Below are 576,716 nucleotides of genomic sequence, written 5' to 3'. Positions count from 1 at the left end.
TTAAAATGATAGTTGATGTGAGAAGCTACCAGATGATGTGTTCCCTCCCCTCTCAGTGACTATCCAACAGCTGAATTCTTTACAGACACAACTTCCTGTCTATCCCAGCAACAGATTTTTTCATGGATACCTATGTCCCAGGTATTCTTCCATGGATTTATATATTCTGCTACTTCTCTCTCCCCAAATAAATTGAGGTTAAAAGTTTATTAAAAGACACATTGTATGCAGCTACTATTATAGACTATATTAAAATGTATTTATGAAGTTTGATCCATGCACCAGGGCATCAAAAATTGATGGTGCTAGTCTATTGAAAACTCAAGATCATAAAAATATTTTAGATTAACACTAAATTGGTAATAATATGTTGAAATGATAGTTAATATGAGAAGTCTTCCTGTGTGCTCTGTCCACTGCCACATAGTTAACTCTTACTTTAATGAGATTATTGAAACCCTATTTAATCAACACATATTTAATAAGTACCTCTTCTGTGCCAAGAGCTATATTTAGCATTAGGAATCTAAATTACAAGTACAAAAAACAGACAGTCCTTTACCCCAAGTAAATTATAATCTATAGGGAAAGACAATACACCAATGGAAGCTAAAAATTGGGGTTATGGAGGTGAGGAAAAGGTGAAGTCCAAAGAAATACTAAGAAATCCAAAAATGCTGAAGTTGGTGGTAAATTGATTGAGCCCCTTTTTTAAACAGAGGCCCTGGAACCATGGTTCAGAGTCAGATGGTTCTATCAGAGGGTAATGAGGAGAAGTTATTCAATACCAGAAGATTCAGTCTTGCAGAATAGGATTTCCAAAAGATGAGTTTCCATTATAATGATCCAGATACTGTACTAAGTGCTTTTAGAATATTCACCTCATTTCATCTTCACAACATTATTGGAAAGTAGAGGTAGATTATTATTATTATTATCCCTATTATCTCTGAGTCAAACAAAGGCAAAGTGACTTCCCCAAGGTCACATGACTACTAAATTTCTGAGATTAGATTTGAACTCCTGGCTCCAGATCAGGTTCTGTATCCATTTCACCATATAAGCTTAAGCTCTCGTCACTGCCATCTTCTGAAATTCAACACTTTTTGGTTTCATTCCTTCCCTTCTACCTCAAAGGTAAAGGCAAACGATCTTGTGATATCGTTACTCCCTATCCAATGAAAAGGTTCCTTCCTTAATTGATAGGAAACTCATCTCTTTGTTCTTTTTTTTACCTGCAAAATCTCAGTTTCTCCATCACTTACCTAGGTACTCTTCCTCTTCTGCCTATTTTTTTCATTCCCACCATGATTATTCTAGTTTACAAGCAGCCTAACTGAATTCCTTCAATCCAATTTTGACCCCATTCCACCTAGCTAACCAATAACTATTATATAAATAACAGGAACACAGACTTGGATCCTGAAGGTATTATAGAAGATATCTATAAATTACAGATGAAGAAAATGAAATCTGGTATTATGAAGTGACATATTTGCCCAAGGTTACATAGATGGAAGACCTGAGATTTGAACTTAAGTCCTTCAGGTACAAATTTAACTTGCACTCAACCATTCTAAGAGCTTTCTTCTGAAAGTTTTACTCTGATACTATTGCCTTTGTGATTAAGAATCTTCAGTACTCCCCAGTAACTACTGAATGAAGTTTGATACTACTTTTCTCTTGATATGCAAATCATATCAGTATGGAGTAGTAGAAATGTTCCTTTATGCTATAAAACAAGAAATCTACTTCTTCTTTCATCCAGGTACTAGTTAATTTTGTGACCTCAGACAAGTAAATCACTTAAATTATCAGGGCTTTCATTTTTTCATCTGCTGTATTAAGTCCTTTCCAGCTGTGAAATTTTATTTTTGACCTTCTAACCACAGGGCTGACTAAGTGGTGCAGTGGATAGACTGGCTGGATGTGAAGTCAGAAAGACAATTTCTAGAGTTCAGATCTGGCTTCAGATACTTACTAGTTATGTGACCTTGAGCAAGTCACTTAACCTTTTTTGTCTCAGTTTCCTCATCTGCAAAAAGAGCTGGAGAGGGAAATGTCAAACTCTTTTAGTATCTTTGCTAAGAAGACCCCAAATGGGATCACATAGAGTTGAACAGGATTGAAATGACTAAACAACCAACAACAAAGCCATATGATCGTCTTTTTTGAATGGGACCTTAGAAACTTCCCATCCCTACCTCTCATTTTTCAGATAAGGGAAAAGTAGTTTATGGAAATTTATGGAAACAAAGTCTCAGAAATAAGAAGTGGTCTTTTCAATCTCACATTATTAGCTCCTTTATTCCCATCCATCTCAACTCAAGCTCTTCCCAATTCAACCCAACTGGCTTCCCCCTCTAAAACTAGTCATCCCTTCCACAATGCTTTTCTATAGGTAACCAACTTGCTTTCAACTTTAACTTTTTTCATTTCCCACTTCTCCCATCCTCTTGCACATGCTGAGACTCATTTCCTTACTGATGTCACAACTTCTCTCACTGCTTTCCAGTACCAGTTATAATTTCACTCATAATCCTGAGTCACTTGTTGTGATAGGAGAGTTGGAATACACCATGCTCTCTGAGGCCACTTCCAAGCTTTCCTTAGCTCTCCCTCACTTCTATCCTCCTTTTCAGGAACATGAATCCTGAAATTCTTTTACTTTATTAGAGCCTGTTGTCATTCTACCTCTCGTTCTGCCCTGAAACCCCCAAATCTATTTTTTATGTTTACTACTACTTCCAATCCCTTAACCTTTCAGTTCTTTCCTAGGCTAACATCCCTTCACTGATTATACTCATGCCTTCCCCATCTTGACCTCTTGTTCAGCTAGCACAACCCTATCCTGATCTCTTCTCTCTAGACTCTTACCCCCTTATTTTAATGCTGACTTTGTCTTTTTAAATCTCATTTTTGAATTAGTCTCATCATCTGCTGCCTTCACTCTTACTCTCATGCTGTTAAAGGAGAAAATCAAGAGAACTTTCTGACAGTTCAAATATATACTATATAATTTCAATTACTGTGACAAAGCAATCCTATTACCCTAATCAATTTACTATCTCACTTCAGTAGAGTATCTCTTCCAAATATCTTTATCCCTCCTAAAATCTCTTAAGACCCCCTTCCTCCTACCCCCTCCATCAGTTGAGAGCCTTTTTCAATTGGAAAAAAAAATTGTTTATGAAGCGATAGCCCCTTTCCTTGCCCAGACAAACACCTCCCCAAACAACAGTGAGTTCATTTTATCCCATCTTCCACTGCAGATTGCCCAGTCCACTACATCTGCTGTCTTACTAATTTTCTCTTTTTCTGTCCACTGACTGCATTCTACTGCCTCCCAAAATAACCATGACCCTCCATCCTCAAAAACCCTATTAAAATCTGTTCTTTCCCTCCATCTCCTCTCTTTTTTGTTTTAGCTAAACTCTTAGAGAAGGTCACTGATATTTAGTGCCTCTTCTTTTTTCTTCTTCTGTCTGCTTTCTGCAGGTTGACTTACAATAATCATCAGTCACCTGAAATGGCTCTAGTTCCCTCCCTCCTCCCATCCCTCCCTCCCTCCTCCCTTTATCTCTCTTTCTCTCTCCCTCCCACTCTGTCTTTTATATGTCTCTTCTCTCTGTATTTCTTTTTCTATTTCTCCACCTGTGTCTGTCTGTCTGTCTGTCTGTCTCTCTCTCTCCTTTGATCACTTAATCACTCAATCCTCTGACTTCTTAGAAGCTTGGACACTATGAATTACCCTCTTTTCTCTGATACTTGATTCAATCTAGTTTTTCTTGGAACTACTTTCTCTTGCATCTCCTCTTTTACCTCTTTTCCCCTTGTATGGCATACTTGTTGGAAGATTAGCTATTTGCTACTTTTTTCACAAGGTTATGGGGTTAAGTGATTTGCCCAAGATCACACTACTTAGGCAATTATTAAAAGTCTGAGGCTGAATTTGTACTCAGTCCCCCCTGACGCCAGGGCTGGTCCTCTAGCCACTGTGTCACCTAGATGCCCCTGCTTGCTATTCTTAATGATAATTTTGTTATATCTTCATCTATATCATGCCTACTATCTGTGGGTACATCCTAAGACTCTTCTTTTCTCCCTCTACTATTTTACTTGGTGATCTCATTAGCTCCCTTGAATTCTGACCATCCCTCCCACTCCTATATAGTAAACTCTAGTGATGTTCTATCATTTCCAGGATCAAATACAATTTGACATTCAAAGCCTATCTAACCTGTCTCCCTCATTTCTTTACAGTTTTCTTATACCTTGCTCCTCACCAGGTAAGATATTTCCCAGTGACTCTGACCTTCTTACTGTGCCTTGCAAAAGACTTCCCATCTACTGATTTAGGTATATTCTCTGGCTGTCCCCTATTAGTGGAATTCTCCCCTTCCTCATTTTGTCTCTCTGGTTTCCCAGGCTTCCTTCAAATCACAGTAAAAAAATTCTGTAAAAATCCTTGCCCACTTATCCTAATGCCTTTTTGCTATTGATTGTCTGCAATTTATGTTGCATGCAGGAAGCTCAAAAGTCTTAGTGTAGTTTTAAGCTCCAATAGTTTAAAACTGCACAGACTTTTGGAATATTCTGTATATCTTTGTACATAGTTTCTTGCATGGTGTCTTCCTGACTAGATAGTGAATTCTTTGAAAATGGAGACTGGGGGCAGCTAAATGGTGCAGTGGATAGAGCACAGGCCCCAGAGTCAGGGGGACCTGAGTTCAAATTGTCTCAGACACTTGATGTTTATTAGCTATGTGACCTTGGGCAAGTCACTTAACGCCATTATCAAACAAAAGCATTTGCATTGTGTGGTGCATAAGAAATGCTTGCTAACTGATGAACTCAGTTTGAAACCATGCTTTTTGGTGCTACACATCATGGACCTTTATAAACCTTATGTTCCATAGACTGAAAGTGCTAATATAAAGTACTAATATAAATAGTGCAATGAGGAGACATGAGCATCTAGATTGAGAACAGAGAATGCTATGACCAGAAAGTGGTTTGGGGGAAGACAGAAAGTGGTATTATTATGAGAGAGAAGAAAAGAAATGCAAGTATCTGCACAAAGAGGGCAGCTAGGTGGCACAGTGGATGGAGCACTGGCCCTGGAGTCAGGAAGACCTGAGTTCAAATCCAGCCTCAGATGCTTAATAATTACCTAGCTTTATGACCTGGGGCAAGTCCCTTAACCCCATTGCCTTGCAAAAAACAAAAAACAAAAACAAAAGAATCTGCACAAAGAGTAGTAATGTATTCCTATTTTATTAAAATCTTAATTTTGGGAGCAACATCAGAAGCCATCTATCCAACACATATCTGACCAAAGCCTCCCATAATATCTTCAGCAAGTGGAGATTATTCAGTTTCTGACTTTCAGTGAGGGAGATCTGTTACTTCAAAAAACAACTGCCTCTTGAATATACTTTTACAAGCAAACAGAAGATCCTTTTCCACATTTCAGGCATCAGTCTCAGCCCGCAACTTTCTCTTCCCTAGTTTCTCAGCACTCATTATCTTCTCCATCTTCTGTCTGTACTTTATTATCCACATCCTTCATAAAATATAATGTCCAGTGTTTAATACAGTGTTCCAAATACATCCTGTTATCTCTCTCAGTCTCAGGATTTGGCCTCTTTCATTGTAATCTAGAATAGAACTAGCTTTAATGGGGCTCCTTTATCACAATATGGTATCACAATGACTTTGTAATCTATTAAAATTTCAAGATTTGCATAGGAATTATTATTTAATTATGATTCACACACTCTATTCTTGTGACATTGATTTTTTTAATCCAAGTATAAAACTTTACATTTAGGATTTTATTTTATTTCAGTCTAGTCATCATTCTAATCTGTCTGCATATTTTGAGATTCTCATGGAGAGCAAGTATTTGTTTCCCCTCCCAGGTCCTTTCATTTGCAAAATGATCAAGTGTGGCCTCCTAAGACTTCATCCAAATCTTTGACTAAACCTTTGGAGCCCCTCAATGATAATACCTGAGGGCAACTTGTGTTTGCATGGGCCTTGGCCTGACCTTTCAAATTGACAGTCAATGGCAGAAGAGTAAGCTGACATATCACAACAAAAGGCCAAAAGCAGGCTATAAATAAATAAAGGTCCTTTTAAAGCCCCCAGCTACTCACTAACAGAGCTCATTGAAAAGTATAGGGAACAGACCTAACTGGAATGAGAATGAGCCATGAAAGTTATCTATAAGAATGACAATCACCTGAGGTTCTTGCATCCCACAAGGATGGGATTCCAGAGGAATTTTGCAAAATCCTGAACCACATACTTAGCTGTTTTTCCCTCTAGGACTTAACAACAGCTTAGTCTGCACAATATAACAGTCAGTGGCTCTTGCCAGAGAGAAGGTGAAAAAACTAGACCATCCTCTCTCCTAATTATCATCGAAGAAAAAATTTCTTAAAAAAATAAAATAATGAGAAAGAAAAAAAATCAGAAAATTTCAAAGAAAAACAATCTGAAAAAACAGGATGCTAGGTGAAAAATACAACATAAAGAAAAGTAAAATCACTGATTGAAATGAGGTTCTCTATAGAGAATGGAGTTGGACCCTGTCATTAAGAAGCTTTTTCTTGTCCTATAAGGTATATATCTTCTGGTACCACTTCTCTTCCCTCGGGTTGACATTCTGTGTAGTCAGAGGCAAATCAAATTTGGTGACTTCCAGGTGAGAGATATCAATATACATACATGCATAAACACACACACATACACACATATATATGTATATATATATATGTATGTTTGCCATTATATTACTATATATAATATTAATAACCATATCGCATTTATGTATGTGTATCTGCATGTATTAAGTTAGGAAACTATATAACTGTTTTTTCCTGGGATGGGTACCTGAGTTAGGGCAGTATCTCAGTACCTGTCTCACTTGATATCATTATACATTCCTAATGATTCATATGGGGATATAGAACATCACAAGTACAAACTTAGAGATGATGATCAATGGAGTTCTGCACAATTAACTAAAGGGCTTCGAGGCACAGGTGACTTGCATCACTGCTATCAACTTTAAAAAAAATAAAGGATTCATCACATATACACAAGGGATATAGAAAAGTGCTGATATTTATGTTTTGTTTTGCAAAGGATGGTAGGCAAGTAACTCAGCAGAAGTCAATAAAGTGTCTATCAAAGTAATTACTATTATTATTATTATTAAGTACTCAATGTTTGAAACAGGAATTGTGCTAGGTACTAGGGGAAAAAATATTAACAATGATCCCTGTCCTCAAGGAATTCAAATTCTATTGGGAACTCTTCTTGGATGACTTTCTTTGGCATACAGGTGACTTATCTTAGGATCCCATTGCAAACAAGCATCTGGCAGATCCTTCCAACCTGGGAGATTTTGAGTACAGGTTATATCCTTTGGCTGTGGTCTAGCTTGGCCAATTCAAAGGGGTTCAACACCAAATCTATGATGAATTTCAATGAGTCAAGAAGACATTTGACTGAATTTGATCTGCATTGGTGGAAGATGACCCCCATATTAATGACTTTGTGACTTCTTGAAGAATTTAACTACTAGCTAATGTAGTCAAGATATAGGGGGAATTAGTGTTGGAAGGGAAGAGAAAACATTTTTAAAAAATAGACATGTCAACCCAAAATGATAGACGGATGGGAATCAAGCGATTGTGATATTTTATTTAACATATTAGGAAAATGACTTCTTTTTCTTTAGGTTGCCTCCCTAGAGTAGAGAGCAGCACTTTTTTTTTGACAAAAAAGCAACAGTCCCAAAGTTCAACTATTTCAAAAATATTTGAAAGTGACATTAAAATCATTTATAATTAAGTTTCTTATTGTTATTTGAGGAAGTCTTCCTTTTTAATTGGCTTACTGAAAGGAGAATACCTTTGCCACCCTATTCTACTGCAGAAACACTTAACAGAATAGTCACCATTTGTTCTCAAGATAAAGAACCTTTAATGAGAAAAAATCAAAAACTAATTATTTATTAGTATATCTAATCTTTTTTATGGCAACATTCAATTTTATGGCAATTGTAATGTTCAGTTACATTACTGAAAAAGAGTTGCAAGAACAAAGGTCTTCTGGGAGTTTTAATTTGTTTTGATTTATTTTGCTTTGCTTTTTTCTGTTTCTATTTTTTAACAGAATAACTATAAATAGAACTACAAAAATTTTGCTAGTTAGCTATAAAAATTACATTTGAAGGAAGCCTAGTGAAGAGAGCTCTAAGTTTGGAGTCAGACCACCTGAATGCAGGTCCTGATTTCTTTATTTACAAGCTGCATGACCTTAGGCAAATGATTTAACTTCTCAGTTATTTCTTGATCTAGAGAATAAAAATAAGAATATGACATTAAGAGTTATTAGAAAGAACCAAATGAAATCATGTATTTAAACTACTATAAATATATGAGCTACCATCATCTTCATCTTGACAAAATCATCATTACTAAAAGCATTAAAAACACTGAACAATTTAGTTGAATGACAAGACTTAACACTTCCCATTGAAAGGAAGAATATGGGCTTCTAGCCATTGGACCCTAGACATAGGCCTCATTTTGCAATTCAAAATCAAAACTTATTTTATGTCTCCATAATGAAAATTAGCTAGCCATAAAAATGACCCATCTGGGATAATCACACCTACAGCCAAAAGGCTTGTCTGTGTCTTTTGAATATTCAGGACCCATGCCTGGCTGCTATGTGTATTTGCAAATGTATGAAATGTCTTCTCTGTCTTTAGCTGTGTGGGGCCTCTGGCCATCTCTTCTAAAGGGAATATGCAGATTCAGTCAACTGGAAGTCATTTATTCTGTCAGCATGTGGTAGCTTGGTGTCTAGGGAACTACTTACTACTAAGGCACCAGTTTGTTTGAGATAAAATGATTAAGCATATTTTCCCCAGCCACAAAAGAAGAAGAAGAAGAAGAAGAAGAAGAAGAAGAAGAAGAAGAAGAAGAAGAAGAAGAAAAAGGGGGAAAAAAGAACAAAAAGTGGGGGATAGGTGAAAGAGATGGGACTAGTTTAGCAGAAAGAATCCTTCCTGTGATTCTTACTTCTCTGTGATTGTGCTAATCACAATTCATTGTATCTCTAGGAGTTCTGCAGTATTTAAACAGGATTTATGTACTGGAAATTGTAGATTTGAACTTGAAGGAAATATAGTCTAATATCTTTATTATATAGATTAAAAACGAATAAACAAACCAATGAAAAAAATCCTAAGCACCAAAGAAAAGAAATGGTTTGAGCCAATATCTTTGATTCTTAGATTTAGAGTTTGAAGTGACCTTAGAGATTGTCTAGACAAAATTCCAGTGGAAAAGAGTCAGGCCTGAAATCAGGAAGACCTGAGTTGACCTCAGACACTTACTAGGCAAGTCATCATTTAACTGTTTGCTTCAGTTTCCTTATCTTTAAAATGAGTTGGAGAAGAAGTGGTCAACCATTACAATATGGGAGCCAAGAAAACTTAAACGGTGAAAGAGTAGACATGCCTGAAAAAGACGAAGCATCCATGGAAGCAGATCAGACAGATGAGAAAGCTAAGATGCCCTATACAAAGTTAATACCTAACAGAACCAGGATTTGAATGCTGGGCCTCAGATTCCAAATACAAAACTCTTTACACAATACCAGAACTATGAAAACATAAAATTTTATATCTGGCTGGGACCTTAGCAGCTACATAGGACAAACCAATCAAGAAAGGAAGCCTCTTTGTTTGAATACTTCCAAGGCAGCCCATTACACTTTTGGACAGCTCTAATTGTTAGGTAATTTTTTTATAGCAATCCTAAATTAGCTGCCTGAAAGAGCTAGCTGTTGCAGTGACCCAAGGCCTATAGGCAGAAAGCCTAAGTACAAATTTGACCCTGTGTAAATCCATTAATCTTTATTTGTCTCAGTTTTCTTGTCCTTTAAATAAAGATAATCATATTACCTACCTCCCAAGGTTGTTGTGAGCATCAAAGGACATGATAGTTGTAAAGTGCTCAGCATACCTGACCTAGTGGTGTTTATAACAATAATGAGGATTGTTGCCATTATTATAATCCAGATTACAGACCTTCAGATGCTTAAGTAAAGGTATTATGTACCTCCTCACTCTGCCTCCAAAACTTCTTCAGGTAAATGTATTCAGTCCTGACAATTAATCCCCATATATCATGTACTCAAGATCTTTCACTGTCATGACTATTCCTTTTTGTTCAACCTCTCAATGACCTTCTTCAGCAGTGAAGTCCAGAACTGACCACTCCAGATGAGTCCTGACAAGATTACAGAGGTGAGCATATGACACCACTAATGCCTATTGAGCTCCCAATCCACTAAAACCTTCAGATCATTTTCAGAATAACTGGCATCTATTCATGCCTTCCCAATCATTTATTTTGGAAGCTAATTTTTGTTCCTTATTTGCAAGACTTATGCTGATACTTGGTCTATTTCATCTCATTAGATTAAGAATTATATTAAAACTTGTCAAGATTTTTGATTTCTGACTGATATAACACAGACTAGCTATATCTTCTTGGAAATCTTTCATGCATTCATGTATCTTATGGATTATTATGCACAGATATCTCTTGCCTTCTGGCAAATAAGTAAATAACAATAGCAATAATAATGATGATGTCTAACATTTGTGTAGGTCTTTAAAGTTTACAAATTGCTTTACGTGTATTTTCTCACTCAAATAAACCATTTGGTGAAGTAGACACTGTTATTATTCCCATTTTGCAAATGATGTAATCAAAACTGAAAAAGATTAAGTGTCTTGCTGAGGATGAAATAAATAATGTCTGAGGCAGGATTTGAATTCAGATTTTCCTGACTTCATGTCTGACACTCTATCCATCATGACTCTTGGCTGCCTCTTGTCTGCAAACCACTTGTATGACTTAGCATCCAAGCACTTTCAGAGATGCCACAATCTGGCTGCTCCTGACCACAATGTGACCCAGCACTGAAAGGACTTGAAATTTTGGTTTGACACAGCAAAATCTGAATGGCTCTTGGTCCTCTTCAGTCCCTTGGAAAGTGATGGGGTGATGAGAGTTGTGTCAGTTAAAAGAAAGAAAACATAGCTTCTGGCTCCGATTTTTGTTTAGACTCTCATATTTATTGGGTTGTCTCCAAGCCTGGAATTCTCTCTCCCTCCTCATTTTTGTCTTCTGGCTTCCCTGGCTTCTTTCAAATTCGAACTAAAATCTTACCTTTTTCCAGGAGACTTTTCTCAATTCTCCTTAATGCCTTCGTTCACTCTATTAATTTCATCTCCAATTTATCTTTTCTATACCTTGTTTGCACTATGCCATTCTCATATCATCTCCCCTATTAGACGGAGAGCTCCTTGGGAACAGGGAGTTTTTTAACTTTCTTATATTCTTATTGCTTAGCCCAGTGTCTGGGACTGGGATTGGCACTTAATAAATGTTTATTAACTGACTAATAGTTTGACTAACATTTTGTCCCTAGAGTTCCTGTGTCTGAGAGGGGGTCAAAGGAGGGTTGGCTATTTTTGCTATCCCTCTCCCTACTACTTTTCACTTTTTGCTTCCTTTTCTGAATAGACTGAACATCTACACTAAAATAGTTGAGTCCAGGCTTCCAGACAACCTCCGGAACTGAAGAATTCTGAAAATTCTATATCCAATGAGCAGAGCTGGCTGGAGACAATGGTTTCTGTAATGGATAAGAAAACCACAGAGAAAATTGGTCCAAGTCTAGTCCATTTTTCAGGCAGACACATAACAAGAATTGTTTGGATTGTGCAGTGCTGAAGTCTCTGAAATATAAAATGTCTAATCAACAAGCCCACAAACTTTTTTTTTATCCTGACAAGTTTCTTAAGTATCAAAGTTTTTAATGATTAAAACAATATTTCTAAGTAATTTCGCAAATCCTACTTTGAATTGTGACAGCATATCTTATGGGTCTTTTGTGATTTAGAATTTCTTTTGTGTATAGGACTAAAAGATTTGTTTTATAGTTGTCATATTGTACATCAGATACCTTTCCCTCTTTATGGGAAACACATTATCATCATCATCTCAATAACTTTCATATATAACTCCTTGAGATTTATAAAGCACTTTACAAATATTTTATTCAAACAATGACTCTAGCAAGTAAGTGCTATTATTATCTTCATTTTGCAGATGAGGAAACCAAGGCAGAGAGAGGTTAAATGATTTGTCCAGTATCACACAGTTAGAAAGTGTCTAATTTGAAGTAAAGTCTTCCTGATATTAAATATAACTTTCTATCCACTGTAGCACCTCATAGTCAACAAGGTTGAAGATTAACTAACTCTTGTTTGTTGGCATTGAGGCAGTTAGAAGATAAAAAGGGAGCAAAATTTCTTTTCATCAGAGCTCACCTTCATCTGAAACTCACTCCATTCTAACTATATGCATGGAGTAAATATAGTCCCTTGTCCTAGAAGACCCAATGATTGTTCCCAAATTTTTCACATGGCTACAACTTGAAAAAGATTAGAGGTTTACATGGATTCAGGAATCAAAGTAAGATATGAAGAGGCAACCAAGAAAATTACATTATAGAGAGTGTCCAAAAAGGGAAATCAGAGTTCCTCTTTATTTTGCCTTTGGCTGACCACACATAAAGCCTTATATTACATTTCAGATACCACTGTTAAGGAAAAAAAATGAAAACTAGATCATGTCCAGAAAATGGTCACCAGGATGATGGCAAAAGAAAGGCATGAAATTTAAGAATGGATGGAAGGAGTTGGAAATATTTAGTCTACGGAAGACAGTGGCAGGATATTAACTGTCTTCAAGTACCTGAGAGGTGTTCTTTTAAAAGAAGGATCAGGAAAATCTAGGATCAATGGGTATATATTGCAGAGAGATATAGAGAAAGGCCATAGATATGAAAGATAAGTTCCCTCAACAATAGCATTATGCTAATATGGAATGGATTACTTCAGAAAGATTCCCGTTTTTGAAATAATTCATTTGGAATATTGAAGGAAGATTTTTTTTAGCGAAGTATAAATTAGAATAGACTGACTCAGCTTTTTGCCAACTCGGGCTCTGTGACAGTGAATTCAGTTTATAACTTATCTGTCAGTGTCCTTTTTTCCCCTTTCTTCCTTTTTTCTTTTTTCTTTTTAATTCTCTGAAAAATTGCTTCCTCTCCTACTTGGGTGGACATATGATCATCAGTGAGAAACTTGTCTCCCCAAAAGCACATTTTATCTCATGTGGTCCTTCATTCTGTGGAAATCTTATCCCTATATTCCCATAATATTTTTAGAATATATACCTAATTATGCTAGAGGACTTCTTTCAATTATTTTAGTATTTGAAGTGGGGAGAGGAGTTCCAATTTGTACTTAAGTCTGAATTTTGATCAGTCCACTTCCTTTTCTAACAATCTATTATTTCTTTTGTACCACTTCTCATCTGTAAGTACTCATTAGTTAGAAGTTCATTTTCAAATATTCTAGGATATAGTGATAGAAGTTCAGAATTTAAAATGATTTTAATTCACTCTAAAATCAAATCAAATTCTTCACTAAACCACCTAATTGAGATCATTATTTTCCCCTTCTCTAAGCCTTCCTTGTTTTCTGCCTTTCCTATTAAATTTATTAAATGCCTATTATGTTCAAATGTAGAGGGCATCACCATCCTTCCAGTCATCTAGATCCCACAGTCTTCACTCTTTCTCATCTCAGATATAATTTACTGATGTTCTCTTCTTTTCTAACATGTCTTGTATTCACCCCCATTCTCTCCTCTGACTCTTGCACCATTCTTGCACAGGACCTTGTCACTTGACACCTGAACAATTGATAGAACCTGTTAATGGTTCTGCCTGCCACAAGTCTGTCTCCACTCTAACCCATCCTTCACTTGGTTATCAAGTTTCTCTTTTTAAAGTGCAGATCTCCCTATCACTCCCTATTCAGTAAACTCTAGTGGTTTCCTATCAATTCCAGAATTGTATATAAGAATCTTCTGTTTTGTATGCAAAAACCCTCCTTACCCCAAACTTTTTCTACTTTGCCAGTTTTTGCAATTTCTCTACTTGCTCTGCAATATAACACTGGACTCCTAGCTGTTTTTTTAAAACAAGACACTCCATCTTCCTAATTCTGGGAATTTTCATTGGCTTTCCCTCATGTCTGGAACTCTATCCTTCCTCATCCTGGCTCTTCTGGCTTCCTTCAAATTCCTGTTAAGTTTCCATCTTCTGCAAAAAACCTTTTCCTGTCCTACTTAACGTTAGTGTGTTTTCTTAGTAATTATTTCCAATGTGTTCTGTACACGTCTTGTTTATCTATAGTAGGTCACATGCTCCTCCATTAGACTGTGAGTTCCTTGAGAATAGGGAGTGAGTTTCTTTTGCCTATCTTTGCTTCCTCAAAATTTAATGCATATGCTACTGTCATATAGTAGATGCTTACTAAATACTTGTTCATTGACTGAATCTACTCAAAGATAAGAATGGATATCTGCTTTTTGAAGCAGCTTTTCCCACTTATGAATAGCTCTAATTATTATGAAGGTTTTCCTAAACTAAAGCTAAATTCTATTTCCTCAAAATATTATCCACTATTATAACTACCCACTATTTGTTCTGGGGCCAAAACAAATAAACAAACAACAAAAGTATGATCCCTCTTCCACATGAGAGTACTTTAAATATTTGAAGGTATCAGTCATATTTTGCCCATGTCTTCTCTCCAGGCTAAACATCTTAAAATACTTTAATCAATCCTCTTATGGTATGGTATGGAGTCTTTTTACATTCGTATTCAATCTTCTCTGGACCTGCTCCATTTGGGGAAGAAGAGACATCTGGCTTATGTGAAGAAGAAGAATTATAAATAAGAATGGAGGGTTACAAAAGGAATTCTTGGCTAGAATTTGGGGACTAAGAAGAAAAAAAATTTTACAAGGTCCAACCTGCCTTTCTAAACTTGGTCCATTAATTACCTCCATGCACTGTACACTCTAGCCAGACTGGCCTTCTGTTATTCATCATATACAACATTCCATCTCCTATCTCTGTAGCTTTGTATAGACCTCACCTGATGCATTATCTTCTCATCTCCACCTTGTAGGAGTTTTAACTTCTTAACTTCAGAGAACAGGATGCCTAACTTAATTCCTCCAAGTGCTAATGCTTTCCCTTAACATGACTTAGTCATATTAAATGACTATTATGTTCTAATCACTGTACCAAAGTTCTGGGAATGTAAAGAAGAGTTAAGACAGTTCCTTACCTAGAGGAGTTAGTGGTGGAGACAACTTAAAAGTAAACATGTATAAACAAAGGATTTCTATAATACATAAGACAAAATCACTCCAGGAAAGGCATAATTTTCTTAGGATTAGAAGAAATCTGAAGGAAGTCCAGAAATTTAGGAGGCAGAAATGATAAGACAGAGCATTCCATATATGGGGGAACGGTCAGAGAAAATACCTGAAGTCAGGAGATAGAGTCTTTGTCCATGGAAAAGTCAGTGTCAATGGATGGAAGGTATATGATGGGTCTAAAGTATAAGATGGGAAAAGTGTGTGTGTGTGTGTGTGTGGGGGGGTGTTGGAAGGTGTAGAACTCCAAAAAAAGTTTGTATTTAATCTTGGAGATGATAGGGAATCATGGGAGTTTATTGAGTTGAGAGATGCCATAGTCAGACCTGCATTTGAGGACATTTTTTGGCATTTGAATACAGGAAAAACTGGAGTGGTGAGAGATTTGAGGTAGTCATCAATTTATCTAAACAATAAGTCTAGAAAGGTCAGGGGGTTGGAGGGCAGATTATGAAAGAAGCGCTACATTCGATTGCTCTCTGTCAGGGGGAAGGGAGAGGATGGGAAGGAGGGAGGTAAAAAAACGTGAAACTCAAAACCTTATGAAAAAAAGATTGTTGAAAACTATTTTTTGCATGTATTTGGAAAAAATAATTAAAAACAAAAACCTCTGTGGGGGGAAAAAGAGATGCTACAGAGATGGAATGGACAGGACTTGACAATAAGATGAAGATGTATGACTGACACTTAAGCTGTTAGCCTGGGTGACTGGGAGGATGGTGGTACACTTTTTTTTTGCAATGTTTGTGAGGAATTTTTGCTTGAAACTTCTTCTACTGAGAAAAACTTCACTTTCCCCCAATGCCAACCCATCCCACATTTGGATTGCTTGAATTATTGTAAAGTCCTTCCTTTTTTTTTTAGGGTTTTTTTTTTTTTGCAAGGCAAACAGGGTTAAATGGCTTACCCAGAGCCACACAGCTGGGTAATTATTAAGTGTCTGAGGCCGAATTTAAACTCAGGTACTCCTGACTCCAGGGCCGGTGCTTTATCCACTACACCACCTAGCCGCCCCAGTGGTACACTTTCTAGAAGTGTGGAAATTTCTTTCTACTTTGTATTTCATTTTCTGTGTACATGTGTTTTTGCCTTCTATAGAAGATAATTCCTTTGAGGGTCTGTTTCTTTTCCCAGTACTTAGTATAATGCCTATTACATAATAGGTACCTAATAAATCTGTATTGAAAGAATGACAGAAAGAATTAAATACTGGAAAATCAAAATTGTAGTACTTTGGGGAATTATAGTACTTTGGGGAATTACCCAACAATTTTTCATGGACAATTAATAAACCTTTGGTTGATAAAACATCTTTATATCTTAATCAAATTTATCTTATATTATATATTATATCTACTCATCCATATTCATATTGTACCCTCACCTATCAATAAAATTTAAATAGGTGCCTAGCATTATCTATCATAGAATAAATGTTTATTAAAGCTTTTTTGATTGAATTAATTAATTTATATTTCTTGATGGAGTATATAGGGATCACATATCAAGATACTGAAGGCATAGACGTCCCTATTTCAGTGAAAAGATTCCTTAACCATTTTGACACAAAACTTCTTCTCTAGTCAAGTTGCTGATCAAATTCTATTTTTGCTTGTTTGATCAATGTCTTTTGCTTTTAAATCTGACTATATCCATGGCCATCCCTTATCAAAAATCCTCCCCAGACAAAGATTCATGAAGGAAAAAGAAAAAACTCTCTGTAAAACCAACATATATATAAAATGTACCTGACAGCTCTGCAATATTTCATACCATAGGATCCCACCTAGTTTTGTAATGAAGGGTCAGAGATTCATTTTCTGAATTCTTTTCTGGATTCAAACATTATGATTTTGATTGTAGTCTTCTATTTTATTTTTCTCTACTAGTCATACATATTATTATGTCTCTATACTGTTTTATGAGTTTTGCTTACTTCATTCTTTATCACTTCATATATGTCTTCCCATGTTTCTTTGAATTCTTCATATTTGTCTGTACTTTTGGTGTAATAATACCCCATTATAATCATGTGCTGCATTTTATTTAGCCTTTCCTCAAGTGACATCTACTTTGTTTCCACTCTTGTTAAGTGCTGCAATATTTTATTATATATGAAAACTTTCTATCTTTATCTCCTTGGAATACACACACACACACACACACACACACACACACACACACACACAAAAATATAGAGATATGTAGAAGGGACAGGCAAACAAAAATGATCCTCATTATCCATGGATTCTGTATTTGCAAGGGTTTTGGGGGGGCTTTTTTGTTTGATTCCTAAGTTTTATTTGTAATCTGCAAATCAAAACTCATAGGTCTTACGAAATCATTCAAGGCCATGCACAGAGAGGCAAAATATTTGAGTGCCTCAATGCACACATTCATGGCTGATGAAGAACAAGGAGGTACTGTATATTCTTTGTTCAGCTTTCAGAATAAAAACAAGTATCCTTTTCACAATCTATTTAGTGCCTTTTTTGTATTTTTGTGCTTTTTCTTAATGGTTTTGCTTTTTAAATTGACCCCCAAGTGTGGTGCTGAAGTGCTGTCCAATGTTCCTAAGAACAAGTAGTCTGTAATATGCCTTGTGGAGAAAATATGTGTGTGTGTGAGATAAGGTTTGCTCAGGCATGAGTTATAGTGTTGATGGTTATGAGTTTATTGTTAACGAATTACCAATGGGATACATCCAGAAAACGAAAGAGGACATTTACATATAATTATGTGTGAGAAATACATGTTTGTGTATATGTACACATACACATAGATATGATAAGATTCTTTAAAGAGGAAGCCCATAAAAAAAAAGGTTATATATTGACTGATTGACAAAAATGTTATGATCAGAGACTTGCAAGAACCTAACCCTATATTTCCCCTAAATTGTTCAATACTCATTAATTCAATGTACATGGTAATTTTATAGAGCATAGCTGCCATGGATAACAAGAATCACATGTATAAATATATATGTATGCATGTATACACATATAGCTCAATAGCAGTGGAATCTTTGGGTCAAAGAGTATGGACTTTCTAATCCTTTTTTTTTTTAAGTTTTTGCAAGGCAAATGGGGTTAAATGACTTACCCAAGGCCACACAACTAGGTAATTATTAAGTGTCTGAGGTCATATTTGAACTCAGGTCCTCCTGACTCCAGGGCTGGTGCTCTATCCACTGCACTACCTAGCCGCCCCTCTAATCCCTTTCTTAATGTAATTTTTTTTTAAGATTTTTTGCAAGGCAATGGGTTTCCTTGCCCAAGGCCACACAGCTAGGTAATTACTAAGTGTCTGAGTTCGAATTTGAACTCAGGTCCTCCTGACTCCAGGGCTGGTGCTCTATCCACTGCGCCACCTAGCCGCCCCCTTAATGTAATTTCAAATTGTGTGCCAAAAGAGTTGAACCAACCCATAACTTTAAACACAGAATACTAGTAGTTCTGTTTTTACATACTCCTCCTAAACTTTTTTTCATTGTCTTCAATTTATTGAGAGAAATTTGAAACTTTAGAGTTGTTTTAATTTATATTTTCATATTATTTGTGTGTTCAGATAATCTTTCAAATCATTATTAATAACATAATTTTTCCTTTGAGGACCATTTGATTCACTTTCTTAGTTATTTGCAATTTCATTATTAGAGAAAGAAATGTTTGAAGATAGTGTTTTTTTCAGTCTTTAGTTTCTACTTTTTGTCCTCATTGCATTGACTTTTTTTTTGTTCAAAAGCATTTCAGTTTCATGCAACTGAACAAGAAATTTCTCTTTTAGGATCTCCTTGACCTTTTATTTGGTTAAAAACTCTTTTCTAGATTTATTTCTGAAAGTTACCAAAACTTTTCTGAATTTGTGGTTTAATTATATAATCATTTATATTTAAGTCAAATATCTATTTGGAACTTGCAGTATATGTTCAATTAAACCTATGCTTTATTTTTGTTTGCTTATTTATGTATGTAGTTATCCATCAAATTATCTATTACATTCTTTATTTTATTTTATTCATTCCTTTGAATGTTCATTTGTTTACTTATTTTGTTAAGTTGTTGTCAAATTGAGGTTCTTTCCTGAGTGGTTCTATTTTCATGCTTATCATAAAGTGAGTTTTTGAGTTTGATTATTTTCTTTTTGTTTTTTCTTGTCATTTATTCTACTTATCCTACAAGAAAATAATTAACCAAATAATTGACCAAGTTCTTTTACAAAGTATAAATTCCAGACTAAAATGACAAATGATTCTTTATAAATAAAACCTTAGGAAAAAAATTCCCTTTCCTCTGAAGCATTACATTAGCACTACTTCAGGCAAAAGCAGATTTTTTTTCAGTTGGAGTCAATCTGTACATAGCCAACACATACCCATGCATGCACACACCTTCATCCACTCACATGGGTACACATATATACATCTTACATACATGTATACATATGACCAGCTCATGCAGCCTATGAACACAAGCTTGGAGGCAATGAAAGTTGCTTATTAAAGTTACTTGTCACATTATACTATGTCTAGCTTCAGAAAAAAGAAAAGAACTGCATTTGTGATTATATTATCATAGGAACTCCCTGGTAAGGAAAATCACTTCCTTTTCTATAAACTCCAGATCATTTTCCAAGTTGGCATCTTTAGCTTAATCATGCTTTTCATTAAACTGGTTATTTGGGGTGCTCATTTTTCTGTAGGTGGTACAGGATAAATTTTAAATGATCACCATAGTTCCTTCTACCTTGTCAGTCTCAACTTTCCTAAAAAAGGTCCAACTCCATTGTAATATGCTGCTGAATCACTCCCTTTGCCCTTCTTGAAGACAAATATTATTGTATTCTTCTACTTTAGTCATTCTATGGAACTGAGCTTAAGTACTTTCTTTATTAGCAATTAGTTTAATTCACATAGCTGAAGCAAACTGAAAAATTCCTGGTGGCAATTTAACGAGAGTAGAACTTCGAGGTGAGAAGAAATTAGAGATGTATTTAGTTCAACTAATACAAAAATTAAAAAAAAAACCAAGTACAAAAACAAAAGACACCCATAGAATTGTGATCTATTCTGACACATATCCAGTCAAAGATTCCTTTGATGACATAAACATCAAATAGCCATTCAAACTTTTTGAAGACCTCTGATGAGGGGAAATCCTGCCTACCTGATCAGTCCATTCCATTTTTGGATATCATTCAGACTTTTCCTGACTTTAAATAAATCTGTCTCGTTGTGACTTCAATCTTTTATTTTCCATTTAGAGCCAAAAAGAATAAAAAACAAAATGATGCAAATATTAGTAGGTAAAGATACTTGACTCTAAACTTTCAGAAATGAGCTTAGAAGAGAAAGTGAATACATTTAAAAACTATTGCAGAAATCTGAGCAAATTTATAAATAATGGGTATGATGCTAGTGGAGAGGGAAGAACCAGAATGAGAAGAATAATTAATATTATAATTGTTTTAGATTAATAGTAGTTTAAAATAATTATATCTGCACTTAGATTAAAAATGCTTACATTATGTGTTGATAGATAAGCAGGTACTAAAGTATTAGAGAAGTACTAAGACTAGAACAGAGGAAACTCATTGCCTTATGCCATTTTTGTTTGTTTTTGTTTTTTTTTCCTAGAGCACTGGAAGCCTGATTCTTTTGTAGACCCCAAAGAACAGCCAGGATTTTTGTGGTGTGAAGTTCAAACTCCTGGCTAATGGCCATGTGGTCTCAAAATAGGTTTGAATGGGAAGTGAGGATTGTCCATATTTTTTGGTATGTATAGGGGATAGGATATCGGGATTGGATTCCCCAAATCCATTAAATAGTAATTTGTTATCTTGGGAATTTGGTATAGACTTAAGTAGACATGAAGATGATATATGTGGAAAGGCAGGAAGTGAGTAGAGAAAGAGAGAGACACAGAGAGGAAGAGGGACAGAGAAACAAAACTAGGGAGAGACAGAGATAAAGAAGTCAAAAGAGGGGGGGAAGGAAGAAAAGGGAGGAGAAGAACAAGAGTTAGAAAAAGGACAAGTACAAGAACAAAAAGAACAAGAAAAGGAGAAGGAGGAGGAAGAAAAGGAAGAAGAGGGAGAGGAGGAAGAGGAACTATCTTTTACAGAAGAAAATAGAAAAATTATACAACTGGATAATTTTATTTAAATATGCTCTGATATTCTATGGAAACAAATAAGAGTCTTTTTATATCCCAATGGATCTCTGAGCTCTTAGATATGAGTATTCCCTGCAATGGAAATCACCTTTCATTTATGCTTGTCAATTTTGTGTAACTCTTTTCTTAGTTTTTTTCTAAATTTAACACAAAGGAATACTTCATGTGCTAAGCAAACCCTCCTTGAATTTTCTTTACAGTCTTGACCAACTCTTTTTTTATCCCTATCATATATCTCTCTGACACTGCCTGCACAAATTATCTTATATAATTCTTCATGTTTTAATATGTTGTAGCCTGTTCAAAACATGAATTTGCTCCAGATCTGCAAGTAAATCTGTGCCTGAAATTTCCATTGTGGAAACTCCATAAATGTAGATTGGAAACTTTTCTGCACCATGTAAAGTTAGTTGTCAGGGCTACCAGATTTTAATCATTTGCTCATGGTCATGTATCCAGGGACAGAACTTAAATGCAGGTCTTCAAGAATTCAAAGCTAGCCCTCTTTGACTTACAATAGGTTACATTAATACATTAATAAAATTGCATACACCAACAAGATTTATGTGTGAAAATTTTATTCCAAAATGTGTTTACATACTACAATATAATATATCCAGTGCATATACATCTAAATGTAAGGCAAAACTTTGTTGAAGTTTACTCATTTAATCTAAGTTTACACTTCATTTTAAATTAACATGAAATTCTGGAGCAAAAGTCAACACGTTAAATCCATTTTCTAAAGTTCTTAAAATTATGTTTATATACTACCATCACTGATTTTCTCATTGTTTTAAGCCAATATGATTCATATTATTCTAACCAATCTTTTTTCTAGCCTCTCTAAAAAAAGGAAGCATTGTACATATTTTCAAGAACAAAAATACAACTATTTACAATATAAAATTATGAAGTAGTTCATGATATATAAATTAACAACATTCATTATATAGAAAAAAAATAAATTTACTGTGAAATAAATAATCCAACAGCTTTACATATTCTGTGGAGTATAAAAGTAGTTGCTATATATAAAATATATACTCTTTGTGTGAGTGCATGTATGTGTATAGGTTTGACTATAAATAGAGTGTATCATGTTAAAAATTTTTCATTTGAATAAATGTCAAGAATACATTTTTCAGTTATGTACATTAAAATAGCGATGACAGCCAGGATCTCCTCTTAACTCTGGTGAGCCAGGAATCTTTTTTCCACTCCAAGGGTAGACACACCAACAGAGGACAGGGTTTCCTTCTAGAGAAGTCTCACACTAGAACAAAATTCACAAAACAATAGATTGAACAATGGTAGTGAGGTAAGTCAGTAGAAATGCTAAGACTTTCTGCTAAGTCTTTCATGAAAGCATAAGTGGCTAGAAGACAACTTTATCACTATTAATGTAAATAATAGAAAGAATTTTCTTTATTAAAACCAAATTGGGGTTCATAAAATATGATCCCTATAATTATGACTTAAATATGCTTTTTGAACTGCTCAAGAACACTACTCATCATTGACAACATTGGACAAACATTGCAATCTCCAAATTCTTGGACTGTAGACAAGCATTTACGCTAGGTCCATAAGCTTACTGAGTTTAAGTAATACATTCTATTTATTCCTTTGCTTCAGTTTTATGAAATATATTCTGAATTCCAGGTCTAGACACCAGAAATACATCTATTTCCTTGGAAGCAGTTTCTTTTCTTGGCTTGGGTATGGGGACCAAGATAGGGGCCCAGGAAGGGCAGGGTCAATACTCCTGAAATACTTGCTAAATCTCTACATTCTCATTATGTCACCTTTATATAGTTCTATATATGGTGACTATGTGATAGCACTGTAAAGAATCTTAATGACATGTTTTCAAATAGCACTCCTCTGATAAAACTCAAATTGTAGATATTCTACATTCTGACATATAGTCTAATGATTTTACATATCTTGGGTTCCACATATACTGAATTATTTGCCATTCTCCAAACATAATCTGCCATATTTTCTAGAGTTTGCACAGCCTTTATATACTGTATACCCTTGTCCCAAATACCCTTGTCTACTCATCTCTGTTTATCCAACACTTATTCATCTTTCAGGTCCATCTCAAATGCTTCCTTTTCCTCTAATTGTCCCTGATTCAAAATTCCACAGAAGATTGACCTTTTTTTTCCCCACAAAATTATCCCTATTTGTTTGCCTCCTGCTTTATCTATGTTCAGGTCTGATGTCTCCTATTTCCTTTGAGGTCCATAAAGGAGGGATTATGACTTATTTCTCTGAAGTACATAACACAGGACCTTGCACATAGCAAGCACTTAAAAGACATTAAATTTTTATATAAATGTGTTTATTGTCACAGAAGATGTTGTCAGCAGGTAGAGACCAGGAGACCCAGAAGGAAGTGATAGTTTTTGAGAAGGGAACTTTTAGATGGCTGCAGGATCAGTCATGCTATAGGGATTGCTGAAAAGTCAAACCATGTTTCAATGTGTCTTACGTCAAGAAACTACTACCAATGCTTCAGTAAAGTGACTGTATAAATTCTCCTGGGGCAGATATATTCTACTCTGCAGATGAGGAAACTGAACGAGAGAGACTATGCAATGTTTTGTTGTCTAGCAATTTGTCCTGGGCAATGCACAGGAATAAAACCCAGATTCCATAAATCCAATTAAGCCATTGCAGACTTTAAGTAATTTATTACTTGTGGACGAAGTGGCGTCTGGATTTTTTCCCCCCAATAAAATCCCCCAGAATGTTTATGTTTGCATAGGTAACAAAATAAATACTGAATTTATATTTCCATATATGTTAAGATTTCACTTTCCTCTCTGGTCAGATATTTATTTCCTATAGTATATTTAGTATTTATTTCTAATAACATTTTATTCAGCTATAAATGTTATTTTTATTTATTATATTATTAAACTATGCTCCAAGTTGTAGAATCAAGAGATGGGTTTTGAAAAAATTGGATTCAAATTAGTTATGAGACACTGGGTAAGCTATTTAACTTTTATGTGCCATGACAAGTCCCTTTGAATTTTCAATATTATAGACATAGGAAAAGATTTCTATGTCTGGAAGGCACCAGAGAGGCCATCTAAGTCATCATCTTCACTGTACAGATAAGGAAACTAAGGTCCACAGAAATTAGATGAAATGACCATGATCACCAAGATAGACTGCAATCTGCCTTAATGAAAACTCTTCTCATCACACAGTCACAACCCATCTCCTCATTAGACTACACTTCAGGATGACTGGTTGATCTACCATATCCATTTTACATTCAGAGATGTACTATTTGAAAGCTCGCATCTTTGATTCCTTGAAGTGTATTTTAGATTTAAGAACTATTTAAAAACAAAGATAATAATGGGAATTGAGGGAAGCTTATCAACCCTTTTAAGGATGGATACTTTGAGTTGAACATCACATACCTGCTTGCTGTGATAAAATCCATTCTTGTTGCAGTTAGGAAGATAAAATGTATAAATTTCTTCTCCTGTCTTCTGCTGAGCTTTGGCTAATCTGTCCAGTACCTTGTATAGTTCTCTTTGACAAGGCTCCTGAAAGAATAATGTCAAAGGAGGGCTAAGTAATAAGATCAAAATAACTTTGAGGTCATTGTTGGTAGTACAGGAATCTACCCAGAATGGAATCACAATCAGATGGCAAGATTCCCTGCCAAAAACATGAAAATCTCCATCATTAGCCTCTAATGGACTTCCTGTCTATTTTGACTTGTGAGAAGCTTTATTTTATACTGAGATTACAACCTGTGTGAGCTCTAATTTTTCCTATTAGACATGGTTTCCTGATCTATAAAGGAAAACTCTTCTCTCATCATAATAGTCTTTAATAGACTCTCAAAAAGGGTAACAGTAGAATTAAGCCATGACTTAGAGAGGCTAACCATGGTCTGACAGATCATCTTGTTATGCAGAAAATGAAACTGAGGCTTCCCTAAATATTCCATCAAGAGAAGACAAAGGCAGACTTGGATACTAGCTTAATTATTTGAGCCCAAACAAAGCAAGGTCATGAAATTATCCAGGCATTGTGCACATACACAATGCATACACTTAACGTGTCACTATCCAGAAAATGCACAAACTGAACTTTTCACTGGAAGAGTTTTCAATTCCAATCCCTATTCTTTGGCGCCCTCATGTGGTAGCACTTTAAAAGTATGTTCTTTTACTTTAAATTCCTATTTACTAATTCTTCACGTATTTCCCTAAATTTGCAGACATATATCTATATCAACAAGCATGATTTCCATTTTAAAAGAGTAGTTCCCATAATACCTTGCACTAGAACTCTTGCTTACAAAGGTTAAGAAGTATGCATGCATGCAAAGATACACATATAGACATATATATATACCCATAAACCCATATATACATATAACTTTTATCATCTATCTACCTATCTACCTCTCTACTTATCTATCTAATCTATCTATCTCCTTTCTTTCTTCCTTCCTTCCTTCCTTTTTTTCTACTTATCTATCTCTTTATTTATCTATCTGCCTATCTGATCTTGACCATAGGCAAATTGTTTAAATTTCTCTTGGATTCTGGCAGTTTTCTAAGATTTTTAAGTTCTAGATTTTAGGTTATTAGTTACTTTTAGGAATATAAAACCTACAGACTTTAAGGATTCAAATTTACATCAATAATAGAAATGTCCACAAGAGGAATTCCCTCTATCAATAAAGAAAAGATTTGATACAAACAAAAATCATGTTTTATTCCTGAAACTAAAGCTATTTCCAAATATAACCATGTATAAAGTTGTCAGCTTAGAGAGACTATAATAACATTGTTCTTGACTTTTTTCTTTTACTTTTTGACCATCATATTGTAAAACAAAAATTGAAGAAAATCAAATATCTTCACTATTTTAATTAGGAAAAGCACTTAATGCCTAGTTTAGTTTAAATACTTGACTGAAAACATGAAATCTAATTTATAAATCACTCTCTGTCTCCCATTGTTTACTTATCTATAGGGAAGTGGAACTAAACTGACCCCAAGTTTCCTTCCAGCTGCTTGAATTCACCCAGGCCCTCAAATATATTCAATTGTGGGAAAAGAAACTGGATTTTTAAGAAAGAGAGTTTTAAGTCTGTGAGAAGGGGAAAAAAAAGGTTTAAGAAGTTTGAGTCTAGGACAGTGTTCCAAGAAATTGCTACCGAGGATTCATTACCTTCCATTTTTTTATGTCAGAGATTTTCTTGGATTTTATATTTTCATAAGTGCTGATAGCATTCCAAAGGATAGGTCTTTCTTCACCTGGGGGGAAGATCAAGTGATAATTATCCAAAAGTTGCTCCTGTGTCATTTCTGCACTTTCCGGTGCTGTACTTTCAGGATCCAAAGGGTCCTTAGCATCTGCAAAATGAAAAGCAATGTTTTATTGAATCTTTGATTCATCTTCTCATATCCTTTTTGAAAGGGCATCAAGTCCATGTATGATGTAGGTTTTAAGTCCTTTTTAACCATCTCTCCTAATTTGGACTTGGTTTTCCCCAAAAGTAGACCACAGAAAGAGTCTAACTGTATGATACGTTCTCACATCACTTTTTTAAAATTATGTTTTTAATTTATGGAATAAAATGAGTATTCAATCTTAATGTGAATGTATATACACATATATTTGTGCATGTGTGTACATGTATGGATATGAGTGCATGTGTATCTATCTATAGATGTATGTGTATATGCCAGATTTATAGAGAGGGATAACTGAAACTTTTCTTTTTTTTTTAGTTTTTTTTTTGCAAGGCAAATGGGTTAAGTGGCTTGCCCAGGGCCACATGGCTAGGTGATTATTGTGTCTGAGGCTGGATTTGAACCCAGGTACTCCTGACTCCAGGGCCTGTGCTTTATCCACTACGCCACCTAGCCGCCCCTGAAACTTTTCAATATCAGTGCCTATAAGGGAAATTGCCTTCAGTTTCTAATATAATTAAGATGTTGCAAACAAAAACAATAGCTCTTTGTGAAAACACTGAAGAAATCTTTATCTTCCTCCCTCTCTTCCAACTCATATGCTAGTTCTTTGGAACCAAACCAGGGTTGGGCTGTCCATTTTTGTGAACAATAATGCTGAGCAGACTAGTGGTATAATGGAGGAGTCCTTTTGGAAAGGGATTCCCTATCCGATTCTTCCCCTCTCCTAACCAGCTTAAGAAGAAGTGAACTAGTCTATACTGTGGAGAGAAGTGAGGGCACACTAGAGTAATGGAACAATCTACCTCCCACAGAAGTACTTTCTGTATGATTATGGATAATCAACACTGGCTTTGCCAGGCTCAATTTCTTTATCTATATAATGAGGAGAGTTGACTTTGATCTCCAGGGACTTTTCCTTTCCTTTCCTTCATCGCAAAAGTTATCTTCTATGTTTTAATCATCCGAGATGACCTAGGCAACTTAAATTAGCCAATTGAATTTATAACAATATGATGGACACGGATGCTTTGCCCAACTCTAACACCTCATTTGAAATATCTTAGATAATTGCTTCATTTCTCTCTTTGATTTAGTGTGAAGCCTGCCAATACTGTGAGAGAGCTAGCAAAATCTTAGGAAGATTGCCTAATATAAGCCCATCCTAGATGAAGAAATGAAAGTCCAGTGTGGTTATGCAATTGCTACTCCCAGAGGAGCTGGAACTAGAACCCAAGTCCACTTCCTCTCTGCTGGATGTTTTCCCCACATTCCATTGCTTCATGTTTTGTTCAAAATCAGTGATCTTGATGAATTTTTGGGAGTCAAAGACCAGAAAAGAACCAAAAAGGACAGGCAGAAACTAAATCATTAGATGCCTTAGAGACAGAATTTGATGGTTTAGTCCACATATCTAGAGAGATGGCCTGCCATGGTACCAGAGAATAAAAAGACACTCTCTCTAGGTATCATTTAAGATGTTTGTCTCATCTTGGGGAGAATAGAGTAACTGTTGATTTAATTTTCTGAGATGAACACCCTGTTAATTTCCTCTCTGTCCCTTCCCCTCCAAAGAAAAGCAGTGGAGGGAACACTGGCCCTGGATTCAAATTCTGTCTGTGATTCTTAGTATTCAGTTGACATTGGGCAGGTCATTTAACCTTCCCTGGCCTCAGTTTCCTCATTTGGAAACTTAAAGGAATGACTTCTGGGAGATCCTGTCTAGCTCTCCAATAACTCTTGATCCTCTGTATTTCACCACCCTAGGTAGGCCCTAGAATAAAACCTAAGGAGAGATTTGTTCCACCGGGAGAAGAGTAGAGTCACTTCTTAGAGACAAGCTGGCTCAGATTCCTATTGGGTTTAATTATGGGATTTCTCCAAGAATTACACAGGATGTGAATCAAGCCCAGATGGGGAGATATGAAGTGAAGGGGCAAGGAGGAGGCATTTCCTGCACTCGCCACTACAAATAAATTACTGCTTAAATAAGTAAAGAATCCGATTGTCAAGTTCTGAGGAAAAGGTGCAGCCTAAACACCCCAGACCTCTTTTATATGGCACATGAATGGAAGTGCGATATAAGCCTAAACTCTCACATTATGTACTATAAACATCTGCTGAGCACACAGTGTAACCATTCCACACATATACAAAGCAAATTCCAGATGTGTTTGATGTGGCTTTTGCAGGATACATTCACATCCTGGGTATTTACAAAAGTGAGGGCATCCTCTAGCTCCTTGCCAAGCGCCCTGTTCACTTTCCCTATTTTGCAGCCCATGTACTGTTTCCACTGTTCTTGACCTTCCCAATTGTCTAATCTGTTTTAGGTTATTGTCCATAGAGTTGGCAAGGTGGGGATGCAGGCATTATGGAGAAGCAGAGGTGTGGGAATTCAGAGTAAGTAGAGATGTGGCAGAGGAAATCAAGGTGTGGGTCCAGGATGGGCGAGGCCCGTGTGGAAATGCTCGGAGTGCAGGGATGGGAGGATTATGGAGCTGATGTGGGCGGAGATGGGGGACAAGGCTGGGCGGGGGTGCGAGGGTTATGGAGAAGCAGCTACATGGGGATTCAGAGTAAGTCAAGCTGTGGGACAAGGGTGGGTTCGGCCCATGTGGGAATGCCCGGAGTCCAGGGATAGTGGAGAAGCAGCTAGCTAGGAGGGGATTTAAGGGGAGACGGGGGGCAAGGAGCCATTGGGTCCACGAGGGAATGCTGGGAAGGTGAGGATTCAAGGGGTTTGCAGGTGCAGGACGGGGGAGTTAGGAAGCGGGGGGCAGGAAAGTCGAGATTTGGGGGGCCAGATCCGTGCAAGGGATGCGGGACGCGGGGCGGGGGTCTGGATGCCGAGGGCTGCAAGCGGAGTTCGTTACCTGAAGCCTCGGAGCTGGGGGCCGGTTCCAGGTCGGGCGTCGGGACGCAGGCCCCCCGGCCCTGGGTGAGCGCATGCAGGGGCCGGGGCTCCCCCGGGCGGGCCCGGCAGCTCAGGCCCCGGGCGCAGCGCGCCGTGTAGACGCCGCACGCCTCGCCCAGCTGCAGGGCGCACGTCTGGCAGCAGCCGCAGCCGGGCTGGCGAGCCGGCTCGGGGCAGCGGGGCGGCGCGGCCGGGCAGAGGGCCAGCCGGTCGGGGGTGCAGGGGGCGCAGTGCAGGGGCCTCGGGCTGCCCAGGGCCGCGGACAGCACGTGGCCCTGGAAGGCCAGCAGGAGCCAGGCGAGCAGCGGGCGGCGGCGGGAGCAGCTCCTCGAGGGCAGGGCGTCAGTCATTCCCGGCAGAGGTGCGAGGGGAGCTGAGAGAAGACGGCGGGGGACCCCACGAGTGTCTGCCGGGGACCCCGGCCGCCGGCCCTATAAAGCGCCCGCGCCATCGATCTGGCCCCTGCGGTCAATCATTAGCCGGGCCGGAGGATGGGCCGGGGCCCTGCCATTGGCGGGGGCCGGGGGGCCTCCCCGCCTCTGTTTTCTCCCTTTTTCCATCTATCGTCATTCCAGAGACCTTTGTTTTTCCTACCTCCCCCGCCGGGACTCTGCACAAAGGAAAAGGCAGTTTTCAAAACAGGGGTAAAGTCTGGCTTTGATGATGATGACAGTCGGGGAGGCAGGGTGGTCCAGTGGGGAGATCACCACGCTCCCACGTCCCCAGAAAGGCGGCTTGAAGCGCGGCTAGTGAGCAGATCCCTTCGCCTTTCTGGGGCTCAGTTTCCTGGATCCTAAGGGAGGGCACTGGGGTAGGAGGGTGGGAAATGAGTAGCAGTTGAATGTAGCAGCTAGAAAACGAGCCAGAAATCAGCTAGGTGGTGCTGGCAACGGAATGTTGGCCCAGAAGCCCGGAGATCGGAGCTCGACTTTTACTCAGAGATGCACTAGTGGCCCTGGACAAGTCACTGACGTCCCCAAACCAAGTTCCTCACCTGCAAAAGAAGAATTGCACCCACTCACACTAAGGTGAAGTTGTCAAGATCAAGAGAATTAACATATATAAAGAGGTTTTTAAATCCTTAAAGAGTGATGTATTATCCCAGCATAGGGCAGCTCAAGTGGCTCAGGGGATGGAGCGCTGGGCAGGAGTTCAAGTGCAGCCTCAGACACTTGCCGTTTAATAGATGTGCGACCTTCACCCTGATTGCATTGCATCTAGGGCCATCTCCATCTGACTGCTTCATATCTGGGGGACCCAGAGGAGGAGAAAGCACTGTAGTTACTATTCCGTCACGGCCAGCTCTTAGTGACTCGACTGGGAGTTTTCTTGACAAAGATACTGAGATGGACTATCAGTAGCTAGACAGTGCACTGGTGCACAGGAATTCAAGCCCAGTCTCAGATCCTTGCCATGTACTAGACGTGTGACCTTGAGTAAGTCACTTCACCCTGATTGCTTTGTCTCATTCTTACTGATTCATATCTGGTCACTGGGTCCAGATGGTTCTGAAGGAGAAACGGACTGTCGTTGTTCAGTCATGTCTAACTCTGAGTGACCTTATTTGGGGTTTTCTTGACAAAGATAATGGAGTGATTTGCCATTTCCTTCTCCAGTTCATTTTACACATGTGGAAACTGAGGTAATTAAGTGACTTGCCCAGGGTGATTTAGCTAGGAAGTATCTCAGATTTGAATTTAGGAAGGTGAGTCTTTTTGACTCTACTGTACTATCTGGTTGCCCCTTAAGATCCTAGCCCAGGGGCAGTTAGGTGGCGCAGTGGATAGAGCACTGGTCCTGGAGTCAGAAGTACCTGAGTTCAAATCTGATGTCAGATACTTAATAATTACCTAGCTGTGTGGCCTTGGGATAGTCACTTAACCCCATTTGCCTTGTGAAAACCTAAAAAAAAGATCCTAGTCCAGTTACAATACGCTGGGCAATTCTAAGAATTTTACATTTTAAGGAAGATGCTAATCTGCATTGGTGGAGGGAATTACCTCACCTGGGAGAACCCTGTGACAATAAAAGCACAACTCCGGGCTCTGTTCTCTAAAATGAAGACAAGTTGACATCTAAGACTGCCTTTCAACTCTCAAGTTTTAATCCTGGTCTTATATACTCTATGAGAAATGTCACTTAGCTTACTATGGCTGATAAGATGACTTCTAGTCCTCAGTATATGACCCTAAATCCCTGATCATGTGGCTAATGTGAGAGGAAAATGGGCAACTAAAGAAAAGTGGGGCCCAGGTCAGTAACAAAGGTTGGATCGTACCAGGAGTGAAGAAAAATAAATGTCTGTCAACTTTGTTTGCTCCTATCCAATATTCCTAGTAGAAGACATGGTTTGAAGGTAAAACTACTTCTTAGTCATTCAAGCCCCATGATATAATATTAAGCTCAATACAAAGCTGCATCAGGAAGACTGGAATTCTAGTTCCACCCTTGTTATACTCTGTCTGAGTGACCCCTTAGCTCGTCTCATCAGTCTTCACTTCTCTAACAACTCTCTACAAGTCTTTTGAAGTGTAGAGCTGCACTGGTGGCTTCTTCATGGAGCTATTCCAATAGAATATTCCAATGGAAGGATGTTGTTAAGGAGTCATATACCAGAGGTTATTTCTTAGGGCAGCTAGATGGCACAGTGGATAGAACTCCAACCCTAGAGTCTTTCTGAGTTCAAATCTGGCCCCAAACACCTTAACAGTGAAAATCATTTGCCTCAGTTTCCTCATGTGTAAAAGGAGCCAAAGATGGAAATGACAAATCACTGCAGTTTCTTTGCCAAGAAAATTCCAAATGGGGCCACAAAGAGTTGGACACAACTAAAATGTAACAGAACTTCTAGTTTCTATAAAATATTGATAGACAATTATAAGTATAAATAAAAAGAGAATGCTTAATTTCCTATTATTCCATCCTGCTGTTCTCCTAGTCATTAAGCCCAATTATCTTCTTTTCAGAGTCAAGAGAGAGCTGACATCACTATGTATGCTTAGCATCAATGTCCAGATGGATTTGGAGTCAGCAGACTCAGGTTGGAAGCCTGGCCCTGCTGGTTTCTAGATGAAATCACTTCACCTTTGGGGGTTTTAGTTTATTCATCTATAAAATAGAGGAACTGGACAAAGAAATCCCTAAATTCTCTTCCTGTTATAAATCCCATGGTCCTGGAAATTGGACATTAGCTCAGTTCATACTGAGACCTATTGTTTCCACAAAATGACCCCATTGATTCTCACAATTAACCAAAGAAAGAAGAAGGCATTTTGAAGATGTGAAAACTGAACCTTAGAGGAAACCCATAACTTGGCTCTATTTAGTCCGCTACCTAGTTAAAAAATCAGAACTAGGATTTGAACTTAAGACTGCTAATGTTACAGGAAGCACTGGATGTTTTGATTGACTATCTGAATGGTGAGCAAAAGAGCTAGAGCCAAGTGCAGTTTTCCACCTGAAGATGAACCTAACCCTAGACGTGCCGCTGGAGTGGATATCAACCTCCTTCCGTCTCTGCCACTATCATATTGGATGGAGCTATTCTAGGCTCTCTAACCAAAAGAAGGCAAATGGAAAAGACTCTATTCCATTGTGCTATGCGCAGACATGACAGGAGAAATGAGCCCGTCCTTCAGTGAAAAGGAACTACTGAATAGCTTTCAGAACCTGTAGTCTGACCTCTGCTCTACAACTACTTCAGCTTAAGGTCTCTTTGATTATTACTGTATACAGAAAGAACCCTTCGGAACCAAACCTCTTCATTTTACATGTGAAGAAACTGATATCTAGAAAGGGGCAGAGAGGGACTCACTCAAGGTCATAGTGGCAGAGCTAGGTCTGAAACCTTACTCTCTGGTCTTCATCGAGCTTTCTACTTTACTGCCATCCCACCTCCTCTCTAATCTCAGTAAATCTCATTTAAGGAAAGAGTTTTTCTTTGTTTTCTACTCTCCCCTATGTTCACATTGTTTATTCCTTCCTTCCTTCCCTCTTTCCTTCTTTCTATCATTCCCTCTTTCCTTCCCTCCTTCCCTTCCTTCCCTCCCCCCTTCCCTCCCTCCTTCCTTCCTTCTTTTCTTCCTCCCCTTCTTCCTTCCTTCCTTCCTTCCTTCCTTCCTTCCTTCCTTCCTTCCTTCCTTCCTTCCTTCCTCCCTCCCTCCCTCCCTCCCTTCCTTCCTTCCTTCCTTCCTTCCTTCCTTCCTTCCTTCCTTCCTTCCTTCCTTTTCTTCTTTCTTTCCTTTCTTCCTTCATTCCTTTCCTTTTTCCTTCCTACTTCTTTGCATCCTTCCTTTCTTCCTTCCCTTTTAGCAGATTTTAATATTGTACAAATCTGCATACTACCTGAAAAAATAGAAAATTTCTCTTAGTGAGATAACTTCAGTTTTTCAAGTAAGGGGTTACTTAGATTTTTAACCTCTTTTCCCCCCACTTTAACCACAAGCCCTTTTTCTACTCAGTCACTCACTGAAAAAAAAAAAAAGATAAAGCTAGAGGTAGAATTTGTAGGGGAATATACAAGGCTCAGGAGACTTGCAATAATCTCTTTATCATTTCATAACCCACCTTTTTCCATCCCAAGCTACCTTTAAATAAGAAAGAAAATCCGCATTCATTCTTAAAGATTGGACAATTTAGAATTGAGATGAGACTTAGACATAATTTAATCTAATTTCCTTATTTTACAGTTTTAAAATTGAGATCCAAATTTTAAAAAAAAATGACTTTCCCATGGTCACACACTTAGTAAATAGTACCACAGAGACACAGATATCTTGAGAAAGAAATAAGGGGATAGGCATGGAACTTGTGATTTCATTGGTTTAGGAAACTATCATTACAGGATAAAATTAGGGGTTGTATGGGGGACTGGAGGCAACTTTCTGAATGAGGCAAAGGTTCCATCAGCCATCACTTCTTCCAGGTAAGCATGAGGAATACTCCCCCTCCTTCCCTGTGCCTCCTGGCTTCCCTGATTTCATTGCAAACTGCTCAAATTCCACCTATTGAAGGAGACCTTTCCTACTCTCTGCCACTAGCATCTCTCCTTTAATCATACCTTCCACTTTCACTCTCAATATCAACATATATCTTTTTCTTCTTTTTTTTCTTTAGTCCCTTCCGTTAGAGTATGTGTTCTTGGAAGGCAAGGGCTTGTTTTTCCTTTCCCAACCCTTAGCCAAGAATCTAACAATAGCAGGTACTAAGTAAATGTCTATTGACAGATTGACAGGGAAAGTCAAAATATCCTTGTTCTTTTCCAACAAATAAGTTCAAATAAACATATTAGCCAATATAAATTCAATTTATCTGAAGTATTTATATTGTAATGGGCGGCTATGTGGTGCAGTGCATAGAGCACCGGCCCTGGAGTGAGGAGTACTTAAGTTCAAATCCAGCCTTAGACACCTAATAATTACCTAGCTGTGCTGCCTTGAGCAAGCCACTTAACCCCATTTGCCTTGCAAAAACCTAAAAAAAAGAAGTATTCATATTTTAATAAACAAAAAATACAGATTTTAATTAAATGGCAATAAGATCACATTTGCTATATCCCACTTAAGATCACTCTTTTTCCTTTAAATCATAGTCATTTCCTCCTCAATCCTTAAAAAAGCCTCCCTCCCTCATTATTAAAAGGAAAAATAAGCAAGGAAGACATCTATTGCATTACATCTTAGCTTCAGTGGTACCTCACCTCTCTGAGAGGGTGAAGATAAATTGTATCTTCTCTTCTCTGACATTGTCATTGATTTTTCCATTGCTTAGAGGTCAACTTCCATTTAATAATCTCATTATTTGCACTGTTGTATTCATTATGACTGCTGTTTTCTTGGTTCTGCTAATTTCACTCTCAAATAGTTTAGTCTCATTTTCACATTTTTCTGAATTCTTCATCAATCTCTTTTTCATCTATGAAATATAAAGCCCTATTACAATGGATATTTTTATACAGCCAGAATTAATGTTTGTCTACTCTATTTACTTTGCAAAAAAAAAAGAAATTAAATTTTAAAAAATCTTTTCATATTTCTTTGTGCAATAGGGCTTAGTGAGAGATATAGTGTGTAGCTTCCTGTTTTTAATTCATGGCATAATACTCCATTATGTTAATGACTCAACCATTACCTAAAAATTGGATAGACTTTATCAAGTTTTTCTACACTCAAAAGTAAGTCAAGTATTTGCATTTAATTTAATTTCCCCTTTAGAGAGAATTCAAGCAGTAGCTCAAAAATTATGATGAGTTTTGTAACTATATATATTACTATACTTTCCAAAGAATATATCAATTTATAATCACCAATTTCATTTTATTCTAAATATCAATATCATAGGCACAAAGGGGACACCATCATTTCATTTAGCATTTCTCTTGTTACAGACTTTTTTCAGAAATTACTAATTTTTTTCCTCTTTAAAAAGTGTCTTTAGAAAAGATTAAACTACTTGGAAATCAGAATTACTTTAATCATTTTGAGATTTGAGATTCATATTATTATCCAATATATTTACTTCAAAAATGTTTTATTATTTTGTTTCATTTTTGTTTGTGTGTGCATATGTGTGCATATGTTTGTATACTAAAAATAGTTTAAAATGATAAAAATAAAATGTGATCACACATACACGCATGCAGACAGATTATTCTTTGGGTATAGCTAGCTATTCAATAGCTTTAAAATCCATTTACTGGTAATATTCTCTAGCCCACAACTCTCCATCTTGTCCTTAAGGAAAATACAAGGGACTTTGTCAAATGCTTTGCTGAAATATAGAAAGAACATAACTACATAACTACAACATTCTCCTGATCTATTTGTTTAATGGCCATAAACAATGAAAGGAAATACAATATTGTTTATTTGTCAGAACTCACTCTAGATGAAGCCATGCTGATTTTTTTAGTTACCACCACTTTCATTTCTAGATGTTCCCAAAACATCCCTTTAATAACACATTCTAAAATTTTGGCAGGGAAGCAAAGTCAGGCTTTGTTAGTTTATATATTCCATCACTTCCCTTTCTCTTTGAAAATTAGGACAGCATTTGCCCTTCTCCAGTCTTGCAGCAGCTCTTCTCCTATTCTTCAGTATCTTCAGGGATCCCTAACTAAATTCTGCAATAACATTCTACAGTTCTTTCCATTCCCTGGGATACAATCTATTTGGATCAGATGCCTTGAACTCATTGAGGACAGCTAGTTACTCACCTGCTGTTTCCCTGCTCTATATTCTCTTTTGTTATGTTTTATAATAATGGACTTACCAAACTCCAATTTCCAATATTCTAATTCTATTCAACTATTTCTCTTTCCTTTTTTAAAAGAGCCAGGAGCAGTATTTCCATTAATCTGCTACTCCAATATTTCACAATGATGTGGAAGTATCTTAAATATCTTGAAGGCTATGCAACAGAGAGTTTGATTAAGCAGAATGACCTTTTAAAAACAGAAAGAAAGGAAGATGATTGCTAGTTACATCTGATAATGTCCATTTATTGGTTCCCCATTATCTAAGAAATATAGATCATGTTCCTTTACTTAGCATTCAGGGTTCTCTACAGTTTGATAGTAGCTGATCTTAACCTTATCTCACACTACTTTCCTTCAGAAACACCAGAGTCCAGTCAAATTGGTCTATTCTCTGTCCCTCAGATTTTCCTTAGATGTTCTAGTCTTATTCCTTTTCTCATGCCATTCCCTATGTTTAGAATTTCTTTCCTCTTCATTTCTCTGTTAGCTCACTACTCTACCTTTAAGCCCCGTATTAAATGGGAACTACTTAATGAGGGTTTCCTTTAAACTCCAAATTGGTAACCACTTTCCTCCTGAAGATTCTTACTGTACATTGTTCTATTTCTCTTTAATGCATTTACTATGTAATGCATTACTACATATGGCCATTGTCTATGTTTAATTTTATTCAACTGTGAAATCCATGAGGGCTGGGATTATATTTTATCTAAATCTTATAACTCCCTCCATCACATAAAACACTATTCTGCAAACAGTAGGTACTTAACAAACGTTTACAAATATTTGAGTTAAATGTTATTTTAATGTATAATTATTCTCAGGTTTACTTGTAGGTGATGGACTAGGACTCAGAAAAGAGATTGAGAGTGGCACAGCTCATGTTGCTAGACATGAGAATTTATGTTATTGTAAAAGGCAAAAATGTAGAGAAGAAGAAAGTTGCTTGCAGGAAATCCAAAGTTAAAAGGAGGGGAATAATAAACAACAAAGGAGGCAGACTATTATGAGAAGCTGGGGGGAAAATGAAAAGAATGCAGTGACAAGGTGACAAAGCAAAACTATGAAAGGACAATAGATAATGTACAATATCAATTATTGTAGAAAGATCAAGGAAGATGAAAACTAGAAGAAAGAATTGGTCTTAATCATGAACAGGTCATTAATAGTTATATTGAATAAATGGTGGTTATGCAAATAGATTTTTAATGTTATATTCTATTTTCTTTTGTTCTTTATTATTACTTTGTTTTATCTTGTATTTTGATTCAATGGATGATACTACCAATTCAGTCATCAGTGATGCTTAAACACTTGATTTTTATCATTATCACCTTCAATGCACTTGTTAAATACTTAATAGTCATTGTGAGCTGTCAAAGGTAACCCTAGTTACTGCCTTATGCAATATTTTTGTCCTACTCTGTTCTCTTTGGAGAGAACCCCATTATCTACATTTCTCTGTGACCAATATCACTTAGGGCTGAGTGGTCCTAAACAAATCACTTTACCTCTCAATTTCCTAGGCAGTTAAGATCATAAATTATAGGTGAATTGTTTTGTGGAAGGAGTTTTGATATGGGGAGTACTCCTCACCAATTAAATCACAGAACTTGTAAAAAAAAAACTAGAGAAATATACTTACTGAAAATAATCCTAACTATAGATTATATAGAATATGATATGGAAGCCTATATATAAGATTCCTGGATCAATATGGTTTACCCATCACTTACTTATATAGGAAATCTATAGACTATAATACTAGTAATGGTAATTTTGTTCCTAATTCAATTAGAAAAGATCATAAGACTATGGAATCTAATGTTGACAATAGAGAATATTTCATCCAATACTCTGTTTTTATAGATGAGGAAACCAAGGCTGAGGTTACATAACTTCCATAATGACCACACAAGCACTCAATGGCAGAACAAACATTAGAACCAATGTCTTTTGATTTCAGTCATTGAGTTCTTTCTAGGAAATATGAATACCTTTTCCAGTGTGATGAATCAGTCAATGAACCATCTTTTACTCAGCTCACTAAATGTGAGAGATACAAAGAAAGGCTGTTCTTTGCTTTAGGGAGATCACAGTTTGTTGAGGGAGATAATGCACAAATAACTAAAGACAAACAGGACAAATAGGAAAAACTGGAGATCATCAACTGAGGGAAGGCAGAAAAAATTAAGAGGGATTAGGAAAGGATCTCTGAAGAAGATGCGATCTTAGCTGAGTTATGAAACAAGCAGATAGAAGGAGGAGGCAGATAAAAGGAAGGGAAGGCATTCCAGGAATAGAGTAAAGAATTCGATTGCATCCTATCTTAAAAGAAACTAGACAAATGCTCCCAGGTGATGTCCTGAAGCATTTAAAAGAAATTTTTTGGAGCCTTTTGTTTTTTAACTTCAGTCATTTTTGGATATGGCCCCGACATTCATAGCTTTATGTTTTTCCTTCTAACAATGAAAATCAGCAAAGTGTCCCCAGACAGAATATCCAGTATGCTATATTCACTGTTTCTGTTTCCAAAAAAAAGATGGTGAATTTCCTGACTTATGAAGATGTATTCCTTTTAAGAATATTAGATTTTATTTGTCCCTCTTCAGTGTGGAAGACAATCAAAATAGCTGGGTCACTCTGCATGATCAGAGCCAGGTTTTTGCCTCTCTCTCAAGATCATCATCATCCATGTTTGCCAGAAGGTTCTTTTCTTTCCTGAGCTTCAGTGCTTAGAAAACAAAGCCTCAGCTTTGGGACTAATCTACAAAAACCAGAATGGTTTGATAAGCAATACCTCTGGTCTTATCTCTTTAGTTGATTATCCTCAGTTTCTAATTTGGTCATTTCCAAATTAAAACAATATATTTATTAGGTCTGATGATCAGTGGATCACAAACATAAAAGGGGGATGCAATCACACACATTATATAGTTTAGTCCTTTCATTTTATATCTGAGAAAACTGAGGGTTACTGAAATAACTGGCTTGCCTTCACAGGTATTGAACATTAGAGGGATAATTTGAACCCAGATCTCATGATTGTAGAGTCAGTAAGCTTTCTCCTTTACCTCTCTGCCTCCATGTGACTGTGAGATCACACTTTGCAATTCCACAGGACATGATGCAAGATATTTTTGCTTTGAGAACAGTCGTGAATTGGGAAAAGATGTCCTGATTCTTTTTATTTGTTTGATTTAATGGTTTTAAACATCCAGACAATGAAAACATTTAAAAAACTATTCAATGTGTGCATTAATCTCTTCGGATCTACAGGATGTAAGGGATGGTGGCCGAAAAGATTACAGTCTAGCAGGCTTTGTGTTATTTTGGCAAATTTATAGTCACGTGTGTACTGTTTTATTTTGTTTTATTTTGCGTGTGTGTGTGTTTGTGTGTGTGTGTGTGTGTGTTTGTGTTTAAAGCTTCATTAAGAAACAGGATCCAAGGTTACTATTGATTTTTTTCTGACTGTGCCCATGTGGACAAAGAAAAATAAACTCAAGGCAATGATCCAAAAAATTCAGGTCAAAAATTCCTTATTCCAATCATTTGACCAGATAAAAATCAGGGACTAGTTAACCTTCCACTTCACTTGGCCCCTAGAGATTCATTTCCATCATTTTTTTTATGGAGTTCTACACAATTTCCCGCTCAGGGAATAACCATTTTTTTCTTTTGTGCTACTTGTGTGTATTGCTAGAGCAAAGGTATCCATTGGATTATCTTCTTAGTCAATAATATGGAACTCATCCCCAGTGTATATTTGAGTTCAGTGTTTAATGTAATACTACAGCGGCCCCCTAACCTTCACTAAAGTATAAAGGACACATTCACCACTAAGAGAACACAAATAGCTGCCAAGGATACAAAACAGATAACATTAAAGACCATCTGTGGAATGGCCCTTCACAAGTGGAATCTCCTGTGTTTGTTCTCTAGTCAGTGTTTTTATCTGAAAGGTCTATCACATGGAATATAATCATCATATATTTTGGCTTAGGAATGTAAAAATATCCTTACAAGCTCTCTCAGGAGATTGACCTAAATACACATGTGCTTACACATAAAAATAGTATATTTATACACATATAAACACAGTATGATACATGCAAGCATACTTATGTTTATATACATGTACACATACACATTGGTGTAAAAGTATTCATACATGTGAAACTATGTGTGCATTTGCATATAATTATTAATTTAACACATGACATGTTATAACTAAGTCAGAAATAGAACTTTGTTCTAGATGTTTAGACTATTTTTATGTATTAATCAATAATGTTAAAATTGCTTTTGTGTGTAATTTAGAAAAAATTACAGAAAAATAAGAAGTTGTAAAAGAGAGTATGTTTCATGAGTTTAGGACATAAAATGAAATTCTGTAGAATTTCAGTTGTCTAAAAAACAACCACATCTATGGGAATTAATGAGACTTCACAGAGTTCTCTGATGTGCTGGAATTTATATAAATGTGTTAAAAATGAAAGTTAAAGCATGAAACCAAAGGTTTTGGTTATTGTTTTGGTCATGTCCAACTAAAATCCATTTGGGGCTTCTTGGCAAAGACACTGAACTACTTTTCCGTTTCCTTCTTCAACTCATATTACAGATGAGGAAACTGAGTCAAGCATTGTTGAGTGACTAGTCAGTAGTCACAATACTAGTAAGTGTCTGAAGTTAAATTTTGAACTCAGGAAAGAAAGTCTTTCTCACTTCAGGTCTAGCACTCTAGCCACTGCCATTTAGCTGCCCTATAAAAAAGCCAGTGTTCAAACACGAGACTTCTCATTATGCATCCAATTATTTTTCTTCCAGATCATAAATGCAATGCTCAGTAGGAATCAAGATGAATTTACTGAAAAGAAATCATATCAAAGTTAAGTCTTTAATTTTTAATTTAGATAACTAAGAGGGAATGGCACAAATAAAATCTCTTTTGATTTACATTTCACATTGTCTATTTCAGGAATAGCTTAATATGTACACTATTCTAAAACTCTATAATCAGTCCTCTAAACACAGTAAAGCACAACAGATAACATTCTAGCTCTGTAGTTAGAGGATTTTGGCTTTGAATCCCACCTTTGCTACTTACTACCAATATAACTTTGGGTAATTGCCTTCACCTCTCTGGCCCTATTTCCTAATCTATAAAGTGAGAATGTTGGCAAAGTTAAAAGCTCTCATGTTGTTTCTGTCTCTAACTCATCCTGTGATCTTGATATACATGTAGGAATCAAAGCTCTCAAAGATATGCTTTGGTGTATCACTATTTTTCTTTTCTTTTCTATAAGATTCTTTCAAAGGACTCTCATAGATTTTTGTTTTTCTATCTGATTTCTTTTGCTGTGTAATCTTTGCCAAAGTGGATCTGTTTAAAGTTATTTTGGAACTAGGGCATTGTTTTCCAGGAAACCAGCTTTTAGCCTTTTTACTTATGTATGTACTCTCTCTAGTTCTGTTTTCTCCATACATCAGACTTGTGCTGCTGGCACAGAGTGTTTTGTCTATGAAACAGAGTAGTATGTGTCATCCTAGTCTGCAGAGCCTGCAACTTTGTAGACCCGTAACCCACTGTTCTGTATTTTGTCTTCATTCAGAATCATGCTTACTCATTATCAGCAGGAAAATTGTGCAATACATGTCCTGAAAAACAATACTAAAGTCAAGGACAAAGTTTAATTTTCAAAGGAAAAATCCTATCATCCAGGGGACCCTCTGAAGGGAAGTTGTTTTGAAGCTAAAAAAAAATGCCCTGCTTATGTTCAAGAGACAACATAGGGGAATGATGCAAACATTTGCAAAATGCTAGTTTTATTTTCCATCATCTCCTGATGGTGTGATTCAGAAAGACCTTTACCTCACTTGGGCAATTTGGTTTCCAAATGCAAACTTGTTTAAAGGTTAGGCAGAGAAATAACTGGGGTTCATTTCTACCTTCTGATCATATATATTGTACAATAAGAAAGGTATAGCCTAAATCCATTTGAACCATACTTAGAAAAAAGTCTAACTGTAGATATTATTCTTCTGAGTAAGTTCTGATGAAAGGATAGACATATGCATTGACAGCTGGTGATCAGGTTTGATCACCTGGCAACATTCTTTACCTCTCTAAACCACAGTTTCCTCATCTATAAAATAAGGATTTTATATTCAAGTGAGCAGGAGCTAAGTCCATCTCATTTACTCTGGAATCTTCCTTGTGCCCAACATAGAGAATTACTTATAAATTGTTTATTGCTGTGGAGTGAGCCAGACAGTGCCATTTACTAAGAACATGTTAATGAAAACTTTTCTTGCTGCTTCTACAGTATATAGCAGTGCAAAGAGTAGAAATGAAAGCAATGAGCATTAATTAATTATAGAATTTCAGGTGCAAGTTAAGGAAGATAAGAAATTATGGTGATGGCAGATGGAATTAGAAAGGCAGGAACTGGATATGGGATAAAACAAAAGGGGGAAAAGTCAACAGAAATATAAAGCTGATTGGGTAGAAAATGTTAAAGGGAGGTAAGAGTCAAAGAGAACGCAGACTTTTTTAGCTGGTCGATTATTATAAGAATGATGGCATTTTTAAAAGATAGAGAGATGTTGGGGAAAGTGGCAAGATCTGAGAAAATGGGAGTGGGTAGGACATGAGTTGAGTCCTGGACATGTTGCCCTTAAGATGTCAATAGAAAATTCAGATGAAGTTATCTAGAATAATTGGAAGATTATTGGAATAAACCAGGACATTAGCATTTCAGAAGAGTGGTATTATAATTAAAATGCAGATCTGTGAAATATTGATAATGAGAAAGTCAAGGTAGTGTTTATGGATTATTGTTTAATAGAAGTGGGGTAATGAACAAGAGGATGAAATCATAGAATTTCAAAAGTCGGAAGAGATCTCAAATCATATCTGGTCCAATCTGTTTCTAAAGAAAATCTTCCCTACAGAACATCTGACAAGTGGGTATCCAGACTTTAATTAAAATTTGTCCACAGTGGGGAACTCACCATCTACCAAGATAATCCATTGCCTATTTAGTTAGTTCTAATTATTAAACTTTTTCCCTGACATGTAAACTTAATTTGCCAAATTGAAACATCTACCCATTGTTTCTAGTTTGACTCTCTGAGCCAAACAGAACAAATCCAACCATACCTCTTCTATGTAATATCCTTTCAAATAAAGACAGCTAAAGTGTTCTATCTGAATCTTTATCTTCTGTAAACTGACTGGGAATAATACTATCCCATACTCTTTCAACCAGTCTTTATATCACATGGATTTGAGGACTTCCATCATGTTGTTCCAATGCCTTCCTAATCCATGATTCCCCAAACTAAATGCAAGACTCCAGATGTGATATGACCAAGGCAGAGAAAAAAGGTACTATCACCTTGTCCCTGAAGGAGGTGTTAAAAACATAGAACTACATTTCCCTTTAATATATTCTATTTGATTCAACTTATACTAATCTTTCAAGTCACTCAGTTTTACAGATTTTTCCCTAAACAAACTATGCCTAATCATGACTTTTTCATTTTATATTTGTGAAATTGAATTTCTGAACCCAAGTATAAGACTTTCCATTTATCGCAATTACATTTCATTCTATTAGATTCAACCCAAATACTCTAACCTATCAAGATATTTTAAATCCTGGATCTGTTTTATAATGTGTTAAGGAGTCCACCTTCCTTTGAGTCATCTACAAATGAGAAGATAATCCCAGTAAATGATCTAATCTGGGGAAGAGCTTTTGTTTTAGGATAAGGGGGATCTGATCATGCTTGTAGACAGAAGGAAAATAACCAGCAATGAGAAAAAGACTGAACACAGTTGAAAAAGGATAATTACCAGAGAAAAGTGCCACAGGAAGGGTTAGAAACAAGGGTACAAGTGGAAGTTGTATTCTTGGTAAGGAAGACAACTACTTCATTCCCTAAACTAATGGAAAGGTGAGCAAAGATAAAGCCATAGAACATTTTTGAATCATGGAGGATGGAAAATGAAAGTGATGACAGTGGACCTCCACCTTCTTACTTTGTGAACTGCATCTTAATATTACTTTTTTTCTCAAGTGCTCTATGTTCCAGTTCCCCCCCCCATGTTCTCAGAGATTTCTTACCGTCATCTTTTTTATTCATGTCATTCTATGTCTTCCTAGAGACATTATCTGCAGTCTCTTCTAGAAGAGAATAAATGCGTGATTCCTCAGTCATAAGTAATTGATGGAATAATTCATTCCTGAAACTAAGGCTTGACATGGGTAATGATGAGACTGCTATTTGATACACCTCTTTAATTCATACTCCTCCATGATTCCCATCATTTTCCTTCTTTCATACTGGTGCCAGATTAGCCCATGCTTTTAGATATTGATCTAGCTATGTCTCTCAATCTGCTCAAGTATCAGCAGTGGCTCCCTACTGCCTACTGAATAAAGTTAAAGAGTGATTTTGTCTGACGTTCAATACCTTACAGCATTTGGCACCACCTTGGTTTTAAACCTTATTTTCAGTTACTCTTTTGAAAGTCTATACGTCAGTCAATGTGAAATACCCTCTATCTTCTGTGAATGTACCCTGGGCTTTCTAGTTCCTGTGTCTTTGCATATACTAAGTATAGAATATATTTCCCTCCCCTCACTGACCACTGAACTCCTATCTATCCATCAACAACTTTGCTCAAACACCACCTCCTAGATGTATTCAGCTAAAACATTGTTTTTCAAGTATCATCTTAGGCACTAGGTATATGAAAACAATTATGAAATAGTCCCTGCTCTTCAAGAATTTCACAAATTACCGTTTTCTGGGTTCTGCTTGGGTCCAGAGTCCAAACACTTAGAGTACTGACTGAAGTTGCAAAGAAGAAAATATTAATGAAAGAAGGGGAAAAAATAACAATTGGAGGTATCCAAAAGTGAATTGGGTTACTTTAAGAGGTAATGAATTCTCCTTCACTAAAGGTCTTTAAACAAAGTCTTGGTAATCTGTTGGGTAGGGTACGAAGGGGAATTCTTCAGATACAAGTTAAGATGGATGACCTCTGAGATCTCTTCTAAATTCTGAGATTCAATGATTCAATGAAATCCCATCGCCTGCTCCGAGATGTCCACCTAGTTCTGTGGAATCAGAAATGAACATTCTTTTCTCACATTACATATGGTACTTTTATCTTGCTAACATTGTATAGTTTTATTTATTTTCTATTTATTGGATTTCTCTCATGAAGTTTAAATTCCATGGACAAAGATCCATGTATTAAGTATATTTATATCCCTATTTCTTACTGTGCCTGACTTGATTCTTTGTTTTTGTTTTTAATTATTTTTATTAATTTTGTCAAATATTTTCCTATTACATGTAAAGCAAATTTAATGAATATTTAATTTTTCATTTTTCATTCCAAATTCTCTCCTTCCCTTCTATCATTCACTGCTCTTAAGAAGGTGAACACAATTTCAGGTGTTCATGTGAAGTCATGCCAAACACATATCTATATTAGACATGCTACAGAGAAAATACATACAAAATAGAACAATAAAAATGAAGTTTATTTTTTTAAATGTAAACTTCAATCTACATTCAGAGTTTGTCAGTTCTCTCTCTAGAAGTGGACAGCATTTTTCATCTTGGGTCCTACAAAATTGTCTTGGATCATTGTCTTATTTAAAGTAGCTAAATCTTTCACATTGCTATCACTGTTCATTGTTTTCCTCGTTCAGTTCACTTTCCTTTGTATCTGTTCATATATGTCTTCCTAGGTTTTTCTGAAACCATACTGCTTGTAATTTTTTATTCATCACAATCATATACTACAACTTTTCCAGCTATTTTCCAATTGATAGAAATTACCTCAATTTCTAAATCTTTGCCCCACAAATAGAGGTGATATAAATATTTTTTGTATAAATAGGTCCTTTTCCCTTTTCCTTGATCTCTTTGGCATATAGATCTAATGGCATTGGTGGGCCATTAGTTATACATAGTTTTTGGTATTTCCAAATTGTTCTTTAAATTGGTTGAAATTAGGTTAATTTCCAATTCCACCAATAGAGTTTGAAGGTCTCGAATTTGGGGACCTCTAGTATTTGTCATTCTTGTGTATGTGTCATGTTAGATAATTTGATATGTATGAAATGGTACTTAAGAGTTAGTTTAATTTCCATTTCTAATCAAAATTTATTTAGAGCATTTTTCATTTGACAATTAATAGCTTTGATTTCTTCTTCTGAAAACTGCCTGTTCATGCCTTTTTGTACACTTAATTGAATGAGGAATGACCCTTACTATTATTTATTTGAGAATTCATATCAAAGAGATGGTGCATTTTTTCAGATTTTCCTATTTTCCTTTTAATTTTGACTGCTTTGCAGAAGTTTTTAATTGCAATAAAAATTGTCTATTTGATTTCTTTGAATCTCCTCTGTTTCTTTTTTGGTTATTAACTCTTCCCTCATCCTTAGATTGAAAGGTTAATTTCCCCATGTTTTTTAATTTATGATATCACCTTTATGTATAAATTATCTGTTCACTTTAATCTGAACTTGGTATAAGGTGCAAAATGTTGGTCTATGCCTAGGTTTTACCAAACTTCTTTTCAGTTTTCCCAGAAAGTTTTAAGTGATGAATACTTACTTTAAAAGCTTGGATGTTTGGGTTTATCAAATAATAGGTAATTATTATCAATTACTACTGTAAATTGCTTACCTAACCTATTCCACTGAATATTTCTTAACCAATACCAGACTCTTTTGATGATTACTGTTTTGTAAACTTCCTTTGAATTTTTACCTTGATTCTCTTGATATTTTTAACTTGTACTTCCAGATGAATTTTGTTATTATTTTTCTACCTCAATAAAACAATTCTTTGGTAATTTGATTGGTGTGGCACTGAATAAATAAGTTAACTGATACTGTATTTTAATTACTATTATATTAGCTTGATCTGCCCAAGTGCAATTGAAATTTCTGCAGATGTTTAATTCTGTCTTCATTTGTGTGAAAAGTGTTTGATAATTTTTCCTTAAATAATCCCTAGATTTATTTTGACAGGTTTTATTTTAATTGTGTGTAGTTATTTAAAAATTGAATATCTCTTTCTGTTGAGTTTTGTTGGAAGTATCTAGAAATACTCATGAGTTATGTAGGTTTATTTAATATCCTGCAACTCTGCTGAAGCTGTTAATTATTTCAACCAGGTTTGTAACTGATTCTCTAGGATTCTCAACATATGTCATTCTATTAACTGCAAAGAGTAATAGTTTTTTCCAGCATTGCTTACTTTTACTATTTCAATTTCTTTTTCTTGTCTTATTGCTGTAGGTAGTATTTCAGAACAATTATTAAATAATATTGGATGGTAATGGACATCCTTTCTTCACTCCTGATCTTAATGAGATTTCAAGTTTATCCTCAGTGTTTGATTTTGATAATGTTTGATTTTGGTTTTAGATAGAAAATGACAGAGCATTTTAAGAAAGGTTCCATTGACTCCTATGCTTCCTATATTTTTAGTAGGAATGGGTGTTGTATTTTGCTGGACTTTTTTTTTTTAGGTTTTTGCTAGGCAAACGGGGTTAAGTGGCTTGCCCAAGGCCACACAGCTAGGTAATTATTAAGTGTTTGAGACCAGATTTGAACCCTGGTACTACTGACTCCAGGGCCGGCGCTTTATCCACTGGGCCACCTAGCCGCCCCTCCACTGCGTCACCTAGGCGCCCCTGAAGACTTTTTCTGTATCTATTGATATAATCATATGATTTTTATTGTTTTTGCTATTGATATGGTCAATTATACTGACAGTTTTCCTGATATTGAACCTGGTATCAACTCTACCTGGTCATAGTGTATGATCTGTACGATATATTTTCATAATCTCCTCGCTAGTATTTTGCTTAATTTTTTTTGCATTGATATTAAGGGAATTGACCTATGGTTTTCTTTCAAGAACTGATATCAAAACCATTTTATGTGTTATAAAAGGAATTTCATAGAATTCCTTCTTTACTGATGTTTTCAAATAGTTTATATAGTATTGGGATTAAATGTTTCTTAAATTTTGGTAGAATTTACGTTTGAACCATTTGATTCTGGGGATTTTTTTCTCAGTGAACTCACTGATCACTTCTTCAATTTCTTTTTCTAAAACAGATTTAAGTATTCTTATCTTTTCTGTTAATTTGGATACTTTGTATTTTTTGGTAAAAAAAAATATCAGTTTCATTTAGATTACCAATTTAATGGAAATTTAATTGGGAAAAGTAAGTCCTAATTATAACTTTAATTTCATCTTCATTGGTAGTGTTATTCCCTTTTCTTTGTGATACTAGTATTTTAGTTTTCATCATTCTTATTTTAAATAAAATTAAAAAATGATTTATGCATTTTATTGTTTTATTCATAAAACAAATTCCTATATTTATTACTTCATTTTAAATTTAAATTTTTTAATTATTCCTTTGATTATCAGTAATTTCATTTTTCCATTGGAATAATTCACATTTTCTTCTATTTTTTCATTCATTTGATTTTGTTTTATTGGGTGGAGACATTAACTTCTTTGTATCCAATTGTAATTTTTTTTATTTTTTATTCTCATTTTGTACAAATGTTTTTTTTACATTAATAAAATATTCTTGTTTACAAGTAAACAAAATACCCCTTCCCCCTCCAATGAATATAGATAGACTTGCTTGGGCGAAAAAAGTAAAGGGGAGAGAAAAAAAAATAGTAATAATTGTAGGTATGGCCAGGTGGCACAATGGACGAAGCACCATCCCTGGAGCCACGAGCACCCAAGCCCATATCCAGCCTTGTAAACCCAACAATCACCCAGCCATGTGACATGCAAGCCACCCGATCCCCACTGCCCTGTAAAAAACAAAAAGAAGAAAAAAAAAGACTCAAAATAAAATAAAATAGTAATAATAGTAGGGGTGGCTGGGTGGCGGACAGAGCATTGGCCCTTGAGCCAGGAGCACCTGGGTCCAAATCCGGCCCCAGACACCCAAAGATCACCCTGCTATGTGGCCCCAGGCAGGCCACCCAGCCCCACTTGCCCTGCACCCTCCCTCAAATAATAATAACAAAAAATGTGCTTCAGTCTTTGTTCCAACACCAATAACTCTGTCACGGGTGGATCACATTCTTTATAATAAGTCCATCACAAAAGTTACTTCCATATTTTTCCAACGTTGCCATTGCTGATCGCAGCTCCCTCCTTTCTTATTTCTCCACTACCATGTACTATATTTTCTCTCTCCTTTCACTCTGACTCTGCTGTAGGGTCACTGAGTGGTGCATCAGACAGATCCCTGGTCCTGGGGTCAAGAAGACCTGAGCCACCATACCACCCCTTAGGCCCAGAATCCACCTGGCCCCATGGTCCTGGGCAGGCCATCCAATCCCAGCCCCTTGGAAGAAGTAAAAAAGAAAATGTGTTATAACTGACCACTCTCCCCACATGGTCCATCCTCTCCTCCTTTATTCACATCCCCACTCCTTCCCCCTGCTCCCCCCTCCTTCTTACTCCAGATGCCTATATCCCATTGAGTATATTTGCTGTTTCCTCTCCTAGCCACCTCTGATGAGAGCAAAGGTTCCTTCATTCCCCCTTGCCTCCCCCCTTCCATATCATTGCAATAGCTCACTGTAATAAAAAAAAATCTTATTATGTGAAATATCTTGGACTATTCCCCCTCTCCTTTTTCTTTCTCCCATTCCATTTCCCTTTTTTTCCTATTGACTCCATTTTTACACCATATTTTATCTTCGAATTCAGCTTTCTCCTGTGCTTCAACTATAAAAGCTCCTTCTACCTGCTCTATTAACTGAGAAGGTTCGTATGAGTATTATCAGTGTCATTTCTCTATGCAGGAATACATGCAGTTCATCCTCATTAAGTCCCTCATATTTTCCCCCTCTCCTCCAATCTTCGTATTTCACCTGAGTCCTGTATCTGAAGATCAAACCTTCTGTTCAGCTCTGGACATTCCAAAAGGAACCTTTGAAATTCCCCTGGTTCATTGAAAGTCCATCTTTTTCCCTGGAAGAGGACACTCAGCCTTGCTGGGTAGTTCATTCTTGGCTGCATTCTAAGCTCTTTTGCCTTCCGGTATATTGTATTCCAAGTCCTATGAGCTTCCAATGTAGTTGCTGCTAAGTCCTGTGTCATCCTGACTGCAGCTCCATGATATTTGAACTGTGTCCTTCTGGCTGCTTGTAATATTTTCTCTTTGACTTGGGAGTACTGGAACTTGGCTATAATACTCCTAGGGGTGGGTTTTTTTAGGATTTCTTTCTCAGGGGGATCGATGGGTTCTCTCCATTTCTATTTTGCCCTCTGCTTCTAGAATATCAGGGCAATTTTCCTGTAGTAATTCTTTGAAAATGATGTCAAGGCTCTTTTCCTGATCATGACTTTCAGATATTCCAATAATTTTTAAATTATCTTTCCTAAGTCTGTTTTCCATATCAGTTGCTTTTTCAATGAGATATTTCACGTTTTCTTCTAATTTTTCATTTTATTGGTTTTGAAGTATTGATTCCTGATGTCTGGTAAATTCATCAATCTTCCTGAATTCTATTCTTTGTCTGAAGGATTTGTTCTCAGAGAAAAAAATTTTCTTATCTCTTTTTCCATCTGGCCAATTTTGCTTTTTAAAGCATTATTCTCCTCAATAATTTTTTGAACGGTTTTATCCATTTGACCTAAGCTGGTTTTTAGCGCTATTTTCTTCAGCATTTTTTTGGATTTCCTTGACTAAGCTGCTTACTTCAATTTTCATGTTTTTCCTGCATCTCTCTCCTTTCTTTTTCCCAGTTTTTTTTCCAACTCCCTCATTTGATTTTCAAAGTATTTTTTGACCTCTGTCATAGCCTGAGCCCAATTTCTGTTTTTCTTGGAGTCTTTAGATGCAGGAGCTTATGCTTCCTCATCTTTAGACTGACTATTTTGATCCTTCTTGGGCTCATTTGCAAAATATTTCTCAATAGTCTTCCTCTTATTTCTCTGCTTGCTCATTTTCCCAGCCTGGGCCTGGTTTTGGGGTGCTTCCTGAGCTTTTGGGACACTCCCACAAGGGTCTCAGTGTGTGAGGCTCTGTCCTCCCTCCTGGTCTGTGAATGACCATAAGCGCACCCCCTCTGCCACGGGCCAAGGTGGGAGGGCCCTGTTGTTCTATGGGGGGGCTAGACTGGGCTCAGGATCTGAATGTGGTCAGAGCCCCACAGTCCTGTTCCAGGGGCAGAGGACAGAGTTCTGCAGTCTCTCTTCATTCCCCTCCCTCAGCTCAATGGGCTCATGCCCTGGGGGCTCCTGCTTACCACCTGCTTCTGTTTCTGGGTCTGGGCTGCTGAAAGACCAAGCTGCTCACTGTGTGCCCTGAGGGCTGGGTTCCATGTGCTTGCTCTGGCAGAGGTCCCCTGCTGTTAACCCACTTTGTGCCCGGTGCTCCCCGGGGTGCAGCTCAGGAGACGCCCCCGCTGCTGTGAGCTGAGACTCCCAGTGCCCTGGGGCTGCCTCCAGGAGGCTGAAGTTCTTTGGCTCTGGCGGGCCACCCCTCTGGCAGGCTGCCCCTCCGACCCTGGGGAGCAGAGCCTTTCTGCTCTTTTCCAGGTTACCTTGAGTAGGAGAACTGCCTCACTGGGTCCCTTTGTGGGTTCTGCCTCTCGAAAGTTTAGTTAGAGTCCTTAGTTTCACGTTTTATCAGAGAGCTCCTAAGACTGGATCCCTTCATGTCACCATCTCCCAATTGTAATTTTTAAAGAATTATTTTTCTTGAGTATTTTTATTTCCTTTTCCATTTGTCCCATACTACTCTTTTAGAATTCTTCCCTTCAGAGCATTTTTGTGTCTCCTTTTTCCTTTGATCTATTCTGGGTTTTGAGTTGTCATTTTCTTCAGTATTTTTAAATGTATCCTTTGACAAGTTGTTGATTATCTTTTCTTGTTTTTCTTGCATCACTCTCATTTCTTTTCCTATTTTTTCCTCTACTTTTTGTATTTGACTTTTAAAAAATCCTTTGTGAGCTCTTTCAGAGGCATTCTTTTGGGATCTGAGTTCTATTCACATTTTTCTTTGAAACTTTGAAATTTTGAATCTAATAGTTTTGACTTTGTTGTCTTCTAAACAAAACACTTCTTTGTGTTTTAATTTTCTGTCACTATAATAACTTTCAATGGTCAGGGTTTTTTTTGCCGTTTGCTCATTTTTTTCACCTTTTTTCTTGATTTCTAGCTCTTTGTTAAAGTGGAATTCTGCTGGGGGTGGGGCGAGGAGGAGGAGGAGGGGAAACATTGTCCCAAATTTTAAGGTTTTTTTGACCTAAAGGCCCTTGCTGTTGCCATTGATTCAATTACTTGCAAGGTCTGCTCCTGATTTGCTAGAGTTGGGTTTTCATAGTCACAGACTGCACTGGACTGCTCTCAGGTGCAATAAACATTTATTTTATTGATCTTCTACATTTTCTTGGTTTGTCCTTTTGTGATTTCTGCTGTTCCAGAATTAATCTTGAGGTTCTATTTAAAATTCTTGGAGGTAAATTTGGGAGAGCTAAGATGAGTCCTTGCCTTTTTTCCTCCATTTTTCCCCATATATACTTATATTTTAACACAAAGTATTTTTAATTTTTACTTACTTTTCCTTTTTTCACATTATTTTATGTGGCTCACTATTAACAATCTAGCATATCTCACGGTTCAGTAGTTACAATGTATGATAGTATTAATAAGTATTTGTTCAATACTATCTTAAAATTTTTGCAAAACTTATACATGCTCATTTTTTCTCAGTTATTAGTTTACTTAGCAAATCTTTAAGATAGGTAATGAGCCCCCTTCAATCTATTTTACTGAAAAACAGTAAAAAAATTTAATAAATTGAAAAACATTGGCTTTTGGCATCAAACATGATAGGTTTCCAATAAAAAAATGGTTTCCTCATTTTCCTTGAGTTTCCCTTTGCAAAAAAAAAGGAAAAAGACTCTTATCTGAAAGATTATTGTACCTGTATACATATCTCAAAAGACCATTTGGAAGCACTTACACTGCTTGGAAAAATCTATAAATCTGTGCAATAACAACTTAACTTTTTCCTGTTAAATATGCAAATATAGCTAAAACCATTGAAATTCATTAAATTAGTTTAAGTTAAAGAACCTAGCAAAGTGCTATAAAGGTGAATAGCAAGAACAAAGCTCCTCTGCTGTCAAGTGGTTTGTGAAGACAAAGACATTGTTGGTGCTTTCACCTACAAAGCAAGTTTACTATGGGTTCTCTCCAGAAAACCAGACCAAAACATACCACATATTTAACCATGTTTGCTGTTTTTAGTTCCAGGTCTCCCAACTCAGCAATGGATGGAGAAGTTGGAAGATGCAGGTTCAAATTCTTTTTCTGTCATTACATTTCTTGCTATGTGGGCAGATCTATTAACTGTTTTGGACCTCAGTTTTGACGTTATATGGTTTTGTGAAAAATTTCTCATCTTAGGTCTAGTGAAAAAACACAATATTAGCAGGTGAATGGCATCATTTCTGTGACTACTTCTCCAAAACTATATAAGTTCAAAGTGTACACTCATCTGTTCTACATTCTACAGATAGCTCTGTGCATGTGTGTGCATGTGTGTGTGCATGTGTGTGTGCGTGTGTGTGTGTGGTTGTGTGTGTAGAGAGTGGTGAGGGGTGTATGTGTATATATGTGAGGTAGCAAATAAAAAAGTTCTTCCTAAGTGAGAGAGCTAACCTCAGCTTTGATCTGAACATGAGATAGCACATTTATATTTATTACCAATGTGTTGTTACGTGAAGACAGCAATAGAGTGCCAAGCTCAAAAACTAGAACCTGCAATTCCAGAATCTAATGCCCTCAGCTTCAATTGCCCAGAATTGGTTCATGTGGGGCTTTGGACTCTGAAACTGGTTATAACCCCATCTTTACAGGACTCACCTTTGTCCTTCTTTGCCATTGACCTACATGGGCTGGGAACCAATCTTTCCAAATGGCAAGACTTTAAGAGAACTGAAAGTTCAAGTCTGTGATCAGTAAATAAAAACATTTTGAATAGAATTAAAATTTTAAAAAAGCATTGGCAGGACTATAGTAAATGCTATAGAATAAAAATTACTAAGTATATCTCGATATGCTTAAAGGAATTCGACTATTATATCTTTGAGGTGAATATGCCTAATGACATTAATAAACATAAGAATTAGAATAACTATTTCCAAGTGGATAACTAATTACTTTATATGGAAAGTATTGTCCCTCTAAGGACATAGAGCTACTACAAATGACAAAGTTCAGAGCTAGACAACCAGTACATAACTAGAATAGTGACATGATAGAAATGGATTAGGAATGGCTGAGAAGGGGATAAATTTATGACCAAACAAGAATTAGAGCACATTATAAACTGCAAAATAAATAATCTTATACATATATATATATATGTATATGGTTTTTTGCAGAGCAAATGGGGTTAAGTGGCTTGCCCAAAGCCACATAGCTAGATAATTATTAAGTGTCTAAGACCGGATTTGAACCCAGGTACTCCTGACTCCAAGGCTGGTGCTTTATCCACTACTCTACCTAGCCACCCCAAATTTTAGGTATATTAAATTAAAAAAGTTTTTGTACTAATAAAATCAATGCTGCCAAAATTAGAAGGAAAGCAGAAAGCTGGGAAACAATCTTCACAACTAGCCCTGATAAAGGTCTCATTTCTAAAATATATAGAGAATTGCATCAGATTTATAAGGTTACAAGTCATTCACCAATTAATAAATAGTCAAAGGATATGAAAAGTTTTCAAATGAAGAAATTAAAGCTATATGTAATCATATGAAAAAATATTCCAAATTATTAGTGATTAGAGAAATGAAAATTAAAGCAACAATGAGGTATCTATCACCTCATACCTATCAGATTGGCCAAGATGAGAAAAAAGGGAAAATAATCAATGTGGGAGAGGTTGTGGGAGGATTAGGACATTGATGCAATGCTAGTGGAGTTGTGAACAGATCCAACCTTTCTGGAGGGCAATGTGGAACTATGCCCAAAGAGCAATAAAATTGACTCAGCAATACCAATTCTAGGTCTATATCCAGAAGAAATTGTAAAAAGGGGGGGGGGACCCTCCATTTTCCAAAATATTCAGAGCAGTTCTTTTTGTAGTGGTAAAGAATTGGAAATTGAGGGGATGCCCAACAACTGGGGACTGGCTAAGCAAGTTATAGTACATGAATACTATGTCACACTATTGTTCTATAAGAAACCATAAAGGGTCAGACTCTCGAGAAGCATGAAATGACTTACAAAATCTAATGCTGAATGAAGGGATTAGAACTAAAAGAACAATATACACATTAACAACAGCATTGTGAAATGAACAACCTTGATAGAAGCAGCTCCTCTCAGCAGTTCAGAGACCTAGAACTACAGTAGACCAACTATGGATAATGTTATCCCCATCCAGAGGAAGAAAAACAAAACACACACACACACACACACACACACAGATACACATATAGACACACACACACACACACACACACACACACACACACCCCAAAACTTTCAGAATCTGATGAACACATTATAAAAATTATCTCTTATACATTTCTTTCCCTTAATCCTAATTCCTCATACTGAAAATAATTAATCTGTAAACATTTATCAAAAATATGCATGTACAATGCTAACCTGACTGTTCACCACTGAGGGGAGGGGGTGGGAAGGGACGGTGGAAGGAAATTTTGTAACTTAAAAATATACATGAACATATGGATGAAATAGATAAATAAATATATTTTTAAAAAAGAATAAATAGAAAATGGTGAGTATAGAGAAACCAGTTATGGAGCAGAAAACTATTCTACTCTTCCTACAATAAGGAAGAACTTTTCCCTTCCTTCCAGTAATAAAAGAACATGGTTGGGGTTGGGGGGAAGGGGAATGAATGGCTTAGGAGTAGGGAGGGGGTAAATGGGAGAGATGAATGAGGGTTTTTAAAATAATGTTGAGTTTCAATTTGATATGGTATCTATACCACTCACCAATACCCTCAAAAATTCAATGAAAAAAAATATTTATAATAGCTTTTACAGTCAAAAATTGGAAACCCAGAGTATGCTTTTAAAAAAAATCCTAAAGGGGTAGCTAGGTGGCACAGTGGATAGAGCACCAGTCCTGGAGTCAGGAGTCCCTGAGTTCAAATCAGTCCTCAGACACTTAATAATTACCTAGCTATGCGGTCTTGGGCAAGCAACTTAACCCCATTGCCTTGCAAAAAAAAAAAAATTAAAAAAAAAGAAAATATATTTAGACAGAATACATCAAGCTTCTGTAATATTTAACTCATAAAAAAAATTTAACTCAAAAAAAATCTTTAAACAAATTGTGGATTATGAGTGTAATAGAATGTTATCATGCCATAAGAAGTACAAACTACAAAGTTCTTTATAAACTGATCAAAAAAAGGAGTGAGCAGAAACCAATATATAAAATGATAACAACTTTATAGAGAAAAACAGCTTTGAATGAATTTAGATCCTTAATCATCATAATAATAAACCACACATCTAAAACAATAAAGGTGAAAAATATCACTCACCTTCTGCTAAAGAAGCAATAACTTAAAAGGTAGAAAGAATCATATATTTCTTCAGACATGGCCAGTTTGAGAATTTATCTAGATGAACTGTACATGCATGATAGAGGAATTCTTTCTTTTTTTTATTTGCTCAATGAAAATGGAATAATAGAAGTAAGAATAATAAAATATTAAATAAATAAATAGAAAATAAATAAAAATTAGTATAGGGCATATTAAAATGGGCATATAGATGGCAAGTGGATAGAAAATCAACTCTAGAGTCAGAAAGACTCTTCTTCCTATGTTCAAATCTGGCTTCAAACACTTACTAGCTGTATGACTCTGGGCAAATCATTAAACCTGTTTGCCTCAGTTACTCCTAAGTAAAATGAACTAGAGAAGAAAATGGTAAAATCACTTTACTCTCTTTTGCCAAGAAAAACCAAAGTGGGGTCAAGAAGAATCTAACATGAAATGAAACAACTGAACAACGATAACAAAAATACAATAATACATTAGTAAAAAATGTAAAAGATCACACATAAGGATTATAGGGAACTAGTGTAGATTCTTTAGTATATTTTCTTCTCTATAATAATTTTCATTTGTTTCTATGATAATATATGAAGTTAATATCAATAAAAATGTCTATCTGATTCTTGTCTCTAACAAGTGATTTTTTTTCTCCTCTTGCTTCTGCATTATGTTGTTTGATACAACAAATTTATTGAGACTAGAGATGTCCTGATATATTCTTGATACTTTTAGTTATTTGTTCCTTTCTTTATTCCTAAAATTCTTTTGTATCTACTCCATATACATCTTATAATTATTTATGAACATATTGGTTGCCTAATAAAATAGAAAGCCTTTGAAATTAGCAACTGTTTCTTCTGTTTTTTCTTCCTATGTTCTCTAGCATCTAGCACAGGTCTAGACTATACAGCAAGCATGGAAAAAATTCCTATTAATTAGTCAATCTGTTAATCTCCAAGGTGTAATCTTTAGATATTTGTGTTGTACATTCCCTGTACATGTTTTTATGCACAGGGTAGAGCTACTACACGAGATCAAAGCAGACCACTATCTAAAGTCATATAGGAGGTGATGACTACTAGTTTTTGAAAGTCAGAAAAAAACAGGAAAAGTACTGTCTATTTGCTTTCTATATCTGAGAAACTATACTGCTAATGCTTAATGGATTCAAGAAAATAATAAGACAGAAGAATAACTTAAAAAACTCATTCCTTTCCATTTAATGTCCTTTTTTGCTAGAGAGTCTTACACATGTTTCCATTTCCCATTTTATAGCCTAAGAGTCTGAGGTTTATGGAAGTTAAGGATTTTTAAGTTATTACCCATGGTTTTTTTATAAGATAATATCAGTGTCTAGAAGAGAACTCCGATCTCCAAAATGGACTATATTCAAGTAAGTTCACCCCTCCACTATAATTTATGGAAAAGTGTTGACTTCTAAAGGGGAACATATCCAAAGTGATTGACTTACTCACTGGCTTAATTTCAATCAAGAGTCCTTGACCAAAGGTAAATCATCTTGCTATGTTCTAAATACCTCTACACCCATTAACAGTATATAATTTTAAAATATTCTTAATTTTTTGAAAATATATTTAGGGAGAGGCTACATGGTGCAATGAATAGAGCACTGGACCTGGAGTCAGGGGTACCTGAGTTCAAATCTAGCCTCAGACACTTAATAATTACCTAGCTGTGTGGCCTTGGGCAAGCCACTTAACCCCATTGCCTTGCAAAAAAAAAACCCTAAAAAAACCCCCCCTAAAAATAAGAAAATATATTTAGACAGAATACATCAAGCTTCTGTAACATTTAACTCATAGAAAAAAAGAAGAAAAAGAAAGGATGTTAAAACATTTAACTCATAGCTGTCCTTGAGTGAACTATTTCATTTATAGTGTAATTACAGCATTTTTATCATGTTCTTTTCCCTCAACCTCTGCTTTTTGTATGTTTTATTACATTTCTGTCTTGAGAGTAGATGGAGGCTGTAAAGAAGAAGAGATTCCATTAAAGTAATTTTGGATGTTGGTCCTCTGATTTTGTAAGCGTTGGACTGGAATCCAGAGGGTCTTCTATCCCAACTATAATTGCTATTACTATACCACAATCTGGCAAAAAGTATATTCACTTATCCTCTATGAGTTTCAACTGTCTATCTATGGTGGTTACAACCACAACATCACAGGTCTGTCTATAGAACTTGTATGAAAATCAAATGAAATAATGCACGCAAAGTACTTTGTAAGTCTTTTTAAAATATTGTGGTATGTGAGAAATTTTTCATTATTCCCCATCATTTCATGAGTCATTATGATTGTATGACATTACAGGGACATAAGATCAAGAATGGTAGCTGAAAAGGATCTCTGAATTAATTAAGTTTACTTTTTCATTTTCTAGTTGAGGAAACTGAGACCCAGAGAGCTTGTGCTTTGTCTATATGTACACAGGCAATAAATACCATAGGTAGGAATTGAACCTAGATTCTCTTACTCTTGGGATAGTGCTTTTGATGGTGATGATGACTACAATAATGATGGTGGTGATGATGACAATAATAAGATGAAGAATTTAGTTTTATAATCTTATCTACATAGGAAATTTCCAATGTGAAAAATACTTCTGTCAATGCCAAATGGCAACTGTTAGGGACTTAAAGTCATAAAGATGCCATGGTTGCTAAGAGATTAAATGACTTTTCCAGTGTCACATGAGAAGTACATGAAAGAAGGAAGACGTTCATCCAGGTTTATTGCGCTTCAAGATGACCTTCTGACCACTGTCCTAATGACATCAGCAACAAACTTAACAATAACAACACATTTATATAGGTCTTTAAGGTTTCCCAAGCATTTTCTATGCTTATTTTTATTGCAATTCTAAGAAATAGAGTGAAATTTTTATTACCCCCATTTTACAAATGAGGAAAATAAGACTCTGGGGATTTAGGCAACTTTCTTGTAATCATCCAATTAATAAATATTTAGGGTGGGATTGGAATTGAGTCTGTCACTTTGGTAATTCTGCCAGGTTAGGTTGCTTTAAAAGAAACAATGTCAGAGAGGGGAAGTAATTAGGCCAAGATCCCAGAGCTGGGACTCTAACAGAGATAGAGACCTTAACAACATAATTATTTTAGCCAATCTGATGAGCAACATGGACTTTTATAGAATCCATTTGTCTGAATTAGACATCAGGAGTCATGAGAGAAGATTGAAATGAATGGCTTCATCTTTTTTGCTACTTTGTTCTCTGCAAATTGATTTGGTCAACTTGTTCAGTCATTTCCCAATTGATGGGAATCTCTGTAATTTCCAGTTCTTTACCACCACAAAGAGAGCTGCTATGAACATTTTAGAACATATTAATTCTTTTCCTTTTTTTCTAATCATCTTTGGATGATTAGAACCTAGAGGTGGCCCTGCTGGATCAAAGAGTACAGGTAATTTAATAACTCTTTGGGCATAATTCTAGATTGCTCTCCACAATGGATGAATTAGTTCACAGTTCCATCAACAGTGAATTAGTGTCCCAGTTTTTCCACATCCCTCCAGCATTTGTCACTTTCCTCTTCAAATATTTTAGACAATCTGAGAGGTGTTAAATTATCTCTCAAGGTGATTTTAATTTCTCTAATAATGCTTTAGAGTATTTTTATATGATTATAAATTTTTTTCCTTCATAAAATTACCTGTTTATATCCTTTGATCATTGATCAATTGGGGAATGACTCATTCTTATAGACTTGACAAAGTTCTTTATATATTTGCGATATTGTGACCTTTATCTGAGAAAGGGCCTAAAAAAGCTTCCCAATTTTCTGCTTGCTTTCTAATCTTGACTATGTTCACATCAAATATAAAACCTTTTTAACTTAATGTAATTAAAATTATCTATTTTAAACCTCACATTGCTCTCTATCTCTTACTTATTCATAAATTACTCATCTATCCCTAAGTCTGATATTCCATGTTTTTCAATTTTTATAATATCTTTCTTTATATCTAGGTCATATATCCATTGGTAAATGGTGTAAAATATTCTTCTATGCCAAATTTCTGCCTTATGCTTTCTAGTTTTTATCAAATAGTGAATAAAGACAGTTGAAGAGAGAGAAAATGATGACTTGGACAAAGAAGTCATGATATAGAGTTGAGTGTTTCCAAGACTTCTCTGAATCATTTCAACAAAGAAATAATCCCTTCTATTTGTTGCTTGTCATAAGAAAGCAAATATAGAAATGTGATTGTATTACTGGGTTTTATCCATATTTTAAGGATTCACTTTTTACAGTGATCCATAACTACAATGCCCTTGTTACACATCATCTAATTCATTCTAGAACACAGTCCAAACAAGTAGAACATCACTGACCCATCTCATATATGATGTAATTTATGCTCAGAGACCCCCAAGGACAGAGGATGCAAAATAATTATATTTCAAGAATTTCTCTCTCCATTATGAGATACTAATGAGAATGGTATTACCTGCAGAGGATAATATATCCTTAATCATCATATTCATATCATTTCCAGTATGATACTTCTCATATTCTTAAGGTGAATTTTCTGTCTAAGTATCTTTCCACATGTATTATATCCATAAGGTTAATCTTCCTTGTGAATTGTGCCAGTAAGGATCAATCAAGAAAAGACCTTTCCACATTGATTGCGTTCACAATCACACAACTATTACTTAGCAGAGCTGAGATTACATAGCAGAACTGAGATCTAACCCAAGTCTGCTAAAGTCAAGACCAAGATATCTGCAGTTGTAATGCATACACTGTACCTATTTTCTAAAAATTGGCTAGTCATTTTGTAAGGGCTATGTGTCTAATTTGTCTACCTGCCATTCCATGTCATTTTGGACAATTCCAAAATACTAAAATGAATATCTTGATAAAAATAAATGCTTGTGTGAGTATGTATGTGTTTGTGAAATTTAAACAGAAAAAAGAAAAGAGAAAAAAGAAAGAATTTCAAATTTTCTTTTTATGCTAAAATTGAAATGCTTTCTAATTAGATAGTAGAATTTTTGCATGAAAGGGGCAGCTAAGTGATAGAGTGGATAGCACTGACCCTGGAGTCAGGAGGATCTGAGTTCAAATCTCACCTCAGACACTTAAAAATTGCCTAGCTGTGTGACCTTGGGCAAGTCACTTAACCCCATTGCCTTAATTTAAAAAATAAATTAAATCTAAAAAAATTTTTTTCACTTAAAACTAAAATCAGTACAGATAGATAATATTGTAGGGAATACAGAGAATATAGGTAATATTATAGTCATTATTTTGTATGTGTGTTTTTAAAAAAAAATTTTCTCCCCTGTTTTTATATAAACTTCCAGATGGCAGAACTATTTTCTTATTTTTGTCTTTGTATTGCTAGTGCTTACAGGATTCCTGCACATAGTAAATGCTTAACAGATGTGTATGATTGACAAATCACATTGTCTTCATCTGAGATATTTCATGAGACAGTAGGTCATTTGCCATTTGCCATTGTGTTATAACCTTTACTCTATAACAATAAGTTAAAAAACCTTCTGATGAATGATCCATTCCATACTCAAAGGCAAGAATCATAGTAAAATAGTAAAAATTATGTTCCAGTGAAATCAAGTTTGTGATGACATCCTTCAAGGAACACAGTGACCAAGAGACAATCACAAAAAGAATATGCCCTTCTAGCATATTTTAAGGGGTTTCTTTGGTAAGTTAGTTGCATGGCTAAAGCCTTCTGACCCAGAAAGAAGATTTATGATGAACTTCATTGATAGCTTTGGAAAACAGAGATATACACTATCAATCACTAGTTAAATCTTTACACATCTGTAAAGTAGTACATCTCATCTGTGGTCACCCACGCTTTCGCCTTGATGTCTTTCCCCAATATTTCCTTTGGATACTGGCTCTCTGTCCCAGGTTTGTTGCACAACAGAAATGCTAAAGGGCATTGGTGACACTGTAACACAGTCAAAGCAATGTTTATAACTGGAAACTGAAGGAAAAACCTTTGTCATATGTTACAGATATGCTAAATTCCTTTGATGTTACAGGTTCTTTCAGAAATAATATTTCTGTTTCTATTATAGAAATAACAATTTCCAATTTTAACATTTCACAAACTTTTTTTTCCTTCCTTGTGGAGTGAAGAAATGTGGGCTAAACATTGATGACAATTATTTTACATAATAGTACAGTTAAGTAGATTTGAAATTGATTAAATGAGATTTTAAAGAGTCATTATTGATAGATTGATGCCAAGTTTGGAAGGAGAGCTTCAATGGAAGGTCCCTAGAGATCTGACCTTGACCCTGTGCTGTTTAATATTTTTATCAGTGACCTGGGTGAAGATACAGATAGTATGCTCATCAAACTGGCAAATGGCACAAATATGGGAAGAACTAATATCATAGATGACAGAATCTTCACATATTTTTACCTCCCTGGAATAATGGGGAAAATGTAACAATTTGAAACTCACTAGGGATAAACATAAAAGTCCCATATATGCATATAAGAAGTCATCTTTGCAAGCAAAATATAAAGTGAGCTGCATTTAGGCATGAGTTTGTGAAGATTTTAGTAGGTTGCAAGGTCAATATATGTCACCATGCAAAACAGGAAAGCTGATGTGGTCTTTGGTTGGGTGAAGAGTCTAGAATATGGAAGGTGTTAGACTCTTTACACTCTATCTTGGTCAGGTCACATGGAATATAAGATTCAGATCTTTTGGAAGATTCATTCATAGATTGGAAATCATGCAGAAAATAGCAACTAGCTTGGTATTAAGATTATGTCCTAGAAAGATGTACTGAAGAAAAAACAGATAATGTAGAAAAGATAAGACATAGGGGAGGGATGCACAACAGCCTTCTTTAATATACAAAGAGCTGTCAAGTAAAAGATGATTACACTTTTTCTATTTGGCCCCAAGGTAGAGTTACAAGCAGAGGGTAGACATAGATGAGAGACAGCTGAATTTAAGGGAAAACATGTTAGTAATTCAAGATAGTCAGAGGAGGCATTAGGGAGTGTTTCCCCTCTTTGGAGGCAAAATTTCACTTGTCAGGAATATTGTAGATGGGCTTTTATTAAAGAATAAGTTGAACTACATAGTTTTTTCAGTCTTTTGTACCTTTGAAATAATGTGATTATTTTTCAGGCCAAAATAAGAATTTATTATTTTAACATTTGGCAACATATCAGTCATCAAAAATAAAACTCTAACACTGAAGAATGGAAAGCAGATTCCTCTATAGCATAATTACATAGGCTGCATCCAAAGTTCCCTAAGGTGCCACAGTTGGGAAGGATGGTAGTGATTCATTCATCCAATAAATTAGGAAGTGCAGAATTCAGAATGCTCATTTCTGGCCTGGCATGAGCTCATTAATGGACTAGCCCTTCTCCATCTCAATGAGCACCTTCACACCATCCACCACCATTTGTACAAGTTCCATCTCTGAGAAGGCCCATTGGTCAACATGGGAGATGTCAAAGATACTACCCATAGCTGCTGTGACCACACCACCCTATGTCCCTCTTTTGTTGCCTCAGTTTCTTCAGCACCTCACCAAATTTCTCATGCTTTCCAAGGTGGGGAAGTTTGATGTGACCACCTACATGAACTCTTAGTCCTTAGTTTTAAAAAAGGGTTTCAATTTGGTTAACCCTTGTGCAGAAGTGTGCGAACACCACCTTCATGTCACACACCCCCCTCCCCACCGCATGGAGATGACCTTTAGGTGATCTTCCTCATTGTTATAAAAAAGAAAGATCTGGTTGTTATCACGCCAAATTCCCCACCATGGGGCCAGTCTCAGGCCATGCCAGAGGTCAAGAGGAGTGGGGAGACAGGCTTATCAAAGAAGAAGTGGTCATCAATCAGCTACTGCCATTCCTGTTCTATCATATTCTTCAAAGCATAATATTTCTGATTCAGCTGACTAGAGCCTCCACAGAGAGATTCTCTATGACATAGGGCTTTCTCCACCTACTTTGTTGGGGAAGGCAGAATCTCAGATGCTCCAGCCATTTTGAACAGGAGAACCCAGCACATAAATGGGATCTAGGTCACCATCACCCTGCAGATTGTCTTGGTTAAGATCAGTCTTATGCTCACCTATTGACTTGGAGCCTCCATGTCAGTCTGCAATGATAGGAACAAGCAGTTCCTTAAACATATCATAGTTCTTTGTATCTCCAATCACACAGCCCACAGTCATGATGGATGCTTTGATCACACCAATCTGGATGGCATCATCCATGGTGACTGGATGTAGCTTTATTCAGGAGTTTTTCATAGCATTCTGGTATCAGCACCTTAGCCATGTTGTTGCTGTTTAAGGAGATATACGGATATTCCTCTTCAGCAAGATAGCGGGACTTCAGTATGTTGTGGCTATTGGAGAATGGCATGGCGGCAGGAGGTGAGGGTGCTTTGGGGATTGAAGAAAGTGAGAGGTTCAGAAGATGTTGCTGCTGGCCACTTTAGCTCCAGTCAGTCACCAATCCTGAAGTAAAATGATTAGAGTCAAAGATGGTAGATTTGCAGTCAAGACAATCATGTTTCTGCTATTTACTATCTATGTGACCTTTAGCAAACCCCTTCTTTCTGGGTCTTTGTTATTTCAACTGTAAAACAAGGGACTTTGACTCTCATTTCTAAGAACCCTTTCCAATTTAAAATCCAATGATCCTAGAATTGGGATTATTCTCCTGAATCTTTTTCCCCTTTGGAAGCTGCATGAATTGGGAAGAATTAACTACCAGGTCCTCAGTAGGTTTGTTTAGAATGAAACAGACTCATCTTCCTGAATTCAAATCTGGCTTCAGATCTTTTCTGTCTGTGTAATCTTGGCAATTCGCTTAACCCAAATGAGCAGGAAAAGGAAATGATAAACCATTCCAGTATCTTTGCCAAGAAAACTCCAAATGAATTAAAAAAGAGTTAGATATGAATGAAAAAATTGAACAACACCACAAGGGTTATGCCCATTGAAAATTGTATATATAGAATCCCTTTTACAAAGCCACAAAAGAGAGTGTCACTTTTTAGAAAGATGGACTATGGGAAATCTCTTGGTAATTTCTGCCCAAATTTCCAACCCTGCTGTTGAATTCCCATCTCTAATGGAGACAGTAGATTTGGTATAGCTTCAGATCAGGCTACTGAGAATCAATGATAATTTTTCAGTGGTCCTCATCTCAACCCCTTTAGGCTCAAGACTTGTTCTCAGATGATTTTTCAGTGATGCATCTCAATTATTCTTACCCAGCTAAGTAAAAAGTTGAGAATATTGTTCACACAACTATCCAAGAAGAATACTTGGCAAATAGCAAGGGTGAATGGAAGTTCACTAGGGAACAATATCTCAATCTATAATCAGTTTTTCTTCCATTAAAAAAATGATATACAGCAGTAGCTTATCCCTCATTTGTGCCTCTTACTCTTTCCTCATGTTCTCTGGTAAATGCAAAACACATAGCATGTTGCATCATTTCTGGTTACTCTAGATAAAAAGTAATCCTTTCTGGTTAGTGACTTATCCTGGAAATACCTGAATGTCTGAATTTGAAACAATTTCAAGATTGTCTTTATAGGGCTAAGAAGACTTCTGAGCTTCTAGAATTCTTTGAACTCAGTTTAGCAGGACCTGCTTAGGAAGAGGCTGTTGATTGTGGGATGGTCATAATGTTGTGCAGAATTGCTTAATTGTTCCCTAAATGTAGGCCAGTATTTTTCAGGAATTGACCAGGGATAGTTCGCTGGGAGAGAAGTGAAGGGCAGAGAAATTCATGTGAGAAATGTGTGTGTGTGTGTGTGTGTGTGTGTTTGTGTGTGTATGCATTTAAAATACTTTCATAAAGAAAAGACAGTTTGTATTTTTAAGGAACTGACATTCTCTTGGAAAAAGCCAAGATGTATATAAATATGAATTCTAAAAAGAAAAATGAGGCATGCTTAAAAAATGACTTTTATGGGATGGTGACTGATGTAAAACTATACTTTCAGAATTACAAGTTTGCATACTTTCTTATGGGTCCCAAGTTTCCTATAGTATGCTTTCATTGGAGGTATTGATTGGAGTCTTTGAATTCTTTATTTTAATTAATATTTTATTTTCTCCAGATACATGTGATAAAAGATTTTCAAAATTTAGCCACATGCATATGCATATTTATAAGTTACATAATTTTCTTTCACCCTCCATTCCCACCCTCTTGCTTCTCAGTGGTGAATAGTTTGATGAACCATATATACATATATATATATATATATATATATATATATATATATATATATATACACATTTGTGTTTAACATGCTTACAGATTAGTCATTTTCTATATGATGAATTGGGACTAAAGGAAAAGAAAGAAAACCATGAGATAGGAAGGAAAAAAACATAATTTTTTTTAAAAAAATGAACATAGTGTTCATTCAGATTCCATAGTTTGTTTTTGTTTTGTTCTGTTTTTCCTTCATCAGACTATGGATAGTATTGTCCATAACAAGTCTCCCGGGGTTGTCCTAGCTCTCTTAACTGCTGAGGGGAGTTGCTTCTATCAAAGTTGATCAACTCACAGTGTTGTTAATGTGTATAATGTTCTCTTGGTTCTGCTCCCTTCACTCATAATCAGTTCCTATAATCCCTATAAATCAACTCCACACTTCTCTAGAGTCCAACCATTCATAATTTCTTATAGAAAGATAATACTCTATAACATTCGAATGCCATAATTTGTTCAACCACTCCCCAATTGATGGGCATCCCCTCAATTTCCAATTCTTTGCCACTTCAAAAAGACTTGCTATGAATATTTTGAAGCATGTGGGATTTTCCCCATTTTTTGTTTTGTAAGGCAGTGGGGTTAAATGACTTACTCAAGATCACACAGCTAGGTAATTATTAAGTGTCTAAGGCTGGATTTGAACTCGGGTACTCCTAATTCTAGGCCTGGTGCTCTATCCACTGTGTGCCATCTAGCTAACTTTTCCCATTTTTATAATTTGTTCTGGATATGGACCTAGTATTGGTCAAAGGGTACGATCAGTTTTATTGCTCTTTGGGCACAGTTCCCTATTGCTCTCTAGAATGGCTGGATCAGTTCACAATTCCACCAATTCTCTCTCAGTGTCTCCAACATTGATCATTTTCCCATTTTGTCATCATGGCTAATCTGATAGGTGTGAGGTGGTATTTCATAGTTATTTTAATTTGCATGTGTCTAATCAGTAATGATCTGGAGAATTTTTTTCATATGATTAGAGATAGTTTTAATTTCTTCATTTAATACTGCCTGTTCATAACCTTTGACCATTTATCAATTGAGGAATGGCTTCTAATCTTATAAATTTGATTCAATTCTCTCCATATTTTTGAAATGAGACATTTATCAGAACCCCTAACTATGAAAATTGTTTCCCAGTTTTCTGTTTTCCTTCTAATCTTGATAGCATTGGTTTTTTTTAGTGAAAAATCTTTAATATAGTCAAAATCATCCATTTTGCAATTTATAATGGACTTTATATCTTATTGGGTCATAAATTACTTCCCTTTCCCTAGATCTGATAGATAGAGGATTTTTTTGATGTATTAATTGGTCTATGGCAATGTGTCTAAATCCTGTACCCATTTTGAACTTGTTTTTCTATAGTGTGTAAGATAGGTCTATGCCTAGTTTTGCCATATTATTTTTCAGTTTTCCCAACAATTTTTGTCTAATAATGACTTCTAATCAGAGAAGCTAATGCCTTTGGGTTTGTCAAACAATAGCTTACTATAGTCATTTATTACTGGTTTTTTGCACCTATCCTAATCCATTGATCCATTACTCTATTTTTAACCAGAACCAGGCAGTTTTTATAACTGTTGTTTTATAGTATAGTTTTAGATTTGATAGAGCTAAGTCACCTTCCTCTTTATTTTTTTAATCACTTCCCTTGATATTCTTGACCTTTTGTTGCTCCTGATGAATTTTGTTACTATTTTTTCTAGCTCAGTAGAATAGTTATTTGGTAGTTTGAATAGAATGATGCTAAATAACTAATATAATTTGTAAAGAATTGTGATTTTTATTATATTATCTCAACCTAAACATGAGCAATAAACATTTTTCCAATTATTTAGATCTGATTTATTTGGTATGAAAAGTATTTTATAATTTTGCTCATACAGTTTTTCAGTTTGTCTTTGGAGGTAGATTCTTTAATCTGCAGATTTCTCTATCTATGTCTTTCCCTTGGATTTTGTTGTTCATATATAGAAATGTTGATGATTGATGTCAGTTTATTTTATATCCTGCTACTTTGCTGAATTTGCCAGTCATGTCATAGGTTTTTAGATGATTTTCTTGCATTATCTAAGTGTAGTATCATGTCAACTGAAAAGAGTGAAACTTTTGCTTCTTCAGTGCCACTTCTTATTCCTTAAATTTCTTTTCCTTCTATTATTGCTAAAGCTAATATTTCTAATACTGTATTGAATAGTAACGGTGATAATGAGCAACCTTGTTTCATCCCTGATCTTATTGTAAATGCTCCTAGTTTACTCCCATTACATGTAATATTTGTTGATGGTTTTAGATAGATACTGCTTATTATTTTAAGAAAAACTCCATTTATTCCTATACTCTCTAGTGTTTATAATAGAAATGGATGTCGTATTTTTCCAACTTTTACAGCATTTATTATTTCTGTTGGTTTTGTTATTGATATGTTCAATTGTATTGAGTGTTTACCTAATATTGAAACTTGATTGCCTACCTTGTATAAACCTTACATGTTCATGGTGTATTATCCTAGTAATAACTTGCTGTAATCTCTTTGCTAAAATTTTATTTAAGATTTTTGCATCAGTGTTCATTTGAGAGATTGGTCTATAATTTTCTTTGTTTTGGTTCTTCTTGGTTTAGGTATCAGCAGCATATTGGTGTCATAAAGGATTCAGCAGAATTCCTCCTTTTTAAAAATAGTTTATGTAGAATTGGAATTAACTATTCCTTAAATGTTTGATAGAATTCACTTGTAAATCCCTGAACTGGAGACTTTTTCTTAGGGAATTTATTGATGGTTTCTTCAATTTCTTTTTTCTGAAATGAATTTATTTAAATATTTTATTTCCTCTTCTGTTAATCTAGACAGTTTGATAAATATTCATCCATTTCACTCAGGTTACCAAATTTATTAGCATACAGCAAAATAGCTCTGAACTATATCTTTAATTTCCTCCTCATTGGTGGTGAGTTCACCCTTTTCATTTTTGATACTGGTAATTTGGTTTTCTTTTTTTTTTAATCAGATTAACCAAAGTTTTATTTATTTTATTGTTTTTTATAAAACCAACACAACTTTATTTATTAGATCAATGGTTTTCTTGCTTTCAATTTTATTAATCTCTGATTTTCAGAATTTCTAATTTAGATTTAATTTGGGATCTTTACTCAATTTCTAGGTTTTTTAGTTGCATATCCAATTCAGAGATCCTATATTTCTGTATTTCATTCCTATAAGCATTTAGAGATATAAAATTATCCCTAAAAACTGCTTTCATTGAATCCCATAAATTATAGTATGATGTCTCATTGCTATCATTTTCTTGGGCGAAATGATTATTTCTATCATTTGTTGTTTCTATCATGTTGTTGTTGTTCTATTAGTTTTTTAAAATTAAGTCATTACTTTGCAATTAATTTTTAGTTTATCTTTCCATGACTCTTTATTACATTGCTCTATGCCTGTGAAACTTGGTCTACTGGAACTATGTCAGGAAAATGAATCACTTCTATTTAAATTGTCTTGGGAAGATACTGAAGATCACCTGACAGAAGATACCAGAAACTGAGGTCCTTTTTCCAGCTAAACTGACTAGCATTCCAACATTACTACAGAGAGTGCAACTGCGAAAGGTGTACACTTGCCAAAAAATCTATTTTATGGAGAACTCAAACAGGGCAAGAGCTCACAAGGGGGTCAGAAGAAGTGGTACTGGGACACCCTGCAGGTATCATTGAAGAACTTTGGAATTGACTATATAGCTTAGGAGACACTGGCACAGGACCTCCCAGTATGGCATGCCCTCATCATTGAGGATGCTGCACTCTATGAGGAAGGCAGCATTGAAGCAGCTCAAAGGAAACATGACATACATAAGTTGAGAGTATCCACCCAAGTTGTTCACATGGACTATTAGAGAAAAAGCTGAATGAATTACAAGGAGACATAGACATGAAAACTAAAATAATGGGGAACCTAAACTTCCACCCTGTGGAAGAGGACTCCGAGCTCATATTGATCTGATCAGCCACAGTTGAACACAGTGTAATTTGTCTTCAAACACAGTGATATCAACTGCATTTTTACTTCTCTTTTGCCCCCAAAGAAACAGACCTTCTCTGAAGATCCTCCATAATATCTACAGTTGAAAATTTGTTTTGATCTTTCTTTTTTCTTTGGTTGGATCTGTAGTTTTAATATCTGTGTAGGGGCTTCATTTAGTATGGTATAGGAAAAAAGTAGAACATGCAAGTTTCACATCATCATCTTGGCTCTGAAGTCTCCTAGTCTATGAGTTCTTAATCCAGGTCTATAAACTTGTTTTTGTTTTTCTTTTTATAATATTTTTATAATTGTGTTTTGATATTATTGATTTTTTTGTAAATGTGTATTTTGTTTTTCTGAGAAAATGTATATTTTCTTTTCTGAGGAGTCCATAAGAACTATTCCATGTAATTGTTATTACACCATGATTGGAAAGTATGCATTTATTATTTCTGCTTTTCTGCATTTGATTGTAAGGTTTTTATACCCTAGTAAATTGTCAATTTTGGTATAGGTGCAGAGAAAAAGGTATTAATTTTTCTTTCCTCATTCAGTTTTCTCCAGAGGTCCATCATATCTAAGTTTTCTAAGAATTTATTCACCTTCTTAACTTACCTTTTGTGTATTTTGTGGTTAGATTTATCTACTTCTGAGAGAGGGAAGTTTAGGTTCCCCATTATTTTAGTTTTCATGTCTATGTCTCCTTGTAATTCATTCAGCTTTTTCTCTAAGAATTCAGATACTATACCAGTTTATATATGTTTAATAATGTTATAACTTCATTACTTATGGTGACTTTTAAGAAGATGTAGTTTCCTTTCTTATCCCTTTTAACAAAAATCTATTTTTGCTTTCAAATGCAACAGTTACAAATCTTTCCTTGTAGGATTGTATACAATTTTATGTTCTTGACTAACATTTGATTTTTTCCCCCATTTATGCATCTCTAAAGTCTTGTTTCCAAAGATCAAATTCTCTGTTCAGTTCTGGTCATTTTATCAAGAAATTTTGGAAGTCCTCTATTTCATCGAACAGCCATCTTTTCCCCTTGACAGAATATGCTAAATTTTGCAGGGTAGTAAAGGTCCTTTGCCCTCCAAAATATCACATTCCATACCATCCAATCCTTTAATGTTGAAGCTGATAAGTCTTTTAATTCTGATTGTGCTTCCTTTGTATTTAAATTATTTATTTTTGGCTGCTTGTAGTATCTTTTTTATTTGAAAATTCTGGAATTTGGTCATGATAGTCCTTGGAGTTTTTATACAGGGATATCTTTCTGGAGGTGTTCTGTATATTCTTTAAATGGCTATTTTGTCTTCTTGACCTAATATATTTGGACAGTTTTCCCTTGATAATTTCCTGAAAAATATTTTTCCATGCTCTTGTTTTTTATCTAGGCTTTATGGTAGACAATTATCTCTCCTAGATCCATATTCCAGGTTATTTGTTATTCCTAAAAGGTACTTTACATTTTCTTCAATTTTTTCAGCCTTTTGACTTTGTTTGATGGAATCATTGATGTCTATCCAATTCTAATTTTAAGGTTTTATTTTCTACAGTTAGCTTTTATGTTTCCTTTTCCAGTTGGTTAATTTTACTTTTTGCTGAGTTGAATTCCCTTTGCAGTTGGTCGATTAGAGTTTTAGATTAGTTACATTCCTTTCCTAGTTGGCTGAATTTACTTTTTGAAGACATATTCTTTTCCAAGTTGGTTATTTTAACTTTAAAAGGAGTTGATTTTTTTTGGTCAGTTTTTCATTTCTTTTTTTCATTTTTCTTCTTCCTCTCTTCTTTGGCTTTTAAATTGTTTTGTAAGTTCTTCTATGAGATTTTGGGTTTGAACCCAATTCATAAACTCCTTGGAGACTTCCCATGTATGTAATTTGTCATTTTTTTCTTCTTCTGAGGTAGCATTTTTATCATCTCTATCTAAATACTAGCTTTCTATGGTTAGTGCACTATTAGGTTTTTTTTTTTTAATTCAGTTTGCTTCTTTTGAGTTCTATTCCTGGAGTATAGGAAGTATAGACCCAAGTTTTTTGTGATGGAGCTGGGTCTGATCCCTGGGTTATCACTGGCCAAGATGTTGTTTGTCTATGCAATGCAATCATTGCCTATGCAGAGGTTTGTTTCTTCCCTTGTATCCATGCTCTGCCTTTGCAGTGGTTTGTTCTCAATCCAGTCCTGTCTTTTGTCCCAGTGTTCCAAAGGTTCAGACTTTGTCTAAAGTTAAGATTCTCCCTGTTGGCTTGCTATCTAGCTGCTGGGACCTAGACTGCACTGTGGCTAAAAGCTTCCTGCTGGCTTTCCCACTCTCTCATCAGCTGCATTTTTACTTCCCTTTTGCCCCCAAAGAAACAGACCTTCTCTGAAGATCCTCCATAATATCTACAGTTGAAAATTTGTTTTGATCTTCCTTTTTTTTGGTTGGATCTGTAGTCTTAATATCTGTGTAGGGGCTTCATTTAGTATGGTATAGGAAAAAAGTAAAGCATGCAAGTTTCACATCATCATCTTGCCTCTGAAGTCTCCTAGTCTATGAGTTCTTAATACAGGTCTATAAGCTTGTTTTTGTTTTTGTTTTTCTTATTATAAAATTTTTATAATTGTGTTTCGATATTGTTGATTTCTTTTGTAAATGTATATTTTGTTTTTTCTGAGAAAATGTATATTTTCTTTTCTGAGGAGTCCATAGTATTCACTAGACTGACAAAGGCTTCCATGATGCACACATACACACACAAAATAATTAAGAAACTCTGATCTAATCCCTGATCAGATCTGTATTCCATTAATAAGGAAAGAGTCAGAAAGGTGATGTGATTTACTTCAGGTCAGTCAGAGATTTTCAGAAAGAGCTGTGTTTAGGAGTCAAATCTCCTTTCTACTGCTTCAGTACTGTCATCCACCTCCCCACCATGCCTTCCTTCATTCACATAGTGGCAGAACTATATTAAGGAATCAAGCCAGAGAAAGCAGCCAAAGATATTTATAAAGAAGTCAAAGCCATAGGAGAGATACCAAAGAAAAATTACTGAAGCTAAAGAAGGGGAAAATTTTGAGATAGAAGCAATGGTCCAATGCTGCCAAAATGTCAAGAAAGATGAGGACTAAGAAAATGACATTGACTTGATTGATTTGCAAGTACTTTTTATTTATCTTGAATTGATTAAGAAGTAATTAGTGACCTTGGATTAAGTGATTTCAATAGTGTGGGATGGAAGGTAGAGAAACCAGCAAAAGAGTAACTCTGCTAAAGTGAAGAAAGAGATGTTCTTAAGGAACTGACTTTCTCATGGAAAAAAAGACAATATATAAAAGGAAGTTGGACATGATTGGGGAGGAGAAGGTCCCACATTAAGCCATGGTGGAGAGATAAATCTGTTCAATGAGGAATGGAGCCTTGAGAAGAATCAAAAACTGGAAACATATTTCCCAATCAAGGGATTTCAGAGCTGTAGACTTTAGGCTGGTTTTTGTCCAAGTATTTACATGGAATTCAAGGAGATATACATATATATACAGTAGCTTCAATGTCCTACCATAGGCAATCCTTCTCCTTCCCTAAGCTTTGAGGAATTATTGTCACAAGTGGCTTCCCTGAAGTTCTCACCCCATCTCTGATGCCCTTTGTGGGGTATCTTTATCCTCCTTAGAGATGTGGTGCCTATCTCTCCTCTCCCCCTGCTTCCCCATTTTCTCTTTCCATTTCACTCCCTACTTTAGTCCAATTGATTCCTCTCCTGAGCTAGCCCTGACTCCTAAATTGCTGTAACCTGCACCCTTTGCTCCTCATTTTGAGGTCTCTGTTCAAACAAAACAAACTTAATCTATCTTCAAATACTAAATAGTCCTTCAAATATTTGAAGATGGCTATCCTGTCTCTGCTTAAAGGCTTTCATCTCTAAATTTCCTCAATTCTTTCAACTGTATCCTTGTATAACATAACTTCATGTTCCTTTACCATCCTGCTCAATTTCCAGGTAACTTGTAAATAATCTTCATAAAATAGTCTGCCCAGAACTGTATCCAATAATGAATAATGAAAAAAGCCCAATATTATATCTTTGCTATGTGCAAAGTACTGAAGAGGATACACATGAAAAAGGAAGACAGTTTTGGCTTTCAAGGAACTTACGAACTAATTGGTGAGACAACACACAACTATAAATTGAGGATGGTTAAGATCCAGTGGTCCCTAAGATGTAGCAGCAAAGCAAAGCAAAGGAAAATATATACAACATTTCCATTAATAAAATATTGATTTTGTTCTTGATATAACATTTGATGGTGCAAAGGATTTTGGTGTTGAGAACTTTTATTTTCCCTTCTAGATTTTTTTGAACCTGTTGCTGCTGAGGAGATAGGGGCTGCAGCACCTAAAGAGACAGTTTTCAGGTCACATCTTCATAAGAGTGACTATTCTGGATAATGGGTGCTAGGGCAGTCTAAAAGCAGTACATGGATGTTGGGGAGGGGTTGCTATTTCTGGGGCTCCTGAGTTTACCTGCCCTACAATGGCAGTTGGTTGACAGTTGGTTTGGTGGTAGTGAATATGGCTAGACCCTTAATCAGGATTTATTACCTTGGATGATATCCTGATGGCTAGGCTGGAAGTACAGCTGGTGATCCGAGAGGAAGGTATATTGTTGCAGTTCCCTGGACTCTTAGGCTTGTCTACCCATCCATGTCAGTTGGTTGGCTGCCTTGGTGGTGATGAGAATGCAGGTCTCTTTTTCATGAAAGTCGGGCTAGTGTTTCCTATGATGGTCATGAAATGGCAAGAGGAAGCAGAGTTGATAGTCCGGGAACTGCCACTCAACCTGAAGCACCTGATGTTGTCTGCCCAGGACAATGAACAGTGGGACTATAATCATCTTCTAGACAGCCATCTAACTCTGCTGCCACTAATGTAGATTGAGATAGTTTGCTTCTTTGAATTCCATGTCAGATTGTTGACTCAAGTCTAATCATGTTGACTCATGTGTTCACTAAATTCTCTAGACTCTTTTTTTTAAAAATAGGAACTTCTGTAAATTAGAATAAGATTTAGAACAGGTAGAGACCAGAAATATTCAAGTCTGCTTCAAACTGATACTGAATTCTTGTTAACTTAGTTAAAAACTGACTGTAATCCATGGAATCGAAAACAATCGAAATGTGGGCTCCTGAGTAAGTATACACTGGCTCAGTCTACTTTACTGGTAAAGAACAACAATCCATAGATTCACATTCTTTGCTTATCTTAAGATAACAGATTTGGAGCTGAAAGGAACTTGGATTTCATCAAGTCCAGCTCCTTTATTTACCAGAAGAAATACAGGCTTGACAAGATTAAGTGACTCTTCCAAGATCACACAGGCAGTAAGGGACAGAGGCAGAATTTGAACTCAAAGCTAGCTTTCTTGCCACCAGATAGCTTGGGGGCACAGTGGATAGAGTGCTGGGCTTAGAATCAGAAAGACTCATCTCTCTGATCTCAAATCTGATCTCAGATAATTACTCCCTTTGTGAACCTGAGTTTAAATTCATCCTTACACACTTATGTGTAACCCTGGGCAAGTCACTTAAACTTGTTTGTCTTAGTTTCCTCATCTGTAAAATGTATTGTAGAAGGAAAAGGAAAATCACCACAGGATCTTTTGCAACAAAATCTGAAATGGGTAACAAGTCAGACATGACTGAAAAGTGACTGAATGACAACAATATTCATAAGGGTACCCATCATCCTATCTCCGATATAATCATGTACCACCCCTCTCCATAGTAATATAGTTTTTGGCACTTATTGATTACAAGTCATAATTGAAACAAAGAGATAATGACTAACTGTCCTGATGATAATACATTCTTTATTAAGAAATTAGTGTTTAGGGCACCATGGGGGGAAGGGGGCCGTTCTCAGGACTCCATGTGGATGCCAGGCTAGAGTCCTTGAGTCAATCAGGGCATAGTGCAGGGCTGGGGGTGGGGGTGTATGCCATGGCAGAGTCACAGCAGCTGCAGGTGCAGGAAGTGGTGGACACTATAATGAAAGGGCTGGAATGGGAGAATATATGCAATATGCATGGTACCTTGTTTTGATGCAGCGCCACCTGCTGTGAGTTTACCCAGGCCTCCATGCAACAGATTAATCAGTGCATTGAGCGCTGCCACACTTCCTTGGCCCAGGTCCAGGCCCTTGTGACCAGGGAACTGGAGAAATTCCAGGATCATCTGGCTCAAGGCATCATGCACTGCAATGACAAAGCCAAAGACTTGATGGATGCTGGGAGCAAAGAGCAGCAGGTGAAGAGGCAGCTAGAGTCCTGTGACCAAATGTGCTGATGACCACATGTACCTCATCTCCACCATAACCAAGAAGATGAAGGATTCTCTAGCATATATTGCAAAATAGTCATTTTCAATGGTCATCTGGGGTAGGAGAATGGGTCTACATGTAAAAATGTAGGGAAATTTTAACCTTTCCATGAAAAGTTATGAATGAAGAAATTGAATTTTGGAATTTTGCATCTGCCTGTGAATTCTGTTTGGGTCCATTTTATATTATATATATGTTTTAGCCCATAGGTGAAGAAATGGAAGAAGAAACTGGCACTTAGATTTGAATTGGAGGTAGTGTAAGTGCCCAAGCCCATCCCTTCAGTGAAGATGACCCCTATTCTGTTGGTTGGAACCCTTAATAGCTTTCAAATGGTTCAAAGGTGTTCCATTCTTAGAAGTTGGAATAACACTTTGGGTTTTTAGGTAATAGCAATTCTTCCCAACCTACTTCCCATCTGGTATGAATTCCTGAGGTACCATCCACTGTTGTTTAGTGCCAACTTCATAACCACCTGATTGAGCCATTTCCCATAAACCATAAGCAAAAGCCATGAGTTCACAAGTGATTGGGAAAGAAAAACTCAGTTGTGTTTTTCTCCCCAATATAAGAACCCAACATTCAGAGGGAAGTGAGAGGAGAGGGTTGTGCTTGTGTAGAACACTGTAGATGTGGACAATGCTCAGACCAGCTTTCAACTGAGACACCAAGCAAGAGGATAAGAGGGAAATTTCCCACCTGGCATGTGAACTTCTGGTTCCCCCCCTCTGTTGTCTCTAGGACTGCTGCTAAGGTTGCCTTTTTTGCCCTTCTGGAAGATACTGCAAGGGCAACACTTTAAAGTTTTTTGAGACTAACAGGAAACAATTTTGAGTTAAGGCTAAAGAAAGCCTCTGTTTGCAGAGCAATTTTAAGCTTATTTGCTTAATGGAAGGACAGATAACTAGTTTAGGGGAAAGTTTGTTTTTCCCAAAACAGAAAAAGTGTGATACCTGACCCTGAACCTAATGATTTGCCCTCTTCAACAGAAATAATTTATTCTGAGAACTCTTTTAGGACAGGAAAGGACCTGAGCAGGTTATAAGGGAGAGCTTTTTGATACCCCAGAGTACAGGAGGCAGCTGGAACCAATTATTCAGTTATCACTGTTGGTTAAAACTTTGAGCAACATATTAGTACCAAGCATTGTTGACAAAGATTCTGTTCTCTTTATACCAACTTTTTACTGAACGCAATTACCATAGTCATCCTGTTCAGTGTTTCAAGGCTATGTCCTATTTTTCTAGTGGTTTGATTAAAAAATAAATAGTTTGATTTTTTTAACTTCAAAAAAAGAAATTTAAATTGATTTAAATTTAATTTAAATCAATTTAAATCACATCATTTCCCTCTCTACCTTCCCCCTAAATCTAAAACAATTTACTGAATTTAAGCAACAGTTTTAATCTTTTGAGATAAATATCCTTTCCCCAACCAATAGAAAAATATAATGAACTTTTGCTCTGACATCTCTGTAAGATCTGGACAAGTCACTTAACCTTTCTCAACCTCAGTCTTCTCATTTGCAAACTGTGATTAATAAAATCAGCTACCCAAAATAAAATAAAATAGTAATAATAGTAGGGGTGGCTGGGTGGTGGACAGAGCACTGGCCCTTGACCCGGGTCCAAATCCGGCCTCAGACACCCAGCCTCAGACACCCAATGATCACCCTGCTATGTGGTCCCAGGCAGGCCACCCAGCCCCATTTGCCCTGCACGCCCCCAAAATAATAACAACAACAACAACAATAATAATAATAATAATAATAAATGTTATTGAGTCTTTGTTCCAGCACCAACAACTCTGTCATGGGTGGATCACATTCTTTATGATAAGTCCATCACAAAAGTCACTTCCATATTTTTCCACCTTTGCCTTTGTTGATTGCAACTCCCTCCTTTCATATTTCTCCACTACCATGTACTATTTTATTTTATTTTGGGTCTTTTTTTTTCTTTTTTTTGGTTTTTGCAGGGTAGTGGGGTTCAGGTGGCTTGCATGTCACACAGCTGGGTGATTGTTGGGTCTATGGGGCCGGATGTGGGCTTGAGTGCTCCTGGCTCCAGGGCTGGTGCTCCGTCCATTGCGCCACCTGGCCATACCTACAATTATTATTATTATTTTTTCATTTTAATTTTTTTCTCTCCCCTTTACTTTATCGCTCAAGTGAGCCCATATTTATGCGGGGGTATTTCATTTACTCTTAAACAAGAATATTTTATTAATGTATAAAAAATTTTATACAAAATGAGAATAAATATTAAATAAAAAGGTACTTTACTTTAAGGTAATTAAATTAATATTAACTAAGTTAAAAAAAAGTCAGCTACCTCACCAACTTATAGTGAGGATCCGAGCTCTTTGCAAACCTTAAAGTTCTATGGTACCAGATGCCTATTGTTTGTTAATTGAATGAACATGGAACCAGTCAACCTGGATTAACCCACTTTTGAAATTTATGCTGACTTTGAAGTTCTGAGATCCATACCTTATGTTGTCAGTTAAATATTTTACCCTCTGCTTAGGAAGAAAACATTTTCAAAGCTTCAGTGAGGCACAGTGGAGAGAGCTTCAGGCACCCTGGTAAACAAAGGTCTCCTTAAATACTAAGTCAAGGAGATAAAGGTGAGACATTGCCAGATATTAATGAATCATATCAATTCCTATTTAATATTTGCTATCTTTAATTCCTTACTTCTCTAAATGCCTGTCTTTTTTTTTTTTAAAGAGAAAAGCAGAATAATCCTGCAATGTGTATCTGAACTGATAAGATTTAGACCTGAATGGGCCTTTGAAGTCAACAAATCCTATCCTATCATTTTATAAATGAAGAAACTGAGACTGGGGAATGGACATGGCTTCTTTTTTATCAGTGAGAATACTGAACTTTGAACACAGATGGATTCCAATAAATCTTATTGAACGTGGTATAGAGCAGGTATGGGAAAATGTCTACTTGATATTGGAGAAGATTTCTCAAAAGATCCTCACCTGTGGCCTATACTGCTCTTTGCTTTCCATTTGGTTATTGCAAACAGGTGAGGGATCTGTTTATATGCTCCTGTTCTCTAGGAAAGGGTTGATGAGAGACTGAGAAGTTACCCTACTAGTGAAAGCTGTGCTAGCTATTCTGAGAGAAAAGGATGGATTTGAAGGAAGCGGTAAGAATTGCTATATTTTGGTTTTTAAGGAGCAGAGAAGATACTGGTGGTAGGAGGTAGGGAGGAAGAAGTACGATTAAAAGAAGCCTGCTGAGGTTGGAGGATTAACGGTTAAGGAAATTGTCTTATTTCATATGCTGAAAACTTTTGGACCTATGAGTGAATTTCAGATTTAATATAACAATATATAATCTTCCAATATTACACATTTACCTTAATTTAAACCATTTAAATATGGAATGAGCTGAAATGTAATATATGAAGTGCTAGGTTAATACTCTGAGTGCCCTCTGCAGAGGTTTTAGGAAAAATTGCTAGGCTGAGATTTGACTTAACAAAATAAAGATACACACCTCCCCTGGAAAATAACCTGTAGTACTGGGACTTCATGCATGGCTCTTCTAGCTCCTATAGGCATAGCCATAGAAAAAACAGCTGATTTCTTGCCTAAACTACACTTCAATAATTAATCTATCCTAAAATATTCTGCCAACCTCCTCCTTCACCTGCTTTCAATGTACAACACTGTTGAGTTTTGACCCTCAGCTGAACAGTCAACTCTTTTTACATAGTCTGAACCCATATCCTGTGTTGTGGCAGGTCATTACTGATAGACATCAACCCTGTACACAGTGAAGGTATAAATGAAGAGATGTGCCCTGTTTATTTATTGATTGGCTTGCTGTGTAAAAGAAATCTCATTCTTTTAGAATCTCTTAAAACAGAATTGGGTCTGACAATAAGGAGGAGATTTGGGTTTAATATAAAAAAGTTGTTAGAATATAGATTGAACCCTAGGAGTATGGTTAGACTGAGTGGTATGGTACATGGAGACACTGGCCTTAATATCAGCAAGATCTTGGTTTAAATCCTGCCTCTGGATTATACTAGCTGTGTAGCCAGGTAAAACTGCAATGCCCCTAGGTAAATTATTATTTTTTTTAGGTTTTTGCAAGGCTAATGGGGTTAAGTGGCTTGCCCAGGCCACACAGCTACATAATTATTAAGTGTCTGAAATCAGATTTGAACTCAGGTCCTCCTGACTCCAGGGCTGGTGCTCTATCTACTGTGCCACCTAGCCACCCCTTCCTCTAGGTAAATTAAAGATGAATTGCATCACTGGAGGGAGTGTCTGATGGATGAAATCACAGGTCCTTCCTACATCATACATTCACTAATCAAGGTTGCAAGTGATATCTGTACAGTATGTATCTTTTCCCTTATTGGATATCTAGGCAGGGACCTTCTCTTGAGATTTGATTTAACAAGATAAATGATATATATATCTCCCTTGGGGAAAAAAAAAACCTATGGCACTGGGATTTCATGCATGACTAGTGTAGCTCCTCTAGGCACAGCCTTCCTGCATACTACTTTCAGGTCTAGTACAAATATATTTGCAAAAGGCATGAACCAATTAGCAAGCCTTTATAAAACAATATTACATTTCTGTTTGCACAGCCCTAACCCTGAGATTTCTTTGACCCCCAGAGGTCAGCAGCAGTTCAATAGTTTAATCTTATAGAGTTGCTCAGAACACTTCAAAGTTATGTGAGTTACCCAAGGGAATTCTGCTATTTTGTTTTACGCTACATTGATATAAATGTATGTGTGAATACATATAAATGTATGTGTGAATACATATAAATGTATGTGTGAATACATATAAATGTATTTATACCCACATAAGAAAAAGGGACTGCTTTCCGGTTGCTGGCAGCCGTGGGGCCGGGTAAGCGGGAGCCGGGATGGGGACCTACAAATCCATCCAGGAGCTCTGGAAGAAGAAGCGATAGGACCGCGTGCGCTTCTTTCTGCGTGTGCACTGCTGGCAGTACCGCCAGCTCTGGGCCCTCCGCCTCACCCCCGGCCTGGCAGGCCCGCCAAGGCACGCAGGCTGGCCTACCAAGCCAAGCAAGGTTACGTCATCTACTGCATCCGTGTCCGACACGCCCGGTGCCCAAGGGTGCGACCTACGGCAAACCCGGGCATCACGGCGTCAATCAGCTCAAGTTCGCCCGGTGCCTGCAGTCGGTGGCAGAAGAGCTGTGGGGCCCGAAGAGTCTTGAACTCCTACTGGGTGGGTGAAGATTCAGTCTACAAATTCATTGAAGCTATTCTTATTGATCCATTCCATAAAGCTATCGGACGAAACCCCGACACTCGCTGGACCACCAAGCCAGTGCACAAACACTGGAAGATGCACGGGCTGACTTCAGCTGGCTGAAAGAGCCGCGGTCTTAGAAGAGGGTCACAAATTCCACCATATCCTTGGAAGATCTCGGAGAAGACACAATACCCTCCAACTGCATGGATACCGCTAATTGGTGCACACTGATTTGTAAACTTAATGTTTAATAAATGCAATTTATTACAGAAAAAAGAAAAAAAGAAAAAAAAAGAAATAGGGACTGGATCTGGGAATTCATATAGGCAATTCTCAGTGAGGAAACTAGCTTTTTCTCAGTAGCTTGTAATGGTAGAGAATTTCCTGGGATGCTGAGAAGATAAGTGAATTATCCAGCATTATGTAGTCAGTATAAGTCAAAAGCAAAACTTGAACCCAGAAGTCACTAGTTCCTGTATAAATGTTTGTGCATGTTTAGACTGAAAGACAATTAACTACACAATTAAATTTCATAATTAAATTGAGGCTGAGGGCAGAAGAGTAGTTTTTAAAGCATAAAATAGAAAGAATCTTACCTGTGTATCTCCTATGCCTGCATGAGATTTGAGATTCGAGCTCTACCCTTTACATCATTTCATTGCTTGAATACCTTTTCCTGTGATCTTCCTTTTCTGTCTCAAAACAACTCCACTTCCTTTGTTCTCTCTTCCCACCCCTCATCATCACAGTTTGACTTCCATTTTCATCATTCAACCAAAACTTCTCTCTCTAAAGTAACCAAAGATCTCTTTATTGACACTTCCAATGATCTTTTCTCAATCTTCATCTTTCTTATCAAATGCTGTAGACAAGTATTTTCAGTTCCCTTTTCTGGAATACTCTTTCCTTTCTGAGATTGCATGAGACCATATTCTTGTCTCTCTTATCTCTATGATTTCTTCTCAATTTCCATTTGTTTTTATCCTTGCTATGACCACTAACCAAGTGTGTCCTCCAGGTCTCTGTCCTGGGTCCTCTTATTTTCTTGCTCTATGCTACCTTATCTGATGATCCCATTGATTCTCATAAATTTAATTTTCACCTCCATGCAATTGATTCCCAGACCCAATTATAGACACTCTCCTGAGTTCCCAAATTGCCAAATGCATTTCAAACATCTCAACTTGCTTGTGCTGTGACTGTTTTATACTAACAATATCCAAAATCAAACTCATTCTCTTTCACCCAAATTCTTCCCACCATCAAGTCAGTCTCAATGAGATTCACAAATTCCATGCCATACTTGACTCCTCACTCTCATTCAAACTATTCAATCCAGGTAAAATCTTGTCATTTCTAGTTTTACAAGATAAGTCCCTTTCTTTCTACTCATACAGTGACTGCCCTAAAATAAGACTTCATTACTTCTCTCCTGGACTATTGAAATAACTTCCTAATTGATCTCAATATCTCAAGCCTCTCCCCAATCCAACCTATTAGCATTATCACCCCTTTCTTTTTTTTTAAGGTTTTTGTAAGGCAAATGGGATTAAATGGCTTGCTCAAGGCCACACGGCTAGGTAATTATTAAATGTCTGAGACCAGATTTGAACCCAGGTATTCCTGACTCCAGGGCCAGTACTTTATGCACTGTACCACCTAGCTGCTCCCTATCACCCCCTTCAATAAAACTTATTGCCTATTAGTTTCAGGATCATTTTTCCCCCACTCTTAAAACTCATCATTACTGGATACCTGCCTACCTTCCAGGTCTTTTTAAATTTTAATGTCATGTACATATACTGATCTAATGAATAGAATCCAGGCATGGAATCAGGAAGATGAGTTCTCCTGAGTTCAAATCTGGACTCAGACACTTGTGAGGTGTGTACCCTGGGCACATTACTTAACCCTCTTTGCCTAAGTTTTCCCATCTATTAAAAGAGCTAGAGAAGGAAAAATGATAAAATGGTGTCTTTGCTATGAAAATCCCAAATAGAATCACAAAGAGTCAGACATGACAAAAACTGAACTACATAAATTTTGCTGTCTCTTACCACATATACATATATACATACACACACATATAACTGACTGGAACATCTTAAACTTTCAGAATTCAAATGAAATACACAGAGATCACCACGGTAATTTCTTAATTATGTGAATCTGGACAACCAAGGCATCCCTCTTGTATCTCCAATCTATTTCCAGAAAATCTAAATCTAATTTTGTACTTGATTATGCTAAGATTTTGTACAAATATCCAACAACATTTTCACTATCGCATTAGGTTACAAGTACAACTTTTCAAAATTTGGTATTCTATAAAGTTCAGAGGCTTGTTATTTGTACATGTTAAAATTTTGTTTGTGGTTTAGAATCTGCTCAATATTTTTATTGAGAAAGCAGGAATTTATCTGAAAGTCAATAAAATTCTTTATTCATAGGAAATATGTCAGAAGACTGTTTGATTTCCCCAACCAGTCTTCCTCTCCCCTCACTCTCTTGAATAGGGAGGAAGGGAAGTCCAACATTCAAAGCCTTAATATTTTCTTTACTTCCTCAGTGGATTTCCCCAATCTACAATAATGTGGATGAGACAAAGAGTCTCAGGATTTATTTGCTATATCTAAGCAGCTACTTTAAGCAATAGATTACATGCAGAATGGTAATAATTCATTTTTGTCTTTGTCAAAATAATCTTAAAGATCCCTTTCAAGTCAAACAGTTCTGATTCAAACTGCAACCCAGTACAGACTGTTTTCTCTCTGGATTCCAAAGAATCAGAACTCTTATCCACTAGATTATTAAATAAGAGCTTTGAGAGGTCCGGTAATAACTGCATTCTATACTGGTAGAGCATTTGGTGCTTTCAAAAAATTGACATCGTAGAAATATGATCATCATAGCCCCATCATAAAAGGTAAAATCATTTATATATAATAATCCTATTCTAATTACATAACCAATTATTTCTTAGAAAATTAATATTTAAATGTTCAAATTTTCAGTGTTACCTGTTTATCTTTTTCTCCCTTTTCTTTTACTATAATATTGAAACATTTAGGGATCATCTAGTCTAGCTTCCTCTTTTTTTTTCCAAGGCAATGGGGTTAAGTGGCTTGCCCAAGGCCACACAGCTAGGTAATTATTAAGTGTCTGAGGTCACATTTGAACTCAGGTCCTCCTGACTCCAAGGCCAGTGCTCTATCCACTGTGCCACCTAGCCACCCCTACCTTCCTCTTTCACTACAAAAGAAACTAAAGACCAGAAGGTTATGCCTCAAATCACGTAGATAGTATGTTAAAGAACCAGGATATAAACTCTCACCCTCTATATCTCACCACAAAAATCCTGGTTTTTCTGACCCATTTTCTTTTTATCTCTTCTTTACATCTTTATCATTTATGTTCTAGAATATGGCTATATAGAGATATTTAATTCTTAAAATACTTTAACCATGTTTACATGATCCAATACAATCTTAAAAAATACTTTGAGTGCTGATCCCTTGAGTTTTATTAAAGGCGGTTATATTGAATCAAAAAATTTGCCTTACTTCCACTCATTGGCTCTTATTGACCTCCAGAGCAATACAAAGTAAGCCTACTTTCTCATACTTATGACAATCCTATTGAATATTCTCCCTTTCTCTCTGCCTCCCACTCCATGTTCTCTTCTTCATTCGAAGTTCCCTCAAATACTCTAGCAGAAATTCGAAAGACATTGCTATTTTTAATTTATTTTTATTAAAGATGCTATTTGAGTTTTACAATTTTTTCCCCCAATCTTACTTCCCTCCCCCATCCCCCCATGGAAAGCAATCTGTCAGTCTTTACTTTGTTTCCATGTTGTACCTTGATCCAAATTGAGTGTGATGAGAGAGGTTTTAAGTTCCTCTTACCACCCTGATCACCCTTTTGTGAATGTGTTCTGCTTTGTCAATATTTATATTAAAATATGTTCCAGAACATAGTATTCCAGATGGTGTCTGACCTGGGATGAGTACAGTGAAACTTTTGTCAACTTTGTTCTAGACACTCCAATTTAATACTGCCTAAGATGATTTTTAGCATTTTTTGTTTTGTATATCACACTGACTCATACTCATCTTGCAGTCAATTATATCTCTCTTTTTTTTTTATTTTTCACAAGAATTTAAGCTAGGCATTTTCCAGCCTACACTTTAACTATTAGCCTAAATGTGGGACTTTATATTTATGGTTAAACTTCATTTCATTCCTCTTTTAAAATCTAATATATTTGGAAAGCACTTAAAAGAATTTCTGGAAAATAGATGCCTAATAAAGGCTTATTCTATTTCCTCTCCTGTCCCCCTAAATTATTCTAATGCCTCAACCTAGATTGGGGGTAATGCTCAGTTCCCAAAAACTTTATTATAGAGGATAAATTTTAGTAGCTTTAAGTGAACTGGAAATGTTTTGAGTATCAATCTAACAGAATCAGAAGAGATCTAAGCAATGTCTCCTCATCTGAGACACTGATTGTGAAAAACAAGACAGGGCATTTGGTTGGCATATCCACTTGTTTCCCATGTTACTGAAGACAGTAAACTAAAACTTCTTCAATTATTTGTAATAGAAACATAGACTATGTGTGCTCCTATTTACCATTCTTGGAAAGTTATACAGAAAATATGCATATATTCTCTTCTTGATTGAAGCTAGCATGTAGAGCTCTATTTCTGGCCATGTCGGCCCAAGAGATTTGTGTTCCGCTGATGAGTCTTCTAATTAGTTGCTGAGATGATGTGAGTTGATATAGAAGAGGCGTATGTTCTTTCTTTGCCTCTTGATTTTAATATAAGGATATTTCTTTTAGCTGTCCACCAAGAGTCAAATTGGGGAAGGGTATCTGCCCTATCCTCCCATTTAGTTATATAAGGTGGCTATACAAAAATGGCCACTTCTGTCTTATGTTTTTCCTAAGACCATGAAAGAATAAATACGTCAGAAAAACACTAAGATGAAGTGTCTAAAGCATCCATGTTATCCCATGGCTGGAGGAAAGACAAGACAACTTGTGATCCTGCACTTGACTCCTAGGAGGCAGAACAAGATAACCCCAAAAGAAAGGGAGCAATGGAGGAACAGATTGTTTTAATAGCCTCTGAATTTTGGTTTTTCAGACAATTAGGAAATGCCTTGTCATCACACAAGCCTCTCAGTCAGGTATGGTCAGGAGCAGGTTTCTGAAGTTCCAAGAGATAACTTCAAAGGAAATATGTAATATCTGCACATGTTCTGGAAGACCCACCAGAAGAGCAATATGTTGTCTATGTTCCATATGTCTTTTATATAGAAAATGATGGAGTTGGGTTTAATGGTCTCTGAGAACTTTTTTTTTTAGGTTTTTTTTTGCAAGGCAAACGGGGTTAAGTGGCTCGCCCAAGGTCACACAGCTAGGTAATTATTAAGTGTCTGAGACCAGATTTGAATCCAGGTACTCCTGACACCAAGGCTGGTGCTTTATCCACTACGCCACCTAGCCTCCCCTCTGAGAACTTTTGATTCCAAATCTATGACTTCATGCTCAGCTCATAAACCATCTATCCATACCCCAATAGGTCATGGGAAATTCAGCAGGGAGAGACCAAAAAACTTCTTTTCTGAGTAAGTTATGTTGCTTGGTGACTTGACCTCATCAAGGATAACTAAGTTACCTTACTATTTATTTTTGATATGAGCTTCCTAAGTAACTATTTTTTGTTCTAGACCAAAGATTATTCTCCTTGGCAAAGAACATATAAACAAAACAAAATCCCCTCTTCTACTATTAATTTTCAACATTTCAACCATCCCTACAAGTCTTATACCTTTTATGATCCTATTCTAGTTTTCCAGTATTGTTTAAACACACATTCCTCTTTCATTGTTCTTGGATTCTTCTTATCTCCTTCTCAGTTTTCCTTTCAGGGATACTTAAACCATGGATCAGGTGTCAGATCTCCTGTGTGAGAAGTGAGGAAGCAATTCTTTCCACCATATCACCATCTTCCAGTCTGTATTATTACACTCTATTCTTTTTTTTTTATCTAAACAAATCTATTTCCTTATACTGATTACCACATGTTAAAATTCCCAGGTCCTTCATAATACTAGTTGCCCTCTCTGGAAGCTCTTTAGTTTATGCATGTCCTTCCTAAAAGATAGCATTTGTCCTAGATCATCATCTTCTAGATCGGCTCTTACCAGGAAAGAGGATAAAGAATCTCTTCTTACTACTTTAATTCTCTTAATACAACTTGAGATATCACTGTTTGCCATGACTTTATCATATTTTTAGTTGACTATGGGATTATAGTCCTAAAAAGACTGAGATCTCCTGACAATACGTCTGGTACTGATGACATTTTGTTTTTGTTTGTTTGTTTTTAAAGTGTAGTGTAGGGGCAGCTAGGTGGTGCAGTGGATAGAACAGCAGCCCTGCAGTCAAGAGTAGCTGAGTTCAAATTTGGATTCAGTCACTTAATTACCTGGCTGTGTGGCCTTGGGCAAGCCACTTGACCCCAATGCCTTGCAAAAATTAAAAAAAACAAAAACAAAAAAAGTGTAGTGTAAATTTCTTTTGTTGCCATTAAAGTCATCCAAGTGAATTTCCTAGAAGTCAGGGCTTTAATAGGTCTTGGAGGTGTCTAAATTTCATAATTTTGCATAAAAGCATCATTGAAATTTGTCAATTCCTTTTCATAATCTTCTCTACAACAACTTTACTGGACATTTCTGATATTGAGAGAATGGGAATGGTAAACATTTTAAAAAGGCCTTAATTTTGTCTTGTTACCTTAAACTAGGACAGAAGTAGAAGAGTCCCACACACTCACTGAGAATTCAAATTTGCTTGATATTATTACTTAGTGTGATTCTTTGTTTTCCTCTTAAAGTCCAATTACCCAGGATACTCTCAGTCTCTCAACCATTGAATGATAATTCTTATACATTATTTGTATTATTTAGGAAGTTTTCAAATGGTTTGGATTTAGAACATTATTAGAATTATGAAATAGTTTCGTTCCTTTGTTATCAAATGTGAGTAACTAGTCAGAAATCAGAAGTGAAGAATCTTGGATTAAAAGACTTTTTATTCATTATTTTTAATAAAGGAAAATAATGGAGTGTAATATGCCTTTAAATCCCTAGGTCCATTTGTCAGTTACTCCATCTTTTCCTCTTAAATCTCCTAACATACTCATAGTTACTCTCATTCCTTTTGCAGGTAGGCATCTAATGAATGTCTACCACTGTATTATGCTTTCCAAACAAAATACATTTTAATGAGGCAGATCAATAAATTTGAAATCAGAGGACTTGATTTGAATTCTAAGTGACTCTGAAACTTACTACTCATATTATCAAATCCCTTCATCTCAGTCCTCAGTTATCTTCATTTTTAAAATTGGGTATTGGCAAGAAAAGAGTTAAGCAAAAATTTTAGCCCATCTGGTCTTGCCTGGTTTTGTATGCTCCCAGCTAAGAATGATCTTTACAGTTTTTAAATGCAATAAAATTTTATTTAAAATTGTAAGAACCATTCTTTGCTTTTCCTGGCCTACCAAATGACCCCTGGAATCTATCCCTAAGAATTCTTCAAGTTCTAAATCCTATGACTTATTTAAAATATTGGTTCCTTATGAAAACTTTGAAGACACAGTGATGATGGTGATAAAACTTTGAATTTTAACAGGTGACTGGATGAACAGAAAGATCTAAAGATCCTGTTTTCCTCCTGAGAATTAATGATTTCTCTTGTAATTATTTTTACTGAGGGTAAATGGGGTAAGCTTAATGTCCAGCAAATAAGAAACTGTTTTCATATAAATATTTTTGTTGTTTTTTATTGTTCAGTCATGTTTGAATCTGTGTGGATTTCTTGGCAAACAAAACTGGATTGATTTGACATTTCCTTCTCCACCTCATTTTACAGAATTTAGGGCAACTAGAATTGAATTTCCTAGGATTACACAGCCAGTAAGAATCTGAGCCCAGATTTGTACTCAGGAAGATAAGTCTTAACTGACTTCAGGTCTAGCACTCTATCTTTTGTACCACAAAGCTGCCCGAAATATAAAGTTAGCCATGTATATAAGGAATAGCTCCTTTGGGGACAAGGATTAATTTACTATATTAAATTGTTTCCTTCCTCATTGACTGTCCCAACTCCTACTTGTCTGAGTCAGAGATTCATAGAATGAATAGGAATCAGTTTTGTAGAAATCAGATTAATAGGAATCAGATCAATATGAAGTATTAGATACTTATCTGATCAACATGAAGTATTAGATACTTTCAATTCAAATCATTTTTACTTTTTAATTGATCCAAATACTATTTAGGGTTTGATACAAGTATTTTATACAAAACAATCCTTGATGTTTTGCATTGCAGATGTTTGATTCAGAGGTATCCAAGGAAGAGAATTCATCCTTAAAGTTCATTTCTTCAGCCAAAAAATTAATAAAACATAGCACACCTGTGGATAGCACACTGTCGAAAAGCATGATTTCCTTTGAAAGCTTGTCCTACCTAAAAGAAGCTGGAAGTGAAAGGGGAACTCCTATGGAGTCTCCCTTGCTCAAAACACCATTTCTAGAATTTTCAGCTCATCCAGAAACAAGAAGTCTTAGGCCTATTGGTCAAAGGAAAAGACTTTCTACAGTATCTGCTTCTGAGGAATCCAATGAAGAGGTACAAAATAGCTTGAACCTCTCTTCAGTCAAGCAGGGACATGAAGTTCCTGAGCCATTAACCAAAAAACAGAGTAAAATGTCCTTCAGAAAATGGCACTGTTATGGATTACCTGGAATAAAGGACCCTGCTAAGAGAAAAGGCCATTTGAAGAAGACACATATGGTATGTATAACTATTCTTAATTATAGCCATATCATTTATGGATTAAAAAAACTTTAATATTGAGATTACATTTCATTGAATGTTAAAATTCACTGATTTAATTGGGCTTTTGTGACTTAGTTTCTGTCAAGTCTTAATTGTCTTAATTTTGTTTCTTATATAGGTAATCCCTGTTTTAAGGCTATATGAATTTAATACCCCTTATGATAGTAATGGCGGAGAGACTCTTTGTCCCTTTCCTGTAAGTCTTGGTGATGCCATCTTTAGTAGCTGACATTAATGTCACTCTCATTTCCTTTCCACTCCATCCTCACCCTTACCCTCACCAAGGCTCCTGCCATGGCAATCCAGGGCTAGTCAATAGTACTGCCACAAGGAGTGTTTTCTATTCTTTGCTCTCTCACATTTTTTATTTCTATTATATGAGAAGAATGATGGTAAAGGAATGTCCTATCATCATGAATTGGGAATTGTCTACATGGAAATAGCAGAAAAGGATGAAATTCTATTAATTCCTAAGATCTAACTCTTAAATCAATTGAAAGGGATTTCTATTAAGACCAAGAAATTTGGATGTTATATGGATCTCTTTTAAATGTCCTTTAAATGTTTTAAACTATCGATTTTCAAAAGTGTTGTCAGAAGATAGTCACCCTGGTTGTCAATAGCAACATCTTAGCTCAGATAGAACTTTATTTTGATTCTTCAGGATTATGTCTAAAGGTTAAAATTGAAAATTCAGAGCCATTTCAAGAGACTAGGCATTCTAGGAACATTGGATGCTTTCCATGGCTAGGTATCTACATTAGTTTCCATGATAGGTATCTACATTAGTTGAATTTGAGACTGGGAAAGAAAGCAGATTGACAAAGTTTGCTTTTCTTTCAGTCAATTTCCTGATGACCTGGGTAATGAAGAGAGTCACTACCTCATACTGGTCTCTAAGGAATCCATTTGTTTCTAATGATGGTGCTCCTGTGGAGTCAAAGAATCTAGGAGACCCTGTTTTTGAACTGTCTGAGGGCAATCACTCCTCTTATAAGATGTTTTATATCTCTAAGAATGAAAAGGAGCTAAGGGTTGATACATTTGGGATCATTATCTTTCCTAAAGAAGTCCTATATTTTGTGGTACTATTTTTAAAGAAATGATTTTCTATTAAATAGGTAAATGATTTGAGACAATGGGAACTCCGTCAACTCCAAAACATAGAAGAAGCCACCCATTATGAATTAGTTATTGAAGTCACATGATGATCTTCCAAGAAAGTCTGTTCTCTTTTTGAAAGTTCTATAATTTCTTTTCATGTAAAAAGTTAAAAAAAATTATGTTGCGCTTAAATAAACTCCTTGTTTTGTGATATGAGAGTTTTCATTGTTGATTTAATTGAATAAATTGGAGGAATAAATTCTTGAAATTCAGAAATCCTCAGATATTAGTTTACAAATAAAATACTAATTCAGGTTTAATTAACAAATACAATTAAAAAAGATAATTGCATATGAAACTGCAAATATATTATGTATAACTTGAAACTCTTTTTAAATAATATGATTAAGTTATCAGGTATATATTTCTTTTTTTCCCTTCCCTCTTCCCCGACCCTAGAGAGGACTACCATCAGATACAAATAGAGGTGCATGTATATAAAATGTTTATGTCCATTTATTGATTCTTTCTTTGGATAGCATCTTTCTTCACGTGTCCTTTATTTTATTTTACTTTTTGATGAAAGATTTTATTTATTTTGAGTTTTACAAATTTACAAATTCTTGCTTCCCTCTCCCCACCACCTACAGAAGGCAGTCTGTTAGTTTTTGCATTGTTTCTATGTTATACATTGATATAAGTTGAATGTGATGAGAGAAAAATCATATCCTTAAGGAAGAAAAATAAAATATAAGAGATAATAAAATTACATAATAAGATAATGGGTTGTTTGTTCCTAAATTGAAGGTAATAGTCTTTGTTCAAACTCCACAATTCTTTCTCTAGATACAGATGGTATTCTCCATCACAGCCCAAAATTGTCCCTGATTGTTGCACTGATGGAATGAGCAAGTTCATCAAGGATGATGATCACCCTCCTGTTGCTGTTAGGGCATATAATTTTTTTTCTGGTTCTGCTCATCTCAGCATCAGTTCATGCAAATCCTTCCATACTTCCTTGAATTTCCATCCCTCCTGGTTTCTTTTTTTTGGTTAATATGACTTTATATATTACTAAAATATTCTTGTTTAAGAGTAAACATAATACCTCCCTCACAAAAATATAGAACCTCATGAGAAATAAAGTAAAAGAAAAAGGAAAAAAATGTTTCAGTCTGTGTTCTGATACCATCAGCTCTGTCTTGGGTGGATCACACTCTTTATCACAAGTCCATCATAGAAGTTACTTCCATGTTTTTCCACAGTTGCTGCTGCTGATTGTAATTCCCTCCATCCATTCCTCCCCATTACCATATATGTTGTGGCTTGCTTCCTTGGGGGCCCACAGTGGCGACCTCCTCCAGCAGAGGATCTGAGAATAAGGAGTCAAGCCACTATTGCCTTATGCCTCCAGCTCAATTTTATTATTGCCTAGCTATTACATATATACTGTTAGGTCTTCCGGGGTAGAACAAGGAATAATGAGGTAATGGAGGATGAAAGCGGGGTGTATGTGCAGTATCTTGCAAGATGGGGGGGTATGTTAGGGAGGAGATAAGGCACAGCTGTGTCTAGTGCCCTTGGTCAGTGGGGCAGAATGTCCAGCTCCCAAGGACTCCAGCTCACCTTATCTCTCATGGCGGCATGCCAGCTCCTGAGACTGTCCAGGAGGTGGCTTACTTGGAGATGATTTGTGTCATGACTGTTAGAATAGCCTGTATACTCACACATTACATGTTTCTCTTTCCTTTCACTCTGTCCCTCTTCTAAAATGTGCTGTAGGGTAGCTGAGTGGTGCAGCATACAGAGCACTAGCCCATATACCACTCCAGAGACCCAGCAACCACCCAGCCCCATGGTCCTGGACAGGCCACCCAATCCCAGCACCATTGAAAAAGTAAAAAAGAAAATCTGTTTTATATCTGACTATTCTCTCCTATGATCTATCCTCTCCTCTATCACCCACATCCCCCCCTCTCCTTTTTACTCTAGATGTCTATACCCTATTGAGTGTGTATGCTGTTTCCTCTCTGAACCATTTCTGATGAGAGTGAAGGTTCCCCTCATTCCCCCTCACCTTCACCTCTTCCAAATCATTGCAAAAGCTCATTGCAAAAAAAATTTTTTTATGAAATATCTTATCCTATTCTGACTCTCCTTTCTCTTACTCCCAGTACATTTCCCTTTTAGATATTGACTCCATTTTTATAATATATTATCTCTTCAAATTGATCTTCCTCCTGTGCTTCGTAAAAGCTCCTTCTACCTGCTCTATTAAATGAGAAGGTTCATATGAGTATTATCAGTATCCTTTTTCTACTCAGGAATACATACAGTTCATCATCTAAGTTCCTCATAATTTACCCTTTTCCACTCTCTATGCTTCACCCAAGTCCTGTACTTTAAGGTAAAACTTTCTGTTCAGCTCTGATTGTTTCAAAAGGAACATTTGAAATTCCCCTGTTTCATTGAAAGTCCATCTTTTCCCCCAGGAAGATGGTCAGTCTTGCTGGGTAGTTGATTCTCAGTTGCATTCCAAGCTCTTTTGCCTTCCGGAATGTTATATTCCCAGCCCTATGAACCCTTAATGTAGTTGCTGCTAATTCCTCTGTGATCCTGACTGCAGCTCCATGATATTTGAATTGTGTCCTTCTGGCTGATTGTAATATTTTCTCTTTGACTTGGGGGTTCTGGATCTCAGCTGTAATCTTTCTGGGGTTTTTTTGGGATCTCTTTCCAGGGGAAATTAAGTGGATTCTCTCAATTTCTATTTTGCCTTCTGCTTCTAGGCTATCTGGGCAATTTTCCTGTAGGAATTCTTTAAAAATGAGGTCAAGGCTTTTTTCCTGATCATGACTTTCAGGTATCACAATAATTTTTAAATTATCTTTCCTGAATCTGTTTTCCAGATCAGTTGTTTTGTCAATGTTGTGTTTCACATATTCTTCTAATTTTTCATTCTTTTGGTTTTGAAGTATTATGTCTTGATTTCTCGTAAAGTCATCAGCGCATCTTTTAGTTTCATTCTACATCTGAAAGATTAGTTTTCCTCAGAGAGCTTTCTTATCTCCTTTTCCATCTGGCCAATTCTGCTTTTTAAATCATTCTTCTCAATTACTTTTTGAACTGTTGTATCCATTTGACCTAAGCTTATTTTTAACATGTTATTTTCTTCAGCATTTTTTTTTGGATCTCCTTGACTAAGCTGTTATTTTTCATGTTTTTCCTGTGTCTCATTTCTTTTCCCAATTTTTCTTCTGTATCCCTCACTGATTTTTAAAATCTTTTTTGAGCTCTGTCATAGCCTGAGCCCAACTTCCATTTTTTTGGAGTCTTTAGATCCCTTATCTTCAGATTGAGTATTTTGATCCTCCTTGGGATCATATGGTCAGGTTCTTTTTTTTCTGCTCATTTCCCCAGCTGGTGTCTGGTTTTGGGGTGCTTTGTGAGCTTTTGAGTTTTATTGGGACACCCCCACAAGGACCTCAGTGTGTGTGAGGCTCCTCCTGCTCTCCTGGTCTGTTAATGACTGCAAGCACACCCCTCTGCCACAGCGCTGAGGTGGGAGGGCCCTGCTGTTCTATTGGGGGGGGTGGCTACACTGTGATCAGGATCTGGATTGGTCAGGGCCCCAGAATCCTGTTCCAGGGACAGAGGACAGACCTCAGAAGTCTCCCTCCTCTCCCATACCTTCAGTGGACTGAGCACTCAGGGTGCTGCCTAGAGGGTCCTGCTTGCTGCCTCCATGGGGCCTGTTTCCTTTTCCTGGATCTTGGCTGCCAGCAGCGATAAGCCCACAATGAGTGCACTGAGTGTCGTGACTGTGCTCAGGGCCTGGGCTTCCTGCTGGTTCTGGCAGAGATCTCCCTGCTGGTCTTCCAAGTTGTGCTTGGTTCTACCTAGGGTACAGGTTAGGAAACTGCTTCTGCTGCTGGTTCCAGGCTCCCTGGGGCTCCATATATTATTTATTTTAAAAATAAAGTTGTATAGTTTAAAATTTAGAATGATGGAGGAAGAACACAAGAGGGAAAACATATAAAATACTTGACAGGTACATACAGAATAAGAGCATAAGGGGAGAAGATAAGGTAACTGGGATAGGATAAAAAGAAAGGGTGAGCAAAACTAAGATGGAAGGAAATTCATAAATAGTTACAACTGAATGTGAATGGGATGTTCTTGCATCTCTCTTTGTGGTGGAAATCATAGGAATGCCTACCAATGGTGGAAGGGCTAAACAAATTGTGATATGTGATTGTCAGGGTATTGTGATGAAAAGTACTACTGTGATTTAAGAAATGATGAGCTCAATGGTCTTGGAAAAGCATTTGTACAAAATGCGCACAAAATAATGAAGAGTGAAATGAACAAAACCAAAAGAACGTCCTATACAGTAACTGCAATATTATTTTGACAAATAAACTCCTAAACACAAAGAAGAAAAGAATGCAATAGATTTAGATTCCACATTGTGTTAAATCTTCACAGTTTAAATGTTTTATAAGAGGAGATCATTTTCCCTTACAGAAGAGCAATGACTTAATAAATTCCAGTGGTTTCCTATTGCCTCTAGAATAATACCCCTATTCTCTGAGATACTAAATCTCTCTAAACTCTTGTATGCATTTATGAGTAATTCTAGGACTACTGAGCAAAACGAGAGCTCCAAAACACCCAAATGTTGAAGGGAGTGAAATATTTTCCCCTGTGACAACTCTAAAACTGGTAGTTTTGAGTAATGGTCTCAAGGTACAGTTGCATGAACTGGTACATGAGGGTGAGGAACCAACCAGCCAGGGTTGCATCTCTTTCTCACTGTGATATGTGTTCTTCTGATCTTCAAATGTTTGGAGATCTAAGTCTATCACTCACCTATTGTTCATTTTTACCTCATAACAGAAATTGGCCCAACTCCTTTTGCACTCATAAGTGACTTAGATAATTTTTCATACACCTCTTCTTTGTATTTCAATCCAATAAGCATTTAAGTACATCTATGCTAGATACTGCTAAATATTGATAATATTTTTTAAAAAAGCAAAAGGGAGTCCCATCACTGAAGGAGCTTACAATCTAATGGAGGATGCAACATTCAATCAAATATATACAAAGTAAGTAATAAACAGGATAAAAAGACTGGGATTGGGGGAGGATTTCTTGTATATGGTCGAATTTTAACTGAAACTTAAATAAAACTAGAGTGGACAGTAGAAGGAGTGGAGGAAGGAGCACATTCAAGTCAAGAGGAACAACCAGAGAGGATGTTCAGTGATGAGAAGTTGAATGTCTTGTTTCTGGAACAGTCAGGTGACCAGTATCACTGGATTGAAGAATGTTAGACAGTAGAGTGTAAGATGACTGGAAAGGAAGGGTTTTGAATACCTATCAGAGCATGTAGAAAGCCACTGGAGTTGATTAAATTCAAGAGGGTAAAGTGTGTGACATCAGATGTTTTAAGAAAATTGCTTAAGTGGTTGAATGGAGGATAGATTAGAATGGGAAGAGATTTGAGGAAGACTAACCCATCAGCTTTAGCCCATAGGTGAAGTAGTGGGACTCTGCCCTAGAGTAGTGATGAAGTTAGAGAGATAGGGCTTTATAAGAAATGCTGCAAAAATGAGATTGACAGACCTTGGCAGCAACTTTGGTATGGGTAAGCTTGCAAAAGTTCCACCCTCTGCAAAAAGCTTTTCCCAGATCTCCATAAACTTAATGTCTTTCCTTTGAGATAATCCCTAATATAAAGTTTATATTGCTGTATATAGTTATTTGCATATTCTCTTTGCCATTCAAATAATAAGCTTCTTGATAGCAAGGACTATTTTTTTTAAACTTTCTTTGCATCTCAAGGATTTAGCCTAGACATTTTATAAATGTTTATTGACAACTTCTTTGACAAAGTGCTACAATCTATTTGCACAGGTCAATCGGGAAAAATTATTAAGAACAATAATTATTACATCCTCTTCTAATTCAATAAAAAAACTATTTTGTATCCACCGTATGCCAGCTACTAGGATATATAATGATGATACAAAGAGAAAAATCAAATAGTATCTAACCTCTGGTACCACAGATTCCACTAGTAACACTATTAATTATTATTGTTTTATAAAGACAGAGAAGCATAGTCGGAAAGTAGTTTTTCTTAGAATGTAGAAAACTTGAATTCAAGTCTGTGCTTTGAAGCGTAATTGCTATATGATTTGAGTAAATTATTTTATTTCTCAGTGATTTAGACACCACTCTCAAACTGTTTCACACTGTTTACAATTACAAGCTTGCATTTGTGGAAAAATTCCACATTAGAGTTCCCTACATGGATGAAATCATAGATCTTGATTAGACATATACATACACCTATATGTAATATCATAAGCCTTTGATTTCAGAAGTCTAGGGAACTCAATATAGAAACCACCTCTTCCACCTACTGCCAAATGATGAGGTTCTACCCTAGATTAGTGGCGATGTTAGAGGAGAGATAGGGGCTTATGAGAAATGTTACAAAGTGAGACTGACAGACCTTGGTCGAAACTTAGATAAGGGGAAATTTGCAAAAGTCCCATCCTTCTACGTGAAGCTTTTCCCAGACCTCAAAATGAAGATTTGCACTTATGGTGCCTCAGGAGCTAAAAAAAATAATTTATTAGGAAGTAACTTAATCACTTTAGAGACATGATTATAACATTTTGAAGTAGAATTATTTATACTGATCACATCCTATAGGATCATAGGTACTTGAACTCAAAGAAACTTCAGAAGTCATCTAGTTCAATCTTTTCATTTTGCAGATGAAAGAATGGTGACCTAGATAAGTTAAGGAATTACAAGCTTCTAACTTAGATCTTTTCACTGAATCTGGGGCTTTCTTGTACCAAATTTAGAGGAAATGTTCTTTACTGTGTTTCTCTGTGAGGTACTAAGAAAAGTTAGTTTCTCAATCATCCTACTTTATGGGAATTTGATCAGTTAGATAAGGCAGTTTCAAGGTTTATGGAATTATGTTGAGGGAATTGGTCCAGAGCTAAAATTGATTTTAAAAAAGATACATTAGCTCATTAAGTTTGTCTTCATGTTTGTGAGGAATACATAAGAAACATTTAAAGTTCTCATGATTAAGAACATGGCCATGTAGGCATATTTCCTTATTGGAATTTGTTTTGTAAAATAAAACCTTATCTCATTTATAGTCTGGTTTTCAGAGACTTGAATACTTAAGTTAATAGGTTCACATTAGACAATGATCAGATGATCTTACCAAGACCTTTTCCAAAAAGCAAATCTAAAAACATAGCCTTAATGGCTCTATTTAAAATCTCATCAGTAGTCATTTCAATGAATAACTACAGTTCTGTTTTCACATTGGTCCTCTGAGATTATCCACTCTACATGTCCTTGAACCATACCTTCCAATGTGTTTATCTGAGATTATGAGGCAATAGAAAATAAATGTGTATTAAAGTAAATATTTTATTAATGGAAGATTTTTTTTGCTAAATACATGACTTAATACTGTTTAAAAGGTATGGAAAAGAAGCTTGTGGAATATCACATGTAGAACTATGGCATTCACGTTTCACTTTAGTATAGAGGACCTCAGTTATCAGCCATTATCCTGACATATGTACCACTATTTGCTCAGCATTTTCCAAGGGTGATTCAAACATCAATCTGTCTTCCTGACTTTAGAGTAATTTATTCATTAATAATTTAATTAACACGTTGGTCTAAGCTCCTGCAGAAAACAGTCTTTCTTCAATTGCATATTGGGGATTAAATTTATCCTCTGGTTAAATTGACTAGAGCTCCACTGATTCTGCATTTTTAAATTTTTTTGTCAGTTTTCTCTTATTGGTATTTGAACAATCCTATTGTGTTGTTTCTAGTGACATTTGCTCTCTCCATCCTGTCTCTCATATCATTAAGAAAAGAATACCTTCAATAACATATATTTTAGGATAAAAGCTAGAAAGGTTATTATAAATACTACTGAATGACCTTGTCCTTCGTATTTTGGCAAACCAACCCAGTCTCCTTTAGACATTCCTCAACCAAGTTTTGATCTAGTCTATCTTCTTGTTTAAAAGTTATTTTTATATATTTCATTAAATATTCCCCAATTGCACATAAAAATTATAAACAATTGTTTTAAATATTTTAATTACAAAATATTTCCCTCCTTGAAAAGGCAGTTTGACATAAATCATACATTTGGGGTCAGGAAAAACATATTTCCATATCAATCATCTTGCCAAAAACAAAAACAAAATAAAAAAAATAAAAATAAAGAAAATTTTAAAAATAAACATACTTCAATTTGTATTCAGAGTTCATCTGTTCACTGGAAGTGGATAGCATTTTTCATCATTGTTTTTTAGAATGGTCTTGGATCATTGTCTTTTTCAAAGTAGCTAAGCCTTTCACAGATGAACATCCTTACAATATTGCTATTACTGAATACAATGTTATTCTGGTTCTGTACACTTTGTAAGAGTTTACATAATTCTTGTCAGGTTTTTCCTGAACTGTCTTTTTTATAACAAAATAGTGTGCCATCACAATTAAATTTTAGCTTGTTCAGTCATTCCCCAATTGATGGTCACCCCTCAATTTACAATTATTAGCCCCCACAAAAAAGAACTACTCTAAATATTTTCATTCAAATAGGATCTCCTCTTTTTTCTTTTATTTCTTTGGGTTATAGATACAATAGGGGAATTTCTGGGTCAAAGGGTATTGTCACCTAGCTCTTTGGGCGTAATTACTAACTTTCTCCAGAATGATTGGACTAGTTCACAATTCTATCAATAATGCATTGGGATCTCATCCAGCATTTGTCATTTTAATTTTATGTTGTATTAGTCAATCTGATAGTGTTAAATGCTATGTCAGAGTTGTGCGGTTCTGTGTATATAATTTCTTTAACAGATAGTAATTTAGAACATTTTTATGTGACTATTGATAGCTGTGATTTCATCTTCTGAAAACTGCCTATTCACATCTTTGATTATTTATCAACTGAGGAATGATATTTATGTAAATTTGGCTCAATTTGAGAAATTAAGCCTTTATCAGAGAAACTTGCTACAAGAATAATTTCCCCATTTTCCTCTTTTTCTTCTAATTTGGGCTGATTTGGTTTTGTTTGTGCAAAAGCTTTTTAATTTCATGTTATCAAAATTGTCTATTTTACTTCCTGTAATCCCTTCTGTCTTTTGTTTAGATAAAAACTACATATTTTTCTATAGATATAAAAGTATTTTTCATGTTCCTTTATCCATTTGGATCTTATCTTGGTATAGGGTATGAAATACTGGTCTATACCTAGTTTCTGTCAAATCATTTTCTAACTTTCTCAGAAATTTTTGTCATATGTCAAATTGTTACATAAAAGCTTGGATCTTTGAGTCGCTAGAATACGATGGCAATTTACTAGGTGTAATTTGTATCTAATCTCTTCCACTGTTCCACCACTCTCTCTCTCTCTCTTTGCCAATATCATATTGTTTTGTTTTGCTTTTTTAACTTTTTTTTTAAAATGTGAGGCAATGGGGTGTCCAGATTTTTCTCCGGGCAGCCAAGCCTTAACTTTCCCAGGTCTTTGGTACACATCCGAACACAACCAGCATGTTCTACATAGAGAGTCACAGGCCAGAGGAGAAGCAAAGAGACAGCTTTATTATTCCATCCCTAGTGATTACATCTCCGATTCTCTTCTTCTTCCTCCCTCCTGCTCCCTGCAATGTCTTGGCTATCAGCAAAAGCCACCTGAAATAGCAATAGTTTCCAATCATAAAACAGCAAACAGCTCATGATTCAAGCATGCACCAATTAGAAGAATGCTCGTCACTGCCCTGTTGCATGCCAGAAGAAGGCAAACAATGTTAGACCACAAAGAGGAAGACTGGAGCTCACTTCCTGAACCAAGAGCACACACCGGAGATGCCTACGTGCAGAACATGATGTACTTCCCTGTCCTTGTGTTTCAAAACACAAGGACAAAGGTTGTTCACATATCCTTCAGCAAATTCCCCAGGCTCTCATTGCCATTCAAGAGGAACTACATATTCAGCCTCTACTCTCCCAACAATGGGGTTATGTGACTTGCCCAAGATCACAGAGCTAGGCAATTATTACATTTCTGAGGCCATATTTAAACCCCTGGCTCCAGGGCCCACCTAGTTGCCCCTCAATGTCATATTGTTATGATGCTTACTGCTTTGTAATATACATTGAAATCTGGAACTGCAAAGCCACCTTCCTTCACATTTTTTCATTGATTCCCTTATTATTCTTCAACTTTTATTATTCCAGATGAATTTTGTTATTTTTTCCATGTCTATAAGAAAAATTTTTTGGTACATTGATTGTTATGGCACTGAATAAATAAATTAACTTAGATAGAATTATCATTTTGTGATTTTTGACTTGGCCTATGAACAATTAATATTTCTCTAATTGTTTAGATCTGTCATTATTTGTGTGAAAAGTTATCATCCTATAATTCCTGGGTTTGTCTTGTCAGGTAAACTCTTAAGTGCTTTATATAGTTTGAAGTTATTTATTTATTCATTCATTCATTCACTCACTCATTTATTTGTTTATTTATTTATTTGGTTTTTGCAAGGCAAATGGGGTTAAGTGGCTTGCCCAAGGCCACACAGCTAGGTAATTATTAAGCATCTGAGACCAGATTTGAACCCACGTACTCCTGACTCCAAGGCCCATGCTTTATCCACTATGCCACCTAGCTGCCCCAGTTTGAAGTTATTTAAAATGGAATTTCACTTTCCATTCCTTCCTGCTGGATTTTGCTAGTAGCATGCAGAAATGCTCATGGGTTTAGATTAAATCCTGCAACTTTACTGAAGTTATTAATTGTTGAAACAAGATTTTTTTTGGCTATTTTCTAGGGTTCTTTAAGTATACTATCATGTCATCTGTTAAGAGTGATAGTTTTGCCTATTTTTATCTTTTCAATTTATTTTCCTCATTCTATTGCTATAGCTAATACTTCTAGGAAAATTTGGTTTAATAACAGCTATCCTTACTTTATCCTGATCTTATTTGGAAAACTTTAAATTTATTCCATTACACAGCATGCTTGCTCTTGATTTTAAATAAATAACACATTATTTTGAGAAAAGTTTCATGATTCCTATGCTTTTAGTGTTTTTAGTAGAATGGTGTTGTATTTCATCAAAAGTTTTTTCTGCATATATTGATATAATCATATATTTTATTTTGTTTTTGCTTTTGCTATGTTCAATTATGTTAATAGTTTTTTTTAATATTGAACAACTCTGAATTCCTGGTGTCAATCCCACCAGGTCATAATGCAAGAGATATTGATGTAATTTCCTTCCTAATATTTTATTTATTTACTTTTGCATTGATATTTATTAAGGAAATTGGTCTATAGTTTTCTTTCTATGTTTTTGCTCTTCCTGGTTTAGGTATCAAAATATTTTCATATCATAAAAGAAATTCTATAAGACTTCTTTTTAACTAATTTATTCAAAGAGTTAATGGGACTAATTGTTCTTTAAATGTTTTCAATAGAATTCACTTATGGATCTGTCTGCTCCTGGGGATTTTTTTGTTATGTCGTTCATTGGTGGCTCATTCAATTTCTTTTTCTGAGATAATATTACTTAACTATTCTATTTCCTCTTCTGTTAATCTGGGCACTTTTGTATTTTTGTGTTTTTATAAATATACATATCACTAATATATACTTGACCAAAATAATTTCTAATAGTTATATAATTTCATCTTCATTGGTGGTACATTCATATTTTTCTTTTTGGAAGTATCATTTTGGCTTTCTTTCCTTTTTAAAAAAAAATCAAATTAACCAATAGTTAAAAACCAGCTCTTAGTTTTAATTATTAGTTAATTTGTTAACTTTCAATTTTGCTAATCTTCCTATGATCCTTAGGATTTCCATTTAGTTATTTAATTGAATATTTTTAAATTGTTCTTTTTCTAATTTTTTTTAGTTGCTTGCCCAAATCATTGATCTGCTCTTTCTCTCTTTTTTTTTCTGTTGATGTACACACGTAGAAATATAAAATTTCCCCTAAATGCTGCTTTGATTGCATCCCACAGATTTTGGAATGTTGTCTCATTGTCATTCTTTTTAATGAAATTACTGATTGTTTCTGTAATTTGTTCTTTGATCTACTTATTATTTAGGATTAGATTATTTAGTTTCAAAAATGCCTTTTAATCAGGTCTTTACCCATAATTAAATGTAATTTTCATTGCATTATGCTCTGTAAAAATTGCATTTAATATTTCTGCTTTTCTGCATTTGACTATAAGGTTTTTATGCCCTAAAACATGATCAATTTTTGCATTTATTGCCATGTAAATTTATGAAACAGATATATTCCTTTCTATTCTCATTAAGTTTTCTCCAAATATTTATTGTGATTAAGTTTTCTAAAATTCTTCTCATCTTCTTGACTTCTTACTTCTTTTGTGCTAAGATTAATACAGCTATGAGAGGGGAAAGTAGAGATCCCCCACTAGTAAGATTTTGATGTTCATTTTCTTCTGGAATTCTTTTAACTTTTCATTCAGGAATTTGGATGCTATGCCATTTGGATCATCTCTGTTCAGTTTTGATATTATGAAATTGTCTATGGTTCTTTTTTAGCAATTGTATTTGCCCTGTTTATTTTTTTAATTAGATCTGTTTTTGCTTTTGCTTTGTCTGAAATCATGATAATTACTCCTGTCTTGTTTGCTTTGCCTGAAGCATGACAGTTTCTTGTTCCTTCCCTTATTTTAACTATATGTATATGTGTGTATTTCTGATTCTGGTGTACTTTTCATAAGTGATAAATTGTTGGATGCTGGTTTCCAATCGATTCTGCTAACCATTCCATTTCATGGGTGAGTCCATCTCATTCAAATTCACAGTTAGAATTAGTAATTATTCATTTCCCTCCATTATATTTTATTCTCTTTCTATCCTGATCTTCCTTAATTTTTTTTTTGTTTCAGACAACTGCATTTTTAAATCTATGCTCACTTTTATCACAGTCCCACCGATATCTTATCCCTTCCCCTCCCATTACCTAGTTCAGTTAGACAGATTTATAACACAATTAAATATATACACATGCATCTATATACAAATGTATGTGTGTGTGTATATATATATATATGTATGTGTGTGTGTGTGTGTGTGTGTGTGTGTGTATGCATGCATCTTTTGAACCATTTTAGATATTAGTGAGCTTCAAACTTCCCCTCCCCAGCTCATCCATTTGACACTCTACTGTAAAAAATTGTTCCTTGCATGCCTCTTTTTTGTGTAAGATAATTATCCATTCTTTCTCTACCTTCCCCCTTCCCTTAATGCATCCCTCTTTTTCACCTATCCATTTTTAGTTTCCAATTAATTTTTAGTTTCTCTTTCCATGACCCTTTATTGCACATGATCTGAAAAGAATGCCTTTCTGCATTTGATTGTGAGGCTTTTATGTCCTAATAAATGGACATATTTTTGTAGGTGTTATGTACCTTTTGGAAAAGGTATATTCCTTTCTATCCCCATTCAGTTTTTTTCCAGAGGTCTATCATATCTAACTTTTCTAAAATTCTGTTCTTCTCTTTAACTTCCTTCTTGTTTATTTTTGTGGTTAGATTTACGTAATTCTGAATGAAGGAAGTTGTGGTCCTCCACTAATATAGCTTTGCTGTCTGTGTCTTCCTGTAACTCATTTAATGTCTCCTCTAAAAATTTGTATGCTATACTACTTAGTGCATATATGTTTGGTATTTTTTTTCCTTTCCCCTGTTTGTTTTTTGGTATATCTCTTGAGACTTATGTTTGAAGATTGAATTTTCTGTTGAACCCTGGTCTTTTCATCAAGAAAATTTGAAAGTCACCTATTTGTCCATCTTCTCCCCTGAAACAGTATGCTCATTTTTGCTGGATGACTGATTCTTGGTTGTAATCCAAGCTCCTCTTCCCTCTAGAATATTATATTCCAGGCCCTTAGATCTTTTAATATTGATATTGCCAAGGCCTGCATTATTTTGATTGTAGCAGCTTGAAATTTGAATTGTTTCTTTCTAACTGTAATATTTTCTGATGATTCTGGGATTTGACTAAATATTCCTTGGGGTTTTTCATTTTGGAATCTCTTTCTGGAGGTGATCACTGGATTCATTCATTGACTATCTTACTTGGTTCTAGGATATCAGGGGCAGTTTTCCTTGATGATTTCTTGAAAGATGTAGTGCAGGTTCTTTTTTTTATTGGCTTTCTGGTAGTTCAATTATTCTTAAATTATCTCTTCTGGATCTATTTCCAGGTTAGTTGTTATTTCCATGAGGTATTTTACATTTCCTTCAATTTAAAATTTTTTTTAAACTTTTGCTTGATTGATTCATGATGTCTCATAGAGTTATTAGTTTCCATTTGCCCAATTCTATTTTTTATGGCATTATTTTCTTCAATTAAGTTTTGCATCTCCTTTTCCATTTGCTCATTCTATTTTTGAAGGAATAGTTTACTTTTTTCCATTGCCCATTTGTATTTTTAAGGGAATTATTTCTTCAGTCAATTTTTTCTTTTTCTTTTTGCAAGAGGTTGAATTTTTTTCCATTTATTTTTCGAATTGTTCCACTTGATTTTTAAATTCCTTTTTGAGTTCTTCCAAGAATCATTTTTCAGCTAGAGGTCAATTCCAACGTAGTATAGTTTCTGTTGTGATCTTCCTTATCAGCATGGTTGTTTTCTATTATCAGGACTTTTATCTGACTTTTCTTATTGATTTTGAGTTCTTTTCCTGGGCTACAGGAGAGCTGTCACAAGCTTCTTCTTTTGTAAGAGGAGCCCACTCACAGATCACATTGGGGATACTAGCAACTTGCTCACTGAACTGGAACTGTTCAACCCAATTATGCAGACTGCACAGGTGGTCTGGACCTTCTGTGTTGTTGCCCTCCCACATCACCCAATGTATTCAATTGAATCCCATACTCTCTTTCCATGTATAATCCTTTTAATTGTCCTAATGAGGATAAATATTTTAGAAGATATATTTTTATATGAATAGTAAAAATTTAACCTTACTGATTCCCTTATAATTTCTCTTTCATGGTTACCTTTTTAATGTTTCTTGAATCTTATCTTTTCAACTCTCATTTTTTTCAGGATTGCTTTAAAGTCCTCTATTTTATTAAATATACATTTTTCCCTTGAAGGATTATAATTAGTTTTATTGCGTATGCTATTCTTGGTTATAAGCCTAACTCTTTTGACTTCTGAAATATCATATTTTAAGTTTTCATCATCTTTAATGTAGTAGCTACTAGATCTTGTGTGATTTTGACTGTGACTCCATGGCACTTGAATAGTTTCTTTCTTGCTGTTTAAAGTATTTCCTATTTGACATGAGACCTCTGGAATTTGATTATAATATTCTTGGGAGATTTAAGTTTGGGGTTTCTTTTAAATGATGATAGGTGATTCTTTCCATTTCTATTTTACTTTCTAGAGCTAGATAAGTGGGGAATTTTTTCCATGATGATTCATGGAAATATAATGTCTAGACTCTTTCTTTGATTATGGCTTTTAGGTAATTGAATAATTCTTAAATTATCTCTCTTTATCCATTTTCCCATTCAATTGTTTTTCCAATGAGATATTTTACATTTTCTTCTCTTTTCATTCTTTGAACTTTGATTTTTTTAAATTTCTTTTTAAATTTCTCCTGGAGCTTCCACTTGCCCCAGGCTATTTTTGGTTTTTGGGGGGGCAAGGCAGTGGGGTTAAATCACTTGCCCAAGGTCACGCAGCTAGGTAATTATTGTCTGAGGCCAAATTTGAACTCAGATCCTTCTGACTCCAGGACTGGTACTCTATCTACTGTACCACTTAGCTGTCCCCCAAGTCTATTTTTTGAGGAATTGCTTCCTTCAGTGGGCTTCTGTAACTCTTTTTCCATTTGCCCAATTCTGCTTTTAAGGAATTATTTTCATCATTTTTTTTCCATTTGAACAATTCTGTTTTTAAGGTATTTTCTTCAGTACTTCTTTTGCCCCTTTTTAATAAGGTATTGATTTGTCATTTTATAATTTTCTTCTTTTGCTTTCATGTGCTTACAAATTTTCCTTTATCACTTTAGTATTTTCAGCTCTTCTAGGAATTCTTTTTGGACTTGTGTTCAATTTACATTTTTCTTTGAGACTGATTGTATTTCCTACACTCTGCTTCTCTTCTTGCTTTTTATTGTGTGGGGTACTTATTTGTTTTGTTTTACTCATTTTTTTCATCCTCTTTCTTAATTTGGAACTTTATACTAATGTTGGCTTCTGTTCCAAGCATGGGAAGGGGAACTCCCTCTCAAATTTCAAGTTTTTTTGCATTGCTATTTTCAGAGTTAATTTGGGAGGTTGAAAATTTTTGGTATTTCCAAGGTGGTGTTATCTAGGAAAAAGTGGGTTCCATGCTCTCTTGGTCTGAACTCTGGTTTTTTACCCAGGAAAGACCCTAATTCCCTAGAATTGCAATCAATGCTTATTCTTAGGGCCCCTTTTTCCTTAGGACCAGACATAATTCTATACTTCAAAGTCCCTAAATCCTTTGGACTGGAGATAATACCTTTGACCTATGACTATGAAATGGGTTTAGGCAATAAACTTGCCAAACAGTTGCCCCTTGTAGGTTCTATTCCCTCATGAGCAATAATATCCCTCTGTGCCCTTGAATTATATCTGAGAAGGCATTATTAAGTAATGGAACTTTCAAATAGCATCTGGTCCTGTGTACAGTGATAGCACAAGGGTACCTTGCAATCTTTTTCTCACTTGTTACCAGGTTTCTTTTCTGTCTTTGGTTTAAGAACTCTCAAAGGTTGCAACTACCTAGACCCACCATTATTGTTTCATCCCTGTGGTCTCTGGGTCAGCTTTCTCCCCCTGTGTCACATATCTCTCTTTCTGACCTTCTTTATTATCTTGGACTGGAAGAATGTCTCACTCTGACCATTTGTTGACCCTGTCACTCTAGAATTAAATTTGAACTGTTATTTCAAGTTGATTGGTTTATGGAACAACTCAGTTTTCTTTACTCCAGCATTTTATTCTGCCCCCACCCCACCCCAGCGAGTGTTCAGTACCTTTGACTTTTCTCAAAACTTTCAACTGTGTAGAGTTGGAATAAAGAGATTCAAATGGAAAGTAGTAGATCTGAGTTTTGGTCCAGATTATTGCACAAATTATACAACTGCTTTCAACTTTAATTTCCTTAGCTTCAAAATATAGATGGTTGGACTACATAAACTGAAATTCACCTAGGATGAAAACTGAGGAAAATTTGTGTGGTTCAGTGGAAAGAACACTACTTCTAGAGTTGGAGAACCTGTGTTCAATTAAAATCTCTGTTTCTGTAATATGTAATTTGAAGGATTTGTACTACATGGCTTCTGAGGACATGCAGTAATGATATTTTATGATCTAAATTATTCAGTGTTAAATAATAACTAATATTAGTTTTAAACTTGACCTTTATGTTTTATAAGCACTTTAATATATATTTTCTTATTTTATTTCATTTTCCTAAATCTATTTTATTCTGAAAAAAAGTTGTTGATATTTTTCATTTTCATTTGACTTAAATTTTCCTTAGAAAGCCATTACCTATAACAAAGAATATACTTAAATTAAAAAGAGGAAAAAGAAAATTAGTTAGCAATACCTGTCAATACATTGATGAAACCTAAAAACTAAATGTTTCATACTTATGGAACTCCAAACTCTGAAAACAAGTTGGGGGAAGCATCTTTTCATCTCTTCTTTGGGGCTTAGCTTGCTTTGTTTGTAATTTTGCCATAATCATTTTCAATTGTTTTTTTTTCCATATACAGCACCATTTTTCCTTACTCTGCGTTAGTTAATCTAAATATTTCAGTGCTTCTCTATATACATATTCTTATTGTATTACTTTCAACATATTTCAATTTGTTTGGGTATAGGGTATAGGCATTCATTCAGTGGCCATATACTTTGTTCCCAGATCTTTACTACCATAAAAAAAATGGCTAAAAATTTGTTGGCATATATGTGAATATTTTCTTATCAATGATCTAAGAATGTGCTAGTTTTCTTGGATGGAATATCATTCTATAAATTCATAGTTCTTTAACATCCATATTTTTTTCTGGGAAAAAAACGCTTTCAAGTGATAACCTATACAATCTTTTATTGAAGTTGGGTTTGGGGATCCAAATAAACTTTATATTTATCAAATATAGGAAATACATGCTTCCTTCAGAGAGGCAAAGTATTGGGAATAGAGGAGCTTCTGATCCTGCTTCACTCTGCCTTGCTAAAATAATATATATAGCATCATTTTTAGTTCTGAGCCCAACATTTCAGGAAAGAAATTAATGCACTGGAGTGAATGCTGCAAGGGCCACCATGATAATGAAAGATCTCTGGTTTATATCATTTGAGAGTGAGTAAAAAGATCTGGGAATAATCTTTTTGGAAAAGATTTAGGGACAGTGTCTGATATGTCCTTAATTAATTTCTTCTTTAATAATGGTAAATATTATTTCATTATTTCAGATACCTTGAGAATTTGATCTCTCATTGCCCTCAAAATCATTTTCCTTCTAGTATGAGAGTCTTCCATGTAAACATGGTCTAATCTATGTGCTTTTCCTATAATTATTTTCTTTAGTACCTTTTCTACAACCTTAAGGAACATATCAGGGACTATTAAATTATTAGCTCAAATATGTTGATCATTGATGGCTTTTACCATTGTTTTATGATTGTTGCCCCACTTCTTTCATGCTTAAATGCTCTTGGGATGATGTGTCTTGTTTGGGATTTGTACTGGTTAAGCTTCCTTTTAAAAACTGTGCTAATAACTTCAATCCCACCATAATCTTTTAAATCCATTACCCTGACATCCATTATTGGCTATTATCTCACATTCCATGTTATGTGTAAATTATGATTTCACCCAGTTTATTAGGAAAAAAATTTTTAATAGAAAATCAGGCACAGATGCTCTTGAAACACCTCTCTCCCTGCTGATACTAGAACATTAATGACTATTCTTGTAAATAGTTGAAGGTGACTGATTACACTGAAAGGAATACAGGACTTAGAAGCATAAGATTCTAGTTCAAACACAGGTTCTGCTACTTAATACACAGATGACCTTGGATTATTTATTTAACCCCACAAGACCTCTGATTATTTGTTTTTACTATAAAATGTAAGAATACATTGATGGCTATTCACTTTCTTCTTATTTCAGATCATCCTATGAAAATAACATTGATGAATTTAGAGACTCTTTCCTAAATAGATACAAATAACATCATCAATAGCTTTGGGTATCCATTGGCCATTTGGCTTCAGTGTCTAGAGATCTCTGCTTAAGCCAAAAGTTTTTAGAACTGCATGTTCTGTGCTGCTTTCAGCAAAACCACTCCATCATTGAACTGATCGGGGACATTTTAGGTGGTGACAGTTATTTGGCAGAAATCAAGTCATGCTCCTAGAGTTGGCAAAGGTCATGCAAACATCATGGCCTCCTAGGCCCTTCCTTGCTCAGTCTCCATGGTTACTATGTTTGTTGAACAGCAGTAATGGTAACTCCTGCTCCCTGCAATAACCCTGCCAACCTAATTAGAGAGAAATCGCACAACAAGGGGAGTTAATGCAACTCAGTATGTGGCAGAGAAAGAAATGCTGATGGTTATCTGCCTTGAGCAAGGAGCAACTAAATGTCTTTCTGCTCAGCAGCTGTGCAAAATGTACATTGGAAGCCAATAGAATGCATTCATGGTATTTGTATAGAACCCTCTGTATGTGGTTTTTTAATTCTGACAGGTATGAGATTTGAACAGAGTTCTTGGTACTTGGAGTTTATGCATGTAGACATTGATGTAATTACTCAAACTTGCTCATTCCTGGGACTTTAAAAGCCACATAATGATCTACACAGCTCCAAAAGAGTCAATCTAATTCACTTCCATCCAGGTAATGAGCATTTATTTTCTCTCCATACCAAAGTGACCATTTCTGGTGACAAGGAATTCAGTTAAAACTTCATTTGAATGACTGTATTCCCTTTCGTACTTTGTTCCCACCCTAACTTGATTATTTACTTGTTCTTAGAGCATTCAAGTCTGGAAAAAATCTATTAATCTACTCAAAAAACACCAGGCACCCCTTTTCTCATAGCATATTTCATTCATTTCCTTTGTGCCAGGTAGACTGAAGGCTTTAGCTAAGCCTTATTACAATTCAGGAAGTTACTACTTGCAGATTGATCATTTTTATTATAGCACAAAGAACCAAAAAGATCTCTGGGCTTTTTCATTCATCTAAATATACTTGTAGAATAGTGTGGCTTTTAAGAAATGTAGCTTACCCAACCCTAATAATTTCCCATAGAAGTTCTGTGAGGTTGCCCAGAAGACAATAGAAAGCCATATAGTAGATAAAACTGAAGCATATTCCCAATCATGTCATACATAAAGAGTGGCATAAAAAATGCAGCAGAGACAGGTCAGACTGGAAACAAAAAGTGTTGTTATTTAAGATCAAAGATGGGGAAAAAACCTGAGGATTGCAAAGGTACTTAAGAAATTTGCTGAGAAAGTATAGTTAGGAGAGAACTATAAAAATATCCTTCCTTTAACAAACATTCTTTCCCCACTTCCACCTCATACATACCCATTCAATCCTTGGGGAGAGTGGGTTAAAAATTAGTGGTTGATCCAAAGCATTCCTCTTATCTATCAGGTTTACATCTGGTTGTGGCAAGGCGAATGGACAAGTTTATTCCCTTTGCTTGTAGGACATATTTTCTGGATTGCTAGGCAATTTACTGAAGTGCTGTACAGAAATCTTCAGTGCTATCTCCTCATCAGTTCAGCTTCTGTAAATTCTTCTGGGTTTCTAATTGTTAAACATCTGCTGACTTTTCCAACTATCTGAGGCTCACAAGGTTGTAATCTAATCTATTCCATCACCAATACATAAGGTTAGGAAGGCAAGAGCAGTCACAACAGTGTTTATTATGACTGTTAATACCTCTCTTCCCACACAGGTACATACATTATTTCTTTTTCCTCACTCAAAAGATATCATGGAGAAGTGCACTGGAAATTCCAGTCCAGCCACTTCTTTTGCCAATTGTTTATTACTTTGATGATATTTTCAATGAGGCTTCTTTAGTGCATCATCATTTACATCATACACAACCTATTTGTGTTCAGCATATAACATTTAAATTGTCCAAATTTTGATTGCTTTTGAACATTCTGCTTCCAAAGATTCATAAACACAAAGTATCCCTTGGAGATTGCTGGCAGTAGAGAGAGAGAGAGAGAGATGGGTTTTTGTTTAAGGAGGGAGTTGACATTACTGAAAGTGCTTAACAATTTCTCAAATATGATTCAGGTCATGCTCTCACCTCTTTAAAGATAGGCTCATCTTGCTGTCCATCTCTCTGGAATTTTCAACCTAAATGGGGGGCTGATGGGCAAAATTAATAGGTTTCCCATTCAGCTTCAGGTCATGATCAGAGCAAAATATTTACATATACACATATACATGCACAGACATATATGTATATATTTTCCATATGAATTGTCTTTCTCCCTTCATTACTTTCTTCTTTCTTTCCTTTTATCTTCCTCCTCTTCCTCCCTTTTTCTCTTTTCCTTCCATCTTTTCTCCCTCCTCCTTCCTTCCTTCTCTCTCTCTTTCTTCCTCCCTCCCTTCCTTCCTTCTTTCTTTGCCTTCCCCTCCTTCCTTCCTTTTTATTTCCTACTTTTACATGGTGATGTGTGAATAGGTCACATCGAGCCTGAGATATTATCTAATAATGTGGCCCTGGGCAAGACTCTTATCTCTGACTACCTCAGTTTCCTTACCTATAAAATAGTTTATTTACAATTGATTAGAAAAGGATCTCCTAGAATTATGAGGATCAAATGAAATAATGTTTATAAAGTCCTTGGCACACCACCTAATAATATATAAATGCTAGTTAATTTCCTTCAAGAATTTTTGCATTATGATTTGATTAGACCTTTCTCTTTCCACCCTCTCTTCCTGTATCAAACTACCATTTGTTATCTTTCATTTTAGAAAGGGGGGGGCTTATTCTTAAAATAATTTGTATTTTCTATTTTCAGTCTACCACTTAGTAGATTCTGTGGAATTAAATGAAACCTCAAATAGTACTTACTCTAGCTGTGAGCAAATTCACTACCCTGTAATTTCCATAGAGACTTATAAAGATAATTATGGTAGAAAGTGCTTCTGAGTTGTTAAATCAAGTTGAAGCAACAAATATCTATAAAATATCTCATTTGTCTAAAAACTGAATTAGGTAAGAATTTATTTTTTAAAATTTATTTGATTTTTAATTTATGAAATAAATTATTTCCATAACAATGTAATTTTTAAAAAATATGATTACATATGAAATTGCAAATCTCTTATATGCAACTTACTATTCCTTTTAAATATATAATAAATATATTATCTTCCCCCATTCTAACAATAGCTTTTAGATACAAATATGTAATAATGTGTATGTACATATATGTGTAAAATAATTCTATTCTGTACATACTTTCATTTATCCCTTCTTTACTTAGATGGAGTAGCAACTTTTTCATATGTCCTTTGTAGTTAATTTGGTTATTCATAATAGTCAAAATGATGTAGTCAGTCAGAATTGTTCTTAAAACAGTATTGCTGTTACTATCTACAGTATTCTCTTGGTTCTGCTCATTTTACTCTTCATTATTTCATACAAGTCTATCCATGCTTTTCTAAGACTGTCAAACTCATTATTTCTTATAGTACTGTACTACTCCATCACAACACAAATCAAACTTGCTCAATCATTCCTCAATTAACAGGTACCCCCACAATTTCCAGTTTTCTTCCATTACAAAGAGAGCTGCTATAAATATTTTAGAACAGAAAAGGTTTTTTCCATGTTTTTCCTGGACCAAACTGCTTATCTCATTCCCTACAATATGGTGGTGCTCTATTTCAGTCATGTGTAATACATTGTTTGTTTCCCAGTTGATGGGCACCCCCTTCAGTTATTAGTTCTTTGCTACCTTGGAGAAATTGTTGCAGTAGATATTTTGGAAGGTGTAGAGAGTTTTTTTCCCTTTTTCCTAGATCACCTTGGGGAGCACACCTGATGGTGATTTTGCTAGATAAGAATTTCAATGAAGAAATAATTCAATTTACAGATTCATAGATTTTGAGATGGAAGGAACCTTAGGAGCAGGCCAGCTATGTAGGAGGTGAACCAGAAGAGAAAAAAAATCACAAAATCTTAGAGGAGAATATCAAAGAGTAGAAGGTGATAATGTCAATAGCAGCAGAAAGGTCAAAAATGATAGTTTCAGAAAAAAATTAGATTTGATGATTGAGAAATTTGTAATTTTGGAAATAGCAATTTTAGTTGAATGATGAAGTCAGATGCCAGACTGCAGAGAATTAGGAAGATAATGACAGGGAAGGAAGTGGAGCTATTCATTATAGACAGCTATTTTAAGGAATTTAGCCAGAGAAGGGAGAAGAGATGTAGGACACTCGCTAGCAGTAATGAATGGAGAGTATTCTGGAGGTCAGTAGGCAATAGCCAGCAGAATCTTGATTTAGTGATAAATATAGATTTCATGAATGTCAAAGGAAGAGAGATTACTGAACAATGATGGTAGAGCAGGAGCCTGGAAGTGACATTGGGGAGCAAGAACTATTCCAACACCCTCACTGCTACCAGTGACTTGAAGATATAAATGAAAATGCAATCGGTGCTGAAAAAAAAGAGTGTCTAGGGAAGCAATGTCATCAGAAAGGAGCCAGATCTCAGTGAGAACAAGAGGAAGGAAGAAGAGATAAAGGGAAAGTTTTAAAAATGGAAGTTGCCTCGTTACTTACACACATCAGGGAACACAATGGAAAGGCTGGGTACCTTATGAGTGGGACATTGATAGGGTTGTGGGAAGACAGTGATGTGAATAAGGGGATTGGGAGAATGTAAGAAGGGGATTAAATAATAATGGGGTTCAGAATCACTCAGATAAGGAATAATAGAATGGAGTATGTTAATCATTAAGAAATGAGTTCAAGTAGGTGATCATTGTCCATAGAGTTCAGGTGATACAAGGTATCAGGCAACTGTCAATGGTCAGAAAGGGGTGGGCAGTGCCTGGGCACATGCAAACTGATTATTATGGAGATTAGGTGGCTGGAAAGAATGTCTAGGTTTGATCCAGTGACTGTCCTGGGAAGCTAGGAAGTGTTAAGAGGGATGAAGAGAGTACACACCATATGACAAAGTAGTTAGAGGAGTTTAGAAAAAGGTGGCCAAAGAGTAGGAAGTAAAGAATCAGCTGTTTGTCCTATTGGGAATGATAAAGCATAGCCTGAGAAATAAAACAAAGAACTTTTTCTTCTTCTGCTTTCCAGCACTGGTTTGTATGTCTACATATAATATATTTGCTTTATCATCTTTTATTACTTAAAATGATTTGCTCTAGTTGAAAGTCATGAAATTATATTAAGTTCATCTAATGGGACCAAATTAATGAAACCTTTTAAAATTTGTAAAAAATCACAAGGAGAAACAATCAAGGATATACATAAAAATAAATAAGAAGATAATTCTAGTTAGTTTCCTTAGAAAACCACAAAACATTCAAATAATTTCCTAAAATTGAAAACACTAAGAGAAAGGATCATTGTATCAGAAAATTATGAAAAATCTAAAAAAAAGTTCTTTCCTTCCATATTACTCCTAGTGAATTTTAAGAAATGCATGAATTCATTCAGGAGAGAAGAAGTAAATTAAATCAGGGAGACAGGAGATGAGGGGAAAACAAAAAGAGAATAAAACCTAGAAAATAAATAGAGGCAATTGAAGAACTAAGATGGTAGAGAAGGGGGTAGATAAAATTAGAAATTAGAAGGAGGTGGTAGATAAAATCAAGGGTGAGATTCAGTGGTCTATATTACTGATTTTTATGAATTCATAATAACCAATTCTAAGGCAGCTAGGTGAAACAGTGAATAGAGTTAGGAAGAAACCCTCTTTGTGAGTTCAAATCCAGTCTCAGACACTTACTGTGTGATCCTGGACAAGTCATCTAAGCCTGTTTGCTTTAATTTCCTCATTTGTAAAATAAGGTGGAGAGGAAAATGGCAAGCTACTACAGTGTCTTTGCCAAGAAAACCCCAAATGGGGTCATAAAGAATAGGATATGACTAAAATGACTGAATAATAACCAACTCTATTATTCTTTCATTTCTTTATATTATTATTTGGTCACCATTTTATAAATCCCTCAAGTTAACTGACTATAATATATATGAATATGCATATATACACACACTCATATATATATATATATATATTAGAGCTATGTAATAGAGCTTGCAGGCTTTCTTGTTGATTAAAATTTGCAATTGTCTATTGATATAGGATTCCAGTATACTGGATTACATTTGCTACTCCAAATGGACCCATTGACTGCTTTTCTTTGCCCTCGTATCTCATTCTCACTTATGTACAGATGTGCCTTTCTTCCTTTTACAGAGATACAAACCTCTGTCCAAATCTTTACAAACTCCAAACACCAATCATATAAGATGATTTTTTTAAAAATAAAAATGTAGGAGGAGAAAAGAGTGCTAACAATGAAAGAACAGGGAACAGTGGGGATAACAGTTCATTTGAATAAGAAGAAACCAGATGCTCATGCTGCTGTCTATGAAGGCAAAAATCAGCATCTCTTACTAGTCCATCTTTCTCCAAAGGAAAGGAAACAGTTAAGTACTAGCTTAACCCAGAGAGGAGCTTTGAGATAATTCCTCTTTAAAGGCCAGTGAGGGGAGATATCCTATTTCCTCTGGCCACTTTGCAATCTCACCATGAAAGACCATCAGTTCTTGGATTTTGGTTGGGAAGGTTGCTCCTTGGTTTGCAATTAACATGGTCTGCCACTAGAGTTCACTGAATCACAAAGAAAGGGCCTGAGGTGAGTCTGTGTCTTTGTCTCTGTCTTTATCTTTGCTTCTCTTTATGTGTTTTTTCATGTCTACCTGGGTATCTCTGGGTCTCGGTCTCTCTCTCTCTCTCTCTCTCTCTCTCTCTCTCTCTCTCTCTCTGTCTTCTCTTTGTCTCCTTATGTCCATCTCTTTATATATCTCTGTCTCTGTCTATCAGTTTTTGCTCTTGTCCTCTTAACATGAGAAAACATTTATTCATAGGAGGTTTTTGCTTTTAAATATAAATGAATATCACACTGAAGTGGCTGGATTATCTGGATAGAAACAATGAACAAGAAATTGGAAAGTTTTCCAAATTATACTTGAACCATCCATGTCTAGGGGGAGCTTATAATATAAACATTTTATCTGGATCAAAGGGACAGGGTAGACTAGTAAAACTGAAACTTTGGAGTCAGGAGAACTGAATTTTATCCTGTCTTTAGAAATTAATAGCTGTGAAAAAGTCATTGAACACTTTAGAAACTTATTGTCTTTATATGTTAAATGGGAATAATTTTACTGTAAAATAAAGATATTGTACTCTATATTATACAATATTTTGAGAAAAATACTTTATAGACTTTAATATAAATATTAATTATTGTCATTACATGATGGGTAATATTTTGAGAAAACAAGAGTCATATTATGAAGGGCTTGAATATCATGATCAGAACTTTGTAATTTTAAATTTTTTTATTTTTCAATTTAATGTAATTTTTCCATTCATTATCAGTTAGGAGTCATTGAGTATTCTGGGGAAGAAGAATGACCTTATTGAGTCAATATATTAATAATATTACTCTGACAAAAGGGTAAGAGATGGGTTGAACTAGACAAAAAATGATTAATTAAAAGCCCATTGCAATAATATTATTGAGACAGTCAAACAACCATCAATAGCACATCTTTACTATGCATCATATCCCATGCTAAAATGGTGTTATGTAGTAGGGCAAAACCAAACAAACAAAAAGTCCCTTCCATCTAGAAGCTCCTATTTTAATGAATGAGACATGTATATATATATACATATATATATATATATGTATATATATATACACACATAGTTATATGTGAATAGATACAAGGTAATCTGATCACGAAATGCATTCACAGCTGTAGAAATGAGCAGAATCTTTTTTTTTAGGATTTTGCAAGGCAAATGGGGTTAAGTGGCTTGCCCAAGGCCACACAGCTAGGTAATTATTATGTGTCTAAGTTCAGATTTGAACTCAGGTACTCCTGACTCCAGGGCTGGTGTTCTATCCACCGCCCCTGAGCTGAATCTTGAAGGAACCTTCAGGAACCAAGAGAACTTGGACAGATCAACTTTGCACAGTTTATATTGAGTAAAGAGAAACAATCTGAAATGAGATTTGATCCCTATTGTTGAGAGCCTTGAATGATAGCATGAGACATGAACTGTATTTTATGTGCAAATGGCAGGGGTCTTTGACATTGGTTGATTAGGGAAATGAACTATCTACTTACTCTTACATAGTAGTTTTTTATTTAAAAGTATTGTTTAATCCTGATAAACAAATATTAGTTCATATTAAAATTATCACCTCCTTTTTCAATTTTATTGAATTGCCTAAAATCACAAAGCACTTGTCAAGGGTAGACTTGTGACTTAAACCTACTCCTTTTGAGTTGCCATTGTCTTTTCCACTAAGCTCTGTCATTATCTACTGAGAATGGCAAAAAACAGGGGCAATGAGAAAATTCTTTTTTTAAAAAAAAAATATTTACTAGTGGGTCCTGAAAATTGGAAGAAGAGTAAGAAATAGAATATAGTACTTTGAGAGATAATGGGCTCCTAAGACTGGAGACATTTAAGCAGATCTGGATAATCAATTGTTGAGAATATTAGAGAAGGGAATCTTAGGTAAAGATTAGTTTAGACAAGGAGTTATTAAGCTGATATCTGTAACTTTTTTATTCCAGAAAATATTTTTATAACTATTATTTTAGTATAATTAGTTTCATTTGAATTCCTTTGTATTTTAATTTGTACATTTAAAAATCATTTTTCTGAGAAGATGATAGTCTTTACTGACCTATGACAAGGTTAAAAAATCTTGACTTGGATGGTTTCTGAGGTCTCTGCTAGCTCAGAGATTCTGAAGAATCTATGAGAATATTTATTTCCCCAAAGAAAATAACTACATATTTTACTCAAGCAGATTTTTTTCTTTATTTTCATTAAATTAGAGTCCAGAAATTATAATAGTGCAAACACTCAGTATAAAAGTTGCAATAAGAAATGTACATTCACATTTAACATTTCAGTCCATTCACTTTTTAACATAAAAATAGGACAAATATGCTCTTCTCAATTTAACAATCCTGAAAAAGACTGGAAGATACTCAGTGTTCTATTTACATAAAAATAGACCCGTATTATTTATGCAAATCTATCATTAGAAGTTACCCAGTGATAACAAATTATTGTATTACTGAATAGATCTCTATTATTTTGTTGTACATAAGCAACAGCAGTGGGTTATAGTAATTGGAAAAAAATGGTATTTTGCCCACTATTCTCTTCTTTAAAGCTATGAATATCAATTCATATTGTAGCTGAATATTTAAAGAGTCCATAAAACTTCCATACCTCTTCTATAGAGGTGGGGAAAAAATGAGAATGAATTGGTTTCCAATGAGAATAAAATTAGTTTCAACATGATGATGTGTGGATGTCACATAAATTGCTTTAATTGGCATGAATTCGTGATTAATATTAAATAATGAAAGAACAATTAGGCAAAATGTAAAATACTGATAAATTAACCCCCCAAAATCTAATAAAATTAAGATTCATTTAAGCTCATGAAATTTTGTAATGATAATATCTTTACCCTAAATTGTACAGGAGAATAGCATCATTGCCCTGATTTAAAAACTAATCTTCATATTATAAAAGAAAAGTAATAGCTTAGTTATTTTGCACATGCTACATATTCTTAAAGTGAAACAAACCAAATTCCAAATTATCTATTTTTTCACTATAATTCAATGCCAAAGTGTGAAATTGTTCCAAAACCTTCAGCATCTGTTAGCATCAAAGCATGCACAAGAATCTAGATTTTAACATTGCTAAAGGCAGAGTCATTTGACTCTCTAGGATAGCCAAGTGCTTTGTGCTCTTATTTACATTCAGGGTATGCAGATATACCCCAAAAAATGAATAGCCCCCACATAAGAATGTCCAGTACAGACCATGCCAGATGTGCATTCTACCAGAGAAGTGTTCCCTGAGCCACTATGCTACCTTTTTACCTATCATTATGAGGTCAGGTATCTCAGGGGCTAAAGTAGAAGGGAACTTCAAGTTGGACATAGGGCTGAAAGAGTTTTTGTAATGCTGTTATTGTTGTTTCCTTTTTAATCAGTACAGTAGAATGATTTTTCACTTAGGTATGGGGCTTTATAGGATGATTAGAGTTACAGATTGGTTTTTGTAGTCAGTTTGTCCCATAATTTGGAAGATTAATAACCAGATGTGTTTAGTAAATAGACTTGTGGGTTAGCCTTAATACATCCTAACTTATATTTACATGATCGTTTCTGTATAAATAGATATTCCAAATTCTAAATAACTGACTTAGAATATCATCAACAGGGAACTTGGGGACTACTGATTGAGGTTAAATTATCTCACAGAGAAATTCAGTATTTACAAAACAGATTCACTGGATGATGAACTGTCTTGTGAATTTACAATATAGGTTATTGATTTGTATCATTTTATATCCATCCCCTTGCTCCTTTTTTACCCACTGAAAACATCCTGGCAAAGCTGCTATTCATGCATTTCAGTCTTAAATAAAAAAAAAGAAATAAATAATAATCTAAAGTAAAAAAGAAATAAAAAATAGAAATAACACAAAGGAGAGGAAATCAAAATGTATAATTATTAAAACTTTAAAATTTGCTTTAAAATAAAGCCCTGATGCTTTAACTCATGAATTATTTGTTAAGGTGTTGAATAGATACTTAAAATGCCTCTGTAAATTGAAATGAGTGTAGGATTTCCCTCTCAGTTCTGTCGTAGATAAGTATATCTCCTCATGTCACTGGAAAAAGTATGTCTTTGGCCATTGATAGAATTTAAATAGAGTAGGTCAATATTTCACATGCCTAGTAGAGAAGGAAAGTATCATTTCTGACTTTATTTTGTTTCTTAGAAGATGCACAAATGAAAATACCTGCTTTAATCATATCAAATTAAATCATATAAGATAAGAATTTAAGAAATATGTATGTGTGTATGTGTGTATATACATATACACACACATATACTACATTCAGAAGATTTGTCATCCTTTTGTGAAAAATTCTGGTTTTTAGAAGGGGGGAAATTTGTATATAATAAGGATCTAAAGGAAATACTATGTTGTATTTTGAAACAAATGAACACTGATGTTCTCTGGTCTATCCAACCAAAACATGAATAATTGGTTTGGTGAAGTAGAATTGTTCAAGGGAGATGAAATTTGGTCTATAACACAACCCAGGCAAAGGGTGCCAACAGTGTAGCTTTGGAAACCTAAATACTCTAAGGTGGATCTTTAGAGGTATAAAATATTTTGTGGATTTATGTGTGTAGATTCCTAGTAACAGTAATTTTGTGCTTAATGCTCTTCCAAAGGAACAGTGATTTTCTGGACAGTGAATTTGTATTGCTCCCATTATTAACTTCTCTCAGTTATCAAGAAATTCATTGTTCTAGGAGCAGGTCTCTAAAAATTGTATATTTCAAATAGGTAGAAAAGTTCTGTTTTAGTTTTGCCACGTAGGTGTGAAAAGTAAACCCATTCAAAAATTTAAGTGAGCAGTTATTGGGTAATTTAAGAACAATGCTTGCTATTGGATAAATTTTCTGATTTTTTTGGTGAACTTATTTTTGAGACCAATAGAATATATTATATCTCTGCCTTCTTTCAAAGGAATTTAATATTTATTCGAGACTAGTAGCAGGGAATGACAATTCAAATGCCATTACTGATGCTTACTTCTTGTGTGACCTTAAGCAAGTAGTTCTCTGGTCCTCAGTTTCTTCATTTGTAAAATGGGGAGGGGCAGAATTTGATCTAAATAATCTGAGGTCCCCAGATCTATAATCTATAATTTAGGCAGTCGTGCTCATAAAATCAAGTTGTAGATTGTTACATTATCCTTAGGACATTGGGCTATCTATGTATACAAATTGCTACAAGACTCAAGAATTACCCTTTCATTTTGTCTTACACACACATACATGCATGTCTGTTCTCTGGAATATATAACACACATTTGAATTGTGATTATTTTAGTGGAGATAATTCCTAACTCATGGTGTGTAAACTCTTTGTGCTCATTTTTTATTAGCAGTTCTCCATAGGACACAATTTTAGACAGTTGTCTAGGGGTTCAGAGTCATATAGCTAATAGATTTCAAATCACTACTTGAACTCAAGCTACTAAATCCAAGGAGGGCCCTCTTGACAATCCACTATGCTGCTTCAAGCAAAGTTGGGAATTATTTTAATGCTATAAGATACACAGAACAAAATCAAGTCTTCCCTAATCAACATTGGTGGGGTGGGGGTGGGGAATAGAATAAGAGAAACCAATGCCAATTAGCAATAAAATAAAAAAAAACATTAAAACAGTTGTTGGGGTTTTTTACTTATATCCTTTAGAAAAATTTTTTTACATCATCTGGGTTAAAAGACTGAGGAGGAGGCCAAATCAAAAAGTTAAGCAACTGGTTGTGCTTCTATGCCCCTCAGCAATTGATCAACTAACATTTTTATTAAATGACCTTATTTTTTCAAATCAAATAGGAACATATCAAGGCAGTTTGATGATCACTTCAACAAGTTGATTGGTTCCATGGATATAACCTTTTTCAAAAATAATTCTTCTCTCAAATCAATTTTAATCATAGTATAAATAATTTCTCTTATTTTGGGGACTTAAAGCAACACACACACACACACACACACACACACACACACACAAGGAATGTTTCATTTGGAAGAATGTCTTTAGCATATCAACTAGTTGAAAGGCACTGAGTGGGGTCAATTAGATTTTTACAAATTATACAAATGAAGGTGATCATTTTAATGTGATAAAATATAAATTAGAATCATTGTCAAAAAATATAGAGTATGAGAAAAACTTTATCACTTTGGTCTAACAGTAGAGCTTCTTCAATGAGGAGACATTTTGAGTAGGAGGCCTTGAAGGCAGGGTTTTTGTTTCTGTTTTGTTTTGTTTTGTCAAAGTCTCCCCCCACCAGGGATAGCCTGGTATATAGAAGGTCCGTGCTTACTTAATTGAATTGCATGTTAAAACTATGGTGAAAAAATACTTTTTAACATGGGAATATTTTATATTATTAGTCAATTTGTTAAAATAATCAAACTATGTTTATGAAATCAAAAAGTGAAAAGTCATTTGTATGTCTTCAAATATGCAAATATTGATGTCATATACATAGATAAAATATGATAAGCATAAATGGGGTTTTTTTCTTTGATTTGTTTTTCTGAAGACAGTCTGTATGAGCACTTCAGAATAGGATAAGCTACATTTAAAAATCACTTAAGAGGGAAAATGTTTAAATGAAAAGCTCCTAGAATTTTTGGAACTCAATAGTTAAAAAAAATTATATTGAAAACCTAATTTGCTTTGGGACATGTGCTTTATTAGTATCAATGATGTCACCTAGTTTGCTACAAAATATTCTTACTTTCATTTGAATTCCCTACCTTTAGTTGCCTAGCATTGTCTTTTCAATATTGAATTTACTAGAGTACTTTTGTCCCTACACCCTCCACGTGTGATCACACACATACAGCTTCTTTTCAGGAGCAGAGCTTTGAAAATGACCTTAGCACTATTGCTTCTATTTTGGTGGTTAAAGTCCAATTCAGCTATGATGTGGAAATGAAAGGTATTAAATTAATGAACTACAGATAACCCATTTATTTTCCCCTACAAGCTTTTACATGATTCAAACTGGGTAATCAGTATTAATACTGAACATGGTCTAAAAGTTAAGATTGATTGCACTGTCTCAGGCCAGTTTGGGAGTCAGGTGTAGATATGCCCATTTTCTTTTCTTCTATGAATTTTCCATCTATGTCTATACATTAAATCAAAATGAGGAGGGAAGTAATTTTATGATTCATGTAATCAATTACAATTAATATGGGTAATTATGACTCTAAGCCTTGTGTGTCAAACTCAGATTGGGAAACTGAATTTACCTAGGTAATTCCTTCAACATGCCCATGGAGACAAAGAACATTGTGCCCAATTCTTGATTCTCTTGCTTTCCTAATCCTATCTCAAATTTCAAATAACTATCACTGTCTATCATCTTAAACCCTCAGAGCAATGCCCTCCATGATATAGCCATAAGATTTATCATAAATTCAGAGTACAGAAGCCCAGAAATCAGCATTAGTTCAACATCAGGAAAGTCCAGTTTAAATGCTGGGTCATGTAGAACTATGCATAGCCAAGAAGATGTGTACATTTGTTGAATTAAAAAAAAAAACAATGCTGTTAGCACCTTCACTGTGAATCTTCCCTAAGAAGAACAATGTATATACAATCAGTATACAATATATAAACATAACATGGAACACTTGAAGCTTTGAAAGGCATAGGTTGTTCCATTTCAAATACATAAAAGTTCAACATTCATTAATTAGCCAAAAGTCTGAATATCAGGGCCTGATATGTTATGTAAGGAGATATTAGAGATATACAAAATGTGACAGTGCTTCTCTAAAACAGAAGAGGACATTTCCCTCATAATTTTAAAATTATTTATATAGTTTGCTTGATTCTTTTTTTTTTCCAGCTGCTTTAAGGTGAACACATCTGGGACAAAATCTACTTCCTACATTCTTCAATAAGACAGATCATACTTGGGAATAGTTTTTAATATCCAGTGGTATAAGGGGATCCTAATGAGGCACAGTGTACTACAATGGAAATATCTTCTGATAAGTGCATGCTCCTTTGTTGTTAACACTGGGATTTTTATTTTGGATTCAACATTTTTTAAGTTTTTTTTTTTTTTTTTTTTGCAAGGCCAATGGGGTTAAGTGGTTTGCCCAAGGCCACACAGCTAGGTAATTATTAGGTGTCTGAGGCCGGATTTGAACTCAGGTACTCCTGACTCCAGGGCCAGTGCTCTATCCACTGCACCACCTAGCTGCCCCCAGATTAAGCACTTTAAAAGAAATTGAATGCCATACTACTATGAACTAAGAATCAATTAGGCATGGAAATTATGTTCAAAGAGAAATAAAATAAGAATTGTGATTTGATGGTTTTTTCCTTTTACTTGAAATTTACTAAAATATTTAGTGTTGCTTTTTCATTATTTCTCATACTTTTCTTATTAACTCCTTTCTTTTTTTCTTCTTCTTTAGGCAGTACCATTCTGTCTTTTACAGATTTACTTCTTTTAGGTAGCTAGAGATCTGTCCCTCATTTGTGCTTTGGTTTCTACTCATCCCTACCATCATCACTGCTCCTCTTTTAAACTCATATCCTGAACTGTTCAAATGCACTGTTGGAAACATAAAATTGAAGTAAGAGAGCAGAGTAAATAACAGTGAGAAATGGGAAAGAATAAACGAGATGATGTAAGGCCTTGTATCAATATGATAATGGTTGTGATCACAAGCAGCTATAGGGACCTGATTTCTAGACTTTATGATAGCTCTGAGGTTCCTCTAAAACTGTTGGGAAATTTTGGAAGATTCATTTCAATACATTCTGCAGAACTTCCAACATCTGTTTTCAATCTACATGAATTCTTAAACTTAGTTTCTATTGGTTTATTCTTAGATTTTTCTGGTATTTTCTTTAGATCACTCAAATTATAGCCCAATTCCAAAGGAAGTTTTAAGATAGTGTCTTTAAAACTCTCTAGGGGCATAGGTAGAAATGATATTCTCTCTCCAAAAATCTCTTGATATCATGCATTGAGTTATAGGACCAAACAGCATCACATTTGACTATCTAGAGCCACAAAAAATAAATACATAAGTAATTAAAACCATAGTGGGTTGCCCAAGGATTTTAAAAAGGGAAGGTACTTTTTCTCAAACAATATCATGCCCTGAATTGACTGTCTTATCATAACATCATTTTAGTATATATTGTATTAATCAATCTTGAAGTACATATTTTATTTTTAAAAATGGACTCTGAATTTTAACAATTCACTAGATCTTATAAATTCAAAAAGTTATCCCTCAAAATAGTCCTCTTGAGATATGATAATCTTAATGTAACAGTGCCACTGTTGCTTAAGTATTTTTTTGAACACTGATTTCAAAGTCTACATTACATCCTTTGGAAAAACCCAAACATACCATAGAAAGCAGCACATTTTCATCATTTGAGGGTAAAGTTTTGGCTCCTGAATCAGTCAAAAAGCACTTAAAGAAGGTGCTGGTTAATTAGGAGGCTAATCAAACTGGAAAAATACCATTTTTTTTAGACAAAGGGTTTGTGTTTTTAAAAGGGAGGTACAACTAATGATCTTTATTTCCCTATGCAATTTTTAACCACAGATTGTGAATTTCATCCTGTCAGAATTCCAAAAAATGTAGATCTGGAAGGAGCCTTAGAGATTCTCTAGACTAGTTCTTCTTATTTACTGATGAGAAAATTTAAGCCAAGAGAAGCAAAGGCATATTAGCTCAAGATCACAGGGGTCGGGTCAACCACAGAGTTAGGGTTTCAACTCAGATGCTGTGGATAACAACTCAACACTTCTTTCCACTATACCAAACTGTGATTCCTACTTTGAAGGACAAATGTGACGGCTGTTTGTTTGTTTTGTTTTGTCTTTTTAAAAGCTCAATCTTTACAATTAGCTTAGTGAAGAATTTTTAAGTACAGTTCTAAAACCTATTATATATTTCATTTATTTCCATAATACAATTATTTTTATTTCCTAAAGTGAAAATTTTGACTTGTCAATAAGAATGACAACAATTAATAATATGCTTAATTTAAGGAAGGCCCAATTCAAAATAGATCCACCTTACCTTTATACCTCGATTAAATTAAGAGTTTAGAAAGATATATTAAATCTTTCAAGGCATCTGGGGAAATATCTTTTAGATTGTAGATTACTATTAAATATAACCAAAGATAAACAGGGTATTTTGTTTAAACACTCTTTAACACATTGTTTCATGACAGATAAATTAAAACTTGGATAATTTTTTTGTTGAATTTTTCAGAATTTTTAGCAGAGCATAGATTGAATCACAGAGGCACTCCAGAGTATCTGTTTCATTAGGCATACTTTAAATCATAGAAAAATGAATTGCAGGGCCACACAATCAATATTTTACCTGACAAATTCAAAACTATTTTGATCTAGAAAGAGGTCTCTATTAACTTAGTTATACACCAGAGAATATTTTATTCTTTTAAATTCCAATCTCTATTCTATATTATACTTGGTCATAAATCCTACCCTATTAAAGCATACAGTGAAATTATGCTTTTTTTTTCATAAAATCAGAGACTCTTGTAGAATAAGAGACTGCAGCTTTGGAAGAAAAGAAATAATGCCAAGATGTTTTCATGTGGTTCTCTATTGGAAGCAAGTTGGAAGTTAATTTGAGAGAATTGGAAGCTTACAAATACAAGCTTATTAATGGAAATTTAAATATGAAATATGAAAACTCTGCACCAAATTCTTGCTTCTATGATCCATGCCAATTGGTTTAATATGAACTGTGGCTTGGGAGGTCATAATTTGTCTCTGCATAGAAAGTGATAAGTGTATGTTTGTATGTCTCTATGCATGTGTGTACACATGTGCAATGAATCAAATGTCTCTGCTATATTTCTGCTTCAGATACAATAATTATACCACCCTCTTGAAATAGTAATACATGGGTAACATCTCTGCTTCTTTCTTTTATACCTGTCCAATATCACATGAAGGAGGAATGCTCGCAATACTTATATGATTAATATTTCCATTCATTTTATGTTACAGTGTATAGACTTAGATTTATTGCTTCTAATGATTGAAGGTGTGAAGTTTGAATAGATGGCTTTTATACTATGAATGATATAGATGTAAGATGAAATTTTTGGTAGTAGGGGAACTATTTTTTTCTGGGCTAGCATTTTCTTTCAAAATTTGCTCAGTTGAATGCACATGCACAGACTGGGGACACTCTGTCAAAAGTGATATGTTCAAGCACTTAAAAAACATCCTGGATTTTGTTTTGTTTTGCCATTTATATCAGCATGAGTGGCATGCAAGTGGTTGCAAAGAGGAGCACAAAGAACGGCCCTTTCCAAAGAGCTAGTCATCATCATGCAGGTGTAAAACCTCTGTTATTAAAAAAAACCATAAACATCCGTCAAAAGTGTGCTGTGTGATGTCATTATTAGAGGGATGTGTGTGTGTGTGCATGTAGTGTGTGTTTACAAGTGGACATGCAATTACTTATAACCAATGAACTATTTACAATTTTTTTCATAATAAACTCTTTAAAGTGAATAATACATTAAAGGCCAGCATTTGTACTTAACACTGTACAAGATTAAAAATAAATAAGGCAATATCATACAAGTTTATCACAAATTAAAAAATGTTGCTTATCACTGCAATACAAAACTCCAAAGGACATTATGGCTAAATAGTGCTCCTGTTCCAACAGGGCCCATACAGAGCTTGGAATTGCTGATGATAAAGGAAATAGTTGTTTGTTAAAGTGAACATACTTGTGTGAATCACTCACTGATACACATTCCCCTTTTCTAGGAATGGAAATTCTATTGTTTATGTTCAACAGCCTTGAGCTTGTGGTCTGTGGCACCTACTAGTATGATATCTAGAGGCTTTTGTGTCTGCAAACTTTCTAGGCTGAATGGCCTATTGAGTCAGATTCCACAACAACTTAAGCTCTTTTCCGGGATGCCATTAGACATCATTGCCCCCATTAACTGTTAAGGCTAAATTCATTCTTCAGGGCCACTAGGCTACAGTTTTAGTGACCTAGAACAGTCATTTACTGGAAGAGCTCTTTTTGCTTCCAAAAAATGTCCAAGATATACTGAAGCATCTATACAAACATTAGCATAAATGGAGTCAGCATATTCTCAATGACATTTCTTACATGACTTCTTTATTTCTTCACCTGTGGCCACACATACACATACACGCACACATACACACACATACACATTCAAATCCAACCACACACTTGAATTGACCAATGGTGGGGGGAGCAGGAAAGTGGGAGAATAGATCTGTGATTTCATTGGTAAATGGGACACCCAGGAAGGAGATTCTTTTGTAAAGCAGACAGGCACCTGTTCCTAGAGAGCTACCTGGGACACTGGAAAAATAAAGTAACTTGCCCAGAGTCATATACCCAGTAGGTGCCAGAGGCAGGATTTGATCCCATGTCTTACTGATTTTAAAGCTATCTCTCTAATCATTATGCAACACTGCCTCTGTGACCAAAAAAATTCAATCAAACTACCGATTTATACTTTAAATGAGTGATTCCTTTTTTATTTTTTTCCTTCCTATAATGTTACGTCTCTCCTTCCTCTCTTTTCTTCTTTCAAGAATTGAATTAGTTGTTTTTAAAGATACAACTATAGTCTCTGTATTGGCAAAATATTAAAAACACACACAAACATCCAGTATGATCATAGAACAAGCTCTGAGATTTTAGGAAGAGCTACAATGTAAAACCAAAAATAAAAATTGTAAGGGGGTGTGGATGTATTCAGCCATATAATAGCTATGATTCCAATGCTCATGAGAGACATTTGGAGGGAAAATACATACAGTGTATATATTTGAAATATTCTGTTCATTTTTGATTAGTATATAAAACTCTTGGAACTATTTATTCAAGAACTTCATTGAATATGACTTTGTAATTTCAATTCCATAAAACTTGGTGGGAAAAAGTGCTGAGAGATTAATGGTTTGTAAATCTATAAGGAAGGAGAGATTGAGACAGGAAGGAGAGAACAAAAAAATAGGAGTCTGAAGAGCTCTTCTCATCTTCTGGTATAAAGATATTCATCACTATTATCATTTCAAAAGAAATCATGCAAATAGTAGTGAAACATTGTGCTTTCAGTAGACAATCCTACAAAAACATTGTGTCATAATTGGCACCTATTTGGAGAGGATGGGAGGACTTTCAAATTGGAATGTTGTCTAGGTTTCAGTAATACAGATTAAATTTGGGAATTATTCCTGTCCTTCTTTGAATGATCTAAATGTCATGACTATAAGGAAAAGAATACTCCCTGTTACAGGGGTTGTAGCAAGAAGAACCAGTCTATCAAGTCAGAGTTTGAATTACAAAGAGCTATCAAAAATCTGATACTGTGAGTGTGGTGGGGGAGAAGAAGAAGGGAAGGCTGATTCAATTAGGTACTACAAAGAACTGAAAGAAATTTTAAGTCTTAGGGTTACTTTTCTGGTGTCAGGTGACTGAGGTGAAAATGGCAACATTTGCTGACTCTTGTGAATGGTCCAAGTTCTAAGCCCTAATTACAAAAGGGCTGTACTACCCAGTTCTAACTGCCTAAAGAAGTTGCTGCCTGGTTCACCTGTACCCTCCACAATATGGGGTTGGAGGAATTTTAAGAGATATGGGAGTGACTCTGAACAACCCATAAAGAAAGTAGGGTATGAATTTTCCAATACAGCACATAAGGGAGGGAATTCCTTATTTTTTATATCCTTTACAGAGCTATTATCACTAAAATATGCTATGGGAATATATCCTCCTTGTTATAAAGTTATTTCAATAAATGGTGTATTTCCCAAATGTTGAAATGAATTAATGAATTTGTGAACCATGCCAAATTGTTCATTGTAAATATATCCTCTTCATAAATACAGTTTACATGAGTTATAGGTGGAAAGAATATTTTTTAAAAAATACAACAGGATATGGGTAGAGAGTTAACTTATTGAGATAAAATTAATAAAATGGGAAAGGTTCTATCTATTCAAGATTCTATTGTTTAAAAAGGGATTCCCCCCAAAATAAAAAGGGAGCCACCACATAAAATGAAATATCAAATATTAACTCTACTCTTCATCTGAATTTCCTTGAGTAAAAGATTCCAACAACTCTTAGACAAAATGAGGTTGGTTCCAAATGCACCTCTTGCTGAGATGGATTTCAATTTTGGCTCCTTCTGATCAGTGTTGTCCTATTACAATTCATATACTGATGCTGAAGTATCTACTACATGTTCTGATGTTGAAATATCTTCCCATTGAAGTATCTTGGGATAATTTCCAAAATTTTATTGGAAATACCATGTTTTGATCCGAATATGCCCATCTTTTACTTATTCCCTTGGTCTTTAGATCAAGCTTCTTGGCTTTGAAACTGGTCATTTTTGTTTGTGTTAATAGGACCCAAATAATATGATTTCATTGATACTTCTTTTCTCTATCCACTCATGTAATCTTCCACATGAACAAATTCTGCTAATACATATATTTGAACCTATTTATGAACCTGCCCTTAACTGTATCCATTCACTCTTAGAGACTGGTCCAGATGAACTCTTCTGCCTACACATTTGTGGAGCAAAATGATTCTGCTTGGTTAAATGATACTTCTTCCTTCAAGAAATCATCACATTATTCTCTCTCTGATCTCTCCTGAGCATCTAGAGATGGAATCCTGCAGAGTATAAGAGTAAGGACCCAAATATTTCCACAGAGAGCATACACCACATACTCAACTTTGTGCTGTTCAGTCAGGATTCTATTGATAATTTTTCCCCTAAATTGTATAACATTATTGTGTTCTACTGAAGACCCTTATTTTTAATGCACTCTGAGGAACTAAACTTTCTTTGCTCAACTCTATGATCAATTCATTTATTCCACAACCTTCACTGAGCACCTATGATAGGCAAGGCACTGAAGGAAATAAAAAGATGAATATGATAGTTCATTCCCTCAAGAAATGTATAATTTTATCAGCACTGATTCCACATTATAGTTTTATCTCCCCAGCTTTCAAAGGCAGAACAATCTAATGGAATTATCAAAATAAAACTTTCTTAACAAGAAATGAACCCAAATTGATTTGTTTTATCCATGAGCATTCCTTATCTACTAGTTGGTTACTAAACAACAGAACTAGCTATCTAGGACAAGGATCCCAGCTAAAGTTTGTTTTCAAGAATAGAGGCACACCAGAAGCTATACACCATATAGTCTAAATTATCATGGCCCATCAGTAGGAAAACTATGCTAAGAAATGCTCTCTTATCTCTTTCTTCCTGTCCCTTTCATTCCTGATCATATTTCTTTATAGAATTTAACTTCCCAGTGATATATTGATTATCTGGTGGCTCCAGGATGATTAGGGTGACATTTTGATAATGGGGGGGTGGTAAGTCACCTTGTATATGATACCACATGCTTCCTGACACCTGCCAATTTTCTAAGTGTCACCGAGGATGCCCAGCTTTACATGCAAACATGTCAAGTTCTGCCTGAGGGAACTTTGGGTAGAAATTTTAGCTCCACTTGAAGTTACAATTCCACCTGCAAGTTTTGCATTCTTGTGACATTCTAACTCCTAGTTGTACAGTTTTATTACTATGGCTCTAAGCAGATTACTGTAGTGAACACAAGAACTTTCTTTGGGACTTGGCATTACTTCCTGCCCCTCCAAATGGATTAGTATTTTTACCAAATGAAAGAATCACAGAAGAATTTGGTGGAGAATCGGGATTCAGATCTTAACTCTGCCACTTATAGGCTGTGTGACCTCAGGAGAGTCATCATCTCCCCCTGCTTCATTCTTTTGTAAAATGAGGGAACTGAACCAGATCATCTCTAATTGCACACTGCCTTGAACACTCCAAGTGATCCAATTTGATTTCTGCAACCCTCCATCACCCCAGTTCTGGCAGTGGCTGAAGTGTTCACCATTCTTGACCCTCTTTTCATCCTTCATAGTACCAATCTAGTGTCTCCTGGATTGTGATAGTATTGTCAGATCACACTTGAAATTTACACAGCTTCTCTCTGTATTTCCTTTCCATCAGTGACCCTTAATTTGCTGTTTTTGGAGAGTTATAATTATTATTTGTTCATGGATTTTAAATTATAAGGTAATTCAGAAATATCTTATTTTTACATCATTTTACAGATGAAGAAACAGAGGGTCAGGGAGATTTCTACTTGCCCAAGGTCTGATCAACACAAGTCTGATAACCCATTCCCTAAGTCAGTGGTTCCCAATCTTTTTGATTTAAGAATTTTGGTCTAATAATTATTGAGGACCACTGCCCCCAGGCTTTTGTTTTTGTGTGTTATATTTGCCAATATTTGCCATATTAGAAATGAAGACATTTTAGTAATATTGTAAAAATAGTTATGGCCTTATAGAACCCCCTACAAAAGTATGAGGGACCATTAGATATCTTCAGACTATACTTTAGAGATCCAATATCAAAGATGAAGGGACAGTTCAGGAGGAAAAATTAAATATTCTATCAGACAATTCTGGAGTATCTGAGGGGTTTTTAAGGAGTGACTGCAAGGTGTTGAATCTCCTTTAGCATCACACAGAACTTTCATAAACTAAATCCTTCCCTTATCTTGATGTACTACTTAAGGTCTCCACCACCCTTTGCATAAATTCTATCTGGAATCTTCATTGGTTGTTAGCATAGGGTAATGTCATATACTTGACCTAGACTTGACCCAGTCCAAGTAGACTTCCAAAAATCAGACAGATATTTCAGCACTAATGGGAATCTCATTTTGAATGATTCCTTTTGATTCCATGCTGTCTTCATAGTTTTTACCTTCATATAATTTTATCAATATTAGTATATTACATATCTGTTTTTATGATTTTCTTGTTGCCTTTCAGGTTTGCATTCCTGAATCCCCCCCCACCAAATCATTCTAAGATCATTTCTTTATTCTCAACTATGGCCACTCAATCATAACAACCTGGCCATTCAACCACAACAGGATCATCCTTTATCCTATATGTTTCTAACATAGGGTCAACAGAAGTGTCAGAATTATCTTTAAGAAGCAAATGAATATAATAGAGTTTCTCCTGCTGACAAACTGGAAGGCTGTAATCCAAAAGACGAATCTTTGACAACTCACAAAATATGAATACTGTTCTTGTAAAAGTCAAGGCTTTTCACTTTACCTGTCCTAAAAACACCAAGCTCCAAAGAAGGGTATCCATAGTCTTTGATGGAAAATAAATTTCTATGAGTATCACAAGAATTTTAGATCCAGTAAGTGATAGGATTCAATTTTAATCTCTGCCCTCTTTCTGGCTAAACCTAATAGACCAGGGCTAGGGGTGGCTAGGTGGCACAGTGGACGGAGCACCGGCCCTGGAGTCAGGAGTACCTGAGTTCAAATCCGGCCTCAGACACTTAATAATTACCTAGTTGTGTGGCCTTGGGCAAGCCACTTAACCCCATTTGGCTTGCAAAAATACAAAAAAAGATAAAAAAATAAAAAAAAATAGACCAGAGCTATCACCACCCTATTTGCTAGTGATCATCCTTCCTACAGACTCTCTGACCTACATAACTTTAGACCTTACTTAATTTTAGAGTCTTTCTAGTCCTTTCATATTTTCTAGATGTTCCCTAATTTTTATTACCACCCTGGGTTTAGAACCTGACAGGACTCAGTCTGCTTTACTTAATTTAATTCTATTATTCAGTTGTACCCTTTCTAACTAATTCATGTCCTAAATGACTTCTGACCTTTAATGAATGCTATAACTTTACAAAGATACATACATCAAATTCACAGAAATAAACTGTCATCACTATCTACTTTAACATAGAGTTCTGTACCTTTGGGATAGAGAAATTTTTTTGGTCTAAAAATTATTTTCTTATGCTAAAATTGTCTGTTCAGAAAGATTAGAAATTCTAGGTGAACAAGATTTCTGATAATATAAACTTCCTGTTTGTTTCTCTCCAAAATAAAGCAAAGTACTATATTGTTCAACTCATAGGAACTTAAAAATCAAATGTGAAAAAAGATGAGAAATAAGATTTGCCTTGAACAATAACACTGGACATTTAAAAATGAGATTGGAGGATTTTATAAGTTTACTTATATATTTATAAGTTTACTTATATAAGTCATCAAAGTAAAAAAATCATTGGCAAGGCATAAATACTACTACTGACATTTACAGAAAGTGAGGAATTGGTAAGAAGCCCCTCATTCTCTCTGCCCTTGGAAGAAATCCAATTACTACAATATTCATGCAGAAGGAAAGTAGACTCCTAAATATTGTTGGCCTATTGCTGTACCTGAAGCATGGAATCTCTGGTTTGATCTGCACCCTGTGATTGATCATGGGGCAACATCTGGGCAAAGATGCTTAGAGATAATTCAAGTATTTGTCAGTATTCCATCGGGGCTCTCAGTCCAGACTTTTTTTTAAGCTAATTTTGACTTATAGTACTAAATGTGATGCTAATTGGATGTTTTCCAGAGTTGGAAGAAGCAAGTTAGAGTGAGCAGATGCAGCTGTTTTGTAACTGACTTAGTTCAGTCTTGGATAAAGCTGCTGACTTTTTTAGGCTTGTTTATTAATTCAAACTCTGAGCAAAACTTTCATTGTTCTTGCTATAACCCCAGAATATGTTCCTAAGAGCCTGTATCCCTCATCAAAATTTTAGACCCAATTCAGTCCAAACAATAATGGATATGAAGATATGACATAGCTCCCTTATGTCATTGCAAATAAGATTTAAATAAATGCATGTATCTATATAACTTTGTATGCCTATATATAGGAGTGTGAGTGTATATGTGTTTATATATAATCAGGATATACACACACATACATTAGCATTTACACACACATCTTTTAAGTATACCATTTACCTTTTTAAAATTCCAAGAAAATTTTCTTATTTTCAGAAAATCTGCATTATTCTTGTCCTAACACAACTCTTAGCCCTTATCGCTTCCATTCCAAGTTTTTCTTCTAAGGAGCTTCCTGGCTTTCTTTGGTTGTGTTAGATTGGATCCATGGTTGATGCCACAACCTATGACCTTAAGCCCCGTTGGCAAGTATTCATGCTCTCTGAGTTCACTTGCAATGGCACTCGTCTAGGCTTCTTTTACAGCTGGCACAGAAGGAAGGTAATGGAGCGTTGGATTGGTGTGGGTGCCTGCTGTCTGCAGGGCTCCAATCCCAGCTTTGACTGTAAAGCTAGCCACAGATGAGACAGAAGGGCAGCTGGTACCCAGTTTTGTCTGAATGTTTGATTTCCCATATGGATACATTTTCCGCTCTAAGTTTAAGGACTTGGTTTGAGAATTACTTCCATTTGCTTTTCCTTCCAGAAAATAGGTCAACATTTCACCTTTTCCCTTGACACTGACTTTCCCTCGACATATAAATTCATAACTACACCGCTTTAATAACCGATGGACTTCTTCTGTGACCTGTTGGCAAAAATATATAAATAAATAAAAATTAAGTGTCATTCAACAAGCATTTACTTACTATGTGTTATGCATTTTACTAGACCCAGGGGATGCAAAGCCAAAAATGTATTCACTTAAAAAGCTTGGATTCTATTTGGGGGAATGGACAGCATATTCACAGACAAGTGAATATAAAATGCATACAAATTTAAAACAAAACACTTTGAGAAAGTGGTTTCTTCATATTTTATTATCAATTTGTTTTATACTACCTTCATTTACAAATATATATTGTTTTTTTCTTCCTCTCCCTAAAGAGTAATATATTGTAAAAACATAAAAAGAGAGAGAGAGGGATAGACAGAGATTTTAGCAAGACTAATCATCACTAACCAACACTAAACAGTATATTAACCAAAGAATCTGGCAATATTTGTACTCATACTATTTATCTCTACAAAGAAGGGAAAAGTCTACATTTTCTCATCTCTTCCTTGGAACTAAGGTTGGTCTTTATAATGTCCCAGTTTTCGGCTTCCTATTGTTGGTATTTCCATTTATATTATAGTAATTATGTCCCTGATTCTGTTTATTGTACTTGGATCAGTCATTCCATACTTCTATGAATTCTTCACAGAATTTGTTCTTTCTTAAGGTGCAGTAAAACGTGATTATATTCATATACCACCTTTCATTTAGTCATTCCTTAGTAGGTAGGTATCTGTTTTACTTCCAGTTCTTTGTTTAAAAAAAAAAGTTTGGGAAAGACTATTTGGTTCATATAAGATCCTCCTTTTTGTCTGCTCTGCAGGGATATATGCCTAGAAATGGAATCTCTGGGTCAAAGGTCATAGACATTTTTAGTCAGATTCTCAGGATAATTCCAAATTGCTTTCCAGAATGGTTGGATCCACCAGTAATATATTAGTATACCCTCAAGGAATCAGTTTTTACAAGTTTTTGTAGGTGTCTGTTCTTCAAATTAAAATTACTCAGACTATTCCATTTAAAGCAATTCAACTGACTTTTGTGGAAGATTCTGCACTTATTTGGCTTTTGGGATGCAAAGATGGAAAACAAAAAAGCTGTCCTTGTCCTCAAACATTCATGTCTAATGGGGATTTTATATATATTCTAATTAATATAAAACAAAAAGGGAGCCAGATGAAATTGTGTATGAAAATTTAATTAACAAAAGATCCTTTTCATCAGAGACCAGGGTTCTAGCTCATCATCTATTTTACAGATGAGAAAAAGTAATAGGGGAGTAAGTAATAGGGGAGGCAATATCACATCTCATTATTACACATGATGCTTACTGATCTTTAAGGCTAATCCTACAAAGTTTTGTGAAAACTAAGTTCCAACAGACTAGATTTAGAAAACAAATAGTAGTTCGTGTTTCTTATGATTTGATAAATGTCCAGTTGAATGACCTGTCTTCATAGCAATGACTGAGAATATTTCGAAGATAATTTTAATTGTAAAATGCTAGAATCAAGTATATTTATACCTGGAAGGCTGGATGGGACCCAGTTTATATCTAGGTTTTAGGGGGGTTTGTTGCTATTGCTTTTTAGAAATTGACATCGTGTACCAACTTTTTCTACCAACAAAACTTTTATGCAAATGAAATTAGAACAACATGAATATCAAGTTCATCATTGAACTTAGGGATTCTTAACTTTTTTTGGTATCATGGATTACTTTGGCAATCTGTGAAAACTATGGACCTCTTCATTGAATAACATTTTTAATTAAAAAATGCATAGAATTACAAAAGAAACCAATTATATTGTGTTTTTATCAGAATATATATTTTTAAAGTATATGAACCACAGGTTAAGTTTCCTGTTTAAAAGGGATGAGAAATCACTTAAGAGGAGTGGTGATAGGGAGTATTTAAGTATAAGAAGGATCAGTCATCCTTTGCTTAAGTGATGTGTATGAAGAGGTTTTAATTCATGAGATCCTGACTTCTTTAAAAAAAAACAAATAAAGGAGCTCATTCCTTCTCTACCAGCTACATCTCTGAGTTACTGCCTTACTAATTAAAGATAGTAAAGTGTCCATCACAGTACAAAGATTAGCAACTACCTTAATTTACTATATACTCTAGGGATACATCTGGCTCAACTGAAGTTTGCTAAAATGGAAACAAAGGATTGTAAGACTTTTAATAGCATGGTAAGAATACAGCAGGTGCCTGGCTACATATGGAAATAACTCCTCATCACCAGTATGGATGCAAGGTGAAAACATATTTCAATCAGAGCCACTCTCTAAGATCATTATGCAAGTTGTAAAGGGTCTGCCATCAGCTGGCTGAAAGAATATCAGAACTTACAAACATCAGAAATTCTTTAAGAACTGGAGAAAGATTAGGCTCCATCTGCCTTAACAATGCAAAGTCATGAATGGGATGTTCCATGGGGAAGCAGTCTCATTTTCATAATTATTATTGTTGGGAGGAGTTGAGCATCATTTTATTAGAGTCCAATTAGCATCTGATATTTAGGAGGGGAGTTTTGTGAAGCATGGAAGGAGGGGAGGACACCGAAATAATCTCAAAAATTGCACTTTTATCAACACAGCTCTTAAGCTTTTGATGTCAAGATATAGCTGAGATTAATGAGCAACTCATTTCACCATATTTAAATTAAAACTAATAGGAAGTAACAAGATTTGTCAAAAATGTATTACAAATAATTCCAGTCAAGGCTTAAATAGAAGAGTACCATCAGTACAAAAGTGAATTTAGATCCTATTCACTGATTGTACCAAACAAGTTATATTGGAAGGAGAAAGGGAATAAATAGCCATGTTTTTGTCAGCTTAAATTTTGAAGGTAAACTAGAGGAATTATGACTCAAGTATTTCCCTCAAATGAGGAAGAACATTTTAAACAGAAATAAATCATCAGCAAGGTCCCTTGTCACAGGATGATTTTAAAAACCAACTGGATCTCTCATGAGGTTCAAGGAAGACTATCAAGGTAGCTCTGCTCAATAGAAATTATTGCAGGAAGCAGCTAGTTCATTCTGAAGGAACATCAGACATAAAAATTTATAAAGGAAGATTCAATACTTCAAAGGATCTGTGATTTTAATACCAAACTCTCTTTATCAAGACAGATCCCAGATTTCCATGCCTTACTAAAAGAACTTTGTGACTTGTTTCTGTTGGCAAAAATGTTACCCCGTAGTTAACCTCCTGGTGATGAGTCTTTCTCTATTTAGTGAAGTTGGCACTGAAATAGCAGATGCCATATATCACTGGACCTATCAAAATTTGAAATCCTTTGATAATAGACATTTAAAAACCATAAAACCTCCATGGCATAATGAGAAAACAGAAAATGAAGACTAGACTATTAACTAGAGAGCAATGGTATAATAAAAGCCAGAGGGAGTGACCATAGGGTCTTAGAAGATGTCTCATAGCATATCAAAAAAAAATGAAAGAACAGTGATTTTTCTAAGTTCAGAAATTCATATATTTCTAGACCAGTTAAACCAGTAAACTGAGAGAAAAGATGATGGCAGAAAGTCTCAGAGGTCTTGAAACCTTTAAGTTACTTATAAGTTTCAATTCTTTCAAAAACAAGAAAACCATGGGCATGATATGAGTTTCTCACTACAGAAAAAGCTAAGGCCTGCATTTGAATTGGCATGCTTAGTATCATTGTCCTAAGGAAGCAGAATATAGTCCATGACTCTGATCCCAGGAATGGTGGTTCATTTTGAAGTTGAGGAATTTACAATGCATTTGTGATGATATCTAGACCAATAGAAGTTTCCAGTATTTGTAGCCTGGAGCTAACTCTTAAAAGAAAAGAAAACAGAAACTTCCCAAACTACTTCACAGATTGCCTAGCTCAGAAAAACTCAACCCCATTCAAAGAAAGACTAGAATAGAAACTGAATCATGGCAGTCAATCTTGTTTCCTATGGAGAGGGCATGCCATATTGGTCTTGAATCAACAAATAATTCAAATGTGTAATAGCTAAAATTTTGATTCTAGAAATATTTGAAATGTAGCAAAGATTAAGAATTCATTGAATCTTAAATAGGTTCTAGGAAAACTTCTTTAATTGAAGGATTTCCAAGGTGAAGAGTGGACCAGCAACTAGATATTTGCACAATCCTCCCTATGCCATTTCTTTGAGTAAAATGAAGGGGGGGAGGATAAGGTGTGGCAATTAAATACATATGACATGGTAATAACTACCTCATATCACTATATTTAGCAACATTCATATTTCTTAATAGTTCTGTTTTGAATTTCAGATTATTGTGAAATATTTTGAAGCCCGATAAGAACATGTAAAAATAGCATGATTAAAAAGAAAGTTGAGGCTTATCTCAATAACAGGAGAGAAATAAAATAATTAGAAAAACTTCTTAAGTGTGCAAATATCTGTTAATTTTAAATGTCTTGTTTTTACTTCAGCAGAGTATTAATTCATGATGCATTTTTTCATTGCACTGTTCATTCTTAAAAGACTGACTTAAGAAGATGTGAAAATATCGGGATTCTTTCAAAATTTTGCCAAAGGAACCAAAGGGATCAAGATCTGCTTAGTTAATTGATTATGGAGCACCATCTAACAGTGACCCATGGTAACTGCAGCTTTACTGTTCCTCAACTCAACTACACACTTACATATAAGTCAACTAGGTTGATGACTTTAAAGAGTCAATGGGTTAACCTTGCAAAAAAAGAGGGAGACGAAGAAAGGAAACCAGGATGCAGGTTGGGGAAGGCCTGCAGAATGAACATGAGAATAGTTTGTAACAGTGATTTGACATTTGGAGTTTGGGGACCTGAGTTGAAATTCCACCTCTCTGATTTGCTACACTTGTGATTTTAGGGCAACTCATTTTAACTTTTCCAGATTTTATCTATTAAGAGCATTAACTAGACTATGCCAAAGTCCCTTCTAGGTCTGAACTCTTTGATTCTAGAAAAAAAGATGGAGTAAATGTGGCATGTAGGATTGGGGAATGGAGTTTACTAGTAAGAAAGAAAAAGAGAAAAAGGTTCAAGATCATGTAATAGAGATAACAAGACAGGGCTCACAAGTTAGGGAAAGGAACTGGGGAGAAGGATTTCTAAATGGTAAAGCAAGGGAAACCAGATGAATTAAAAAAGGGAGGGAATAAATGACATAAGTTTCAATTAGAAGTCAACAGAGACAGACTTTCAGTGCTAAACAAGAGATAACTTTACACAGCAAGCAGAAAGGGGAGGGATGAGGAGAGGAACACAGTAAATTGCCTGGAAGATTAAAGAAAGGTTCATCAATTAGAAAAACTATAACTAGAAACATGTAAGTGGATCTAGGACTCCTTGACTAAGGTAGAAATGGAAGGAGTTCTGCTTATGCTTAGAAGGAACTGTTTGGTCTTTTGGGAAACCTCCCAATCTGTACTGCACCCTTGAGATCTAATAGTTTAAATCTGGGACAAAGACAGTGATAGACATATATTGTTTGTGTATACAACATACAACATATAACATCCCTCCCATCCTTACACACCATTTTCTCACAGTTAAATTCAAAATTTAGCTTTTGAATTAGGTTCATAAGAAGAGGATAAAAATAGAATTATAATGTTTAGCTGTTTATAATGTTTAGACTTATTAGGGAACATGGAAGTATAACTATTTGTTTATTGCAAGCAGGTAAAAGCATATTTTCCATTGAGAACAAATAGGAACTTATTCTAAGACCTAAGGTTCAATGGAATAAAAGATATGTATTCCTCACTTCCATAATAGCAAGATCTCAGTCACTCCTAACCACTAGTTGATCTCAGAATAAGCAACCATGAAGTCAAATGGAAGTGGGAAGACATCAGTCACAATCAAGATTCTTTTTCCTGTGTCAGAGAGATTTGACCATCAAAATGAGTCAGACAAGGAGTCCTACTAAAAGTGCCAACCAATGGATATGCCAAAATCTGGTCATGATCTAAAGTAAAAAGAAAATCAACTCATATTATAGTTAAGGAAACTGAGGCAGTGATTAAGTGATTTGCCTAGTGTCTAGCTAATGAGTATCTGAGGTTGGATTTGAACTTGGGTCTTCTTGACTCCAGCCTCAAGATTGCCTCAAATATGTTCCCACTTCAAGTGAGAACCAATCAACCACATTATAACCATCAGAATCAACTATGAAAGGCTTAGTAATTCTGATTAATACGACAATCCACCACATCTAAAGGACTAATGCTATAAAATGCCATCCAACTCCAGATAGAAAACTGATAAATCCAGAGTGCAGCTTGAAGCTTATTTTTTACTTTTAAAATTTTTCCCTTGCTTTTATTTCAAAACATGGTTAATGTGGGAAGACATTTTGCATCACTTCAAATGTATGATGGACATTCAATTCTTGCCTTAATGTGGGAAAGGACTAGAGAAGAGAGAGAAATTGGAAACCAAAATAAAAATTAAATTAAAACACAGAAACTATCAAGAATAGGATATCATTTCAACACCGAAAGTAGGCATCAGAATTTAGTATGCTTATTTATTGGTTTAGTAAGAATCATAAAATCAGTGGCTATCTGGCAGAAGAGGAGAAAAAAGAAAACAAAATCAGTGTGAACATTTAAGTAACATTTATCATGTGCCAAACACTGTACAAAAATTTCTCATCTGAACTTTCAGCAATACTGGGAGGTAGATGCTGTTATCCCTATTTTACGTTTTAGGAAAGTGAGTCAGGGAAAGGTTGAGTGAATTGCATAAGGTTATATAGCTTAAAAGTATCTGAGGCCATATTTGAATTCAGATCTTCCTGACGGCTGGCTCAGGTCTAGTGGTCTAGCCACTGAAACGCCCTGATAATTTATTAATCTTCATAGGCATAAGACAGCTCCCTAGGATTCATATTCTAGCCACAGACACTTATGATTGGAATTGTCAAAAAAAATTCCCTAAAAGTGTTATCCCAGGTTGATAAAACTATAGACTCTTTGTGTATTTCCTCATTCATAACTAGTCACTATTTAAATAGCCAATTACTTAGTGCTTAGATAAACAAAATCAAAGAAGACATCTAAAATTAAGTTAAAATATGGTCATTTCCATCAGAGAAAGGAAAACATGGTGCTTTGAGGTGGAGCAAAATATTCAGTAATGGTCTCTTTCATTATAAATAAACTATGGGTATATCTCATAGGGAGAAACTTCACTCTGTTTCTTAAAAGAACAATTTTAAAATCGAGGCAATTTGAGGGAAAGCCTCAATAGATTTATTATGGAGATGGGAGAAAGAATGAAGACAACACTTTCTTCTGTGGATGCAAATAAACTAGCATTGGGATAAAGGTTGGAAGTAGTAAAATCAGGTTGAATGATTTTATAATAAAAGTAAAAGAGAGAAGAAATTCTATGAGGAGAATTTTCATTCCTATATTTCCACTATAAAATCTTGTGTAAGATGAACAAATATACTTTTTTTTGCAATGACAATTTTCCTATGTTTGTAGGAAATTTAGACCATAATACTAGTGATTAAAAATTCAAAATAAATTCCTTAAACTCAAAAACACTATATAGCATATTTTAAACTCTTTAGAATAAACAAACCTGAATTTTTCCCTGTACTCCAGTACTATCCATCCGACTGGCAACATTTACAGTGTTTCCCCAGATATCATATTGAGGTCTCCTGGCACCAATAACACCTGCCACTACTGGACCTACATTAATACCTGAAAAAATTAAAACAAAAACATTTGTTTCACTTTGACCATCTTTCATTTAAATATAGAACAAAACCAATTTTGTTTAAATTATTTATTAATTCAAAATACTGTTGTTATTCTTATGTTTAATGAGCATTTGTTGTCTTTATGATTTTCATAGACCAACTTCCTATAACGAGAGTTTTATGGAGTAATTTTAAAAAGTCCTATATTTGGAGTTGGAAGATGTGAGTTGGAAGCCTTTTTAAGGATTTGTAAATTGTAAATTAACAAATAGTAAATTGTAAATCCAATTTAAGAGAAATTGAACCAGGCTGGAGAGTTGGACTTTTGATCTCAAAGATACCTAAGAGTACCAAATTCCATTACATTAAGAATAATTAGATATATCTAAAAGGAGAAGTGGAATAATAGTTAATTCCTTGTTACTGTAGATATTTGAAATAGTTGTCAGAAATTTTGTTGGGGAAGATATAATACTATGCTGAAATTTGCACTAAATTATCTCTGAGAGCTTTCCCAATTCAGGATTCTATTTCTTGTTATCCCTCTCCCATATTTCAGGAAAGCCCAAACGTATGCCTTTGTGACTATAATATGAATCCAGAATTACAAAGTACTCTCACTTCTGTGACTGCTACCATGTTTAGGAAAGAGAGACATGGCTAAACATTATTTATTTTAGGACCATAGCTTACCAACGCGGAGGACAAAGTCGTTGTAAGATTGATAGTTGATTTCATCAAGGACATCGAACATCTCTATTGCAAAATCAGCTAGTGTGCTTAGATGGGAATAAATTGACTTCTTGGCCTAGGTACAAAATATTCATATTCTTACAATTGAATTGGATATCAAAAAGTTATTCAACCAATGTAGAAATATTATTGGTCAGTTGGCAGCTTATCTGTGAATTGCCAATGGGGTTCAAAATTTGTATCCTACACAGATCTCCCAACAAATAAAAAGGTAAGCATAGGGTTCTCTGCATCAGTTGGTAGCTCATGTGGTTCTCTGAACTAAAAGAGGATGCCCTCTGGACTCATATCTACACCTTACATTTGGTCTTTATTTTTACCCACCTAGGTAAGGATTGGAAAAAAAAATCTTGAGTTGTACTACTTTTCTTACAGATTTATTATGAAGAAAGCTGAAAGTTCCGTGTAAACTTTAGTTGTTGTTGCTATTGGAATATTATGGTATCTTGGAAAAAGCTCTGAATTTAGAGTCAGGAAAACTGTGAGTCCACACATTATTTCCTTTGCACTCTAGGCAAGTCAGTCATGTAATCATCCTGAAATTTAAGTTTATTTGGCTATAAAATAATAATAATTAATAATAATACTCCTTAGTTCCAGCCTCATCTTACTATTATGTTACTATCTCAAATGAGATACTAAATGTTTTGTATATCCCAGGTTGCAATATAATATCAGTTGTCATTATTCTTTTACTAACTCTTTATATAGTTTTTCTCTTTTTCCTTATTTCTTTTGCTTCCAGTTTGGGATTAATGTGTCAGTTAAAGCAAATGCAAAAATGAGTTGTCAATGGAATTCCAAATTTTCAGAGATCCAAAGCCCATAGTACTGTTACTAAGTCCTTTGTAGATAGTAAAAACAAACAAAAACCTTATTTTCCCTTCCCAATGATAAGACTGAATTATCAAAAGTCACCTAGAATCATGGAATGACCTTTACTGTTCTTTAGCTGATGACCTGAATCTATGGCCTTGGCTTCCATAATAGATGTGTTTTTGTTATTCATTTAATCAAGCCAGCAAGGTAAGTTGTTTGGATTTGATGCATGCATGTGTGTGTGCATGTGTATGTGTATGTATATGTGCATGTGTGTGTGTATCTGTGTGTTTGGGGGTTAAATGCTTGAGTGGTTTTTTTAAAGCAGAAAATTTAGTTTCAATAATATCACTTTTTAAAAATGTAACTATAATTCATTAAAATAAGAAACATTATTATCCAGGAAAGTCAAATCCTTAAAATGAAATTATTCTTTTACTGTAAATATTTCTTTTGTTGATTTCTACTAATACTTGAATCTAATCCTCTATGTTCTTTGAACTTTGCTACAATCAGTAGGACTACTAGGGGTGAGACTATGATGTGTAAGATAAATTTTCTTTACTGTGTCCCAAAAATCTGGAGAATTTCATATATTCTTTTGTTCCACTGAATTTGACCCTTTCTCCACTCCCACAGTCAACCCTCCCTTAGGAAATAATATGGCAGAATCAAAATACTCATATGGTTGTACACTAAAATGACCAGAACCTATATGAATGAGTTGGGTTTGAAACTTCTAATCAATTTGAATCACCCCAACTCTGATACTTTGGATCCATGTAAACTTTCATAAATCACAACCTTTGCTCTTATATACATAATATAAAAGGATGACCTCAATGTTCTCTAAGGTTTTTTTCCTATTTCTAAATTCTAACATCTCTTCACCTTTGCCATTGTAATATTAAAGACGGTAGCATTGATTTGTGATAGAGTGCTCTGGACAGCCACCAGCATAGTCAGGAGACATTGAAGGCAGAAACATGCCTTGAGCCCAGATTTTACCAGGAAGTCTTCCAGCACTGCAGTTTCAGACTTATCCCTGAAAGCAGATGTTCTCCTCTTTAGATTTTCTTCTCTCTGTTGCCTCTCTGTATGGAGAGCTGGGAAGGGTGTTGTGGATAAGCTAGAGCTTTAAGTGGGGTGTCAGGGATAAAGAAAAATATAGTACAAAACTTGTTTTGACCTCAATCAACAATAGTTCAGGTCAAAGACCAGATGTGCCTGAATCATCATGATCACAATCTGATTCTATATTTCAAACAAAGAGAATTAAAAATCTAGACAATTAGAGAAAGCAAACCCCCCTATCTATTTTGCCTGTATTAGGTATATAGTTTTTAAAAGACATTTTGCATTTAAGTTAAAATTCAGACTTACTTTCATTCTCCATTTATATGAATAGATATTGCCTAAATTTGTATCAAAGATGTGAAAAACTGAGCATCAAGAGAGCGAGACTGGGGTTAGACAGGAGCTGGGTTTGAATACTCTTCTTCCCTCCTTCCCACAGGATGGGATTTTTATTTCTCTGAACTTGAGTTTCATTATCAGTAAAATAGAAAAAACAGTATCTTTATATGACATTCACAAGTATGTTTTAAAGATAAAATGGGATAATGTATGAAAAATACTTTACAAATTGTTAGATTCTATATAAGCATCAATTATTATGATTTTCTTAGTTTCTACCTTTTGGACATGTAATGATTAAAATGGAACTAAATCTGTTTGTCTGAATCCCATTCAAGTGCTCTTTCCACCATTTCTATTCCTACTATAGGGAAAATCAGAGCATATTATCCAAAACAATCACTATGTTTGATAAATGTCACATAAATGGACCTTTTTATTCCTCCTATTAAAAATTTGCTGTTACCAGAAGGTAGAGGTGTGTCTGGAATCAGAAGGACCTGAGTTCAAACTCAGCCTTAGATACTTATTAGCTGTATGATCTTGTACAAGTCACTTAATTCTGACGGCCTCACATTCAGGTCCATCTCTAGTTGTCCTGATTCATATCTAGTCATTGGATCCAGATGGCTCCAGAGGGGAAAATGAGTCTGGTGACTTAGCACAGCCCCCCTCACTCAAATCATGGCATCACCTCCCTGATGTCATGGTCATCTTCTAGAATGAAGGTCAAACATTACTTTACTCTTCATCATGAGGATCCTTGTGAAAAGTCTGCTGCTAAGTATTTTTTCCCCTTCTACATTCCACTGGAGGCAGGAGGTAGGGTATGGAGCTTGAGGATATTGTGTTTTCCACTGATTACTAATATTAATTTTTAACTTTGGTTGCAGTTAAAATGGAGAAATTGAGCTATTTGGACAAATGCTGAATATATAAAAGAAATCAGATGGGTGGCCAAAGAACAGAATTTAGGCTGTTGCAATCTACTTGTATTATGTAAATATACACGGAGTCCTCAGCAAATCCTGATAAAACTTTCAAACAAGTGTTTTCAATTCTGGACTAACTCACCTGCACTTACTTGCCATTGCCAAATCAAAAGCACACAAGTCAAACACACTCTAGCAACATCACTCTAGAAACATTACAATGCTATGATCGGAGATGATGTTTTTTTTCAGGATCATGGTTCAAAGGGCATTCAGCTTATTTGCCTGGAAAGATACTGATGCAAAACTCAAGGAATTTGAGGAACCAAATAATAGTTCAAATCTAAGAAAGGAAAAATAATGGCTGGCATTCATACAGTTCCTGGCATTTAAAAAGTAGTCTAAGATTTGCAAAGCACTTTACATATATGATCTCATTTATGGATCCCTGATAGATACTGTTATTACTCCCATTTTACTTTTAGGCAAATTGAGGCTGAAAGGCTAAGTGACTAGCCCAAGGTCACATTAAGGATTTGAACTCAGGTCTTTCTGACCTCAAGTCTAAAGCTTTATCCACTGCATATTTAACTGTCTTCTAAGTCATAGGAAGGAAGGAAGGAGAGAGGGAGGGAGGAAAAAAGAGAAAGAAGACAGCCAAAATGGAATGCTTTGTGTCTCATCTCTGTTTTTTTTTAATTATTTCCCTATTATAACATAAAAAAGAGGATAGGGGAACCTCTTAATCAAGTTGTATTACCTCCCCCCACAAATATATAGTGCTGGACTGTTTCCTGTTGGTATTTAATATTTGTTGAACTGTAGTGATTATAATTATAACTATTCTGCAAATGTAACAGATGTTATAAATGTAACAAAATGCTTATCATTTGGGAGTACAAGCATATCCAGCTGAAGATCTGGACCCTCAGGACCTGCATCCATTTCTTTTTAGTAAGTAGCATACTTTCTGGCACTCACCTTGGTCCCTGTGGTCGGCACCAATCCCACTGCTGCCATATATGTACTTCCAATTGTCTTGATCTTTTCTAGGTCCTTATAAAATTCTTTGTCCATGAGCTTTGTTTAAAACATAAAACTGTTAAATATTACATAATATTTTAGAAAAGATACCATAGTTATCAGTTCTCATGTGCAACAGTTATAGAAGATTAAACATATTATGAAAATCAAGTTTTAGTAGATAGGTCTATCATTCTATGAACCTAGGGCTTCTGAAGGATTTAGGGGAATTAAAATAGGTTTGGGATGAGAAATGAATAAGATAGCTGATAGCATCATAGAGGTCTTGCAGAGGTTTATTGTAGTTGATATTACACATTATTACTGCTGATGTTAGGAGAGGAGATAGAGAAGGGAAGGTCATACATGCCTTTTCCCTGTGTTTCTATGACGGTAATAAAAAAAAGTCTCGAACTAAAATTGTGTGAACTCATAAAAAGTAAAGGAAAAGTCAGGGATTTCCTGATTCTGGTTTTGAAAAACATATTCTGGGAGAAAAAAAGACTGTCAAGTTTGAAAAGGAATCTGAAATTAGAATCTGATGGCAGTTGTGGGAGTGAACAGGAAGAGAATACTAATTCTTAAGATTTGACAAGGGAAAACAGTAAACTCTACAAGAAAGAAGAAAACATAAATATTTCTCTTTGCTCCTCCATATTAAAAATATCCTATCCTTATGAAAATTTTCCTATATGCTTCTCAAAAGTGTTTGGTACATTAAGGCTAAATAAATTAAAATAAAATACAACTTAATAGACAGCTTAGAGAGAAAACTAGTTAGAGATTAAGTGAATGGTTAGGTAAGAATCCAAGAAAAATGTTTCCTGAAATGACAGATTAAGAACTGGAAGGGATCATCATTTTGTATAATCTTGTTATTTTAAAGATAAGAAAACTGCCTGAAGTTATGCAGGTCATGGCATAGCTGAGTTTCAAACTCAGTTCTTCTGATTATAAATTCTGTAATATGTCATGGCACCACAATGGGAATGACTGAATAACTTTAACCTAATCAAATGCAGGTTGGTTAGTTTTGCCAAAATTGAATTCACTGTAAGTAATCACCATTTGTGATACTAAATGCTTGAGGAAAGGTAGCATGCTTGTTGTTCAGACAGTGTGGTATAATGGAAAGAGGGCTGGCTTTTGGTCAGATGTCAAAGGCTTATTATAAACTCACCCTCCTGCTTCCTATGTCTTTTATCTTGGACAAATCACTTCCCATCTCTAGGCTCAATTTTCTCATCTTTAAAATGAAATCTTTGGACAAAATGAGCACTTCTCTATTGGTTCTCGATTCTGAATTAGAATGAATTAGAAAAACTAAGCCATTTCAAAGAGTTCTTTATTTGCAGAGGAAGACTTCTTTTTGAGACTAATATTCTAGGAGACTGGGCAACTACTTAACCCTTCATGTCCTCTCTGTGCTTTGGAATTTTCTTTCCAATTTCATCAATCATGATCTGGGTTTATGGTTACATTAAATGCAAGATTCAATAAGAAAAGAAGTACACAGTCAATTGAAAAAAGATTCAGTGCATTACTATAGAGACCCAGATCCCCTAACAAAACTTATTCCATGAAATCAATAATAACTAAATGATTGAAAATGGAGACATTACCTCATCAAAATCAGCAATAATTTCATTTAAGAGGCGCAAACACTCCACTCCCATGTTATTGCCATCCAATTCGATGTAGAAATCATTGAAATTTGGGATGGAAGCAAACATCACACCCACTTGTGAATAGGACTGGTAATAAAGGTCCTGTAATTTTAAAATCACAATGTGACTTGAACAAACAAATGACATATTAAATAATAAGTAGTTTGTTATCATTAGGCTTGGCTACAAAGGTGTAGCTTCTAATGGGTCAGTATATGATTGTATACATATTTATTATATGTATTTAATGCATCTCTACATGCACATATATGTATGGCAGTACTGTTGGATTCGATACTAACATTTTAAAATGCACAAACAATTCAAATGCGAATTCACAACTTAATATGCACATTTTCCTTCCAATTTGTCAATCTAGTAGTCTTTTAAAACATAGTATTGATTCATAAACACAACTTCTAAAGTGACATGTTTCTTTGGCTTATTATACTTCTATTTTTTATCCTTTTTTTCAAAGCATGGAGCCTGTCTATTCAAACTTAAAGTTCCAGGTTGCCCTTCCATGACCAGCATCAGTCATGGGAAAGTTACAAAAGTTGTGATTTAGAACAACATCTAAAGGATAGACAGTAGTGAATGTGTCTTTTTTGAATGAATCCTTAGATCCCTCAGGGGTTCAGCTCAGGTGTCATCTTCTACAGGAAGCCTTTCTGGACTTTTCCATGTGTAATTATTCTCACTTTCATGTTACCATCTCTATATTTATCTAAATAGATGTTTTACACTCCTATGAAGTTTATAAACCCTTGTTTGTTTCTATTTTGGGGGTTTTGGGGGGGTGAGTTTTTGCCTTTTTTGTTTGTTTATTTGGGGTTCTTTTTTGCCCTTGGATCCCTAGCACACCTTACATATAGCAGATGCTTAATAAAACAAATGGTTATATGTGCAAGTGACACACTAAGGCTAGATTTGAACTGAGGTCCTGCCCAGGGTCATTGTTCTAGCCACTGCTGCACCTAGCTGCTTCTGATTTCTAAAACACAAATTCTCTCTTTTAAAAGATTTATGTATCTGTCTTAATCAGGACAACTTTCCTTTCTCAAAACCATCCTTGAGGAAATGATCAGTTTTGTTGTGAGGATAAAATGTGAAATGAGACTAGTAAAATGTATGATTCCCTAAAAACATAAGAGATCACCATCAATATTACCTTTTGGATTTTAATCACCACTGTTATCATTACCAGTGTCATGGTCATCACTGAGATCAATGCAAAGTATGAGGAAGCTGACAGACATCTATAAAATCTAATCCTACCTTAAGGTCAGGGCAGGTTATATGGGGGAAAAAAGAAGTTACCCATCCCCAAAGGAACATCACTTTAAGGAATGGAAAATACAACTCTTCCCAAACTTGGGAGGGGGAAATTACAATATATGAATAACCATAGTCTAATTCATGATAGTTAGGTGGCACAAAGGAGAGAAAGTCAGATCAGAAAATAATTAACTCTGTGATTCTGGGAAAGATACTGTCTCTGACTCAAATTTTTCGTCTATAAAATATGCATTATAGTAGAACTTGTAAGGATCAATTGAGATAATGCACTAAGCACAATTGTAAACTGATAAAAATGGCTGCAATTTTCATTATTAATTTTCCACTATGATTTGTGATACTATTAGTTCAGGGTTCATGGTAGTTCAGGGTTCATGGTAGTTCAGGGTAGATTTTTTTTTCAAATTTTAATCCCACCTTTTTAAAAATTAAGATCTTTGATGTCTTTTTATTTTGCATTATGATCATTTCTGAAAATAGTTTTCACAGCTCAGCGGTCTCCAAATTGAATCCTTCTTTATAAAGGAAAAGAAAATCTAAATCAAGATAGCCAATACAGCGACCATATCTGAGAATGTGCAAAACCCTTTGACCTAAAACTACAGCCTCTTTACCAGAAAGATACCCATTTCATTCTCTGTTCCCTGGATGATTAGTGGTTTCTTGTTTTTTCAAAGTTTGGCTACTTTTAAGAGGCTTTTCAATTACACTGTTGTAGTCTTAAGTTTGATTTTAGCATTCCAAGTAGTATGGCCTTGAATGGTGCTACTTATGTTGCCTGGCATCATCTGTGTCATAATTTTTTGATAGATTATCTTACCAAGTTCTCACTTCTTACCATGTTCCTGGGATTGGACATAAGAAAATGTTGTGCAACATGGGCTGGTAAAAGGTTGAAGAGAATGCGTTTATTGTCCAGTTTCACTCTTTCCATGTCATCTCGCTCCTCTTCTGCCTGGGTTAGGGATAATATTGTGACATTTCTCATTTTTGTGCATTCAATGAATTTTTATATGAATATTGTATCCCCACTCAGCAACTACTGGCAGAATAATTGTGCCAATTAAAGCAAATTCTTGAGCAAAGTTTCTACTTCTTTATACAACAATGGAAAGAGTACTTGACCAAGAATTTTAACTCTTACCATTAAATTTTGCCAAATTGGGCAAATCACTTACTCTATACCTGAGTTATTTCATCTGTAAAATGGGATAAGCAATACTTGCCAACTTCTTGCCTAGGGATATTGTAAGAAAACTTTTAGATGCTATATATAAAGATGAATTGATAACCATCTATTATTATTCTATAGATACTATATGTTTTGGTTAATATGAAAATATGAATTTCAAAAACAGAAGTTATTTGGTAAAGGAAGCTTCTCTCTTTAGAATTTTTATATTTAATTTTTTATTTTTCCAATTATATGCTATGAAAACCTTTCAACATTCATTCACCTGTATATTCATGCTACCCATTTTTCCTGCACCCTCCCTTTCTTCCCCTGACCCCCCTCAGCGCCAAACAGTTACACATTCATGTTCAACATGCCCACGTATTAAGTATTTTCTGTATGAAAAAATTTGGACAAAGGGAAAAGAAAGAAAACCATGGGACAGAAAGGAAAATTGTAAGAGAAGTTTTTTAAAAAGGGAACTTAGCATCCATTCAGATTCTGTGTTTTTGTTGCTGTCATTGATATTTTCCTCTGGATATGGATGATTGTCCATAACAGGTCTTCTAGGGTTGTCCTAGATCTCTGAACTGCTGAGAGGAGTTGCATTCATCCTAGTTTATAAATTCAAATTATTTTTTGGCAAGGCAATAGGATATTTTTTTGTTTTAGTTTTCACAAGGCAAATGGGGCCAGGTGGCCTGCCCAAGGCCACACAGCCAGGCAATTATCAAGTGTCTGAGGCCGGATGTGAACTCAGTACTCCTGACTCCAGGGCTGGCACTCCATCTTACTGCACCACCTAGCCGCCTGCAAGGCAATAAGATTAAATGACTTGCCCAAGGTCACAGAGCTAGGTAATTAAGTGTCTGAGGCTGGATTTGAACTTAGTTCCTCCTGACTCCAGAGACAGTGCTCTATCCACTGTGTCACCTAGCTACCAAAATTAAGTTCTCTGTTACATTGAAATGTCCTTCTTTTATATAGAACATGCTGAATTTTGCAGGATAGTTAATTCTTTGTTGTAATTAAAGCTCCTTTGTCCTCCAAAATATCATATTTCAGGTCCTCCACTCCTTTAATGTTGAAGTTGATAAGTCCTGTGTAATTTTGATTGTGCTTTCTTTGCAATTAAATTGCTTTTTTTTTTTTGGTTGCTTGCAGAAAGTTCTTCTTTATTTGAAAATTCTGGAATTTGTTTATGAAGTTTTTATTCTGGGGTTCTCTTTTTAGAGGTGTTCTGTATATTATTTCCAAGGACTATTTTGTCTTCTTGATCTAAGTTATTAGAACAGTTTTCCATGATAATTTCCTAAAAGATATTTTCTAGGATCTTTTTTTTTTGATCTAGGCTTTCAGTTAGACCAATAATTCATAAATTATCTCTTCAGGATCTATTTTCCAAGTTGTTTGCTTTTTCTAAAAGGTATTTTATATTTTCTTCCAGTCTTTTGATTTTGTTTGATGGAATCTTGGTGTCCTATAGATTCATTAATTTCTACTTGTCCAATTCTAATTTTTAATATTTTATTCTGTTAGCTTTTGTGATGTCTTTTCCAGCTATTTAATTTTACTTTTAAAGGAGCTGTTTTCCTTTTCCAATTCCTTAATTTACTTTTTGATTTACTTTTTTCCTTTCTAGCTTGTTGATTTAACTTTTAGATGACTTGCATTCCTTTTTCAGTTGGTCAATTTTATTTTTTGATGAGTCACATTCTTTTTCCAGTCGGCTATTTTTACTTTGAAAAAGGAAGTAATTTCTCTGATCAATTTTTCATAATTTTATAAGCATAGCTCTCATTTCTTTTTTCCATTTTTCTTTCTCCTCATTTCTTTTATTTTTTTAAAAAAGTTTAATGCTCTTATATGAGGTTTTGGAATACAATCCAATTCATAAGCTCCTTTGACTTCCCCATATGGGTAATTTGTCACTACTTTCTTCCTTTGAGAAGATATTTTTATCATCTCTATCTGAATAGTAGCTTTTTATGGTTAGCACTTTTTTTGCATTTTTTGTTCATTTTGATAGTTGAACTCTGTTCTTGGAGAATAGTGAGTATAGTCTCAAGCTTTTTATGCTGGGGTTGGGGGTTTGGTCCCTGGCTCATCTCTTACCAAGGTGTTCCCTGTGCAGCCCAGGTGTTCCCTATATCCAGGTTCTGCCTATGTAGCTTGTTCCCAAACCAGTCTTGTTTGCTGCCCTAGTGTTCCCAGGGCTCAGATTTGGTCTGGGGTTGGGATCCTCCCTTCTGACTTGTTATCTAGCTGAGGCTAGACTTGGGCTACCATCTAGCTACCGAGACCTAGGCTGCACTATGGTCAAAAGCCTCCCAGTGCCTTTCCTGTTCTCCTGCCTAGCTGGGTTCTATTTCCCCTTTTCCCCCAAAAAGACAAACCCTCACTGAAGTTCCATGATGTTTACAGTTGATAACTTGTTTTGTTCTTTTCTTTTTTTGGTGTTGTTTTAATGTAACACCTGCTATTTTGGCTCCACTCCAGAAGTTCAAAAATCAGATAGCATCTCTTTAAATAGGTAAACCCTCTTATTTTTAAAATATCAACTTATAAATCATTAACTAGAGAGATTAGAGGACAGATAAAGGTAATAGATATGGCACTATTTATCAGTGATCTCTGAAAAATAAAGATGAAGCACCTTTGAATGTATAATGTCACCAATATAACTGAGTTTCTGAATGTTTATTTTATATAAGCCTTTTTTTAGGATTTTGCAAGGCAAATAGGGTTAAGTGTCTTGCACAAGGCCACACAGCTAGGTAATTATTAAGTGTCTGAGCCCGAATTTGAACCCAGGTACTCCTGACTCCAAGGTCAGTGCTTTATCCACTGCACCACCTAGCCACCCCTATATAAACCTTTTTTAAAGACACATTTATTAAGCAAAGCAGAATTTACAAGTAAAACTTATTACTTTATCAAGTAGTGCAATGGAAAACCAATTGGATTCAAAGTCACTGGGTCCACATTCAAATATCAGCTCTGTCACTTCCTGTACAAACTACCTGGACCTCACTTTACTTCTCTATAAGATAGTAAACCTTATAATGACATGGAACTCTCACAAGGCTATTTACAAAATGGCTCTGTAATTACTCTGCATAATAATAATATTAGTAATGGTTATTTTAAAAATATATCATACTGACATAGAAATTCCAAAGCTAATAGACACATTTTCTGTTAGAACAAACTATCCTGGGAAACGTAAAAAATATGCAAACAGAAATTCCTAGAAAGCCTGCAGCAAACTGAGTAGCTCTTTTGTGAATAATCTATGGGAGTTCATGAATAACAATCATACATCACAAGTCAAAAATAGGTTGTGACTGGCACTAATGGAGAACACAATCAAATCAATGGGATCAGATACCCACTTATGTATTATAACCTATACCATGCATGAATTCTTCTTGAAACTTCCTCTACATGCAATTTATACTGTACACAGCAATTTTTGTAATCTTATTAAAGCTCCAATATTAGATCTGATATTAAGAATCTGCATTCAATATACAACAATGCTATATATATATATATTAAATATTGTATGTGAAAGAAGATTAATTTACCAGTGAAGTATGAACCCCAAATTATAGGATATATTCTAAGATAGCTTTCATTAAAATCTTCTGCCAATGCCTCATCTGAGCGTAGAAATGATCCTGGTTTCTTAAAATGGATGATAATGAAATGCAATTTTCTTTTGGCAAATCAGTGACATCTGATTCATCTTTCTCAACTAAGGATCAGTTCGGCTAACAATGGAGCAGTCAACTATCAGCTTAGCTCTAGGGTGATGCATTTTTTTTTTACCCATCACAACTCTTGAAGATTATCTACCAATCGACAGACAGATCAGGATCTATATTAGCTGGGGGTAGTAACCTGGAAAATGTCCAGAAGAGGACAACAAGCATTGAGAATGGGTTTTAATTCATTTCATATTAGGACTGAATGAACTGGAGATTATTAGTCAAGTGAAGAGAAAGCTTATTTGAGGACATTATAGATGTCTTCAAGCATTTGAGGAGGATGACAGGTGGAGAAAGGATTTAAGTTCTGTTTGGCCACAGTTTCAAAGACAAATTAAGGCTTTATATAAGGGAAAAACTCCTTGATAATGAATAACATCCAAAAGTATTGTAGTTGCTTTGACAGAAAATAAGTTACCCTTCTCCAGATGACTTAAAGAAAAGGATGGATAATTTCTTATCGGGGGATTGCAGAAGAGAATTCTTGTTTTCTTATGGATTAGCCAAGCTGGCCAGTGACAACCCTTTCAACTATGAAATTTTTGAGACTATGATTTTGAGTACCTATGCCAATAAAACTGTAGATCATTGAAACACTGAGGGGATTAGATAAAGTATGGCTGATTATGTTCCCATTTGGATATTTTTTTCTTTCAGTCACAGGGAATGAATTATGACTTACAGACTTTAACTAGTCTTTCTCTAGCATTGCCATATCTAAACTTTCCTGCAATATCTTGCTCTTGTAGAAATGATAGCTATCCCCAAAAATTCAGAATGTAAACTCAAATGAAATCTTTTTTCCTAATCTGGCATCCTTTGACCTTAAGGGTTTGAGATATATGTTGTGTCTCTGAATTTTATGTCCAGGGAAACCTTAAGTTTCACTGTAGTATTTTTTTAAATTAAAAGTTCAGGTCTCACTTGTTCATGAGAATTAGTATACTTTCAAAATATCTTAGAAAATGTCATCAAACCAACAGAGTTTCTCAACTATTCAACTGTATACAATAAAGGCCAGTGCCTATGCCAAAAATAGAATACTTTATACTTTCAAAGAAAACTATCATTGTAAATGAACTTAAATTACCAACATCTTCACCTCTACTAAAAAAAATTGGCTTCAAAAATATATGGCATGGAACATTTGGCAGGAAAATCGCCTCTTCACTATTTAAAAGCAATGTAATCAAGCAACTTATTTTATTGTAGTATTGTTTCTTGGCAAAATTTTAAAAAAGCAAAATACATTGAGGGGGAATTTTGCTCTCTTTAGAGAGGGTAACTATTTGTCTTATTGTCACTCTTGTGGAGGAGGAAGGAATCTGCTACAATTTTGAAATGTGTCCTATTACAATGGAAATGGCTGTTTGCCTTTCAATATGCACTCAGTGATATGAACAGGCTCCAATTCTGTGTCTTCCCACATTTTCTCCACTGGACTGTATGTGCCCAGAAGAAGGTTACCTTGGTGACATACAATGCCTATATTTCTAAATATAACACTCTATTTCTAGTTTCAAAGGCTAAAGCTTGTTCTAGCTGTCATAATTTCCAAAGCTTCAGTGTCACCTGATATTTTTCTGCTGAAATTACATGTCAGAATAGTCCATACCCTCAAAAAAAGTATATAACTGGCTGGAAGGGGTCTAATTATATAAGAAAGAAACAGAAACAGTGACTCTTTCCCTTCCCTCCTCTCTCCCAATCACAGAATTATGGGGGCCTCAGTTCCTTTTCTGTAAAATGAGGGTGTTGGGCCTCATGACCCTAAAGTTCCCTTGTTGCTTTAAATCCACAAAGACATTATTCCAAGATTTAATTACTAAAGAAAAGAATACATAGTTCTTATTTATGATATTTCTGATAGATGATTGACACATTCCAGAAGCAGTTTATAAAATTTTGGTTCCATATAGTAGGAAAAAATATTTTTTTTCTTTTTCATTCCTAGGAAAGAGACAATATTTCAAAAATCAAATATGCTTTTTTCACATAGAAGATAATATTTTTAAAGTATGTAAATTGGTAAATGGCATATCCTTTGATTCAGATTTCACTTTAAGGCATACATAGTCCATGGTGATCAATGACAAAATGAAAGGTTCCATATGCAAAGGAAATAGGGTTTGTGGATTTAGAACATTGTGGATCTAGAGGGGAAAATGGGGAAGATATATAAGGAAATAAAGGCTATGTAAAAACAAAATATACCAATAAAATATCTTTTTAAAACATAAAGTTACCAGTTATTCAGGAAGACAGTAATAATATAGAAAAGCCAACTGTGGTATAGTGGAAGTTATTAAGTTGGAGTTAAGAAGATCAGACTTTCTTCAAACCCCAGTTCTGTCATTTCTCTATGCATCAGCTTCCTCATCTGTTAAATGTGAACATTATTTTACATAATAAAGTTGATATCTCTGATCAAAAGCAAGATTTTTGCCAAGTGCCTTATAACTACAAAACCCTAAAACAAATACCAATAATCATCACTGGCATCATCATTATTATTATAGGCAGTTAAAGCTATTTAAAGAGAAATTGGGTTGTGTTTATCATTTGCCCTTCCCAATTCCTAGGCTAATGCTCTTTCCAAGACATCATCATGCAAGAATTGACTTTTTAAAAAAAATGTCATTGCAGGGCAGCTGGGTGGTGAGGTGGATAGAGCACTGGCCCTGGAGTCAGGAGGACCTGAGTTCAAATGTGACCTCAGACACTTAATAATTGCCTAGCTGTGTGACCTTGGGTAAGTCACTTAACCCCATTGCCTTAAACAAAAAATAATTTTAAAAATGTCATTACTATTAAAATTTAACAATGCCTAGTCATTGAGAGGATACCTCTGTTTCTGTCTTCCTTTTTGGTCAGGAACATGCCTTTCTTTTTTAAAAAATTAATGAAGTTAATCAAAATTTCTAATAATATAGTAGAATAATAAAAGGGTGATTACATATGACTGGAAATCTATTTATATTTCTTTAAAATATATAAATTTAACATGTAATTTTTTTCTTTCCTCTCTACCTGCCCTAGAGATAGCTACCATTAGGCACAAATATTAATAATATGGAAAATCATCCTATACATATTTCTGTTTTTGGATGCAAGGGCATACATTTCTTAGATAACCTGAGATTGTGATAAGTATGTCTTCTTAAAGCAATGTCAAATGATAAAATTCAGAATAAACTTTAATTCTAAATAATATTCAAATTATTCTTAAATATTTGAAATTATGTCACTTGGGAAAAGGTATTGGATTTGTATTGCTTAATTCTTGAAGGCAAATCTAGAAGCAATAGGTACAAGTTCCAAAGAAGTAAATTCAATTTTGATGTCAAGAAAAGATTTTTAATAATTGAAACTCTCTTCATGAAGACTCTATAATGATTCCACAAGGCTAGAGAACAATCTCTATCCATTGATATTAAACATCAACTTAAATACAGCAGCTCTGACAGAAAAATAAAATGAAACTCTTGGAAATCAAGGTGAGTGGTAGTGTGGAATATTCTTACCATAGACAGGAGTAAGCACTAATGTTGGTATTTTGAGTTTTACAGATTCTATGATTCTAAATGTCTCTATGACATAGAGTCTCTATGACTCTAAACTGCAAAGAAAATTACCCATCAGAATATCCAAATAACTCACTAAGAGTGAAAGAGATAGCTAGAAAAAATAGGAAGAAACTAGTCAAAATATGAAGAAGAGAGAAGGAACCTTAAAAAATGGGCAACAAATTTATTCATTCATTCATTCATCAATCACTTGTTCACTCAGTAAACCATTTATTAAGCACCCACTACATACATAGTACTGGGGGATCATTAAGATCCAGTGACCTTATGGCCTTATAGTAGAGACATGATACAAACATAAAACATTCACAATAATCATTGCCCTCTTGAATCCCTATTCCTATTGGAACAGATAGAAGCCTGGACTTGAAGAAGAAATGGGTTTGAATTTTACTTCTGTTATTTGCTAGTTATTCACCATAGGCAAGTCACTGAAACTCTTTTTTTTTGGCAGGGCAAATGGGGTTAAGTGGCTTGCCCAAGGCCACACAGCTAGATAATTATTAAGTGTCTGAGGCCGGATTTGAACTCAGGTACTTCTGACTCCAGGGGCGGTGCTCTATTCACTGTGTGAAACTCTCTTGAGTCTCCATTTTCCATGTCTAAAATGGGTAGAATCATATAGAATATTCCTTACAGAGTTGTCCTGAAAATTCATTTGATATTGAGTGCTTTACAGATTTTAAAGTATGAATGAATGCTGTTATCATCATCTTTCATAGACCAACAGATTTTTATCTAATTAGTTTTATAAGATTTAGAGGATGGAAGATAGGATATCATCTAGCTCAATACCCTCATTTTACAAAAGAGTACTATGAGGTTCACTAAGGTAAAATATCTTGCTAAAGATCATGAAGATAGTTAAGTTACAGGGGTTAGGATATAAATCTGTGTTTCCAGGATTCTAAATCCAATGGAGTCCACTTGTCACCATGGCACATTATGGAACTATTAGGCTTTAGAACATAATGAAATCTGAGTTATAATGTTTGTTTTATTGATTAATCAATTAGCTAATCAACTTGATGCTGGTCTATTCCACTCAGCAAGTTTGCCTATGAGTAGTTCTATGAAACTTCCAAGGTATAAGCAAAAAGAAACCTAGGACATAATACTATTGTACCTTCATCAGTAAATTTTTAACCACAAGAGGGCAGAGAAACCACAAATAAGATCTGGAGCTATGTGATTATAATCTACTATGTAAGAATAAGAATTGAAATAAGCCATTTTGTTGACTTTTGACTCAGAAAATATATTGGCAATTGAATGTACTTTCCAAAGGGGAATTCTAAGAAAACTGTGCAAGATACTTTTATCCCTTTTTTCTCCTCCCTCTTCAAGAAAAGGCAAGATTTAGAAGAGATTTGTCAGAGAAATGAATTCACTAGCAAAATCTTTAAGTTAAATTGAAGAGGCTTAAAGAACTACCATGACTAACTCAGTTTAGGAGTACTTAACAGATAAAATTTCCAAGTTTCAAGTCATAATAAAGATTTTAAAATTTATTTTATATTCTCCCTCTCATATAATAGGTTATTGATACGGCATGCTCTCCAACTGAGCAAAATGAAACATATCAATGTCTGATCTCTTGTTGAAACCACTGAAAATAAGAAAACAGTCACCTAGCACTCATTGAGTCTTCCTGGCTTTTTATTGACATCATGAGTATAGTAATAAAGCATGCTCTTTAACTGAGCTGATGTTCATTTAAATTCTTCTGTCTCTTTGACACTTTATGTCCAATACTTCTCTATTGTATTTCCCTATTTTGCACTTTGCTGCAACCTTAATCTATGCCTAATTCTCTATTGTCTTTCAATTGTCATTAACTTCAATTTCATATTATATTTCAGATTAAGACTTTATTTTTTTAATCTCAGAACTGGATATTTTACAAAGATATCAATTTGTTTCATGACAAAATAAGAAGAAATTCTGATTCTGAACATTAAACAGAAACTGGATTTAAGAGATAGAAAAGGTTTGGGAACCAAAGAGACCTTAACTATTTGCCTAGAATAGATTCTTTTTATTTTTCTTACTCTTAGCTTTAGGACTTTTTTGTAACAGTATTTATAGACTGTGAGATTGCAGAATGGTAGAGTTGGTGGGGGCCTTAGAGGTCATTTAGTATCAGCTCCTCCTTTTGCTAATGAGGAAACTGAAGCTTTAAGACATGACTATCCTAAAGTCACAACAATGTCAAACCCTGATCTAACTTCAAATGCAATCCAATTTTCATAATACCACACTGCCTCTTTAAAAAAGTGATATCTTTGATACCACTTTCTTTTTGAAATAAAAATATGGAGATATGACCTGAAAGAGGATATTCCTTTTATAAAGCCTCGTGAAAAGTAAATTTTATTTTATTTTCTTGAAGTCAGGACTGTGTCAGGCTTGTTGACTTATTATAAAGGAAATATCATCCCTCATATTGCTATCTAAGAATATCTACCTAAGGGGTGGCTAGATGGCACAGTGGATAGAGCACCGACCCTGGAGTCAGGAGTACCCGAGTTCAAATCTGGCCTCAGACACTTAATAATTACCTAGCTGTGTGGCCTTGGGCAAGCCACTTAACCCCATTTGCCTTGCAAAAAAAAAACTATTAAAAAATAACTAAGAATATCCATCTAACACCACAGAAAAAGGATTAATAAGGATTTACCCTACATATAAATTTTTAAGGTCAAACACTGTTCCATGACACACAACTTATCATCCAGTCATACACACTGTGTTTCTACTAGGGAATATCAATGAAATTCTTAACTAATAGTGTGCAGTAGCCAGCTCTAACCAGCTCCTCAGAACTGTTATATTTTTAGGGTCAACATTTATATGTTAGAAATAAGTAATCTACAAATCATGTATTGGTTTATTTTTCTTAATTATATAGGTTTTTCGAAGTATTAATAATGCAGACTAAACTTAAAAGTTAGTAAGCATCTGTTGGTGGGATTTTGAACTGATCCAACCATTCAGGGAAACGATATGGAACTATGACTAAAGTATTGATCCATCAGAGCCACTGCTAAATCTTTATCCCCATGAGATAAAAAGGCAGAGGGGAGGGGCAGGAAAGACTTATTTATACAAAAGTATTTATAATGGCTCTCTTGGGGCTAAAATTTGGAATTTGAGAAGATGCCCAATTAGGAAATGGCCACCTAAGCTAATGTTGTGATATGATTATGATGGATTATTATTGATTTATAAGAAATGAAAAGCAAAATAGCTTCAGAAAAACCTGAAAAGATTTAATATAAACTGATGCAAAGTTAAGTAAAGGAGAACTAGGAGAATATGGTACACAGTATCATGAACAATTGTGAATACCTTGGCTATTATCAGCAATACAATTATCCTATAACTAAAGGAATGAAACATGATATTTGCCTCCAGAGAATAAATTGATAGTCTTTACACAGACTGAAGCAAGTTATTTTTCTCTTTCCTTCTTTCTTTTTTTCTAGTCTTCTTGTACAAAATGATTAATTTGAAAATATTTACATGATTGTGTAATGTATAAATTATATCAGGAAGAGGGAAGGCAAGGAGGGAGGAAAGGACAGAATTTAGAACTCAAAACTTTAAAAAAGGCAACAATATTATTTTAGCCTATAATTGGGGGGGATAAAATAACTTGAAGAATTGTGTGCATGCATTTTTTCCTGGAGAGTTTAGTTGTTAAACATTTACCATGACACTCCTGCTCTTTATCCTCCCATTCAAGAAGAAAGCTTACAGCAACAAAATATTGGTAATGGAATGGACCTTAGAGATCATCTAGGACCCTCTTCATTTTATATATAATAGAATGAAGGTTCTTACACTGTGAGGGATTCTGAAAATTAATATCTAGTCAGAACTAGAATTCATATCTTTTGACATGTTATGATGCTTTCCTCCAAGGTACCATGTCAACACTCTCCTACATGATTTGAATTTAAGCACTTTTTTCCTTTTGCAACTCCACCCCTCCCTTCCCAAAATATCTACGTTATTAGTTTGAAATCTTATTGGTGATGATCAGTTCTTTTTGAAGGCTTTTTATTTTTAAGGAGTCTCCTTTTAAAAGTCAAATCTCTTTAGGAATGTAAAATTCTGCTAAGTCCAACTAATGAATATGGGATAAATGTTATACCTGAAAGGCAAAAAGATCCAGAGACAAACTGCTTATTTCACAATTTTATCTAGGGATTTGGTTCTCATCATAAAGTTATAAATAGTATTCTAAACATCAGGACATCCTAGATAATGAAATGAAGGTTTTATGCTTATTAAATCTTCAGTGGCATGAATTTGGGAGGGGCATTCTAAGATAGCAGAAAGCAGAATCAAGCTCCATAGATCTGTCACTAGGTTAGGTCAGGAATTCTGAATTTTTTGCATGTCAGGGACATCCTTTGCCAGTCTGGTGAAGCCTATGGACTTCTTCTAAGAAATATGATTTTAAATATACAGGATTATAAAGGAAAACTTTGAAATATTTATATCAAAATATTAAAGAGATAAGTCTGCAAACCTCTAGTACAGAACTCCTGGACAAGACCCATGGCCAAAACTGAAGATGAAATTTTACAAAAATAAATATAAAGTTTTACTTGTGAGCCCCACACTCAATCAATGAATACAGGCTATAGAGCTAGAAAAGAATTAATATGAAAAAGATATAGAGATTTAAATAGCCTAAACCTCAGTCAAAAATATGATATGAGATTCAAAAGAATTAATGCAATGTTAAGCTTCTTTTAAAAAAATATAGAATCCAAAGCAGAAGTGATAGCTCTGCTGCATTTTATCCTAATCAGAATGGAGATGAATCAAAATGATAAGATAATAATCAAGGTTATTATTATAATAATGGCAAGTGTGTATATAGTGCTTTAAGATTTGCAAAATGTTTTGCATTTGTTAAATCATTTGGAATCTGTCACAGGGAAGCAAAAACGAGGTAAAATTATAAAGCTTACTAAGTTGAAACATCAAATATAATCAGTAGAAGTGATCTGTACAATGTTTTGCCCTGTTGAAGTGACTTCAGGGACTGATCTACAAGGACCTTAATTTGGATGACTGCTTAGCCAAAAGTGAGAAACTAATGAAACATGCATTAAAGTTTCCTGTTCCTGATTCTGAACTTCTCTCGCATTGACACCTAGGGCTCCCATGCTTTCCTTCCAGATATTCAATTAAAAAGAGAATCAACATGCATTTATAATGCCTCTACTATTAGCAGGACCTGGACATTATTTCTCCTTCTAATGAAATAGATTTTTCAGTGTTGTATACTTTGGGATTTTTTTGAGGGGAGGGGAGAGAATGAGGTTAGAACAGTAACTTTAACATATTTAATTAGAGTTAATAAAGGGAGAGAAAGCAAGGATTCTGGGAGGGTTCTGTGTCAGTCTGCCTTCAGTCCTTGGTAGATTGATGAGAGTGAATCCCTAACCCTAACTCCATATGGAACCTAATGCATTGGTATAGCAGAGAAGGGAAAGAATCATGCCAACAAAAAGTGTAACAGGTCTCTAGCCTTACTCTTCTTCCTTCTCCCAGTTCTTAATCCTCCTCTGTGAGCTTTGGCATACAAACATCATCATTTTAGGGGTATAGATGTCATGAACCAAAATATGGAAATAAATAGAAAATTTTCATAGTAAAGCCTGATGGAACAGTGGTGCTCTCCAACTTTGTGGTCAGGATGACCTTGATGTCTTGGAACAGGAGCAATGGACTGTGCTGATGGGAAAGCTCAGGCCTCCTCCCTGGCCCCCTCACATCACTCCCAAATGCAGAAATGTCTTGGAATAATCTGAAGAGGTGAGCTCAAAGGAACTCTTATCATCTCTCTGGAGATCTATTTTCAGGGGTAAGATTAAATCTGCAGATGCTATAAATCAGGAATTGATTTATTATTTTCTTGATTGTCTAGACTTAAGAAAGTAAAGGATGAAATGTTAATCATACAAATTAAACTTAAAAGTATATCAAGAATATGCTTAGAGTGCTGGTCTTGGAATCAGAAAGATCTGAGCTTAAATTTAGTTTCAGACATTTACTATTTGTGAGACTCTGGGCAAGTCATCTAGTTGCTGTTTGCCTCTCTTTTCTCATCTGTAAAATGGCAACAATAATAATAGTAAATGATGATAATAATAAAAATACCCAGCTCCTAGGGTTATTTAGATCAAGTGAAATAAGACTTGTAAAGCACTTAATATAGTATCTGGCACATCTTTAATAGCTACTGTTAGCTATGATTATGATTATGATTTGTTTTTAGAATAGCTGCTAAATGTTTACCAGCAAGTCTTTGCATATTGGTCACAGCTTGATATTAGGATGTGGCACTTCTTTGAACCTGGGGAACTAAGGACAGAGCTAAGAGGCAAACCTGAAGCTTTATTGTCCATCTGATCACAATAGCTGGAGGTAGAGGGAGGTGACCTACATCCAAACGCCATTTTTTAAACTCACTAAATGATACAGATGTAAAATCCTATATGACTATTATTTGTTCTATGCTGTAGTCCCTGAAGATCATCTTTGAGGATGACGTGTCAATGCAAAAAGGATCCCAAACCAATGAAGTGTGATTGGCTGGTAGTCAAGACCCTTCCAGTCCTACAGGGTCTCTCCTTTTACCTAATTCCAACTTGTGCTTATGGGGAAAGGGATATCATAACACACCAATGCAATAACTTCCCCAAGTTCAGTCAAGTTGATGATAAGGGAAGGGACTAAGGGTCACTGAACTTCCTGCTATCAGGGGACCAGTTGTTTTGACTTCTATTTAAATGTTTTTTCTACTTCCCTGATCTATTTCATGAGGTTCCCCATTAATAGGGCTTCAAGTCCAGGTTTTTACAATGACATCTCTTCCCTAAATGAGTATCATAGAGCTTCAGTTTGTTGACTTTCAAGGCCCAGCATAGATTCATCTATTCAAACTGACCTTGTTTTTAGGGCAGCATTTTTCAATTAGTTGGCTACAGCTTATTTATTTACTCTCCAAATATACTGATAATTGCTATATTATGTTCCTGACATATGGTTTCAGTTTTATTTTCTTCAAGGAAAAAGCAAGTTTTTTTTTCAGGAATTTTTTAATGTTTCTAATTACTTGAAAGTTGTTTTTTTTCCCCTTGACATTTGATTAATTACAAAGGTAGGGAAAAATTCAAAATGAATTCCTTGGTATTCTCCCCAAAAAGAAAATTTAGGATCTCCGTATCCTGGAAAGTGTTTTTTTTTTTTAAAAAAAAACACTTATATCTTCCTGACCAAGAAATCAAAGGACCTAAGTAAATATTTTCAATATTTATTTTGTCTCTAGGTTCATTGTACTCGAGTTTAAACAGTCCCCTAGGAGTTCTGTTATTTGATGCAATGATGTCACAACAGTGACTGGATTAACCAAGATAACAGAACTAAGGGTTAATGAACCCTTGTGTAAATAAGATCAAAATATAGTGAAGCTCTGAATCAATTTGGGTTTCTTTCTTTTTTTGAGTTGTTCATTCCATCCTACTAAGTCCAGAGCTTTTGTAACAAACATTTATAGGAAATGTGAGTGGATAAAGATGTGAGAATAAAGTTAGCATTTGAAAAGTCTATGGGAGCAGCTAGATGGCACAGTAGATGGAGAACTGATATTGTACTCAGGAGAACATGTGTTAAATACTAACTGTATGACCTTAGGCAAGTCACTTAACCCTGACTGCCTCAAAAAAAATGAACAAATTTACTGTTTATGGAGAAATGAACAATGAGGAAATGAAACTCTAAAGACCTGGGTGCAGATCTTGTCTTTTCCTAGTTATGTGTAGGGTCATTACCTTTCTGCATTTTAGTGTTCTCATCTGTAAAATTGAGAGAGAAATGTGGCCCAAAGGATAGGAAGTTGGTCTTGGAGACTAAATCCAAGTTCCATTTCTAACACACATACTGGCTGTGTGAGCTTGGGGTAAATCACTTAACTATTCTAAGATGCCAGGAAGGTGCCTGTCTTCAATGGGAGAGGGACGTTCCACAATTAGGTCTCATTATACAAAAGCAATTAGAGTTCCAGTGCTATGGAGACACCAGGCCAGCTATTACTGACTGTTAATTAATCTTGTGCAATTATCTGTAAATCCTTGATTTTCTGAATTGAGAGATGATAGAATGAAGCCCTTGGCTTACTCAAGACTTTTAAAAATACAGAAAAGTAGGGATGATTTTGTTAAGAGGGTGTCATTACCTATGATACCTATATTTGGATGGCCAGAAAAGGAAATATGCCAAAAAAAGAAGTGTGATTGTTTTTTTGACATTCTGATTGAACACTTGACATTTGACTGGACAATCAAATAATCTTTTACTTCGCAAATCCATCAGCTAATAAAATCAGACTTTTCTTTCTGTACTCGTCCAAGTTAGCATGGCTTTATATACACATATAATGAAACACAATCAATTCCTGAGCTTACAAATTTGATAGAAATTATCCATGTAGTATTATTGCATTATGTGTTTTGATGGTGATGCCCAAATTAAGTATGAACAGAGGAATAATACATGACTCAGTAAAACCAGATTTACAGTCTCTTTTTCTTGTCCTTGTTACAAAATGCCTCATGTCCTTTCCATCAATTCAGTTCCTTTATAATTTAAAACAGGATAAAAATCGGTAAATTAGTGGCTAGTTTGAATATTGTGAGTTAAGTATCTAAAAGTTCTTTGTGTGGGTGTTTCACCTAATACTATAGTTGACTTTAAAAAAATGGAAAGAGGGAAGGATTAGACTAATGATTCTATTGGAAGAAGGAACTCCAAGACAAGTAATCCTCTCCACCAATGGAGAATAGCACCCACTTGACAATGTTCAGCCTTAGACTGTCTTGAACCCCCAGTCTTTCTAACTCAAAGTCCACCCCTCTAATATCCTATATTATACTGCCTCACAGTAACTAAGTAACTATTTCTTTTTACTATAAAAGTTTTCTAAAATAAATTACCTCAACATCTTCAAAATTACATGACTCTACATTCTGCCTTCCCCTTCTACTTCTTTCAACAAAACATTTGCAAATGTTTATTTGAAGAAAATTAAAAGGACTAAATTTAATTGGCAAATTTGAAGGGAAAATTTGTGTTTGGTTTCAATTACCTGAGAGAAAAGAAAGAGGCCTAGATTTAGAAGGCAAGTCAAAAGACATTGGGTTGAATTGTAATTTTGATTACTGCCTATGTGACACCAGGCCAACCTTTTACCTTTCAAGATGGGCCTTGATTTCTTTTTTTTATTTTAAATTTTTTAAAATTTATTTAAGTCAATAGGGTTAAGTGACTTGCCCAAGGTCACACAACTAGGCAATTATTAAGACGCTAAAGTCAAATTTGAACTCAGGTCCTCCTGACTTCAGGGCCAGTACTCTATTCACTATGCCACCTAGCTGCCCCTAGAATGACTGCCAAATTTTCTTTCAGCTCTTTATACTAGAGGACTTTGAGTGTTCTGGAAGTTCAATCTCAAATTTTTAAATTAGTTTTAAGTTTAAGATGGTGCTAGGAGCAAAATCACAATTGATTTTTTCTTAGGAATAATTCGTGCCAAGATTAAAAGTGAAGAAATTTCATAGATATCACTATTTTGAAGAGTCCTCCATTAATTTCTTAGCCTTCTGAGATTTTCATGAGTTCTAGTAGTCTGAAAAGTTAAATTAATTTGTTAAATTGTCTTAGCTTAGCTACTTAATGAGAACTAAATGAATGTCTGAGGCAGGATTTGAACTTGGGAAGACAGGTCTTCTTGCCTCTAAGCCTAGAGCTCTATCCACTGTATCATCTAGCTGCCCAAGGTACATTTAATATTGGAGTAAATAGACTCCTATGTCCCTGCCAACTCTGATATCTTTTCAGGTCCCTTCCAACTATAAGATCTTGTCTATCTCCTTTGAGGATACTACTTGGGTGTCATCATTAAGCCCTTGTTCTCTTTTACCTTTAATATCCAATTAGTTGCTAGAACTGGACTATTCTATATCTTTAACATCCCTCTGACATAAATATCCTCCCATCTCCATTCATAAATTTACTGCCCTAATTTAGGACCTTATCATTTTTCATCTGGATTATTTTATGAGCTTCACATACAATCTGTCTCAAGTCTCTTTCCATCCCCAACTCATTGTTTCCATAATCACTAAGATAATTCTTCCCAAAGCATCACCACCATACCCTCCAAAAGACCCCCCCCAAATTCAAATAAAAACTAAATCTCTATTGACTCAAGGACCAAAAATAAACTCCTTTATTAAATACTTAAAGGTCCTCAAAATCAGTCTTCTTACCCATTAACTCTCCATGTTCTCTTTCTAGACATGCAACCTATTCTTGGTGCCTTGTAAGTTATATTCCAAGTCTTCTGTCCCAATGTCTGCAAAGTAGTTCCTCTTCTCAGTCTCTTGGAATCTCTAGTTTCCTTTAAAATTCAGCTCAAATAACACCCATCATGTAAAGTCTTTCCTGCCACTCCCTCCCCGCAAATGGCATCCCTTCCATGACCACCTCCTATTCATTTTATATAATGTATATACTTTGATACATACATAGATATGTACCTTTCTATCCCTCCACCCCATGAAAATGTAATCTCTTCAAGGTAAGGACTTTTTTTTTACCCAGTATTAGTTTAGTATTTGTTATGTAGTAAGCACTTAATAAAAATGTTTATTGACTAACTGAATCCTGTGATAGGTAAAGACTTTCATCTTTAAAATGGTTAGGTAACCATGGTATGAGTTGCTCATGACTACTTGCCTGAATTTTTAGAGTAGCTTTCTTATATCTTCCTACCTCCCTTGACCTCTCCATCCAATAAACCCTTCCTAGCATTGTCAGAATAATCATGTCACTTCCCTGAACATTGTAGTCATGTAAGTTTATGGGTTATCTCTCTACTAGACAGTAAGTTCAATGAGCATAGGGCCTAGGTTTTATCTCCATCAATTCTGAAGTATATTTTCTCACAGTAAATATTTTATATATGATTGAAAAAGGAACATTTTTGATGAGATTATATTCCTGTATATATATATATATTTATATATATATTATATATATATATATATATATATATATATATATATAATGTCAAATATGCTAGAATAGGAGTTTGGACTCTTTTTTCTATATTGCTTCCTTTGAAGCCCAAGAGATACTAAAATTAAACCATATTTGTATATTACTTAGGTTTTTTTTTCCCTATCTTACAAAGAGATTTTTTCAACAACAAACACACAAACATTGATTTTGATCTGTTCCAGTTTCCAATCCTATTTGGATGACCTCTACAAAATAAGCTAGGCAGGTTTCCATGATGCCATACTACTAGAGAGAGATTCCAGGGCCCACAGGTTACTGCGTCATTCCACTTTACCCTAGAAGAGTCTCCAAATTGAAGGTTATTCCATTGCATGACCCTGGGAAAATATGTCAACTGTACTCTGGGCAACCCAGCCCTGCTTCTGTGGCAGGTCATTACATTGGCCAGGATACTCTAGGAAATGTACTATCATGAAATTTTTCAATCAGGATACTAATACAATTCCCCCCCCCAAAAAAAAATCAGTTTAGAGAACTTACCATTCCGTTTAACTTGAAATTTTAAAAAAATAATCCATTGCTTATCCATATACCCCTACTACTCTGTATGTCATTTTGCTTGCAATAGTACCCTGTATGGTAAAGAGGATAATGTGTTGACATTGGACTCAACACATCCTGGGTTTGAATCTAGCTATTTGATCTTGAATAAGTCACTTAATTTTTCTTTTTTTTTTCTTTTTTCAGTTTTGCAAGGCAATGTGTGCCCAAGGCCACACAGCTAAGTAATTATTAAGTGTCTGGGGCCGGATTTGAACTCAGGTACTCCTGACTCCAGGGCCGGTGCTCTATCCACTGCTCCACCTAGCTGCCCGTGTCACTTAATTTTTCTAAGCAATAATTTCCCTCATTCACAAAATGGGAATCATAATGCCTCTAGTACATGGAGTATTTAACCTGTGTTCCACAGATTGCTGCTCCATGGATAGATTTCAGAGACTGTGAGAAAGGAAGAAAAATCACATATTTATTTTTATTGACTTTTGTTGAAAATGAACACTTATTTCAACCATGATTTTTTTAAAATCTAATAATGGGACTATAAATTTCACTGGATTATTAAAGAGGATCAGAACACAAAAAAGTTTAGCGTTCTTGTAAGTTTTAAGTGAGAGGTTATATACAAAGCAATATTAGTAATAAGCTTATCTGTTCCATGTTCCTAGCAACCAAAATCATAAAGAAAACATCTGATGAACTACAAGAAAAAAACGGAGTAAAACAGTATGACAGGATGTTTCAATCTCTCTCCATTTTGGGTAAGATTCTCAGAAAGATAAATAAAGGGAAATAAGGAACTGAACAATTAAGAGACTTATGCCATATCTGAATGAGACAGCAAAAGGATATATATATATATATATATATATATATGTATTATATACATATGTATGTATGTCTTTAGCAACACACAGAACATTTACAAATATTGACAATGTGCAAGTGCATAGAAAAGTTGCCAATAAATGTAAAAAGGCATAATATGTCAATGTATAATTTATAGATATAATGTAATAAAAAGTATAACTGGCTCAGGAACCATAAGCAAAAGATCCAGATCAATAGAATCCTAAATGATAAATAAGACAAAGAAAATTCATTGAAACAATACCTCTAAAAAATGATAATGATGAAAGAACCTAGAATTTCTAAGAAGCAACAAAGACAGTCCTCACTGGAAAATTCATATTCTTATGAACATAAATTAAGCAATAGAAAAATAGAAAAATAGAAATAAGAGAGGACTAGAATAGAAAAAGAGAGGACTAAACAACTGAATATAGATTTAAAGCTTTTTATGCATAAAAGAGTAGATATCAAAAATTAGAGGGGAGATAAATAATACTGGAAATAGAATTAGAAATGATGAATAAAACTAAAAAAATAGTTACTTGAAAATCCTAATAAAATTGATAAACCCTTATGTAATCTGATTTTTAAAAAGAGGAGAAAATCAAATCAAAAAAATATCAAACAAGCAGAATAAATAAAAAAATGAATAATTAGAACACATTATGCATAGTTATATGCTAACTAAACTGAGAACACAAAAGAAATAGTAGAATACTTTCAGAAATACAAAATACTCAAATTAACAAAAGATTAAATGGAGATCATAAACAACTCAGTCTCAGAAAAGGGAATAAATCTAGTTGTAAAGGAATTACCAAGGGGGAGTGGGGGGAACTCTTGATCCTGATGAATTCACAGGTTAATTTTAGCAAACTTTTAAAGAACAGTTAGTACCTAAACTTCACAAAAAAAAGAACAAAAACATCCTGCCAGAATCCTTTCATGACGCAAATATAGTCCTAATACCTAAATCAGGGAAAGATAAAACAAAGAGAAAAGTAGAGACATATCATTAATGAACTCTAAAAATTGACTCCAAAATTTTAAACAAAATCCTGTCATAAAGACTACAGTTATTTATCCAAGAAATTATCCATAAAAATCAAGTGGGATTTATTCCAGGGAGCCAGAATGATTTATAATTAGGAAAAAATAAAAATAATTATCATATAAAAACTCCATACATTCAAAACTATATGTTCATCTCAACAGATGCAGAAAAAGCCTTTGACAAAATATAATACACCTTTGTGCTAAAAACCTTACAAAGCATGCATAGAGATCTTTTTTTAATACCCTGAAAAGAATCATCTAAATCCAAAAGCAAGCAACATATGCAATTATTATTTGACATAGTTGCTAGCAATAACAATAAGACAATAAGAAATTAAAGGCATAAAAATAGGCAAAGAGAAGCTAAAACTATTCCTATTTGCTGCTGAGATGATGATTTACTTAGAAAATCCTAAGGGATTAGCAGACATTGAGATAATTAGTCATTTCAGCAAAGTGGCAAGCTACAAAATAAATCCTCAAAAGTTTCTATAGAATAATAACACCATCAAAATTTAGATCTCATTTCAAATTACAGAAAATGTACAGAGAATGTGAGAATTGACCTATCAAAGTACACAATAAAAACTTATAGTCAACTAGAAAAAGGCTCCTTGAAGAAATAAAATAGCTTAAATAGCTGGAGTAATTCTCAGTGCTCAAGGCTAAGTCATTCAATTTAATAAAAAGACATTACTACCAAAATTAATTTATAATTTTAAGGCTATAACAATCAAATCACCAAGGAGGTTACTTTATAGAGGGCATCTAGATAGTACAGTGGAATTATTTCCAGGCCTGGATCAGGAAGACCTGAGTTGAAATTCAACAACAGACATTTATTAGCCATGTGACCCACGGCAAACCACTTAAGCCTATTTGACTCAGTTTCCCTCATCTATAAAATGAGCTAAAGAAGTAAATGGCAAACCACTCTGGAAACTTTGACAAGAAAACTCCAAATGGGATCATAAAATAATCATACATAATTGAAAAATAACTGAAGAACAAGAAAAATATTTTATAGAACTTGACACAGTAGTAATAAAATTGATTGGGAAGCACAAAAAATCAAAAACATTAAGGGGAAATGATGAAAAGAAGTAAGAACAAAGAGGAGATAGAACTCCCAAAGCTCAAATTATATTATAATACAGCAGTCATCAAAACCATCTGGTATTTGTTGAAAAATAAAGAGACAAATCAATGAAATAGTCTAGGTAAGAGAGAGAAAAAGAAACAATACAACTCAATAATGCAGTATTTTATAAAGAAGAAAATATAAATTAATAGGGTTGGGACTAGGGAAGTTTCTTAACTGGCAAAAACTTCTGGGATAAAAATGGAAAGCAGTCTGGCAGAAATTATGTTTAGATGAACACCTTTACTTCATACTCCATAATACATTTCAAATGGATTCAATTTTAATATCAAAAATAATACTATAAAAACCCCTGGTAGAGAAATAGATGTTATAGTTCTTACAATTCTGAGCATTGAGAATCCCTTAAAGAATTCCTGGAGAGCAAAGATAGATAACAAAAGAAAAGATATAGTACAATAATCTTGTGACTAATAACACTAACTTTAAAAAAATACACTAAAACATTGATGCCTCAAGTAAATGCAATATAAAGTTGCATATAATTTCAACATTCATTGTGAAATATTCTTCTACTAAAACCTCCTCTATTATATGGAAATGACTCTAGGGTCTTTCAGTTATGGGCAAGCTCTTGCAGAAACTTCTGTCATAAAAGGACTAGCTCACACTAATGACCAAGGCAGGTCACAAAAGTGTTCTATTTTATTTGGGGTTTTGGGTGGGATGGGAGAGGGGAAGCAGATTTCAGGTTACAAATCTATCTAGTCTTTGTCAATCAAGGAAGCTTCTATGGCCAAAAGCATTCATTCTTGTGATGGCTCTATCTGATCTTAGTTAATGTAAGTTTTTATTAAGAGATAGTCCATCAACAGAATCATGTTAACACTAATAATATCTAGTATTTATAGTATACTTTATAGTCAATAAATGTTAGTATACACCTCACAACTATGTGAACTAGATGATGTTAAAAGCCCTGTTTTACTAATCAGGAAACATTGACTGAACAAAGCTAAGTGACTTTATCAGGGTCATACAACTGTTAAATATCTAGGAAAGGATTTGAACTCAGGTCAGTCTGAGAGTCTCATTTCAGGTCCACTATTCTATCCACTGTGCCACAAAGGTACCTACTAAGGCAGCTAGTTGGCATAGTGGATTTATTTCCAAGTCTGGAGTCAGGCACTCATCTTCCTGAATTCAAATCTGACCTCAGATGCTTATTGCTATATGACCTTGGGCAAGTCACTTAACCCTGTTTGTCTCAGTTTTCTCATCAATAAAATTAGCATGAAGAGGAAATGACAAATCAATATATTTGTCAAGTATCTTTGCCAAAACAAAAACTTCACATGGGGTCAGAAAGACTGAACAACTGAACAACCACAACTGAAGACTAACCAGGGTTTGCCCATAACATGAAATCATGGGACTCATCAAAATCACTGAATGTTAATAATAAAAACCACAAGAACTTGCTAATGTATTCACATCATGCACTTTTCCATTGTTTTAATAAGAATTCACCACTAAGGGTCACCAAATATCAAAGTTATACACACACTATAACTAGGGATTTCAAAGGATATTGATAGCAGAAAATAAAAATCCCTAGACTTTTGGTTAAAATTTGAGAAGGCAATTATATAAGCATCTATATATTCTTTTTTTTTTGGTTTATTTTTTAGGTTTTTTGCAAGGCAAACGGGGTTAAGTGGCTTGCCCAAGGCCACACAGCTAGGTAATTATTAAGTGTCTGAGACCGGATTTGAACCCAGGTACTCCTGACTCCAGGGCCGGTGCTTTATCCACACCTATACATTCTTTAACCTATCATCAAAATTCAAGAAATCATTAACCAGACAAGTATTTGGACTGGGAATTTAGCAATAGGTTAGGACATTCTGCTAGCCTACACATGTCCCTATTTTAATGTTGTCCATCGTGCAAATGATAATCATGAGCAAAGTTTATAGACTACTGTTTTTGCTCAGATTATTAGAAAATTATTATATTTCTTGCCAGGCAGTTATGTATGTATAAACATATGTATATAGAATATAAAATAATCACTCTATTGTACTCTACCTCAAGATAATAATTCATCTTCTCATTCACTCAAGTTCACACTTCAGTGACATTCTTGAATCCTCATTCTTAATACCATACATCTGGTCCATTGCCAAATCATGCCTCAACATTTCTCATATAAATATCTCCTTCTCTGCATGAAAACAGCCACTTGAGTTCAAGCACTCATCACTTGTTCCTCTTAGTCTCTCTATCCTCCAATCCATTCTCTATGCAACCACCAAAATGATTTTTCTGAAATTTAAATTTGACCATAGCAGCTTCCCTAAGTAAGTTTCTAGGTGTTCCTCATTACCACCAGGATCAATTATAAAGCCTTCATGTGGATTTTTAAAGTCCTTCACAACACAACTCCTTCCTACCTTTAAAGTTTTCTTATACCTTCTCCCCTCTACATCTTCCACAAGTGCTCTTGTTTCCTTGCAGTTTCTTACATCTTTCATTACAACAGTCATTTGAATGTCCTTTTATTGGTTATTTATCATATTTAGAATCCTCTATTCTCTTACTTCTGCTTCTTACTTTCCTAACATTCTTCTGGACTCATCTCAAAGTCCACCTTTTGCCAGAAGTCCTTCTGGATCCCTGTGGCTGCTATTTCATATCTTCTGTGTGAATCTGGAATAAAGCTAGTTATCTGCATATCACCTCCTCCATTAGAATGTCAGCTTCTCAAGTGCTGAAATTAATACTTTCTTTTCAATCTATTTTCTCTTTTTCTTTGGTGATGGTTTTTGTTATTTAAAGGCAATTATTCCCCTTCTTAGCTAATATTTTTAGCAAATGGTTTTGGCATACACAGTCACTTATAGTGAAAGGAGAAGGGATTTCTTGCCTGTACAGCCCAGAGGTAGTCCAGACGTAATTTCAAGTCCACTTGTCTGGCATGAAGGGCCAGAGCACAGGAAAACAGCAAAATAGCCAATATGGGCTCATATCCACGGAGGAAAAAGGTGCCACCCCTTAGGAGAAAATAGAAGGTCAAATTAGTGATCAGTTCCTGAAGTCAACAATTTTTAGATTAATATAAAAGAAACTACCTTGAGTAATCTCATAAATGCAACTACTCTGAAGATTATAGGTAGAATTAATTCTTAATTCAAGGATTTCAATGATTTTTTATGTCATTCAGTGTTCCACTGGTTTAACAGTTTTATCCACAATGGATTTTGGTTCATTTTTGTGCTTAAAAGGACATGCCCTGACTATTTTTAATAGGTAAAATATTTCTTAAATACCTATTATGTGCCAATCACTATGGCAAGTATTAAGAGTACTGATTTGTTCTTTGAAAAATTTAAAATAAATTAGTGACTATGGAAGAGTCCACCAAACTGATTGATTTAACCTTGGATATTTCCTTTGTTGTTTTAAAAATATTGATATAATTTTGAAAATGATATTTATGGTAAAGCAGAAACATAAAAGACATTTAAATATATTAATTTTTAATAAAGAAACCTCAAGCCTTCAGAATATATTGTTTTCCTTATCAGTATGTCCCAGTTCACTTCAAAGCATTCAATGTAATAAAAAAAATTTTAGATATTTTCCTGAAATATACTTGTATAAATATAGCACTATCAATAAAATCATAGCTTTTTTCTAGTTTTTTTCATTAAACAAAAGATATCTATTTCCCACCCTCTTACTTACTTCCTCTTCCTCTGTTAGAAAGGAAGGAGAACAAGAAAAGCAAAATGGTGAAGCAAAGAAAATTCATGCATTGGTCATGTCCAGAGCATAAATTTATCATTTTTCACCCTAAGTCCATCACTTCTCTGTCAGAGATGGAAAACCTGATTCATCATTGGTCCTTTGGAATCCTTGCTACTACATTTATCAGAATTTTAAGTTTTTTAATTTAGAAACCATGATCACTTCAATGAGTAACCTCAATTCTAGAAAAATTATGATGAAACATAGACTTAGCTTCCAGATGAAAAAGTGAGGCATTTGGTGCATATGGAACCCACTGGTGTTTTTTGTTGTTGGTTTTTGTTTTTTTGCCTGACTCTACTTATCTGTAATTGATTCTATTATTCTTATTTTTTCAGTCTGTGTGTTGATGGGTGGGGGAGAGAAGAGGGAAAAAAATTCAGAGCTGAAATTTTTTAAAAGTTGAATCCCAAAAATCACTGTCTTAAGAGTTGGATCTATACTGGAATAATTGTCAAATGGCAAATACCCTCCAAAGAGACCCTTTAGATCCCTTCCCCTAGTGATAGTCCAGTAAGTTCACTTACCCCACTGCCTTTCTGTATCCACTGAGTTCCAAAACAAGTATATATAAGACTGTAACCAAAAAGAGAAGGATCATTTTTGGCAATGAAGAGACACGGAGAAATATTGCCAGTGTCAAAGTCCCCACAATGCAGGAGAGGAATGCGTGATGAGCTGTGTCACAGGGCAAGACATTTCTGGTCTTATTCATTCCTCCAGAAGAAATAATCACTATGGAGCTGCTGGAATTAGTGTTCCACGACCAAGACATGCAGCCCACCTGGAAGAGTAGGAAGAAAGGAGGGTAGAAAACAAAATGCTGTGAAGTAATAATACATTTTGAACACATAAACACATACATACATACATACATACATACACATACACACATACTATCAAACAACTCCAGTATCTTATCTCTTGAAATATTTTTAGTTTAAAATAGGTATCTAGCCCATTTTAGTAGTTGATCATTTACAAAGCTCATATTTCATGTGGTTAGAATGAGTTTTACATATATCATCTCACTTGATCTTTTAAACATACTAAAAATATTGTAATATTGTATGCCATTCATATTTTTAGATGATAGAAAAATAACAACCCGTATTTGTCTAATATTTCAAGATTTACAAATTATTTTTCTTTCAACAAAGTTTTCAACCACATAAGGCAAATATTATTTTATGGATTGGGAAAAATGAGACTCAGATTGATTTTTTCAATGTTCTATCATTAAAAATTTTTTCTTAAAAAGTTTTCTTCCTCTTCTTCTTTCTTCCTCTTCTTCCCATCCCAACAAATATTCCAACATACATATAGGAATATACATTTTACTATGTTACCAGTCTCCCACCTCTCTTTGATAAGGATACCCTTTCCAGTCAGTGAAATCTATCCTACTTCTGGGACATAATTATAGCATGACAGACTATCAGCAAAATTCTTTCCTTATCTGGATGAAAGTCATGGTGGTAATTTGCTCTCATTCCCCAGAGGCCAGATAGGACAGAATCTACTGCTTCTTTCTTACCATCTTTATTGTACAACCCAGAGAGATCATTTTTGAAATATTTCACTACAAAGATTCATTGTGTTTTGTTTCTTTATAAAGGATTATTAAGAAAAATAAAAAAGGACCAGATTGGTTAGATTTTGTTATACTGTATCATGAGATGTAGGAATTTATAAAATTGAACAACCTTGCCTATTCTGCATGTTTGCATATAATAAGCACTACATATTATAATATATTTAACACATAGTATATATATTTATGTAGCATTTATGTGTGTATGTATTATATATGTGTATAAATACATGAATATATCTGCATATATTAGTCTTCAAATGAAAGAACTAAGTCTAAATTGTTTGAACTAATTTTTGCCACATTATTTCACAGAAATGTTAAGATATCACTCTATCCATAAAACAAGTAGTCAAAAACAGTTATTTAGGCACATGCTGAATGCTTGCAGAATTGAACTTAATTGACTCAGATATTACATCTCCTTAACACAGTGTGTTCCTTTTTCATATTACTTTTCATCTACTCTGTATATGTCTTGTATTTACCAATCTTTTACCATCTATGCTTCATTCCCTTTTAGAATGTAAGTTCTTGAGAACAGAAGTGCTGTTACCCTTCTTTGTACAGACAGTGCTTTAGCATAGTACCTGAAAAATTCAATGCATTTAATAACAAATACTAATAAAAACACAACAAATAGCACCATAGCTATAATCTTGGGAATGATTAAATTTCTCAGTTCTTCTATTAAATAATTTTGCCTCAACTTTACCCTTTATTTCTTAGATTTTTCTAAAAAATACTGTTTAAAAAACCTTGTTCAGATTAACTCGTTCACAATAATTTGTATGGTGCCTTTCATTGAGAATAGTTTAATAAATGTTGACTATTGTCTGGAACTGAAGTTGATTAAATCATCTTTAAAAGGACATTTATCATTTGAATAGATCTCAGAAACTAAAAGAGTTCTTGAAAATGAATATGTAGCAGACAAAAATCCCATTTCTATTATTAGAGTTGTCTCTCTTGTTCTTTGGATGAGTGTATATAAGTGCTTATGTTTTATATGTATGTATGTATGCACATATATATATTATATATACATATTTGTGCATTATAATGTTATATATTACTGTTCTCTATGACTCATCTTAACCAGGAATTCTGGAACCTGGGGACAAATTCAGCTTGAGAAGGATGTGGTACCCAGAGGATTTCCCCCCCAAGTCAAGTATATACCTAGAGAGGATTGCCAATCTCCTTTTATATTCTAGCCCCAATCACTTCAACATGGACAAACCCTAGGAAGTTATTGGTTTAGGGTGTAGTGTTTGAGGATGGTATACCTCAGAAGATGAGCAAAAACCCGAGAGACAAAACCCTGACAATATGGTGACAGCAAAGGCCCCTGAGGCCTGGGATGGACAAGACTTCCAGGAGGAACAAACGAATTTCCCAACTCAGAGTTAAAACCCTTTGGTGAATCCAAGTTGCTTCACCCTCATTACTGCTCCATCTATAACCCTGTTGTACCACAGGTCAACAAGGATAGAAATTGTGTCACTGAGGCTATGCATTTGCAAAAAAAGGGGGTTGAAAATTTTTAACAGTAAATATTTAACTAGTTTCCTTGCCTTCATTAAGTAAAAAAAAAAATGTTTTCATAGTGTGGCAATGTAATATAGCTGAAATAATACTCGAGTATGATTCACTAAGGACCTGAGTTTGAATCCTGATTTAGATACTTCCTATGTGACCCCTAGGCAAGTCATTTAATCACTCTGAAACTCTATTTCTTTATATGTAAAATAAGAATAATAAACTTGTACTACTCATTTACCTTACAGAATCATTTTAAAGAAAATACTTTGGGGAGCTTGAGGTACTGTATTGTTATTCCTGGCAGATATTTTTCACTTAATTCACTTTTTTAAAGACTTCTTACAGATAGAACTTTTGTGTCTATCCCATTGATTCTCTTTGAGAATGAAAAGTCTATATCAATTTTTAAAAATATGACTGATATGTTCCCGACTTTTATATTTCTTTGCTTTCAAGTTAATCCAATTTTAGAACAAGAAAAAAGGGATATGCATAAAGAATGAACTGCAATAATGCTAGTGATAGGGGACAAAGTATGACATACAGGTTTTCTGTATTATAATAAGTCCTATGGACTTGAAATGAACATTCACATGCACTTAGGGACAGAGTCTAACTGAAATTTATGCCATTAAAAACACTTTGAAGTAGGGATTAATATTTTATTAAAGCTTTAGTATAAAATGTAATTTCCAGACAACTGCCAGTGAAAGAATCTCAGGTTTTAATTTTTTTGTTCTATTATTTACTTATATAGAGGAACTCAAGATATTTGATGGGATTTAAGCAAACTGAAGGTTGTTGGGAAGCAGATGACAAAAAAAAGAAAATGAGCAAAACATTTTAAAGTTGCAAGATCTGCAGCATAGAAATATGTCTTGCATACAGACTTGGAGAAAACAAAAGAATTTGAAATAAACCCTATGACTCTTACTTAACCTTGTAACTTTTAGTGATTCTCATTGCTCTCAAACTCTACAAAGAATCCGGAGTCTGAAGTTGCCTCCACATTAGTCTAGATAGGTTCAAGTATTTGTAGTATGTAGTAATAGGAATGGTATAGTATGTAGTAGGTATGTAGCATGTAGGAGTGCACCTGTGATACTGCCAAAAAACAGTCATGACCTTTAAAAATCAACAAAAACCACCACATATGTACAACAAGTATTTGTGTAGCATCTACCAGTTGCTAGGCATTGTGTCTATCGGTTTACAAACATTATTTTATTTGATCCTCTCAAAAAAGTCAGGGAGTAAGGTGTATTATTATCTCTAAGTTATAGGTGAGGAAACTGAGACAAAAAGAGGTAAAGTGACTTAACCAGTGCAATACAGCTATTAAGTGTCTGAGGTCTTTCTGTACAATTTACAGCAATGGAGAGGAGTATTGTTATTTTGACAGGACTGTGAAGATGCTACAATGGCAAAATACTAATTGCATACAGACCCTTAAAGAAAGAGCTAAAAGCAACCACCAAGATTTCTTTGTTTCCTCATTTTTCAGTTGAGGAAACGTAGACTTAAAGATATTGAATGGGTTGCCCATGGTCATAAAACAAGTTAGTGGTAGAGTCAAGATTGGTAACTAGTTTTCTGACTGTACAATGCTCTTTTTACTATACAACAGTTGCTTCTAATTATCCAAAATCAAACATACATATTCTTTGGAATTATTTAGAAAGAAGTAAAATTATGCCTAAAATCCAATGAACTTACAAACCACATCATCTAATGGTAGAAATACTTGATTCCTTCTATTTCAGGTAGGTGGTACAGTGGATAGAACATTAATCTTGGAGTCAATGAAGACCTCAATTCCAAATCAGATTAAGACACTAGTTGTTTGATCCTGGGCAATTCACTAACCTCTGCTTGCTTCAATTTTCTCAAATTTGAAATAGGAATTAGATATTTAGCTCCCAGCTCAAATGAGATAATATGCATAAAGTGTTTGATTCAGTCTCTGGAACACAGGAACCACAATAATAAATGTTTATTCTTTTACTCTTTTCTCTTTCTCTAAAAGCATATATAGCTTAATTGGTTTCAAAGGTTAGGGTTAGAGCTCTATTTGTGTTTTAAAACACACACACATTCTTCGATATGGAAAGAAGAAAGAAAATTCCTGCCAACAATTCTATTTATGCCCAGAATTTAAATGTGAATATTCTTCCCACATTTCTACTGGGAGTAGTGATGATGATGATGATGGTAACAATAGTAGCTAACCTCAGTTATATAGGGTTGTACAAACTTTAAAGAGATTTACAGAGCTATTATTATCCCTGTTTTACAAATGAAGACACGGAAGCTGAGGTTGTGATTCACCAAGAGTCACATATCTAGTACATATTTGAGGCAAGATCTGAACTCAGGTTTTCTAACTCCCAGTCCATATATGAAATCCTAACTAGCTGACTTGTTTTCACTGATATGTGATCTCATGTCATGTGATAGGATTAGTGACATATTCAGACACTGAAAGTATCTTCTAGACTAACACATATTAACATAAGTTAAGGGTATTTTAAACTTGAATAATTTTTCTTGTAATTGTTGAAAATTGGTCATCTACATATGATTTTTTAGAATTTATTTTATTTTTTAATCTACATATGATTTTGATGGCAACTCTTCATGAAGAGGTATATTCCATTGACTGGGATTGTTACTTTTCTTAGTTTTGCTGAATTTAGAGTTTGTAGTGCATATTGGAGAAAGATTTGTTGTTGATGCTCAGACACTATTTGGGATTTTCTTGGTAAAGGTATTAAAGTTGCTTGCCATTTCCTTCTCATTGGTAATCAGGATGACTTGCCCAGGGTGACACAACTAGTAAGAATCTGAGGCTAGATTTGAATTCATGATTTCAAGTGTAATGCATTGAAATATGCATATACCTAAAAAATATTCTAGAAATGGATGTAGGCCTACATAGGTATATCCAAATGAAAAGTAGAATATCAGGAGACAAAAGATAAAAATTACCTGTTTTTGTTTGTTAAAGAGTCAAAATGTTTAAAAAATATCATTCCCTATTTATTAAAACTCAATGTTCAACTTTAAAATAGGTCTCTTGTGGTACAACTAGAGAATACATGACTTGAAGAGTTAGTGACAATGTGTAATTCTATTTATAACAATATTGCCAAAATCCTGCCTTTGCATTACAAAGTTGAGTACTCACCACACATCCTTGAGCCACAGAGTAAAGTAAAATTACGATGAAAACACATAAAACAGTACGAATTTGAATTGTCAGGCACCCTGGAAAACACTAAACAAACAAAAATATTATTTCTTTTAACAAACATTATTTTAATCACATTTTAAAATATTCTATAAATGAACACATAGAAAGAGGGTAACATTTCATATCTTTCTACCAAGTCTCTACCCCATTATATAATTTTCAACTTTCTGAGTTATAGACTTCTGCTCCCTGTTTCCAAGGACATGCTGTTAAGAACAACCTTGGAAAGAACATCCATGGAGATGGAGGAGAAGCAGTCAAATCCTAAGTTATTTTCTACCTCTATGACCTTGGGAAATATATTTCATTGCTATCTTTGTCTTTACATTTGGGTTTAACATTCCTCCCTGTACCACCATTCCCTCTTTCTTGTGACAAGCAAACAATCAAGCAAATATATTTGTTATTTTAAAAAAACTTGCTTGATAATGTCTGCAATATTCTGTATTAGTGTCCCCTGCATTTCTTCTGGGAGTAATAATTTCTCCAGGATCTTTATCATTTGTCTTTTAAACTCACAACTCAATTTCCTTTCAGTGATCTTTTAATTTACCCTGCTACTATTATTGTACATATTGTTTTCTTGGTTTTGTTTATTTTCCTTTGCATCAAATCATATGCATATTCTAATGATTCCTTCTCATTTCTTATGGAAAAATAACAGTCCATTATATTGTAACTACAGGCTCAAAGTCTATTTACATAGATCTCTTTTCAATGGTGAAGAATGATTGTTCAATGATATATAACTGTATGAGGAATATAGAATAGGTACAAGCTTGGAAGAAGAGAGATGTTGGGTTTCTTACTTCTTAGAGAGAAAAGAAACATGGCATTAGCTTCTCTTCAGGTAATTCTTAGAGTCTTTTGCTTCCATCATGGAGAGGAGCTCACACTTCAATCATGTCCCTGCCACCAGATGGAAGCAAATAAATTTACTCATTGTAGAGTTATGGTTATAGAGTCTGGAAGCCAAGAACAAGGTTAGGAGGGGAATGAAGACCATCTAGGTCTACTCCATAAAATGGAGGTCCCAGGAAGAATTCTACAATTGTATACAATTCTTTGTTCCCATAAAATGCCCTGCTATAATTATTGTTCCATTGTTGTTATGCAATCATTCAGTCATGTCTGACTCTTCATGACCAACCCCATAAACCAAAGCTCACCAGGCAAATAATGTCCTTGGGGTTTTCTTGGCAAATATACTAGAATAGTTTGCCATTACCCTCTCCAGTGAATCACCTTTTGTCATATTAGTCCTTTCTTTCTGTCTTTTATTCCTTCTTTTACAAATGAGAAAAAGTAGCTAAAGTAGAGCAGTATGACTTGGTCATGTCATAGAGATGGATAGCATCAGAGACAAAATTCAACCTAATTTCCTCCATCTCGAAATGCATTTTTTCCATTACAAGACAGGATTTTTTGATGAAAAAAATCAAAAGTTTCATTTATGCCTTGTCTAGGGCAAGGGAATAAAGATCTCAATTAGCAACAAAAGTTTTAGAATTCTCAACCAGACTTTTGGTTAAAGCATATTTTGATAATTGTATTTCAGTATAATTGGTTTCCCTTATAATTTTATTTTATATTATGCATTATAAAACATTATTTTTAGAAGTGGCCAGCTTCACCAGATTGCCAAATATGATACACGCATACATACATAGGCACACACACATACATGCAGACACATAAATATACAGAATTTAAGAACAATTGCTTTACATGAAAAATCCAAGGATGAATACTAGGGAGACAGGAATTAAAGCAAGATAAATTATCAAATGCTGAGATTTTTAAATATATGTTTAATATAGTTTATATATATATATATATATATATATTAACTAAAACTCAAACTTTCTGATTTTTATGTATGCCTTTCAACCTACAAAAACTAGAGTTTAAATTTGATAGAAGAAAAATTGTCATCTTTTTGGAATTAAAAGATTGTATTCAAACAATAATTAAAAAGCTTACTTAGATTATTATTTTTGCTCATATATTTTAAAACTTGGGGGCAGCACAGTGGATCCTACCTCAGACACTTAATAATTACCTAGCTGTGTAAACTTGGGCAAGTCATTTAATCCCATGGCCTTGCAAAAACTAAAACAAACAAAAAAAAAACCTCAATTGCTTTTTAAATTATTTCTTCTTAATGATATTTAATGGTTCTTTTGGGAGACTCATGGGGAGGGACATCTTGAGAAACACAGGGAATATAAAATCAAAGTGGGGCAGCTAGGTGGCACAGTGGATAAAGCACCGGCCCTGGAGTCAGGAGTGCCTGGGTTCAAATCCGGTCTCAGACACTTAATAATTACCTAGCTATGTGGCCTTGGGCAAGCCACTTAACCCCATTTGCCTTGCAAAAAAAAAAAAAAAACCTAAAAAACCCCTAAAATCAAAGAAAAAATTTTAAAACATTAAAATTACTTTAATGCTTTCAAATGTCCTTTTGTTTAGATCAAACTCTAGTTCCTTATATTTCAAATTAAATATTAGTACTTTATTTTTAAAGCAAATACTAATCATTTCTCAAGAATTTCTAAAGCTTTTTCTTTTTGTAAAATTTTATAAAGTCATTATATCTTCCTCTTAGATTTATTCTGTATAGCTAAAGTCATCAGATACGTTCTGTATCTTTATGAAACCTATTTTGAAGTATGTTGAGTCTGGGTCCAATGGCCTGGTTGTTAGGCTACAGATCTTGTTGGTAAAAAGGTGTATCTTTAAAAAAAAAAACTTATTTGAAAGCTCAGTCTATATAGTTGAGCACAACAGAAAGAGAATCTTAGAAGTAAGAATGATTCCTCTATAACAGCAATAATTAAAAACCTATAATATAGTACATGGCCCAAAGTACTAAATTTAGTGACAGGTCTTGAAAATTCTAGTTTGGCCAAAATATGTAGACACATGTAGACATGTACAAGAACAGCTTGGCAGCAGTGTGCAGTTCAAAAAGCAGTAGAGAAGCATAAATTGTAAACATTATAAGAGCTATGCTTTAGGAAGATTAATATGACATCTGTATGTAGTATATAGACTGCTAGGAGAAACTAGAGTTAGGAACATTGGTTAGAATGCTATTAACAGGAATCAGCTAGGTGGCACAGTGTGTAAGAAAGCTGGCTCTGGAGTCAGAAGGACTTGAGTTCAAATTATCTCACCATGAAAAAAAATAAAAAGACTATTATCACAGTTTAAGAGAGATATGATGGAGATCTGAAATAAGGAGGAATAAAATGCTGACTATAAGCATAAAAAATACTGAGGTGGAACAATCTATTGAACTTGGTAATCAAATAGAACTGAAGCAAAGACTATGGAAGAGTTAAAAACAATTGCTGATGTTCAGAGTTTAGATGACTCAAGTAAAGTTGGTAAGCCTAACCGGAATAGATTATTCAGGAGAAATGCCTGGTTTGTGGGAAAAGCTGAATTCACTCTTGGATGTGCTGAGTTTGATATATAATGCTATCTTCAGAGGAAGAAGACAAATAGATATAAATGTTGGCCTGGAGCTTGGGAGAAATGAAGGCAGGCTTTTTAACACAATCCAGTTAGAACTTTTACAAAGTTCTTTTTCACTCTGAGGGAAAATGGGTATATATGGAAGTAGATCATTTAAGTCTAAGTGTTTTCATTGAAGAATATAATCTTCATATTCTGTTTTGTCATTTTAAACCTCTTAATTACCTCATAAAATTCCTTTTGAGAAATTCTAACACTGTTTCAGAAATAAGGAGATAGTTGTAGAATAGGGGAGGAAAATGTTGGAGACCTTAGAAACTAGCATGATTGGGGGGCCATGATTCAGATAAAAATGAGCTGGAAAAGGAAACTGCAAACTATTCCAGTGTCTTTACAAAGAAAATTCCAAATGGAATTACAAAGAGTTCAACTGAAACAACGAAACAACAGAGAAGTATCTAGGTGGTGCAGTGGATGATGTTGGGATGGGTGATGAGTCAAGAAGACTCATCTTTGTGAATTCAAATCTGATCTTAGACAATTGTTAGTTATGTGCCCTGGGAAAGTCACTTAACCTATTTGCCTATTTTCTTCATCTATAAAATAATATAGCATATTACTCCAATATTTTTGCTAAGAAATTCCAAAACATAGTCAAAAAGGGTCAGACATGATTGAAAAAAATGACTGAACTGAAGAGAAACACAAAGTCAGGAGTAATTGTTGATGTCTTCTCCCTCACAATGTCTTTCAATACAAAATTGGATAAATATGGTATAGACAAAATCCCTGTCAAGAGATATGGCAGAATATTTTGCATTTCTTCTTTTGTGAAGGCCAGAATCTAGTAAATGATTGATAAATGAGTCATGATTCATTGATAGGTATATTCCCCTATAATATACTGGGCACAAAGTAATTGAGATTTTTTTCTTCTTAAACACTACATTTTCAACAAATATGTGCTATTTATAGCAATCCTTTTCTAAGAAACAACATGAAAATAGAGCTATCCAGCTGTGGACCTGAGTCCAAATTCTGCAACATGTATTTACTAGCTGTGTGACCCAGGGTGATTCCCTATATGTGAAATGGGATAATAATAATAATAATGATGATGATGATGATGATGATATTGAAATGAAATAATATATGAAAAGTACTTTATAAATGCTACTTTATCATTATTGTTATTATTATTAATATTAATACAATCAGTAGGATTTTTTAAAAAAGGAAATACCCTTAGAGACAGTCTGGTTCAACTTTTTCTTTTTATGGCTAAAATAACTGAGGCCCGGGAAGATAAGTGAATTTTTTTTTTTTTTTAGTTTTTGCAAGGCAATAGGGTTAAGTGGTTTGCCCAAGACCACACAACTAGGTAATTAGTAAAGTGTCTGAGGCCAGATTTGAACTCAAGTACTCCGGTGCTCTATCCACTGTGCCACCTAGCCGCCCTGATAAGTGACTTCTTGCCCAGATTCACAGTTTACAGCAGAATGGAAATCTGAACCCAGAGGCTTTGATTATATAGATCACTATTTCTACAATCCCGTGAAATCTAATACAAAGTTGTTATTTTTAATGATTGACTGTCTATTTGGATCTCTTTGAATAATGTATACAATACTAAGACATTATTATAAAAGAAACAAGAATGTGCTGCTGTGGAGAAAAGGGGCATCTTTCTCTGGTATATACAAAAGGCAAATCCCCCAGGAACATGATCTCCAATTACCTAAACATCGACACAGTAGGTTGCTGGGAACAGCTTCTAAGCATGTTCTCCACAAAGACAAAAATGACACCACCACTATTCTTTAAAGTTTCTGAAATAATGGCATGTCAGCATCCCAGAGCTGGAAATTGAGAGGAAATGGAGAATGTCAACAGTGTGACAAACATGATAAAATAAAATGGGGGAAATAGTTTAAAGCTTAGAACAAAACACCTGCCTTTGATAGAGGTGTACAATGCACTAGAAGTAGCATAGCAGAGAGAGGGCATATTGTGGAGCAATAAAGAATGACTCTTTGACAAGGGAATCGTATTTTCACTCTGCATACTTTAAGGATAATTCCAGTTTCAGTGAAATGTATACCTGAGAATATATCTCTTTTTTTCTTTCATGATTAATTTGTGAAATTCAGATGAAACAGATTAATATAAGCAGTAAATGAGATAATATTTAAAGTATTATCTGATTTTCATTGGCCCGTTTTGATTAGGAAAAAAAGTCTAGGTGTCGATATTCTGGTCATGATTGTCAGGTTAGGAGGCCAGAGAGTTGAACCCATATGTGTAAGAGAAGAATTGATGAGAGGAGGAGTTTATAAGTTGCAAATATCCCAAGGTGCTGAAACAACTTGAAGATGTGATCTCAGAAATAGTCAATACTATTTAGTGCTTTACACATAATGAATTTTTAGTAAATATTTATTTTGACACAATACTCCTTCAATGAAGTTGCCATGTTTCTCTTTTTATAATTCCATTGGTTAGTATGGTTACTGGCATGTAATAACTACTCAATGACTTTTTTGTTTTCTTTCATTTGTTTGTTTCTTCATTCATTACAGAAATCTTAGGAAAGAAGACAGAGGTAATATGATATAGTGGAAAATATGTTAAATTTGAAGGGTTCAAATCCTATATTCTGCCTATGTGAATTTGGGGAAATGGTTTATGCTCTCTGGGCTCTCTGTTTCCTTAACTTAAGGTATTAGAGGACTTCTGGCATCCCATTAAGCTATAAATCTATGTTCAATGTAGATGTTTAACTTGTAAAGCAATTAAAGTGGAAGAAATGGGGGGAGGTAAGGGAAATGTTGTCTATAGACTAGAAAGGTGAACATCCCTGAAAAAAATCTACAGCAAATTAATAAATGAGTCTTTATAATAAAGAATGAGTTGATCACTGAATCTACTTGAATTCACTAAGAATAATTCATTCAAAATGATCTTTTTGACAAGAGCCTGACTCAATATGGAATTACACAAAATAACCAAGCAAGAATAAGCAAGTTCTAGGCTTGGCCCTGCTCATTCTACCTGTGGCTTCCTGAGCAAGTTATTTAGCTTTCCTGATTCTTATTTTCCTAACCTGCAAAATGATGAGACTATACTAAGGTTGTCTCCAAGGACTTTCCATCTCTGAAACTTGATGATTTTGTAACTTGATCCTGGATAAATTTCATTTGGAAATTGCTGAACACATATTTCTGAACAAAGAGATGTAAACTGCATGCTTGAAATGACTCCTTTTTATCATTGAAAAGTGAATACCCAGGTATCCCCTATTCTGTAGAGTTCTAGTGTCACACTTAGAATATGAAATTGGAAGACCCAGTCAGGTTGGGCTTTCATTTCTGAGTAGAAGTGTAAATGTTTGTATGTATCTATAAAAATATAGAGGAAGAGCTCCAGAATATCAGGTGGCTCCTCCGTGAATTATGGAACAACATGTTTAAAAATTGCTCAGGAAAAGCCTAGAAAGACTTGCATGAATTGATGTGGAGTGAAATGAGCAGAATCTGAATAACATTATATATACTAACAACAACATGGGGTGATGATCAACCCGATGGACTTGTTCATTTCAGCAGTACAATAATCAAAGACAATTTTAAAAGATTTATGATGGAAACTAACATCCATATTGGGGGGAAGGAACTTTGGAGGTTAAATGAAGACCAATTTATCTTCAATTTTTAAAAGTTGTCTTATGTATTGTCATTTTTGTCTCTCTAATGTTTTCTTTCTTCCTTTTGGATCTGATTCTTCTCTAACAACATGATCAATATGGATCTCTGTTTAGCATGATTATAATTGTAGAGCCTATATCATATTGCTTTAGGTCGGGGGAGGAGGGAGGGAGAGAAATGTAAAACTCAAAACCTGGCAGAAAAAGAATAGTAAAAATTATCAAAGTGTATATATTTAGAAAAACAAATGAATAAAATATTTAATTAAAAATTGCTCAGGCAAAAAGAAATGGACACTGTCAGAAGGAGTTGTCACATTGATGAAATTTCATATCTATTAAACAAAAAGAATAACAAAGACTACTTTTCCTGAGTTTAAAGGACTTTACAGTCTTTTATATTTTAAATGTGCCATCCATCATGTGATTCAAAATTTTCATGAAAATTTGACCTCTTGATGCCACTTTTAGGGCCTTGTTATCTCAGTGGTTCTCTCCCAAGACAAACTGTTTTGGGTTGCCTTCCACAAACTTAGTGGTGTACAACTATTGTTGGGGTTTACAATTGCTTCTTCCAAAAGTATTTCTGTATGGGAATGTCTAATTTATCAAGTGAGAATCTAAGAATGCCTATCAATCCTCTTCTTTCTTTTAATGAGATTATATTAATCTTAGAGCTGGGGGTATAATTAATATTTGCATGAATTTCCATTAAATTTGTTCCAAATCTGCCTCAGCATTTTTTATAGTTTCTAATGTATATATAGACTATTTTTTTATAATTATTATTACTTATTACCCTGCATAATCAGTCAGGCAGGGAGACTGAGAGATAACTGATGGAAATCTCAAAATATTGCACTGATATCTACATAAAGCTTACAGTTCTAGGTAGGTAAATGGGGTCACTTCTATATGCATAATTTATGGAACATAGGGACAAGGATCATACAGGATGAGAAGTGAATGACTGGGTGTGATTTTTCAGTGATAATGTAATGTGGTCTGGGCAGATATTGTAATGAACCTGGAGCCAGGAAGCCCTGAATTTGAATCCTGTCTTAAATATTAATCATGTGATATAACCTAATTTAATTTCCTTGGAGTTCATTAACCTTTTCTCAAAAATAGTAATACTATTTTGCAAATACCTCAGAGGGATGTTTTGTTGATAAAATGAATAATGCAATGGATAGCATTTAGAAAAGTTTAAAAAGCTACATAAAAACCATCTGCCCCTTCTGATGCCATGACTGCTGCTGTGTCTATTGCTACAATTGCAACTACTATTACTGATAAATAGAACACCCAAATGAATGAGAATATATTCTGCTTAATTATGAAGCTATGATTGTACCATAGTTTCCTAGGAAAGAACATATAGCTCTCAGGAAAATTGCAAATGATATGTAATATATATATATATATATGTATGTATGTATATATATATATATATATATATATATATATGTATAAGCTGTGTGTAGAGAAAAGATAGAGAAAAAGGGAGATAATCAGTTGTTTGACATTGCCCTTGCTAAAATAATGAAAGTAGTGAAATCAAGTCCAATAATGCTGTTCTCTCATATTCCACAGAACTTTGTATCCTTTGCAGTTGGATTCATATGTTTTTCCTTATATAGATAGATGTGCAAGGAATAGACCATGTGAACTGGTACCCCCAGCTACACTAATCTTGATACAGTCAATGATTGTATAAAAGCTATTTTCATAAAACTGATCATTCTTACTACAATATACATGCCACATTTTTATTCATCTTTTGAATCTAACATAGAGTTTGATAAATTGAAGGAATAAAATACATGTTGGTTAAATTAATTAATGGTAGTCAGAGATTTTTAAAATGGATTTGAATTGCTTTTCCTTACAGAATCACAGGATTTTGAGTTGGAAGAGAATTTAGTGATAATTCATCTCTTTATTTTAAAGATTAGGAAAGTAATGTGTCCAGGTTCACATGATTAAGACATGGCAGAAACAGAATTCAAACCCAGATCTTCTGAGGCACAGTAATAAGGTGAAAATATAGTGAAAAGAAAGAGAACTGAACATGGGTTCATAATTCCTGTCTCTGATGCATAATCGAGAGTAAACTGAACAACTCACTTAATCTCTGTGGACCTTGGATTTCTCTTCTATAAAATGAGGAGGTTGGACTAGTTAGCTTCTGAGAGTCCTTCCAACTCTACAACTCACATCTAATGATATCAGATCTTGTGTTTTCTTCCCTGTCCAGTTGCTGTTAAGTAACCTAGAATTGTCTATCTTTAAAGATCATGTGAAATATATTATCTTTAATATTTCTGAATAGCTGAGTTTACTAACTGAGATTAAATTGCATAAGTAGGGAAGCTAAGAGGTGTAATGGATAGAGTGCCAGTCCTGAAGTCAACCTGCATGATACTTTGAAAGCTTGAATCTTTGTTAACATCTACTTTTAAAACAATATATAGCTACTAGAAGAAAAGTCTGGAGTATTTAGAAAGGGGAAAAAAGCAATAAGATTCTGTTTAGCTTTTTGCTCACAAAATAAAATTTAGAATTAAGTCAATTACTTAGATAGTTCAAATCAATGAATATTTTCACCCAAATTATCTGGGAATAGACACAGCCAAAGATGATTAGACACCTAAGGTTTGACTTGTACTCACAGAGTTGACATACACTAGACAACTATGCTTGTGTTTGCCTGTTGATTGTTTATTAAGGTGACTGGCTGTACCGGTAAAGAAAATTATTTTGGGAAAAACATCTATCACTACCTCTTACAAGTTAAAGGACTTTGCTAAACAAGCAGTAGCTAACTCCTATAGAATCAGCAAGGAATATTATTTTTACATGTTTAACTTCAAGGAAAACTTCCTAAATCAGAATGGAGCCTATTTTCAGAGAATGTTAACAGGCAATGTCAAACAGTTGATCACCTCCTTTTTTCTCCATCCCTTCTCAACAGACAGCTTCTTGATCATGAGCCATTTTCCAGAGATACTATGATGCAATCATATTTCCATAAATAATGTATGAAAATGAGTGTTTAAAAGTGTGGTATTTCAGTCCAGATTTTGATAGATATGTATTTGTTTGATTTTACTCACTCATAATAAGGAAAATAACAGGAATCTGAATCATGTGGAATAAAGATGTTTCTTTTATAGTATGCCAAAGAAGATATTTGAGAGGTTCATGGGACTCAGATGTTCAACTCTATTTGAGTCTCACAAGTACAAAGATCAAGGAAAAAGGAAAAGTAGAAGACAGATCCATAGTGAATTTGATCAGTGTAGACAGTTGTTAGGGGAAAAGAGGATCTTAGGATTTAGAACTTAAAGGTACTTTAGAAATCATGTAGTCCAAACCTCTTATTTTTGTCTAACTATATTGCTATCTTTTTTAAATCACCTTCATTTCTAAACATCCCCCTTACCCTTCCCTTCCCAACAATAATCCTTATAAACAAAAAGAAAAATCAGTCTTAACAAAATTGAACCATACACCAATTTAGTATGTTTGTAGTTGGGTTTTTTTTTGGCAAGGCAAATGGGGTTAAGTGGCTTGCCCAAGGCCACACAGCTAGGTAATTGAGTGTCTGAGGCTGGACTTGAACTCAGGTACTCTTGACTCCAGGGCCGGTGCTCTATCCACTGTGCCACCTAGCCACCCCCATCAATTTAGTATGAAAGAAAATATGATATTCTAAAACCACTGTCCTCCACTTGTTCACAAAAAGGGATGAAAGGGACTTTTCTTATCTTTTATTTGAGGACAAACTGAATCTTTTTTGTCATTTTTTTCAATTAAATTGTTGTATAAATGTTGTTTTCCTGGCTCCATTTACTTTATTTTGTATCAGTTCATTTCTTTTTCCATGATTTTCTGAATTCATGACATCCATCATTTTTCATGGAATTGAAATATTTCATCTATTCCCAGATAATTTGGGTGAAAGTATTCATTGATTTGAACTATCTAAGCAATTGACTTAATTCTAAATTTTATTTTGTGAGCAAAATCTAAACAGAATCTTATTGCTATTTTTTCCTTTCTGAATACTCCAGATTTTTCTTCTAGTAGCTATATATATTTTCTAAAAATAGATGTTAACAAAGATTCAAGCTTGCAAAGCATCATGCATGCAGGTTGACTTCAGGACTGGCACTCTGTCCATTACACCTCTTAACTACCCTACCTTATGCAATTTGAGTAGCATATATATTTAATCTCAGTTATTAGTAAACTGAGTATTATTAAAGAGTAAAGAGTAAAATCAATGCCCAACCAATGGACATCCACTTTGTTTCTAGTTCTTTGTTACCACAAACATAGCTGCTATGAATATTTTGATGTACATCTACCTTTCCACTCATTTCTGAGATGAAGATATTTTTGATCTGTTATATACAGATAACTGCTTCAACTTCCCTCTTGGATTTGACTGCATGCATAATCTAGGAAGGGTTTACTAAATCTCCTCAGCCAGCAATTCAAAAAGCACTAAACCAATTAACACAGTTTCAAAAAATATGTGTTTACCTGAACTCGTGTGACATGTAGATACATAATACAAGCCACTAGGAAGCATATGCAGAACACCAGGAGAACCAGGACGATGATACTCCTAGGAGGAGAAATGAATTAGGGGATTGATTCAGTCATGAGCATTTCTATACTTGTTCTGTCCATTCATGTTCTTGCCATGTTTTTTTTCCTTATCTCCCTTTAAGATTCACCTCAAAGTAGAGCATGTGGACACAGTTCTCTAATTCCAGGTCCCTTGGAGATTAAGGTCAATAGATCTCTGAGCTTTGGAGTTCTGAGATGTTTTAGGTATTTGCACTAACCTTGGGGAAAGTGCTTTAGGTGGCTTAAGGAGGAATGAAATGACCTAGATCGATAAGTTCCTTTGTCAATCAGTAGTAGGATTAGACCTATGAGTAAACATTATGCTTCTAACCTCAACAAGAGAAAAGGTCTCACTTTTTAAAATAACAAAAACAAAAATATCTAACTCAAGTATTACATTCTTCTCTAAATTAAAGAGACTTTCATTTTATCATATTTATCTCTAATTATGTGTAAAACACATATGTGTAAAACACATAATGGGTACTTAAATCTTATTGAATTCAATTGATGACATAATCTTGGATTCTCAAAGACTATGACAACAGAATGAGAGATTGTGTGTCTGTCATTTTTCCAACTTGTATCCTTGAAGCTTTAGGGCAGCAAGGTGGTACAGTGGATAGAGCACTGACCATGGAGTCAGGAGGATGGGAGTTTGAATCCAGCCTCAGACACGACACTTTGTAGCTATATGACCATTTCCAGTTGTCCTGATTCATGTTGGGCCCCGGGACCCAGATGGTTCTGCACAACACCCCTTCACTCAAATCCAATTCATGTGCTGGTCATGGCATCACCTCCCTGATGTCATGGTCTTCTTCCAGAATGAAGGACAAAACAACAACTCTGATGCTTTATACAATGTATAACACAATGTTATCCAAGACCCAGTTTAGGAAAAATATGGATAAGCTAATCACCAGAAGGCTGGAAACATGTAGTAAAATTTTTCAGTCACAATAATTTATGAACACAATCTTCTAAGGCATGGAAGGACTGTGATCTGTCTCAGTAGAATACAATCATAATTTTTCTAAGTCTAGAACTCTGATATCATTGGAGTAGAAAACTCTCTGTATAAAAATTCCCTCCCTTCCTCCATAATTGATCAAATATTTCTTTTAAATCACAATCTTATTGTATTGCCTAGGGAACCCAAAGTTGAAGTGGCTTTCAAAGAATCACACAGAAAGTGTGCTTCATAAGCAAGATTTGAACCTAGGTCTTCTTGGCTCAAAAGACAGTTTTCAAACCATTATATTACACTGCTCCCTAGTAATAGCAATAGTAATTTGGGCTTTATAACATTGCATAGATAAAAAGAAAACTTCTTTAGGCAGCTAGGTGGCACAGTGGATAAAGGGAGATCTATATTCAAATAACATCTCAGACAATAGCTATTTGTAAAATGAGGTTAATGATAGTATCTACCTCCAATGATTGTTCTGAGAATAAAATAAGATAATATTTGTAAATCACTCTGCATACTATAAAACACTATATAAAACAATGCTTTTGTTGTTCTCAGTCATGTCCAACTCTTCATGACCTCATGGAGGTTCTCTTGGTAGTTATATATATATATATATATATATCTACTAGAGTAGTTTACCATTTCCTTTTCCAACTCATTGTAGAGATGAGGAAAGTGAGGTTAAAAAACGGTTGATTCTCTTGCCCAGGATCACACAGCTAGAAAGTATCTGAGGTCAGACTTGAACTCAGGTGTTCCTGACTCCAGACTCAGCACTCTATCTACTGTGCCACCTGGCTGCCCTTATATGAATGCTAGCTATTAATATTATATAAAATGCTTTATATCCAACATTTTATTTAACCCTCTAAATAGCCCTCTAGTAAATGTAATAGTATCCTAGAGAGGAGAAAACTGGTTCACACAGTAAAATGTCTTGCCTGAGGCTCCCCAGCTAATTAGTGGTGGGATCAGCCCATTCCATCTAGATCTTTTTACAACAATGGTTGCTAATCCCTGATGTGGATGAAAATGATAGAAAACTGAACACAAGGCCACTCAATTTAGATCTCTAACCAGTGTCTCCCATTCAGGAGCATAGTTTAGAGGGAAGTTTTCTTTCCAAACACTTTCTACTCATGATCAGTTAATCATTATTTAATAAGAACCATCTATGAACCAAGTATTTCACTAAATGATAGGAAAACAAAAAGAGGCAGTTCTTAAGGAGCTTACAATTAAATGGAGGTTAGAAAAATATATATAGCCAGTTATATATAGGCTAAGTAAGAAATAATTAATTGAAAAAAGACATTAGAATTAAGAAGGGTTAGGGAAGACTTTCTAGGAAAAAATGGAATTTTAGTTCAGACTTAATAGCAAATCAGGGAGAACAGTAGGTAGAAACTAGTGGGGTCAGTGGTCAGAAAAGAAGAGGGAGAACATTCCACACATAGACAATAGCCAGGAAAATGCTCAGAGATAGAATTATTCCAGGAGGTCAGGGTTGCTTAACTGAAGACTATGAGTTGGAGAGGAGGATGTAAGAAGACTGGAAGGGTATGTTATGAAAGGTAAGTTATGTAAGACTTTGAATGCCAAAAAGCATTTTCCATTTGATTCTGCAAACAATGCAGTGTTAATTTAAGTTTCTCTTTACATTTCTCACTGTGTGAAACATACATTTAGCAGGGAACTTAAAAAATATTTTAACAAAAAATGTTTACAGTTAAAGTTTTAAAGTCACATATGGATCCAATTTGAAAGAAAAGTGTTAATGAATGCTTTTGACTTAATTGCTTTGCTAAATGTTGATTTATTGCTTTGGCTCACAAGGTTCACTTGAGAAAGTCACAGTCAATGTAATTAATCTTTCATTGGGAGGAGTAGTTTAAGGGAGCAGAATACTTAACAAGATTTTTAAAACTATGTTAAAGTGGGAAAAGCTACTCACTGTGGGATTATTAGAAGGTAGACAAGGCCAAATAAGGCAGCTAGAACCAGTGAAAGAACCACGGCACTGGTGAAATACTCATCTTGAAGCTGGTGATACTGTGGAAGAAGAAATGTTGGAAATTAAATGCTGAAGTGATGCTTGTAGACGTTCAACTAAAAGATATGCAGTGAGAAATACAGCCTCAATAATAATTATAAAAGGAGTTTATGAAAATGTAACATTGTCTCAGGAGTTTTGAAAATGTGAAAAGGAAAATATCTTTCCTTTACCCACACCTGCCTTTTTTATTTACTATATATTAGCCAAAAAAAACCACATATGTTTACATCGGAGAATTTAAAGCTTAAACATTAAATAACTTTTGTGTGAATTCAAAATTTTAAAACAGAGACACTTACTTTTTCTTCCCGTTCCTTATGTTTGTACTTTAGGGTAAAGAAATTCAAATCTGCCATTTCAGACTCTGTTTGCCGGGCTTCTATCAAACGGCTGATATATCTGTTTACTCGAGTTCCTGGAGTAGTGTATACAATATTTGTAGAAAAAGAGGATCGATTCCTGAGTTTTTCAGAGGCTGTCCTTAATGCTCTCCTCTGCGATATCAATGGGGAAAAAAAGACCAGCTAAGAACCTTAATTTTTAAAAAAAGATAATCTGTAAAACAGATATCATTTGATAGAACAGTAAAACAGATATCATTTGATAGAACATGTATTCATTTTCTCATCATCAAACAGGAATAGTTACCACTATATTGTCCAGTCTTAGTAAAACTGGGGGTTCAAAGACTCTAAAGATGCAAAGAAGCTGACCCCCAAAATCATCAACATATTCTGCTCACTTAAAAAATATTTAAAAAATATTCTGCTCTCTATTATTTCCTCACATATTGTACTTATATTTAAATACTCACTTCAGTTAATCTTTCATTTGACTTCAGACTAATCCTAAGAATGATGTCATGCAGGTATCATCATTATCTCCATTTGATAGATGAAGAAACTAAGGCTTTGCCTAATGTGACCCTGCTACTGACTATCAGATGGGAGATTCAAACCAATGTCCTTTGGCTCTGAATACAGGGTTCAGCAGCCAATATTCCCCAGCTCAAACATATATGCAGGAACCGATATATGCTGAAGTTTCTTTGTTGAGGATCAGTTATACAGTTTGTGAAGATAATTTCTTATGTGATGGCACCATAAGAGGAAGAAAAGAGCCCTAACCAATTGCTTTGTTTTCCTTTTCATATGAAAACAAACCTGTAATAAAGAGGAGACTGGCAATCAACTTGAAAATTAACATGGGTATCTTTTTTTTTAATGTACACATAGGGGCAGCTAGGTGGTGCAGTGGATAGAGCACCAGCCTTGGAGTCAGGAGGACCTGAGTTCAAATCTGACCTCAGATACTTGATAATTACCTAGCTGTGTGACCTTGGGCAAATCACTTAACCTCATTGCCTTGCAAAAACAAAAACAAAAAAAAGGAAAAAAATGTACACATAGAGGCAGAGCCAAGATGGTGACCTGAGGGCAGGATTTCTCAGAAACTCTCTTCCAAAATATTCCAAAAATCTTAAAATTATAACTTTAAATTTTAGAGAGGCAGAACCCACAGAAAGACTCAGTGAAACAATTCTCTAGCCCAAGACAACTTGAAGGTCCCTGGAAAGTCTGTGTTCTACCAGAGTCAGAAGTTGAGGCAATGCAGCCAGAGTTGCACTGTGGCAAGTGAGCAAGCTCCAGTCTTCCAGGAACAACTCATAGGATACCCAACGGCAGAAGTGGTATTCAGACTCCACAATCCAGGGATCACCAAGCACAAGTTGGAAGATTAGCAGGAAAAACTGCCAGAATGAGTGCGGAGCCCAGACCAGCATGGTCTTCAGAATAGACACAATCCTCATTGCACCCCCTGACCAGGAAAACAAAGAAAGCCTGCATAGCCACCCTGCAGGGAGCTGCCCAGCAGCTACTTCCAGAGTACTCAGCCCATAGAAGGTAAGGGGGTGGGGGGAGACTGATGAGGTCTCTCCACTATCCCTGGGGCAGGATTCTTTCAGATTCAGACCCTGCTCACAATCTGCCTCAGCCCCCCCCCCCCAAACCTTCCTCACAGATCCAGGGCAGAGGGGAGTGCTTGTAGTCATCTATAGACCACGAGAGCAGTCAGAGCTTCTCCTAAGACACTGAAGGAACTGAAGTCCTTACAGGGGTTGTTCCAATAATACTCAAAAGCTTGGGAAGCACATCAAAACCAGAGCACAGGCTAGGGAAATGAGTAAAGAGTAAAAAAGAATCTAACCATAAATAATTACTTTGGTCTCATGGATGATCAAAACACATATTCAAAAGATGACAAAGTTCAAGCTTCTGTATTCAAAGCTTCCTAGATAAATAGGAGTTGGGCTTGGGCTATGGAAGACCTCAAAAAGGACTTTGAAAATCAAGTAAGGGAGGTAGAGGAAACATTGGGAAAAGAAAGGAGAGAAATGCAGGAAAAGTTAGAAGCATAGACAAGGAAATGCCTAAAATTGCCAAAGAAAACAACGTGTTAAAAACCAGTTTAAGCTAAATGGAAAAAGCAGTCCACAAAGCTAATAAGGAAAAGAATGCCTTAAAAAGCAGAACTGGCCAGATGGAAAAGGAGATAAGAAAGCTCTTTGAGGAAAACAACTCCTTCAAATGTAGAATGGAGCTAAAGAAAGTTGATGACTTTGTGAAGAATAAAGAAACATTAAAACAATACTAAAAGAATAGACAACTAGGAGAATATGTGAAATATCTCATTGGAAACACAACTGAGGGGGTGGCTAGGTGGCACAGTGGATTAAGCACCAGCCCTGGAGTCAGGAGTACCTGGGTTCAAATCTGGTCTCAGACACTTAATAATTACCTAGCTGTGTGGCCTTGGGCAAGCCACTTAACCCCATTTGCCTTGCAAAAACCTAAAAAAAATACAGCTGAACTGGAAAACAGATCCAGAGGAAGCAATTTAAAAATTATTGGGCTACCTAAAAGTCATGATCAGGAAAAGAGCCTTGACTACATTTTTAAAGAATTTCTACAGGAAAATTGTCCTGGTATCTTAGAAGCAGAGGGTGAAATAGAAATTGAGAGAATCCACCAATCTCCTCTAGAAAGAGAAAATAATACAAACATCCAGAAACAATTCAAGTATTGTGGCACTGCAGTCAGGATTATACAGGATTTAGTAGTGTCTACATTAAAGGGTCACAGGGCTTGGAATATAACATTCTGGAAGACAAAATAGCTTGGATTTCGATTGGGAATCAACTACCCAGCAACACTGAACATTTTCTTGCTGGGGAAAAGATGGGCATTCAGTGAAATAGGGGAATTTCAGATGTTCCTGGAGCTTAACAGAAAGTTTAATCTCCAAGTACAGGACTCAGATGAAACACAGAGAGGGTGGATTGGAAGGGTAAATTATGAGGGATTTAATGATAATGAATTATGTGTATTCCTGTATGAGATGACAGTGATAATACTCATATAAACTATCTCAATTAATAGAGCAGTTAGGAGGGGCATATTTAGGCAAGATATAGGAGAGAGATGAATATGAAAGCATATTTGTAAAGATGGAGTCAATGGGTGGAAAAGGAATGTACTAGAAAAAAGGGAAAGGAGTGGCCTATGCCACTTGGCTGCTCCATAGTACACTTTTGAGGTGGGATGGAATGAAAGGAGAGAGAAAATAGAATAAATGGGAATGGGGAGGAATAGATAAAGGGAAATACAATCAGTAATAGCAATTATGGGAAGAAATATGGAAGCAACTTCTCTGATGGACTAATGCAATCCGCTCCAGAGACAGAGCTGATGGTATCTGAACACAGACTGAAGTACAATACTTTTTTCTTTTTTTCCACTTTGTTTTCCATAAGGTTTTTCTATTTTTGTGGGGGGGGGTGGGGTGGGGAGGAGGGATTATTCTTACTCTTATAAGAAGACTATTTTTAGTAATGTGTAAATAAAGAAAAAATGCAAAAATTAAAAAAACTCAGAAAAATGTGCACATAAATATTTAAGTATCAAATTGATAAATTCTTTCATGGATCATAAAATATGACTGACTTTTATAGATTATTGAGATTTAGAGTCAGAAGGAATGTTATGGATCATGTAATCTAGAGATCATTCATCTTAATTATGGGTTTTGCCACTCATCTGCCATGACAAAGGTGAATGGACATCTCTCTGGACTTTGGTTGACAAAGATGTCTTATTAGTAGATCAATTTCTTGTATTCCATTTCCATTTCCTTATGAACTGTAAAAAGGAAATATTTTAAAGGAAGTCATGAATGTGAATGGGTTGCCAAGCCAGTTAGAAAGTGAGTGTGTATTCTAAGAGACAGATAGGCAGAGCATTGTACTGCTGTACCGAGAAGAGTAAAAGATCTAGAGGAATTCGAGTAATAGCTAGCACTGATGGAATACATGAAGGTTTGCAAAGCATTTCACAGATATTATGGAACTTCTCAAAAAATCTTGTGAGGTAGGTGTTGCTTTCACATCCATTTTACAAAGGAAAAAAACTGAAATTGGTAGAGTTGCAGTGACTAGGCCCAGGGTCACAAAACTGTATTCTCCCAGTATTCTCCCATTTTTCTTGCATCTTTATCTCTCTTGCTCTCTCTTTCTATGTTGTCCCCTCTCCATCTCCTCCCTTTTTATTCCCTTCCCCTTTTTTACACAGACTTTCTCACATGTGTCAGATTCTGTGCTAAGCATCATAATAAAAATAATAGCAATGACTACATTTATGTAGCATTTATTCTATGTCAGCCATGTGCTAAACACTATACAATTATTGTTTCATTTATCTCACAGCAACCCTAGGAGGTAGGTGCTATATCATCTTAGGCAAATAAAGGTTAAGTGATTTGCAGAGAATCACATAGCTACCTTCCTTCTTTCCTTTCCCATCTTTCTGTCCACAAATAGTATCACACCCCTACCTGCCAGTGCTTTGCTCAAAGGAATGTAAATTTTGATCACTAAAATTTCATAAGATACCTTGTTATTTACTGAATAAATTTCTTAAGGATCATGCCTTACATTCACATTACTCTGGCTCTCTCATTAATTGGCCAGCAACGGGTCCCAGGCCAAACATCACTTGGTCAATGTTTGGGTCCTGACTGGTTCAGAGTGAATGTAAATAGCAATTGTTTCTATTAAGGGTCAGATACTCTGAAGGTCTTCCCCTTCCAAATTGAGTGATTTTTTTTGGCTAAGTTAAAGAGGCTTTTCTTTGCTGCATTTCTGTTTTACCTAGCCTTAATTACTGATCAGGTATTTGTCTCAGCCAAACTGAGAGCAGTTAAAAACCTTAAGTTAAAAAGATCAAGGTCTTCCGTTGCATCCAGGGCCATTTCTAGTCATCCTTTGCCTCCATGTCTATACCTACTCCCACTTCCCACCTTTAATATAGTTTCCCCCATTAGAATGTAAGCTATCTAAGAGCATGGACTGCATTTTTTGTTACTTTTTGTATTTTTGTCTTTTTTTGCAAGGCAACAGGGTAAAGTGGCTTGCCCAAGGTCACACAGCTAGGTAATTATTACATGTAGGAGGCCATATTTGAACTTGGATTCTCCTGACTCCAGGGCTTGTGTTCTATCCATTGTGCCACCCTGTTGCCCCTACTGCTTTTCTTTTTGCTAGCATTTCTTTCCCTTACATGTAACATATAGTCCACATCTAATAAATACTTGTTTATTATTTGTTTTTTCCACTATGCCTGGTTCTACCATATTGGAAAATGTTTATAATCTGAAACAACAAAGATAAGGAATTATCTTAACTTCAGCTGCATTCTACAGGAAAAGATCTCTCCTATTTGTAGTTTCACTTTTTATTCCTTTTTTTTGTTTTGAAGCTTTACTTTTCACATGACAGAAGATTCTTTTTTTTCTCCCATGTTTGTTTGTTTGGTTTTTCTTTAAACTAAACATGAAATAGCTATACTGCATAAATCTGGGCAAAACTGACTATTTGCAAAACTACTGTAACCTAAATATCAACCTGGTTACAAAAGAACAATGAAATACAGATATATATATATATATATATATATATATATATATATATATATATATATTTAATTTACCCTTAGATTCTAGTATGTAGACAAACAGAAAATCTGGAGCTGAGTTGAAAACATAAATCTTAAGGGACAACCAGGGCAGGCCCTGGTATGTTAAGAAGGAAGAAAAAGGTGAGATAACTCAGTTGTCACTTCTACATCTGATTATGTATTTAAGCATGAACATAGATCTCAAAGCATTTCATATCTTTTCTGACAATTTTTACTTTCATAAAGGCCACAAATGGGGCTAAGCCAGAGTAAGAAACAATAATAACCTTGCCCCCTGGACTTGGCATTCTATCTGACTTGCCTTACCCACTTAAACGATATGGTAGAACAAAAGAGACTGAATTTGAAAACTTATCCTCAGGAGGGTGGCTAGGTGGCCCGGTGAATAGAGCACTGGCCCTGGAGTCAGGAGTAGCTGAGTTCAAATTCAGCTTCAGACACTTAATAATTACCTAGCTGTATGCCTTGGGCAAGCCACTTAACCCCATTGCCTTTCAAAAACCTAAAAAAAACCCAACTAATCCTCAGAAGTTGTTTGATAAGAATTAGGTAATTAACCATTACCCTGATTAATAGCCTAACCTTGAAAGACTGAGATTGGAAGGTATATGGAATACTTACTATGAACAAGAACATCTTATTGCTCATGGAGACCTTAAGTTCAGAGACCAGGAAATTGAGTCCAAAGAAAATATTGGATGATGGGTACAAGCTTACTGGGATGTACATGCTATTTGTTCTTATGGACATAGTTCCTTTGGCTAAGAATCTTCTGCTGAGATGTGAGATTTAGCAGCCGTAACTCAAGAAACAAGACAGTAGAACATGAGAGAAGACTTTCCTCAGACCCAGACAAGGGTTTATGCCATTTAATTTTTTAAATGAATAAAAAAGCCTATGAGCTTTAAGCTAAAAAGTCACAGTAGCATCTACTCCTTTTAAGCTAGACATATCAAAAAACTTCAGTTGCTCCAGAAGCTAGAAGCTTCCAAGTGAGCAGCATTCAGTCAAGTGGCATCTATATGGGAAGCAAAGCAGTAAAGGGGTGTTCCCGAGAGCAGTGTACAGAAGGAACTACACACCCCAACTTCCAGAGAGGCTGGGACTGGCCAAAAAACATTCAGGAGAATAGTATTCAGAGGACAGTAGTGGACCAGCAGGCTTAGTGGGAACGCAGGATGGCATCACTAGAAGACATCAGCTAAATTATTAGAATTATGTGCTCTTTGTTCACACATGTCCTCTAAATGATCCCTGGGTACACTTACTCTTGAGTGTATAGGTATGGGAGAATGCAGTCCTGTTTTAGTGGTGAAATAGGTTATTGTTGCTTGTCTTATTATGGTCTTTAATTAAATGGTTTAATATGGATTACTTGGATTGACCACTAAAGGCAAGTATATCAAAGGGAGTTTTGATCAATGGTTTTAGGAGGTATAAAAACCAGTTTTGTGCTAGTAAATGTTTAACAATTGACTCTCTGAAAGACATACTACTAAGTTTAGTAATCTATATTTATTAACATTTTCCCCATAACTTAAATCTTGATAATCAATAAAACAATAAATCAAGCCCTCACTTGTAAGCATTTTCTATTACCAAGGTGTAAATATGCATTAAATAGCTCATAATTAACTTTCCCAAGCCAGTGTTAACTGTTTCAGCACATCGCTGATTTAAACACAAAGAGCAAGCCTACCCTGTGAATTAAAGAATTCCTCGAGGTACTACATAAGGACTCAATGGGAGAGATTAATAGAAGGAGAGAAGTTAATGATCATAGAATCTTAGGCTCTGAGTTCCGGCACTAGTCTCACTTTGTTGCTACTATATGCTTGAATTTGGAGTTTTGAAAAATTATAGTTCTTGTACTACTCTCAAATAATGGCTTCTATTTCTATGAACATTAGGGTCCACTTTCCTCATAATTTCATGAGGTAGGTAGTACATTTATTGTTATTAGCACCTTCACATGGGAAGGAATATCTGAGACCTTTAGTATCTGAAGTACCTTCATTTTCAGAGTAGATTTATTACAATCATCTAATAGTCTCTGGCTTCTGGGACTGGAGATAGAATAATTAGATCCCTCTGGCTTTCTTCTACTTCTCTGCTGCTACTCTCTGTGCTCTATTTATCAAAGCAATCTCTGATTATAAAGAGCAATAGGCCATGTGCACAGAAATCGAAAGAGAGAAAACTAGCTTCATAGTTTAAGCATTTCATTAGGATTTCCCTTTTCCCTTTCATTAAAATTTACATATGTCTCTGTGAGTCACATCCTAAAGTTGAAGTGCCTGTAAACGACCTATTTAAAACAGAATGCCTTCCATTTATCAGCCCAAACCTTTCTATAAAGACAAGAAACTGTGAAAAGCTTAAAAATCAATCTATAGGAAAGGAAATGAAAATGGCAATAAAGCAAGGAAAAAAAAAAAACTCTAGAGGTGAACATTAATTTCCAGAATTTTTCCCTAGTAGCAAGTCACAGAGTTCATAATCTAATTGCTCAACGAGCTTGATAAGATCGATCATTTCCATTTCTATTTGTGCTGGATGTGTTCATTATCCCACCCAAGGAAAAGGTTATAACCTTGGTTACAATTGCTAATAAAAATAAATGTTTGTTATAAAATGTAAGGGGTGTGTGAAGATTTAAATTATGGATTTCTGGCAATAGGAAAGTTTCTTTCTGTGATTGGCATTTTAGTTTCTAAGTCTCCAGAAGCCAGAATTTTGGAAATGGGATCTGAGAACCACCAGAGGTCCCAAGTCTTTTGAAGTCAGAGAATATTAAAAGACCTTCAAGAGACCTCAGAACTGCCAGTCACTGGGAGCTCAGTATAGGCTTCTCCATTCAGGCTAGTGAAAAGCCAATAACCAGTTATTTTTGACTGACTCGGATACTCAGAGAAATCTCCCTTTTCCCCAGGCATATGAAAGAAGAAATTCTCCTTAAATCAGTCAGTCAAAAGTCATTTTTAAGTGCCTACAATGGGCTAAGAGCTAGGGGAAACAAAGAAAGACAAAGAACCCTCAAGGATCTTATAATCTAATGAAGGAAACAAAATGCACACAAACTATGTACAAACAAGCTATTATACAAAAAGAAATAGGAAATAATCACTTGAGGGAAGGTACAAGAATTAAGAAAGGCATTCTATAGAAGATAGGGAGATTAATCTAGGATTCAAAGGAAGCTAGGGAAACCAGAAAAAAAGAGATGGGGAAGGAGAGCATTCTAGAAATGGAGGATAAACAGTGAAAATGTCCGTTGTTGAAAGGTAGAACGTCTTGTATGAAAAAGAATGAGTACAATGTCATTGGATCAAAGAATAAGGGGATAAGAGTAATATAAGATGGAAGGAGATTGAAAAGATGGTGGTGGTAATCTAAGTAATGAAGAGTTTCGAACATTAAAGAATTTTATATTTTATATTGAAGATGATGGGAATCTCTGAGGTTTATTGAATGGGAGAAGAGATTGGAACAGGGTCTACAAAACTCTGCAACCAAGATAGCACCATTCAAATGTCACCTTATCATCCTATACCTAGTAAATTTTGACTTTCTTTTTTCCTAATCGCTGAGATTCCTCTTTATTGACTGTTAGTATTTACTGTCTCATTCTCTCATCAATCCACCTGAGTTCCAACTGTTCTTGAATCTCCATCCAATTCAGTCCTCTACATCTGATCATATGAACAAACCTTCTTGAACCTTTGACCCTATTCTCTGATACTAAACTCCACATGTTTGCACTCATGGAAATCTGACTCCTTGCAGAAAACAATGTCCTCTTGGACAATGGTTTCAAGGATTAGAAGTACCTTTTCTTCCACTCTTAGGCTGGCAACATTTGGAACAATAGGTCAGGAATAAGAGTAAAAGACTCCTTGTTCTTCACTGCTATTTCTTGCCACCATAACAGAGCTACCATTCTTCCTTTGACATTCAATTCATCCATTTATATCACTCTATCCCCAAAGTTTTTAAAGTATGTGTGTGAAAAAAAGAGATCCCTTTAACAGTCCATTGAAACTGACAGAATCTTTTTTTTCAGAATAATGATTCATAAAATTAAAATTCAAGGAAATGGTAAATTTCAATTAGAGATTATTGAATAGCTGATTTTTTTCCCATTTGAATTCATATGGATCCCAGATTAAGAGGCTTTCCTCTCTCTCTTGCTCTCGCTCTCGCTCTCGCTCTCTATCTATCTATCTATCTATCTATCTATCTATCTATCTATCTATCTATCTATCTTTGCCACTGTCATATGCCAAGACCCTCTCCTCCCTTTTGCAATGAAGCTAGTACCTGTATCATAGTTTTCCTTTCCACACAAACTCTTACTATCATGCCCGGGAACTTCAAATGCTCGTTGACAGATGATTGTGTGATTCAATGATGACATCCTGCCTTTCTAGTTCATCAGCCTCCCTGACTCCATCCACATCTGACCAGCACACAGGTTGTCATAAACTTGATCATCTAATAAAATTGAGACCCATAAGCACCTTTTCCAAGGGATTAGAGATAGAAATAACATTAAAAATAACTCATATGTCTACATTGTTTGATGGTTCACATAGCATTTTATAAGCCTTTTCCTGTTTCATCCTGACAATGTCCCAGTGTAGAAAATGGTACCAATATTATTAATATCATTTTAGAGATGAGAAAACTGATTAAGAATAGGAAGCTGACATAGAGTTGATGGTCATTCATGGGGTAATCAATCTTAATGGACTTGTTTCATCAGTGCCACAATCAGGGACAATTTTAGGGCATCTGTGATGGAGAATATCATCTGTATCCAAAGAAAGAATTGTGGAGTTTAAACAAAGATCAAAGACTATTACCTTCAATTTTTTTAAAAAAGGTATCTTATATAATTTTGCTTTCTCTTTTATTTTTCCTTAAGGATATGATTTCTCTCTTAACATTCAATTTTGATCAATGTATAGCATGGAAACAATGCAAAGACAGACTGCCATCTATGGGGAGGGGTGGAGGAAGGGAATCAGATTGGGGGAAAAATTGTAAAATTCAAAAAAAATTCAAAAAAGCAAGAATAGGAAGCTGTTCAGTTACTTAGATAATGAATTTTACCACTAGAATCTAAAGCTAATTCTTCAGACTCCAAATCTATAGCTTTTTCTACTCTGTCATACATTTTATTTATCCTTTTTCTGCTATAGTTTGTAACAGTTTAGCTGTGGAACTAAAGCATTTTAATAAACTTGGTCCAGTATAAGCAAAATAAGATTAAAAGCAGGCATTGGGCTCCTGGTCATCAGGCAAACTACAAGTTCTGTTGAATCCTTTTCTTTCTCTCTAGCTCCTTGTGATTTCCTGAGTTTGCTCCTATCTTTCTTCCTTGCTAAAAGACTAAAGATTCCTGAATTTTCTACTTGGAAATTCAAATCTGAGAACCCTTCTTGCAGTTCAGCAATACTTGCAATGGAGAGGTAAGATATAGGAGCAGAGTGTGGTAAGGATATCACATAGTTTTTACTAATTTAAAACTTACTAACAAAATCTAATTTAGATGTTCATATTGAATGTATGATCATTTTACAATGACCAAGTTGACACTTGGAGAAATTAAACTGCACCTATGGCAGCATTCTCAGTATCAGTTAAACAGGAAGCTATTAAAATGGAAGGAAACTTGATGGTTCACCTTAAAGAAACTAAGATAGAAGTTGGTTGAGTTAGTTGGTTTTCCCGTGAATACTGAAGTCTGTAGCATAACTTAAAGAAAGAAGGTCTGGGATCAGATTGCTTATTTGCTATGTGACCCAGAATAATTCATTTAACTTCTCTGTTCCTTAATTTTTTTCATGTAAATTAAGAAGAGCTAGATTTCAGGGTCCCTAAGTTTCCTCCCAGTTCTAAATCCTATGAGTTAAATATAGGTTCCATTCTCTGATATATTATTATCTATATGGCTTTGGATACTTTATTTCTCTGACCTCAGTTTCTTCAAATGTTAAATAAAAGGTTGGGATTATATGATTTCATAGATCCATTTCTCTTCTACACTTACCCAGGACTAAGTACTTTTTTAAAGTCTTTTGCAGGGATGCAGACCATCCTTGTCCCTTCTCATCACCTCTCACTGGCTGCTGCCACCCGGTTATTTTAAAAGTGCTGGTATACAGTGTCTTAGCTTGCTATGATTGTGAGGATTTCCAGTTTTACAGTGGGTAATAGGCCAGTTTAAGACGGGATTGTGGAAAGTGAGTCTTATCACAAGGGTTTAAAGATGAATTTAACAACTTGCTATGGTAATGAAGTCATATGTTGACAGCTGTTCAGGTGAAAAGATCCAAGAGTTTGATTTGAATACAAGTTTTAAAAAGCTAATAGTGTAATAGAAGTAGCAGTTTTTGCAACCCTAGGTCACATTACATGAAAAGATGTATATGGTGTTCAGATCAAGGGGAGTTTTAGCCCCATTAGAGTTTGTAATGCACAGCACAATGTACAGAATTCCCAAAATTTTATATCTGAGTCTAACTTTGGGGGTCATACTAAAAACATTGATTTAAAACGTATTCAAAGAAGGGACAAAAGCACAAAACCATGTAATAAAAGAGATGGTTGGGGTGGCTAGGTGGCACAATGGATAGAGCACTGGCCCTGGAGTCAGGAGTAGCTGAGTTCAAATCCAGCCTCAGACACTTAATGACACTTAAGCTGTGTGGCCTTGGGAAAGCCATTTAACCCTATTGCCTTGCAAAAACCTAAAAAAAGAAAAGGAAAAAAAAGGAAATAATTTAAAGGCTAATCTGGAAATGTTTATTTGACTACACATGATAACATGCATTGAATTGCTTGTCTTCTCAATGGTGGGGTGTGAGGAGGGATAAAAGGAGAGAATTTAGAATGCAAAGTTTTAAAAACAAATGTTAAAAGTTGTTTTTATATGTAACTGAGGAAAAATAAAATAATAAAAAAAGAAATTGTTGAGAGAAGTGAGGATGTTTAGTTTGAAAAAGAAAGGATTTAGAAAGCAAAAATGATACCTTTCTTCCAAAGTTTAGGGGTCTGGCATCATCACATGGAATTCAAAAAGAAGCAAGTAGCTAGGTAGAGGCATGGACAGAATTTGGGACTTGATAAGGGAAAGATCTGAGTTTGAATCCTGCCTCAAATATATATTAGCTGTATATCCTAGGGCAAAACATTTAAAAATTTTCTGTTGTTCATAAAATAGAAAAGGATAATTGTGCTTACTTTAAGGTGGTTGTGATGATTCAAGTGTTTACATATGGAAGCTTATATAAAGTTGGCAATTATTATTATTATTGTACTTATTCTGTGCGACTTCAGAGAGCCACTGAAAACAAAATTGTTTTTCATAAAAGTAAAATGGAGCTCTGCAAAGCTTAATAGACTGTCTTGGAGTTAGTGAGATTTTCCTCACGAAACATCTTAAAAATAAGGTTGAATGATCATTTTGGGGGTAATATTGGAGAGCAAATTCTTTTTCAAGTATGTGTTACATGAGATGACCTTTTAGCCCTCAGACAATCACAGATATTAGCTTCAGTTATGGATACTTCGATTATCTTTTAATTTCTTCTTTTTTTAATGGGGTTAAGTGGCTTGCTCAAGGCCACACAGCTGGGTAATTATTAAGTGGCTGAGGCCGGATTTGAACTCAGGTACTCCTGACTCCAGGGCCAGTGCTCTATCCACTGCACCACATAGCACCCCCCACTGCACCACATAGCCACCCCCACACTGCACCTCCTATCCACCCGCCCTTTAAATCTCTTCTTACACTAATTCTGATCGTTATTCCAGTGTAGAAAGTGACATTGGATTGGTGATTTTATTCACTGTCTTCTTTAGACATAAGAAATATCAAATCCAGTTAAGAGATTGCTGCATATAGCTCTTATTTCCAAAGCCATGGGATTCCTGAGGATAGGGGCTTTCAGATGATAAATGAAATTAAAAACTCACCAGATATATTGAAGTGCCTAATGCATATAGAACTCTTTGTAGAGTGCTAGGAGAGTCAAAAAGTTTAATGAAGACATGGGAAAAATAAAAGCAAAATGTAACTATTAAATCACCTTCTCAGATAAAATATTTAATATGAATTTGCTTTAAGAACTGCTAAACTCCATAAATTGAAAAGTCAAATGACTATTAACTATTCCTGCTAGCTGGGAACATTTTAACACTGACAAACTAAGCCATTTCCTTTTATACTTTTCAAACTCTCTCAGTTGTATCAGAGGCAGAGATCTCTGCTACGGCAGCTTCCAAATAAGTCTTCTGTGCCTGATGTAACAACCCCATCTACTGGCATAGAAAATGAAATGATAGCATCTTGTACCCTTCCAACTGTAAGTTCATACCTAAATTTCTGGTTTCTAAATTTCTAACAACACTTTGGATGTCTCTTTTGCCATTATTATTCGCATTATACCCTACATTGCATATATTTATGTATTTTATATATATACATATATATATACATATATATATATATATATGTATATATACATGTTGAAAGCTGCTTGAAGGCAAGGACTATGTCCCGCTAAACCTTATCTCAGTATTACCAACACAGCATCACTTCTTGAACATAGAAAGCACTAATTAAATATTTGATAAGAGGCTGGCAGGCTGGCAGATGCTCATATCACCACCCCCTTAATAGGAAAGGATTTTGTTTCAAAGGTGGCTTTGGTAATCAATTCCTTGAAGTTCACAAGACAAATGGTAATTAGGTTTCCACACTAACCCACCAAAATTTCAAGGACACATTGTAAGGATGGAAATATTGTACATTAGCATGGAAAAGGAGAAAAGGATCTGTAAAAGTTCAAGTATTGTCTTGTTCCCTTACATGAAAAGAAGAAGAGAATGAAAAAGAGATGTTAAACAGGTCAGGACTGCCTTAGTGTGGAGAGAAGAGAAAAAATATCTGAATGTTATATGGAGCTTACAGTATAAATAAGAATGAGAACAAGAAGTATACCTGAACTATAATGTTGATATTGATTTTGTCCCTATTTGGGAATAGGATCTGAGGAATTTGGATATCACAAAAACATCTTCCTTCTCTACTAGGTGACATAGTGAAAAGATAGTAGAGTTTGGCATCAAGAAAATCAGAGTTCAAATGGCACCCAGATACTAGTGATATGTGTCTAGGGTTATTTGAACATCTCTCAGCCTCAGTTTCCCCATCTGTAAAAAAATGGGAATAATAATGGCACCCAACTCACATTGCAGATGAAAAGATCCATTGGCAAAACTTGGATAAAGTTCTTTGCAAACCTTAAAGCTTTGTTTTATAAACAAAACTTATAGTTTAATTACTATATATTATTATTATTACTTTAGTTAATTTGAATCCTAGTTAAACTAACTCATGTTCTCATTCATTAACAGTGATTATTTGATTTTGCTCTTAAGAACAGAGCCACTGCCAAATGATTATGGTCCAGTGGATGGCATGAAGCTATAAACAACCTGGATAGGGATCAATCTATTATTTTATTGGTATAGTAAACTCCCAGGTGAGGGGACTCCTTCCATCAATGCAGGTTAACACCTCCTGCAAATTATAGACATAAAGAGTTAACTATAGATTAACTGACTTACTCCCAGGATGTGTCCAGAGACATGACTTGAACCTGAATTTTCTTGTCTTTGAAGTCAGCTATCTATTCATCATACCATACTACCTTAATATTACTCCAAATAATTCCAAGTCCTTTCCTCTGGCAAACTAGAATAGGAAATTAAATGGTTCAAGGACATGAGAAGGCTCAAAATTAAGTCCCTTACATATTCTGCCATTCGGGGATTTGTTCCAGTTAAGGGACTTTTTTTCTTTCTGGATACAATTCTGTAGAGATGGCTAAATGGATATAATTTGCATGCTAATGTCAATTCCTTTAAAAATCAGAATAGGAATAATGGAAGCCAACTAGTGAACAAGAGGTTTTAGCTTTAAGTGAGGAAAAACTTTGAAGACATTTCAGCAGAAAGCACACCAGGAAAAGGTTATAGAACCTTAGCTAATATAGATTTGTTACTTGGAGCTCTTATTTCCAAAGCCATGGGGTCCCTAAGGATAAAAACTTCCAGATGGGTAAAATCACACAAATATTTTCTATGCTATGACCTTGGGAGAAAGCAAAAAGAAGTAGATTATGGAGGGAATAATAACATTCCTATTTTGTAATACTGTCCAGTGTTTATATGGTATTAGATTCATTTATTATTATTATTATTACTATTATTATTAATGATATTAATAATAATTTCTTTTTAAAAGCATGTTAAGTTTTATAAAGATGAGTTACAAGTACTCAGAAAGGACTTGTTCCATGATATAGCAATACTCATTTCCATATATATATATATATATATATATGTAAAATACTGCTGCAAACTGATATAAAAATTATTTCTGTATCTGCTTTTGTTGCAAGTATGACACTATACATAATCAATAGTTGAATTATGATATCAGTTCTTTTTTGCTTTTATGAAATCATTTGCCCTCTACTGCCAGTCTGGTTGGAAGGGGAGAGATTGAAGAGGACAAAATAAATTTCCATCCTTTAGAGAAAAATATTTTACACACACACACACACACAAACACACACATACACATTCTGTCTCTCTCTCTTTCTCTCTCTCTCTCTCTCTCTCTCTCTCTCTCTCTCTCTTTCCCTTAAATATTTTAGAATTGATCCTACAAATATCCAAGTTTACAGGGGCCTCAGTAATCTTAAAAATGATATGAACAGAAGGGGATTTAGAGATGATGTAGTCCATCTCCAACTCCCTCATTTTGTGAAGAAACTGAGGCCCAAAGAGGTCTTGGCCATGAAATACAGTCAGGACTCTGATTCAGCTCTTCTCAATCAAAGATCATTGATTTTTTTGATCTACCTTTCTAGAGCTTTTATTGATTTTATACTACCAAACCATTAGAACCAGGAAAAAAAGACATCATATAAGTAAACTCCCTCACGTTGTGGTTATTCAATTGTCACAGTCATATCTGACTATTCATAATCCCATTTGGCATTTTCTTGCTAATAGTTTGTCATTTTGTTCTCCAGCTCATTTTATAAATGAGGAAATTGAGGCAAATATGATTAAATGACTTGCCCATTATCACACAGTTAATGTGAAGATGAGTTTTCCTGACTTAAGGCTCAGTCCTCCATCCACTGTGCAACCCAGCTGCTGTACCTCACAAGTTAAATGATTTGTTTGTGGTCAGGGAGGCAGGATTTTAACTCTGGGCATTTTCCTCTAAACATAATATTCTTTCCTATTTGGGATTTCATGATTTGAAAAATAACTTATAGAATATGAAAGAATAATTATTTAAAATTTAGAAAGGAACACCTTATGAAGAAAGCATAAGAGAAATGGCCTTTCTTAGACAAATTTAAAGACTTTATGAATATGATTCAAAACATTTTTAAAATAAACCATGTAGAGGTGGCAAGGTGGTGCAGTGGATAGAGCACCAGCCCTGGAGTCAGGAGTACCTGAGTTCAAATCCAGCCTCAGACACTTAATAATTACCTAGCTGTGTGGCCTTGGGCAAGCCACTTAACCCCATTACCTTGCAAAAAAATAGACCATGTAATGATTAATAATATTTATTGTGGTCATCTATTTTTCTTCAGATAGTCTAATAAATATAATTAATTGACAGTTCTCAGGAGTGTGGCCTAGGCTATTATATGCTCCTTTTCCTAGGAGGAAGACTTCATTCCCCTTCCACCAAAGGGGAAAAAAACCCATCTTTGACCAGAAGAGAGATTCTCTACTCCTAAATTCATCCTACCCCTCAACATTGGAGTAATGGCAAATGATTATGGTCCAGTGGATGGCATGAAGTTATAAACAACCTGGATAGGGATCAATCTGTTATTTTATTGGTATAGTAAACTCCCAGGTGAGGGGACTCCCTCCACCAATGCAGGTTAACACCTTTTGCAAATTATAAACATAGAGAGTTAACTACAGATTAACTGATTTACTCCAAGGATGTGTCCAGAGACATGACTTGAACCTGAATTTTCTTGTCTTTTAAGTCAGCTATCTATTCATCATACCATACTACTTTAATATTACTCCAAATAATTCTAAGTCCTTTCCTCTGGCAAGCTAGAATAGGAAATTAAATGGTCCAAGGACATAAGAGAGCTCGAAATTATGTCCCTCACAGAAAAATCAAGGTTTTCTGTTCTTGTCAGATTATCAGTGAAAGAACTTGAAAAGAAATCCCTTCCCCCCATCCCCTATGCATTGATAATGTATTTACATTGAAACAGCATGATTGGGAGCCACAGGAGAAAGAAACTAGTTATAAGGTCAGACATGCTGAGATGAGCCAAGGGAAAAGACAACCTTAAGCACAGTCTCATCATTTCACTAAAATAACCTGCCCCAGCAACAACAAAATAATACCCAGAGTCATTATTTGAGCCTAAGTAAACTTTCCTAGGTTTCTCTGATAAGAATCAATAATAAGGTTGATTACTTTGAGAATAAAAGCTAAGGAATGTTCTTTATTATTCATTCCTTTATGGTTATAGTAGTAATCTGGATATCTAGACTCAAGTTTAATTTTAGAGGTTCTCTGATTCAAAGTGAGATATGGGCTCAAGTTAAATAATATCATTATTATCATCTTAATGTCCTTACACTGAATCTACTTCCATAAAAATACAGAGTTGAACCATATACTTGAAATAAAAAGACCTCACATCTTACACTGCAATTCAGATTAAGCAATACAAAGAAAAATTTCCTAATTGCAAAGTAGAGAAAAAATCTGTAAAGTTTAAGATACTAATAAAGGAATTTTTAAATCCCCTTTCCTGAAGTGTTTTTTTTCTTTTAAATTTAAATGCATTTGACCAAAACCCTATAGAGTCATGGACTAGATATGTGTTCTGCTTTTCTTTCTAATATTACCATTTATTATCTTCTGGGTTCTATGAAGCATAAATGGATAAGCCATATATAGAGCGCTGAAGGGTTCTTTACTACCTTGTCATCATCCTCACAGGTCATGACATTGGAGAACGGGATTTCTGCTTTAAACATCTTCCGACAGTGCATTAGCTGGACCAACAAGTAACAGACAGTTTTGAACTTCATCCTTTTGGCTGGTTTTATATCTGAGAGAATAAGTCCAGGAAATATCTGTATAAACAAACAAGAGATTAAGAAAAAAGTTAAAATAAGTGTTAATGATCACATTGATAAAATGTAGATAACTAATACTTTAATCTGTTCATGAATATAAAGACATGTTCTTGTCAGAAACTTTATTATTAGAAGAAAAAAACATATAAGCAATATGCATACATTCCTTCTCAGATAAGGAAGGAGGATACCAGACAAACATTTCATTAAATGCTAGCAAAAAAATATTATCAAAAGTGGTGAAAAATATAAAATCCACATGTGAGAGTACTGGGTCAGAGGGTTTATATAAAAGGCAGAATGAAGCTCAAAGTGCTCTCAAATAGATAGGGAATAGAGAAGAGGAGACCAAATGACTGGCAAGAAGTGATACTTCTAGAAATGACTAAGAAGGGACATTTCCTTCCCTTGGTAGCTTCTGGAAATAGACCTCTAAGTAACAATGGGGAAAATAGGTAAAGAAGTGATAATCCAGCTATGTGTCCTTAAATGAATTACCATCCTCCACTCCTCAAATTCCTTTGTACCTGATAGTTAGTTTCTGTAAATACCTTAAAAAGGAAAAAATAATCAGATGTATAGAGAAATCTATACCATTCTAGATAAAGAGATAAGAAAACTAAATCATAAATGTGAATTAAGGTATCACAATGAAAAGTACTCATATACGTATTTCCAATTGTAATTCAAACGTTTTATTTCATATGTCTCTAACTTATTTATCATGAATGATATACAGTATGCTATTGTTTTTTATGTCCCATATAAGTCTTATTCTCATATCAGACTAGACTTTCTATGAAGATGAGGAGCTATCATATGCAAATCCAAACACTATATCACTGTGTGAATGGTACATTCTTCAAAAATGTTTGTTGAATTGAGTTGAAACTACTTGAAATGAAAAAGCCAATAACATAGCTCAATAATGAAATTGTCTTTTATTCAGATAGATTAGAAAGAATGAATAAGGTGTAAAAAAAAAGCAGATACAAGAAACAGTGACCAGGAACACAGGAGGTATTATTTACATCTTTCCTAGGGTCAGTCATAAGACTAGTATTTGTTTTTTTACTTATTGTTGGTGTTGGTTATTTAAAATTATTTATTGATTGATTGATTTAGTCAGTAGTTTCTTTATTCATTTATTTTTACTTGCTTTGTATCCTATATGCTTTGTAGAGTTCATGGAAGGCTAAAAGTAAACATTAATAAATGTTTCTTTACCATCATCTAGAGTACAAGGGTGGTATGAAGAGAGAACAGAAAAAAGAATATAGATGGATTTACAGGTGTAATGAGGAAACAGCCAATGAAAACTTTGTCCTTAAAGCATGAATGATATCCCCAACAAAATGTTAATTTAATATATGGACACTTGATGAACCTATTTCAGCCATGAATGACTGAGGAAATGGGGCTGTGTTGACAAAGAATTTTTCAATTGACTTCAGAGCCCAACTGTATTGAATGTTTACACATAATATTTGAGCAAATCATGTCTTTCTTTGTTGGAAGCAAGCAAAGCAAGAACTAATGCAAGTTCCTGGATGGGGAAATCTCTCCCCTATCCAGCCATCATATGTCCACAATAAATGGTGCCTCTTTTTTTGTCCATTGTGGTTATTCTTTCCTGATCACAGGTGACTGGATAATCAGAATGAAAATAATTAAGTCACCACCTTGTGAGTTCTGAAAAGCTGGGAGAGACATTAGATAGCCAATGGAGCTGATAAGGGGAAGTCAATGGAGCTGATAGCAGTATTCATCAGTGGTTGCAGTAGATGAGTCTAATGAGGACCAAAATTTGCTTGATCCAGCTCACGCTGGAGTGGTCCATCAGCTCAAATGCTGCATTCTTGAAGAAACTGTCCCAGCTGGTCGATGGAGTGACTTCTCTGTGACTCAGGGAAAATAACTAGGTGGAAATCCTATGAAGGAAGAGAATGACTTCTATAGTCAAGATGTATTCCACTAACTATGTGTTCCCTACATGTATGGTTTATGAGGAATGGTATTAGAGCATTCCAACCTCTCAGAATCACCCTTAGAACTGTTAGGATACCCTTTGGCACTTCAACCACCCGAAGTGGTTGATAGGATGAACCCAGAAAGAATGCTATATGAGCAGTCACTTAGAGGTAGCATCACACAACGAACTGGCCTTGAAGGCAGGAAGACATGATTGATTGATGATTGATTGATTGATTGATTGATCAGCATTGATCTCTGCTCTATATGGGCTATGTGACCCTGGGTAAGTCACTTGGTCCTTCAGTGCTATAGGCAATTCTTTTAGATGAGAACATGCTGGTCTGAATTTGTAGAAGAAATTTCCTCACATGAGGATTATGCTCTGCCAATGAAATCACAAGTCAAACACCTCTATCCACCAGAGAGAAGGATTCCTAATACACATTTTTATTACACTGAAGTGTTCTTTCTAGGATATTTATTAATCAACCTATTGCTGCATTTTAATTATTATTCATATGCATTGTTTTTGTTAAGTCATTCCTCAACACAAGGTATCTTTACTATTAATAAATATAGAAATAAATAGTCTCATTTCCAAAGTGCTTAAAGCATTATAAAGAATATTCTTCTCAACCATTTTATTAGGAGAAAGTGTATTATTTTACCATTTTGAAGAAGAGGAAATGGAGACCTAGAGGGGTAAAGGGATTTGTGCTGGATCACAAAGGCCTGTAAGTGGCAGAATCAGGATTTGAAACCAAGTCTTTTAATTTCAAAAACCATAGCTATTCTTTATCTTGTTAAATTCACTATTCTCTCCTCCCCAAAGAAACAACTTGATTGACATATATAGGACTGATTTAGTAAATGATGACGGATGACATAAGATCCACAGCATGATGGAATAATAGTGATTCTTTTATTTACTGTGATGGTGGTCTTCCTAGTCAAGATCCTGGGAGTTTCCTGATGTCAGGATAGAAAATCTATCCAAGAAGAATCCTAATCTCACTACTGTTTCAAGTGAATCCATCAATGGGATTGTTATTTTTAAGTTATTTTCAGTCACATTCAATTCTTTGTGGCCATATACTATTGAGGGATCAAATGATGGAATCAGATATGGTTTAGTCTGTTTATCTCAGTTGTACCAGCTAAGTTTACTCTGGCTCCAGTCTGTAAATATACAATGGTGGCCCTGAGCAAGCTATCTAATAAAGCCTTTGAAAGGCTAATTGATCAGTAAATGAACAAATAGATACGGATCAGTGTGGTCCTATCACAATTATAGGTTCTTAGATTTGGAGGAGACTTTCAAGTTGCCCTGATTCAGAACTCAGCCTAGTATAAGAATCCCTTCTATGTCAGTCCTGGCCATCTAGTCTCTGTTTACATATCTCTAGGATCAGGGAGTCTGGAAGAACTTGGTTTCAGTTTTACTTTGAATGCTTGTAAAATGAGAATAATAATATCTGTGGTATCTCCTTTATGGGGTTGTGATGAGGCATGAGTATAAACAAAGCCTTTGTTTTGTAACTGTGAATTGCTATATACCTGTGAGTTTTTATTACTAAGGAGATGACCCTGACTCCTGTCTTGGCTGCCAGGCCAGCCTTTAAGAAAATGTCATGGTAGCTGTCACCTACTGAAATAGAGAGCAGCAGCTAGATAGCACAATAGATAATGTACCAGACCTGGAGTCAGGAAGACTAATCTTTCTGAGTTCAAATCTAGCCTCAGATACTTACTAGCTACAGGACCCTCTCAAGTCACTTAACCTTTTATGCCTTAATTTCCTCATCTGTAAAATGAGCTAGAAAAGGAGAAGGCAAACCATTTCAGTATCTTTGCCTTGAAAATCTCATTTTTGCAATATTGTAAATGAGAAACTCCCTCACCCAGAGACAGAATAGAATCTACAGTCTGCAATCAGCACTGGTATTTATAAATTTATGAATTTATAATTTATAAATTATAAATTAAGAGATGGATCAGATCATCTCTGAGGTTCCCATTGACTGAGACAATAAAATAGTAGGAACACAGGTTGGAGAGTTGGAAGATCTACTGACACCCCACCCCATACTGAATTTAGCAAAATTTGCAAACCAATACTTTGATTTTACTGATAAGGACACTGAGGCCCACAGAGGTTAAGTAACTTGTCCAAGCTTTCCCGCCATGCCATTTTCTTAATTAAAGCTCTCTTTCTCTGATCTCTTCCCCTTTCACACGAGTTGCCTTCTCCTTAGTATTACCTTCCACCCCCCCAATAAAAGAAGCCTACACACTAATTTGTAAGTCACTGCCTAGACCCACCATGTCATGAGACTTCTATTCCACCCCCACACCAGCAGCTTACCTTAGAGGGGTTTTTTCCCCTATTTTAAGATTCCAGCACTTAGCAGAGAGTTTAGAAATAAATGCTCAATCAATCATGGATATTTAGTACAGAGATGGGATATGACACCTATGACACCTATATGCAAACTCTAAGATTTATACTATTTTGCTCTTCCCTGTGATTATTTGGTGATATTACTTATTTTTAAAATGCATGTTTATCTTAGAAGCTTAAGATTTTCATTTAAATCAGAAAAGGTCTTCAAAAGTCATTCAGCTGAACTGTACCTGGTACCTGATAGGCCACAAGTCAGTAAGTGAAAAACTATGATTCTGCTCAATATTCTTGAATCAAGATCAATAATGTATGGAGTAGGGGTTGAAAATGAGGGTGGAGGTGGTGCTCGAGCTTAGAGGATCCGTCAATCAAATCATTCCGAGGACCATGTTCAAGAGAGTTCTTTTTGTTCTATCTTCTTCTCTGGAGATTTGGGTTACTCTTCAATGGATTGAATTAAGATGATTCTTAGTCAAAACCTGATATGTAGAACAACTGAGATATTACCCCAATTCCAAGACTCCTTTTGGGGACTAAAAGAATATAGGCTTGTTAGCTTAGACTCATTTGTTATGACTGCCAAATGAAATGGGACCCTACTAGAAAGCCCAGGTCATGGCTAATTCACCAAAGTAAAGTTTTCTCATTGGCTCCTGGAATTTGTATAAAACTCATTCAATTTGTAACATTCAGCCATGAGTGATGTTTTCAATTTAACTAGGCTCTAATTCCCTGAAACTATATTGAATGGAACAATTTAGAACACATACTAAGAGACTAAGTATCTCATTACAACACAAATCAAAGAAATTACCCTTTGATAGAGAAAAGTTTTAAATTATTATGTAAAATGTTTTATATGCAATATTAATTTGGGGAATCATTAACAAAACATACATACATACAAACATCATGCATATACATTCATACTCATGTTGGAAGTTGGAAGTATACAGAAATACACACATATATATATATAAATATATCTATATGAGTATATAAGCAAACATACATATTCCTAAGAATTATTACAGACAAAATATACTCTATATGACTTGGAACCTTGGTTTGGAGAAATGTTTGTTAAAGATGAAAATATAATCTAACTTTATGGTAATTTTTATTGAGTGCTAAAAATAAAAACTTGTACCTCTACAGAATATTCTTTATTAAGTGACACAGTGGATAAAGTGCTAGTCTTGGAGTCTTCTGAGTTCTAATCTTGCCTCAGACACTTACTCCCTATATAACCTCAGGTAAGTCACAGCCTCTATTTACCTCAGTTTCCTCATCTGTAATGTTAGAATAATAATAGTACCTATCTTACAGTTTTTCTAAGGATTGAATAACATATTTCTAAAAGGACTTGGTCAATTTTAAAGTACAATATTAATGCTAGGTATTATTAAATCTGATTGGTTTTACAAATGTAATCATCATATAATGCTTTAATTGGGTCCTCAAAGGGGGGTGGCTAGGTGGTGCAGTGGATAGAGCACCAGCCCTGGAGTCAGGAGTAGCTGAGTTCAGATCTGGTCTCAGGCACTTAATAATTACCTAGCTGTGTAGCCTTGGACAAGCCACTTAACCCCATTGCCTTGCAAAAACCTAAAAAAAAATTGGGTCCTCAAAGAAACAGCTACAAGCCTTTACCACCAGTTCCATAATATTGAACTATTAGTTCATTGATAAGGAATAGACTTTCTGATGGATAAAAATGCAAAATAAAAGTAAACTATATTTATGATTGCATTAAAATATATATATATATAATTACATATGTATATATTTAAATATTCTATGTATATTTGAGGATTTAAGTCTCAGATTATTTGTTTTCTTGTTCTCAAGTGATAATCTATCAATACTTATAAAAATCATACCAAATCATTCTTTCTCTTGATCCCTTTTTAATTTTATACTGACTTTGAAGTCTCCTTTTTTTCAAATAATTATTTTTTTTCCTCACAGGATATAAGGACTACTCCTGTGAGGAAAAAAATGAAATATATATGTGTGCATGTGTGTCTGCATATGTATTATGTATGTATACACATAATTATTCTGTAATTTTTCAGCCATGTGTGACTCTCGATGATTTCTCTGCTGTTTTCTTGGCAAAGGTGCTGAAGTTCTTTGATATTTCTTTCTCTAGATCATTTTATACATGAGGAAACTGAGGCAAACAGGTCTAGTGACTTGTTGGGATCATATAGCTAGCAAGAGCTCGAAGCCAGATTTGAACTCAGGAAAAGGAATCTCTGACTCCAACCCTAGCACTCCGTCCACTGGGTCATGCATCTTTCCTATATGTAAATACTTGATATGGTTTTAACAGATTTTGCCCATACTACTATTTATGTCTGTCATAGATAGCACATAGCTTTATATCATAAATAGCTTGTAACTCCATCAGAAATGCAATCATTTGGAAGCCCCTACTATTCAATGAAAAATGTCCACTGATAACCTAATGTTTTATATTATCATACATAAATATATAGCTGATATAGCTATAAAATATTTTGGAAAATAAGTTCAATGGTATGTTTCCTTCTCACCATAGAATAAACACTATTTGATTTCTGATTATCATTTAATATTTAGGAGCCATCATGTTTTCACTTCAATTTTTTTAGGAATAGCTTCATTGTTGGAGCATCTCATGATGACTGCAAAGTCATTGGCATTGGAATGAACTGTTGTTATTCATTTTCTTGGTCTTCATATGCAGAGATAAAAAAAAGTATAATGTCCCTTTTCAATAGAGAAATTGTTCACGAGATGTTTCCTTAATATCCTTTATAATGGCAAGTTGAAAAACCATTTTTGTTTCTGCCACTTTTAAGAACACACTATCACAACACTGTTTTGGTAACCAGTTACCTTATTTCTAAGAGCTGTTTCTAAATGAAGCTTAGGTTAAGTTAAAAGGCAATAGAATGAACAGTTCAGTATTCTTTATTACCTCTTGGCTCAACTATAAAATCCTCTGTTTAACTTTTAAAATCCTTTATAATCTGCCACCTTCCTACCTTTCCAATCTTCTTATACCTTCCTTCATTTCACTCCTTTCTTTGTAGTTCCTTCATACTTTACAATTCAGTGACACTGGCCCCTTTTCTGTTCCTCATAAATGGCACTATCTCCCAACTCCAGGCAATTTCACTGACTATTCTTGCTTCGAATGTTCGCCCTCAACTCCATCTCCTGGCTTTTCTGGCTTCCTTCAAGCCTTAGCTAAAGTCCCATCTTCCACAAGGACCTTTCCCTGATTCCCTTTAAGGCTAATGCTTCAGCCCCCCACCTCTCCAAGAGTCTTTCTAATTTATCCTGTAAATATCCTGTTTGTACATAGTCCTTTGCATACTAGCTCCTCCATTTGACTACAAAATTCCTTGAAGGCAGGGACAGCTTTTCTTTCTAGAGTTTAGCACAGTGCCTTTCTAGGGTATAGCTCATAATAGGTACTTAATAACTGTTCATTGATTTGACTTGGATGAAATATATATCTAGGTCCTTTGGGAATCTAAATTGTTTTGATTAGAGTCCAAATTAAAACTGTCTTAAATTAAATCCCATGACAATGAGGGTTACATTATAGCAATTGAGCTTCTAAGAGATGGTTATTAGAAAATTCTGTGTGGGAATCATTTGTTTTCTATTCTCCTCAAAATTAGAGAGGGAATTTATTGTCCTCATTTTTGAGGAAGACTGAATATTAAATGATGTCATATTCCCTTCCCCCCAGTCTTTTGCTTTAAAAAAGTGGAACAATTCCACATCAACAAAATGAGAAAACTTGAAAGTTTGGTTTTAGAATGGTACAATGAATTTAATTCAGTATTTTTTGGAAAGAGTTCTTCAAATGCCTGGAAATAATGTTTGCTCTTACAGATAATTAAACCATGCTGGGAAAATTGTCTCAGTGACTTTATAGAAGGAAAAATAAAATTAATATACAATCTCTTATCTTTGGGGTATATATATGGAAGATGGCTATTTCAAAGGAGTTTCACTTCCATAAGGTGTAGGATTGGAACAGTGATTTTACTGGTATAGAGAACTTCCAGGTAAGGAAATCCCCCCCCCCCCCCCCCCCCGCTACTGCATGTCAGCACCTTCTCTAGGATTTACAGTCTTAGTTGCCAAGAACATTCAGAGGTAACTTGTTTAGGATCCCAGAGTCAGTATATTTCAAATGTGGGACTTGAACAAAGGGCTTCTAGGCCAGACTTTTTTCATATACTACCCCACTTCACTTCTCCAGAATGAGGAAATACATAGATAGCAAACATAGAGCATGTGTTCACATAAAGCATTTGAAACCATCATGTTAATGATTTAAGTAAAAAAACAAAAATCCTGAAAATATTTTGACATCTAACTTCAGAATAATTGGTAGGTGGTTCATTTGAATATGTTCTAACGTTCCATTTTGAGACCCAAAAATGCTCTGCAGAGAATTAGTCTTTTTCTAGATCTCTTTAAGGAAAGAGAGAGAGAGAGAGACAGAGAGAGAGAGAGAGACAGAGACAGAGACGTGTGTGTGTGTGTGTGTGTGTGTGTGTGTGTGTGTGTGTGTGTGTATGGAATTTAAAAAAGATTTGGTAATTCTTCCTATTTTAGGATAAACATAAAAGATATGTAAAAGATAAAATAGCATTCTCATATAATCATATTTTAGTGATAGAGAGTTGAGAAGAAAACAAGGTGAGTCATGCACCTCCATAAGTCTCCGCTCCTTATTAAAATGACACTTTTGGAAGCTGTTTATTTACCAAAATGAGATGTTTAGCTGTTTTATCTATTATATTAAGCAGATTCCTCTTCACTCAGTGGTATGAATAGTTTCCAAAAGTGTCCAACAGCTGAGACAAGAGAAGAATTTGTTCTACATTAAGCAATAACAGATGACATCTTGATTTAGCTAGATAAATTCCCCAGATTTTTATGACTCTTTCTCCCTTTACCCATGACAATCAACTGAAGTAACCTTTAGCAATGAATTCTGCTCTTTACTGTCTGTGTAAACTTGGGGATATTGTTATCCCTCTCTCGTCTCCATTTCCACATCTGTAAGCATTCCAACTCTCAATGAGTTATGAGTTGGTTGCTGCCATAGAAATAGCACATCAATAAATATTTGTCAAATGAAGTCAAAGATAATCTTCTATATTGACTGTAAGTCATGGTTTCAAACCTCCACAATTTTTTAAATCTATCTAGGATAAAACATTGCTCTGATTGATGTACAATACAATTATATTGTTGGAAATGTCCGTGTTAAGTTGCAAAGTGATATATTGACTGGCGTATGTCTAATTCATGAGAGCACAATTCATGAAGAAATTTTCTATCAGCCAGAGAGATTCTTCAGGGGATGGAAACCAGATTGAAAAAACCCTTAGATTTGTAGGGCAGGAATGTTTACCATTTCCACAAATGAACCATTGGCACAAGCATGGGATGCTAGCATTTGCATTTCATAGTCTCATAACAAGTTAATCAATAAATCTGACTATTGGACTAGTTTCAAAATACAAATAGATAAATTCCCATCTAGCTTCCATTAACTTTTCCTAAAAAACAGAAGGATGTTGACTTGAGTACCTTTGCAAAAGTACCATCTGAAAAAGGCTGCAGATGCATTTACCTATTGCTATTTGGTAGAGCAACCACGTCCTTCAGGCAAATACTACATGAGAGAAGTTCATCTCATAAGAGAGTAAACATTTGTCTTTGGGAACTTGTTACTAACTTGTCATTCACTATAAAGTCTGAATAGAAAAGTTTCATTTTATTTGGTAGGTGTGATGTTACATCATCTAAATCTACCGAATATATTGTTAATGAATGCTGACTTGTATTGCACTGTAGCCCAAGATTTAAAATGCATCTCTCAAAGCCTTCCATTAAACTGGAAAAGACCTAAAGCCAAAACTCCAATAATAACAATATATTTCTCTAGCACTTTAGGGTTTACGAGCCACGATCAAGCTAGTATTACTTTCACTATTTTATAGATGAGGTTTATTGAGGTTAAGTGAGTTGATTGAGATTAAAGAGCAAGTTGGTGGTGGTCCTAATTACTTAATTCTGTACTTAGACATACATTGGACTTCATTTTTATTGGAAGAAAAAAATAGCTGTTAGAGTATTTTTTTACTTCTAGTGGTAAAATATATAAAATATATTTTAAATTTTAATAATGTTTACTATTAATAAAATATATAAATAAATATTATTTTAAAATAAATAAAACATATTTAATAATATGTTAACAATATTTTAATGTATATAATTTTATATTTGATGATTATAATTTCTGCTTTAGATATAAGAAAACTAAGACTTGGAGGGTTTAAATGACTTGCTCATTGTAACCCAGATAATTAAGTATGACTTCAAGTCCACTCTGCCAAGTTGTAAACCTTAGAATACATGTTCAATTTGTACCAGGTGTGATGATTTCACATACATAAAAAAAGAAATCCCAAGAGTTGAACTCTGGGGATATTATCAATCCCTTTTTTCATGCATATACACTAAGGCTTTCTGTTCAGAGGGTATAAGGAGAAAAAAGCTTTAACCAGGTAGTTCAAATTACAGAAAAGAAGAAGCAAGAATTTGCCTACCTTTCTCCGATGGGATGGTACAATAAAAAAGGTTTCGATGTTATGTTTTTTCAAGAAACTGTTTCTCTCATATCCAAAACCTGGTTCTACTTCGTAGTCCCCATTTAGACACTCTAAGGTTGTCTTTGTGATATGAACTTTCCTATAAAAAAAGAAGGCAGATATTCTGAAAGAAAGAAATGACAAGAGCTCCTGGCTATTTCCCAACTCAATTCTTGCTACTCTGAATGATCCATTAGAAGTACTGTTATCAGGACTAGTCAAAACATTTACCCTACATAAAGTATAAGAAGGTTCATAAGAACTGATTTCATAGAACAACCACAGAAACCAATATGGTTAGTGTTTATCTTTCCATATATACATAGGTGAGTCATCTTAAAAGAAAAAGGAGAAGGGATAGGTAAAGCAGAAAGCAATTAATTATAATAGAGAAGAGAGGGAGAAATAAAAAGAAGATATAAGGAACAAAAGAAAGTGAATTTTGCAGACTTATTAATGGAAAAACTGGGCATGACCCCAAGGAAAATATTTGAGAAGATACTCTTTGCAGAGTTGGCGGGTATGCAGGTAGACAACAATTCATAGCTTTTAATCTAAATTTTGATGTTTTGATAAATTTTTCTGATATATTTTTTCCTTTACTTCCTCTTTTTTATTTAAAAGAAATTCTTATTTACAAAGGATAACTTTCAGAGAATAGGAAAAAGAGGGATGTTGGGAGAAATTTAGACAATATCAAAACAAAAGTTATATTTAAAATTCATTTGGAAGCAATATGAGAGAATAGAGAAATAAAAAGTGGAATAAAAGGGAAATCATAAGAAAATGGTAAAAGAGGATAAAAAAAGGAACAAAGCAGAACCATTTTATCACATTGGCTAGGAAAATACCATTAAAGTCTTTCAACTGGAATACAGTTACTTCAGAATGATAAAAGTCTTCCTTTTCCCCCTCATAATCCCTTGAATATTCTGACACCTGACATAAATCCTTTATAAAGCATGTTGGAAAGATAGATCTAAGGTCAAAAACAATTTTTCCCCTTAGAAAAATGTATTAAGATCAGTAGGATAAAGTGCTGAACTTGGAGTTAGGAAAATGAGTTCAAATAAAGTTTCAGATATTTAATAGTTGTATGACCTTAAGCAAGTTATTTAATTTCAGCCTCAGTTTCCTCATCTGGAAAATGGGAATATTAACAGCAACTGCTTCCCAGGGTGATTGTCAAAATAAAATGAAATAATACTTTTAAATTGCTTTACATATTTGAAAGCACTATATAAAGACATTATTATTAGTTACCATTATTGATGATACCAAACCTTTTAAGACAGTAATTTTTATCCTGGTTCATTAGTGCTGACTCCATTGAAAAGGAGATATTTAAGATATCTTATGAAAGAAGAGCCCCTTTGTTTACTACAGAAGGGAGAGGAGTGATATGGTTATTTAACTATTATTGAATATTAACCCAGGTTATATTTTAACAAATATTTTTTCTTCCTCAAGATTCCTATAAATTTTCTGAAAATCATCATGGAGCAGAAAATCATGTTGGAGGGGGACAGGCTATGTCAGTTTGAATAACTCTCTCATTTGAAATTAGAATGACTTTCTAATGTTAAATTAAATTAAATTGTTTCTGGAAGACAAATTGAAAATCAGAGAGAATTAGTATTAATATTTTTTCTTTGACAAACCAGATATTTTAATGTTCAACTCATTATTGTATCCAATTTTATATACTTTGGGGAAATGTTTCAAAGAGTAAATTATAATCTTTGTTTTCATATTCCCTTTAGAAGGAAGAAGGACAGGGGCAACTAGGTGGCACAGTGGATAGAACACCAGCCCTGGAGTCAGGAGGACCTGAGTTCAAATCCCGCCTCAGACACTTACTAATTGCCTAGCTGTGTGACCTTCACTTAACCCCATTGCCAGAAAGAAAGGAAGGAAGGAAGGAAGGAAGGAAGGAAGGAAGGAAGGAAGGAAGGAAGGAAGGAAGGAAGGAAGGAAGGAAGGAAGGAAGGAAGGAAAAAAAGAAGGAAAGAAGGAAAGAAGGAAGAAGGACGGACTTTCATCCTGTTAGGTTGGGATTAGCTAAAAATTTCATGCCCAAAAAAAAGAGCTACAATCAATTTAGAGACTCATCCCTGTACTGAGGAATGGAAGGAACTAGAAGGCAGCCCTGAATGTGTTGTTATTTCCTCAGCCTGAAGTGTAAACTATTGCAACTCTTATCACCTAAGCTATTACTAAGTGGTTCCTTTGGCACTAGGGAACAACTTGACTAAGAGAAACCTTTCTCTCCAGCCCACTAATCCTCAGGTCCTTGGATAGAGAAATCTTATAATCAGCTCTGCCAAATCATTTGGTAGTTCTCAGTCTTCTTAATCTGAGACTCTTTTGTTTGGGACAAGGGGAGGGTAAGGGAGAGGGCCCTAAAATACAGCAAGAATGAAAGAAGATGAAAAGGGACTGTAGTGAGAGAAAGGGATAGAGAAAAGCGAAAGGACAGAAAGGCAACAAAAGGGAAACAAATGGGAGAGGAAAAGGAAACAGGCCAGAGGAAAGAAAAGGAAAAAGAGTAAAATAGAAGGAATGTAACATAAGTACCCAAGGAAAAAGGAAATGGAGAGAAAGGGGAAAAGAGAGAATAAGAAAGAAATGCAAAGAGAGAGGGAAGATAAGGGGGAAAGGAATTATGCCCCAGTAGCTGGGTGGCACAGTGGATTTAACACTGGAATTGGAATGCAGAAGATTTGTATAATGAATTCAAATCTGTCCTCAGACACTTACTGGCTATGTGACCCTGGGTAAGTCACTTAACCTTTTTTGCCTTAGCTCCTTATCTGTAAAATGAGCTGGAGGAGCAAATGGCAAACCATTCCAGTATCTTTGCCAAGAAAACCCCAAATAGGGTCACAGAATCAGTCATGATCTAAACAAATGAAAAACACCCCCAAAACTTGTTGAAAAATTCAATGGATTAGGAAATCAGAAGGTCTGTGTTCAAATCTCCACTTGCCACTTACTGTTATCTTGGACAATTCATTTACTATAAATTTAGGGGGTTAGGATTATATCTCAATCATTTTCCCATTTGATCCTACTGTTTTATAGATTTGTTTTATAGTCAGAAAATCAGGGAGAAGAAGGAAAAGAACCAGCCTCAGAGACAGGTTGGGTTAACACAAACAATACACACACACACACACACACACACACACACACACACACACACACACACATACACACACACACCTTCCCTATGAGGGAAGAAGGATTTGTGTTAGAAGGAACTAGGGATTGGTAAAAGCACCTGTGCTGCACAGAACTGGTCTATGAGAAGACAAAGAGGTGATCAAAGTTCAATTGAGGAGAGAGAGATATGGCTATTTAAAAATGGAAATCTTTTGTTAACTATACCTTCTAGTGCCTAAGGAAATCCTTGCTACTAAATGCTGTAATCAGCAGTCTGGGAAATGCTCATTTACATGATAAATATTGCCCAATGAATGAAATATAGGCATCACATAGATTCTAGGGAAAATATATTTTCCAGTTTCAAACCTTGATATTACATACACATACATACAAACACATTCCATAAATCAAAATTCCAGATTTAATCCCAATGTGCCATTGAAAAACACATACAACTCCCTTTATTTCCAAGGACCTCATGAGAGCACGCCTTATCAATCTAATAAATACTGGATGACCATTTATTGACTACTGTTGTTCAGTTTATGATAGATATGGAAAAGGATGAAGAGAACAGGAAAGAGTAGAATCAATTACTACTATATGTATTTACAAATATTATTTCTGTTGATCCTCACAATCCTGGAATACAGATGTTTTTACAGTTGAGGAAAATTGAGGCAGACAACCTGGGTAACACAACTAGTAAGTGTATAAAGCTAGAGGTCCAGGGCACTATAAATTGTCCCAAATCTGGGTTAGGAGAAGGAAAGAAAGATCAGTGAGAGAATAAAACATGAAAGGCTTGGAAGAACATATCCTTGAAGAAGGAGTTTATAGAATTTATGACCCTTTTAGGGAAAAAAATTCAGGGCTGCCTTCTAGCTCCTTCCATTCCTCAGTACAGGGATGAGTCTCTAAATTGATTGCAGCTTTTTATTGCCAAGAAATTTTTAGCTAATCCCAACCTAACAGGATAAAAGTCCATCCTTCCTTCTTTCCTTCCTTCTTTTTTTCCTTCCTTCCTTCCTTCCTTCCTTCCTTCCTTCCTTCCTTCCTTCCTTCCTTTCTGACAATGGAGTTAAATTAGGCATCATCATCTCTCCTGTCAAGGGTCACCATAATGATAGTTTCTAGGAAATATATAGTACAGTTCCAAAACTCAATGAACTAATAGTCCCAAGGATATCTGGTCTAACTTCACTTCCTTCAGACCCCAAAACATAGGTCAAAGGCAGAATTTCACCTGCCATATGTTGTTTTCTTTTCATAGATAAAGTGAGATTAAACACTTAACTTGTCCTAAGAAATAAATCAAGAACAGAACAATAATTTCCTGATCCCTGTGTCTTGGCTTTAACCAGACAAAGGCATAAATATTTTCAGGTTGTTTATCCTAAAAAGTTCAACATGGATTACAGTCAAGATAAGGTCCCCTATTCAATTCAAAATGAAAATCATAACCTTCTGCATCTCAGCACATCATTACTTTCCCCCCCTCATCCTCATGAGACATGAGAACTTGTATAAGGTCTTGTGAAAAGTCAATGGCAAAGCTTCTGAGAGAACCTGAGATTTCTTCCTCCCATTCAATCATGAGATTGAACTAATAAGGACACGGGAGCACATTCAATATTAGGCATTAATATATTCATCATTCAGAATGTTTGATTAAGGAGGTTTGATGCATGAAGCTGTTGCTGATGCCATTTCCCCCAATTCCTATTGTAACTAAACCAAAAACTGCCCCCCCCCAGTTTATCTCTAATTTCAATCTTACTCTTAAATGATGATTAATCAGATGTTTGGACATTAAGATTTATAGTAATTTGACCATGAACTGAAAGAGTTAATGCATTTTCTAAAGTGAGCAATTTGCTCTTAAGACTTTTTATTAATATTAGAGATAGAATTACACACAGTGTCAGAGAGCATCACAACAGAGAGTGCTCACTCTATGATAAGGGCATATGCATTAGGATATATACATGTATTATCCAACACAGATCACAGGACAGTTGGAATAACAAGATGGAACACATGGTGATTGCATTCCTAATCATATTCATGTGTATATATTATGTGTGTGTTTATATGTGTGCCTCTTGAAGATTTAAAACATTGAGTTTCTCATTGTCAGAAGGATTTTATTTATTGGTGGGGGTGGAGTGGAGGAGAAAGGGGAGAAGGAATTCCAAATCAGTAATTTCATACAATTGCCATTCTTCTTCATTCTTAGGAACTTGCCTCAGATATGAAGAACTAAAGTGATCTGCCCAAGATCATAAAGCAAGTATGGGTCAGAGACTGGACTTTGTGATTCCAACACCAGTGCTTTATCTACTACACTAAGCTTTCTTTTTAATCAAAAGACAAATTAATCTTTAATAAAGGAAAAACATTAAAATAAGATGTATAAAACATTATTTTGTTTTTTCTATACCTTAACACAATTCATACCACCTAGTAATTACTTAATCAGTACTTATTGATTAACTTTATATGAACAAGTTCTAAAGTTATAACTTTAGAAAGTCCTTGGGAATTATACCCATAATTAATTTCTAAAATCAATTTTTATATATATATACATATATAAATGTATATGGATATACACATTCATATTCAATTCTGTGCATTTTACTGAGTAATTCCCCCACACACATTTAAAAATTTAACTTTATATAATTTCTTTTTTTTTGTAATATTTCCTTTAAGCTCTATACTTATAAATGAAAAATCCATCAAGGAGCCCAATTAACAATCCCGAAATATTGTATTCGTTATAGTTTTCTGAGACTTACCCTGGTAATCCTCCAGTCTCCATTACATTTGCTAAGGTCACGTCATTTGACCAGACATCATATTGCCACTTTCGAAGTCCTAGCACCCCACACAGGACACGGCCTGTATGCAGGCCCACTCTCATGTTGAGGTCAACTTCAGTGGCTTCTGCAACAGACCTGAAATAGAAAATAGGAGACTTTAGTTCCTTAGAGGTCACTTCAGCTTTTAACTTTTTATGGAGTAGTGAGTTATATCTTATGTTTTCTAAAGAGATCACTTCATGGTTGTAAAAATTTCATTTGAGAGAGCTCGCCCCTGAATCAGATTTCCCTCAAGGATTTTTAAAGTCATGAGATTATATCTCTCAAAGAAATCTTCAAAATTCACTCTTATAAAATCTAGTCTGTGTTAACAGATTATACTGTTTTCCCTTTATTACATACTCTTAAGATTTATTAGTTACTTCCTCCCAAAAATCTCATATCTACTTCAGAAACCAATTCCTTTGGATTACCTCTTCCTCCAATTTTCAAAAAAACTCAATTATTATCAAGACTAGTTAAAAATTTTTGAATTCTTTCATATTATCAAAAAACTTGCACAAGCAAGATACCTGGCAATTTAAAGCTCCCATAAGTATTATTTCATGTTTTTATGATGCATTATATATTTCATAAACTAGTCATCTATTTTTTCCCTTTCTGGATAAAGGGGTTTATTCTCATAATTTTATTGCTTCTGTCTGTCCCTTCATGGATTATTTAATTCATGTTCTCCAACTCTACTTCTTCTCTTGTCCCTAAATGTCCTTGTATCCATGTATCCTTTTTGTTTTTTTTCTTTTAGACAACACAATTCCACTGCCCTTTTTGCTTCCCCAGGGAATCCAACAGTTCTGACTCTATTAGAAGAGACCAACATATCTATATACAGCTACACAATTTTTAATCAGTCCTTCTTCCCTTTCTTCTCTATACTATATTCTCTCATTCTATCAAAAGATCCTGTTAATCTTTTCTCCTTGATAGTTTACCAGAATAGGCATGCATTCTTCTGCCCAGTTATCTTCTCCATTTGAAATATCATTTTGCATTTTGTTTGTAGAAGGCTGTTATATGACACAAGCAGAAAAACAAAGGTAATACTCTTTCTGAAAAATTCCTCTTGCTTTCTATACTTCATGGCAACATCAAGGTTCTCAATTCTTGTTCTTGTGGCTAATTCTCATGGAAAACTACCTAAATGCCACACTCTTTAGTTACTCTAAGGGCTTTTTTTTTTAGGTTTTTGCAAGGCAAATGGGGTTAAGTGGCTTGCCCAAGGCCACACAGCTAGGTAATTATTAAGTGTCTGAGACCGGATTTGAACCCAGGTACTCCTGACTCCAAGGCCGATGCTTTATCCACTACGCCACCTAGCCGCCCTTTCTTTTTTTTTTTCCCTAAGGGTTTTCTTAGCAAGTTAAGAAAAAAATTTCAGTGGGTTTTTGCCTTGGAGAGAATACTAGCATGCCCAGTTAATACTGGGCACAATTGGGAAATTTCTTGTCAAAATCCTAATGCAAAAAAAAAAAACATGCTTGGTTATCTATGGAAAGGAGAAATTCAATTAAATTTAGCTGCCTCTTACCTCTTTCTAGCTCTTTCCATTAGACTTCTAATTACTTCCTGTTCTTCCATCCATCTGCATATATATGTGGGTCCTTTACATGTATACATATATGAAGTGATGTGTGCATATATGCAAATGTAAACCTGTTTGTATATCTATGGTCATCCTTCAACATTTGCATATTTCACATTTCTAATTTTGATTATTAGCAAATACTGAATATTATCTATTAAATTAAGATCATTTGCTACCATATGTGCACATATGTATGTAAACATATGTAAATTTATTATAAATATAATATAAACATATTATAAATAGTGTATTTTGTTAAAAGTTTCAATATGAGTTAAAGAACTATAGGTTATGCATCTCTCTTTGCAAATATCTCCTCTTTGACTTTGAATCGGCCAGACTCAGTCAAGTGATTTTCTCCTACAGTAATCTTTGTATATTGGACTTGTTATAGGAAGAATTCTGAGAAGCAGTTGCCACAGCTAGAGCACCAGCTATTCTAGCATTGCATAGTGTACAAGATACCAATCTCATGGAGAAACTGCATTATGGATTCAGTTGTGCTGTGTGTCAAATTAGTATGATAAGAATTTCTAAAAATAAAAGTTTGGGGAGGGACTGGCAGTTATTGATGGATTTTCGTATCTGTGGGAATCCTGAATATCAAAGTAAACTGTACATGTATAAACATATAAATATATATATATATATATATATATGTATATGTATACACACACACACACACACACACACACACACACACACACACACACACATATATATGCTAGCCCTCTCTACTCATCTGTGTTGGATCTCCTATTAGAATGTAGATTTTTTTTTGTGAGTAAGGACTAACTTAATTTTCTATTTGTATCCCTGAAGCTTACTTATCACAGTGCTTTGCATATACTAAGTGGCAATTAAAAGCTTCATTCATTCATACCAACACACCTTGTGCTATCTTATCTCCACTATTCTTACTGACCCTGTTCTCTATTCCTGGGACTTGTTTCCTTCTCATCTTCATTGGCTGAAATTTACTTACATTTAAAGTCCTATTAAAATGGCACTACCAGTTTCATGAAGCGCATTTGTATCCCTGTGTCCAATATTCAGCAGGTCAAAGAATTTCTCTTCATATCTTATAGGGTACCTTGTTTTACAATTTTCTAATGCACTTACTTTGTTGCTAACAAATTATATCTTATTGCTTTCCTAAATAGTAGACTCATGCCTAACCTAAGCTTTGCATCTTCCTTTTTAGCAGTAAGAGAGCTTTAAGTATTACTGGGAGTTAATGGATGTATGTTTAATAAATAAATGTGACCACATATTAAACTATAGCCAAAGTCTGGATTACTTTTAATTGAATACTATTTGTTTCCAGTTTATCTTAAATATAATTTTTAAAAGTATAGACACTATAAAGAAAGTAATGAGTTAAATAATAATGAGTTATATCATAAGAAAGAAAAATCAACAAAACACCTTATTCCTGAAATTATATTTTTTCAATGAATTCACACATACATTCCTATTCTTAGAGCACACATAAATTCAGTGTTTTGTAAGAGCTACTCTAGAGATAACTGTCACAATTCTTCCTCTATTTTACTTCATATTTTTAGTCAGAGCTATGGAATAATTAGGAGAAATTATTATTTAAGAAATTTGTATAGGAACCTTGAAATACTTGACCTATAAGTAGAAAATTACAATTTAACAGACTAATTATAGATCCTGTACCCACCCCCCTTCCAATCTTTGAACTTCACAGACAATTACTTCAAATCAGTCCTTCAGTCCAATCCCTGGGTGTCTTGATTACCATCATCCTGGCTTCCATGAAGTAATTTTATCAACTAGCTGATACAGTTAGCACCTTGGATTCCCAAAATAAAGATAGTTTTTGAGTGAGACATCCTTTAAAAAGAACATCTGGGACCTCCAAATGTGATGAATAAGAAGGCAAACAAGTAAGCATTTGCCTTGGCTTCAAAGCCATAAGGCTTTCTGCTGTGGCAGCTGCCACAAATTGATGAGAAAAAAGAACATAGTGGAGACAGATTGAATTACTTGAATACCCAAAGATCTGAGCTCCAGGCATTCACTTATATTGACAGGAATGACTTTAGCAGAGAGAGAGGCTTGTTTTAAAATCAGTCCACTATAGGTCTAAACTTCTAACTCCTAACAGAAGATAGACATAAGATTAAACTTTTAAAAAAAATGTACTCAATAGCAAATCACTATTTGTGAAGAAAGTATCATGCTTTATGAGTGTGGTGACCAATCATAATTTGATGATAAACAGCCCATACATTGTGGCACACAATTTTTATTTTTTCCAGGAATTTACTCTACCCCTGGGTCATTTCATATTTGGAGTAGTCTATTCATATCTGGATGCCACCCTTAAAAGTCAGATAATGTTAAAATGGAAAGTTTTCAGAGAAGGAAATCCAGATTGGTGAAGGATCTCAAGACCATATCCTGGGATTACTGTTTGAAGGAACATGAAGGAAAAACTTCTAGGAGAAAAACATAGAACAAAAATTTCCAAGAAAGCTGTGTGAAAACACTTGAAATGCTCTGATGTAGATGAGGGATTACTTATCCCCAGAACATAGAACTAGGGAGAATGAGTGGAAAGTTGCAAAGAGATAAACTGAGTATGGGCTACCTGGAGAATAAACAGAAACCCTCAAAAAACTCTGAATGACCTCTAGTTGAGTAACCTTAAATGATTCCTCTTCAGGTACAGGTTGAAGTAAGAGCAGTATTGAGAGAATCAGAAAACAAAAGCTATTGAAATGTTGGGAAAATTTCCCTATCCAGGCTGACCAATATAGAATCAGACTGCATCAAAAAAAGGATGACTTTTCCTTGACTGGAAGACCAGTTGGAGACCAGATGGAGATATTTATCAGGTCTCGGTTAGTAATAAATAATTTCTGAGGCCCCTTCTACTTTGGACAATCAATAAGTAGGTATTTCTTTAAAAATAATCATAAATTTAAATTTAATTGGTTTAAATGTATTTTTTAAAAAATCTACATTGTGTTAAAAAAAAGTCAATAAATCAGGACTTTGGAGAAGCATATCACTGCATGATATGTTTTTGACTGGGGCTGACTCTTTGGCATGTGAAAAAAGAGGTATTAGACTCATTAGGAGCCATGAGGTTTACAGTTTTGAAGCAGAGGTTCTTAATCTGGGGTTTGTGAATTTAATCTTTTAAAAGAGAACTATGTCAGTATAATTGGTTTTCTCAGTAATCCTATGTGATTTGCTTAGTAATCCTACATATTTATGCATTTAAAACATTATTCTTAGAAGAACACTTCAGACTGTCAGATCCATGATACCAAAAAAAAGTTAATAACTCTTGTTTTAGAGAGAGAGTAACAATTTTCATTTCCCTTGGTCCCTTCTGAGACCTGGCCTTTGCTGGTTGGGATTATGTGAACTGGTGGCAAGTTTGAACTGGTTTGGAGGAAGAGAGGGAAATAGTATAATGGAAGGAGAAAGAGAGTTGTGGCAGGAGTCATGGTTAAGGTGATTGGGATTATGGTCCAAAGGTAGGGCCTGGCAGCAGTTTGCCTAGCTTCTACTTTTAGATGAGAATTTATACTTCATTTTATTGAAAGAAAGAAGCCCATTCCTCAGTTAGAACTTGAGGAAGCTCTACAAAGCTTTCTCTCCATCCCCTTAACCAGGTGCCATCAAGCACACTTTTCTGATATATTTCTTTCCTACATATTATAATATTTCTCTATGTTGATTTTGGATTTTTTCCACATAAAATATTATATCATGAAGTTGGTATATTGTCTTTGTGTACTTTCGTATCCTATTTAACAATGTTATCTAACAGACTAAAAATTTTCTTTTTCAGTTCAATGCCTAGCTGCCACAGAGGGAATGATAAGCTGTTTTAAAAATATATGTGTGTATCTATATATCTATCTATCTATCTATCTATCTATATATATATATATATATATATATATATAAATGATGATACAAACTTCCCATGTGTAGAACTTTAGTATAAAATGTGGAGTAGGAAGATGGATCATTGAGGAGACTACTATATAAGGTTTAGTGTTAGAATGGGAAAGAATGCTATATTTGGAGCCAGAGAATGAGTTCAAATACAGCTACCTCTTTAGATTAGTAACTTAGCTTCAATGGGCTTCAATTTCTTAATTTATAAAATGAAACTGTGTCAGTAATATGTCCACAAGAGTCCTTTCTAGCTCTAAATGTATGGTCCCAATCATCTATGCAGACCTAATGGAATAGAAAATTGAATCAATTAGATAAATAAATGTTATATTCTGCTCTTGAGGAAAGATATCTCAATCTTGGTAATTTAGAATATTGTGAAAGTTCAAACTCACTAGAAAATTATGAAATCTTATAATTATGGGAATTATGAACTCCCCATCTTTCTTTGTTCTTTACTAATAAATTTTAATGTTAATTCCTTCCAGTCTATGAATCTTATGAAAACTATCCCCCTTGTCAGCTTAATGAATGGCTTAAATTCATCAAAAAATAGTTGGTAATACACTGGACCTGGATTCAGGAATGCCCAAATTAGAATCTGACCTCAGACATTTGTTAGCTGTAACCTTGGCTGAGGTACTTTAACTTCTATTTGTTTCAGTTTCCTGAACTGTAAAATAGAAATAATATTAACACCTACCTTCCAGGTTGTGGGAATCAAATGAGATAAAAAAGTGTAAAGTCCTTAGCATAGAGCCTGGTACATAAATGTTAGCTATTTTTACTATCATTATTACTATTATTAAAAGAATTCCTATGTGAGTCCTTAGGCGAACTGACAGATAGCTGTCTTCACTACAGTTATAAATCACTGCAGCTTTGGCTGGCATGCAAGAATCCCAATCTATTCCACAGGACTGCAGCAACAACCCACCCAGACTCAGATATTTGATTCAATTTTCTTATTCTTTGTGCTTTTTTTGTCATAAACACACATTCCAAAAAAATTAAGATGATATGTATTTCAAAATAATTGCTACTTCAAAAGCTATTTCTTCAAATTTCATTTTTTTTCAACATATACAACATGCATGTCTCTACCTTCCTGTCTCTTAAGCTTGGTAGTCTTAAAACATATACTATGTGAGAGAGAGAAAGTCAGTTAATGTCATCCTCATTTCTTCATTTACAAAATCTGAACAGTAATACTTTCATTATTTATCTCAGTGTTTTGTTTGGAAAATACTTTGCAAACTTTAAAGATATGTGAACTATTATAAAAATAATTTTAATCTTTTAGTAAAGTAACATTCTTTTAAAAAAGCAAAGCTGAATCTGAAATGACACACTATTTTGAATATTGTTGTCTCTCTTATAGCACTTCTGATGAAGTGACCCATACTCATGCTTGATGTTTAGCAAAAAGATTAATTAATTAAGCAGTGCTATAAGCTTCATTCTGCATTTGTTGGACAGATAATTTAACAAAATTTGCTACTGTCAAAATATGATTAGTCCTATAATAGGATCAGTACAGTAAGAAAATTCTTTATGTGCTTAAAAAAACCCACTCTCACTCACTGTATAGTAATTAGCAATTAGTAGGTAGCAAGTACACTATGAGTCAATGGAATAAAATGGTAACCCAAAAGTGACTGGGATCTGAGGTAAAATAAGAATCAGGATCCGGAGAGAGAAGGTTAAAGATTTACTGTATTCATTCTGCTCCGATTTTTCCTTTTGCACACTGTTCATATGAAATCCAAAGTAGTCTAAATTCTCCTACTTTACTTGGACCTTATTCATTCTGGAAGAATTTTTTTTTCCTACCCTACTTATCTTTCTTTTACATATGGCAAGCTTAGTGCTATTTTCCCACAAGTCAGTCTTCAATGAAACTAGGTTTGTATGAGAATATCCCTGTGTTTTAAGGTTAGAAAAAGAGAAATGCTAAATATTTCTATGAATGTATTCCCAAGAAATGAGCATCTGAATCCTCTGACAGAAGATCATTTCCTTCTGGTTAAATATTAAAAATGCATTTGAATCAAACACTCAAATGTGTAGTCAACACAGGCCCATGATTCACAAGAATTTACCACAATTTTTCTCTCCACTTTAACATTTGCTTCATTCAATTTCTCTTTCAAAGCAATGATAGGAAATTCAACATACCTTTCAGAGAATCTGCATAATATTTGAAAGCATCAGAATTGGCGTTATGTTTCAGAAATCTGAACTCTCATGAAAGCGTTGTTAATGAGCCATTAGCTTACAATTGAAGGCTGAAAATGTTGATCAAATACTGACATATGGGAAGACAGCAAAGAGCATTTCCTTTCTTTTCCGTAGTGTGCTGGATAATGTGTGAACCATGAACATGTTTTTTATGAATTGCTTTAATATGTTTGTATGTATATGAATTTCAATACTCCCTTCTATGGGAGGGGAGGAGAAAGAGGGCAGGGAGCTAGGGATGTGGGAGGATATGGATTCATGGCTTCTTTTGTGTTTGTTACCACTGACTATTTAAAACCACTTTAAAACATAAAAGTGATAGACAAGTTGTTAATCTCCACATTCACATATATCTTGTAAATGCATATGGTGATCTATAAATGTTTCTGTATATATGGCTATGCACAAACAGCATGATTTGTTTAAAATATCTTGTATTGAATGCTTCTTAAATATGTCAAATTTAAGACCATATCCTAATTCAAAATGGAGAATGAGAAATACAATTTAGCATATGGACAAATCAAGGAATTTGTTTTTGCTTGACTCTGCAAAGTTTTTACAAAAATTTTTTTCTTTTTGATTTAGAAGGTGGGGGAGTGACTTCTTATTTAGTTGAAAAATAAAATTTTAAAAAGACTATGCCAGAATGCAAATTCTCAAAATTTCATGGAGAATTAAATAATTAATATGAACATTTGTTAAATGTCATTTTGTTAAATGGATTTGAGCATGACCTCACCTGCGACTTCTCAGAGTCACTACCAACAGGAGTAGGCTTCTAGATTCAGGACAGGGCTTTAAACAGAATACATTTTGTTCCAAATCCAAAGGACTTGGCCAAACTCGGCCCAGGAGCACAATGAACTACATTATAATTAAATCAGTCAGTTTAATAGGTGGTTCTGCGTCCAATCAGCTCCCCACAAAGTCTCCTCTTTTGCCATAAATTCAGTATAAAAATTCTGTTCTTGGAATCTCTGAAAGTGGCAGCTTTGGCAAATGAGTAATTATAGAATCCTTGCTGAGCTAGAATGTGGTTTCTCAAGAACCAATGAATTTGCTCATATTTTCTCAGTCTAAATTAAAAAATGATTTCCTCTTTTCTTATTTTATTAATTTTTATTTCTTTTCATCCATAGAAAATAATTTTCTAATGAAAATGGAATTTTCCCTGTTATGTTAAGCAGAAACTAGAGAGTCATTTCCACTATAATTTCAGAGTATATTGTTTTGTGGATAAAAAAGATAGCATGGAAATGCTAAAAAGTATAATATGAGATTGAAAGACTTAAAATTGCAGTTTGTGGTTCAGAGGGCACCAACTCCCACATCTCTTTGACATGGTCATCAGAAATAAGTTAGAATGAAGAAATTGTTCTATGAGCCCATGGGGGTGGGGAAGGGAAGCAGGAAGGTGGTGGGATTTGAAAGAGAAAAAGGTCATTAAAAATATTACATGGGATCATCTGTTGGGAGAAGACATCTCTAGGCAATAATTTGTATCTAAAATGATCACATACTCTAAATACTGGGGCTATTTCACCTCTGAAGGCCTTATGGCTCTCCTTCTGGGATACTCACGTGATGGTGTCAATCATATCCAGTCCCATTTCAACACAGCAATGGGCATGGTCGGTTTTGGGCTGGGTCAGTCCTGACACGCAATAGTAGCAGTCCCCCAGGATTTTAATTCGTCTGCAGTGGTTTTCCTTTTGTAACAAAGAACAGAAACATACATCTTAATATTGTGAGAGAAATGACAAAACATTTTTTTTACCCCAAATGGAGTAAAACCTGCGAGGAAAATTAAACAAAACATCATTCTCTTCAGCTATATCATTTGTGCCTTTTTCTTTAGTTTCACCAAAGCCTCTAAATTAATTAGGTTAACACTAGCAATTACTAGATTCCATGTTTAAGGAGAAATATTAAAAATCAATAGCATATTCTACAGCCCATGTTTAAGTACAGACATAGAATAACAGAATTTAGAATTGAATAGGACACTGGAATCACAAAGTCAACACAGGATCATGACTCAGCAGTTGAAAAGGACCACAGAGGTCATCAAAATGAGTTTCCTCATTTTACAGTAAAGAAATGAATTTGAACCCAGGTCTTCTGACTGCAGGAGTATTTGTACTGTGTCTACCTTACTATCCTATCTCATAGTCTAATTTCCTTATTTTAGAGATGAAGATAAAGTTACAAAGGTTACATTATTAACAAACCAGGATATAGGGATAGAAGCTGTGATTTTGTTGATATAGGGACCTCTCCAGTGAGGAAACTTTCTCCACTACTGTAAACCAGCATCTTCTCTGTAACTAAGATTCTGACCACAAAAAAAGTTACTATAGTGACAGGGAATATTGAGACCTTAACTCCAAAGCTGTTAAACAGCTACAACCAATTACTCAAAGAAAAAAAAAAGTATATGTAAACTCAAAAATAATTTCTGGAAAAATAAAGGAAAGATATGAATATTGAGGAAAATTAGAAAAAGAAGTGAGAGTGATGCAAAGGAATTATAAAGAGAATTAACAGCTTGGTAAAAGAAGCACATGTACAAAAAAAATTGAAGAAAATACCTTAAAAACAGAATTGGTCAAATGGTAAAAAAAAAAAAAAAAAAAGATGCAAAAATTCACAAAGAAAAGAACTTTTTTTAAAAGAAGAATTGGCCAATTAGAAAAGAAATACTAAAACTCATTGAAGAAAATATTTTTTAAAGTCTAAATTGGGCATGCGGAAGCTAATGATTTCATGAGACACTTTGTTGTTGTTGCTAGCCATTTTCAATCATATCTGGTACTTCTTGACCCCTTTGAAGATATTCTTGCAAAGAGTGGTTTGTCATTTCTTTCTCCAGTTGATTGTACAGATGAAGAAACTGAAATAATAAGGTTTATGTAACTTGCCCAGGATCATACAGCTATTAAGATTGGAATCTCAATTTGAACTGAAATCTTGCAGACGCCAGACCTAGAACTCCTATCTGCCACCTACCTGCCCTCCATTAGACATTAAGAATAAATAAAACAGAGTCAAAGCAATGGCAAAAAAGTGAAATATCTCATTGGAAAAAACAATCAAGTTAGAAAGTAGTTCAAGGAGAAATAATTTAAGAATTGTAGAAGAGGGGGCAGCTAGGTAGAGCAGTAGATAGAGCACTGGCCCTGGAGTCAGGAGGACCTGAGTTAAAATCCAACTTCAGACACTTAATACTTACCTGGCTGTGTGACCCTGGTCAAGTCACTTAACCCCATTGCCTTGCAAAAACAAACAAAAAAAAAAAGAATTATAGAAGTGCCTCAAAGGCATGATCAAAAAAAGAACCAATTTAAAGAATTTTACAAGAAAAACTTCACTGACATCTTTGAATCAGGGAGTAAAATAAAAATTAAAATAATCTATCAATCACCTCCCAGATTCCAGAATGAAGACTCCCAGGAATATTGCAACTACATTTAAGAGCTCCTAGGTCAAAAAGAAAATGTTACAAGACGGCTGAAAGATTTCAAACATTATTGAACCATAGTCAGAATCACACAAGATATGCAGCTTACACATTAAAGAAGCAGAGATATTCCAGAAGGCAAAAGAGTTAGGATTACAATCAAGAATAAGTGATCCCACAAAATTTAGCATAATCCTTCAGGAGGAAAAATGTCCATTATTTTTCTTGAAAAGAAAGCAAGCAAGGAAGGAAGGAAGAAAAGAAGGAAGTAGGTGAAGGAGGAAGCATTTAGGTAGATACTGAGAGATAGGTGCTTTTATTTTTCCTTTTTCTTTGTTTTCCAAGTGGTTCTTTAAAGATGAGTAAACTAAGAAAGATGTTAAGTTACTTAACCAGGATCACATAGCCAACAAGTGAGGTCAAATTTGAACTCATATCTTCCTATCTTCAGTGTCATTTAACTCTATTTTATCTTATAAAAATAAAAATATACCACTGGAATGTGTCTACCTCTAGGCATTCTCTCCCTCCGCAAGAGAATAAGACCAAGGTTCACACCAAGGTTTTTATGAACAAATAAAAGAAACTATTTCTAGCCCCTTAACTCCCAAAGGATTGGGACATAGTAATTCTAATATTTATGATCTTATCCAGAACTCAACTTCAAAACTTTCCATAATACTGAGGGGTAAAAGTATATCTATGTATGTGTATGATAGTATATGTGATACATTTATACATATATTTTGCTAAGGTGCATGGTTAATTGTGATAAGGAAAAATCTTATGTTTGGTAAGATTTTTTTTTATATTCCTACTCAGTATATATATATATTTTTTTAGTTTTTGCAAGGCAATGGGGTTAAGTGGCTTGCCCAAGGCCACACAGCTAGGTAATTATTAAGTGTCTGAGGCTGGATTTGAACTCAGCTACTCCTGACTCCAGGGCCAGTGCTCTATCCACTGCGCCACCTAGCTGCCCCCTACTCAGTATTTTTAAAGTATTTTATTTAACCAAAGTTTTTTCCTATATTTTATTGATGTAGTCATAGAATTTTTATGATTTTGTCAAATATTTATTTCGGTAATTGTTTTCTAATATCAAACCATTCTGTCATTTCTGCTATACATTCAACTTGATCAAAATTTTTAAAATTTTAAAATGCATTACTATATTCTCCTGGACAATATATTAATAGTTTTCCTTTTTGTATTCATTCTTGATATTAGTTTATAATTCCCTTTCTCACCTATATTTTCCTAGTTTGGGAATGAGAACCATATTTGGCTCATAGAAAGTACTGTATAGAATGTTATCTGTCTATTTTTGAAAATGGATTTTATAGTATGAGGGTCTTTAATAAAATTTACTAATGAATGAAAATTCACAAATTATATATTCCACTTTTACTGATATTGAATTATGGAAATTATTTATTTATTGTTTTGCCAATATGAATAATGTTTGTCATTCATTTTTTGAAGAAGACCACAACAATAGGGAGATGATGCCATGACAAACAAATGAATTGATTTGGAGTGAGGAGTGGTAAGTCACCAGTCTCACTTTCTCTTCCATTGCCATCTGGGTTCAGTGGCCAGATATGAACCAGGATGATTGAAATGTCCCTGGATGAGAGGCAATCAGGGTTAAGTGACTTGCCCAAGGTCACACAGCTAGAAAAAAAGTCAAATGTCTGAGGTCGGATTTGAACTCCTCTCCTTCTGACTCCAAGGCCAGTGTTCTTTACATTGCACCAACTAGCTGTGATTTCATATTTTTTAAGTCATTTGTTTCTTTTATAATTTCTGTTTTGATGAAATTTCCCTTTCATGTTATGAAAAACCTTTCTTCACTATTTGTTGTGGTTTCTCCCCTATTGTTTTTATTTTTTACTTTAATTTTCTTTTTTCTTTGTTTCAGTTAAATTAGTCAATAGTATGAAAACTGTAGTAGCATTTTAAAAATAGTCTTGTGTTTTGCTCAATAATTTAGCAGTATTGAGTTAGTATTACTTTTCTTCCCCTTTCATTTCTGTTAATTTGCCATTTGATTATAGTAATCAAGTCTTCTGTTCTGCTTATTGTGATTGAAATAATATGCCAGCTTTCTGATATGTAATCTGCAATGAAACTCATTCTTTCCTTTTTCTCCTTTATTAATAAAGTCAAGCAAATGAATTTATCTCTAAGAGCTCCTTTAAGTATTGCATATATGTTTATAACTTGTATTGTTACCATCATCAACTTTAACATAGTTTATTTCTATAATTTGGCATTTGACTCAATTATTCTTTTTTTTTTTGCAAGGCAATGAATGGGGTTAAGTGGTTTGTCCAAGACCACATAGCTAGGTAATTATTAAGTGTCTGAGGCCAGATTTGAACTCAGGTACTCCTGACTCCAGAGCCGGTGCTCTATCCACTGTGCCACCTAGTCACCCTGACTCAATTATTCTTAAGCAATTCTTCCTCTTTTGATAATATTTATCTTTCAAATATTATTTTAATTTTATTATATTCTAAAGAAGTAGTATTTAAATATTTATTTATATCCTTTTTTTTTGAAAGCAAAAAAAAAGTATACACACCTAACTGTATTCAGATCCAATCAGTTCTTTCTCTGGGATGGAAAGCATTTTTCATCATAAGTCCTTCAGGGTTAACTTGGATCCTTTATATTGCTGAGAACAGCTGAGTCCTTCACACCTGATCACTTTACAATATTGCTATTACTTTGTATACAATACTTTTCACTTTGGACCAGTTCATCTAATTCTCTAGGTTCTTTTGAAATCATCCTGCTCATCATTTTTTAAAATACAATGGTATTCCATCATAATCACATACCACAATTTGTTAGCCATTCCCCAATTAATGGTCATTCCCCTCAATTTCCTATTTTTTGCCACCACAAAAGCTGCTATCAATATTTTTTTGCATATAGGTTTCTTTCCCCTTTTAAAAAAAATCTCTTTGGGGTTACAGAACTAGTAGTGCATTGCAAGGTTAAAGGGTATACATGATTTTATAGTCCTTTGGGCATATTGTTCTACACAAAAGTTGAATCAGTTCACAATTCTACCAACAGTGCCTTAATATCTCATTTTCCCCAAATCCCTTCTAACACAATCATTTTCCTTTTATGTCCTATTAGCCAGTCATAGATGTGAAGTAGTTCTTTAAAATTTGTTCCAATTTGCATTTCACTAATCAATGGTGAATTACAACATTTTTCCATAAGGCCAACTTCATCTGAAAACTGTTCATATCTTTTGGTCATATAGCAATTGAGAAAATGGCTCTTATTTTTAGAAGTTTGATTCTGTTCTCTATATATTTGAGAAACAAGGCCTATTATATGAGAGAAATGTGCTTCAAATACTTTCTCAAAGTGACTATTGCTAACTGTATTTAACTCGAACCTACAACCCCCATGCCCTATATATTCCATTTTTCTTTCCTTTTACCCTGTCCCTCCTCAAAAGTATTTTGCTTCTGACCTTCCCCTTCCCTTATCTGTCCTCCCTTTTATTACCCCCCCAACACTTCCCTCATTCCTATCCCCATCTACTTTCCTCTAGGGTAAAGAGATAATTCTATACCCACCTTTAAGCTAATTTTGATGAGAATAAGTTTCACTCACTCACTCACTCCCCTTCCCTCCTCCCTGTATTTCTCCTCCACTCTTACCCTCCACTGTAAAGGCTTTTAGTTGCTGCTTTTATGTGAGGATAATTTACCCCATTCTAACTTTCCCTTTCTCTGTCTCCCAGTATATTCCTCTCTCACCCCTGAATTTTAATTTTTTAGATATCATTCTTTTATAATTAATTCACACCTATGCCTTATGTTTATATGTTCTCTTTCTAACTGCCCTAATAATGAGGAAGTTCTTATGAGTTATCAATCATCATCTTCTATAGGAATGTAAAGGTTTTAACCTTATTAAGTCACTTATGATTTCCCTTTCCTGTTTCCCTTTTTATGCTTCTCTTGAGTCTTATATTAGAAAGTCAAATTTTCTATTCTGCTTGGGTCTTTTAATCAAAAATGCTAGAAAGTTCTTCATTTCATTGAATATCAATTTTTACCCTAAAGAATAACACTCAGTTTTTCTGGGTAGAAGATTCTTCATTATAATATTAGCTTCTTTTTCTTATGGAATATTATATTCCAAGCCCTTTTATCCTTTAATGCAGAAGCTTCTAAATCTTGTATTATCCTATCCTGACTATGGCTCCATGAAAATTAAATTGTTTCTTTCTGACTGCCTACAATATTTTCAACTTGACCTGTGAGCTTATTTTTATTCTTTATAACCTTTTGTGTATCAAAGATACCAATTATAAATACACAAATTTGAATATTCCTCATGTACCTTTTTTTTTGTTTGTTTTTGCAGGGCAATGGGTTAAATGAGTTGCCCAAAGTCATACAGCTAGGTAATTATTAAGTGTCTGAGGCTGGATTTGAACTTGGGTCCTCCTGACTCTAGGGCCAGTGCTCTATCTACTGCACCACCTAGCTGCCCCTCTGCATATACTTTGTTTTGTTTTGTTTTGTTTTGTTTTTGCAAGGCAAACGGGGTTAAGTGGCTTGCCCAAGGCCACACAGCTAGGTAATAAGTGCCTGAGACCGGATTTGAACCCAGGTACTCCTGACTCCAGGGCCGGTGCTTTATCCACTGTGCCACCTAGCCGCCCCCCGCATGTACTTTTGAAAGAAATTCTCCAACATATCCATTGAATACTCTGCATTTATTGTTTTTGGTGTTCTGAAATGCTTAAATTACATTGCCATTTATCTTCTTATCTGAATAATTGTATTCTGAAAATGAAGTATTGTAACATGTACTTATTAATTTTTTAATCTAAACCCTTTAGTGATTCAGTTAATTTTTCCTTTAAAATTTAACTCCAATGCCATTGGAGTCATACATTTTAAATATGGATATAATTTGCTGTAGTCATTATATTCTTGTCATGCTAATGATATGTAGCACAAAATATTAATTTGAAGTGATATGTAGGTAGAATTCTCCCTTATTGAAAGGGCTGAATAATTTCAGATTTAGAGACACAGGTAAAGAAGAGAGTACTTCCATATCTGGAGAATTTAGTCAATGAAGATAGTCCAAACAAATTAGAAATTATGTAGTGAAAAATGAAAGTATGTTAGTGTTAACTAAATTAAAGTCTCAGCTATGTAGTCTTGGGCCTTTTTAACATTTTTAATCCTGTTTCATCTACTTTAAGATAATAATAATAATAATAATAATTAGTATTATTATTATTATGCCTTCCAGAGTCATTATGAAGAATGTTTCCTAAAGCCATAATACAGTATAGAAATGTGAGTTATTATCCATATCTGGATAACTCTTGGCTGTGGGGAACAATCGTATCCTTCAATAATTTCTCTTTAGCACATATGATAGATAGCCCTCTATTTTGTTTGTTTGTGTGTGTGTGTGTGTGTGTGTGTGTGTGTGTGTGTGTGTGTGTGTGTGTATTCATATAGCCTTTGGAAGTTTCCTGATAATAAGAGCTTTAAATACTAGGTATGTTAGAGAATATCCAATTTAATCTCATCCATTAACCATATATTCAGTTAATCATGATTACTTTTTTAAAAGATTAGTTTTTATTATGCTCTATTCCCTTTTTGGAGTCTGCTATTTCATTGATAAAATGTATGTGTTCATTATCTGGGTAAATCTCAGTTGTTCTTGATGAATATGTTAGACAAAGACTGAAATCACTTCATATAGTCTAAGCCACCCACCATTGCCATAAATAGTCTTTGTGAACTTGAGCATGATAGATAATTCCTTTGACCACTATGTTCATCTCCTTTATTTTCAACAGTCATTCAGATTTCTTTACTTTCTCAGACCAAACTGTCAGAGTAGATCTGTCAACCCTAGAAGCTAGCTACGGAAGAAGTAAAGGGGGAGGGGAAGAAGGATGCAAATCATATTTTCTTATAATAAAAAAGATAACATAAAGTATATGAAAGGAAAAATATGTGAGAAATAGCTTAATGAGAACATTCCTAGTTTCCTCTATGCACCAAATGTTCATATCACAGATATAACAATGGAATCCCCTCCAAGAAATTGCATATTTGCAGTGACATTTAGAGCCATCTGCTTGAAAAACACATACACACACAAAATAGGCATATATAACTAAACTATCTTTAGAAAACTATAGATGAAATGAACATAATCCAAAACTCAGCTTCAAATATAGAATTACAACTCCCACTATTTGACTTTTCTAGTCTTGTCCCCAGGCTACTAAGCATCTCTAGAGATAGTTTCAAATGTGTCTGATATCATCTACTATATGATAGTTTTACTTCATACTTTCTGCTGGGTTCTCATTGGTGCTCAAAAATCCTTTTATTGTATTTTAGAGATTCCCTAGCTCATATTCTGAATTGACTATTTTGAACATTTTCTGCTTTTCTTAATTCTCTTCCACCCAGATTCATATTAGATTATTTTAATCCAAATTTTACTGAAATTGAGATCCTCTTGGTAAGGTCCCTCAACTTCCAGTTTTTACATTTCAAAAGCTCTCTGTATATTTCTCCTTTCACACCTCCTTCATTCCTGCCTTAAAAAATGTAAACAAGGACCCTTGATCCTATTCCTGCCAACTATTCCCTTAATTCAATAGAAGATTATAAAACCATGATCACATTGCATTCTTCTTTCCTATCCATCAGAAATCATCTGCTTTTTCTCCCTTTCCACTGGCTTCCTTTGATATAACTCCTCCTCTTCTTCCTCCTTCCTTTCCTACCATTACTATAGCTGATAATTACTCTGAACAATAATTAATTTGTTTTTCACAATATTATGAAACAATTATGAGGTGAATTTTCCCACATTTTACAGATTAGGAAACTAATCTGTAATCTTAATCAGAGAGATTAAGAGATTTGACCATATCAGGTTTTAGAGATCAGTTTCAAATTCAGGTCTACCTGACTCCAGGCCCAACATTCATTCTATTATCACATCAATATACTTGACTCTCTCAAAAACTTAATAAAGCTTTTCTCAAACCTTCTTGTCACCCCGGGGCTCAGCTACAACTGAGGATTGTCAACGATGGAGTGAACTTTAAAAAACACAATGCTTTCTTTATTAAGTATGTTTTTAATAAATGTTGGCTGAATCTAAAGACACATTTGTCCAAGCACAGCGGTACATGCCTGGAATTACTAATTGGTTGAGCCTTGCTATTCTGAGCTCTGATGCGTGAAAACTGATAAGACATCTGAACTAAGTCCAGCGCCAATATGGTGACTCCCCAAGAACAAGGGGCCACTCAAGGCTGCTTATAGAAAACAGAGAAGATCAACACTTCTTTACTGATCAATAGTAGGATTGGCTCCTTGAGTGCCAGCTTAACCTCAGTCTCAGAGAAAAAAAATGAACTTAAAGTCTTTTATCATTCAAGATATAACTGCTTAGTATATCTCCTGAAACTAATACCATTTCCCATATTTTAGTAAATTTTTTCTCAATAGCTATTTATCTTTAGGATAATTTTATATTTCCTTTTCTCTCCTCTGATTTCCACAGTTGTTATACATATTTTATATATATATATATATATATATATATATATATATATATATATATATATGTGTGTGTGTGTGTGTGTGTGTGTGTGTGTGTGTGTGTGTATAAATACATATAATTTCCATGCCTTTTTTCCTATTCCCACTGCCATTCTAAAATAGTACCTCAATATCGACTGACTAAGTTATTATAATAGCTTCCTTGAAAGGTGGTCTTGGTTTTACTCTAGTCTCTTCACAATAATCCTTCATTTACTAACAGAGTAATATCCCTTTCAAGTTTACAAATATTTGGGGCGGCTAGGTGGTGCAGTGGATAAAGCACCGGCCCTGGAGTCAGGAGTACCTGGGTTCAAATCCTGTCTCAGACACTTAATAATTACCTAGCTGTGTGGCCTTGGGCAAGCCACTTAACCTCATTTGCCTTGCAAAAACCTAAAAAAAATAATCATCAAAAAAATCATCAAGTTTATGAATATCATTGACATTTATGGCTATTTCAGAGACTAGCCTAGAAATCCTCTTGGCAAAACAAACAAACAAACAAACATACAAACAAAAAAATGAATAAATAGTGAAGAATGAGTATTGTCTAGTTTATGACATTCAGTTGGACAGACAGTCATTGGATAAAATTCTCATATATGCTAAGAGAAAATATTACAGGTAGACAATGAATTGGGACTTGAATTTATTAGGAAAATCAAATTAAATATATGGCATTTAAGAAATCATATGTCACTTTCAGTAAACTTAAGTTACTTCCTGAAAACATAAGTCTACCTTTTAACACCAATATTCCTTTTGTAAAGGGTATGGAGTTGCAATTCACGGAATACTACAACATGCAAATATATTTTGAAAAAATTATTTGAACTTAAAAAGTGACATAAAAATAGTCTTACAATGAATAATTGATAAATGAGATGGATCAATGATAAAACAAGAATAAAAGATAATAGATATGATTGTAGATTCATTGAGAAATATAAATCCACACAGGTACTATAATGTTACTATTCTAATAAAACCCCCTATAATGGCATTTTATTGATTAATAAATAAAGTCTGGGCTCCTTATGATAGCACTCATAATCCTTCAGAAATTTAAAGCTTCTATTATTTCTAATTTTAACATCTACTACTCCCTACTTTACATTCCAGTAAATCCAGGTTACTACTTCTTCTTGCATATATCCAATACTAAATCTTCTGCATGCCTTTGTTAACATTATTTATCCTTTAAGATTATACCTCTCCATGAGCATTTTCTTAATGCTTTTAATGGAGAACAATCATTTGCTTATTCGCTCTCTAATGGCACATTACACTTTTCTCTGTGTACTTACTAATATATTTGATTCTGCATAATCATAGTAATTTTATATAGTTATTTTTAATCTAACCTGCTTCTCCTTGACTGGTCTGTCATGTGATAGAAGCAATTTGTTAAATATGACATATCTCCCAGAATCCAGCATAGCCCTTTGTACATAATAAGGGATTAACAAATCATGAATGACCTGTTAACCTGAGTCATAACAAATTATTCTGAACATCAATATGGTTTTAGGGTTATCTTCCTTTATATCTAGGCAGCTCTAGCTAAATCGTATTCCATTACACATTATCTGTAATGATTTAATGATTTTATGGATCACTAGAATAAGGAAAATTTATGTCAAAATACTCTAGAGAACTCCTTGCATTCATGGAGAGGACTCATATATCCAGAACAATTTAAGATTTACAAAGTATGTTCCTCACAAGAATCCAGTAAGTCAAGCAAAATAAATGGAAGATGGAGTAAGAAAGGATAAATTGACATGCTGAGGGTAGCAAAATAATAAGGGTCAGAACCTGCACTTGAACCAATGTATTTTGATCCCAAGACCAGTACTTATCACTATATCAACCTGCCCCAGTGCCCTTATGTACATGAATTTACAGAAATTTTTATTTACATCTCAATTCTAAATTTGAATCTGGCTTATATAGGCATCATATTCTCAAATATGGAAGACATAATAGTAGGTAAAAACAGGTTAAAACATGTTGGAAACTATGATTTACATGAGAAGTGGCATAACATATAGTATCTAAAGAAAAGGCATGCTCAGAACAGGAGGTGGACCAACCAGGAGCAAGGGACAGCTGATAGATAGACAGTACAATATACAAACTTCACTTAGGTGTATATAATGAATAAATCTAGGAGATCTTTTTTTAGAGATGTATGAGAAGACATGAGCAATTGTCAATGAATGAATGAATACATATGAGTGAATTTTTCATTCAACATATTTATTAATCAATCAACAAGTATATATATACCTAATACAGGAACTATAATTAGGTGCTGGGGATAAAAGTAAAAATAATGAAAGAATTCCAACTCACAAGGAGATCATATTGAATGGAGCAGGTAACATATAAACTGTAAATAAATTTATGATGAATATTAAATGAATATATAAAGTAATTAAAAGAAAAGTAATTTGAGAAGGATGAAACAGGAAAGGTTTCATACAGAAGACATTGTTTAAATTACATGTTAAAGAAAGGAAGGAATCTTTGAGGAAGATTAAGGCAGGAATTGTCATTACAAGCTATGTGAGATGTTGAGTACAAAGGCATAAAAATAGGAGACGGAGTAGTATGCTTGAAAAAGTAAAAGAAAAAACAGTTTGGTTAGAATGCAGCCTATAGAACTTAGTATAACAAACATCTAAGAAGACCTGAAAATGGTTGGGAATTGGTGTTAAGCTATAGCCATAGCCATAGCCCTCAAGAAACTCATAACATATAAAAATTGATACATACACAATATATACAGAGTGATTGGGAGGTTATCACAGAAAGGAAGGCACTAGCACTTAGGGTGGGTAGAACAGAAGTTGGAAGAGGCTTCCTCCTATAAAAGATTGACCCTTAAGCTGTATCTGGAAGCAAGCCAGAGATAAGGAGGAAGAACACTATAGAGAGTTCAAATGGAGAACTGAATCCAAGGAACAGCACACTAGGAAGCTATATTGTTGAATGCATTGAGAAAAGGAAAGTTTAAGAAAACTGGAAAAGTAGGAACCAGGTTGTGAAAAGCCTGAAATGCAAGACAGACTATTTTATATTTGAACCTGGATACAATATGCATACCCTGAAATTCACTGAGTAGTGATGACATGGACAGATCTATGCTTTAGGAAAATAACCTGACAGCTGAGCAGAAAATAATTTGGAGGTAAGGAGACCAATTAGAAGGCTCTTGCAGGCAGCTCTACCAGCAATGAGGATCCCAATCCTAGCTCAGAGATCAAAGTTTAGAGCCCTGGGAAGCTGGTGCTTGGGCTACCCTAACACAGAGAACAAACTGGAAGCATCAAAATGAAAACCCCAGCCCCCAGCAAAAAAAAAAAAAAAAAAGCTTGAGACTATACACCCTATACCATAGGAACACAGCTCAACTGTTAAAATGACAAAAACAAAACAAAATAAAACAAAACAAAACAAAAGAAGCATTATTCATTGACAACTACTATTCTGATGGGGTGATAAAAATGCCATCTCAAAGAGGGAAGCAGTAATAAAATCTCTATCTGTGAAGCCTCTAAGGGGTTGATGAACTTGTCTCAATTCCAAAAAGACCTCTTGGAAGACCTCAAAAGGGATTTAAAAAACAAAAGAACAGAGTAAGAAGACAAATGGAGTAAAGAAATGAGTCATGTAGGAGAATTATGAAAAACTTGAAGAAAATAATGATTTTAAAAGTAAAATTGCTAATTGGAAAATAAAATTAACCAACTGAAAAGGAAACAAAAAAAGTTAACTGGAGAAAAAAATAAAACCTTAAAAATTAGAATTGGACAAATGGAAATGAATGAATCTGTAAGTCCCCAAGATTCCATCAAAAAAACCCAAAATGCTGGAAAAATAGAAGAAAATGTAAAGAACCTCTTAAGAAAAACGACTGACCTGAAAACATATCCAAGAGAGATAATTTATAAATTATAGGTCTACCTGAAAGCTAGAAAAAAGGACCTGAATATTATCAAGCAAATAATTATCATGGAAAACTGCCCTTATATCCTAGAACAAGGAGATAAAATAGTTACTGAAAGAATCCACTGATCGGGGCGGCTAGGTGGCAATGGGGTGGTTAGGTGGCACAGTGGATAAAGCACCGGCCCTGAAGTCAGGAGTACCTGGGTTCAAATCCGGTCTCAGACACTTAATAATTACCTAGCCATGTGGCCTTGGTCAAGCCACTTAACCCCATTTGCCTTGCAAAAACCTAAAAAAAAAAAAAAAAAAAAAGAATCCACTGATCACTCCCAGAAAGAGATCCCAAAATAACTCCAAGGAATATTGTAGTCAAATTTCAGAATTCTCAACTAAAGGAGAAAATACTACAAGCATTCAAAAAGAAACAATTTAAATACCAAGGAAACACATACCAGACTTAATAGCTTCAATATTAAAGGATCAGAAGTCCTGGAATATATTCCAGAGGGCAAAGGAGCATGAATTACAACCAAGAATCAACTACCCTGCAAAATTCAGCATATTCTTTCAGGGGAGAAAAAGATGGACTTTCAACAAAATAGAGGACTTTCAAACTCATCTGATAAAAATTCTAAAACTAAAAGAAAATTTGCCCTTCAAATACAAGACTAGAAGTGTATAAAAAGGTAATGGGGGAGGGGAGGAGAGGGGGGTATTAACTCTTGAGAACTATATTTCTTTTGGGACTATTGAAAGGAACAAGTTTAGACAAAGGGATGTGATCAACTTTTAGCTCTTAAAGTTTGTATTCCTATTAGATCAATGGAAGGAAAGGTACTTAAAAAGTGGATGTAGGTATACATTGACTGTGATATGATCAAACTTTTCGCACTTAAGTATCTTATTTATATTGGAATAGATGAAAGGATTATTCTTGAAAAGAGGGTGTGAGTTTAAATTGATTATGATGCAAAGATGCTTATAGCTCTTGAGAAATGTATTTCTATTAGGACAATTGAAAGGAGTATACTTGTGAGTACAAGACAGGTATAAAAGAATTAAGACACAGAAAAGGAGGATGAAACAGGGGAAAAAAGACATTAGAGGATAAATAGCACCACAGGATGAGGCACAAAATCCTATGATAGTAAAGGGAAAGAAGAGAGGTTGAGAGCACTGAGTAAATCTTTCAACAGATTTGACTCAAAGAGGGAATAACATACATTCACAAATGGATATAGAAATTTGTCCTACCCTACAGGGAAGTAAGGGGGAACAGCAAAGAAAGGAGAATGTAAGGATAATAAAAGGGAAGGAATAAGTTACAATAAAAATAAAAAATAGAGTAAAAAGGGGAAGGAAAAGAAAAGAGGACTGGTAGAAGGGAGAGCAGATTGAGAGATGCAGCAGCAGTTAGAAGCAAAGCATTAGTGAAGAAGGATAAGATAGAAAAACACAAAGACAGGGCAGATAGGATGGAGGGAAATACAGAATTAGTAATCTCAACTGTGTATAATGATTGGGATAAAACAGAAGCAGAGAGCATAGTGGATTAAAAACAAAAATCCTACATTATGTTTACAAGAAACACATTTGAAGCAGAGATTCAGACAGGGTAAAGGTAAAAGACTAGAACAGAATATATTATGCTTTAGCTGAAGTAAAAAAAAGGTGAGGGCAACAATCCTGATCTCAGATAAAAGAAAAGCAAAAATAAATCTAATTAAAAGGGATAAGGAAGGAGAAAGACTTTGTAAAGCTAAGGCTAACTAATAGATGTGTTAGTGAAATTTTGTGAAATACTCCTTATAATGCCCATCTATTTGGGAATGGCTTTTGTATATAAATGTTACAAAAGATTCTTGATCTGTAAAAAATCATGAGTGACCTGACTTCATAAAAGCCTGGAAAGATTTGCATAAACTGATAGTGAAGTGAGCAGAACCAAAGGAACACAACACACATTAATAGAAACACTGTTAGATGATCAACTATGATGGAAGCAACTTCTTTCAGTTCAGTGATTAAGGTCAACCCTAAGAGATCTGTTAAGGAAAATACCATCTACATCCACAGAAGACACTATGAATTCTGAATGCAGAGCAAAGCAAATTATGTTAACTTTTTAAAACTGTTTTTTATGTTTTTCTTTACTTCTCAGGGCTTCCCCCCACCCAGTTCTAATTCTTCTTCTTTCACAAGATGACTAATACAGAAATATGTTTTAAACAATGATTGTACATGTACAACCTAAATTAGTTTGTTTACTTCCATGGGGAGGGGGGAGTGAAGAGAGGGTGATAGAAAAATGTGGAACTTGAAAAGTTTTCAAAAGGATGACTGTGGAAGAATATCATTGCATATTCCTGTAAAATAAATAAAAATAAAGTCAAATGCAGGCAGTAAAAACAAAATTATTTGAATTTCAAAAAAAGACAATGAAGAAGAAGGAGGAGGCAAAAAGTTCAGGTGAGAAGCAGAGATTAACCACAATGATGGAGATATGAATGGAGAGAAGGGAATACATACAACATGCTATGAAAATTTGGCAATGGATTGAATATGAAGGCATGCATGAGAATGAGAAGCTGAATAGGATACAGTTGGGAGTTTAGGTGATTGGAAGGATTATGGTACTCACAAGGATAGTAGGGAAGTTTAGAAGAGGAGAAAGTTTGAGGGGAGATAATGTGTTCTGCTTTGGATTTGTTGAGTTTACCATTGCTCTAAGGACATCCATTGTGAGATGTTAAAAATACAATTGGTAATGATGCAGAACTGGGACTCAGGAGAGACTCAGGGTGAATATATAGATTTATAGACCAGAGAATCATTTATATTGAGATGATTATTGAACTCATGGGAGTGGAGATTGCCAAATAATATAGTATTTCTTCACAAAAAGTGAAGAAGGCCCAGAGTGAATGAAAATTAGCAAATGAGACAAAGATAGAGGGGTCAGAAAGTCAGGAGAGAATAGTCATAGATATATAACAAGGAGAGAGTACCCAGAAGATCATGATCAATATTCTCAAAGGCTGCAGGGAGGTCAAGAAGGTTAAAGACTAAGAAAAGGTATTTAGATTTAGTAATTAGGAAATCATTTGTAATCTGTAAGTGTGTAATTTCAGTTGAGAAAAAAAGGGCATGAATGTACAGAGATTTGGATCACTAAAGGGAGAACTCACAAAGATGAATTAATGGATCATAGGATCACGAATATACAACTGAAGAGGGACTCCAAATTCCAACTAACTCAAAACTTTCTTTGTACAATTAGGAAGCTGAGACCCAGGGAGACTCACCAAATTACTGAAATAACCTCAAGTATAGAAGAATATATTCTCCCACCCCCAATCCCCCATAGAGGGGTCTAAGACTCAGGGAAAAATACTAATTAAAGGACACAGAATTAAAAAGCAATCTAATTTAAAAAAGAGAGAAATGTGAGTACACTCATCTGCATTTTATAATAAGAACATGTAACACAAAGCTCTAATAAATGCAATGTACTCTAATTTAAAATGTATTCTAATTCCATATTATGTCCAATTAAAGGAGAAATCTTATGCAAGAAGAAAACAGAAAGGGATAAGAAACAGATAATGTCAGTGTTAGTAAAATCCCTCAGAAGCAAAAACCAAACTCAATTATTAATACTCTCCTACTTTGGAAAAAATACTCAATACAACCCTCTCAATTAAAAAAAAAAGATAAATATTGCCAAAATCTATTCTAAAAACATGGATGTTTTGGGGTTTTTTTCCATTAACAGCAATACTATGAAGAAGTTCTGGTGCACTTCATATACAAGATAAGTTCCATCAAACTGAGACAAATTAGACTTCTTTTATCCCTTTTAATTTCTCTTTTACATTCTCAACAAAACTTCCAACACAAAAGTCCTATCAGCAGCAGCAGCAATGAATCCAGTTCACTCGATTCAAGCAGATTCTGTTTAAAAATAGTTGAACATGTCAGTCCCTTGGGGATAATAAAAGGCTCACAGTCTGTTAGCATTTTCAATATACTGCACCAGGCAGGCAGGCTTCCCACCTGCGGGAATCTCACTGAGAGATCACCAAAATAAACTGCTGAACTCCCGGAAGGCAAAGGCACAGTTAGTCAGAATCAGGTGGTGGCCAGAATTCTGAGTACTGATAAAGAAAATCTTTCAAGTTGTTTTGTAACTTTGCTAAATTGTTCAGATGTCTTGTTTGTACATTGACGGATCCACATTGCATAACACATATGGAACATTCCTAGTTCTTGATGCATTAGTCCTAGATGATATCTTGTGGAAAGAGAGAGATGGACTTGGAATTGAAAGACTGCAATTAAGTGAGTGATACTGGCCAAGTCCCTGTACCTCAGTTTCCTTTTCTGCAAAATGGGAGGATTGAAATACATGATTTCTACAACTCCTTCCAGTTGGAAATCTTTTGATCTTATGGCTACAATCTTTAAAACTTGTAAAAGACATCAAAGAAATGTTTTAAAAGAAAAAAAAACATAGTATCCTACTGCATACAATGTTATATTAGGAACCAGTCATTTTGTACCACCTGATAAGCCCACAAGACATGGTCTTCTTTTATTGCATTTGGCAGGAAATCAGATATCAAAGGAAAATGTAAAGGATCTTGTTTTTATGTGTTGTGTATATATGTGGGCATGGGTGTTAGCATCAATATGTATTATGGCTAACATTTATTGAGGTAGAAACAAAGACTGATAAATTCATAGAAATATTTTTCTTTACACTAAAGTCAAATAGCTATCGAAGGCTTGACATTTATTTTAAGAACATTTTTTTCAAATAAACTACAATTGAAACATAACTGTGAATAAATTCCTAGGTCTTGGAGGTCAGATTGGGTGCCTATGATCCCTCTACACTTCGGTTTACTAGCAACAAACATAAAACATGAGAAATCAAAAATCAACTATAATTCACAAATCTTCCTTCCTGAAACATTATTCATAACATATAAATTCCCAAATTCTGAAAACATGATGTAGAAAATGTTATCTACTTGAAAACAGAGGTTCAAATTCAAAGTTCAAAAAGAAAATGGATAATTCATTGTTTAATTCCATTTGTCAGCAGAAAACTTGAATAGTTTTTCAGCTAATTCTTTCTTGGACCCCACTGGCAGATCAAACTTTTACTTTAAAGCCTCTTGGGAGTACTTAAAAAATGTCAAATTCCACCTTTCATGCCTGATATATATGTGAGGTGCAATAAATGTTTATTGGCTCACTGATTTTATATCATAATAGTTGAAGCAATACACTATGAGCAGAGACATCAATCATGCTAAACAAAATGTGATTATGTGATATAAACATGAAATGGTGGCATATAATGTGTAAGTGGTGTTTGAAATCCAGGTACTCAAGACTACACTTCATCATCATTCCTAGTAATTGTCAGTGTTCACTGTGAACTAATCTTCAATAAACATGAAGAGATAAGTGAAATGTTACAAACAAAAACAATCTTAGAAAGGATATTATTCAACTGAGAGGAATAAATAAGTGTTCAGGTCAAGCTTGCAGTATGTAGTTTATTATTAAGGAAGACAAAGCTCACAAATAGTAGCATGCATTCTCCTAAGGAAATGCTTTGAGGCTAAGAAAGAAATAATAAAATTCAAATGTGCTTAGCCAAAGTCATCCCTATCAAAAAATAACAATAGCAATAGAGAGGGTGGGAGTTATAGAGAGAACAATCATACATATGATATAACTAGAGGATTTTATCACCTGCCATCCTTGCTGGGGGCATTAACCTGAACCTTCACTGAAGTATCTGATCTAGTCATTTTCCCCTCATTTGAGAAACTTAGATTTATTTAATAGTGAAAGAATCTTTGGAGTCCAACGACCTCATTTTGCCGATGATGACAAATAGACCCTGAGAGTGGATGGTTTGTTTTGGGTAACAGATTTAGTAAGAATATATTGAAGAAGATATTCTGTGATTATTATAGGTGAGATAGCTGTTCATTTCATTGGAGGATATTAAAGTCCAAGGAAATAAGAGTCAATGATCAATAGTGATGCTAATGGTCCATTAGTTTTAAATACCTTCAATTGATTCAATGACTTTACACATGGATTACCAATGATTAATAAGGAATCTGGAAAAATGCATGACTATATTTGCTTTAAATCCTTTTTTTAAAAAAAAATAGATAGAAGGGACCTCAGAGATCATCAAATCCCATCTAGAATGGTCTTCATTTGTTCAATCATTTCCTTCTTTTTTTCCTTCCTTCTTCCTTCTTTCCTTACTTCCTGCCTGCCTTTCTATTTTTCACATAAAAAGACATCGGGAAAATGAAGTTATTTACTTGAGGTAACAAAGCTAGTAGAGGCAGAATTTAAATAAAAATGCCAGGTTCCACTAGTTGTTCCTGTGCCACATTATCTCATGTAAGGTAATCCAGATGAGGAAAAGTTTGAATTGGTTAGGCAGCCAGATCTATCCTGTTGTTGTTCTTCTTCTCCCCCGCCCCTTTCAAAATATCTAACCCTAGGGACCCTGGGCTAAATTTGATTTTTATGTAGCCTACTTTCTCCAGAGCAAAGGTTTTTAAGTTGGGGCTCATGATTCTTTTATAAGCATCTTTTGACAACTGTATTTCAACATAAATGACTTTCTTTATAACAGTAATTACTTTATTTTATGCATTTAAAAGCATTATACTCCACCAGACTGTTAAAGGGGTCCATAAGACAAAACAAGATTAAGAACCAAAATGATTATCTGATAGATTTGTATGTATAATTCTTTTGATTTTGGTTGCAGCCCAATTTCATGTGGCAACCATTAATGAATCTGTATTGTAGTGGAATTCATGTTCTTATGAAAGTATTCTGATACTAGCTTAGGATCATGGAGTATGATTTTGTTCTCTATAGACCTTGTGGCTTTTCTCCTTACAGGGCCTCTGTTAATTGACTCTCTGGTTTTGTTTGCTTAATCTTTTTCAGAGGCTTTCCCAGGCTACAAGCTGTGCATCTCAAATGGTGGTCTCATGGTCAACAGTCTTTGGAAGATGCTGTCCCAGCTGAATTGACAGACAGGGCTAGATTGAAGCCCCCTTTCAGTTCTGAAGAAGTTCCAAAATAAGAGAACCATGATCTAATTCCTGAAAGAATTCAGGGTCCCCAAATTGGTTGTGTGGGGATATGTAGAAAAAGAAATATCTATCTAGTGTCAAATATTATGAAAATGTTATTTGTGCTGAGAGTTCTCTCCAGAACATGGGCCCTGATCAGATGTAAATTCCCTCCTATTGTTCAATGCAATTCCCTTATTAAATTCGCCAAGACAAAAGCAACCTCAGCTCATCCCTCTACCCCTCCTCCAGTTTTCAGTCTCTCAGAATGAGAATTGGCCTCAATCAAGTAGAGGGGGTGGGGTCCCCCTTTTACCAGCTTTTCCATGACTCTTCCCTGTACAGAGAGTGGGCAAGTCTATAAAAGTGTGACCTCACTCCATGATTGTTTTCTTTTCTCTCTTTCTCTCAGTCTCTCTTACCTAGACCTTTGTCTTTCAGCCTGTCCTCAAGCAACTTATTGTCTCTCTCCAGGTAAGTTTAATCTGTGAATTTTGCAGGCTTATAAGATAAAAATCTTGAGTTTTTCCAAAATAAAAAAATTAAAAACCTCTCCCTTACAGAGGTTCTCAGCCTGGTTGGCTATACCTCCTCTTGAACTCTGCCACCACTCTCTCTTCCCCATCCAGAACAAAAGTGGTTTTTTTCCCCCTAGAGCTGTTCCAATTTTTTCTCTCAGCCCATCTCTCCTTCAGTAAATCACTTCATTTTCCTGAGACTGTCAGCAGTAGCAAAAGCAATAATGTAAACTGTTCTCTGCTCTAGCTCCAGCTGTAACTACCACTTCCATTTATAGAATCCGAGGATTTGAAGCTAGAAAGGACTTCAGAGGTCTCACATCCATAACTACCATGTCCAATCACGCACACACACTTAATAGATAAGGAGGCTGAGACCCAGAGAGGTGAAGTGATTTAATTGTCTGAGGTCACACAGCTGGTAACAGAACCAAGACTCAAACCTGAGTCTTTGACTTCATATCAAGTACTTTTTGCTAGTAGGTTATGCTATTGAGTTGAGATATGAAATATATGGAAAAAAGAAAGAAAAAGGAATGGGGGAAGGTAAGAGAAAAGAAGAAAAATAAAAGGAGAGACAAGATCATCCAAAAAGAATTTTTTAAAAAACAAAGTAAACCAACACTAAATCCTATGAATCCTATACAATTGAAGATATCAAGGATGCTGATGGAACAACAAAGAATGACAAGAGTTTGGGCCCACAATAACATCCCCAGGAAACAGTGTTTGTGGCCACCCAGGTCACAATAACAAAAAAAGTTCCAGGACAACAAGGGTTAATCTAATCTCTGTTTTGCACAGTGGTCAGAAGGGATGGGCAGAGTTTGGGGCCAGATTCTGAGGCCAGATTCTGAGGCCAACTTGATGAGAGTCAGAAAAAAACTGAATGTTCTCTGCACTGGTCAAAACAATCTCTTCTTTCCTTAGATTCTCTTCCCTGGATATCTCATCTGTTCCTACTGGCTCTCATCCCATATTTTCAAATATCTGTTGGACATTTTCACCTGGATGTCCTGCCATCAAATTCAGTATGTTTAAAATTGAACTCATTCTCCTTCATCCTTAAAAATTATCCATAAAAACTGCAAAAACACAGCTCTTCCTCATGACTATCTGTTTCTTGTTCCACCATTTTCCCAACTACCCAAATTTGCTATCTTGGAATCATTTCTTCTTCTTCAATTTCTCATGTTCAGTCAATCAGATCCTTCTTATTCCAACTTCATAACTCATGTTCCATTCATCTTTTCCATAGCCTCTTCCCTAATTCTTGCCTTTATTACCTTATACTTACTGCTAATTATTCTCTTTCCTTCTACTCTGTTCTTTTCCAATCTATTTCAAACAACTTTACCAAATCAAAACTTAATACAAGTGTTTATCATGAACCCCTGCTGAATGACCTAAAATGGCTCCCTACTTCCTAGAATCTATAGTCCGAGCTTCCTAACCTTATCTTTCTAAACCTATACAATATTGCTCCTATTTATATTTATAGAATAGCCAAATGGCACAGTGGATAGCATGCCAGGTCTGCCAGGAAGCCTCATCTTCATGAGTTTAAATCTGATCTCAAACTCCTACTAGCTATGTGACCTTGTACAAGTCACTCTGTAAGATGGTCTGGAGAAGAAAATGGCAAACCATTCTAAGAAAGCCCTAGTGCAGTCATAAAGAGTCTGACAGGACTGAAATTACTAAACAACAACCTATATTCATAGTTTTCTCACCCTCTGCTCCCTGTACTCTAGTTAAAATAGTTTCCTAAATCCTCATCCTTTTGGGGGATACCCCCCAAACTTATACATATAATTTGTTTTTTCTCTACTTTATTTTTTTGGGGGGGGGACCTTTCTCTTGTAATGCTTCTTCTCATCTTTACTTGTCAAAAATATCAAACATCCTTCCAGTTTTGGGTCATTCAGATTCCATTTCTTAGTGCTATTATAATGAGTTAGTCAGGAAGCATGTGTCAGATGAAAAAAGAAGTACCTGCTGGAGCCAAAGAATGGAGTCCCCCTTTTTCCAGCTGAGCAGTCCCATGTACATGTCCCTTCTAAGGAAATGAAAGTCATCAGAGTAGAAGTCTCAACCGTTGTCAGTATGGATCTCTTTGGATTGAAAGTGGATTTAGTTCCTTCTTAGAGGTTGTAGGTCTTGTAATCCATATTCATTTCCTTTTACAGGGGGAATTTCAAACATAGGTTGAGACTATGGATTCAGGGAAATGAGAGAATAACTGAATTGTCAGATGTTTCCCTGGGACAAACTCAAGTTTTGTTCAGAGCTGAAGGCCTCCATGGTGTTTGGTGTTGCTATTAGTCTAGATGACTTTAGGATACTGAGGAAAATTTAAATTCACTCAGCATGGAAGAGAATTATGTAATTTCTGCTTTTGTTTAGAGGTCCTATGTATCTTTTGGACTTTCTGGATTTCTTTCAAATCATGAAATAAAGAGTTTCTTGTACTTTATAAATACAAGATTGACTTGTGTGTTTATGTGAACAGAGGATAAATTTCTTCACATTTGTAGGAACCTAGACACAAGTTATATTCAAAGACTTTTCCTGAGCCAATTGAGGAATAGCAACTGAAGACATAGAATGCATTCCTTATATCACAGCAAGTGCATGTTAACCCAGAACTTGGGGTATTGGAACACAGGTTATAAAAGGCAACAGAGCAATTGGAGTCAAAGAGTACCCTTTTATCCTTAGACATCATCTGACATGACTTACTATCAAAGAGGAACCATGGGTCCCTCAATTCCCCAGGTTACAATCTGAAGAGGTGGATGCTTATTAGACTCTCTGGCACTGACAGAACTGAGGAGCAGGGAATTAAAAGGATCTTAAATTTGAAGTTCTCTCCATGAAAATTCAGCAGATAGAAATGAGAGCAGAACATTCAGGTTAAGGAATCATTTGGTAGTTAGAGATATGAGAGACAAGATTGAGGTAGTGCTCTCATTTCCATTATCATTCAAAACTAATTTAATTTACATGAAGACAATTCTTTCAAATGTTATTGCTAATAATTTAACTTATCATCTAAAAGCATTTATTATATGCATAATTCCATACAGAGTTGCCCATAGATAATATAGTTTTGATTCTTTGCTTCAAAAAGTGTATAGTCTAAGTGAATTTAAATCACTTCTTTATGAACAAAATTCTTCCAAGTTATATAAAGTAAGAATAGGAAGGATTACAAGGCAGCTGACAGAGCTGATTGAATACCCTATTGCCAGCTTTCCCTTCACAGTTCAAAATGACAGAGAGAAATTCATTTCATTATTCAATCAATAATAATGATTTACATTCATATAGCATGTGGAGAGTTACAAAAGGTTTTTCTCCTAACAACCCAAGTAAAATTGTCATCCAAGTATGACTACTCCTGATTTCTTGAAAACAAAAGAGGGAAAGTGAGAAGCAATGCAGAAAGGGCACAGAATTTTGGGTCCATTCTTTGGCTCCAGAGCTTTCATCACTGACTACCTGTGGATAAGTCATTTCTCTTCTACTGGACTCAGTTTTCTCCTTAATAAAAAGGAGGGCTTTGAACAAAACTTTATTATTTTATGATTTACCCATAGGCACACTGCTAGTTAAGCCTCTGCTTATTTTATGTTAACCTCATATCCATCCGTCCTATCAAGATTCCTCTCCAGAATATCACTCTGATAGCTGACCAGAATTGAACTTTTTGCTAATGCAAATAACATTGTTAAACAAGATGGATGATAAATGGGGAAGGGAAGGGATGTGGGCATCCTATTTTCCTGTCTTTTACTTTAAAAAGATGTAACTACTTTGTTTGTTTTCGTTCCAGAAGGCAACTCTCCTGGAAGGAGCTAAGCTTTGCTCTGTACAGAAATCTTTGAACATTAACAATACCCAAATCATCCTTCCCAATCCTTCAAATTTCCTTAAAGATAAAAAAAAGCCAGCCAGAGGCACTTGAACATCTAAGCAATAAACATGAGAACAGATTTTCTCATTTAAAAAAAAAATCTAAAGAATTTGTGTACATTATTATATTATAATTAATGTTTATATATATTACTCATATATATATATATATATATATATATATATATATATAAGAATTCTTTTAAAGGACTATAAACACAAATGTCATTTTGAGTATTTTTTTAAATATATTATGTCCCCAACACAGAGTACAAGTTACTTGCAACTGTTCAAGATGATTCATAAAGGAAATATAATATCAAATATTCTTTCATATAATTTGGTAGAATGCTAAGTCTATCTAACAATCATACATGATGGTCACATAGTATTTTCTAGTTTTCAAAAATTTTTTGAGTATTTTTCCTACTAAACTTATGGACTCATGAAAGCAAAGTACCAAATTTTGACAGGATTGTGATCTGCATCTGCAAAAGGAATGTCTGCACCAAAGAAATCATAGTTCTGTGAAATGTTGAAAAATTGAAAGAAAAGGAAGAAAACAAACTTTCTTTATACAGGCACTCCATAGTAAGCACTGTACAATTCTTATTTCATCTGATCATTAAAATAAAAAGATAGGTCCTATTATCATCGCCATTTTACTGATGAGTAACATTAACTGAGATGTTAAGTGACTTGCCCAAGGTCACACAGCTATTAAGTGTCTGAGGCTGGATTTGAACTATGATTTTCCAGACTCCAGGTTCAGAATTTATCAACTGGGTCACATAGCTGTCCTCTGTATAATGGATAAAAAAAAATTAATGGGAATGTTATGTAGTTTCCCCTCTTGAGTTTCTTTCTACTCTTCATCTTCCTAATTTTTTTTTTTAGATTTTGCAAGGCAATTGGGGTTAAGTGGCTTGCCCAAGGCCACACGGCTAGGTAATTATTGAGTGTCTGAGGTCGGATTTGAACCCAGGTACTCCTGACTCCAAGGCTGGTGCTCTTATCCACTGTGCCACCTAGCTGCCCCCCCCCAATATTCTTAATTTGCTCTTTTTTTTAACCTTTGATTTCCTCCTTTCCCCTCAAAATACAAATGGACTAATAAACCCTGCCCAGAAATTCTGACAGTTCAAAGGATCATAGGTTTAGCATTGAGTGAGGCCTGGAGGTCATTGAGTCTCCTTCATTTTGCAGATAAGGAAACTGAGGCACAAAGATAATGAGAGATTATCTTAAGATTGAACAACTAGTTGTATTTCAGGCAGAATTTTTACCTAGGTCTAAAGAACCTATTCCAATACATTATGCTGTTTTCTTTAAACTCTTAAGATAATTGATTCTTGAGGGAAAGGGCTTGCATAACTTCCCTCTTAAATATTTTCCTTGGTCAGAAAGGGGTGACATGGGAGCACATGTTCTGTGTTTGGGTAACCATAAAAGGGTGAGACTGGGGGAGGCAAGAAGAGAGGAACCAGAACAAGGTATAGGCAAAAACTCAAATGGATGGAAGACACTCTGACCAGAGTTTTATATTGGATTTTGGTTGCTGAGAAATACAAGGAAATTTGGACAAATGTATTTATAAAGTATGGGAAGGAAGAGAAGGCTAGGAAAGAGAGCTTTTAGGGTCTCAAACAACCAGATGCCCCTTGTCTCCTCTATGATAAAACTTCTCTGTTTGCCACTTAAAAGCACTTCATAGTCTGACACCGGACTACCTTTCCATATTTATCTTACTTACTCTCCCTCATAGACACCCCACTTTCAGCCAAAGTACTTGTCCCCTACAATTCAGCACATACATCCCCATTGTATTCCAATACATTCTCTCCTACTTGAAATACTTGGGATTCCCTCACAAAACCCTTTGGATATCTGTCCTTCCCACATCCTGTGTGCTCATCATTTTTCAGTTGTGTCCAATTCTTTGTGTCCCCATTTGGGGTTTTCTTGGCATATATAGCAGAGGAGTTTGTAATTTCCTTCTCCCGGTACATTTTATAGATGAGGAAAATGAGACAAACAGTTAAGTGACTTGCCCAGGATCACAAAGCTAGTAAGTGTCTACCACATTTGAACTCAGGGAGATTGGTTTTCCTGACTCTGATTCTGGTATTCTGTCACTGTGCCACCTAGTTGCCCCTAAATGTCTGTGTAGATTTGATGGGGTTTTTTAGGTTTTTGTAAGGCAAATGGGGTTAAGTGACTTGCCCAAGGACACACGGCTAGGTAATTATTAAGTGTCTGAGGCCGGATTTGAGCTCAGGTACTCCTGACTCCAGAGCCGATGCTCTATCCACTGCGCCACCTAGCTGCCCTGAGATTTTATGTTTTTATCAGATTTTGCCCTTCTATTTATTTCTGAATCAGATAGCATATAGTTTTACATCATAAATAGCTTGTAGCTTTAACTACATTCAATAATCATACAACCAATCATTTGAAAGTTCTTACTATTCAATACAAAACATCCACCCAAGTATTCCCCTTAATCCAGAATTCCAGCAATCTGCTAAAAGCTGACATACCAGTGAAGACTTCCTGACTCCAGACCTAGTGCTCTCTACACTGAGAGTCATATTGTAAGCTCCTTGAGGACAAAGTTTTGTTGTAGTTTTTAATTTTTTTAACTTTTTTTTTTATTTCTGTCCCCAAACAGTAGACTGGTTCAAGGTCAAATAGAAAGTTGCAGACTGAGGATTTAAACCTAATTTTTCTGAAAAAAAAATACAGCACCCATCCTACAAGCAATAAGGGAGAATGAGAAGAAAAGACTAAACCAGACAGCATTTTCTATAGTTCATATTACCTAAAACCTGGTAAATAAAGAGAAAAGAAACTAGAGACCTGAAGAATTTCTCTTTACAAGGATACGGAGCAGAGCAATCAAAAATACTAACAGTTAAGGGGAGTATTTGCTTCTCTCTTTTCCCTCAAAAGCCCCAGTTAGTGGGGCGGCTAGGTGGTGCAGTGGGTAGAGTACCAACCTTGGAGTCAGGAGTACCTGAGTTTAAATCCGGCCTCAGACACTTAATAATTACCTAGCCATGTGGCCTTGGGCAAGCCACCTAACCCCATTGCCTTGAAAAATCTTAAAAAAAAAAAAAAAAAAAAGCCCCAGTTAGGCAAATTCATCTTCAATATAGTCATGTAGATAAAGTTATATTTTTTCCTCTCTTGTCAAATGAGATGAGTTCCTATTATTATTTAGTCATGTTGGACTCTGTGACCCCATTTAGGATTTTCTTGAAAAAAGATACTAAGAGGGGTGGCTAGGTGGTGGAGTGGATAGACTTATTCAAAGAAGGGACAAAAGCACAAAACCATGAAATAAAAGAGATGGTTGAAGCGGCTAGGTTGTGCAGTGGATAGAGCACCAGCCCTAGAATCAGGAGTACCTGAGTTCAAATCCAGCCTCACACACTTAATAATTACTTAGCTGTGTGGCCTTGGGCAAGCTAAGAAAAGACAAAGATACTAAGATACTAGAGTTATTTGCGTTTCCTTCTCCAGATCACTTAACAGATGTGGAAACCGAGGCAGCATAAAGGGACTTGCCCAGGATCACACAGATAATAAGTGTCTGAGGCTAAATTTGAATGAAGATGAAATCTAGTATTCTATCCCCTGTGCCACCTAGTTGCCTCCTGAGTTTCTATACCAAAAATTATAGTAAAATAATAGAAAATAAGTATAATTCTTTTAAAATAATTTCTAGTTAGCTAGGCAGAGTAGTAGATAGAGTGCATACAGATCATTTGAACCACCTCAGATGTTTACTTGTTCTGTAACCCTGGGCAAGACAATTAAGTTACTTAACAGTGCTCTGCCTCAGTTTCTCAGTTTCCACACACACACACACACACATATATATATATATATATATATATATATATATATATAATGTATGTATCTATATATATGAAATAGAATTTATTTCATAGGGTTTGTTTTCAGGATCAAAAAAGAATATGCAGGGGAGGCTGTGTGTCACAGTGGATAGAGAACCCCTGGAGTCAGGAGGACCTGATTTCAAATCCATCCTCAGACACTTAATAAATACCTAGCTGTGTGGCCTTGGGCAAGCCACTTAACCCCATTTGCCTTGCAAAAACCTAAAAAAAATATGCATATAATTTTTAACTCTTAAAGTACTATATATTTGTTAGCTATTAATATAATTATTATTTAAGCTTATAGTTCAGTTCCTATGTCAGGTATACTTGGCATACAAGTGTTCTTATCTACATACATACATACATATATACACACACACACAAGCTCAATATAATAACTGTGTGCTCTTGGGTAAGGCACTTTATATCACTGAGTCTCAATTTCCTCAGCTGTAAAATAGTAATAATTGACATTTTAAATAACATTTTAAAGTTTGTACAATACAACACACATTGTCTGAATTGAACTTCATGACAACTTTGTGGAGTGGATAATGCAGTTATCTCCACTTCACAAATGAGGAAACTAAGGCTACATAGTCACAAAGCTAGCAAGTGTCAGGTGAACCCAAGTCTTCTGAATTTAAAATCAAGTCTTTTCTCCTCTATGAATCATCCCCCTCTATTGACAGGCTAACACATCTTAGGAGAAATGTTTTATTTAAAGCACTAAATGTGATCTGAGGCTAATACTACAAAGTTGGGAAAGTTGAATATTTATGTCCAAATTATTTAGGAATTTCTCTCAGAACTAGATTTCCACCTGACTCATCCTTAGCAGTCACTTCCAATACAGTACTATTTTGGGACAATTTTATCCCATCTTTAAAAAAAAAACCTCCTCAGTTTAAATTATTTATGAGACAGCTATAGTAAGGAATTAAGAACACACTAACCTGTGGTTTTCTGATGATCCTCATACCATATTATCATGGCTAACTTTTTAAATAGCACCTACTACACATGAGACACTTGGCAATTATTATCTTATTTGATAGTTATAATAATTCTGGGAGGTAGGTGCCATGATTATCCCCATTTTAAGAGTTAAGGAGGGGCAGCTAGGTGGTGTAGTGAATAGAGCACTGGTCCTGGAGTCAGGAGGACCTGAGTTCAAATCCAGCCGCAGACACTTAATAATCACCTAGGCCGTGTGACCTTGAGCAAGTCACTCAACCCCACCACCTTACAAAAAAAAACTAAAAAAAAAGAGTTAAGGAAACTGGAGCAAACAGAAACGAAAGGAATTGCAAAAATTTGCACTGAAAATGGATTTGAATTCAGGTCTTCTCAAATTAAGGTCTGGTACTCTATACACTATGACACCCAACTATTCCTATATACACAAAATGAGACTATACTTACCTGGTCATCACTAGTTTTTATCATTAGCTTTGCTGCTCAATGGATCTTTCATCTTATATCTCTCAGTGGACATCATGGTTCTTGTTTTTCACTTTGTACTTTTATCCCCTATTCCTGTTGCAATCACAGTAACTTAACAACGTTGTTGTGCAGTTGTTTCAGTTACATCTGACTCTCTGTGAGTCCATTTGGGGTTATCTTGGAGAGGATGCTGGAGGGGTTTGCCATTTCCTTCTCCAGTTCACTTTAAAAGTGATGATAGTGAGGCACACAGGGTTAGTGACTTGTCCAGGGTAACACAATTAGTAAGAGTCTGAGGTAAGATTTGAACTCAGAAAGATGAGTTTTCTAGACTTCAAGGCTGGTACTCTGTCCCTGGTACCAGGGCTGTACTCTAGCCATCTAGGAAGCTAATTGATACTTGTTGAATTGAATTGAGTTGAATCATGAACTATCATGATCTTTGAACAATAAGATTTACAAGGGATTCCAAAGATGTAATATGGGTATTCACACATATTTTATATGCATAGTGTGTATAATGTGTATATATCGTGTATGTGTGCACATGTTTATTTTGTGTAAAAAATTCATGCATAGCATACGTATCATGTGCATGTGTGTATATAGTATTATGGACATACACATGTGTGTATGTGCACAGACATGCATACACATGTAATCTCAAGTGTATTATCAATGAAGCCTCATACAAAAAACAGGGCTATTAAACACAGTCACTTCTCTGGGTCTCAGTTTTCTCATCTCTAAAATGACAGTGTTGAACTAGGTGATCTCTAAACTCCCTTCAGGTTCTCAATCTTATGATCCCACGCTTGACTGGAAGAGTAGTGAGAGAGAGATACAGACAAACAACTCAAGTGCTGCTCTGCTAATCCAGAACACACACATTTTCAAGACAATCCAGAACTATTAAGAATTATGTGGGAACTCTATGAAGAATTTATGGACAGTCATGGACCAGAATTACACCAAATTTCAGATAAGTTGTAATCTCTCAACCCATTATCTATTTAAACACAAGGGTTTCAGTTCAATTACTTTAAAAAACTCATCTAAATCACAAAATTAACTCTTCAAGAAATGTTTATAGCCAGGTTATTCCCACAAGAAAGTCTTACTTCGTTGTGTCATGATGATGTGTATTACCAAAGCCTATAAACTATACTCTTTGGCAGATCCTACTGATTTGGAAAAACTTGAATATGGGCTCCATGATTGAATGTCCACCTCTTTTTCAAGAACTATTTTAAAGAGATTTATCTTGGGATTGGCTGAACAATAATGAATCAGTCACAGAAAATTTTGAAGACAATCTACTAAATTGTATCCAGATTATCATCTGCCCAAGAGGAAGTTAAAATCATGGATCCCTGATAGATAGACTGGATATTAAACCAAATACATCAATTATTGTGTTCTATATTTGAGGAATAGAGCTGCAAGTTTTAGGAATAGAGTTACAAATACAGGTATAATATGGACAGGTACCTAGTTACAGAATAACAGTAAAGAAGTCAAAGTCCTTTCTTTTTTATTGCTTTTTCTAGCATTAATCTGTAAAGTTAATTCATCTTATATTCATTCTTTTTCCACCCGAAAAAGAACATAATTCTTCTAAATTAATCTGTGATTTGTGGATTTGAGTTTTTAATATTTTGATAACTGCATTCAAAAATAATTGATTTCCTCCATAATCCTATATATTTTATTTTACTGAATTTAAAAAAGATGATTCTGAGTGCAGCTACTTCTTCATCCTGCCAAAGGGGCTCATGACATAAAAATGATTGAGTCTGTTTTCTAAAAGGAATTCTTGAACCAAAGCTTAAAGAGTACTGTGATCTTTTTTTTAAAAAGATGTATATATTTAAAAAATTATCCCATCCATAGAATGCTAGGACTGTTTAAAAGAGGTCATCCTGCCTATTTGCTTTTCCTGATTTCACATTTCACTTCTGTAAGACTCCCACTTGAAATATCAAGGAGAAACCTTAAGTCCCTGTCTCATTCATTCATTCATTCATTCATACAGTAGACATTGAATGTCAATCGATTCACACACAGTCTCAGTTAACAAGAAATGCCTTTTTAAAGGAAAACATGTAATTATAGATCTTACTTTCAATTTCCCTCAGTTCCCAGTAAAGGTGAGAGGAGAGACAGATTAGCAAACTCAGAGAGAGAAGGTGGTTAAGGTTAGTATGTTATTCCTAACTCCTAAGAAGGACTAGAGAAACAAGGAGGAGCAAAGAAGAAACATGTCCACAAAATTATAGATGCAAAGTTGAAAGGGCTCTTAGGGTCCACTTAGTTGAACTACTTTATTTTACAAATGAAAGATTTACAGGTCAGATAGATTAAAGTGATTTTCCTGAGTCTACCCAAGTAGTAAGTGGCAGAATTTAGGCTTAAACCATATTCCTCTGAATCCAAGTTCAGCACTCTTTTCATTGGACTACAAACTGAATTGAAATAAATTATATTAACATTTATCTTCAAAGAGTAGTTTTAATGATTTTTGAAATCTTGATTTTCTCAAAGAATCCTAGATATACCCATGACCTAATGAAAACATTAAAAATGCATTCGAGGGGCAAAGTCAAGATGGCACAATGGGACAAGGTAGTTCAGTGAGCTCACTTCCACAAACTCTTCTAAACAAATCTATAAAATGCACCAGAATGAATCCTGATGGAAAAATGCAGACAAAATGTCAGAAGGTCCACAGAGAAGGAGGGTACTGGAGTTAAGCCAGCCAAGAACACAGTGTACAGAACACTCCAGAGTCCAAGGAGAGGTTGTAACCCAAGGTAAGAGGACAAACTAGACCGATACTGGGAAACTCCCAGGGACATACTAGGTATGAACTGGCAGTTTAGTCATTAACTCAGTTTGAAAAGGGGACTTGCACAGGTTTGTGTTGTTTGTTGAGTAGAGAGGTCCCAGGCTGTTTATGGAGAAAAGAGAAGGTTCAGAAGTCAATGGAAGCAATGGTGGATTCTGGACCTCAGGCATAGAACAAGATCTTGCCTCTAGCATCTTATGTCACCTACAGAAGGATAACCAAGGCAGGAATCCCAATCTAAAACTAAGCCTAAAATGCTGCCACTCTGATGTCTGTCTGATAGGAGCCGAGTCCAGTAATCTACTCTTAGACTGAAGCCAAAAGCCCCAAATTTGCAGAGCTCAGACCAAAAAGACAGAAATCAAATTTTGCCCTGGATCACACAACCCTTGGAAGCATTGAAAGCTTGCAGGAATCAATCCTGTTCCAGAGATTCTGGAATAACACAATATTCATATTCCAAGAATGCATCAAAAGGACTAACCCAGAACTTCACCCAAGAACTGTGGCAAAGCCCAGCCCTAGCATCAAGACCAAAAAATAAGAAAAGCAGGCTGCAAGACTGAGCAAACAAAAAAAGAATTTCACTACGGTGAGTATTTTGGTGGCAGGTACACTCAAGAAGCAAAGGCAAAAGAAGAGAATGATCCCAAACATCTACAAGCAAATTCCCCAAAGAAAAGCTTGGGTAAGCCCAAGGGAAAAACCAAAGGAATAATTCAAACAATGACTACAATAAAATTAAGGCAAACTATTTTGAAAGAATTAGGAATGCAGCCAATAACAGTTTCAGAGTACTACCTACCTCTTAATTGAGAGATAAAGTGCTCAGAATGTAGATTGAGTCATTTTTTTTAAAATGAAGCCAATGTGGAAATTTGATGGACTATACATTTTAATGGATTTTGTTTTTCTTATGTTTTCAAAGTCTCATAGGGTGAAAGGGCATATAAACAAATACATATTTTAAATTTTTAAAAAAATTAATATAATTTAAATTTTTAATTTTTAAAATAATGCACTCTAAACCAAAGGATAAAAGTTTTATATATAACCATGAATATTTCATTATTGCTTTATGTATAATAAGAATGAATTAGGACCTCTGGGCATCTCCAGCTAATAAGCAAAAATCCAAATGAGGCTATTTCCATGCATGAATATCGATCATCTTTCAATGGTGTAGCTTAAATACAAAGTGTTTCAGCAATCAAAAGACATACAATTTATTTTTGTGAACAAGATAACAGAAATATGCATATCTATGTATAATTTTCATGGGATTATAGTTGGAAAGAACCTTAGATGTCACTCCCATGTCGTTTTTACAGTTGAGGAAATTTAGACAGAGAAAAATAATGACTTTCCCAGGTTCACTTCTAGTATGTGTCAGAAGCAGAATATCTATCCAAATTTTCTTAATTCTAAGTGTAATATTGTTTTTGTTCTTTTAAAAAAAATCAAAATCCCAAGGGAAAATTAGAGGCTATAGTCAGGTTATATCAACCATTCTTCCATTTGCAAATTAAGGATAGGGGTAGCTAGGTAGCACAATAGATAAAGCACCAGTCCTGGAATCAGGAGGACCTGAGTTCAAATGGACAGACACTTAATAATTACCTAGCTGTGTGACCTTGTGGTCACTTAGTCCCATTGCATTAAATAAAAAAAAGAAAAGAAAAATAAGGACAGATTCACTGGTAACCGTTGTCCATCATTCTCTAAGAGAATCACAACAACATCACTCTATCAGGTCAAGGTACAATGTTCATGACTGTGACTGAAACAATGCTAGCTTAGAAGACTCTACTGTAGTTTGAGCACAAACTGACCACATGAACATTTGGAACAGAGATGTCTCTAGATTTCCACATATCATATATCGTGTTAACTGCAATTCTAGTTTGCTCTAGGCATGTAGAATCTTCTTTAATATAAGCATACCACACTGGGCAGTCCTATTCTAGTATCTCACGTCTCTCACAATCAATTCCAAAGTTCTTCAGAGAGATCTTGAGATAGTCTTTGTATCATTTGTTCTGACCTTCATGTGAGAACTTGCCTTGTGTGAATATTCTGTAAAATAATCTTTTAGTCAAATATGCTTTTAGCATTCAGACAACATGGCCAGCCATTGGAGCTGCACTCTCTGTAGCGGAGTTTGAATATTTGGCAGTTCAGTTGCCAAAGAAAGGACCTCGGTGTCCACGACCTTTTCTTGCCAGATGATCATCAGAATCACCCTAAGATCACTCAAATGGAAATGATTTAGTTTCTTGGCACAGTGCAGGCATATTGTCCAGTTTTCACAAGTATACAACAATGAGATCAGCACAATGACTCTATAGATGTTCAGTTTGGTAGGGAGTCTAATGCCTCTTCTCTCCCACAGTTTCTTTTGGAAACTTCCAAACACTGGACTAGCTCTGGCGATGCATGTGCCAGCCTTATCATCTATGTGGACATCCATGGGAAGTATACTGCTAAGGTAAAAAAGTTCACAGCCATTCAAAATTTTTCCATTTGTTGAAACTACTGTTTTTATGTATGGATGATGTGGTGCTGATTGGTGAAGAACCTGTTTTCTTGGTGTTAATTGTTAGGCCAAAATTAGGATAAGTAGCAATGAATAGCAGCCTCTCAACCTGTATAGAATGCATAATCATTTACAAACAAAAAAAATCACACATCAATTCTCCCTTAACTTTATTCTTGGGGTGGTGCAGTGTATAGAGCACCAGCACTGGAATCAGGAGGACCTGAGTTCAGATCCGATCGCAGACACTTAATAATTGCCTAGCTGGTGGTCACTTAACCTCATTGCCTTAAATAAAAAATAAAAATTTACAGACTTTATACTTGGTTTACAGTTTGAGTTTAATAATTTACTGCCAGTAGCTGATCTTGATATCACTTTTGTCCTGGATATTGTCCAACAACATCACAGAAAATATTATGATGAATTTCTCTGAACAGACAAATTTTACATAATTTTCTGCGAACCTTACCTGACAGTCTCAAAGGCCAAGCCTTGGTCAGATTGATGAATGTTCCAGGAATTTCTCTTGGTGGTGTTGAGCAGTAAACATGTCAATCATTCCTTGACTTTTTCTGAGACCACACTGACTTCTCAAATAGATGATCATCTTCCAGGTGAAGGATCAGGCTGTTAAGGAGGACTGACAAAAATCTTGCCAAAAATAACTAAGAAAGAGACTCAGACCCTTCTTGTTTAAGAGGAGGGTCACAGGACAACCTTTTTTGCTTTTCTTTATGGAGATAATGGAAAATGAAGGAATTCTTGAATTCCTGAGGAATAACCTCCTCTTGCCATCTGGACATTTCTATCAGCTATTATGTGAGCAGTAGGACTGACCCCCTTATAAATTGCAGCTGGAATAGAATCAGCACCATACACTTTGCTACAAGAGAAGAGGCTAATAGTATTCAAAACCTCTTCTTCAGTTGGAAGTTTAGCCAAAGAGGGATTGACTTCAACCTGAAGTGTATAGTCATTGGCTTTTGCATTGATTAATGGCAGATAGTCTTCCAGGTCTCATAAAAACCTGGATTGTTACTAGCAGAATAAAATTGAATTTCATCTGCTTCCTTACTGAGCCAATCTCGCTAAGCTTCAGTTGCATTTTAACTTTTGATGGAGTTGTAACACTGACTTCTTAGAAATGGATGAACTATCCTACTGGCAAACCTTATGGAGTTCTCATGCTTGTTTAGCAGTTTCTGAATTTGCCCATCATGCTATCAAACTATTCTTGATATTTGCCATTGTTCTATCCCCAGTGAGTACATACAGTGTTGTACACCAAATCTCTAAAACAAAACAAAAAAAAACCAACTAAAAAACCCCCAAATCTCTAAATCTTCTTTTTCTGTTCCACTATTATCAACCATCTATTGGCTCACTTTCCCTTCCAAGTTAGTAATGAACTGTTCCTTCTCAGAGAAACATTCTAGCCTGCTAATATTAAGTCTTCTGGTTGTCATTTTTGCCTTGAGGCCACAACATTTATTGAATGTAGATGTTTACAGACGTTAAGTCTATGATCAGTTCAGCATCTGCCATACATCAACTTATAATATCCTATCTCTTCTCCTTACAATAACAGTCTATTAAATGCCAGTGTTTGCTGTGAAGATGCATCCACAAAGTTCTATTGCACTTAGGTAAATGGAAGACAGTGTTGGTCATGAGGTCATCAGAACTAAGTAACCGTTATTTTTGCTGTCTTCAACTCCATCCCTCCCTAGGACTTCCTGCTATGTCTGTGCCACCCAGAATTATAAGCCTGTTCTCTTTTGGAAAATTGATGATGCGGGTCACCAGGTCTTCATAAAATTTTTCTTTGTTCTCATCAGGATCTGCCAAGGTGGCAGCATACATAGTGATAATGATGGTGTGGAACCTTCTTACAAGTGGCAATTACATTGTCATGGCCAGTAATTCCTTCCATTTGGTAGGATGACCAAATTGGTTTTAAATGCAAAACCCATGAAAGTTTCATGGTGCTCCCCAACACTATGGCCAGTCCAGAAAAACATGTAACCAATTCCAACTTGAGTAAACTGACCTTCATTTGCCAGCCCTGTTTCACTCAGGACTGCTATTTGGATGTGATACTTGAGGAATTTTCTCAGGACAGGAAATATTCATCTATCAGGTCTACTGAATAACATGTTGTCCATAAGTGTGCACACATTCCATGTACCAATGGTAAGTGAAATATCTTTTTTTTTTTTTTACTTTCATCTCTTTATTGCCTTGTCCTTACAATAGTGTGAGATATGCTGGGTTATGTTGACATATTTAGTTCTCTTTTTTTTGGTTTCATTTTTTCTTTTTTTTTTTAGAAAGATTTTATTTATTTTGAGTTTTACAATTTTATCCCCATTCTTACTTTCCTCTTCCTACCCCCCACAGAAGACATTCTGTTAGTCTTTACATTGCTTCCATGGTATATATTGATCTCAGTTGAATGTGATGAAAAGTATTAAGAGATAGCAAAGCTACACAATAAGATAACTTTCTTCCTAAATTGAAGGTAATAGTCTTTAGTCTTTGTTCAAACTCCACAACTCTCTCTCTGGATACAGATGGCATTCTCCATCGCAGATGGCCCAAAATTGTCCCTGGTTGTTGCACTGATGGAATGAGCAAGTCCATCAAGGTTGATCATTACCTCCATGTTGCTGTTAGGGTGTACAGTGTTTTCTGGTTCTGCTCATCTCACTCAGCATCAGTTCATGCAAATCCCTCCAGGCTTCCCTGAACTCCCATCCTTCCTGGTTTCTAATAGAACAACAGTGTTCTATAACATACATATACCACAGTTTATTAAGCTATTCCCCAAATGATGGACATTCACTTCATTTCCAATTCTTTGCCACCACAAACAGGGCTGCTATGAATATTTTTGTACAAGTGATGCTTTTACCCTTTTACACAATTTCTTCAGGGTCTACCCAGTAGTGGTATTGCTGGATCAAAGGCTATGCACATTTTTGTTGCCCTTTGGGCATAATTCCAAATTGTTCTCCAAAAAAAGGTTGGATGAGTTCACAGCTCCACCAACAATGTATTAGTTTCTCTGATTTCCCACATCCCTTCCAACATTGATCATTGGCCTTTCTGGTCATATTGGCCAGTCTGAGAGGTGTGAGGTGATATCTCAGAGATGCTTTAATTTGCATTTCTCTAATAAGTAATGATTTAGAGCAATTTTTCATATGACTATGGATTGCTTTTATTTCTTCAGCTGTAAATTGCCTTTGTATATCCTTTGACCATTTGTCAGTTGGGGAATGGCTTTTTTTTTTTGAAAACTTGACTTGGTTTTCTGTATATTTTGAGTCCTTTGTCAGAAATACTAACTGTAAAAAATTGTTTCCCAATTTACTACATTTTTTTTGATCTTGGTTACAGTTTGTGGCTTTGCCTGTGTAAAAGCTTTTTAATTTAATGTAATCAAACTTATCTAGTTTGTTTTTAATGATGCTCTTTCTCTCTTCCTTGGTCATAAACTGCTTCCCTTTCCATAAATCTGACAGGTAAACTACTCCTTGATCTTCTAGTTTGCTTATAATATTGTTTTTTTATATCTAAATCCTGTATCCATTTTGCTCTTTTCTTGGTATAGGGTGTGAGGTGTTGGTCCAATCTAAGTTTCTTCCATGCTAACTTCCAATTTTTACAACAGTTTTTTATATGAAATATCTTTACAAAAGGTTTTGTTCATTTTTTTTGTTGTTTCGACCACAGTAATCAGGCCAAGCTTGAGTAATCAGACAACTTTTAGGACACCTTTTCTAGTCCCTTCCTCATACCAGGAGGTGATCAATGTAATCCTTAAAAGGCTGCTCAGACACTCAAAGGGCTTTCAACTCCCACTGCTACTTCTAATGAGAAGACAATCCTTTGGCCTGGATCTCTTGTGTGTCCAATGTTGTGTATATGCACCTTCTTCTTTATCACTTGTCTGTCTCCACAGGACATTGAGGGAGGTAAAAAAATGATAAAATGGTATGGGTGATATCTTTTAATTCATGCATAAAATAGATTTAAGTGAGGCTGAATTGTGTGAAATTGTTGGTCTCACTCTCTTACAGAATCATCTGTGTACAATAGCAAGACAAAAGTCAAGATGACTGATAATAGCCTATGATGCACTGGATGATCTTGGCATCTTCAATGTCTAACCGAGTTCTAAGCACTCCACACCTACTTTAGTTGCCTTCATGACCCATTGGAATAAATTGTTCTCATTCATCCATTCTGTTGGGAGCAAGTCTTCCAATGTTTGGGGTAGATACTTACCTAATTCATCAATTAGTCTGAAATCCTTCAGTTACCCTTAACCTGGATTGCCCTAACCAAAACATTTTACCAGGGTGTAACCTCTGAGCATGCCACAGCTTCTTGGAGTCACAAATAAGAATTAGGTAAACTGAGTAAACATCAAAGATAGAAAGCAGCCCTCATACCAGAGTTATTAATTTTTCTTGAACATCCTACATACCAAGTAGGTTGGGGTAGATTTACATTGAAAAAGGATTAAGCTACAGAGTTTTCAAAAGAAGAAATGCAAACTCTCAACAATCACATAAAGGAATATTATAAATCATTAATTATAAAAAAACAACTCTAAATCTTGAAAAGATGAAAAAATCAAAATGATAAATGGTGGAGGGTATGTGAAAAGAAAGTATATTCAAGCATAGATTGGATCTCTGTTCTTATTCTTTTGGCTGACTCGTTTACTCCCAATCAGCCCAAGGAAGCACCATCACTATGTTGCTATACATCAAAATATCAGTATTTTCTAAATAACACTGTTATGGGACTGGGGGGAAGAGAAGGAATTACCATTGCTACTTGCCCCTTTATCTCTTGAATCCCCCAAAATTACATGCAACTCTCACCATTATTCTAGTAACTATAACATTTTAATTAATTATGATGCAAAAAAGATTATAGTCACATTTACTCAGCCAAATGAAAAAACAACAATAATCAAAAGTCACTACTTTATTACAGGAAAATTTAAGATGAATCAATCAACAGTCCACCCATAAATCTGGATCCTGTTCTCTCAACAATAAATAAAGAGGAAGAAAAATGGGCACACACTTATAGAAACTTTATAAAAAGAGATCCATAAATGTTGAAATCCATTTGCCTGGAGCAACTTACAATAAAATTTGATTTCCTTTGCTCTTGCAGAAAGAATATGTAACACATGAAGCCGCTTTTTTGCTAGCTGGTACCCTTTTCATAACTTCCTCCTGGACAAAGCTACTACTCTTCTGCTCTCAAGCCAATGAATCAATCTTCTTTTCACTCACTCCTGTTACCAGAAAGATAATGGACTAGGGTCATGGATACAAAATGAGGCAGATGTTGTCAAGCATTGCCAATATGCTAGATAGTTGTTTAACAGCACTTCATTGTTACAAGAAAGGATTATACTAGAAACTGAGGTGGAGAAGTCATCGGGGGGTGAAAATTTTGTTTTTGTAAAGAAATATAAAAGAAACATCAAAAAAAAAAGAACAGGTAGATTGTCTTTATCTTGGAGAGTTCATAGCAATTATTTACTAATTAAAAATAGTTACTTGGAAACAAAACCAAAGTCCCTTAGAAGAAGGAAAAATAAGCAACTGAGTCATTGTCATATAAAAAAAAATCACCCCCCAAAATGAAGGTATATACCATTACCAAAATGATAGTTTTAGAATATTACTACTGGGACAGCTGGAATTCTTAATAGAAATTTCAGGAAGCCTAAAGGCTTCCTGAATCATATGTAAATTGGAAAAAAAAATCTTATATTTTCCTGATGAAAAGTGACTCTTTTTATGACTTATCATTAGTTAACCTTAGGCCAGACTAACTACAGTGGTATGGGATAGGGCTCTAGGAAAATCACAGTGTGACAATTGATTCATGTAAAATTGGGTTGTGGTGAACATCATGAGAATCTGTAGCCTGCAGGCTGTCTGTTGATAGCATTCAGTTGTGTAACTGCAGTGTATTTTTATGAAATTGTTTTTTAAGTATAGTCATAAGGAAATTCATGTAACAACAATAAAACCAATTGATCAAAATCAAAGTTGAGCTATCTCTATTTCAAACTTTATCTTCTTTTCATTAACTACCCAGAGTAAGATAAACAAGTAAGGTGGGTCACAGTCTTTCAAAGTTAACCCTGGGGGTAGGGTCCTCAAAGGTGGGAGGGCAGCTAGATGTCAAAGTGGATAGAGCAGGAGCCCTGGAGTCAGTAGTACCTGAGTTCAGATCAGGCCTCAGACACTTAATAATTACCTAACTGTGTGGCCTTGGGCAAGCCACTTAACCCCATTTGCCTTGCAAAAAAACCTAAAAAAATAGTTAACCCTGAATATGTCTTTGAATGGGTTAATGGTGCTTTGAATTAGTTATGAGTTCTTAGTTGCATGGCCATAGTGAGGTATCATGGGGGTAAGAGACAGGGGGTCAGCATATGCCAGGCAATTTGAGCTACCCCTCCTCCCCCACACATACATACTTTGATCATTGTTTTTCCTGAGATCCCTATGGAAACATCCTCATTCCTGGCTCAAAAGATTTGGGAAGACCAATGCTTTTGATCTGAGAAGCATTCCCTTTGGGAGATATGTGAATGACATTAAAGATAAGCAATTACTTATCAACTTTGCCACTGCACTCTCAAGACTATCACTTTTAAAATAGCATGAGTATTTCCATTTTGCCTTTATCTACCATTTTGTGAAGCTAAATTCTAACTTCTTTCAAGTCACCTGATCACAGGAAAGTCACACAACAGAAAAGTCTTGACCCCCCCCCTTTTCCTCAGTTCTACCAATCCCCTCCAACAAGAAGAAATCAGACATCTCAATCTCTATATTCCCGCTTTTCCACTCCCTTCAATCATATAGTAACTAGAAACCAAGATTCTGGGTCCTTGTAATCCTGAGAGCCCTGAACCCAATTTGTTTCTGAAACCACATGCATTGCTAAATAAATAATTGCCTGGATATAACAACTCTATGTCTTAATTCCACCATAACTGTTATAGTTCCCAGAAGGGACTGAGACTGTGAGCCTTCAATGAAAGAACACCCTAGGTTACTATGATGTGATCTCTGTTGATGAACTTCCTTGGCAAACAACCATCCATGCCCAGACCTCCACTTCCTCCCAAACCATATTCAGATGATTAGCCCCTGACAAGGGTACCATAGGTACTAACTCCAATAAGTCAACCGATACCCTATTAGATAAATTCTTATTGACCTGGGCTCAGGGGAAGCTTCCTATTCAGAAGGGATTAATGACAAATAGAGCTCTCAGATTATGCAAAAATTGATCTAAGGTATGTAAGAATTTCAACAGGTCCCAAATTTGTTCTGAAGAAGGGATTTTAAATTAGTGCAGGCTAAAGGTTTGGGGATAGCTTTTAGAAAACTAACCACACTGACTTTTTGATTAAATTTTAAGTGGGAAATAAAATGGAAAATTTCACCAGCAAGTACAACTATAGGACTATTTCGTGTTGTTTGTGTTTTGTGTCTTGGTAAAAACAAACTAATATCTTTCTGTGGCCTAATCAAAAAAAGAAGGGTACAAAGAATGAAAACTTTTCAAAGGAACTTTCAAAATCTTCAAAAGATAGGAGATTATAGATCTCCAATTTTAAAAAATCAGATTTTAAAAAAAGATTTAAAAATAGATAAAAAGGGAAGGTAATTTTTTCCTCTAGTCTACAGTTATTCATAATATTGTAAACTAGCGACTAAATTTGTGACTGCAATGTTTGTTTTCTCCCATAAATTTCCAAGGTGTAGTTTGCCTGTTTTCTAAATACTGAGTTTTAGAGTATAGCCTGCTGAGTTTTGAGATAGCACTCTGAAGAATTTGTTTTAAGGGAAAATAAAAATAAGATGAGATGAACTTACGAAAATAGTGAGGGTAAAGATAATCAGAGTATAAAATGAAAGATTACTTGCAAAGTTAGTGGGTTTTAATCAAGACCACTGGAGGGATTTAAAAGGAAAAGAGAAAAAGAATTAAGCACATAGCAGATGAGAGGAGAATGAGTAGAAAAGCTGGAGTTAGGAAAAATTTGTTTGCAATAACAGTGTGGATGGAGGGTTGAAAGTAAAAGGTTTGGAATTTGGGAAAGAGGTTTGAGAATAAATATCCCACTGATACTGATTTAAGAAACTTTTAGAGAAGTGACTTCACAATTTCAAATAGACAAATACTCTATCAAATTATACCATTCATCAAATAGAAACGCTCGGAAGTATCTATGCAACATGAATTATTTGGGTGGTTTTGGGAGGAGCATTTGAAGGGCATGTTCCTACATTTAGGACATCTCAGTTTCCAAAACAGGGAATGGCAATGTGAGACTGAGGTTTTCATGGGATTGAAAACTGTTGACCTGGAGTCAGGAAGATCCATCTTCTCAAGTTCAAAATCTGACCCCCAGACACTTACTAGCTGTATAACTAACTGGGCAAATGACTTAAACTTGTTTCCCTCAACTTTCTCATCTGTTAAATAAACTGGAGAAGAAAGTGGCAGCTACTCCAGTATCTTTGCCAAGAAAATCCTTAATATGGTTTTAAAAAAAAAAGCTGGATAAGATTAACTTATTAAACAACAAACTACATTCCATTTGTTTCCAAATATTTCCATATATAGGCCCTAAATATATATTTACTAATAAGTTCTTCAAATTGGATCAAGGATTTTATGGATAAAACTGAATAGATAATTGTAAAGAAAGTGAAATTATTTTCCCATTTTTGAAATCTCTGTCTGATCATTTTAAAAGCCAGAAGGGTTCATTTTTAAGTCTCAGCTCTTATAAATCTTTTTTTCTTTTTTAAGATTCTTCCTTCAGCCTCTTAATGACAGTACCCATATCAGGTACAGGATTTATGCAAAGAAATAGGAAGTGGTTTATGAAAAATGAAATTCTCTGAAGTTTCAACTGAATTATGGGTTTCTAATTTGATGTTCTTGTAGTTGTTATTAATAGGATCAAAACCATAAGGCTTGAAGCTGGCTTTCACCAAATGAACTTGTTATTGGAAAACCAATTTTAGGCGGTAGTGCTGAATTGTATTGAGTCTTGTTATGGAAGATTTTTAGCAGAATTACCTAGGACTGTCTACAAATGACTAGAAGGTACCAACCTTCAGAACTGCCCTATGAATGAACTCCAGAATGTCCAAGCACCAAACTATTATCCAGAACATATGGGATTCAAGATGAAATGTGTTGATTAGATGGACATTGGAAATGAGTTAAGAAGTTGCAAGGAGACTCGATATTGTTTAATAAAGATGATCATTATTGTCTTGTTTTGATTTTTTGTATTCATGGTGTTTTATGCTTGCTGAGTTTTCTTGGTCACTTTGGTGACATATAAATCTCCTCTCTCAAAAGTAGTTTGGAGAGCCAAGATGGCAACAAGAAGGGATCAAGTCTTAGGCGTTCTCTGATAAAACGTGAAACTAAGGACTCTAACTAAACTTTTGAGAGACAGAACCCACAAAGGGACCCATTGAGGCAGTTTTCCTACTCAAGGTAACCTGGAAAAAAGCAGAAAGGTTCTGCTCCCCGGGGTCAGAGGGGTGGCCAGCCAGAGTGAAAGAACTTCAGCCTCCCGGAGGCAGCCCCAGGGCGCTGGGAGCCACGGCTCACAGCAGCCGGGGGGAGTCTCCTGAGCTGCACCTCGGGGAGCACCGGGCACAAAGTGGGGGAACAACGGGGACCTCTGCCAGAGCGAGCATGAGGAGCCCAGCCCTCAGGGCATACAGATAGCAGCCCAGATCCTGAAACAGAAGCAGGCAGAGCCAGTAAGCAGGAGCCTCCAGGGCATGAGCCCATTGAGCTGAGGGAGGGGAGTGAAGAGAGAGAGACTGGAGAGCTCTCTCCTCTGCCCCTGGAACAGGACTCTGGGACTCTGACCACATTCAAATCCTGATCGCAGTCTAGGCCCCACCACAGAACAGCAGGGCCCCCCCCCCCACCTCAGCCCCGTAGCAGAGGGGGGCGCTTATGGTCGTTCACAGACCAGGAGGGAGGACAGAGTCTCACACACTGAGACACTTGTGGGAGTGTCCCAAAAGCTCAGGAAGCACCCCAAAACCAGGCTCAGGCTGGGAAAATGAGCAAGCAGAGAAATAAGAGGAAGATCATTGAGAAATATTTTGGGCATGATCCCAAGAAGGATCAAAATACTCAGTCTGAAGATGAGGAAGCACAAGCTCCTGCATCTAAAGACTCCAAGCAAAACAGAAATTGGGTTCAGGCTGTGATAGAGCTCAAAAAAGACTTTCAAAATCAAATGAGGGAGTTGGAAGAAAAACTGGGAAAAGAAAGGAGAGAGATGCAGGAAAAACATGAAAATGAAGTCAGCAGCTTCATCAAGGAAATCCAAAAAAATGCTGAAGAAAATAGCATGCTAAAAACCAGCTTAGGTCAAATGGACAAAACAGTTCAAAAAGTTACTGAGGAGAAGAATGCCTTAAAAAGCAAAATTGGCCAGATGGGAAAAGAGATAAGAAAACTCTCTGAGGAGAACAAATCCTTCAGACAAAGAATAGAATTCAGGGAGATTGATGAATTTACCAGAAGTCAGGAATCAATACTTCAAAACCAAAAAAATGAAAAATTAGAAGAAAATATGAAAGATCTCATTGAAAAAACAACTGATATGGAAAATAGACTTAGGAAAGATAATTTAAAAATTATTGGAATACCTGAAAGTCATGATCAGGAAAAGAGCCTTGACATCATTTTCAAAGAATTACTACAGGAAAATGGCCCTGATATTCTAGAAGCAGAGGGCAAAATAGAAATGGAGAGAATCCACCGATCCCCCGGAGAAAGAGATCCCAAAAATCCAACCCCTAGGAATATTATAGCCAAGTTCCAGAACTCCCAAGTCAAAGAGAAAATATTACAAGCAGCCAGAAGGACACAGTTCAAATATCATGTAGCTACAGTCAGGATCACACAGGACTTAGCAGCAACTACATTGGAAGCTCGTAGGGCTTGGAATATAATATACCGGAAGGCAAAAGAGCTTAGAATGCAGCCAAGGATGAACTACCCAGCAAGGCTGAATGTCCTCTTCCAGGGAAAAAGATGGACTTTCAATGAACCAGGGGAATTTCAAATGTTCCTTTTGGAATGTCCAGAGCTGAACAGAAGGTTTGATCTTCAGATACAGGACTCAGGTGAAGCACGGAGAGTGGAGGAGAGGGGGGAAATATGAGGGACTTAATGAGGATGAACTGCATGTATTCCTGCATTGAAAAATGACACTGATAATACTCATATGAACCTTCTCAGTTAATAGAGCAGGTAGAGGGAGCTTTTATAGTTGAAGCACAGGAGAAAGCTGAATTCGAAGATAAAATATGCTGTAAAAATGGAGTCAATAGAAAAAAAAGGGAAATGTAATGGGAGAAAGAAAAAGGAGAGGGAGAATAGGCCAAGATATTTCATACAATAAGATTTTTTTTATTACAATGAGCTATTGCAATGATATGGAAGGGGGGAGGCAAGGGGGAATGAGGGAACCTTCACTCTCATCAGAGGTGGCTAGGAGAGGAAACAGCATATATACTCAATGGGGTATAGACATCTGGAGTAAGAAGGAGGGGGGAGCAGGGGGAAGGGGTGGGGATGTGAATAAAGGAGGAGAGGATGGACCATGAGGGGAGAGTGGTCAGATATAACACATTTTCTTTATTACTTCTTGCAAGGGGCTGGGAATGGAAGGCCTGTCTAGGACCATAGGGACAGGTGGATTCTGGGCCTAAGGGGTGGTATGGGAGCTCAGGGCTTCTTGGCCCCAGGACCAGGGATCTGTCTGCTGTGCCACTCAGCAACCCTACAACAGAGTCAGAGTGAAAGGAGAGAGAAAATATAGTACATGGTAGTGGAGAAATAAGAAAGGAGGGAGTTGCGATCAGCAATGGCAACGTTGGAAAAATATGGAAGTAACTTTTGCGATGGACTTATCATAAAGAATGCGATCTACCCATGACAGAGTTGTTGGTGTTGGAACAAAGACTGAAGCACATTTATTATTATTATTATTTGGGGGAGGGTGCAGGGCAAATGGGGCTGGGTGGCCTGCCTGGGGCCACATAGCAGGGTAATCTTTAGGTGTCTGGGGCTGGATTTGGAACCAGGTGCTCCTGACTCAAGGGCCAATGGTCTGTCTGCCACCCAGCCACCCATACTATTATTACTATTTTATTTTATTTTGGGTCTTTTTTTTTCTTCTTTTAGGTTTTTGCAGGGCAGTGGGGATCGGGTGGCTTGCATGTCACACGGCTGGGTGATTGTTGGGTCTAAGGGCCTGGTTGTGGGCTCAGATGCTCATGGCTCCAGGGCTGGTGCTCTGTCCATTGCACCACCTGGCCATACCTATAATTATTACTGTTATTCTTTGTTTAATTTTAATTTTTTTTCTCTCCCCTTTACTTTATCACCCAAGCAAGTCTATATTCATGGGGGGAGGGGTATTTTGTTTACTCTTAAGAATATTTTATTAATGTAAAAAAAATTTGTACAAAATGAGAATTAAAAAATAAAATTAAAAAAAAGAAATGATGAGCAGGTAAAATTTCAGAAAAAATAGAAAAACTTACATGAACTGATGTTGAATAAAGTGAGCAGAACCAGAACATTGTACACAATAAAAGCAACATAATTTGATGATCAACTAAAAAAAAGTAGTTTGATCTGGAGTCTAACTTGGTTTACTTATAGAGTCTATATAACATATTTCATTTCCTTAGGTGATACATGAAATTATGACTGTACTTATGCTTTTTGTTCCTCTCATTCCACCCCTTTGATGTTTCTTTAAGGAAAACTATCATTCTGACCAGAAAGTTCTAATACATAAAATATTTAATTAAGTGATCCTAGCAAATGAAAACCCTCAGGATCAAAGGTGGGGGAGGGGAAGCATTAGGCATTACATTAAAAATAACTTGAGAGGAACAACTAGATAGCACATTAGATAGCACCAACCTTGGAGTCAGGAGGACATCAGTTAAAATCTGTCTTCAGACTGGACAAGACATTTAAGTCTGATTGCCCTGGTTGGGGGTGGGGGTGGGGGGTGCGCAGGGCAGGAGGGAAGAAAGTTAAAAAAACCAAATTACACAAGTGACTCCTGTTTGCTTTTATATGTCATTTTAGGAAGTTCCAATTTTTTGTAAGTCATCTGATCATGGGAAAGTCATAAAACCGGAAAATTGCAAGCCTACTCTTCACCTCTCAACTCATCCCTATCCCTTCCACCAATAAAAAAAAATCAAGTATCTCAATCCTTGTTTTTTTTTCAATTCCTTCAGTTAAATAATAAAAGTAAAAATTAAGGTTCTAGATCCTTATTCAACCAAGAGCATAATTCAACTTTATTTCTACAACTGCATGTATTGTTAAATAAATTGTTATAAGGATGTTATCTACTCAGTATCTCTATTCCACCATAATAGTTCTATAGGACCATCTGACTTGCAGATAAAAAAAAACTAACATATGAGTTGTATCCTATAATGGAATGTGAGCTCTTTAAGAATAGACACTATTTTATTTTTCTAATTGCAATAGAAATGTAGAATAGAATAGAACATAGCATAATGCTTTACACATAGAAAAGCACTTCATAAGAGTTTCTTCATTCATATATTCATTCACCCATTCATCCGACAGTGAAAGTTGCAAGGATCCCATCACCATGAAAGAATACAAGCTTGAGGAGATTTCTCTTTTAAGACAATAGGGAATGGTAGACCCTTAATCCTTACCACACTATGGTGTATTATACTAGACTTTTTCTACATGAACTTTCCTGCTACTTCAGACTTTTCCCTCATGGACTCGGTCCAAAATTTTTTGTCCTATGGGTCATTTGCCCTTGGGAATTTGAGATTTTTGAGTTAGGCCTGTTGATCTGCTTAGATATCTTTTATGGACCATTCCCCTTACCTTCAAGGAATGTTCTTTCTTTGTGAATCTATTACTTTCCAGCCTACATTAGTCCCTTGCATCCCTACATGTGCATCTATAGAGTATGAAAACTAGACAAAAAGAAAAATTTACTATCTGACAGAAGTAAAGCTATACTTGCAAATGAAGTAGGGCTCAATTTCACAAAGGGACTGTTAGGAAACATAGGTCATAAGAGAAAGACAAGGCATCCAAAAGTATGAGAGAAATATTACAAGAGAGAAATAAGTAGTTTAAGAATTCAAATGACATAAGTTAATGGAATAGTGTTAATCATGGAGGATGGACTTTGCTCACTTATTTTAAAGACTGAAAATATACCCAAAAATAAACAGAAGAATAATTTTCTAGATTTCCTTTGGGATAGTGAATAGTTCTTTTGTTGATCTGAAGATACTACTGCCTGAAACAATATTTTTAACACTAAAATTCTTCTAGTAACATTATTGGATGATGATTCATGGAATGCCACATTCTATAATGAAATGGAATTGAGCATCATCCAAAAGGTAGAGCAGAGTTGTATTTTGGGTGTGAGCTGGCAGAACCAATAAAAATAAGGGGCTGTGTAAGATAAGTACAAAGGACTGCATCAGAGAAATAAATGTATGTTTGGGGAAAAATAAGCCTGTGACATAGAAAGAATGGGGGATGGGAACAGAACAGCTCATTTTCTATTGGCAAAGGATCCAAGAGTTCTTAATCCAAGATATGAGAAATACACAAACATATACACTGTATGTGTAAAAATATATACATATATATACATATTTATATATATACATATAAACACACTATATTGACATATATGTATAGATAGATAACGATTTCAAATTCCCTTGTAAAACTATGTATTTGATTTGACTACATTTATAGACATCATTATGAGAAGGAGCCTTTATGGATTTCTTTAAGATAGATAGAGAGGCCCATGATATATAAAATTTTCAGAATTCTTGATCTGGTAAGACCCCTTTCTTGTGGCTTTCCAGAAGGAAAAAGACAAGAGTCATCACAACATCTAGTACTACTTGCATTGTTCATAGGATTTTTGTGTGGAAAGCAATCTTTTGACTAGAGAAATGCTATATATTTGAAAAATAGCTTAGAGTCAGAGAAACTTGATTCAAATTTAGACTCTGTCATTTTGTCCTTACGTGTCCTTGGGAAAATCAGTTAATTTCTCTGGCCTTCCAATTCCCCATTTATAAAATGAAGAAGTCCAACAAGATGGTCTTTTAGGACTCTTTTTTCTCCTGGCTTCCTTCAAGACTCAGTTCAGATTCCACCTTCTAAAAGAGGTCTTTCTCCATTTTCCTTTTTTCCTCCCTGACCTCTCATACTTCTTTCCATTTATACAGCATAGAATCTTGGGTATATATAATTATAAGTAAAATGCTATCTTCTTCACTAGAATGTGAACTCTTTGCTCTATTGTTCACTCTTCCAGCACATAAGTCCAGATATATTAAGATTTCAATTTTTAAAATTTGTTTTATGTATTATAGTTTCCCCCTCATGGTTTTCCTTTTTTTGAATGAATTCTTCTAATGATTTCATACACACACACACACACACACACACACACACACACACACACACACACACACTGTTTAGATTGCTTTCTATTAGGGGTAGGAAGGAGGGAGGGAGAAAAATATGAAACTCAAAACCTTACAAAAATGATTTTTGAAAACTATCTTTGTATGGAGCTGGAAAAATAAATATTTAAAAAAGACAAGGTACAAAACAAAACAAAATCATAATCCAATATTCTGACTTCTCTACAGATGCTTTCAGAAACAAATTTCCTTCATCTTCCTTTTGTTTCTTTCAACTTAGCTTGTCTCTAGTTTCAAAGGAAGATAAGAATAAGAGTAGTTTAAAAAGTAGTTATGAAATGATGATGGTGATGATGATAACAAATATCACTTTAACATTTGTAATGTGTTTTATAAATGTGATACATTTTTCATCTTTTCTAAAGCTAAGCATTCCCCCTCTACTCTCAATCCCAGACCACTGGTATCTGCTTCTTCATCATTTCCTCTAGCATCTGCTTCTTCATCACGTACTCTTTACCATCAACAATCAATTTATTTCTGGGGCTTTTCCACTTTGACTCAACAAAAACAAATATTTCCTTGGCCTTGCAGCACCCTCTAGTGACCATCCCAATTCTTCTTTCTTTTTGTTATACAACTTTTAGGAAAAGTAATAGGAGAACCCACAGCTCTGCTCCATCTCTGTACTTTCTCATTGAGACCACATCTCAAGTGTAGATGACTCCCAAATCTATGTAGAATCATAGAATGTAAAGCTGTAAAGGATCTAAGAAATAGGCTAGTCCAACCCTTCACTTGGAGGCAAATTAGCTAGCTCAAAGGCAACAGTTATCAACAGGCCTCTGTGACTAAATTCATTGCTCTCTCCCCAAGATACACCCTATTTCTCACTCTGACCTCATGTTCTAGTCCTCTTCCCATTTGCTCAATGTAAGGACCCCCAGTAGACTCCCTCACTTGACTGAATGAAGATATCCCCCAGGGAGGTTCACATCCCCTGAAACATGCTGTTAAAGTAAGACCTGCAGTTTTTCAGGAAAGTTCCCTTTCATGCAGCCCAGGACATTGAATATCAACTAGTGGCCAGTTCTTCAAATATTCTCCCCCATAATGAATTGGCATCACTCCTTGATCTAGGCTCCCTGCTTCTCCCCTGCCCTCATTTACTTGCCCCAGATATGAACCTTATATCAAGACTCCCTGGATTTTACCAGTTCCATTGTGTTCAATTCTACCTGAGGTCCCTATCATCTAACTGCCCATTTTTATGGTATTTCTTTTTTTTTTAGGTTTTTGCAAGGTAAATGGGGTTAAGTGGCTTGCCCAAGGCCACCCAGCTAGGTAATTATTAAGTGTCTGAGACCGGATTTGAACCCAGGTATTCCTGACTCCAGGGCCAGTGCTTTATCCACTGTATCACCTAGCTGCCCCTGTATTTCTTTTCAATAAAGAAGTCTTGTTTATTTTTTCTCTGACTCTGCCTTGCAATGCATTCTATTTCCTTCTGGTTCCCTTTGGAATCTAGAGTTTCATCAAACTTCACTTATAGTAAGACACCCACTAATCATTTCTGCTTTCATATTCCATGACCCTCAAAGTCCTCATGTTTCAAATTAAACAACCCATTCCTATTAAAAACCAGGACCACATCCTAATTTCATCCTCTATCAATGTCATAATCATTTTACTAGTCACCATTCACCTAAGCATTGAAGTTTTTAACTCTATCAGTTCTCTCATGGTCTCATATCATATCTATTCCCAAGATCTGTCAATAGTCTTCCTTTGTAACATCCAACCTTCTTCTGCATGCCAATTACTGTCACTTCCAAGTCTTCACCATGAAATTTTTACCATATATGTCTACTAATGAGCCTTACTGTTTACCACAATCCTTCTCATTGATTACTCCCAGATTAATGTTCCTCAATTATCATTTTCATTGCTAATTTAAAATTATTTTTCTTTTCTTGAATTTTAGCATTTAGTATTACTGTTTCACTTACATCCTTTTTGTGGCTTTTAGTCATTGATATAAGTGTTTTCACATATGTGTGTGTGTGTGTTTGTGTGTATGTGTGATCCTGCTGCCTATCATTGTTCATAAGAGTGGGAACCAGGTTTTATATCTTTTTGCATATGGTAGAGATTCATACAGAGTAGGTGTTCAATAAATATTCACTGAATTAAATTATGGCATAGCCCTGCCTTACTAACTGTAATGACTACCCATAGAGCAAAAGTAAAAAATGCTTGGCCAGGCATCCCAATAATCTTTATCCTTTCATGCTTTCATTTGTTGACAATGTTAGCCTCCCTTTCAGTGCTAATCTCTGAATAGATTTATTCCTGTCTTCCCTAACTTTACTCCTACTGTTGCTCCCCATGCCAGTGACAGAACATCAGTATTCCATCTAGCCAAATATTACCTATTTTTCAAGATCAACTCCAACGAAGGTTTCCTCCCTTTAGCTTGAAGTGACTTATTCCTTCTTTGAACTCCCACTATACTTCCTCATCATTCCATTATCAAGGCAACATAGTGTTTAATCAATTGTTTCAGCTGGTTTAGCCTTATCTTCCTCAAAAGGCTAAAAATAGATTGCATTTTATACTTTTTCTTTGCTGTCACTCACAGTGTCTACATAATGGGTTTGAATATTTATTTCAAACTGTATTTTCTTGAAATGCTTTAGGGAAGTTACTACTCAAAGAAACTGTGTATTGAATTTTTTTAAAGAATCCTTTTTTGTGTAAGGAAAACAACTGTATCCTAACTTGTCTATTCTATAAATCCATTATTTTCCTTTATTTTGTTTCTTATACCTTTGCTTCACAACTGTCATAAGTAAGTGTTTTCCCCCATAAGTTATTTTTAATCTCTCGTACAATTCATCTCATTTATTTAGATAGTATTACTGAATAAAAAACTGTATAAATGCATAAATGTATAAATGAATAAAAGCTATTTACTTCCATGATTCATCATTTAAAAACAATAATTATTGAGGGAGATTATTTCTAAAATTCCAAAAAGACTGTCATTACATTTTGATACCTTTCATTCACTAACAATATTGCATTTAACAATCTTGCATGTTTTTAGACTCTACAAATAGAATGGAAATAAGTGTGCTGCCACTAGCTTAAAACAGTTTATGAGACCTGATTGTTAAATTTTCAAAGATTTTAAACTTTAGAAATTGGCAAATGCCATATATCAAAGTTTTCTTTATTATTTTATTGATCACCTCATATAAGAAAGTGATGGATAAAATGTTACATAGCACCAATTATACTTAAAGTAGGGTGTGGTCACTCCCCCCCAAGTTTGCATTCTAATATAATTTATTTTATTAAGCATATCCTCATCTTCTTTTGGGGGGGTTGGGGGATCGGAGTTCTCCGGAGATGCTGCCTTCACGCCACCATCTTGACTTCACCACCCCCATCCTCATCTTCTTAACAGATGATAGTGAATGGTCAGCTTTTTTAAAATTACATAGGATCATTACTATTAATAATAATAATAATAATAATAATAATACTGTTAGTGTATAATATGACTCTCAGTTGCCATTAACCTTTTTACTAATTAATCTCACATTTGCTTTTTGAAGTCTTATAAGTGCAAGGTCAAAGATTTAAAAAGTAATCACCTTGGGTATGAACAGTTGATCTGGACACCTTGAATTAATCAAAAACATACCAGTTTAGTTAAATAGGAAGTCTTTCTGATTGAGTGAGACACTCAGTCAAGCCCTGAAACACTTCTAGAAAACTAGGACTTAGAACTAAAAAAAAGAGTCTGAGGGTCTGGACAAGGGAAAAGAAGTCTTAGAACATCAAGAAATGACCTAGGAAGAATCTGCAAGAAGAAAAAGAGAGACTAGGGACTGAGATATAGTACAAAAGGGACAAAGTCTCATATAGATCTCAATTCAAAAAATTCAGGCTGATGCCACCTATTGTTCCTGCCTTCTCTAGGACTGAAGAAAGTTCCAAGGTCTATTCCATACCCCCTCTTTAAGTACCTATATATTAATAGACATATTAATATACTTTGCTTCTTTTCCAAAGTGTTTTTGTTGAGTTTTTTCTTCCCACAAAGAGGCCAGGGTTAGCTAGAAATAAACATAAGTATAAAATAAGGCATAGAGTCAAACTTTTTCTCCAAATATTAGAAATTATACTAAAATGAGGCTCAGCAATTGTGAGTCTAAGTTCTAATTTAATATAAACTTCCTAAAATTGTATAGAAGACAAGAGATTGACCTGAGGCCTAAAATAATCTAATATTAGAATAGAGCGTTAAATATGAATTTGTTTTTCTTTCTAGTTTTTCTTTGCCACTTTATTTTTACTGTTTTTAGGTATGGTCGTCTTTGCTTTCTTTCCTTCTTACCCTTTCTAATTGAGTGCTTCTGATAAGATATGAGACAGAAAACAGAGAACCAATTTTGTTAGAATTGTGTCCAAATTAGGGGGAAAAAAGGTTCTGAAGGAGGAATTGAGGGGTTCTCTTTGCCTTTAGTGTTCTAGCTTCAAGAATTTGATAGTCCATTACTCTCCTTTTCCTGTTTATTTGCTACTTTTTAGATACTTTTTCAATGTCTTAAGTGAGTGAATAAACTGTCTTCAGAAATAATCTCCTTCAGAAAAGATGGTACTGGATCTCCTTTTGCCCTTCAGTTAAGTATTATCACAGTTATTAAAAGTGATGTCTTTATGACAATTAGACACATTTCAATGAGACATTTACTTAAGCACAGCACAAATGTGGAAAAGGATAGCAACTATCCTGTCTCTTGGGATGCTGGTGTTTCTGTATTGATTCCAACTTCTCTCAAATAAATGACAACAGAGACCTCCTACCTACCATGAGTCTAGTTGCTCTCAGATAGCTTTACCACAAGATCAATTGTAGGCAGCACAAAATAAATTCTTTTTTTCTATGCACATCAAGAATAGAATATAGAAAAAGTTCTTATGCATATTTCTTGTCTAGTAAATGTATTGTTCAGCCCCAAGAAAAAGAATTAATGCAGCTTTTTAGCTCTGAAAATTCATGATTTATGGATCTTACTGTCTAACAGTGCTTAGCAGTCTATTTTCTATTTCAAACGTTTGTAATTCACCTAGAACATTATTATTCAAAAAGCAATTCAAATTGAATTTGGGGGAGGGGGAGATATGCTTACAGTGGCCAATTCATCAAACTTCCCAAAGAGTTCATTCAGAAGTTTCACCAATTCTTGAGCGGTACACTGGGATGCCAAACTAGTGAAGCCCACAATATCTGCAAACAAAATGCTGCAAAGAGAAAAAAGGAAATATCAGTGCCATAATACTTCAACCCAGTCCAGAAATGCACTCAACATAACTAGAGAATCCTGAACAATTCAGTTTTCTGAGCTCTGATTTGTTATGTTTATGACAGTCTTTCTGGAAAAAAACTTGAGTGTTCCTCCAGGTTCCAAAAGTCTTGTCCAGTGGAATACTGGGAAAAGTACTAGAGGTATTGCATTTGAATGTCACTTGTGCTTCTTACTAGATGGGTGTTCTTGATCTGGTCATTGAACTAATCCAAGTCTCAGTTTCTTCATCTATAAACTGGGGGGGGGGGGGAATGAATTAGATCAGGGCTTATTAATATTTTTGTTAAGATGTTGCCATATTTGAATGTGATGCATCATTTGGCATTCTGGTGAAACCTATGGACCACTTCCTAGAATGTTTTATAATACATAAAATAAAATGCATAGAATTCTAAAGGAAACTGATCTGAGTAACTATCAATTTAATTTTTATAAAGAAAAGTTCATGGATTTTAGGTTAAGAACTTTGGATTAAAAATATGATGTATAAGGTCACTGGATTTATTGATCAGCTCCTATGTATCCCAGACTGTGCTTAACACTTTATAGTCATTATCTCATTTGATACTCACCACAAATCTGGGAGTTAGGCACTAATATTATGACCATTTTACAATCCATACTGTCTCTTCATATTGCATAGTCATTAAGACTTTGGTCAGGGGGCAGCTAGGTAGAGAGCACTGGTCCTAGAATCAAGAGGACCTGAGTTCAAATCCAACCTCAGACACTTAATATTTACCTGTGATGTTGAGCTTAACCCCATTGCCTTGCAAAACAAACAAACAAACAAACAAAAAAGACTTTAGTCAGATCAGTTGAAAGATTACCTATTTGTTGTACTTGTTCAGTTGTTTCAGTTGTGTCTAACTCTTTTGATACCCCATATGGGATTTTCTTGGCAAAGACTCAGGCATAGTTGACTATTTCCTTCTCCAGCTCATTTTTCAGATGAGGAATTTAAGGCAAATGGAAGTTTAAGTGACATACCCAAGGTCACATAGCCAGGAAGTACTTAAGGCTGGATTTGAAGTCAGGTTTTTCTGACTCTATCCACTGTACCATCTTATCAACCTTTACACCTTTGATCATATAAACACTTCCTCCTCCTACAAACACTTTTGGGAATTCTGGCACTAAAACAAAACAATATTGAACATACTTGATCGATTACTCTGCTCATTGCCCTGACAACCCAACTATATCTCAGACTTCAGTAACTGTTGGAGTAGAACATTCACTACTATTTGTTTGTTCATTTGTCTTTATATCCTCATCACCTAGTATAGTACCTTACAAATAAGAGGAGTTTAATAAATGCTCATGCAGCTGAATAGTTAAGAAACAATAGAACAAAAACTGGTTGATTGACCATGTATATATAAGACTGATTTTCAGGTGAAGATACTTGGAGAAAAATAAAGACACCAGTAGATACCTGAGTAATTACTGTTTGAATTTGGATCCAACACTTGACATAATGTCTTTGTAAATGACAGGTGCTTAATAAATGTATGTTAACTTAATCCAATGCCAGGTTTCAAATTTTTCAGACCAGATTCTATATTTTGGGAGACAACCTAGATTTCATTCCCCAGTCTTCATTTCCACATACTCACATTAACTTCCCCTAGTTAGTAAATGTGGAGATTCTTAAGTTCCCCCAATTATCAATATTTTTCTCTGTTTTTTTAAAATTGTGAGCAGATGACCATATCATGTAGACAACAAGGGATGGGAAATAAATCTGGATGTTATAATTAAATAGAATATACAAAAGTTAATTTGACATATTTAATGATAAAGAAAATTATCTGCCATATGATAATTATGCATAAATAATAAGCAATTTATGTAAATTACTAATTATTTTCATAGGCATTCCACATTTTTATAGCATTTTCCTCTCTCTCTTTAGCTCTGTCTCTATTATTAGCATAATGCCAATGATTTTCCCTCATGCTATCTTATTTAGCTTGATTTTCATCTCTCTTCTATCTTTTTCTTTTTCTTAGAAGAATCCCAGGATGACAAACTCAAAAACAGAAAGGGACCTTGGAGTCTATCTAGTCTGACTCCCTTATTTTATGTGAGAAATTCAGGAAAATGAAGTGATTTTCTTAGTGTCATGCCAATAAAAAAGCTTTGAACTCAGGTTCCCTCAATTTCAAATCCAATACTCTTTTCTCATAGATTATTCATCTTTCTGTGATCACACACTTTTAAACATAAAAAGACTTAGTTTGGTCTTACCACCATCAAAGATTCCCATAACTATGTCATTTGAGTCATTTTTAAATGATTGACTCTTATTGACTTCATCCAGGTCACAGATAAAAAGTCTGAGGTCACATTTGAACCCAGAAAGAGAAGTCTTTCTTACTCCAGGGCCATTAACAATACCCACATGGCCTGAATCTAGGCCTCCTTAGTCTCTATTGCTTCATTCCAAGAAAAGTAATGGCATAAAGTATAACTAGGGAATTTAAGCTCTGTCAAATACTGATACTATTTTTATAAAACCTTTCAGGTTTTATTAAAATAATTTTAAAAGGAGCTTGCCAATTTCATCAAAATTTTCTTCTATCAGTCAAGTTTTTGAGAATTATTTATTTCATATTGATATAGCTGAGTCACTAAACAAGTATGTTTAGATAGAGCACTGAAGTAAGGAGAACTCAACTTTCTGAATTCAGATCTGGTCTTACTGAGTGACCCTGGGCAAGTCATTTAACCCTGTTTGCCTAAGTTTCCTCATTTGTAAAATGAACTGGAGAAGGAAATCTCAAACCACACCAGGATCTTTGCTCAAGAAAACCTCAAATAGAGTCACAAAGTTTGGACGTCACTGAAACAACTTAGCAAAACCAATAACAAATATGTAATCTTTCTACTGACTTGATCAATGTTTTAATGACTGCGAAATGAAGAGGCAGCAAGGGATATAGTCTAAAGGCTGGAGTTGGAGTCAATACAGCTGAGTTCAAATCTTGCCTCTAGCACATTTCTATTGTAGTTCCTTAGCCCGTGAGTCAGTTTTCTCATCTTTAAGATGGGGGTGATAATATTTATTTATTTCCACCTCATAGGGTTTGTATGAGGCTAAATCAAAGTGCTATTTGATTGTTGGTTGTTTTGAGAAGTCTTTGGCCTTACTGATGTTTTTGGTTTAGAAGGGAAGGTTCAAGGAACTAGAGTGGGTCAGAGGAAGCTTCCTCCAGGTGGTATTTGAACTGACTCAAGGGGCAATAGGAATTCTAAGAGGTGAAGATGAGCATTTATGGTCTAGGGCATAGCCATGGTAATGTCATGTGATGATGATGGTTGTCCTTCATTCTTAAAGAAGACTATGTCCTCAAGGAGGTGATGCTATGACAAGCATGTGAATTGGATTTGAGTGGGAAGGGACTGTGTTAGGACATCAGTCTCACTTTCTCCTCCACAGATATCAGGGTCCAGTGACCAGATATGAATCAGGATGACTGGAAATGGTCCTGATGTGAGACAATGAGGGTTAAGTGACAAGTAACTGAAACCAGATTTGAACCCTGTGCTACTGACTCCAATGCCAATGTAAAAGGGAGATGGAGAGTCTTGTATGAAAAGTTCAGTGATTAGCATGGTATATTCATGTCAAATGGTTTCTCCCCAGAGTCATGTGAGTCTTCACTTGAAATATGTCTTAGCCTTAACTCAGTGTAGGGGGATGTTGCTCAAAGTCTGGCAGATAGCGCTTTCTTTAGGGTCAGCTGGGATGACAGCTCTCTTCAGATCTGGGGCATGCCTACTATTCCTTCTCCTTGAATGAAGCATTAGAGTTTAAGGAGGCCCTGAATCAAGTCATCTAGACATAGCTATGGAAAGCCTTGATGGTTGTACCCCAAATCAAGTCTTTTTGATCTTATGAAGTAAAGGTGTGCATGTATAAATACATGTGCATGTGTTTATACACTGATTAATATGCAGATACATAGGCACAGTTGTTAGGAGTTTTCTTGGCAAAAATAGTCTGCTATTTCCTTCTCCAGCTCATTTTTAAAGAGGAGGAAACAAAGACAAAGAAAGTTAAGTGAGTTGCCCGAGGTCACACAGCTACTAAATGTCTGAGGCTGAATTGGAACTCAAGCCCTGCTGACTCCAAGCCCAGCACTCTATCCAGTGAACTACATCACTGCTGAGACACAGAGAGAGAGAGAGAGAGAGACAGAGAGAGAGAGAGAGAGAGAGAGAGAGAGAGAGAGACAGAGACAGAGACAGAGAGAGACAGAGAGAGACAGAGAGAGAGAGAGAGAAAGAGAGAGAGACAGACAGGCAGACAGAGACAGGAAGAGACAGACACACATACAGAGAGAGGGGGGCAGAGAGATACAGAGACAGACAGACAGAGAGAGAGATAGAGAGACGGAGACAGAGAGAGAAAGTGAGACAGAGAAAGAGACAGAGAGAGAGAGAGAGAGAGAGAGAGAGAGAGAGAGAGAGAGAGAGACAGAGATAAGCTTGTGTATATATCGATTTGGGATCACAAGTATCTGAGAGCAGCACTCCCTTAAGCTGGAGCTGAGCTTTCTAAGGATCTCCTGGTCCTTAGGAAGAGGCTGAGTTCCAGGTACTGAGCACTCTCCCCCTTTCCCTCTGCAGGATGCTAGAACCTGGGAGGCTGAGACAATCCTCTATATCAAGGTCAGTGCCTTGTCTGGGCCTCTGCATGTCCCCCCAAGCCCAGGGAGCTCCTTGAAGAGCTTTCTTCATCTTATGGAGCCCTTTGAGTATCAGACAACCCACCCCAGGAATCCCTTGTGGGTTCTGACTTTATCCTTTTCCACTAGCAACCCAACCTCTAGACAGACATGGGGCTCATTTTAGCTTAACTTGTGATTACCAGTGAGGGCAGTAATGCTAAAGATATCAGTACTTAAGCCCCCACAATGAAAAATCAATAAGCAAGTCTTTACAGTGCAAGTTTAAAGCATCCTCATAAAATGAGAGGGACATGAAACAGCAGTTCAAAATGGGAGTCTCAGCAGGAAATAACACAATTTCTGTAAAATAATCAAAGAAGTTCAGTCATAGGAACGGCTTGGACTACAACAAAAGCCTACATTATTATTTTGTTTTTTGCAAGGCAGTGAGGTTAAGTGACTTGCCAAGGTTCACACAGCTAGGTAATTAAGTGTCTGAGGTAGAATTTAAACTCAGGTCCTCCTGACTCCTGGGCTGGAGCTCTATCCACTGCACCATCTTAGCTGCCCCATAAGCCTATATTATTAAAAAAAAAAAAAAAGATTCCAAACTAAGACAAGATTTTGAGTTGAAGAGTTTGGAAGTCTTCTAGTGCGGCCTTATTTTTCAGAGAAGGGAACTGGGGTTCAGAGAGTTTAAGTGACTTGCCCAAGGTCACAAAACTAGTAAATACCAGAATTCAAGTGATGATTTCCAAGCAGCATTATATTAAATCTAGTGCATTATTAAATTTTCAGTGCAAGTGTATATATACATATATATATATATATATACATATATATATATATATATATATATATACATATATATATATATATACAGACAAACCCTACAAACCAGGGCTTGATTTATTATTTTGTTAATTGTCTAGATTTGGGGAAATTATGGAGACAATGTTAAAGTGTGTATAGTTTGAGCCAGTTGTTAAACATTTAGCAGCATACCCCTTCACCAGCAATCTTTCCATTATACTCTATTGCCCATGATGTCACAGATTGGAAAAGTCTTTCCAAAGATTCTTAACCCATTTTGTATCATGGACTTTTTAAGAATCTAGTCAAGTTAATGGACCCTTTCTCAGAATAACATTTTTTAAGTGAATAAAATAAATATATATATATATATATATTTAAAAGAAAACCAATTATATTAACATACTATACTTATATATCATTATATATTACATACAACAACAATATATATTACATATATGATATAGATGTTCAATGGATACTATCATAATATGTATATTACATGTGATATATGCTTATACATAGCATTATATATACTATATAACACATTAAATTTATATTTGTATATATTATATATGTATATGTCTGTATCTTTATACATGTATTTTTAAAAAATCAACCCCAGATGAAGAATTACTGACATAGAACTATTTAATCAAATGCTCTCCCCAGATGTTATACATTCCCCATAACACCAGAGGGTGCTCTGGGGTTACCGTGAAACTAATTCTGAGACCTGGCTACCTTTCTCCCCTTCATTCTTTCTAAGTAGTAACAGTTTTCTAGTCTAATGGTTTGGGCCAGATGTACCCATTCAGTTTTCATCTCCATAGTCTACTCTCTTCATGTCTACTGAGTGGGTTTTCTTATTGAATTTCAGTAGAAATCTTCCACAAAGGCATAACTACCCACAGCTATTAGGCATACTATTAGAAGGGAAGAAAAACAAATAGGTCAATGTACAGGACAGATAACCCAACTAAGGATTAAGCCTCTTTCAGCAAGCAGACCCCATATGCCAGAGCTCAGCTCCCCTTCCCTTCTACTCCCCTCCTACTCCTTTCTCCCAGCCCAAATAGGGCAGGTTTATCAAGAATGAGAGGCTCTTCTATTAGTCTTTCTTGCAAAGAGCTCAAATGAGGACACTGTCTATACTTATGCATGTCAGCATCCAAAATGTCTTTGGTCTTAGGGTAGTGATTTGCCCAGGGTCACACAACCAGTCTATGTAGGAGGCAGAATTTGAACCCATACCTTCCTGACCCTGTGTCCAATTCTCTATGCCCTAGCCTAGACCATGCTCCCTCCTTAATTTACAGACCATAATTCATAGGCACATTTCAATATCTCTGTATCCTCACACCCTGCCCTTTAATCCCCAGTACTTGGGCAGAATCATTTCACTACACCATCTCACCTACAAAAAAAGATCTATTTTTAATTCCTTCACCTGGACTTAAAAATTCAGTAGAATATAAAAAGTACAATTCCCAAATCATGAAAGGACAGAGTATTAAATAAAGCAACTTATGACATCAATCAGTTTCTATAACAGGTAAAAACCTTCAGCCTATTGGAGCATGTGCTTATTTTAGCCAAGGAGAACTTAGGGGTTGGACAAATAACCTCTAAGGTTTTGTTCCTGCTCTGAATAGATGAGCCTATGATAATCCAAAGAATTTAATTCTTACACATTCTGATTTTCTTAGTTCCAGCTCTAAACTGTATCATATAATCTTGATCATACTTATAAAAATAAAAATAAAATTACTCAGTTTCATACAATATTGGGAATAATGTTGATTTCTTAAAGTTCACTTAGATAGGTCCATTAAAATATAAATTATTAAAAATAAAATAAACATCATTCAGGAATTCTATAAAAATAATACACACTTGTATGGTACAGGAGGGAAACACCACTTTTGGCATGGAAGCTGCTGATGCTGATTGTTAAAGGTGTTTAAGTTAAAAGTTAAAATTTCAGCATGTTTCATACCTTGAAAATCAGTTAATTATAGGAACAATGAAACAACAGTACAAAATGGGCATCCCTGGAGGAAATTATAATTTCTGTAAAATAATCAAGAAAGTTCAGTAATGCTACAATTCAGGTCTTGATTTATTGTTTTGTTGATTGTCTAGACTTAAGAAAGTGATGAAAAATATGGTACTAAAGCAGATTAAACTGTTCTGTGATTCAGACATTTATCAGCATACCCCTAGAAGAGAGCCTTAAAAATATATGTATATATGCTTACAAGCATATGCATACAGACATATATACATAGATATGTTTTGTGTATATCTATTTCAATCTAATCTTCTCTTTTTCCAGAGATCCAATCTCAAGCCTAGAGAGGCATTGTGATTTTGTGATTTATCTAAAGTCATTGATCTAATAAGGAACTGAGATTTGAATTCTCGACACTTGGTACTGTGTTATTTCTACTACCACCATATCTGGCCACTGGACTCGGATGACTCCAGAAGAGAAAGTGAGACTGGTCACTTAGCACAGCAACCCCTCACTCAAATAGAAATCCACCTTCTTGTCATGGCATCACCTTCCTGATGTCATGGTCTTCTTCACAAATGCAAGACAAACATCATCATCATCATCACCCCCAATCACCTCACCACATATCCAAAGTGCATCTCTGCAAAATGAGGTGATCAATCAGAACTCAGTTTTTGTAACTATCTTTTCATATCTGACATTACTCCCTGACCATAGGCAAATGGGTAAGTCACTCACCTGAGCCTTAGTTTAGCCAGCTGTAAAATGGAGATAGCAATACATCTTATTTTTGCCTTATACTCTTTGTACATAACTGTTTTCTCCCATTAGACTGAATTGCTTGAGAGCAAGGATTGTCTTATGTCTTCTTTGTACCTTAGTGCTGATTAATATAGTGTCCGCAACACAGTGGTCACTTGATAAATATTTATAGATTGATTATCAACTAGTATTGCCTAACTCATAGGATTGTCAGGAGAAAAGTTCTTTGAAAATCTCGTGATGCTATAAAAATGTGAGTTATTTTTATTATCTCTATCCTGAAGCATAAATTCCATATTTATAATCACACTTAAAGAGGCTCATAATAACAAAAATATTTAGAATTATAATTTACAAAGATCTTCCCCCTCTGCCCCCTGTTGTTACAATGTGTTAACTATATATAGATATATGGTGTAAGCAAACATTGAAATGCCAAAAAGGCACTCCATTTTGGAATTAAAAATAGTTTCAACCAAAATATCTTCCTAGAGACTTGGGAGAATGTGTAGTAGCACAATCCTCATTACCCAATTTTAAATTCAGGGTAATGTAATTCACTGAGTGGCAGGCCCACATAAAGGAACTAAATTGTGACAGCTGAATGTGTTAAAAATATCTGCATGAGGATGTGATTATAAGTCAAAGAACGAATTTTTTTTTAATTTAAGTATCAGAATCATAAGACTGAAAGGCTTATTTGTAGGCAGGCAATTAAATTCCCAGTTTTCAATGAAAAGAACACTGGACTTGCAGCCAAGAGAGACCAAGGTTCAAATCCCAGTTCTGACACATGGGCAAGTCCCAAATCCTAACTCTAAACTTTAATTTCCTCATCTATAAAATGGGGACAATGCCTTAACATTGTTGTTGTGAGGAATAACTGAGATAATGTATTTTTGTCTGATTCTTCCTGACCCCATTTTGGGTTTTTCTTGGCAAAGATACTGGAATAATTTGCCATTTCCTTCTCCAGTTTATTTTATAGGAACTGAGGCAAAACAGAGTTAAGTAACTTACCCAGAGACACATATAATAAATGCTTGAGGCCAGATTTGAAACCAGGAAAATTAATCTTCCTGACCTCAGACCCAGAATTATGTCCACTACATCACCTAGCTGCCCTAAGATAATATGCAGAAGGCATTAATAATATGTATCAGAGTGTGCTAGAGTCATATCATGCTCAAAAAAATGGATTGTTAACATTTTTAGGAAACATTACACATGGAAATTGGTAAACTACAAATTAAAACTTTTTTATTCTTTTGTTGACCATCTAGACTTAAGAAATGATGGAGAAAATGTTAATAATGAAGACAACCTTAAAAGTGTGCCATGCCATAAGTCAGTTGAACACTTACCAGCACCACTGGCTATTATCATCATCATCATCATCATCATCATCATCACTTTTTGGAGGGGAGGTTGGTTTGCAAGTCTACAGGCTTAAGTGACGTGCCCAAGGTCACTTTCTTAAATAATTATTACACATCTGAGGTCACATTTGAACTCATGTCCTCCTGACTTCAGGGCCGATGCTCTATCCATTGCACTATCTAGCTGCCCCTACTTTCATCATTATTACAATTACTAATTATCCATGGTGAAAATATTTATTAATTGTTTTGGAGGGTAACTATTCAAATAAAAGATATCAGAATTTTCTTCTATTTCCGAAATTCTCTGATTTTGTGACAATTTATAAAGATGAAGAGATGTAAATTGAATAACAATAAAATGATATGATTTTGAGATTGGTTTGGGACCTAAGAGTCTTTGCTAATACTTTCATATCAACTTGATAGGAAGTCTCCAAAAAAGTGTCCTAGGAATCTGCATTTGACTCCATACTGTTTCACATTTTTGACAATGACTTGTATTAAGGCAAAGGTGTAACACTTAACATATTTTTTCATTGGTACAATGCTAAAATAATGGCTAGAATTGCAGTAATAGAAACATAATTCCAAAAAAAATTTGAACAGGTTAGAGGATAGGGCTAATAAGTTGAAATAAGAGTCCTACACTTAAATACAAAAAAATCAATTTCTTTTTTTCCTTTTTTTTACATTAACCTACATATTTATAGAATAAAACAAACAGAATATTTCATAACAGAATATTAAATTTAAAAAGATGACTGTACATAAAACTTTAACTCTACTAGGCAACACTTGCTATTCCTTTTGAATGTATATATCATAATTAAGTAAATTTCTTTTTCTTTTCTTTACTATTTTCCCCTCCAACTTTGCCCCAGAGATAGTTACCATCAGACATAAACAGGTATGTTTATGTTTATTTATACACACATATACCTATATAGTATATATACATGTGTATTTATATATATATATAAATGTATGTGTAAAAAATAAGCTATACATAACTTCTATTTATCAGTTCTTTCTCTGGATGAAGATAGCATCCTTCATATGGTCTTTCTTTTTTTTTTTTTTTGCAAGGCAAATGGGGTTAAGTGGTTTCCCCAAGGCCATACAACTAGGTAATTATTAAATGTCTGAGGCCAGATTTGAACTCAGGTACTCCTGACTCCAGGGCCACTGTGCCACCTAGTCACCCCTCCTTCATATGTTCTTAACAGTTAATATGGATATTTACCACAGACAAAATAACTTACTCATAGTTGTTCTTAAAGCAATATTGCTATTAATATATATAATGTTTTCTTGGTTCTTCTCATTTTACTATTCATTATTTCGTTGTTTTCTAAGATCCTTGAGCTCATCATTTTTAATAGCAAAGTAGTATTACATCACTATCATACCACAACTTGTTCAGCCATTCCCCATTCACTGGGCATCTCTGCAAATTCCAACTCTTTGCTACCACAGAGAGCCGCTCTATATACAATTTAACCATATAAGGTTCTATTCCTTTTTCTCTAATCATCTTTGGAAATAGACCTAATATGATTTGGGGGGGTCAAAAGGAAAGGTAGCTTACTTAAAGGTAGTTTAATAACTCTCTGGTCATGATTTCAGATTGCTTTTTAAAATGGTGAGATCAGTTCAGAAACACAGAATGAGGGAGTACAGCAATTGCCCTTCTAAAGATCTAGGGGGTTTTAGTGGGTTGCAAGTTCAATAGGAAGGAACATGGTGATGTGGTCAAAGAAGGCTAATGCAGTTATGGGCTACACATTCTATTTTCCAGAAAAAAGGAGGGATAATCTCTTCATTCTGCCCTAGTCTGACAACAACCTTAGAATTGATAAATAGAAGATTTTACAGAGGAAGACAACAACCAGGTTGGTGAGGTTCCACATTATATGATCAGTTAAAGAAGTTGGGCATATTTAACAGGGGGAATAGCAGATTCAGGGGCCTTCTCTGTTTTTTTTCTTCTTTCCTTCCCTTCTTTGTTCCTTCTTAAATTTTTAAAAATCACTTTTATCTTAACCCTGTGCCCCATTGATCATGTCCAAATATTCTCAAATTATAATTTACCACCCCTACTTCTACAACCTATTTTACAGTTTTAAAATTATAATCAAATCAATCCTGAAATGTTGGGGTTTTTACTCTCCTAGAACTATACAAATTTTTTCCATAAACTTCTAAACCACAATTCTTTGCCCTAGGTAACACTATCCTGTGTGCTTTCCTTCCATTAGAATGAAAATTCCAATGGAGTGAAATGTTCGGCCAGTGGGCCACATACTGTCTGCAAAATCATCTGGTCTGGAGCAACCACAGGCAAGGAGCTTTTTAAGGGTAAATTAATTAAATCTTTGACCACATAGAGCAGGCTAATTTTTAAATTGATAATTTTGTATGACTTGCAAATTATGTTATAAATATCCAAATGGTCCTTGGCAGAAAAAAGGTTCTCCAACTCTGGTGAAGGGAATGCTAGAATTTTGTTTTTGTAGTCCTAGAGCTTAGCACATAATTTTTTTCATCAATGCTTTTCTATTCATTTATTTTAAAAATAGAGGAAAACAAATTCCAAAAAAATGTCATGAAGAGGTCAATTTTGCTACTCTTCTAGTTGTTCTTAGCATATTGAAATGTTTATTTATTAGAGTCAAATTCATAATAAAAAATAGACAGTACTGAGGGAAAATCAGAGCTCTCTTCAAGTATCTGAGAATCTTCCATACTATTTGGCCTGAGAAGGTAAAACTAACAGACAAATTTTGATTTGCTTTCTTGAGGAGAAAAAAAAACACTTCTCAAGAAGACCTGTCTAGAAAGTAGAATGATCTTCCTCAACAGGCAATAGGTTCTCCCTCATTGGAGGTCAAGATTGAATGATTCAAAATCAATAGGTCTTTAAGCAGAGGTTGGATGATGGCCATTTGTTAGATCCATAAAAGTGGTGATTCCTTTCAGATATTAATTGGACTAGATGGTTCTGAGGTCCCATCCAACTCTAAAATTTGGTGATTCTATGAAAATATGCTTTCCTTCCCCCATTAAAAAAAAGAAAAGAAATGATATCATTATGTGCCTCAGTCTTAGTTTCTTTCTGTTTCTTTTACCTCAGCTCTTTACTCTCCCACATATGAAAATATCATAGAATTTAGAGCTAGAAAGAGAACTCAGAAATAATCTAAAAAAAACTCCTTTAGTAAGTTCTAGAAAGTCAGACCCAGAGAAATGAAGTGATAACTAATTCCCTACGGTTGCTAAATAGAAGGAACTGAGATTTAAGCCTAAATCTTGAATTTCAAATCCATAATTCCTTCCACATCAATATGCTGCCTCTCTCTCTCTATAAGTCCCTTTATACTGGAGTATTATCAGACTGGCAGAACTAATTATTCCTCCCATGTAATTCCTTCCCTCTCACCACTGTGATCAATCTGCATCAGTTTAATATGGAAAGACAAGGGGTTAAGGATGTTCATAGGGGCTATGCAGAAGCTTGTATTTAGCTCACATATTTAAAAAATCTTGGTTTTTGAAGTCATGTAATTAGCAAAAGGGACAATGTAGCATATTGCATAGAGGATGGCACTTAAAGAAGACCTTGGTTCATATCTTGCTTTCAACACTTCCTAACTATGTGATCTTGGGTAAATCATTTGACTCTATTATACCTCAGACAAATCCCTAGAAATAACATTTTAAGTTATAGTCAAGTTGTAGTTCGTTTAGTTAGAGACTTTACAAAAATGATACTCCCTACAATGAAAAAATTACATGTATTGGACATACATACCAAATATTCTCCCATTTGTATTAATGGGTAGTAGCAACATTCCATGGTTGAAGTCATGAAGACCTCAATTCAAAATCTACCTCACATTCTTGCCCTGTGACATTATTGACTCTTTTAATTTAATTTCATTCAAATCCAGTTTCTTCATTTGCTACTAACTCACAGGGTTACTATGAGAGTCAAATGAGTTAATCATGCTATTAAAGTGCTGTCTAAGCTTTAACTTGTTACAAAAATATTGGCTGTAATTATTAGTAGATTATCATTTGAGGAAAACAAATCTGTAGAAGTAATTCTCATCACAGGAAACAGTTAGAACTCAGGTCATGTCCACTTTGCTTTACCTTGAATCATAAATGCATCATTAATTCAAAGCCTTTGTCAGCTAATTCAATTTGTGATGCTGTTTTAATTATCATGAGTAGAGCACCACTGCCTTATTGCTTCAAACTTCCCACAAATAAATATTTCTGATGATGGTATACCTAGAAAACCATAAAAAATCATCTTAAAAAACTGCTGGAAACAATTAGCAATTTAGCAAAGTCACAGGATATAAAATAAACCCACATAAATCCTCAGAATTTCTATATATTACTAACAAGATACAGCAGCAAGAATTAGAAAGAGAAATCTCATTTAAAATAACATCAGACAACATAAAATACTTGGGAATCTACCTGCCAAGGCAGATCAGAAACTCTATGAAAATAACTATAAAACACTTTTCACAGAAATAAAATCAGATGTTGAATGACATGAGCAGAACCAGAAAAACACTGTTCACCTTAATAGCAACATGGGGGCAATGATCAACCTTGATGGACTTGCTCATTCCATCAGTGCAACAATCAGGGACAATCTGGGGCTGACTGCAATGGAGAATACCATCTGTATCCAGAGAAAGAACTGGAGTTTGCACGAAGACTGAGGAATATTACCTTAAATTTAGGGGGAAAAAAAAATCTGATATCTTATTGTTTGATCTTGCTATCGCTTATACTTTATGTTTCTTCCTTAAGGATATGATTTCTCTCATCACACTCAATTTGGATCACTGTATACCATGGAAACAATGTAAAGACTGACAAATTGCCTTCGGAGTGGGGGAGAGAAGTAAGACTGGTGAAGCATTGTAAAGCTCAAAATAAATAAAATCATTAATAAAAAAAAGAAAGGGGGAAAAAAGAAAGATAATCAGATCTAAATAACTGGGCAAATATCAACTGCTCATGGATAGGCCAAGTTGATAAAATAAAAATGACAATTCTACCTAAATTAAACTACCTATTTAGTGTTATATCAATCAAATTTCCAATAAATTACTTTAGTGAGCTAGAAAAAATTGTAGCTAAATTCATATGAAGAAACAAAAAGTTAAGAATATCAAGGGATTTAATGGAAAAAATGAAAAAGAAGGTGGCTTCCCCTTACTAGATGTAAAATTATATCATAAAGCATCGGTCATCAGAACTGTCCAGTATTGACTAAGAAATAGAGTGGTGGATCAGTGGAATAGATTAGGTGCAGAGGAGACAGCAGGAAATGATTATAGTAATCTGCTGTTGATAAACCCGAAACTACTGGGAAAACTGGAAGATGGTATGGCACAAGCTCAGATTAGACCAACATCTCACACCTTGTACCAAGATAAGATCAAAATGGGTGCAGGATTTAGACATAAAAGCAAATATTACAAGCAAATTAGGAGAACAAGGAATAGTTTACCTCTCAGATCTATGGAAAGGGGAGCAGCTTATAACCAAGGAAGAGATAGAAAGCATTATAAAAAACAAACTGGATAATTTTGATTATCTGAAATTAAAAAGCTTTTACACAAACAAAACCACTGTAACCAAGATCAAAAGAAATGTAGTAAATTGGCAAACAATTTTTACAGCTAGTGTTTCTGACAAAGGACTCATTTCTAAAATATATAGAGAAATGAGTCTAATTTGTAAGGAAAAAAAACAAATTTCCCCCAATTGACAAATGGTTAAAGGATATGCAAAGGCAATTTTCAGATAAGGAAATCAAAGCTATCTACAGTCATATGAAAAATTGTTTTAAATCATTATTGATTGGGAAAATGCCAATTAAGTCATCTCTGAGATACTGAGATCTCACACTTCTCAGATTAGTCAATATGACCAGAAAGGATAATGATCAATATTTGAAGGAATGTGGGAAATCTGGGATGTGGGATGTGGGAAATGCATTGTTGGTGGAGCTGTGAACTAATCCAACCTTTCTGGAGAGCAATTTGGAATTCTGCCCAAAGGACAAAAAAAAATACGCATATCCTTTGATCCAACAACAACACTATTGGGTCTATACCCTGAAGAGATCATGAAAAAGGATAAAAGCACCACAAGTACAAAAGTATTCATGGCAGCTCTGTTTGTAGTGGCAAAGAATTGGAAATCGAGGGGAAGTCCATCAATTGGGCGGGGGGGGGGGGGGGGGGGGGGGGGGATTTCAGAGTAACTTGGAAAAACTTGCAAAAATTGATGCTGGGCAAGATGAGCAGAAGCAGAAGAACATTGTACACCCTAACAGCAACATGGGGGGTGATGATCAACCTTGATGGACTTGCTCATTCCATCAGTGCAACAACCAGGGACAATTTAGAGTGCCTGTGACAGAGAATACCATCTGTATCCTGAGAAAGATCTGTGGATTTTTAACGAAGACCAAAGATGATTATATTTAATTTTTAAAAAGTTGTATGTATTACATAATCTTGCTTTCTCTAATATTTTCTTCCTTAAGGATCTGTTTTTTCCTCTCAACATTCAATTTCAATCTATGTATATCATGAAAACAAATATAAAGACTATATCACATTGCTTTTTATTGGGGGGGGAGGGATGGGAGGGAGAGAGAAAAATTGTAAAATTCTAAACCTTGCAAAAAATAATTGGTAAAAACTACTACTGTATATGATCGAAAACAAATAAAATAGTTACATTAAAAATAATAAATAAAAATCTCTGCCTACTCCTTTATTTGATCCTGCTGTTCCTTCTGAACCATTTATTATTGTAGGTTTCTCCTGATCGGAGACAAACACATGCTTCAACGTTTCCTAGCAAACCATTTCTACCATGAAGAAGACATTCTGTAAGCATCATGGGGCAGAACTGGAAGTAAATGAACTAGTACAGAAATTGATTTCCAATTCCTATAAGGAAAATTTTCACAATCACCTGTCCAAAAGTGAAATAGTTTGTCTTAGGATGTAGTGAGTTCCCCAATACTAGATTTCTTCAGACTGGGACTGCAGGACCACTTCTCTTTAAGGATACATAGGGATTTCTGATGAGATTGATCAGATGAACAAGCTCATCTTGAGATGCTGATAACTCAGATTCTGTAACTAAGGCTATCAACCTCAGAAATAATTGAGTGTGAGGAGTACTTTTGCTGTGGCCCCTGCCTGTTCCTGCCCTGGATATGATTAGGAATAAATAATATATAGATTTAGCATTAAATAGGAAATCTACTAACTGAATAGAGGGGTGGTAGAGGACAAAAATGAATATTTAAACAGAAACAAAGTCCAGTAGGGAACATATTGAGTTAAACTGTTCAGTTGTAAAAATAAGTGGCCAGGAAAGCTCTTATTGAACCCCATTTTCCATTTATTTCAGTAGTGTCCAACTGTTCCTGATCCCATTTAGGATTTTCTTCACAAAGATATTGGAGTGATTTGCCATGTTCTTTTCCAGATCATTTTACAGATAAGGAAACTGAAACAATCAGGGTCAGTCAAGTGTGTTGCCCAACATCACACAGCTAGTAAGGGACTGAGACTGGATTTTAAGCTGGCATTCTATTCATTGAACCACCTAAGAAACCTAGGGAGTTTGAGGGAGAAAAAAAGTCAGAAGAAAACTGACAATGGAAGGTTTATGTCTAATAACAGAAGACAAGTTATTGCTTTGGAATTTAAAAGAAGCACTTTTAAACTGAATATTTCTATTATTATTATTCAATTAACATTATAATTCCTCTCATCAGAGTTGTAGAAAGAGTTGAGAGATTCAAATGGGAATCTAAGCTTTCCCAACTATTTCTTGAATAACTTTGAGTAAGTCACTTAATCTCTATTATGTCTCAATTTCCTTGTTTTTAAAATAAGGGAGATGGACAAGTGAACATTCAGATCTAAATGAAAAAGGAGAAGGAAGGAGAAAAAAGGGGAAGGAAGATGAAGAAGAAAGAGAAGGAGAAGAAGAAGAAGGAGAAAAAGAAGAAGAAATAGGTAAGTAAACTAAGAAAAGCTAAGTGGGTCAAATGACATAAATATTCACAAAGTTAGTGTAAATAAACCCAGTTATTCCTAAATCCAAAATCAATCCTCCAGCCATTATGCAATGCTGATGATTCCTGTGATATAAATACTAGAGATGTTACTGTCCCCTTACCTACAAGAAAACTTTAGGTCAAAAATACCAAGGGATTTACCTGTATGGATCTGAAACCTAGCCTCTCCTGGGAAAAGTCCCATTTCAAGAACCTTTATCACAACATTAAGTGAAATTAAGTGTGAAAAACTGAAACAAATGCATATAGGTTTGGAATGAGGAATGAAAATAGTAGAGTTATTAATAGAAAAGACTCTTAACCCAAACTCTTCCCATTTAAATGCTTCATGAACAAGAGGTTGGAAGGAATCCATGACTCTGGATTTCCCTCTCTTTTCTGTAAAGTTGTGCTACTTCTTAGTATTGAGGCTTAACATTTATCTCAAATGCTAACTCATGAATTCCATTTATAATAAGATTGATCATGGAAGACTTGAGAAGAAAGGCAAAACGGATGGGTAAGAAGACAACAAGCAAACCTTACTTCTTTCTGTCTGAATCAGGGACAATTGTCTAAACTCCTTATGAGTTAAACCTTTTCCTCTTTTCCTATCTTCCACAGAATAGTACTGGACATATCATGGGCATTTAATAAATAACCAGTGACTTGACCTGTAAATAGAATCAAAGAATATTTCCACTCTAAAGCAGGAGTATATTCAACTGTGGCGTATCTATCCCAACATTTTTCTTGTGTTTTCCATTTCCCCATGCCTACTGTCCCACCATTATTAGTCAAAGAGCTTTTAAACATTCCTTCAAAAGCATTTCAGGGTTGGGTGGGGAGAAAAATAAGAAGAAAATTGTATCTTCTATGTTACACTAGGAATTTATTCATCATTAAAAATGGAACACCTGGTGTCTTGGAGAGATGGCAGGTGGGAGTTGGGGGGGGGTAGAAAATGGATTTGGGAAAAATCTAATAGAATCAGGTTTCACTAGCTTTTAATCCTAGCCGCTGCATGAAACATAAAATAACCGGTCATGGTGGGTAAATGTTTGGTCATGTTGTCCTTAAATTCTCATGGTATTTACTGTTGAAAAGGACATTTGAATTCATCCAGTCAAGGGATTCCTGTGTCATAAACTTCTTTGGAAGTCCCCTGAAATCAAAGGTCCTCTTCTCTGAATGTTGTTGTTGAAAATGATATTGTTACTGTTCACTCATTTTAATCATGTCTTAATCTTTGTGATATCTTCTTGGCAAAGATACTCAATTGTTTGCCATTTCCTTCTCTAACTCATTAACTGATGAGGAACTGAGGCAAACAGGGTTAAGTGGCTTGTCCAAGCTCACAAAGTTAGTAAGTGACCAAAATCAAATTTGAACTTACAAAAAGGAATCTTCTTGACTCAACACCAAGTACTCTTATCCACCTAGCTGCTATATCCACTGTACCATCTATCTGTCCCCCCAAATAAAATATATAGGATTAAAAAAGAAAATTTATATTGAATTATATTTATCAAATAATAAAACATTATGGTCCACTGGTTAAAAAGCCTTGATCCAGTCCAAAGCCCAACTCCCTCCCATTTTGCATATGGGGAAGTTGATGATCAAATTCTTTTCACTCTTAACTGAACTAGAACTTTTTGAACTATTAGGTGGATCAGAAAACAAGTTACAGATTAAAAAGGGAAAATTGAGAAAGGCAGTTTTTGAGATTTTAGTGCATTTTCTCTCATGCTTAACTCCTGTTGAGACTAGCAAGCATTTCCTGTGCTGCATTGCAGAAAGAATTAACCGCTATTAGCTTTGAAGCAGTAAGTATTAAGAGACCTGCAGCTGGAAAACTAGATGTTCAAATGGAGATAATCAGAGGGAGTCCCAAAGGCTAAGAAATAAGTAGAAATTATTTCTTTGAAAATAAGCTTAAGTGGGGGTGGGAGTGGGGAGGTGGAACCTTGTCCATTTTGCCATCAAGATGTGGGTTTCTATTATATTATGGAGCAAGATTTTTATATTATGTAAGGGAGTGCTGTGTAACACATTAGGATTTTAAAAATAAGAGTCACTTTTTTTAAAAGGTAACTAAATCACCATGAAGTACTTACTCATTCTGAGATGCTCAAATAAATTAATCTTCCAAGTACCAGGGTCCTTCTATTCTGCTATTACTCACCAATTTGTTCTTGGAGATATGGGGACAGCTTGCAAATAGAAGGGCAGGTAACACTGGATAGGAAATTTATGATGGGAAAGATATTTTGAACTAAGCAGAGGACCTCCAGAAAAAAAGGGGAGGCTGTGACAATACTAAAATCACACACCAGAAATGTCAGGAACCCCTCTGACTGTTTCTGGGTGAGAAGACATGAATGCAATGAAGGGAAAATCAGACCTCCACCTTTCACTATTTTGGATGTATTCTGTCTTGAATGGGTCCAAAGGAGGGGTTTTGCTATTGATTCCTTTGTCCTATTAATGAAAGAATTTGAGTTTGCAGAGATTTCTTATGTTAGGAGAGGAAAGGAAAAGAAATCAGCCTCCTATAGTACTGATTATGAACCAGGTACCCAAAGGTAAGTGTTTTTACAAATATTTTCTCATTTATTCCTCATCAAAATCCTGTAAGGTGTGTCCTATTATTAGCCACATTTTTACAGTTGAGAAAACTAAGATGGACTAATGTTAACTGACTTGCACAAAGTCACACAGTTAGAAACTGTGGCACATTAGATGGTACATTAAAATTCCTGACTCAGACCTTGTGCTCTGCCTCCTGTATCATCAGTAGATAACCCAAGGAACAATGGTTTAGTATTGATACATGTTAGAACTCTCAGCCTTATGAAGCAAGTTACTCTATGAAGTCTTTTCTTATCTTCCCAGTCCTTTCACTTTATGTCCTCTGGAAGTAATCTCAGTATAAACTTTAAGAATATGGGCTTAATCCCAACTGAATTCCCAATGTGGTTATGTAGACCTCTACTCTACCTCTGCTGCTATTTTGTAGACTCTTTTCTACCAAGGACCATGTGACATTTATATTTGTACCCCCAGAATATCTAACGTATATTTGTATAGGAAACACTAACCCAATGACAAGATCAATTAATTTAAAATTAAAAGAGTCTATTTTCAGATCTTTTTTGCTCTTCATGTTAGCTATTGGAGGTTAGGGAAATCAGTAACTCTTTGGGTTGGTTTTCTTATCTGCAAAACAAGGGAACATCATGGACTTATCTCTAAGATAAAACCTGTGAAAAAAAAATTTCTGTGAAATAGCTTTTAGACAAATTCACTTCAAACCAAGAGAAGTTTATCAGGTATGTCTACCATGAGTTCTTGGGAAAAGGCTTTTCTACTTAGAGGTGGACCAACCTTTATCATAGTGCTCACATGTCACAGGATCATGAATAAGATTTATGTGGGAAAATGTCAAGTGCACTTTTATTTCCTATCTCAAAGAATATAAATGGAATTAGGATAGTAGTGAAGGCAAGTCATCAAATTCCACCTCACATACTTATAGCGACTATAGGGCAGCCCACTTAACCATTTATTTCTCTGTATCTTCATTTTCTCATTTGTAAAATGAGAGATCTGAATTAAATTTCCCCTTTTATCTCTAAACTATGACTCTATGAATTATGTATCAAATACCTATTTAATAGTACTGAATACATAATAATTCTACTCTGACTTCTAAAAGATATGCATTTTTATTCATGTAGTGGTCTTCACAAAGACTTGAGGTCTTCAATTGCAGGCTGAATGGAGACTGTTTGGGATGGCAAAAAGGGGGCCATCTTTTCAACTATGGATGGATTCTATGACCTGATACATTCTAATAGCATATTAATGCATAAAATGACTTTCATCGGGATAATTTTGTGCTTTAGTTCATGCAACCTATTAATATCCCCATTTTGCAGATGAGAAAACTGAGACAATTATTTGGCCATGAACAAATATCTAATAGGAGTCGAATCTGAGATCTAAACCAAGATCTCAGAATATTAAGGTCCAATGTTTTTTCCTACCCTATCACATTATCTGTCATCATACACTAGTCCTTCCTATTAGATCACCCTTATCTAAGATTCAGTCAGCCAAAATACATTTATTAAACCCTTCCTATGTAATAAGTACTGTGCTAAGAGATAGGGCTATAAAGAATGGTAAAGGTAGTCCCTGCTCTCAAGCAGCTTACATTCTAATGGAGGAGATAATATGTTAAGAAATAGGTAATTACAAGACATATACAGAGTAGATGAAAGTAATAGTAGGAAAGTAAAGTCTGGGTTCAAATCCTGCCCCAGATACTTAATAAATAGACAGATAAGAGAGATAAAGAAAGACACAGAGTGAATGAGAGATATAAAAGAGACACAAAGAGGAGACAAAGAAAGGAGAAACAGAGAAAGAATATTTATTAAGCATCTGCAATGTGCTAGGCAACTATTCTAAGCAATTAGGAATACAAACACATGCATGGACTTGGCAAGATATTGATCCAAGTAAGAGGCCATGGAACCAAGAAATGACTTGGGGAACTGGCCCTAGCAAAATAAGGTCAAAACTGCCCCATCACAGCACAAATGACCAACTCCAAAACCTCATCATAGCATAGAGGTAATTTTGAATTTTCAAATTCTATGCCTATGGAGTAATCTCATCACTGACTGTTTCTATCATGCTGTAAAGCTAAAAATAAGATTTCCAACAAAGTATTATCTGCTAGATGAAAGCTAGCTTAGGTAAGTACACAAAAGTTCAACACCATCAGACTGAACAATAGATGAAAAGTTCTTTGGCCATGGTGACTCAAAAAGAGCATCATAAATTCTCAGAGGGGAAGACAGATCAGTCGTCATTCATTCTACCTCTTGGCTAAACAAGAATTCCTTCTAACACCTATGAACAATCACCTAGACTTTTCTTCAAGACTCCCAATGAGGGGAATCTATAGAAGAACAACTTACTGGTAATCATCTAGATTTTGATTTAGAGTCTTCAGTCACTCAATATCATAAAGGCAGTCTTCTTTTGTTTACCTTGAATTGTTACTGATACTTTCCCTTTCATTCTATCTGAATTGACTTTTTTTATGACTTTTACCTATTGACTTTGTTCTTACCACTAGAACAAAGCAGAATAATTCTAATCCCTCATCCATTTAACAGTCCTTGAAATTCTTGAAGACAGCAATCATAATGCCCTAAAATTCCTCTAGGCTAAACATTTTAATTCCTTCATTTGATATTCTTGTAACAAAGATTCAAAGCCCGTTACCATCCTGACTGGTCTCTCTTTCTCCAGTTTTTTAATGTCCTTATTAAAATATAATACCCAGAATAACAGACTATTGACTCATGATGAGTTTACAGAATATGAAAACCACTAAATTTTTTTTAAAAAAGATGAATAGCTATGCTAACATATATTCTCATCTTGTACTTGAGGAGCTAATTTTTTAATGAAAGTCTAAAACCTGTTAGGTATCTTGTTAAATTACATCTTATTAGGTTTGGCACAACATTCTAGTATATAGAGATCCTTTTGCAATTTGACCATAATAAATGCATTAAATAACCCACCTGGATTTATATTACATTTAAGTTCAATAAGTATTCCATTTTTGCCTTTATAAAAATCATTGATAAAAATATGGAAAACAACAAAGTCAAATTAACATCGTAGGACATCACTGGAGACTATTCTATTTTGACATCAGATCATTATTGACAAGAAAGCACTGTGATGCTGCAGTGTTGCTGTAAATCCTATATTTGGAGCAATAAAAACTGGGTTTTATTTTTGGCTTGGCCACCATGTAACTTTGTACAAATCATTTAATCTTTCTTGGTCATAGTAAACCCAGAGGTAAAAGAGAGGGTTAGACCAAATGACCTCTAAGGTCCTTTTAAAGTCAATCTATAATATTGCTCCTTGAGACTTTTTATTCAACAAGTTCTGGAATCTACCTGCCTCCTGATTCTATCTGGCATTTCTTCATCTTTCTCATAAGAAAAACAAGAACTTTTTCTTTAAAAAAAAACTTCCAAGCTATTCTTAGTCCATTAATGAAAGATGAAGTGCTTAAAAAATATGTCAACAAAGCATCAAGTAAGTTCTCTGCCACTGCCAAAGAATGAGTGACTTGGAAACCAAAGTTCTTCACCTGACATTGCCATGACCTGCTACAACACAGCTAGCTGCATAGCTCCAGATGAAATTAAGAGCAAAAGGAATTAGATGGAAATAAGAAGCTGACTTTAAACTTTAAGATTGCTTTTAAATCTGGAAGTTGCCATCTTTGCTTGTAATCTACATCAATAAACATTTATGGGAGCCAAGAAGGTGGAGTAGAGGCTGCAATGAAGTTGAATTTTCCCAACATTCCTCTCCCAAAAACTTTAACATAATTCCTCAAATCAAATTCTGAAGTAATAGAGTCAAAAAAGTTTGGGATGAGATATTTTTCCAGTCTAAATTAGGAGGTTGGCAGAAGAGGTCCTTAACACTAGAACAGAATCCAGCCTGGAGTACATGAAGCACCACCAACTACGGGCCAGGGAGGCTGCTGCAATAGTGGCAGAAATAGCTTGGGAAGCTGTCAGACCAGAGATGGTAAGGGCCTCAGAATACTTGTCAGAAAAAGAATAGAGAAAACCCTTTGCTGATATTGGATGCAAGATTAGATGATGGGTCAACTCTATTGTCCATATATAGGTTCTGAGACACAGATCTGGTTGCAGTACCAGGGTAGAGAGAAGCATTAGTGGTTGGTCTCAAGGTATCAGGGACCCCATTTTCTTAGATGGGAAGATGATGCTTGTAACCCATAAGAACTTCCTCATTATTAGGGTACTTCAGAGTTATTTTAATTTGCATTTCTCTAATCAGTAGTGATTTAAAGAATATTTTTCATATGGTTGTAGAGAGCTACTGAAAATGGTCATTGTCCCTTGATTATTTAATACTGTCTTCATATTTTAATTTCTTTATATTTCTTCATATATACTGTCTCTTTATGTATCATGTACACATACTCTACATAGAATGTAAGTACCTCACATTTCCTTTCTATGAATTTTGAAGATATTTAAATATTGCTTTCCCCTCTTGATTGTAAGCCCCTTTAGAATAGGAATGGTTTTGTTTTTGACTCTATTAGTACTTAATAAATGTGTGTCCAATTTCATTGAATAATGAGAAATTCATTAGAGCTACCCAAATCAACCCCTAAAAGCCTTTCTAAGCTCTAAAAAGGCAACAGTGAACAAGTAGACCAGAATCTTCATTATGATATGGACAAAGTCAGTTATGGTTTTAAATATTTCGAGTTGGTCGTTTCTAGCATATATATATATATATATATATATATATAATCAATATGTACAGTGCATTTGTGACCATTTTATACGACTATGGTAAAGTTTTACTATTTCTAAATGATTATGGAGATTTATAACTGTTGTATATTTGCTTTTATGATACAACCATGATTCTTTTGAAGATAAAGCTGTTCCTTGAACAGTTTCTAGTTATAATATTTTACATTTGGGAAAATAGAATCTCCTTTACTACAATCCACTTTATAATTTCCAGAAACCCACAGAAAAAAGCAAAGCCTGCTTATATTTTAAATGAATTATCCATCAGACTTTGGATTGTAACTATAAACATTTGTCAGATTTGCATCACCATAGCTTCTTCAAAGAGAAGTAATAAAATCTATTCCTCATACACCATACACTATTTTTTTCTTCTTCTGATTCTTGCTCAAGAATTTCTTCCTGTTATCCACTCTTATTTTCCCTCTTCCCACATTTCACCCATTCTTCAAAGACCAATTCATGATCTAGGCATTCCATGTGGTTTTCTCAGATGCTCCAACTATCCCCTGTATTCCCCAACTTAGATGGGTTTAAAAAAAATCTTTTCTATACCATAAAATTAGCACTTCATTGTTATGTTCCTGTTAGACTAGCTGCTCAGGAAGTGTTAAGTTCCTGCCAGCTAGTTTATCCTTTCCCAGGTGAACATTGAAGGGACAGGAGACAAGGGTAGCAAATTCTCCTTAAAGTTCTCCAAGATCTCCTAGATCTCCATTTATTAAACCAAATACAAGTGCTTAAATATCCTCCCTAGTCCTTGGTATACTCCCACTCCTGTGGTACTCTACAATCAACCAGTAAAACAAGGCTCTGGGGCTCCAGGTGATGAAATTTTACAATACTCCCACATAAAACGGTCCCTTACACTTCATCATAATATATTTCCTGATCTAGTAATAGCATGTAGGTCTGGGATGGATTTTATAGATCATTTTGTCTATGTCTCAATTTATATATGAGAAAACTGAGACCCTTCATTTTTCATATGTGGACAATTTGTCTCCCCAGCTAGATTTCATTTCCTTCTGTGCAGGAAATCACACAAAATGAAATTCAAAATGGAAATGTGCTTGAAAAACAGATAGGATTCAGATGAATAAGGAGAATAGAAAGGGGGAGAACAGAAAAGGAAAGAATATACCAAGAGAGAAAAACAACATGAGTGAATATCTTGAAAAACATGTAGTAGCCTTTAAACCAAACCAGGAAGGAACAGAAAGTCAAAGAAAGCTTTTGAGTCAGCAAATTAAAGGACATGACAGAAATTCAGAACAGAAAACAACATTGATCATCTATTCAAATTTCTCATGTTCAGATGGTGAAAACTAAGATAAAGAGTGGCCAAGAGACTTCTCTAAGATCATGCTGCTTGGCTACTTGCAAAGCTGAGATTTTCTTTCCATAATGGCTAATGAAGCAATACTTAAAAAGTCTCAAAGGATAGTGGTGGAATAGTGGAGGCAGTAAAGCTACCTTTTCAATGAAGGGAGAGAAAGGTACATTTTCCCACCTCATCAGGGTTTAAATTTTTTAAAATGTCATTTTTTTGTGCCTCAATGATGAATAGAATGATAAAGATAGAAGGTATCATGATAAAGTAGAAAGAAAATTGGACTTGGAGTAAGGAGACCAGGCTTTGTCACTGAACTTGCTGTCTGTGTGACCTTGGACAAATCTCTTTTAAGGTCCAAAATAATAAAATTTATTGATCTCTACAATCCATTTTAGCTCTGAAGTTCTATAATTCTAGGTTGGGAAGAGGGTACTTGGGAGAGGGTAAAATAATATGATTTTCTTCCCTTTTTGATCTCATAACTAAAAGTTCATTTACTTTTCTGATAACCAGGGACTTTTCTGTTCTTTCTGTACCACACATCATTTCATCCTTGTTCCCTCTGGCCTTCAAGCATTGCCTTTCTTCTTACTCTGTCCTAGAATCAGAGTTTGCCCCACAAGTGAGATGTGATATTTTGATACCAACAGATCCATCAGATAAGGCACTGTTTAATGAACATTTGTTGAATGTCTCCTGTGTACAGAGCACTGTAGAAGGTATCACATGGGGATACAAAACAAGATAGAGTCTTTGGTTTTGAAGCAGGTATAATCTTAGAGGCAGATTTCAAGAACATTGCTCTATAAAAACTGATAACAGTTCTACCACATTTCCACAAAATACAACTTAGTCTCACAGACCCTGCAAAGTCTTTTGGCATGGTACTTTGCTAAAACAGCACCTTACTGAATAGACACAGGCTCACAGAATTTGAAGTGAAATGAACTTTAGGTACCATCTATTTCAATCTTCTAAGTTTACAGAAGAGAAAAATATGTAATAAGGTTCTACAGTGAATTTATGAAAATATAGGGACAAGAATGTAGAGGCATTTCACTGAAGCAAGTATTCACACTTAAGAAATCATCCCTTACCTCTGCCTCCCAGAGTAGTTTATCTAGCCTTCAGGACTATCTAACTTATGAATAGTCAGTAACTTGGTCAAATTGCTACTTCCTCAAAGTTACTCTAACCTCTTCCACTCCCCATGCCTCAGCTCAGTTCTTCTTTCCCTCCTTTGTCTTTTGAAAATCCTTAATCATTCTGCAAGAAACAACTCAGATACCACTTCCTACATAAAAGCCTTTCCATATTCCACCAATGGAATGGAATAGAATGGAAAACTTTCTTTTCCTCCTTTCTCCTCACTTTGTCTCCATATTTCCAGGTACTTATCCCTTTCTAATATATACACATTGGTTCCTTGAGTCCCTTCTTTCCCTGACTAGTTCCCAAAGAATTAGTAAGTTCTTTGAAGGAACAATCACCATTCTCATCTCTCTTTAATTTAGAACTAGGAGAACTTTTCCAGAAACAACTTTGAATGAAACCTCTAAACAGATTCTCAAGTGACAGAAGCACCAAAAAAAAACAACCAGTGAAACAACTTTTCTGCGAAATCTTGGAGGAACTTCAGGAAAAGATTAGTTGTATGGGTAAAAGGGAAGTATAGCTCATTTTAGGTGGAAGAGCTGGGATGAGAGCGAGAAGCTTTTAGCCACAGTGTAGCTAAGGACTAGCTCCTCCATCAGTGAGAGTCACAACCACAGCTTGGGGAGCAAGGTTTACAGTCCCAGGAAACTGGTTCATCCTTGGGCTATCCAAGCACAGAGAGTAAACCTGCAATATTGGAAATGCCACAGCTGACAGCCAGGGACCAGAATCCTGACCCCCAGCAAAAAAAAAAAAAAAAGCTTGAGACTATATTCCCTAAACTTCAGGAACAGAACTGAAAAAAACAAAATGTCCAAAAAAAAGCAAAAGCAAAAAAGTGCTAACCATTGGCAGCTACTATTCTTTTTTTAACACTTTATTTTATTTTCTCCCAGTTTCGCACAAAAATATTTCAACATTCATTTTAAAAATTTGAGTCCTATGTCCTTTCTTCCCATTCCATGCCCTCTTCCCTCCACTGAGAAAGCAAGTTACTTGATATAGGTTAAAAAATGTATAGTCATGCAAAGCATTACCATTATAATCATGTTCATAGCTCTCTATCCCAAAGAAAGAGAAACTTCAAGAAAAATAAAGTAAAAAAAATAGGTATGCTTCAATCTATATTTAGACACCATCAGCTGTGTCTTTGGGAATGGATAATACGTATTCTTTATCATTAAGTCTTTCAGAACTGTCTTGGGTCACAGTATTGCTGAGAAAAGGAGGGTCATTCATAGCTCATGATCCTACAATATCACTGTTACTTGGAATATAGAACATTTCCCCATTGCATCAGCTCATGTTAAGTTTTTCCATTTACTGTTCATCATTTCTTATCACAGGATAGCATTCCATCATAATTGTATATCATAATTTATCACACCTCAGCTTTGCAAGTAGCCAATTATCAAAATTTCTAATTCCTTACCTCCAGAAATATGTGTGTGTATATATATATATATATATATATATATATATATATATATATATATATATCTTTGTGTGTGTGTGTATGTGTGTGTGTGTGTGTGTGTGTGTACATCCTTTTCCTTCCTGTTTTTCATTTCTTATGAAATAGATATACAGGGGTATACAGGGAGCTATACAGTGAGAATATAGAAGTATACAGGGTAAAGTATATAAGATATAAGGAGTTATATAGGGAGGTATACAGGGAAAAGAAGGCATTAGAGGATAAATAACACCATTTGATAAGTCACAAAGAACCTATTATATAGTAAAGCAAAACAAGGTGGTGTATGAGCACCTTATTCTCAACCTAAAGGTCTTTAGGTAGTGGCATTGCTAGGTCAAAGGGTAGGCATAGTTTTATAACCTTTTGGGTATAGTTCCAAATTGCTCTACAGAATTCCTGAATCATTTCAAACCTCTTCCAATAGTGCATTAATGTCTCATTTTCCCTACATTCCTTTCAACATTTGTCATTTTCTCTTTCCTGTCATATTAGTCAATCCAAAAGGTATAAGGTAGTGACTCAGAATTGTTCTCCAACAATTTCTGCAATCAATAGTGAGTTAGGACTTTTTAAAAATATGGTTATAGATAGCATTGATAACCTCAAATGAAAACTATTCATATCTTCTGATCATTATCAATTGGGGAATGATTCTTATTTTTTATAAAATTGACTCCATTCTTCTCTATGTTTGAGAAATGAGGTCTTTATCAGGGTAGCTACTATTCTGATATGGGTAATAAAAATGCCATCTCAGAAGAGGAAACAGTGACAAAAATGTCTACATGTGAAGTCTCTAAGGGATTGATGAACTATTATCATTTCCAACAAGTCCTTTTAAAAGAGCTCAAAAAGAATTTTAAAAACCAAAGAAGAGAGGAAGAAGAAAAATGGATGAAAGAAATGAGAATCCTGTAGGAGAATTATGAAAAAAATTGAAGAAAACAATTTTTAAAAACAAAATTGACCAGATAGAATATAAAATTTACCAGAAACAAAAAAGCTAATTGAAGAAAATAAAGTCTTAAAATTTATAACTGGACAAATGGAAATGAAATCTGTGAGACCAAGATTCCATCAAACAAAATTAAAATGCTGAAAAATATAAGAAAACATAGGAAAAACATAGGAAAAACAACCAACCTGGAAAATAGATCCAGGAGAGATAATTTATGAATTATTGATCTCCTTGAAAGATATGATCAGAAATAACCTTGGCAATATCATACAGGAAATTATCTTGGAAAACTTCCCTAATATCCTAAAACTAAATCCCTGAAGGAACCCATCAATTACCTACAAAAAGAGATCCCAAAATAAAAAGTACAAGGAATATTGTGGTTAAGTTTTAAAATTCTTAGCTAAAAGAGAAACTACCTGAAGCAATCAAAAAGAAGTAATTTCAATACCAGGGAGCCATAGTCAGGATTATTCAGGATTTATCAGTTTCGGCATTAAAAGATTGGATGACCTACATGATATTCCAGAGGGCAAAGGAACTTGGATTACAAGCAAGAATCAACTACCCAGCAAAATCCAGCCATTCTTTCAGAGGAAAGATAGCTATAAAAAAATTCTGGCATGGGAAAACGTATTATGCTCAGACAAAAAGGTGGAGGCATTAGAGAACTGTATTTCTAATAAGGACAATGCAGGGGAGGATTCTTGGACATGTGGGAAATGATTATGATGTGATGAAGTTTATAAATCAATCAACCCTTGAGAATTGTATTTCTATCAGAACAGATTAAAAAGAGTAAACTTTGACAGAGGGTGTGGGCACAAAATAGATATAAAACAACTAAGACATGAAAAAAAGAGGATTAAACAAGGAGAAGAAGGAATTGGAGGAAAAATAACACCACTTACTGAGGTACAAAGAACCTATCAGAGTAAAGGGAAACAAGGGAGGGTGTGAGCACTGAGTAAACCTTAATCTCTACATATTTGTCTCAAAGAGGGAGTAACATAACATTCCCAAATGGATTTAGAAAGGTGTCCCAGTTCACTGAGAGGTACAGGGGGAGGGGGAAAAAAAGGATTAGGTGATACTGATAAAAGGGAAGGAATAAGTAAAAGTAAAGGTAAAGTTAAAGTATTAAAAAAGTAAAATAAAAGGAGAAAGAGAAAAGAAAAGGGAAATGGCCTGGTAGAAGGGAGATCATATTGAGAAAGGCATCTATTAGAAGCAAAACATTGGTGAGGAAGGCTAATGGGAAAGGAGAGAGAAAAGTACAGAGACAAAAAAAGATAGAGGGAAATACAGAATCAATAATCTTAACTGTGAATGTGAAAGGGATGAATTGTCTCATAAATCAGAAGCAAATAGCAGAGTGGATTAAAAACTAGAATCCTACAATATTCTGGGGTTTGGGGAGATTAGGGTTTTTTTTTTTAATATGTTGTTTACATGAAATACATGAAGCAGAGAGATACACATGGGGTAAAGGAAAAGGCTGCAACAGTTTATGCTTCAACCGAAGTAAAAAAAAAAATAATAAGCAGTAGTAGTAATCCTGATCTCAGATAAAATAAAAGCAAAAATAGATCTAATTAAAATGGATAAGGAAAGAGACAGGCATTATAAAGCTAAGGCTAATTAATAGATGTATTAGTGATATTTTAGGAAATACTCCTTATAATGCCCATCAATTGAAGAATGGCTGAACAAGCTATGGTATGTGAATGTTATGGAATACTATTGTTCTCCATAAGTAACAAGTCATGAGTAGCCCAACTTGAGAAAAGACTGGAAAGACTTGCATGAACCAAGGCTGGGTGAAGTGAGAAGAATCTGGAGAACATTGGGCACATTAACAGCAATATTGTGAGATGATCAACTGCAATGGAAGCAACTTCCCTCAGCAGTTCAGTGATCAAGGACAATTCTGAAAAACCTGCTGAGGAAAATGCAATCCACATCCAGAGTCAAAACTATGGATTCTGAATGCAAGCAAAATGTACTAAATTTACTTTTTAAAACTTCTTTTAGGTTTTTTCTTTCCTTCTCAGGGTTTTCCCCACCTCAGTTCTAATTCTTTTTTTAACAACATGACTAATATGGAACTATGCTAAAAAATAATTGTACATGTCTAACCTATATAAAACCTATATATAGCTTGCTGCCATGGGGAGGGGGTAAGTAATGTAGGGTAGTAGAAAAATGTGGAACGCAAAAGCTTGCAAAAAGGTGAATGTTGAAAACTATCTTTGCATGTATTTGAAAAACAGATAGGGAAATAGATAATAATAATAATACTAAAAATAATAATTTAGGGCTAGGATAAATTTTAGAGATGTAATCCAACCTCCTCATTTTACATATGCGGAAATTGAGACCCAAAGTGGGTAAATGATATCCAGATTTCTAAAGTTAGAAGCTAAACTCATCTTCTATATCCAAATTTAATTATCTTTTCCAATGCACTGTGTGTCTGTTCCCAACACATAGTGCTCATTAAAAAAAAATGTTTGCTTATGAATTTCCCTATAGAAGCAATTTGACAAAGTAAAAAGATCACTGGTTTGGAAGTCTGAGGTACTAGATTCAGATCCTACCTCTGACACTCACTACCAGTAGGGCCTTGAGTAAGTCCCTTCATCTTCCTGGCCCTCAGGTAGCTAATCTGAAAAATGGGGGCATTCATCTGGATGGTTTTCAAGTTCTCTTTAAATTCTAAATCTATAAGTAGCTCCTATCTATTTAGAGTTGGGGACACAGTCAAAAATAAAATGGTCTTGGATATCTGCATGTTTATATTTGATTGAGTAGAAAAAACATATTTGGAGATAAGCAAATACGTTAGCAATTATATAGTACCTTAATATTTATATGGAATGTTTTATCTCACTTGATCCTGACAGTTCTTTAAGATGAGTGCCGTTCTATTTTGCAGAGGCAACAGAGTATGAAAGAGGTTAAATAACATGCCTAGGGTCAAAAAAAGTGATAAGTATCTGAGGCAAAATTCGAACTCAGATCTTCCTGTCTACAAATCCAGTACCTTTAGTGCAGGGAGAAGACTAATAACTGTAGCAGGGAAAGTTTCACTGAGGAGATGAAACTTGACCTTAGCCCTGAAGGAACATAAGTGAAGAGGGAGGACAACCAAGCTATGGTGAGTGATTTATATACATGTACAAGAAAATACAAGGAAGAATGCGGAGTTTGGAAAATAATAGTAGAGCAGTTTAACTGATCCATATTTACTCTGTATATTTCATAATGAAGGTAAACTCTTATCAAAACTTAAAAGGCTGCAAATCCATCAAAGGCCGATTTATTCTAATTTACTCTGTATTCCATAGTAACCATCACTGTTATCCACTTCTTTCTAAATGTTATATCCCTTGAGCTTCTACTAACATCTTCTCTCAATGTGTTATCATAGCACAAATGTGCCCTCAGATTTCTAAAGGCTTTGTCTGTCATATAAAATAGATCCCCAAAATCCAAATTCCCTCTCTACGACACCCAAACTTTGTTTGAAGACCTTCAAGGAGGAGGAACACATTACCTTCTGAAGTACTTCCCTCCCTCTTTTGGATAGGGTTAGATTGACTAAATGAAATTTATCAAGTAAAGTCCTCATAATGAACCTCATGGCTCTTTTCCAAGAACTGGCCAAATTTCACAAAAGGTTCATTTACAACAAAATTGGCCCACGAGATGATAAATGTTTGACCATGGCAATTCATGAAATGTAGAGTATTTCTGATCACAGTTAATAAAGGATCTAGCCACATGGATCTTTCAAAATTTTCTCTGTATATCATAGACTCTCTTCTCATCTAATAGGCACAGATTTTTAAACTACTAAACCAAAGCAGTGTCCCACTTCTCAACATTCCTTTTCCATCCCTGTACTTTTCAGTGCATATTCATATAAGCATATTAAATGTTATCTATTTTTGCAGGATTGATCCTACCTGACATTGTCATGTCTTTGAATGTAAATCTTATGAAAAATTCTCTCAGGTGGCTTCAGAAAATCTTCCTTCATTTCCATGGCAACATTTCTGGGTAAAAGACTCATCAGGAGCCGTTCCTATAGGCCAAAATAAAAATAACAACAATAATAATAAGGATAATATTATTATTAATAATAAAGACACAAGTTAGTTTGCATTTACTTTTCTCTTTTTCCTCTAGGCATTCTGGATTATTATAGCACTGTTGTTGACACAGGGTAATGTGAGAATTTCTGTTTCATTTAACCATAACTTCCCTAATCCTCTTTCTATTTCTATTAATTCTATTAATTTCTATTAAAATTTTGCACTGGCACTTAGCACAGTGCTTTGTGTATAGTAAGAACTAACGAAATACATACCTCACTATAAATATCACCTTTTATAAAATAAAAATAAAACAAAGACCAGACTATCTTGTTCATTAGCAAACAGCTGTACACTATGACCATCTAGACAACACTGCTTGACCAGCATCATTCATTCATAAATGAGCCTTAAAGTTGAATGGGACCTTAGAGTCAATTAGTTCAACATTCTAAATCCCTGTATTCCCTAGAAGCATTTCATCTTCTTGTAGATCTTTATCATTGCTCATGTCTAAAATTCTCTTTTAATCTCTCATATCCTTTTATCTGTATAGCTCCAATATACACATCACATTTTAATATTTATTCATTACTTGTATCCCTAAACTCTTCCAGAGTTAGAATCATGATGATTTCATCTTTTATCTAGGACCATGTAGAATCTAGAGTCAGATGATATTTGAGGGATTTAGTTCAACCCTTGCATTTTATTGTTGAGGAAATGGACAGAGGAATAGTTCTTAAAGAAAGAAATTTGTCTAAGGAAGCCAGGTATAAATGATACAGTCAAGACATGAATCCAGGTCCTACAGGCTTCCAATCTAGATCTAGTTCTAATATGCACAGCTCTCTTATGCTTTTTGAAATTGTTTTTAATACTTAGAAAGACAAAAAAAGAGCCTACATTAAGTTGACTTCAAGTAAGCATACTTTTCTTAACTAGGTGTTTTTCTATAGCCTGAAAGAGATGCAAATACAAATAATACTTAAAAGTAGAAAAGACAACATTAAAAATATGGTACAAAATGCATTATATGTGCACAGTAAATACATTATTGTTTGACCAATTATATGAATATGCAAAATTTTAAAGATGAAGCCTTACCTTAGCTGTCAATGTAGCACATTATTAAATAGTCTGCATGGGTCTCTAAACTTAATCACAAGGGCAGCAGCCACCAAACCTCCCCTCCTCATATTTAACCATAAACAACCCTTGAGCTTACTATTCAAGGACTATAATGATTACCTACTATCTCATTTCCCTAAGTCATCTCAAAACAACAATTAAATTATTTTTTATCTTTTTGAGTGTAGGATTAATCGAAAGCTTAGCTAGAAGACTGCAAAGATTATCACTTTATTTTCAAGACACTTGACAAAGTCAAACACTACATTATTCTGAATTTAGGTCACCACTAAGCATGACCTATAGCCCTTAAATGAAACCTTTGAAAAGATGTGTGTGTGTGTATGTATGTATGTATGTATGTATATATGTATGTGTTTGTGTGTTGTTTATCTCAACGATTTTAAAATATGCCTAAAGTTTATATAAGACAGACTTGGGAAGAAACCTATAACTTACATTTAGACCATTAGTCTTATGTACAAAATGTAATATACATATATATATATATATATATATGTATGTATATACATATATATATATATACAATAACGGCAAAGTTATTAGTAGATGTTTAATAATAATAATACTATTGATAGCAACTAGGATTTATATATTATACTGGTATACCAGACACTGTGTTAAGTTCTTTACAAATACTATTTCTCTTGAGTCTCATAACAACCCTAGAAAGTAGGTATTATTTCCATTTTAGAGTTGAAAAACTGAGGCAAACAGGGATTAAATGACTCTCCCATTGTCACATAGCTACTTAGAGTCTGAGGCTAGATTTTTAATTTAGATTTTCAACTCCAGACCCAGATCTCCAACCATTATAACACTTAACTGCCAACTCAAAACATAAAGTTCTGAGGGTTGGATTAAAATCAAAATGAAAGGAAGTCCCCCAGTGGTATTTTACTTTTTTCCCATCCAATTCAACTTTTTTTATTTCAAAATTTGGAAGACAAAAGAAATCATGCTATTAAAATTTGCAGATGACACAAAATTCTGAGGAATAAATCAAATGGATGAAAAAATTAAGTTTCTAAATTATATTGAGAAGCTGAAGAATTGGGCAAAAATCAAATAAGGTGAAATTTAACAGATATACACATCAAATCCTTCAAAAAGTCCACCTTTTGAGGTAATTAATTGATTCTGGCAGTGTAGGGCTATTTACATTGAGTGCTATCTGAAAGGTCTACTAAACTAGAAAGACTGTGATTACAATCCCAATGACAGGCTATTTATTGTCCTTGGACCAATATACTTAAACAGGGAGAATCTTATTATCAATAGGTTAATCACTTCATGATTAAAACAGATTAAAAAAATCAAGTTTCTTCTGTTTCTAGATATGTAATATGCTTTTTCTAAGAATTCAGAATTTTATATTTAAACATCAATAATTCAATGAATCCATGATCTTAATCTTTGACTCAGAACAAATCACAACCTCTTCATTTCTTTACTCCCTATGTGGTCTTTGACCATATTCCCCCATATGTTAGCTTGGGTTGAATGAAGAGAAACAATATCCAGTTCTCTAATCATACTGAAAAAGCAAGAGTAGTTTTGATTACCACATTTTGGGATGGCCATTGACAAATTGGAGTACAACAAGAATAACCAGGATGGTGAGAGGTTGGAATGAAGAAAGTTGAGATGATAAACCTAGGGAAGAGATGGCTTAGGAGGAATGCAATAACTGACTTCAAATATCTGAAAGAATGACAAGTGGAAGATGGATAAGACTTGTTCTGCTTGGTCCCTAAGGTCAAGACTAAGAGCAAATGAAAGAAGTTATATGTAGAGAGAGATTTATACTACAGCTAGGAGGGGAAAATAATGTTTAACAAAGCTGTACAAAGGTTCGATCAACTATCACAGGAGGTTAATGAGTTCCCCCTCATGGAAGATACTTAAATACAGGCTGGATGATCACTTTTAGGAAATTTTGAAAAACTCCAGTTTTAGATAAAGGTTATACTTGGAGCATCTAGGTGGTGCAGTGGATTATAGCACTAGCCCAGGAATCAGGAGGACCTGAGTTTAAATTTGACCTCAGACAGGTAATAATTAGCTATATGACCTTGGGGAAGTAAGTCACTTAATCCCATTGCCTTGCAAAAACCAAAAAAATTAAATAAAATAATGATCTTGATGATCTCTTAAGTCTTTTCTGATACTGAGATCCTGAATTTTGCACTGATCTAGAATATTGGTTAACTTGGGCTACATGAACATTTTTAAATAATTTGGAACAATTGAAATATAATTTTCCTTTGCAGTCTATATTTTATTGGATTGATTTTAAAACATTATATTGATGTGAGGTCCATAGGTTTCACCACTTTATCTTAAAGGGTTCATGACACAAAACAAGATTAAGAACTTCTTAATCAAAAGTACTGGCCAGAAGATTTGATTGAGACATTCAAATTATTAATGATAAAGGCAAAATGGTCACTAGGAGCCAGTTATGGAGATGAAGATAAAAGCAAAGATGGAAGCAAGATATTATCAGATAATATGAACTTCAAAGGAGTAGAGAGTGCCACATGGCAATAGCAGAGCATGTGTCTGCAAGTGACATCAAGGGATAAGAACTTTTCTTCTTGACCTGAGAACATTTTTAGATATCTGATATTATTTTTTCCCCCTCTGTGAAGTTAGAAGAACTTTCCTAAGTGAACAATTCTTCTATGGGTCTGTGTCTATAACCATCTAGCTGTCTAGCTGGAAGCAATTAAAGAACATTCTAGCTGACAGCATTTCCAGATATTATAGGTGCCCTTTGTGAGGTACACAATGATCGGTTCAATGTCATGAGAGGATTGCTTCACTGAATCAAATGGCAGATTCTTTGAGATGAAAGAAATTGTAAAGCTGAGGGGACCAACGAGTTAGTATTCAGCCAACTTGGTTGGTATTTTATCACAGAAGTTGGTCACTTCTTATTGAAGCATTAGTTATATCCACTTGTTTTTCTTCTTTATTTTGCTAACCTTACTTAGAGGTCAATCAATCGAAGGAGCATCTCTTTCACATACCAGAATAAATTCACTTCCCAGGCAGACTCAAAGCCCAAAAAGGAGAAAAAAAAATCTAGACATTGATGCTTTCAACAGGAGCACAGCCACAAAAGGTTGCCACTGAATTGTCTGGTTTCTTAGACAAGTGTTTTAGATTGAATTCCAGAATTTCAAATCACTCTTAGTGTCATCAGGTACTAGTTTGATAAAACTATGAAAGTACCTCCTAATAAAAATTCATTAAGAAATGCTAATGTTAGATGAAATTCACACCTGAATGAGTAATATTAAATAAATACTAAAGTCCTTTCAAAACCAAATGGAAAAAACAATCTCTTTGTTCAGGATTATCACCCTGAGAAATACAGATTATATTCTTTCATTACATACATCATTTTTCCTTTGTTAAAAAAGTCACAGTTTCGGGGTGGCTAGGTGGCACAGTGGATAGAGAACCAGCCCTGGAGTCAGAAGTACCTGAGTTCAAATCCTGTCTCAGACACTTAATAATTACCTAGCTGTGTGGCCTTGGCCAAGCCACTTAACCCCATTTGCCTTGCAAAAAAAAAAAGTCACAGTTTTAACATTTCTTTTAAACATTTTCTCATTTAAAAAAAATACAAATCAATGAAAACAAAATACACTTCATCAGTTCCAAATATGGATTAAACAATATCTTTAAGAACAGTTTGGGAAATGTAGGTGGGGTTTCTATTTTCTTCATAGAAACTTTGAAACAATTGTGCACAAAGTAGGTTTGCAGAAAGCTGAGGAATACCTTCAACAACTATAAATGATTATACTGTTGGGAAATCCAATGTTAGTAGAACATTGGAAAATTTGATATGGCCTAACCCTTAACAATATAAGGTGGATTATGAAAGGACCAATAAATAAATTATCCCTAGGTAGATAGATGTATACATACATGCATAAATTCATATATACACATCAATACATGGATGGATAGATGACAGACAGATAGCTGCATGTTTACATGCATAATGTAGACATAAATATATCTAATCTGTGCATTACAAAGACTCCTAGGTCTAACTATGTACACGTATTCATGTGAATGTGTGTGTATTCAGGGATACAGGGATAGAGAGGTAGACAAATTGATAGATTTTTATGCGTGTGTGTGTGTGTTTGGTGGGGCAAGGGGGACAGAGAGGGGGAGGGGCAGAAATAGAGACTGTACCTAAAAAAACTAGACCTGAAGTTGAATCAGGGTAAGAAATATCATCACCAAAGTGACATCATCTGAAATTTATAGATTTATATTTCCTAGGATTATTGGGCAAGTATTTGCCCAGGTCAAGTTTTAATATGCAATACTATTATTATAGGCATGTGTATATGTAAATGGATTATATTAAGTCCAAGTTACAGGTGGATATAAAAGTAAGTTTTGAGGAAAAAATCCCTTTCCTGACCTTCAGATCTCTGATTCCATTTTTTCCCTCTCCTCTATTAGGGAAAAAATTACCAAAGCAAACAGCATTCAAGTTACTCTGATGCTTATAATCTTCCAAATATCTTTCAGATCTGTACTCTGCTGAACCTCCAATGAGGCCCTAACTTCAATGTAAAATTTAAAACCCAGGAAACTAACATCATAAGCAACTATTCATTCCCAGTTCCATCTTAGAAAACCTTCCCCCTCCTTATTTCAATATACCATAAAATTTACCATATAAATAACTGCAAAAATGTCCTAATTGATCTCTCTGCTTCAAGCTATTCCTCCATTAATCTATTCTCCACACAACTGCTAAAATAATCTTCCAAGTATGCAAACCTAATCATGTCACTCTGCTTAAATATCTTTCAGAGTTCCCTATTGAAACTAGGAGAAAGAAGAAATTCCCACTCTTCATGACCCCATTTAGAGTTTTCAAGGAAAAAATACTGGAGTGGTTTATCATTTCCTTCTCCACTTCTTTTTTAAAAATGAGGAAACTAAGGCAAATAGGATGAAGTGACTTCTGAAGGTCACATTGTAAGTATGTGAGACCAGATTTGAACTCCACGAACATGTATCTTCCTGACCCCAGGCTCAGTACTCTATCCACTGTGCCACCTTCTCTTTTTGCTTTCCTCTATTTCACAAGGTTCAGCCTCCATGCTGTTGATTCCCAGATACATACACACATACACAACCCTAGATTCTCTACTGAGCTACAGTCATATATCAACTGCTCCTTAGACATCTCCATCTTCATGTCCCATAGACATCTTAAACTCAACACAACCAAAATCTCTATCCCAAACCATCCTCCCCTCTGGGCTTCTCTATCACTGTCAAGTAAACCATTCTCCCAGTAACCTGGTCCTTTCACTCTTGATTCCTTACTCTTACTCACCCACATATCAAACAATGACAAATCTCAGCATTTCTGCCTTCACAACATCTCTCCTATATGTTCCTTTATCTCCACTCACATCTCTACTCCACTCCTCTCATTTGAATTATTAATTTAATAATAACCATCCCTGTTTCAAGACTCTCATTATGGCAATCCTTCCTTGTATTCTACTACAAATTCAAAAATCTCATTTATCCTCACAAAAAAATCCTGGAAGGTAGGTGCTCTTGTTTTAATCATTTTATAGTTGATGAAATAGAAATAAGCAGAAATTAAGTGACTTGTGAAAGGTCATGTAGCTAATAAATGTCTGAACATAGATAGTGTAAAATAAAAAATATATATGAAAGTAACAAGTGGTTCAGTTTAGTTGAAGGAGAGATCATTGGAAAGAGAAATAAGAAAATGAAAAGAATGTTCCCAGATTATATAAAAATTTAAATGCCAGGAAAAAGATATAATTTTGAGCTAGAAGAGACCTCAAGATCACTGGGTCAATGACTCCCTGTTACCTTTTGAATAAAATTCAGAAGGTCATAGGGAGTTCTTGAAGAGATCAGACTTTAGGAGTAAAATAATCAAATACATGCATCTGAGATTACTAAACCATCATGATGAAGGATAGATTTGGATGAGAGAGATTGGAAAGGCAGGTGAGTGGAAATAAAGGTTTTTCTATCTTGTCACATAGAGACAAATAACAGACAATGAGTGAGTGATACTCTTCAGTCAATTTTATTTAGAAACTGATCTAAACTGTCAGAATTTGTTTGGATTCACAAAGCCCTCTTTAAATATTTGAGTCAAATACCATGATTGTTATAATAATGACAAATGAAAGGGAAATGATTGCTTAAGAATGTTCTTTTCTGCATTACAAAATTCATAAAATTTTCTTTTCTCTGGCAAATTCAATCTCTGCAATTGGAAATCAATGGAAAGTGTAAGGATGGTAAATTAGTACATAAAGCAGAACTATCTCATTACCTTTGAAAAAATACTATTTTGAGAAAATGAACATATAATGGTGGCATTATACTGTATAGATTTCCAGATTTTCAGAAGACAGCTTCATATACCCTATACCATCAATCATTTAATGCATGAGGTAATAGTGCATTTGGAGATACCAAATGAGTAATGAGCATTTTGCAAAATATAAAGCTCTAAATAAATATTATTATTAAATTATAAAATAAATGAAGATTCATATATATATGAAATATAAAAACAGGTAAAAATAGAATGATCTAGTGGAATGTATATATTGGGTTCAGATCAAAAATATGAGGAGAGGATAGTCAACATTAGAAAAATCATGCATAGTTAATAGATGCTCATTGATTGATTTTTGATCTGAACCCAATATACATTCCACTATTTGCTTCCTCTAATTTTTTCCTTTGTGACCTCACCAATTCCTATGGTCTCAATCATAACCTCTGTGTCAATGACTCCTACTGGTATATATCTATCCCAAATGATATCCCTGAATTTAATTCCATATCATTAGTTGCCTATAGGAAAACTAAAATTTCATGTTCTAGAGAAATCTCAAACTGAAGATGTCTAAAACATAGTTTTAAAAAACCCTCTCTTCCTCTGAAATTCTTTATATTTCTCTCAGAGATAATGCCACCCTTCCAATCTCCCACATTAATAGCTTGAGTATTTTCCTCATTACCACAGGATCCCTCTGCAAACATATTCAATCATCAATATTACCATCTCTATCAATAGAGCTTTCAACTCAGTTACCATCTTAAGTCAAGTCATCTTCTCATCTAAAATATCACAAGTTTCCTTTTTGTTTCCCATACTTCAGATCTCTCCTCACTTCAGTTCATTCTCTACACAACTGCCAAACATAACAATGTTGACATAAAATTGTTAAAGTATAGATACTTCCTTTGTGTTAACTTATTGTAATAAACTAAGTAAATGGGAAATGACATGTTACCAATTACAATGATTCTATTAACTGGTTGTGTTTAATTGTTTTAGAGAAAATGTACTTTGTGAGGAAGTTCATGGGTGAAGGGGTGGAAAATAAGGGTCAACGAGGTATCTTCATTGGTCACAGTATCCTGGACTTATGAAGACTAGCCAACATTAATTCAGGCATTATTAAGGATATTCATGACTGAAAAAGGAAGCAGGACAACCATGTAGTAAGAAACCACAGAATATGGCCTTAAGTGATGTAGTTGGACACCAGAAATATTGTAATAAAAAATATGAGTAGAAGGTCTTCAATTCTTTAAAAATGTCCTCTAAAGTTTTGAAGAGGTGGCTAGGTGGTGCAGTGGATAGAGCACCAGCCCTGGAATCAGGAGGACCTGGGTTCAAATCCAGTCTCAGACACTTAATAATTACCTAGCTGTGTGGCCTTGGGCAAGCCACTTAACTCTGTTTGCCTTGCAAAAAAAAAAGTTTTGAAGAAAACAGAAGCAACATTTACAACTCAGATTAATTGAACAATTAAGTACCTGCAATGCTTAAGGCTCTGGGGATATAAACGTAAAAATAAGATACATAGAGCTTGCCATCAACATTGGCAGATGGAGTACCTCCAATGTATCCAAATAAGGTGATTTCTCACATATATATCTATGAAACTCTAAGGAAGTATTAACAGAACATGGTAGGCAAGGAGGAGTCTTCCAACTTAACTTTTCATTTTCATTTTTTTAATCAAACTGAAATTTTGTTCATTGTTTCTTTGATTTCTTAAAACATCCAAATTATAACATATGTTATAATTATAACATAAGGTCTCTTCCCTATCCTATGTGCAATGGGTTTATACTTAATCAAAATTGTACCAAAACTACAATGATACACTTTCCACCATGTTGATTTCCCATGAGATTACAAGGAGTAAAAGTAGGCATTGTTTGTATAGGAATGTTTATTTGGCTGCTTCCTACTTCTTTCATTCTAAGGCAGTGAGATTCTCTACCCCAAAAAATTCTCTTCTCCCGTGACTTTAGATGTAACCTCTATGTTTTATAGAGGTTTTTTGAATATGTTTCCTCTGGGTTTGGAGGGTTATTTATGGATTACCTTCTAAAAAGAAACAGAATGCTCCTGCCAGGCCATTTAGTAAGGTATGAAAGAGAGAAAATGTTAAAACTTATAAAAAACCCAAGTACATGAAATATATTCAGTAAAATAAAAAAGACAGCTTGAAAAAACTTGAGGCCACTGGGGACTTGTACAGATTGGATAGGGTTTCTTATAGTCCTAGCCCACCAAGAATTCTTATTTCCTCTGTGGAATACTGTGACCACCCCATCTCCTATATACCTCTCTATGTTAATATTCTGAAATGTGCTATTTGCATTTCAGAATTTAACAACAAATACAAGGTCCACATAATAATGCCTACAGTGTTCACAGAGCACTGTACCAAGTATTAGGAAAGATATCAACAATTCCTGACCTTGGAAATGATTGATTATGACACATAGATACAAATATTTTAATAAAAATACAAGGAAAGAGAATTACATGGAGGAGAGGGGGAGCAGAGAACACATTTATGATTTCATTATTTCATTAGTTTATAGAATACCTGCTAACTTAGAGTTACCCTAGGTCAACTTACTTGCCCATGGTCTCACCATTAATGTGAATCATGAATAGTATCTGAACCCAGATCTTCCTGACTCCAAACTTCCCATTCATTATGCCATGCTGCCACTCAGTAAGACCTTTATCAAAATGAGAAGCCAATGTAGTCTGATATGGAGGTGTCGGGGCAGGTGTTGTCATAATAAAAATAGAGGCCAGAAAATCCTACATGGTGGAAGTAGCTTGACTTTAAAGATAAAGGGAGGACATCTAGGGTATAGGGAAGAGAATGAACAATGTCTTCAAGAAAGGAAAGCCCAGGGTATGTTTGGGTGACAGAAAATAGTCCAATTTGTCTGATATGTAGAGTAAATGGAGAGGAGTAGTATGAAATAAGAACAAAAAGAGAAAATGGCATCAGATTAAGGAGGGCCTGGGATCCCCAGGCAAAGATTATGGACTTTACAGAAAAATTATGAACATTGGGGTGAAATGACCAGATCCATACATAAGGAAAGATGCATAGTGAAAACAGGAAGACCTTTTTTATGTAGTAATTAAAATAGACTGGAGAGGTCCTAATAGGGATTGATATTAAGGTGATAGAAATAAGACTAATAATAATAATAGCTTACATTACTATAACTCTTTAAGATTTCCAAGGCTACATATCTATATATCAAAAGATATACAGATATATGTGTTATATGTATTACATATGTAAATACACATATACATGTATGTAAAATTTGATCCTGACAAAAACACTATGAGAAAGGTACTATTATTTTCATAATTTTGTAGATAAAGAAATTGAGTCTCTGAGAGGCAAGTCACTTGTCTAGGACTGCGAAGCCAGTAAATGCCTATGACAGAATTTAAACCTAGGTCTTCCTGACACCCAGATCCAAAGCTCTATTCACTGTTGAAGGGTGAAGGGTTAAATTGAGATCTTCCCTATCAATGATCTTGGTACAAGGACAAGGAACTACTAAGCACACTGAATAGAAGCATGCTTGTTCAAGGCATGTTCTGGGACAGGGAGTGATGGGGAATAGTCCTAGTAAATATGTTTGAGGTTCCACACCTGGGGACTTGACCCATCCCTGGGTGTATACCTGGAGAAATTGATTGTACTCAGCATCTGAGGGTGTTTTAGTAGAAACTTGCAGATCATTGAGTTTAGTTGAGAGTCCATTGATCACTGAGATCAGTCTTGCAGACTCTTGGATCTGTGCCACTTTTGTGTGGACACTATAAAAGTCTTCCTTGGGAAAGTGGACTTTGGAAGGCTATCCCTTTGGAGAGGACATTCTGCCAAAGGAACTTTCTCAATTGAGTCCCTGGAGGCTATGTTGTGACATCTAGGGTCTTCCCCAGTCATATTTCCAGTTTTGCTAGAACCTCCTTGATTGGGTAACTATTCTTTCTCTTTTATCTCTTATCTTTTCTTTCTCCTTTATTTATGTTTGTGTTTTACATATATGTAAGTATGTATACTCTTGAATTATAAGTATATAAATCATTAAATTTTCCTTTAAAGACTTAAGAGAGTGTGTGTGTGTGTCATTAAAGGACAGATTCGAGTCAGCCAAATTAAAAATCTGTGCAGCCCATAACCCTTTCTGATAACTATGCAATGGCTGCCACTGAGAAAAGGACTTTGAGTGAATAGCAAAGATTTATTGAGGTGGAATCTACAGGAGCTGACAGCTGATCAGATGTGGGAGGTGATAGAAGAGGGAGAATCAAAGGACATGGAACTCAAGCTTGTGAAAATGAAGAGATCCTTTCTCCTTTCTTTCCTGCTCTCATCACCAATGATTAAATAAGCTGGTACAAACTGTTTAGGCCATAGGTTTTTTTTACTGATTTTTTCCTTCTTGGTTTTTGAAGTAAAAGAATTCTCTAAAATTATGTTTTGTTTTTTCAGTTTTCCTTCTCATAGGGAGCCTAGTTCCTTGCCATCTCTTCATAAACTAATTTATAAACTAGGTATATGAGGCCTAAAGTCACATTGTAAACTCTATGAAACAAAATGTATCAACTAGGCAAGGTTCTCTTTGTAAACTTTCAAGATGTGGTGCAGTGTCGAAAGGCATCTCCTTGTTGGTGCCAGGACAATTCACTGGATGATAGAATCACAAGATCTTAGACTGAGAAGGGACCCATGCCCAATTAGGAGACCCCTACACAAGATTTCCAAGAAGCAAGATGATCCAAATTTTTCTTGAAGATCAGGAACCCACTGACTAGGAAGGCAGTCCATTCCACTTTTGGACAGTTCAACTCTCTCTTGAATTTTATCACTGACCTCCCTACTTTCTTCCTCCTAAAAATATCTGTCCTATTTCAGCAGTTATAAAATATTCTTTCTACCATAATCACCCTACTTATTGCTGTGCAATGTTGGCATCTATTGTTCAACCACCTAATTTTCTTCTTGGCAGCACAGTGGATAAAGAATTAGATCAAGATTCAGCTCTGTCACTGACTGTGACCTTGTAAGAGGGATCCAGCCTACTCACCGTAGGGTGGCTTTCCTATATCATGTGGGGAGAACACCTGCCCCTAGCCAATTCTCAGAGTTTTGTGTTGCTTGCTAAGATAAAATAAATGAAAATGCCTACCTTTGAAACTTCCCACATTTTAACTGCTGCATTCATATTTTTATGTATACATTGCATGACCCCCCTTCACTCCAATACAATGAAGCTCATTTATTTCAGGGATTATATTTAATTATGGGTCTCTAATTTCTAAAATGAATTTTTGTATATAATAGGTAATTAACAAACTCTAAATGAAATTAATTTCATTTCATTTCATTTTGGGGATAAACATGTCTTAGATTGTTGAAATTGTCTAGTTGGTAGAAACTTTGCAAATATATTCCAACCCCACATTTTCCATATCACAGACTTAGAACTATAAGGGATGTCTTCTTCTCTCTCTCCAAGTTCTAGTCTCTTATTTTACAGATGAGGAAATTTGGGCCCAGAGATGGTCACTTTTCCAAAGGTCAGTTACCCAGAGAACACAAGGTTGTAGAGAGAAGAGTTGCAATTTAAAATCAAGTTTTCTGCCATGAAACTTAAAAGGTTCATTACACTGTATGAGATAACAAAATAAAAAAGTCCATGATTTGCCCATGGCCATGGAGTTAATTAGTAGCAAAGTTGGCACTGTTATCTCAGTCATCCTGACTCCCAAATCAGTTGTGTTTTTTTTTTTCCTGCCATTACACAATACCAAATCTATCCTGAGTTCCTTTTGGTTTTATGTCAATGTGTATATTGTACATCTGCATGTTCAAAGAGAAAGAGAAAGCTATAAATGCAAGATTTTCAAATTATCTAGTTAAGATTCGGTGTTCATGGTATTCATTGAATTAGAATGAACTTGAAAACAAATAGAGTAAATTTGTATTTATTGTTAATAACTAAATAGATCTAAGCTTGGAGGAAGAAAAATGGTGGTCTAGCATAGGTTGGCACAACACATGGCTCAAAGCCATTGCCTTCAGTGCTCTCTGCAGGATCAGAAACAAATTGGCAAACAAGCATGAGGAACAGACCATTCCCCCTTAGTTTTCATGAGTCTCTACACTGTAAGGAGATCAAAAAAGATTAAAGACAATCATGGTAACTAGAAGACACATGAACTAAATGGTTTACTCTAAATGCCTACAGAGATTGTACTCTGCTTGTATTTCAGTAGAACAAATTCACTGTTATGCATGCTATACACAGAACCTAGTCCATATAGGAAAGATGGGAGACAAGATGTCTGAGATGGAAACTGCAGTTTATGTAGAAGGAAAAGGTGCATTATTATAAGAGAATTATCTAATTGGTTGTTAAGTGACATGATGATAGGCTATAGGTCTGGTGGTGTGGTTAGCGTTGGGTTATGAGTAGTACTGATATGAATTGCAATCTAAAAGTATTGAAAAATGTCTTCCAAAAGCCCAAAGAATAAAAGATGAGCAACACATTGTTGCTGTTCTTCTTCTTCCTTAGATATTACAGGAACCCAGAGAAGAGCTTCTAATATTTTAGGTAGATTGCCTGTGGAGATGAAAAAGCATGAACAAAAACATACATAACATAATGGTTTGAATTGATTGCCATCTATAAAAGTAGAAGATATTCCATCTTTGAGGAGAATATAGGAGATTATATTGAACTAAAATAACCTGATAGCACTTTTATCAGCACCATGGTCAGCATCTTGGGGTTAGTTCTCTAGATGGATCATTCAGTAATCTCCCACCTTTCTCCAGGAGCAAGGTATTACACCTGGCCTCCCTCAGTTTTTAAATATGAAGTCATCTTAAATTTTGGTATTAGTAGTATAGTTCATTTACAGAAACAAAGATTGAGTTAATCTTTATGAAGTCTAAAAACTGTGATTATTAGTATCTTGTGTCCCCCCCCACAGTTTTTTTCACTATTCAGCTATTAATACTTCTGAAGAATTCTACTTCTGAAATAGAATTAATTCTGAAGAAGTAGAATTTTTCTATTCTACTTTCTATTCTATAATGTGAAAATGATTTTTTTATTTCTTAAGTTCAGAATAAAATAAATTTAATTTTTTTAAAAGCAGATAAAATAAAAAACTAAAAATGTAAATTAAAAAGTAAAGCAGAATCCAGAAAAGCAGAAATTTTTGTTTGCTACCAGACACAGGAGTCATCAGAGATCACTGCCTGTCCCCTAAATGACAGTCACAGAATAATAAAGACACCCAGGAAACACTAATGCTGCACACCCTCTAAATACCATTCCCAGAAGCCAAGCTGATCAGCAGGCACAGACATAGATAAGTACCTCCTGGAAACACCCCCAACTCTAATCTGCCCCAACTTGCAACTGCACTGCTCAGCCATGCCTGAGAATCCAACCTGTCTCCTCAGCTCCCATGATTCTTGCATATATCTCTCTCTGTAAACACAGGAGTTGTGCTGCCCAAGCTAAGAATTTGCATAGGCCATGGTTCATTCACCACCTGCCCCAAAGAGCCTGGAAAGATTCAGCCCAGGATGGAGACAAAGATGCAGTCAGCCAGATGACCAATTCAGGTGTTGCTAACATAAAGTCAAGACTTCAGAGTACAATATTGTCTGATTTTCACCCCCCCCCTACATTAGTTTCTCCTACCTGTATAGTGTTTCCAAAGCATCTTTCTCATGATACCCTCTAACAGAGCTACCACAAGTATAATCATTCTTATATTATGGATATAGAAATGAAAGGGAAGAAAGGACCCAAAGGCACAAGAGGTCAAGAAGACTTGGAATGAAATACCTCCTCTGACACATACCAGCTGTGTGACCCTGGCCAAGTCACTTAAATTTCAGTGTCCAGGGAAATGTTCTAAAGACAATAAGTTACACAGTAGGAACCAGTCTGTATTGGTAGAAGGAGTTATCTCATTGAGAATTACATAAACCCATTACTAATGCCAAAAGTTTAAGATGATTTCATATTTAAAACTGAGGGTGGCCAGGTATAATATTTGGTACTGGAGAAACTAAAGCACAAAGATGATTACAAATGGGGGGGGAGGGGAAATAGATTGTGTTAAGAGTAGAAAAAGCACCAGCTCTGGAGTCAAAAGTCCTTTGTCCAAATCTTACTTCTGATGATGATATTAGTAATAATAATAACAGCTAGGAAGTAGCTTTGATAGGATTCAAACTCAGTTTTTAATAAGAGATGTTTGTGCCCATGCACAACCAGAGAATCCTTAGTCCTTGGAACTTCTGTGGAAACACCCCTAGTTACATAAAATTTAAGGCTTCATCTTCACTGTTTAAAATAAAGATTTTGGGGGGCAGCTAGGTGGTGCAATGGATAGAGGACTGACTGGCACTGGAGTCAGGAGGCCCTGAGTTCAAATCCAGTATCAGACACTTAATAATTACCTAGCTGTGTGACCTTGGGCAAGTCACTTAAACCCATTGCCTTAAATAAATAAATAAAATATTTTCTTTATGTTCAGAAAGTGAGCAATTGAGTCATAACTAGTTCCTGGGGTAACTATTAATGCTTCATCCCTGCTGAGCCCATTGAGGTATCAAGAATCAATTTTTAAAGAATGAGTTCTGACATGATATTTTTAATTTATAGTTTATTTTTTAATCTTGGTTTATTTGGTTTTGTTTTGGGGGGGTTGTTTTTAAATTTATGGTAGTTTAAAAGATTTTGTAGTAGTTATATCCTCTCAAATCTCATCATGGAAGCTTTCTCCAGCCCTGAAATTTATATATTGAAAGAAGTATCTTGGTTCCCTATGACCTCAAACTTTGATTTCATGTTATCTCCCAGCCAAAAACTTAAGCTAGATTATACTCCTATCTCTCCTCTCCTGGATTTTTTCATCAATGTCCCTACCACCTTCAATTTTCCCCCCATTATATCCCTTTCTTTTATATATTGTCTTACCCCCTTAGCATGTAAGTTCCTTGAAGGCAAGAACTGTCCTTTCTTATTAGATTTGTATTCCCATAGTAAGCATTTAATAAATGGGTATTAATTAATATATCAATTTCTTAAAATTCAAAAGAAAGCAAATATTTGTAATTAAGTCAATAATAATAATATTCTAATACTCTATTTCACTGAATGTATATTCTTCTGAATACAATTGATGTCAAATCACATTGACCAAAAGATCTTTGTTTTATAGACAGAAAAGACTCCAGAAACCAGCTAGTCTAATATGTCATTTTATTTTATTTTTTTGCAAGGCAATGGGGTTAAGTGACTTGCCCAAGGTCACACAGATAGGTAATTATTAAGTGTGTGGGGCTGGATTTGCACTCAGGTCCTCCTGACTCCAGGGCCAGTGTTCTATCCAATGTGCCACCTAGCTGCCCTAATATATCATTTTAGAAATTAGAGGTACAAAGAGGTTAAATGATCTGCCCAAGGTCACCCAAGTAATAAATGTCAAAGGTGAGACTTTAAGCCCTCTGATTACAAATTCATGTTGTTTCAGTAGAAAAAAATGGGTTCATTTGATTTGTGAAATGGAAAACTAAAGAAGTGATATAAACCAAGGTTTCAGTGACTCAAATTCACTTGTCTAAAAATAAAGTCTATACTCCTGACCCTGGCATTCAAGATCTTCTACAATCTTTCTCCTATATACTTCTCCTTTCTTATTCCTTATAATTGCATATTTCAGTCAAACTGGCTTCATCTCAAGTCATTTTTTATACACCTTTTTTCCCCTGCTTTTGCTCATGACTCTCCACCAAACTCAGAATAAACTCTTCTCTCTCAATGTTGGAAGGGAATTTATTAGATAGAAAAAAAAGGAAGTGGCAGATTGTTATTTAATATACAAAAAGCAGGTCAATTTTCTTTCATTTTTTGCTTCACTATCCTTTCCCCAATTAGATTGTAATCTCTTTTTATACGAATGACTTATCTTTAAAAATCTTTTTATTTTTTTCAATTGTTCTGGATCCCCTTTGGAAGTCTCATTAAACCTATGAACTTCTCTGAATAATATTTTTAAATGTATAAAAAATGTGATTTCAAAGAAAATCAATTATATTGGTATGTCAATTTCAAAACAGGTTTAAGAAATGTTAATGGGTTTGTTATGAACCTTTTTTTTTAAAGAACTAAACATAAGTGATGAATTCATATTGATGATTTGAATTCCTTAGGCTTTCTGTTTTGTTGGTCATCCATCCATAATTAGTTTGCAACCCAGACTGACTTGTGATCCTGTACATTTAATCTCATTATGGGTGGGGTATCTCCCAATGGCAATGACTAGATCCATCCAAATCAAGGATATGCAGAGGTTAAAAAGCTCCTGGAATCAACATTTGATGGAACAGTATAAAGATTATAATATGAAGGTATAATCAAAAATATTCTACAAATATTTCAGTATTGTCTAAATGTTATCCTAAGAAAGGCTTGTCCCTAGTAGTACCGGGTTTTATAAGGGCCATGAAGTTACTGCTTGTTATAAAAGAAAAATATGAGATCTGAAACAGGGTAATGATAATGGAAAGGGAAAGAATGAATCCAGACATACTAATGAAGAAGAATAAATATAATTTAGACATTAATTAAATATGAGAAATGAAGAAAACAGAGGGGTGGAAATAGAAGAAAAGGAAAGTAAAAGTCTCGTGAAATTAAAAAAACTAAAGGAGAGAAAAACTTTGAGAGTGGAGAAGAGAGGAAAACATATGTGAGAGGAAAATTTCCAGTTATCACTCAGACCTGTATAAGTTTCCTGAGTCTTAATGTATATTTTATAAGATATAAGGTAAATTAATATCATGCAATTATGTTAGTAACTGGTTACTAAAGTGATCCATTATTTTCTATTTCTATTAAAACTCAACTCCCAAAAAAAGACAAGAGTTTAGAAGAGTGGAGCAGTAAGGAAATCTGCCAGATCCAAGCTTCCATCTAGGCAAATACCTTTTTGTCCACTCTGTAAAGAAAGGAAGGGAAAAAGAAAGAGAAAGAAAGAGAAAGATAAGAAAGAAGGAAATAAGAAAGAAAGAACACCAGCCTCAGCTAGAACTTTTCCCTGAGATATGTCTCTTTGTTCTTGATTCCCTCCATTAGAGTTTAGGGTCACTCAGCTCATGAAGGAGAAAATTAGATAGTCCTGGGTGGAAATGGCTTCCTCTGCCCAAATGACTTGGGGCAGCTGAGTTTCATGATCAAGTCATTTTCTTAGTAGAAGGATTTAAAAAGAGCTGAGTTTCATTTGTCAGGGGAGTTCCCGGTCAGAAGGTAACATTCAATTTAAGGTGTTTCAGTCTCCCTTAGCATCTTTTGTTACCAAAAGAAAACCAAGAGCCATTAATTGATTATTAGCTTAATTTAAAAATTGATTACTAATGATCTGAATGATTTTTATTCATCACAGATATAAAGAAGCAGCCGCACCCCAGTAAACCATTTCTACAGATTGGCTAAAATAGATTGAAGGTAACTTGTGAGCTAGGAGAATATATACCACAACTATATGGATGCTTTTCTTGGCAGAATGAGTAGATAAGAACAATTTGCTCCAATGACCATATTGGCTGAAGCAGGTGCTGTAGTAAGGTATCAAAGATGCCAAGGTCATCATCAGTCATCTTGACTTTTGCCCTGCTACTGAACTTTGATTCAGGAAGAGAGAGAGAGAGGCTAATGACTTTAGGCAACTGCTTCACCAATTTCCCCTAACAAAGTATTAGGGCTTTAGCAACTGGGACAATAGTGTCTCTAACATGGAAAAACACAATACTTTCCACACTCTGACCTGGTCCTTCAGTTTGTTAATAGTTCCCTGGTTGCTTAATTAAAACAGAAGATCATACTTTTACTAGAGGATAGAGAGGTGGGGTGAGGCAATGAAACATGATTCCAAAAGTAGCCCCCAGAAATTCAGTTCTCTATAAAATTTAATAAAAATTTTATCCTGTGAATGTTCCTTGTTCTGATAGGATAAAAAGAGTCAATTAAATCATACAAGTTAGTCCTGGTTTAGAAGACAGAAAAAGCTAACTACATTGCCAACTTCTGAATGTTAATACAGCCTATCATGGAGAGTTTGCAATTTGAAGATATCTCTAAGTCCTAATAGAAACTTCTAAAAGCTCAGAATTCTAGTTCACATATACAGTGCAAAACATTCAGGAATTACATGGGAAACTGAACCTTTATTTAACAAATAAACTTTGAAGTTGTTTGAAGATAAAAGAGAAGCTTTCTGAGAGCCAATGCCCACACAGTGCAAAAAGGATTATAGGTATTTTAAAATAAATGTTGGAGAGCTCATCAGAATTTGAAAGAACTCTGATAAGAGATCCTCTGCAGCTTATAAGAGTACTCAACTAACACAAACTCACATCAAAGGTTTTTTTTGAAAACATTTTTTTCAGTCTGCTCATCATTTGAGACCCTGGACTTCACCAAAATCTGACCTAGTAGGAAAAAAAAATTAATCCAGAGGAATGAAGAGGGGCAAAATACTGTTTGCTTTCTATAGTCATAATTGTGATCATGGTAAGTACTTAAATCTGTGGAAATGAATTAATGATGACCACTGCCCTATGGTCTTCCCTAACATCAATCTGTCTCTTCCCAAATTTCTTGTAGCATTCTATCTGACCCCCAAGTTTGTATTTTATCATATTTGGGTTGGATAATAATTGTAACACATAATTTATTTATCTTTATAGAATAAATTCATAGAATAACAGGTCTTCAGGTTTCAATTTAAGTGAAACAACTGAGACCTGCAGAGATTAGGTGACTTGTGCAAGGTTACACAGACAGTATTTCAACATAATTCCTGACTATACAGTGATGATCTTGGCACTATTCCTCCTTTCCCTTCATGGTTCCTTATGGTAGGATGAATATCATGTTTCACCTTAGTATTTCCACTGCTTGGAACAATGCCCTGGACATAAAACATATTAATAAATGTTGATCTTGAACCATTTTACCAATTGAAGCATCTTGTACTTACTGGTTCAATTTGAGATCAATCATTAGATCCTAATGCTCATAGAAGGTTCCTTCAGCAACATCATCTGTTGCTACTTAGCAGAAAAGCTCTTTTTTCAGAGGCATTTCTATCAGCATAATAGGATATTGAGGCCCTTGATAAACACTCATCTGTACTATTTTGATAGCATCCCAAGAGAAATTCACATTCTTCTTGACATCCATCAGGGCTTCCATAATAATCTTTCATACATAGAGCTTGTCAAGGCATTACTGTTCAATATCTTTAGTAGTTCCCAGTAGGCTCCAGCATAAAAGTTCAGACTTCCTTGTCTGGCATTCAACTTTCCAACTACAGCCTACTCAAGTCTTATCTCAATTTAGCTATCCACATTCTTTATTTTGCAGCTAAAGAGGATAGTACTCTTTTCCTGAAACATGTCCTGCCTTTTCTCCCTTCCAGATGCTCATTTGTAGCAATCCTTTTGCCTAAAATATCATTCCTCCCTTTCTTTACCTTGTTGAATTCTTTTCTAGTCTTTCCAGCAAAATTCAAAGACTATTTCCTCCATAAAACTTTCCTTAATTGCTCACCAGAAACCATTTCCCCCTGTAATTCATATACAATCTTTTTCTGTACCTTCCAACTGCACTTATCCTGAAACATTTATATTTATCTGTGTTTATCTCCTTCCTAAAGTGTAAGTGCATTTATGACAGGAGCCACATTTTATCTAAATTTTGTACCTTGCCCAGTGACTAGCAAGTATTCCACATAGAAACCACTTAATAAACATTTACTAAGGGAAAGATATCTTGCTTCCAAGTCAGATTCTGACCCAACCCTACATTAGCACTCTGACCAAGGAAGGTAAAATCCTTGACTTCCCATTTTAGCTAACAATAATAAAATAGAAGCAAAACAAACTTTCATTTGCCCTTGAGATCCTGAGATTGTTACATAACACACCATCAGAGTGCAAACAGAGAAACATATCAGCTTAATCAATGTCTGCAGAGGACCCAGTAAATACAATTAGCTTTCAATTATTTGCACTAATGAAAGGTCGTAAAATACATTGTCCCAAAAGGCATCTACAAAATTTTCCAGTTCTATTTTTCTCTGAGTCCTTTTTTTATTACTATTTTATTATTTATATTTGGATATGGGTGAATCTGATATTCTGTGAATTCTTTCAAAACAAATTCTGAAGTTATTTTTTCAGGATTTGATGCTAGAGTCGCTTAAAGCTATTTGATTTCCCTCACCCTTCCCCCCCCCCCCCCCCCACTATTTGAACAATCTTCTCTGTCCATTTTAGGAGACTTGTAGCATATCAGACACAGGAGAAATCTTAGAGATCATTTAATTCAATTCTTCATTTTACAAAAGGGGAAACTGAGGCACAAATAAATTAAATGACTTGCCCAAATTATAACATCAAGTAGTATATTTACTAGAGATAAGAACTAAACCTTACAAATACTGAAGCTCACTAAGGCCATCAACTGAATAAACTAAAGATCTAAAAGTGAAATCTAGGCTATAACAGTCTTTAAAAAAATCTTGAATTTAGAGGGAATAGTTTTTAAAATCTTAGAGATTTCTGTTAGTCATTCTATATACATTTAGGTTCTACTGTATGCTAAATGGGTCCTGTAAATTTAAGGATCTTTTCTGATTGTAACACTATTCAGATTAGAAACCAGTTGCTAAGGATTCCAGGAAGAATTAGCTGAGAAGTATATTAATTAACCATCAAGTAGTATGTGTTGATTTAGACTCCAAAGCATTGCAACCTACATGTATGTTCCTGCTAACAGGGCACTCCTGTTCAATATTCTTTAGTAACTCCCAGCTGGCTACAGCCTAAAAGTTCAGGCCTTTATTAATTTCAATTAGTGCATTCAAATGTATCCAAATATCTTTTACTATCTAGTCTCTTCATCCCTCTTGGTGGCACCATTTTCCATGCCTAGAATGATCCCTATCTTTCTACTTCTTTCCTCACCCTTAGTCACTGTCTCTGGAATCCTATTTCTTCATTAAAACCTGCCTCAAATGCTGCAATAACTAAAATTTTACAGGTAAAAATTTGTGTTTCCTTCCTTGGAACTCTGAGAACTGTTTCTTCCATCCCTTTTAAACTAATCATGCTCTATTGTGAAAGATGAAGACCGGGCCCTGGGGGAGATAGCTGCCTAGGATCCAACACAACATGATAGACATCTTTTTTTTAATATTATTTTTATAAATGACATAAGTTCAATGAAAAAGAATTTTATTTTCGATGGCAAAAAGGTTTTGGATTTGTGATAAGATAAGCCAAGGGTGAGGAACCTTTTTTGTGCCAAGGGCTGTTTGGATATTTATATCATTCACCTGTTATATTTGGCGAAATGTTTAATTCACCTGTAAAAAGCTCCAGATTTGGGGGCAACTAGGTGGTGCAGCAGACAGAGCACTGGCGCTGGAGTCAGGAGTCCCTGAGTTCAAATTTGGCCTCAGACATTTAATAATTGCCTAGCTTTGTGACCTTAGGCAAGCCACTTAAACCCATTGCCTTGCAAAAAAAAAAGCTCCAGATTTATCGAATTTCAAGTGCTGCCTGTGGTTGCTGTGGCAGCATCAAACTAGATGACCCACAGGCTGGTTGTTCCCTGCCCCTGAAGTAAACTGTATGATACAAGGAAGACTCAAAGCTTCTGCTATACTGTGACACAAGAAAGAAACAATTGTTCACATTTTGATTAGGGTACATAATTGAATCCTCCACATACTCAAGAGGAAGAAAAATACTTCCAGATCATTTTTCCCACCAGGGGAACATCTAGAATCTATGATAGGGAAGAATATGCATGCACTTAAAAGATAATGTACTAAGGTATAGAACTCTTATGGCCAACATGACTCATAGCTCTGTCCCCATAGGCCTAAGATTTGTCCTTTCTCTTTTAGAGGATCCAAACAATAGTACTTGGTCAGGGCTTCTCTGGGATTGGTGATGAAGCTGTTGCTTCTCTAGGATTCAGAGTTTCAGCTGAACAAACCAACAAGCTTCCTGGAAGGGGTCTAAAAAAATCATTTCTTTCTTATGCTGCTCCTCAACTGGCACAGCTGCTGAAAGACTTGGCAGAAAGGCTACATACACTCTGTTGATGGACATGGCTGCTAGATAGGACCAAGAAAGCTGCCCTGCCCTTGGGCTGTTCTTGCTGTGCAGGGTCTGGAACTCTCAAAACATGTTCTATCCCCCACCTCCACTCTTTCCTTTTATCTCCAGCATTGACTGACTAACCTTTTCAGTTCACTCACTGATTTTGTTGAGTCTTTTCAATCATTTCTGACCCTTCCTGACCCCATTTAGGGCTTTCTTTTTAACTCCTCTCTCTTCTCTTTCCTCTTCTTGGTTCCTCATTCTAAGACCACCCCTCTCTTTTTAACTCCTCTCTCTTCTCTCCTCTTCTCTCCCTCTCTTTTATTATTGAGATAACATTTTTTTCCAGAGTTAAAGCCCAACCAGCAAGCCCAGAGCTTGGCATAACAACAATCCCTTGCACTCAGTCTCTGGATAAACTCTTCCTCAACTTCCTCACAGACATGAAGTCCTACTATGAATGAACTTTTTGTCTCTAGACAACCTTGCCTCACTCTTGCTGCTCCTATTGCTACACTTTATGATTTGATTCTTTTTCTAGCCACAAATACAGAAATCAAGGTTTAGCCCCACCATCTCAAGGGTCTCCTACCAGCAGACACTTGTCTAAATTCTCTCCCCTAAAGGAATGTAGAAAGCTATTTGTGAGCTCTTGAGTATTTTTAAAGTTGACGATGGTTGCAAAACCTCTGTGATTCTGGTCATTTGTTACCAAAGGTGACAATGGTAAAGATATTGGAGTGCTTGCCATTTCCTTCTCCAGTTCATTTTATGAATAAGGAACTGAGTCAAACAGGGTTAAGGGACTTGTCTAGAGTCACACACTGCTTGTAAGTGTATGAGGCCATATTTGAAGTCAGAAAGATAAGTCCTTTCTAATTCCAAGCTTGACTCACTCTGCAGTTTGCTACCTCACTCTTCCATGGGCAAGTAAAATCTTTTCCACATTCATAGTTTGTCTGTATGTTACTATACTTTCAACTCAAACATTACCATGCCTTTCAACTCAAACATTACCATGCTCTTTTTTTACTGAAGTGCTACAGAGCTCTTTTAGCCAAGGTAAAAATCCTTAGTTGACCTCTCCTATATTATACAAAGTCTTTCTGGCTCAAAAGTCCCTACTCCTCTGGGAATCTTATGTAGATGACTGCCTAGGGGCAGAGGTAGGAATATTCTCTATACTCCAGAGGCAATTCATCTTTCACTGGCCTTTTCATATGCAATCAAACTATTCAAACCTCCTACCTTCTCTTAGGTGGGGAATGTGTAATTTGCATTTGAAGACTTCCACTTTCCATTTCAATATTTCCTACCTTTTAATCTCAGGAGACCTTAATTTCAAAAGCATCCTCTCTTACACATTAAAAGAAGAGGATTATCATCCTAAACAAAGTCTAGAGACTATGTCTTTGATTTTATTGGTACATGGTAACCACAGAGGAGAAAATCCCCTCTCTCACATAGGTCAGCACTTTTTCAGTAACTTCAAGTCACAAAAAGCAACTTAGAATACTAGTACAGAGTCCAAAATAACACAGTTTACTCCCTGATGAGCTTCCTGTCCATGACTTCACCCTGATTTTCAGTTCTAAACCAACAGATGTAATAATCATTGATTCAATCCTTGCCAGATTGCATCTGAAGTATTGTGTTCAGATTTAGGCATCACATTTTAGAAAGGACAATGACAAATGGAGAACCATTCAAAGGAGGGTGATCAGTACAGTGAAGTGCCTTCAGAAGGCTATTTTGGGATCATTTGGCAAAATATGGGTTCGTTTGCCTGAAAAAGAGAAAATTCGATGGCAGCAAAATTGCTGTCTTTAAGTATTTCAAGGACTGACACATGGAGGAGTGAGATTTACTTGCTTTGGTCCCAAAAGCAGAACTAAAAAAATAAAATAAAATAAAAAGATATCCAGAATTTCTAAGTGTCAGATATAGACTTGATGTAAGGAAAAAAAATAGTAACAATTAGTGTTATCCCAAAGTGGAATGAAGTGTTTGGGAAAATAGGGAGTTTGTAAAGGAAATAAGTACATTACTCGAGGATGGGTAATTTCATTTTGTTTAAAGCCTCCATTTTGTGTCTCGTTGTTGTGTAATTTTTTTTTCCTATAATAAAATATGAGTATAATTTGGTAAAGAACTGGTGTTTCCCCACCCCCATCTCAAATCTTCTAAACAACTGATTTGTGTTTTCCAAAACTAGTAAAGAACTGATAATGATAAACTTGAATTGGTAGTTCCTTTGTATCAAAACCTTAAGGAATCAGGGATCATAACTTCAATATAAGTTGTAAACATCATTAACCAGAATCATAAAAATTCACCAGAAGCTCCATCAGCAGCCTGAGTTGTCACCAGACTTGCCTCCAAGATGAGAATATTAGAACATCTACATGGATCGAGAGCAATCGTAACTGACAGAGCTACCAGAGCCTCCAACTGGATAGAAAAGAAACCTTGACAGGAGAAAGGAGATTTCCTAAGATCCTTAGGAATCAAGTAGGTGGTTTATGGAATGGCATTTATATTGTTGAAAATATAATTACTCACTTCTGATTAATAATAGTGATTGAATGCACTGATAAATAGAAGTTAGATTTAGTGTCTCAACTATACAGTTCCACATATGAAAAGTAAAGCATGTTCTACAAGTTAGATGACAAGCATAGTCAGAGATTAAAGAAGATGGAACCTGATTCTAGTAGAAATTGGATTAATTGGTTCCCTCTAATATTAAAGTTCTCTTGATTTGAGGACCTGAGATATAGGAGTGATATAGTTCTTACAAGAAAAAAAAATGTAGTCTTAATGAAGTAGGAAAAAATTTTGCCAGAGAAAACAAAGTAAAATTCTTAGAAAATGAAAGGTGATGATATAAACCACTAAAGACAACTTCTTCACATAGAAATTTGAAAGTCATAGGTCATGTACATCACAGAGAAAAGGAGGGAGGAGAGAGTGAGGGGGAGAAGCATTTTGATGGTTGTCAGCATTTAGAAAAATTATTCTATACCAAAGTAAGACACAATCATTATAAATTTGTCAGTTTTATTTTATTTTAGGTCTAGAGTTCTAATTTCACTGATATACAGAAATCAAAATGAGAAAATTCCTTCTAGTAGTGAGTATCAGGAACTATTCTTCAATTTATACTCTTAGAGAGTTGCCTGAGATACTGAAAGATGAAATGACTTGCTCCAGGGTTACTCAGCCAGAGATAGGGAAACCTGGTTTCAAATATTCTAACTCTGAAGCCTGCACTGCATTCAATATTGCCTCTGACTTAGATACATGTTTCTAAGAAAATTAACTAAAATCTCGGAGTTATGTGTGTATATAAATGAATCCTGTTTAGAAGTCAGTCAAGAAGACTCACAGGCTCACATTCCTTTTCCTACTGACCAGATTACATCTGTAGTATTGCACCTAGTTCTATGACCCAAATGCTAAGGGAAGCAATGACAAACAGAGCTTCACATACAGGAAGTCAGCTATGAAAGTGAAAGACTGCACTCTTCATCCTATAAGGAATAACTGAAGGACCTCAGCATATTTAAGCTGTAAAACATAACAGCTAATCTAAATTTTCAAATATCTGACATATAAAAGAACAAGTAAAATTACATTTGCTATACAAGCTGGCACAAACTAAGGAGTAGAACTTGGTATTTCAGGGAAGCAACTTATAGGTTTAAATAAGAGCTGGGGGGGGCTTAAAGTAATTAAAATTTTGATGTTTTTTTCACAATAAAACAAGTTATCTTTGAAGTAATGTATTCTTTGTCACTGAAATGATGCTGCTGGTCCTTCTTTCTCAAAGGTCCTTCTTTCTCAAAGAAGACCAAGGACATCAGGAGAGTGATATTGTGACTTGCAAGTGATTTGGATTTAAATGAAGGAGAGTTTAGGGGCGGCTTAGGTGGCGTAGTGGATAAAGCACCAGCTTTGGAGTCAGGAGTACCTGGGTTCAAATCCTGTCTCAGACACTTAATAATGACCTAGCTGTGTGGCCTTGGGCAAGCCACTTAATCCCATTTGCCTTACCAAAAAAAACCACCTAAAATAATATAAATAAACAAACAAACAAAGGAATGTATGAATAAATAAATAAATAAGGGAGAGTTGTACAAAATCACCAGCCTTACTTTCTCCTCTGGAGTCTGCTGTATCACTAGATATGGTTCCAGATGCAATGGGAGACCTTGGCCTCTTTAAGTCCTTCCCAGGGCTTAGTTTGTCTGAGATATCACCCATTCAATAATTAAGGCAGGTAAGATATAATGACAGTAGAAGCATTATTAGAGATGAGATTCATGAACTGGGTGGGAGGTTAATTTTTCCAAAACCATAATTCTATAACTATCTTTATGAGTCAAGAGGTAAAGAAATGCAGAATATTGGGTGAGGGGGGTGTTGGGAGAAGGAGCAAAAGAGTAGATTTGCTATCTGTGTCCATAGGAAAGTCTTCCTTCCCCTCAAGCCTCACACAGCAGTCTTTCTTCTGCACTGTGAATTCTGTGAAGGCTGGGAATCATACCAAAATCCATGCTGGATGCAAAAAAGACAGGAAAGGAATGTGGATGTGTTGACTGACAAGGGAAGGGAAAAGGAATAAACCTTTATTTAACACTTAGAATATGTGCTAAGTGCATTATAAATATCTCATGTGATCCTCACTAATAACCCTGGGGGGAGATATACTATGAAGTCTTTTTTTTTTGCAAGGCAATGGGGTTAAGTGACTTGCCCAAGGCCACACGGCTAGGTAATTATTAAGCATCTGAGACCGGATTTGAACCCAGGTACTCCTCACTCCTGGGCCTGTGCTTTATCCACTACGCCACCTAGCCACCTACTATGAAGTCTTAACCCCATTTTATAGCTGAGGAAATTGAGGCATTTGCAAGCTAAGCAACCTGCCAAGATCATAAGTGCTAATAAGTGTCTGAGGTCAAATTTATAAAATAGTTAGAACAATGTTTAATATATAATAGATCCTAAATAAGTCTAGTTATAATGATGATAATTCCATGCCCATTGTGCTAGACATGGAAGCAAAATGTTACTTTAAGAACCAAAAGTAAAAATACCCAAGAATAACCTAAAGCATACCTCAGAGTAATGTTTTTAAGAAAACATCAAAGATGTATAGAAAATAGAATGTAGGCTTCTAGGGGGCAAATACTGTATCATTTTTGCCAACACATTTCAAATATCTAGCACAAAGTCTTGTATATTCTATGTAATTACTTAATACATATTATTTACTAAGTTAAATAGAACAAAACAGAATGTATCTCCTTCCTTATATTAGGGCAATAAACATCCATTTCTTAGACATATAGGAGCTTAGGACATTTTACTCCTTCCTCATTGTACAAAGAGGGTTCAAGCTGAAGCTAGAGAAACTGGGTCAGTTCTGGTTCTACCATTTCTTACTTATTAAATCTAAGACAATTAATTTAATGTCCCTGGGACTGTTTTCTCAGTGACAAAATGTAAGAGTGGAATAGCTAGCATTAAGATCTCTTTCAGCTCCAACTCTATGATCCTATCAATGATCCACATTTCTCATAAACTTTGTATTTTCCCAAGCACATAGCAGAGAACCCATACACAGTTGGTACTTAATAAATGTTTGCTCTACTTGAACAAGTTAATTCCATTTGGAAGAATTTCCTGTTTTTCTGACACTTAGATGAGGATCTAAAAATCTTTTTCCAGAGTACACTTGTATGTACTTCATTATTTCCTTTGATGCAGAGCCTGATGCTTTCTCTCCAGTCTTCTCTAATCCCATAAATCTCATAAAATACTCTTTCCTAGCAACTTAAAACATTTTGTCAACATTGAACTTTGAGAATCATAGGATTGTGGAAGTAAATGTTGATATTTTCCCAGGCCCTTAATTTTACAGGGAATTTTCTCTTATGCTAGGATGATTTGAAAGAATTAGATTTTTTCAAAATTAGATTTTGCCAATATCTTTTGTTTTTATTTCTCCTAAATTTCTCCTTTTTCTCTCCCTTTCCTCCTGCCAGACAGCCAAACCTTATATTGGTTCTTGTTTGAAAAGAGCCAATCATGTAAAAACAAAATCTTAAAAAAAAAATTCTATAATTCAGAAAAGGTTGCCATCAACAAACACCACATGCATCTGCCATTTTAAAACACTCCTTAGGAGACGAATCATTAAGTAGGTCACATGGAGAAGCACATCCCTTTGACAGAAGAACATTCTAAGACTCTCCTGTGCTTAAATAGAAATCCATCTGGCTGCACTAGAAAAAATACAAAAAAAGAGTGCAAAAGGAAAGAGTACAGGACTTGAGCTAAGACCTAGGTTTAATTTCTACCTTTAATGCTCACTGGATGAGTTAGAAGGAATTCTTTAACTACTCTGATCCTTTACTGTCTCCAGTATAAAATGAGATTAATAAAGCTGGAGAATAATGACCAAGTTGCCTGATGATCACTCTTCAGTCTTGCACTTATGGTGCAGCTATTCCTACTCTTATCCACATCTGCATTCCTATAGATATTCTCCTTTCTGTGTTTTTCTTTCTTTCTTCAAACAGAAATTAGGGAAAAGAAATAACCTTTTATTTGTCCTTAACAGCTTCTAATAGATCTAGGAACTAGAGACAAGTCATTTGTTTTCCTTCTCTAGAGTCTCACTTTGCCTGAATCATTCTTCAGAATTTCTTGACATAACCTAAAATGGCTCCTTTTTGGATCAATCAATGAGAGATGGAAAGGAAAGGGTGGGGCCAGGAGGCAAGGTTCAGGGAGACATATGTGAAAATCCAAAAGACAAAAGGCAAGAGGAAAAAAGCAATCGTAAAAAAAAAAAAAAGGCAAATAAAGAATTGGGCACTAGGTGGCGGAATGGACCTGGAGTCACGAAGACCCTAGTAGAAGTTCAGTTGACTTTAGTTGTATGTCCCTTTGGCAAGACATTTAAGCAGCTTCTCTCAATTTCCTCATCTATAAAATGGGGATAATAATAGCCCTAACCTCCCAGAATCAGATTTTTTATAAGCTTCAAAGCCTCATATAAATGTTGATCCTATTATTGATCTACAATAGTGGGCATGGTAGATCTAAATTTTGAGTCACAAATGATACTTAATGATGATTACTTCCCTTCTCTAGCCCTCGGTTTCCTCATCTGGAAAATAACAGGGCTGGGTTAGACGATGTATAAGAAATATTTGTGGAAGCATTCTGTTTATACACTTAAATACACCACTTTCCATAGCTGTAATGTCTTTCACTAACATTTCTAAGCAATCTGTGACAACTATATTTTTGGAATTTATAATACAGGACAGGACTGGTTTGTAAATAGAGTTGGCTCAGTTTAAGAAAATTTTGATGGCATTCTCAAAAGACAATCCGACTAGGTAATGAAATACATAGGGTAAGACTTCATACCTCCCTGCTGACAGCTCATCCTTAACTACCAATATCTTTTATCATTATTATGAAGGAAAGGGGAAAAAGCATCCTACAAAAAACTGTTAGCATGGAATCAAAAGGTTTAATTCTGTTCCCTCAAGGAAAAAGCCCAATGCTTACTTTTTTAAAAATTTATGAAATAAGCATTTCACTCACCCCATGCAACCACTCACCTTTACTCACATCCTTTAAAAATAGTGTTTGCATGGGTAGGATTTAACTTAAGGCAGATTATGTGGGTATTGTAACATTAAAAATTTCTGATAATATTCTATCAAGTTAATGTGCTTAATTGGGGAGTAGATATAATTGGTAATAACATAAAGTTCCTTTATTCTTGTCCTCCTTTTGTGAGTCTTTAAAAGACCAAAAAAAAAAAAAGCAAAGTAAGGAAAAAGTAGCAAAGAAACACAGACAGAGCAAAAAATTATGTCCCCGATGCACTGTGGCCATGAATTTTTCATGCTTCACAAGCCCCTCTGGCTGCAGGATCTTTGGGTCTAATATTCATTCCAACAGAAAGGCAAAGAAAACAAACTCTTTAAATGTAAGCAAACTAACAGAAGGTTGCTTTGCTGTTTTGTTTTGTTTTGTTTTCTGTGCAGAAATCCAGTCTAAAAACAAACAAACAGCACCATGGAGACACACAATGAGATGACTTCAAATGTACGATTACTAGTTACTTTAGCTGAATCAGGAAATGATCAGAGAAGGAGTCAAACACCATACCTGCAGAGATTTCACTTTCCATCCCCATCAATAGCATGAAGAACAAACATGAAATTTTTTTCTAGTAGACAAAAATAGGTAAACATCCATATTTGATATATAAAGTGCTAAATATCTAAAATATACCTAATATAAATAACTAAATGTACCTCAAATAATAACTAAAGAATGGGAGCAGAGTCTCAACATAACCTTTTTCTAATTTCACAACGAATGGGAAGAATATAATGTTTTTTATGACTTTGAAGATGAGCTAGCCTCCTATTGGATATAAGAGATCTATCATGGGAAGGAAACTAGAGATATATACACTTAAAACAGAGAGAGAAAATTTCCATAATTTTGCTGTGTGAATTTAGGTTGATATTTGTGAGATATACTATAGTGTGAATTTCTTGGTGCAAGGAATAATTCTGATACGATTCTATTTTGTGCAATGGACATAGACTTGTTTGTACTTATTTCATTGTTCTCTTTTGTTGAGTTTTCAAGTATGTGTTCTTTTAAAATGTATATTACTGCTAAGAAATAGATTGATGGATCAGTGGAATAGACCAGGTGCAAAAGAGATAGCAGGAAATGATTATAGTAATCTGCTATTTGATAAACCCAAAGAGTCCAGCTTGTGGGATAAAAACTTTCTCGTTGATAAAAACTATTGGGAAAATTGGAAGTTAGTATGGCAGAAACTTGGATTAGACCAATATCTCAAACCAAATACCAAAACAGATCAAAATGAGTACAGGATTTAGACATAAAAGACAATATTATAAGCAAACTAGGAGATCAAGGAATAGTTTACCTGTCAAATCTATGGAAAGGGAAGCAGTTTATGACCAAGGAAGAGATGGAGAACATCATTAAAAACAAACTAGATAATTTTGATTACATTAAATTAAAAAGCTTTTTGCACAAACAAAAACACTGTAACCAAGATCAAAAGATATGTAGTAAATTGGGAAACAGCTTTTACAACTAGTATTTCTGACTAAGGATACATTTCTAAAATATATATATAGAGAGAGAACTAAGTCAAATTTATAAAAAAGGCCATTTTCCAATTGATAAATGGTCAAAGAGGATATGTAGAGGAAATTTACACATGAGGAAATCAAAGTGACCCATAGTCATATAAAAAATTTCCCCTAAATCATTATTTATTAGAGAAATGCAAATTAAAGCATCTCTGAGGTACCATCTCACACTAGCCAGTATGACCAGAAAAGACAACCATCATGTTGGAAGGGATGTGGGAAATCTGGGACACTAATACATTGTTGGTGGAGCTGTGAACTCATCTAGACTTTCTGAAGAACAATTTGGAATAATGCCTAAAGAGCAATAAAAATGTGCATACCCTTTGACCCAGCAATACCACTACTGGGTCTATACCCTGAAGAGATCATGAAAAAAGGTAAAAAACATCACTTGCACAAAACTATTCATAGCAGCCCTATTTGTGGTAGAAAAGAATTAGAAACTGAATGCATGCCTATCAATTGGGGAATGGTTGAACAAATTGTGGTAATATGTATGTCATGGAACACTATTGTTCTATTAGAAACCAGGAAGGATGGGAGTTCAGGGAAGCCTGGCAGGATTTGCATTAACTGATGCTGAGCGAGATGAGCAGAACAAGAAGAACATTGTACACCCTAACAGCAACATGGGGTGCATGATCAATCTTAATGGGCTTGCTCATTTCATCATTGCAACAATCAGGGACAATACCATCTGTATCCAAAGAAAGAATTGTGCAGTTTAAACAAAAACATAAGACTATTACCTTTATTTTTTTTAAAAAAAGGTATCTTATTATGTAATTTTGCTATTTCATATTTTATTTGAACCTTAAAGATATGATTTCTCTCTCAACACATTCAATTTTGGTCAATGTATAGCATGGAAACAATGTAAAGACTATCAGACTGCCTTCTGTGGGGGGTAGGGGAAAGAGGGAAGTGAGATTGGGGAAAAATTGTAAAATTCAAAAAACAATAAAAAAATAGATATTACTATAAGGAAATAGGCAAAATTTAGACTTCTTAAAGAGACCATTTCCCCTAGACTTTGTATGTACTTGTGAGATAGTGTCACAGACTCTTTGTTTTTTTTTTGATGGGAAGGGTATGTTTTATACCAGTTGATCTTGCTCTATAATACTATTTATTTTGTGAGTACTCACTGGAATGCTTTCCATTGTGATTAGGTATTGTTTATCAAACAGCTTTTAAAAATATATTTTAAGAGGTGGTCTAGTAATCTAAAATTTTTTAAATATACCTTTCAAAAGTGAGTGGGTGTTAGAAAAGCCACCTTAAAAATATGTGCTACAGAAAAGAAAAATATTTGTCAAAAATCTTACAAACAATGCCACATCATGCAAAACAAGAGACTATAGAAAAGAAAGGTATATTGCATATTATTTCATTTCATCCCAAATCAACTCACAACCTCTATAAACAATCATCTCAGTGTAAGTAACCAAGGGACAATCAATTAGTGAGAAGCAATCAAAAAATGTAAAAGATTGAAGAACAAATGGAAGAAATGCAAAGGAAGGGAAAGATGCTATAAGAGAGGCATACCTAAGGCAGGGAAAGTAGAATTTTATAGGAGGAGCACTAATATTTATTTAAAAAGTGCTCAAAGTACTTGTATATCTTTTCTAACATAAGAACAAAAGAGCTTAATAATGAGTTTGCAAGAATAATCCATTCTGTCCCCACGGCTATATAGTAGATGAGTTCCTCCTGCATTGGCTACTCAACTTGCTCCTTTTCTCAGCACTTGCTCAAAATCCCCCCATTCTACATCCAGTAATTGAATTGCCAGAGGCACAAAAATAATTTTCTCAAATTATTTTTCTTCCTATTCAGCTTTTGCAAATTAAAAGTGAATTCATGAACTATTTCCTGAGTGCTCAAAAAAAAATGGTAGTTTGTCATTTTCCCAGCAAATATATATGATATGGGATTAACAATTTGGCATGGGTTCTGTCAATATTCTGGGCCTCAGCATTAGCAAAAAGGTTAAACATTACTTACATGAAGTCAAGATGATAAGTGAGAAGAAAGACCAAAAAAGAGAGAGGCAAAACGTGATGAGGGGAAAAAAGTGATAGAGGACAAAAGAAAGAGAGGAAGGGAAAGAACAAAGGAAAGAAACAAAGCAAACTACAGATATTCCATACAGTCCTAAATTTTTAGAAAGGTAAAGTTTAAATAAGCACACAGTGCTTTTTTTTTTAACTCTGAATTTTTTCTCTAATTAAATACAACACAAAATAGAGAATATATTATAATATTCTACATTCCATTTTCCTCCCAATCTAACAAAAACACATATCACTGTTGGAGTCTGGGGGAAGATTAATGAAATGATAACAATGAAATATAAATAAGCACTGAATGAGAATTTGGGTCAAGACTTTTATTTTATTATTTAGAAGTGCACTACTAAAATCAAAGGCTTAAATTTTGCATCATTTGTACTTTCATATATAAGCAGTTTTATGGCCTTTTTTTCTATATAAACATACCCATAAAGAGAAACTGTACATTATTTTGAAATAGATTCTGCCTGTTCTTGTTGTTGTCCAACTCCTTATGATCCTGCTTATGGTTTTCTTAGTAAAGATATTGGATCAGTTTGTCATTTCCTTCTCCAACTAATTTTACAGATGGGAAAACTGAGGCAGACAGGGTTAAGTGACTTACACAGGGTCACAAAGAGTTAGTAAGTCAAATTTGAATTCAGGTTTTCCTGACTCCAAGCCTGGTGCTCTATTCACTGAGCTACATTACTGCCTAATCTCTTCCCAAGAAAATAATGAGTAATAATCACTTTAAAAAAACTATCTAGGAAGCTTTCCTTCAATATAGTCATATCTTTCTTCAAATAGGAAATGGCTAGTTGGAATCTAACCAAACTTTTGAAAATAATAAGTTTTATTTAGATGTGATTCTCCAAATCACACTTGCCTTTGGATTTCCATGTGCATCTATACTGACAAATGAGGTGCCTTATTTTTATTTCAAATCACCTAATATGAGAATATTTGACATCTTGATTTCCTCCTCTCTTTTCTACCCAAGGATGATGTAAATTTACTTGAGTGTCATTAATGTTTAAGACTCTTCCAAATGTTACCTCTTCCCTAAAATACATATATTTTTTAAAAGATAACCCATTTCTATTAGAATAAGGATAGAACCATAGCTTGTGCTGTAGATCTTATTTGAAATGTTTTTCATTTCCTTACAATTCTATTGTATTTTGAACTTTCTAGCTATTATATTTTAACTAGAGTTTGAGCACAAAATAAGCAACATGGCATAATAGATACAGGTCCAATTGTAGCATTAGGAAGACTAGTCTTCTGTCCCATAATAACTGTCCCTGTCCCATAATAACTAGGCAAGTCACTTAACTTATAACTTCTAAGACTAGAAGTTACAAAAGAATCCACCAATCTTTATTGGTGGGGAACATTTCTATACTGGGAAGTCCTACCACAAAATTATACATCTAGACCTCAATCAGTGAATTGAGAAACTCAAAATAAATACATTCCCTTTAGCTATTTTGTGTATTAGAAAAATATAGAATAAACTAATTGCACCATTTAATTCATTCTCTTCCACAATAGGAAATAAATGAATCTTGTACCCAGAAGTCATGAGACCAAGTTAAACTGAAGCATATTAAAGTCAAATATGTCTTTTATTTGAGCATTCAATGCATACATTCAGTGTTATTAAGGTCAAAGGAAAAGATGAGAAATCAAGAGTGATTGGAAACTGACCTGTTTTTCATTTTCATCTTCCAGCCTCAGCCTGTCCTCTATGCAGTTCCTGGCCTGTAGAAAAGCCTTCCTCTGAGCCCTTTCTGTCAAAATCCTCACAAAGACCCCATACAAATTTACACTGACAAAAAGCAGAGCATTTGCCCCAAGCTGTAAAGGAAAAAAAATAAAAGAAATATTTTAATGTACACATTTTTCACAACATTTCAAATTTTTCTTCCTTCTACTTTTCATATACAAAGAACATGGTCAGTTTGACCCAGGAATTCTCAGTTTCCAAAGTGTTCAACAAGCTCACATCAAGGGGATAGAGATTCTAACAGGGAACTTCTTTGTTTGGGGTTCTGTAAATAGCAACAAAAAAAACTTCACATTTGAATAATTTCATTGCTCAGTCTATAATTCTGTAGCAGAATCAAAGATGTGGGAGTACCTGTATGGGGTTGATTCACTGTAGCAGATTCCCGTGAATGGTAGATAAGGTAGTCTACCATCTGCTATGATAGACTTGTATAATTATATATAATACATTAGGCCAAAACAAGAGGTAGACTCTAATATGAAGTTTGGGTTTTGTTTTGTTTTGTTTTTTAGATATATAAATAATGCCAGAAAAATACTACTTCCCAGGAAGGTAAATATTTATTTTGTAATAAGTCTAATTAAATATGCTACAAAGAAGACTCATATCTTCTAATAGACAGTCACACATAGGGAATATAATTTTCACAACTGAGAGGAGAAACATTATTCTCAAACCTTTCCTTTGGGGTATGTGATTTCTTGTCCTCTTCTAGGATCTCCATAAATGGCAAGGAACACAGACATAGCAGTCCCTGAGATTGATCAGTCAATCAACATACATTTATTAGAACCATGGTAAGACCCTCCCTCCTTACAAGTTGAGCTAATTTTTCCTTTAAAGGATATTTAGACATTCCACAAAACTCAGCTGGCTCAAGGGACTAAAGGTTTGGACTCCACATCACTTTTCAATTACCTGATTGCAAAGCAGCCAAAAGAACTTCCAGAGATATTCAGAGGCATGGCTTAGAGAATCATGATATAGACAAATGAGATTATTTCAGCTTTATCAATTCAAGGTGTACACAAAAGTTATCCTTATTGAATATCTTGCTCATTCTAAAGCTAAATGAACCTCCTTTTGATAAAGGGTGAATGATTTCCAAGAGCCTCATTTGGTTTTGATATTTAATCTAAAGAACAGGGGTAACAACCTGAATCAGCCTCAACTCAAGATACTACTATATTCTGTGGATGATACAAAGAGACATCATAGGCCCTGGTCTCTAACTTTAAAAGTTTAGAATGTGATCAATGTATCAGCATAGGAATACTTAAATAGAAGAAGAGAAAATGGTGAAAACGGTTCAAGACGACAACAATAAGATGATGGAGTAGGATGAGGTTGATTGTCAAATCAATGGTATGGAGTTGAAATGTTACTGGGGTGCTGAAGAGAGGTAGAATTCAGCAAAGGTTTGAGGGGGCTGGCAAGGAGGATGGATTCAAGTTGAGATAATGGCAAATCAAATGGTGCAAAGGGAAAAGAGCAACATTGTTCAGGTAATGGTAAAAAAAGATCAAATTTTTTTTGGAAGGGGGAAAGGGAGGGGAGTTAAAAAAATGAATAGTTCAAAATAACATCAGAATGGTAAGTTGAAGATGTAGTTTGGAGGGCAAAGGAGCTGCCATTTCTTACTTCAGTTATTTCATATATGTATATGAGAGGAAAAGAGCTAATTCCACTAGATCTAAGAGTTGTGCCCAAGGCTTCTGTAGGTTCACAGGTTTTATTTCTCTCTGATAAATGTAATTAGCAGTGATATTGGCAGTATAGCTGGAAACTCATTTCAAGGATATCAGCTCTATGATGAAGTCAGCAAGTCACCTTTGGGTACATATATGTTCTCACCAACACACATCAGCCTCTCCACCTTTTTTGGGAGAGTATCTGACTCAGGAGTTCCCACAGACATATCCAACTTCTGACACTTTGGCAGGACACCAGCTCTTATAAGCTATGACTGAAAAATTCAACTTACTGGATCATGGATTTAGAGGTGGAAGGGAATCTGGATAATTACTGAATCCAAATTTTTTATTTTACAGATGAGGAAATGGGGACCCAAAGATGTTAAAGGACCTTCCCAGCCTCAGAAGCTAGTGATTGTTGATGGGGAAAGAGTGAACCCCAGATTGTCTACATCTGCACCACACTGCCACTAACTTCGACTGGCAATTTTCTGGCAGTAAGTTTCTTCACACTCCAAGAGGAGGGTTTAAAACAACAGCTGTGCAGTCTGTTACCAGACACACACTAGAAGATTTTCCAACTTGATGAGACCCATTAGCAAAGGGTTCTTACCCTAAGGGTCCATGAATATATTTTTAAAATATCTTGATAATATTTCCATATAATTAGTATCCTTTTTAATTATATGTATTTTATTGTATTCATTTAAAATGTTATTCTAAGAAGAGTTTTATTTTTAATCTGGGTAGGGCATGAACTTATTACTTAAAATATTTTAATAACTGTACTACAATATAATTGATTAACTTTTTAATTACATATATTTTATTTTGTGTATAAAAATATATTCTGAGAAGGGGAATTTCCCATGCCTACTGATATTGCTAATGAAATCAGCAGAAGGAAATGTAAAGATATAAAATTCAGGACAAGGTCCCTAGTCTCAGTCCAGATGTTAGAAAAAATGAGAAGTTCCCTCCCCTTTGGGACATAGGTTTCACACTCCCAGTCTTTGCATGTGAAGTATTCTAAGAAGAATCCTGGGAGATAGATGCAGTTTCTAGGAGTTTGAGACTCCTTATCCATAGTTTTTAAGCAACAGTGTCCTGCCAAAGTGCCACCAGGAGTTGGAAATGTCTAAGGGAATCCCTATAAGTCACATATTCATTACCAGAAGTGTTCAAGTAGGAAAAGGGACAAGCTGGGATGGGACGTCCACAGGTGGAAAGTGACTCTAGATGTTTGACCATATAGAGAAATTTATATTAGAGCTAAAACAGAGTCAAAGATGTTCCCTCTCACCTGACTCATAGTCAAGGTTAGGAATGGCCAGACCCTGATACTGAAGCAGTCCCACCAAGACAGGAATGGCAAGGTTCTATTGATTAATGATAAGGAGGATTGGGGTTTGTACCTGATATGCTAATGAGATGACCCTAAGGTATTTGGGAGGATACTTTTAGTGAAGGGACTGGGTCTCTATGATCATATCATAGTGACCCTGTAGGTTGATCAAAGGTTATACAAAAGGTCATTGGTCTTAGCAAACTACCAAAGAAATTAATCACATACACACACACACACACACACACAGAGAGAGAGAGAGAGCGAGAGAGAGAGAAACATTAAATGTTAAAATCCCTTGTATAATAAATATAATAAAACCCCACTAGAAGATCTTTGAAAAAATGAGTCTATCTCCTTACTATGAGGATGCATTGGAGAAGGATTTTAGTAGAATTCAGAGCTAAGCCAATACAGATACAGATTTTTTTATACTACCTTCAATATTCTAGACATACTGGATTTCCAAATAGAAACAACAGAAATCATTGAGTCTAGCTTCCTCATTTTACAGTTAAATAACAGGAGGAGCAAAGGGCTTGAATGACCCTTCCAAATGACAGGCATAAGAAATAGAGTCAGAACTCAGGCCAACACAGTTTTTCTGATTCTAGATCTGAGCTCTTGAAATAGTCAGGGTTGAGTGAAAGCAGGAAAGAGGGATCCTAGAAAGAGCTCGTCTAGACATAAAAATACTATTCACAATTCACTGAAGTCCAGGTCCATGTCTTACAGTGCTCTGTAGGAAGTAGGTAGAGAATAAATGTTTGTTGAATTGAATACTTAACATCTTCATAATATTTCTACAAAAAAAATGAGAAACTGCTCCTTAGCTATCAAATAAACTGCTCTTTACACATCAATCTTATTAGACATAAAGTCATAAGATAGTGGAATCATATAAATAAGCAATATCTAATTTTAAAATGAAGGAAATGAAAAATGCTGGATAGTGACTTTTTTAAAATAGAATGCCCAGTTGAGGAAGTGGATTGACCTGGATCTCTTTAGGACCATGGTTCATATGATTCATTTGAATGATAATTTCCTTTGTTTTGTTTGTCTGGGAGGTTTGCAGCTGAACTTATGTGATGTTAGCATTTACCAAGTCAGTTCTACACCCAGTTTCCTTGGTGATTTTCTCTTACCAGAGAGGAAACTCCCTGAATTAAATTTTAATGTGGAAAAATTTGCCCCATCAAGTTTTACAGCAAGCCATTTGGTAAATGGATTTTAATTGGACTGAACTAAAAAGTTGAGATCAATGATCTGGCTTGGGTTTGTTTGTATTTTATTTGTTGTTTAGGTTATGAATATAAACTATATAGATCTGATGTCCATGAGCAAGTAACTATTATAATCCAGTAAAATTAGTTAGATTCATTTAGTGATACACAATATTATTAAATGTGAATAGTAACTAGCTAATAGAAGACTTTCACATCTGTTATTTCGAAACCATAAAAATCAAGTCTTTTTAGACATGACAGAAGAAAAGGGAGGGGAAAACTAGATAAATTGGGAGGCTGCTTTAAGGACCTACTAAATATCCCTAGATGCAAAACCAGAGGGGGGTAGGTCTTATCCATTAAATCCATCATGGGCAAGGTGAACCATAGTTAATAGTCTGGAAAAATGTACTTCCCTAAGGTGTTGAAAGTTAAACCTGGAAGATGCTTAGATTTGGAATCACACCTGGCTTAAGGGCAAGGCAGTCTTGCCCTTATTAAGGAGTAAAAATCTGACAGATGCTCAGCTAGGAAAGGAAAAGTAAAACAAAACAAACTCACAAGACTAGCTGCACATAGGAAATGTTTCTTTCGTATACCCTTTCCTACCTCACCAACACTCTTAGCTCCATTGCCATATACACACATACATACACTCATACATATACAATTGTCCCTGATGCTATCTGAAAAGTCAACAATTAATCTGTTGACACTGGATTAGAGCTCCAAAAGTCCAACCCACTTTGTAGGGGTGGCTTGGTTCATGATTAACAACTAATTCTCCAAAAAAATAAAATCTGTACATAGTATACTTTCAATTTTAGTATGAATAATTAAGATTTTTCTCAATCACCTTCTTAAGCCTAGACAAGCAAGAGAACAGAAGCCAAGCTGTGATTTGTAGCATTTGCTGATTTCAGCTCTTGTCTATAAAAGTAGGCTCCATCACCAGTCATGCCACCTGGGGAAAGTCATTTAATACTTCTGAGGCTGAATTTCTTCATCTGAAAATAGGAATAATAGCCTATATCAGGACTGCCTCATGGTATAGTTAATAATTGAATGACTCAGGAGGCATTTATTTATTAATCTACTGTCTGTCAAGCACCATACTATGCTCTCAGGATAAAAGGACAAAAGGGAACTCCTTTCTTTCCTACCTTCAAGGAGCTTGCATTTTTAACAGGGAGACAATACACATAATAGTACATACCTAATACATACAAAAATGAATACAACAAATTAGTTTGTGAAAGCAACATGGCAAAGTGGGGGGTGAGGGGGCTTTAGGACTGTGGAGCATGAGCTGTCTTGAAAAAAAAAATAGGAATTCAGAAAGGCAAATTCTGGAGGCAGTAGCTGGGAGAACCACAAGGGCAAGAATAGAGAGACAGGAGATGAAGAATTATGTGTGTAGAAGAGGAAATAGTCCAGCATGTTATATCAATGGATATGTGGAAGGAAGTAATATGGACTGTTATAATCAGTGTATCAGTGATTCTCAAAGTGTGGTCCTCAGACCCCAAGACATTTTTAGGTACTCTATGAGAACAAAACTATTTTCACAATTAAACTAAGATGTTACTTGCCCATTAAAATATTCCTCCCTTTCTCAACTCCCTATCTGAGTCCAGATTTTCCTCATATACTTCAACCAGAGCAACATATAATATGGATTGAAATCAGAAACAGATATGAGACTTCAACTTTCTTTAGTTAAGTCAGATTTTAAAGAGATTTGGGTAAAACAGTGCTATTTTGATAATTTTGTTTTAGAAAAGTTATTTTAATAAAAATAACTTAATGTTAACATGCAATGGGTTTATTATTTTTAAATAAATGAGAAAATAAATGTTTTTAGATCTATCATTTTAAATTTCCAATATGGAAAATGATAGAAACAGTACACATAAACAAAAACCCTTTGGGAGACCAAATAATTTTTATGAGTGTTAAGGGAATGAGACCAAAACTTTGAGAATCACTGATGTATATGAAAATATTTTGAAAACTGTAATTAACAATATTATAAATATACATACATACATGCACACACATATAGTGGTTTTATTGCCCCAATTGGGAAACATGAGAGGAGAATATCTTTCTTTTTAGATTCAAATATTGATTAAGTGGAATGGTAACATAATTATTAGTGAAATAAACTGGTTAGTCTGCCTTTTAAGGAGTGTATGTAATTGTGAACAATAAAGGCTGTGTAGGAAGAGAGGAAATTATAATACTCTACATAACGGTGTAGTGGAGCAAAAGTATCACATTAGGATGCGATTCAAAAGCACAGAGAGAGAGAGAGAGAGAGAGAGAGAGAGAGAGAGAGAGAGAGAGAGGAAGAGAGGAAAAGTATCAACAAAAGTTAGTGCCTGAAGAGACTTTAAAGGTCATCCTGTTAAGTCTCTAGTTGTGCTCTGAAACTGTAGTGAGTTCATTCCTAGTTCAATTCCTTCAACTATTTTTGTTCTGTCTTTCAACATTTCTTTATCACATTTTACATATATTTTTGAGTATCTTTTTTTGTACCAAATCAATAGTCCCTGGAAAAGAGAACTTCCAAACTCAAGTTGTGTTTTTAGAGACCTCTAATTATTTGGAAATTCTCATATTGAACAGATATTGATGTCCCTATAATATCTTCCCCTAGATCCTTATTCTAGTCTCTAGCAATCTTCCCCCGCAAAAAAAGTCTAATCTTTTTTCTACAACATAAATTTCCAAATCATTAAAGACCAGTGGAATATAATACTAAATAAAACTATTCCCCATTTATAAGGTTTCAAATTATCTAAACATTCATTGAGCACATTCCCATTTGCCAAAGTCTCTTTTCAAACATGGGTATACAGAAACAAATATAAATAGAATCACATGTGATTTAACTGATAAAGGAGAGTACTATGATCTTTAATTTAGATACTCTATCTGATGAGTCTAAGGATGTCTGAAAGGAAAGATCTCATTATCTTTTTTTGGAAACCTACTGTTATCTCATGTTGAGTTTGTGGTCAATTAAAACTCCCAAGATAATTGAAGTTCTCTCATCCTATTCTTGTATGATTTCGTTTCTGAACCTAAGCATTAAAACTTTCCATTTATCACTATTCATTTTAATTTTACCAGATTGTTCCAACCTGTAAAGACTTCTTAGGATTTAAATTGTATCCTACAGTGAATTACACAATCCTTTCCATTTCATATCATCTAGGAAAAATACGAACACTTTTGTTTAGTATTTCAAGTCTTTCATGGTTTGACTCCAATCCATCTTTCTAGATTGCTCTTACACTACTTCCTCTACCCAACCTAGAATTCAGAAAACCCAGTCTTTTGCTTCTGCTGATTCATGAGGTTCTATCTCCCATATAGCTTTCCCCTTTTTTTCCTAGACTACCTATAATGGCTGGAATGCTTTTTTCATATCTTCATTTTAGAAGCTCTAGCAAACTTAGGTCAATTTTTACCTTCTATACAAGACCTTTCCTAGATAACTTGGGTTTCAGTATGGTTCCTGCCATTGTGATTTCTCAAGTCTCTCATCTCCAATTCAATCCACAAAATTTAACCTGTGAGTAATCCGCCTAACATTTTCTTTTTTCTGTCAGTGCTGTTTTTAGTAAAGTGCTGCTTTGAGGATACCCCTGTGGGTGTGAATCTCACCAGTGGAGTTCTCTTTCAGATGAACGATGATAATTGTATTTGATGATTTTAACTATGCTTATAGAGGAATGAGGAAAAACTTACAAAGGGCTTTTTCCCCCCCAGACCCCAAAAGGCATTGTAATTCAATGAATTCACAGATACTTTATTATTGTAAATTTGTTTCCAAGAGTAGGAAGACCCTTTTTCTAATTCCTGTTTCATATCAAATGATAAGTAAGTCTATTTGAGGCTTATTCTGGATGTGGCTGCAACCTCAGGAATGACCTGTACCCAGGGAGTGCAAAAAAGGATGGTCTCTGGTAGTACATGAACAGTTATGTCCTCTGACAACTATAACAATTCCTAAAGATAATGACTGCAGTTTCTATGGAAAGATGTACCTGTAATTTGTCTAAGTTTCTCATCATATATTTATCCCTCAATAAAATTATGGAATGGAATGGAATGTATTCCTAAATAAAACTATTCCCCATTTATAGGATTTCAGATTATTTTACCATTCATTGAGCATATTGGAATATATAATATATTGGCACAGGGAGAAAAAAAAAGATAAAATCACAGTCTCTGATCACAAGGATACACACACACACACACACACACACACACACACACACACACACGTGAATATACAAAAGGGTATGTAAAGGGAGGGTAAAGTGTTATCAAACTAGTTGAAAAAAAAGATGCCTCCCAGCTGGAGGCATGATGGAAGAAATAACACTTTGGAGCTGTGCTTTGAAGGATGGGTTAGATATCAATAGAGAAAGATGAAATGAGGACACTACAGGCCTAGAAAGTAACATGTGCAGAAGTAGGGAGGAGTGGGAAAGTATTAGGATTATTCAGAAGACAGTTTGTAGCCCAGTTTTTGTTAAAGTATAGAGTGCATTAGGCAAAGTAAAATAAAATAACACTGAAAAGGAACATTATAATTTCTAAGTTCTAATGGACAGCAGAATTCACTTAGTCTAATCCATCAGTGAATATTCCATAGTATTTCTGAAGAAGGGTCATTTAATTCTACTTGAAGAATTCCAGAAATCAGAAACTCATTACCTCCCAAGGAAGATCAACCCACTTTTGTATCACCCTAATTGGTAGCAAATTGGTCTTTAATATCATGCAAAAATTTATGTCTCTACCCACCATTCATAATTTTCCTTTTTAGAGGCAAGCAAAATGAGGTACATCTCTCCTCAATATTACATTGTATTTGTAATAAGCCTCCTCTGTTCCAATCTAAGTATTCCCTCTCCCTTCATTCATGTATAGGATTGTTTCAAATCCCCTCACCATCCAAATCACTCTTCCCTAGATAGACTCCATCTTATCAGTGTCTTTCCTAAAACAAAATGGCCAAAATCGAGCAAAAATTTTTGTTCTGCGTTACCTGGGGCAGATTATAGCAAGACTATCAATTCTTTCATTCTGGATACTATGCCTCCATTAATGCAGCCTAAGCTTGATTTTTTTTTTCTCTTCCACTAGAGAAAACTACAAGGAATGCTGTGGCTTTGAGAGGAGAAAATCAGTATCAAATCCAAGGAAGAAGAAGAAGCAATGGAGGGAAAACAGTTGAGGAAAAAGAGCTGAGGGAAAAGTAAGGCATGAAGGGGATGGGGATGGTAAAGGAAGGAAGATGCTATTCATAACAAAAGGGGATTTCCTTAGAGCAAAAAAGAAAATGATAGCAGAAGGGAAGATAGGTAGTTGCAGAGTTGGAAGAAATAATCTTGACTAATTAGACTTTAAGCTTTCTGAGGACCAGATGTAAATTCTCTTTATACTTCCCTAAGTTTCTTAGACAATGATTCCTTATTAGTAAATGATAAATATTTGAATAATATTGTTTAATGAGTTCAATAGATAAAAGAAATGATTATCTACATATTTCTTGCTTCATCATACAAAGTTCTAACTCCATTTCCCCCTATAAATTCTATAGTTCTCTGTGTGTGTGTGTGTGTGTGTGTGTGTGTGTGTGTATACACAATTTTGCATAGCACAGTATTTTTTTGGGAACACTAAAAAGTAGAACTGACTAAATGGCTCAATTAGGGATTAGACTGATAAAATCAACCACTCCCTTAGATTTGCAGAGTTAGAACCTAATGTAACACTGGCCTTTTCCAGTGCTTCCTTTATCAGTATAAGGGGGATTAATCAGGAGTAGCAATGAATCACACAAACACTCATGATACATGAAATAAAGAAGAATAAAATGAGAACAAGAGGACATTGTATACAGTAGCAGCAACATTGTTAGAAGTCTAACTATGTAAACTATTCTGAGTATTACAATTCTCCAATCAACTACAAAGGGCCTTGGGAGGAAGATGCTATCATTTTCCAGAGAAAGAATGAAAAAAATAGAAATATGTATATTACAGTTTTTACATACATATATGTAAATGTGTTAATATATATGCATACATAAATATACATGTGTGTGTGTATATGTGTGTGACAAATGGTGACCTTCCAGAGTTCAGGGTAAGAAGGGAAGGAGGGAGGAGACAGTTTGGAATTTAAAATGTAACAAAAAAATAAGAAAAATAGATATAAGAAAATTAAACACTCAAAGTACTCACAAAATTTCACAAATAGAACCCATAGAAATTTAGAGTTGAAAACAAAACCTTTATTTTTTTTAAATATAGAAACTGAAGACATATACAGTTAAGCAACTAACCTAATGTCACTCAATTAATCAATATCAAAGGCAGGTTTTGAATTTTGCCCCCCCCCTTACTTCCTGTCTGATACATTTTCAACTAGGCAATGTAAACTTATTATCCTTATCAGTGAAGTCAAGTGTTCTTGGTCAGATTTCAAATTGTGTTCATAAAATACCCAAGCACCTATTGCTACTGAAAAGTTCAAACTTCTTCATCAAACATTCAAGGCTCTCTACTATGTGAGACCTCCCTACCTTCTCAGCATCATCTCCCATTTGGATCTTCTACATGCTCTACTGCTACTCCCAGATACTCCCTGTCTTCCAAAAAGGCCCTGCACCTCTTCACTTCTCAACTTTTCTCACACTATTCTCTGCTCACACTGCCTTCCCTTTTCCTGTTTGCCCTCTTAATGTTTACTAATCCTTTAAAGTCCATTTCAAATTTCTCCTCATATTAAAGGAATTACTGCTGCTGTTGTTGCTGCTGCTACTATAACTACTTCTACTGCTAGAAGTAGTAATGATAATGATAATAATAATCAACTATTATTCCTAAATGAGGCAGCAAGGTGGCACATTGGATAGTGTCAAACTTGCTGTGAGAAAGATTCCTTTTCTTGAGTTCAAATCTTGCTTCTGACATATATGATTAAATGACCTTGGGCAAGTCAATCATGTTTGTCTCAATTTTTCCCATCTGTAAAATGAGCTGGAGAAGGAAATGGCAAAAGAATTGCCTGGGTCAGTGAGAGGTTAGTGACTTCCCCATGTTCACTTGAGAAGTTTGTGTCAAACAAAGATGAAAACCAAGGTCTGCCTGTTTCCAAAGCTATCCCTCCATCCATCATGACATGATGCTTCTCAAACAATGAAAATTATGACAACAATAATTAGTTACATTTACAAAGAACTTTGGAGTTTACAAAATATGTTAATATTATATTATATTATGGTTACCATGATGTAGAATGTAATGTACCATAATATAGAATGTAGAAGAAAAAATGTAGTTATCTTGAGAAGGAAATGGTAAAAGATACTCCAGTATTTGCTGAGAAAAGCCTAAAGGGGTCCTGAAGTGTCAGATATGACTGAAAAAGACTAAAGAGTAACTAAAAACTGCTGTTGATAATAATATTTCAACAATTACTAATAACATGAGTACCATTGCTACTAATATAATTACTACTAAAAATATCATTTTCACTATAATGAATACCATTTCTGCTACAAAAACATGAGAAGTGTTTTACATATATTTGTTGATTTGACCCTTTCAACAAGAATATAACTGTTATTATTTCCCCAGTTTTGCAGATAAAAATAAACAAGCAGACAGAGTTAAAGCATCTTGCTTTCAGTTGCACAAGCTTGCATGTGAGGATTTTAACTCAGGCCTTCTTGATTATGTCTGACACTCTATCCACCCACCTTTTGCATTAGACTTCTTATAATACTTTTTTTCTGAATTTCTATAACATATCTATCATATAATATTATATATCATGGTTAACTGTGTTGTTGCTATATCTCCCTAGAACATTTTATATTATGGACCCTTTGACAGTCTGGTGAAACCTATAGACTCCTTCCTAAAATAGCTTTAAATACATGAATTAAATACACAGGATTGCAAAGAAAAACAATGACATAAAGATACAATTATGAAAAATGTTAACAATTTTGTTTCCAGGTTAAAAACCGTTGACCAAACTTGAAGTTCTTCAAGAGATGGTACTATATCTTATATCATCTACAGTCTCTCTCAGGGATGAGAAGAACATTTTTATTGCTGCTGCTGCTGCTGCTGCTGTTGTTGTTTCCAAGGCAATGGGGTTAAGTGACTTGCCCAAAGACACACAACTAAGTGAGTATTAAACATCTGAGACCGAATTTGAACTCAGGTCCTTCTGACTCCAGAGCAAGTGTTTTATCCATTGTGCCACCTAGCTTCCCCTGAGAAGAACATTCTACATGATGTAGACTTAATGTTATTTGCTGTCTTTCATTTCCAAGGAAGACCAATGACATCTCAGAGTAATGCCTTGATATTTGTGTGAATTGGGTTAAAGGCAAGTTGCACAATCTGCCTCAATCTCTCTTCCTAAATCATCAAAATCCAAGAGCAAGTTAAAAGTCAAGACAACTTCAGTTGGCCCTTGGCACCTGCTTCAGCCATCTTCACTGTTCTCATCCATCTATTCTACTGAGGAGAGTCTTCACATGGTTGGGTAGACACACCCCCTCCAACTCACCAATAGGTTTGAAGTCTATTGGTTACTGGGACCCTGCTTTAGCTCTTCTGCCAAAATGGCTTACCAGGATGAGGATACTGCAGGTTCTACTGCTTCATGGAATCATAGTTGAGAGTAAGTTGAATTAGGTAGACACACCAAAGGTGGATGAACAACCCTGAAAACTCAGGGTCATCTAGTCCTCACACCAGAAGTACTAGTTTTATCTTATTTTCCTGACTCTAAGGAAAGATCTTCTGTGTTTTACAAGTCAAAAAATATTTCTTTGAAAAGAAAGTACAGAATAATATAGAACTATCTTTGTGTCTCAGGACTTTGGGAAATGGGGACAAGATCACTAGCTTAGGTGAGACAGCAAGTATGTCTGGGAACTTTTTTGTCAGCTACTTTTAGGTGGTTAGAATGATAGACATAACATTCTATTAACAATCAAAAAGATCTTTCCAGAAACAAAATTGTTTCTTTAGTCTGATGTGTTCTCATTAGGTGGGATTAGTCAGGTATAACCTTTGAAGAACACTATATTATTTAATTCTTTGGGCTAAGATTTGCTGACAGTTTTCTATCTATTCATGACCACTTCCCCAAAGAGTTCCCTAAATAACTTTTTTTTAAAAAAAAATAGATGATCTACACTTTACCTTTCCAACTGTAACATAGGAATAAGTTGGAGAGAAAAACATATTTTTCCCTACTCATTTGACTTTTGTATTTGGGTCATGTCTGCTTCTTGCAAGATAGAATTGTGCTGCTTTTCCTTTTTTCTGATCTGCCAATTTTATATCTTGTTCATTAAAGAGAAAACAGAGGGGAGGAAAAGAGGGGCAATGTTTGTATTATAATTTGCATATAAATTCTGGAAATATGCCAACCTGCTTTATATTTTTCTTCACAAATGGAGAATTCATTAGAGAAGACCTCAGTTTTAAGAAATCTAACTGCATAAATACATGTAAAATTAATATATGTGTATATATGAAAATATATGTTTAATGAGTATGACAGATTTAATGAGTATGACAGAGTATGATAATTTGCATTATCAATTCCTTAAATAGAATGTGGGTGAGATCTGTTTAACTCACTTGAATTTATGTCACTAATATTTAGCACACCAGCACAGGTGCCCTATAGGTCTCTAACCTGAGCCTTCTTTCTTCTAGATACTAGTTCATTTAATGATGCCATCAACTTCCAAGGAGCCCTATGTCATTACAATTATCAGATCAATATACTGAGAACTGAGGGAACTATCATGCTTCCAACACCCCACCCTACCCAGCCTCAAAACTTAGGTGTCATCTTTAACTCTTCATTTTTTCCCAATTCCTATATTCAATCTTTTGGGGAGACCTGCTGATTTTACCTCCAAAACATCTCCCATCTATGTCCCCTTCTCTTAAAACTGTAATGTGCACAGGTTTTCATCACCTCAAGCTTAGGCTACTCTATTAGTGTGATGGTGCTTTCCCTGCCACACACACACACACACACACACACACACACACACACACATACCTATATGCATATTTGTATGTTACCTTGAGTATAGTATAGTCTAAGGGGAATGTACTAAAAATAAGGTGAAAGGAAAAAGCTTTTTGCAGAAAATGGGACATTAGTTGAATTTAAATCTGACCTCAGACACTATGTGTCCCCAGGCAAGTCACTTAACTTTTAGCCACTGAAGAAGGAAATGGAAAATCATTCTAGTATCTTTGCCAAGAAAATCTCATGGATAATCAACAACTGGGCAACAACTATTATTATTTGTCCTTTGAATACCATTGTTTATTCATGCTTTTGAACAGGATCATAATATTTAGTTTTCTCATCTTATTGAGTAAAAAATCTTGGTTATATAACCAATAATACTTTGAAAAGTAACTCCTCAATGTTGGTTTCTTTGATTGATTTGAGGCCCAGACTAGTATTTTTTTTCTTTGTAGAAGCTTCTTCCAAATATGCAGAACCACAATTCTGTAACTTGGAATGGGAGTGAGTTACCAGGTCCCGGGAGGTTTAAATGCTTTATCCAGGGTGATAGAGTTAATCTGGGAGGAGGCAGCATTTAAGGTTTTCCAAGGCAAAGATTTTATCCATTACATCACATTGCTTGAAGAGATTATGAAATACTCTTTAATATATATGTTGTAAGGACAATTTAAAAAGTTTATTGATAAGCATTTGATGAAGAGGAAAATGGGAGAGGTGGGAATTTGATGATACTAGTGTCTCTATGGAGAATAACAAAGAAATGACATAGATGAATATTACCTAGTTATCCCCAGCTTTCCTAGAAAATTATAATAGCATCTTACTGTAGAAGAGATTTGTTTGTTTGGTTGGTTTTTGAAGAATTAAACAGATTATTAAAGAACCTTTTTTTGGGAGGACCCATCTATGATTTCATATATGAGGGATTCCCAGTGGGGAAGCACTCTTCACCAAAGTTCAATGGACAGTTTTAGGTAATCTAAAATCTTAAAGAATTGCCTGGGTCAGTGAGAGGTTAGTGACTTCCCCATGTTCACTTGAGAAGTTTGTGTCAAACAAAGATGAGAACCAAGGTCTGCCTGTTTCCAAAGCTATCCCTCCATCCATCATGACATGATGCTTCTCAAACAATGAAAATTATGACAACAATAATTAGTTACATTTATAAAGAACTTTGGAGTTTACAAAATATGTTAATATTATATTATATTATGGTTACCATGATGTAGAATAAAGAATAGTGTTAAGCGAAAGGGTCTTCCTTATTGAGATTCACACATACCAGTCAGGTGACTGTGGAAAAATACTTCAATCTTTCTGAGCTCAAATTTCATGAGTTACAAAATGGAAGTGATACTATTTGCCCTATCTGCCTTGAATAATTAATATTGCAACTAAGGCAACAAAATGCTGAAAGTTGTAAGGGTACAAAGTACCCCTGGTGACTTCTGTGAAAACAGTTTCCCAGACTAAGAATTATAATTTTAGAATGTCATGGAACATGGGCCAGTCATGGAACCAAAATGAGAGGCGGCAGATGGGCAACCTGATTAGGGCAATAGTACCAGACTTATTGGAAGTATAAGGGCAAGAATACAGTGAATACTTTAAGCATTTATACTCAAAGTTAAAGGATAGATGTTTTATCTTTCATTCAAACACATGAACTGGATTTGAGTGAGGAAGGGCTGTGCGAAGTCACCAGCCTCGCTTTCTCCTCCAGTCATCTGGTTTCAGTAGCCTGGTATGAATCAGGGCAACTGGATGGAGATGACCCCGGATACTAAAGGGAAGCACAGATGAACACTGCCGGACCAAGAGGGGTTGAACGATTGTGATCTGCACTAGTAGAGGAAGCACACCCCCTTACTAAGATCCACAATCAAATGAAGCCATCATCTGCTTGCCTGCCTAATTCAAAGTAATGAGAAAAAAATGGATATTGTAGAACTATGTTCACTCAATTTAAGATAATCATATTATCATCCCTGTTTTCCCGATAAGCAAAACAAGGCTCATAGAAGTTGACTTGTCCAAGGTCACCGTAAGTGGTAAGAATTTTTAAAAAGTCCATCCTCTTCTCTCCCTAAAATGAAAAACAATTCACTTTTTTGGCTACATTTCTCCATTTCAAACCAAACCATATGACTAAGAAAGGATTTTTTTCCCATCTGACTCATTGATTTTGAACTAGGTATAATTGAATGGATTATTTTCTGGTTTTCCTCTTCAGCACTAACGCAGCTGTATTAAAGCTTTCATACAAACCATCACTCTTATCTGAGTACAAAATTAAGTTTCCATTGTGGATAAAAATTATAGGGCCTAAAATGGGTAGTTGAGATTACAGGAAACAGAAAATCAAATGAAAAGTCAAAATAATTTTGACTACTGAAGGGAGGACTTGGGAACAGAGCCTTAGGATCAGATTTTTTTCCTTCTTCATTGTATTTTTAAAAAATTTCTCTTTAGTAGTTCTTTGAGGGAAGCACTATCAAATCATGAGGAAAAATAGTAAGAGAAATAGAAAGATTGTTATTAATCTTGTTGCAGTTCTTTGCAGTGCTGTTGCTGTTTGTTACACTGATGCATACCAAACCACATTTGTGCCCTGTTAGCACAGCAGAGAAGGCAGAGGTATGAGATCAATGGGGTAGCTACAGTCAGTAGCTTAGGAAAATGTAGCAATCTGAAGTCCTTGCTAGAACCAAATTTAACAAACACAAAAAAGCAAGAACATCTAGTGTTGGTATTTGAAAAGTATCCTTTATAATACTGTTTAGGGTCCTCTACTAATGGGGAGGAGGGAGGGAGAGAGAGAAAGAGAGAGAGTCAAACTCTACCTCAGTTTCCTCAACTGTAAATTGAGAAAAATAATAGTACCTACTTTTCAGGGTTGTTATGAGGATCAAAAGATAATAACTGTAAAGCTCCTAGTACATAGTAAATATTTAATATATACTTGTTTCCTCCCTTCCTTCCTACTATAGTTTTCTGAATATAGCCTAAAGCTGTATTACCATTGGGGATTGGGTACTCATATTAAGCTTATTTATACCTACTAAAAGTCCAAGTTCATTTTTACTAACACTGTCGTTTAGTCATTTCCCCCCATCTTATATTTACATAGTTAACTTAGTGATGCCAAGTACAATACTTTACCTTTTTTTCTCTTATCAGATTAGACACACATCTAGCCTTTCCACATTCTGGGAGATCTTGACTCTCTTCTAAAGACATGAACTGTTCCTCCAGGTTTTTTATCATTTGAAAATTTAATAACCTATGATAAAAATATGAAATGGGATAGGTCCAAGATAGAGAGCTCTCTGTTAGAGATGTAAAGGTATAAGTGAAGATAGTCACAGAAAAATAGAAAAAAAAAAGCAAGCATCACACACTCACAAAGAGCTGCATTCAAATAATGGGTAAGTTTGTTGCTTTATTTTGTTTTGGTTTGTTTTGATTTGGTTTAGCTTTTTTTAAGGAAGGTAGAGAGATGAATCTTTTTCCCCATATATTATTAAGACACATAAATAAGAAGAAGAAATAAAAACTACTGGAATATCTCCCCTATTCAATTCCATAAGAAACTATTAAAACAAAACAAAACAAAAACTTTGAGAATTTAAAGAGAAAAATACCTATCCTTTATTTTCAAATAAATATCTGGAAAAGGTCACCTCGATGCCTCCACCTTTCCAGATAGGAAGATAATATATTAATGGGAATCTTCTTATCATAAATTGAGGTGAGACATCAATAAATAAATAGTCTCTTATCCTAATGCAAACACCTGGGAAGGAAATATCCTGAGGAGAATGGGAAGGGAGAGGAAAAATGTTTGTTCTATCCAAAAATCTCTCCAAACTTCTCCCATCTTTACTTAATGGCACCAAGCAACTTAGTTGATTCTACTCCTGCCCTTCAGAAAAGTTCAAGTATAGAGAAACAGATCTCTCTGATGACCAGAGCTGGATCATGAGAGAACCTGAACCCAGATATTAAAGCCACATTGTTAGGGGAAAGCTCTCAGATTACTCCCACGTGCCAAACAAAAAACTGTACACCACCATAATTCAGAAACCTCTGCATGTTTACCTGGATTCATTACCTATATGACCTTAGTCAAGGTTCTTGGGCTCCAGCTTAGTTTTCTTATCTCCAAAGTAAAATTGTTTGGGCTCCATGGTCTCTCAGATTTTCCTCTATTTGCATGAAATTCTCTGATCTGGGAAAGTTAGGGAGGGCTCCTCCATTTCAATCACCCTGTTGGATTATAGTGTTATAGGATAATGAAATCATCAGTTTAGAACAAAAAGGGACCTTAGAGATCAAATAACTAAGCATCAGATCATGAAGTTTTAACCTTCTCTGTGCCATAGACCCCTTAGGCAATCTGAATAAACTTGTGCATCTCTTCTTGTTTTTGTTTTTTTCAAAGCAGTGTGGTTAAGGTCACTGAGCTAGTTAAGAGTCAAGTGTCCAAGCTGCACTTCAATTCAGGCCCCCATGACTCCAAGGGCAGGTGCTCTACCCTCTGTGCCACCTAGTTGCCACTCTCAGTACCATGTTTTTAAGTACAATAAATAAAAAAAGAACTACAAAAGAAATCAATTATAATGAAGTACAGTTATCCAAATAACTTTAAAAGACAAATTTGTAGATCCAAGTTAAGAAGTCTACTGTGAATTAACTTGCCAACTCTTTCATTTAATAGATAAGGAAACAAAAGTTTAGAGTTACTTATTCCACACCAACAACTAGCAGCAAGTGGCAGAATCACTATTTGAATCCATTGCCTAAGATACCACATCTAGCAGTCTTTACTCTGGAATCTTGACTAGTAAATTTCCATAGTTAAGAAAACTGCCAACAGAAGCAGAAACTAGGGGAGGGCTATCTATTTCCCTTAAAAAGTAATGGAAAGGGAGCAGCTAGGTGGTACAGTGGATAGAGCACCGGCCCTGGAGTCAGGAGAACCTGAGTTCAAATCCAGCTTCAGACACTTAATAATTACCTAGCTGTGTGGCCTTGGGCAAGCCACTTAACCCCATTGCCTTGAAAAAAAAATTTTAAAAAATATTAAGAAAAAGTAATGGAAAGTCAAATTAGAAGGAAATGAAACTGGGGGCATGGGGAAGATTTACAGCAAATTTTTCTGATGAGAAATATTTCTCAAATATATAGTAGATGAAATCAAAGTTATTTTTTAAAAAAGAGCCATTCTCTAATCAAAAGAGATGAATAAGGAGTTTTCAGAAGAAATAAAACTATCAATAATCATATGAAAAATGTTCTAAATTATTAATCATTAAAGAAATGCAAATTAAAATAACTCCAAGATACCACCTCATGACTTTCAGATTCAAAAGAAGAAAATGACAAATGTTAGAGGTGATGTAGAAATATTGTTGAATGGATGATGTGAACCCATTCAACCATTCTAGTGAACAATTTGGAATTATGCCCAAAAGGTTATAAAAATATGTATATATTTGATTCAATAATACCACTATTAGATCTGTATATCAAAGAGATCAAAGAAAAGGGGAAAGGACCTATTTGTACAAAAATAGTCAAAGAATTTGAAAGTGAAGGCCCATCAGTTGGGGAAAGACTGAACAAGCTCTGATATAAATATATATATATATATATATATATATATGTTTGTGAGGGAATACAACTATGCTATAAGGAAATAATGAGGGAAGATGGTAAGACTTGTATATAAATAAAATGAGCAGAACAAGGAGAACATTGTACTCAGTAACAACAATATGAAGATTAATTGTGAAAGACTTATCTATTCTAGTCAAGGCAAAGATCCAAGACAATTCCAAAGGCCTGATGATGAAAAATGCTGTCTGCAGAGAATTGATGAACTCTGACTGCAAATTAAAGTATAATGTTTTTCACTGTTTCTTTTTCTTTTTTCTTTTTTTTTCCTACCTGGAGCTAGAAGAGAAAGAGAATTTGGAACTCAAATTTTTAAATGAGTATTAGAAAAGATACACACACACACACACACGTATGCACTTATATATTGTATGTATATATGTTTATGTATACATAAAAAGTTTGAGTCAACCCTTCCTTGTCCAGAATCCTACCCAAAGGGCACACTGAGTGAACCTTTTGAATATTCTCTACTTTCTCCTTAGGACATAATCCACTAAAAGATAACTCAACCCTTCAAAATCACCAGTTTCCAACACTATGCTGGAATGCACCTTACATATGTGGTTTAGTGCAAAGAAGGCTAACCTTGGCTCAAGAAAACTATTGATCTTATGCAAATCACTGTCTTAGAGCCTTGTTTCCCTAATTTGTGAATTGGGTAATATTTACTCTACCTAGCTCTCCAGGGTTCTTGCTATAAGTAATTTTGTATGCAAAAATGCTCTACTAACTATCCAAGCACTTTATAAATAACAATAGATGCATGCAATGTTTGTAATCTCATTTATGAAGCATCATGTCATCATAAATAGAGAACTAATTTTAGTATTAGGAAGAATGACATTTAAGACCAGATTCTAAAGATACTAACTATGTAACTATGGGCAAAACTCACTTCATCTCAGAGTCCTACAGTAACTCTTCAAAACTATAAGCTGCAGATGAATTAATCTACCTGTTCTATTGGAGGGAGCTGACACACTGGAAGATCCCTAACTAATGAAACTGTGTATCTATACCCCTCTCACACCAACCTATTAGGTACCTACTACAGTTATTCTCATCCTCTCCATTTTACAGATGAACAAATGGAGACACAAAGCAATTTAAAAATTTCCTCAAATTTAAAAGTTCTGAGAAGTGAGGGTTCAAATTAGATCTTCAGAACTCTATTATTTTGCAAAAGGGGAAGGCTATTTATAAATGTAAGGCTATATCATCAAAATCATCATCATCACTATTCTATAAGCATCTATCCATCATTTGCAAATCAATTAGAAAACTCTAAGATTTTTTTAAAGTTGGAGGAGGTGAGGAGAGAGAAGAAGTTAATTCAGAAATTAAATCTTTATTAGATGGAAATGGCAAATCAAATGTGGTCCTGAGAATTCTAGTTGTAACTAAGAGCTCTATGTAAGTCCATATCTGGCAAAGCTCATCCTCTCTCCTAAAATCCAAATATCTCAGATCCAAAAAAGACCTAAAATTCATCCTGTCTTACCCATATCTAACAAAAATCTCTAACATGACTGTTCATCTATTCATACCTTGACACTAAAAACCTCAAGGTCTTCCCATTTGAAGAATTCTAGAATTGCTACCATCCTCCTATACTTGGTTTATTAATCTCTACTTATAAAGGGTTTTGATACTGTGATGAAAGGGAACAGATTTCTCTTAAAACTCTGCTAGCTAAAAGCAAGATGGCTTCCATCACTAGTTGACTTTCCTTGTATTTATCTCTCAGGTTGGACAAGGAACATGTAGAAACTAAAAAATAAGAATGAGGACTTTGGTGGTAGTTACCATTTGTGCTGTCAAAGCAACTGTCAAAATTCACTTTGTTTGTAAAAGATAAAAAGCCTAAAATAGTTACATGAAGTGGCTTCATCTGGTCCATTTTAAAAGATGACAAGAGAGACTAGAGACATTTTCGGTAGAACATGGGCTCTGATAAAGAGATGTCTCATACAAGGGATGTCGCTAAGGGCCAAGTTCAAATTGGACTATAGTATCAAGTGGGATATTAGCCAAGAAGTCCTTATCTGGAGTATTCCAGCCCCCATTTGTAATAAGGGAAAGCCTCAGGATGTATTTCATAAAACTCCATTATAAGCTGGATCAGATTTCCCATACAAGTCTAGGATGAAAAGTTTCAGTATGCCTTATCTGATGAAGCCAGCTGGGAGGGAGACTGAATATTTGTAGCACCCTGAGTGAAAGGTGATGAGTGCTCAAAGTAATTTTAGTAATGAAATGTGGAGGGAGTTGCAAGTAAGGAGAGGAGGCTCAAGAGTGTTGCCCAAGGAAAAAGTTCTAACTAAAAAACCTGGTTAAAAGACTTTAGAAAAGAGAGAAAACAAAGATGGCAGGGGAATGGGGAAATGGTATGGCTGCCAGGAGAATAATACTTGTAAGTACTCTCCAAATTCCTTGTCCTATCCTAATGATCCCACCCTACTTACTGAACTTCAAACTTCATGACTCCATTTAAATTTGGAAGCCAATCCTAGACTTTTTACAAAAACAAATACTGGTTTCTAGCCCATGAAAATAAACTCAAAACAAAAAAACAAAAAACCTCACAGCCTTCCTAATCTCTGTACTCGTGGTCATGATTTTAACTTCCTTCCAAACAATTTTTGTTGCAGAAAACAATGAAGGTTGATGACTAAAATATGTGAAAAGGGAGAATTTATATGGAAAATTAAAAGAATGAAGAACAACTGGGTATGGATTTGTCAGACTTATGAAAGGAGAAATTTAATTTTCAATCAGCATTCTACTGTCTTCAGAGACAGACAGATAGATATAGAGAGGTGAGAGATAAAGACACATACTTATACATATAAATGTATACATATTATTCCAAACAGTCCACAAGCAACAGTATCAACATCACAATTCACCAAAACTTCCCAAAACAATAACCCGTGGTGAGAATTCAATGCATACATTTATAATACCCTATAAGACACATGGTTACATTGGTACTTGAAAGAGCTCTGTCTTTATAGGTCAGCCACTACTAGTACTGAAAATTTACACTCAAAACAATTATTGGTGTAGGAAGACTTGTGTTCAAATCCAGCCTCACTCCACTCAGTTGTGTGACAATGGGTAATTCATTCAACTTCTGTCTAACTGAGGTATCTCAACTGTAAAAAATGCAAAATAAAAGTACCTACCTGGCAGGAGCTGGGGGATCAAAAGAGATTCATAAAGTGCTTAGCATTTTGTCTTTCACATATTAGGTAGAATATAAATGCTTATCCCCTTCCCCAATACAAATGGCAATTAGCTATAAGTTGACTAAAATGAAATTTAATTTTTGAATGAGAACAAAATAAATATATGTATACACATATGTACATAATACAAATATATATCATCATATACAAACATGCATGTATATGTCTGTGAGTGTCTCTGTGTGTATGTATAAATACACTTTTAGATTCCCCATAAGGGGAAAACAGCTTGGAGCTGCTAGTCAAGCAAAATTTCTTTTAAAAAAAGAGAGAGAAGAGAGAGAACAGTAGAAGAAAAAGCATTAGATTTAATACCCAGAAACTATAGTTCAAATCTTGGTTTGATAATTCTTATATGTGTTACCCTAGTCAAGTCAGATGACATCTCTCAGTTTTAATTGTCTCATCTATTAATTAGAGAAGATTTATGCTTATTTTAAATCATATCAAGGATTTACATACACACACACACACACACACACACACACACACACACACACAGAAAGATAGACTTCCTATTCCTTAGGGAAAAGGTATTCCCCCTTTTGTCCAAATTCTACCAGTTCTAAATATATTCAGTTTGTAGTTGGAAATGTCAGGAAAATGTTGCAGCAACTGAAGCCCGCCTATCTATCTATCTAGCCATCTGTCTACCTATTTTTCTTTCTATTCCAAGATGCATAAAAGGTTCTATCTTGTCAAATTTTTTTTTCAAAAATTTTGTTCTTGACAATTTTTTAACAATCCCTTGATGTTTTGGAATAGATATGATTCAGAAAAGCTTCTTGTAAAGCAAATATTTTCCCACAGGGAAAACAGAAATCCAATACACTATTTGTTGAAGAAGTAATAACATCCTGACTATTAGAGTTCTAGGAGTCTTTTTGTAGAATTACTGAGGATCTTCTTCCTCTGGGTTTATCCTCACTCTTCCCTAGTCTAGTAACTTCCATTGAATCTATATGATTGATGACTTTATTTACCTTGGTCACATTTCTTCTATGGATTCATCTTAATGAAAACTTCCATTTAAAAGAAAATCTCCCTTTGCATATAAATTACTGTATTCTGGACTAAAGGAATCTTCATGTCTAGGAATACACCCAAAACAAAATGTAAATCTCTTGGGATGCCACTCCCCATCTCCTTTTGGCATTTTCATTGCCTAATAGATTAGTCCAAAGATTAGTCAGGGATCATCATTAGTCAGATCACATCTAACAAAAGTTGTGAGGCCTCAGGTTCTACAATTCATATTAGTATTCAACTTTACAATTACTGAAAGTTGGAAATTTGCTTTAGCCAACAACAAAGGGTCAGCTCCCTGAGGGCAAGGGCAAGGCATTTTCCCCCCTTCTATACCATTATTATCTAGCATGTAAACAGGTGCTTTAATAAATATTCATTGAATTGAATTCACAAATTAAATTGAGCATATCTCTGATAGGTGATCATGGGAATTAGAATTAGGAGAATTTTTCTAGTTCTAGGGTTGGGGCCCCAGGGTAGGAGTTCCAGAACTGAAAAGGTTAACCTTTTCAAGGCAAACTCTCAAGACCTGGCAAGATCCAATCAAAAATGACAAAGACAAGCCTGGGAGGTCGAGGAGTAAAATTCTACTATGTGCCTTCTTCCTAAAGAGATCCCAGTTCTACATAAGGACTAATCACTACCTCTCTTTGATAGAGACTCCAGAACTGCTGAGAATAATATCAGGACTCAGGACTCATTTTATATTGTCAATGCCCAGTAACATTTCACAAACACGAATTTCCTGAAAAATGGTGGACCCAGAATTGCTTGACAAATAACATGATGAAACTGTAAGAAACTGTAAGGATTTAAGGAACATCTCATTCTTATGCATTCCAGCTTCTCCAATGCCATTGAGGCATGAGGGCAACTAAGGAATGTCTTTGAAAGTAATGAAAAACAACAAAGGATTAAGCATTAGCACACAGTCAGATTACAATGTAGGTATTCTGGTCTTCTTCAGCATGTCTTCCCATTAGCAAAACAGCATCCAAAATCAAGAAAAAATAAGAACTAGTATCTATTTTGAATTTCAAAGCTTGCAAACTACTTTACAGCTACTTGGGACAAGGATAGAGTATCAGTTCTGGAGTCAGGAAGACTCAACTTCAGGAGTTCAAATCTGACCTCAGACTCCTGTTAGCTGTATGATCCTGGGCAAGTCACTTAATCCTATTTGCCGTAGATCCTGTATCTTTGTCAAGAAAATCCAAAATACGGTGAGACATGAGTAAATAACAATATTATACATATTTTTTCTTTTGATCCTCAGATCAGCTCTATGAGGTAGTTGGCATTTATTTTTTACATCCTCATTGAGAAAGGTGAAATAACTTGACTGGGTCACACAATTAACATCTGAGGCAGGACTTGAACTTGATTTTTCTGTACTCAAAGGTCAGCACACTATTTTTTTTGGTGGGGGGGTGAGGACAATCAGGGTCAAGTGACTTGTCCAGGATTACACAGCTAGTAAATATCTGAGGTCAAATTTGAAGGCAGGTCCTCCTGACTCCAGGACTGGTATTCCATTCATTGGACAACCTAACTACACCATAGCTGTCTCTATTTTTGAATTATACAATTAGGTGGCTCTTATGAATTGTGGTACATGAGATAGAGGATACAAAAAGGCATAATCTGGTCTCTGTCTTTTACAGAACTTATATTTAAGTTGGGAAAACAAGATTTGGGAGCCTTTCAGAAGCTAAAATATAAAACTTGAATCTTTTGATGGATCTATGAGTAATCCTGCCAATGGTGCCAGTGGCAATTCAGCATATCTAAATCTTCAATCCTCCAAAAATCGAGTAAATTTGAGGTAATGAGAGCCTCCACTTAACTCTCTTGATACTGTATAAATTTCATATATCAGCAGAACTGATCATTACTTATCCCTCATCCATCTTTGTTTCTGATTTGACATCTTATTGTCATTATCTCTAAAACTCCATTCAATGTCTAATTAATTCTTCAGTGGTAATATTTACAACTATTCACACTCAATTTGAGCATAATCATTATTCTTTGGCTGACTCTGGAAGTTTAATTCTTTAGAGATTTCCTATATCCCAATTCAGTCATATGACATCAAGACAAGCATACCAGATTTTTAAAAGATGAGTCTTTGGATAGGAAGAAACTTCAATTTCCCAAAAGCAATTCAACTTATTTTTATAATTTTCAATTCAGGGCCCAGTTGACTACCCATCCCTGGTTTCTGTTTAAGTGTTATAATTCTAATACCTTCCCTCTGTTAATTATCTCTATATATCCTGCAAATAGATTATTTGTACATATTTGTTTACATATTGTCTTCTCAATTAAATTGTAAACTCCTTGAGGGTAAGCTCTATCCTTTGCCTCATTTTAGTTCTTAGAACACTATCTGACAATAAATGTTAATTGACTGGATGATGAACTAATTCATACATTTCTTTACTTTTACCCTCTGTAGATAGATTAACTATGATTGTGATTGAAAATTGTATTTAGAAGGCCCTGCAATGATCCAGGGCTAAAATAACCTGCACAATGTCATCTACAAATAGGAACAACTGAAAGAGTTCCACCATCTATGGAGAATCCAGCTTCCATTTCGACCCCATGGTGGACCTTTTCCACGGCAGTAGAAAATAACTTGGGTGAGCACCAATCATCTGATTTTGTAAATCATTTGATATTAACAATATATGTGTTGTCTAATCTTCTGAGAAACTTTGTGATTTTGACAAATGCATAACGAGAGACCTTGTTAGAGGAGAAACCTCAAAATGGAATTTTTCACTATAGAATCAGACATTTTTCTATAGTCAGCAAAGAGTAAGCACAATGGGATACTGTATTTTCTGTACTTTCAGGAGACAGATTAAAGCTCTGTAAAAAGAAATTTAGGCCATCTGCATAAGAAATGATAAATGATCCCTTGAGAACTGATGAGATTACTGAGGAAAGTAAGAGGAGAAAAGAACCCAAGATAAAACCTCAAGAAATACTTCAGGTATAGAGAAGCGGCCAGATAGCTAGAGCATTCTCAAGAAACAATGGCATTGCAGAAGTCAGAGGATAAAGGATATAGGAGGAGGGGGTTGGTTAATTATGTTCTCTCTGATGAACAAAGACAGCAAACTTTGCAAGGGTAATATATATCACACAATAGAGGGAGGTTGGTTATTGTATGAGGTGGAGGAGGAATTCAGGAAAACTTAGCTGCAATAGGAGCTCCTTCATAATGACCATGTCTCAATTTACACTCTCATAGCCCTTCCAGCAGCCAAAGCAATGGATAGACTAGATAGAGAACTAGACCTAGAGTATGAAAATTCATCTGACCTCAGAAACTTAGTGGCAGGGAGACCCTGGGCAAGTCTCTTGATTCTGGTTGCTTCTGTTTCCTTATCTGCAATATTAGTTGGAGAAAGAAGTGGCAAACCACTTCAATATCTTTGCCAAGAAACCTCAAATGGGTCATGAAGAGTTGGGCTCATGTAAAAAAAAAATCACTGAACAAGATCCTCCAGCAGTATTGGAGGATGCCTGATGCTAACTAGTAATGATTTTTGAGCTCTCTCACTGGTATTTTTAAACAAAGCCTAAAGTAGAACTATGGTTCTGCCAATTGGGTGCAATATGGTTATATTTACTATGTATTTGCCCTGCTATTCATAATCTTTCTACAACATATCATGGTTTTTGTACACTAATACATTAATGCCTGTACACTCTAAACAATCATTCTCTTTCTTGGTCTGACTTAGAACTACAACCAGCCCCTGATTGCTATAACCTATAAAAGTAAATATTAATTCATCTAATAGGTGACAAATATATTACAATCTGTGGCTCTTTTATCCTTTATTCCAAATTTTCCATCAGAGTATGACGTTCCAACTTCTTGTACTTTCACTTAGACTGATGGCTAATAATGTCTGAAATGAGTAATTATCAGCATCTCTTGCTTGTGTTGCTAATAACAATCTTCTGTCCATCACTTAGTCTGCTACCATATCCCCAGAAATGCATCTGTGTATGTTTCAGCTATGACTAGAATGACAAAAATCCCAAAGTTTGAACCTATGATTGGCAATTTCCCCTGGGATAAATATCTGTGATCAATGTTTGGGGTAGCCAATGAACAGCTAGTGAATATGAAAAATGGAAAGTAGTTTTTCACAAATGATGGGGAAGCCAAGGGCCTTTTTTTTCTTTTTCAGAGTGAAAATATGACTAGTACCATAAACCTCACATTCATAAAAATAAGTGTCCCATTACCTATCAATCTAAAGTTTCTAATCTTTGAGTTTCTTGTATAGGATAATGTCTTAGGAAAATAGATTGTTCCTTTTTTAATTAATTAATTTTTCATCCATATGCATATGTATATTTTTAAATTACAAACTTTCCTTCTTTGACCTCCTTTCCCATCCCTCCCCCTTCAGTGGCAAATGGTCAGATTAGCATTGCACATATACATTTTTATAACATGTTTACAGATTAGCCATTTTCAGGATAAGGAATTAGGATTAAGGGAAAGAGATACATAAGAGATAATTTTTATAAAGTGCTCATCAGATTCTGAAGGGTTTTTTGAGGGGGTTTTGGTTTGTTTTTCTTCCTCTGGATTGGGATAACATTGTCCATAGCCAGTCTACATGGTAGTCCCAGCTCTCTTAACTGCTGAAAGGTAGATTGGGCCTTCTTTTAGGATTCCAGGACAAAAGAAGCTGACTTTTTAGTAGCAGTAGTCTATGCTTACTTCCTCTAATAAAATCTTGTTCTGATATCTCATCATGTCATGGAGATGACCTTGACTTCTTGAAGGTCATGCCAGAGGAACATAAGCCCTTGTCAAAAGGTCTGCCAAGCTGAAAAAAGGCTTTGGGTATGGGTTTAGTATGCTACTGGTTGTTTCTTGTTGGAAGACTAAAATATTTAAGTTTAGAGAACCTCATCACTTTTCCCTTGAATGTTCATAAGGTTTGTAATTTTGCTCACTTTATTTCCTTTTGTTGTTTTCTTTTCTTTTGTCTTTTTTATATACAAAACTTCCTAAGATCCCAACTGGCTCAAAATCAATTTTCCTCTTTCCTTGTAAGCTCATCAAGTCAGTATATAAAAAGTATGAATTTCTCAAGGGTAGAATGGAAAGTTGGTTGGAAGATTTGGGTTGAAATCAAGCCTTGGATCCTTCCTAACCATGGCACCACAGACAAAAAATCACTTTATTTCTCCAGGCCTCAGTATTTCCACCTGTAAAATGGGGATAATAAAGTCTGTTTGCTGTGAAACTAAAATTTTTTAAAAAGCCTATAAATTATGATGATGATGATGATGATCTGGGTAGGTGAGGAAGTACTCATGACGATGAAATTAACAATTTGAAGTGTTTAAGAAGCATGCAGCTCACTTAAGTGTTTTTCTTTGCTGGTGTTCTTTTGCTTCCTTTAGAAAAGCAGCTTCTCCTTCCATAAAAGAATACTGGGTAATGCTTGTGTTTATATAACACTTTTCCTCCAAGGATCATATTGTGCTTGGCAATCACCCTTTCATCAATCCTCACATCATTCCTGTGAGATAGGTTGGTATAAAAATATAATTAAGCACATTTTACAGCTAGAGAAAGTGAAGCCCCATAGGGCTGTGAGGGTTTGGGGGTAGAGAAAGCAGAACTGAGACTCTTATTGCTTAAAGGTCTAACAACAAGACAACAATTTTTACAAACTAGTAGAACATTGAAAATATTAGAATTAATATGAAGGATTTTCTTGGAAAAGGGAAAATAGACTATTCTCAATAGAATGAAGGCTCCCTGTTTTTGAAAGAAGAAGGGAATTTCATTTTTCAGCCAGGTTAAATAAGTAGACATGTGATGTTTAGTTGGAAATTGAGTTCTTCCTTCACAATCCTCAGATACCAAGAAAATGGAGAAACATCTAACCTTTTGGAGGTACAGTGCCATTAACCAATATCTCTATTTCAATAAAGGACAAAGAGGGTTAAAAACCCAAGGGATTAGTTCATTATTGAAATTTCTAATTTAATATGATAGCTTCTGGTACATCCAGATTCATTTCTCTTACCATTATTTTACTTAAAGGGGGCCATCATCCAAGGAACTCAAAGCACCATATAGTTGTGATACCAACTGTTAAAAATATTGTAATGTTTTTGATTTTTAATGAGGAAACTGAGGACTTGGTATCTCATAATGCAGATAATGTAAGAGACAGAATAATACATTAAATAATACATTTAAAAAGCACATTATATCTGGAATCAGAGGTCCTGGTTTCAAATACAACCTCTGAGATTTACTACTACTGTGTGACCCTGAACAAGTCATTTAACTTTCTTGCACCTTAGTTTCCTAAAATAAATGGGTTCAGATAGAATCTAAATTCTCTATCAGTTCTAGAAGTATGTTCTATCTTGTTTACAATTAGGAATTATCTAAATCTATCCTTTAGTCATATAGGGCAAAAAACTCCAGAGGGAAAGGTGAAAATCACAAGTGATAGGGTTGTTTGATACCCTCCTAAAATGGGAAGAGAGTTTTCCTGATTATAACAGTGAGGTAGAAGTCTGTTCTGTATAAATTGTCTATTTAACTAGAACTTGTCCATATCTCTTATCTTGTTATCCTAAAGGCTTGTAAGGGACTTGAGCTCCCCTCTCCCTTAACAGGAGGGGAGAAAAATGAAACAAAATATGTTGTTCCCAAGGAAAACCTCCATAGAGAATATTATTGAGAGAACCTCCAAGGTAAACTCCATCCATAATTCCAGAATCTAGCCTGATTACCAGTTGACACATGATTGGCATATATAATGTAATATATTGGTTCAATATAATGTAATATATTAAGCCCAAAATATTATAGGGCAAACACCCAGAGGCAATAAAATGCTAGTTGTACATACAACAAATACAAAAAGAAATATAGAAAGGAAAGCGCAATAAGAATTGTTTGGAAGCCTTCATATAAGATACTAAAATAGAGTAAGGTCTTCAATGATGGATTAGTTATGGATAATAGGCGATAAGGGAAAAAGATAATTGAGAATTAGGATTTCTTTCCCAAATAAAGTCTTAAAATTAGTTTTACAAATGAATACAAACTAATTTTCCTTTCATGTGGGTAGTATCTCAGAAAACTAAAAACAGATATGTGTGACTTCTTTGGATTTAAAAACCAACTTTTGAGCACCAGCCCTGGAATCAGGAAGACCTTAGCTCAGATCCAATCCAAAGCACTTAATACTTATTAACTGTGTGACTTTGGACAAGTCACTTAACCCCACTATCTTGCCAAAAAAAAGAAAAAGAAAAGAAAAGAAAGAAAAAAAGAAAGAAAGAAAGAAAGAAAGAAAGGAAGGAAGGAAGGAAGGAAGGAAGGAAGGAAGGAAGGAAGGAAGGAAGGAAGGAAGGAAGGAAGGAAGGAAAGGAAAGGAAAGGAAGGAAGGAAGGAAGAAAAAGAAAAGAGCCAACTATCTTATGGTTTTGCTAAACAGAAGAGTTTATTCTTTTACTTAGATTTCAATATTTGCAGGAAATTAATAATGGAGTAAATTAACCTAGAATGTGCTTCAAAAATTAAACCAGCTACTATATTTTACTTAATAAGTAATAATATATTATATATATATTACTTTTTTAAAAAAGGGTGAATAACAGAATGAGATACTAGGATTAGAATGCCTGTAAAGTATCATTAAAATTTGATTCACAATGTCATTTTAACAAAAGTTTTATTTCCCCCCATACACCTCATTTTCTGTTTTAATTTTCCTTTTATATTTAGGCTTAGCTTCACTAAGCTCCAGCATAGTAATAAAATTCGGTATACTCAAATATATTCCAAAGGCTTGAAATATTTAAGAATTCCTCTTCTCAGCTTGTTATGTATTTCACAGGTACTGTTTCCAATCTGTCTGTCCAGGATGATTATACTTATTCTCTAGTCTCCTCAGCTGCCCCCACTATCTACCTCACCTCTATAATTATTTTGACTATGCTTTGCTTACTTTTTTTTTATTTAAGGCAATGGGGTTAAGTGATTTGCCCAAGGTCACATAGGCAATTATTAAGTGTCTGAGGTCACATTTGAACTCAGGTCCTCCTGACTCCAGGGCCGGTGCTCTATGCACTATGCCACCTAGCTGCTCTATTTTACTTACTTATTAATACATAATCCAAGTAGAATATATGGACAGAAGAGAGTAGTTAATTTTTATTTTTATGTCCCCATGACTTCATAGGTGCTAAAAACTAGTCTGAATTGAAATGAATTGATATATAGGAAAGAAATATTAAAATAGATGAAATAAAAAAACAAAAATGTTCCCCTTTTTTAATGTTATCACCCTCATTAAACTGTCAGCTCCTTGAGGGGAGGAACTATCTACCTCTTTTTGCATTCAACAGCTTAGAGTTTGGTCCATAAGTATTAAGGAACTTAATAAATAATTCTTAGTTGATCTTTTTCATTTCAAATAAATATGTAAATAAATGATAAATCATGATGTTTTATAAATAGACACATAGATAGATAGATAGATAGATAGATAGATAGATAGATAGATAGATAGATAAAGGAAACTTGGACTCTGAATCTGGGCTAAGGATCTGGACTTCCACAGCAGATAGGTCCAGAATAGGAATGTGGGAAACCCAGTTGAACCAAGGTATTTAACTATTTAAGAAGCCTACCAGGGATATGCTGGAGCAAGTTCCAATTAGAGTCAATTGTTAAACTTTCAGTATTATACCTCTCAAGTCAGTAAATGTTATAACTCAGGGTTTGATTTATTATTCTGTTGATTATCTAAGCTTCAGAAAGAGATGGAGAAAATGTTAATACTGATTAAACTGAAAAGTGGGTCTTGTATATATTTTCCTATCAAAGAGCTAGTTGCTTCACAATTGCCAGCATACTTTTTTCCATAATTGAGGTCACATCATAGCAAAGAGATGACTCTTGATTCTCAAAAACCATAGAAAACAAGTTTCTTTCAGACTTTTTTAAGAGGAAAAGGCCAAGTCCTGGATTATGTATTAGTTGTCAGGGACCAATCCAGCTAAATATAAAAGCAATTACCAAAAGATTGACTACAGGGGCAGCTAGGTGGTGCAGTGCAAAAGAGCACCAGCCCTGAGGTCAGGAATATCTGAGTTCAAATTTGGCCTCAGACACTTAATAATTACCTAGCTGTGTGGCCTTGGGCAAGCCACTTAACCCCCTTTGCCTAGGAAAAAAAAATATTGATGTGAAGTTTTCCACTTATAAAATTGAATGCTAGGTGCAAGCATTGTGAGGAAGAAGGACCAACACAGACAAAATCTTGGCATCTCAAAAAAGAACAGAATATCAAAGGTCAATACATATATGAACAGGCATCCCTTCTACCAATATGCTTTCATCCAGCCATCACTTGGGAACCCTCTGATCTCCAAGATAGCCCATTTCCAGATGGATAGGTATGACTGTTTGTTAGGAACTTTTTCTTCACACTAGGTCTAGATCCACCAATTAATAACATCAAACCATTATTCCTAGTTCAATAACAACAACAAAATTCAAAAATTTCATTAAATCAGGTCAACAAGTTTTTTTTTAATTAAGTAACTTAATAGGTGCCAAAGCATGGAGTTGAAAAGAAAGACAAAACAAAACAAAACAAAAAAACAAGTCCCTTATCTCCAGGATCATAGTATATTGGAATGGAAAGGACAAGGGAGGGAAGTCGATAACATATAAATAACTATGTACAAACAATAAACAAGATACAGCAGAGGATTGGAAAAGACTTTCTGTGGAAGGTAGGATACGATCTGGAATTTGAAAGACATCAGGAAATGGAGATGAAGGGAAAGAAAATTCCAAGTATGAGGGGCAGCTTTGGAAACTGATGAAGTGACAGGATGGGAAGTAAAATTTAAGAAGACTAGAAAAGTGTGTGATCAGGTTTATAAAGGGCTTTAAAAGTCAGAAGATTTTGTATTTGACAATAGAGGCAATAGAAAAGTATTTAAGTTTATTGAATAGAGTGTGAGTCTATGTGTCTGTGTCTGTATCTGTGTCTGTATCTGTGTGTCTGTGTGTATCTTTGAGAGTAAGAGAGAAACAGAAACAGAGACACAGAGTCCTGGTCAAACCTGTACTTTAAGAAGTTCAATTTTATAGCTAATTATAGGATGGATTGGCATTGAAGAAGCTCGAGATACAGGGACTAACCAGAAATCTATTGCAAAGTCCAAGTATTAGGTAATGTGCTGAGGGCCTAGATCAAGTTGGCAGCAGTGTCAAAAGAGAGAAAGGGGTATTAATGAGAAATGAAATCATGAGGCAAAAAAGAATAGAAGCAGAACAGAAAAGGACCCTGGATAGATCCTTGAAGTTGCAGCCATATTTAGTGGATATGACCTGGATGAAGGCAGCAAAGGAAACTGTGAAAAAGTCATCAGACAGGTAAGAATTTAAAAACAGGAGACAGTGGTGTCATCTAGAGTCTAGACAAAGATTGAGTGTGATAGAGTCTATGGAGAGGTCAAGAAAGAGGAGGAACTGAGAAAAGATCCTTAAAAAGTTCTAGAATTCTCAAACAGGAGAGAACATTTTAGTATGTCTCAGAGGAGGAGTAAAAGTCCCAGGGTCACAATGACTAAGAGGGAAAGGAGAAGGAAACCAGAAAAGTCAGGGGCCAAAGATAAGGAAGGAGGACACTCCAAGTTTGGGAGTCAGCCAGTGAAAAGACACAAGTTTGTAAGAGTATGTGTGTGTGTGTTTGTGTGTGTGTGTGTGTGTGTGTGTGTGTGTGTGTGTGTGTGTGTTTCTGTGTGCATGTGATAGCAAGAAGACCAATGTCATCGTGCAATGAAATGGCAAAGGGGACAGGTTATGGAACACTATTTTTAAATATAAATTTATGTCTTTATTTTTCCAACTGCATGCAAAGACAGTTTTCAACATTCATTTTTTTGTCCCTTCCCACTCCCCTTGACAGCTAGTAATCTGATATGGGTTATACATATGTAATTATGTTAAATATATTTCCATCTTAGTCATCTTGTGAAAGAAAAATCAGAATAAAAGAAAAAATGAGAGAAAAAACATAAAAAATAAAACATTTTAAAAATGGAAAATGATATGTTTTGTTTTGCATTCAAACTTAAGGAGTACTTTAAAAGGCTAAGGAGGTAATAGGGAGTGCAGGGAGTTAATAGAATATGAGGTAAGGGATATAGTAAGATGTTAAGGCCTGCACTTTAGGAAAACTCCTTTGGTAGGTGAGATGAGGATGTAGGGGAATGGAGAGATTGTTGATGTCATTGTTGTCTGTTCTTTGTTCTCTCAAAGACAATGACTTCAGGGAGGTGATGCCATGACATGCAAGTTAAATGGATTTAAGTGAAGGGATGTTGTGCTAATGGAGAGATATTTGGGGCAGGGAGAAAGAAAGGTATTACAATAGAACTGATGTGAAGTGATAAGAGTCTACACAAAGAAGTGGTTGTTGGTGGCATTGTTGTCTGTCCTTTGTTCTCTAAGAAGACCAAGAAATCAGGGAGGTGATGCCATGACATGAAAGTGAATTGGACTTAAGCGAGGGGGTTCTGTGCTAAGCCACCAGCCTCCCTTTCTCCTCTGGAGCCTTCTGAGTCTAGTGGTCAAATATAGGTCAGAATTACTAAAGATGGCCCTGGATACAAGGATCTCAGTTTGGCTGAAGTTTGGCCCATTCAGTGATTAAGGAGGCATAAGAAAAGAAGCAAACATGCCAAGAATGACCACTTTTACTTAGTTCAAATTAGGGGAAAAAATCAAATTGTGGCTCTGTAACTAGAGAGAAGGAGAGAAATGTGAGGAATTTTATAAATATAGAAATAAGATGGGACAACTGACTAGATATGGAGTGTGAATGGGATGTCAAATATGACACTGAAGATGTATACTTGAGTGTCTAAGAAAATAGTGGTGTCCTCAGTAGTAAAAGGGAAGTTAGGAAGATGGGAGGGGTTAGGAGAAAAGATAGTGACTTCTGTTTTTGGTTTTAGATATGTTTTAGATGTCTAGGGAACATCTGGTTCCAGATCTACAAGATTCATCCCTAGATAGGGTGAAGGTTTAATAACTTCTGACAGCTAAGCTATTCAAATGGGATTTTGCATGCCTATTATATTGAATAATATTTTCCTTTCTTTTTGTAAAATAGAATAGATCTTAGCCTTTCTAATCATTTTATAGATAAGGTGAAAATAATTGAAGACAATTGAATCCTAATCTGTCTCCTTGCTTCTAATCTTTCACCTCTAATCAATCTTCAGTATAAGTACCAAATTATCCTTCTAACCAAAAATCTTAGTGTCTCTCTCTTATATCTTTAGGATAAAATATAAACTCTTCAATCTTATATTTAAAGCTTTCCACATTCTGGCTCCCACCTACCCATCTAGACTGACTTACATCACTCCTTTTCACATGCCAAACTATACCCTAAGCTATTCCTAGAAACTCAACATGTCATCTTCTATTTCTGTGGTTTTGCATAAGCTATCCCCTCTGCCTTAAAATACACTCCTTCCTCACCTCTGCCTCTGAAAAATGAGAACTCCCTTCAAACCCCAGTACAGGGGACACCTGAGTCAAAAGGAAATTGTTCTGTATGTGCTTATCTGTAAATAAGTTGTATGTCCCAAGAAAAATTGAGCTCCTCAAGGGCAAAGAATTTTGTTTTGATCTATATATCTCTAGGTTGCAAACTGCAGTCTACAGGGCCTAGTGAATAAATTGAATTAAATATTGGGGATTTAGAGATCACAAAATCATTTCACCAGTAAATTTGTTTGCTGGCTAAAACCAAAAAGCAAGCCTTTTGGAGCTATCTAAAAGCATCCAAATTAAAACAACAAACCGTAAAAGAATCAGGGTTTTTAAAAATTGAGATAGTCGTATTACCACCCTCTGATGCTTCAACCTGCAACGTTAATTTATCTCTTCCAGTGGCAAATTGAGACTTGAAAATTTTAAGGTCAAAAAACAAACAGGCAGACAAACTCTAGTTAATAATTTTTTTTTTATCCATAGACTAAAAAGCTCAGAAAAAAATAAGATCTTGTTTTAAAAATACATGTCCTTTCCCCTCTATTCAGTTCACTTCCCAGATTAAAAAGTAAGGCTAATTATTAACAACTGAAAAAGAGAATTCTACAATCCCACTGATCTTGAACTAAGATTTAATTCATGAAGAAAATCTTTTGGTGAATTTAGAAAAGAAGAAGATCAAGTGAACCATTGGAGATTTATTTGAGCAGTTGAACATTTCCTTTAATACTCTAAGTATTTGAGAACAACTGACCCAGCTTCTGGGAAAACAGAATTTTAAAACTTCTTTTCTACCACCTCTGGAGACATCAGCTCTAGGGCTGATTTTTGGATATTTACTTTGGCAAAAAAAGACTAAGTCAATAATTGTTTTCCTTACAATGACCCTAGGAAGTAAAGTAGTGGAGTCATATCTCCAACTTACAGAAGAGGAAACTGAAAATTAAGGGGCCTACCTACCAATTTATAAGAAACTAAGTATTTGAGCTATGATCCTAAGAGCTGTTCTTTTACCATTATACCATGCTATCAATGCCACTGAAAGAATTCTCCCTATAAAGATATCAGCTAAAAATACATAGTTAATTGTTTCTAGAACCTGGAAGAATTGTAAAGATCTTGAAGCCATTGACTGCTTAGGGTCGATGGCCTTGAAATGTCACAAGTGAGAAGGTAGAGAAGGCTTCAGAAGGAATTTTTAAAGACATGACCTTCATAACCTTTAGACACAGTCTTAAATGGTGATTTAAGGGAAAAAAAGTGGGACCAGGGCTACAGCCAAAGGTACTAATATCACCCTCACTTGGGAGAGACAGACATTGGTAGGAAGAAACCCCCTGAAAACCGCAAGGCTGAGGTGGACTGGAAACCTTATAGCAAAGAACTATTCACTTTTTTGGGAAGGGGATGTAAGATTTGTGATACAAGTAGATAGAGCTCTGGGCTCTGAGTCAGGATAAATGGAGTTCAAACACAGCCTCAGATGTTTACTAGCTGTGTGACCCTGGTGTGCAAGTCACTTAATGAGAGTTTTCTCAACTGTAAAATGGGGACAATAACAGAAACTATTTCCCAGGGTTGTTGTTTGGCTCAAATGTGATATAACTGTAAAGCATTTAGCACAGTGACAACCACATAGCAGGAGTTTTATAAATTCTTATTGCCTTCCCTTTCTTCTTTCCTTCCTTCCTTCCTTTCATCCTTCCTTCCCTCCCTTTGCTTCCCCCCTTCTTCCCTCCCTCTTTCTTTCCACCATCCCTTTCCCTATAATGGCAAAAAAAAGAAATCTCTCAGAATATCATAGTAGAGATAGAAGTATTCAGGGTGTCATCTAGTCTGTATGAGAATTTTATTAAGCCACAGAGGAAAACAGCCCCAGAGCAAAAAAAAGCAACTTCCCCAAATATGGCTCAAGACACTCTTATGGAAATCCAGGTAAACCTAAGTGAGGTATGGTCAGAGGAAGTCCCAGTCTGGGGGACTGACAGGTTGTCACATCTTGAAGGGACTTTGCTTAGAAATCACCTCTTCCAATTTCTTCATTTCTCAGAAGTAGAAACCCAGACCTAGAGTTAGGGGCAGAGCAGGAACAGGAATCTCACTCCCTCCCCTTCACTCACAGTCGATGCTTCCAATGAGCCTTTCCAGGTCACCAGCCCAGGCAGACTTTTAAGACCCAACACAGGAAGCTAGGCTGGAGAGGGGAGGGGGAGGGGGGCACTTGGCTTTTCCAGGCTCACCTTGGCCCCAGGCTTACTGTCCCACTTATTTTGGCCGCTCTAGAAAGTTTGAGCTGCTCTGGTGAGCAGAGCCTAGAAGAAAAGAAAAGGTCTGAGCATGGGGATCTCGGAGGCTGCCCCTTTCTTCGGAATCTGCCCTATCTTAAATAGCCCTTGGTCTAGCAGAACTGAAATGTTGAGGTGAGGAAAACCCCTAGGTTTGGGGGGACATTTCCCCTCCTAGGTTCAGACCAGAATTACTATAATACTCTGTGCTCTCATTCAGACCAACCATACATTCAACTTTGCACATGGCAAAGTCTGGGAAGCCAGGTCAAGGCAAAGTCCTTGGGATGGGGAGCAAGGTGGTCCTCAGGAAGTCCTGTCAGGAGGGGATGGAAGGAGGTACTTTACCTTCTTTTCTCCTCCCCTCTCGAGGAGGGCTGCACTGAAGCCAGCTTCAACAGTCTCACACAGATGGTTTAATTTTCAGTGTGACTATTTACACCTCATAAATCTAGCAAATGCTATAAAGCAAGACTTGATTTATTGTTCTGAAGATTGTCTAGACTTAAAATGATAGAGAAATAATGCATATTAAGCTTAAAAGCATGTCAAGCAAGTGCTGAGGGGAACTTTTTTCTTGAGAGACTGTTGTTAAATAAGAGTCCACCTATTCATAGGCAAATAGGGGCTGGACCTTCCTCAGTGGACTTGCTTCAGGTTCCAGGAACCTATTCCCTCTTCCAGAATAGGTTGCAAAGAAATTCAAGCCTGTGGGCACTGAGAAACCAGTTCTGAGGACACACCTCCCATATCCCTTCCCATCCCTGAACTGAAGCAGAGCTCTTACCTTCTCTGGGCCTGCCTGAGAAACTCAAAAAGAGAAAACTTAATTGCAAACCTATTCCTGTGTCCACGACTACTATCTTATTGGCAGCTCTGCCCAGACACCAGGTTCTGTCTACCTCTCTTCTTAGAGAAGAGTAGATGCTGCCTGGTAACTGTCCTTTAAGCCCAAGGGGCAGCTAGATGGTGATGGATAGAGCACTGGTCCTGAAGTCAAGAGGACCTGAGTTCAAATCCAGCCTCAGACATTTAATAATTACCTAGCTGTGTGACCTTGGGCAAGTCACTTAAACCAAATGTTAGTTATGCCTCTGGACACAGTCCTCGTTTAGTCCCTTAGCATTCTTGCTAAGGAAGCTCAGAAAACTCATACGAGATATCACCAGGAAAATACATAACCACTTGTGACACAAACACACTTGTGATAGAGGAACAACCAATGGGACCCAGTCCTCAGAGCATCTGCTCTGATTTTTGCCTGTAGGTAGCTCCTGAGTAAAGGGAGGCTTGTTGTGCCAGCACCAGACATCTGGGAATATGTAATGGAGGGAAGGTTTGTTCCCCAATTCAAAGCGTATCAGGGGGATTCTCTATTTCCTGTCAACTCTTTTGTATAAGAACTGTCTGAGTATGTATGTAAAAAGCATAAACTATCTCTGTGTGTCTCTGATTCTGTAGATCCATCTGGCTATCTCTGTCTCTCACTCCCTCACTTTCTGTGTCTGCCTTTCTCTGTCTTTCTTTGTCTCTCTCTATCTTTGCGCTTCTCTTCCTCTGTTTCTGATTTGGTCTTTCTCTGGGACTCTGTCCCTGTCTCTCTGACTCTGACTTCCTCCTTCTCCTCCTACTCTTCTCTCTGACTCTTTCTCTGTCTTCTGTCTATCTCTCTGTCCTTATCTCTATATCTTTCTTTGTCTCTGTGTCTCTCTCTTTCTCTCTCTCTGTCTGTCTCTCCCCCCCTCTGTCTCTCTCTTTGTCTGTCTGTCTCTGCCTCTCTGTCTCTCCCCTTCTCTCTCTCTCTCTCTCTCTCTCTCTCCCCCTCTGTCTCTCTCTCTGTCTCTGTGTCTTTGTCTCTCTGTCTCTCCCCCTTCTGTCTGTCTCTATCTCTGTCTCTGTCTCTCTGTCTCTGTGTGTGTGTCCCTCTCTCTGTCCCTCTCTCTTTCTCCGTCTGTCTTTGTCTATCTATCTCTCTGTCTCTCCCTCTCTCTGTCTCTGTCTCTCTGTTCTGTCTTTCTGTCTGTCTCTCTGTCTCTGTCTGTCTTTCTCCTCTCTCAAAAAGTGACAAGAAAGAACTTTTATGAGGATCTGGGTTGGGGAGGAGCCTCAGACTCTATGTTATGTATCTCTCTCCCACCAAGAGTAACATCTAATAGGGTATGTGTGGTGCTCCTCTGTCTTTTCTAGTTCTTTTTTAATTTCCATCAAATTTCCATAGGGGATGGATCAGACCAGGTCACAAACTTGTGAACTTCAAAGTTGAGGAATCACTTGCAGTCCAGTGAGGAGTCCCTTGAAGAGACTGCCATCATCACTACAGCCAAACTGGGAGAAGAGCCAGTTAATTCCCTGAGAAACAGGATGACCCAGACCAGAGTGAATGAATCTGACAACTGAGACATCAAGTCGTCCAAGCAAAAGAATAACTTTATATCACATTTGGAAGTTAACTGGTGGCAGGATTTTCTGCAGCAGCCATGCTTTCCCCAGGGACTTAGGAAGTAAAGAGGGAAGTATACCTTGTTTTCAGGAGATGTGTTTAATATTACTGTTCTTGCTATATCTTCTCAATAACTATCCCTTTGTAAACTCTAATTGATATTCATTGTCTATCCACAAAGAATTCTCCCAAAACTTCCATTTTGAGTAAGTTCCCAGACCAGCCAAGCTCTCGTTTCCTTGTCCCCTGGCTCTGCTTCTGACTCTTCCAACTTGTTCTCAATGACCTCAATATTTCTTCTCCTTTACCCTATTCAACAATCTTTTGTATGTTGAAATTTAGAGTAGGAACTATGGTTTTGCTTAAATGTGTATTCCCAGAACTTAGCACAGAGATTAGCACATTTGCAGGAGATAATAAAGTGCTTAAATTGTATTGGGGAAATACTAACTGGGAATACTGGGTGTGCAAATCACTAGCAGTTAATATTTTGATATTCTCACTTCATGAAGACTCGAGCTAATAACATCAGAGCTTACTGTCTTTCAGGGACAGCTCTAGATCTGAGGTATATAGGTAAATGGATGGATGATGAATGAAAGGATGGATGGATGGATGGATGAATGGATGGATAAATGGATGAATAGATGGATGATGGCTAGATGAATGGATGGATCATTGAGTGAGTGGGTGAGTAGATGGATGGATGAGTGGGTGGATGGGCTGATGGATAAATAGATATCAATTTTTGTATATGTAAGTATGTATGTAAATGTTTATGTGTATATAAATATATACATAGCACAAATATATATATATATGTATAAAACATATACATGGCATACACATAAACCTATCAAGCTGGCTCCAGGACCCAACTTTCTAATGTGAGTGCGTTATTGGCAGCATAGCTCCATGGCATGGCCTGTATAGATAAGAAAAGGCTATTCAGAAACAAGAAATTTCCAGGTTTAAATTGTTCCACCCTGAACAATGTACTTCTCTGCTTCCAAAACAACTCGACATTCTCAGAATAACAGGTCAGTTAACAGACACCAGCACAGACATTTTACTTCTGCTTTATTTTTATCTATTATTCACAGGCATCCTCAAAGATAAAGGTTGATGCAATCCTCAGGTTATTGCCAGAAACTGTCTATTTGGGGTTGGGGGACTCTCAACTGCTCTTAAAGGGGTCATTTAGAAATGGCCATTCAGACAATCCATTATTTGGAGACTAATGAGATAGACTCAGAAGACAAACCTAGGGTCATACAATAAATTGAGTTTGATAATAACACTTTTTAGGGATTAGATACTGGATCTTTCATTGTAGAGGTAATTCTTGGGGGATAATACAGTTTCTACCAAAGCAGGTCAGCACTTTTTCTGTAATTTAAAGCCTTAGAGAGTTTCTGGGATAGAGGTATCAAACACAGGTAGAGATGTCTCTGATAACAATCCTGACTGCTTTGGATCCAAACTAACATGTGATTAGGATTTATTTTACAAAATGTAAAAAATGCAAATCCTCTTATTTAAACATATTTATCTCCAAAATATATTAAAACATAGATAATACTACATTTTAAAATTAAGCCAAGATGTGGCCAGAAGCTATCCTTAATGATAACTAGTGACCACCCTCTTCCCCTTTAATTAACCCCATTACTGGTTTTGCATCACTCACCTGAAGCAATAAGAATTTAAGTGACTTTCTCAAAGGCATAGAGTTAATATGTGAAAGGACTTGAACTGAAACTTCTTGGCTTAATGAGAGTGATTCTATCCATCATTCCATGCTGTCTCTCTGAATAAAACACACATATACATACATATACTTGTGGATAAATACACATTCATACACATCTCCAAACATTTATATTATATAGATACTTAAGTGGGTATAATGTGTATATGCATAAATCCTAATCTATATGTATATAAACATATATGTGAATGCATTCACACATGTTTTTTAGCAAACATTTGCTTATGAATATATACATATACATATTCCTAGACACATCCTAAGATATACGCATTCAAATTACAAAGTTTTGGCATTTCTTATAGCTTCATTCAATATCCCTATTTAGGCTTATGAGGGCTTTTTTTTTTTGACATTTTCAGGGACCAATTTGCATCTCTCCCTACATTCATGAAGTAAAAGATTAGAGAATTATCTTGAGGTCATCTTCAAAATTGCATAATTGGTATGTCATGTTACAGTTTCCTCTCAGAATATGAATTGCTTCCTAGATTATAAGAATCCATTATATCTGAGAAAATGAAGAATGTGTTAAATGAATTTTCCTTTAAGTCTTCCTCAACTGTCTTGTTATGTTTTTGCCAAGCCAGTTTTATTGTTGATTGTATTACGGGAAAAATATCTTCCCCTGAGTTCAGATGGCAGATACTGCTGCTGAATAAACTTATTCCACTACAAAAATTACAGAGGTTAAAAAACCTAGATTTTATTCTGCTTAAATGCAAATTCAAAAGGATATAAATAAATCTGAATAAACATTGGAATTTCTGACAAAACCTTTATAGAGAAAATTGTCAGAGGGACAGAACAATATACATACATACATATACATACATATGTATATATCTGTATATATTTATCATATAACTGTCTTGATGGCCTGTTAGGTCACTTAGGTTCAGTTATTTTCTCAAGCTTCATTCAATTAAAGGTGAACAAACTAAGTTAAATAATTTAGTAAATAGACTAAATTACAGATTTAAACATTGAGCTTTAAATATCCTATATTTACAAAATCATAAGACTAACTTTTAAAGAAATCACAATCAACTAATGGGGTGAGGTAGGGTGGGGATTTATTAACATGTCACAAAGGTAACCAAAGATTCAGAATCAAAGAAATTCATATGCTAGGTTCCCTTCTTCCTTTAGTTTGGTTTCTATTCTTCCCTTAATATTTTAACTTCATGAGACAGGTTTTAGCCAGGTGAGTTTAATATTAACAGGGAATAGGCTTCAGTTAGCTAAATGTACCATGAGGAATGGTAAAATAAAACCGAATAAAAGGAAAGTGAATAATCCCTATAATAAGTATAATGCCACTTGGTTTTTAATTTTTATTTATGTCATAATCTTTACTGTTATGCTCTTTTTTGTTTGTTTGCATTAAATTTTCAATTATATAAGCCTCAACTGTCAGTAGTGTTGACTGATATAATTTGGAGGAATCTGGATTGTGCAAAAAATTTCCCTTTAAAATAAAGGCTAATGGCATTTTATATTTATGAGAAATGAATCTATAAGGTATTTTTCTTTTTTAATTTTTTATTGATATTTTATTTTTCCAAATACATGTTATAAAGGTTTTTCAATATTTATCCACATGTGGGGCAGTTTGGTGGTGCAGTGGATAGGGCACCGGCCCTGGAGTCGGGAGGACATGAGTTCAAATGCAGCCTCAGAAACTTAATAATTGCCTGACCGTGTGACCTTGGGCAAGTCACTTAACCCCCTTGCCTTAAATAAATGAAAAAAGAAAACCAACAACATCTATCCATATATATATTTTTAACTTATAAAATTTCCTCCCACCCTCCTTTCCCATTGTGTACTGAACATACACATTTATGTTTGACAAGTTTATAAATTAGTCATTTTCAGTATGAGGAATTAGGATTGATCATCTCACAACATTGTTGTTAATGGGCACATTGTGCTCTTGGTTCTATTCCCTATAAGGGATTTTTCAAGTAAAATTAAAATCATAAAAGAGGGATTGTATATATATATATTATATATATATATATTTATATATTATATATATATAATAAACTAATATTGACAGGAGGACTGATTTAGAGCTGGATGGGGCCTTAGAGATCATCTCCCTACCCTTTCAGCTGACAGATGAAGAAACAGATTTAGAGAGAAGTAAAATGAGTTGCTCATGATTATGCAACGAATGAAACTCTGCAATTAGAAGATATAATTCTTTATAAGGAATGCCATCAGATAGATACAGAGTCAGGAAGATATGGGTTCAAGTCCTGCCTCTGACACCTACTAGTTACCTCACCTTGGACAACTTCTTTTACCACTCAGTGCTCCAGGAAACTCTAAGACTCTATTCTAAGTCATAGAGAAAATTATGTAAACATGCATCGTAGAGGAAGCTTCTTCATACAGTTTCTTCATCCTTTTAAGAATGAAATAATAATGAGATCATAGGTGGAGTCCTCTTCCTAATATTTGGTTTTTTGATCCCTAGCATCTAGTTCAAAGTCAAAAATGAATAAATGTTTGCTGAGTAACTAACTGAATTAGGTATGGATTCAGGTCCTTTGAATCTCAAACATGCAGACTCTTTAAGACCAATTTGGAATGATAATGAAATTTTAGCTCAAACTTCATGAGATAAGAAAACAAACAAATGGTTAAAAAAATTATTTATCTTCTAAAAGCAATTTGACATTCTGTCTTTGAGATAAACATGGTGCCAAGAAGCATCCCTCCATTTATTTCAAAGTGTTGACTCAGAGCCAAGATGATGGAGTAAATACAGGGACCTGCTTGAACTCTCCCCTACCAAATACCTTTAAATAATGACTCTAAACACCTTCTAGAGTCATAGAACCCATAAAATGATGGAGTGAAACCATTTGACAGTCCAAGACAACTTAAAAGGTCAACAGGAAAGATCTGTACACCTGGGTGAAAGGAGACTAGTCAAACACAATCCAACTCAGACTGTGCCACACAGACTGGACCCCAGCAAACCAGGAAAAGGCTTTGGGTACCAATGAATCAGCATCAGTTGCTTTCTGAATTCTCAGTCCATAGATGGTAAGGGGGTCAACTATCAGAAGGAGATTACAGTAGCATTGAGGTAGGACTCTATTGCTTTGGTTCTACAAGTATCTAGGCCCTAGTCCTAGGTTATAGTCCCAGAGCAATGAGGAGCACTAATACCCTAGATCTTGAAGTTGGGACCTTCTTCACAGTTCCAGGACAGGAAAAGAGTGTTTATGGTCACTCAAAGACCAGAGTACAAGCCAGAAGAGCAGTAAATATACCTCTACTTAGATAATATCACCTTAGAAGAAATGAAAACTTGCAGGTCACCAAAAATAGATACACAAAACCATTGAAGCTTGGGACAGGGTATTCCCCACCCTGGAAGCAGAGCTCTTCTTTAACAAAGAGTTAAAACCAAGGAATAAACTGGGGGAATGTGCAAACAACATGGAAAACAAATCTGACCATAGAAAGTTAAAATGGTGACAAGAAAGATTTTTTTAGAAGGATTTTGAAAATAAAATGAGAGAGGTAAAGGAAACATTTGGGGAGAGAAATAAGAGTCAACAATTTGGTTAAAAGAGACACAAAAAATGCTGAAGAAAATGATAAATTAAAAAAGAGTAGGCCAAATAGTAAAAGAGGCTTTTGAAAATAGTGATGAGAAGAATTCCTTAAATACTAGAGTTGGACAAATAAAAAAGGAGGTACAAAAGTTCACCAAAGAAAATAATTCCTTAAAAATTAAAATTGAGCAAATGGAAGCTAATGTCTTTATAAGAAATCAAGGAACAATGAAACAAAACCAAATGATTGAAAACTAGATGACAATGTGAAATATCTCATTGGAAAAACAACTGACCTGGAAAATCAATCTAGGAGAGATTATTAAAAATCATTGGACTACCTGAATGCCATGATCAAAAAAAGAGCCTAGACATCATCTTTCTAGATATAGTCAAGGAAAACTGCCATGATATTCAAGAAGTAGAGAGTAAAATAGAAATTGAAAGAATCCACCACCAATTCCTGAAAGAAATTCCAAAATGAAAACACCCAGGAATATTATAGCCAAATTCTAGAGCTCCCAGGTCAAGGAAAAAAATATTTCAAGCAGCCATAAAGAGACAATTCAAGTATCATGAAGTCACAGTTAAGATAACACAAGATTTAACAGCTTCTATATTAAAGAATCAGAGAGCCGAGAATATATTCTGGAAGACAAAAGAGCTTAGATTACAACCAATAATTAGCTACCTAGCAAAGTTGAGTATAACATTTTAGGAGAAAAGATAGACATTCAATGAAATAGGGATTTGTCAAGCTTTCCTGAGGAAAAGACCAGAGCAGAATCGAAAATTTTGCTTTCAAATTCAAGACTCAAGAGAATCTTAAAAAGGTAAACAGAAAAATGAAATCATAAAGGACTTAATGGAGTTAAACTGTTTATATTTCTAAATGGGAAGATGATACTGGTAACATAAGAACTTTTTCATTATTAAGGCAGTTAGAAGGAATATATATAGACAGAAGACACAAAGGTGGGTTGAAAATGAAAGGATACCTTAAAAAATAAAATTTAGGGATGAGAAAGAAATATACTCAGAGAAAGGGAAAGGGAAAAGTAGAATGGCCTAAATTATTTCACATTTAAAAAAAAAAAAGCAAGAAAAAGGTTTTTTTTTTCCATGGAAGAGAGGAATCTAGGGGGCATGAGTGAACCTTACTCTCATCAGAATTGATTGAAAGAAAGAATAACATATGCTCATTTGGGTATTAAAATCTATTTTGCCCTACAGGAAATTAGGAGGGAAAGGAGAGAGAAAAGGGAAATGAGAGGGTAGATTTGAGTGGGTGATCAGAAGCAAAGCACTTTTGAGGAAGGTCAGGGTAAAAGAAGAGAGAATAGAATAATCAGGGCAAGAAATAGGATGTAGGAAAATACAGTTAGCAATAACAACTGAAAAAAACTTTTAAACAAGTTTCTCTGAAAAAAGGTCTCATTTCTCAAACACAGAGAACTGTGGAGCGGCTAGGTGGCATAGTAGATAAAGCACCGGCCTTGGAGTCAGGAGTACCTGGGTTCAAATCTGGTCTCAGACACTTAGTAATTACCTAGCTGTGTGGCCTTGGGCAAGCCACTTAACCCCATTTGCCTTGCAAAAACCTAAAAAAAAAAAAACCACACACACAGAGAACTGAGTCAAATTTGTTCACATGAAATAATCAAAGCTATCCATAGTCATATAAAAATGCTCTATTGATTGAAGAAATGCAAATTAAACTGATTCTGAGGTACTACTTCATACCCATTAGATTTGTTAATAGGAAAGGAAAGTGACAAATGTTGGAGGGGATGTGGGAAAAATGAGACCTTAATGCCTTGTTGGTGTAACTGTGAACTAATTCAACTATTATGTAGAGACATTTGGATGCCCAAAAGACTATAAAACCAATCTAACAATGCCACTTCTTGGTCTATCTGAAAAGAGATAAAAAAGAAAACCAAATAGGAAAAGGACCTATCTATACAAAGAATATTTATAACAGCTCTTTTCTGATGGCAAAGAATTGGAAATTGAGGGAATATCCATCAATTGGGGCATGGCTGAACAAATTGTGATATGTGATAATGATGGAATACTATTCTGGAACAAGAAATGATGAGGAGGATGCTCTCAGAAACACCTGTTTCTTACATGAGCTGACACAAAGTGAAATGTGCTATGAACAAGGTAACAGCAATATTGTAAGATGATGAGCTGTGAATGACTTAAATATCCTTAGCAATAAAATGATCCAAGACAATTCTGAAGGATTTATGAAGAAAAATGTTATCCATGCTATTTTGCATGACTACAACATTTATAACCAATATTGCATTGCTTGCCTTCTCAATGGAAGGGGGGTTGAGGTAGTAAGAAAAGGAGAGAATTTGAAACTTAAAGTTATACAAATGAATGTTAAATGTTTTCATAATTAACTAGGGGAAAATATTACTAAATAGCTTTTTAAAAAGTGGTAGTTCATATATATATACATATAAACACATGTACATATACATACATACATATATGTGTGTATCTTCTTAGTTGTGATAAAACCAAGCATGCAAGATGAAGTAGAGATGTGTAATTTTGTATCATTTGTATCATGACTTAGACACCAGACCGTAAAAACTTTTTCTTGGTAGTTTATTGCTAACTGGGAATCATGTTAACATCCAGAAAGTTAGCATACTCTTGCCAATTATTATTTATGCAATCCTAAGCCTTCTATACCATCTATAATGACAGAAGATATCAAGGGAACATGTGAGCAATCATTGCCATGTTAGAAGAGCTCCAGTACAGAGTTTAGGTTAAAATGGGATATCCTATAATGACATCCTTCAGATGCTCCTACTTGTGAAAGAAATTTTACTGATAAACTCAGAACATTGCATAGAAAACATGAAAGAGAGCTATAAGTAATCAAATGAGTTCAGTTTGGCAGTCCACAAAGGAAAGACCAATTAGATAAAGAAGTTTTATTGCTTGTATTTCAAGTCATTTGTTTTATATTTTTAAAACTTATCTAACAGTATTTTCACATGAGGCAGATTAAATAGATGGGCATGAGTTAAAAAAAGGGAAGAGTGATTTGGATAGCTTTCAGAAAGTTGCAAAACTATTTTAGTGACTTCAAGCTTCCTATGAAAGGAAATGGTCATCTTTTCAATATTAATATTTAATCAGAAATGCTCTTGGCAGTAAGATGCAAAATGGCACTCCCTCTGAAGAACTAAGGATGACTATCACACAGAAGATAGTAGAGAGACATGTTGTAATGTGCTGCAACATATAAGGAATGAAAATAAGGGATGTCATCAAAGAATTATAAGATAGGAGGAGAAGATGGGATGATCATATGTGAGATGGATGCGGTGTTCCATTGGTATTGTTAAGAAAGACAGAGACAGAGATAGAGATGGAGAGAGTTTTTCAGTAGATAGGGTATATTTTCTATGGTGAACTTTGGGGAAGATGTGTATGATAGGAATTGTAGAAGCCTGATAAGTATGGATGAATTATGAACTGAATAACTGGAAGGAATTCCCAAATTATGAGATCACAGATCCATCTGAACATAATTAATATGATTTATTATGTTTAGAATTTCCTACATTCCTATTCCTAGTATAGATCCATAGTGAATTATTCATAGTGAATGGTATTTTGAATATAGTGTGGTAATCTCTTTGTTTGCTTTTTTAGTAAACATTTTTCTTTAGGAATTCACTGGGATATTGGGTTATGACTTTGCTATTTTTCTCTATTCATTTTTGAATATGGTAACTGTTTAGTTCATGGAAGGAATTTGCTTGCATAGCTTCTTTCTATATTGTCCTCAACAATTTGAGTATTGTTGGAAATGTTCACTTGTGAATCCATTTAGTTTTGTTTTTTTGGTCAGTTTTTTTTTAAATAGGATGAGAAGAGCATTCATCTGGGGCTTGTTTCATTACTTGTTTTTAGGCTGGGATATCTAAATTCAACTTTTAATATTAATCTGGATAGTTTATTTTTGTGTAAGTATTAAGCTTTTTTTTTTAACTGTTATGGATATTTGATTGAGAGAAATAGGTTCTAATAGTTCCTTTTCTTTTCATCAGCATCTGTGTAATTACTCCTTTTTTGATTTTTGTATTGGTGATTTGGTTTTTCTCCTTTAAAAATCAAATTGATCACAGTTTGTCTACTTTCTTAGTCTTTAAAAGTCAATCATATATTTGTTTATTAATTCACTTCCTGTTCTAAATTGTATTATTTCCTTGTTTCAGTTTTCTATTTTCATGTTTATCTGAGGCTGTTTTATTTGTTGCTCCAATAATTGATCTTTTTATTATCCTTTTTGTTAATAAATTTATTTAAATATATATAATATATATTCTCCCCAAGGACTTCTTTGTAGGCCACAAATTTTGATACATTGTTGCATGATTATATTCTTTGACAAAATTATTTTAGGTTTGAATGATTTGTTCATTCGTGAGTTCCCATTTGCTGAATTTTTCTTTTAATTATCCTTATTAATTATAATTTTAATTGCATTATGAACAGTAAATAATGAATATAATTAAAATTGACAGGAGAGCTTGACCAAATGAGTCGATCAACCATTTCTTTCAAAAACTTAGATGACTGTAGATAGGCCTTGACTGAGTTTGAGAATAAATGCCCCACACTAGTAGTTTCAATTTAGCAGGTATCATTGGAGCTGAACTCCAAAGTCAATTACTAAATACAAACTAGATTACTTCTAATCAATCAATCTGGGATCTCCTTTGTTTCAGGGATAAAAACCCAACAGTGAGATAGTCTCTTCCCTCAAGGTTCTTACATACATTCTCCTGGAATTATATCCATCATTCTTACTTGTGCCTTTTGGCATTGAGGAGAGCACATAGAAACATGTCATAGATCTTTAAATATTGAAAGACAGTTACCCTGTGCCTGGCCAGATAAGTGGCTCAGGGGATAGAATACCAGGTGTGGAGTCAGAAAGGCACATCTTCCTGAGTTCTCTGACCCTTACATATGATCCTGGACAAATCACCTCCCACAGTTCACTTTCGTTTCCTCATCTATAAAATAAGCTGAGGAAGGAAATGTCAAACCTCCAGTTCTATTGCCAAGAAAATCCCCAATAGAATCACAAATAGGACACACCTGAAATAACTGAACAACAAAATTATATTAGCTTTTTTTTAAATGTGAAACCACACTGACAACTGTGATTCAGCTTTAAGTCCATTAAGACTCCCAGATTCTTTTCAGAAAACTGCTATCATGCTCAGTTCCACTCCTATGAAAAATTTCTGAATCCAAAAATTAGGCTTAATATTTATTGCCATTTTTATTAGATTCAGCCTAATGTTTTGGCTTATGTATATAATGAAAATAAGGAACCTTACAAAACTAAGGCACTATAATTTATTGGAAAGAGTTTAGCCATTTGAAGCAGGAGGAATTAGAATTGGAATTTTCTCATAATTTTGCTCTGACCCAATAAGCAAATCATTTCATTTCTCTGAGTCCAGTTTTCTCATGAATAAATTAATGAAGAAGAATTAAAGTATTTCTGATACATTTATTATATGCCCCAGAATGAAGCTAAGTGTTAAGGTTATAGACAGAAAAAGAAAACAGTGCCTCAAGGATCAGACTTGAGTTGGGGAAGACAATGCATAGAGAAGAATTTTACCACAAAGTGGATGGAAACAGCCAGAGATCCAAAGGTTTAAGAAAACAGGACTTAGTTTAATGCAACTTCTGGTAAGATTAGGAAGTCCTTAGGTACATTCTGGTGTCTGTCTTTCAGATTAGAAAATCAGTCTCAAGGGTATCAGTCCACCACCAGTGGGAAAAGAAGAGGAAAACAAAGGATCAGAGTAAGAAAGGAACCTGGATTCTCTCTGGCTAGAGGGAAGATGGGGAAGTCAATGTCTGGGTAGGAAGTAGGAAAAAAAAGGAAGGAAACATTGGTTGAGCATTTAAGGAATAGAGTCTGTGTGGAAGAGTGTTGGTGTGGGGGAAGAGAGGTTAAAGAGAGATATTATCAATAGCTCCCTTCTCATATGTAAAGTGAGAAGAAAAACCATATTTATTCAGTATCCCATTCAATTTTAAAAAGACATTATTTGGGAATAATGTGGAATGATAGCTCAGGCTTAAGCCCCCATTCAGTGTCTACTCCATTTACAAACTAGGTAGGTGAGAGAAAAAGAATTTAATTGAAATAAAATTAAGACAGTGAGATAAGTTAGCAATCAGTCTTGTAATAATGGATTTAGTTGTAATAAGGACCTCAGAGGTCATCTGCTCCAGGGGTAAACTTTACTTAAAGATGTAAAAGCCATGCTTAGTTCATGGTTTTCATAAAGCAAGGAGAATCCAAAAACCCTAATTTTACAGATGAGGAAACTGAAGCTCAGAGGCTTCAAGTAATAAAGTAGTCAAGTAATAAAGAAGTCAAGATTTGAAAACTGAACCTCTGATTCCTACCACTATACTTTTCTCATTCTGCATCACTGTTGTTATTATTATGTCTGTCTCCTTATGATCTCATGGACCATAGCAAACCAATACTGTTCATGGAGTTTTCTTGGCAAAGAAACTAGAATGATTTGGCATTTCCTTCTCCAGTTCATTTTACAGATAAGGAAACTAAGGCCAACACAGTTAAGTGACTTGCCCAGGGTCACACAGCTAGTAAGCAGTTGAGGACATATTTGAACTCGTGTCTTCTAGACTCCAGACTCAGCACTCTCCATCCACCAAGACCCTCCCATGCCTTACAATATTTTCTAATAAATAAAAAGTCAAGCCCTGGATGCATATGTTCTCTGTTCCCTGAACCCAACTGAGTACAATTTCTCAGACTTATATTATGGTGGGGAAAGCCACAAAGCTCAGAAGAGTTCATATTTCAATAGTGATAAAGGGTTTCAATTTCAGTGCCATCTTCTTTGTAAAACGGGTGGAAAATATCTCCTGCCTGAGTCGCCATGGCTCCATCTTCTGGCTCTTATTGCCTTGATGTTTCTCAAATCTGCCTCCCGCTGTTCCCTGGCATGGTTCAGGAATTCTCTCACTGCTTTCCATTAGACCCCGACTTGAGACTCAGAAGCTAGCTGTTCTACTGTTTCTCTGGTGAGTGAGCAGCTTCTGCTATTCAGCTTTTTGGCTGCCATCTGCTGAAGCTCCACCCTGCAGTTTCTCACTATTGCTGTTTTAAGGTTTTTTCAAAGTGCTTTTTTTATTTCTTCCCCACCACAACCCAGGTCCTTCCCGACTTGGAGTCGCCAGTTGCCCTGGCTTCCTTACGTGCTTGGAATGCACAAAAATTCTCTTCCCTTTTTTTCTTTTCAGAATCTCTATTTTTCTTTCAAATATCTCCTTCTTCCATCCTAAGCCTTTCCTGACTCCTTATGGGATGACCTCAAACCCCTTCCCAATTCTACTCAGCACACTCCCCAGGTTATTATCAGCATCCCCACATCCCAATAGTTTTCATCTCTTTTGCAGGGGTCTATTTGGCTCCCCGGCGCGTGTGGAAGGTCTTCTTCAAGAACAAAAGATGAACAACAACTATAATAACAAGCTCCTTGATGTTCTTCTTACTAAATGCTTGTTGAAAGACTACTTGATTGGCAGGGCAATTACCTTTAAATGTTGCCTGTTGGATTCAGCCCTTTTTTGATAAATGACAGTTTTGCCACCTTATATTTATAACATGGTAAAATTCAGCTCTCAAATATATTTAGAACTATCTACTCTCAGGGTGATTGTGAAATTCAAATATTCAATACTCCCCTTCCTGCCATGATATTTGGGCAACAACAGGCCAGGAGCAGGAGAGATGAGAGATGAAAATCGAACCAAGCACAAAGGGTAGTGGTAGGTCTATTTTAACTAGGGAGTACTGTTAAATCTCTAGCAAAATTGGTTAATTCAGGGAAGAGAAGATAATGATCTGTGGCACCCAGTGGGAATTACAGTCACAAAGTCTCCAGTTCTAGGAATGAGTACCACAGCCAATATGTGCACTCTTAACAGGGTAGCTGGCTATACAATCAAAATCATAGATTCTTGGGGCGGCTAGGTGGCACAGTGGATAGAGTACTGGCCCTGGAGTCAGCAGCCCGAGTTCAAATCCGACCTCAGATACTTAAATTACCTAGCTGTGTGGCCTTGGGCAAGCCACTTAACCCCATTTGCCTTGCGAAAGCCTCAAACAAACAAACAAACAAACAAACAGAAATCATAGATTCTTAGACAGCATAGAAAATGGCAATGACCTAAATATAGGCAAAATATATTTGATATGTAAGGTCCCTTTCTGATAGCAAATTCAAAGAGGTAAAAAAACTTGGGCTCAATTCTAGCTTTACTATTTAATCTATTTATAAAAGTAGGCAAATGACTTAACTACTCTTGACTTCAATTTCCTTATATATATAAAATTTAGGGTGAGGGGGTTACTTGAGACAGATGATCCCTATTATTCCTACCGACTCCAAATTTTATAATATGTAACTCGTGTCCATCATTCCTTTCAATAATTTGTTTAAAAGTTTATGAACTACCATCAGATTTTAATTTCTATTCCACTAGTTATAGTTCCATCTTCTACATATATAAAGAGCAAATTTAACCCCAATTCTTCCAGAAAAACAAAAAGTTTGCCAAAAAGGAGTAGTTAAGAACTAAGGCTGACTGTTAAGGAATATATTAAGTATATTTAAATCTATAAAACTTTTAGCCTGGAATTAGGGGCATTAAGAGAACTGGACTAGATCATTGCCTTTATTCACTACCAACTTTTTTTTTAAATCTCATAGAGGACATGACCAAAAATGTCCATAAAGAAACCTACATTTTGAGAAATTATTAATAACTGAAAGTTACATATCACTTTCAGGTTTGCAAAGATATTTACCTATATCTCATTTGTACTTCATTTGCTCTTTATAAACCCATATACAATATGCTAGGAAAATATGAAAAATAATAAGAAAATTGTTTAATTATAAGATGGATGCTTCTCAAGAGCATATCATTATTGTTATTCTTATTAAAATATTTTAGCATAAGAATCAATACTCACCTTTCCATTTTTCTAATTTAAACTGATCCACTATTTATAATTTCTCTATTTTAAGTTTCCCCCTTTTATTCTAGTTTCTTACTTCTAGATGAAATTGATTTGCTTTTTTTTCACATGTCCTTTCAACTACATTTTCTCTAGAATGACCTAAAAAAGATTTAGATCCTCTCAACAGGCTTAAATGGTCAGCCTGAAAACTGTCTTCATAGCTGCAGGTGATGCTTTCAATTCATTAATCCTATATACATTCATCAAGCATGAGTAAGAAGTGACAGACTCTAAGAAACATTAGCATCCCTTTTATCCTTTTGCAAAATTCATGAGGAATTGTACTTGATAAATTTTTCAGGGACTATTGAGTTAGTTTCAAGTCTTCAAGTTATAAATCCAAGGCCCCCAAAAATGTCAATTGGGATTGAACTATATTCAACTTGAAGTACAATATGATGCCACTTGGAAAGAGAGTCAAGTGTATCTGTATTGTGAAGTTCCATTCACTCCAAGAATGAATACAACTCCTTTGTGTTGGCAATTGACAACTTGGACAAAGATCCTACACTTGGCCAGTTTTTAAGGGCTATTCACGGAGATCCTTCCGGAGGTAGTTTAGAGTATTTGAAGGAGAGGTGGGTCTTTATATAATTGTGCTGAAAGGGAAGACTTGTCTTTGGAAATATATTTAAAGTATTTTACTCCAGTATGTGATACTTATTAAGCATTATCAACCCTGGGGGCATATCCTGACAGTGTACTTGTATTTCAAAAGACTGGTCACTTAAAGAAGGGAATTTCAAGAATATTCATTCATTCATTGAACATAATTGCCTATGATGCTGTAACATAACAAGGGATGCCAGATCAAAAAGAGAACAGCCTCAGCCCCAATTAGGACCTCACATTCTAATGGGGATGGGAAAAAACTATATTAATATCAGTTAATACAAGATATATACAACATAATTCCAGGAAAAGGGAATGAACAACTGAGGAAATTAGGAAATATTCTATTTAGGAGTTGGTATTTTGTCCAGGAATTCTAAGATAATGGTAAAGAGGGAGTGAATTTCAGGCAAAGGAGAAAGTCTTGGAAAAAGCCATGTAGATGCACTTAAGAAGGAGATGGAATGTTGTGGATACAGACTAGTAAACAGACCAGGTTGAGGAAGACTATAAGCATATAAAGAGGAGGGGTGCAAAATCATTCTGGAGAAATAGGCTTGGAGTGAGATTAGAAAGTAATTTAAATGCCAAACTAAGGAGTTTGTATTTTATCTTAGAGGTAAAGGGGAGTCAATTTTTTTTTTTGAGCAAAAGAGTGACCTGGTTAGATGATCTATGCTTTGCAGAAATCAATTAGATAGCCCTGTGGACAATGAATTGGAAAGGGGTACGACTGGAGCCAGAAGAGCCATAGTGGTGTCAGATGAGAGGAGAGAAAGGGAGAGATGCTAGGGAGACTGCAGAGATAGAACTGACCCAATTTAGTAGGCTCTTCGGGATGAAGGAGAATGTATAAACCTGGTTAACAAAAGGGTGGGGTCCTTTAAACAGATACAGTCGGAAATAATGAAGCCCAAATGATATACTGTATGCAAACCTTGAAGTGTTATTCAAATGTCATGGATCATTAGTTATGGTCAGTCAATATTTATTAAGCTTAGCATGTGCCAGAACATTGTAAAATGAAAGACAAATGACAGTCCCTGCTCTCAAAGAGTGCACAGTCTAATGGGGAAGATGACAAGCAAACAATTATGTGGACATAAGATAGGGATATGGATATGGATACACATGCATATATATATATATACACACACACACACACACACATATATATATGGAGAGAGAGAGAGAGTGTGTGTGTGAGAGAGAGAAAAAAAAGAATGTATAGAATGTATATAGAGGCAGCTAGGTAGTTCAAGAGATAGAATATTGACCCTGGAGTCAGGAAGATGAATTCAAATCAGCCCCAGATACTTACTAGCTGTATGATCCAGGGCAAGTCACTTAACTTCTGTTTGCTTTAATGACTTACCCAAAGTCAAGATCACACAACTGGATAGAGTCAAGTATTTGAAGTCATATTTGAACTCAGACCTCCTGAATACCAAGGCTGGTGCTCTATTCACTGCACCACCCAACTGCCCCTTACATCCAGGGCCATCTCCAGTTCTGATTCATATCTGGACATTGGACCCAGATGACTCCAGGGGACAAAGTGAGACTGCTGACTTAGCACAGCATCCCCTCACTCAAATCCAAATCACATGCATATCATAACATCACCTCCCTTATGTTATAACCTTCTTCAATAATGAAGGATAAACAAAAACATAATTTGCTTTAATCCACCATTCTAGTATCTTTGCCAAAAACAAAATTAAAAAAAGGTCCATAATAGTCCAAGGGATCACCAAGAATCAAATACAAATGAATGTTTGAAGAACAACAAAGATGGATAGATAGATAGATAGATAGATAGATAGATAGATAGATAGATAGATAGATGGGTGGATAGATATAGGAGTAGGAAGAATCAATCAGCAAATATTTAACACACATTATTGAAGCCAGAAGAATTGAACCCATTTTGGGTGAAGAAATCACAGGATGCTCTCTGACTCAGAAGGGTAAGAAAAGGTTTAAATTTTAATTCACAAGTTACTGCAGAAGTTGGTTCTTTAGTAAGGTAAAGAAAGTGAGTTTTTTTTAAGAAATTATTAAGTTTAAGCAAAAACGAAGCAGCTACAAGGTCTGATGAGTACATCAAAGACAGTTAATAAAGGGAAAATAGAAGGGGAAAGGAAACAGCCATGCGACAGGTACCTGGGCTGGGATCACAGGGATCCAACAGCATGGAGAAGAGGATGCATTGAACCTTTATTGGTAGCCTGGCCCACCTTCTGTGCAGGGTGGAGCCAGGGGAAGGGGGTCAAGAAGTGACCCACCTAGACTTTTCATTTATTTATTTTCATCACTATGTACATGCATATTTTAAAGTGACAAAATTTCCCTCCACCCTCTCTTCCCACCCCCCTTCCCTCAGCAGAGAATAGTCAGGTCAGCATTGTACACAAATATTTTGTTAAACATTTTTACAAATTAGTAATTTTTTCCACACGAGGAAATAGGAATAAGGGAAAGAGATACATAGAGATAATTTTTTTAAAGTGTTCATTTCATCAGATTCAGAAGGGTTGGGGTTTTTTTTCCTGCGTGTTTTGTTTTGTTTTGTTTTTCTTCCTCTGGCTGGGGATAATATAGTCCATGACCAGTCAGATACAGTTGTCCAAGCTCTCTAGACTGTTGAGAGGAGATGCTTCCATCATGTTGTTCATCTCATAATGTTGTTGATGTGTACATTGTTCTCTTGTCTCTATTCCCTTCACTCAGCATCAGATCCTGTAAGTCATTCCACGCTTCTCTAGAGTCCAGCCATTTATGGTTTCTTATAGAACAATAATATTCCATAATATTCATGTACCATGATTTGTTTGGCCATTCCCTAATTGATGGACATCTCCTCAATTTCCAATTCTTTGCCACTACAGACCCACCTGGACTGGAGTCCAGCATATATCTTGGAAGGCTAGGAGTACCAGGGAAAGGGCTTAGGGTTACTTTGTATTCTCTTAATGTATTTATATTTGAGAAGAGGGTTAGATTGAACAATGGGGGAAGAAGTCAAAGTCTCACAGAAAATGCCAGACAAGCCCAGATAAAAGTTCCTTAATATTACTGGAAAGGTAGGGGGCAGCTAGGTGATGCAATGGATAGATCACCAGCCCTGGAGTCAGAAGGACCCGAGTTCAAATCCAGTTTCAGATACTTAATAATTGCCTAACTATGTGACATTGGGCAAGTCACTTAACCCCATTGCTTTGAAAAAAGAAAAAAATAAAACAAGAACAAAAATTAATGGAAAGACTGGACAAGTATTTCTCTATTATTTTTCCTTCAATAGTATGTTCCAGAAAATGTGCTAAATTCTGAAGAAAACAAAAGATTGTCCCTGGTTTCAAGGAGTTTACAGTCTAATGGGAGATACAACATGCAAACAAATATATACAAAGCAAGTATGTACAGAGTAAATAGGAAATAAATAATTAACAAACAGAAAGCACTAGAATTAAGAAGAGTTGAAACAAATCAGGGAAGGTCAGTAGTCAAAGTAAAGGAGAGAAAGTATTCCAGGTACTGAAGACGGTCAGAGAAATTGGTTGGACCCAAAAAATGGATGTCTTGCTTATGAAACAGCTAAGAGACCAGTGACACAGGATAGATGACTACACAGGAGAAAGTAAAGTACAAGAAGTCTGGAAAGGTAGGAGGAAGCAAGGTTATGAAGGGTTTGAATGCTGAAAAGAGCATTTGTTCCTTTTGCATTTGTCCCTGGAAGCCATGGGGATCCCCTGTAGGGAGTGATGTAATCTGATCTACTTTAGGAACATCACTTTAGTGGCTGGATGGAGGATGAATTGGAGTGGGGAAATATTTGGGGCACACAGACCCACAGAAGGTTGTGGTGATAGTAATTATTATAATAAAATATTGTAATAATTAAAATATAATGTCAAGAGGGCCTGTTCCAGAGGTCTCAGTGTAAGAGAAGGGGAAGTATATGAGAGATGTTTCACAGATGAACTCAATAGACCTTGGTACCAAATAGGTGGTGTTGAGAGGGAATGAGGATGCTAGGAAAACTCCTAGGTTGTAAGCTTGAGGGACTGGGAGATTAATTTTGCCTTTTACAACAATAGAAAAGGTAAGAGGTAGGAAGGTTTGGTGGGGGGAAGATAATGTAAAAGTGAAGATCAGCAGAGAGTTTAGGGTGAGATGGTATTAAAATGGTAATTAAATTCATGAGAGTATATGAGATCACTAAGTAAAAAGGGAGAAGAAGAGAATAACCAAGACAGATCCCTGAGGGACCCCTACAGTAAGAGGGCATGATCTGAAAGAAGAACAATCTGGCAAAGCAGACCAAGAGAGTAATCAGATAGGTAGGAAAAGAACCAAGACAGAATGCTGTCCCAAAACCCTAGAAAGAAGAGAATGTTAAAGGTTGCAGAGAGGTCAAGGAAAATAACCATAAAGTCCATTGGATTTGACAATTAATAATAAAAATAATAGCCAATGTTTATATCGTACTTACTGTGTATTTTACAGTTATCTTATTTGATCCTCACATCAACCCTGGGAGATAGATGAAATTACCAATCCTAAAATCAAATTAATTCTGAGAGATCATAACACTGAAGAAAGCACTTTCATTGAAATGATAATGTCAGAAGCTGAACTGTAAGGGGTTAAAAAGAAAATGAGGAGAGAGAGAAATTGGTCTTTTGCTACAAAGGTAAAAGAGATAAAGGATAATAGTGGAGATAGAAGGATCAAGTAAGTGTATTTTTTTCCAAGATGGGGACTTGGAAATATTTTTAGGCAGTAGAATGAGACAGTAGATTAGGAGAGGTTAAAAATAAGTGAAAGTGGGGCACCTAGGTGGTGCAGTGGATAGATCACCAGCCCTGGATTTCAGAGGATCTGAATTCAAATCCGACCCCCAGACACTTAATAATTACTTAGCTGTGTAACCTTAGATAAGTCACTTAACTCCATTGCCTAGCAAAAAAAAAAGAAAAGAAAAAACAATGAAACAATAAAAATAAGTGAAAGTGTGGGAAAGACAAAGGGGACAATTATTGGAGAATATGGAATAGGAGCACTTAAACAGATCGAGGATTAGCCTCCTCAGGAATACGGTCATTTCAACTTGTGAGATAGGAGTGAAGGATTAGAAGAATGGCAAGAAGATAACTGAGTGACAGGACATGAGGAAGAGGGGAAAAGGAGTTCCCAAGGAATGGACTCAATTTTTTTTCTGTAATACATGAAACTCTACTGAGAGTAGGGATGGGGGAGCAACAGGAGGTTTGAGGAGGGAAGAAAGGGTATAGAAAAGTAACTATGGGGGCAGGTAGGTGGTGCAGTGAATAGAGCACTGACTCTGGAGTCAGGAGGATCTGAGTTTGAATTCAGTCTAAGGCACTTAATTACTAGCTGTGTGACCTTGGGCAAGTCACTTAACCCCAATGCTTTGCTAAAACCAAAAAAGAAAAAAAGTCCATAAGAAGAGTAAAAAAATGAATTGATAATGTGTAGTTGAAATTGCGTAAAATAAATTTGTAGTGAATCCAGTCAGAACAGCTCTATGATTTTCTCCATCTTTCTTTTGCAGCATTAAGTGTAGGAGTGAAGATGGTGATTGATATGAATGGACTAATCAAGATTTGGCTAGAAGTTATCCACTATATGATTAGGGAGTTAGGGAATAAAGAACAGAGTAGAGAGTTCAACTGATTCAGCAATCAAGATGGGGAAAAGAGAAGAGAGTAGCTAGTAGAGGGGAGATAGCCCAGGAGATAATTGAGAGGTCAAGAGACTGGAGGTCATAATACAGAGGAGGAATAAGGTTTTTGTAAGGTAAGCAGAGGGAGAGTCATTTAGATGTTGATCAGATAAGGGGATTTTAGAAATAGGAGTAGTTTACAGTTTCTTTTTAATATTTCAACATGTCAACTTTGTGAGACCTGTGTTTTATGCTAATGGTCATTGACATTTTTATTATATTTCTCTGATAATTAAAGAATTGAGCACACATCCCCATGTATATATTTATATATAACATATCATGTGCTGTTATATTAATGATTTTATACATTATTAAACTTGTGCCAACTAGAACTATTTTAAAGGTTGAGATAAAGGTGGAATATTTCATATTAGAATCAATAGGGAGCCACTGAAGTTTATTAAGTGGGGGGAGGGTTTGACATGGTCAGACTTGAGCTTTAGAAAAATCATTTTGTTAGCTATGAGAGGGAAGAGGCTTGAGGCAGTACAATTAGGAGGCTCTGACAATAATAGTTCAGAGGAGAGGTGATGAAGCCCTAAATTAGAGTATTGGCTTTGTGGGTCGATAGCAAGGAGATGAAAGGGATGCTTCAGAAGCAAAAACGGCAAGATGTTGGATACATATAGTGAGCAAGGGTGAAGAGCTGAAGATGATTTTAATGAGGCTCTGCTTATGGATGATTGGAAGGATGGTGGTACCCCTGGAAGTGTAGAAGAGAGGTACATTGTGAAAAGACAATGTGAAGACATCTGCATTAAAAATTCCTACTCCTCCATGTCTATTCATTCTGTTTAATTCACTATGTATTGCCAAAAACAGGTTTGGGAGGGAAGGTACTCACCACTCATCTCAGACCTCATCTCTCAAGGGAGTCTGATAGAGACAAAAAAATGACCTAGGGGCAAGAGGTGGCTATGCTGGGGGGGGAAGAGAGGGATTCTCAATGGCAACTCTGCAGCTATGGAGGGCCAGATTGAGATTAGATTAGAGGCTAACACCCACCTAATGAGCTGAGTGGGAGGTTGGGAGCTTTTATATCAAAGGGGTGGGGGATGGAGTATTGAAATTGTGTTGGAGATAAGCCCCCATTGCATGATTGGCTATTGTAGGGAGAACAGAATGAGACCTATCATCCCACCCTCAGATTAGTGGACACACATACTAGGATTAGGGTGGGAGGTGGTCCTTCCTCTGGTCAAGCTCCCAGTATGGAGACCATTGCTCTCAGATATCTTAAAAATAAATAAATAAATGATCAGATAATAAGTGCTTCACAAATTTTGTCAGTGACTAAGGTACTAAGATAAAGAATCAGATTCTTTTGGAATTATGAAAATAAAGTGACTAAAATGTTCATATATTTTGACCCAGTTGCTCTCTGGGTCAAAGTGTATGAACATCTTAGCTACTTTATGTCATGTATTCCAAGAAGGTCACTGATAAGCAGAAAAGTTTCAAATACATCAAAGTATTGGTAGTAGTAAATGCCTGTCTCATTTGGGAAATTGTTGAACAAACTAAGATTCACAAATTTAATGGAATATTACTGTGGTGTAAGAAAAAGCAAATAGGATGAATATAGAAAAGCATGCATTGATTTACATAAACTGCTGCAAAGTAAAGCAAGCAATCAGAAAAACAATATATACATCTACAATAATTTAAATGGAAAGAACAACACTGAAAATGAAGAGTGAAAAATTGCAATGAACAAAACTAGTCCCAAAGCAGAGCTATGAGAAGATACTTCCTTGAATCCTTTAAGTAGAAAGTCCACAAGTGTATAGTGTCAATTTTTTTAAAATTACTTTGTTAGAAAGTTAAACTTTGTTGGCATTTATTTATTACTAATTTCTGTACTCTTCTTTTTTACCTTTTTAAAAAAATATCTGTTATAAAGATTGTTCTCTGGAAAGGGTGAAAGAAAGGAGTACAAGGGGAAAATCTAAGCAATATAAAAATGAAAGAAAAAAAGAAAAATTTATATTCTAATAAAGTGTCAGAGATGGTATAATTCCAGAATGTTTAAAACAATCACAAATGAGACATTATATTCAGTTCTACTATTTGGGGGACAAAATGGTCAGTGATTTCTCTGCCAATTGACTTACTCTATTTGTATCTGGTTTTGTTTTCTAGATATCAATAACAAAAAATTAAATTTAATTGCAAACAATAAAAGTCCATGGAAAGTGGATGTGTATAATTTTACTTTGGATATTATTAAAAAAAGTAAAAATAAGGAGACTAATTTTGAATTAGTCAAGGACAAGACTATTTTTTTATCTTTATGAAAAAAATAAAAGATTTACTAAGAAAATTGAGAGACTGGCAAAGCAATAAATGCTTAACCAGTTATTACTGTGTGTCAGACTGGGCTAAGTGCTGAGCAAATGCAAGGTGGAAAAAATAAAGTTCTTACCCTCAAGGAGTTTAATAGGGAAAGACAACATACATAAGGAACCCGAAAGGGGGAGGGGGAAGGGAGAAGGAGGTTTGCAAGACCATGATATTGAAATCTAGAAAGTGAGAAATAAATCCAGGAAAGAAATGAAGGTTGGTCAGCTTGGGTCTCTCCTCATGAGGAAGGGTCCAGGGAGAAAGTTAGCAATGAAAAGGAAGGACAGTTTAAAGGCTGAATGATCCAGCAAGGAAAGACCCAGGACAGATGGATTTCTGGGTAAAGAGATTCTAAATTCTGAAGAAAATTCCAGAGTGAGGAGGTAGCTGAAATAACATGGTAGGAAAGTACAGAAAGTCAGACACAGAGTCAAAAGGGCAAAAGCAAAAAAAAATTCAAGGGGAAATTAATCTGTTTAATAGATTCTAGTCATATATTCAATAAATTCATTAAACTATTGATTTTGAAGTTTGGGGCATCATTGCTTGTTTCTTCAATTGCATACAGAAAATAATTCTTGCAGTATCCATCTCTCAGGCTGACTTAAGAAAAGCATTCTGTAAATCTTGAAATGTTATATAAATGTGAGAATTTTTATTGCTACTAAAAATAGAACCAAATTTTCAAAAACTGATATGTTAATTATGAATTATTCTTATAATTATATGGATTATTATACAATGATGATTGTCTTATGACCACCCTATTCAATTATTATTTAAAATAATAGAAATGACATTTCTATAAAAATATTCTATAATTCACACTATTCACTAATTAAGACTATCTTTCCCCAATTAATTCAAATTACTGAGACCTTACCTAATCTCCAACTATGAAATTTTAATAAATAAGAACCCTCCCCAAATTGCTGAAACTAAAATAATTAGCATGGGTTGAAAGGTAACTTCATATTTTTCTAAAATTAAAAATTCTACATTTTCTGATTCTTTCCAACAAATCTTTTAGAAATCATTCGATGTACAATTAAGTGAAGGTGTGAGTCTTTACACTTAGGTTGGTTCTTTTTATGTTTGTCCTTCATTTCAAAGGAGACCAAGATATCAGGGAGGTGATGTCATGACAAGAAACATCAATTGGTGTTATACTAAGTCACCAGTCTCACTTTCTCCTCCAGAGTCATCTGGGTCCAAAGGCCAGATATGAATCAGGACTACTGGAGATGGCCCTGAATGCAGGGCAATCAGAGTTAAGTGACTTGCCCAAGGTCACACATCTAGTAAGTGTCAGAAGCTGAAACTCCACTGCACCATCTAGCTGGTTCTACAAGATTTCTGAAGAAGGAAAGATCACTGCCATTTGTGAGGACCCCGAAATCTTTCCTAAAGGAGGTGGAATTATAGATGGGTCTTTCCATATCAATTCAGCAAGAAGAGATTAAATACTTTCTATGGTGCTAGGCTAGGTGCTGAGGATGTAGAGGACAAAAAAATAAATAAAGGAACAGTCTTTGCTCTCAAGGATCTTTCAAAAGGTAGATTTGGAAAAAGTGGACCCCAGTTATAGAGATCAATAATTGAATCAATCAAGAAATGATATTAGCAAAAATCAGAGGTTTCAAAAGCATAGAATGATATTGTAAAGAAGGAAATGTTTTCATATGATAGAACAAAGAGTGGAAAAATGGGTGCAGTCAAATTACTGAAGATCTTGAATTACAAGTAAAGGAATTGAGGCATGATTCATTAGGAAATAAGTAGTTTCTGATCTAAGATCCTGTCTGTACCCAAGGCAGATCCTTCTGACAGCACTGTAAACAAATAAGTTCTCACTTCTGGGGGGCAAGAGAGGAGGGTGGACAGACCAAAAGTAAAAATCCCAATACGTATGTTTCTAGATAAAAAGTAAAAGATACCTGAATTTAGATTAGAGATTATCCAAAATTTTGAATTAATCCCTTGCCCATCAGGAGAGAGATACAAACCTGGCAGAACAGATGGTCCTTGTATAATACACTGCACACCAAATTAGCAAGCCTTTTACTAACCAGGGAAGAAAACAACTTCCAGATACATTCAGTAATTTCAAAAGCCTAGCCCACCATTGCTTGGACTTTGGATCTAGAATATGCTGGTAGAAGCATCCGGGTTGATTTGCACTGATGTGACAAAGGAAAAGTTGTTTCTAAGGCAACAAGAATCCAGTCTGTGTTAATTGGACAACTAGATGTATAGAAAAAAATATTTGCTTTTAATAACAGTATATAAGCTTTCTAGGAAAAAAAGTGTCACCCATGAATATTTCATTCACTCTAACTATGTAATAAACACAGGTCAGTATAAGGTAGTCTTTGTTAGAGTTAAAAATCATCACCAGAAAATAACCCTTATTTTCTGAGCACTTATATAATTTTGAGTATTCATGTTCTCTGGTTATTGAGTAGCAAAATAATAGATAGTAACAAAGCCTCCAGTTTGGAAGTAAGAACATTTTTCTTGATGACGCAGAGTTTATAAATGTAGAGGCAAACAGAATTCAGAGTAGCATTTTCTGCAGTGGAAAAATGGATTAAGTCAGCTCCATGGCTTAAATGGGAAAAGATACCATGTTCAGGACTATTGACCTATTGCCTTCAAATATTCACTTTGGAAAAAAAATCAAGCTTCCCTAGAATTAGCAGATCTAAAAACAATTATTCATTTAATTAGCAACCGAGCTGTCACTTCCATGGTCATCTTTGCTCTGTGTCACTGGCAAGCACGTTTTTCTTGGAAGTATCAGACTGGAACATTTAAAGGTGCTGAGTTTTAGCTCTTTTTTGTCAGGGAGCTGAGTTGCAGTTTTCTGCATGTTTAGGCCTCCAAGCAAATAATAGAAGTAAGAGGTTTTTGTACTCTTTCCAACTGTTACTTCTTCCACTGATAACTCCCAGATGGTTGGGGATTCCTCTCCTCTGACTTATCCCATGTTCACACCATTTGGGTTTATGCTCCTGGGATATGTTTGAGGCTTTGAAATTGTGATAATAGCTATGTTTCTAAGCAATGGGATGCTGGCAAAGTGCTTTCATCACAATCACCCCAGGAAGGTAGATAATTTATCAATCAATTCATAAGAATTTATTAAGAATGAGGTCCCATTTGATTAGCACTAAAAAGTTTACAAAGTGAGGATCCATTGGATCCTCATAACAACCTTTGGGAAGGAGCTATGGTTATTATCCTCATTTTAGAGATGAGGATCTGAGTCTGAGAGGAGTTAAATGATTTGCCCGGGGTCACCAAGCCAGTGAATATCAGAGGCCAGATTTGAAATTAGGTCTTCCTAATCTCAAATCACTCCATGTACCTTGTACCATAGGTAGAAGAGAGGGATGGTGCTAGACTCTGGGGGATTCAAAGCCAAAATGAAACAGTTCCTGGCCTCAGGGGGCTTACACTCTACTGGAGAAAACAATAGGTACACAAATAAGTTTGTATAAATAACATGTAAAATGGATAAAAAATGAACTTGAGGAGTGAGGGTTGAAAGGAAAGCACATCTGGTGGGAAAGAAGGAGTTCATTCAAAGTGTGGGAGACGGCCTTTGCAGAAGCATGGAAATGCAAAGTGGAATGTTGTATATGAGAAACAGTGAGGCTAATCACAGAGTTTTTGAAGGGGAGGAGTCTTATTCCCATTTTGGGAGTAGGAGAAACGGAGGTCCAGAGACTTTCACCTCCAGGTTAAAATACCACAAAACCCACTCCATCTTAAAGGCTCACTCCAGTCTAGACTTGACCTAATGGAAATCTCTCCACCCATGAGGACCTCTCTCTTATTGAGTAGAATCTAGACTCTCCATGTTTAAGGAGGATGCCTAGGTTATATTTGACTTGATTCTTCTTCAAGTTATTCTCTTGATTTCCCCTTCTACCCACTTTATAGACTCCTGTAATGTATAGTCTTCCCCCTAATAGAACATACATTCCTTGAGGTAAGGACTGTTATTCTTTTTTTGCTTGAATTATTTTTTTTTCTGCTTATATTTTTATCTCCAGTGCTTAGCAGAGTCTGACATATTGCAGGTGCTTAATAAATGATTATTGATTTGAATGTTGCCTTACTCAAGGCCAGCAAAAAAGAAGTGGCAGTTTTAGTTGATCTAAAGTGCAATATTAGTCAACAATATGACGGAGCTCCAAAATAAAGCTAATGGGGTCTTTTGATTGATTAATAAAAAGATAATATATAAAACATTTGGAGTAATTGTTCCATTATGCTCCTTCCCATCAGAAAATACCTATAATACTTGCACTCTATTTTGAAGATGACCAGGAGGGACTTGATAGACAGGGATTAGCTAGAGGAAAGTGACTTAAAATTGCATTATGTGGAAATTGGTTGAAAGAGGTTTAATCTGAACAAGACATGACTTAGAGAGGATATGATAGCTATCTTCCAGATCTCTGATATCTGACTTCCAGGACTAGCTGCCTTAAAATGCATATCTGTTTCCTCCTTGCCTGTTGTTACCTCATTATGCTTGGTACTTTTGCTTTTTAGTCCTAATATGCCTATTTAATTTTTCTTGCCTTGTTAATCTCTGTGGACATACATCCCTAGAGCTTGAATAGCTGCCTAGTCATTCCTACATAGCTGGAAGCCTAGTCCAAGGTCCTTCCAAATAATCTAATTTTTTGTTACACAAGCTCTCATGTCTTATAATCTGAAAGACCAGGGTCAGCTTTCTGTTCAAAGGGAGAGTGAACACAAATATTCAGAATAAAAAAACTAAAACTTTAGGGAAGCTAGTTTAGTTAGTCACCTCACATTTCCTCTTCTGAGGACCTTTGGGCACTCCATTCTAATATGAATTCCTTGGCCCTGGATCTTTGTTCTAACAACCTTCCTCAATACTTCAGATCTCAGTGTTCTGTAAACAACCTGGTGCCAACCAGATCTGGCTTTTCAAATCATGCTTACATTTTTAATAATGTTGACCCCACTTAGCCTCAGGTAATAATACCATGATGGTTTTGTCTGTTGAAATGCAACACTGATTATCAACTAACTGAGAGCAGCCTCTATAGAAGTGGAAAAGAGAGATTTGTATTTAGGAAAGGATGGAAACAGATAATATTGAGAAAGAGAAGTCCTAGAATAGATGTCATGGGAAATTATAGGTATCTGAGGAAGAGAATGAGGAGACAGGAATTAGAGAGAGGAGAAGGGTTTGACATTCCAAGAAAAAATAGATAAATAAGAAGTCAACAGCTATCATCCTTCTTATTAAGCACTTCACTATCTTCCCTGTCTTTGTTTCATAAGGTCCGTTGGACTTTGCCAATCTGTTCTGCTGTGATGTCTTTCTAATTTTCAGTCGTTGTCTCCTGACTTTGCATTATACATAAGATCTCCTAGGCTTTGTCATCTGTTCAGACCCTGTACTCTTGTGATTTCCAGTGCTTCCAGATTTTTTGAAGTCAAATTCTTGAATATATATATGGATTCCCCTAATGAGACTATGAGCTCTCTGAAAGTAGTTCATTTACGAACCTGTTACTTAGCACCTGTCAGGGGCTTTGTCACTAAAGTTGAAAATAGCAAACCACTCCAATGTCTTTGCCAGGAAAATTTCATGGACAGAGGTCCACAGGGTTAGGAATAGTGTGTCCAACTAAGCACCTTTCATATTCTAGGCACTATGTTAAATTCTGAAGATTTAAATATGAAAAAGAAAGACAGTCTCTGCCCTTACAATTCAATGGAGAAAGACACATGATGAAGCTGAAAAGAGTGTGTAAAAAACAAAGAAAAGATCTGTATGGGCATAATGGAGATGCCAAGAAGAATGCATAGGTAGAAATGGATAGAAAGGGGAGAGAACAAAAGCCCAGCCCCTTATCCACTCTACCACCCTGCTGTCCCTGAGAGGGGCTAAGTAAAAGTGTCTTAAATGAACTATTTTCAGAGAGCTCATATTATCATTAGGGGAATCCTTGGATAGAAAATGAAGAGATGTGTGGCCTGGGCCCCTCCTTACATGGAATATCTAGGAGAAAAAGCAGGGAGTGTCTACATTCTCCCATTGTTAGCACAGTGTCATACAGTAAGCATTTAAAAAAATGTTTTCTCATTTAGTTTCCTGGTTTCTTTCATTTTTAAATTCTTACACTAAAATACTTCATTTTCAAGTTTCAGTTGTGTTTTCAGTCCTTTTTATCTGTAAAACAACCAGAAAGACAAGGCTATAAATGTACCTCTTGGGTTATGTCTATAAATTCTCCTGAAGGGTCAGGATGGGACCTAAATGATCATCCAGTAATAGAATCACTATCCTGAGGCATCTCTCCATACAATTGTTGGATTTTCTTGTCATATGTAAACAGTATCATTTCATCCACAATGATATAAACTCCTGTGACATTTCCTGGTCTTTCTTATGATAGGTTCCTGAAAGTCATATGCTTTCAAGGTGCCCCATTTCCTGCATTCTACTAATTTGTGGAACACTCCCCCCTCCCATTTCAATCACTCCCCTGCAGCTTAAAGAAAATTAAAAAAAAAAAGGAGTAAGGCCTGGGCAAACAATGTAGGGCATGAATTTTCTAGGTTCTACTCAGTAATTTGGCACCAATGCTGCCTGAGTATTAAAAGACAGAAATTATGTTCCTTTAATCTCTGCAATACAGAAGTCACCTTGTCTTACTGTCTATCATCATTTCTTGAGACATTCTAAATATCCAACTTAATTCAACAAAGAGGCGCTATTATAAAACTTACATTTACAAACTTTACTTATAATGTGTTCTAAAACATGTCATCTAAGAAAATTGAAAAATTCTAGTATTTAGCATTTAAAATACTAGTATTGAAACAGATGTCCCAGCTCTATGCTATAAAATTTTCACAAGATTCTGAATTTCTAGCATGAAATTCAAATCTCTGAGAGCTTAGACTGGTGATATCTAGGTCCACTGAATCCATATGTTCCTCAAGTGACTTGGTCTTTGATGAAATAGAGGCAGTAGAGGGTTTTGGTATAACCTATGTTTAACAATGACCACTCATTCCATCAGAAGCACAAAATCCTCCTATTCAGACTTGTGCTTTGCTTTCAGATTAAATGGAGAGTTGTTTTGCATTAAGGATTCCAGAAAGCAGTAACTGACATAAAATTTTTCAATATGTCCCAGAACAGCAATTTATTTTTTTCCCCAGAACAGGCACCATGTTTAATTGTATATCAGATTTGTGAGAATAGTTATACTGTCTGCAGTTTTTACAGCATGTATATCATCCTTGTTGCCAAAGTAAGTGCTGAGTCAGGTATCCCTGGCAAGTAAAGAATAAGCACGCCTTCAGCATGACTAGACTTAATTATTGCAAAATGTCTCTGATCAAAACCCCATTTCAAAATCATATTACATCCTTCGACTAAGGTGATTCAAAGTTACCCAAAAATGGAAGTCTAAGAGATCACTCTCACTTCATTGTACAATAGAATCTCCACAGTAGAATCAATTCATTTTAAATTGTGTTTCTATTTTTAATTCTTCTTTGTAAAGGTATGAAGCTTCTAGCACATTAAAAACAGATTCATTTAAAAAATTGTAAATAGATATTCTTGAGAAAGACTTCAAGAAATACGGTTATTCTCAAACCCTTCAAATGTCTGAGTGGACTAGGGGAGATACTTGCCACTGTGTAGTGAAAGCAGAAAAGGGAAGAAATTAAGAGAAAATTTTCCTCTCCTTTTTTAAAGCCCTAAACCAAATAATGACTTTCTAATTGTTGACAAAGTATATTAAGGATATTGAGAGGACAGGTAGAAAATTATGCATATCATAGTCTTGCTTTGGAAAGGTCTGCCTATTTGAGATAAGCACTTCTTAGGATTTATTAGTATAGCTATTCCCGTCTCCAGACAGAACCAAGGTTTCCCTAGAATCTTCTAGTTACAATTAACAACTTTAGAGCTAGATTCACTCATACCTAACTGGGGTGGGGAAACCTGGTGAGGAACAAATCCAGGAGACACGAGTAGTCTAGAATGATGGATGAAATCAAACAAGAAGGAATTTAAAGTCAGGTCAATAAACTCCTATAATCTTCAGTAATGGAGAACATGAGGCTGTAGGATATGTTGAGATAGGGAGTTCCAATCTATGGTGAACTGAGCCAATCATGTGTCCACACTGGTTAGGTATTAATTTGGTAAGCACCTGGGAATGAGATACTATTAGGTTCTCCAAGGAAAAATGTATAGAAAAAGGACATCAAAGCTCTATGATGAGCAGAGTAGGATGGTGCCCATGAATAACCCTCATACTTCAAGCCTGGATAAGGTAGGGAAACCCAGTCTTCTAAAACAAAAAGAAAAACAAACAAACAAACAAGCAGCAGCAACAACAACAAGATATAAACAGACATTCTGGGATAAATGTAAAATTCTGCATTTCGTTAAAATGTCAACTGTATATCTGTAGGATCAGCCTATGTGACTTGAGAGTAGTTCATGTAAGTGATGCTGAGAATTTTATCTGACTGAAATTTGAGAATGTGCAATGTGCTTTCATAACCATATTAAAAAAAAAGACAAAAATGGAAATAGACTGCTTTAATTGAAATGTAGGGCATGATATAAATCAAGTAACATGAGAACATTAATCTAGATCATCACTAAGGTATTTTCGAACTTAAATTGAGGACCAATCTGTCTGGTTTCTTCTAAATTGTTTAGACTACATGAGGAGTACTCTGTCTCTGGGAGACAAATTTTAAGGAAGACATTGGTAAATTGGAGTGTAAGCAGGATCATGATTGAACTTGAAATCATGTCATATGAGAAATACTCAAGAAAAATGGGAATGTTTAGATGGTAAATGGGTTTTGTGAAAGACATGGTAGCCATGTTTAATAATTTATAAGTTATCACATGGAAGCAGTATTTGACATGCTTTCTGGCTCCAGAGGGAGCAATTTAAATAAATAAATTTGTTGATTAAAGGAAATGAAGTTTGGGGTCAAGATAGGAATGATCTTCTTAACAATTAGAACTGTCCAAAAATATAATTTGATCCTTTGGGAGGTGATAACTTTTCTATCTCTAGAAGCATTCAAGCAGAAAAATAGCTGACCACATATAGGGTTATGGTAGATAGAATTCATGATTTGGGAAGGGATGGGATTTACCGATCTTTGAGATCCCTTCCCATTCGAAGAGTACATATTTCTATTCTTTCTTAATTATGGGATTCCTAGAGGGGGATATGAGGTTGGAATAGAGGAAGAATCATGAGACACAGTGAGTGCTGAATTATAAATCTAGGCTGTGCTACTTACTCTCCAAATGGAACTGCAGTATGGAGAAATATATACTTTGAACCCCCAATTTGGTGCCCATTCCATTTACAAAATAGGTGGGTGACATAAAAAGGATTTAATTGAAAATGAAATCATTCTTGGGATAATAGTTTTAGGTTTAGAAGAGATCTTAGAAGCAATTTAGTCCAACTCTCTCATTTGACAAATAAAGAAATTGAACCAAGAGAATGTACATGATTGACCAGTTACATGAGAGATGAGATTTGATCTCAGGTTCTCTGTCTTTAAATCTAGCCATTATTCAGTTTAACATTCTGCCAACATAAATAAGTCACTTTCCTATCCTCAAACATTAGGAGAAATAGATAACTTCCACCTAATAACCCTTTTGGTTCTAAATCTATGAACTCAGCCCTTTCTATTTCTACATACTATAACCTTTATAATTAATGGTTTTTTTTAATGGACCTGATTTGAAAATATATCTTTAGAGGGAAAATATACATTGCTACATGGGTAGGATAAAGGATGACAGGCAGATAGTCAAAAAAGATATGTATTCTGTCAATAAGATCTTCAACTAAATAGCTATAATTTCAAACTATTCTATTTACACTGGCATCTTTTAGCTTATTGACACTGCCATTCCCTAGCCCAACAGTTCCCAAAATTAGTCTGGACCTCCCTGGGGAGTCCCCAAGACCCTTTCAGTGTCTATGACAACAAAACTATATGCACAATAATACTAAGATATTTTGATTTCAAATATACTAAATATTGGTAAATGTAATTCACATAAATAAAACCTACAATTTAATTATTTATTTTTGATTAAGCATCTATAATATTCCAGAAATTATATTAAGAACTGGAAATAAAAAATACCAAGAAAGAAATAATCCCTCCTCACAAGGAGCTTACAAAGAACAAAAATAACCATATTGAAAGTGAAGGAAATTTAAGTAAAAGGATCTTTGAGTCTTGTGTTTTTCTTACTGAAAAATTTATGTCACCAGCTATAGTAATTTTCATTTTTTAAATTTACTAGATTTATTAATGTCATGGCTCCTGTGCTGAAAATGATATGAAAAAAAAAGAAGTACTGTGTTTTTTATTACTAAGTTCTTGAGGAGATACATTTCTAGGAACTCTGTGTTATTACTTTGGATACAAAAGTCTTTTATTTGAAAACACAATGAAACTTGTAAACTCTTCCCCCAGAAGAATGCTAATGAGATCTATGTTTTATGAATCATAATATTCTTGCTATGATTGTCTGACAAAGAGCAGTGATATTACCACAAAAAATCCCAAGTTGGCCAATAATACATCAACTAAAGTATCCTTTGGGGGGAGGACTAAAATCATCAAGTGTATTTCTTACATTCTTTCCTCATTTTTCCTTACCAAGTGTTCCTGTGCCAAACAATGCCATTTTATATCTTATTCAGTTCTTATATAATATTGGATCTTTATTCTAGAACAAAGCATAAGTAGGCTTTTTTTCTCTTAAAATAATGCTACTGAGAAAAAAAACCCCCTCTCAAAAAATTCTTGATCTGCTAGTAAGAGCACAACGGTCCTTTTAGAAACAATATATTTAAAGTGATGTTTTTAAATTGGACTTTTCATTTTTCAACAGACTAAATACTGTGAAAAATCGAAACTAAATAATATTTTTTACAATCTTTACCACAATTTCTGTGTGTTATTCCAGTGAACATTTTCCTTTGGGGTCAAGGACAATGTGGCTCAGTGGAAAGAGTTTGGGGATACAGGATTTTAGTTTGAATGCTTGCCCTAATATTTATTGTCCTAGTGACCTTGGGTAAATAATTTCATCTTTATGGGATTTAGTTTCCTCATCTATAAAGGATTGAAATTTGTCTAGGTGATCTCTTAGGACCCTTCCAAATTGGGTTTATTCTTTAGAGTACTTAACATATTGTTGGAGGTGAATGATCAATGAATTATTATTATTAAAATAATATTTTATTTTAGGATATACCTCAAAGTTGGAGGGAAAGAGTTCAACTTTATTCAGTTGAGTCATTTTTCAATTGTGTCTGATTCTTCCTGATCCCATTTGGGTTTTTCTTGGCAGAGATATTGGAGTAGTTTGCCATTTCCTTATCCAGCTCATTTGACAGATGAAGTGAAGCAAACAAGGTAAAATGACTTGCTAGGATCACATAGTTAGTGTCTGAGTCACATTTGAACTCAGGAAGAGGAGTCTTCCTAACTCCAGACCTGCCAATTGACTGCCCAGTGGACTCAGAAATATTGTGGTTGGGATGAAACTAGATGTTCCTGTTCAGTATTTATTTATAAATTTAAGTTAGGTGATACAGTGAATAGAATGCTGAACTTGGAGTCAGGAAGTCCTGAAAACCAACCTTAGATACTTATTATGACCCTGGGCAAGTCATTTAATCTTTATTGTCTCTGTAATCTGTGGTTGCAAAAATCAAATGAGATAATTTTTGCAAAGCACTTTGTAATCTTAAATGTTTATAAATATTATTGCCACTATATATAAATGCTAATAAATATTATTCCTACTAGTAGAAATATTATTTTAATAATAATAATAATTCATTGATCATTCACCTCCAATAATATGTTAAGTACTCTAAAGAATATAAAATTTGATGCAATCCTTCTAGGACATGGAATAAGGAGATATCTAGGCTGGAACCCCAACTGCAACGTATACTAACATGTCATTCTAAGCCATTCATTGAACCTCAGTTTCTTCATCTATAAAATAATAGCTAATATTTAAATGACAATTTAAGGTTTGCAAAATGATTTGCATATAAATTGTCTCAACTGAGCTTTACAAGACAAAGGCTAATATTATCCCCATTTATAAAGGAGAAAACAGAAGCAGTCAGAGGCTAAGTGATTTGCCCAGGATCTCGTAGTAAATGTCCAAGGCAATATTTGATCTGAGGTTTTCCTCACTCTCTCTGCTAGGCCATACTAAACCCAAGAGTTCCATTTTCCTTTTTTGCTAAGGAATGTGGGCTTCCCATTGTATAGATAAGGTTGTCCTGAATAGTTGTGAATCACTGCTACTTCTAATCTTCAAGGATTTGTCATTTCATCCATGTCCATCCTTCCACCACCAGCACAAATTAAAGCCCCCATAGGCCTTGGTAATTGGTCTTTGTAATTTACTGGAATGGAACAAAATCATTCCCTGGTGGCCCATTTTCTAGTGATGAATTTCTCCACACCACTACACTCATCCTCAAGTGATAGTTGCACAATCCACTGCTGGGACATACTCAAAACCTTTTCTATCTTAATAAAAGCTACTAGAGCTCACCTACAGCTATTGACCTTGAGAGTTTCAACTCACCTTCTCACCATGATATTAGAATAACATGTTAGTGGAGATGTTACATAAGTCATGGTTAGATTAATTTCATTATGCTGACTGGGCAAATTATCATGATGACAGGCTACTAGAAAGATATTTTTAAAGGTTCTACTGTCTCCAAGTTATGTCAAGAATGCAGATTATCCCATAGGTCAATGGACACATTCAGAGTTTCCCTTGGAACACAATCATGATACAAACAAATAGTTCTTTGGGTAAAAACATTGTGCAAGTCTTTCATTTAATCTGTTATTTAACAAATACAAAAATTGGGCTAGTTTTTCTGACAGTGAAAGACATTACATTAGCAATACTTAAAAATAAGCAAAATTTTTAAGACTAGAAGGTCAAACAACATCTAACCCTTTAATAATAGGATGAATTCCATTACAAAGATCTCATTTCACCAGTCTCTCCTCTCCTAAAGATATTTACAATTCTAGTGGATTCTAATAGAATTGCCAAGAAGAAAACGATTCTTTCAACCAGGAGAAAAAGGAGAAAGAAGAGTAGGAAAAGGAAGGAGGAAGAAAGAAAGAAAGAAAGAAAGAAAGAAAGAAAGAAAGAAAGAAAGAAAGAAAGAAAGAAAGAAAGAAAAGGAGGAGGAAAGAAGAAGAAGAGAAAGAGGAGGAGGAAAAAGGAGTAGGAGAAGAAGAAGAAAGAACAACAAGACTAATAAAGAAGAAGAAAGAATAGAAGGAGGAGAAGGAGGAGGAGGAGGAGGAGGAGGAGGAGGAGGAGGAGGAGGAGGAGGAGGAGAAGGAGAGGGAGAAGGAGAGGGAGAAGGAGAGGGAGAGGGAGAGGGAGAGGGAGAGGGAGAGGGAGAGGAGAAGAAGAGGGAGAAGGAGAAGGAGAAGAAGGAGGGGAAGAAGAAAAGAAGAAGAAGAAGAAAGCAGAGGAGGAGGAGGAGGAGGAGGAGGAGGAAAGGAAAAATGGGAAAGAGAAAAGAAAAAACAGCACAACAGTCTGTCCACATCACCACTCAAGATAATATTCAGTCAGGAAAAAAGTGTAGGATTTTTCTTCTGCCCCAGGGATCATATTTATGAGAGTTTTAAATGTCTCCTTCTTAACTGGAATTCTTAGTATCACATTTCCAAGTACAATTTACTTTAAAGACTTTATGTTTCCCATTAAGCCATGTGGTTTTGAAGTGAATGTTCTTAAATGTAAAATATGCTTTGGAAATATATGCAAATGGCTTGAGTTGAGACATCAGTGTTTGTAAGTTAATAGTCCTTTTGGTTTCTCTGGAGATAAGGTTATATATAATGAATCATCAATATTTTAATGTATTTATTTAGTATCAATTCAAAGGGGAAAATATTACTGAAGATTTATTTTAAAATGAAAAGAAATTCACCTTTGATATGTAAAATGGCCTATATTTTTTGGCATGGAATGGAAGTTTTTTGCCTTCTGCTCGTTAAAAAAAGATAAAATCATTAATTGGTTAAATGTTCATATATTTACTCCATAATGCTCTATATGTCATGAAGCATACAAAACCAAGTATTCAATGAAAAGACAGATGGGGAAGAAGGCTTTGAGGTGCAGATCCACCTATTCAATTTGAAATTTGGAGCAAGTCACTTAAGCTCTGTGTGCTTCTGAATCTTCTATAAAATCTAATGTTACATGTTTCCAACTGCCTTGGAAAGAAAGAGTGAGAATGAATTAGTGAGAAAGTGAAAATATCTTCTAGTATTTAGAGAAAGTATATTATATAAATCCCAGATCCAATTCTCATTCTTATTGTATGGTTCATAAGGAACCATGGTGAAGTGATATTGGAAATTCAGGACAGTATTAGTTTATGACAGCTCCTTTTGTCCAAAGGCTGAGTACTTTTTTTTTTACCCAAGGTCACACAGCTAGGTAATTATCAAGTGTCTGAGGCTGGATTTGTACTCAGGTCCTCTTGACTTCAGGGCTGGGGTGCTATCCATTGTGCCGCCTGAGGCTGGGTACCTTGATAACAAAAGAACTTATCCCGATACATTTCCGTATATGAGAATGCTTAACTGAAAGAGTAAAAAGTGTTCAAAAGATACATAAATAAGTCTGAAAACAAAATGGCTGTGCGAAGGTGGGCAATGGAATGAATTCATCCACTAAATCATTTGGAGGAAAATTTGGAGAAAAATTACTTTAGTGAAGAGTGGGACAATCTACTTCCTATGACTCCTTTAGAATGCTTATGGTTCTTGTTTTTCTGCTGCCTAGGTCAAAGTTTCCTTCCTTGACCTCTGCTCTCTAATCATTCATAGTCATTCAAGCTAGGAACTGCCCCCCCCCCATCCTTTGTCCTGGCACCTCGAAATCCAATGTCTCTATTGCACCATCTGGAACTTCCATTCTATTAACAAACTTCTCTCCATATTAGATCCTTGCTCCTCCCCCCCACTAGAAATTACTTCATGTATATTTGTATTTCATTTTCTATGTACATTTTAATTCCCTAAAAAAGAGCATAAACTCTTTGAAGAAAGAAATTATTTCCTCTTTTTTGTCTTTTCATCTCCAGAACCTAATACAATCCCTGGGGCATTTAATAGTAGGCACTTAATAAATATTTATTGGAGTGATTGAATTTTTAACATTGATCAATAGGTTTTAGTTGCCATTAAAGCCCTTCTCTAATTCCTATTTATATTGGAAAGGTCACTGTTTTTGCCCAGTCTGTGTCAGGGTATCATATCACCAAGCACAAAAACTAAAAAAGTAGAGGCCATGGTAATACTGTATGTGTGCTACCTGAGGACCAATCTAACTAACTTCTGAGAGGCCTAATATCCCCTTCAACCAATCAAGCAATTGGCATTTATTAAATACCAACCTACTAAGTATTGGATTAGGGATAAAAATACAATCATTGAAATGATCTTTACTCTCATGGAGCTCATAGTCTAATGGGAATGACAAAACAAATATCCATGTGGAATAAAGAAATGTAAACAAATATAATAAATTGAAGGTGGGTAGGAATGGCATTACTAACAGGGAAAGGAAGGATTCATGGAGTAGATGGTACTTGAGCAGGGTCTTGGGATAATTCAGGAACTCTAAAAAGCAAGATTAGAAGAAAGTGAATTCCTGTGAATGAGGGATAGCCAATGGAAAAAAATAATGGGAAGACCTCCAGAACATTGGATAGAAAGTCAGGCACATTAATACTTTCTTGGTACCTCTATGGATTTCTCCTACTATTCTGGAAAATTAAAAATATGCTAAGAATGTAACATACCCTTGAATGTATTGTATAAATACTTTAGATCTAAACCCATTTTCTTCAGGAACTGAAATGTGTTGAGAAAGAAATATATTCTCCATTTGGGAGGTTGTTGAATTTCAGTGTTTTTTATGCTTTCACAGTAAATATCTTTTTGTAAGAGCTAATTGATGCTAATTAGTTAAAATAGTAATTGGGAAGTTCTTAACTAGTCATATGATAGTATGGTAACACACCAGTTAGGGTTTTATAGGTTGTTTTGGGGGGGGGGGGTTTGCAAGGCAAAGGGGGTTAAGTGGTTTGCCCAAGGCCTCACAGCTAGGTAATTATTAAGTGTCTGAGACCGGATTTGAACCCAGGTGCTCCTGACTCCAGAGCCGGTGCTTTATCCACTACGCCACCTAGCCACCCCAGTTTTATAGTTTTATAAAAGCTTCCCAGAGGGTAAAATAGAAATTGAGGGAATCCATTGACCACCTCCTGAAAGAGATCCCCAAATGAAAACTGCCAGGGATATTATAGCCAAATTCCAGCATTCCCAAGTCAAGGAGAAAACATTACTATTAGCCAGAAAGAAAGAATCCAAATATCATGAAGCTACAGACAGGATAACACAAGATTTAGCAGCATCCACATTAAGGGCCCGTAAGCTTGGAATATGATATTCCGGAAGGCAAAAGAGCTTGGATTACAACCGAGAATCAACTATCTGACAAAACTGAATATCCCCTTTTAGGGGAAAAGATGGACATTCAGTGCAATTGGAGAATTTCAAACTTTCCTATTCAAACAACCAGAGCTGAACAGAAAGTTTGATCTTCAAGTACTGGACTCAGGTGAAACATAGAAAGAGTGGATGGGAGGGACAAATTATGAGGAATTTAATGATGCTGAACTGTTTGTATGGGAAGAAGATACTGATAACTCATACAAACTTTCTTATTTATTAGGGCAGTTAGAAGAAGCATAAATAGACAAGGTACATATTGGTTTGAGATAATATTTTTAAAAAATAGAGAGTTGAATATGAAGGTATAATATAAAAGTGGAGGATAAAGGGAAAGAAGTAGAATGGGATAAGATGTTTTACATAAAAAAGCAAGAAAAAACTTTTGCAATGGATTGGAAGAGGGGGAAGGTGAAGGGAAGTGAGTGAGCTTCACTCTCAATGCAAATAGGTCAGAGAGGAAAAATAGATAAAAATAGGAGAGGAAAGAGATGGGAGACAGGGGATGGGGAGGAGAGAGGTGCAGGTGATAGAAGTTAGACAAGATCATGGGAGAGAGTAGTCAGATACAACACATTTTTGAGGAGGGACAGGGTGAAAGGAGAGAAAGAATAGAATAAATGGGAGTGGGGGGAAATAGGCTAGAGGGAAATGCAGCTAGCAATAGCAAAAATGGGAAAAAATATTGAAACAATTTCTTTGATGGACTTAATGAAAAAGAATGCTATCCATTCCAAAGACAGAGCTGATGGTGCCTGAATACAGACTGATGCATACTTTTTCTAATTTTATTTTTCTTGAAGTTTCTCTTTCTTTGTGGGTAGGGGGATTATGTTTACTTTAGCAATATGACTTTTGTAGTAATGTGAAAAAAAAAATAAAATTTACAATTAAAAATGTTTCTGTGATCCTATGGAGTTAACCCTAGAATCCTAAGGATAGATTCAGCCAGACACTCTCTTGGTTCTAACTATAAATTCATGTGGGTTTGGGAAAAGAGGTTTAGAATCTGTGCTGTATTTTGTTCACACTTGTTCAGTGGCAAGGCATAGGTCAATGACAGCTGAGGGTCCAGGATGAAATAGGAGATGTTGGCCTTTCTAAGCTAAGGCCTTTCCTAGGTCTCAGGTGGTCTGAGGCAAAACCCATTCAGACATTAAGGTTAGGTAAGAATTGAAGAAAATGTCTTTTACCCACTCAAAAAAAGATCAATCAATCTGGGAGGGGAAGGTCTTCCGCATTTCTGTCCAGGACAGAAGGAGTTGCTAATTTCCACTAACCATGAGCCATCAAAACTCAAAAATTAATCAAATGAGACTTGGGCTAGGACCTATTAATGACCAATCTGTGAAAATCAAAGTGATTTGAGTTTAAAGGCATAGTCAAGCAGCTCCATTTGAATCCCAATGGACTTTATCAAAAACTGTTTTTTCAGAGCTATATTTTTACACTACCTGAAACCAAAGAGACTATCTCTCAAAATGAATTTTGTTGATAGAAATAACTTCTATAAAGTAGAAACTTATTTGTTGAATAACACTATATTTATAATTAATTTTGAATGTGTTTATGATCAATGATATTATAATTTTAAAATTATATTGGCATATCCAACAGGGAACAATAAAGTTCAATTATTTAAGTTGAATTTTATGCCCATAAGACTTGTTCTGCTGTATTTATGCAAGTCCTGAGTATGTCTTTCTAAGTTTATTTACAGATAATTTATATATCTTGTGATTAATTTAATGAAATTTCCTTGCTTATAATTTACTCTTACTTTACTGTCAGTACTGCACATAAATGTTAATAATTTATATGAATTTACTTTGTATCTGATGACTTTTAAAAAATTATAGTCATTCCTCCTCAAATATTTTTAATTTATTTTTGTGTATTTTAGGGTTATTAGTTCATTGACTTAGAGATATAAACTTTTCTCTATATAATCTATTTTATATTCATCCCATAAATTTTGGAATGTTGTCTGGTTATTTTTAGGGCAGTGATGCGGTACAATGGATGAGGTGCCCAGCCTGAAGTCAGGAAGATTCATCTTCCTGAATTAGAATTTGACTCAGACACTTACTATCTGGGTGACCCTAGGCAAGTCACTTAACTCAGTTGCTCATCTGTAAAATGAGTTAGAGAAGGAAATGGCAAACTACTTTAGTATCTTTGCCAAGAAAACTCCAATGAGGTCAGGAAGAGTAGAACATGACCAAAATGACTGAATGACAAGAACTGTATATTGTCATTCTTCTTAACACAATCAATTATTGTTTCTATGATTTTTGAGACATTTCATTATAAAAGATATCCTTAATTAATCTCCACCTAAAGCTAACTTTTACTTATGGTGCTAGATTAATTGCAATTACTATTGTGTAGAAAATATTTAATATTTCTGTCTTTTCATATTTATGTTTTTGTTCTTCGATGTCCTGGCACTTGATCAAGTTTTCTAAAGATAGAATACAATTAATGCTCAGTTAACATATATCCCTGATATTCGAAGTCAAAAGATGACATAAACTTTTCATATTTATTGCTTTAATCTGTGAAACTCTGTGATTTCCTCTTTTGCTTATTCAGCTTCGTAAAGGTCATTGAAGCCTCCTACAATGACGATGTTATTATAAAATGTCATTTTGCTATATGTTATTTGCCATTAGGTTAGTTTTAACTTTCAGAACTTATGATATTTGGTGCATGTATATTTAATAATGAGATTGTTTAACTGTTTATTGAGTCTTTAAGCACAATCTCTTGACATGGTAATTTTTTTTTTTTTATTGTAGAGTCATTCATTCTTTCTCATCACCTTGGGACAATTTTACATATTGCTCCTGCATTTTAAATAATGTTTTGTCCATAAGAATTAGTATGCCTCCCCAAAAGTTTCCTTTACATTCTGCAAATGGTCAAAATGACATTCAATAAATATTTAAAACTAATAAATATGTTATTGTCTTCAGTCGGTATAAGTAAATGATTTCTTAACATTAAAATTAGGAAGTAGCCAAATCTCACACCTATACCAAAATAAGGTCAAAATGTGTACAGAATTAGATATAAAGGATGAAACCATAGATAAATTAAAAGACCAAGAAATTATCTATCAGATTTATGGAAAGGGGATGATTTATGACCAGATAAGAAAAAAGTACATTATAAACAGCAAAATGATTTTGACTATATCAAATTAAAAAGTTTTTTGCACTAATAAAATCAATGCTGCCAAAATTAGAAGGAAAGCAGAAAAATGGGAAAAAATCTTCACAACTGGGAGTTCTAATAGAGGTCTCATTTCTAAAATATATAGAGAACTGCATCAAATTTATCAGGTTCATACTCACTCATTCACCAATTGATAAATGATCAAAGAATATGAATGGACAATTTTAAAATTAAATTAAAGCTACAGTCATGTGAAAAAAATGCTCCAAATCATTATTGATTAGAGAAATGCAAATTAAAACAACTATGAGATATCATTTCACACCTATCGGATTAGTTAAGATGAAAAAAAGGGAAAATTATCAATGTTGGAGAGGTTGTGGGAGGATTTGGACATTGATGATGAAGTTGTGAATGGATCCAACCATTCTGGAGTGCAATATGGAAATATGCCCAAAGAGCAATAAAACTGTTGATACCCTTTGACCCAGCAATTCCAATTCTAGAATTATATCCAGAAGAAATCATAAAAAATGAGAAAAGTCTCACATGTTCCAAAATATTCATTGTAGTTCTTTTTGTAGTGGCAAAGAATTGGAAATTGTGGGGATACCCATCAATTGGGAAATGACTAAGTAAGTTATGGCACATAAATCCAATAGAATATTATTGTTCTCTAAAAAACCATAAATGGACAGACTCTAGAGAAGCATGGAATGACTTACATGATCTGATGCTGAGCGAAGGGAACAGAACCAAGAAAACAATGTGCAAATTAACAACATTGTGAGATGATCAACCCTGATGGAAGTGGCTCCTCTCAGCAATTCAGAGAGCTAGGACAACTGTATTAGACCAGCTATGGACAATGTTATTTCCCATCCAGAGGAAGAAAAACAAAATAAAAGAAAACAAAAACAATCCTTCAGAATCTGATAAACACTAAATTCACTTTTTTAAAAAATATCTCATGTATTTCTTTCTCTTAATCCTAATTCCTCAAACCAAAAATGACTAATTGGTAAACATGTTTAACAGAAATGTGAATGTGCAATATTAACCTGCCTGTTCACTGCTGAGGGGAGGGATGTGGGAAGGGAGGGTGGAAGGAAATTTTAAAACTTAAAAATATACATAGGTATATGGATGAATATTGAAAAACTTTCATAACATGTATTTGGAAAAATAAAATATCAATAAACATTAGGAAATAGGCCAATTTACAGTTATTCATAATTTCACAATAACATTGACTCTCTCTACTTCATGTTTTTCTTTTAATCTATGCTGTCATAATTTGCTCTTTTCTTTTTAAAATTTCTTTCTTTCTTTCTTTCTTTCTTTCTTTCTTTCTTTCTTTCTTTCTTTCTTTCTTTCTTTCTTTCTTTCTGTCTTTGTCTCTGTGTTTCTTTCTGTCTCACTCCACCTCTATGAGTTTCTGGTTCTCTCTGTCTCTGTCTCTCTCCACCACCATTCCTCTCTTTTTGATAGTCATACACCCTTATGTGATGACATAAGTACATAGGTATTGTTTTGTTGTTTGTCCTTCCTTCTCAAAGAGGAACACAGTATCATGGATTTGAGGTCAAGAGAATTGGATTTAAATGAGGGAAGAAAGCGCAAAGTCCCCAGTCTCACTATCTCCTCCAGTCATCTGAGTTCCGTGGCCAGATATGGATCAGGATAACTGGAGATGGTCCTGGATGCAATGAAAGACCTTGACTTTTTTGAACTAAGGTCTTTAACACTGTCAATCTGACTGATAAAATACCCATTCAATGATTAGGTAAGAAAGAAACAAGGCAGAGATTGGCCTCTTTAACATAGTCTATTTGGTCTCAAGTCACAGGCTTTCACCATATCCCTCAGGAATCTAATAATTTCTGGTGTGATATTCTTTAAAAAATGAACAATGTTTTTCAAATGTAAGAGAGAAAGGCAAAAATATATGCTATAGAGGAATGAAAAAGCACATTTGCTAGTCTAAATATACTATTCCGATAGTTCTTAATCCTCAGTGGTTTTGATTAAACCAAAAGGCCAACTACAGCCAATATTTGCATTCTGAAAAGTAAAGACTCCAAGAAAAATGCATTAAAGATTTCTAAGAAGCTCATTACCAAGCTTGACTTAACCGCAACACAAATCTCATTGTCTCATGAGTCATGGAATGTTTAATGGCAAGTTTCAACAGTGTAATACAATAGGGCCTGACACTTAGATGGACAACAACACTCCCAGACTTTTTCCTGACAAACAACTATGATAGTTTTTTGGATGCTAAAGATCCTCTGACCTTTAAGAGTTGACCTTCAACCTGATTTTATCATTTTGCATATTTTCATGCTATACAATAAGCAAGGCACCCCCAAAGGAAAATAGAAAATATTGAGAGTTTCTCTTTGGGCATCTACCTCTTTGAGTCACACTCTGGTCCTGGTTTCCTGGGAAATGTTTTATGATTTTGATTGATCATGCTCTACTTTCCCCTCTTCCTAAATTATCTGTCCTAATTCTACTATATTCTGATAGGCAATTCTTCCACTTGACTTTTTAAAAATCCAACTAAGTTTTTAAAAATTGAAAATTACTTAATGTGCTATCATCCATATAAGTTTTATGTTTTAACAGATACTTTTAATGTTCATTCAATGATACCAAATAGAGAATTAATATAGGAATTGTGAAACTGTGGCAAGAATCAACCTTTATTATATCAAGAACACCTTTATCAGTGTGGTGAAACCTATTGGCCCTTTCAGAATTATGTTTTAAATACCTAAACAACAACAATAATGATAATATCTAGTATTTATACAGGCCTTGAAAAATCACTTTATGAATTTTATCTTATTTGACCATCTTAACACCACCGGAAGATTGGTGGTTTTTACTATCTCCATTTTACAGATGAGGAAACTGAGATAGGCAGAGATTGAGTGATTTGTACCAGGTCAAATGCCTGAGATTTAACTCAGGTCTTCAGAACTGCAAGGCTAGCACTCCATTCACTGTGACACTTAACCAATAGAGGATTATAAAGGAAACCAACTGCACTGAAATATAGTTATCAATTTTTTTAAATCAAGTTCACGGACCCCAGGCTAAGAGCCCATTCAATAGAATAATGAGCAAGTATTTATATGGTCTCAAGCTTGCAAAATGCCAAATCCATATGAGCTCCCTTGAATCTGACAGCAATGTAAATAAGGGAAGCACTATAATCACTTATATATCTCTATTTTCTGGAAAATGTAAAGGAAATAATCTCAGAAGTTAGGAGATTTGCCCATTGCCATATAGCATAGAACTTGGAGAGGCTGACTCATTCTATTAAACTTGACTGCAATATCAATATTTCTGACAGGTTAATAAACAGTGACATGTATTACTGTATAACCCAGCCATTTTCTCATTTTTGAAACCATTATATAAATCAACTTTATAGAAAACATATATAAACATGGCCTCTTGTACATCAAACTAAAAATGCCAAATTTTGTGTAAAGCTCAAATCGAAAATGAAATGATACAAAGTCCTTTTAAGTAGTACCTAAAGCAGACAGTCATCTAGACAAAGTTATTTGAGAAGCGCTGGGAAAGTCCCATCCTCTCCCTCCTACTCAAAGTATCAAGTGCAATCTGGGAGGCCTCATAAGAACTGATAGAGAATAACCAGGAAAACAATTTATAAAATCAAAATATACAAAAAAGAACAACTTTAAGAGACTTAGGTATTCTGGCCAAGGTAATGACCAAATTCCAGGGGATAGACAGTGCCAGCCAACTCCTGCCAGAGAGATGACAGACTCACTATGGAGAATAAGGCATACACATATTTTATACATAGCAAATATATGGATTTGTTTTTTTTCAATTATGCATATTTGTTACAAGAATTTTTTATTTTTGTTGTTGTTGGAGGGAAAAGGAGAGAAAAAATAAAGAAGTAAGTTTAGATTAGTATATATATATATATAGTTTCAGATTCCTTGCCCAATGACTAGTCTTTATTGTGTCCTTTTTATCAACAATGTACAGAAGCTACTAAAGAGACTATTCAGTTATAAACTACTAAAGAAACTATCCAAATTTAAGAGAATTTTTCAGGAGCAAAATCATCCTGGGCTCTTTAAGAAAAAGATCTCTATCAAAATGTGTTAAATTGATTGGTTATCTGTGAGGACTTCTTGGATAGATTCTTAAATTAGATAGGAGTTAAGACTGGATTTTACAAATATTTAGTATTATATATGATTATTATGCACTTGGCACTGCTAAGAACTGGAGATAAAAATAAAAATAGTTCCTGCCCTCAAGAAGGTTTAAATTTAATTTATCTAGATAATTTATCATGTCATTTTGAGATGAGGCTCTATGACCCCATTTCTCTATTGATATTAGAGGAGAATGGAAGACTGGAGGGGGCAAGGAAAAATTATGAAGAGTATGACTCTGGTTATGTATGAGGCTTCTCTAAGGAGTTGTAGAGTTCTATGATAAACCTAACTTGGCAACACAATTGAACACAAAGCATATCTAGGGCACTGATCAAAGCAAATTCACAAAGAGAAGAACCGAGTCTTGCTCTATTGCTGGTGAATAGATATGGACAAGTTGTATTCAAACATTCCATGTTTCTGGTCTTTTATTGTCATGTCTAAATTAATCTCTTTATATGTAATGAATTTTTAGTAGAATTGACTTACAATTTTCCTTTCCTAACATCCACTTTTCTAGACTTCTTTTAAGAGTAGTACAGGTAAGCTCAACAATCGCCCAAAGGTTACATTGCTCAACCTCCCCTCTGGATACAGCTGCAGAATACCCTTCAGGAACAATGGGAGTTTGCTCTAAAAATAGCCTAAGTTATAAAATCATTAATATTGACAATGTCAACTAACAAAAGACAAAGCTAATTCTGTAAATGAATATTTTATTTGAAACTCTGAATGCATGAAATAGTGAACAATTGTTGAGTCTATCTCAAGTGAAGTCTCTTCTGGGGGTCCTAAAAATCAATTTATCTCATTAAGTAGTAGTGGATATTCCTATAAAATAGGATTTTTATATTACATTTTGTATATTTAGAAAGAAATTCAAGATAAAGGATAGAGAATGAATTTAAGAATACATAATTTCAAATTGATGCAATTGACCTATCTCATATTTTCCCCTAAATTTTAATTCTAGAACATTTAGACCACTTTGGTATCTCAAAAATATCCCAGTGGTATAAGTTGCCCAGTGTTGTTTTGGCTACTTCCTGGGAATATTCTGGATGATTCATGAATGACACCTACCAATTATCTCTTTAATCTATTTGAATGATTAACATAAATAGAAGTTGCTTGAGAGATCTTGATATTTTTAATGAAATGTAAGCAAAATTAAAAATTGTTATGCTAAAGTGACCAGTTAAAAAACAGTATTAAGGGACTACCCCCCAAGCAACACTGTGAAGGGACTATTTTGTCAGGTTCACATCCCTCAAATGGTAAGTGCCCAACCTCGATTCCATGTTGAATAGGATTATTATCTCTAACAGTCAACATATAGAATTCTTAAAAAAAACACCTCAAAATCTTCAATATTTATTAACCCACTAAACACATACATACACAGACATACTAATTTGTTTATTCTGTACTTCATCACTCTGAGGACCAAAGAGGGTCCTTCTTCTAATGTGATAAACACTGAGGACTGATGGATAACAGCAACTTCTTGAAACAACGCCCTCATATTACTTGTTTATCCCAAAGATGATACTCTAATGATGGGGATTTCAGGTCAAGTAGATGTGGGTGGGTGGTATGATATCAAGTCTTTTAGAAAGACAAAACACCACCACCACCACCGCCACCACCATCTCATATTCATATAATACTAAAAGTTTTCAAAGTTTTCAGTACATCCTCTCATTTTATCCTTACACTTAGCAGATATTATTAGCCCCATTTTATTGATAAGGAAACTGAGGCTCAAAGATGCTAAGTAAACATTGTCAAGATTACTTGAGAGTAAAATAAAAATAAATGGCAGGTCTTTTTTTTTTAAGTTTTTTTTTTGCAAGGCAATAGGTTTAAGTGGCTTGCCCAAGGCCATACAGCTAGGTAATTATTAAGTGACTGAGGTCAAATTTGAACTCGGTACTCCTGACTCCAGGGCTGGTGCTCTATCCACTGCACCACCTAGCCAACCCTGGCAAATCTTATTCCTCTCTCCACTGCTCCCACCCTGAGGAAATACTTGCATTCTAAAGAGCTAAAAACACATTCAAGTTCTGTAAGAAGCTTTAATATTCTGGAGAATACTCAGACCCCATTATATGGGCAACAGCCTGCCCTGCTCATTGACAGTCATATAATTTTAATTTGTATTTCCTGTCAAATTATAATATAGTGATATTATCCTCCTAAGGAGGGGAATTACACAAAATAAGAACCCTAGTTTTGTCTCCATATGCTTTGGAATGTACATCTTAGAATGTATTACTTCAGTTTTTTTACCTTAAGAGGGCAAACTCCAACCAGTCAGAGCCCACATCAAACAGTGATGCTCCACTATAAGAAAAGGAAAGAGGTTTGTTTGCTAACTATCTATGACCTTGGAAAGAAAGGCTCCCTTATCAACTCATCTCTTTCTTCTTGGGGAACCCTCACTTGTGATCAGTTTGAGTAAATAGAGGCTTTGATGTCTTTTCCGACATCAAAGGAAACACAATGGTTTCCTTTCGAACTACTCCTGATATCCCTTCTCTGAGCATCATATGCTATTATAGTTTCAGTGAGTAAATAATAAATAGTGATGGGCTTTGTTGCTGTTGTTTGGGGTTTTTTTGGAGGGGTGGGAATCTTGCTTTTTACTTTTTTTACTGTGAAAAGTTTCTAGCACCTCACAGTCAAAGGACAGAGCAGGGAGAAGGACTCTAGGAGAAGAGCAAAATATCATATGCAATCCATCTTTCTTTATTCCATTTATAGTATCTTTATAATCAATCGATACTGAACTCTAAAACTTATATATCTATGTACATAATACATTCATAAGTTGTGTGCTAAAATTAATAATAAAAGATCTTTCTGATCATAAGCTTCAGAAAAGGTGAACAAAAACTGCATGTGCTAATGAATGCTACATAATGTAATATTGTCATAAGAGTTAATCTTTCTAAATTCACCATGATATTCCTTATCATAAGCCACATAGCACTAACTTTATCTTTCAGGGGATAACAAAGGACTGAAATAAATCCCTTAGAATTCTGACTTCAATTTTTAGGGACTCAAAGAATGCTAAAACATGATCCTGAGGATACTGAGCCATCACTAGCACAAAGATTAGTTCACATCAGATAACCTCTGTATTATACACCAACATAGTCTGCTGACTGTCCCCTGCCCACAAGGACATCTTGGGATCTTTAGACATTCTATTATATTTGTCTATGAGAAAAGTGGAATTATTTTCAACATCACACAATAATGTATATTCTCCCTTGATTTGAGATTGGAATAGGTACTGCACCTGGGATTTCATTGACATGAGGAAACTTCCTCTTATATGGGGCAGCTAGGTAGTGCCTGGAGACAGGAAGACTCATCTTCCTAAATTCAAGTCTGGTCTCAGATTGGTGACTCTAAGCAAGTCCCTTAATCACTATTTGCCTCAGTTTCCTCATCTGTAAAAATGAGCAGGAGAAGAAAATAGCTAACTACTCCAGTATTTTTGCCAAGAAAAAACTCAGGAAGAGTCAAGAATAACAGCTATGTAATCTTTAAAAATTCATTAAAGCAATGAGAGATTAAGAAAATTATTCAGAATTATAGAACAATATATGTCAGTGATAGGACCTGATTATAAGCTTTTCTGACACAGAGGGCAAATAATTATAGATAATAATTTGAATTAAATTAAGGCTCCTATAGACATAAATTAAACTTCTTTCTACACCAAACTCCACCAAGACAAGGGATGGACCTTGATAGGCTGGAAAGGGAACAGGGATAGGAAAGTGACTTGAGTTCACTCCATAAAAGTGAAGAAAGTGAAGATGTTTATTTAGACATAGGGAATGTAACAACTATCTCCAGTAGAAAAATGATTAGACATATTTTATTTGATCCTGGAAGGCAAAGAAGGGTCAATGAATAGATATTTCAGAGAGGCAAATTTAGGTTTGATTCAAAGAGAATATTCTTCATAATTAGCAGTTTTCTAAAGTGAATGAGCTACTCCAGAAGATATTAGAGAGACTGGAAGTAGTAAGGTCTACATAGTACCTTGTCAAGGGGAATTTTTTCCAAGTGTAGTTGGATTAAAAGGGCATGGAGGTACCTTTCAAATCTGAAAACCTTTATTTCTATGAAGTGATAGGAAGTAATCTTGACATTCTGAGTAAAATAAAATTAATGATTTCTTCAGTTTTTTCAGCCTTAGCAACAAGCAAAAAGAAATCCTTGTTACAATGGAAATTAAAGCCTATTCTCTGCTGTAGGCAATGCCTAGGCATTTCAGTAGTTGATATTTTAGGAACTAAAATTAAAAGAATGTTCCCAATATTATGATTGGTGAGAAATTATTAATAACAAGAGAACACCCAATTTTTTATATAATCATTTTAATATGAACAGGGAGACTATAGTAATGCCAAAAATCTTGTACATTTTGCCTTGACAACTATCAATCCAATCTTTTTTTCTGATTACTCCATCTATCAGAGGGGGGTCTTCCCCCTTGTTGTGTCTTGGAAACAGGAATGGATGGTAAATGTTTAACAACCAGTTCTCACAAAATATAATTTAATAGTTTGATATTCATAATTAACATTTTCTCTGTTTTCTTAATTCAAGACAACTAAGAAAACAATAAATAAAACCCTGAATTTTTTTGCCCCATTTCTGAAGTATAAATGTTCACACTGAAAGTTTAACTGTTAGCTGTCCAGTTTGAGCTAACTCCAACAAATTCTTGCCTTTGGCCATCTGGTCAAGCACATAGTTTCCTTTTCAGAATTATGTTTTTAAATGCAGAAAATAAAAACAGGATTACAAAGGAAAACCAATTATACTGAAAGATAGTAATTTATTTTAAAGCAAATTCATGGACCCTAGGACAGCTAGGTGACTCAATGGATAGAATGCCAGGCCTGGAGTCAGGAAGAGCTAAATATAAATCTGCCTCAGACACTTACTAGCTATATGACCCTGGGCAAGTCACCTAACTCTGTTTGTCTCAGTTTCTTCATCTTTAAAAATAGTTGGAGAAGAAAATGCCAGGGTGGCTAGGTGGCACAGTGGATAGAGCACTGGCCTTGGAGTCAGGAGTACCTGAGTTCAAATCCGACCTCAGACACTTAAAAATTACCTAGCCATGTGGCCTTGGGCAAGCCACTTACCCCATTGCCTTGCAAAAACTAAAAGAAGAAGAAGAAGAAGAAGAAGAAGAAGAAGAAGAAGAAAATGCCAAACCACTAGAGTCTTTGCCAAAAAAAACCAAAATGGGGTCACAGAAAGGGTCAGACTTGACTGAAATGACTGAACAGCAACAACAAATTGGATGACAGTGAGAAAGCAGTTTAATTTTAGGTATGTGATTCTCCATTCTAAACCTATGTGGAGAATAGAAAAGGTGAAAAACCAAGCTTAGTTGTTAGTGACAAATAAATGTGAACTTAGATTTGTGATCTTCCAGAAGGGCTCCCTTTTGTGCTGGTACCTTATGTTACCTTTTGTGCTGGTCCCTTGGGAATTCTTGTGCTACAAATTGCCTAAGGTCTTAGGCAAAGAAAATACCCAATGACTGGGTGATGATAATGGTGAATCTGTGCCCCAAGATCAATAACACTATTACTGGCTTAAGTATATCTGTGGTCATGGGATCCAAAGATTAAATAGTTATTCAACCCTTAGTTCAATTCCCTCTTCTTTCTCTTTCCCTAATTCTCCTCCTCCTACATCTTTCTTCCAGCCATGAACAACTTAGATTAAAAGGTGCAGTTCTGCCCAGGTAGTCTTTTGCTATTTGAAAATATTTTGGGATACATATATACTTTTTTTTGGTTTGGGGGGTTAAGTGACTTGCCCAAGGTCACGCAGCTAGGCAATTATTAAGTGTCTGAGACAGGATTTGTACATATATACTTTCACAGTTTAATAATCTGCAAAATTTAACCTAAAATAGAATATTGCAGTAATATTCAGATAACCAGAGTCCTAGTGCTAGGTAGACCTAATTAGTCTTAAGTCTAGATTTCTGAATAAGTTGTTTTTCTTCTCCAAGCCTAAAAGTTGTCATCTGTAAAAGGTTGAGCATTAGATGATATGATCTTTAGCATCTCTTACAACTTGTTCTATTCAGTTTTTCTTGCATGCTAAAACAACTGCATTTTTGTCTCTATATTCACATCTATTACATGCAATACCTTGAATACAGCAGGTGTTTAATATGTGCTATTGGACTGAACTGAATTTCACTTAGCCCCATTGCAGTTATAATCAGTGATGGTTATTTGACTAAGGTTTATATGCATTCTTTTTCCTTGTGTAACAAAGGCTTGTTTGATCAGTACTTCATGCTTGATTATCCCCCCTATGCTCATCCTGGATTGCCTGTCCATAAGTCTGTTCCCATAGTAAGCAATGATTAAATCACAGTGTACCTCTCCAACACAACTCCTTCCTTTATATTAGGAGACTTCAGTCTTCCTCAAATTCTCTAACTTGGTAGTTTCTCAAACTTCTCAATTCTTATAGTCTACTTCTCCACACCACCTCATCTACATAAAGAAATGGTCATCAGATGCTCAAGATTGCCATTACTCACAAATATACCATTTCCATGTTTGTGAGTGATAAAATTCCTTTATCTGGTTGTTATCTTTTTATCATTTCATCTTTCCCTGTGCCTTATGAACACTAACCTTGATCTTTATCTTCAAGGCAGTAGCCCATTTATCAATTCTTTCACTCTAACTGGCAACCCTCTTTTCCCTTTCCTATCTCAACTCTCTGGTCAATCAGTTCAAATCTATACTCAAACCCCATGTCCCTTTTTTTTTTCCTATCATTGATCATGTATTGGATGTAGTGGATTATTACCACTATTCAACTTTGCTCTTCCTATTTTTCCACTGCTGAACAGTGTTAGAAAAAAAATGATAAACCTAATAGACTAGATTCACTATAAATATAGTTTTTATCATCACAATGGGACCCTCATTACAGCCAGGCAATCCTTTTATGTTCCCATAATTGTTTCACCATCCTATTTTCTACAGCAACTATGACTATTCCAAACCTTTCATCTGTCCTCAAGTGTCCCATGACACCTTTCTTCCCACCTCCTTAGTTAAGGACCTTGACTCATACTCCCCCCCCCCAAAAGACAATTCTTTAAGAGGTCCCTTTTCTCTCTTCTTCTTCATATCATATAATTTAAATTTCTGCCTCCATTACTTCATTTACCAATATCACATGAAGAGTTACTTCTCACCAAGGCAAACTCCTAAAGTTATACCCTTGAGACCATTCCCTCCTATCTTCTTGAACATTTGTATCTCCCCCACTCTATTTCTTTCTAATCTCCAGTCTCTCCCCAACTACTGTTCTTTCCCTATGATTTCCACCTTGATCCAACAATCCCCCCTTTAGTTATTGTCTTTCAACTCTCCTCTCCTTCTTAAAACTCCTCTTCTTCTTAAACACTTGGTGTCTCTATTTCCTCTATCACTTCAAAATCATCTACATTCATCTCCATAGTTACCAATGATCTCTTAATTTCTAATCTAATGACCTTTTCTCAGTTCTCAACATGCTTAACTTCTCTGAAAACTTTGACACAACCAAATATTCTCTTCATCTGGATACTCTCTCCTCACCATGTTTTTTTGTGACATTACTCCCTCCTGGTTCCTCTATTGACAATCTGACACACTTCTTTTCAGACTCCTTTGCAGATTTGTCATTCCCATCACATCTACAAACCTTAGAAGTTCCCAAGGTTTTGTCCTGAGTCTTCCTGTCTTCTCCCTCTGTACTATCTCACTTGGTCATCATATCATCTCCCATTGGTTTAATAACTAGTCCTAGGCAGATGGCTTCCAGATCTGTATATGTGATCCTTATAGTCTTTCTTGATCTCTAGTCTTACATAACGAACTAACTTTCAAATGTCTCTAATTAGCGGTCCAATAGATTCCACAGAATCCACATGTTCTAAATAGAACTCACTATCTTTCTCCCCCAAATCTTCCCCTTTCCCTGATTATATATTACTCTCCAAGGTAGCACCATTCTTCCAGCCACTCAGGTTAACACTTCAGTGTCATCCTCAATTGATACTCCATATAAACAACCTGTTAAGTCTTGCCATTTTTACCTTCATAATATCCCTCATTTCACTCATAGTTGACATCCAATTGCTTACCTTCATTAACCTCATGCTTGAACTACTACAACAGCTTTCTGGTTGGTTTTTCTATCTCAACCCTTTCCCACTCTAGTCAATATTCTTCATAGCTACCAAAGTGCTATTCCTAAAATGCAGATCTGACTAGTCACACCCTTACTAAATATTCTACATTGACTCACTATTGCAATTATTAATCAAACATAAAATCTTATTTTTGACATTTAAGGCCCTTTATATCTTACTTCCTCCCTTTTCAGTCTAATAATAATCTATCCTCCTCTACAAGCACTCAGATCTATTCTAGATGGTCTTCTTACTATTGCAAGTAAATAATGTAGTGTCTCCTGACTCCATTTCTTTTCATCACCTGTTCCCCATATAAAATTCCCTCCCTTTTTATTTCTACCTCTTGGCATACCTCAAGAGTCAACTCAAATTCAAATTTCAACAAGATGCCTCTTCCTGGTCTCCCATCCCAGTGTTTATCTCTTCTCTCTGAGACCACCTTCTATTTACCTTCTATATTATAGAGTCATCTCCTTTGACTTTTGCATTCCTTGAGGGTCTGGACTATGTTTTTATATTTCTTTGTATTTTAGTAGCTCTTTAAACTGCTAAAAATACTTAGCACATAGAAAGCATTTCATAAATGCTAGTCAGTAACTGCATACAGAGGACACACTAAGTTAGAATTTGTATATATATATATATGTATATATATATATATATACATATATATATATATAAAGAGCTCTGATAAGAAAAAATACAAATTAAACCCATAACTAGAAAAAAATTTAATTATATAAACTATCTTTCTTCTCTGTCAATGGGCGAGGAGGGGGAGGTACAAGGACATCCTAATAGTTATAAGAGGAAAATCCCATCAAAATTAAAACATGAATGGGCACAGACATATAGAGTGGATTCCTATTCCTAAAAGGCAAAATTTCATTTTATTTTCATAGAATTGTACTTAAATATCCCCCCTACCTTTGCAAGTGGTATCTTCAAACAAAAAGCTATAACCACTCTTGCTCCATCTCTTTCATGTCTCACTCAAGCTATACTAAAAAAAATATTTAGAAAGACTTAGAGAATTTGAAGATTCAGAAACCAAAGGAAATAAAATTGAGAAAATAGGCTTAATTGAGGGAACAGCAAGACATAGCCTCTTAAACACACTTGAGTAGTTATAATTTCCTGACCCCAAGCACAACCTAAACTTTGTTTCTAAATTCTGATCTTGGTTGTACTGTTTGAAATTCCACAAACAAGTGTATGGTCTGTGTTAAATCTCCTTTTGTAAAACACAAATATTTCTGCTTGGGTTAAATCAATCATTCAAATGTTAATTTTATTTAGTTTGGTTCAAAGTCAACATCTATTAAGAACCTGTTATATGCAGTGAAATTGTTTCCTTATAATTTGATGTGAAACATCAGTATTGAGAAAATGCTAGTTTTTGACTATGATAAGAAGAGGGTTATTTTCAAAATTTATTTATCTGGGTTTGTGAGCTTATTTTTATTAAATAGTGATAATTATATTTCATAATAATCAGCTTTCTTTGTAATCTTATGTATTTTATTTTATGAATTTTGCTCTGGGTAGGGGTTCATGGGTTTTACCAGGTTGCAAAAAGGTTCATGACATACACTAAAAATAAAAATCCATTTTGTTAGAGTATGGATTACTCTCTGGGAGTAGACAAGAGATAGCTTTTTTTTGATGAGCTCATATACCTTATCTCCTTTTCTAGTAAATGAAGGCACTTTTCAACTTTTAAAGTACTACATAAATGTTAATAACAATATATAGTTTATAGTTTTAATATTTGAAAATTATTTGTAAATATGATCACTACAACCTTGGCAGGTAGATATTGATTATTTTACATGGTAAGAAATTGAAGCAGACTGGTCCAAAGTCATCCAATTTTGAAAATGTTTGTATTTAGGGTAAGATCTTCCTGGTCCTACTCACTGTGACAATTAGCTAGTAAATATAAGTTGTAAACATTAGTGAAACACATTTAGAAATGTAGTCATTATTACTGATGTTATTATTCTGTTATTATGGTTATATTGTGACTGAAGAGTACAGGATAAGACTAATTTCATCACTGAAAGCCAAACACGTTTTGAGAATAGTGTCTACCTCAAAAATATTTGCTGAATTAAAAAGAATTTCCTAAGATCAGTAAAATTCAAATGTGCAAAAAAATGACAAAAAAGTAATAAATAGAATTCAGTATATCTTCAAAACACTCTATTTCAGAAGTATAATTTTTTCAATATCATGTCAAATTAACTACAAAAGCTTTAGAGAAATTAGAGTATATAATAGTGTATTCATTAAAAGTGAATACTGTCGATGAACATCTAAATCCACCCCTGTTGAAACTGATTTCCCTATATGTTTCAGTACAATCAAATGACAGGGCAGAAGTGAACATTCTAAGAAAAAAGCATTTTTCACCATAATATTCCCCTGTAATAGATCTTATTTAGTTCTTTTGAAATTTGAGTGGATTTTGCCAGATGATTTCATCCTAAAGCAACTATCTGTTTAAGGAAAACAAAATGTGTGAGTACCCTTGATTCTATTTTTTATTCTGCTAATAATTTTAAGTGAAAAAGAAATCCTTTCTTAATTCAGCCCAACACTTCTTAATGTTTCATGGATAAAACCACAGAAAGACCCACTCTCATTAATGTATGTTTGCAATTTTAAGTATTGTCAATTATATGAATATTTTTAAGTCAGAAGATCGGTTTTCTGGCTAAACAATACTTGAAAACAGCAAGAAAAAATCTTAAAAATGATGTTACAAAAATAATACTTTATATTGGGGTAATTAGTCTTTAAACAAAATGTTCTTATAGTAATTAATGAGACAACACATAACAGTACCTATATTATTTTTGTTTTGTTTTCATGATTTTACTTAAGAGAAATTCTCATTTTGAAAGGATGAAAATGCTCTATGATTCAATATTTGAATGAAACTACATAAAGCAAGAAAATGGTATAATTATACTATTACTTTTATTCAGAATCATAACCAGGGTGTAGAAAATAGGATTTAGTCTTGGGAGCCTTGTGGGGCAGAAATTTTTCTCCCTGACAGTTCTGTCCATTCCCCACTTTTATTATAGTACTTTAAAGGGTTCCTCTCTTCCCCAAGGACCTGCGTTCCTACATTATCATGTCTCCTACAAAATGGGGAGGTTAGCAGTCAAATGGACCACAGGAATTGGGGACATTGATCTCTCCTATCACAAATGTAAACCAACTGCTTCAGTCTTCACTCACTACTTCCACCAAGCCCCAGAATTCTTATATCAAGCTCTCCTATACCTTAATAATAACTGTTTTTTAAATTTTGTAGCTATCAAAAGGATTAAGTCATCTCTTGTACTATGAGGAATATGGTTCTTTAACATAATCTTAAAATCAAGAGTGAGAAACTCTCTTTAAATACAAATTTAATGGAGGAATAGTAAATTCTCGTTTCTATATTTGGTATTCATGTATAAACATGAAAAGTCCTACTCCTTCCCAGGTCAGCAGGAAGTTTGAATAGTGAACAGAATAAACATAATAAATTCCTCTGAAATTCTTGTAAACATGAATGATATCATGAAATATATAATGTTGTGGTTCCTGGCTAGCAAAGGTGTTCAACAGAACAAAAACTTTCTCATGATTGGAAACTTGAATTTACAATTCAATAAGGTACTCCAAAAGCATGGCACAGCATTGACAGACATATAAAAGAGATCAGGAGCCCATACTCAAACTATGATTTTTTTAAAAAAATGTTGTCTTCTTGTCCTACCTGTATCCTAAAAGGATATGTTTCTGGTTTATTTCATCATCCCTCCCTCCCCTTGCTACAAACTTCTCTGAATTTGTTACTATCTCTGAAAGTAGATCCTTTGTCTTAGATAGCCTATGGGATCCTTCTAGCTATATAACTTACTTGAACTATTTGCATCAGTTCTACATAAGGTGACTGGATCAGAGATGTTATTATATGCTTATATAAATACACAGAGAATTTTGCAACATCCTTCTTGAACTGACAAAAATGTGACTTTTCCAACATATTTCCTTGCAGTGATCTTTTTAACATATCTTTATCTTCACTTATTTCTCTTAAAAAATCTGGTCTCATTTAACATTCTAGAAGATTTGGGAAATGAATTGTCCAAAGAATGTCCTCTTCAGAGAACAGAGCACCAGTTCTGGAGTCAGGGGGATCTAAGTTCAAATTCAGACCCCAATACCTCACAAAAACAAACAAAAGAAAACTGCAAAAGAATGATCTCTTTATGCTAAATGGATTACCTATAGGTCAATCTTGGTTCATTTAATAAACACTCATTGAAAACTTGTGATGAAGAAAAATAAAGAGGAGACAGAGAAGGAGAAAAGGAAGAGAAAGAGGAGGAGGAAGAGTAGAAAAAGGAGAGGAGAAAAAAGATGAGAAAAAAATGGAGGAGAAGAAAATATTTTTAAAAGATAAATGAGAAGTTAAAGCAACAAGAATAAGAATCCTGATATAAAAGAAGAAAAGACCCCCAGGAAAGAGCGTGTTGGAAAAATCATGTTTTATCAGTATAAGAAGTATGTTGTACAATGCTGTGATTTCTCCATATACACATAAAAGAGTATTTCAGGAATTTGGGTCTGCTTATCTCCATGTGCATGTAGAATCAATGCACACAATGAAACTATATGATTAGAAGGATCCTAGAGGTTCCTTAGGTCAAAGGGTCCACTTTTAGAAACAGGAGCTGATTGAAAGTATCTGTGGCAAGAGTAGGGAGGGATGAGGTAAAGTTATTATTATCTCCATTTTATACAGGAAGAAACTGAGGCAAAAAAGAGATTAGATGACTTTCCCACAGTTGTATAGTTGGTGGTTTCTGAGGTCAATTTGAACTCAGGCCATTCCTGACTCTGGGTCCTATGGCAACCAGATATAAGACAAAGACTCTGTCTGAAAAGGCTTGTCTGAACTCTTGCTGTTTCCCATATTTCCTCCTTCCTCCTTTTAATTCATCTTCAACCAAGCTAATAAAATAATCCTCCTAAACTGTGGGTCCTACTGTAGCAGTTCTCTAATTGCTTATCTTTAGTTGTTTCTTTTATTTTATTTTGTTTGTTTGTTTGTTTGTTTATTGCAAGGCAATGGTATTAAGGGCTTGCCCAAGGCCACACAACTAAGGTAATTATTAAGTATCTGAGGCTGGATTTGAACTCAGGGCTGACTCCAGGGCTGGTGCTCTATGTACTGCTTCACCTAGCCGCCCCCCTATCTTTAGTTGTCAATAGAACCAAGGATAAAGTACCAACTCCTCCGCTTGGAATTTCAAGTCTTTCACAATCTGACTCCCAACTTGCTTTCCCAGATAATATTTCATTTCGCTTCCTCTCAATCACAGCCATATCCCATAGCCAAAGCAACATATTTATTATTCCCCTTCTTGGTATTCCATCTCTGTGCATTTGCCCAGGCACATTCTCATGCCTGGAAAATGCTCTATTACTCTACCCCTCCCATCCTTTGCCTTCACCTCTTAGAACCTTTGCTAAAGGTTTAGTTCAAGTACCACTTCCTCTAAAGACTTTCCTGATCACCCCAATTGTTATTGCTTTCTCTGTCTGACATTTCTCATCAATGATAATATTGTATTTCCCTATGATGTAAACTTCCTGAGGGCAAGATTAATTTTTGTTTGTGTATGTTTTTGTCTTTCTTTCCAGTACTAGTAGCTAAATAATAAAACCAAATTAGTGATCAAGTCCTACTCTTTTATTTTAAAGATGAGCAAACTATGACCCCAAAAGGTTAAGTGGTTTTCCCGTTTGTGAGAAAGATGTATCATGGTGTCAAACCATCTCAGTTCCTAACTTTTGGAGATTTTCCATTCTCTCTAGCATTTTCCTATGGAAAACCTACCTGCCTACTGTATTTAAACCAGTAGTAGTGCCTCCATAGATGTTAAATCCATTATCTGAGTGTGTCAGACACACATCATCATTCTGATGAAGCATCTTTACAGGGGTTAAGCCCTATGGATACTTATGGACTCCAGAGGGTGACAGTTCCCCCTGCAATCAAAAGAGTTTGAACCTCAGGCATAAATGACTTTAAGCTTTAGGTTTCAGAATAAGCAGCATAGATGGAATGCCAGCCTATATCCTCTGACACAAATCAAGTGTTCATTCTTTCACTCCTCCTTTTAAGAATGAGTTTCAGTCTCTCTGCTCTAACCCAAATAAGTGCTTTGCTTTTATTTTGTCAAAGGCTTTTGCACAGTCATTGTTTTAACTGTTCAATTGTCTTCATCTCAGCAAAATTCACATTTTTAAAACAAGAACTTACCTGGAATTAAAAAAAATTCTTCCTACAATTATGAATTCTATATATATTGCCAATGGCTATCTGACTTTTAGTATTTATAGAGAATGAAGCATAATGGAAATGTAGTTCATTGACACAGATATGCAACCAACTGCATACCTCCATATTGTCATCTCAAAAGAATGCTTCCCAAAATCAAGATGGAAAGAAAAGACATCTAAAATTTAAAATAAGAAGGCTTAGAATTTGATATTTTAAGTAATATTGGGAGACAAGAAATAAATTTAAACAATTTTTTTTAAAAAGGCATGTCTGAATGCATTCGCCTTCAAGAATCTCATAATCTAACCCAAGTCTCCAGAGTTCAGAGTCTAATTCATTGTAGAAATGACTAAGGACACCATAAAAAAGCTGTAACATCCAAAACATGTATTGAAATAAGAAATCCTGTCTGAGATGATGGACACCTGAGAGTATTTAATACCAGTATCTTTGAGAATTTCTGGAGAGAGGAATAACAGTAGGAAAATATATCATTTCCTGTCTATCTGTGCACAATGATACTGAAATTCTAAAGTCCAACAAAGTCCACAGACAAATATATATTAAGAGTTAGAGGTGGCCTACTTTGAAAACATTTTCTATGAAATCAATCCCACTAAACTGACCATAACACACACACACACACACACACACACACACACACACACACACACACATACACACACACACAAAATTCCTTTACTAAATCTGTCACCCATAATCATTATTAAATTAGATCTGATTTGAAGTGAAGTCAAGGCTGACAAATATACTTTTTCAAGCTGCAACTTATAAGTAGACATAGAGATGGAATACTGACAAAAACTCTTTAGTTTTTATCTGCCTTTGTGACTTATAACCACAAATCACTTCATGTGAGAATTGAGAAATAATGGAGCTAATATACAGTGTAATATAGCAGAAAGGAAAATGACACTTGAAGTCAGGAGAGATCTAAGATCAAATCTTTCCTTTCCATGGCCAAGTCACTTAACTTTTGAGCTGCCGTTTCCTTACTTATAAATTTAGGATAATAACATCTAAGATGCTAGTCATAGGTAATCTATAAAGATTTATAATGTAAATACTTAATGTCAAGAAGACTTTTATAAAAGACAAGTACAGAACAAATCTTAAAAATCTCCTAGTTTAATTCTTTTCATTTTTACAGAGTAGGAAAACTGGATCAAGAGTGGCAATAATTTACAAAAAGTCACCTAGATAATAGAATGTGGATGAGATTTTAGAGTTAAGGAAACTGGGGCCTAGAGAAGTAACTTGTCATAGGTGACACAGGTAGATGCAATTAGAGGTAGGATTTGAATCCATGTCTTCTAATTCCAAATTCAGCACTCTTTCTACCATATCCCACCCTCAGAACTGTGAAGGTCAAAGGAGGCAATATATGCAAAGTACTCCAAGGTTTATAAAGTCCTATATAAATAGATCATTCAAAGAGTCCCCTTTTTAACCTTACAAATTGGATGAGGCAACTGGCAACTGAATCTATAAAAATGTATAAGGAAGTCTCATTTAAAAGCATAACAATCTCCCAGACTTTGAATTTTGAAATACATTGATACTTGATCACCTTCACATCAATGAGGCAAATGGAAGTCATAGTGGATTAAGAAACTTCCAAAGAGTTGAAAAGATCTCAAGGAATCTAGATTCTCTTTGCCCCAGGTGAGATCACAATTTAGCTTTACATTTTTATGCTGTTTTGATTGTGTCTTTCTATATAAATCCTTCATCAGGAAGCTCCCCAAATATATTGGGGATTTTCCTCTGGTTCTTTTGACAATTTATGAATCATCAAGCTGTTCCTGTGTTATCCCTCAATTTAATGATATGATGACTTGAAGTCTTTTACAACACTTTTTACTTGTAAATCATTTTTGGTAATATATTTGCTATTTATTAACACCCAACATTCATCCTATCATCATTCTGTGGGTCAATTGTAAGTCTGATTTTGGGGGGGGGGGAATCATGATATTCTGGTTCCTTGCCATGGAGCATCAGGGATAAAGCACTGTACTAATAAGATAGATGGACTTTCAAAGCAGGAATCAGCTTAGAAATCACTGAAAGCACAGTGAGATGGTGGTGGTGCTTGGCATTGGAGATTGTGAAAAAGGCACCATCTTGAAATAATCTGACAGTGATATATGCTTTGGGTGCTGTTTGAGATTTTTAAGGATCTTAGATTATGGAGCACAGAAGAGGCAAATTGACATTTAACCTTAAGACTGCCTACGTACGGGGCGGCTAGGTGGCGTAGTGGATAAAGCACTGGCCTTGGAGTCAGGAGTACCTGGGTTCAAATTCAGTCTCAGACACTTAATAATTCCCTAGCTGTGTGGACTTGGGCAAGCCACTTACCCCCATTTACCTTGCAAAAAAAACCTAAAAAAAAAAACAGACTGCCTACTAGGATACAAGCAGTCTACACATATACGCATACATCAAGCCTCTCATTTTTTTTCCTCTTAACACAAATGTGTGTAATTGCTAAAGCAAAAATGGAAATGAGGCTACTGATAAAATCAGTTAAATACTTGAAGTTGCAAAAGTTACATGTGTAAATGTTGAAGACTGTAGAACAACTTGACCACCCTCCAATAGCCAGTCTTGACAGTCCTAGGTCAAACTGGAAAAGAGAAATGTTTACTACCAGTTTGTGAATCATGAGAATTGTCCCTGGGGGCAAACTGAGGCAGAGAAGAAACCAGGGAACTCTTGAAGTATAATCATTCTGAGGACCCTAAGGCTACCTTGGAGCACATCATACTAGGCATCTCATTTGTGGACTTGAAGCTATCACCAATTGGAAGTCAAGCAATGAGGTACTTCTGCTCTCTACTCTAAAACTCAGGAGATATTTTCTATACCCTTTTCATAACCATGAAATTCAGATTTCAGTATATCATGACCAGGTTAGTATTTCAATATAGTTTCTTCACGACGAATCCTTTGCAACTTCCCAAATATAGAAAGTAACTGTGATATTCCTTGGTTTCCAAGAAGTTCTGCTATCCATGGATCCTATGAATGATGACTTAAACTGAAATCTTTGTCAGTGGATCAGAACACTTGAGAAACCCTATTATTGGCAATGCAATTAAGAAACCCTCCAAACTGTCCTCTAGACTGACCTTGAAGGATATTTCTACTTTGCTACTAAACACTGCACTACCTCCTGCTCAGTTGCTCTAGCTATCTGAAAAATTCTCCCACTTATATTAGAGGTAAGAGGTGGGCTGAACTGGACCTTATATTTGTATCAGAATATGTACAATTTTGTCATTTCTAGTAATATATCATTTATCTAATTAGATAGGAAGTAAAATATAATTATAACTCATTGCCCAAATGTCTTGATATTAAATACTATACCAATAATCATGTCACAATGACCTGTTCCACTGTGAAAATATTTCAAATGACCTATTATAAATTGAACAGTGAACATCAATGGGACTAATTAAATTTATTTTTGCAATTACTTATTAAGACTTAAATTTATAACTATTAAATTTGTTGCTATTTATTAACCATTAAATTTGTGGCTGTTAACTATTTAACTATTTACTTATAAAATTACTAATTTCAAGGCCTAAAATATTATAAAGACTCCAAACATTTCTTTCAGGTCTCCAATGTTTTGTCCGTTCATTCGTTTTCATTTTTAACTTACATGATATTAGTGAAACTCTATTCTTTTATTATACTCCATAATTTCAAAAAAAGGCTTTTTGAAATTTCTTTATATTCCTCATTCTTTCCTTATTTGCATGCAGTCTTAATTGCATTATAGTATTCCATTACATCAATGTAACATAATTTATTTAACCATTCCATTATTGCTAGCCATTTAGATTGCTTCTAGGTTTTTCCTCCTGAAACTGAAATAAAGCTATTATGACTCTCCTTGACCACATAGCTACTTTTTAAAATAATTTGTTACTGATGAAAATTTCAAAACATAGTCTGAACAAAAGGGTTGTGGAGCAAAATGTATGATCATTTTGTAACTTGGATGGGATATAATCAGATTTTCTCCCTAATAAATTCTGCAAATTTATAATTCTACCTATTTCTTCACATTGAACTGTATTGCTTTTACTTAGATTTGCAATTTGATGAGTAAGGGATTGTGATTGAAAGCTTTTTCAATTTGATTTTCTTTACTTTTCTAATGGAAACTATTTTTAATATTGTTTTCCCCCAATTACATGTAAAATAATTTTTAACATTCCTTTCTCAAAATTTTGAGTTCCAAATTCTCTCCATTCTTCTCCTTCCCCCTCATTGAAAAGAAAAGCAATTTGATATAAGTTATTGATATGCAGACAAGCAAAATCTGATTTTATATTAGTCATGATGTAGAAGAAAACACAGACTTCCCCCCTCTCCCCAATTAAGAAAATTTTAAAAAGATATGCTTCAATCTGAATTGACTCCATCAGTTTTTTCTCTGGAGCTGGATGGCATTTTTCATCATTAAGTCATTAGAAATTGACTTGGATTATTATCCTGCTGAGAATAACCAATAGATTCAAAGATAATCATCTTTTAATAATACAGTATTGCCATTTCTGTGTACACTGTTGTCTTGGTTCAGCTTACTTTGCATCAGTTCATATAAATCTTTCCAGGTTTTTCTGCAATATCCTGCCCATCACTTCTTGTAACACAATAGTACTCCATCACAATTATACATATCACAACTTAGTCAGCCAATCCCTTATTGATCGGCACCCTCCAATTTCCAATCTTTTACAACCACTAAAATGAGTTGTTATATTTTTGCATATATATATATATATATATATATATATATATATATATCCTTTCTATTTTTTTTATTTCTTTGGGATACAGATCTAATGGTAGTATTGTTGGGTCAAAAGTTATGAATGGTTATATAGCCCTTCCGCCATAGTTTCAAATTGCTCCACAGAATAGTTGAATCAGTTCACAATTCCACCATGCATTGGTATCTCTGTTTCCTCATATTTCCTCCAACATTTGTCATTTACTCTTCTGACATGTCAGTCAATCTGACAGTTATGGGGTAGTACCTCAGAGTTGTTTTAATTTTCATATCTCTAATAAATAATAATTTAGAGCATTTTTCATATGATTATAGACAGATTTTGATTACTTCATCTGAAAACTGTCTGTTCATACATATCCTTTGACCATCTAAGGGAAAATCTTGATCCAAATATCATCTAAATTATTGCTTCCTAATCATTTAGAGAATAAGGACTCCACATTATCACTGAAAATTTTCAAAGATCCCACATAATAGTATTTATATTATTATTAGTATCTATTAAATGAAAAAATATATGATGTTGAAAACAGTATCAGGAATTCAGTACTGCTTTTAAGTGAACTTGAATTTTAATAATTACATATTGTGTGTGTATTTGAAAAATAACTCTGTGAAAGTTATTTCTCCTCAAAGTCATAATTAGCAATATATTCATAAGGCAAAGTCTGTATGGGATGGAGCAGATGTACAGTGAACAATCAATTCGGAGGACAATGTTATCAGTCAGATAACATTGACCAGGAAACCCACGGAAAAAGCACAGTGACAGAAAGTTGGGGGAGGGGAGGGAGGAGAAAGAATGAAGGCAGGAAGGAGAAAGGTGAGAACTTCATGGCAGAAATTTTTCCATGGGAACTTTGTCCAAGGGAAAGCATTGTGCCCCTCTCCCTTACCTCCCCCTTTTAACAGAATTGTACCATCTACAGGAAAAAAATGTAATGATTTGCAGAACTGGGGTTATCCTATCACAAGTTATAAAAAATTTGGAAAACAATAATCTGGACTAAAACTTTCTTAAATCAATTAAATGGATTGTTCCATTGACCAAGCAAGAATCCTTCTAAACTAAAAATTCTGCCTGTATCATCATTTCAACCTGAGCAGAGTTCAAGTTTCTTTTTTCATTTTGGAAAAGTTTGTAGATAAATTATATGTTAATGACATCTACTATACCTACAGGAAAACTAGTATAGATAGTGAGTAGAATAATTTCACCAAAATATATCAGGGAAGAATTAGAATTTCTTGTCAGCCTCTGAACAAAGGGGGTAAGTAGTTCTTGGGGGCAGCTTCTCCAACTTTACTCTTCCAAGTGAGGAGGGGCTAAGTACATAAGTTGATAGGATTTAGAGCTGGAAATGACTTCTTATAGAACAAAGGTACTACCTTATTTGTCAACTCATCGGATCAAAGAGTCAGTACTCCCAAATCTCAATCCACCAAATACAGAATTGAATCCCTCAGGGTGACAGGCCAAAGGAAACATGTATGATGGTAGAATCCCTGGTAGCAACTTGTAGGACTGAAAGGGTGGTAGTCAAAAGACCTTAAATAGCAACAAAAAAGTCAATTCTTTATTTTTCTAGATGAAGAGAGGAATGAATGAAACGGTTCATCTAAGACTACAGAATTAATAAGCAGTGGAGTCAGGATTCAAACCCAAGTTTTCTGATTTCAAATTCATTATTCTTTTCCCCATCTCATGATGCAGGAACTATCAGTCCTCTTAGAGATTGTTTACTCTATCCTATCAGAAGAGGAAATCTCCACTTTTTTTTCCCCTGACCACCAGTCCCAAAAGAATATTATCAGTGGACAAGAATGATTGCAGAAAGAATATGGGGATGGTTGGAATTGCCAACTAGAACAATACATGCAATACAGCAGTGCTGGCAGTGAACTACATCTGAAGAACAATAGGCTACATCTGCCTTTCAGACCTTCAAGTCATCTCCTAGAGGCAAAAGAACAGAGCCCCTGGAGCAATATCTTTTCTGAAAGAGGCATTATGCAGAAACTTTAAGCTGCATAAAGACAATATTCCTTATGAACTTATGATTTACTTGTATCTTATATGGATTTTCTTTGCTTTAGGAAGGACTTTTCTTTTGATATAACTATTGTGTTGAGAAAGAACTAGAAGGGTTTTTTTTTCCTGTCCTTGTTATGTGTAAATACTATGTAATCTGTTCTTCACAACCTTTTCAGTATTATACTCATTTTAGTTAAAGAAACTGAGGAAGAAACCAAATGACTTTTCCAGGGTCACAGAGCTAGGAAGCATTGAGATGCTCTTCAATCTAGATATTACTGATTTCAGATCCAGTGCTCTATCCACTTAGCTATTTTTATGTTAATTGATTGATCTCCTGAATGATTTTTTGGATGGGATTAGAACCAAGTAAGATGGAAAGTCCCACAAATAAAATGCCTGCCACACCATAGACATCTCTGATACAAGGGATATATACTCCTGAATATCTGAGAACAGAGCTTTATCAAGTATGGTGTAAAACAGAGTTCTGACAAGTTGATAAGGCAATCTCAGGGTATAACTTGACATCAGAAATGGTGAAAGTTACACAGGAGACTATCACTGCTTTTTCTGGATGCCATATGCAATTGATGGGAGTAACTTAGAGAAGCCAATCTCCTCATTCTCAAAAAAAAAAAAAAAAAAAGTAACCAGAGTCAGCAAAACTGTCACTGGGGCAAAACCTCAAACAAAGAAATGGTACAACTACTAGAGGCAGCATGGTGAAAAGAACTCTAAACCAAGGAGACTCCGGCTAATTTGTGCTAAACTGGAGTGACTTTGAACTCAATTTTCTAGGCCTCACTTTCCATATTTTATAAAATGAGGTAAATGAACTAGTTGCTTCTAGCTCAAATGGTCTAAGAATATTGTAATAGGCTCACAAATTTAGAGCTAGAAGTGAATGGGACAGGGCAGGGTCAGAAGGTCCAAAAGAATAAAGTGACTTGTGTGAGATCATTCAGTTTGGAAAAATCCCAGAGTCAGATTCAAAATTAGGTCTTTTAGCTCCAAAACCACTGACTTTTCCTCTATGTAACTCAGCCCCTCCATTTCTTTAATCTCTATTTTTCACTCCACTGAGAATACATGCTCAATATATATTTCTATGTGCATATATACACATGTATTATATAGTTGATAACATAACAGTTATACATGCATGTATGTATATATATATACATACATACGTACATATATATATGTGTGTGTGTATATATATATATATATATATATATATATATATACACACATGCATTCACACACACTGCCAAATTTCCCTGAGGATTAGATTGGGGTGTGATAAGCCTATGTGACCAAGTCAGATTTAGTTCCTGTGGAGGTCTTTGAACCCCAACTACCCCTATTCCTTAAAGGTGATTTCCCAAGAAATACTACTTTATTCTGGGAACAATCAAGAATCAGTTAATGACTCCAGATGTTTAAATTACACAAAGAAATAGGATGGGGACACAGAGCAGCAAGAGAGAGCACAGTTATTTTCAGTTGTGCTAATTTTACATCTCAATCATCATATTCTGTCATACTAATGGACTATCTTTCATCTCAAGTATACAAGGTTTACATAACTAATTAGGAATAATTAAATTGAACATTATTCCTTCCCCTTTCAACAGAAAAGATAAAGGAAAGGAATAAATAAAAATCTAACAAATAAAACCGTTTTAAAAAACATCAAAGGGTAGCAGTGGTAAAAACTTTCAATGTGATGTTTTCTAAACAAAGTCTATTGAAAGACAGTTTTAAGATCTAATAAACAATTCATATTAATAATTATTCTAATTATGCATTGAATTTGATAAAAATAAATACAAATTGGGCTGACAGTATCTTGCCTTTATCTACCACCCAAAACAACACTGTAAATCATAATCAATTTATTGGATGAGCTCACTCAACAAAGAGTTTTACCCTAGAGGAAAATGCAAATGTTCAATTTAACTCTCTCATATATTTAACCCTTCCACTGACAAGTTAAACTGCATGTTCAACTTCAGAAATAGAGTTCACTGTTTCTCTTAGTTCCCAGCATCTTTTTCTTGAAAGATACACTATTAAGCTAGTCCTTTATTCAGGTAGGCCTTTTTTTTCACTGAATAAAAAAATTGGGGTGGGGGGAACTTAAGTAGAGATGATTATAAGATGGTTGAGAAGTCTTTGAAAGCTGGGGTCTACTAATAGTCATAGGTCTGAGAGGCAGGACCTTGATGTGACTGTAAATGAACAAGCAGGAAACTATTTATCATTAAAAACCAGAATTCCAGAGAAGGAAGGAAACTGAAAGATATTCTAGTCGAGGAGTTGGATTGCAAAGAGGTTATGGGACAGACAAGAAGCTAATCAGCAGCTCAGCGGGTAATAAAACTCAGGTCTTTTGGTTTCTTGTTCAATGATTTTTCTTTTCCACATTACCCTTTCACGGCTATAGATTTTGGTTGTTTTCACCTGTACCAAAGTTACCTGGGCATGCCATTCTGTGTGTCTTCTCACCTGGGAGATAAATTTATTAGTTCTACCTCGTCCTTGTCTAGGAATCTCTGATGCTGTAAAAGGGACTTTGAATTAAGAAAGACTTTTCTTCTTTCTTGGGGTGAGGGGAAAGGTTTTCATTTTACACATATGGTGTCTCTGGTGTTTTAAAAGGTACTTTAAAAAAATAGACCAGTGGCTTATTAGAGGGCATTATAAAGCCCAGATTATCCCTTCCTTTTCTTCCGTGCCCCTACGAGCAAACAGTATACAGTATTTCTCTGTTCGGTTTAGAGCTGTACGTTTATGAAGAATCCTTCCTCAAGCGAGTCTGAGTCTGCAGCTGTGATTCCCAGGTCAACCGCAGTTGGATGTGTCCGATTCAAGTCTGCATGCGACTATGTCCGAATTGGAACCTCGGTGTCGCCACTTGGCTGGTGCTGGCTTGGGTGACCGCGAGCCACTGGGTTAGAAGTGCTGAAGCAAGCCCGTTGAGGAAAGAAAGCAACGCGGATTCCATCTCCCCGTCCTTGATTACTCTAATTTAGTCTTTTCGGGCGTCTCGGGGAGATCCCCTCCCAGAGCATTCCATCTGTCCGGAAAAGATTTAGATTTTTTTGCCTTTCCCTTCCCACTCCTACTCTCCACGGAGGCCCTTTTAGAAGCCCCTCGCTTCTCCCAAGTGCGAAGCATCCCCGACCTAATCGAAGCGGCGGCGCAGGGAGTTGAGGAGGATGGAGCCGCAGCCCAGAACAGATTTGGCGTCTGGTTGTAGACAGGCAAACAGGTTTACACGCTCCTCAACCGCTTCCCCAGTGCTTGGCACCCCCGCCCCCCAAACCAGACACACACACACACACACACACACACACACACACACCACATGCATCTCACACACAAAATACACACACATACACAAACAGAGGCGACGGAGAAAGTCCCGAAGACCCATAAATAGCTTAAATAGCAGTTCCCGGGGTTAAGGGGAAAGGAGTCTGGGTGGTGCTGGAGGCTGCCCCAGCAACTGAGGCAGTAGCAGCAGCTGCCACCGGGATGCTGCAGAGCTCGCGTTCTTGGGCAGGTGGAAAGTTGGAAACAGGGCTAAGTTGCGGGCTCTGAACTGCGTGAAATCGGTAAGGATGCGGGAGGAAGCGCAACTGAACCGGAGGAAAGAAACACCGGGACAGAAAGAATAGAGCAAGGGCACCGCTCAGAGATGCACTTTGCCGCTCAGGGCCTCAGTTTCCTGATGTGGCAACAATTAAGATTTTGCACTGAATGACCTCTGAGGTTCCTTCCAGGTTCCCCAAACTCAGATCCTGCGATCCCTGGGCCAGGTTGTCGGAGGTTCGCCGGCTTTCCAGTCCCCCTAGATCGGAGCCTCGGGGAGCCCCCTCCTTCCTGCAGTTCTCGTGACCTCCCCTAGTCCATTTTCCCCGGGAATGTCCCCTCTGGAAGGTGAACCTGCCCCCAACTCGCCAGTCCTCGCTCCTCTGACCTCTCGGGGCAAAGCGGGCTTTGTGGGCGCCTTGCCCCAACTCCGCTGGTCCCTGACTCATGCTCCCCCTCCCCGCTCTATTGGTTAGCGGAGTCAGGTCCCCCCCCCCCCGGCTCCTTTAGCCCCTGAGTGGCCTGAAGTCGCCTTCGACGCAGCCACGCAGCAGCCGGCCCGGGATCCAGCAGGTCCCCACGTCCTGCAGCCGCCGCGCCGCCTGGCACGCGCCCCACCGCTCCAGGAACACACCTCCACACTTACACACACGGCCCCAGCCGCTCTCCTTCCCCTCCTCCCCTTGGTGTGTGCACACACGCGGTCGTGAGTCTCCACGCACCCCCCTCCCCGAACCCGTCCCCTCAGGCGGCCCCCTTCCCTAGGTAGCGCTGGGGCTAGGGCGTCTCTTGACTTCCAGGGACTGGGAAGCAAAGCGAGAGAAAGAGAGGAGGAGGAGGAGGAGGAGGAGGGAGGGAGGGGGACGGAGTGGGGAGCTGCGGACTCACCGTCCTCCAGAGCCGGTGTCTTTTGGCAGTCACCGAAGTGGCGGTGACGATGAGGTGAGAGACGGACACCACTATCCCGAAGACGATGGCCAGCAGGCTCCGCACCGGCAGCAGAGAGTAGGAGACGAAGGTGACGAGCAGGAGCTGCCACATCCCCTGCTCCGGCGAGGCGGGAGGCTCCAGGCGGGAGGCCCCCAGCGAAAAGGGGCAGCAGAGGAAGGCGAAGGTGAAGCTGAAGAGCAGGATGAGTTTGACGATCTGTTGCAGCTGGGGGACCTGGAGGTACTTGACATTGGTGACGATGAAGAGGGAGAGGAAGATGATGCAATGCACGGGGTGCGAGCCCTTGGAGATGGTCAGGCTGGGGCCGGACAGCAGCTCCCCCAGGGCCAGGGTGCCGGTCAGCACGATGAGCACGGCCAGCGCCTTGAGCGTGGAGGTCTGCTCCAGTTTCAGGTTGTAATTCCGGAAGAGGGACTCGAGCTCTTTGCAGTCGAACTCGTCCTCGCACGCGATGGCCTCCAGGAGGAGCGGGGAGCCCCCCGGGGGGGCGCAGCCGCAGGGCGGACACTTCCTCCTCTTGGTTTTGACTTTCCGAAACGGTGCTTCCTCCATGTCAGGGCCATGCACGGACCCCCCGGGACGAGATGCTCCGAGGGCCCCTCCTCCCCCGCTCCTCGCCAGCTCATAGAGGGGCTCCGCGCCGGGCTACGGACTCAGCCCCCGGCCTCCCCGGGACTCCAGGGACCAGACGCTCCCGGCCGGCCCCGACACCATCCAAAGAGCCGGAATCGAGCAAAGCCGGACGGGCAGGAAAGTCATGCGGCGGCAGGGACGGGCTGGGCCGGCCCGCCCCCTAGCCTCTCCGGGGCGCCCCGCGCCGCTCCCGGCCCAGCCGGCGGAGCGCGTCCCGGAGCATCCCGGCCAGGCGCGAGTCGGGGCGTCGGGAAGGCGAAGGGGGCGCGCGCCGAGGGGCGGCCGGCGGGAGGGGCGAGGGCCGGGCAGCGGCGGGCAGCGCGGGGGGAGGAGGAGGAGGAGGAGGAGGAGGAGGAGGAGGGCGCAGGGAGGGAGCCGGGGAGCGGGAGGCAGAGACACAGGGTGATCCCCTTCCTTCCTACGTTCAAGAGCATTTCTCTGGGGCGCCGACTGGCCTGCGCCTGCGCACTGGCTGCTTGAGAACCCAGACACGTCTCCCCAATCCCAGCAGATTGAACAGAGGAAAACACACATCTGATAACGGGACCGCGCCGGAGTCTCCGTGCCCTCCTCCCTCACCTGCTCCCCCCCGGCGGCACCCGATGCCCCCCGATGCCCCCCATTCTCCCGTCGCCTCGCTTTCCACTCTTAGCACTGGCACCATCGGAGCGGCGCGGCGCCTGCTGTAAATAGCCTGGTGCGTCTCCCCCCAAGAAAGGGGAGGACGCCGGCCAAAAGCCCTCCCCAGGCTGGCAAAAGTCCCCCCACCCCCAGCCCGTCCCAGTCCGGTCCTTTACTCCAGAGAAGACCTTCCAGGAATTTCACCCCCTGGGACTGAGACGGGAGGCAAGTGGCTGGGGTGGGGGGTGGGGGGGAGAAGGGAGTGACTGTGACATGAAGATGCCTCCCCTGGTTCACCCGAAGAACTGAACTTAGCAAGAGTCAGGGAAATTCAGAGAGGGAGACTAAGGAGCAGAAAAAAAAAAAAGATCGAATGCAATAAATCAGACTTTTCCGGGCTGAGGGGCACAAGAACTCTGCAGGGCTTCCTCTCTATGAATCCACAAAAATGAAACTCGTTGGGTCTAAAGATTATCCAAAAGAGGGGACAAATGGAAAAAAGATCCTCCTCTATGATAACTTCTTGGGGCCAGAAAGAAGTCAGAGCAGCTGAGTCCTAATGGTCTCATCTTAACCAGCGGTAGGAAGGGTGCACGCTGGCCCTATGAAGTGTGAGAAGAAAGGTAGAGCATGCTCCATTTAATCATAGAAAATATTAAAATGAATTCCCACACACTTCAGGATTCTCTCCCTCTACACATCCCGTACCTTTTCAGTCTTCATTTTCTGTCTCGATTATCCAATCAGAAAGATGAATATTTGAATATAAACAAACTTCTCCCCCCCAAAGACATCACACCCCCTAAAAGCAAAAGCCAAAATCAATTATGGCCTAATGGTGGCTTGTTTTATGACCACGTGGGTGATTATAGGTTTTAAGGACTTGAGATAAATTGCAGTTATTTGTTCTGGGAGAGAAGACTACCGAAATCCCATTAGGTCTGGTCATATCTACAATGTTATTCTTTCTTAGTCTAATTTTATGAATATTCATCCCTAAGTGTTGAGTGATAAGGAAAATACTTCTTCATTATTTCAGGTTATAACTACATTCTCTTCTTAAATCATAAAATGTAATACTCCACACTAAATGCTTTTGAAAAAGCAAAGCTGAAAAACATCCAAATTTATATTTAAAACACAAAGATGAAATGGGTCCGTTAAAAATGAATGTGTCAAAAAACTTACAAAAAGCCATGTACTTTATTCCAAATTAATTCAACAAATGTCACATACAAGGCAGGAAGTGAGAAGTCAGGGATATAAAGACTAATCATATATATATATATATATGTACATATATATATAGATGTATGTATATATATAGTGTATGTGTGCATATACACTTATTACATGTGTATATGTTTATGTGATTAAAATCTCTGCTCTCAAAAAAACTTAATCTTACACACACACACACACACAAACTCTAGAGGTCTTAATAAATAAGACAGGCTTAATTGTTTCACTGGTATTTTGCTACATAAAATTATGCCTTTACTTCAAACAAAGAGTTACTAAGTCTGCACCATGTTCAAGGCCCTGGCTCTATAGAAACAAAAATAAAAAAGGAATAATTTTGGCCCTCTGGGAGATTGCTTCTTCTTTGGAGTTCTAGAATTGAAAAGTATAGAAAATAAATAGTACCTGTTCAGATTTGGACATCTCAAATTTGGTAAATGTGACTTTTGTAGGTTCAAGTTAAGAGCCAGAAAAGCTTGCCAATTCATTTTGGACTACTTGTTCTTCTTTAAAGTACAAAATTTTAGAATGTAATTACATAGAACAATTATGATTTTACATTTGTTGGACTTCCTGTCCAGAATACACACCCAGTGCCTCCAGTCAGAAAATGTTGAATAACAACAACCCTTAAGAGTAAAAAACAAACATGCTATACGTGATCACAAGTGTGTTCTGCTTTGCTGGGGAAACCATCTGTTCTTGCTATCAAAGATTAAACAAATATAAAAGCACTAATATCATTGTTAATCACATTATAGCATGCATTGCCGGCAACAACAATTAAATTTGGCTCACTTCTTGTAACTATAACATACATGTTCCTTTTGCTTAAAATAAAACCAATAACAGCGTAATCTAGGCACATAAATTTGGAAGAGTTAGGACACCATAATCCCTTATCAACTTGAATAAACAAGGCTGTATGTTTCCTTTAATAAATTAAAGTAATAACAGTGTAACCCATGAACACATCTTAGCCTTGAGATTTGTTTCAGTTATTAAATCTTTTGAATAGAACTAAATGCATCAATCTAGTCATTCTGGACATGTATCTAGATAATCACTGAAAATTAATCTAATATGGAAAAGGCAGGCCTTGGTAGAGAAAACTTTTGTTGATTTTCTGTTGCCTGGTACACACACAGTAGGTACTTAGTTTTGTTGAATTTAATTCAATGAACTTTTTGCTGTGAAAAAAACTGTAGGACTGTCTTCTTGACTGGGGCATTGATAGCTTAATTTCCTATAATATCTTACAAATTTTTTTCTTTGGGAAGACAAGTACTGGCTAAGAAGAAATTTAAAAAAAGAGTTTTTCATTCAATTACTCACCAGGAGCCCAAAGGGGAGAGTTATGAACCTAGAATCAGGAAACTTTGGTTAGAAACCTATATCAGACTTTGATAAGTTATTTTACCAGGGGCAAATCACTTAACCTATCTAAGACTTAGTTTCCTCAGGTGTATAAATGAGGTTGCTGGACTCACAAGATGACTTCTAAGGTGCTTTCAGTTTTAAAGCTACAATTCTTTTATCTGTTTAAAAAAATCAGTATCATTAGCACCATCTACTTCATAGGACTGCTGTGTGGAGGTGTTATGTGAAATACATAAGGTGCCATAGAAATACGAATTCTTTTTACAGAAGAAAGAGAATGGACCTGTAGGTCTCTGTAGCACTATGGACTCTAGAGATTATGATGACCCTAAAGTCATAGGCCCTTGTATAATTTGCTCAAGTCAACTGATAGTGAGTAATACATATAAATATATCTTTAAAAAAACATTATTTTTTGGATAATTTTATGGGTGTTCTATTTTATTTTCGTATTTTGACAGAGAGGAAGTACCGAAACATTTTTTAATTTTTGTTATTTTTTGAAAAATGTGTTACTAGTTTGTTGTGACGGGGACTATTTATTTCTTTGAAGAGAGGAAAGGTATACCACACATTGCATGCAGCACGTGCAAATAGAAAGGGCATTAAATTACTTGCCCAATTTTATATAGATCATTAAATGGTGGAGCCATGTGTTTCATGTGTCCCCAAAAGAGTACTGATCCACCCAGATGAGTCATAGCTTTTCCATACTTTTTGTGCTCTGCTGAGGGGGTGGCTATTTCTCACTTGATTGCCAATTATCCTCAATATTGGATCCAGGCATGAAGATATATAGAGGGTCCAGGGCTTAGAGCCCCTTATAGGAGAGGGGACCCCATGGCTATTAAATACACTTTACCACACTGCTTTCTTTCTAATAAAACACTGAGCTGAACTCTTCAAGAACAGTAAGCTTCTCAAGTGAACAGATTCATTGAATGAGAAAATTCACAATAGATTTAGAGTTCAAGGAGATAGTCTCATTTAAGGGTGAGACGAAAGGCAGAAAGTGTTTTCTCTGATTCCAAAGCCAAATTTCATAATTCTTTCCATTAGATCATACTGTCTCTAGGAACTAAAGAATAATATCCCCAAGAGGTAATTAAGTGACGATTAGCAAGAATAAAATCAAGGTAACTAAAACTAAGATGGAATGATTAGGAAATTGCTTAGCAATTCCTTAGCAAAACACAAAAAAAGACTTAGTCCTTTTAGGAAGTTAACAAAAAGTAGGCTGTAGTGTTCTCCATCTTTGTCCTGCCCCTACCCTGGAGGCCTCTCTAAAGGCAGGCTCACACCAAGATCCTGGTTTCTGGACCAGCTCCTAGGCAAAATTAACTGAGGTTGTTTTGTGTGGCTTGCCTCAGGTTCATTTTGAGATGACTTTTCAGTCCCATGATTTCCTAATTATCTCTAACACTGAATCTGGACTATGTTTGCATGCATGTGTATTGCATTTGTATGTATATAGACTCACATATTCCAAACTTTCATATACACATATAGTACAAATACAATTTTATCTCTATTATGCATATATTGAATTTGGAATCAGGGATATGAATGTGGTTTAGAAGTATCGAAAATAAGGAAATTTATTGATTTATCAGTTTTTTGAAAAAAAACATTTTTGTATTATTTTCATGGTAGAAAATAAAAGTACACAGATACTTTACCACTGATCCAACATTATAGCTAAATTATTATTTTTAAATTCTCTGGGAAAGTTGGTATGGGTAGAGTGAAGGCAACTTTTAGTTGCGTTTTCTAGATGTTATGATAATACTGATGAGTATATGGATATGTGTATCATATATATCTCCTTGTTCTTTTCATCTCCAGGTTTTTGATGATCGATCCCTATGACTATTTATGATCTCTACAAAATTTTCATTATAATTATATAAAATGCATTGTGTATTTGATTAATGTATGAAAAGGGAACAACCAGTCTTTCACAAATGGTATTCTACTGTAAACTCACATTTAAAGTTACCTAATTTCCTGAAAGATTTATAGCAAGTGAAACCTATGAACCAGGTCTCAGAGTATCTTTTTAAAATTCATGGTTGAAAGAAATGTTAAATTTCTTTTAATTAGAGGTTAGTGAAAATAAAAATGTAATTTGTTTTCTCCATTCAAGTTCATGGAATCCCTAAAATCTATTCAAATATCCCTTAGTGGTCTGTGGAGCTGAAATTAAAAACCTGTGGTGAAGAAAATATAAAATTCTACTGATTTTATGTTTGTTGACTATAAAAGATGTATTTCCCCTCATTCTCTACACAAAGGTTTTTCTCAAGTATGTTAAAATCACACTAAATTCTTCAAAAGATCTAATTACAGCAATGATTTTGATGATTTGTTGATTATTAATGTCAAGCAAGTCATAAAAGAGGAAGACATTTACTTCCCAAAGATGTTTTGGCCCACCTGCATAATTGTTGTTTAAGCTGTTTTTCAGTCATGTTTGACTCTTTGTGACTCTAATTTGGGGTTTTCCTGGAGTGGTTCACCATTTCCTGCTTCAGCTCATTTTACATACAAAGAAACAAAAGTAAATAGAGTTAAGTGACTTGCCCAGGGTCACATAGTTACTATGTATCTGAAGCCACACATGAACTCAGGTATTCCTGACTCCAAGTCAGGTATTCTATCCACCGAGTCAGCTAGCTGCCCTACCAAGTGCAATAGGCTACGATATTTATTCATTTAATATTCTCAAAATTTGATTCACTGTATTTTTTATTCATATGTAAATGATGTCTAAACTTAAGAGGAGAAAATAGTTGATGTATTTTTTTTTAGTTTTTTGCAAGTCAATGGGGTTAAGTGGCTTGCCCAAAGTCACACAACTAGGTAATTATTAAATGTCTGAGGGCACATTTGAACTCAGGTCCTCCTGACTCCAGGGCTCTATCCACTGTGCCACCCAGTTGCCCCGTATTTTCTATCATTTTAATGACTGCTTTTTATTTTTCTTTTACCAATAACAGTACACAAGACACAAGAAAACTATTTGAATATAAGAACTGGTATGTTTTCTGTTTCTGAGGAAGTAGAACCATACTCTATCACAATGAACAAAGACACATCCTTAAACTACTCATTGATGAACCAATATACTGTCTTATTTATCCAACTTACCCCCCAAAGGGAAGCATTCTATCACAGCAGTGGCTTTTGATCATGGCATATATGCACAGTGATATTGTTGGAAGTGAAAATAGGGACAAGGGATATTCCCTTTGCAAAACCTCATTAAAAAATGTACTCTTCTCCTCTTTCTGAAATCAGGGCCATCCCAGAAAATCTGGGACATATGGTCACAGCATGTGATGCAATATAATTTTTGAAGTCTGATCCCAGTTTTTTTATCCCCCCCCCCCCCATCTTAGACAGGTAGGAAGGGCAGCAACAACCACTCATAAACCCAATCCCACTAATAATCAGTATGGAAATTTTGACCTTTTCTGTTTCCATCCTGGGTCAGTTCACCCCTCTTAATCAGTGGATTGCCTCTCTTTCCTGGGGGGCTCATTTTATTGGTTTTGAATTTTTAAATTCATTTTATTTTATTTTAAATTTATTATATTATTATTTCCATATGTAATATGAAATTTTCCTTAAGAAATACTTATGAAATAAAATAAGCATTTCCATAATATCCTGTCTGTTTAGCCTATTGCAACTTAAGCAATTCACCAGCCTCAATACCCAATCTGAGTTCTTTAAAAATACTTCTATGGAACAACAGGCAAATATTAAGCACTTACTATGTGAAAAGGACTGTTTGGTGTTCAGGATATAAAGGTGTAAAATCATTCAGTTCTTGCCCTCAATTGCATTCTACTGACAGGAGCCAAGTTGCTATTTGTCCCTTTTCAAAGACCAGTGACATTAAGAAGTGATATCTTGACTCTGTTGTGAATTGGAATTAAGTGAATCACTGTTACACAAAGTCATTAGTATTACTTTTTCTTCCTGAGTCAATGAAGTCTATCTAGTAGCAAGACAAAAACTAAAATGACCAGCAATGGCTAAGGATGCAGTGAATAATTCTGGAATCATTGGTGTCTCCACAAGGCCTGCTCCAGCTGCCTCCATGGCTCTGGAACAAATTGTGCTCATTCAGCCATTCTCCTGGGAGGGGAAAACTTTTCACATAATTGGGGTAACTCACCAATAAATTTGAGATCTCTCAGTTACTCTCATCCTGGTTTAACTTGTCTGCCAAGATTGTTTTGCTGGGACACAGTACTGCCCATGCTGTAGCTTCTTTGAACCACAGGTGAGAGGTGGGGAACCAGTTAAACATCAAAGGTGAATGAGCAGCCCTGAAAAGAACTCAGCAAGCCCTCATACCTGAGGTGCTTGTTTGGGGGATACCATATGCACTACTTCTTAAAGGGGTGACCCAGACAAAGTGAGTTAGGAAAATTTAATGAGGGAATAGTGCCATTTTGTTGCTCGATACTTTCTCTAACTCCCCATCCCCACCCTAAAATACAGACGTATGCCAAAAGCAGTCTGGGCAGAAACATACCAAATAATCAGCTGCTAAAGAAGAGTTTACAAAAGGGAAGACAGTTTTGGCAATGCCATTTCCAACCTGGTAAAAATTTACATGGAGGTTTTCTATAAAATACTTTGTAAATTGCCAAGCCTTGTCTACTTTGCTGCAACAACATTTCTCTCATTTCACACCACTCAAATGGCAACTAATCTAATTTAGATTCTCCTTACCTCCCAATGAATGATTGGATAGATGAATAGATGAATGGATGGTTGGATGGGTGAATGAATGGATAAATAAAAAAAATTACTGTGCTTACCCTGCACAGTGTTATGTACCGGAGATATAAATACCAAAGTAAAGAGAGTTTCTACCCTCAAGAAGCTTACATTCTAATTAGAAGGAAAGGAATGGTAGGCATGATGGGGACTTTTGTCCAGTAACTTACATGGAGGAATAGATAGACAATCCTCTTTCAAGAGTAGTGGAAGAGTTGATTGGAATAAATCCTGGAAATGAAATGGGGGGGGGGGGGAGGTCCAGAGTGGTCATAAGATGGCTGATGTGATGGCTAGGGAATAGGGAGCAAAGTAACACAGCTGCAGTCTATCTGAAATAGGTTAAGTGAAGATGGCTTCAATTTCAAACTTTAGGACCCCAGGGCAGAAGTTCAAGGAGGTAAAGATGCATCTCACCTTTCTCCAATTCATTCTTTGTACAGGTGTCAAATTCATGGACTGATGCCTCATTCAAAAGGCTCAAAATCTTTCAATAGCTCCCAGCTTCCTCGGGGGGGGGGCAGAATTATCATTCTAGTATTTTAGATACTTCACAGTGTTCTTTTAACCTACCTGTGTCAAGCCAGGACTACCTAGGCCAATATCCTAGCCGTTTAAGATTCTTCAAGATTGTAATCAGATGAGAAACTTGTAGCACATCTTAACAATCAACAAAAGCAGTTCTACTAAGCCATAGCAGAGGAAGTATATTCACCAAGTATAGTCAGTGAAGTCACCATGCAGATTCATTGGAACATACTTCAACTACCTATGAATTGGTCATACTGTTTCAAGGATCAAGTTTCAAGTAGATTATGACTTTTTGTACTCAGTGAACCAGGAACCTATGTCAAAAGTCTTTAGTTTCTTGAGCCAACATATTCTTGAAGATGGTTTTTTATTGGGCAAGGCAATGGGGTTAAGTGATTTACTCAAGGTCACACAGCTAGGTAATTATTAGGTGCCTGAGGTTGGATTTGAACTCATAACATAAATATATATATATATATATGTATATAATAAGTTATTGAGAGTCTCCATCAATTAATTAGAGAATCAATAATCATGTATGTGCTAAGAGCTGGGCATATAAAGAAAGATGAAAAGTCCCTGTTCTCAAGGAACTCAAAGAAGAACAGTGGGGGAAAAGTCAGGAAAACCATTATGTACATATAAATTATGTACAGGATAAACTGGAGATTATATCAGAGGGAAGATGCTAACAATAAGAAGCATCAGTAAAGACTTCTATAGAAAGTAGAATTTTTAACTGAGGTATGAAAGAAGTCAGGGTTCAAATGAGACAATATAGGTCAAAGTGCTTTGCAAATTTTTAAAAACTTTACAAATACCAGTTGGTGTTTTGGCAACTATAGCAATGTAATAATAGTAGTAGTAGTAGTAGTAGTAGTAGTAGTAGTAGTAGTAGTAGTAATACTAATAGTAGTAGTAGTAGTAGTAGTAGTAGTAGTAGTGGTAGTGATAGTATTATTATTAGTGGTAGTGGTAGTGGTAGTGATAGTATTAGTAGTAGTAGTAGTGGTAGTGGTAGTGATAGTATTATTATTAGTAGTAGTGGTAGTGGTAGTGATAGTATTAGTAGTAGTAGTGGTAGTGGTAGTGATAGTATTATTATTAGTAGTAGTAGCAAGAGCAGCAATATCAGTAGTAGTAGTAGTAGTACTAGTACTAGTAGTACTAGTAGAAGTAGTAGTAGTAGTATTTCTTTAAGGAATATGGGAAATACAAACTAATAAATTTGAACTCACCAAAAGATTCTCTAAGAACCACCTTGTGTCTTTTTTTCATCTTACTTTTCATCTAGAAGTATAAACGATCCATCTGTAAGGTTTAGATTCCTTTTGAATTTTAATGGTCCTTTAAATTGCTCTTGACTATATATATATAAAACCTATTTAATAAGATTTTTTTCTAGTAATTCCTGAAACTGTTAATAACTAATTGGGTCAAGTTAACCGCACATATGCTATCACTTCTATTTTCAGCAACAGTCCTCCAGATGGAGCTAGCCTGGCCTTTCAGGCAAAGACAGTAAAAGCTCGTTTTAAATTATGTTTAGGATTCCCTTAGTCATACTCATCTTACCTTGTACTAAGGCATAGTTCCAAGGATTCCAAGGTGAGGTTCTTTATTTAATCTTTTCCTGTTCTCTTTCACCCTAATGATTTGCCTAAGTCCATAATACTATTTAGCTTATGCCCCACTGTTTCTAAAAATAAATGAATTAGACCTTCAGCTTAGGGGAACAAATTAAATTCTTTCTTCCTTTTTCTTTTTGTTTAGCCTTTTCCCTCCTACTTTGAGTGATATGTCAGAAAAGGTTTGCCCAACAGTAGGGCACTGAATTTCATAAATTAAGGGTCAAAATTTAAAACTTTAATATAGATATAGATATAGCATAATTTCTAAAATTGAATGATAATACAGGCCATTTCAAAATTCTTAGTACAGTTTTAAAAAATCTTTTGGGAAACCTTGTTTTAAAAAGTGGAATGGAGCAGTGAATGGAAGGTCAAGAAGACTTGAGTTCAAGTTCTGTCTCTAACACATACCAGCTGTGTGATCTTGGACAAGTCCTTAGGATTTATCTAGTAAAACTCACCTTAAGATTTGTTCATGTTGAGGGTACCATCATTTTTCTAGTCACCCAGTAATTTTTTCTTCTCCCTCATCACTCCCCATGTCCAATCAGTTACCAAATTCTATTGATCCTAACTATCATATCTTTCCTATATGCCTTCTCTTCTCTCACAAGGTTTCCAGTCTTCTTCAAGCATAGGTTACCTCTCATCTGGACTATTGTAATAGCCTTTTGTTTTGTTTTGGTTTGGTTTTTTTAGTTTTTGCAAGGCAAATGGGATTAAGTGGCTTGCCCAAGGCCACACAGCTAGGTAATTATTAAGTGTCTGAGGTTGGATTTGAACTCAGGTACTCCTGACTCTAGGGCCAGTTCTCTATCCACTGTGCCACCTAGCTGCCCCATAACAGCCTTTTAATTGGCATGCCTGCCTCCTTTTTTTTCCTCTTCTGTTTTTTCCCCTTATTGGTATTTATCAAGCACAATTCTGACCATCCTGCTTCCCCTCCTCAGGCAGCACCTACTCCATATAAACTATATTCTACTTTGTCATTTGTCATTTAGGGCCTATTTTTCTATACTTATTTCCTATCACTCCCCTTTATATTAACTCTAGCCAAAGCAGCCTGTTTGTTCTTCTTTCTAACATTCCACATGTTCCATCTCTGGATTATTTTTTGTCTTGAATTCATTTCCTCTTTAGCTCTGTCTCTTAGAATCTATAACTTCTTTCAAAGCTCAGCTGAACCCCTACACAATCATGATCCTCTCATTTACTTTAAAATATATATATATATTTTGTATCTGCTTATATGTATCCATGTTTTTCCACTGATAAAATGCAATTTCCTTAAGGACAGGAATTTTTTCTTACTCATTTTTCTTTACTTATTTGTGTTTGTGTGTGTGTGTGTGTGTGTGTGTGTGTGTGTGTGTGATCCCCAGCACCTAACACAATGTCAGACAGATATTAAATACTTAATAAATATTTCTTAATTGATTCAGTTGTTTAGCTGAGATCTGCTTTGGTAAAGAGAGTTTTGAAACTTTGATGAAATCATACAATCTTTGTCTATATTTATACTGGTTATCACTAAACTTAGTGTGGCTGAACAGGAGTGAAGAATATCTGACAGTAAGTTTCCCATTCACTAGAAGTAATATGACTAGCATGAGATAAACAGGACAATTGCCCTAGGCATAGCCTAGAAGAGAACACAGAATTCAAAGTAGACTGAGGGAAGCCTCCAGCAATTGTCTTATCTCTGCAGTTGAGATTCGGACCTATAATTCTAATCTTTTTAATTTCATTTGTGGAAACAGTAATATTCCAGTGAGATTATAAATGGGGGGGAAGCTCCTTGAAGCTTCATAGTTATAAATCAGTAAGAAAAATCCATTGTATACCAAAATATTCCTTGCTGTTCTTTTGATGAAAGCAAAAACTTGAAAGTAAAAGGGTTGCTTGTGAACTGAAAAATGTCTAAGAATGGTATATGAAAAAAATAGAATATCGTATTGCCATAAAACACAATTCATGGAAACTTAAGAAGAACTGGGTGAACTGATGTAGCATAGCACCAACAGCATAAATGTAAGACGTGATTCCTTTCTAATTAATTACAATGATCATTCTCCATCTGGAGAATAAAGAATGAAATTTATTTCCATCCTTAGAGAGCTAGAGAGGATGGGAGCTACAGATATAGACTATGCTATACGTTATTAAACTCAGTCATTTTACCAATTGTTTTTTCTTAAATGTTATTCAGTGTTACAAGAGTTAAGAAGACAGATAGGTTAAAGAGAAATAACTAAATAACCCCAATGAAATCTTTAAAGGATTATTAAGATCTTCTTATGTGGGAATGTGGTAAGACCTGGAAATATAAATGTAAGAAAGCAAAACATGCCTTGCCCTCAAAAGGCTTACATTCTAAAGGGGAAATACAATATATAAAAAGTAGAAAAAATGAGCACTTTGGGGCACATCGTTATTTAAGAAACATGTTTTGTAGATGGTAGCTGCCAAATGACAAGAGGAACCTGGTCTTGGAGAAGATAAGATGAAAACTGCCCAGGGTAGTTCTAGGGACAGACTCCAAGGACAAGGTTGCACATATAGGAATTAAATGGAATTTAAATTATTGGATATCCTCCTCATTGTTCAAACTTGTTAAATTAGCAATGGGAAAGTTAAAAAAAAAAAGCAGGGATTCTTTAAATCCAATTCTGATGAAACAAAATATTGTATGATTTTACTTGCAAATCCAGTGGACAAAAGAAATACTATAATTACTCACCAGTGAAAAGTACTCAGTGGCAAATTTATAGCAATAACCTATTCACAAAAATTCCTCAGAAGAAATAGTAACTGGATGATGAACCTGATCAACAGGACATGAATGAAATATTTGAGAAATTGTGTATTTATAGTGACCAAAGCCACATATGGTTTTTGGACATATGGCAAAAATAAGAATAAAAATAAAAATAAATTACCAAACAGTGGATAAAACATGCAATATGATGAACAAATTTGTGTCAAATGTCTGATTTGGTAACCCTAAATTGAGATTATGGATTGATGGAGCTGAAAGAGACATCATAAAATTGCGATCCCCTCATTTTACAGTCAATAATGATGAACTGAAGAGAAGAGATGTGACTTTGAAAGATTATATAGGTAATAAGTGGAAGAGTTCAGACTTGAACCTAAATGGATCTTCTTCTGCTTTTTCCCAGCATACCATACTGCTCTTACATGGGTGCACAGATATATAACAATCATCTTAAAGCATTTCTTAGTCACCTACTATGTGACAAATACTATGCTAGCAGCCAGAGGCAAAAGACAAAATGAAACATCTCTGGTTCTCAAGAAATGTACAGAGGGTCTGTTTGTGTGTGTGTGTGTGTGTGTGTGTGTGTGTGTGTGTGTGTGTGTGTGTGTGAGAGAGAGAGAGAGAGAGAGAGAGAGAGAGAGAAAGAGACCGACAGACAGACAGACACATAGAAACGGAGTCTGAGACAGAAAAGAAGATAACAGAGAGACAAAGACTAGCAGAGGTACAGACAGACTCAAAGACAGACAGACACACACAAAGACAGAAGCATTGACAGAGAAAGAAACATGGGCAGAGACAAATACAGAAAGACAAAGTGGTACATAGATGCATGCATTGATTGAGAGATAAATATATAAACAGATGAATATATAGATTCATAGATAAGTAGACTTGTAGGTCAATACAAAAGTAAAGGATAATTAGAGAGACAGACATTTAGTCTGATCTGCAAATCTGAAGTCTATATGTACAGAGAGAGATATAAATATAGATATTAATATGGATTCTTTAATCTTTATTACCCTAGATTCATCTGTAATAGTAATCTCTTAATACTACAGATGAAGTAGGATAATGTAGATTATAAAATGGATTTGGGGGATCAGAAATATGTAGTTTCTTCTAATAATATTTCTGAAATGAATAACGTGGCCCATGGCTAGGTTCACACCCTTTTCAGGTGGTTGTGTTTACATGGTTCTAGAACATGCAGATGGAAAGTGAAAACATGCAGATGGAAAGTGAAAAGTAGGTTTCTGATAGATTAGTGAAGCATGCATTCTCACCTCTCAGTTTCAGTCTAAAAAACAAACTTTCTATCCATTTTATCTACCACAATATTTCAAGGTCAATTAAATGTAAATCTAAGATAAAGGTTTAGGTCTTTTGTTTTCAACTAGAGAGATGTGATTTCCCACAAGTTGTATGTCTTCTATAGAAATGTGATCCCTACTACTCTCTTTCCTTTCCTGCTTCCTCTAATGCATCTTCCCAGGATAGAACTGAGTTTCTCAGAACTACTGAAACATCTTTTAAGACTCCTGCAACTCCTTCAGCCTGAGTGTATTCAGGTTGATGGGGGGGGGGCGTGGCAGGACAGGACTGGGAATGTCCCTATTTCAACCAAGAGACTAGAGTTCAGTCGTGGAGGCCCACCAATCCTCACAAACCATATGATATTAGAGAAATAGGTCAACGTGTGTTTTTATCCTCATATCTTAAAATATATTAAGTCTTTCAAAGTATTTATAACCTTACAGATAAATGATATAATAAATCAGCCTTATTGAACAAAAGAAAAAAAGAGTCCCACCTTTTCCTAAGTAGATATTTTAACAAAGTTTGAAAGTGGAGAAGGTATCAATCTGATAAATCCCCTTATTCATAGGAGCACAGCTTTAGAGGGCTAAGACATCTTAGAAATCATCTAGTCTATCTCCCTCATTTGGTAGATGAGGAAAGTGAGGGAGACCCAGAGAGCTTTAGAGACATGGTCAATGTCACACAGAGTAAAATTCTGTCACTCAGAATTAGATTTAGGTCTTTAAATCCAACAAACTTTCCATGATATCAGGTTACATCATAAAATCCACCTCCCCCTCTTCAAAACTTACTCTTTTAAAAACACACAGTAAATGCACAGTATACAACTGAGCCCCGTTTTCAGTAATGTAGTAGTTATTACCAACACAATTTGAAAGTAATGGTTTATTACTATATAAACACATTCCAGCAATAAAAAAAAGCATCAGTGCATCATAAGGCTTCCCTAGAAAGTATTATGCAAATTTAAAATGAGTATCTTCAGGTAAAATAATAATAAATTTATGTGGCACTCAAAGTGCTTTCACATACATTATCTCATTTGATGCAAAAACCACTTGAAGTAGATACTTAATTCCAGAGAAAGGTGCAACATCTTGGTGTAAAGAGCACTACATCAAGCAGTTGGGGAAATGAATTCAAATCCTGACTGCCTCTTACCAGTTTTGAACTAAAAAAAATATTCATTCTGCCATTGTTTTTCATTTTACTGAATTGCCTAATCTATTCACATTTGAATTTATGTTTATTAGGCTTATGTTTTCCTAAATTTATTCATTTTCTATTGATTTTCCCCTGCTTCTTTTAAGTCAGCACTTTGTCCCTACAATTTGTTTTGCTTATACTTCTTTGTTGCTAGCTATTCCCACAGGATCTCCTCTCATTTCTATATATTTGCCCTATCACAAACTCCTTGAATTTTCTGAATTGTTAATTCCTCTTTATTTTCTTTCATTCCTTCATCCTTTCTCCCTCCCTCTCTTTCCTTCCTTCCTTCATTCCTTTTTCCCTTCCTTCTTTCCATCCTTTCTTTCCTTACCTTTTTTATCTAAGCTTCTTTAGACTTTTTCCACTACCCAAACAAATGATTTAAAATCATTACTTCCCCCACCTAATTTTATTTCTTTCACTTCTTTGCCCAAGTTTTCCTTTGCTTTGTATTCCTTATTATTTTTCTTTTCTTGTCTATTCTAAATTTTACTATGAGCTATAAGCCTGAGATATTGCTTCTTTTTTCTCCTCATGAACATAGAGCTGGAATATGAAAATCCACGCTATTCCCTATTTTCTTCCTCTGTGAAGATAACTTACCTCATCTTCTCTATTTTCCACTGCCCCCTCCAGAAATATTAATTCAAGAGGAAATAATGTTGAATGGAAGTAGTTTTGTATAGTGGGGAACATTCTACATTCCTGGGCTGATCCTCTTCCCTGCCTTTAATGGAGACCATTCACTAAGACCAGGTTAACTTATGTTTGGTTCTATGTCTCCACTACTACTCTGGATCTTGACTTTTCTTGTAGACACATACTCATTCATGTACTTTGAAGAGATACTGCACTTTCTCAGAACTTATTGACTTCTAATGGTCAAATTACTCTCAGATAAAATCTATTATCAGGGCCTTGCCTCTTTTCATGGACATATACATCCTCCCCTATAAGAATGTTCATTAGTAACACCCTTTCTTTTTTCCTTTCTGGACTGATATTCCCCATTAGAAGTCACGCTTATTTTATCTGTATAAAGGTGTATTTTCATCTCCCTGTTTTTTACCTTCATTCTCCTTATTCAAATGACTTGCCACTGGCTTATCTTTTTCACAAAGGACACTGACTCATTTTAGAATGCTTTTATAAAATTAATTTTATTGACAACTTTTGTTCTTATATTGTCCTCATTTTTCTAAATCTATTCCTCCCATTTTCTCACTAGGAGAGTCATCCATTATAGCAAAGAATAAAAAGAAAACTGAAGAATAAGAAGTCTAGAAAAATGAATCAGCATCATTCAAATTTAAAAGCATGAGAAGAATTTCAGATCCATAGTCTTCCAGTCATCTGTAAAGATGAGAGGGAGGGACAATCTCAAACCTTGTGGGACTAAGTTTGGTCATTAAAGCTACACAGGAATCAGTTTTTATTTTGTCCTTCTTTCCACTTACACTGTTTTTAGACATTGTGTATATTATTTTCATAGTTTAGCTTCCTTCACAGAAATGTCCTCATATATATATATTATTTTTTGTCCATAGTTTTTTCCAAATAGTAATATTACATCAAAATAATATTCCACAATTATTTTAGATATTTCAGTTATTTAATTTTTTCAATTATTAACTAGGACAAAAAGTGATGATGTAAATATTTTGGCATATATTGTCACTTTCTTTACATTTTTAACCTCCTTGGGGCATAAAATTATTAGTGAATCAAAGTTTAGGAAAATTCCTAGGCCATGGGTTAATTCTGTTCCTTTTCTTCTTTCCTTTTTCCTGATTTTTAAAATTCCTCTTAAATTTTATTCTTTTTAGGCTATTTTAAACCTTTGGTGATCCCTCTTTGTATATCTCTTACACTTCACTTCTATCTTTAAAAAGCAGAAAAACCTAGGGAGCAGCTAAGTGGCAGCTAGGTGACTCAGTAGCTAGAGTGCCAGCCCTGGAGTCAGGAGGACCTGAGTTTAAATTGGGTCTCAGACACTTGGTATCTACTAGTTACATGACCTTGGGCAAGTCACTTAACCCAACTGTCCACACACACAAAAAAAGAAAAAAAATAGAAAGAAAAAGTATAACTTATAAGCATAAGAAATTTAATTTCATTATTTATTCTTTTCTTAATGATCGTACTTGTGTATTTTTCCTTGTGTTTCTGACTTGCAGTGTTTGCAATTCAAATATCCTTTTTATTTTTCCTTCCTTTTTCTTTTCTTCCTTCTTTTCCTTCCTTCTTTCCTTCCTTTTTTCTTCTTGTCCTTCTCCTCCATCTGTCTCTATATGTCTCATTCTTTCTTTCTTTCTTCCTCCTCACTAAAGGATTCATATTTGTTGAAGTTCCATCATACTTAGGTTCAAATTTATAGATAATTCCTTGGTTTTTCAAATTGTTCATTCCTTTAAAGTAAAGGCATTTCTTTTAGCTGTGCATAAAATCTCATTGAAATTGAAATAATAAGCCTTGGAGTTAAAAAGTGTTGAATTTCTTCCCTGGTAGTACTGTAAGGATTCAAGCAATTGGTGATTTGTTCAATTTATTCAGAAGTTTTGAACCACATTCTGGAATTTTCTTCATTGAGGTAGTCACACTTTTTGCATGCTCTTCAGTGAAAATCTAAGTTGTCTCCATATATCTGCTTTTCAAGATCAGTCCTTTGGCTTGTATAGAATTCATGAGTTACTTTGACACAATTGCCTTTTACTTTTCTTCTGTAGAAGAAAAGTCAAGAAATAGACTGGGAAAAATGAGTAAGCAACAACATCCCCTCCACCCTAAAAAACTGCCTATAAAAAGCAACTGTGGCAATAGGGAAGATCCACCACCTAGCTGCCCCAATGATGGTGTTTTTAAAAACTAAAAGTAAAGCTTTAAAGAAAAATGTGAATTGAACACGCCAAACAAGAAGAGCTAAAATGATTTTTAAAATGAATAGCAGAGGGGCGGCTAGGTGGCATAGTGGATAAAGCCCTGGCCTTGGAGTCAGGAGTATCTGGGTTCAAATCCGGTCTCAGACTCACTTAATAATTACCTAGCTGTGTGGCCTTGGGCAAGCCACTTAACCCCATTTGCCTTGCAAAAAAAAAAAAAAACCTTAAAAAAATGAATAGCAGAGTGAAAATGGGCAAAAAATGAAAGCGAGGGAAGAAGTTTATGAAAAGATAACCAACCCCTTGATAAAAGTGACACAAAAAAATTAAAGAGAATAACACCTTAAAAACCAGAATTGTAAAAGTAGGAAAAGAGGTATAAAAATTCAACATTGAAAATCACACTCTTTAAAAAAGCAGAATGAGCCAAATAGCGAACAAAAGAAGACCAAAAGCTCAGAGAAGAGAGTAATGCTGTAAAAATGAGAATTGACTAAGTAGAAGCTAATGACTCCATAAAACATGAACAATAAAACAAAGTAAAACAATGATTATTTTTGAAATTTAAAATATCTTACTGAAAAAAACAACTGACTGGGAAAATAGATTGAAAAAGATATTTTAAAAATTATTGAACTACTCACTTAACCCCATTGCCTAGTTAAAGCAAAAAATGATACTTTTGAAGAATTATTGGACTAACCTATATTCATGATTTTTTTTGCAAGGCAATGGGGTTAAGTGGCTTGCCCAAGGCCACACAGCTAGGTAATTATTAAGTGTCTGAGGTCAGATTTGAACTCAGGTACTCCTGACTCCAGGACCCACATTCTATCCACTGCACCACCTAGCTGCCCCGATTCAAGATTTTTTAAAAAAGACATCATAGTTTAAGAAATTAGCAGGGAAAAGTGCTCCAGTATTCTAGAATCAGAGGGCTAAAATAGAAAATAGAAAAGTCCATCAATCACATCCTGAAATAAATTCCAAATCCAAGCAATATTATAGACAAATTTCAGAACTCCCAAGTCAAAGAAAAAATGCTTTAAACATCCAAAAAGAAGTCATTCAAATATAATGGAGCCACAGTTAGGATCATACTAAATTTACCAACCATTATGTTAAAGGAAAAAAAGGGCTTAGAATATGACATTCCAGAAAGCAAAGGAACTAAGATTACAATTAAGAATACTTACCCAGCAAAATTAAATATCCTCCTTCGGGGAGGAGTGCGGGAGAGAATGGATATTTGATGAAGTAGAGGACTTACATACATTGCTGATGAAAAGACCACAGTTGAATAGAAAATTTGACTTTAAAATACAAGACTCAAGAGAATCATAAAAAGGAAAAAAAGAAAAGAAAAATCATAAGGGATTCAATAAGATTTAATGGTTTACCTTTCTACATGGGAAAATGAAACATGTAACTCCAAGAACTTTAAGAACTTTACATAGACAGAGGGTGAAGAAGTAAAGTGATTAAGATGGAATGATCTAAAGAAGTGAATGTGTTAGAAAAAGGAATATACTAGAAGGGGCTAGAAGAAGAAAAGGGAAATTTATCTCACATAATAGAAATGCAGAAGGAAGAACTTTTATAGGGGAATAGAAAATTGTGGGGAGGGTAGACAACATACCATGCCAATCAAACTTAGCAAAGAAAAAATAGTAACAAAATTCACCTGGAAGAATAACAAGGAATCAATAAAAATGTGAAGGGAAGCAGCCTATCTATCATATTTCAAACTATACTACAAAGTGTTGATTGTGAAAACAAACTGGTATTGATTAAGAAATAGAATGGTGGATCAATGGAAAAGATTAGTTACAGCATACATCGGGGTAAATGACTATAATAATCTAGTATTTGAAATCCTAAAGATCCAAGCTTTGGGGGCAAGTAATTACCATTTGACAGAAATTTGTGGTAAAATTGGAAAAGTAGTTTGGCAGAAATTAGGCATTGCTCAACATCCCACATGGCATAAACTGGATAAATGATTTAGATATAAATGGTAATATCATAAGTGAATTGGGGAGCATGGAAAAGTTTACCTGTCAGATCTATGAATAAGAGAAGAGTTTGTGGGAGACGTGCAGAGTAAGACAGACAGGATGTCAAATGTGAAATATCTTACTGGAAAAACAATTGTCAGGAAAAATTCATCGAGGAAATATGATTCAAAAATTCCTGGACTGCTCTATACATCTATAAAAAATCCTTTCAGAAAAAAACTGGGAAGACTTATATGAACTATTAAAGTGAGCAAAACCAGTAGATCTTTATATGCAGTAACAGCAATATTGTATGATTATTAACTATAAATTACTTAGCCACTCTAATCAAGACAATGATCCAAGATAATTCTAAAGGTTCCATGATGAAAAATGTTATCTACCTCCAGAGAGGTAAGTGATGGATTTTGAGTACAGATTGAAGTTTTTTTTTTGCACTTTCTTAATTTTTCTTCAAGTTTCTGGTTTTTTTTTTTATTCCAATGTGGTTAATATGGAAGTATGTTTTGCATGACTCACAAGTGTAATTGATATCATATTGCTTGCTTTCTCAAGAGGTGGGGGAAAGGAAAAAGGAAGGGAGAGAAAGAATTTGAAATTCAAAATTTTAAAAAATAAGTCCTAATTTTTTAAAAATGTAATTGAGAAATATTTAACAAGATAAATTATAAATTTTAAAACCCAAAGAAACAAGTATACACTGGCTCACCTGAAGTCAGAGACTTTAGATTTTAATCTTGCCTAGGACATTTACTAGTATTCTAACTATAGATCAAGTCACATAACCTTTTTGAACCTCAGTTTCTTAATCTGTAAATTGGAATTTATAATCCACTACTCCTAAAGAATTAGTATAAGAAGGAAATCAGATGCTGTATGGAAAGTAACAGGGGACTAGTTTTATTCACAGTCTAAATGTGTGAAAGATATTCCAAAGAGAATTTGCTAGAATTTATCAAAAAAAGGTAAACTAGCTAAATATAGGAGCTTATAGAGCTATAAGGTACTATATTGTCATCTTGTAGATGGTATGCAGAGGCTGAGTGACTTGCCTGGTTCCTAAGGTTCAAGATAGGAATCTGAAAAAGAGTCACAGAATTCCTAAATTAATAAGGGAACTTAGGTGTCATAGAGTCCTAATCATAATCTCAAAAAAAGCACCTCATTATAACATACCAAACAATTAATTATCTGGCTTTTGCTTGAAGTACAGCAGCTATTGCCCTATTCAGAGTTGTAACATATATAAGATATGGTCTTTGGTTCTTTTGCTGAGGTTCAGTTGTTTGAGTAATACCTGACTCTTTATGACTCCATTTGGGATTTTCTTGACAAAGATACTGGAATGGTTTGCCATTCTTCTTCAGCTCATTTTACAGTAAACTGAGACAAACTGGGTTTGATTGACTTGCCCAGAGGGCCACATTTGAGGCCTTGACTTCAGATTTTCTGGACTATCCACCGTATTTCAAAGAGGTTCATTGACTTGCCCAGGGTCATTCTAAATCCACACTTAAACTCAGGTCTTCTTGACTACACTGAGCCCAGTAGTAGCTTTGGCCTTAGTTCTAGCTTAATGGAAATAGGGTGTACAAACTCAAATAGTGTAACCACTTTGTGGAATTCATTATTCACACCAATCCAGACCCAGCTGCACAGAGGAACAGCCTACCATTTCCTAAGGCAGTCCATTCTACTTTTGAATACCCCTAATTAAGATTTTTGTTTGGTTTTGGTTTTATTTATTTATTTTTTGACAGTCATCAAGGCTCAATATGCCCTGTCCCTCCCCCCACCTCAAGGTCTTCTGACTTTTACTCCAATACACATTTCTTTTATCACTTGTGACTTGACCATTTGTAAAAAAAAAAAAGTGCTGCTAATTATAGCATAAATGCACCTGTGTTCCTCACAGACATGTCAGACCAAGCAGGGCCAGCTGCATCTCTAAATAGAATATATGATCCAGAGTACTGATAGAAGTTTATACCAATCCTAAGTACCAATGTCAGTATTAAGGGAAAAAAATGAGCTCTGTTGCAAATGTTTGTGAGGGGGAAAAAACTATTCACAGTCTTATGTCCCTAAAGTAATTTAAAAAGAACACCCCCAAATCCATTAAATATATCAGTTATGCACATTGCAAACATTTTAAACTATTTAATTAGTATAGGAATGTTAGACTATACTGCAGGTTGGTAAACAGAGTCATGTAGACAAAAAGTTCTCCTGACTTAAGAGTAGAATGTTACCTGTTCACCCAAGCATCTAATCTAACCTTAATAAGTAGAAAGGGAGGGTGTTGTCAGGCAAGGTCTAAGGGGGGGGGGTTTCAATACCTTCCAGTTCTAACAGTCCTAGGTTCATAATCTCCACAGTTGGAAAGAGAAAGGGACCCACCTCCAACTCAAGGATTCCAGGAACAATTGCAATAGGAAATAGGAAAAGATAATCATATTTCTCTGGTGGGAAGCAGCTCATCTGTTCAAGTTTTAAGGGGAAGCAAGGAAGAGGATAGAAAACTGATGCTGGAGTCAGGAAAACCTGAGTTCATAGCCAGCCTTAGACACTTTCTAGTTGTGGGCAAGTCATTTAACTCCTGTTTGTTTTAGGTACCTCATCGGTAAAATGGGAATAATAGTAAGACCTACCTCCCTGGGTTGTTTTGGATAACAAAGAAGATACTAATTATGTAATACTTAGCACATGTTACATAATAAATGTCATATAAATGCTAATTGTTTTATTATTATTGTCACTATTAGTCTTACAGGCTAAGTTAGCGCCAGTAATTATATTACTTTTTGCATGGTATTATGATTTCTTACCATCCCTCTTTTTTCTCCAAGCTTGTTGTCATTGTCACTTCCTATATTTCTCCATGACTGAAACCCTAATACATGTAGCAAGACTTTTCTTTTGCTGACTGACTGAAACTCTGTAGTTTACCTCACCTGAATTTGGTTGGTCAGACATACTGTTTCTTGGAATCAGCCAATTTGCTTCGATGTTCAGCTTCCACCTGGTTCTTACTATCCATAACCTTCAGATTTTGGATATGCCTTCAGTCATATATAGGTCATATACTTACTGTAGAATAACGGATCCTTTATATTCTTCCCAGGTATATCTGGGTTCCACTTGACCCTATGTATCTATTTTTTTGTGTGAAAGATTTTTCTTTATTTGGAATTTTACAATTCCCCTCCAATCTTGCTTCCCTCTTCCACCCCCCCCCCACACAGAAGGCAGTCTGTTAGTCTTTACATTGTTTCCATGCTATACATTGATCTAAATTGAATGTGTTGAGAGAGAAATCATATCCTTAAGAAGAAAAAAAAATATAAGAGATAGCAAGATCACATAATACAATAACATTTTTTTATATTAAAGGTCTTTGGTCTTTGTTCAAACTGCACAAATCTTTCTCTAGATACAGATGGTATTCTCCATCACATATACCTCAAAATTGTACCTGATTGTTGCACTGATGGAATTAGCAAGTCCATTAAGGTTGATCATCACCCCCATGTCGCTGTTCCTATGTATCTGTTTTTAGACCCATTCCTAACTTTACTTCGAATTTAGCCTGCTGTTTTTTAAGGATTATATTTTAAGGATATGAGGAGCTCAATGAAATCCAAACTTTGTAGGACTCATCAGAGTCCCTAAAATTCTCATGACCGCACCAAATTCAAACCACCTGACAATTCATTTTTCAACTATCTTGCAAAGAGAAAGGTGTATAGAGGAAGAGATTAAAAAAAAGAAAAATATTTAAACCCTACCTCCTCCAATTCCACCCCTTCTCTACTTCCATCCTGTGCCCAGTAGATTCTTTCTATATACCTGGGAATAGTACATAATCTAGGTCATTTGGCTTGTTATGTGTATAACCACATTTGTCTCCAAATTTCCATGAATGCTTCCTTGCATAGGTTATTATTCCATCAAGATCTAGATCCTACAAATGTTTTCCTGCAATATCTTATGAACTTACTATCAGACCATGACACCCCCAAGGAATAAGCCATACCTTAGCCCAGAAACAGTATTGAGATTCAGGAAGCATCAATCTACATAGTGGAAATTTGGTCCAAATATTTTCCTATAGAAACAGTCAATCATTCTGAGGGATATATGAAAATGTGAACTAATCAAAATACTGAGAGGAGATATCCCTGCTGGGTAGAACAGATGAAAAAGAGACTAAGTATCAAAGGCATCCTGGATCAAGATGAAAGGAAATGTAAAGACAGGTCCTGACAAGAATTTTGGTACTCACTGGTGAGAGCTTGAAGATTTGATCCACTATGAAATTCATGAGCACTTGACCTCTCTAAGCCTCAATTTCCCCATTTGTGAATTTGTCAATAATAATAATACATGTACCATATTCCACAAAGGTATGTTTTGAGAAAAATATTTTATTAACCTTAAAACAATAAATAATTTGATGCCATTAGATTGCCTGTTCATCCATTCCAATAATAAAGTAATGATAATAGTTAATTTCTATTTGGAACCAGGTGAGGATCTGGGTTTCTCCCTTCTTGACTCAAAGCTTCATTATGACATTCCCAACATGGGGCCATTCAGCATTTCACTAAAGATATCTATTGTGGGGAACCCATGACCTGCTGAGTTATCTCATCTACTTTGGGAAGATCGATTACTAGAATACTTTCTCCGTCTGCATGTCTACAATTTCTAACCAACGTTCATACTTATTTCTTTTGAGGATAAACTGTCACATGACAATCTTTTAAGTACATGAAGCCAACTTGTGTTTCTTCCCTATGCCTATCTATTTCTACTCTTCTTCAGACAAAATAACCACTTCCTTCAGAGATCCTTCTTGATCTCAAAGCCCTTTTTTCTATTCATCCTCTTTTGGTTGCAGCGTATCAACAGATTTTTTTTTTGCAAGGCAATGGGGTTAAGTGACTTGCCCAAGGACACACAGCTAGGTAATTATTAAGTGTCTGAGGCTGGATTTGAACTCAGGTACTCCTGACTCCAGGGTTAGTGCTCTATCCATTGGGCCACCTAGCTGCCCCTGTCAACAGACTTGTTAAGAGTTATTACAAATTGAACAATATACAATAGAGGTATATACAGTATACAATACAAATTGAACAATGTATAATACAATTGTACAATATACAAATACAATCTTGCCAAAATAAAATGTGATAGGAATATCATCTCCCTTGTTCCATGAGATATGTTTCTCTGTTAATGAGCCTAGAATTAGCTTTTTTGGCTGCTGTCATGAGTCATCCTACTGACTTATGGTGAGTTTGAGGTCCACTAAAGCCCCTCATAGTTTTTTTTCCACACAAACCTTCTAATCAAATCTCTCTTATTTTGTAAATTTTTTTTAATATCTTAAAATTTCTAGAGTATGCCTTGGCCAGTACAAGGTTTTTTCATTTTTAAATCTTGAGTTTAGGGTCTGGTTTGTGAACCCTTATCTAAGGTCAAAATTCATGAGGATGTCCATGCTTCTGAAGCCTGAAAGGATGATCAGAACTGATTTTTCCCAAACTTGAAAACCCTGAGGTTCAGTCCTAATCCAGACAACCGATACATTTGTCAGGAAAAGAACCTCTATAGCATTACTTCATCAACCTTGTCTTTGAAGTAAGGCAAGAAATTCCCTTATATTCAAATGAGGAACAGCTCAACTATGACAGACAAGTGTTGCTTTGAAGTAAAATAGCTTGCACCAGATGATTACCATTTGCAACCTTGGCAGATATGAATTGAACATAGAATTTCTGCTCCCACTCTTGGACCCCAAGGGAAATGAAGTTAGAGAATTTTCTGCTCATACTATATTCTATTTTGCATGAGAGAAATCATTAAAGGTGAAAGCTCATCCAGAAGCTAGCCTCCACTGACCAGGGAGACTAGACTAATCATGCTATCTATCCTCACCCAACTTTTAACTTTCTTATGAACATGATGATACAATCGGGGTGTGGGGGAATGACTGTGCCCTATTGATGAAGAAAACTGAGATAGAGAAAGCATTCTGCTTTATAAGTAGAATAGTACTAAGACACAGGAGACAGCTAAAGATCAGAAATGCTAAGGAAAAAAATTTTAGGATCAGACATTTATTAAAGACCTTTGCTAATAGAGAAATATAGATCAAGTAAGTTAGTGTATCTTAAGTATTTTGAAAATCTAGTTATTAAGGAGACAGAAGAACTCAGTTGTGATAGTATTAGGGCCATAGTTACAGAGGCATCAAGGAGTAGTGGAGAGCCCTGAAATTAAAGTGTGGAACACCTAAATTCTAATCCTACTATGTAACCTTGGCTAAACCACCTAATGATCCCAGTTTTCCCATCTATAAAAGGGTGTAAAATCTGTAGTACCTACTTCCTAGGATAGTCATGAGACTCAGATGAGGTCATATATATTGAGCATTCTACAAAATGTAAACCTCTCTATAAGGCGTTCCAAAAGTTTTAGTGTGGTTTTAAGATTTAATAGTTAAAAATAACTAAAAAAATTAAAGCTTGAGTCTGGGACCATAGTCTCTTTTTAGGCTTTACATTTCTTGAATTTGATGTTTTTTAACATTTCATAGCTTAAAACTGCATTAAGTATAAGTCAGTGATTATTATTTCAGTTCTTGGATTGCTCCTTCTGGAAGAATTAAGACCCTTGTTGAAAACCTTATGACAGATAGGGTTTGATCAGAAGTGCTGTGGATAAAAATAAAGATATTCTAGGAATGAATCATTTCCAGACAATGACCCTGGGAAAGAAAATTCCCATTGTGCTTTTGAGTGAACAACAACATTTAAATTTAAACATAGGTCTGGTTCAGTCTTCTACCTAGTAGCAGATAGCTGTGAGAATAAGATACAAATATCCAGTATCCAAGGAACAGAACACCATGGACACTACTCTAATCCTATTTTGACTCAACCAGAGCTAGCAAGGAGGATCTTAGGTAATTTAAACCAGGGAGTTATGTCTAAGGTACAGGACAATTCTTTGAACTTAGCTTAAGGACATTGGTTAATGGGGAAAGTTTGAAGGTAACTTTTCTTATAAAGGCATTTTGATTTCCTCCATCTCAAATGTTTGGATAATGCAATGGTATGTCTGGTTCTGTGTTCAATATATAATCTTAATCCTTGTTCTCAGTCATTTAAGAATCACCTAAGCACAGTTATCCCAAGTCTCAGAACCCAGCCAGACCCTAATCAATCAATCAATCAATCAATCAATCATTTAAGTCCCTTCTATATGTTAACACTTTTTTAGACAGGAAATATTTACTACACAGGGAAATATACATAATTGAAGAACTATAATTCATTCTTTATCAATAAATTAAGGATATTGGACTCACCAAAGTCTATCTTAAATTTTTGACATGTAATCTAGCATTCGTTAATGATGCTGTCTCATTCTGAAATTAATATTTTAATAGCAAAGTAATTCAATTTAATAGGCATTGAATAAGCACCTACTTTGTGAAGAGGGTATTTTGTTAGGTATTTGGGGAGATTGCCAGAAAAGTCACATGTAATTCCTGCTTTTATTGAACTAGTCTTATCTTCTCTATCCCCTGGCTCCCTGAATTGTACCTCAGTTCCTCCATAATGTGATTTTCCATCTATTAGCCCAGATCTTCTTAGGTATTCTGACTTCCCAGTGACTGAATTTCTAACCCTTTGGGAAATTAGGTACTCAATACTCATTTTAAGACTGTATAGAGGCTGATAAGCTGTCAGATCACTTTCCTGGATTCCTGCCAATGATCTGCACTGCTGAGCCTAGAATTAGACTGCCTAAATTTTGATTTCAACTTGGAAATTTTGGTCTTTATAAATGCATCCTGCCCCCAGAACCTATTTTCTAGCCTATATATCTCCTTCAGATTCATCTCTATTCTCTTCTCACTCAAAAAATGGACCCCATGTTCTAACATTGAACTCTTACTTGATTTTGTTGGTCTGCTTGGACTCATAGACATAACGTTTTTCCAATATGAACTCCTGCTGCCCAAATTCCATTTTTGACAGCCAGGTAAAAAATTAATTGGGAAATCAAAAGAAATCTTAAAATTATAGTGCTTTTAGAATTCAAGAGTTCATTGCAGAAAAAGCCTCCAATAAAGTCCTCCTCTGTCATCTCAGCATAGTTTGGACTTGTCTTTGGATTCTCAAAAGCTGCCAGGGCAGTATGACCTTTGACTACAGTCACAGTAATGAACTGACTGCTTGCTGGTTGTCTCAGAATTAGTACAACTAAATTCAGAGAGGCCACAAGATGATGAATTTTTCATCTATAGCAACTCATGCAAGCAATCAATGAAGATTTAAAAAAACTGAAATTCTACATCAGTGGAGGATCAGCTTCCAACAAAGAAATCATAGATCCTTGAAGTTTTGTTCTATTGTAGGAGGAAAAAATATTCTAACAGTATAGTTACTCAGGTGATAACCTAAAAGCAAGAAGAATAGAAATTCAAGATCACCTTGCAAAAATTCTAAAACCAATGATGATGTCATCTTTGGGTAAATCCATAAGAGGAATCTAGTTAGAGAAGCTGTAGTGAGTCAAACTCATTCAAATCACAAAATGGAAAAAAACAGACCCTAAATGAATTATTATTTTTAAAAATGTTTTATTTATTTATTTTTTCCCAACTACATGCAATGGTAGTTTTCAATAATCATTTATTATAAGATTTCATCCTGCCTCCTCTTACAGCAATCTATTATAAACTATACATACATAACATGCAAAATGTAGATCCAAATTAATCATGTTGTGAAAGAAGACTCAAATTAAAACAGAAAAAAAAAGAGAGAAAAGGAAAAACAATGCTTAAGACAACTTTTAAAAATTAAAGATAATAAGTTTTCATTTGGATTTAAACTCCACAGTTTCTTCTCTGTATATGGATGGTATTTTTCATCACAAGAGTTTTAGAATTGTCTTTGATTATTGTGCTGCTGAAATGAACAAGTCCATCACAGTTGATCATCACCCAATTTTGCTGTTGGTGTGTATATTGCTCTTCTGGTTTTTCTCCTTTCATTCAGCATTAGTTCCTGCAAGTCTTTCCAGTTATTCCAAAGTCCTGTCCCTCATGATTTCTTATAAACCAATAGTGAGCCCTCACATTCATATACCACAATTCGTTCAGTCATTGTCCAATTGTTGGATATCCCCTCAATTTCCAGTTCTTTGCCACTATGAAAAGAACAACTATAAATATTTTTGTATGTGGGACTTTTTTAACCTTTTGAATGGTCTGTATCCCTAAGATATTCTAGTAATGGTATTGCTGGTTCAAAGTATATTATTGCCCTTTGGGCATAATTCCAAATTACTTTCCAGAAAGTTTGGATCAGTTCACAGGACCACCAATGCATTAGTGTCCCAATTTTCCCACATCCCTTCCAATATTGATAATTTTTCTTGTCATATTGACCAATCTGATAGATGTGAGGTAGTACCTCAGAGATATTTTAATTTGCATTTCTTTAAACAATAATGATTTAGAGCACTTTTTACATGACTACACATAGCTTTGATTTCCCCATTTGAAAGGATATTGTTTGATAATTTGTCATATCCTTTCCTTTGACCTTTCCTAATTCCTTTGGCCATTTGTCAATTGGGGAATGATTTGTATCTTATAAATTTGACACAGTTTTCTATATATTTCAGAAATGAGTCTTTTATCAGAACATAGTTATTCTTTATTGTTTTTTTATAAAACCAACTCTTAGTTTTCTTTACTAGTTCAATAGTTTCTTATTTTAGATTTTATTAATGTCTCCTTTAATCTTCAGAATTTCTCTAATTTTTTTAGTTGCATGCCCAATTCATTGATCTTCTATTTCTCTATTTTATTCATGTAATCATTTAGTGATATATTTTCCCTAATAACTGCTTTAGCTGTATCCCATAAGTTTTGATATGTTGTTTCTTTATCATTATTGTCTTGGATGAAATTATCAATTAATTTATGATTTTTTATTTGACCCATTCACCATATAAAATTAGTTTTCAATTACTTTTAGATCTATCTCTACATGATCCTTTATTGTACATGATTTTTACTGCATCGTGATCTGAAAAGAATGCATTCAATATTTCTGCCTTTATGCATTTGATGATAAGGTTTTTATATCTGAATACATTTTTGTGTAGGTGCTATGAACTGCAGGAAAAAAAATGTATATTTCTTTCTATCCCCCAATAATTTTCACCAGATGTCTACCAAATCTAGCTTTTCTAACATTCTATTAACTTCCTAAACTTCATTTCTATTTATTTTATGGTTAGATTTATCTGATTCTGAGAGAGGGAGGTTGAGGTCCCCCACCAGGAGAGTTTTGCTGACTATGTCTTCCTCTGACTCATTTAGCTTCTCCTCTAAGTTATTTGGATGCTATATCTCTTGGTGTATACATGTTAGTATTGAAATTGCTTCGTAGACAATAGTATTTGGTGAGGATATAGTTTCCTTCTTTATCCCCTTTAAGGAAATCTATTTTTGCAATTGCTCTGTCTGAGATAGGGATTGCTACCCCTGCTTTTTTTCACTACAACTGAAGCATAATATATTATTCTGCCTCAACCTTTTACCTTTGCTCTGTGCTATCTTTCTGCTTCAAATGTTTTTCTTGTAAGTAGCATATTATAGAATTCTGATTTTTAATCCACTCTGCTATCTGCTTCCATTTTATGGGAAAGTTCATCACATTCACATTCACAGTTATATTATTAACTCTTTATCACCCTCCATGCTGCCTCCCCTCAGTTTGTTCTTATTCTCCTCCTTTCATCCTATCCCTCCTTACTAGTGTTTTGCTTCTGAATATTGCCTCCATCAATCTTTCTCCCCTTCTATCAGCCATCCTCCCTTTTCTCCCATATTTCCCCTTTCCCCCTTTTTCTTTCCTTCTCTTTTATCAGTCCTTCCTTCTTTTCCCATCTCCTTTCCCTTCCTAGTACATAAGTAAGATAAATTTCTAAACCCAACTGAGTGTATATGTTATTCCTCTTTGAGCCAAATCCAGACAGTAAGATTCAAGCAATTCTCACTGCCTCCCTTCTTTCACTCTTTTGCAATAGATCCTTTATACCTCTTCCTATGATGCAATTTTCCCCATTCTGCCTCCCCCTTCTTCCCATGTCATTACAATCACCCCTTTTATAATGTTTTAGTTTGTTTAATCATTCCATCAAAATCAACTTATATCTACATCTTCAGTCTAAGTATACTCCTTCAAATACCGTTATAATTCTCAAGAGTTATGAGAATCTTCATCCCAGGTAAGGGTGTAAACAGTTTAATCTTATTGAATAGCAGTTTTTTCTTTTCTTCTGCTTACTTTTTCATGTATTTCTTGAGTTTCCTGTTTGAAGATCAAATTTTCTGTATAACATTGGTCTTTTCACCAGGAAAGTTTGGAAGTCACGTATTTTGTTAAATATCCAACTTTTCCCCTGAAAAAGTATGCTCAGTTTTCCTGAGTAGTTGTTTCTTGGTCATAACCTAAATTCCATTGCACTCCAGAATGTCAGATTTCTTTAATGTTAATTCAGTCAAGTCCTACATAATCCTCAATATTTGAATTGCTTATTTTTGACTGTTTTCAGGATTTTCAGTTTGATTTAATAATTCTGGAGTTTAACTACAATATTCCTTAGTGCTTTCATTTTGGGATCCCTTTTAGGAGGTGGTCAGTGAATTCTTTCAATGAATATTTTGCCCCCAGGTTCCAGGATATCAGGCTAGTTTTCCCTAACAATATCTGGAGGAATGCTATTCAGGCTCTTTTTTTGATCATGTGTTTCAGGTAGTCCAATAATTCTAAATTATCTTTTCTGGATTTATTTTTTCAAATCAGTTGTTTTATCAATAAAGTATTTTTACATTTTCTTCTATTTTTTCATTTTGCTGTTGTTTTTCTTTAATAGTTTCTTGGTTTCTCATGGCATCATTAACTTTTACTAGTCTCAGTCCATTTTTTCAAGGTGCTATTTTCTTCAGTTAACTTTCACATTTCCTATTTCATTTGGTCAATTCTATTTTTAAAGGAGTTACTATCTTTTTTTCATTAGCTCAACTGTATTTTTGAAGGAATTATTTTCTTTTGTTCAATTGCCCAATTATATGTGTGTATGTATATATATATATATACATATATATATGTATATATATGTATATATATATATATATATATATATATATATATATATATATACATATATATATATATATATTTAGGGTTCTTTTTTTTTTTTGCAAGGCAGATGGGGTTAAGTGACTTGCCCAAGGCCACACAGTCAGGTAATTATTAAGTGTCTGAGGTCAGATTTGAACTCCAGGGCTGGTGCTCTATTCACTGCACCACCTAGCCACCCCTCCAATTATATTTTTAAAGGATTTGTTTCTTCTGAAATTTTTTGTTATAAGATGTTAATTTTCTCTTGCATTTCTTTCCCCAATTTTTCCATTTGATTTTTAAAATCCTTTCTGAACTCTTCTAAGAAATTTTTCCGAGCTAGAACAACGCATATTCTCCTCCAAAGTTGCATATATAACATCCCTTCTGTCCCCCTTTTTTGAGCTATTTGTTTTGTTCATCCTTACCTCTAGGGTATCTTTCAATAGACCTCTCTTTATTCTCACCTCTCATTTGTTTTGGGATTTGTTACCTAATCCAAGGTTCTTGTGTTGGGGGATGGTCTTGTTTGCAGATCTTTGGTGTTGGGACCCCTAGAAGCTTGCTTATTGGTCTTGGAGCCTTTGATATTAAGAACTCCAGGGTATTACTCAGTGCACCAACTGGTAAGGAATGCTTGATGCTCCCTCTGTCTGGACTGTCAGTGCCGGATAATTCTGCTGCTCTCTCCCCAGGCAATTGGGGAAAAGTGGAATCCTGTTTGTGCAGAAATACTAGGCTCTCCCACTGGGGAACACCAGGCCCTCCTGGTTGGGAATTCACTCTCTAGATCAGGTCATTCAGACCATCTGTGCTGACTGAATAGGGGTCTTAGACTCCGTGTTAGAGTTTTCTTATAGTCTTCCCACAAAAGCTTCTGTTCCCCCAGCAGAGGATCTGCCTCATCCTACCCCTGGTGCACTGGGTCTCTACTTTCTGCCCTTCACACACCCACATTCCCCCATGACAGCTCCTACTGGAACATGTTTCACTCTGTTCTTTGTGGGTTCTTTTGCTCCAAAATCTGTTACAAGGCTTGATTAATGTCATTTCCAAGGGAAACCCAGCAGAGCTTAACAAAGTTCCTGGCTTCTCTCTGCCACCTCAGCTGGAAATTCCCTAAATGAATTCTAAGCTGCTTTGTATTAGTTCAGTACCTGTAACATACTAATCATTTAATAAAGACTTTAATTTCGTGCTTTAATATACAGTGCCTTAAGATTTGCAAAGCATTTTACACATACTATCACCTTTGGTTTTTATAATAACCCTAAGAGAAAGGTAATATTATTATCCAATATTATAATATCATATCATCATCAATTTTATCATCTCCATTCTATATATGAGGTTGAGAATGGTTATGAAATTTGCCCAGTAAGTAGTAATCATCTAAGATAGGACATGAACTCAGGTCTTCTTGACTCCAAGTTCAATACTCTATCTACTGTTCCACCTATCTTTCTATCTGTCTGTCTATCTGTCCAGCTATCTCATCTATATCTCTCTATTTCTATCAATTTATCATCTTTCCTTCCTTTTTTATCTTTCTGTGTATGCAGGTCATTTTTCATATACTTTTATCTTTTGATCATTATAGAAAACAACTTCAATCCATTTGATAGAGAAGCTTAAAAAAGGAATGAATGGTTTCTACTCACTAGTTTTAAAGGAATTTGAAAATGAAAGTATAAAACTATTGATCATAATTCAAGACTTCTTTTATATATAGTCCCCATGATAAAGTTCTGCAGGATGGATACAGTGAATTTATTCACAAAAAAGAGTATTGGAAATAATGCTGGGAAGGAACTCTCATGGACCTGATACCTATGTCAGATTAGACAGTAGAAACCTATGCATACGCATGAAAAGAAATGTGGAATAGAGAAGAGAGGATAGACTTTGGAGTCAGAAAGTCTTGGTTTTATATCATTGTCAAGAATTCAAAGCTATGGGGGTGGCTAGGTGGTGCAGTGGATAGAGCACCAGCCCTGGAGTCAGGAGTACCTGAGTTCAAATCCAGCCTCAGACATTCAATAATTACCTAGCTGTATGGCCTTGGGCAAGCCACTTTACCCCCTTGCCTTGCAAAAAAAAAAAAAACCCTAAAGAAAAAGAAAAAAGTATTCAAAGCTAGAGAAAATCTTAAGGGTCATCTTTTTCATCCACACACTATTTTATAGATGAGGAAATTGAGGCCAGAGAGAGGCAGTATCTTGCCAAAGGTACACAGTTAATAAATGTCTAAACTGAGGTCCTTTGATTCTAAATCAAGTGTTCTTTTCACTTTTACATTAAAGTGTGTGACTACTTGTATGTAAATCGATTAAACTCTCAGTGGCCCTAGAAATGATTAAAGACTGTATAACTGCACCACTATAGAAGTTCCCCATTTATAAAATAATTGTTTGTTGCAAATTTTATTTTATAAAAAATAAATTAGATATGTTTTTAGAGTCATTTACAATAAAATATACCTGAACATCCATGATCGGGATGCCTATTCCTTCCACTAGTCTGTAAGGTTCTTGAAGATAGAGACTATCTCATTCAACGTTACAATCTTCCATACCTGGCACCATGGCTTACTCATTAAGTACATTTAAAATTGCATTGACTCAAAGATTCAATGATTGGTTACAACTTGAAGAAAATGCCAGCTATTTAAGTCAGGGTCCAAGAAGAGCAAAGTAAATTTTAATCACAATTTTGTCCCCTGAGTAGACTCGAGGTATATCATAATTAAATACTTAGTTTATCTATTGACGATCCTTGGGATGGAAACAAAATCTCTGATCCATTTGTCTTTTCTCCATAATCATCACTCCTTATCATTTAGCTATTACTGTTGGAGACTGGTTCCACTGGTATGCCTTATCAGAAATGTGCTCCAAAATTAATTCTGGGAAGAGAAGCATTTTGTGTGTATTATTTTATAATTTATAATCACTTGCTAAAAATCAGGGAACTTTGCAATTGAGATTTACATTATCTATGAACAAAACATAATATATACCTCATTTTCCAGAGAGAGAAATACCAAGTTCCAGGTATATAGAGAAAATACACCAATTCTTATCAGTTAATCAACCATCACAAACCATAAAGTAATTCTTCAAAAAGTTGTCTATAGTTTCTTTCTTCAGCTTCATCCTTTAGAGCTTGCAATACATTTCCCCAAAAGTCACCTTTCTCAAGCCACAATGGTTTCCTTAGCATAAGGTAGCACTGATGGAAGCAGAGTGCCAACCCCAAGTCCATGCAGATTTGTTTAGCTACTTTCTTCTAATCACTTAGACCTCAATTTCTTCAGTTGCACAAAAAGATACTTTTTGGTTACCTAACTTACAGGGCTTTGTGAAGATCCATGAATTTATTTTTAAATAGCTCCTTGGAAGAAAGGCACTGTGTCAACGCCAAGTCTTTATATTTCATCTTTGCTAAATTTCATTTCGGGTGTCCTTGCCAGCTCTTGGATACACCATTTAAAAATGGTTTCATTAAAGCACACTGCTACTTCAAAGGGTGTAAGCACAGGACAATGCTTAATTTGGCAAGGCATCTGATTCCTAAATCTGCATTTCCAGTCCTGACTTCTCATCTGAGCTTCAGAGCTGAATCTCCCTCTGCCTGTACATCTTCCTCTGGATGCCCTTTCATCATTTCAGGCTCATCCTATTCAATATCAAGATTGTTAGGGGCTGCTCAATAGAGCAATGGGCCTTAGATCAGGAAGACCTGCATTATATCCAGGTTTAGACTCTTACTAACTCTGCTTGACTCAGTTTCCTCATCTGGAAAATATAGATAAAAATGCCATTTATCTCATAAGGTTGTGAGAATCAAATGAAATAATTATAAAATACTTAGCATAGCTTAGCATGACATATAGACTATGTTAGCAATTTTTATTATTTTCCAATCCTCCAAAACATGCTTTTTTTCTCTGAATTGATAATTTGTTAGTGACTTCAATCTAGTCTCCAATTTTTGCCACCTTGCTGTTTTCTCTGACTTTTAATTCCTTCTCTGTTAATGCCATTAATATCCATCGTAATCTCTCTTTTCCTAAGGTCATCGTGTTATTCCTGATCTTCATTACATGTCATCTCAATTATTATGAGTCCCTCCTAACAGCATCTGAGCTCCTTCACTATTGCCCTTTACTCTAAAATCCATCCTTCCTATAACTATCAAATCTTTATATTCAGATTTATTTTATCTCTGCTCAAAAATATTTAGTGACTCCTTGCATCCTGGATAAAGTAAGAATTCCATCTGACATTGAAGGCCCTCTGCAGACTTCTGATTTTCTCTCATATTCCTCTCCCCACATACTCTATACTCTATCCAAATTATACCACTTAGATCACTGAATATACCTCATACTATCTTAACTCTAGGCTTTCACTCAAACTATTTCCTTGCCTGGAATGTCTTCTCTTTACCTAACCTGCTAAATTCCCAATAGTCCTTTAAAACTTGACTCAACTATCATCCCTCCGCTGGTGATTTCCCAATTCTGTTGAAACACTGCATTTATTCTCAGACCTCATAAAACAATTAATTCTAAGATTCGCTAATGAATTGGGTATGTATTTTCAATCAATTATATGGGTATGAGAGACATACCCATAAAAAGCTGGCCTCAGAATGAGGTAATAAGCCTAACATCAAGTCCCACTTCTGACAGTCTCTAGAACTATGGATGGATGACAGCTTTCCTGGGCTGAAAAAGTGTTGACTAGCAATTCTAGAAGGAATTTCCTTACTCCCGAATTCCCTGTATCAGTGACATCAGTTCTAGTCTCTATCCTTAATTCTTTTCCCCCCATTAAATATTAAGCCCCATGTGGACAGGGGCAGTGTCTTATCCAAACTTTGTATTTCTTTCATACTTTACTCAGGATTCTGTATATAAGCAAGTATTTAATAAACATTTATAGAATGAATTTTTAAATGTGTATATAAGATATGTATCCTTTAATTTTGCTAATTCTGTTATCCTTAATTATTTTCTGATCATTTTTATAAGAATAAGTTTATTAAGACTACTCTGGGGTTCTAATAAGATTCATAGTTACTGCCTATCTGCATCTCACTACATAAAATTGTTGACTTTTAATAAAGTTCTCCTTAACATGCTATGCATTAGTATGGTTAGAACTAAGGCCAGATAGACCACTCTACCTTTGCTCTGAACTTCTGCATCTTATAATTCAATGCCAAACAAATTTAGCATCAATATTTTATTTTTCTCTCCTCACATAAAAAAAGGGTTCATATTTGATTGAGTGCATACCAGCTGCATTATTTTGGAAAGGACTGCTTGAGTGAAGAGGCACCTAAGAGATGATAGCTAATGGAAGTATTTAGCTTCTGTTTGTGACCATGCCAGAATGAAGTCAGTCACCAGAAATACATGTTAGACTTCTACTCCCAAAGAGAAAAAAAGGAGGAATTATGGAGAATTCAAGAAAGCCAATTATTCATCCAGGAGGTTGTTGGGTATTTTTTCCTTCTCTTTATACTGATAGTGACTTCATTTTTCTCTTTATTCAAAATCCTCCTTTATTCTGATAAGGTATGCAGGATTAGTGGGTCCAGAGAAGTCTGTTCTCATAGATTTGAGAGCTAGAAAATATGAGAAGACAAGAAGAATAATTGGGGAGGAGCTTAGACACAAGGCTGAGTCCTGGTCCCTTAAAAATTGAACCCAAACTGTGTATGTCTAGATAAGTTGAGTGGAGTGAAGAGTTATGTGATCAATCAGTAACTAGATAAAAATACTGTACACATTATATAGCAATGTCCTATGGGAACACAAAGAAATCAAGTCAACAAGTATTCAGTAAATGACTATTATGTACTAGGTTTTCATTAAAACCTACCACCAGACACTGTCCTAAGTAAGTAGTGAGAATACAAATAGAAATGAGAAGAAAAGATACTTCCTGCCTTCAAAGAATTTATATTGTGATGAGAGAAGACAACATTTACAAGGGAATTGAAAAACTTAGGTAAAGGAATTGAAGTGGGGAGGGTGTAGAGGGAGGAGGGAAGAAATTCACAGTCAGAAGTAAAAGCCAAAAAGGAATGAAGGATTGCATATAGATGTCCAAACTTCATATGTTCCTAACTTCAAAAATGTGTATTCTAGTAAAGAAACAAGCTATAAATGAATAGTCAACTACCAATTCAATCACATCACAATTTTATCAATACAATTAGCAATAATAAAACACAATTATATAAATTAATAAGCATTTATTAAAGTGTCTAATATATGCCAAGTATTATTGTTGTCCCTGGGGTACATTCTACATGATTCTGTGAATGAAAAAGATACTAAATTCTGTAGGTATTAAAGGGCACAAATAGTCTGTGTGGTCATTTGGGAGAGATGTCTCTGAATTTTCACATCTCACATTTCTACTTCCATAAAAGAAAAAACTTATAAAGATAGTTTGGGAATGAATTCCAAAAGATCTTGAATTGTCAAGTTAATTGATTTAGGACTTTTTTTCTTTCTTATAAGTGGTGGGAAGTCATTGAAGACTTTTGAGAAAGGTTTTTTTTCCACTTTTACTAACAGTAATTTCAAATGATTACCAGACTTTGATGTGTAAAGTTGGTGCTTTTTTTTGTATTTTTCAAGGAAGTAATGGGATTAAGTGACTTGCCCAAGGTCACACAGCTAGGTAATTATTAATTGTCTGAGGCTGGATTTGAATTTAGGTCCTCCTGACTTTAGAACTGGTGCTCTATCCACTGCAGCTAGATCGTGCAGTGGATGGAGTACTGGCATTGAATTCAGTAGAACAGGAAATCAAATCCTGCCTCAGACACTTACCACTTACTATGTGACCTTGGGGTAAGTCACTTGACCCTAATTGCCTTGCACCCAGGCCATCTCCAGTCATCCTGATCCATATCTGACCACTGGACCTAGAGGGCTCTGGAGGAGAAAGTGAGTGTGGTGGCTTAGCACAGCATCCCCTCACTCAAATCCAATTTATGTGCTTGTCATGGCATCACCTTCCTGATGTCATGGTCTTCTTTGATGTATAGCATAAGTAGGAAGAAAGAGAATAAAGGTAGAGGGTTCCTTTTGGATTACCTCCATCTATCCTTCTCCTTGGTGTACATTTTTTTTGTGTACTTCATTATCTGTTTGTTTTCTTTTGGGCAAGAACTTCCTCCCCCCCTTTTTTCCTTTTCTTTATATTCTCAATCCTTCTTAGTTCTATGCCTAGAATATAGTGGATTCTTAATAAGTATTTATTGACTGATTGGCTAGTTGATTATGAAACCCTAAAGTATCACATCAACTTCGAACATTTGAATCACTGAATAAAAATGAATTTGGGTCACTTTGATTTTATTAGCAAAATATTATTTGCTTATTCCTTTAAGTTATCTGTTTTTTTTAAGTTACATGCTTTGACTCTCCATTTTTGAATGTAAAGCCTAGGACTTAAAGTATAATTTTTTTGTGCCTGTTTTTTATTTCTACTTATTTATTTTCAACTTAAATATTTTTATTTTAAAATTTTTTCCAATGATATGCAATGGTGGTTTTTACCAATCACTTTTTGCAAAATTTTGAGTTTTACATTTTTCTCCCTTCCTCCTTCCCTCCTTCCCTCCCTCCCTCCCTTCTCTCCACTCTCCCCCTGACAGAAAACAATCTAATATAGGCTTCAAATATCAAATTTAAGAAAAGAACATTTAATAGAAGTTAATAGTGTGATGTGACTGCCAAAAATCAATCCTTGTTCTCAAAGAGTTCAGATCTATTACAGTAAAATTCTTTTATCTTATTATGGTATGAAAATGACTTTGGATTTACTACCAGAACTAAAGCTCTGGTAGGTTTGGGATAAATTTTTATTTTTTTTGTTACATTTTAAGTCCAAACTGTTTTCTTCACTCTGCACTAGATCAGATAGATAAGATTAGACAGAGAGAGAGAGAGAGGAGAGCCATACTGTATATATATTTCTATTTAACAGTCTTCTCTCTCTTCCTTCATAGGTCCTTTGTAGTTCAATTGAATATTCATAAAATTTAGAATAGCTTGGTAGTTCAGAATTATTCTTCAAACTTTTGCTGTTACTATAAACATTTTATTGCTTCTACTCATTTCATTCTTCATCATTTCATGCAAGTATTTTCATGTTTTTTTCTAAAATCAAATTACTCATCATTTTTCATAGCACAGTAATATTCTATCACAATTACTTATCACTTTTTTGGCCACCCTCTAATTGATAGGTATCCCAATATTCACTCTTATATGAGAATAAGCTTAATTAAGTTTAAGAAGGTTCATTAAATTCTTAAGAGATGAATGTAAGTGTTATACATACTTGCATATAAAATAAGAGGTTATCAGAATTAGAAAGCAAAATCCAAATTATATATATATATATACATATATATATGTATATGAAATGCTCTTGAAACAGACTCACAAAGAATTGAAATAAAGGTTGAGACTGCAAAATCTATTATGCCTCAGATGAACACACATGCAAAAAAGCAGTGGAAATAAGAATGATTTCAGGCAAGACAACCCAGAAAATAGATTTAATTAAAGGGGATAAGATAAACTAAAGTTTCCCTGAAAGGTAACTTCTTATGGAAGATAAATTGATTTCATACTTAACATGTAGTTATTAAATGACATAGCTTCTGAGACTTAAAGAAAAAACTAAATGAATTATTAAAAGCAATAGTAAAACTAAAATATAGAAGAACTCAATGTGCCTCTATTAGACCTATGTAAATGTAATTTTTAAAAAGTTAAGGATATGAATAGAATTTTATAAAAATAAGAAATGATAGCTTCTGGAAATTAATGGAAATAGAAAGAAACATACATTATATCCAAATGTATTTCAATTTTTTACAAAAATTTACCATGTTTTAGAAAATGAAGACCACATAAAAATAAAGAAAAACAGAAATAATCTCTTTTACTGATCATAATTAGATAACTAGACAAAACTAGATAAAACTAATTTATCTAGTTTTCTAGTTTTAGAAATGAAGGTCTCATAAAATGAAGAAAAGCAGAACTAATACATATTTTACTGATCATCATATAACAAACACATTAAAAAAATGGTTATGGGGCAGCTAGGTGGCACAATGGATAGAGCACCCATCCTGGAGTCAGGAGTACCTGAGTTCAAATCCTGCCTCAGACACTTAATAATTACCTAGCTGTGTGGCCTTGGGCAGTCACTTAACCCTATTTGCCTTGCAAAAAAAAAAGCCTAAAAAATAGTTTGCATTCATGGTTTATTATACTTATTTGTGTGTAGATATTATAGCCTTCTTATTTAGCTTATAAACTCCCTGAGACCAGGATATCTATTTTATTCCCTGTTTTTATCCAAGGCATAGCATTTTAAATTACAGAAATTTTCTTCTATAATTCAAGAAATTATAATTTTATTGGTGTATATCCCTCTTCCAACACATTGTGTCCCCTCCAAATTTTAGTTGATGTTCTTATTGATGCAGAGAATTATGAATGTAGCAGGAACAGAATCTGTGATCTTAAATGAAGTTAAATCTTCTTAAATGGGTGGAGGCTCCCTGCTCTTGAGATATTACCTGACCCCTGTTGATTGTATCCTGCCTATCTATCCTGTCTACATTTTCCCCTTGATTTACCCTTGCTAGCATGACAAGAAATGACATGTTGAACTTGGAGGGATCAAGCACTTTGTGACAGGAAGGACAGTACACAGATTGCCATTTGAAGCTACCTGGTCCAAGGTGTAAGACCACTTTCCAAGCACCGCTCTCTGTCCAGCCTACCATAAGAAGCACTGTCCCTTCAATCTCTCTTGCTTCTTCCAGCCTCCCATTCAGAAGGATGGGGTTTCTCTGGTTCTTCCTGAATCCATATGATGCACCATGAGCCTCTCCATGTGGCCTGGTTAAATCAAGCCCCATGGCTATCTATTCTCTTCTCTCTTCTCTCCTCTCTCCTCTCTCTTCTTCTCTCTTCTCTCTTCTCTCTTCTCTCTTCTCTCTTCTCTCTTCTCTCTTCTCTCTTCTCTCTTCTCTCTTCTCTCTTCTCTCTTCTCTCTTCTCTCTTCTCTCTCTCTCTCTCTCTTTCTCTCTCTCTCTCTCTCTCTCTCTCTCTCTCTGTCTCTCTCTCTGTCTCTCTCTCATCTGTCCTCAAGGTGCTTACTGCTTTTCTCACTAATTTTGGCCAATATACTTTGTAACAATATTTTACTATAATAAAATCCTGAGCAGTTTTAACATCCCAGAGAGCTGCAAATTCCTTCACTTTTTCAGTGGCCTTATATCTTCTGTCTCCAATTTCTAAATCTTTAAAAAATGGAAACATTATGAACTTATATTTTTATTATTAGTATACTTTGTTTTCACATTCCAAACATTTCCATATTGTCCTCTCCAATCCCAGGAAAGAATTTTCATAACTAATAATAGAGTATGTTCATAAGACATATCTATAGCATCCCCCATTCCTCTCTCTATTTTTTAAATAAGCAGAAATCTATTTTCTCTCCCATTTCATTGGTCAAGTATCTTTTTTTAAAATAAGACCTAATATTGATTTTATTGATATAATGGTTTTATTTTCAGTTTTGCAAAAATCTTTGTTATTATTGTCAAAATTTGTATTTTAGTGTTTAATTATACTTTTTAAAATTTGTTGATTTTCTAATATTTTAGTTGTATCTACAATTCATTTAACTCTTCCATTTTTTTTTGCTTAAAACACATATTTAGAGACATGCATTTTCCCTAAGGATTGCTTTGCCTGTATCTCCAAAATTCTGGTATGTTGTCTCAAAATTGTCATTATCTTTAATAAAATTATATCAATTATATCAATATTTTTCTTTGACCTACCAAGACTAAATTTATTTAGTCTCCAATTGATTTTAATAGCTTTTCTCAGCAGCCCTTTATTTAATACAATATTCTTTATAGAAAAGATAAATCATCTGAATAGAGTTTAGAAGTTTCAACATGCACAAGTATATTGGACTGGACATTGATACTCTGTGTGAATGGATGCAAGTGGAGGCGAAAGCATTTAAGTGCCTTCTAATTGTGAGGCACTTTGCTAAGCATTTTAGTAAATATTGTCTCATTTGATCCTCACAATATTATTATTTTCCTTGTTTTGCAATTGAGTAAACTAAGGCAGTCAGATGTTAAGGGACTTAACAAAATTACAGAGCTAGTAAATGTGTGAGGCCAGACTTGAATTCAGATTCTTTTGACCCAAGTCCCAGGGATTTATCCAGTACACCACCTAGCTACCTCTATGAGATTAGAGCATAATCTCACTGAAGGTTAGTGGAACAAAATGTGAAGGGCTTGAAATACCAGGCTGAGAAGTTTATTTTTTCAGCTTGAATCAATAGGAAACCATTGGAGATTTTGTAACAGAAGAATAGCAGGGTCAGATTATTACATTAGAAAGATTACTTCAATGCTTTGTGAAGGAGATATTGGAAAGAAAAGAGATCAGGAGACCCCACCAAAAAGGGCCGTTGTGGTCTTCTAAGTGAGAGGTGATGAGGGTCTAAGCTTAAATGGTAGCAATCTGATTAGAGAAAAGAAGGCTATAAGAGGTAGGATTAAAAGGTAGAAATAAATTTGTCAACTAATTGCATGTGGATGGTAAGGGAGAGGGAAAAGTCATTCATATATGTATTATTATTATTATTATTATCATTCATTAAATTTAAGCAGATAACAAAGATTCTATGCCATCTTTTATTTGCTCTCAAATGCACTAAGAAAGCTTTATCTACAAAAATATTTTCAGTTTTCTTTTATGGAGTTTCTCTTACCTACTTAGAAAGATCTGGTTCATGAAGATAGATCCAAAAACCAGCTTTGGATTGCAAAGCTAGTGAAAACTTACTTTAAAAGTCCCTTACAAATTTGCATTTACTTTTAATTAATAAAGAAAAGAAATTAACTATCCAATCCAGACAAAAATAACTGATTCTGGTTGTAATTAAATAATTATGGAATGAGTAGCATTCATTAAAATGACAAAATAAAAAGAAACATTTTCCTCTCACAATAATTTTATATTAATCAATTGAGGTCAAAATTGAGTCTATTTCATTACTCTGACCGAGACTTAACTACACCACATTTGTATAAATGTATAAATCAGACAGTTTGATATTTATTCAATTAGAAGAAAAAAAGTCTAAATAAGAATGATGGTTTTCTTAAAAACTGAAAATTTTAGAAGAGTCTATTCTTGTTCAGTTATAGCTAACTCTATATGACTCCTTTTGGTGTTGTTTTTTTTTTTTTTGTAAAAACCTGGAGTGGTTTGCCATTTCTTTCATTTTACAGATGATAAAGCTAATGTAAATAGGGTTGCAACTTGCCTGTAGTCTGAGCCCAGATTTAAACTCAAAAAGATGAGTCTTCTTGACTCCAGGCCTAGAACTCTACCCATTTTGTCATAGTTACCCTTTAAGAGTATGTTATTTAAATCAGCGAAGCAAAGAAGCAAAGTCTCTTTAGAAACACTTTTATGAAAAAAAAAAGAAACACTTTTATGGGGGCAGTTAGGTGGTGCAGTGGATAGAGTACTTGCCCTGGAGTCAAGAGGACCTGAGTTCAAAAGTGACCCCAGACATTTAATAATTACCTAGTTGTGTGATCTTGGGTAAGTCACTTAACCCCATTACCTTGCAAAAACCAAAAAGAAAAAAAAAAGATACGCAGATAAGAGAGGCAAAGTGGAAAAAGGTGGGAATGGATAAAAGACAGTGATAATAATGACAATAAAAAGGTAATTAAAGGCTTATTAAGAGATAACAAAGCTTAGGCCATATGATAATGATGATGATAATGATGATGATGCCTGATGTTTATTTAGCACTTACTGCACAACAGGAACTGGGTTAAGCCCTTTTAAAATATTAACTCATTTAATGCTCACAACACTCAAGGAGGTAGGTGCTCTTATTCTCATTTTACAGATGAGAGAATCGAGGTCAAAGGACTTATACAGCTAGCAAATTTCTGTGACTGGATTGGAACTCAGGTGTTTCTCCCTTCCTATCCACTATACCATTTAGTTCCCCCATTACTATATTAATAAGGTAAAATTACACATTCTGCCTTTCTATTATCAGCTGTTATCAACTATAATACTGTGGTACTCTTTTGATAGAAAGTTTTTGAGAAAATGCATTTTTTTTTTGAAGGGGAACACGAGTAAATTATTTGTTCTTTTAACCTGATGGTGGGTTTGGATAAGACATGAGTTGTAGGAAATGGCTACACAAGATGCACCCCTGGATTAAAGTGAGGCACATTTGCCCTGTCTGAATAGAGCATAGTTCACTGAAGAGTAGCCCATACAATAAGGCATCAACCAGAACCCAGACTTCTCCTGACTGTGAGCACTCTGGGCTCCACTGATTTAAACAACAAGCAAGCAAAGAAAAACAGTATTATATCTAAACACATGGGACTTATGCCATTTGTTGAGTGACTCAAAGCTCTAGAAAGTCTAGAAGGCATTAGAAAATGGAGGGAGAAAATTTTAAAGATTTGATAGAATTTTGAAGGCATTGTTAAGGAAACAATCATTCCTTTGGCCTTTATTCATATTGCTTTGACTTTCCCCTAGTAGGACTTCTTGAAAATGTATCCCATTCTAGCATATGTCTTTTTAGCCTTTAAGGCAATTGATTCTTTTCTATATATATACACAAAGCAGCAGCAAAATTTATAGGACACTTGAATCTCTCTTTAGAGGACAAGAAGAGTTTACTAGAAAGAAATGGAGCAGGGGAGTGGGGCAAGAGGAACTTAGATGTGATGACTATTTATTTCTTCCAAATTTTGGTTTTGGAATTTTAGAATGACCTTATAGAATTTTTTAGGATCTGACTTATTGTAATCCTGTTTTGATGCAAGTAGAGATTGGTTCTCAATTTTTAATTCATATAATTCATTTTCATACCATGCAAGTGACCAGATTGAAAGATGTGGTTAATCAGATTAAAAGGAAGACATAACAATGAGGCCTTTAGAAAATTATAACAACCACCTTCATGGGGCTGCTTCTTCAATGCATCCCTTTGTTGGCATGCTTCTAACTAGTACAGATTCAATTTTTAATTCTCCTTTTTAAAAGTATTATAAAGGTGGCTATGTGTCTCTCATGAATATCCCAGTGAAAAGTCTATTGAGATTCTCCCATTGTTGAGTTGCTCATTCAATACAGCAATAGTAATAATAATAAATAATAATAATGAAGCCCTAATTTGGTCTTTAATCTAATGGCTCTATTTATCAAGTATATAATTACAAGAACATAAAATAATAGCAACAGCTAATATTTACATAGCAATTGGGGACAACTAGGCGGCACATTGAAAAGAATTTCTGACCAGAGTAAGAAGACTCTTCTTGAAATACCAGGCTGCTGTGCTAAGCAATTACTTATTTGATCCTCAAACCAATTCTGGGAGACAGGTACTAGTATCCCCATTTTACAGAAGAGGAAACTAAGGCAAACAAAAGTAAGTGATTTGTCCAGGATCACGAAACTAGGAAGTATGAAAGGGCACATTTGAACTCATCTTCCTGACTTTAGGTTCAGCAGTCTCAACATTGCACCATTTTAGACCCCTAGCAAATATTAAGAAGTAACTCTCTTCCTGTGGGTTCTGTACTTCAAAGTAAATTCCACTCTTGATGAGCATTTCATGAAAGATCAAAATAACTACATTTACTATAGAATTAACTCAGATTTCTACATCAATATTAGCTGTTTATTTACTTTGCACCTTTAATCGACCGTATAGCTGTCAGATGCTTCATGTTCTGTACCCTTTAAATTTTAGATACATCTCTTGAATTCTGATTCAGGTGGAGCATACCCTAGATGGGGCAAATTCATCCCACCTATAAGATTTTATGGCCCCATGAATTTTTATCTCAAAATTTCATTCGAATACTATAATGTCACATAATCAATCAAGCATTAAGCACACATAAGCATCTATTAAGGAAAACCAAAAACAATAGCATAAGATGTGCCAATAAGGACTAGATAGTAGAATTTAAAATAAGTCATTTAAATTATTAAATCAATAACCAGAATCCTGCAGTCACTTAGTCTTTAGAATCAATGGCTTACAACCTTAAAAAAGGTGCTGGGATTTTCTAATCTGCACCCAGCAATCCAGAGACAAAAACCAAAGCTCATCATATTTAACATTTCAGCTTATGGCACAGGCAATTTCTTCTGGATAGTATGATCATCAGGGATAATAATCAATCGGTCTAATTCACAATTAGCACTTATATCTATAAATTTTTAAATTCATTACTTTCTTCATTGCATAGTGTATGTGACCCTGGACAAATAAATTAATCGATTAATGCTCTAGGCAATTCTCTCAGATTATAAATTGCAGAGATTTGTCAACCTCCCTTGGTAGAGGGGGTTTTCAATGTCAGAAAAATCATAGATGTAGTCCTATCTACATTTCAAAGACTCTATATTGCTTCTAAGAGATACATTCTAGGTTGCATTGTGTGTTTATCCTGATATCCTTGGCAGTAACATTGCCTGGTCTTTCTTTCTTTATCTCTGGTAGGGATTCCTTTGTGAGTGCTTGACCATAAACTCTGTCAACTGAAACAAAGTAATGGTTATTGTTCTCCAATTAAGGGAATGAAAAGTAGACTATAATTACAATAATATAAGATATTGATACAAAGCTTCAAGGTCCATTAAATATATATATATATGTATATATATATATATATATAAAATCACTCTCAGCATTCTAATTATATATACTCACAATTCACACATACAAAAATATATGTAAATATAAATATTTACATATATAGGAATGTATATATACTGTGTTCTACATGTGGATACATATGTATCTAGTAGTATATGTATGCAAAATGTCTATATATCTATAAACACATACACATATTTATCACTTTCTAATTGACAATTTTCTAATTCAAAATTCACTCTATTTCATTTTTGTCTAAGAGACAGAAGCAGCAAAAAGAGACAAAGATAAGAAACAGTTTTCAATGCCCCTCCCCCATTCCTATTTAGGAATGAAGATAGGAATGAGGATAGAGAACAAAACACAAATTTGGGGAGATTCAATATACAATTTCTATGAATTAGAATTTTTCTTCCCATTTTTTACCATCTATAAATTAACAAAATGTTGACTATAATCTCTTACCTTTAAGGATTACTATTCTTTACTTTGTCATATATGTGTATTAATAAATTCACAAAAATCCATGTAACTTTTGACAAACAATGCCCTGCTGAAATTTATCCTCCCCTTCCCCATTAGTCAGACAAGAGAAAACAAACCAGAAGCTATTTTAAAACTAGAAGTTTTATAGTCACTTTCTGTGCCTAATCAAAAGACCTTCAGAGTCTAGAGTTCCATTTGTTTGGCCTTTCTGGAATATTTTTTTCATGGATATTTTCAACTTGCTCCACTCCTCACACACTGTCCCAAAGCCTTTTGCCCTTGTCAGTTTACTTAAGAAAGGAACAGCAAATTCTAAACCCAAATTAACTCTAAAATGCTAGACAACACATTTTTAAGGCAGACTAAGGCATATAAGTATGAGGACAGAAACTATACAAAGTGGATTTAGCAATGTTTCATAAACTCAGATTCCAAAGATATCATGGATTTCAAGTAGATTTAAGTTTATTTCTTGACCATTGACACCCTCCAACCCCCAAATTCTAATGCAGTTTGATTTTGCTGTTCCCAGTGTGTTCTCTTTTTCTTAGGACTAGAAATTCAAGAAAGGAATTGTTTCCTTTCTCCTTTCTTTCCTTCTCTTTCTGCACTGTCCTTTCCTCCCTTGTTCACCTTCAGCTTAGACCACCTTGCCTGCACAACAGGTGACCTCTTCATAGTGGAGGAGAGATTGTTTATTCTCAATTGGCACCAGCATCCAAAAAGAATCAAAACAAACCAGACTGAAAAGTTCAATCCCTATTTTGTTTTGAATTTTCCAAAATGGAATAGGTAAGCCCTTCTACTATTCCATGCCCTCCAGATTTCATTTGTGCCCTGTACCTTCCACCCACAATCCTAGAGGGGGGTGTACTGAAAATGATATTAGCCCATTGAATCAGCTCATCAGTCCTTGGGTTTCAATGGAAAAATAACCACAAAAGAAATGAGTATGGAGTAGAAAGAGATTTATCTTTAGCATAAAGCAGAACAGGTGTCAACCAACAGCTCCATCAGCAGGGAATAGAATTCACTGTAGCACCTGGCCTGGCAGCCCCACCAGTCATGTATCATCCCAGACTTCTGATTACTCTGAGCCTAAGGGGAAAAAAACCAAATGAAGAAAAGGGATTGTTCCCTAAAAGTCTGGACCATTACCCTTGACTGTATGTCTCAGAGGAGGAGTTAAGGAGAAAAAATACTACCAAAATGACTTTCATCACCAGGACTAGTTCTCATAGGGTGGAGAAGCACAGCTAAATGGATGACCTTGGGCTTAAAATTTTGTCATTGTTTCAAGGTGAAAACTTCTCTGGTTGACCTCCAGCAGACTACTTATGGGAAGGGAATAAAGGAGAAACTTGAGACTAGCAGAGACAGGAAAAAATCTTCCCTATGTCTGATGAGAAAGATAAGAGCTAATGAGATGATTCCTGGGATGCAGAAATGCAGTATTTAAGATGTGTAATATGTGTCTACCATGTAAAAAATAAAAACAAATGGTGTCAAGAAAGGATATAGGCCTTTTGAGATGATGAACAAGCAAATAATAAAACTGCTTCTACTGAATATGGAAAATGCCATTTCAAAAGATAATACAGCATTTGGTTTAAAAAGTTCATTTTATTTTATTTTTTAAGTTTTACTGATTTTATCTATATCAATTAGTTTTGACTCCAGACGCCTAGCCTGAAACCTTCCCAAGTAGAATCATCCAAGCTAGTGGTTACATTCAATAGTAGCTGCAATATTTCACAAATGTATTTTCCCTCTCCTATTCCCAGTTGAACAAAAGGAGGAAAGTACTTCCTCATCTGTTTTCTAGTCTAGGTTATTGCAGTTATGCAGAGGTGAGACTTTTTATGAGCATTCTTTTTATATTCATTATTTCAGTTATCATGTATATTGTTTTCCCTGGTTCTATTTTTTAAAACTCTTCATTAGTTCACACAAATCTTCTTAAGGTGCTCTAAGTTCCGCATATTTGTTACTTTTGGTACCATACAATAGTATTCCATTGTCCCAAGTACATTATATCACAAGTTCTTCAACCATCTCCCATTTTGTTTGTAGTTTCTTTTTATTTTTTCAGATGCTTGGAAAGAATAAAAATTTAGAGGGATAAGTATTCCAGAATCTCTACTAAGTTTCATCTTAAATACTTAAAGAAATGAAAATCAAAATTTCTCATGCAAGAAGTGTTTTGAAAGACTCATAGAAATCATAATTGTCTCAGTTCTGTTTATGATAGAATGCTGGCCCTGGAGTTAGGAAAATCTCAGGTCAAATTTAATCACAGATAATGGTCATGTGTCCTGGGCAAGTCATTTAACTTCTATACTAGTTTCCTGAACTGTAAATCCGGAATAATATGACCACTTGCCTCATAGGATTATTGTTATGTTCAAATTGAATAATACTTGTAAAGGACTTAATATAATACCTGGAATATGGTAGATATTTAATAAATACTTGTTCCCTTTTATTATCCCCCACATCCTCCCTCCTTAAATAGCAAAAGATTCTTGTTTTCTGAAAAGCTTTATAAGACACATTTAATTCTATTGCAGTGGTAATAAATCTGACAAACCAGAGCAATTGATTCCTTATAGAGACACTAGAGTAACCGTGCTAAGGTTGCAAATCTTGTCTATGGTGTAGCGATTGTGGAATCTGCTGTAACTTACTTAGCTACCTTCTGGGACATGCTTTTGTGTTCCTCTGTCCCCTTCCCCATCCAACCTTAACCCCTCTCCACATATCACTTCAAGGGACCACACAGATTTAGAGTCTTCTTGAACTGGGTAGTACACAGGCTGTGGATCATAGCAGTCCTCATCATTCTGGCACAGTAGATGGCTAAGCAAATAGTTCTCCTTTTTCCAAAACAAATACCCTTCCTGAGTCCTATTCCTTAAGTTGAGAACTTTATTGGGCATAACAAGGCCCAATTGATTTTTTTAAAAAGAAAAGGCAAAAGGATTTGCTAGGACTCATCATAGGTCTTAACTCCTTCTAACTATCCCAGTACCTTCTACTAGTAATATTTAGGGAGGAGTGGAAAAAGGGGAATAGAAGAGTGTCCATCCCCTTCCTACAGTCATCAATAATTGAGATGATGGAAGCTTACCTTATATGAAATTTTGCTGCTGAAAAGGTTCTGATTTCATCTAATCTTACCAATAATCTTATTCAAAAACCACAATTAAGTTACTAATAATCTTTTTCAAAAACCACAATTGGCTAAACATCCCTTTGAGGATACAGTTCAGGTTTTCTCTGGCTAATGGTAGGTGAACTAGTAGACTTGGAGAGAAATAAATCCAGGAAGATCCTAAAGATTTTGCAAGAAACTAGACTAAAAATGTGAGATCCTTTAAAAAGCAATCCCATGTAGTAGCTTGCAAAGTCATAGAGGGCACCATAGAATTATAGAGAAAAAGAAAGCCTTCAAGATGATCTAGTTCAATGCTTTCATTTGAAAAATAGGGACAATCAAGTTCAGAAATGTTAAGAGGTTTGTTCAAGATCACACAAACTAACTATTGACAAAACTAAGATAGAATCATGAAATATAAAAGCTAGAAGACACCATCCAGTCTATCTCCCCACTCCTTACATATGAAAAAGCTATATAAAATGATTAGCAATTTGTTTTTAATTTGGCAGCTAAGAATTCTGACTTTAAAAAATGAATATTTGAAGTTAAGTAGTTTGGTATCCCAATTCATTAATTCACAACTAATGGCCAAAAGAACAATAGAAATTCTAACAGAAGGAGACAAATAGGTTGAGATCTCTGTATAGAAGGTGACTCTCTTCAGAAGCAACCAGAATGCACCATGGATGGAGCATTAAACTAGAGGCAGGAAGACCTGAATTCAAATTTGAGATACTTACTAGCTGTATGACCTTGCCTCAATTTATTCAACTGTAAAATTGTGTGGAAATAGAACCTACCTACCTCCTCAGGTTGTGGTAAGGATTAAGTGAGACAATAGTTGTACATAGAGCATTTCATTGCAAATATTGAGCAACTAATAAATTCTTGTTTAGTTTCTCTCTTCCTCAGGATGGGTATATATTATTCAAGAGAAAGAAGGTAAGTTACTAATCATCAAAAAAGTCTGGTACTGATAAAAAAAATAGAGTGATGGATCAATGGAATAGATTAGGCAAGCAATACAAAGTAGTAAATGACCAGTGTAATCTAAAGGATTTTAGTAATCCAAGGATCCAAGTTTTGGGAACAAGAACTCATTATCTACAAAAATTGCTGGGAAAACTGGAAAACACTTTGGCAAAAACTAGGCATTGACCAACAGCTCACATCATATCACAAAATAAGGTCAAAATAGATAAATGATTTAGACATAAAGGCTGATTTCTTAAGTAAACCAGGGAAGTATTGGAAAATAGGCCTATCAGATCAATGGATAAGGGAAGAGTTTAAACTAAATGAGACATAAAGGATCACAAGAAGTAAAATGGTTCATTTTAATACATGAAATTAAAGATTTTGCACAAACAAAATAAATACAGCCAAAATTAGAAGGAAAAAAAGAAATGAAGAAAACATTTTTTACAGTAAGTTTCTCTGATAAAAGTTTCATTTCTCAATTATATAGGGAACTGATTCAAATTTATAAGACTATGAGCTGTTTCCCAATCAATAATTCAAAGAATATAATGAAGCATTTTTCAGAAGAAAAAAAATCTAAGCTATCTATACTCATATAAAATGCTCTTAATCACTAATGATTAAAGAAATGTGAGTTTAAACAGTTCTGAGATATCACCTCACACCTGTCAGATTGGCTAATATGACAGAAAAAGAAAATGACAAATGCTAGAGGGAATATAAGGAAAAAGGAACACTAATGCTCTATTGGTGGAGTCACAATCTAATTCAATGATTCTAGAGAATAATTTGGAATTAATACCAAAGGACTATAAAACTGTATATATCCTTTGACCCAGGAATATCACTATTAGAGATTAAAGAAAAAGGAAAAGGAACTATATGTATAAAAATTTTTATTTCAGTTCTTTTTGACGTGGCAAGGAATTGTAAATTGAGGGGATGCCATCAATTGTGAATGACTGTACAAGTTGTGGTAGATGGTTGTGATGGAATATTATTTTACTATAAGAAATGTTGAGGGGGAAGTTCAGGGGGAAAAAACTTGGTAAGACTTATTTAAGTTGATACAGAGTGAAGTGAGTAGAACCAGAAAATATTCTACCACAAACAACAATTTTGTAACAATGACCCAAGACATTTCCACAGAACTAATGATGAAAAATGCTCTCCACCTCCAAAGAGAGAACTGATGAACTTTGGGTGCAAATTGAAGCATAGTTTTTTCACTTTATTTATTTTTCTTGCTTTTTTTTACAACATGGTTAATATGAAAATATGTTTTGCATAATTTCACATGTTTACTTGACATTATATTGCTTGCTTGCTCAATAGATTGGGAGAAGTTGGAGGTAAAGAGAGAATTTAGGACTCAAAATTTGAAAATGTTATAATTAATTGATTTTTAAAAAACATTTGCAAGGCAATGGGGTTAAGTGACTTACCCAAGGTCACACAGGTAACTATTGTGTCTGAGGTTGAATTTGAACTCAGGTCCCCTGACTCCCAAGCCAGGGCTTTATCCACTGTGCCACCTAGCTGCCTCCAATTAATGGATTTTTAAAAAATAGGGTAAGCAAGATTTGGAAGATCATATATTAAGAATGGAAACTTTTGATAAATTCCAGGAATCATTGTGTGTGGTGGTGGGGGGGAGTGAGAGATAAGTAGAAAAGATTTTTATTAATATGTACTATAGACTATCTATACAGAGTGAGGAAGTAGATGGTGAATTTTAGAAAATCAATCACATTTGACACAATCTTGATATAGTTATGATGGGGACTTCAATTATTTAGACATCTTCTGGAGCTTTTTCTCTGAACAAAATAGAGCAACTAATAATTTCTTCACTTCACTTTATAATAATTTCATCCTTCAAAAGGCAGAAGAACCAAGAAGAGGAAATTCTATTCATCTGAACTACTTTCACCTAGTACATTACTGCATAGATATCTAAAGCCATGATTTTTGTTCCTGACCCATTTCACTATTAATTTTACCCTAACATTACAGTAAGTCCAAACATGGAGAAGCAATTGCTTTTGGAAGAGCCTCAGGGTTTGGGGCAGGATATTTTGTGTTGCAAAATGATCAAAAGAAAAAAAAATGATCAAAAGACAATGAATTAGGAGATGAGAAGTCTATTTCACAATGTTAATCAGAGTGGATCAGTCTTTTTTTTTTAGAAAGATTTTATTTATTTTGAATTTTACAATTTTTCCCCTAAACTTGCTTCCCTCCCTCCAGAAGGCAAACTGTTAGTCTTTTAGTCTTTATATTGTTTCCATGGTATGCATTGATCTTGAATCAGTCTTCTTATACAATCTTTTTTAAGTACTCTTTTGTTTCTTGTATGAATGAAGTTTATGGGCTCTTTTATTATATGTATAATTTTTTATGTTTAGAATAAAAGTACCAATATCAATAGGTTGTGACTGGAGGTGACTTAGAACACTATCCTTTCCATTATACAGATTTGGAAATTTAAGTGGTTGCTTGAATAGATGCCCTATCCAATTTACATCAGAATGATCATTTTTCATGGGCATGCTACTTATAAATCATAAGTCTATTTTTTTCAAAAACGCTGCTGCTTGTGATTAATAGAAAAGAATAGGATCTTTCTTAAGCAGCCAGTTATGCTTTATTCTTGTTCATTTTTCCTGTTTTAGTAATGTATGCTATACATATATGTGCTTGTATACATGCCTATATGTATCTATAAACATACATATGTACTTACATAAGGATATATATGTATATCCTTATATGCATATTTCAATAAAATCTTACCTTCTAAAGAAAACCTTTTCTAAATTCTTTAAATTCCATGGTTTTCCCTCTTTTAATTAATTTCCATTTACTCTGTATAAAACTTGCTTTCTATATATTTGTTATGTTGTCTTCCTCATTAGATTGTAAGCTCCTTGATGACAGGGTTTGCTGTGTGCCTCTTTTTGTATTCCCAGAATTAAGTACAGTGACTGGCACATAAGAGGTGTTCAAAAATGTGTATTAATTGATTGAGTCATAAATGTATTTGTGTATCTGTTTAGCCAAATGTATGTGCATATGTATAATCAAATGCATACATACATGCTCATTCAAATGCAATGAGAGATTTTGAAAGAAGAAAGGAGAGGTAAGCAGAAGCATGGGTTTTTTTGCATAGTAACTGCTAGAGTATTAATTTTCTCTCTTTTTTTTCCTTTTCCTTCTGGATTAGTTACAAGGGGGGAGGGGAAAAAGAAAATAAGTATTGTTACAGTTTAAAATATCATGTCAGGAACTATGCTAAGAGCTTTAAAATTGTCATTTCATTTGAGATTCACAACTTCTTTGGAGGTAGATGCTCTTATTCCCCATTTTATAGTTTATGAAACCAAGGCAAGCAGAGTTAAGTGACTTGCCCAGAAACAGAAAACTGAGAAATTTTCCTTTTAGGCAAGAACATGGTCAAATTAAATCAATAAACATCTATTAAATATTTTGTTTTTGATACTGTAATAAGTGCTGGGAATACAAAGACAAGTTTATTCTCAGAGAGGACTATGACATCAGGGAGATGATACCATGACATGCAAATTAATTGGATTTAAGTGAGGGAGGACTGTGCAAAGTCACTAGCCTCACTTTCTTCTCCAGAGCCAACTGGGTCCAGTGGTCAGCTATAGATCAGGATGATTGGAGCCAACCCCAGATGCACAGGCAAGGAAAAAGAAGAATGGTACCTACCTTCAAAGAGTTTGTATTCTAATGCAAAAAGATAAACATATAAAAAGCAATTGAAAAGCAGAGTAGGGGGCTGGAGAAGGTACCTCTACAGAGCTGGAGAAATCTGGAGAAAAGTGAAGTATGGCTTTCTGGGACACTTCTTCAAAATGGATGTTCCATTTTGGGTTTAAATGAATCAGGAATAATTCACCAATCAAGAAGGAATACCCAAACCAAGATCCTTCCTTCAGAATTTATTTTCTCTTTTTAAGGTTTTTGTAAGTTTAGTGATTTGAAGATTTAAAGAATTGCATAAATTAGGCACAGTGGACATCTACATGACTCTGCACACTTCTTCCTACAGAATCTTAAAAATGTGTCTGTGAATAGTTCTATTAGTTCATTTTTGGCGGGGGAGGTGAGGAGATTTTTCCTATACTATCTACCTAAATAATGTAATATTTATACTTAATAGGGATCTCACGTATGGAATATAAATTGTCTTTGGAGACTTCAGTTAATCAGACCTCTTCTGGAGCTTTTTCTTCTGAATAAAATAGAGCAGCTAAATAATTCCTTCACTTCACTTGAATTTAGTGAATGATGAGTAAATATTTGTTGAATTCATTCTCTCTTTCAGCTCAAGGAGTTAGAGAATATTAAAGGTGCTTCCCAAAGGAGGTTCTTGGTTAGCTCCATAGTGGTGCTTAACAGAGCATAAGGAAGGACACGTTCTGGTTATTCAAAGGTAACCTTATAAGGAAATGTGTCTATTTACAGGCAGTATCACCTCATTTTATAGATAAGGAAAGAAACTGAAACCAATACAGATCAAATTGTTTGCCATGGATTCATACTTAAGTCCTGAAAGAGTTAATGAAGTTCTTCAAAGTGTAGGTTTTATAAGAGAGAAGTGTGGACACAGTGAGTATATGACCTATTTAGTTGTATCATAGTAAGATACAAATGGATCTGGTTCACATATTCATTTGGGCATGGACTTTGCCATAGGACTGGAAAATTTTATTTCTTTTGCCAATATTAAATGTCCTTGAAATGTCATTCCTTGGTGTGTGTATTTTTCATTTTAATTGAAATCAATGAAAACTACTCATTTTTTTTATAAGCCAAGGACAAATAAAAACTGCAGAGCTTTATGACAATTTACTTTTATATATACACATACACATGGTCTGAATATTTTTATTGTAATTTAGTAAACTATATGTGGGATCAAATCCATCAAGGCTTATCTCGGTGAAATGGTTATGATAAAGATGGAGGGTAACTACATTAATGAGGAAACTGGAGATTATAAAATGGTTGACATTTGGAAATGGGGTTACTCAGCCTGCAGAAATGAAGATGGGATAGGAAGTCATAGATGTTCTCTTCAAAAATATACTGTCATAGATTCAGAGTTGGAGGAAATCTTAAAAAGGCACTTTATTCAATCTCTTCTTTTTTTACAGAAAGGAAACAGACTTTGAGAGGTTAAGTAACCTGTCCAAGGTCACAGCTAGTAAATGTCCAAGGTGGGAACTGACTCCAAGTCTAACCTCCCTCCACATCCAGTCTTCTATCCATTAAGTCAAGTCAGTCTTCTTATACATGTAGAAAAGGGAAATCATACTCAAAGTTTACTTAGTCCCAGGGACAGAATCAGAAGTCATGGGGAATGAGCTATATGGGAAAGATCAACCCCGCCCCCCTTTGCTAAACTCCAAACAGCCTGCAAAATAACTTGTGGGAGTTAATAACTGACTTTTATATAGTGTTAGAAGATTTGCAAAACATTTCTTATTTTATTTTTCAAAAAACTCTATAAAGCAAAGTCATCTTTCCAGTCATTATCATCCTGATTTTGCAGATGAGGAAACTAAAGTTTGGAAAAGTTAAGTGATAGCTAGTGAGCACTCAGGTTCCTCCTGACTATTAGTGTACCACTATACCACGATGTTCAGGTACTTGGTTGGACTATGACTATTGAGGCTGCTTTAGACTAAGATTCCATGATACTAGGTAACATAAATGTGAAGTTCATGTGCATAATGATGTTGAAACAAACTGAGAATTAAAAATTGGTATAAAGATCAGCACAGTATGAACAAAGAATATCAAAGCCAGAGGGAGAGGCCCCAGACTCAAATTCCAGTTCTGCTACTCTTAAATTGTACCTCCTTGGATAAGTTTTTTCCCCCTCTTCATTTCATCTGCAGTCTGGCAGGGCTAGATCTCACTGTGGTCTTTAACCTTTAAATCTCTCCTAAATAATCAAAATAAGCCTTGGAGTTAGTGAATCAATTTTTGAAAGAACAAGAAACTGAGTCTAGAAATAGTCAAGTGAATTAAAAAGAACCCAAATATAATTTTTTGAACTCTATGCTTTGTACTTTTTTAAAGTAACTTTTTAGTAACCAGAAGGTATGCCTTCCCTATGCTTTGTCAGGCACCACTAGGTAATTATCTAAGGACTTCCTTTTGGAAGCACAAGGTACTTCTCACATGGATTTATTCTATAACTAGCAATATTACATGCAATAATGATTCTAGTCCATGTGCTTAGTGATTTTGGTTTAGGAAATCCTACTTTAAAAATAAGATCATATTAGGAGTAAGTCAATTACAAAAGGCCCAAGATGAAAAATGCTAATCAGAGAGAGAGAGAACTAATGAACTCTAAATGCAGTTTGAAGTACCCCTTTTAGCTTTATTTTTTCTTGTTTTATTGGTTTTTGTCTTTGTTTCTCAATATAACTAATATGGAAATATGTTTTATAAGACTTCACTTGTATAACCAATATCAAATTGCTTGCCTTCTCAAAAGGGAAGAAGGGAAAAAACATGAAACTTGAAATTTTAATGAATGAATAAATGACAAAAAATTTTACATGTAATTTGGAAATATTTAATGAAATTTTATATATATATATATATATATATGTGTGTGTGTGTGTGTGTGTGTGTATGTATGTATATACCCACACACACACATATACACATAAGGAGTAAGATCACAGACTTAGAACAGAAAGGAAATTTAGAGTTCATCTAGGTCAACCCTGCTCTTTATTTTACAAATGAAGAAACAAGGCCCAAAGGACCTTAATATAGCAGAGCCAGAATTAAAGCCCAGGCTCTCTGTAAGTAATTGTTAAGTCTACATTTTTCATTGCTTAACACCTACTCTCCTAATTAGAAATGTTATTCCTTTAGAGCATATTTCCATTAAAGCACTATTTTCCAAAGAAATAATGTATAATATCAAACTATGATAATCAGGTGTTTGGTTCAATAAAATATTATAGGATTCATAAATTATATAAAATGTGAATGAAAGGACTTTGAAGTAACTTCATTCACACCCATTATATTTACAAAAAAAGAAAAGAAAAATATGGAAAAATGACAAATATTGGAGGAGTTGTGAATTGATTTACTCATTCTGGAAAACTATTTATTTAGAACTGTCCCAAAAGTTAACTAAACCATTCATATCCTTTACCCAATGATACTATTACTAGGCTTATACCACAAAGAGATCAAAGAAACAAACAAAGTAGTTATAGCAATTTTTTGGTAGAATTAAAGAACAGATAACCAAGATGGGGTACTCATCAAAGGGGAAATATATGAATGTAATAAATATTATACTATAAGATATGATACAAAGAATGGTTTCAGAGAAATATGGGAAGACTCAGTTGAACTGTTGCTGAATGAATTGTGCAGAAACAGGAAAACAATTCGTACAGTAATTGTAATGTTGTAAAGAAAGATAACTTTGAAAGGTTTAGCTTTGATCAAATCATTGACTGACCATGATTTCAAAGGACTGTTAAGTTCCAGTAATTCCCATCTCCTGATGCAGGGTACAGAAGGGCATTTTTTAGACATGACCAATATAGGAATTTGTATGGTTTAGTTATGAACATTTGTCAGAAGGGTTTTCTTTTCTTTTTTCCAGTGGGAGTGGAGTTAATTTAAAAAAGGAATACATTTATAACACAAAATAAGTATTAAAGGATATGTCCTAACTTTTCTATATTCAGTGCATCAGAAAATACATTCCTGAATAAAGTACTGATAAATTGTAAATGGGCTAAGGCACCTAATCAAGAAATAGTGACACATCTTTCTAGGAGCTCAGGTTACCCTCAGTGATTTCTAAGGTCTCTGTTATCCTTCAGAAACTGGGAAGCTGGGATTTGTTGATGTTAACTACTGATAGTATTTCCTCAAAATGTTATATTATGTTACATTATATTGGAACTAAGAAAGTTTCCCTCCCTAGAAATCTTCAAGCAAAGGGTAGCTGACTGGGTTTTTGTTTTTATTTTGCAAGGCAATGGGGTTAAGTGACTTGCCCAAGGTCACACAGCCTAGGTAATTATTAAGTGTCTGAGGGCACATTTGAACTCATGTCCTCCTGACTCAAAGATCAGTGCTCTTTCTACTGTACCATCTAGCTGCCCCATAGATGACTTATTAAGGAAATTTTGTTTAGTCTTGGTTTAAATTAGATGGACTCTGATGCTATTTGTGCCTCATTTGTCCATTTATAGAGAAATGGCATTGAATAGTGGATAGGTATCTGATCTCAGAATCAGGAAGACCTGGGTTCAAAGGATCCCTAATACATTCTGGTGTGTGACTTTAGGAAAATCACTTATTTTCTCAGTGTTCTAGTCAACTCTAAGACAATTTAAAGAAATGGTGCCATCCAACATTAGTAGAAATTTCTTCACCAGGAATTCTCTATACTAGTGAAATCACAAGTCTTCATCATATCAATATTCCTTTATTTATTTATATACTAACAGGTCCTGAGGTATAATAAACAGTGTGGTGCTGTGTGGTCAAGAGAATCTTGGATTCAAATATTTTTTTAGAAAGATTTTATTTATTTTGAATTTACAATTTTTTCCTCTAATCTTGCTTCCGTCCCCGCCCCCAGGAGGCAATCTGTTAGTCTTTACATTGTTTCCATGGTATACATTGATCTAAGTTGAGTGTGATGAGAGAGAAATCATGTCCTTAAGGAAGAAAAATAAAGTATGAGAGATAGCAAAATTACATAATAAGATAACAGTTTTTTTTTTTAAATTAAAGGTAATAGTCTTTGGTCTTTGTTCAAACTCCACAATTCTTTCTCTGGATACAGATGAATTCCCATCACAGATACTCCAAAATTGTGCCTGATTGTTGCACTGATGCAATGAGCAAATCCAGTAAGGTTGATCATCACCCCCATGTTGCTGTTAGGGTGTACAATGTTCTTCTTGTTCTGCTTATTTCGCTCAGCATCAGTTCATGCACACCCTTCCAGGCTTCCCTGAATTCCCATCCCTTCTAGTTTCTAATAGAACAATAGTGTTCCATCACATACATATACCACAGTTTGTTAAGCCATTAGGCCATTCATTTAATTTCTTGGGTTCAAATCTTGCTTAATAATTACAGTCAATTCTATATAACTTGAGTTTTGAAAACCTAAATTTGCTTTAATAGGATTGATGTATTAGGGAATATTTTGAGCATAACTAGATTTCACTTTTTGCTTCTTTGTGATTTCATCCTCACGAATTACAAGAGAACTCAGAAAACTGCATCATTTCAACAAACCTCCCACTGCCTCATTTGACAAGTTACCTTCAGGTCTCTTTCAAGGTAAGATCCTATATTTATTGTATACCATTTGGTTCAGTAGGATCTGTGAGCAAAGAAGAGCTTGTCCATAATATGCACATCCATGTTCCATTCTGTCATGGCCTCAGATGTGTGCCTACATGTGCCTCTTGCCCAGCTTGCTCATGCAACCTGAGACAAAGGCTGAATGGTAGCCTAGACTTTAAATTGTAGTATTTCTTCATCATTTAACATGTAAAAACAGATTCTGTAATTCTTAATTTCCTATATTTGTGCATATGTCTCTCTGTGTATCATTGAGAAAGTTATTAAAGCTTCCAAACTCATTTTTCCCCAAAAGCACTGTGTTTTTTACTGGTGACTTGGGGAACATAAATATCAGGTTATAACAGAACTGTCTATACTTTCTGTGTACCCATAATTAAATCACTTAACCTCTCTGAGGTTGTTTTCTTATTTGCAAAATGAAAATTAAAATATGTGTAATGAGTTTACTGGACTTGGAATCAATAGAAACCCGAATTCAAATGAACCTGACATCTGTCACCTATGGGACTATGAAAAGTCACAACCTCCCTAAATTTCCATTTCCCCATCTACAAAATAGGGACAATAATACCTAAAGTACTTACCAGACAATGATGTTGAATTAATTGAGCCAATGCTATACAACAAGATATATGTATTTAGTTATTATTCAGATCATCTCTACTTCTTCCTTTCAAGTAATAAATTGCTCTACATATCCTTGGGCTGTCAATAATGAAAAGTGGAGATATTTCTCTGCTGATCCATTACCCATTAATCCTTTTACAGGATAACACCCCTTTGTGATACGTATTCAATTTGTTGTAGTGATGAAAAAAACTTTGAAATCTACTGGCTACTCAAGCTCTCTGTACATTAATTAAATCATGAAGCCAGATGTCTAATCAAAAACATTCAGTCCCTCTGGAGTTCAATAATTATCATTGTCAAACTGCAGTCAATAATAATGATAACTGAAATTTATATTGCACTTCTTACAAACTTCTTTTCTCACAACATGTTTGCCAGGTAGGTTCAGCAAATGTGATCAATTTAGATTTTAAGGAAAAAATGAACTAAATTAAAATCACAAGTAATGGAATGAATTCAAAAGGAAGGACAAGATTTATAAGTATTGGGAATGCTAATGCTCAGAATGTGTAAAGGATGGCTAAGAAAGCTAGCGATAACCAGAAAAGGAGGTTTTTTTAAAAGTTATATTAAAGAGTAGGATCAAAGAAAGATAGAAGTAAAGCAAGAGTGAATAATGTGATAACAGATAATAAAAAGCAAAGCTGCTCAACTCTTATTTTGACTATTTTCTCTGCCAAAGAAAATGAGCCTAAGACTAGAATGGATGGAACATAAAAAGCTGATCAGGAGTCAGTATCCAAGATGAAAAACAATATAATTCAATTCCAACAAAACTCATGTGGACTAATAGTTCAGACTATTGTGCTAAACATTAAGGAGGCAAAATAAAAAAAATGTTCCCAGTTTTCTTACATTCTTACATTCCTCTATTGGAGGAAGTGTGGATACAATAGGTAAATTCATAAGATATAAAAAGAGCAATATTAAGTTATTTCAAGAGGAAGAGGGAACTAACAGAGAAATTAGGAAAGGTTTAGTAATAGAGATACCAATGAATGGTATTTTGAAAGAAATTAATAAATGGAGGAGGCAATGGTAAAGGGGAATACATTCCAAACAAGGGGAGAAAGCAGTGTCTTCAAAGATATAGGTCTAGGAGGTGGAATGTAGTGTACAGAGAACAATCAGTGAACCCGTTTACTCTCTTCTTGAAATACCAGGCTGCTGTGCTAAGCAATTACTTATTTGATCCTCAAACCAATTCTGGGAGACAGGTACTAGTATCCCCATTTTACAGAAGAGGAAACTAAGGCAAACAAAAGTAAGTGATTTGTCCAGGATCACGAAACTAGGAAGTATGAAAGGGCACATTTGAACTCATCTTCCTGACTTTAGGTTCAGCAGTCTCAACATTGCACCATTTTAGACCCCTAGCAAATATTAAGAAGTAACTCTCTTCCTGTGGGTTCTGTACTTCAAAGTAAATTCCACTCTTGATGAGCATTTCATGAAAGATCAAAATAACTACATTTACTATAGAATTAACTCAGATTTCTACATCAATATTAGCTGTTTATTTACTTTGCACCTTTAATCGACCGTATAGCTGTCAGATGCTTCATGTTCTGTACCCTTTAAATTTTAGATACATCTCTTGAATTCTGATTCAGGTGGAGCATACCCTAGATGGGGCAAATTCATCCCACCTATAAGATTTTATGGCCCCATGAATTTTTATCTCAAAATTTCATTCGAATACTATAATGTCACATAATCAATCAAGCATTAAGCACACATAAGCATCTATTAAGGAAAACCAAAAACAATAGCATAAGATGTGCCAATAAGGACTAGATAGTAGAATTTAAAATAAGTCATTTAAATTATTAAATCAATAACCAGAATCCTGCAGTCACTTAGTCTTTAGAATCAATGGCTTACAACCTTAAAAAAGGTGCTGGGATTTTCTAATCTGCACCCAGCAATCCAGAGACAAAAACCAAAGCTCATCATATTTAACATTTCAGCTTATGGCACAGGCAATTTCTTCTGGATAGTATGATCATCAGGGATAATAATCAATCGGTCTAATTCACAATTAGCACTTATATCTATAAATTTTTAAATTCATTACTTTCTTCATTGCATAGTGTATGTGACCCTGGACAAATAAATTAATCGATTAATGCTCTAGGCAATTCTCTCAGATTATAAATTGCAGAGATTTGTCAACCTCCCTTGGTAGAGGGGGTTTTCAATGTCAGAAAAATCATAGATGTAGTCCTATCTACATTTCAAAGACTCTATATTGCTTCTAAGAGATACATTCTAGGTTGCATTGTGTGTTTATCCTGATATCCTTGGCAGTAACATTGCCTGGTCTTTCTTTCTTTATCTCTGGTAGGGATTCCTTTGTGAGTGCTTGACCATAAACTCTGTCAACTGAAACAAAGTAATGGTTATTGTTCTCCAATTAAGGGAATGAAAAGTAGACTATAATTACAATAATATAAGATATTGATACAAAGCTTCAAGGTCCATTAAATATATATATATATGTATATATATATATATATATAAAATCACTCTCAGCATTCTAATTATATATACTCACAATTCACACATACAAAAATATATGTAAATATAAATATTTACATATATAGGAATGTATATATACTGTGTTCTACATGTGGATACATATGTATCTAGTAGTATATGTATGCAAAATGTCTATATATCTATAAACACATACACATATTTATCACTTTCTAATTGACAATTTTCTAATTCAAAATTCACTCTATTTCATTTTTGTCTAAGAGACAGAAGCAGCAAAAAGAGACAAAGATAAGAAACAGTTTTCAATGCCCCTCCCCCATTCCTATTTAGGAATGAAGATAGGAATGAGGATAGAGAACAAAACACAAATTTGGGGAGATTCAATATACAATTTCTATGAATTAGAATTTTTCTTCCCATTTTTTACCATCTATAAATTAACAAAATGTTGACTATAATCTCTTACCTTTAAGGATTACTATTCTTTACTTTGTCATATATGTGTATTAATAAATTCACAAAAATCCATGTAACTTTTGACAAACAATGCCCTGCTGAAATTTATCCTCCCCTTCCCCATTAGTCAGACAAGAGAAAACAAACCAGAAGCTATTTTAAAACTAGAAGTTTTATAGTCACTTTCTGTGCCTAATCAAAAGACCTTCAGAGTCTAGAGTTCCATTTGTTTGGCCTTTCTGGAATATTTTTTTCATGGATATTTTCAACTTGCTCCACTCCTCACACACTGTCCCAAAGCCTTTTGCCCTTGTCAGTTTACTTAAGAAAGGAACAGCAAATTCTAAACCCAAATTAACTCTAAAATGCTAGACAACACATTTTTAAGGCAGACTAAGGCATATAAGTATGAGGACAGAAACTATACAAAGTGGATTTAGCAATGTTTCATAAACTCAGATTCCAAAGATATCATGGATTTCAAGTAGATTTAAGTTTATTTCTTGACCATTGACACCCTCCAACCCCCAAATTCTAATGCAGTTTGATTTTGCTGTTCCCAGTGTGTTCTCTTTTTCTTAGGACTAGAAATTCAAGAAAGGAATTGTTTCCTTTCTCCTTTCTTTCCTTCTCTTTCTGCACTGTCCTTTCCTCCCTTGTTCACCTTCAGCTTAGACCACCTTGCCTGCACAACAGGTGACCTCTTCATAGTGGAGGAGAGATTGTTTATTCTCAATTGGCACCAGCATCCAAAAAGAATCAAAACAAACCAGACTGAAAAGTTCAATCCCTATTTTGTTTTGAATTTTCCAAAATGGAATAGGTAAGCCCTTCTACTATTCCATGCCCTCCAGATTTCATTTGTGCCCTGTACCTTCCACCCACAATCCTAGAGGGGGGGTGTACTGAAAATGATATTAGCCCATTGAATCAGCTCATCAGTCCTTGGGTTTCAATGGAAAAAATAACCACAAAAGAAATGAGTATGGAGTAGAAAGAGATTTATCTTTAGCATAAAGCAGAACAGGTGTCAACCAACAGCTCCATCAGCAGGGAATAGAATTCACTGTAGCACCTGGCCTGGCAGCCCCACCAGTCATGTATCATCCCAGACTTCTGATTACTCTGAGCCTAAGGGGAAAAAAACCAAATGAAGAAAAGGGATTGTTCCCTAAAAGTCTGGACCATTACCCTTGACTGTATGTCTCAGAGGAGGAGTTAAGGAGAAAAAATACTACCAAAATGACTTTCATCACCAGGACTAGTTCTCATAGGGTGGAGAAGCACAGCTAAATGGATGACCTTGGGCTTAAAATTTTGTCATTGTTTCAAGGTGAAAACTTCTCTGGTTGACCTCCAGCAGACTACTTATGGGAAGGGAATAAAGGAGAAACTTGAGACTAGCAGAGACAGGAAAAAATCTTCCCTATGTCTGATGAGAAAGATAAGAGCTAATGAGATGATTCCTGGGATGCAGAAATGCAGTATTTAAGATGTGTAATATGTGTCTACCATGTAAAAAATAAAAACAAATGGTGTCAAGAAAGGATATAGGCCTTTTGAGATGATGAACAAGCAAATAATAAAACTGCTTCTACTGAATATGGAAAATGCCATTTCAAAAGATAATACAGCATTTGGTTTAAAAAGTTCATTTTATTTTATTTTTTAAGTTTTACTGATTTTATCTATATCAATTAGTTTTGACTCCAGACGCCTAGCCTGAAACCTTCCCAAGTAGAATCATCCAAGCTAGTGGTTACATTCAATAGTAGCTGCAATATTTCACAAATGTATTTTCCCTCTCCTATTCCCAGTTGAACAAAAGGAGGAAAGTACTTCCTCATCTGTTTTCTAGTCTAGGTTATTGCAGTTATGCAGAGGTGAGACTTTTTATGAGCATTCTTTTTATATTCATTATTTCAGTTATCATGTATATTGTTTTCCCTGGTTCTATTTTTTAAAACTCTTCATTAGTTCACACAAATCTTCTTAAGGTGCTCTAAGTTCCGCATATTTGTTACTTTTGGTACCATACAATAGTATTCCATTGTCCCAAGTACATTATATCACAAGTTCTTCAACCATCTCCCATTTTGTTTGTAGTTTCTTTTTATTTTTTCAGATGCTTGGAAAGAATAAAAATTTAGAGGGATAAGTATTCCAGAATCTCTACTAAGTTTCATCTTAAATACTTAAAGAAATGAAAATCAAAATTTCTCATGCAAGAAGTGTTTTGAAAGACTCATAGAAATCATAATTGTCTCAGTTCTGTTTATGATAGAATGCTGGCCCTGGAGTTAGGAAAATCTCAGGTCAAATTTAATCACAGATAATGGTCATGTGTCCTGGGCAAGTCATTTAACTTCTATACTAGTTTCCTGAACTGTAAATCCGGAATAATATGACCACTTGCCTCATAGGATTATTGTTATGTTCAAATTGAATAATACTTGTAAAGGACTTAATATAATACCTGGAATATGGTAGATATTTAATAAATACTTGTTCCCTTTTATTATCCCCCACATCCTCCCTCCTTAAATAGCAAAAGATTCTTGTTTTCTGAAAAGCTTTATAAGACACATTTAATTCTATTGCAGTGGTAATAAATCTGACAAACCAGAGCAATTGATTCCTTATAGAGACACTAGAGTAACCGTGCTAAGGTTGCAAATCTTGTCTATGGTGTAGCGATTGTGGAATCTGCTGTAACTTACTTAGCTACCTTCTGGGACATGCTTTTGTGTTCCTCTGTCCCCTTCCCCATCCAACCTTAACCCCTCTCCACATATCACTTCAAGGGACCACACAGATTTAGAGTCTTCTTGAACTGGGTAGTACACAGGCTGTGGATCATAGCAGTCCTCATCATTCTGGCACAGTAGATGGCTAAGCAAATAGTTCTCCTTTTTCCAAAACAAATACCCTTCCTGAGTCCTATTCCTTAAGTTGAGAACTTTATTGGGCATAACAAGGCCCAATTGATTTTTTTAAAAAGAAAAGGCAAAAGGATTTGCTAGGACTCATCATAGGTCTTAACTCCTTCTAACTATCCCAGTACCTTCTACTAGTAATATTTAGGGAGGAGTGGAAAAAGGGGAATAGAAGAGTGTCCATCCCCTTCCTACAGTCATCAATAATTGAGATGATGGAAGCTTACCTTATATGAAATTTTGCTGCTGAAAAGGTTCTGATTTCATCTAATCTTACCAATAATCTTATTCAAAAACCACAATTAAGTTACTAATAATCTTTTTCAAAAACCACAATTGGCTAAACATCCCTTTGAGGATACAGTTCAGGTTTTCTCTGGCTAATGGTAGGTGAACTAGTAGACTTGGAGAGAAATAAATCCAGGAAGATCCTAAAGATTTTGCAAGAAACTAGACTAAAAATGTGAGATCCTTTAAAAAGCAATCCCATGTAGTAGCTTGCAAAGTCATAGAGGGCACCATAGAATTATAGAGAAAAAGAAAGCCTTCAAGATGATCTAGTTCAATGCTTTCATTTGAAAAATAGGGACAATCAAGTTCAGAAATGTTAAGAGGTTTGTTCAAGATCACACAAACTAACTATTGACAAAACTAAGATAGAATCATGAAATATAAAAGCTAGAAGACACCATCCAGTCTATCTCCCCACTCCTTACATATGAAAAAGCTATATAAAATGATTAGCAATTTGTTTTTAATTTGGCAGCTAAGAATTCTGACTTTAAAAAATGAATATTTGAAGTTAAGTAGTTTGGTATCCCAATTCATTAATTCACAACTAATGGCCAAAAGAACAATAGAAATTCTAACAGAAGGAGACAAATAGGTTGAGATCTCTGTATAGAAGGTGACTCTCTTCAGAAGCAACCAGAATGCACCATGGATGGAGCATTAAACTAGAGGCAGGAAGACCTGAATTCAAATTTGAGATACTTACTAGCTGTATGACCTTGCCTCAATTTATTCAACTGTAAAATTGTGTGGAAATAGAACCTACCTACCTCCTCAGGTTGTGGTAAGGATTAAGTGAGACAATAGTTGTACATAGAGCATTTCATTGCAAATATTGAGCAACTAATAAATTCTTGTTTAGTTTCTCTCTTCCTCAGGATGGGTATATATTATTCAAGAGAAAGAAGGTAAGTTACTAATCATCAAAAAAGTCTGGTACTGATAAAAAAAATAGAGTGATGGATCAATGGAATAGATTAGGCAAGCAATACAAAGTAGTAAATGACCAGTGTAATCTAAAGGATTTTAGTAATCCAAGGATCCAAGTTTTGGGAACAAGAACTCATTATCTACAAAAATTGCTGGGAAAACTGGAAAACACTTTGGCAAAAACTAGGCATTGACCAACAGCTCACATCATATCACAAAATAAGGTCAAAATAGATAAATGATTTAGACATAAAGGCTGATTTCTTAAGTAAACCAGGGAAGTATTGGAAAATAGGCCTATCAGATCAATGGATAAGGGAAGAGTTTAAACTAAATGAGACATAAAGGATCACAAGAAGTAAAATGGTTCATTTTAATACATGAAATTAAAGATTTTGCACAAACAAAATAAATACAGCCAAAATTAGAAGGAAAAAAAGAAATGAAGAAACATTTTTTACAGTAAGTTTCTCTGATAAAAGTTTCATTTCTCAATTATATAGGGAACTGATTCAAATTTATAAGACTATGAGCTGTTTCCCAATCAATAATTCAAAGAATATAATGAAGCATTTTTCAGAAGAAAAAAAATCTAAGCTATCTATACTCATATAAAATGCTCTTAATCACTAATGATTAAAGAAATGTGAGTTTAAACAGTTCTGAGATATCACCTCACACCTGTCAGATTGGCTAATATGACAGAAAAAGAAAATGACAAATGCTAGAGGGAATATAAGGAAAAAGGAACACTAATGCTCTATTGGTGGAGTCACAATCTAATTCAATGATTCTAGAGAATAATTTGGAATTAATACCAAAGGACTATAAAACTGTATATATCCTTTGACCCAGGAATATCACTATTAGAGATTAAAGAAAAAGGAAAAGGAACTATATGTATAAAAATTTTTATTTCAGTTCTTTTTGACGTGGCAAGGAATTGTAAATTGAGGGGATGCCATCAATTGTGAATGACTGTACAAGTTGTGGTAGATGGTTGTGATGGAATATTATTTTACTATAAGAAATGTTGAGGGGGAAGTTCAGGGGGAAAAAACTTGGTAAGACTTATTTAAGTTGATACAGAGTGAAGTGAGTAGAACCAGAAAATATTCTACCACAAACAACAATTTGTAACAATGACCCAAGACATTTCCACAGAACTAATGATGAAAAATGCTCTCCACCTCCAAAGAGAGAACTGATGAACTTTGGGTGCAAATTGAAGCATAGTTTTTTCACTTTATTTATTTTTCTTGCTTTTTTTTACAACATGGTTAATATGAAAATATGTTTTGCATAATTTCACATGTTTACTTGACATTATATTGCTTGCTTGCTCAATAGATTGGGAGAAGTTGGAGGTAAAGAGAGAATTTAGGACTCAAAATTTGAAAATGTTATAATTAATTGATTTTTAAAAAACATTTGCAAGGCAATGGGGTTAAGTGACTTACCCAAGGTCACACAGGTAACTATTGTGTCTGAGGTTGAATTTGAACTCAGGTCCCCTGACTCCCAAGCCAGGGCTTTATCCACTGTGCCACCTAGCTGCCTCCAATTAATGGATTTTTAAAAAATAGGGTAAGCAAGATTTGGAAGATCATATATTAAGAATGGAAACTTTTGATAAATTCCAGGAATCATTGTGTGTGGTGGTGGGGGGGAGTGAGAGATAAGTAGAAAAGATTTTTATTAATATGTACTATAGACTATCTATACAGAGTGAGGAAGTAGATGGTGAATTTTAGAAAATCAATCACATTTGACACAATCTTGATATAGTTATGATGGGGACTTCAATTATTTAGACATCTTCTGGAGCTTTTTCTCTGAACAAAATAGAGCAACTAATAATTTCTTCACTTCACTTTATAATAATTTCATCCTTCAAAAGGCAGAAGAACCAAGAAGAGGAAATTCTATTCATCTGAACTACTTTCACCTAGTACATTACTGCATAGATATCTAAAGCCATGATTTTTGTTCCTGACCCATTTCACTATTAATTTTACCCTAACATTACAGTAAGTCCAAACATGGAGAAGCAATTGCTTTTGGAAGAGCCTCAGGGTTTGGGGCAGGATATTTTGTGTTGCAAAATGATCAAAAGAAAAAAAATGATCAAAAGACAATGAATTAGGAGATGAGAAGTCTATTTCACAATGTTAATCAGAGTGGATCAGTCTTTTTTTTTTAGAAAGATTTTATTTATTTTGAATTTTACAATTTTTCCCCTAAACTTGCTTCCCTCCCTCCAGAAGGCAAACTGTTAGTCTTTTAGTCTTTATATTGTTTCCATGGTATGCATTGATCTTGAATCAGTCTTCTTATACAATCTTTTTTAAGTACTCTTTTGTTTCTTGTATGAATGAAGTTTATGGGCTCTTTTATTATATGTATAATTTTTTATGTTTAGAATAAAAGTACCAATATCAATAGGTTGTGACTGGAGGTGACTTAGAACACTATCCTTTCCATTATACAGATTTGGAAATTTAAGTGGTTGCTTGAATAGATGCCCTATCCAATTTACATCAGAATGATCATTTTTCATGGGCATGCTACTTATAAATCATAAGTCTATTTTTTTCAAAAACGCTGCTGCTTGTGATTAATAGAAAAGAATAGGATCTTTCTTAAGCAGCCAGTTATGCTTTATTCTTGTTCATTTTTCCTGTTTTAGTAATGTATGCTATACATATATGTGCTTGTATACATGCCTATATGTATCTATAAACATACATATGTACTTACATAAGGATATATATGTATATCCTTATATGCATATTTCAATAAAATCTTACCTTCTAAAGAAAACCTTTTCTAAATTCTTTAAATTCCATGGTTTTCCCTCTTTTAATTAATTTCCATTTACTCTGTATAAAACTTGCTTTCTATATATTTGTTATGTTGTCTTCCTCATTAGATTGTAAGCTCCTTGATGACAGGGTTTGCTGTGTGCCTCTTTTTGTATTCCCAGAATTAAGTACAGTGACTGGCACATAAGAGGTGTTCAAAAATGTGTATTAATTGATTGAGTCATAAATGTATTTGTGTATCTGTTTAGCCAAATGTATGTGCATATGTATAATCAAATGCATACATACATGCTCATTCAAATGCAATGAGAGATTTTGAAAGAAGAAAGGAGAGGTAAGCAGAAGCATGGGTTTTTTTGCATAGTAACTGCTAGAGTATTAATTTTCTCTCTTTTTTTTCCTTTTCCTTCTGGATTAGTTACAAGGGGGGAGGGGAAAAAGAAAATAAGTATTGTTACAGTTTAAAATATCATGTCAGGAACTATGCTAAGAGCTTTAAAATTGTCATTTCATTTGAGATTCACAACTTCTTTGGAGGTAGATGCTCTTATTCCCCATTTTATAGTTTATGAAACCAAGGCAAGCAGAGTTAAGTGACTTGCCCAGAAACAGAAAACTGAGAAATTTTCCTTTTAGGCAAGAACATGGTCAAATTAAATCAATAAACATCTATTAAATATTTTGTTTTTGATACTGTAATAAGTGCTGGGAATACAAAGACAAGTTTATTCTCAGAGAGGACTATGACATCAGGGAGATGATACCATGACATGCAAATTAATTGGATTTAAGTGAGGGAGGACTGTGCAAAGTCACTAGCCTCACTTTCTTCTCCAGAGCCAACTGGGTCCAGTGGTCAGCTATAGATCAGGATGATTGGAGCCAACCCCAGATGCACAGGCAAGGAAAAAGAAGAATGGTACCTACCTTCAAAGAGTTTGTATTCTAATGCAAAAAGATAAACATATAAAAAGCAATTGAAAAGCAGAGTAGGGGGCTGGAGAAGGTACCTCTACAGAGCTGGAGAAATCTGGAGAAAAGTGAAGTATGGCTTTCTGGGACACTTCTTCAAATGGATGTTCCATTTTGGGTTTAAATGAATCAGGAATAATTCACCAATCAAGAAGGAATACCCAAACCAAGATCCTTCCTTCAGAATTTATTTTCTCTTTTTAAGGTTTTTGTAAGTTTAGTGATTTGAAGATTTAAAGAATTGCATAAATTAGGCACAGTGGACATCTACATGACTCTGCACACTTCTTCCTACAGAATCTTAAAATGTGTCTGTGAATAGTTCTATTAGTTCATTTTTGGCGGGGGAGGTGAGGAGATTTTTCCTATACTATCTACCTAAATAATGTAATATTTATACTTAATAGGGATCTCACGTATGGAATATAAATTGTCTTTGGAGACTTCAGTTAATCAGACCTCTTCTGGAGCTTTTTCTTCTGAATAAAATAGAGCAGCTAAATAATTCCTTCACTTCACTTGAATTTAGTGAATGATGAGTAAATATTTGTTGAATTCATTCTCTCTTTCAGCTCAAGGAGTTAGAGAATATTAAAGGTGCTTCCCAAAGGAGGTTCTTGGTTAGCTCCATAGTGGTGCTTAACAGAGCATAAGGAAGGACACGTTCTGGTTATTCAAAGGTAACCTTATAAGGAAATGTGTCTATTTACAGGCAGTATCACCTCATTTTATAGATAAGGAAAGAAACTGAAACCAATACAGATCAAATTGTTTGCCATGGATTCATACTTAAGTCCTGAAAGAGTTAATGAAGTTCTTCAAAGTGTAGGTTTTATAAGAGAGAAGTGTGGACACAGTGAGTATATGACCTATTTAGTTGTATCATAGTAAGATACAAATGGATCTGGTTCACATATTCATTTGGGCATGGACTTTGCCATAGGACTGGAAAATTTTATTTCTTTTGCCAATATTAAATGTCCTTGAAATGTCATTCCTTGGTGTGTGTATTTTTCATTTTAATTGAAATCAATGAAAACTACTCATTTTTTTTATAAGCCAAGGACAAATAAAAACTGCAGAGCTTTATGACAATTTACTTTTATATATACACATACACATGGTCTGAATATTTTTATTGTAATTTAGTAAACTATATGTGGGATCAAATCCATCAAGGCTTATCTCGGTGAAATGGTTATGATAAAGATGGAGGGTAACTACATTAATGAGGAAACTGGAGATTATAAAATGGTTGACATTTGGAAATGGGGTTACTCAGCCTGCAGAAATGAAGATGGGATAGGAAGTCATAGATGTTCTCTTCAAAAATATACTGTCATAGATTCAGAGTTGGAGGAAATCTTAAAAAGGCACTTTATTCAATCTCTTCTTTTTTTACAGAAAGGAAACAGACTTTGAGAGGTTAAGTAACCTGTCCAAGGTCACAGCTAGTAAATGTCCAAGGTGGGAACTGACTCCAAGTCTAACCTCCCTCCACATCCAGTCTTCTATCCATTAAGTCAAGTCAGTCTTCTTATACATGTAGAAAAGGGAAATCATACTCAAAGTTTACTTAGTCCCAGGGACAGAATCAGAAGTCATGGGGAATGAGCTATATGGGAAAGATCAACCCCGCCCCCCTTTGCTAAACTCCAAACAGCCTGCAAAATAACTTGTGGGAGTTAATAACTGACTTTTATATAGTGTTAGAAGATTTGCAAAACATTTCTTATTTTATTTTTCAAAAAACTCTATAAAGCAAAGTCATCTTTCCAGTCATTATCATCCTGATTTTGCAGATGAGGAAACTAAAGTTTGGAAAAGTTAAGTGATAGCTAGTGAGCACTCAGGTTCCTCCTGACTATTAGTGTACCACTATACCACGATGTTCAGGTACTTGGTTGGACTATGACTATTGAGGCTGCTTTAGACTAAGATTCCATGATACTAGGTAACATAAATGTGAAGTTCATGTGCATAATGATGTTGAAACAAACTGAGAATTAAAAATTGGTATAAAGATCAGCACAGTATGAACAAAGAATATCAAAGCCAGAGGGAGAGGCCCCAGACTCAAATTCCAGTTCTGCTACTCTTAAATTGTACCTCCTTGGATAAGTTTTTTCCCCCTCTTCATTTCATCTGCAGTCTGGCAGGGCTAGATCTCACTGTGGTCTTTAACCTTTAAATCTCTCCTAAATAATCAAAATAAGCCTTGGAGTTAGTGAATCAATTTTTGAAAGAACAAGAAACTGAGTCTAGAAATAGTCAAGTGAATTAAAAAGAACCCAAATATAATTTTTTGAACTCTATGCTTTGTACTTTTTTAAAGTAACTTTTTAGTAACCAGAAGGTATGCCTTCCCTATGCTTTGTCAGGCACCACTAGGTAATTATCTAAGGACTTCCTTTTGGAAGCACAAGGTACTTCTCACATGGATTTATTCTATAACTAGCAATATTACATGCAATAATGATTCTAGTCCATGTGCTTAGTGATTTTGGTTTAGGAAATCCTACTTTAAAAATAAGATCATATTAGGAGTAAGTCAATTACAAAAGGCCCAAGATGAAAAATGCTAATCAGAGAGAGAGAGAACTAATGAACTCTAAATGCAGTTTGAAGTACCCCTTTTAGCTTTATTTTTTCTTGTTTTATTGGTTTTTGTCTTTGTTTCTCAATATAACTAATATGGAAATATGTTTTATAAGACTTCACTTGTATAACCAATATCAAATTGCTTGCCTTCTCAAAAGGGAAGAAGGGAAAAAACATGAAACTTGAAATTTTAATGAATGAATAAATGACAAAAAATTTTACATGTAATTTGGAAATATTTAATGAAATTTTATATATATATATATATATATATGTGTGTGTGTGTGTGTGTGTGTGTATGTATGTATATACCCACACACACACATATACACATAAGGAGTAAGATCACAGACTTAGAACAGAAAGGAAATTTAGAGTTCATCTAGGTCAACCCTGCTCTTTATTTTACAAATGAAGAAACAAGGCCCAAAGGACCTTAATATAGCAGAGCCAGAATTAAAGCCCAGGCTCTCTGTAAGTAATTGTTAAGTCTACATTTTTCATTGCTTAACACCTACTCTCCTAATTAGAAATGTTATTCCTTTAGAGCATATTTCCATTAAAGCACTATTTTCCAAAGAAATAATGTATAATATCAAACTATGATAATCAGGTGTTTGGTTCAATAAAATATTATAGGATTCATAAATTATATAAAATGTGAATGAAAGGACTTTGAAGTAACTTCATTCACACCCATTATATTTACAAAAAAAGAAAAGAAAAATATGGAAAAATGACAAATATTGGAGGAGTTGTGAATTGATTTACTCATTCTGGAAAACTATTTATTTAGAACTGTCCCAAAAGTTAACTAAACCATTCATATCCTTTACCCAATGATACTATTACTAGGCTTATACCACAAAGAGATCAAAGAAACAAACAAAGTAGTTATAGCAATTTTTTGGTAGAATTAAAGAACAGATAACCAAGATGGGGTACTCATCAAAGGGGAAATATATGAATGTAATAAATATTATACTATAAGATATGATACAAAGAATGGTTTCAGAGAAATATGGGAAGACTCAGTTGAACTGTTGCTGAATGAATTGTGCAGAAACAGGAAAACAATTCGTACAGTAATTGTAATGTTGTAAAGAAAGATAACTTTGAAAGGTTTAGCTTTGATCAAATCATTGACTGACCATGATTTCAAAGGACTGTTAAGTTCCAGTAATTCCCATCTCCTGATGCAGGGTACAGAAGGGCATTTTTTAGACATGACCAATATAGGAATTTGTATGGTTTAGTTATGAACATTTGTCAGAAGGGTTTTCTTTTCTTTTTTCCAGTGGGAGTGGAGTTAATTTAAAAAAGGAATACATTTATAACACAAAATAAGTATTAAAGGATATGTCCTAACTTTTCTATATTCAGTGCATCAGAAAATACATTCCTGAATAAAGTACTGATAAATTGTAAATGGGCTAAGGCACCTAATCAAGAAATAGTGACACATCTTTCTAGGAGCTCAGGTTACCCTCAGTGATTTCTAAGGTCTCTGTTATCCTTCAGAAACTGGGAAGCTGGGATTTGTTGATGTTAACTACTGATAGTATTTCCTCAAAATGTTATATTATGTTACATTATATTGGAACTAAGAAAGTTTCCCTCCCTAGAAATCTTCAAGCAAAGGGTAGCTGACTGGGTTTTTGTTTTTATTTTGCAAGGCAATGGGGTTAAGTGACTTGCCCAAGGTCACACAGCCTAGGTAATTATTAAGTGTCTGAGGGCACATTTGAACTCATGTCCTCCTGACTCAAAGATCAGTGCTCTTTCTACTGTACCATCTAGCTGCCCCATAGATGACTTATTAAGGAAATTTTGTTTAGTCTTGGTTTAAATTAGATGGACTCTGATGCTATTTGTGCCTCATTTGTCCATTTATAGAGAAATGGCATTGAATAGTGGATAGGTATCTGATCTCAGAATCAGGAAGACCTGGGTTCAAAGGATCCCTAATACATTCTGGTGTGTGACTTTAGGAAAATCACTTATTTTCTCAGTGTTCTAGTCAACTCTAAGACAATTTAAAGAAATGGTGCCATCCAACATTAGTAGAAATTTCTTCACCAGGAATTCTCTATACTAGTGAAATCACAAGTCTTCATCATATCAATATTCCTTTATTTATTTATATACTAACAGGTCCTGAGGTATAATAAACAGTGTGGTGCTGTGTGGTCAAGAGAATCTTGGATTCAAATATTTTTTTAGAAAGATTTTATTTATTTTGAATTTACAATTTTTTCCTCTAATCTTGCTTCCGTCCCCGCCCCCAGGAGGCAATCTGTTAGGCATTTACTTTTAATTAATAAAGAAAAGAAATTAACTATCCAATCCAGACAAAAATAACTGATTCTGGTTGTAATTAAATAATTATGGAATGAGTAGCATTCATTAAAATGACAAAATAAAAAGAAACATTTTCCTCTCACAATAATTTTATATTAATCAATTGAGGTCAGAATTGAGTCTATTTCATTACTCTGACCGAGACTTAACTACACCACATTTGTATAAATGTATAAATCAGACAGTTTGATATTTATTCAATTAGAAGAAAAAAAGTCTAAATAAGAATGATGGTTTTCTTAAAAACTGAAAATTTTAGAAGAGTCTATTCTTGTTCAGTTATAGCTAACTCTATATGACTCCTTTTGGTGTTGTTTTTTTTTTTGTAAAAACCTGGAGTGGTTTGCCATTTCTTTCATTTTACAGATGATAAAGCTAATGTAAATAGGGTTGCAACTTGCCTGTAGTCTGAGCCCAGATTTAAACTCAAAAAGATGAGTCTTCTTGACTCCAGGCCTAGAACTCTACCCATTTTGTCATAGTTGCCCTTTAAGAGTATGTTATTTAAATCAGCGAAGCAAAGAAGCAAAGTCTCTTTAGAAACACTTTTATGAAAAAAAAAAAAAAGAAACACTTTTATGGGGGCAGTTAGGTGGTGCAGTGGATAGAGTACTTGCCCTGGAGTCAAGAGGACCTGAGTTCAAAAGTGACCCCAGACATTTAATAATTACCTAGTTGTGTGATCTTGGGTAAGTCACTTAACCCCATTACCTTGCAAAAACCAAAAAGAAAAAAAAAAGATACACAGATAAGAGAGGCAAAGTGGAAAAAGGTGGGAATGGATAAAAGACAGTGATAATAATGACAATAAAAAGGTAATTAAAGGCTTATTAAGAGATAACAAAGCTTAGGCCATATGATAATGATGATGATAATGATGATGATGCCTGATGTTTATTTAGCATTTACTGCACAACAGGAACTGGGTTAAGCCCTTTTAAAATATTAACTCATTTAATGCTCACAACACTCAAGGAGGTAGGTGCTCTTATTCTCATTTTACAGATGAGAGAATCGAGGTCAAAGGACTTATACAGCTAGCAAATTTCTGTGACTGGATTGGAACTCAGGTGTTCCTCCCTTCCTATCCACTATATCATTTAGTTCCCCCATTACTATATTAATAAGGTAAAATTACACATTCTGCCTTTCTATTATCAGCTGTTATCAACTATAATACTGTGGTACTCTTTTGATAGAAAGTTTTTGAGAAAATGCATTTTTTTTTGAAGGGGAACACGAGTAAATTATTTGTGCTTTTAACCTGATGGTGGGTTTGGATAAGACATGAGTTGTAGGAAATGGCTACACAAGATGCACCCCTGGATTAAAGTGAGGCACATTTGCCCTGTCTGAATAGAGCATAGTTCACTGAAGAGTAGCCCATACAATAAGGCATCAACCAGAACCCAGACTTCTCCTGACTGTGAGCACTCTGGGCTCCGCTGATTTAAACAACAAGCAAGCAAAGAAAAACAGTATTATATCTAAACACATGGGACTTATGCCATTTGTTGAGTGACTCAAAGCTCTAGAAAGTCTAGAAGGAATTAGAAAATGGAGGGAGAAAATTTTAAAGATTTGATAGAATTTTGAAGGCATTGTTAAGGAAACAATCATTCCTTTGGCCTTTATTCATATTGCTTTGACTTTCCCCTAGTAGGACTTCTTGAAAATGTATCCCATTCTAGCATATGTCTTTTTAGCCTTTAAGGCAATTGATTCTTTTCTATATATATACACAAAGCAGCAGCAAAATTTATAGGACACTTGAATTTCTCTTTAGAGGACAAGAAGAGTTTACTAGAAAGAAATGGAGCAGGGGAGTGGGGAAAGAGGAACTTAGATGTTATGACTATATTTATTTCTTCCAAATTTTGGTTTTGGAATTTTAGAATGACCTTATAGAATTTTTTAGGATCTGACTTATTGTAATCCTGTTTTGATGGCAAGTAGAGATTGGTTCTCAATTTTTAATTCATATAATTCATTTTCATACCATGCAAGTGACCAGATTGAAAGATGTGGTTAATCAGATTAAAAGGAAGACATAACAATGAGGCCTTTAGAAAATTATAACGACCACCTTCATGGGGCTGCTTCTTCAATGCATCCCTTTGTTGGCATGCTTCTAACTAGTACAGATTCAATTTTTAATTCTCCTTTTTAAAAGTATTATAAAGGTGGCTATGTGTCTCTCATGAATATCCCAGTGAAAAGTCTATTGAGATTCTCCCATTGTTGAGTTGCTCATTCAATACAGCAATAGTAATAATAATAAATAATAATAATGAAGCCCTAATTTGGTCTTTAATCTAATGGCTCTATTTATCAAGTATATAATTACAAGAACATAAAATAATAGCAACAGCTAATATTTACATAGCAATTGGGGACAACTAGGCGGCACATTGAAAAGAATTTCTGACCAGAGTAAGAAGACTCTTCTTGAAATACCAGGCTGCTGTGCTAAGCAATTACTTATTTGATCCTCAAACCAATTCTGGGAGACAGGTACTAGTATCCCCATTTTACAGAAGAGGAAACTAAGGCAAACAAAAGTAAGTGATTTGTCCAGGATCACGAAACTAGGAAGTATGAAAGGGCACATTTGAACTCATCTTCCTGACTTTAGGTTCAGCAGTCTCCACATTGCACCATTTTAGACCCCTAGCAAATATTAAGAAGTAACTCTCTTCCTGTGGGTTCTGTACTTCAAAGTAAATTCCACTCTTGATGAGCATTTCATGAAAGATCAAAATAACTACATTTACTATAGAATTAACTCAGATTTCTACATCAATATTAGCTGTTTATTTACTTTGCACCTTTAATCGACCATATAGCTGTCAGATGCTTCATGTTCTGTACCCTTTAAATTTTAGATACATCTCTTGAATTCTGATTCAGGTGGAGCATACCCTAGATGGGGCAAATTCATCCCACCTATAAGATTTTATGGCCCCATGAATTTTTATCTCAAAATTTCATTCGAATACTATAATGTCACATAATCCATCAAGCATTAAGCACACATAAGCATCTATTAAGGAAAACCAAAAACAATAGCATAAGATGTGCCAATAAGGACTAGATAGTAGAATTTAAAATAAGTCATTTAAATTATTAAATCAATAACCAGAATCCTGCAGTCACTTAGTCTTTAGAATCAATGGCTTACAACCTTAAAAAAGGTGCTGGGATTTTCTAATCTGCACCCAGCAATCCAGAGACAAAAACCAAAGCTCATCATATTTAACATTTCAGCTTATGGCACAGGCAATTTCTTCTGGATAGTATGATCATCAGGGATAATAATCAATCGGTCTAATTCACAATTAGCACTTATATCTATAAATTTTTAAATTCATTACTTTCTTCATTGCATAGTGTATGTGACCCTGGGCAAATAAATTAATCGATTAATGCTCTAGGCAATTCTCTCAGATTATAAATTGCAGAGATTTGTCAACCTCCCTTGGTAGAGGGGGTTTTCAATGTCAGAAAAATCATAGATGTAGTCCTATCTACATTTCAAAGACTCCCAGTTCTTGTAATCTATATTGCTTCTAAGAGATACATTCTAGGTTGCATTGTGTGTTTATCCTGATATCCTTGGCAGTAACATTGCCTGGTCTTTCTTTCTTTATCTCTGGTAGGGATTCCTTTGTGAGTGCTTGACCATAAACTCTGTCAACTGAAACAAAGTAATGGTTATTGTTCTCCAATTAAGGGAATGAAAAGTAGACTATAATTACAATAATATAAGATATTGATACAAAGCTTCAAGGTCCATTAAATATATATATATATATATATATATATATATATATATAAAATCACTCTCAGCATTCTAATTATATATACTCACAATTCACACATACAAAATATATGTAAATATAAATATTTACATATATAGGAATGTATATATACTGTGTTCTACATGTGGATACATATGTATCTAGTAGTATATGTATGCAAAATGTCTATATATCCATAAACACATACACATATTTATCACTTTCTAATTTACAATTTTCTAATTCAAAATTCACTCTCATTTTTGTCTAAGAGACAGAAGCAGCAAAAAGAGACAAAGATAAGAAACAGTTTTCAATGCCCCTCCCCCATTCCTATTTAGGAATGAAGATAGGAGTGAGGATAGAAAACAAAACACAAATTTGGGGAGATTCAATATACAATTTCTATGAATTAGAATTTTTCTTCCCATTTTTTACCATCTATAAATTAACAAAATGTTGACTATAATCTCTTACCTTTAAGGATTACTATTCTTTACTTTGTCATATATGTGTATTAATAAATTCACAAAAATCCATGTAACTTTTGACAAAGAATGCCCTGCTGAAATTTATCCTCCCCTTCCCCATTAGTCAGACAAGAGAAAACAAACCAGAAGCTATTTTAAAACTAGAAGTTTTATAGTCACTTTCTGTGCCTAATCAAAAGACCTTCAGAGTCTAGAGTTCCATTTGTTTGGCCTTTCTGGAATATTTTTTTCATGGATATTTTCAACTTGCCCCACTCCTCACACACTGTCCCAAAGCCTTTTGCCCTTGTCAGTTTATTTAAGAAAGGAACAGCAAATTCTAAACCCAAATTAACTCTAAAATGCTAGACAACACATTTTTAAGGCAGACTAAGGCATACAAGTATGAGGACAGAAACTATACAAAGTGGATTTAGCAATGTTTCATAAACTCAGATTCCAAAGATATCATGGATTTCAAGTAGATTTAAGTTTATTTCTTGACCATTGACACCCTCCAACCCCCAAATTCTAATGCAGTTTGATTTTGCTGTTCCCAGTGTGTTCTCTTTTTCTTAGGACTAGAAATTCAAGAAAGGAATTGTTTCCTTTCTCCTTTCTTTCCTTCTCTTTCTGCACTGTCCTTTCCTCCCTTGTTCACCTTCAGCTTAGACCACCTTGCCTGCACAACAGGTGACCTCTTCATAGTGGAGGAGAGATTGTTTATTCTCAATTGGCACCAGCATCCAAAAAGAATCAAAACAAACCAGACTGAAAAGTTCAATCCCTATTTTGTTTTGAATTTTCCAAAATGGAATAGGTAAGCCCTTCTACTATTCCATGCCCTCCAGATTTCATTTGTGCCCTGTACCTTCCACCCACAATCCTAGAGGGGGGTGTA

General features: G+C 35.2%; 3 protein-coding genes and 3 pseudogenes across 4 annotated transcripts; 3 read left to right on the top strand and 3 right to left on the bottom strand.

Annotated features, from left to right (window-relative positions):
• Positions 1 to 20,974: 20,974 nt before the first annotated feature.
• Positions 20,975 to 30,899, bottom strand: IGFBP1 (insulin like growth factor binding protein 1). Its single transcript, XM_074198242.1, is given in 5 exon segments — positions 20,975 to 22,856; positions 25,030 to 25,158; positions 26,804 to 26,988; positions 29,925 to 30,344; positions 30,347 to 30,899. Coding segments are annotated over 5 exon segments (936 nt in total). The 5' UTR covers positions 30,417 to 30,899; the 3' UTR covers positions 20,975 to 22,724.
• A 34,142-nt stretch (positions 30,900 to 65,041) lies between these two features.
• On the bottom strand, positions 65,042 to 77,129 carry LOC141494938 (creatine kinase B-type pseudogene; annotated as a pseudogene).
• Positions 77,130 to 78,098: 969 nt separating this feature from the next.
• Positions 78,099 to 78,606, top strand: LOC141494937 (protein FAM136A pseudogene; annotated as a pseudogene).
• A 4,876-nt stretch (positions 78,607 to 83,482) lies between these two features.
• LOC141494936 (large ribosomal subunit protein eL15-like) lies at positions 83,483 to 84,058 on the top strand (annotated as a pseudogene).
• A 2,623-nt stretch (positions 84,059 to 86,681) lies between these two features.
• On the top strand, positions 86,682 to 94,045 carry CCDC201 (coiled-coil domain containing 201). Its single transcript, XM_074196050.1, has 3 exons — positions 86,682 to 86,767; positions 92,251 to 92,715; positions 93,882 to 94,045. The coding sequence occupies exons 2-3, from the start codon at positions 92,251 to 92,253 to the stop codon at positions 93,966 to 93,968; spliced, it is 552 nt and encodes a 183-aa protein (XP_074052151.1). The 5' UTR covers positions 86,682 to 86,767; the 3' UTR covers positions 93,969 to 94,045.
• Positions 94,046 to 122,132: 28,087 nt separating this feature from the next.
• On the bottom strand, positions 122,133 to 492,597 carry ADCY1 (adenylate cyclase 1). Of its 2 annotated transcripts, XM_074198240.1 has the most exons (20): positions 491,856 to 492,596; positions 376,849 to 376,998; positions 339,943 to 340,061; positions 305,682 to 305,793; positions 249,096 to 249,223; positions 239,651 to 239,809; positions 233,637 to 233,778; positions 222,462 to 222,617; positions 203,664 to 203,858; positions 203,263 to 203,360; positions 200,243 to 200,327; positions 188,437 to 188,526; positions 182,638 to 182,894; positions 181,227 to 181,353; positions 155,928 to 156,044; positions 153,746 to 153,892; positions 152,082 to 152,180; positions 147,874 to 147,988; positions 147,057 to 147,181; positions 122,133 to 139,471 (listed from the first exon to the last, which is right to left on the bottom strand). In XM_074198240.1, exons 1-20 carry the CDS (start codon positions 492,468 to 492,470, stop codon positions 139,133 to 139,135), a joined length of 3,375 nt encoding a protein of 1,124 aa, XP_074054341.1. In that variant the 5' UTR covers positions 492,471 to 492,596; the 3' UTR covers positions 122,133 to 139,132. The 2 variants fall into 2 exon arrangements, 1 of the variants encoding a protein (XP_074054341.1); XR_012470935.1 differs by lacking the exons at positions 122,133 to 139,471; positions 147,057 to 147,181 and having other exon boundaries at positions 147,903 to 147,988; positions 152,082 to 152,199; positions 491,856 to 492,597.
• Positions 492,598 to 576,716: the final 84,119 nt, after the last annotated feature.

The sequence above is a fragment of the Macrotis lagotis genome, chromosome 8 (assembly GCF_037893015.1).
Source record: "Macrotis lagotis isolate mMagLag1 chromosome 8, bilby.v1.9.chrom.fasta, whole genome shotgun sequence".
Lineage (NCBI taxonomy): Eukaryota > Metazoa > Chordata > Mammalia > Peramelemorphia > Peramelidae > Macrotis > Macrotis lagotis.
The sequence above is the reverse complement of the archived record's forward strand: the minus strand, read 5'-3'. Positions and strand labels throughout refer to the sequence as shown.

Coding starts and splice junctions, on each gene's coding strand:
- ADCY1 (XM_074198240.1), bottom strand. CDS start 492,470: ATGGAGGAAGCACCGTTTCGGAAAGTCAAAACCAAGAGGAGGAAGTGT. Junction 203,859..222,461: donor CCTGTGAGGATGATGACAAG/GTAGTAAAGAAC, acceptor TTGATATCGCAG/AGGAGAGCATTAAGGACAGC. Junction 181,354..182,637: donor GGATACAGAAAGGCAGTGGG/GTAAGTGAACTT, acceptor TTTTCTCCTAAG/GGGTGGCACCTTTTTCCTCC.
- CCDC201 (XM_074196050.1), top strand. CDS start 92,251: ATGTTTGATTCAGAGGTATCCAAGGAAGAGAATTCATCCTTAAAGTTC. Junction 92,716..93,881: donor ATTTGAAGAAGACACATATG/GTATGTATAACT, acceptor TCTATTAAATAG/GTAAATGATTTGAGACAATG.